This window comes from Lissotriton vulgaris, chromosome 3_1 (genome assembly GCF_964263255.1).
Source record: "Lissotriton vulgaris chromosome 3_1, aLisVul1.2, whole genome shotgun sequence".
NCBI classification, from domain to species: Eukaryota; Metazoa; Chordata; class Amphibia; order Caudata; family Salamandridae; genus Lissotriton; species Lissotriton vulgaris.
In genome coordinates, this window is record NC_141689.1 from 2,020,639,510 (window position 1) to 2,021,216,225 (window position 576,716).

At 44.8% G+C, this 576,716-nt stretch overlaps 4 protein-coding genes across 6 annotated transcripts; 2 read left to right on the plus strand and 2 right to left on the minus strand.

The window, feature by feature from the left end:
- Positions 1–7,578: 7,578 nt before the first annotated feature.
- ANKRD37 (ankyrin repeat domain 37) lies at positions 7,579–13,416 on the plus strand. The gene is made up of 5 exons (XM_086962506.1): positions 7,579–7,837; positions 8,601–8,753; positions 9,924–10,015; positions 11,900–12,117; positions 13,156–13,416. The coding sequence occupies exons 1-5, from the start codon at positions 7,811–7,813 to the stop codon at positions 13,167–13,169; spliced, it is 504 nt and encodes a 167-aa protein (XP_086818632.1). The 5' UTR covers positions 7,579–7,810; the 3' UTR covers positions 13,170–13,416.
- A 752-nt stretch (positions 13,417–14,168) lies between these two features.
- Positions 14,169–232,753, minus strand: UFSP2 (UFM1 specific peptidase 2). Its single transcript, XM_086962505.1, has 12 exons — positions 232,666–232,753; positions 218,252–218,330; positions 204,477–204,660; positions 204,322–204,385; positions 168,276–168,433; positions 148,052–148,244; positions 140,377–140,523; positions 120,387–120,551; positions 96,312–96,436; positions 74,015–74,091; positions 15,023–15,147; positions 14,169–14,375 (listed from the first exon to the last, which is right to left on the minus strand). Exons 1-12 carry the CDS (start codon positions 232,666–232,668, stop codon positions 14,289–14,291), a joined length of 1,407 nt encoding a protein of 468 aa, XP_086818631.1. The 5' UTR covers positions 232,669–232,753; the 3' UTR covers positions 14,169–14,288.
- A 601-nt stretch (positions 232,754–233,354) lies between these two features.
- On the plus strand, positions 233,355–437,101 carry CFAP96 (cilia and flagella associated protein 96). 3 transcript variants are annotated; one of them, XM_086962508.1, is made up of 8 exons: positions 233,355–233,461; positions 268,878–269,069; positions 289,720–289,939; positions 332,516–332,653; positions 332,751–332,826; positions 391,767–391,946; positions 421,409–421,581; positions 436,895–437,101. In XM_086962508.1, the coding sequence occupies exons 2-8, from the start codon at positions 268,973–268,975 to the stop codon at positions 436,941–436,943; spliced, it is 933 nt and encodes a 310-aa protein (XP_086818634.1). In that variant the 5' UTR covers positions 233,355–233,461; positions 268,878–268,972; the 3' UTR covers positions 436,944–437,101. The 3 variants fall into 3 exon arrangements, with proteins under 3 accessions (XP_086818634.1, XP_086818633.1, XP_086818635.1); XM_086962507.1 differs by having other exon boundaries at positions 233,377–233,461; positions 268,858–269,069; XM_086962509.1 differs by having other exon boundaries at positions 233,443–233,461; positions 268,952–269,069.
- A 121,186-nt stretch (positions 437,102–558,287) lies between these two features.
- On the minus strand, positions 558,288–559,958 carry CCDC110 (coiled-coil domain containing 110). The gene has a single exon (XM_086963854.1). The coding sequence runs from the start codon at positions 559,956–559,958 to the stop codon at positions 558,288–558,290; it is 1,671 nt and encodes a 556-aa protein (XP_086819980.1).
- Positions 559,959–576,716: the final 16,758 nt, after the last annotated feature.

Sequence of the window (576,716 nt, forward strand, 5' to 3'; positions counted from 1 at the left end):
GGAGAAAGAATAAGGAAAATAGAAGGAAAGAGAAAGGGAGGGCAGAAAGGAAGAATGAAATATAGGAAATATGAAAAGAAAGAAGAAAGCGCGACAAGAAGGAGAGGTCAATAAAAGGATGGATACAAAGGTGAAAGGTTTGAAAGATGGAAGAGTAAAGTTATATTTGCATGGGTGGGTGCACGTAAGAATGGATTGAAGGATGAATGTTTGAATAGATGGATGGAAACCTGGATTAAAAGGCGAAAGGATGGGTGATTGATAAAAAGTGGGCGAAATAATGAATGGAAGAATGGATGGATGGGTGGATGGGTGGATGGATGGAATGGTAAAGGAAGGATGGATGGATTAAATGAAAAGACAGATTGATGGGAGCATGAATAGACAGAGGAAATGGATGCTGGATGAAAGGCTTAAAGGATGGAGAGATTAATAGATAGAAGGATGGATGAAAGGACCTCTTCTAGGGAGGACAGTCCTTACTAGCTTTACCTGTTGGCATTTGAGGTACCAATTGAATTGGGGGGGTGAGTATTTTAGTTTGGTTTTTGGCTACCCCTGTGTCCACAATACGTCTTCGACAACCGCTAAAGGCTGTCTATAGGCGAGACCTGGAAAGGCCTGGCTAGGGAAAGGTTTATTTTAAAGTTTGGCTTTCCATGCTCACGCAACTCACGATTCCAACAGCTTTGCCATCTCAGTAATGTTTGCATAAACATCAAAGTGCTTCTCCAGTAATAAAATACTATAATTGTATTATTAATTGAAGGATGTCTTGTTATCTTTGGCAAAATATAATCTAAACGACAGGATATTTTTTGGGATTACAGGGAACAATGCACTTTCCTCTCTTCTCTGATCCCCTATCACGCAGCCCACACAAGTAGAGAGATGCACTATCATTTAATGGCAAGAACTACTTTGGCTACCACAAGCCATTTTATTTTTGTTCACAAATCTGTTTTTCCTTGCTTCTTAACTTGAATGTCTAAACAACAAACAAGAATTTGTAATATCCAACGATTCACAAATTCAAAAAATCCAACTTGCAAGCATGAATGGCTCAGTTTAGGAGTGCACGGAATTCACAGAAGGTGACCTTGCACTCTAAATAAATTTGATCATGCGTAATACTATCACACAATGGAGTAACCCCCTTTCCACTCTGGCAAGGGGAATTGAAAACCCCAATAATGCTTGGTGGAGCCATTGGTCGAATGCACCGTCATTTCCCTCTGCACCATGGTTTGCTGTGTGCAAATGTGACTGCAGAAATGGCTCTTAAAGGTCGCAATTGCATAATCACAAATCTGTTGTCAAGCCACACAAGGTCGTAAATGTTTGGACGTGTGGATTTACTCATTTTAATGGGGGTCCAGTGTATTCTTATATTCTACCTGAAATAATCCCTTTCTCGTGCAGGTAACACGTTTTCTAAACATTCAAGAATGGCTTGCAGCTATCTTTTGCCATGTCTTTGCTGCGTGTCTTTTCTCAATAGAGAGAGGCAGCAGGCTGATTGTGGGCATTTGTGTGAATGGATTCCTGTTAATCACAGCGCCCATTATGCACTGCAATTAACAGGAATCCTGTCACACAAGTGCCCACAATCAGCCCTCAGCCTCTCTCTATTGAGAAAAGACACGCAGCAAGTCCAAAAGCATGACGTGTGCTTTACACTTCTTGCTTTCGGACTTGCTTATTTCTTTTCTAAATACAGCGTAGCTGGGTGCTGATTGTGCGCCATTGTAAAAATATGTATGTTAATTGCAGCACAAGACAGTGAGCAATTAACAGGAATCCTTTCACAAAGGCGCACAATCAGAACCCAGCTGCACTGTATTTCGAAAAGAAATTAAGCAAGCCCGAAAGCAAGAAGTGTAAAGCACACGTCATGCTTTTGGACTTGCTGCGTGTCTTTTCTCAATAGAGAGAGGCTGCGGGCTGATTGTGGGCATTTGTGTGAAATGATTCCTGTTAATTGCAGTGCATAACGGGCGCTATGATTTACAGGAATCCTTTCACAAAGGCATCAGGCAACCCGGGAATTGCTGTTTTAACCGAATGCTTTTTAAATGCGGGCGGCAGCGCAAACGTGTGCGTGCTTCACACTGTACCCTGCGCGCTCAGTGCCTTAAAAGTGCACGGGCGCGCAGGCAAGCGGCTTACTGGGAACACTGATTAAAAGTGCAGTAAAGCCATAAAGAGTATATAGTCTGGGAGTTTGTCATTACGAACTCCACAGCACCATAATAGCTCTACTGAATTCTGGGAAGTTTGGTATCAAACTTCTCAGCCCATTAAACCCACACTGATGACAGTGTGGGATTTAATGCCAAATGTGCACAGAGAAGAGTACCAGATGAGAATCTGGTTATCCCGGTGCACTGCAGCCAGTCACTCTATTTGAGTGTACTAAATTAGACAATGGTATCAATCATAATACAAAAGCGTTATCATCATCATTCCAGTTTTAACAAAGTAACAGTTTCAAACAGTAAGGCAAAGGTGATCCTTTTAGTTTTGAATCAAAAAGTCTTTATATAAGTTCAAATAATTCAAATTTCAAATCCACAGGGATGAGATCCAAGAAAGTTCATGTTGAGTTTCAAATTATAAATCCCAATGCATTTCGGGCCAAAACAGAGCGCCCTTCGTCAGGGGGATCTGTGCAAAATAACATGTACATGTCAGACAATAGTTTTCACAAAGGCAACAGGCTAATCAACAATGGGTCAATGGCCCCGCTTTAAAGAAGATACCTTGAGTTCGTGCAGTGGTAGAATGCTCAGAAGCCTGAAATAAAAAAAAGTGACGTGCTCATAGAAAAGAAAAGAAGAGAAACGTGGAAAATGCCAATATTCTTGAAATGCGATAGTGAAACGAAACACGCAAACGAGGTACAGAGATGCCAATAGATCCCAAACGTGATAAGAGGAAGCGAGCATGCGTCTTGACAAAACGAAAAATCCGAGTGGGGGAAAATGGATAGCTGAATGTCAGAATTCTTACTGGGACACTCAACGTAACGGGAAAATCCCTGGGCGAGTTTCTAGATCAATATTAAACGTGGATTTGAAATTTAAATTATTTGAACTTATATAAAGACTTTTTGATTCAAAACTAAAAGGATCACCTTTGCCTTACTGTTTGAAACTGTTACTTTGTTAAAACTGGAATGATGATGATAACGCTTTTGTATTATGATTGATACCATTGTCTAATTTAGTACACTCAAATAGAGTGACTGGCTGCAGTGCACCGGGATAACCAGATTCTCATCTGGTACTCTTCTCTATATTCTCAATAGGCCTGCAGAGCCTAATTCCCCGCTGCATGCATTGTTTATTTTTTGTACCAACACAGTTGAATTGTTAACAATTTTTAAATGTGTTTATTGAGTGCAAGACGGTTGCCACTTCCTCTCAAATGTGCACAGAGGGCATCTTAGAGATGCCCCCAGAAAAGGGACTTAACTCTGGTGTACTGGCTGAGTGGCTGCTTGCCAGCTGCCACCACCAGACATTTTTCTGGGCACCTGTGTCGAGAGCCTCCATCTCTCAGGGTCCTGGACAAAATCACATCCTGGACAGGGGTGCCAAACCTCCTCCCCGAGGATGAGCAGGGTCCACAAAGAGAAAGCTTCAAAGGATTGCTGCCTTTGTGAGCTGTCCCGGCCATTTGCTGCTCCCAGCAACTGGCCCCCACTGATTCTAACACACACTTTGGGAGGGAGAATCAGTGGGAAAACCAAGATAGGAGGAGAGGTGTGCCCACCTTTACCAACTCCATCCCTCAGGTGGGGAGGCGAGGCACAACTCTCAGTTTCCGCCATCTTGAAGATGGGGGGACCCAGCCAACCAGAGAGAGGCTTATGCCCCCATCCCACTGGAGACTGGCATAATAGGGGGTGTACCCACCCCAAGGAAGGGACCCATTGGTACCTTCCTCAAACACCCCTAAATTTAGTATTTTTTAATTTTTATTTATTTATTATTATGTTTTTGGCTCTCAAAGAGGGCCACATAAAGATACATAGTACAATTACAAACAAGAAATAAAATACAATATAATATCAAAAGACAGTTTGCATCAATTAACAACAGACAAGAATAATCAACACCAGACACCTCCATATCTCATTAATAAATAGCTAAAAAACCTTTAAAAAAATTAAAAATATAGAAGCAAAACATTTCATTAGGGGGAAGATACAGAGCCTGCAGGAAAATATTTACATTAGAAATACCTAGTTGGAGACATATTGGCTTTAACCATTTCAACCGCAATGAACGCAGTGCGGGGAAATTTAGTATTTATGGGCAATCCCAAACCTTGCCTCCTCAGACAAGCAAGAAGGACTGTCCCTGACCTTGACATGCTCCAGCAGAATCCCAGCGTGTCCTGCAGCCAGCAGCCCACCCGGAAGACACCTGCCCTGCCTTCCCTACAAAGGCTTGATCTCCTGTGAGCGCTGGACTTGCTCAAGAACCAGACTCTGGCTCTGGCTGAACCTGGGAGTCTGCACCACTCTGCACCCAACACTCAAGTCCCGAGTTAGAGTGGTTCAAAACCACAAGCACCACAACACCACAAGCAGATCCCCACAATGATCCTGACCTGGGATTTGGTAATCCCCGACCTACCTCAAGCCTCCCAACGATGCCTGCAGCCTCTGTCTGTTGGGTGCCTGCGACCGGAGCTGGTAAGAAAACCAGACGCCTAAAGACACCCCTGCTCCCGGCGCCCCCCGGCCTTGGGTGGCCCAACCGACGGTGTCCAGACAACACCTTGCATCGCAACTCACCTCTTCAACTGGTGGTCGCATCCAAGAAGCCTGCCTGCCCGAACCTGCAGTGTTTGTTCTGACCGGATATCTCCCATTGAAACCAACAGGGCACCCAACGTCAAATAATCACCCTGCAGCTGGCCGCCCCTGTGCCACTATGGGTGCTCCTTGTGTGATAACTCGGATCCCCCTTTGCCCTGAGCTTAATCCTAGGTGCATTGTTCCCTCAATCCTGTGGCTTGCCCGTGAGCAGCCACCAACTCACGGCCCCAAGCCCTTTAGGCTAACATTGGGCCTTAGCACTCTGCACCTGGCACCCTAGTGCCGCTGAGGGTGCTTTTTGAGTGCATCCTTGCCCCAGGGGGAACCCTTGTCTTGTTCTAACCCCAGAAACTCAACCCTTAAGACAGATTGCTTGCCTGCAAACTGATAACCTAATTTTTCTCCATAGGATTGCATTGACTGTTTTCCTCTGAAAAATGTGTGTTGAGTTGTGTTTGTATGGAAACCTAAGCAACTGTTTTTCAATGAAAAACTGTTTTACTTAACTTTATGTAGGAAATGTCCCAGTGTGATGTCTAGGCATATCACACGGAGTAGTAAAAGTAATCTAAACAGTAATCTCAAGAGTAATCACAGAGCAATTACAAATACCTATTGTCTTGAAATATTTTAAAACCTGTAACAAAGTAAATTTTCATCCACTTGCTTGTTTTGATCAATCTGTCTTGAAAAGTACAATTCTACTTTCCTGTACCAAGTCCTGCTTGCTTCTAAAAATAAAATACAACTAAATAAATATTTTTGATACAAACAATTGATCTGAGTTCAGTCTTTGAGTGCCTGACATCATGTCTTGCCTCAGTGTGTACAATAAATGCTTAACAATACCCTCTGACAAAGCCTTACTGCTTGCCCACACTGCCACAAATAAAAAGTAAGGTATTTTCTACTTCTACCTCTGTAAGCCTTTGGGGATCCACTGGACTCTATGCACACTACACCTTACTTTGGTATGGATATAAAGAGCCAGCTTCATACATATATCATCCAGCATGCAATGGGATCATTGAAAGGTTCAACAAAGTAGTGAAGGAGACCATACAACGCTTGTGAGCAAGTAACAAGTCATGGTTGGAGGAGATTCCTGATAAAGTAAAGGTATATAGGTTAACACCTCATGCAACCACAGGTATGATACTGTTTTAACTGTTCAGGGGTAGAAAGCCAAACAGTATGATATGTCCCAGTTGGGTAACAAGAGGGGAGGTGATGGTACAGAAAATAAACCTGAGGGAGCGGCGTGGAAGAGTAGAGTGGAGGAGAGAATGAGACAAATGAAGTTTGACAACCATAAGAAAGTCAAGGTGACATGCATGAGTGTTGGAGATGGGGGTCAGGATTAAACTTCCTGGGTCTGGTTCAGGTGTTTATTAATATAGCAGGCTGATGAAAGTGATCAAGCTGTTTAAAAAAGCCATCACGACGAAGGAACGCCAAATATAGAATGTTAACAAAATTCAACATGGTGGAAACTGAAGGGGAATAAAGGGAGGACTTCACATGCAACAGTGGTAGAGGAAGCCATACCGTTCAGAGGAGAAGCAAGAGGACCAGGTTAAGCTGTCCTGCTTAAAAGACTTCGTATAGTGGTGTGTATATATGTATTAATTTTATTTATTTTATTGTAAGGAGGGAAAGGTGTGGTAATCGTATTAAGAGGGAAGGTGTATGGTATTTGGAAGTTAGAACCCTCTGCATGGGCCTAGTACTGTCGCTAGGTGAACGAGGGTCTGAGAATGTTGTTTTTGAAAAGCTGAAGGATTTGGAGAGAGCCAGGAAGAAGTTGGGAGAGTGTGGTGCTAAACTGGATGAGGTGATACAAGTAACTTGAAATAATTAGGAGTTAACAGAGAACATTGCGCATGTATCTTGACTTTTCACACCTACTTTACCTATAGTCAATTTAAACAGTAAAATACCTTTATTTCTCTCTACAAATAGAATTAGCGTGTCTGCGTGTTAAAAGCAAAACATTTAATTTAAGCCTCTTCAGTAGTGAAGCAATGATAAATAAGACGTCCAAATATATTGTATAAATACACATGAAACTGAACGGAGAAATAAGCAAGTCATAAAAACAATAAGGAAGCTGAAACTGTGACTAATTGTTTTTATTTCTTGGTCAGCACATGCTATAGTTTCCAAATCCGGAGTCTCGTGATTGTAATGCCTTTTGTTATTCTCATACACCTGTTTCTTGTTATTCTTAAAGGGTATCGTGCGGTTCTTCATATTACGGCGAGTGCCTAAAGAACTTCCTTTTCAAAATTATTTGAAAAGATGTGATGTTTGGTGAACAAAGTTTGCAAATAATCCTAAAGGTTGCAGAAAGCTTTTCGTTCAAGATTGTTTTCGGGGGAGGGGGGGGGGCGATTGGGGGTCTTAAATCTACTCGTCCCGGAGGAGGGTGGAGAAGGGGCAGCAGCCAGAGCTAATAGTTTCCTGGTACGTGCGCTTCTCGGCGCAGGGGCTCTGTCCTGTTCCTCACCTCCCCCGCAACAGGGCGGGGCTTCGCGCTGCTACGTGCGCCACTGCAGACAGCCCCATGGCAGCCAGGCACGGGCGCCTCGCGCCTACGTGACAAGCAGAAGGGGAGACACGGGGGAAGCTCGAAACGAAAGCTTGCCAAAACTAAGGCCCCGCCCCGACCAATCACAGGCGGGCACGGGACAATGCAGGCCCGCCCTCGGCTGCCTGTGTTCCGCGTGCTCGTGTTTTGAGTCGCTGCGGCTGTTAGGTGACGTCACAAAGTGTTGGAATGAGAACCGGGTTCAGTGGAGGGTTCCTAGACAATCAGCCTCAGACCAGTAGCGGGAAAGGACATCATCACTGCCGTACTACACAGTGTGCATCCAGCCTGACTGCGCCGAGCGTCCACAACCTGCAGCGAGTACCACCCGAGTCCTGCAGATTATCTATTTTTCACACCGTTCGTGTCCTGGTGCTATAGCGTCAGACATGCTGCTCTTGGAGTGCAATGCAGAGGTAAGCATCAATATCCTTTCAATTACTCGCAAGGGCAGATATACAATGGAAGGGCTCCATGTGTGCATCATTTTAAAATTGCGTTTAATTTCACTAATACCAACCAAATTGTGGGAGCGTTGAAGGGGTGGTATAGACAGTCCTGCAGCTCCGATCTGAGAATGTTTTCAGTGCACTCTTCGTGTCATATGGGAGAGTTTTCTTTGCATAGTACCCATTAATTTGATCATGTTACATGCTAACAAGTAAGAACGCTGCGTGTGAGCATTCGAATATAACATTTAACACATCTCGCCCCGTTGGCGTCCACGTGTGCCAGAAGGCCACATTTACTGTGGGAGGTCTGTTTTTAGAGGGTGGCACGCTAATCCATTGGAAGCATTTGGCGTTTTGGAAGGGTACTGTGCAGGGGTCCCTAAAATGGCTGCACGCAAGGTGAGGGATGGTCCTTCCACGCGTCAGCGAGGTGCGTTCTTCAACACCTTTGTTATCCTGCTTCCCAATAGAAGGGGGGGGGGGGGTCATGCGGCTTTGTCTGCGAGGCGTGTGGGGCGCAGAAGGGTATCAAAGATCATTATGTGGGGGTGGACTTGAAATAGCCGTTTTATACATTTGTAACCCGTGGTGTCACTGTAACCCGGCACGGCGCGCTGTATTAACTAACGGTGATGAAGCAAGCGGTCCGTGCCGGAGAGCAGTGCGCCCGTGGTCAGGGCAGGGTGTGCTGTCTGCTCGTGTCTGACCGCCTTCTCTCTCTTCTCAGTTCGACAGCCCCTGCAGCCTGATGGAGACGGGCAGCGCCGTCAACTCGGCCGGGGATGGCCTGGGCCAGTCCCCCGTGCACCTGGCCGCCTGCGGGGGGCAGGCCTTCTTCTTGCTCTGGCAGCTGCAGACGGGCGTCGACCTCAACCAGCAGGTGAGCAGATGGGTGCCCTTACCACCCAGAGGGGAGGGGGCAGCATGGGCAGAGGGAGTGTTTGTACAATACCGCAGTTGAGCCATTCCGGGGATTGTATTTAATGTAGACCTCACCTGGCAAAATAATCGATTCTATATCTATACTGAACGAGTACATTAACTGTTAAGTACTCATTCGCATGCAGCAACTGCCCATCTCCGATAGTCTGCTTTTTCTTTTTAAAGGGTGCTTTCGGGACTGCACTTTTAAAATAAAAACACAGAGACGTGCCAGTACACAGTTTCAGTGTAAAATCCTTGGGATGTTATCAAATATTCGAACCATTACAGTCTTGCAAATTGTGTACACTACACTTCACGGTGGGAATCCTGGCGCACTAACTGTTTGTGGTTGCACTATTTTGGACTTTCCACATACGATACACACTATTGTCTTTTTGACAGACAGGGATGTGGATTTATTTAAAATGGTAAACATGTACTATATTGTCTTTGCAAAATACGAAAGAAAAACTGGATGCAATGTAAAACAATACAAAATGATTGCTTTCTGTATACAATGCACCTTAGATATTGATCTAATGTTATGATTAAACAGCCCTTTTTGATTTTCAAATATACCATGCCTCGTGCATTGTAAGAAAGCTCTCCATAAGAAGCGGTTTATGCATCAAACACACAGTAGCATGAAGTGAGGGTGAAAAAAGGGCCCACGTTTGATCAGTCTCTACTCTTTATTATTTTAAATAACTGATAGCCTAGATTTCAAGTCAGACCCAAAAGCAAGTCCATGAAAAATGTTTGCTAGGTGTGTTGCGAGTAAGGTGCACTCATTTATCGCGTGGCTCCCAATTTAATAATATTGCCTGTTATAGAAGGAGGGGTCGTTTATGCTCAGCACAATACTTGACATTGTTTGATGGTGGCCCCTTGAGCTTTGTTTGCGTCAAGTACGCCAATGCTCAAACGGAGTGAAAGGTGTATGTGATTGTTGAACATTTGTGAGAGGCCCGAGACTCGCTTGTGTGTTTTGATGCACATTAGAGCTTTAGACAGTGCTTTTTGTCTTAACCATCAGATGCCAGTCTTGTCAAGCTAAGGCACTTCACGTGACGTTATTTTCTCTTCTGGGCAGGAAATAAAAATCTGTATTTTATATTTTTCACAGGATTGTTTCGGAGAGGCGCCAATTCACAAAGCTGCAAAATCTGGGAGCCTGCAGTGTCTGAGTCTGCTGGTCGCGGGTGATGCCCGAGTTGAGTAAGTACATCTACAGCACTCCATTGTGCACTAGCAGTAGTTAAGGCCAAACCTCATATTTTATTTGTCTCAGTTATTTTGTTTTGTTGCGATACTTATTCATTCTTTGGCTGCCTGCAGTCCTTGCCTGCGACTTGGCCTCATCTTAAAATAAAATGGACCAAATAAGGGGGCGAGCGTAGGAGGCCGTGCACCAAAATACATTTTCTGCATTTGCTAAGTTTGGAATCAAATGAAGAGGAGTCAAGTTATGATGCAAGTCACTAGCAAGTGAGCCCCTCCCGAAAATGGCGAAATAGTGAAAAACTCCTCTCATTAGATATAGGTGGGGCTGGTGGACATTTGATCCGTCCTCCAGTGAGCCCCTCCCGAAAATGGCGAAATAGTGAAAAACTCCTCTCATTAGATATAGGTGGGGCTGGTGGACATTTGATCCGTCCTCCGCCCTCTGTGAACATACCGAGGCACGACTTTGTTTTAAGGAAGTCAGTGCAGTGGCTAGGAAATACTAGCATTTCACAGTAGATTCCTAAGTTTTTACCATGCCTTTTTGGTTGTCCTGTAACGAGGACAACTTGGTGTAACCGCAGGGCTCACTGCAACTGTGAGCCACTTGATTCAAGGGCATCTGGCCTGTTTTGGTGAAAACCAATTTATTAACATCTGCATCTCCACCCCGATGAACACACTGCCGCACACAAGCATGGTTTTTCCGACCACACCTGGCCCCTCTGACCTGACCCAGAGCTGCTTCCTCTCCCATAGTGGCCTTGCCTTGTTGCTGTGGCAGCAAGCTGGGTGCGTGCTTGAAAGTGGCCTTCTGTGGCGGATTACTCACACAGGAAATGCTGACCTAAGGCACAGACCAATTTAAACGGGCTTGTCCTCAAAGGAGACCGAAAAACAAGCATATCACAATCTCCCTGATTTAGACTGCCCAAAAAATTGCTGCAACTTTTATGTTTACAGAACTATAGCTGCTTGAGTCTCCTGAGTGGACCATTGAGAAGCCGTGGGTAGATTTGTTTGGGAAGTTGTAGTTGCTTGTTCCGCCTTAAAAATTCAATAACATAGATTTTTAAATCACTTTTTAAAAAATATGGTATTACAACGGCAACCGCTGCAATGGAAATGATAAACTGTCAAGTTAATTAACTAATGTGCTGTGAAATGTAAAAACAAAAATTAGCTCCCTTTTTGTTGTATTAATGGTTGTAATTTTGATTATTTTACTTTTTGTAGATCTCAATGTAAGATCTAATTCTCTAATAAAAACTCAAACTTGATTGCGAGTTCAGCTTATTTCCAAAGTTTTCTTCGCTCAGTCGTTGATTACTTGCAAAAAAATGGTATGCAATACATATGGCCTTATTTCGACGGTGTTCTGGAGTAAAATGCCCCTTTATCTTGCATTTTTTTAACAGTATTAGGGCACTGATATGAGAAACTGAGGATTAAACAATGTGTAGTTAAAATTCTGTTTTCGTGCATTAAACACCACAGTGGACGGGAAGAAGAGCAGTGTCACTGGTCAAAGTGTCTTTCTGCTTTAAAAGCATCCTAGAAGCCCACAGTTTACTTTCACTTGTGCACTGACAAGCGGACTTCCAGGAATACGCCTGTGAGTCACACCTGGGTGTGTGCATGAGACTGATGGGCGCATACACTGCATTTTCTCAGAATTTGGTCTAAAACTAAAGCACACCTACTTTTATTGTACGTGTACCCTAGGAAAGAAGGCGTATCTGGAGAGATATCACACCAGCTGTTAAACGTGATACTTTTATTAGAATGATGCAGGCGTATCTTTAATATCCTGAATTATGTGGGAGCTTTCCGCCATGCTCTTCCTAAGTCTGATGGACACTAACTTTTCTGTTTCAGCATCTGCAACAACAACGGAGAGACTGCAGAGGCGCTGGCCTATTCGTGCGGGTTTTTGGAGTGTGCCAGGTTCCTTGCCTCTGTGAAGCACACACAGAACATGAAGCTGCAGTTGCAGTCATCTGCTGGCAGTGACCTAATGGGAGAACCAATGACTGCACAGAAGCGATCCTGCAGCAGTGATGCAGCGACAGACGAAAAGAGGATGCGATTCGAAGGTATGTACCTGTCCCCTGGGCTTTTGTCTTTATCTGAAATCGGGGAAAGCCCAAAGTAGGGTATCACATTTAAGGCAGTTTTTAGGGCTGTGTAGAGCCAAATGGTGCCCTTTTTATGCTAGTGCACATAACAGTTGCAAGAATATGAATTGCAATGGGTACATTATGAAAGTGTTCAACTTTCACTAAGTTCCCATGGGTGCTCCTGAAAACCTGTGACTGCAGGAAAAGTTGTTGTGAATTCGAACTTATGTCAACTTGAAGGGTCCCTTGCATGCATAAGGGTACACAGTTCCACCTGGGGAAATCGCACAGAACATTATTTTTCATTTTTTTCCTCCGCAAGGTATATATTTGCCCCCTGTAGAAACCCTTTCACCAAACCCCCAACAAACTTGGGGGTGTTATTCCAACGCTTATCCTGGAAGGGGATTTTTTTCTGGCCTTTGAAATGAGTGAACATCAAACTATTTCCACTGTGGAAATGTGTCCGAAAAAGTTCGATTACCTAGAGAATCTGGAGTTTCTGTGTGATCCCAGATTTCCCAAGGCATCCCGCCCTTGAACACACACTATAGACACATAGGATTTACCAATGCAGAACTTTATACTGCCATGGTGTAATTTTACATGGGTAAATGGAGTAAAAAGAACAAATTCACCTTTTGTGAATTTTTTGCACTTGTAAATAAATTAAATAGTTAAATTTGAGCTCGCGCACGCAATTGGTGGTAGACCAGGTCTTTTTTGTTTGTTTAAGATTACACCTCTTGCGGGGAAGCGGACGGAGAGGTTAGTTGGTGGCATGGATGATGGTACCAGTGTGTCAATAGTTGTGCACAACTTCCCTTTCCAAATGGCGGGATACAATATGTACATGCTCTGTAACTATAATGTTTAAACCCCGTCTATCAACAAGGGTGGGTTAGCAGTGTAGAACTGTGATAAAACATATTTTAAATAGCTTTTTCCCGAAATATAGTCTGGAACGGGATGAGGCACTTTTCATGGATGTAATCGTCTTGTCCTTGCCAACAGGTTTGCAATTGTAGATGAGAAAATTGGAGCGTGGAACCGGGGCGTACCAAGACTTCTGCTACAAGGACAAGCCGAATATTGCAGCAGTGCAAAGGCAGCTCCAGCTTACATTAAGCTGTTATTCCCCTTCTGTAAAGGAGGACACTGGACACTACCTTTTTGTAAAAGGTGTTATTTTCAAAATCTAGCAGCAGTAAAGCTGTTGTATTTATTTATGGTTGTTTTTTTTACATTATTTTTCATAATAAACAGTTAAGCATGTCTGGGTCTCCTCTGCATTCAGGTGGATTGGAAAGTTTAGTATATGGTCTGAATTGGCGACCTCTGTGTCCCTCCTGCAACTTCTTGCTGTGCTTAAATACTTAAGGTCCGTCTTATGTGAAGGTGTAAATCGCCCCCGAGTCTCTTTACTGATGCAATGCTACGTGCAAGAAAGGGCAGGGCATTCCTGAGCCACCCCAGAGCCGCAGATTGTCGTGGTGTTAGGAGTAGCACGAAGCACTGAAAGGACTGCACCCTGGCAGATCCGCGCTGGAAGTCTGAACGGACAGATGTCGACCACGAGCGCCTTGTTAGCATGCTAAATTATTGTGAATGTAAAAAACAAATTTTGTTTCAACGGATTATGTATGCAGTATTTCCACGTCAATTCCCTGTCATGCGATGGCTTTTTTAAGGAGCCTTTGTGCACAAATAATCTCTACAGATCACCGTGTACTGGGAGCAGGCTCTGGTAACATTACAGCACAGAACTAACTGCCTAGTGCGTGCAACAGACTATGTGTGTTTGCACGTTTTAACCTCTGTGGTGAGTGGGTGGGTGAGTCATGCACGGACGAACAGCAGCTGTGGTCCTCCCAGCTGCTTGCGAAGGGAACTGTGTGCTTGCAGACGCAGGAGGTCAGCTGGACCAAAAATAACTGGCTGGTTAACTCTCCCACGGTGCGTGCATGCTCGAGAGAGCGTGCACCTTCTTTAAACTCGCAGACTCAAAATAAATAGGAAACGGTATGAACATTAAAAAGGAGGTGTTGGGAGTTTTATTACTTTTGTACAGTGTTTGGGTACAACACTTGTCTCAAATGCGGTGCTGCCGCCACGTTCACCTCTTTCCAATGTGCAGTTAATAAGAATTAAATCACTTTTGGTACTTGAGGTAGGCAGAGGTTATAGTACGCATCTTGACTCCAGAAGTCAGGTCCTTTCCAACCACACCAACCCTGCAGAGGTTAAAAAAAGATAGTTATATCACTTTGAATATCAAAATACTGTGGTAGTTTATTCTTTGCCCAATATGTGAACATTTGCTCGAGACTTTTTCAATCACGTCTTGGCTCAACCTGGGGTAATATTTATTTCTCACTTAATGGTGTTGGCTATTTGGATGTATCTTTTTATCTCCCCTCAAGTGCTAGCATTGAAGTGCATGAGGGACTAGTTAAATCTACAGCCCTCTCTGTCCGATCCTGTTAGCGCCCTCCCAAGTGCCACGCTCTAATGTGCAAATGCTTCTTGCCCTGGCACATTAACCAAGACCTATTTGGTTTGCCAAACTTTGCATTAAGACCGAAGACGGTTGTGCTACACTGGATACCGTTCCAAGTGAAAGGCTATTCAGCGAAATGGCAAAGGTAGAGTGAACACCAGTTTACTTAATATCTTCCTTTTCATGGTGTAATGGGTTCAGCAGAGAATATTACCTAAAATTTACAAATACCTTTTTATCTGTTTTTTATTTTATATGTACCCTATTTTCTCTCAAACAACTATGTCTCCTAAATATTGGTTAGACACTTTTCCATACCCGTCTGTAAAACAATTTGTTGTCCGGTTGCATCCCATTTCTTGGTTTATGCCTTAAACCTACCTTTTCCAGAATCGTCTGAAGATCTTCCGCTCCGGTGTAATGTGGGTCCAGAATTAGAAACTTGATCTGCCCCGTTACTTCATTCCATGCTACTCCCAAGATTGTGTGTGCCAAAACTCCTCCCCCTGGATGGCGAAAAGAACAGTTATTGTGTCAGGGTTCCCAAACATGCAGTAATCATATTCTATATTTGCACTTTTTAAAATGTATTTTTATGAACAGTTCTGAGGCAATACAGTAAATAAAAAAGGCATAATTTACCACACAGTATTCCCCAATAGTGTACATTTTCTTGTAAAATACAACAAATTAAGCCAAAGTCCCAATTACATCTCTCGACCACCTCCCGCTCAAGTGCATATAACCATGCAGGTCTGTTGGTAGCATCCAGAGAGCAGAACTCGCTTGATCCATCGCACTCTCTACTCAACCAAAGCTGGACCCTGGCCACGCCCCAAATGCCTCATAGAATGTTACAACCCTTAGCCAATGAGGACTTCTCACCTCAATATAGTCGCATTCCATATACTGCACACCATGTAGCCAGATAAACCTAATTGATAAGTGCGGACAAGAGCTTCACCACCTTCCTAACCGTAGCCTTTAACACCACACCTGGTAATGTTGGGCTGCATTGCTATTTCAAATGCCTTCCAATAGGCACTGTGGCTACCAACAAACGTTGGAATACAAACTTCCAAGTTCAGGGGTTGACCTCGTCTCAGGCTGTAGCCCCAGGACAGTTTTGGTCAGTTCCATTTCATTCGGGAGTCCAATAGTGTCTTTTATCAACGTTAATGTTTTCAGTGTGTTTTCAAAACAGGACACGGCCACGGCCACCATATGTGCCTTGGCGAGCCTTCCTCCCCACAACCCCGCCAGCACCCACCTAATGTCCCTGGAAATGTGTAATGAAGGAATTTGTTGGTAAATGTCACCCAGTCCTAAATTCTACTAATGACCCGCTCCCTCCCTCCCTTATTAACCCTATCCTATTTCTCTTCCAAGACGCAATATACACAGGCTCCCTGCCTGATGATCTGTGGGGAGCAAGGACAGTGATCATCCCAAAACAAGGTACTGTCTGCACCACAACTTCCATCATCCTATAGGCCGATCTCTGATTAATGCTGAAGTGAAACTTCTTGCCAAAATGCTTGCAAATCGACTAGTTAAAATCATCTCAGAACTGGTTCACAAAGACCATAGCGACTCCACACCGGGACACGAAACCAAGCACAGCCTCAAACGCTGGAGGGACTGCATGGAAAAATCAACAAGAAGTGGGTGGTGGGGTGGAATGGAGCAACGTTGGCGCCTGACAGGGCAAAAACATGATCAGTTTATGCCAATCTACTATAATCACAATAAATGACCCATTTTTGAGTTTTCACACGCGAGTCTTCTACTCACAAAACAAAGGTGTATTCCTCTAGTACTGAAAAGAAAGCTTGTTTGCACTGACAAGTCAATAGTCTAAGGCATGCAACGCAGGAAGAAGTGTTTCCTGGGAACCTTAGTACAATGCACAATACAAAAACGCTTGACCAGGATCAGTTAATTATTGACAATGCTGCGTGGCCGCAGATGAAGTTACACATGTGTTAGCATTCCTTTCTGACAGCGCCATGCCTGTGGAATGCTGCTAGAAGCACTCAGGAACTTGCCTTTTACCTTAACAGGAGCGAGGTTCACATCTCCTGTTTAACAAAGGGGTGGCAATGGCAAACTTTAAGGGCCAGTGACGTGAATTAGAAATTGGAAAGCTGACAGCACATGATGTCAGGGACATTTGAAGGATTTCGGGGGCCCTGGCCCAAACGTAAAAAACAAGTTACTTGCATGTGCACTGTGGTTCTCCAGCATTGACATCTTTCATAGATTAGCACAGTACTTAATTAAGCAGTACTATTAGAAGTACATTAGAAAGCATTGAGAAAGATAGAACATTTTTAAACCAATCTACATCATTACAATAGACCCAAACTTCAACCAATCAGAGACAAGCCTCAGACCCCATCTCCCCTGCAGAGCCAACATACCTCAGATTTTGAGCCCAAGTGTGACTAAGAGAATAGTCTTATAAGGTATTATGTGGCAATCCTAGAACGGGGAGGTAGACGAGCCGCATGTGAATCTATGAAAGATCTCCATACTGGAGAACCACAGTGTAAAGGTATGGAACTTGTTTTTTCTCCAGTATCGAATCTTTTATATATTCACATGCTTGAATCAGAATAGCTAGCAGTATGAAAGTTCAAAGTAAAGCGCTTAGGTAAAGACACTACTTAACGATACACATATTTTTAAGGGAAAAAACAATGTATGTAAACAATGTTTTCACAATATAGATATAATATTGAAAATATATGCATTTATCAGTTGCACTCATGCCCCTCTCCTTTCGGATTCCAAAAGCAGGCACCGGCACCAGGAGATTTGAAGTAAATTCTTGTAATTCACGGCAAAAACAACAACAGACGACACGTTTCAGTGGTAGCTCCCACCTTGTTCACATAAGGCGACCGCCATTTTCCTTTAACTTAAATACTCCAGTGCTCACCTGTGCTTCATGTGAACACTGAAGAAATACTCTTAGCAGTGATCAAATAAAGTGCAGTGTGCTAAATTAAAGTGTATTACATTTCTTGAATAAATAAGTAATGCATGTCCCACCTAGCAATGTATTGCATCATGATTCAAACGGAATGACCTGTACAAAAATGGGACGCATGCACTGATAAATTAGGGCATTCAGATTAAATAAACAAGTTACCAACCATGCTCGTAGCAGTGCCTATGCATGGGCCTGGGTTAGAGCAATCCTTTTAAAATTCATTGCACCCTCCATAATACAACATCATTCCGCTCAGTGGTCACCTCAGTTCCAAAATGAAAAAACCTGTGGTTTTTACCAAGTGCCACTGATATGGGTAAAATCTTTTGGTCACAATTGCGAATTCTTAACACAAATTTAGCCCCATTGGGTATTCACTGCAACCTCTGTTTCTTTTAATGCCATACCTGTGATCAATAAGGGGTTGCATAAACTGGATTACAGACTAGTGTCTGGGCTATTTGATCTTAACAGATACCGTCTGGTACTCAGACTTTTTATATTTTTTTAAACAGATTTCTGCTCTGCCTAAAGAACATGCGACATAGAGTACCCTAAGTTGCATGTTCTGGGTTATCTAATCCTTGGTAGCTTCGCTCTAGGACGCAGAGCTAATGAGACACTGATGCTAGTCGGATAGGGGTTCTGGGTTCTGAGTTGAATTTCTGGTCCACCACAATTCACTGAGGTCCTGGATTCCTGTGCATAGTTCTGTGCATAAGCAGAATCCCTGCAACACCTATGAAACCTGGACATCGCTGCCAGGTGGATCTTGATGCACGAGTGACCTAATCCAAACTTCTCAAAAAGCAGGAGATATGTAACAACTGTTCTGTTGGAGAATGGTAACTATCCTTAATGCATCAATGGCAGAATTTCATCAATTTTGGCGCATAAGCCGTATTTGTGAAAAAAGCTCTTGAATGCTGCAGGACTGATTTACATTCTGCTGGAAAATTGAAAGCTTTGAACTCATAGTTGTGAGGTTCCATGCAGCTTAAATCAGAGACTTTATTTGTGGTTGCAGTATCTGATCGTTGTTCATAGAGAGCAGATTGGTCAACGGCAGAAAGCAAATGCGTGGAAAGTTTGACAGTTTTAGAAGCTCCGAATACCAAAACTGTCTTGGCCATTCCGGGGCTACCAGAATGAGATGCCATGGCTCTTTCTTCATTTTGCATATTACTCTTGGGATGGGAGAAATCAGTGGAAAAGCATATGTTCAGCAGAGGAAATCATACCTCTCAAGTATAAAGTCCGCCAAAAAGGAGTATTACACAAAGGTCATCAACGACGCCCACCAGAAGCAAAAAACCATGTTCTCTATAGTTAAATCCTTCACTCACCCGAAAGCTCTCCAACCCGAAATCCCCCCCTCTGAAACTCTGTGCAACCAAATTGCAGATTTCTTTGGGGAAAAAATTGCAAACATTCAAAAAGTTTTCCCGCCCCCCTTGATCATTCCCACTCCAGGTCCCCAAAAACAGGTACTCGACAACCATCATTCCCTGTGCAGCTTCCAACCTGCTTCTCTCCAACAGACCCGCAAGGCGATTTTGGCCTGCAAATCAGGAGCACCAACTGATTCCTGTCCCCCTCGTATTCTGCATCACTTAATCGAGGTAGTCAATCCTAACATCAATGCCATCATAAACGCATCCCTAGACTCAGGGGTAGTGCCTAATGAATGGAAAAAGGCTATTGTGAAACCCTTGATGAAAAAGCAGAATAAATCTCCAACGGATCTGACGAACAAGCGCCCCATTTCACTCCTTGCTTTTCTGGGAAAGATCACTGAACAGATGGTGCACTGGGAGCTAAAAGCATTTGTGGAGAACCTTAACATTCTGCATCCCCAGCAATCTGGTTTCCGCTCTAGCCACTCCACCGAAACGGCTCTGATAGAACTCTCTGATTCCATCAAGTTCCTGCAGGATGAGGGAAGGCAAGCCGTCCTCATCCTGCCTGACCTCACAGCAGCGTTCGATACTATCTCTCACGTCATCCTGATAGACAGGATGCGTGAGATTGGCGTGACAGACACAGCCTTGGCATGGGTAAAATCCTTTCTGTCCAATAGGTCCCAATCTGTGTCCTTGGGTCCCTACCTATCCAGCGAAAAAACCATTACATCGGGAGTACCGCAGGGGTCCATATTAAGTCCACTACTTTTCAACATCTATATGGCACCCCTCCTCGCTGTGATAGAGTCTCATGGGATCCTAGTCACGTCATATGCTGACGACACCCAACTTGTCGTCTCTATCAACAAAAACTGCACGGACACAGAGCTGCGATTCCGGAATTGTCTCACTGAGGTATTTCAGTGGTTGAATAAAAACCACTTGAAGTGCAACAGTGGGAAAACCGAAATCATACCATTAGGCAAAGATTTGCTCTTCTGCCCCAAGGATTGGTGGCCCAAAGATTCAGAGGCCCTGCCTAGTGCAGTGTCCTCTGCGCGCAACCTGGGCGTGCAATTTGATGCAACCCTTTCCTTTGACGATCACGTCAGGATTACGGCCGGTTGCTATTTCGGACTCATTAAATCTTTAAAACATTTTTTTGACTTCCTCCCCATTGCTTCTAGGAAATCGATCGTGGTTGCATTAATACTCTCCCGACTCGATTACTGCAATGGGCTGATGGCAGGAGTGAAAAAGTCCACCCTGAAGAAGTTGCAGAGTGTGCAGCACGCGGCTGCAAGGCTAGTGATAAAACTACCTAGGAAATCTTCAGCTTCAGCAGCATTAAACTCTCTCCATTGGTTGCCATTGCATAAGAGAATCCTCTTTAAACTCTTACTCACAGTTTTTAAATCCCTGAAAAACATAGGTCCTAAATACCTTGTCAACCGCTTCATTCATTATGACCCCGTACGATGTCTGAGATCCTCAGGGGCCAACCTTGCCAAGATCCCGAGGTATAAATATAAAACCAGGGGTGGAAAAACTTTCACAGTCCTAGCAGCAAGGGCTTGGAACAACCTGCCCGTAAACCTCAGACTGATCGAGACTGAGTGTCTCTTTAGGAAACAACTGAAGACTTGGGTCTATCAGCAATCTGATACCTATGTGTTGGGAGCTATTTAGATCTTTCACCACCTATCTCCCACACGCATGCTCAGCGCCAAGATACTCCTTCCGGAGCGAAAGTCTGCGCTTCACAAATACCCACAAATAAATAAATAAATACACAAACATTCCCGTCCACTGCATGTGGAGAGCATTCCCCCAAGAGTTTTCCCGAGGAAATCTGCTGGCAAAACCATCTGAACTTTTTGTTGGTCAGTCGCAAAAAAATCTATGTTTGTAGTGCCCCATATCCTGAATACTTGTTCCAGCTGCACCTGATTCAGTTCCCATTTGTGGGCAGCCACTATCAGTGGGGACTGAACAAAGGCCGAAAGGTAGGACCTTGAATTGATAATGGCACCTGCCACCTCGAACCTCAGGAGCTGATAATGTTTGACGTGAATTGGAATGTGAAAATATGCGTCTAAGAGATCAAGAGACATCATAAAGTCTCCTTTGTTTATCAACAAGAGAATCTCTTGCAACGAGAGCCTTCTGAAAGGCCGTTTCTTGATAAATGTGTTTAGTGGTCAGAGATCCATGACTTGTCTCCATTTTCTGCATTGCTTCTTTATGAGGAAGAAATTAGAGTAAAAACCATTTCGGCCTTGCCAGAAAGGAACTTCCTCCATTGCTCCCTGTAACAGTAGAGTCGAAACTTCTTGTCTTAAGAGAGTACGATGTTGATGAGCCCTCTTGTGGTGGATGATAAGGAGGCTTTTGGACAAAGTCCAGGGTGTGATCTTGATGCATAATGACCAACACCCATTTGTCCTTCGTGATGGAGTTCCATTGATGGAAGAAAGTGGACAGATAATGGATCCCCCTCGAGGCTGATGATGGTAGGAGGTGGCTGGCGGGTGAAAAATGTCACTGACATCTGGAGGGGTCTTGAGACTTTCTTCAAGCTGAAGGCCTGCATCATGCCGTATGCTGGGTGCACGGAAAATTGGAAGTTTGGAACTGCTGTTATTGCTGACCGACGTACTGAGGTCTATTGCCCTGTTGAGAATAGGGCTGTATCGGTACGACTGGAAGGAAGGCCTCTGCCAGAACTGTCCACTTCCCTTTCCTCCAGGAAAGGACTGGTATCGTCGTGGTTGAAGCATACCTAGGGAACGTGCTGTCTCCCTATACGCTTTAATGCCCTGTAAAGCATAGTCCACGTGCTTTCCGAATAGATTCTCTCATTCAAAGGGCATGTCCAGGATTTTGGATTAAATCTCAGGGTGGAAAGATGTAGCCTTCAACCAGCCCTCTCTAGGGAGAACAACAGCACCTGCCATCTGCCTGAAAAGAATGGAAGACACGTACATTGCTGTATCTATTTGTAGACCGTAACAGATATAGCCGCCATTGCAGCAAAGCGTTTGCCAATACTATTCAGCATTTTTCCTTCCCTATCAGGCAGAGCTGAGCAAGGGGCTGACGGATTTCTGGAGCGCAGTTGTACTGTCTGCATAATCACTGAATCCAGCCGATGATGTCCAATTAACCATGCAGGAGCAGAATCAGGGGCTCTATACTTTTTCTCTATTCTTAGCAACACAACCGTGACCGAAGCTGGGTTTCTCATCAGCTTCAATCCCTCCTCCCAGATATAACTAACTATGGGGATGGAGCTTACAGATTTTCTGGTAAAGTCCTTAAAACTGTAAAGGAAACATTCAGTCTGAATTGTAGGAAGCCGTAGGCCAAATCTTTTGGAACCTCTCTCTAACAACTTCTGGAATCCTCCGATATCCCCTGGAGGAGAACTTGCTGGAGAAGATGGCGACGGTGAAGAAGGAGCAATATAATCATCCCATTCTTTACCAACCATTTCTGGATCTTGAATGAGCTCTTCTTGCTCTGACTGATCATCTAGATCACTTTCAATGTAATCATCCCTGATGGTAACACTACAATGGGCCGGTCTTTCTTCCTGCGCTGGCGAAGGAGTAACAGGTAGTAGTGATGTAACCTGCATTCCAGGGCATCCCGGAGTGAGAGGAACTGGAGCATGAGTGTCCGGAAAACGCTTGTAATAATTGTTGAGCAAATGCCTGAGATCCGTGACCAGTGAAGTTGGTACTAACATGGCCCTTATATCTTGTTGTTCCTCAAATGTCTCATGTGGGTAATGTTCCTGAATGAATCTTAATGTGGAAGCTGATGACGAGCCGTGAAAGAATAGTCTCCTTCCAAATGTTCTGATGTATCTTGGATAGGATCTTTGTCTTCTTTATCAGTATCCTGACATTTGCCGTCAATTGTGACTGGCTGTAGACAGATCCAAACAGGCTCTTGTCTCCTGACTCCTATATATCCAAAAGATGAGATAGAGGTGAAACCTTACTAACAAATGTCAGACCTGGAGACTTTTGGGCAATTTCATGCATTCAAATGTCTTTTCTGTGCCCCGTTGATGTCTTCTACCAAGAAAGTCGCTTCATGGCGACTGTCGACGAAACCGTAATCCTCAGCGAAGACTTGAACACCTTCATCAATGGAGGGGCCACCAACGATGTCGTAGACGAAGTAGCCATCGTCGAAGTCATAGACAGGGCCGTCAACAGGATTGCCATCGTTAATACCAGCGATGTAGTGATCGTCGTCACTGTTCTCGATGACTAGGCCATCGCCGGAGCGGTCGGCGGGGTCACAGCTGTACAAACGACTGTCGGCGGTGATCTGGATGTCGACGACGGGTCCATCGACTTTCTTTTTAGTCGACAAAGACTACTTTTGAGGAGTTACAAGCACAGATGCTGAAGAAGAAGTAGAAGGCTTCTTTTGGGCAGAACGTTATGATGGCTATTTATGGGCTGCCTTCTCTGCAATAGATGGTTTCTCACCCTTCATCTTTTTTTAGCCCGCCTTTAATGAGGTAGAGCTCTCATTGTTACGCTTTCACTCAGGTGTGGAGCGAGTAGGACCTTCAGCCTCATCAGATCCACATTTAGATCTGGTCTTCTTCTTTTGGAACCATGACAATGATCTGGCCTCCCTGTCATTAAGAGTTTTGGCAATATTTACAATCCCAAGTATGCTTGGGATATAAACAGTACAGGCAGTCTTTGTGAGGATCTTCTGATAATAGTCTTGCTTTCCCACAAGACCTGCAAGGTCTAGAAAGTCTCTTCCTAGATCCTTCTGACATCTTGAACAGGTAGCAAAGATGAAAATAAAACACAATACCTTATGCTGAAATTAGTAGAAGTGTACCACAGAAGAACAGAGCAGGGTCAAAAGTTCGCCAACTGTAAAAACTGAGTAGAGCTCAGGGAGACTCCCTCACACATGATGTGCGGTTAGAAATCTAAGGTATGGTGGCTCTGCAGGGGAGATGGGGCCTGGGGCTTGTCTCTAAGTTTGGGTCTAATCTAATGTTGAAGATTGGTTTACAAATTTACTACCTTTCTCAATGCTTTCTAATGTACTTCTAATAGTACTAATTAATTAAGTACTGTGGGACTCCCACCAAGACGACGGGGAAGATTCAAGCATGTGCATCTATGAAACATTTAACACTGGAGAATTTGGGGACCCCTGTTTGGAATTGCTTTGGATTTATGATCAGACTTCAGCTTTTCCATGCCCTTGGTCAGGTCATTGAAAGTGCACAGGCACAGTGGTCAAAATTCAAAATGTGTCTACAGCTAATATTCAAGGATAGTAACATGTTTTCAATATTAGAAATACACCAACAGCTCACTAATATTATTGCAAATAATCTTTGGAACCCCTACCCATTTCTCAGAGGTAAGGACGTGTTTTGATCTAAAGAAACTTTTTTTTTTATAGATGTTGCATACTGTTGTAAAACAAACATTTCTCTGCAAAATGTCTGTAATAGACTCTCACACATCAACCCCATTCAAATTAAATCAAAGAAAAACTATGTTTGAAGCAATATGTTTAAGAATTATTTAAGGTAATCGGGGCAAGATTTTGCACAACAGAACTAGCTGTATCAGCTCCGCCCGAAAGGCTGGGGCCAAGGACCAGGGCCCACTTTGCCCATGCCTTAAAATGTCTCTGCATGCTGTGGGCATGAAGGGGATGGTTTATCAATCTCCCGGCCTCAGCAGGAGAGGCGCCCCCACTTGTGGAGCAGGATAAATGTACTCCTCCCAAATAAGGGGAGGAAATTAAGATGGCAAAGGTTAATAAACACTATGGAAAGGAGATTAAAATTAAATTTATTTTCTGTTTAGGCACCATACATTTCCCTGTGAGACTCCCAGAAGTTGACAGGAAGGAGGCCGGCAGATATAGGAATACAAGTGGAAGGAAAGAAGCAAGAGAGCGAGGAAGACATGAAAAGAGGAAAGGTGGGAGTAAAAAAGGGAAGGAAAGAAAGATCAGATTAGTGGTTCGACCACATCTCTTTGCTGAACAAAAGCTACAGCAGAGAAACCAAAGAGAGGAAGGAATGTGGCAGTCTAGCTGTTTTTAATCTGTTCTAAAAGATGAGGAAAGGGCTATCAACCCTCAGTGCTACCATGAGTTTAATCAATGGATGTGCAGCGTGTTCGCGGAAACACCTTTTCCCAATGCTGACCAGGGTAACATTGGTGACTGCAAGGAGATTTTCATTGGCGGATCCTAGACTATGGGAGAAAAGCTGGGTATAACCCTTGAGATATATAGAAACTGTCCATAAAAATATTATGGATGAGGCAAGCTATTTTGGAGACTACACTACTCTACCTGGAATCAGTGTAGAATCCATTGACCTTCAGAGGCAGATTCATGTCTACTAATGCCTTATGACACACAGACAGCTGTGTTTTACACATGTTGCAGGTCTTACAGATGATTCTTTGCAACACCAAACAAGCTATTACATTGGTTGCGCTTACTGTTTATCTAAGCTCTGACTACTAAACTCTTTTTTTCCTAAGTAACACAATGCCAGAGAATGCAAGTAGAAACGTTTAAAATAGCCCCTTTGTAGAGAACGGTATGTATGGGAAGAGGATGAGCTGGCTACACAACCATATCACAAATCTTAAAGTAGATCCTAGAGATTGTTAGTTCTCCAAAGCATAAGGGTATAGGTTTGAAACTGGCACGCATTTGGAGATTAACTATTGGGCTATTCTCCATACCTTTCATTTTGGTACAATTCAGCCGGATTCAGATACCTTATCCATTCCTCTAGCTAAGATTGAATGTGCACCACAGTCCTGCCTATGGAAATTTAGAGTTGGGCATCATTCACGAAGGATTGATAAAAGGTCAATTATAAGACTAATCAAGCAAGTAACTAGCAGAAAATAAAAAGCTAAACTCCACAGCCCCCCCCCCCACCACTCCCAAAAGGGGGATGGAAAACAGGACAGGCACTACTATTTCCTATCAAATGATCATAAAAGATTTAAACCAGACCAGCGCTTGACCTTTTACTCTTGCAACCGTCTTCAGCTTTTTCAATGAGATGGGCGGTTATTTAAACACTGTGGAACTGTCTAAAAGAACCAACTTGCAAAGGTTTTAAACATCCACAATGGCTAGAATTCAAATTCTGACATGACGAACAACAGTTTCTGTGCTATGAGTGGAAAACCGGATTATAGAAGATGTAAGTACAATTCTAAAAATTTCTTATTCTTTATTCTTCGATTAATTAAAATCATTACAATATGGCTCTCAGTTCATGTCCAGCACAGTACAAAATAGACTACTGGGAGATAAAACTACAAGACATATATAAAAATGACAGTTAAAAATGCACTTGAAGAGAAAGCATTTGTTGCAAACAAAATAAGTGCTGATGGAAATACAGAGAATTTGCGGTTAAGAGGCACGTATTAAGAAGCAGGGAGAGGAAGCCCTTCCCCACGGCTGTCCAGAATGCTCTCTTTATAAAAACTGTGCATTTCGGTCCCAATCCAGGTTAAAGTACATGAAATTAGGGAGATTTCGCGGACCCGCAGATCAAGTTTTTCCACAATGAGCGTTCCAGGGCTTGGACCACTGCTGACCGCATGTTTAAGGGAAAGTCTCCTAAAACCCAACTCACATAAAGTGCATACAGTGTAATATTGTAAGGTGCTGGTAAAAGGCATAAAGTGCTAATTTTGACTCACATATACATTCCATGGCTGAAGCCACAACAAGACAGTAGATGTTTAAAGAATACATGGTTTTCACTTTCTTGATTGGTACAGGGCCTGCTAAAGAAAGTGAGGGTGCTCTCCACGGGCAGGGCAGATGACTGGGTATGTATACAATACAGTGCATAAGAGCTTTAGTGGCTATGGCAGTATGTTAAGGGTTCCCGGTTCAGTGCAATGACAGGCGGTGATAATGCAATTTTCAGGAATTGCGCTGCTAGTCTCTCAGGCAAACTTCCACTGCGTTTTCACAAGTCCCGATGTTTAAGGTGGGGATCACTGACATAATATTGAATTCACAAATATAGAATTACCAAAATATCGAAGAAAAAATATAGAATGCAAAAATATTGAGTTCCTATCTACAAACAGGTAAGTACAAAAATATCGAATCAAAAATAGTTTAAAAAAATATAGTTAGTCAAAATATCGAATTTTTTAAAATGTCTTAAAAGTAATTTAAAATTAATGAAATAATAAATATGACATTTACTATTACCAATCCAGTGAGTGCAACAGTAGGGAAAGCGTTGGATAGCGTCGGGGTAAAAATTACTATTCCCACTCCAGAGAGTGCAACAGTAGGGAAAGTATTGGGTAGCGTAGGGGTAAAAATTACTATTCCCACTCCAGAGAGTGCAACAGTAGGGAAAGCGTTGGGTAGCGCAGGGGTAAAAATTACTATTCCCACTCCAGAGAGTGCAACAGTAGGGAAAGCGTTGGATACAGTAGGGGTAAATATTACTATTCAGTATTAAATTACTTACTTCAATTCGATATTTTTCACCACTATATTCTGTCCATTCGATATTTTGTCCATTCTATAGTTTGACTTCGATATTTTGATAATTCTATACTTTGAATTAGATATTTTGTCTTGTTACCTTAAGGTGCGCCATACTGGTCGTAGCCAGAATTTTCTTAGCAAGAACAACTGTTCGCAATTGCAGAAAATATGTGCCAATGATTCCTCTTCTTTTTTGCACAAAAGCAGCATTGTCTGTTGGAGTCATCAGTATTCCTTCAGCGGTACCAATAGATTCTCAGCGGTATTAATCCGAATCACAGGCTAATCAGCTGTTGTTTCATAACTGCTAAAAGGCAAGGAAAGGTAAGTTGAGAGGGTCCCTGGGTCATACACAGTAGAGGTCCAACTGCCATGTGCCAATTTCTTCAGAGCTTGTGTATCTCGTTCCCTTGATATTAGCTTGGCTTGCTTAGTCAGCAGTTTGGAGGCTAGGGGCACCCAAAGGCCACTTGACCAAATCTCTTGTGCCTCCAGGGCGAGAATTAAATACTCCTACCAGCGTGTCCGGGGATTGTTGAGTACTTCCCATATTGTGTGTTTTTATGTATTTTTCTTCCCCTGCTTGGCTTTGAGGCTGTAAGCTAAAAAAATGTAGCCTTCAATATCCAGTGCCGTGACGACAGGCAAAACTCTTGTCAAATTTGGGCATGCAATATACAGTTGGGGAGGAAAAATACTCTATGATAGCAGGTGGTCAGAGCCCTGTCCAGCCAGTTAGCCATTTCATATCTGAATGACATGGCGCCGTAGGTATGGTGGTAAGTAGTTTGCAGCACATCACCTTTAAGAGGGGCCGCAGGTAAGAACTCACCAGTGATTTCCGCCACTTGCGGAAAGCCCATTCTAGAGTTTGCTGCCGCCTGCTGGGGGTTGATGTGCGGTGTCATGTGGCACTGTGGTCCAACCATAACCCCAAGTATTTGTATGTTTCCACAACTTCAGTGGTGTTCCCCTTAATAAACCATACCCCCCTCTTTTTCAATTTGCGTGATATTATCATGACTTTGGTTTTTGCCACATTTATAGAAGACTAGCAGCCCGTCCCGACCTTGTCCGGGAGCAACAGGCAGCTTCCCCGACCCCCGCCTGCCCCGACATGGGTCGGGGAAGCTGCCTGTTGCTCCCGGACAAAGTCGGGACGGGCTGGGCAGTGGGTTGTTTAAAAGACATAAATGTCAATTATACCATCATTCCACACCAAATTACCTGCCGTTTAAGGGCGGAATGCGCAGAAAAATCACCGTTCCTTGCCATCTTTCAAAACAAACATAGCGCGCTCCGAATTTCCAAGGGGGGGGGGTCGTACCTAGCCACAATTTGCAGTGATTTAGGCGGCAGTGTTCAGCCAACAGAGTGTGCGTCTCCCGCCCGGCCCGTCCCCCGCCTACCCCGACCCCCGCTGCCTCTTAAACATGTTAAAACTACCCCGCCCGCCCGACATTGTCCATGAGCCCGTCCCCCGTCTGCCCCGACCCCCGCTGCCTTACCTCAGCTGCTGCTCCTCATTCCACCGCTCCTCGCAGGTCGTCACCGCTCCTCCCCCGTGCCATGCAGGTCGCGGCCGGCGCTACTTCGAGGGGACTACTTTTTTTTTAAATGTTAATTTTTTAAATCTAACTTATTTTTTAACGTTATATCGCCTATGTCCATCTGCACACCCTGAGGATTACAACAATGTATTGGGTGTGTGGATTGGCGCTGTGGTTCCCGAGTTTACCTTGCCAAAAGGTGAGAGTTCTCTCTTTATAATAGTTGTATAGATGTAAGAGGTAACACCTCCAGTAGTTAGTCAATCATTACGTCTGGTTACAGGTTCCATAGTGGCCATGGTAGTTTTCATCTAGTTAAGCGTAAAGGATTGCACACCAACAATCATGATGAAGGCCGTTACTTTCCAAGTATCAACTTAACAATTGACAATCCATTAAGACGGATATGCCCTAATCTATTCTTGACAAATTCTAAAACTCTGACCTAGTTCCCGCTTTTCTGCAACACCAACTCCTACTGCACAATCTACAGATTTAAAATTCATTTTTGGAAATTCTATAAGGAGAATCAGGTCTATATATGAACAATGTATTGTCATCCTTGTTGAGAAAGTGGCAACAGACTAGGTTGCAGCTGTAAATAAAACGTGCAGATCGCAGAATGGATTAGGACTGTAGAGAGATTTGATAGGAGGAACTACATTGGAAAAGGGTTTTATAATGATAAAGGCTTCAGATTAACAGACTGATGAACCAACCCTTTAGACTCAAAACCTATTCTTTCCACTGACATGTAGCGCCCTTTCATGTAGTCCAACATATGTCAATTTATGGGGATGTTACCTCGTACTGTGACTTTGTGACATAGCACTCAACTTTACAAAATGATTAAAATGTTAAATGAACTTTGATTTGTTTTTCTTGACCTGGTCATTTCCAATTTCCAGGCACTGTGCAGGCAAACTTTGAAGGTTAATTCTGCCACTCTCTGCATGTTATCAAGCAGAATCCCTGATCAATGTGGGAGGATTAATTGCTTCATCTAGATTTGAAAGATTGTTACCAAAGTGTTTATCGTCACTGGTCCTGGAGCCTTGAGAAGTCCACTAGGCCACATAACACATGTACGCAAACAAACTAGAATACTGATTAATATCAAGTGAAGACAATAAAAGACTGCCACTTGAACCTAAAATGTGCATCCATGTACTTTATTTTAGTTGAACTAATATACAGCGCAAAATTAGAGGTGCCCATCCAAGAAAGCACATACCTCTAGTCACTGAAATCGATTAATTTCCCAACTGTTTTGAATTAATTTTGTATAATATTTATACATGTTGTGAGATTCTTTTCTTTCTTTTTTTTTTTAACAAACAGTTGTTCTTACCTCACTGTACGATTCAGCATTCAAGGTTATGTTATAAGAGATCGCAATGCACAAGATTGAACTTTTAGTGACATGTATAATTATTGTTGTATCAAAATGTAAGAAACAGGAAAGAATCAGTATCTTGCACCTTGTAAAACATTAATTGTAATGGGAGATGATTTAGAAATAATTTCAATGAAAAGAGAAATCATTGGTTAGTGAACAATTTGATTCTTTGTTGTTACACAGAGGTACCCCCGATTCCCCTCCTAGGGACCACTTGTACACTTTTACCTATTTTAATTATCCTGCTTCTCACATATGTTTACATAGCTAGTGGTTACACTTTATTGCATTCCTGAACTGGCCCAGAAAACAACTGTCGTAGTTGGATGTGCGAAAAATATGAGATTTGCTGAATCATGTCTGTGAAGGCATTGTCCGACTCAAGTGATATCTGTAATGGCTAGATTAATTTCTAACAATGCATTAATACAGAAACTTCAGAAGCCGTAGAAATTATTTTTTTTGCACAAGCTAAATACCATCTCTGAATGGGGACAGCTCAACGGCTCACAAATTCACAAATAAAAATTGCACACAGGTTACTCTTATCTCATCTCTCCAAAAGGATCAGATACAGGAATACTGCAAGAGATAAAACCAACACAAACAAGAAACATTTTTAAAGCAAAACTGAAACGAGCATGGACAAAGCCAATCACACTGGCAATATTTTAAATAACTGAAAGTGCTTTTTAGGTCGAGCCTGGAATTAGCATCCGAAGGATGCGTCCAGGTGGAGACTTATAGCTAACTGACTCGGGGGAATGAAGGACAAGAAAGTGCCACGCGCTTCTCTTCGGCTGGATTTCACTGCGTGCACGCGCACCCACACTCACGCATGCGCACATACACAGCCACACGCATACACAGCCACACGCATACAAAGGCGCACACACACACACACCCCCGTCGCCGCCGCACCTACACACACACTAGCGCACCTACACGCACACAGAGACCCCCCACACACACACCAGCGCACCTACACACACGCACGCACGCATACAAAGACCCCCCTCCCCCCCGCCGCCGCCATCGCACACACACACATAAGCGCACCCCCCTCCCCCTAGAACCAAGCCCCACTTACCGCCATTCGGGACTTCTGTAGCCGGGGATCTCCCTCGGGCATGGGAGCCCAGCTCTCAGGCACTCCGTGGGCGCGTGCGCGGGACCTCCGAAGACGGAAGTCCCGCCCAAAGGAACTGGGTCAAACGCGCATGCGCAGTGACCAGACGATAGCAAAATCATTTTCACTGTCACCATCATGCCCCATCGTCAGGATACCGCCCACAGATTGGGTTTGAAGGACAACCAGAACTTGCTATCTGCCTGGCAGTCTTGTTATTTATATGTGTCTGGGTTGCTAGCGCGTCACGCCGCCAATGCTTCAGACCCGGTAGGTGAGTAGGGTGTTAGAGCGAGCTGCAGGAGCTGTCTTTCAGATTCCAGGGGGTTATGTTCCGGCGCTCACAGGGACGAGCAGGGTTTCTTATTCCCCAGCGCCCCGGATTGCCAGGGAGCAGCGGGCGTGCAGGGTCCCGTTCTTTGGAATGGACAATGCGGCGCTGCAGGCGAATGCGAGAGCTTGAAAAATTACCGCCGAGCGCTGCATATTGTATTGTGTGTAATGGCCTACAGCTGCTTGTTGCGTTGCCTTCACCCTGTATTTCGTGCTAGTGACCGCTTTGGCTGTCAGTAGGAAGGTTGCTGTGCTAGTAGCACTGACAGTAGTGGGGAGGAGTCGGCTGTGGCTGCAACGAGTGGGTTTGCTGTGGTTGCATACTAAGAGTGCGTGTGTGCAAAATCTGGGTATAGTACTGTGTGCGGTGCTTTCTGTAGTACTATGCGCACCCCAGAATCCCTTTTGTGTCTTCACCCCCCCCGCCCCCCACACCATAGCTGCAGTACTACTAGAGTGTATGTGTGCACTTACTCTGGTTATGGGATCCGCGTGTATTTGTTAGCTGGCTGCGGTGCTAGCAGCGTGGGTGTGCGCCCCGCTTGCCGTGGAGGTTCCACAGATGCATTACTGCTACTTATAACCATGGGTGCTGTGCTGGCCCCGGCTGTAGTGTAACTGAAGATACTGGACTAGCAGCATGTGCTCTGGCTGTAGTACTAGTAATTTGTGTTTGCGCGCGCTCTACTTTGACAGCAGTGCTCGTAATTTGTGGGTATCGCTACAGCGTACACACCTTGGCTGTAAAGTAGACCTTGTGTATACTGCTGGGGGTGGGTGTGTGTGATCATCCCTAGTAGGTGCCCGACGCCTGTGTGTCATGTCTGTATTACTAACTGAGCACAAGCACTGCTGCAGTGTGCTAGTAATTTCATTTCCAGTCTGGTCCCTCATAGTCCTGCCTCGTTTGGAGCTGCGGTTCCATTCTTCAGTGACAGGCTGATTATATTAATTAGTTGATTCCTGTAGGCGGGTGGGCTTGTCTGGCGTGCCCAGTTCACACAGCCTCCCTCATCTGACCAGTGGATGCCTGAAACGCAGAAACCTTCTTCGGTTTCTTGCACGCGTTATCTTTGGAGGCGGGAGTTCACATGTAAACATCCCAGCCCTCGAGCCCTCCACATCCTACCTCCAATTTGGCAGTTCCCATCGACTCGGCCAATAGTAAACGTGCATGTTCACGATCCTCGCTTTGTATGTTCTCATCTGGGCATATAAAAAGGTATACAACGTTTAGCACGCATTTTTTACCACGCACTACCATTACAACGCAGGCATTACCACGCATACCATTACAACGCATTGCACTGGGGGGCGCTCTAGGATAGGGAATAAGTTTAATTTTATATCCAACACCTTCCCTAGTGTCCACGGGGACTGGAGTTGGAATATAAAATTATACTTACCACTATCCAGCACCTCAAAGCGCTATGCGCTGTAATGGTATTCGTTGTAAATACCGCGTTGTAAAGGTATGCGTGGTAATAGTATGCGTGCTAACGTCATACATCCATATAAAAACCCTATGTTTGCTACAATCATGCCTTCGTGGGTGCTCTGTATCTACAGCATCTGTTCGCTCATATTAAAGACCTATGTTTGCTACAATCATGCCTTCGTGGGTGCTCTGTATCTGCTTGTTTATGTTGGGTGTGTTGGCCCAACGAACCATGCACTGTTCACTTGGTGCTATGCACCTAAACTTATTATACTTATTCAACAAAACATAAACCTGTTGTGATTTCAGTTTCTTCTTTTTTTATTTTTTAACTTCTTTTATATCTTTTTGTCATATGTGCGCTTCACCACATATTAATATTAACAATCTTTCAATTTTCATTAACAGTCAAAAATAACAGCCAGAATAATCTTAACATTTCTTATTCATGTTATGATTTACAATGCCATATAATGTACATTTTATGAGAGAGCCCAATGCATTTCGGCACTACCAGAGTGCCTTCATCAGGGGTAAACCTGTAAAAATAAACAAAGTAACCTTTTAAATGCTGTTATTGGGTGCCCATGTGTGTTATTGAGTGTATATTGTAATTGTTTTACCTTGGTATGATGCACTCAATGCTCTAACCTGCGTAAACAAAATTATAATATTTATGAAAACCTATTTGCCATCTGATCACAGATCAATAATCCGTACCAATATCAAGTCCAACTGATAAAAATCCAAAACAGTCAGCTTACCTCTAATATTTTTGCTGCAACAACTACCTGAATGATAAACAATAGACATGGATCATATTTAGTGTCCTGCTCGTTATTTGTGGAAATACTTTACTGCAAACGCTTCAAGAGCGTATGGTAAAATGCCTACCTGATTCTCCAAAAACTGTGGCTTTCTGTAAAACAAAAACGGACAATACCGCATATTCGGTGTTTAAAATCAAACCTTATGGGCGGCTAATCAAAACTTCCCGTCTTCGGTACTACGTATCCACATACCTGTTCAGTTCAACTCTCACGCTCTCCCTATGAAGAATAAACAAACAAAAGAAAACCATTCTCAGTGTCTTGCCTTGCTGTCAGTAACAAGTTCAACGCTATATTACTCTCAACACCGCTTCACTGCCAGCTTACCTAGTGCAAAAATCATCCACGCCGCCTTACTCTGACTCGATGTTACTCCCAAGAGAAATCATGTCGCTACCCGCGTTCCCGGTTCGTTAATGTATTAACCCGCCGGTCAACAACTATCAATGCCACTAAAGACGGACTTCACTCTCCCTGACGCCGACTATGCGAGCGCCATCTTTGAAAGGCTATCTCCACTCAATTTATCAGCCTCGACAATAAAAACTCGTATAAAAAAAAACGTTTTTTGATGTGTTATTGAGGTGTGTGAATTGTGTTTGGTGCTATGGTATTTCATGGTGTTTAGGCATAGCGTCAAGAATAAATGTTAGGAATTGTGTTTCAACCTCTTACTTTGTTTCTTCTTATATCCTCGTTGTGAACATAGAGAAAAAAATAATAATAAAAAAATAATAATAGTACAATCTTACATTGTCATACTCAACCAATTTACTGTGTTTCATGATTGCAACTTCCTCAACTACTAGAATACATTGTTATAAACATCAATTCTATATCATCCCAATATTTATTGATATTGCTCTTTGTGTACTATGGGTAGATTGCCTAATACCATAATTTTACCATCTATTTGCATTGATTTGTTAAGGAATCTCCTGTGCCTAATTTCTTATTCCTCCATACACATGCGGTTAGATACAGTGTTGTGTATTATCTGGGTGAATTGTTAAGTAAGTTGGTGCCTTAATGTCATCTCTTTAGTGTATGCTCTTTGTTGTATACTTATAAGTAACACGATAGGTCGTATTTATCATTAAGACCACTTGGATTTAATGTATGTAGATGTTTGATCCAGAATAATTCTCGTTGCAATAGTCTCTGTTGGTTGTTTATTCCTTGCTTCATCTGTACTTGTTCAATGATGGTAAATCGTAACTGGGAGATAGTGTGCTGATTGTCCTTCCAATGAACTGCTAGGGGTGATGTCATATTCCAGTTTCGAATTCTACTCTTGTGTTCTGTGATTCTAACCTTTATTTTGCGTTCCGTCTTCCCCACATAAAGTTTGCCGCATGGACACTTTATACCATACACTACGTTTGCTGTATTGCAGTCACTGCTATGTCTCAAGTTTATGATTTTTCCTGTAGTTGGATGGGCGATGGTGTTGCCTGTTATCACATTATTACAATGCGTGCAATTTAAACATTTGCTCATCCCTTTGTAAGATACTGTTGGGGGTGTTGATGGTTTCTGCTTCAATCTTTCCCGCAAATTTTTCCCTCTGGTGTATGCATGAACCGGTAAGTCCTTGAATAGTCCTTTAAAGTCTGGTTCATTCATTAAAAGTTCCCACCTGGTGTTGATTATCCTTTTGATCTCTTTTGATTGGGTGGTATACTTTGTTACAAAAACTATTTTTTCTTTAGGGGTTCTCTTTTTAGGTTGCAATAGTTCCTTTCTGTCTAATTCTATCACTTTTGCCATGCTATCCTCTAGTTCTTTACGAGGGTACCCTCTAGCTTCGTATTTGCTGGCATGTTGCTGAATTGTGCTTTTGGATACTTGGTTGTCTAAACATATTCTCTTGATTCTTATGAATTGGGATTTAGGTAGGTTTCTGATCAAACTCCTAGGGTGGAAGCTGGTGTATCCCAAAGCATTGTTTTTATATGTGGGTTTTGTGTACAGTTGAGTTGAAAAGCCTGATGCTTCCTTGGTAATTCTGACATCCAAGAAATCTATCGTCTGTGAGTCCATCTTGTGTTTAAACTTGATTCTTGGATTAATTGAATTCATCATCTGAATTAGTGTTTCCAAGTGTTCCTTAGTGCTGTCCCAAATCAGAAAAATATCGTCAATAAAACGACAGTACATTTTCACATGTTTCCAATCTGCTTTGCACATGATGTTCTCAGATTCGAAGTGGGCCATAAAAATATTAGCATAAGCTGGCGCTCCCGCAAATTCCATAGACGTGCCAGTCAACTGGGCATAGTGTTGGTCTTTCCACAAGAAATAACTGTTGTTTAAACAGAACTTTAATAATTGTAACAAAAATACCTTGTGTGTTGCTAGTTCTCCCATCTTCAAAAGGGCCCATTCAATTGCTTCCAGTCCCGCTTCATGGGGGATCGACGTGTAAAGAGCCACTACGTCAATGGTACATAAGATCCACTCTGACTGAAAGTCTTGTTCTGCCCAAGTTAGTTTATTTAGGAAGTCCATAGTGTCACGTATGTATGAGCCCCAATTCTGTACAAATTGTTGTAGGAAATGATCAAGGAATCGGCTGAGGGGATCAAATAATGATCCACACCCCGACACAATTGGTCTAAACGGTGGGTTAGTGAGATGTTTATGCACTTTAGGAATCATGTATAACCTCGGTGTTCTGGGGTATTTGGTTGTCAGGTATGCTCTCACTTTTTGGTCAATCCAATGGTTATCCTCTGCTGTTTGTAGTATTTCATCCAACATTTCTTGCAGTTTGATAATAGGATCAGATGGCAAGCGTAAATATGTACCTTGGTCAGAAACATTTTGGTCTACTTTAGAATCATAAAACTGCGCATCCATCACCACTAATGCTCCCCCTTTATCCGCTGGTTGGATCATTATTTCTCTGTTATTGGATAAATTCTGCAGAGTGATTCGTTCTTTTTTAGTCATATTACTGTGTTTGGGTTTGTTGTAATCCAGTTTTTGCAAGTCCTTTTTAACCATTACTTCAAATATATCTAACATCTTGTGTGTGATGGGTGGTTGAAACACACTTTTTGGTTTAAATTTCTCTAATTGACTGGTTGAAGTCGTGTCTGTCAACTCAAGCGGTTCCACTACGTTGGTGAAATAATGTCGTAACCTGAGTGTCCTCATGAATCTGGAAAAAGCTCCCTCGGTTTCCATTTCTTTAGTTTGTGTGGTAGGTATATATGTAAGTCCTTTATTCAGCACTGCAATTTGTTGGTTTGTCAGCTCAATCAATGATATATTGATAATCAAATCACTTTCCTTCCGCTCCGTAAGGCTTTTCCCGCCTCTTCCTCTCCTGGTTTTGCATTTGCTGATGTTAAGGGCTGCGTGGGTGGTCGATCTTGTTGTGGTACCTGTGACAAAAAAGGTGTGCTGTCACTGCTTGTGGATTGTTCCGCTATTTCCAGAGTTACTGATGCTCCTTCTGTTGAGACCCGGACTGGACCCCTACGTATTGATGTTTCCTTATCTGTAACAATGCTCTTTTCAGATGAGTGTGTTGTTAGTGTGGTTTTTTTAGGGACAAATTGTCTGCGAGCATAGATATCGGCCCAAGTATAAACCTCGTTTAACTTGTAATCTATGGTATCCCGTTTATACTTGCGCAATTTTCCTTCTTGTAATTCCTTTTCATACTTATCCAATTTCTGATTGATACCTTCTAAATTGATTCTCCAAGTGTCCGCCTCAAGTCTCATTTCTAATTCTGCTTTTAGATTGAAAATTTCCTCCTCTAGTTCACGGATTGTCTTTGCCAGTTCTTCAATAATGAGCAATATAAGGTCTAGTGAGCATTTATTCAAAATGCTATACCATTTTTCCATGAACTTTGCGTTCAGATTGAAGCAGAAAAGCATTGGTTTTATTGCTAAACGTAGTCCCCTCGTTATTCTCTTAGCTTTGTGGTACTGGATCAACGTTGACGCGTGCATCCTTTGGTTTAGTTGTCTTCGCGTAAAATATTCTAATTGTTTCAACTGTTGGCTGATTGAGCCACCATGGGCATCCATATTCCGTACTTCCTTGATTAAAGAATATATTTCATCTGCTTGATCGGCAGTGTAAGCCATGACTGTGGCCCTGTTTTCCGTTATACCAGCAATATTCTCAAATTGCATCTTGATCTTTTGCTTGGGTGCCTCACTGGCTTTGACAGACGATGAATGATATTTTATTGGATAAGGGAGCACTCCGTTCACCCTATTGTTCTATACTTATCTATGGTGCTATGGTTACTGGGTTTGTCAGTCCCTTGTGGTTATAGCTTGTTTATGTTGGGTGTGTTGGCCCAACGAACCATGCACTGTTCACTTGGTTATATTAATTAGTTGATTCCTGTAGGCGGGTGGGCTTGTCTGGCGTGCCCAGTTCACACAGCCTCCCTCATCTGACCAGTGGATGCCTGAAACGCAGAAACCTTCTTCGGTTTCTTGCACGCGTTATCTTTAGAGGCGGGAGTTCACATGTAAACATCCCAGCCCTCGAGCCCTCCACATCCTACCTCCAATTTGGCAGTTCCCATCGACTCGGCCAATAGTAAACGTGCATGTTCACGATCCTCGCTTTGTATGTTCTCATCTGGGCATATAAAAAGGTATACAACGTTTAGCACGCATTTTTTACCACGCACTACCATTACAACGCCGGCATTACCACGCATACCATTACAACGCATTGCACTGGGGGGCGCTCTAGGATAGGGAATAAGTTTAATTTTATATCCAACACCTTCCCTAGTGTCCACGGGGACTGGAGTTGGAATATAAAATTATACTTACCACTATCCAGCACCTCAAAGCGCTATGCGTTGTAATGGTATTCGTTGTAAATACCGCGTTGTAAAGGTATGTGTGGTAATAGTATGCGTGCTAACGTCATACATCCATATAAAAACCCTATGTTTGCTACAATCATGCCTTCGTGGGTGCTCTGTATCTACAGCATCTGTTCGCTCATATTAAAGACCTATGTTTGCTACAATCATGCCTTCGTGGGTGCTCTGTATCTGCTTGTTTATGTTGGGTGTGTTGGCCCAACGAACCATGCACTGTTCACTTGGTGCTATGCACCTAAACTTATTATACTTATTCAACAAAACATAAACCTGTTGTGATTTCAGTTTCATCTTTTTTTATTTTTTAACCTCTTTTATATCTTTTTGGCATATGTGCGCTTCACCACATATTAATATTAACAATCTTTCAATTTTCATTAACAGTCAAAAATAACAGTCAGAATAATCTTAACATTTCTTATTCATGTTATGATTTACAATGCCATATAATGTACATTTTATGAGAGAGCCCAATGCATTTCGGCACTACCAAAGTGCCTTCATCAGGGGCGAACCTGTAAAAATAAACAAAGTAACCTTGTAAATGCTGTTATTGGGTGCCCATGTGTGTTATTGAGTGTATATTGTAATTGTTTTACCTTGGTATGATGCACTCAATGCTCTAACCTGTGTAAACAAAATTATAATATTTATGAAAACCTATTTGCCATCTGATCACAGATCAATAATCCGTACCAATATCAAGTCCAACTGATAAAAATCCAAAACAGTCAGCTTACCGCTAATATTGTTGCTGCAACAACTACCTGAATGATAAACAATAGACATGGATCATATTTAGTGTCCTGCTCGTTATTTGTGGCAATACTTCACTGCAAACGCTTCAAGAGCGTATGGTAAAATGCCTACCTGATTCTCCAAAAACTGTGGCTTTCTGTAAAACAAAAACGGACAATACCGCATATTCGGTGTTTAAAATCAAACCTTATGGGCGGCTAATCAAAACTTCCCGTCTTCGGTACTACGTATCCACATACCTGTTCAGTTCAACTCTCACGCTCTCCCTATGAAGAATAAACAAACAAAAGAAAACCATTCTCAGTGTCTTGCCTTGCTGTCAGTAACAAGTTCAACGCTATATTACTCTCAACACCGCTTCACTGCCAGCTTACCTAGTGCAAAAATCATCCACGCCGCCTTACTCTGACTCGATGTTACTCCCAAGAGAAATCATGTCGCTACCCGCGTTCCCGGTTCGTTAATGTATTAACCCGCCGGTCAACAACTATCAATGCCACTAAAGACGGACTTCACTCTCCCTGACGCCGACTATGCGAGCGCCATCTTTGAAAGGCTATCTCCACTCAATTTATCAGCCTCGACAATAAAAACTCGTATCAAAAACCGTTGTTTGATGTGTTATTGAGGTGTGTGAATTGTGTTTGGTGCTATGGTATTTCATGGTGTTTAGGCATAGCGTCAAGAATAAATGTTAGGAATTGTGTTTCAACCTCTTACTTTGTTTCTTCTTATATCCTCGTTGTGAACATAGAGAAAAAAATAATAATAAAAAAATAATAATAGTACAATCTTACATTGTCATACTCAACCAATTTACTGTGTTTCATGATTGCAACTTCCTCAACTACTAGAATACATTGTTATAAACATCAATTCTATATCATCCCAATATTTATTGATATTGCTCTTTGTGTACTATGGGTAGATTGCCTAATACCATAATTTTACCATCTATTTGCATTGATTTGTTAAGGAATCTCCTGTGCCTAATTTCTTATTCCTCCATACACATGCGGTTAGATACAGTGTTGTGTATTATCTGGTTGAATTGTTAAGTAAGTTGGTGCCTTAATGTCATCTCTTTAGTGTATGCTCTTTGTTGTATACTTATAAGTAACACGATAGGTCGTATTTATCATTAAGACCACTTGGATTTAATGTATGTAGATGTTTGATCCAGAATAATTCTCGTTGCAATAGTCTCTGTTGGTTGTTTATTCCTTGCTTCATCTGTACTTGTTCAATGATGGTAAATCGTAACTGGGAGATAGTGTGCTGATTGTCCTTCCAATGAACTGCTAGGGGTGATGTCATATTCCAGTTTCGAATTCTACTCTTGTGTTCTGTGATTCTAACCTTTATTTTGCGTTCCGTCTTCCCCACATAAAGTTTGCCGCATGGACACTTTATACCATACACTACGTTTGCTGTATTGCAGTCACTGCTATGTCTCAAGTTTATGATTTTTCCTGTAGTTGGATGGGCGATGGTGTTGCCTGTTATCACATTATTACAATGCGTGCAATTTAAACATTTGCTCATCCCTTTGTAAGATACTGTTGGGGGTGTTGATGGTTTCTGCTTCAATCTTTCCCGCAAATTTTGCCCTCTGGTGTATGCATGAACCGGTAAGTCCTTGAATAGTCCTTTAAAGTCTGGTTCATTCATTAAAAGTTCCCACCTGGTGTTGATTATCCTTTTGATCTCTTTTGATTGGGTGGTATACTTTGTTACAAAAACTATTTTTTCTTTAAGGGTTCTCTTTTTAGGTTGCAATAGTTCCTTTCTGTCTAATTCCATCACTTTTGCCATGCTATCTTCTAGTTCTTTACGAGGGTACCCTCTAGCTTCGTATTTGCTGGCATGTTGCTGAATTGTGCTTTTGGATACTTGGTTGTCTAAACATATTCTCTTGATTCTTATGAATTGGGATTTAGGTAGGTTTCTGATCAAACTCCTAGGGTGGAAGCTGGTGTATCCCAAAGCATTGTTTTTATCTGTGGGTTTTGTGTACAGTTGAGTTGAAAAGCCTGATGCTTCCTTGGTAATTCTGACATCCAAGAAATCTATCGTCTGTGAGTCCATCTTGTGTGTAAACTTGATTCTTGGATTAATTGAATTCATCATCTGAATTAGTGTTTCCAAGTGTTCCTTAGTGCTGTCCCAAATCAGAAAAATATTGTCAATAAAACGACAGTACATTTTCACATGTTTCCAATCTGCTTTGCACATGATGTTCTCAGATTCGAAGTGGGCCATAAAAATATTAGCATAAGCTGGCGTTCCCGCAACTTCCATAGACGTGCCAGTCAACTGGGCATAGTGTTGGTCTTTCCACAAGAAATAACTGTTGTTTAAACAGAACTTTAATAATTGTAACAAAAATACCTTGTGTGTTGCTAGTTCTCCCATCTTCAAAAGGGCCCATTCAATTGCTTCCAGTCCCGCTTCATGGGGGATCGACGTGTAAAGAGCCACTACGTCAATGGTACATAAGATCCACTCTGACTGAAAGTCTTGTTCTGCCCAAGTTAGTTTATTTAGGAAGTCCATAGTGTCATGTATGTATGAGCCCCAATTCTGTACAAATTGTTGTAGGAAATGATCAAGGAATCGGCCAAGGGGGATCAAATAATGATCCACACCCCGACACGATTGGTCTAAAGGGTGGGTTAGTGAGATGTTTATGCACTTTAGGAATCATGTATAACCTCGGTGTTCTGGGGTATTTGGTTGTCAGGTATGCTCTTACTTTTTGGTCAATCCAATGGTTATCCTCTGCTGTTTGTAGTATTTCATCCAACATTTCTTGCAGTTTGATAATAGGATCAGATGGCAAGCGTAAATATGTACCTTGGTCAGAAACATTTTGGTCTACTTTAGAATCATAAAACTGCGCATCCATCACCACTAATGCTCCCCCTTTATCCGCTGGTTGGATCATTATTTCTCTGTTATTGGATAAATTCTGCAGAGTGATTCGTTCTTTTTTAGTCATATTACTGTGTTTGGGTTTGTTGTAATCCAGTTTTTGCAAGTCCTTTTTAACCATTACTTCAAATATATCTAACATCTTGTGTGTGATGGGTGGTTGAAACACACTTTTTGGTTTAAATTTCTCTAATTGACTGGTTGAAGTCGTGTCTGTCAACTCAAGCGGTTCCACTACGTTGGTGAAATAATGTCGTAACCTGAGTGTCCTCATGAATCTGGAAAAAGCTCCCTCGGTTTCCATTTCGTTAGTTTGTGTGGTAGGTATATATGTAAGTCCTTTATTCAGCACTGCAATTTGTTGGTTTGTCAGCTCAATCAATGATATATTGATAATCAAATCACTTTCCTTCCGCTCCGTAAGGCTTTTCCCGCCTCTTCCTCTCCTGGTTTTGCATTTGCTGATGTTAAGGGCTGCGTGGGTGGTCGATCTTGTTGTGGTACCTGTGACAAAAAAGGTGTGCTGTCACTGCTTGTGGATTGTTCCGCTATTTCCAGAGTTACTGATGCTCCTTCTGTTGAGACCCGGACTGGACCCCTACGTATTGATGTTTCCTTATCTGTAACAATGCTCTTTTCAGATGAGTGTGTTGTTAGTGTGGTTTTTTTAGGGACAAATTGTCTGCGAGCATAGATATCGGCCCAAGTATAAACCTCGTTTAACTTGTAATCTATGGTATCCCGTTTATACTTGCGCAATTTTCCTTCTTGTAATTCCTTTTCATACTTATCCAATTTCTGATTGATACCTTCTAAATTGATTCTCCAAGTGTCCGCCTCAAGTCTCATTTCTAATTCTGCTTTTAGATTGAAAATTTCGTCCTCTAGTTCACGGATTGTCTTTGCCAGTTCTTCAATAATGAGCAATATAAGGTCTAGTGAGCATTTATTCAAAATGCTATACCATTTTTCCATGAACTTTGCGTTCAGATTGAAGCAGAAAAGCATTGGTTTTATTGCTAAACGTAGTCCCCTCGTTATTCTCTTAGCTTTGTGGTACTGGATCAACGTTGACGCGTGCATCCTTTGGTTTAGTTGTCTTCGCGTAAAATATTCTAATTGTTTCAACTGTTGGCTGATTGAGCCACCATGGGCATCCATATTCCGTACTTCCTTGATTAAAGAATATATTTCATCTGCTTGATCGGCAGTGTAAGCCATGACTGTGGCCCTGTTTTCCGTTATACCAGCAATATTCTCAAATTGCATCTTGATCTTTTGCTTGGGTGCCTCCCTGGCTTTGACAGACGATGAATGATATTTTATTGGATAAGGGAGCACTCCGTTCACCCTATTGTTCTATACTTATCTATGGTGCTATGGTTACTGGGTTTGTCAGTCCCTTGTGGTTATAGCTTGTTTATGTTGGGTGTGTTGGCCCAACGAACCATGCACTGTTCACTTGGTTATATTAATTAGTTGATTCCTGTAGGCGGGTGGGCTTGTCTGGCGTGCCCAGTTCACACAGCCTCCCTCATCTGACCAGTGGATGCCTGAAACGCAGAAACCTTCTTCGGTTTCTTGCACGCGTTATCTTTAGAGGCGGGAGTTCACATGTAAACATCCCAGCCCTCGAGCCCTCCACATCCTACCTCCAATTTGGCAGTTCCCATCGACTCGGCCAATAGTAAACGTGCATGTTCACGATCCTCGCTTTGTATGTTCTCATCTGGGCATATAAAAAGGTATACAACGTTTAGCACACATTTTTTACCACGCACTACCATTACAACGCAGGCATTACCACGCATACCATTACAACGCATTGTACTGGGGGCGCTCTAGGATAGGGAATAAGTTTAATTTTATATCCAACACCTTCCCTAGTGTCCACGGGGACTGGAGTTGGAATATAAAATTATACTTACCACTATCCAGCACCTCAAAGCGCTATGCGTTGTAATGGTATTCGTTGTAAATACCGCGTTGTAAAGGTATGCGTGGTAATAGTATGCGTGCTAACGTCATACATCCATATAAAAACCCTATGTTTGCTACAATCATGCCTTCGTGGGTGCTCTGTATCTACAGCATCTGTTCGCTCATATTAAAGACCTATGTTTGCTACAATCATGCCTTCGTGGGTGCTCTGTATCTACAGCATCTGTTCGCTCATATTAAAGACCTATGTTTGCTACAATCATGCCTTCGTGGGTGCTCTGTATCTGCTTGTTTATGTTGGGTGTGTTGGCCCAACGAACCATGCACTGTTCACTTGGTGCTATGCACCTAAACTTATTATACTTATTCAACAAAACATAAACCTGTTGTGATTTCAGTTTCTTCTTTTTATATTTTTTAACCTCTTTTATATCTTTTTGGCATATGTGCGCTTCACCACATATTAATATTAACAATCTTTCAATTTTCATTAACAGTCAAAAATAACAGTCAGAATAATCTTAACATTTCTTATTCATGTTATGATTTACAATGCCATATAATGTACATTTTATGAGAGAGCCCAATGCATTTCGGCACTACCAAAGTGCCTTCATCAGGGGCGAACCTGTAAAAATAAACAAAGTAACCTTGTAAATGCTGTTATTGGGTGCCCATGTGTGTTATTGAGTGTATATTGTAATTGTTTTACCTTGGTATGATGCACTCAATGCTCTAACCTGTGTAAACAAAATTATAATATTTATGAAAACCTATTTGCCATCTGATCACAGATCAATAATCCGTACCAATATCAAGTCCAACTGATAAAAATCCAAAACAGTCAGCTTACCGCTAATATTGTTGCTGCAACAACTACCTGAATGATAAACAATAGACATGGATCATATTTAGTGTCCTGCTCGTTATTTGTGGCAATACTTTACTGCAAACGCTTCAAGAGCGTATGGTAAAATGCCTACCTGATTCTCCAAAAACTGTGGCTTTCTGTAAAACAAAAACGGACAATACCGCATATTCGGTGTTTAAAATCAAACCTTATGGGCGGCTAATCAAAACTTCCCGTCTTCGGTACTACGTATCCACATACCTGTTCAGTTCAACTCTCATGCTCTCCCTATGAAGAATAAACAAACAAAAGAAAACCATTCTCAGTGTCTTGCCTTCCTGTCAGTAACGAGTTCAACGCTATATTGCTCTCAACACCGCTTCACTGCCAGCTTACCTAGTGCAAAAATCATCCACGGCGCCTTACTCTGACTCGATGTTACTCCCAAGAGAAATCATGTCGCTACCCGCGTTCCCGGTTCGTTAATGTATTAACCCGCCGGTCAACAACTATCAATGCCACTAAAGACGGACTTCACTCTCCCTGACGCCGACTATGCGAGCGCCATCTTTGAAAGGCTATCTCCACTCAATTTATCAGCCTCGACAATAAAAACTCGAATCAAAATCCGTTGTTTGATGTGTTATTGAGGTGTGTGAATTGTGTTTCGTTGTAAATACCGCGTTGTAAAGGTATGCGTGGTAATAGTATGCGTGCTAACGTCATACATCCATATAAAAACCCTATGTTTGCTACAATCATGCCTTCGTGGGTGCTCTGTATCTACAGCATCTGTTCGCTCATATTAAAGACCTATGTTTGCTACAATCATGCCTTCGTGGGTGCTCTGTATCTGCAGCATCTGTTCTCTCATATTAAAGACCTATGTTTTCTACAATCATGCCTTCTCGGGTGCTCGGTATCTGCAGCATCTGTTCTCTTATTAAAAACCCTATGTTTGCTACAATCTCCCTTCGTTGGTGCTCGGTATCTGCAGCATCTGTTCTCTCTGTGTAAATGCCCGCCGTTAAGTAATGTATAGGCCAATCTCTCTGTTGCCGGCTCTCACGAAGATTTTGGAAAAACACGTACAAGGTGTGTTGTCCAATTTTCTTGAAACTAACGAGATCCTGCATGCCACCCAATCGGGCTTTCGTCCCCATCTTAGTACAGAGACTGCGCTCCTCGAGGTCTCAGAAACCATTAAAGGGGTTCTGGACACGGGGGGCAAAGTCATGCTGGTGATGTTAGATCTGTCGGCGGCGTTCAACACCGTTCCCCATGATGGTCTTCTCGCCAGACTCTCTGAGATAGGCCTACGGGGGACGGTGTTCGATTGGTTTTCTTCCTTTCTAGCCGGCCGGCGGCAAACGATCTGGGCCCCGCCGGATTCCGCCGTGATGCCGCCTCTGGGAGTCGGGGTCCCACAGGGTTCTATTTTGAGCCCAACCCTCTTTAATATCATTATGACCCCATTGGCGGCGCTGGTGGAGTCATTGGGCGCCCAGATCGTATCCTACGCGGATGACACCCAGCTCCTCTTCTCTTGTAAGAGAGGAGGTGACTTTGATGGGGAGAGTATTCGGGATTGCCTTGGGGCTGTTTTTCACTGGTTCCATCTGAACAGCCTCAAGTGCAATTCCGATAAGTCCGAGGTACTTTTCTTTGGGTGTGACACAGAGCCAGACTGGCAGGCCTGGTGGCCAATGAATATGTTCCCTCTGTCTTGTTCCTCTCAGGTTGCCAAGAATCTGGGGGTCAAGATGGATAATAGGCTAACCTTGAAATCTCAGATCTTGGGGGTGTCGGGCACTTGCTTCGGCATCCTTAGGATGCTGCGAAGGTTTCTGCCCCTGCTTTCCGAGGAACACAGGAGACTGACAGTCCAGGCTCTGATTGGGTCCAGGTTGGATTATTCCAACATTCTTTACCTGGGCCTTCCAGAGTACTTGCTGCAGCGGCTTCAAGTGGTGCAGAATGCCGCTGCAAGGGCAATTTATGGTCTGAATAGGCGTTCCAGTGCCTCGGGCCTGTTGAAATCTTTGCACTGGCTTCCCATCCGCAAGCGGATCGCCTTTAAGGCTCTCACTCTGGCCTATAAAGCTCTTCACAAGGGGGGAGCTAAGTATCTCCAAAAGAGACTGGTCTTTTATCAACCGACCAGGTCTCTGAGGTCAGAATCCCTGTACTTGGCAGTTGTTCCACGTGTAAAGAAAGCGCGCCTCGGAGGCCGCTCTTTTGGACTGTTGGCGCCACAGCTGTGGAACTCTCTGCCGCTTGCTCTGCGGGGAGCCACTAGTCTGCTGGCCTTTAGAAAAGCCCTTAAAACTTGGCTGTTCACTCAGTAGTCTGTTGGTTGTGAGTCTTTGTTTGGCACTCCGGTTTTTTTCTTTTATCTGGTGTTATGTTATTATGTCGCAGTTTTTCTTTCTCCAATAAAGCGCCGGGACACTCTTTTTGAGTAGCCGAGCGCTATATAAATAAATAAATAAATAACATAACATAACATAACATAATGTGTAAGCACAATATTGAATATATAACTTATAAAACCGATTTTCCTCATGGTTAGCCTTGTTTGTGCCTAAGATGTGCCGATACATCTTATGTACAACGTTTTGTAAACACTGCATCCCTTCGGAGGAAGCAGTTTGAATTCAAACCACACATCTGCCCGACAAGTATGACGGGCAGCTGTAGGTTGCCGGATCTCAAGTTTTGTGATCGCTGTGTGTTGTCATTTATTTACATTTCACCAATTAAAATTACAGCTGCATATCTGGAATGCATTTTTGCGTCATGCTGCTGTAGCGCCGCTATTCTCAACAGTTTTAAAACGTTACCTTTTTTATTCCTTTCTGGTCTTGGCATTTAACCCCCTTCTTTTTTCGTGCCCTACAGACTATTAAGAAAGATTTATTGCTAACAGTTAGTGTTCTTAATCTTATAGTTGCATAGCTGATTCAATAAATAACGTCTCGGCATACTGCAATCTCTTTTCCATAGTAACTACTCGTCCGAGCTGGTAAAGCAGCCAGTAGCATTAAATTCATAATCTGTAGTTAGACGTTCATTGTTCTCCTCAAGGGGTATGACCCACATTAATAATACATAGCTAGCGATACTTTCTCGAGTGCTTGTGTTAACTAGATTATGTATTTAACAATTGCCAATCATGCATGCCCTTCAACCCTGTGTTCTGCACTGCCTGACCTTACCTAACCCTTCCACCGCTGGTATATTTAAGCTTGTGGTTATGTGGTATAGGTTGCTTCAAGGACGTGACTCCCCCCCCCCCCCCCCCCCCCCTCCCCACTATTCGTTTTCTCAGTCCTTGCAAGCGCAGGACGCCTGTATGGTACAGGCATGCTCACTTTACAAAATCTACCCCGCTTTTCTCACCGGTTCAGTCAAACGTTCCTGTAGTTGAACATTACCTAGTAATAGCCATAGAGATGCAGACACATGTGTGAGCTGCAAGCTTATTCACACAGACCTATTTATAGTCAAATGGAAGTACGTATTGTTAGAATGTCTACAAAGAACCCACGAGGGCCGATTCATCACGATTTCGTAGTGACTCTCTCATGTGACCCTCATGGCGTCCTCGTGAATTCCAGAGCACTGCGAGAGTAAGTTGCATTTTTTCACAGCGAAGTCTTTGTGTCTTGTGTCCGCTGTAAATTAGCTTTCTTATCTTTGGGGTTTGATATGGCGTTTAATAGCCATTCAGCAGCAATGTACTTGGCATCTGAAGAAGATTAGAATGTTTCTTTACTACGGATCGCCCGAGTATACAGATTCTGATTTACAAACAAAAAGACATAGGCCCACATGCATCATTGTTTCATTTTGCACTTCCTAATTTGCGATTTTTAGGGAATCGCAAATTAGGAAATGCAAAATGGGATGCATGTACATTTTCGCAAAATATTTGAGAATCGGTAAAAATCGCAATTTTTACCAATTCTCAAATATTATGCGATTAGCAAATTGCGAATTCGCAATTCCCATTCATTCCTATGGGCTAAAATGCCCATAGGAATGAATGGGAATTGCGAATTCGCAATTTGAAATCGCAATTCAGCAATGCATTTCAATGGTGGAGAGGGGTGTCCAAATGACCCCCCCTTCACCCATGAAATGTACTTTTGAGTATAAGTTACATAAGTATAGTCAAACTGTAAAGTTACAGACACACATGTCCTTAGGACATGTGTGTCTGTAACTTTACAGTTTAAAAAATACATGTTTGTGCTTTTTTAAACAATTTCGCAAATTACCACAAGGTTCAACTTCGTGGTAATTCGCACTTGCAATTTCAAATTTCGCTATTTGAAATCAAATGATGCATAGCATTTTAGAAATCGCAAAATTGCGATTTCTGAAATGCTATCGCAATTTTAGAAATCGAAAAAAAGTTGCGATTTCTAAAAAAGCATGATGCATCTCAAAAAGCATTTTTGGAATCGCAAACGGCCGATTTTAAGGAATCGCACCGTTTGCGACTCCAAAAATGCTTGATGCATGTGGGCCTAAGTTACAGCTTGAAGGTCCAGATGCAGCTGGTGGGAAAACTGTGGGAAGGAGTAACTATCACTCCAGGTCTCACAGGGGTGAGGGGCAAGAAGGGCACACTGGAGAAAATTCGTTTTTTATAACTGAGAGAAAATAGCATTTCTACACTTCATTTAAAATCTGGACATTTTCTTAAACAGGCATATTTCATACATTTCTACAAAATAAGCAAACGCAGTGCACCAAAGTAGGCAACTTTTTTGTAGCACATTCTTTACATGTAGAATTGTGTCTTTAGGCAGTCGCCTGCTCCACGTGTTTCAAAAGGGAAGGCTAGTGAACACCTAACAGTCATAACTTAACAAGAGAAGTTGTGTAACTTGGGAGTCGTAAGTTTTTCATGTTTTCATAAGTCAGCCTTAAGTGCTCAAGAATAACGCTAGCCCCAGTGTACTCGGGCAACCATTAAATAGTTATTTGTTGGAAACTAATATAGATGGCTTCTCTCTTGGCCGCGAAACACAGGCGAGTAAATGGCCGAGACAGGGTGCGCTGCTTTCATGTTGCTGTTTGAAGCGACCAATAGACGACAGATGCATAGCTTGGCTATAGATAGACGCAGAGACCACTGGACTAACGAAACTCGTGGAGGCCCCCTTCAAAGTACATGGAGAGGCCCCCTTCCGGGCTCACTTAAGAGCTCTCATGCCAGCATACTTTGCTGAGGGGGCCCCCTGGAGCTCGTCCCCCTGCCTGTCAGAGACACCAGAAGTGAGAAGATATCTCAAACCCCTGACTATCGTTTATTGCTGTAACGTAGTGTGTCCGCATGTTTACACGGTGAAAGAAAACAATGCACATGCTGGCATATGTAGAAATGCTGATGTATCTCAGATATCAGTATCAAGCCTTTTTCATACTGAAACAAGCAGGCATGCATAAAATGTGCCAATTAACCACAAATACCTCAAAAGAAAAAATACATTAAAAAGTACTGGGAGAAAAATTAGTTATCAGCCGTGCTACGACTGGGAATAGACCCCAACTGCTGATTGTATGCAATGCTGAACAACAGCATGTTTTTGCAGAGGCTCAAGATGACTAAAGTGCTTTCATTTCCTAGAACCTAGTTGCTGAGTGGATTTGTCATAGATGAATCAGGGAAGTGTTAGATGCATTTTGGTTCGGAGTCGTGGAGGGAGTAGTGTTCAAGGTACTGTGCAGCACTATGCAGGGATGTCCCTTTCCCACCTCGGCCCCTCAATGCACACCCCAGAGTCCCGTCTGCGGGGTCTCATGCAGGCGCTTGGAGCACCGCCATAATCTACCAAGCGGCTCTGATCCTCATGTGAAAGGCTGTTTTGATGAGAGAGGGACCGGTATGAGGGCTGATAGAGCCAGAAGTAAGTGACCAATGTGAAGCTGGAGGTGTCGTAAAGTGGGGGGCTCCCCTACAGAGGTTGGGTCAGAGGGAGGGGCAGCCAAGGTGAGACAATTAAAACGAGACAACCTGGGGCAGCATACAGGCCTGTAGGGCTGCGGGGGAATACCAAAGTGCTCTGTGGAAATGCACCAAGAAATAGGCATAACCTCCTAATGAGCACGCTAAAGCTGCGTGGGGCCTGGGAGCACTGAAGTTAAAGCATCCTGAAGGCGCCCCTGCAAGGCATGTATATAAATTGCCTGCAGTTTCCTGACAGCACCGTTCCCCATTTGTGTGTGTTAGTTATTGTCTGTATATGCTTTTATTATTAGTTTGAAATCCTTCAAGGTGCTCATTTTTATACAAACAAAACTTAACTACTGCATAAAAAAAAACATTACCATTTACAATACTAAAAGCTCAAACTTTTCTAATGCGAGACCTATTGCATTGCAAATGCTTATTATTGATTAGTGACTGTTTTTTGTGTGTGTGGTTTTTTAAATGGGTGCGTGGTTGAATATGGAAATGCATCAATGGCTGGATGAATGAACAAATGGGTGAGTGGCAAATGAAATGGATGAGTGAATGGATGAGTAGGTATATGGTTAAAGGAAATAGTGGTTGTCAAACCCAGGTTGGCAGATAGGGTTTTACTGGGCCCCAACTGTGGTGGTGGAGGTCGTCTGCACTGGTGTCCTGGTGTCCGTCTCCTATGGCTCTGCAGACTGGGACAAGTCCACCCTTTCTGCACTAGACGCTCCGGGTAGCAGGAAGTCAAGGCTTCTTAGGAAGATAGTGTGGCAGCAAGAGCTCAGAACTCAACAGTCAAACAGCAAACACAATAATGCATTGTCCAGCCCATTGCTTAGCTTAGAAAAAAGCACTTTAATAACAAAGTAAAACATAACACTACACAATCCATTAATGTCAGCTATTCCAACTAAGATTCTTAGGTAAGCTTTTACACCCTCACTGCCACCCTCTCCCTGTATCAGGCCAGGATCCCAGGAGCGGTCATCTGGCAGTTGTGGTCTCTGACCCAGAATCAGGCTTAAGCTTCAGGGGAAACAGAATCATCTTGATTGATACAGACATCTAGTTCTGGACCTTGGGTGTACAGATGGAAAAAGTCTGCTGCCTTATTTTTTCTTTTTACACTTCTTAGTCTGTAGTGTGATGGTGTCCTGGTTGCGAGTGAATTGAGAACCACCAGAAATGGTGAGCTTGCCTGCAAGATAAGTGGGAGTGCTGGTCATGATGGCTTTGTAAATTATGCAGTTGTTTTTGAAGATGGCACAAGCAGACAAGGACAACCAATAGAGTTCCATTTGGATTGGGGTGACATGATCATGTTTCTTCAGGCCCTGGATGAGATGTACTTCAGAATGTAGGATGCCCCTAATAGATGCCTGTGGGTAGTTTGAGAAACTATGGAGCATGGAATTACTATCCTCCAGATGTTTGAGTACAAGGGGCTTGAGCAGCAGTTCTCAAGTCTCTTTCTGGAAAAAACTGTCTGACTTTCTTTGGAAGAGTAATCTAGTACTAGGCAGTCTTTGTTTTCTTAGCAATGTGTTCCTTAACGATGTAGTTGGTGGCCAGGGTGAATCCAAGTAACTTGGCATTCAAGGAAAGTAGTGGTTCAAAGCTATCAAGGTCATGTCCTGGAGCCAGGATTATGCTGTTTCTTGTTAGTTGTTTTTCGCATAGAATAGGAATTCGGCCTTTGTTAGGTTGAGGTGCCAGTAGGAGCTAGTCATCCAGGTCTGGATGATGTGCAAGCAGGGTTTAAGGCACCGAATGTCGGAAGCAGAGGGGCCTTTCAGTAGAGTTGTGTATAACTGGCATATTGATAAATCATGTTGCTGTTATCTGTAAGTAGAGCATCAATCGGCTCCATGTAAAGGTTGAATATGACAAAAGACAGTATGGAACCCTTATGGACTCCACAAGTGACAGTTCTTTAATGACCTAGAAGTGCCCATGTAAACAAACTGATGGAGACTGAAAAAGTAGGAGGAGAGCCAGTGAAGGACATTGCCAGTGAATCCCACTCAAGACTCCAGGGTGGTATGGTTGATTGTGTCCAAGGCTGAAAGTGCTAGCAATATCAGGAGGCAGGGGTCTTCAGTGTTGAAGAGTGCATCATCTATGATGTGTAAAGTAGTGGTCTACATGCTGTAGCATGATCAGAAGCCAGCCTGGTAGCTTAAATTTGACCATATACTGCTTTTTCAATATCTTGCAGATAAATAGAAGATGTGATGGGCCGGTAACTGGCGAGGTCAACAGGATCTAGTGTAGGTTTCTTTAGGACTGGAAGGATCTGATCTACCTTCAGGGGCTATAGGAAGATGCCTTGAATTATGGAGACATTGCCAATGTTAAGATAGAGTCCACAGAGAGAGAAATTTGACGATGCTGTATCCACCCTCCATCTTGTATCGCGCTAAACCAGCAGCCAACAAAAAATACATCCCACCGATTCCAGTATTCAGACTCATACCATACACAGAGCCTACTACCATTGCTTGTGTCCCACACTCACTGCACAAACACGCATTCAACATTCATAGAGAATGTCTGTTAAAGTTTCTGGGTTTTAGACAGCAGCGGTTCTTTACATGAGGTGGTTAGTAGACTCTTCTCTCCCTAACACAGAGTAAAAGATCTGGTCACTACTGATTCACAAATCCCCAGTAAGCTGCCACCCCTGTTTTATGTGGTTCACCCAGGATGTGGACCATAGTCCTATACCCACTGGGTCCCAGAACAGGTTCTGTACCTCGCATTACAGGAACAATACTAGTCCTTTGCGCACACGATGGAAGGCCAAACAGTGAGGATGCCAGTTTCAGGCACTCGGAGCAGAAGAAAATGGCCATTTCCTGTGCAGGGGACATTCCAGTCCCAACAGGGACTCCCAAGTAAGAAGGTTGCTAGCTACATCATTTTCAAGACGACATGAGTGTCAAGGAACAGAGAACCATCTCATCCCTTATGGCAGTGAAAGATTACTGTGCAGAGGAAGGAGATGAAAATGTGAGGCTTCAAGCATATATGTTACTTCAGAAACCAAAGGAGAAGAATATTTCGCAGAGGGAGGTTTTTTGATGGAATAGGGAGGAGTGAAATGAGCACTGAGGGACGTCGATGATGTTCAGAGTAAGTAGAATTAATATGCCTCGAGCCAGTGGTTAGAGATGCTCTTGTCATGAGGATGGTTGAAGGAGAATTGTGTTAAACACTTCACAGTGATCGACAGACTTCTGAAGGGATAATAGGTGAACTACAATGGGTAGTAGCAACAAAGAGGACGAGTGTGGGCCATTTTCATAGCATCTGGAAAAGAAGAGATAATGAATGAATTGCCAGAATACCAGCTTCTCAAGTGTTTTTCAGAAAAAGAGAAGTTGGGGCACTGGGTGCTACTCAGATGGAGAAGGATGGGTCAGCTTTTTAACAAAAGTATAACAATTGTATATGTAAAGCGTACTGTGTAGAAACTCGAGAAGAGGGAGTAATTCAATAAGAGAAAGGCCAATACACTACAGGACAAGGCTAGTTACTTTATTAGTTGGGAAAGAAGTGGCGGATTGAGAGAATACTGGATTAGTCAAATGGAATATTGGGGATCAGCTGTACAATAGAGGTTGCAGGCCAGGGGTTCATCATAGAGACTGTGGGCCAGTGAAGTAGAGAAGGGTATAAGGTCCAATGGCTTGCTTTGAGAAGCAGTAGGCAGCATGCTGTGGAAATGCAATGGTCAAATAAAGTACACAGAGTGCAAAGTAAGTATGTGTTCAAGTCAAGGCTAATGTTGCCTAAGATCATTAGAGGAAGAGAGGGTGCCGGAATATTAATATTGTCAAAGAAGTTGCCTGTCGCACCAAGTAAGTGCTAGAGAACAATAAGGTGAATTCTGAACCGGACGATTATTATGAGAGTGATGTTCTCAACGTTGGGAAGGTACAGGATTGTTGATGTAGGTAAAGAATGTGTAAATAAAGAAGGTTGGTGAAGAAGAGTTACATTAAGAGTTCAACTCCACTGTCCTTTTGGTGTTCTGGAAGGTTGGAAAAGAAAGAGCAGCTGTTAAAGTGGTATATTTCTCATGATTCAAGGTTCACTGATAGGATAAAGTAAAGGGCAGTCAAAACAGTGGTAAAAGAGGCTGTGCTACATACAAATTGAGCTTTCCTTGGTCTGACGGAGTCATAAGAAGGCTGTAATATTTATTAGATGTTCAGACATACAGGTGTGTAGATTGCTCAACATGTTTAAAACACATCCCTGATGTGAGTGCAAGCTACGTTTATTTTGGTGTTCTCTATAACTAGTGGAACATAAGGGAACCCATAAAATGTTTCTAGATCAGATCAATCTTTGCTGTGGGATACGGTTAATTATATTTAACTCTCAGCGTCTGTTATTGAGGAGATACTTATTTAGAGCAACACATTTAAAAATACAATGTCAAGAGATCCCGTTAGCGTTCACTACCTCGACTGCTGTGAGGTGAGCAAAGAATTAGGATCTTCTCTATACAATATGTAATGATCTCACAAATAGAAGTTGAGACATCATTAGTGAAATATGGTAAGGAAGTACGCTAATGCTTCTTAGTTGCTCTTATATTTGTAGATTTTGCAGCACTAACTTGATTGTCAACATAAACTGTATAAAACAGTTTGGCAAATACAGGCCCCAGGCACTTTGTTTCCCTGCAAATATTTCAACTTTCAACTCGTTGGCAATATTTAAGATTGTAATACTCTGGACAGGAAGGGATTTGCTTTCCATTGTGGAATTGTCCATATTTTCAGCTTTCTTTCGAAACAATAGGCACTTTTGTTACTTGTGCATTATAGTGTTGGTCATCTTTTTTACCCATGGTCCCCTTAACTAATGGTGAAACCACACGTGTACTCTCCTACATGGTACAGGACTTACACAATTTGGCTGGGGATTCTTAATCGTGCTAAGGCCAACCGTCTCATTTGGCTTGGTTTCCAAAATTCCTTCATGGTTACATCCTTTATTTGATAAAAATCCCTCCCGTGACTTTGTAGATTTCTCACAAGTATCTCCCTACTTTCCAGCAAGCTTCAGGCACTGGAGGGATCTGGAGCAAACCGAAAGTTAGACCTGTAATCACAGGGTCTTTCGGGCGCATGCATCAAAGGAAATTGCATTCGCAAATGGTGCGAATTGAAAAATTCGGCCGTTTGCAAATGCAATTCCCATTTTTGGGATGCATTAACATTTTTGTAATATTCGCAATTTAAGAAATCGCAAAATTGCGATTTCTTAAATTGCGATTGCATTTAAGGAATCTCAAATTGAGATTCCTTAAATGCAATGCATCAAACTATAAAAATTTGCGAATTCGCAAATAAGGGGAGTAAATTACCATGAAGTTGACCTTCATGGTAATTTGCAAACGCTTTGAAAAATGCACTAAAGTGCATTTTTCAAAGTTCCATTTTACACACACACATGCCCTTGGGGCATGTGAGTGTGCAAAATGTACTTCTAAGCAAATTTCAGGGGTGCAACAGGGTGTCCTTTGGACACCCTTGCACCCTTGAAATTGCATTCTTAATTTGCGAATTTCTTTTTTTTTTTATTTCAGGTCATTTGTATTGAAGTAGCAAACCAAAAGTAAAGACAATACAATAATTCTTCCATTACACAAATGATACGATGCAGTTATTGATGGACAATTACAAAAAGGCAAATAATAAAAAGAAAATCAACTCTTGCTTGTCTCGTCGATATACATAAACATGCAGAACACTCAATGTGTGGATGTAGCAGATAGGACTCTATCATAGGACCACAAACGTACTCTCAAATACCACAGGCCACTGTAACAAGGTCGACATACAATGCATCAAGGTGGCTCATAATGAAATGAAGATGCGTCTAATGATTTCCACAGCTTCCTATTGGATGGACACCACGTAGAGGCCTGTAATGCCTGATTATTAGCACCTCTCAGAAATGATAACCATACCTGCCAGATTTTGAAGTTTACCTGATTTGTACATTTCCATTTGCACAGAACCACCTTACATGCCAATGTTAGCATTAAATCCAAAAGCTGTCGATCTTGGTCACTAGATAGTCGTGACTCAAGCGCCCCTAGAATTACATACACAAAGTCCTGTACAGGTCTTATCTTGAATACGTGATGAATGCAGTCAAATATTTTCCCCCAGTACTCTCTTAGTGAAGGACAGTTGAATAGCATGTGGGCAAGATAACCTTAACCTGACTGGCAGTTCCAGCAAGTCGGTGAATCTCTTAAGTTACATTTAAATAGCTTTTCTGGAGTCCAAAACGACCTATTTATGAGCATATATTTTGTCTGGAATAGGATGGGTGATACTTTGTGGGCAAGGGCAGTCTTATGAATCATGTCCCAGTCAAAATCTATTCCTGTTGAATTCGGTTCAGCTTCCCATCTCACTTCCACATTTCTGTGACCTTTCTTGGGCAATGGTAATAATAGTTTATATACCTTAGAAACAAAGTGACCCGCGTACATAAGACGTGGGAGATGAGTTATTAGCCATGGTATATAGGGTGAGAAATTACGGGCAGATAGTGCCGCTTTGATTTTCAGGAAATCATAAAAATCCATCGGAGTAAGATCAAACTTCTGCTGCAAGGTTGAGAACGAGAGCGGATCTTTATCATCGTACAGATCTCTCGCTAAGTTAATGCCCTTCTTGGACCATGATTCCCAGAAGAGTCCATTGCCCTTATGCTTGAGGTAGGGATTTCTCCATTGGGACATAAAAGATGATTTAGTGAATGTCAGTTTAGTTTTATGTGTTTGGTCGAGTCTAAGCAGGGCCCGCCTAGTATTTAGCATTATATATTTGGAGTGTGGTAAGTGCGACAGGTCCATAGTGAGTAAGGATTCAAGAGGAGCATGGCCCACTAGCGATTTCTCAATATTAATCCATATAGGTGTATAGATTGGGGATTTTGTTAACCATTGAACACCTTGTTTACAAAGAAAGGCTCTTTGATAGTTCCTGAACGAAGGCAGACCGAGGCCGCCTTTATCTTTTGCCAATTGAAGCTTCTTTAGAGATATCCTGGCTTTCTTACCCCGCCACAGGAAGTTACCAAACAGCTGATCTACCTTAGCAACAAAGTTATTCGAGAACGTCATAGGGAGCATGCTGGCCAAATAGTTAACCAACGGAGTCGACATCATTTTGAGCGTCTCCGCTCTACCCCACCAGGAAAGGAATTTTGAAGACCAACCTTCCAGCAGTGTGGATATCTTTTTTAGAGTCAATTCTTCATTAATTTTTAGAGTGGAGACCAAATCTTTATCGAAGTCCAACCTCAGGTATTTAAAGCACTTGGGCTGCCATGTAAGACCAGAGTCCCCTAGGATCCCCTTATTACCTATATTGTTCAGGAGTTTGACCTCCGTCTTGTCTTTATTGAGCTTATAGCCAGAAACCTTGGAAAAATCCTCAATATCCGACATGAGTGCAGGAATGGCCTCCTCAGCTCTCTCAGAGAGAACAAGCACATCGTCCGCATATGCTGTTAATTTGACCGTGCAATCCCCAAATGGTATGCCTGCGATGTTAGGGTCATTTCTGATATGATATAAGAATGGCTCAATTGCCAGTAAAAACAGTGAAGGAGATAGGGGGCACCCCTGCCTCGTGCCTTGCTTTAAACAGAAGGCGGAGGAGAAAGAACCACCCGCCCTAACTCTTGCCGATGGGCAGCAGTATAGGGACATTACCAGTCGTGTAAATGTTTCCCCTAGGTTAAATTTGTAAAGGACTGCTTCAAGGAAGGACCAGTCAACCTTGTCAAAGGCCTTTTCGGCATCCAGCGTTATTGCCACTGTAGGTGTGTCTAGGAATTTTGCTTTTTCTAGCACATGTGCCAGAATCCTTGTATTGTCACTGGACAACCTATTTTTAAGGAAGCCAGCTTGAGATGGATGGACTAACTGGGGAAGGACCTTCTGAAGGCGGGCGGAAAGTATCATAGCCAGGATCTTACAGTCTATATTAATTAGTGAAATAGGTCTATAATTTTTCGGGAGCGACGGATCTTTCCCTTCTTTAGGAAGTACTGCGATTATTGCCTCTGCTAGAGTGCCTCTGACTTCACCTGAGATATTTATCTCCTGAAATAGATGTAGTAGTGGTTCAACTAGTAGAGAGGGGAAGGTTTTGTAGAATTTAGCCGTAAAGCCATCCGGGCCTGGAGCCTTTCCTGTTTTCAAACTTTTAATTGCATTTTCTACTTCAAGAGCACTAATCGGGCCGTTGAGACTAACCTGGTCCTCATCAGAGAGCTGTGGAAGATCACATTCATCCAAGTAATTCTTAATCCTGTCCTCTTCCACCGTTTTATTCTTTGCATAAAGGTCTTCATAGAATACCCTGAACACCTCTGTTATCTTGTCTGGATCTGAGTGTGAGGCCCCTAAGGCATCTTTAATGACGCTAATAGAATTCTTCTGTACCTTGAACTTCAAATACGAGGCTAGGCTCTTACCAGCTTTATTAGACTCACAAAGCCTAAATCTCTGTCTTTTGTCAAGCCAAACTCCCGCTCTCTCACTAATTATTTTATTGTATTCATATTTTTTATTCGCCAAGGCATAAAGAGACATATCATCCCTATCCCTCACATGTCTACTCTCAAGGTCTATAATTTCACTCTCCAAAGACTCCAAATTCGCATGATAGTTTTTGTTCATTGCTGATCTGATTTTGATACATACCCCCCGTATGGTACTTTTCAAGTTATCCCATCTAATGAGATCAGATGTGTCCCCCTCTTTGTTAATCTGTAGATAAGAGGCGATTGAAGCTTGTATTGTGGACCGGTGTTGATCATTACTTAGGATTTCATCATTCAGGCGCCATGACGTCTAACGAGAGGAGGATTTGACATTTGCAATGGATAAGGAGATGCAAGAGTTATCAGATATTACACGAGGTTCTATGGTAGTAGACTCTATTCTAGGAACCCCGTTCTGTGTTATGAGGATGTAGTCGATCCGGGAAAGTCGTGTGGTGCAGAGTAAAAAGTATAGTCCCTCCCTGTAGGGTTCTGAAGCCTCCACGCATCTACTAAGTGAAAGCGTTGACATAGATTGAGGAAGGCTTTATGAGATTTACTTGTTTTGAAGGGACAGTGGGAATCTCTATCCAACGTTGCATCCATCGGAAGATTAAAATACCCGCCAGTATGTGAACAACATTATCCGGGATATTTTCAATATGCTTATTCAGATCCTCCCAGAATTTGAGGTTATTGGTGTTAGGAGCATAGATGTTCGTAACATAAAACTCTGTATTATCCCTACTTAGTTTGGCCGTAACCCACCTCCCGTCATCACTCGCTTCGGAAGACAAAAGCTCTACCTTCGATTTCTTTGCAACAAGTATTAAAACACCATTCTTTTTGTGCACAGCCTCTGCGCCCACAACCTCATTGTAAACCTTATTCCTCAGGTGATAGAACTGCTTAGCCTCAAGCTTCGTCTCCTGTAGTAATACAATGTCACCTTTTAATCTCCGTATATAGTCTAAAAAATTTTGTCTCTTGACAGGTTGGTTCAGACCTTTAACGTTGAGAGATAATATCTTCAGTTTGTCTACATTACACACTCCCATTGGAGTATTAACTCTATTATGTGTGAACAGTCAATCGAAGCATCATATTGATAATTATATCTGTCACGTGGTACAAACAACAGCATGCCAGTGAGACAACACCCTGAGGTCTAAAAGGGCCATATGAACAAAAGTATAGTCCATAACCTTCCCCACCATCAAGCATTAATACAGTAGAGAATATGCAAGCAAGAAGAAGAAACAAGACTAAAAAACATAGAACACACAACCCGACCCCAAATCCCCTCAGCCCCCCACCCTTCCCACCCCACCTGTACGTAGTAGGCATGGTGATTGGAGAGAGAGTGCAATGCATCCTCCCCGTGCGTGAACACATTCATAAAAGTTTGGAACATATGAACTATCTCAGCAGACCCGTAGTTTGCTGCTAACTAAGGAAACCACTGTAAACCAGCATCTAGTAACCTAGCACATATATCGCGATTCAGAGACTTTCTGAGAAGAAGTGTAGGTATCATGGTTTCCTGCTGGTGTGTACGAGTTACGAAAACAACAACATTACCAACTGTCGTAGGCCTATATGATGAAACATGTTAAACGTATCAACTTGTAGTCAGAACCCCATTACTCGAAGATCGCTATACTAGTAGGCAATAGTAGAGACATTCTCCATAGTCAAAAGATCGATAACAATAACAATTGCACTTATAACCAGGACATTCAATGGTAAGAGAGTTTGAGCAGAATCTAGTACATTCAATACCCTTCCACAACGAGGAAGAGGAGCACATAAGAAAGTTGTGTGAAATGCGAAGATCCTTCACTTGTAACCTGAGGCCGAAGCCTGGTCTGTTGGGCTTTCGGGATTGTTTGTCTCCATATCTAAGTCCTCAGGGCCATCTAGCATACGTTTCAATTTCAGGGGATCTGAAAAAATGTGTGGAGAACCTTGAATAATCACACAATACTTCGCTGGGCCTACGAAACCATATTGGAAGCCCCTTTTCTTCAACAGCGGTCGGAGCGCCAAGAACGCCTTCCTGACGTCCACCGTTTCTTTACTATAATCCTGCGAAATGTAGATCTTAGCAGTTTTCCACAGAATATGATTGTTTTTTCGCATGAAGGTGAGAATTTGTTCTACATGCTGGTAACGTAGTGGCTTACAAACATCCTGCCCGGCACTCTATGGGCCCTATCGTATTCCAACGGGTGCAGGAAAGTCATGTTAGTAGCTTGGGTGAACCAGGATTCAAGAAAGGCCACACAGTTCCCATGTTGATCCTCCGAACCTTCTGGAATACCAAAAATGCGTAGATCCCCCTTCTATGCCAGTCTTCCAACTCAGCGAGTTTCCTTGTCGTTTGGTCCGCAGCTATGCATAGACGTTTAATGGCGTTACAGGACTTGACTTCCATATCCTCGAGTTTGCTAATCCTTGATTCTGCCTCTAACAGTTTTGCGTTGGTGTCGCAGTTATCTTGTCTGATCGCTGCTACTTCCTCTTTGGTCGCTTTCGCCAGATCCCTTACTTCATCTAGTCTGTTAAGTATCATTTCTATCGGATCCGGGTTGTTTTTTCTCCCTTTGCCGGGCGAAGGCAGATCAGACTTAAGCCTCTTCAAGCTTTTCGCTAGTTCTTTGTTATCTGCCAAGACTGCTCGTGGCGTAGACTGCCTGATCGTTCACAGTGGTTCTTCCTGTAATTGTAGCTGCCCTTTTATGAAGTACTCGTAGTTGCCGGCCTTTCCAGTCCTTTTTTCTAACCTGATACCAGTAAACGCACAATAACCATTCAGGACCACCTAGGAGCTGATATGATAGTCATCCTATCTGTTTGCTTCCTGCCCTTGTTCAGACACCTTGATGAAAAGCGCGCTTTCAAATTAGGGTGGAAGCCTGCGTCGCCATTTTAGGAGCCACCACGTGCATGTAGAGCCTTACACTAGTAGAGACACTTTATTAGTCTAGACATTGCTTTCATCCTCAATAGCGGCGTGTAGTAGGCGCTAGCCCCAGAAACCTACATCCAAGCATTCACTGAAATTCCCTTTCTAGCCTCCTGGTGTAGCCCATGGCTCAGTTGCAGATCACAAATCTCCAAATATTGCCTCCATCGCATTTATCCAGCACATAGTCCTTGTATTTTACGAGTTGCAGCAATCACAGTCTTTTTAGCAATGTCGTTTCTGATTTGGGATCATGAACCTGCATTTTCATCTAAGCTTGGTAATATTGCCAAAGCATTCAAAACTCGCCAAAATTTACATGTCCCGACCGCTAAACTCCTATGGGTGAATTGCCTTCAATTCCTTTCCCACATAATATGCGCCGGTAACAGCAGCGCCTGAGCCGATGTATTACGGTAGAGAATATCGAGTCACCGTTTAAATAAACTAAGCCGCCATCTTGTGTGAGCGCGAGCAGCGTTCACTCTTCTGTACAGTTCTTATTTCACCCGAGATCGGGTGCAGTACTCACGATTCCCTTCGCGCTTTCCTTCAAAAGACCTGGTCTTCACCGGAGTCCTCAGCGATCCGTCCTGATTCCGTTCAGGAACCTCACATTTCGTCCGCCGACATCCTGGGCAATCACGCGGTCCTTCGTCTGCCTTTGCTCACTGCAGCCACCGGAGCGGAATCCTCGGAGCAGCCAAAACTCGACTTCCCCTTCGCAGAAATCGCCGATCGTGCCCTCTATCTGCTCCTCTCACATTCCGGTTGCCGATTCTTCCGTTTGTGTCGGTGCTGGAATGGTGGTACTCGTTCCAAGTATGCTTAACGGCCTCCGCACGGGCAGAGAGAATCACAGAGCCGCCATCTCTCTCGGCGTCCAAACCACGCCCCCTCTTAATTTGCGAATTTCTAATGGTGAATTGAAAATTAAGAATGTCTTTCCATTCATTCCTATGGGCCTCAATTATGATTTGGTGGGTAACATTTTATCCATGGACTATGACTAGGATAATAGGAAAAATGTGCATCATCCACTGCAGCAAAAACACACGATAATGAATGGCTCATTGCAGTGGAACACCACAAAAAGGTATCACGTAACCAGCGCTTCAAAAATATCCAATTCAACATACTACACCGCGCATACCTCACACCAGAGCAGCTCAAGCGCTTTTTCCCTGCAACGCAGTTTGATTGCCCGCGGTGCCACACACCTGATGCCACAATCTTGCATATGCTATGGGCTTGCCCCACATTTCCGTCCTTCTGGGAAGGAGTACACGTCACAATACTGACAGTCACAGGCCTGACAGGGCTTACTACATGGGAGGCTAGTGCCCTGGGGATATTTAGGCGATGTAAACAGAAAAAGGTGGAAACCAGATTCGCAATACTAGCCCTACTTCAAGCAAAGAGAAGCATTACACTACACTGGCGTTCATCGGAAGGTCCCCTAATAGCAGCATGGTGGGGGCGGTCAAGAAATGGGGTGCTTCTGAGGAGGATCCAATCAGACAGAAAGAGGGACGCGGAACGCGACAATACCCCATATCCATGGAGTGGTCGATGCTCCTGCATAGCTTCAAGCAAACACTAGATACCCCCACAGAAACCCCAACTGCCACCCAGGCGGCGCTTAGTCCCGTCATGCCCCACACCACACAAGAATCTCCTGAGTGGGTCCTTCTCCCCCCAGCCCAAAGTGGAACACCACACTTGTCCCGTTTAGAGAGCAACTCTCACAGTTATCAGACCAGAGAAGATCAATGCCCTCATTCCTAGTCCCATTTCCCCTAGTTAAGTCTCCCCAGTTCTGTTGTACAAACTGATTTTTTTCTTTCCAACGACACATATACATAGTATGGGTGTACCAGGCTAACCCAAGAACTATACAGTTCTACACGACGCCCACTTTAATTCAACAGGCATACATACCCACACATCACATGCGCTAAGACAAATAATGATTCTGTTGATGCTGTATCGTCAAGATAATGTACGCACTGCATGTTCAGTAACAATCACTGATGTTGTATACCCTATATGAAAGATGCAAAATCCAATAAAAGGTTTATCCCCCCCCCGCAAAAAAAAAATCCACTGCAGCAAAAACTATTTCTAATTCTACCCAAGTAAAACCTTTGCTATAATAATTTCCAGACCTAGTCTTCACATCATGATTACTAACTGAGGCGCTATCAAGTTCTCTTGTGTATTTTTGTCATGATTTCTTAAAACCGCAGGAGAAAAACAGTAAATGATTAACACATTTCACATTGCACAGTTCCCTAACAGTTTCTTCTTAGTAGTCCGGGGTAGCATTCAGTAGTCTTGCCCTGCTGGGGAAGCACCTGGTGCATGCCACCATAACATCACAGACGTGCTGCATCAGAACAATGTCCTGTATAAAGTAGTGGCCTCACACTAAAGCGGGTCAGCCTCTTTTCTCAATGACATTGGGAAAACATAAAGACTAGTTAGGATTTACTTGCAAACCAGCTAAATGGCACAATGCCTTAAGGTCACCTGATGCACACCGGCCATGCACTTTTTCCAAGGTCAGGTAAGTTGTCACTTCAGTATTTCAGTACCGCAATGCACTGGATCAGTGGGGATTCCATTTAAAGAAGTAGCATTAAGCTACTGCCAATCAGCTGCAGTTTAAACTGAGAGCACGAGAAATGCAAAGGCTGCTGAGGATTTAGCAGCTCCATGGCATAAGCTCCCCTTGTTGCCTGCTGCATATAAGTGCTTCACTAAATCAGTCTGGTCAGTTCTGCAGTCAGTTCTCTTGTCGTGGGATCTGATGGACTGCATCAGCTAATCTTCCTTTCTGAATATAAGGCAGTCCACTACTGTCAAACAGGTCCTATTTCTTCTGACAGCTGGGAAACACAAATGCTGATCATTGTTCTATTGAACAATGATCAACAATTATGATGATCCAAGTCACCACTTTATTTCAGGATTTTTTCCAGTCAATTTGTTTTAATACCCCGTATCAGCATCACTTTAATTTGTTTCGCAGTGGTTTCATAATATAGTCAATCAGCCTCAGTTCCCATAGCGGGGTAATATGCTAGTGCAGGATCTCAAAGGGAGAAGCTTCCAGATCTCAATGTATACTAGTATTATGAGGTTTCTTTTGGGCTAGATCAGTTCTCTATTCAGTTTAGTTCCTTAGCATTCCATGGCAAAAATGAATTCACATCTACCAACTAGGAGATGGTGTTTATAGTGATTGTTAAAAATGGTGTCTTTAGTTGGCAGTGGTTTGCACCCTGTCCAAATAGGGATCCTCACTCTAGTCAGGGTAAGGGAGCCACACAGCTAATCTCTCTCTCTCTCTCTCTCTCTCTCTCTCTCTCTCTCTCTCTCTCTCTCTCTCTCTCTCTCTCTCTCTCTCTCTCTCTCGAAAAGCAAGTTGATGCATTGGTTACTTACTGGCAGGGAAGGAGATGCGTTGGTTCCTTATTGCTTGGCAGGGGAGGAAATGCATTGGTTCCTTACTGGCAGTGGAGGTGATGCGTTGATTTCTGAACGCACAGCCTCTGCTCCTTACTGCGGTAGAGTGTCGACAAAGAATTGACACCCAGGACCGATGCATCGAAAATCCAGACGTGCAGCGCTGATGCGATTGTGAAGAAGCAGGGGCTATGTCGATTTCACAGCTGGGAAGTGGGCGCTACGTCGGTCTTTTGCAGCGATGCGTCGATAAAACAGTCGATGTGTGTATTTTCTTCTCCTCAAGATCACCAGGTTACACCTCCAAGGGGCCAGGAACTGGATTTGGCACCACTTGGCAAGTCAGGACTCTCAGCAGAAGAGTACAGGCACTGGTAGGTGAAGTCTTTGATGGCCCTGAGACTTCTTAACGGGAGGCAAGCACACACAAGCCCTTGGACGCAGCATGCAGAAAGCAAAGTCCAGTCACTCCCAGGACAGAAGCAGCAGGCCAGCACAACCAAGCAGCAGGCACAGTGGCAGTCCCTCTTACATCTTACAGCATCCAGCCCTGATTCCTGACAAAATGTCCTCAGTCCAGAAGTGTTTTGATTTTGGGGTGTCAGAGGTTTAATACTTATACCCCTTTCTGTCTTTGAAGTAGGCAAACTTCAAAGGAAAGGCATTGTAGTACACAAGACCATGCCTTTTTCTGACCTGGCTCCAGCCACACTACAGAGTTTGTGTGAGGACAGGCACAGCCCTATTCAGGTGTCAGTGACAACTCCTCCCACCACTCTAACTCTGGAAGGCCCATCAGCCTGGTGATGGGCCATCAGGATATGCAAGGCACACCTCAGCTTCCTTTGTGTGACTGTTTAGAGTGAATGCACAAGACCCCAACTGCCAGCCAGCCCAGACATGTATACTACAGACAGGCAGAGTCACAGAATGGTTAAGCAAGAAAATGCCTACTTTCTAAAAGTATATACTAAATTTAGAACACAGCTTGGGTGCACTCAATAGTACTCTGGTTTGAACGTAGTAATCTATTCAAAATAACTTAAAAGTTTAAGTGTGCACTCTGTAGGGGGCTCTGTCAGCCTCCTATATACTAAAGTAAGTAAGGTCAGCCCGGAAACATGTCTGGGAGCTCAGGGTGCACTACTGAAGTGTCACTTTATCCAAAGTTTACTGGCAAATAATCAAAATTATTGATTAAGTGAATAAGAACATTTTTAAAAACATGTAAACCAAGAATAAGTTCCATAAACACAAGTCTTCAGTCCATCACTGAAATATTACAACCATGTTCAATGTCTGCTTTTATTCAATCCATAGCAGAGTTTCTTCAACAAGAAGTGCTGATGCTTTTCTCAACATCGTAAAACAGATGACAGTAGTATTTCCATTTCCCAATACATTTCGGGTAAAAATCTGCCCTTCTTCAGGGGAATCTACAACATTAGCAGTAAAAATGAAAATCTATATAAAAGTTTGATCCATGCGCAAAACTTCGGCCAGAAGCCAAGATGTCACAGCACCGCGAATAGATACGGCCACTCGACCATATCAAAGGCCATTCGCTCGTCCAGGGATAAGATCACAGCCGGTTCTGATAGGACTGGGATCTGTGCCATAACCGCATGAACTCTGCGTAGATTTAAAGCAGTGCTCCTGTTTGGCATGAATCCGGATTGATCCGGATGCACCAGAGTCTCCAAATGTGGGGATAAGCGCGCAGCGATCATTTTGGCGAGTATTTGGCTTCCGCATTCAATAGCGAAATAGGACGTACAGTCGTCTGGGGGCTTACCGGGTTTTGGTATGGCTATTATCGTTGCGGTCCGTTGATCTCTAGGTAATTCCCCAACGGCCAAGCTATCGTTAAACATGTGCAATAAATGCGGAGCTACATGATCTGAGACGCGCTTGTATAGTTCTGTTGGGATTCCATTTGGCCCCACAGCCTTACCCGACTGGAGGGAGTGGATAGCGCTCACGACCTCATCCACAGTAAAGTCAGACTCCAAAAGAACAGCGTCTGCATCTGAAATGGAGGGCATTTGAATATCTTTAATGTAAGTCTGTGCCTCCTCAGAAGACATGTCTGAAGAGGATGTGTAAACCGCTTCAAAGTAATCAGCCAACGTGTTTACTATATTCGTGGGGGAACTGTGCACCGTACCATCGGTGGAGCGAAGCTGTGCTATCGCACTCCGAGCCTGGTCTTTCTTTTCAAGCCATGCTAGAAGCCTCCCTGCCTTATCGCCTACTTCATACACAATATGTTGGGTGCGCAGAAGCCTTTGTCTGACCTGCACCCGCTGATACTCCGTGAATTCCGCCTGTTTAAGGCGTAGTTGACGTTGAGTCGCCTCAGTAGGATCTTGATCGTCTTGGGCCTGCAAAAGGTCTAGGTCTCGCTCTAGTGTTACCAGGTCTTCCTGTACAGTTCGTCTGTGACCTGTTATTGAGGCTATCGCCTGGCCTCTTAGCACCATTTTACATGCTTCCCATAGGACCCCAGGTGATTCCACAGAAGTGACATTCTCTTGGAAGTAACTTGTTGTAGTCGCAACTAGGTCCCGTCTAAATTTGGAAACCTGCAAATAGTGGGGTGAGATCGGGAAAATACGCCTCCGGATTCTCACATGAGAGGTGTATACCATAAAAAGCGGGGAATGATCTGATATACCCCTTGGTCCTATCTTTACATCCAGTATGTGTGGCAGACTGTCAGTAGAAACAAAGAAATGGTCAATACGAGAAAGACTATTATGTATCCCTGAATAAAAAGTGTAACCACGCTCCCCGGGGTGCCTGAACCTCCACCCGTCCGTAAGACCCATAGCTTCTACATAGCCTTTCAGCCTCGTCTTGTTCATCCCTGTCATCCTGTTGGGGTGGCGGTCAAGACCTACATCGAGAATCGCATTAAAGTCTCCGCCCATTATGAGCTCGCCGTCTGGGAGCGCGAGCAGAAATGCACTGAGGGCGGGGAGAGCTTTCGAGTGCAGGGCAGGGGAATGTATACCGATACCGCGTTAAATCTTTTCCCCTCCCATAGACAGGAGATAGCTGCAAATTGCCCGTTTGCATCTTTCCACACCTGTTGCACTACCACGGGAGAACCTTTACGCATCAGGATTCCCACCCCCCTAGAACCGGAGGAGAACTCAGAATGTATCACCATTGTGTAACCCCATCGATCTAAAGCCTTACATGTCGACCCCACCAGATGCGTTTCTTGAAGTAGTACCAATGATGGGGCTGCCCTACGCACATACTGCAACACCAGCCCCCTTTTGATGTTGTCCCCTTAACCGCGCACATTCCAGGTGAGCAGGGTCAGGGGGGGTACCCGAGCCATAATCGGGGCACTATCATATGTTATCACATCAGCCAAGACCCCGTCCGCCATCATAGTTAAAATATCCTTGAAAGCTCAGCAGCATTCCACCCCCACAAACACTTGTGTCCTCGAAGTACAGTCCAAAACTAAAGCACAAAACAAAGTGCAACCAACCCATCCCCCCCCAAACAATGCAATCTGAATTTGTACATAATCATTACAGTCACTTTCACCATTATCACTGCACCTTCTTACCCCTGAAACATCCCCATGACTTCCCTCCACCCCCCTCCCTGCTCCCCTGCCCGTGGACTGTAAACTGCCAACCCGCAGAGTGCCTGTGAGTCCCCCACCCGTACTAATTGCGTAGAGGTGAATCGTTCCCTCCCCCCCCCCCTCGGCATCATTATCAAATGAAAGGTCATAACAGTGCAGCCCGCAATCAAGAATATTTGCCTACGAAGAATCGCCATAACATGTCTAAGTAAATACAGTTCACCACATTATACACCCGGAATCACTAAAGTCAAACACCTATTCCCAGCGTCACCCCTTGCAAACAGCCCGCCCCCCCAATACTTGCAAGTGGTCATCAAGGCAGTCCTCCTATAGGTCTTCTGTGCCTCTCACTCCTGTTCCGAGAGGCCGCTTGCCCCCAGATCATCACCCATCGCTGTTGACTCCGGGTCATCTCCAGGTCCCCGTTCCGGTGCGCCTCGGCTTCTACCTGGTTTGCCTCCGACTTTAGTCCATCCATCCAGCCAGTCCCAGGTTGCCTCAGGTGAGTCGAAGAACCAGGATTTACCGTCCCTTTCAACTCTTAATTTCCTTGGAAAAAGCATCGCGTACTTGATGTCTCTGCCTCACAGTTCTTGTTTCACTGCCTGGAAGCTGCGTCATTGCGCCTGGACCCGAGCCGTGAATTCCGGGAAGAAGGAGACCTCGTAGTTGTCAATCTTTAGTGGGGGGGCCTGCTCTGGTAGTTTGTAGAATATTGTCACGGTCCCGAAAGTTAAAGACTCTGGCAAAAATAGGTCTGGGAGGGGCCCCGACTTTAGGCCTCCCGCCCGGCACTCTATGGGCTCGTTCTATGGAGAAATATGCAGATAGTGACTTGGGCTTCAAATGCTTCGTGATTAGCTCCTCCACATTAAGGTCAGCCGCCGGCCCCTCCGTTTTTTCCGGAACCCCAAGGATCCGGACATTATTGCAACGGGCCCTCCCTTCATAATCATCGAGCTGCTGTGCCATACGAGCCTGTTGTTTTTCCATGTCCGACATTTGGCGTTGGAGCTCGGAAGTATCATCCTGGAGTGCCGCCGTCACCACCTTGAGTTCACGCACTTTTTCATTCGTCTGCTTAAAATCGGCACGTAGTAACGAAACTTCTGTCGTTACCGAGCCCATAGATGTGCGCATTTCCCCGATGGCTGCCAAGACATCATGGAGCGTGGGCTCCTTCGGCTGTGGAGATGACCCTTTCGCGTCATCTTTGTCCGGTCTCGTCGAATCCACTTTGTCTCCACCCTGCTGCCACGCATACTTAGACAGCCTTGCCTGGACGTTATTCTTGGAGCTCCTGTTTCCTGACGCCATTGTCACCCCCCAGCGAAAGGCCAGCCGATTAGACGCGGCAAGGAAGATGTGTCAGAGCGCTGCCACCGGCATCCAGGACCGCAGTAATCTATATATGTTGCGTCTCACGTCTGACAGATCGCAGATGGGCACACCCCTCACCCTTGGATCCTTAAATGGCTGGACGCAGCCTCCAGTACTGCACAGTCTGCTATGGAGGGGGGGGAGGGGTCAAACAATCCGCAGCCAAGCAGTTCAGCCGGGGCCGCCTTGAGAAAGGCGGGGAAGGAGAGGGTGACACAAGGGTCCCGGCCAGCGTCCAGTGGGCCCCAGTAGCCTCCCGGCGTTGCAGTCTGTCCCAGGCACTGCCGAGGTGTAGTCACCCCAAGCGCTGTCCAGGTCCGGACGGAGCTCTCCCAGAGGCCACCAGGAGGTCCTGGTCCATGCAGGCACTGCCGTGCTATATGTGGGCTGCGGCGGGTCAGCTCGGTCCGGGCCACCTCTCACCCCCGCCGCAGCTGCGCCGCGCCGTTGTCACAAGCCGGGGCCTAGAGTTACTCCCCGATCTGGGGCCGACTCTACCGCAGCGACCGGAAGCAGCGATCAGGTCGCTGCCTCTCCAATTTGTTCACGGAGCCCCCGCAGCGCCCACCGGGGCCAAGCTCCCCTCCACGACTCACTTGGTGGAGGGGGGGGGGGGGGGGGGGAGTCGTCAGGAGGCCGCCAAAGGGCAAGGAAGATCGCGCTCTGTTCAGCGCATCGGGCCGCCATCTTGCTTCGTCCGGGCGCCTTCTCGGCCGAGTGCCTGAATGTCTATGAAACGGCCAGCCGCCCGCCGGAAAGCCACCTCACAGCCACCACGGGGTGCCAGCTATCCCGTTGGGCACCACGGGAGGGCCGTTGTCCGGGTTAGCAGGCTGCAAGGCAATTTAGTGCCGTAGGTCGGGAAGAGCCCGTTTAAGCAGCGGCCATTCCTCACTGCCGCTTAGCCACGCCCCCCCGCCCCCACTGGTTTTCTGACACTCCAGGAGAGCGTCCTCGCTCGTCTTTGCGGTTGGCAGACTAGGAAGGCAACACTGGGTAAGCTTGATATCAAAGCGCACTTTGTGTAAAGTGGAAATCAGTATATTCACTGGTCGTGACGCAAAGCATTCATCTCAGTTTCCTTTTTCCTCACAACCTCCCCCATCACTTACATTGTTTTGCGGCTATTCGCCTTCAACTTTGAGGTACATTTTTCACTTCATGCGAGAGTGACTCGATTCATCCTCCGGAGCACTTCGTTGCATTTCACTAGACTATTTCCATGTTTTTCAGCCACCCACGATTCGGGTTGTGGATTTCAGGCTAGTAGAACCTGTGTAAATAAGTTAAGGTACTCATCCCTATAGGATTTGATTTTGATGGGTCTCAGCTGAGATCTGTTTTAAGCACTTCCTGTTTCACAACTCCACATCATCTAGACTCTAAGCTTGCGATACTTATGGCATGCCACCACCACACTTCTCCTTTTGATGTTACCACCTCACGTGGGAAGCAGGTCACAGCACCTCGTGTAGATACCATTTTAGCACATTTACGTTTCTGGTCACAACTCTTTTTGGTATCCAATAGATTCTTATATTACTTCATGAGCGACACCTGGAGCCCTGTTTGTTTGTATGAGCACTACATTAAGCAGTGTGTTGATTATGGTTAAACAGATTACCTGTGAAGATTTTCATTTTTACTATTAATGTTGTAGATTCCCCTGAAGAAGGACAGAATTAAGCGCAAAATGCATTGGGAAATGAAAATACTACTGTCATCTGTTTTACGATGTTGAGAAAAGCATCAGCACTTCTTGTTGAAGAAACTCTGCTACAGATTGAATAAAAGCAGACATTGAACATGGTTGTAATGTTTCACTGATGGACTGAAGATTTTTGTTTATGGAACTGATTTGTGGATTACATGTTTAAAAATGTTCTAATTCACTTAAATAATTTTGATTCTTTGCCAGTACTTTGCATAAAGTGACACCTCAGTAGTGCACCCTGAGCTCCCGGACATGTTTCCGGGCTGACCTTACTTACTTTCTAAAAGTGGCATTTTCAAACATGCAATTTAATAACCAACTTCACCAAAATATGTATTTTTAAATTGTGAGTTCAAATATACCAATCATGGATAAACTAATAACTAATGCAATTTAGACAGTGAGCATATGCACGTTAGCACTGGTCAGCAATGACAAAGTGCCCAGAGTCCTAAAGTTAACAAAAACAGGTCAGAAAAAATAGGAGAAAGAAGGGAAAAAGTTTCAGGATAACCCTGCAAAAAGGGCCAGGTCCACCACTGTTTCCTTTGTATTCAGGTCAATATGAACCTCATTTTAGGTACGCTATTTACTTGATTGCCTAAATATACAAACTCACATTTGTCAGTTCTGAACATTCCAAATTGCACATACAATAGTCTTACCAATCATAATTGGAGTCCCCTCTGTCTTGAAATGATTGACAAGTTCCCTTCCTTGAGATGCAAGCTCTGAACCTTGACTGCACAACAAAGACAAAGGTTAATGCTCTAGTAAACAAAATGTTATACAGATGTAAATCTTATCTGACACCATAGTACCTTCAAGGAAGTAGGAGTCAGAAGTTCAGCAAACATCTTGGATGAACAATGTATCGAGCAAGTATACATGCATCTCGAGGCTCCACCTACCTCCTTTGCCCGTGCTGCCTTAGTTGCCAGGAGTACTAACATAACAAACATAACATAACATACCATAATATAACATAGGGTCATTCTCCACTTAAAATGTTTTACCATCACTACAATTGTCTCCAGGGTACTAACCTAAAGGTAAACAATTGCCAATTCAAACCTGGGCTCACTAAATACTGAACCCAATTTACAAATATATATTGGTTGCACATCAAAATTGTACAATTTAATGTAATATTGCAGTTTTTAGTAAATAGTAAGAAAGACAAATGAATTCCTTTCATTCATTTAACTGATATTTTCATAAACGGATCAAATGTTATGGGTAGCAAGCATTATCTTCTCATCCTTGTTTTCACCTACAGCTATTTCATCTCCTAGTATAAGAGATATTTTTACCCTTCTGGTTCTGGTTGTCAGCCGACAAGTGCTTCATCCTATGGACTTCCTCAAGAAATGCTATTTTTGTGTATGTTTAACTTCATTCAATAATATTGTATTTGCAATGCATGTTCATTCTTGGTGCTGAATATTAGATGTTTATCACTACTCCACTCAACAGTATTCATTTTATAGACTTCAGAAGTGTGAAAAGGGAGTGGAACTGTTGTAATTTGGCATTATTATTTAAACAATACAAGGGAACCCAGGGCGCAATAAGCTAGGGACCTTGGGTAGATACTTATTATCAGAGACAGTGGTCCCTAGACAAGAAAGGAAATGTACAAAGAATAAATATAGACTAAATAGAACTATATTTCTATTTTGAAAATGTCCAGCTGGACAGTGTAATATCTTGATAAGGATAATACAAAAGGAGTTTGTCACAAAGTGTGATGTACGTTGGACACCAGCCGATGTTTGACTAATACACTAGGGGGACACAAACAGAAAAGGGGAATAATAGTAAAAGTAGGGTCATCTGAATATCATAAGTCATAAGCAGACAATCCACAATATATACATATGCATGCACAATTATTGTCAACTATGCATTTAGTGCATTTTAGGTCGACGACGTTTCGAACCATACATGATATTAGTTCATCCTCAGGACAGTATTAATTGCCTAGAGAGAAAACAATGTCACTATAACCCACTGTGTGGGAATCAATATGCCAAACAATACCAATGGGAAGTAAACGGGGAGGGTAAAGAAGAAAGAGGGGGAGACATAAAGAAAAATAAATCATGTCAGTTACACGGTCCCATATATCAACTGCATACGATGTACACAACTCACACCATGCCAAAGTGTAAACGGCGGCAAAGTGTGGTGCATGGCTGTTACATGCAGTGCGCTTGGGGTGGTTCAAGAAATGTGGGTATGTTAGGCGGCACATCATCCAAAGTGCAACAGGGACTGGCAGTGATGACAATAAAGTGAAGGGTGTCACTATGGTGAGGGAATAAAATGGGATAAGGTGAATATCCCTCAGGCACGTAGTAAGAATACATTGAGGTTGCCGATGTCTCAAGAGAACACCGCACGAGAGTCAGTGAGTGATGGGATGTGAACAGGTGCAAGGGCGAGGATCTGTGAAACTGGTCACGATAAACGGGAGCTCGGACGAAGGCTTACCGGTGGGGTAAGCTGTGAATCAATCAGCGGGGGAATTGCGATTGATTAGGTGGATTTCTATGAAAAAAAGGGGTGATGGTTACATAGAAGTAAGGATTTCATCTGCAGAAGACCAACCGCGTGGGAGAAAAAAACTTACCATGGGAACAGGTCCGGTGTGAAAAACGGAAAGATCTATGGGGAAAAACAGGTGATTATGATAGGGCAACCGGAAGCAAGTTACGAGTGAACAGCAGAACGCTGTGCTAGGAGGGCTTACCAGAGGGAACCCTGTTCAATGAATCTGTGGAAGAGAAGGGGAGTTACAAAAATCAAGGTTAAGTCTAAGTACAGGTGCCAGAGTTACAAAACCGCGGTGCGTCAAGGCGCAAGAAGTGGGCTTACCGAGATAGAAGACTGGTGCATGTCCGCAATGGGGGTCCTTGCACGGCGTGAGGGAAACTTCACAGGTGGCAATCTGCGGTGTGTGGCCTTTATTAGGAATGAGGTTCCTGGTCACATGGAGGTTGGTAACCAATAGTGGCACGGCAAAAAGTGCCGGCCATTTTGGGTTGGGCGAAGATTTCAAGCCCACCCATGTGATTAGAAGGAGCCAATGGGAATGCAGTAGGTAACTGCGGGGGCCATCTTGGGTGTACTATAGGCAAAAGAAACGCGGTGGTAATAACATGCAACATGCGAAAGCCAAAACACGAGCAATGAAGGGCTAAAGTGAATCTGAAAGGTGTGACATTCAAAATACCGCGGTGAGAGGCCAGGCGGTGACATATAAAAGATAAACAGTAAAGCAAAACAGCATTGGACAATGTCCTAATAAAGTGGTGAATATGGTTAAAAGACATTTTACATCAAGAATCGGGGTTTAGAGAGCCAGTCAAAGTCTTATACTGATTACTAAAGTCAAGTGTGTGGCCCAGCCACACCAGTGGTTATACATAAGTTCCATTGTGCAGGGCAAGGCTAGGGTCTAAATCAGGGAGGTCCAGTCCTCCGTGCGATTCAGACCAGTGTGCAGCCTCTGGGTCTTGAGTATCCAGTGCAGTTCCTCTTTGTTCAGTAGCTGCTGTAGGTTCCCTCCACGGTTAGGGAGTTTGATCACAGAAATGATTGTCCACTTGAAGTCCATTTCCGTGTGGGACAGTTCCGTAAAATGGTTCACTAGAGGAGCATTGGGAGTTCTGCAGCGGATTCTGCTCCTGTGTTGACACATTCTTGTACGTGCTTTCTGAGTTGTCTGCCCTATATAAATCATAGAACATGGACACACAATAGCATAGATGGCATTTGTACTTTAACAATTAGAAAATTGTCTACGAGCATGCTTGATATCATTATGTGTGAATTCCTTTCCTTCTATAGTAGTATCACACATGGAGCAGTTGCCGCATTTTACATGCCCAGTGAGTCTAGGGAGACCCCAGAGATTGTCTATTGTAACCATTTGATTTGGAGCGGGTAACGCAGCACGCACCAAATGGTCTCTCAAATTTTTGGATTTCTTGAATGCAAACATAGGTTTGTCTAGTTGGAGTTGGCCTGCATTCAGCACTGGCCAATGTTTTTTGATGCTCTTGGTAAGTTAGTTGGATGCTGGCGAAAAGGTGGTAACACAGACCAGCTGGTTCTGTGCTTTTTTCGGTTTGGGTTCAAGCAACACCTCCCTAGGGCAGAACCAAGCCCTTTTGAGTGAAGATCTTATAAGTCTACGTGGGTAGCCTCTAGCGCTGAGTTTGGCGCTGAGTGACCGTGCTTCTTTGAAATAATCCTCTTTGAGGTAGCAATTTCTTCTCAACCTTAGAAATAGTGAGTCAGGGAGGGAATCACGGAGAGCTCTAGGGTGGTTGCTCTTGTAGCTTAACAGGGTGTTGCGTTCCGTGGGTTTCCTGTAGAGGCTGGTGATTAATAAGCCATCTTTATCCTGTATGGTTAGGTCTAGAAAAGGAATGCTAGAGTGGCTAGTGGTAAGGGTGTAGGTGAGACCACTACAATTGCTGTTTAGCCAGTGTAGAAAATGGGGTAACAGATACTCAGAGTCGTTCCAAATCAAGAAGATATCGTCAATATACCGCTTCCATAGGGCTATGCCACTATGGAAGGGGTTTGACGGGGCCAAAATGCGGCCACATTCAAGACTGTCCATGTATAGTATGGCCAAATTGGGGGCAAAAACAGCCCCCATAGAAGTACCCTTGATTTGGCCATAGTACTGACCATCAAACAAGAAATAATTCTTGGACAGACATATCTCAAGGAGTTGCAGGATGAACATGGTGGGTGTGAGATGAGGTCGGGGACGTCTATTGAGGATGTCTTGAATAACCAGCATGGAATAATTCTGTGGTATATTGGTATATAATGACTCAACATCCAGAGTACATAGTACACTGGATGTGGAAACATAAGGGCATTCCTCGATCAGATTGATCATGTGCATACTATCCCGTATATAGCATTGGGTAGCAGGCACAAAATCCTTGATGAAATAGTCTACAAAGAGACCCAAGGGTTCTAAAACCGATCCACAGCCTGACACGATGGGCCGGCCGGGGGGGTGTTCTGCGTTTTTATGCACCTTAGGTAACGTGTAAATCACCCGGGTGCGTGGAGATTTAGCGTTCAGAAAGAGATGTTCTTTTTTGCTAAGGAAACCTAAGTCGCGCCCTTCCTTGGTGACTTCATGTATCAGTTTCTGTATCTCCGTGATAGGGTTTTTTGGGAGTTTGACATAATGTGCAGGATTATTTAATTGTCGGAGAATTTCTGTCTTATATGTGTCAAGGTTTTGCATGACAATTCCGCCACCCTTGTCTGCTGGCTTGATGATAAGCTCAGAATTGGATTTAAGGCTTGATATTGCTATTTTCTCATCCAACGAGATATTATAAGGGATAAAGGAGTGGCGTTTCTCCAAAATAGAGGGGTCCTTCAAAACAAGTTTTTCAAATGTGAGAATTTCTGAAGGCACCATACTCCCAGTGGGTGAGACGATGGTGGGTGGTCGAAATGGAGTATTAGGTACTGGCATGGGCTTGGGGTGGAGTAGGAAAAAGGCATGTAGTCTAAGTTTCCTAAAGAACCGTAGTAGTTCTGTTTGGACATCTAAATAATTAGGACGTACAGTAGGGACAAATGAAAGTCCCTTACTGAGTAGTGACAATTTACTGATGGAAAGCGAATGTTGTGTGAGGTTAAAAATGGGTAAGAAGTTGGAAGTGGATTGGTCAGTGGGAAATGGCATGTTGTTGGTAGGAATAGGGATCTGCGAGTCTACCATTGGTAATGCTGGCGTCTGGTGTTGCGTTCGCCGGGTTGATAAGGCCAGCGTTGTGTTGGCTTGGGTTTCCCTCTCTTGGGGGGGATCGGCTTGGCCTCTGGGTAAAATAGGAGGTCTGTTAGAGGGGCCGGGTGCTTCACCTTGGTCAGAACTGTCAGATGACTCAGCCGAGGTATCTGAAAAACCGACCAATGTCTGTCGTTTGTTGTAGCGACCCCAGGGTCTTTGGTTATGATTTTGGGGACCGCTGTATGCTCTGTTAGTATAATAGTCTTTGGCTAAGTAGGGATATGCCCTTTCTTGCAAAAAGTTTTTGATATCCTTCTTTACCTTGGTTGTTTTTTTGTTTAGCTCAATTCTGTGAAAGTCTCCTACAGTTTTTGCTATTTCATACAGTAGTTTTTTGCAATCAGGTACAGGACACTTATCATTAATTTGTTTTTCTATATGTGCGATTTCAAGTTCTAACTTTTTGAGTTCCTCTGAGGCTATGTCAATACCCAATGCCATCCACTACCTAGAGCAAATAGTGCTATTATAGCTGAACCCTGTAGTGTACTTAGGGTTATCAGTAAACACGCCCGGTATATTGCGGACTTGTAGTCCTAGAGGGATAATGTTGGCCTTGAGATATTGGGTAAGTAGGAGTATCATCAGTTGTAATCTGATAGCCTTTTTCTTGATTTTTTCTAATTGATCACCGAGAGGAACATTAAGTGCATACAGTTACATGCTGGCCTTCAGGAATCAGACTAGGTGTTTCAGGCAACTTGCTGAGGCAAATCTGGAAGCCAGCCAGGAGGAAATGAAGCAGTGGTATGACCAGAATGCCACTCTGGTTGAGTTTCAACCTGGACAAAAGGTGTGGGTCCTGGCTACTGTGGAGCCTTGTGCACTCCAAGACAAGTGGACCGGACCCTTTGAGATTGTGGAGCGCAAGAGTCCTGTCACCTATTTGGTGGACTTGCAGTCTCCCAGGAACCCCTTGAGGGTCCTGCATGTCAATCGCCTGAAGCCCCACTTGGAGAGGTCCGAAGTGGGCATGCTCTTGGCAACAGATGATGGGGCGAAGGAGGAGTCCGAGCAACAGATGATGGGGCGGAGGAGGAGTCCGAGCCTCTTCCTGACCTCCTGGTAGCCTCAGAGCGAAATGGGTCAGTGGATGGAGGTAACCTCTCACCCATCCTGACCCCTGAGCAACAAGATGACTGCCGCCAACTGCTGGGGCAGTTTCATGATCTGTTCTCCCTGGTTCCTGGTATCACAGATTGGTGCGTCCATGATGTGGACACAGGAGACAGCTTGCCTGTAAAGCACAAAGCTTACAGAGTGACTGACAGGGTCAGAGCTTGCATCAAGGAGGAAGTCTCCAAAATGCTTGCTCTTGGGGTGGTTGAGTCCTCCAGCAGTCCGTGGGCCAGCCCAGTGGTCTTGGTCCCAAAGGCTGCAGCGCCGGGTGCCACACCCAAACTCCGGTTCTGTGTGGATTACAGAGGACTCAATTCAATCACCATGACTGACGCGCACCCCATCCCCAGAGCTGATGAGCTCATAGATCGGTTAGGACCTGCCCGGTACCTCAGCACGTTTGATTTGACGTCTGGGTACTGGCAGATCGCCTTGACTGATGGGGCTAAAGAGAGGTCAGCATTCTCCACATCAGATGGGCATTTCCAGTTCCGGGTAATGCCATTTGGGATGAAGAATGCCCCTGCCACCTTCCAGAGGTTGGTCAACCAGGTGATGGCTGGGCTGGCTGAGTTCAGCGCCGCCTACCTGGATGACATCGCAGTGTTCAGTGGCACATGGGAAGAACACCTGCACCACCTCCGGGAAGTGTTGACGGCACTGCGCAAGGCAGGCCTCACGATCAAGGCAAGCAAGTGTCAGATCGGGCAGGGTTCCGTGGTGCACTTGGGACACCAAGTGGGGAGCGGCCAGGTTTCGCCCCTACAACCCAAGATTGAAACAATCCTGGCATGGGAACCCCCAAAGACCTAGACAGAGGGGAGGTCTTTTTAGGACTCACAGGGTACAACAGGAGGTTTGTCAAGGGGTATGGCAGCATTGTTGCACCCTTGACAGAGCTGACTTCGAAGAAGCAGCCCAAAAAAGTGATCTGGACCGACACCTGTCAGAAAGCTTTTGACACCCTGAAGACTGCCCGTGCTCCTGGCTCCTGACTTCTCCAAAGAATTCCTAGTGCAGACAGACGCTTCAGAGCATGGTGTAGGGGCTGTTCTCTCACAGATGACTGAGGAGGGCTAGGACCAACCCGTAGCCTTCATCAGTAGGAGGTTACTTCCACGGGAACAAAGGTGGAGTGCAATTGAGCGAGAAGCATTTGATGTGGTCTGGGCGTTGAAGAAGCTAAGACCCTACTTGTTTGGGTCTCACTTCCGGGTTCAGACAGACCCCAGGCCCCTCAGATGGTTGATGCAAATGAGGGGTGAGAACCTAAAGCTGTTGAGGTGGTCCATCTCCCTACAGGGTATGGACTTCACGGTGGAACATCGCCCTGGCATAGATCACGCCAACGCTGACGGTCTGTCCAGATTTATTCGCCTTGGTGATGAGGAACTCCCTGGGGTAGGGTAGTTCTCCCCACATTTCAGCTGGAGGGGACACGTGTTAGACCTGGCACCTTGGCGTGAGTCTCCCTTCCAATTTTTTGCTGATGTGCCTCATACGTTTTGCTGGTGTTAGCTGCTCAGAGCACTGTGCCACTGCCAATCAGTGCCACAGTGCAAGTGCTCCCGATGAAAAGTGTATACATTGATTGGTGTCCATGATTGGCTTATTTGATTTACTGTCAGTCCCCAGTAAAGTGCACCAGGAGTGCCAGGGCTTGTAAATACAAATGCTGCTGGTGGGCTTGCAGCACTGGTTGTGCCACCCACAGAAGCGGCCTATTAAAATGCGTCTAGGGTCTGCCTTTGCAGAACCTGCGTGCAGTCTGGTACTGTCATGCTGACTGCGCAAGTGCCCCTACTTGTCAGTCCCTAAACCTTCCCTTTACTTCACGTGAGTCACCCCTCTGGTAGGCCCAAGGGCAGGGTGCATTGTAAGCAAAATGTAGGACAGGTCCTGATGTGTGTGCCATGTCCTAATAGTGAATTACAGCCATTTTGTTCACTATTGTAAGGCTACCTGTTCTCATAGGCCAGAAAGAGCTGCTGGAATTATTACACTCTATAATCCCAGTAGGCTCAGGGAACATGGTAGACAGCCAAGTTTAGTATGCCTGAACTCAGAATAATAAAATACTTCTTTTAGTAAAGTTTATTTTAATATCCTGTGTTTGCAAATGCTACTTTTAGAAAGTTAGCATTTGCTTGCCTAACTATTTCAGCCCGCCTCTGCTAGGATGTGGATCTGCTGTCTGGTTTCTGTGAGTGACAGGGCTGGGGAATTCCAGGAGACTGTCTGGGGGTACCAGGTGGTGAATAGGGATATTACACCAGGATTGGTGGTAGGAGTGTCCCTTGACTCTGAAGAGGGCTGCGCTCTGCCACCACCATGCTGGCTCCACCTCCTGCGGAGCGTCTGATGTCTCTGCCCTGCTCACTGAAAGAAGAAGCCAGAGTCCCCACAACAGAGTACTCCAAAACCGGGTTGAACTAGGCACAGGCCCCCTGGCCTGCAAAGACAAAAGAAATGGTGTATAAAAGTAGGAGCCCTGCTCCTAAGATATCAGATCCTGTTTACGCCAAGAAGAAACTCTGCCCGAAGAGAAGGACCTGGGAAAGCTGCATGGATGACTACTGTCTCTAGCCTGAGAGACTGGCCAGTGGTGGGTGCCTTGCTGCAAGAAGGAGAGAAGACAAAGACTGAGAAAGACTTTATTTCAACTTGTGCAATCTCTGAAAAAGATTGCAAAGGGCTTGCGTGTGAGCCTGCCCCCTGAACTGCGCCCCAGGAACATTGGGCGCTACCCCCCTGAAGGAAAAGCTGCTACTGGTGCTGCCTGTCTCAACAGCATTGACAGAGGAAAGCTGAGTGTGCTGTCCCTGTCATCGCGCACTCTGAAGAACCTGGGCACTCCTGTCCCGCCGAGCAACGCGACTTCTGCCTGATTGCACCGCAGTTCGCAAAGTAAGGACCAGCCCCGTCTGGCCCGAGCACCGTGACTGTTGCCGCTCCGAGCCGTAGCTCGCAACGTAAGAAAGGACCTGTCGGGTCTGAACACCGCGACCCTGTGGCCCCGAGCTGTAACTCGCAAAGTAAAGACTGACTCTTTGCCCTTGTTCGCTTCCCCCGTGAGGCGTCCTGCTGAACGAGCCCCGCTGCTGTGATTGAGTAGCCGCGGCGCGTGGTGCGGTTGGTGTCCGTACCGTACTTGGGATCACACTACCTCTTTCATCACCATCTGCCACTTCCCCCCTTCAGGATCGGAGCGGACTCTGCACGAGCCGGCGACCCACAACGCATCGCTGCCCAACGTACCGGGACTACTGCCGAACAGGAAGGCACCGTGACGTAGAACACCTGGCCCCGGCATCGTCCGCCCTGAACTCTCCCCAAGAATCCAAGGTACTGTGAAGCGCTCTGCATCGTGTGCCGCGTCCCGGACTGAAATGCCCACGAGGCGCGTACTAATTTGGAAGCAACGCATTTTGTAATCGACGCACGAAGCGCACAGGAGCGCTACAAGCCGCACAACCTTGCTAAAAATCATTCATAAAGAACTGAACTTTGCACCTAAGTATTGTGGAACCGCTTCTAAAATTACTGGAACAGATTGAAAGTTTCTTAGTCTGTATCTAAAGCCTGCTTGAGAGTTTAAATATAAAGAGTATATTTTTACATAGGATCAGCCTTGTGTCTCTCTGTGGTGTGTTGATTAATTACTGTGTGTATTATTACAAATGCTTAACCATACGTACTCTGGGGATTAGCCTTGTCTGCTCTCGCCACGCCGCCTAGAGGGTGAGCAGGGGTTATTTCTAGGAGTAGTCCTTTGCCCTGACTAGAGGAGAGGGTCCCTGCTTGTCACAAGTGCATACCTGTGCCAACCAGAGACCCCAATGCTAACAGTTCAACTGAACACATATATGTACGCTGCCACCACTGTGCTTGTGTCTTTCAACTTCTGGTAAAGGCAGTAGACCCCTTCCTTCACATGTGTAGCACTTGGTGCGCACCTCCAGGTGTAAGCAGACTGCATTTCTGTGAGACAGGCCTAGGTCATGGCGCACATGCATTGTCCATGTTTGCCCGTGGCCAAAAATCTGCTTCAGGGATCCAAATATTGATGGAGCTGGGGCACTCTGGGCAAGGATGCACATCTGTCACCATGCAGAAGAATATTCCCTCCCAACAAAGCATCATTGCTATGTGCTGTAAGAGCCAATCTAAAGCAGATTAGAAACCTTAGACACATCCCTTATCTTAAAAATATGTATAAAAGTAACACTATTTCCAGTATTAAAGTCTTCATTACCAAGCAAGGGAGTGCTCTGAACAGTTGTTGAAGGAATGCTGTGAGTCCAGGGCTAGTGTCTGCATGACAGACAATTTCCCAGAGATAAGGGATCATCATCTGAAGTGTGCACTTTTTGCTGAAGAAGCGGAGGGTAGAAGCTTGTGTGCCTGCTTAAAGGGGGAAGAAGTGTGTCTGTCCCGGTAGGAGGAGGGTCTGTCCATGGGGAGCTGCCCACTGTGGTCCCAGAATGAGACCAGCGAAGGAAACTGACACAGTGAGTGAAGTCAGTGACCTATGCTGCGAACGGATCCCATCTTAGGAGAAGTTTCCATTTCGAACTGCCCTAAAACTTTCTCAAGTGAAGGATCAACGTGTCACCCAGCACCCTGCAGATGGACTGCAAGATTGTTGCTGCAGCTGTCTGATGTCGGAAGTAAATATTCCTCGTTGCTGCAGGTAAAGCCCTGAATAGCCCAGGGCTGCAACTGCGGAAGACTCACTCCTACTGAGGATCTGGCTTGGATGCTACAACTAGCATGAATGAGCACCCATCTGCAACTGGCCTGGGAAGAATGCACCTGCAGAAGGCAAATGCCTGCCATACAGGCCTGTATATTGATCCTACTTAGTGGCTTGTGGTTGCAAAGAGGTCGCCAGAGACGTTTTAAGGTATAGGTAAAGTGTGCAATTGCCTAGGGCCCACTTTTCAAGGGGCCCTGGAAGAGTGAACTTTCTCTTTAGATCACTTTTTTTATTTCTTGATCTTAATCCTTAATATACAATTTAATATTGATTTGCATCACATCACTTGAATTAGCAGTAACATGGCAAATACAATCCAAAGTTGTTCCAAACAAGGGCCCCCAAAATATTTCTTGCCCAGGGAGCACAAAATCCTTTTGATGATACTGGAGGTTGCTACTGCAGCCCCCACATCAATGAAGCGACCACCGCAGGAGCAGATCTACCCAAAGGGCCTACTGGCAATGCGGGAACTACAGCTTTACTGAAAAAACGGTGCATAGTGTGATCGATACAAAAGACTAAGTGCGCAGAAAAATCTGCCAAACAAACTTTAGGCTCTGCCATGGAGAACTCAGAATGCCAGAAACCACCACACGTATTCAGGCATTTCTCCAGAGGGGTCATCCAAAGTGAATTGCACATGCACATATTAGCCAAATTCCATTCCATATTGGGGACTTCAGACATTAGCGACCAGGAAGAGGGCACAGGAGGGGGGTGTAGCACTCCACTGAGGATCATAGCTGAGTTTACAACCTTGTCCCTGAATACTCTATTGAAAGATGTAGTACTTCATTTTGTTGAGTAATAAAAGCACCTTTTCTTTTACTAAAAGATGAGCACTGAACTTCACAGTATGTATAAGTATAAGTATAAGTATAAACCATTTTATAACGCGCTCCGTTACTGGAGAGTATCCTGGCGCGGGAAAAAAGAGAAAAGCAGACAACAGAGCACAGGAAAGAACCTTAGTTTACACTATTAAATAGATGTGTTTTCAGATGTTTTTTGAAGGCAGCTACTGTAGGTGTGGAGCGCAGGTGAAAAGGAAGAGCATTCCAGGCGCGAGCCACAACCACAGAGATCGACTGGCCGCCAAGTCTGGCACGTTTAAAACGGGGAAGGGTCAGTTTAAACAGAGTGGAGGATCTTAGGGTGCGTGCAGGGGCATAACTGATGAATCTTTTTCTCAAATACTGGGGACCCTGATTGTGGGTAGCACGAAACGCCAGTACCAGAGATTTAAACAAGATGCGCTGTGCAACAGGAAGCCAGTGGAGAGTGCGCATCTCAGCGCGCACGCTCTTCCATCTGGGGATGTTAAATAGTAGACGGACAGCCGCGTTCTGGATAATTTGCAGTCGTTTTACTAGATAAGAGGGGATGCCACTGAACAATGCATTTGCATAGTCCAACCTGGCCAGTATGAGTGCCCGAGCAACAGATTCCCTGGCATCTCTTGGGAGCAGGGGAAAGAATTTGCGGAGCATTTTTAAAGTGGCAAAACAGGTACCAGTAAGTTTTTTTATGTGGTGTTCGAATTTAAGGTCCTCTGCGAACCAAATGCCAAGATTTTTTGCAGGTCTCCCCATCTCTTTCGGGCTGGGAATGTCAGGCGGCCAAAGAGTGCTCATAAACGAGGGGGGAAAAGAACCATAAAAAAGCACTTCGGATTTGTCCTCGTTGCACTTCAACTGGGCCTTCGTTAGCCAGCGAAATACAGAGGACAAACATAGATGGACTATAGATGTGTCCAGATTATCATCTGGCCAGGTGAACAGCAGTTGGGTATCATCTGCATACCCTATGATCTTAGCCCCGAACTGTTCCGCTAGATAAACCAGGGGGGTGATGTAGATGTTGAACAGTAAGGGGCTAAGGGTGGATCCCTGCGGGACACCTGTAAGCAGAGGTTTGGGCTCAGAGGCATGGGGAGGCAACCAGACCTGCTGAGTCCTATCAGAAAGGAAGGAGGACAGCCAGTCTAGCACAACCCCTCCAATGCCTATGTCGGCCAGCCGGCCAAGGAGAAGTCCATGGGGGACGGTATCGAACGCGGCAGAGAGGTCCAATAGGATTAGGACCGCTCTGCCGCCTCCGTCTAAACAGTCCCGAATGGACTCGCTCATCTCCAACAGGGCCGTCTCGGTGCTGTATGCGGCCCTAAAGCCCGATTGAGCAGGGTGGAGGGCGTTGGAAGTTTCAATAAAGCTCTCTAATTGTTGGAATGCCACCTTCTCACAGATTTTCGTGAGTGCCGGTAGGAGGGAGATAGGTCGATAATTCCCTGGGGCCGTCCAGTCCAGTCCTGGTTTCTTCAGAAGCGGCAGAAGCTTGGCCTGTTTCCAAACAAGAGGAACCTCGCCCGTAGCCAGTGAGAGGTTCACTATCTGCGTGATCTCAGAGCAGACAATTTCTGCCACCTCTGAAAGCACCCGGGCCGGACACGGATCGGCTGGAGAACCAGATTTCAAGGACTGAAGTAGAGGGAGAGTAACGTCCTCTACAATCCGCACAAAGTTCGTAAACTGCTGTCCGGAACTAGGACATAGGGAGGGACAAGGGTCAGCTGCAGAGCAGTCGGCAGGAAGAGCTGCTAAAAGGTCTTGCTGGATCATCGTTATTTTGGTAATAAAAAAGGAGGACAACTCCTCGCACCATTGCATCGAGGGTGGATGGGAAACAGCCTCAGCGATGGGTGCCACAAAGCTTTTAACAATGGCAAAGATCTCTCTGCCATTGTTATCTGCCCTGGCGATGCGCCCAGCATAGTAGTTCCCCTTAGCAACCTTAATGGCTGCGTAGTAATCTTTTTGGGCAAGCCGTAGAGTGGATTTAGCCTCGGGGCTGTAAGCACATCTCCACGCTCGTTCAAGCTTTTTACACCCCAGTTTCAGTTCCCTCAATTCTGGGGAAAACCAAGGTTGGGATGGGGAGCGTCTGGATCTGGCCAACGTGGTCTGCTTAGTGGCGGCGGAAGCCGCCTGCTGTACCCACTCATTAAATTCGTCGACCGCATCGACCAGAAGCGTCTTAGCTTTTGGGCGAGTTTTAGCCAGAGCCTGTCTAAACGCAGGCAAATTGATTTTTTGGGAGTGACAGATAGATGGCGGGGGTCTAAGCTCCATAGTCTCCCACTTGAATCTGACCAGATCATGGTCAGACCAGGTTGTTTTTTCAACCGCCACAGACTGGATGGGGAAATTGGAGCATACCAGATCAAGCAGGTGGCCACCCGTATGCGTCGGGGCAGTCACCCATTGCTTGAGCTGAGCAAGCTCAAGGATTTCACCAAGCCTGTGGGCTTCAGGGGAGTCAGGAACATCCATGTGAATGTTTAGGTCGCCGACCAATAGAAACTTAGGGAAGCCTAGGGCCCGCGGAACCAAATATTCTTCCAAGGAGTCCAGGAAGTGGGTAGCCGCACCCGGGGGTCTATAAATCAAAGAACCTCCTAAAGTAAAATGGGGAGAAGTTTTGATAGAAAAGTGGAGAACCTCACCCCCTACATCCGCAATCGGAGGCTCAGAAGCAAAGCTCCACTCTTCTTTAAAGACAACTGCTAATCCACCCCCTCTACCCTGAGGACGATCCACCCTAACGATCTTAAACCCTCTGGGGACAGCAAGTTCTACACTAGGTGCTGAGGTGCTGGTCATCCATGTCTCCGTAAGGAACAGTACCTCCAGCTGGCCATCCATCAGTAGTTCAAAGATCTCAGCGGCATGTCTTACCGCAGATCGAGCGTTAATCAGTCCCGCGCGAATGTTAGTAACAGAGGCGTTAGTGACTGATCGGGGAGGGGGGGAGGGTTGGGGAAGAAAACCACAGGTGGGGCATTTGAACATATCACAGTTCAAATCCGCACGTGTACAAGGCACACTACAGGCGGGGAGAGCAAGTCTTAAAAGGTCGTGGCGTGAGTACCTGCGTATCTCTGAAGTGGGCATCATCAAGGATCGCCGAGCAGAATGGCTGGCCCTAGGCCCGTCCGAGGCACGGACGGGCACAGACGGGCCCTCCTTTGGCGCTCCTTCGGCGCGCAAACGTCGCGCCCGCTGCGCTCGCCCGCTGCGCGACCGAGGATTGCACATATTTTATGTTGTTTTGGGATTGTAGGGGGCGTGTCCTGAAGGGGGCGTGGCCTCCGCTCGTGTCGGGGAGGGCGCGAGGGGGAAAGTGCAAGTGGCGTCAGCGCTGGCTCCGCTGCGACCACAACAATGAAATCCAGTAAGTTGTTTAAAACACAAGTAATCTGTGACAAGGTTTGCTAAAATACAAGTTTATCAGTGACACAAACAGTTTTAAAAATAGTATGTCATTGTAACTGTTAAGTTATGAGCTATTATCATTACTTTTCCTCAGTGGCCAACACAAAACTAAGGTATAGGAATAAAGGACAACAACCCCCAGAGAGAAAATACTTTGCAGTTTGTTCCATTGACTTAATTTCCACCACAGGGCCTCAATCTGTCAAGAACATTCTGAAATTGATGAAAGCAAAATAATGATAAAACCACTGTGAATTGGGGAACAATCTTTCAAATGTCTTTAAGAATTAGTCCAATAATGAAATGAATAAATGAATCCTCAGCAAAATTATTCTCGTTCGTTTCAAGCAACACAATTATCTTATAATTAGTTGGATTCAAATTTTCAGTCTTTTCACGGATGTAAAGAATTCTGCAATGTCATGACATTGGGATAGCATTTGACAATGTTATTGTGGTGATTAACGAAGAAAAGACTGGGACTCGCCCATTCAATTATGACTAGGCTGTTAGTAACTCGGGGGAGTAATCAAAGAGATGATTAACATCATTTTCATATCACCTGCAGTCGAGTAACCCGTCCCATTTATTGACAGCTGTGGCTATCTACTCTCCATAAAGGTTATTAACGTTCAAGACCCACTCATTTTCAAGAATACAGATTGCAGTAGTCAAATCTACATCCTCTGTAAAAGCAACTACTAGTGTTTTCCAGTAAAGCAAGAGCCTTTCCATTCTATTCGTACCGGGTAAAAGGCTTTGTTGGCCTTTGTTTGCATTGACAATATTTCTAAAAGTCTGTTAAAAAATCGTAATGCAGACAGTTAGAGCTGTATCTAGTAAATATCTTTAAGCATGAGTCAACAGTTTCCTAGTCATTTAGGATTACTTGTCAAACAAATCTGGGGATCTTGTTCTATTAACATGATGGGCTCAGTATGTTGAGGTTTGGAGGTCAATTTCATCAAACCTCTTGTACGGCTATTAGCTCGTCGTAGACCTGACTTGCCCAACACAGCTGGGACAATACCAAGCCTACTTTTGAACCTCCTGTCTGGTATTGCAGTCACTTCTGGGCAGCCTTTATTGGCTTTTGCCACCAGGAAAATACTTATATTTTCATCACTAGTCCACAATATCTTTGATCTAGCTTTTATGTTTGCATTACCTGAACGTTTCTTTCCATCTACTTTTGGTTCTGAACTTTAAACAGGGTCGGTGAGGTGGATGTTCCTTCTCGGTTTCAGCTACCGACTACTGGAATAACCTCTCTGTATTACGATAATTCATATGGTCTTTTGTAAGCACCTTAAAACTTTCCTATTTTTTTTACTTTTTATGACTATTTGCTCTGTACTGTGTAATGAGTTTACAGCCAGAATAACCAAGAAGGTAATGGAATGCTTTACAAGCCTGCTTAAATACCCAATTCAACATAAGAGTATAAATAGTAGGGACACAACCTGACTGTCAAATGAATATGCTTCTTGCATTCAACAACTTTTAAAATTAGATAATACACACTAGTCATGCATCTATAGGAGTGGATACTGGATCAACTCTCATTCTGATACGGTTTAATTCTTACTTTTTATAGTTACCTACATTCAAAGGAATTCTTGCTTTGGAGTCTAAAACCAGAAAAATATAATCATGCGAAAACTATGATTGCTGTCTTCTCTCAGAGATGCCTCTTGCAAGTGTCCTTGAAAAAAGAGAAGGTGATGGGGCACTAAAATAGAGGAAGCAACGCCCACCCCCACAACTTGTCTGTTTCACATCCTGATAGACATTTCCATTTCTCTGTGCTTGCCTACACTCTGATGAAAAGCAAATCTAAAAGGATTTTAGAAAACATTGTTGTAATGGGAAAATGTAATATACAATTTAGCATTCTGGCACCTTTCTTTCATGAAAAAGTGAGCTTTATTAACAGCATTTTTTATTTTCTCTTGCCTATCCAATGATGTTTCTGTTGCCTTTTGTTTTACTGAAGAGTCCTGTCATACATATTTCATCCTCTTAAAAAGCAATCTTCACAAAAAAAATGTAATGATGTATGTCAGGTCCTTTGAATACATTTCGATATATTGCAATCAGATGGTAGGATCGAAAATTAGTGCGGTTCCACAGATAAAATATCATGAAGCCAGATCAATAGGAGATACATTAGTAATCAGCACTTTCCTAAACCAAAAGGTTGAGGGGCATGATATGGGTTGGCTGCAGAATATTAGCGTTTTTTCTATTGTGGCAAATGTAAAGACTGAAAATACAGTTAAAAGTTTAAGGAATATATTGTGCCACAATGCAAACCCTCCACAAATATTTAAAAAAAACCTTTAGCTTGCAACATGCCCGTTACTGTGTACTTCTTCAAGTGACCCTGTGGTAAACAATTCAATGGTAGTACCATTCACCCTGTAAAGAGCGGGTTCAAGAGCATCTAAGGGTTATCAAGGAAGTAGATAACGTATTGCAGCACCCTATGCCAGATACTTTTGCAATGTCCATCCCAGTTTCAGTTAACAACTCCACAACTGTCACATGACCCATGGGGGCATTATCGTCGTCTCTAAGTGAGCATGAGCACGCTGTGGATTGTCCGCTGCTTTGTGCACGTTACTACACGAGTTTAGTTTGCAAATGTCTCTTTTTTTCACATGACAACCTATCGCTGTGTTCACATTCTGCAGGTTCCTGGGATTAAGTTTTAACATTCCGAGCAAGGTCGATTGACAATGCCCCTTTTTATTCTGTTTTGGTCACACCCTGGTACCTAGACAAAACACTGATGCGGCTGTTGCTTTAGGAATACATGCTTTGGTCTTATTGAAATACACAAGTAGGTGGCTCACACTTCGAGAGGGACCTTTCCAGGCAGAAGAACAGGACAGCACCTATGATGTAGTTCTACCATCTATAGACTGTGGTACGGGGTCTGCAAATAACGCTCAGAGACCTTCTAATATATAATTAAGGCTCCTGGTTTTCCGTTTAAATTAATTTTTACATATCAATACAGCCGGAAAAATATTTTTCCTTTGTCTGCATTTATATATAAAAACAGAAAAATGCCAATAAATAGGTTTAACTTTGTTGTGGTCTTCGAGGAGAAGGCAAATCTGTCCGAGCGCAGGTGGGGAGAGGGCTTATAGAATTTCAGCTGAGTCAATACAAAGGATACTTAAACAAAAGGCCTCCTTTTGTTTAAGTATCCTGGCTTTGAGCATTCCTGGCGGGAGCAGAGGTGCGGTGGGATGCACACCTAAAAGAAATGGAGAGAAAACAAATGCACAACGCTAATCACTTCACAGATACTTGAGAGGCTTACTTTTGACTTTGTTCAGCCCCTAGATTCAAGAGATATGCATGTGCGCTTTACATCACACGTTATACTTTCGTGTGAAATGATCCTCGGAGCCTCTGAGTGTGCACGATATTGGTCTAATGGCCTCTGTAGTAAGTGTTGGAGGGTGTCAATAGAGTGTGTTTGCCGTGCCTTACAAAATTTACAACATTCGGAGGGGAGAGGGAGAGTTGAGTGTGCCCCCTTGTTTCTTTCCTGCCTTTTTTTCTTTGTGGACAGTTTTTTACGTTAATGCGCACACATAGCTGCCAAGGTTTCACATTGTTATGTCTGACATTTTCATAATTTAGCAACGTTGTTAAGGTCCTCTTAAAGACTGTGGTGAGTGATTGCAGGACCAGTGCGACTTTCACAGGGAGCTCTGCTCAGCACCGTATTTACTGCATGGTACCGCAGCATTTTCGGTCTGGCGAGGCTCCTCAATCAATCAATCAATCAATCAATCAATCATACCATTTGTATAGCGCACTACTCACCCGGCAGGGTCTCAAGGCGCTTTGGGGAAGGTGTCCGCTATTGCTCGAACAGCCAGGTCTTGAGTTGTCTCCTGAAGGCGAGGTGGTCCTGGGTCAGCCGAAGATGGATGGGGAGGGAGTTCCATGTCTTGGCCGCCAGGTAGGAGAAGGATCTACCTCCAGCGGTGGCTCTTCGGATGCGTGGTACGGCGGCGAGGCTTGTAGAACGTAGCTGGCGAGTGGGCGTGTAGAAGGTCAAGCGGTCGTTGAGGTACTTGGAGCCCAGGTCGTGGAGAGACTTGTGTGCGTGGGTGAGGAGCCTGAACTTGCTGATGGGGAGCCAGTGCAGGTCCTTCAGGTGGCCGGAGATGTGGCTGTGTCGGGGGATGTCCAGGATGAGTTGGGCGGAGGCGCTCTGGATACGTTGGAGACTTTTCTGTAGCTTGGCTGTGGTTCCGGCGTAGAGGGTGTTTCCGTAGTCCAGCCGGCTGGTGAGGAGTGCCTGGGTGACCGTCTTCCTGGTTTCGGTCGGGATCCATCGGAAGATCTTGCGGAGCATGCGCAGGGTGTTGAAGCATGATGAGGAGACGGCGTTGACTCGTCTGGTCATCGAGAGGGAGGAGTCCAGGATGAAGCCCAGGTTGCGTGCGTGGTCTGTTGGCTTGGGAGTGGCGCCCAGGAGCAAGAAGCGGTGGGGATAGAACAAGTGAGGACGGCGTTAACCTTTACTGGTCAATGCCTGTGCTCGTCCTGCAGGGTTATACTGATTTTGTGAGTTAGCTCCGGAGTAGCGTGCTACTGGATAAAAAAGCGCTTCAATGCCTCGTAAAGGGTAGTAAGCGCTATATAAATGCAATTACAATAAAATACAATAAATCATGTGTAAATCAATGCATAGGATGCGTTACATAAGACAGTGAGGCTTACAAGGCCCTTCATAGCTCACTGTCTTATATTAGAAGGTTTGCAATTTCTTAACAGAAAGTAACAAAAGGATCTCTTTGTTAGAAGCAGTAACCAATCTACCCATCTGCATAAATCTATCTGAACCTTTAACAACCAAGCGTGCATTGTCTTTTTAAATAAATGTGAATATATACTAGCTACAGCGTCTTTTCTTTGCTCGCGACAAAATAAATATGGATAAACACTGAAAAAATGACCAAAAAAGAAATATGGATAAATACAGACAGAAACGTTAAAAAATAAATACCATAAAACCGGGAGCCCTATATATAATCATTCTGCTTCTATACAAGGAGTGGGAGATTAGGCTGCACTGTCTTTTTATAATGGGAGCTCCTTTCATGATTTACAGAATAATTGCTATGTTTACTATATTTTTGTTATGCATTTTCCTGCTTATTGTGGCACGTATACTGCATATTAGAGCACATTAGTTAAAATAAATATTTTAAACTTGTTTGTGTCTCTATTAGATCTTATTGTGGACAAGTACAAGAGTGCGAGCGAAAGGGTGTGTCTTGCAACCGCGATACCGGAGAGAGTTGGGAGTGTTGTGTTATGGGGTGTCTAATCATTTTTCTCTCTGTGAGTAGGAGAGCAAGTGAAACACTGTTGGTAGTCGGTCCTGGGCTTATGGATACTAAGGTGGAAGGTTGACCCAGTCCCTATGCACTAAGGTCCCATAATCCTACTCATAGTTCTGTGTTTGTGCAGAATCCCTGCAACACAACTTTGAAGTATGTTGCTTACTGCAATAAACAAGGCAGGAGAAAGAACCTTGCTTATGAGGTGTTTGCAATCTAAAAACACAAGTGTTCTATAAAGAAACCCTGATGGGTTGAACATTCAAAAATAACTTATGATTCATTTATGATTACTAACTGTAGAACATGGGATGTCCGTAGAATAGAGACTGATGCAAGGCAGTTTAATATGATTCATTTACATTAGATATGCTATACATATATATTTTGTTAGTATTGCTTGCTTTTGCTGCTGGCTGTTGTGTATAATGTTATTTTACAACATCATTTGGCAGGACAACAATGATCGGAAGATGAACATTTGATCTACGATATGGATTGACAGGGATACTTTATAGGTTGTTATATATCTACAAATGATTTAAGGGCCAGTGAAATATCTTTTTGCTCTCTTGGGCTTTATTATTTGAACTAACGCTATAATGATGAACATCACCTTTGCATTTTTAACTGGGATAAGTTGTGCATAAAGTTGATTGTATCTATGCTTGTAAAAAAATGTATTCACAACAAGCATCATTCCTATATACGCGGAAATGTCATCTGTTTTGGTACATTGTAGTAGGGCTTTTATATCTATCAATTGTCATTCACAAACATGCTAGAGGGTTTCATTATACTGTATGCAATGAGAAAGGCTGTGAGCTGTAACACATTGGTGTCATGACAGCTGTGTAAACAACCATAGAGCAATAAGCTACACTAGTGGTGGTAGCCGTAAGTGCATGTTTTTCCTTCATTCACGGTGAAGAAGGAAAACGTTTCGTACCAGTAAAGATCAGTTTTCAGTTTATAGTGCTGTAGACTCACATGCTTTGCACCTACCTCCATCTTCATTCAAGTAAGTGGACATACAGATGTAAAGCAAGAAAGATATAGAACTGTGCATAGATGTAATTAAAAGTTGCAATTATCATACAGTGGGCTTGCATTAGGGGCAGAGGGTGAGTGCAGGTACATCTGCACCACTGCAAGCTGCCAAACAACTGTCACAGGTAAGTAACATCTGGCAAGCCCTGCTTTGGAAATGGGTTTTCCAAGGTGGGGCTGGTCGAAAGCTACAGAGTGGCGTGATCTTTCTAGATGTTGTAGTACGGTCAATCTAATCATTCCGATGTCTTTTTCCTCCTACAAATTCCTTCCCCTGCTTCTCATTCGAGTGCTCTGAAATAACTATCTGGTTGCACAAGTTCTTTAGAAAACAACAATTAATATAAAACAAATACACAGATCAGAAGTGTAGAAAATGGATGAGAAACACATCATTGCTCCTTATTTGACAATGCACTCAATATTGCTAGTCTGCCAATGTTCTAATTTGTTTTTGCCTTAAGATTATCTCTCTTTCTTGCATTAACAACCTCAACATGAGCTCAACCACATATGAAAGTAAAACAGTTGTACTCTTGTATTTACCTTACAAACATTATTTTCGAGGTGATTCCCAACAGTTGATTCAAAACCAGCTGCACCTCAATTGATCCAATCCACTGGCGAGATCCAACAAACGCTGCAGGTTTGTCTCCGACATCAACAAGAGCCTGGTCACAGACAAAATAATCCTTAGTATGCTAGGAAGAGAGGGTGGGGTGTTCGTGTGTAGGTTGTAAACTATTAAATCTAATTAAGCAAAACATTTTACAGATGTTAATTCCCAAAATGCTAAAAAAAATGCAACGCAGTGAGTAGTCAAAAGAGGTCACTAACAGTGGCTGGGTACATATTAGCATGTAGCAATTACGGCTTTAGCGAACCATATAATTTCACTGCAATGTACCGACTGAGCCAGTGAATGAATCTTAGTATTTATTTATAAAGCATGCAACATAATTTAGGTGCTGTATGCTGTTATTATTCACTTTAAAAAATAACATACATTTTGTGACTTCCTATTTTCAAGAGCGGTAGAACCTCCAAGTCACTCACTCTAAATGGTCAGCTGAGAAGACAATTTGAAAAAGACCAGTTAAGTATATCAAGCAACCTCAACGATGCCCATGGTGTTTTTTATAACTCTTTTTATTGAAAATATAAAGCGACAGCAGCACTGTTGAGGAAATAAACAATACAGTATACATCAACAATATCGATATTGTAGATCGTCAAAAACATCACACAAAATAAATCTCACGTTTGGACTCAAGAGGATAGGTCTTCATCATCAATGGGCACCAATGGGGCTTCGCTGATGTCACCTTTGTAGGACTTCCGTGTCCCCCAAATTGCAGACCACTTTTTTGGACAGCCCCTTGCAATATATACAGTCTTTTTTCGAAACATGCACCAGTCCATGTTTTGTTTCCACTGAATCAGTGTGGGAGGTGTAGCAGATCCCCAGAGTTGCGCTATATCCCTTTTTGCCGCCAAAAGACCCAGAGTTACCCAGGTCCTCTCGGAGGTGGTGAGGTTAGTAGGCTCCCAAATGTTAAGAATGCAGCGCTTCGCCTCAGGGTGTATATGTTTGTGCAGGACAGACCTAAAGGTTCGGTGTACCGCTTGCCAAAACCACTGTATGAGTCACAATCCCAGAGGATGTGCATAAATATGGCCACCTGTTCACACCCAATACGGCACTCACCCCTACCCCCCTTCCCATGTGCACCATTTGTGGTCCTTGTGACGTAGGTCCTATGGATAATCTTCAATTGGACTAGCCGTAATCGAGCGGATATACCCACCTCCCGGGGGGACGCCACCGCCTCCCGCTATCGTCCATTTCAAGGCCGTCTGCCACCCATTTCCCCTTAAGTGTTTCGAGAGGACTAGAGGTATTATGGAGGAGCTTTTTGTAAGTAAGTGAGACTGCCTTTTCCGGCAGGTAGCCATCCAGGAGTCTATGCTCCAGCGGGGAGGAGTCAGGGAGTGAGGTGCCCTTCGGTACAGCTGAGTACAGGGCATGACGGATCTGCAGATAGCGAAAAAACTCTGTGGCCGCCATTTCAAATCGTTGTTGTAATGTTGAAAGCGGCACCACATCTCCCCTGGACCAGAGATCACCTATTCGTGAAGGATGCCCATGCTTGATGCATAACTTGGGTGACATACAGAGACATATGCAGTCCTGCACATGCTAGGGTAACTTATACATTTGCCTTCCAATCTTGCTGTTATGAATAAATGCCACCTGCTTTTGTTAGCCTGTTTCCATATAAACCAATGTATTTTGCTCCAAGGGACAGATGTAAGAACCATTTTTTTGCTGCAAACAATCTGAATTGGAGTTTTTAACTGCAACAATGTTTTTGCAATTTAAGAATCCCTTTTAGGAGTTAGGGCAGTTTTACCGACTCCTAAAATGGGATTGGGACTGGAAACCGAATTGCCATTTTGTAGAGGCATGTTGTGGCGTCCCTTCCAAATATTTAATAGATATGCAATATATCAGTGGTTTACGACCATAATTCAGGTCACAAACTATTGAAAGATTACCGATTCCCAAGCTGGGATTGCTGAAAAAGGTTTCGGGGGAAAAAAGTTTTGGGGAGAGAGCAGGCAGTGGTCCAGCGAACCACTTTCAGCTCTCAAAAAATTTAGAAAATTTTTGAAATACAAATAAAAGACATATCTAATCCTTGCAAGCCATGATTCCTGCGATAGCCACTCATGGAGTGAGCAGCAATTGGCAGCCCACCTTATGAATAATAATGAGGGTTGGATTGAGACCCACTCTGATTCGGAACAGGTCGGTTTGCAAAATTCCACACTGATTGAACAAATATTGGTTGCAAATTGAGACAAGTATATTAGTACATCTGGTGCCTTGTCTCCAAAAGTGACCCTCTTATCTGATACCACATCCTATGAGGAAAAGGGGTTTGTGCATCTACATTCGATAGACACAGGTGGTGCAAATAACACACAGAATGAAATCCACAGGCCACTGTTCATAGGTACAGGATCCAAGCATGTGCAATTTTTTTCAACTCGTATCGTTCCCTCAACTAAAAAAATTAAATGGTAAAAAGGTTACCCCCCCAAAACCTTTATTTATATGAGGCTGTGAGCTTTAAGTTAAATAGTTGAATTGTCCCCACTTCAATCACGACTACTTCGATAGTTGCTAAATTAGCTTTTAAATAGTGCTTTTATTAATATCAGAGTTTTTCGACCATAATTCAGGTCACAAACTATTGAAAGATTACTGACTCCCAAACTGGGATTGTTGACAAAAGTTCTATGGCTACAGCAAGGTGGAAGGTTTTGACAGGTCCCAGTCAGAGTTCCTGCAGGCCAAGGGTGTAGACTCTGTGTCTGGTCTCAATTTACTGGCATGGAAAGTCACAAAGTGCCCAGGATGGGGTGACAAGTCCCAGAGAGCGCTTCCCAGCTTCTGCGATTTTGAAACCTCCGACAAGTCTCAGTCGGAGCTTGGCACGGCCTGGACTTGGGTGTGAAGCAACAACCATTGGTGTCTACGAATGGTACCTGTGATCCACTTCCACGGGCTGAATAATGGCTGACTTGCTCCGTCTAGATAAAAAGCTAAGAAGGGGGTCAGCTCCGGTAGGCTTGGGATTTGGAGCCCTGAGCATTGACTCTATTCCCCAGTACATGGTGTCACAAAGTGCCAAAGATGGGGATCTAGAGACCCAAAGTGGGCCCCCAGCTCCTGTAGAGTTGAACGTTCTGACCAGCCCTTCTCAGAGCTCCTGGAGGCCCTGGGTGTGGGCTCCTGGACGTTGGCTCATTTCAACAGCCTGTGGTGTCCCAAAGTGACAAGGAAGGAATTCTCTAGACCTGGAGATAGCTCAGCTCTTCTTGAAGGGCGAAATACTATGAACAGGTCTTCGGACATAGCTGCAACAGGCCCGGGCTTGGGCCCCTTGATCTGGCCTCCATTTGCCAGCCTGTCATGTCAAAAGTGTCCAGGTTGGATTTTAGAGGCTTTGGGATAGTCCCAGAGCTAAACAGGGTTGAAAGCACAGACCAGGCTTCTGTCAGAGCTTTGTGAGACTGCATGCTGACCCAGGGCAGGGGTCTTGAACTTCAATTCTATATGCTGGTCTGGGTAGGCCCTTGCACGCATTGCAGCCTTGTAGAAGATGGTCAAGGCCCCCCGGCACAGTACTGGCAAAAAAACCCTACTGGATCCCAGCCAAAGCTCCAGAAGCCCCCCAACATCTGGCCCATAAACCCTGGCTCCCGCCAGCGGCCTGGGGTGTCCCTCCTTGCCCCGTCTGCCTCCTGAGTGTAAGCAGAAAAGTGTGCACAACTCTCTTTGGGATGCCTGGCACAACCAAATATACATATGTTAGCCATCAGGTTGTATGCCATCGGAATTTTAGGGTAACACAAGTTGTCTGAACTGCTCTGGAAGTTCCTGCAAGAGCTCATTTGAAGCTTTTGGCCCAGTCAGAGCTCTATAAGATCAGATATATGAGGAATGTCCCATCATTCATAGAGGTTGCACATACAACAAGGAAACCTATTTACCGTCATTCTAATTAATAGGGATACAATGCTATGGGCATTTTTGTCATCTAATCTTTCTTCCTGGGTAATGGATGGCCTCTGGTGGGATTTTCACTCATTTCTGTACTGTGATTGACTACTTTACATGGTTTATTAGGGGGGCTGCTTGGACAACTTCTGCTTTTGTTTCAAGTTAAGAGTTTCTACCCTCCCTACGACCGTCCAACTCAAAGGGGTAGCTAGGGAAGGCCCTTTAGTGCCTCCGCACCCAGTAGATCATAGTCCAATCAGCCTGACAACTCCCAGTGGTCTGATCAAAATAGATGAGGTAGGGTAGCATCCGCCCCAGATAGCACCTGGAGGTCTGGGCCTTGTATGCCATGCTGTTGTCCACCTTTCATTATGCATTTCTGCAGCAGCTCGGAGCCACTGTTTTGTGGGGTGTTCCAACTGCACATGCCCGTGGTGTGGACAGAACCCAAATGTCTTGTTAAGGATGCACCTTGTCCTCAATTTCCCTTCTATTCTCACAGAGCAAACTGGGCTGCCAGTTCCTTTAGGATCATCCTGTTCACCCAACCAAAGCAGGTAGCATGAACCAAAGGCAGCCTTTGTGTGAAAGTCGCCCAGGATGGGCATACTGATTCCTCTTGCTCAAGCAGATGTGGTTACCTGGTTGCTCCTGCAAGTAGAATACACTTGTATTGTTGCTTACGGAATGCATGAGCAAGCACACAGGGTCAGTAACATGATTCTACAAATAGCTCATTAAATCAATGATGGTTCCATTGATCATTCCATCTCGTACTTGGATAGCTGTTGTAATTCTACAGTCAACGAATGCCAACGATTGCTAGCTTCCGAGATGCGTGAATTTAAAAGATGAAAACAATCTGGGCATGCCTGGAATTTAAGGTGACTAACTGTGGGCCGATCGCAAGTTTCTGAGACAGTAACAAGACATTCAGCTGTCTTCCCTATTAACTTTCAATAGTACTTTCTGGTTCTACCAAGATGACAATGTGTAATGGGGGAATCAGGATTTGTTTCTGTGGAGTGAGTCTGAGATATGGCTACCACATTCAAGGAAGGCTGTATGTGTGCAAATTTCCCACTCTCAACTTCGGAAGGTAGCACGAAAAATAACAATATAGGAGTCTTTCAAGACCCTGAAATCAGAATGAGTATGCTTTAAATCCACTGGTGGGCAAGTCTGGTGTCAGGCATGGTAATAACTTTGGAAAATGCATGGGCCCCTGTAAAAAGGATTAAAAAAATAAAACTCTAACAGGGAAATCAACTACTTTGAAAAATATTTTTTTAAGTTGTTTGTCATAGTGTGTATTATGTGGTTGTATGTCTAGAGTTTGCACGCTACTCTATTGTTAAATCAGCACTGAGCCCGGTGCTAAAGTTCTTTCAAAGTAGTCAGACATGGTAATTCCAGATAAGCCTGTCTGAGGGTTGTTTGAAAGTCAATCAACCTGGGGCCCTCCCATGAAGCGGCAGCATACCTCCCTTTATACCTGAAGATCAGACTTTGATTGTCCATTGCAAGCCCTCAGGTCCTGTAATGGAGGTATGATACCTATGTGCCTTGTATTCATCTTGTGGGAAAGGCATGTACCTAGACCATCACAGGCTTAAAACCCCTGGATGTCGAGCTATGTACTACACGTCTGTCTGTAGCGCATGCCTGACAAGAGGCCACTCAAACCCCACAGGACAGGTTTTGATGCTCAACCTATGGCCTTTAGTCTCTGGTATGGGAAAAGGCAAGCAGTCATGCCACTCCTCCACACACAAAACAGGCCTCCTTGAGAGAAACCCCCTGCACTCACTAGTCTACAGCTGTCTTATCATGCAAATTTGTGATCCAACCTGGGTGAATGACTAACTGAACTATCTAGCAGATGGATACCTCTGAAGTTTCCCTCAGGATAGCTGGTACTGGGAAAAGAATGTGAAAAGACTGTTAAAACAAACGATTATTCATAATATGGCCCGTGCTTAGAAATTGAGATATAGCAGTAGCAGAGAGAGATGTACAAAGAGTTCTTTGGAAAAAATATATGTAGTACACATTGAAAAATCAGGTGGTAAAGTACCTGATAAAGAGTGAGTTACAGTATATTAGGCAAAATTCTAATGTGAACTACCAGATGTAACAAACATCGGTAAAGCAAACAGGTACGGTATTGGCTGGCTCCCTTTTGATTTGGGCAATGCTTGCTTGGCTATAGTTTGTGCAAAAGATTACTGTTGGGAAAGCTGCCAGGCCCTCATCAATCAAAAATGAAAAATAGTTTCAAAGCAAAACTATTGTTTTCAGCCTGAAGAACCACACATTGCTGTAGTTGTCCAAGGTATTGAATGGCATTACATTGAGAGTAAATGTGCACCTTGTGAAACAAGAGAAGTTAGTCAATCACAGTAAAGTTACTCAATGGGTGAAGTGACCTGCTCCACTGCCCCACGCTGTATGCAGTAGGGGGTAGAAGATAAAAGTAAAATCCAGTAATAGACCAATGGATGAAGAGGGCTGGCTAACGCCCAAATAAATAAGTGTATTATAAATTTTGTTTTAGTTAAATCAAAAGGTCTTGGCTAACGTCAGACTTAAAGGTGCAGTCACCCAACCTAAAGAGAACAATTAGGGGCATACTAGCAAATTTTTGTTTACATATAAGGTTGGCCAGTTCTGATAGGCTGGATGGCCTATCAGAGGTACTTCAAAAGCATATGCAAGGAAGATAGGACTCAAATGATATGACCGGACCGATGAAGCCTAAAAGCCAGACAGGCATCAGCTTACTGGAAACCAATGTGCCATTGCAAAAGGGAAGGTGGGAAACCTAAATAACGACAGCAGTCGAGATGGCTTAGGATCATCGAATGGACCCAGAGAGCACAGTAGGTTAAAAGACAGAAAAGGGCAGATTTTCCATAACATACGAATGCAGAAAAAGCAAATGGAATAGACCTTTTGTAGTTTTGAACTGAATGGGACGGAATGAGGGCGTGAGGGATGGCTGCCGCAAAGAATTTCTTTTGTATCTGTATAGTTTAAGAAAGCTCTGATTTATTTAAAAGCCAATTTTGCAAAGGTATTGTTTAAAAGTTTCAGTGTAAAGAAGACTGGCCATCAAGTCCAATGAGAATCTGTGTGTCGTCTATACAGTTTAGGATAAAAAAAACAAAAGAGCAGATAATATGGGCTAGCAGAAGCAGATAGTTGTTAAAGAGAGTGGGGTCAACATGGACGAAACTCCAAGAGCTAAAGGTTTGAAATCAGACCTTTAATGGACCAATTAACTGCTTGGGCACCATCTGGAATGTAGCAGTCAATCCATTCAAGCACTGGTCACTGACTTTCATCAGATGTAAATGTTGCAAAAGCAGATCATGGGAAACAGTGTGTTGAAGGATGCTGAGAGGTCGAGTAAGATCAGGGTGGTAATATTACTTGGATCTACTAGGCCTCTGTGATCGGCTAAGATGGAAAGAAGAGCAGAATTTGTGATGTGGAGAGGACAGAAACCAGATTGAATTGGGTCAAGGGCATTATTAATTTCTAGAAATGAGGATAGCTGAGTATTGCCTCTTATTTAAGTATTTGTGTGTGCAGGGGAAGAATAGAGTTTGGACTGAAATTGCTTAGAAATGAGAGATCATATTATATATTTTTTTATCAGCAGTGGTACCTATGAAGACACTCCGATGGAACCAAGGAGCAAGAGAAGAAAATTGCAAATATGTGTAAAAACAGGAGCAATTGCACAAGAGCCAAGAGAAGGAAATTGTTCAGAACATGGTTCCAAGGCAGAACCAAGTTAGATGGAAGTCTTCAGAGAGTTAGTCTTATCAGCCATGAGAGGGTTGGAAACTACAAGATGTGTAATATACAAATGATGGCCAGTCCATGGCAGAGGAACAGATAATTGACAAGAGATAGAGTCCATGAAATGAAGATTAAATATAAAATACGTTCTGCTGAATGGGTAGGATAAGTTACATAATGGAAATAACTGAGAGCAGACATATAGTCAATGAGCAGGGGAGTATCAGTTCATGATGGTAGGTCTGCCTCAACATTAGAAAATTAGCCTAGAATTCCTGAAATTCACAGCTGTCTAACTTAGAGCAGGAAGTTGAGATAGTGATCTCGTAATATGGCTGAAGTGAAAAACTAAAGATTTAGAAGAGAAAGCAGCATTGACTCTATAAACAAAACATCAGGCCCACCACCTCTATTATGTGGATGTGGAAGATGGATGATTTTGAACTCATCGGATGACAAGAGCCGAGTAAGGACTCAATGACAAAATGACAAAAAGGATATCAAAATTATGCTCTGATATCAGGTCAACAATGTGTAATTAATATATTATCCCCAGCCACACTTGCCTTGAACGGAATATGTTACTTACCCTGTAAGCATCTGTTCATTGCATGTAGTACTGTAGATGCATACTCTTGCCATGTAGTGCTGGGCCTGAATGTGTGCAAGTTGTTTCTTCAAAGAAGTCTTTTGAGTCACGAGGTAGAGTGACTCCTCCTCTGGGTGATAATGGGCACGGGTATTGGCTCTTTTGTTAAATTGTTTTCCCACAGATGGGTGAGAATGGAGTGTAGAAGTAAGTAGTAAGTAAAGAAATGTCGTACATATACAAAGAGAAAAGAAACTGCAACGGCCACAAGTGTCCGGGGAGGAGGGTGGGGCATGTGAATCTACAGGACTACATGCCATGAACAGATGCTTAAAGGGTAAGTAAAATATTCAGTTCGAGGCAAGTGCGGCTGTAGATACACATGCTTTGCATAGAATGTAAAGCAGTAATCCTCAGAAGTGGATGCTAACCTGTGGGCATTGCAGTTGCATGAAAACTTGTACAGCACTGCTTGACCCACATTAGCTTGTTGGCGTGCTAGTGAAAGTGTGTGGTGTAGACCACGTAGCTGCTTTACACATGGCAGATATTTGAATGTTTCCTAGGAAAGCCATAGATGTTCCTTTATTTTGGGCTCTAGGAGGGGTAGGTAGAATTATTTGGCTTCAGTATAACATGTTTGAATAAACTTAACTGACCATCTGGCAATACCCGATTTGGATCTAGGGTTTCCTTTGGTAAGAAAGCAACAAATAGTTGTTAAGTGTTTCTAAAAGTTTTAGCAATATCATTGTAGTAACTGAGGGCTCTTTTGATGTTTATTGTATGGAGAGCCCTCTCCTCAACTGAGTCTGGTTGAGGGAAAAAAACGGTAGCTGGATTAATTGAGGTGGAAATGACAGACGACCTTTGGAAGAAATTTAGGATTGGTGCGGAGGACCACCTGTCTCTGTTTAGCTAGAAGAACAGTTCATCTAAGGTTAATGCTTGGAGCTCCCTAACACGTCTGAGTGAGATAATATAGCCTTATAGCCCGCTGTAGAGGGCTATACCGGCTGGGCATTTAACAAGGGAGAGGGTCTTTATTAGCCGGTATAGCCTAGCTATGAAGGGCTATAAGGCTATTAGAACATTCTGCCACTAGAGGGCAGAATGTTCTAACAAAAAAAACAAAGACTTATGGAAGAGTGAGGGGATTGGAATCCCCTCAGGCTCCCTTAAGCCTTTGTTCACTGCCAGAGCTGTGAACAAAGAAACATTGGAATGTTGGAGCTCCAGGCTTATACCAGCCATTATAAGCCCAGAGCACTTCATTGTTTTCAATGGATCTCCCAACTTTCCAATGTTCTAAAAGCTATTAATAATGCCATCTTCAAAGACAGAAACTGAAGGGGGCTAGTATACACGGGTTTAAATAGAGGGCTGGTGGAACCGGAAGTGGAATTACTCTTTTAAGACCTTCCATGAAGACTTTAATTACTGGCATTTTGAATAAAGAAACGTGTTGCCTATTTTGAAGATAGTGTTTAGGACGTGGGGAACCCAATAAACCCTTGTAGGCTTGGGCAATGATTGGTTTAAGTAAAAAGTGACTACAAGGGATTTTGTTTCACAACTTGGTTTGAATGAACTTAAAGGAATTTGAATCAAAGGCTCATTAGATAATTGAGCCAAATGTATCCACAGGATTACTTGAAAATTAATTATATTATTTCTTAGGACAGAGTATAAATAATCTCTTTGATAATTCAGAACAGGAAAAGAGAGGCGAAAAAGCACACAGCAAAAGGAAGTTATGTTAAAAGTAAATTGTATTTGAATCAATCACAAAGAACAAATCATGGGGACAAATAATAGAACAAAACAAATAAAAGTCATGAAAAGCAGTGTTTTTAAAGATTCACTTAACAATTCATTACAATTCATCAGCTCCAAAAACAATTTTAAACGAAGAAAGCCAAACACAACATATGTATAAAGGTGTTCTTCAGTACATAAAAACTGGGGAGTTGATGACTTTGGTCGACGTTTCGGTCTTTTCTCGTTAGTTATGTAAGACCATCTTCAGGACTTAGTATTTCATCAAGCAAAGAAACCCCATTGAGGAAATTGGTGTCTGTAGCTGATCTTCCAAAATTGTGTTGGTTTAGTAAAGAAGAATCTGCCAAGGTTCACGCGACAAAAATAGATGTCTTTCTCCTGGTCTTTTTTATTTCCAGGTAAGTAATTGTATATATTTGGTTTTACAAAGTCGAGTCTCAAATCGATCGTCACGCACTTCCTCGATATATTTTGAAGATAGGCAGCTACTGCGGCGAGATGTAACCTTATGGAAGTGAACGCTAGCCCAGAGAGTTGTAAATGAAGCAAGTAACAGACAATTTTCTGCACTGGGCATTAAAAGGATCAATTTGTTTTGAGTGGCAATAACATACAAATCTTTTCTATTTAGCCGTGTAGCATGCTCAAGTGTAGGTCTACGGTCTTTTTTAAGAATGGTTACACATTCAGGTGGGAGATTGAGGTAACCGAACTCTATGACTTCAGGTGCCAGATCGCTAGGTTGAGAGACTTGGGATCTGGGTGCCTCATTTCTCCATGTATCTGAGTGAGAAGGCCTGGCTTCTTGAGGAGTTTCTCATGGGGAACCACTGGAGGTCCAGCACTATTGTGAACCAAGTCTGATGGGTCCATGTGGGAGCTACTAATATGAGTGTGGAGACGTTTGCTTGAGCTTTTGAACCATAATTGGAAGGAGAGTGAAAGGAGACAGGAGAAAAAGTATAGACAAATGTCCCTGACCAATTCATCCATAGTGCATTGCCGCTGGATTGTGGGTGTGGGAATCTGGGGGCCAAGTTTGGGCATTTGGCGTTGTCCACAGTTGTGAACAGATCTATAGAAGGCGACCCCATTTTGTGGACGTATGGGAGGAGGTCTTGGGGGTGGAGTACCCACTCGTGGACTTGTTGCCGCATCATGCTGAGGAGGTTGGCAAAAACGTATTCCGCTAACATATTAATGTTGCTATGGCGAGCCTATCGCCAAATGGTCTGAGATAGGTGATATAGATGTGGAGAACGTGTTCCCCCTTGTTTCTGAGGTAGTACATGGCTGTCATATTGTCTGTCCAGACTAAGACAACCTTACCGATCATGGGAGGTAGAAAGCCTTTCAATGCTAGGTGAACAGCTTGAAGCTCTAGTTAGTTGATGTGGAGACCCAACTATTTATTCTCCCATAGTCCCTGTACTGTGAGGTTCTGTAAAGCGTCCACCACATCCTGTTGGTAATGCATCCATTGTGACAGTGATGTGGCAAACCGGGTCAAGGAAAGGCCACCCCTGTAATAAGTTGTTGGTGTTCCACCACTGCAGTCTGTGATTAGTGTGGCTGCCTATAAACACTAGACCTTTCCAATGACCCTGTGACTGAGACCACTGTTGAGCTAAGCATTCCTGCAAGCGACACGCATGAGGTACTATGGCAATGTAGTAGGCCATCACGCCTAAGTGACACATGACTATCCTGACTGTAAGTTGATGATTTGGTTGAAACAGGGGTATTATTACCTTCAAAGACTGGATGCTTGCAGTACTGGGATAAGCTAGGCCTATTAGTGTGTTTATAATAGCCCCTAGATCAGGTTGAAGCTGGAGGGGTTGAAGGTGAGACTTGGTGGAATTGATGGTGAACCCTAAGCGATGGAGCAAATCTATTGTGACTGAAGTGTGGTATTGACACTGTTGGTGAGTGTTAGCTTTGATAAACCAATCATCCAGATATGGAATTACGTAGATCTTTTGTTTGCGTTGGTGAGCAGGCACCACAGCAAGGCCTTTGGTCAATACCCAGGTGCTGTGGTGCCCCCGAAACTGAAACTGGTAATTTTCGCCACCCACCACAAACCTCAGATAGCTGCGCTGTGCTGGATGTATTGGTATGTGAAAATAGGCATCCTTTAGGTCTAGTGTAGCCATAAGATCGCCTTCTTGGAGAAGTGGGATCCCATCTGGTAGGGTTACCATGTGGAAATGTTGTAAACGACCTTTGACAGCTGTAATGTGGTTGGGAGGTAGGAGAGGGAAGTCATTGTTTGGTGGTGGGTGTTGTTCTGCGTGGGGAATCACCCTTTCCTCTACCTTTTGAATTGATACCTCTGTAGAACCCTCGGAAATATCGAAAGGGGAGGTATGTTGCACTAGTACGAGGTTGAGGTGTCAGAAGAGGTTGCTTTAGAACTTCCACAGTAGCTGGAGCAGCACAAAGAGCCACAGGGAGCAGGTGTTGGGAGAGCCCCTATTGCTTTTGGTGTCTTTTTAGATTTTTTTCTAATGTTTTGTTCACCTGAGAACCAAACAGATGTTTCTTATCCAATTGCATGTTAAGCACATTTTGTTGAACGTCTGATTTGAGACTAAAAATGCGGAGCCATGCAAGCCTTCACAGCAGTATTAATACCCCTAGCTGAAGTGTCAGCTAAGTCCAAGGCACAGTGGATGGAGGGATAAAAGCTTGCCTTCAGCTACAAGTTCTTGGCCCGTTTTTTTTCTGTGCTCATCTGGAAGTTCTTGGAGCAGGTCTTCGATCTCGTCCCAGTGAGAAAGATCAAGATCTATGTGCCTTCTTGATCAAATTGAGCAAGAAGGCACATAGATTTGGTGATATAATAATGGTTGGCAGATTGTGCTGCAACCCTTTTACCCGCCACATCTACAAGTTTGCTATCCTTTTGGGGCAGCAGGACATCTCTGCTGCCTTGTGAGGTTGCTCGCTTGCGATGAGTGTGGAGGACCAGGGGATCTGGTGGAAGTTCGCCCCAAATGTAAATAGGATCAGATGGGTATGCCTTATATTTTTTGGCACCCCATGGTGTTAGAACCCTAGCCCTAATAGGGTCTTTAAAGATGTCTGTATGCATAACATGCCCTTTAGCATTTGGACATACTGTGGAGCCCTGTGAGTGGAGGAAAGGGTCTTGAAGAGAAAATCTTCTTCCAAGGGCTCTTTATGGAGTGCCACTTGAAGGGAAGAAGCAGCTCTCCCTATAAACTTCTGATAAGATGTTGAGTCATCAGGAGGGGAAGGTCGGGCAGGATAGAGATCTGGATACGTGTCCCCTAGTGAATCGATATTATAGGTATCCCAGGGGTCAATAAGTGGTGGTGTACCCTAGTGTCCTGTCCCTCACCATGCCCAGCTGTATCAGGCTGTGGATACCCCTGAGAAGAGATATCTAGTGGGTCACCTGTAGAATGTGGTGGAGAGGGTGAAACTGGTGGAGTTTGTGAGGGTGGTGGAAGAGGCAAAGAATTGGTGGTGCGCCGTATTTCTGCAGTGCTTTGCAGGAACTGGTATGTTCAGAGTCGCCGGTTTTTGGGTGCAGGAATTGGTGCTGAAGCTCTGGCAAGGATACGGCGGGTATGAGGCTGGATGTGAACCTGTTTCTGTCTGGCATTCAGTTGCTCTTGAAGTCTATGAAGTATTGGCTCCACTGGTCTCCCAGAATAAGGCTTCGCTGTTTGCTTCAAAGGTTTTGGGTCTGATGCAAGCTTCAGCAGCGAAGTTGCGCTCAGTGCCGAAGCGGTGGACGTCGACTGTGCTGGTCGGCTCAGCACCGAAAGTCGGGTAGGCACCGATTGGCATTTTGAACCCATAATTACTTGATGCCAAAGGTTTTGGCTTTGGTTGGTTTTTAGGCGCCGATCTGGAAGGCGGGGCATCTGAAACTGCTGCTCAGTGCCAACTATGGCTAGAAGGCAGTGATGGACCAAGGGGATCTGTATGGTGTTCCAGAGGAGCCAAGTGTCTTTTGGACTGCCACAGAATTGTGGAAGACGCAGGTCTTTCCCTTTACTCATACTCAGACGACACTCAAATCATCTTTTCCCTTTCCCCGGCTAAGACGTGTGCCCCGTCCGCTCTCAAACTAGGGCTTAGCCAAGTGGCAGAGTGGATGCAGACCAATCTCCTGAAATTAAATGGAGATAAGACGGAGGTGGTCATCCTAGGCAAACAAACACCTCTGGGGCCCTCAACACTGGCCACCTGAAATGGGCCCACTACCCCTGCCTGTCACGCAGATACGGAATCTCGGCTTCGTCTTGGATGATTCACTATCTATGCGGCACCAAGTAGTCAGAGTGGCAGCCAGCTGTTTTTCCATCCTAGGGTGGCTTCGCAAAATCCTCTGGATGCTCGCGGACTCGACAAGGCGCACGGTAGTCCAGGCTCTAGTCATCTCGCGCCTGGAATACGGTAACGTGCTATACCTTGGAGTCACTGTGGAGTCTCAGAGATAACTTCAGCTTGTTCAGAACGCGGCCGCTCGTCTACTCTGTAAAGTCCCTTGGAGATACCCATCTCCCCCCCATCTTAAAGATCTTCACTGGCTCTGCATCGAAAGCAGAATCAAATTTAAGGCACTTTGCTTTTTGTACAAGATCAAGCAGGGGTCAACCCCAGCTTACCTTCAGTCTCTCGTCCAACTCTACTCTCCTTCCCGACTTCTCAGATTCTCGTCCCAAGGGAATTTCCCGATTCCTCGTTTTAAACTGACAAGAATGGGCGGACGCTCTTTTCCTTGTCTTGCCCCCAAATTATGGAATTCTCTTCCAGCTTCACCACTGAAACTCGAACCTTCCTTGATGAAATTTCGAAAAAAACTTAAAACCTTACTCTTCCCTCAGTAATGACTGCCTGACCCTTATCACCTCTTCCTCTAGCTGGTGCCGGGAGACCCCATGTGGGTAGCTGTGCGCACTATAAGTTTAATTACAATACAATACAATACAGTGGGGAGGGGCAGAGGGTACCGTACCCACAGACTGCTGAGCAGGCGTTACTTCTTCCATCTCCAGGTTGACCTCAAGGTTGGATCGGAACTGCCCTCGATCAAAAAGGCCTGTTCCTCTGCAGCCAACCAGGGGTGCCTCCTTCACTAGGGCGGAGGAGTGTCATTCCACTGCTTTCTCGCAGTGTGAGAAAGCAGAAACATAAAATGTTAAGACTACCATTTTATGTTTCCGCTTCTCGCACTGCGAGAAAGCAGAATTGTTTGATTGTGGGCGGGGCTGCTCTATGAGCAGGACTCGACATGGGAGGAGTGGTGTACATGGTGAACATGACCGGTTTGGTTGGCCCTCTGAGGCCGCCCAAACCAGTCATGCGCACTCTGCAATGCAGCCAACATAGAGAAAATGGCGTCCTCATAGACGCGTGGCTGAGCAGCGTCCCCACCAATCACAACGCTGCCTTTGCAGTATTTTGATTGGCTGAGGGGAGGGAGACTGCCTGCTTCCTGTTCCGGCCGGAGTCTGGAGAGGAGAGCAGTAGCCGGAGCCGTGAAAACTCGGGACCCGGCCGGCAGACAGGTACTTTTTTTCTTTATTATTAAATTTACCTCCACCCCCTTCCCACACGCCCCCTGCCTTTCCCACGCGCTTAATGCCATCCGCGACTGCAGCCAACGGCTAAGGGTGTTTTTCTTCCTCCTTGATGTATTCCTGACCGAAGAGGTCTATAGGTACCTCTAATCTCCTCTGCGACATCTGGAGCCGACGTGCACAATAACTTTGAAAGGTCACATTTGGTAAGCAGAAGCAGGGTTGTGAGATGAATCAAATGCTGGGTTAAGAGGTCAGATGCTACCACACTCATCAGACCCCCCAAAAAAGGTGTTAGTTCATACAGCTAGCAGGACGGTGGTCATAAAAGTTGGAATCCACTAATGAGTGTGCAACAGCTCACTTGCCAAATCAACTAGCTCTGAAATTGGATTGCTCTGGAGCATCTGGCACATAACTGCCTCTCACTGAGAGCCAAAGGGGTTAAGCTGCGACAAACAGGAAAGCTATTGCGCTGAACATGGAAAGTGAGGCTGATAGGCCTGGTTGGAACTGCCGCAGGTGCAGTTCTTGGTAGTAGTACCAAATATTCAAAGAGGAACTTTGAATGCCCAATTGACAAAGGGTTCTCTAAGAACAGCAACTTAACATGGGCCAGTCAGTTCTAAGAAAAGAGCGAGCGCCATGGTTTGTCCTCAGCATGCTAGAATGGGTTCACCCCCAGAGGAGTCCAAGCCATGGACAGCACTTCAGCTCTGGAGGTGTCCTGTCAGCTCGCACTATTACTGCTGTATTAGGAAGCTAGGGGGAAAATTGTAGACTAACCAGAGGTAACATGGCTATTGCTGGTCATCTTCAAATTCTGGCTATAGCAGCTAAAGGATACTGGAGACATAAGCACAAAGTACCAAGAGGTGTGCAAAACTACCACCTTTATGAGGTTCTGCAGTTGCTGCAATGACGAAGGGTGAAAAAATATTTGTTAATCACTCTGCTACAAAGATTTAAGTGACCAGCAAAGTCGCATGATACAAAAGGAAAATGTTAAGTACCCGGTAAGCATCTGTTTGCAGCATGTAGTGTTATAGATTCACATGCTGTCCATACTCCTGCCATCCAGTGTTGAGCCCGGATGCATACAACTTGTTTTTCCTTCACAGAAGTCTTATAGAGCCACTGGACCTAGTGACTACGTCTACTGCTGTTAATGTGCATTGTCATCGACTCCATTGTTAGATTGCTTTTTCCTGCACAGAGGGTGAGACTGTAGATGGAGTATAGCAATATAGCAAGGATGACCCTGCAAAGTAATTAAAAGATAACGTTAGTAAGGAAAAAACTTCTGCAACAAACACAGGCGACCAGGGAGGAGGGTGGGCGCATGTGAATCCACAGTATTACATTCCACAAACAGATGCTTACAGGGTAAATACCATTTTCTGTTCGAGGCATGTGTAACTGTAGATACACAGTCTGTGCATAGACTGTAAAGCAGTCCTCTCAAAAGCGGTGGTGTAGCCTGGGGATGTTGCAGACAATAGGTGCATAGTAGGTCTGCACATGCTTGGGGAGCCAGCATGCAACACCTGCACTGGAAAATAGCACACCACGTATATGGTTTGGAGCAAAACACAAAAAGGGTGATGTGTCTGATGAAAGGGCTTCATTGGAAAGAATATGAGAGGCCACCTCGATGAGGCGTTTAGGATCTGGTTGTGAACCACTCTAACATGATGACCCTAAAAGAAATGTTCTTCTAAGTGAAGAGAGTGAGCCCCACTGGCTCACCTGGGGGAAGTTATGGCTATGAGGAAAGCCACCTTCGAAGAAAGAGATTGAAGTGAGCAAGAGTGAAGTAATTTGAAAGGAGGGTCCACAATCCTTATGAAAACTATGTTGAATATTCAAACAGGAGCGGGAGGCGTCTGAGGTGGGATGGTCCGCTCAAGGAGAAGTGTGGCTCACTGGTTAGAGCAGGCAGACCCTGAAGCAGAGGTCAGACCCGGGACCATGGTTCAATTCCCGACGCGGCAGGGTCTTGAGCTCAAATGTCCATGGACTCGATAATTCTCGCTTCGGTGCCTGACCTAATCATGGGTTCACACTCTGCAACTCTGGGCATTAAGCTTGCTTAATCTCCACAACGGCCCCCCCCCCCCCCGCGGCGGGATGCCTGGCTTTCACCTTGGGGATGCCCTTTAGGGGCTATCTCACAGGGAAAAGCCAGGACCGGTTCCCAAGGCAAGCGCGGAGATACCCCTTTGGGGGTCGATTCTGGCGCTATATAAGAAACATAATAATAATAATAATAATAATAACAAGGCCTTCTATGAAAACCGTGATGGCTAGAAGTGGGCGTAGGGTAGAATGTCGCCTATTCCGTTAAAAGGCAACACATCCATCAAATGTAACATAATTGAGGTGTAATTAAGACATGCTTTCAATAGGTGGAGAAAGTATCAGGCAGTGTCCTGAGCTTCCTTTGCGAAATGTACGCCATGTGTAGCACAACAGCATCACATGAACTGTTCCTAACTGATTGCGTAGCATGATCTATAGGTGGGTCTGTTTACATCCTTGAGAATAGCTATGCACTATTTTAGGAGGTTAAGGTATGCAAACTGTAAGACCCCTGGAACTGGACCAGGGTAAGCAGCCCGGAGGAGAAGTGTCATAGGGTGTTGGGGATTTGGGTGAAAAGGTCCCACCTGTTGGGGAACTTCTCATGAGAATCTGATGGAGAATACATGCAGAGTGCCAAACTTTGACTGGCGTACCTATGTTAGAGCCGATAGAAGGAAAGTGAGTGATAGTCACAACAGCTTTTGGGACATGAGCAGATGGAGTGAGAAAGGCCGAGAAAAACGTAAATAAATATTTCTGACCAATTCACTTACAGTACACTGCTTATGTATTGTGAGTGTAAATGCCATGTGGGGCAGCTTGGGTATGTTACATTATTAAATGCAGCTGACAACTACAGTGAGCGCATTATTCCTTCATGCTCTGCAGTTAAAAACAGAACAGTAGTGAAGTCTCTTCAGACTAAGACTACTTCATTGTGTATGATAAAAGACATCTCTGTTCGTGTGGGGGATCTGTGGGACAGATGCCCACATCTTGCAAATGGGGAAATGATTAAGGGACCCTTCCAAGCAAGTGAGAGAGGCAACCAAGGTGGGGGTCTGATGCGGAACCAAGTTGAGGGGAAAAAAAGGCTGTCCCTGCAATAGATAATTTGTGTTTGTCTACTACAGAGAAGGATGTTTAAAGCCCCAAATACCAACACCTGATTCTCTAGAAAACCCTCTGCATGAGACCTTTGTGCCCCTAAGCACCTCACAACAGGGGCCTGAGTAACCTGCCATGCGGCACTATATCGATGATGAGTGCCACCATGATAAGCAAGCATGACCATGTGCTGACTGTTATTACAAGGAGAAAAAGGATTTGGAAAAACTGGTCTGTGTGACTACCTATGGGGCGCACACGAACAAGTTTCGCCAAATCATCTTACGCAATTGGCATTTACTGGAGGGGATGGAATTCCCTTTGCAAAAACCCATTTTTGCAATGAGGAAAAATCCAAGCGTCGGACAACAAATCATCAGAGCCGATAGCTCTCTACACAAACCAAAGAGTGACCTCAGATCCAAATGGAATCTGAAACCTGTGACAGGCCACCATAAATGTGGTACTTGTTGGCCTGCTATAATGTTGTAGAGGGAGATGAATTCTGCCATAATGGCATCAAATGGAGACACAGTTTACATACAAACTGTAAGAGTAAAAACTCTTACCTCAAGTCCCCTGAGGTACGTTCCCCTACTTTTAAGTTGTACATAGGAGAAGGTATTAGTGGGCTGAGGAGAGCAATTTATAATGAGTGTCCACAATTATTTGTGTTTTCACTAATAGGTTGAGAAACAGGGGAAATAATTCATTTGGCCCTGAAGAGAGTTTGTGAAGATACCCTGCAAACTCGAAACGCGTAGGCGAACAGGATTACGTCCTAAGTTTGGAAATACGTTAAAATACTTGGGAATCTATAACCTTACAAACATTGTTTCCGAGAGGTTATTTTGTTTTCATGCAGATTCATTGAAAGGCTGCTCCTTGGGCAATAATTGCTTTATGGTTTGAAAAATGTTTGCTTAATTGCGTTTGTTGATGTTTTTGAAAAAACAATTTGACATCTTTCCCTCCCCACGTTCATGATATATGTTCACTTTGTTGTATACAAAAAACTTTTTATGCACTGTTTTCATATTGTTTATGTTTGTAAATTTATGATTTGTGTAGCTAAACTTGGTTGGTTACTACGTAAATGGCAGTGTGATTTCTCTGTACACACAAACATTTTTTCTACAAAATTTGAAAAATAAAAACGGCGCAAATAATCGCCTTGATAAACATATTAAGTTTTGTTTATCTGTTCACCCAAAACAGAATGGTGTAATATAATTTGAAGTGTGGGTTACCTTCTTTGTTGCAAAGTATATTGGGCCCTTACCCCACTTCTGTCCGCATGGGCCAAACTCCTTTTTGTTACATAGACTGTTATTACCTGGCATACTGGCTGATGGATGTTACACGTTTGAGAGTGCCAGCAGTATTGTAATTGCAAAATACTGGAGGAAGGTACTTGGCCACATTGGTCGGGAACCCTAGGCTTTGAGGGAGTGAACGGATAGTCAGGGTGTGCACTAGACACTGGTACTGCATGGCTCTCTTGATCAGCCAGCCATGGAGGTATCCAGGTATGGGAAGATGTGGATGTTCTACCTTGAGAGGTAAGTAGTCACCACAGCCATGCACTTGATAAACACCTTGGGGCAAGTGATTACGCTGAATAGTAAGAATTTGAACTAATATCGAAGTTTACTCACCACAGAACGCATGTGTTCTGATGCCCTTGGTCGTCGTCCAGGTAAGGGAAGACATGCGTACCATACCTTGAAAGACAAGCAGCCACCAGGGCTATGCACTTGATAAACACCTTGGAGACAGTGATTACGCTGAAGAGTACCAATTAGTACTAATATCAACGTTTATTCACCACAGATGCACCTTTTGGATGGGCATGTGAAGTTAGGCATTTCACAGGTCGAGGATAGTTATGAATTCACCTTACTGTAGAAGCAGCATGTCATCCTGGATTGCCACCATGTGAAAGAGCTTACAATAAGACAAATTTAATGCAGATTCTGAGGTCCAGGACTGGCCTGAGAGACCGGCGGTATAAGAAGGTGTAGGAACGTACTCCTATGTCTCGGTGTTTGAGGTGGACAGGATGTATGACTTTTGTAAGCAGTGCTTGCTTCTCCCCTTGTAGGAGAGGTCTTTGTCCTATTGACATGTGCTATTTGTGGGAGGGATCTATGGTGAGGTGTTTGGGAGTCTCAACTATGCCCTCCAAAACCCACTGTTGTGAGACAATCTCTGTCCCAAGGTGGGGAGAAAGAGATGGAACTGTTCAGCTACATGTGATGAAAGGAAAAAAAAGGTAGTGGAGGTCATTGTTTAGTAGGGCTGCAACCTACCCCTCTGTTTCGACCAATACTGGTTGTGTACCCGTCCCCTAACGAGCGAAGTGGTCGAATATTGTTACTACTGTTCAGGGGGGCAAGGGGGACGTGAGTGTCTTTGACGGAAAAGCTTTTGCTTTCTCATGAAGAGACACTCCAGGAAGGAATGGTTGACCTGAGAACGTTCGTGAGGCATCTCTAAATTTGGCCATGTCGCAATCCTTCTTAAATTGGCCTAGCATTTGTTCCATCTGAGGACAGAAAAGATGCACGCCATCAGAGGGTGAGTTAGCCAGATGTTGTTGAACCTCTGGTGTAAAACCAGAAACTCACAGCCGGGCGTGTCTGCAGATAAGTATGCCAGTATTGAATCTGTGAGCAGCCATTTCTGCTCTGTCTAGGGAGCGTTTAATGGTAAAATTGGAGATGGTATTCCCTTCAGTAACCAATGCCTGGCCTCTTCGTTTTTATTGGTCCAGGAGGGGTTCTAACAGCTCCTCAACCTCGTCCTACTGGGCACTGAAGCACCGGGAGAGCAATCCAATTGAATTAGCGATACGCCAGTGGCAGCAAATTGCGTTGTCACTCTTTTAGCTGCTGCGTCTATTTCCTGCCTCTCCCAGTCTTTTGAAGAGCAAGCCTGCACGGGTTCGTGCAGTGTTAACTACTAGGGAGTCTGGTGGCAATTGGCCTCTGATGTATGAACGAGCAGAGGGGGCAGCTTTTAACTTTTTGTCCACTCTGGATGTAATAACACAAGCCTTGGCGGGTCCTTAAAGATATCAGTGGCTGGTGTAAGCATACCTTAGAGCATCTGAAGGTATTGCGTAGACCTCTGCATGGGATAAGGTCTCTCTGAGAAAGTCAGCACCCTCTGGCACCTTATGCTTAGTGACCTTATGGTAAGTGTCAGTCCTCTGCAGCAACTGGTGGTTTGCAAGGGTATTATTGGGTGAACAGGGCCCAGCTGGATATAGATCCGAAGTGGTATAACCTGGTGGTCCACCGTATAATCCTCCAGTGTAAAACTACAGGGTTGATTCGCGCCTGATGGGTCATGGTGGTGGTAAGAAGACCTAAAACTATTCCCTCCACAGTCTAAAGAAGGTGGAACACTGAGGGGACATTGTGGATGGGGCCCTGTGAGAATGGAGGCGGATGGCATGTATGGGGGACAGTGCCCAGCAAGAAGACTGTGAGGAATAAGGTGGCAAGCTCAGGACATGGCGCTGAGGTGTCTTGGGCACGGGTCCAAAGGTGGATTGATGGCCTTCTCCTTAGTGGAACAGTCTTAGACAGAAAATGTCCATTCCAAGGCTGAGAGCGAGTTCAGTGGCTCCTGGAGTCGAGTTCCTGTTGAAGCCATTGAAGGCTAGGCAGATCTTGGTCATCAGAGATGAGAGAAGAGGCTGCACTGGGTGCCATTTATTTCGGTGCTGAGGAGGGTATGCTCAGCTTCAAAGGTTTCCATGCAGAGTCCAGCATCAAAAGGCATTTCGAAGGCTGTACTGAAGACCCTGGCGCAGTCGGCTGAAGCAATGTAGAGCTGTGCTGCGATGCAGAGACCGCCTTTGATGAGCTGGCCTAAGCTAAAAGGTGTTGCTTGGAGACGAGTGTGGCCACCGAAGTCTGTGCCAAGGAGCTTGCTGAAGTCGAAGTCATTGGGTGGGATTTGGAACCGTTCTTCTACACTTTGGGTGGCTTGGAGACGAGTGCCAGAGTTGACCGATGTGACTTACAGCCCTGCTTCAACACTAAGGATGATTCCTTTGACTCAGTCTCTGTATCTTGGTGCCGGTCGTGAGGCGGTAGCGGACCAGAGGCCTCATACTTGGCCTGTGAAACCGAAGCTCGACCCCCTTGAGCGCGAAACTCGGGTACTGAGTGTTGTAGAGGGATAGGAGTAGGGGTATTGGTACACCCTGTGGTCAATTTGTTGGAAGGGCGCTAAGCAGATGGAGACTCATTAACGTCTAAGTCCGATTTGAGTTCCAGCTTGTGGATCTAAACTGCTCCAGGTACCCTTAGTAGTTGCTTGGTGTTGGACATCTGTTCCCCGAACAGGTCTGGTGCGCCTTCCGAATGGAAGTGTGCTACAGCTGCTGATGGAAGACATTGATTTTGACGATATCGAAGGGTCTTCTTACCGTGGAAAGCAAAACATGCCGAGCACAAAAATGCTTGAAGGTCTGGGGACGGACAAAGTTTGCAAACCGAAAAAGGTCTGTCCTGGGGTACTTCGCTCGACACTTTAGGCAGAAGCGGAATGGAGCTCTGTCCGTTACTTGTCCCTCCTTCAAAGCTTAGGCAGTGGAAGGAGGCCCAGAGGGGCCCAGCCCCAGGCAGGGCCTTAGAAAAAGTGGACCGCGGACAGGCGCTGAAGCGCGAAGCCAATGAGAAGCGATGGTGAAATACAATGTTTCTTCGACCAACAGAGGAAGAGAGATCCGAACTGGCCAGGTATGATTGCAACATGACGCTCAATGGGAGCACGAAATAAACACATCTGAGCCCAATGGAGGAGAAAAAACAATTAACAACTAAGTCGACCCCCATGTGCGTTATCAGCAATAGGCAGAGTCACACTGTCCTGTGACTCGAAAAGATTTCTTTTCAGGAAAAACATATTTACAGCCATAAATGCCTCTGATGTGGTGTTTTCATTTCCAGTGTTTTGTGAGTCTCAAAGCTAGGATTTTGGGTATTATATCACTGAAGAGGAGGCCAGAATGATAGGTTCATTACTGCTCTGACACTGCTAAATACTTTCTTTAAAAAATCCACTGTACCACAAACTGGCATCTATACATGTACCTGCTGAATCTCTTTGTGTGTTGGTATTGCTCGTTCTGTGTACCCCTGATGCTTGAACCATGAACAGATTGTCTGCAGAGATCTGTAGGCACACCCCCAGCCATTGTCATCAATACGATCTTGCATGTAATGATGATATGTGTAGTTTCCTTGGACAACAAACATCTGTTCAAGATAAAAAATAAAGAAAATACATGATGTACCACATTAAAATTGTCTACAGCTGTTAATGTTATTATCAATATTTGAAACCAGAATCTACACTGAAAAGGAAAAAGAAACCATTAGTCATATGTATGTACCCAGTGTACTTTATGGCTCCAATCAGCTCTGGGTATGACCTCGAACAGTTACAAACTCTGTCTCACGACCACACCTATCCGTAAATATAAATTTTTGGACAGGCACACAACACTCACAACGAAAAAAGCAGGATTGCAGCAAAAAACACTACATCCAGATGACATGTAAAGTGACAGTTGGCTAAATAGCAAGAGATACCATTCAACAAGGCCAGAAACAGTATATGCATTAATGAAATGAACATGGATATCAACAGTGACCGACATTTACAGATCCTGCTTTCAAGGGCTGGCTAGTGTTAGTCAACAAGGAATACCATTCTCTGTCAATTAATTGCAATGTTGTTTTAAACTTTTTTCGAACGATGGGTGGATTGCAATTAAGGGTTTGTGACTTACAAAAATGTATCCACTTTGTGTAGCATCATGTAAGTGCTTTTGCGACACCCTGGTAAATGGGATTTTCTGTAAAGCAATTTAACCATTACAATATACTGCACCTCTTGAGGGCCATGTGCATAACTGTCTAAACTAATGCAACATTGTTAATGCCCAAACTGAGATCAGGAGATTTAGTTATTGATAATGCCACCCATTTCCTCACCCAAGATAAATAAACACATATTTAGGAATTCTTTTGATTTTTTCAAGTACTGTCATACTCCTCTTTCTTTTGTTGATTACTAGAACACATCGTTCAATTCAAGTTGACTTTATGCCTAAAAAAATAATTTCCATTTTTTTTCTTCTTTGAAATGTCTTTTAGAATGCACAAAAATACATACTGTTGGAGATGTGGTGTGCTGCAGCTGGCTCCATTCTTTTGATCCCACCCAGTGCCATGCTCTAAGCGAGGCTTGGAGACTGCATCATCTCACCATCGCATTCTGCAATGGGCATGAGCATGGCACTGTGCACCAGCAGCTGAACCCCTAGGTGTGCCATCATGGACTTGATGTTGAAGACCCTGTTAATAAGTTATTCCCTCCTGTGGTGAGCTATGGAGATCTGCTCTGTCCTGTTGAGGCAGTGTTGGCAAAAGAGTGAGGTTGTAGCCTGGCATCTACTCAAGCGGAAGTCGCTCAAAACTTGTCTGGATGGCTGCACCAGGGTATCAGAGATGATGCACCTGAGGCCAGAATGTGTGAAGGACTGATATACCTGAATAACAGAGTTAAAATACACAATCAGAGTTTTATCCTTGTGCCCGTCCCAGTATGCTGCCCCCTGCCCTGACGAAGGTGCGGCCTAACTGGCCTGTCACCGAAACGCGCGTCGGCGTATGTCTCCAGGAATACGGTTATTGTCCTTAATACATCAGGACCCGTAGCTAAAACCATCTACCTGGATTAACACCCCGATATATACAACACATTAACCACCTATGTGCTGTACTAGCAAGGAGTAGAAGAATGAATGATAGAATGAATGGTGTATGGTATTAGATGAGAAAGAGTGAGTAGAGATTGAAGTGAATGATACTGTGTGTGTAGAGATTGGCCGTTACTGGGTAGGACGAACTTTCTTGATGTTATTGTCTTTATATCTATGTTTGTCTTATTTATGACTTATATGTACTAATGATATACCCAAAAAATATATTTCTATATAATTTAAAAAAAATCTTTTAATATCCTTGTTATCAGAAAACAATAAAAAATATATATTTTCTAACATGAACTGTTTAGTCTATTTGATTTGACCATGTGATTGTGATGTCTAGTGTCAACCCCTAGGTTAATCACCCCTTCATATATATCTGTTGGACCCCTTAGCTAGGGCCTGTATATCCTGAGGCAGGGTACTCTCCTTTTCTATTTAAAATGTGTGAAGGAGTGCCCCTGGAGGCACAAAATACTCTTTCCAGGAGTACTTCAAATACTGAGGGGTGGAGCATAATCTATTTATCGTAACACTGAGGGATCACTTCTAACAGATCACTTTTAACTATTTTCCTTTCCATTGTCATCATCTGCCTCCCTGATTGATGCTAGGAACTAACAGACGGCCGACATAGGAGTGCACTAGCATAGACCTGATAATGCGGGCACTGATGGCTCTGACGTCGCCCGCACTGGGTGGCTGAATGTATCTGGCGGTGACTGAGAGGGGGGGGTGCGGGGGGGGGGGGGGAGTTTGGTGTGTATAAAAAGCAGATACTAAATTATGTTGTTGACCAGATATCCCTCTGAGGTGCACATGGTGACCTTTTGTTGGAACCTGTTGGTACGCCGTTCGGCATCCGGGATGTGGGCTGAATGGCTGTGTACAACGTTATTAACGCAAAGAGCCTTGAAATGTTACGGGTATAACGGTTGACCTACCTCGATGTTTTCATCTGCCTCCCTGAGGACCATAACAGCAATGCTTCTCAGCTACAGTGACAGAGATTACATTATTCGGGCAGTGATAAGCGTGGGTCCAGTTTGATTTGAGAACGCCAAGATATTAATAATCTAGATTATACTTAGCCTGTTAAGAAAGTCAGAGAGAACTTTGATACAGGAAAAAATAAAGATGCAAAAACTTTGGCATGAAATAAATGCTTCTGTTACCTGCTCGCTGTGGGAGACAAAGTACGGCACTTTCCAGATCCGGAGGCAGCATGTACGTTGCGGGTGGAGCAGGGAGGGGAATTGGGTTGATGGTTGAGAAGACTGGAGGTGTTTTGTAGGTTGGGGTGGAGAAGCTGCACTGGATTGTGAACTTAGGCCATAAGAGTCAGATAACCCAAGGAAACGGAGGTCCAAACTCTTGGAATGGAAAAAGTGAATCTACATTGATCGGACTATGAAGTGTCTGTGGACTGCCAGATTCCCGGAAACAGGCTCTCGCACTGCCTCACGACTCATGGGAACAGTCCAGCCCGAACTGCCAAGCCATGTCTTCCCTGGACCGGAAACAAGCACCCTGGGACCAGTTTCTGGCTAACGCCCTCATCAGCCAAGCTAGCTTGAATCCAGTGGCAAAATGAGCAAGGGAGCCACGTCTGGTGTCTCTCATTCTACACTACAATAATTTATGCGGCTTCAGCTAAGGAGTGTTAGGAGTCAGACAAATTTGTCTGATATAAATATACATATATAAATACATATGTTATATAAACATACATATGCGTACATATGGCAGACTGGGCAGAGCACTACGGCCGTTAAAAACAAAGTTCACCTTTTGGGCAACACTGCCATTGTAGGTCAAGGGTTGGATAGCATTGTTTAAGACGATGGTGCTCCTGTGCCTCATCTATTTTATTTTTAATCTTCCCTCATCACTTCCCCATTCCTTTTTTTAGATCAAGATACAGCACCAGGCGAGTTTATTTCGCACAGAGATCGCAGACGAGAGGCGTAGACTACTATTAAACACACAACTGAGGATAGCAGCTTGGGACTTCCGGATTTTGAACAATACCGCTTCAGTGGTCAGCTAGCTGGCTAGCAGGCCTTTACGAGAAGGGCCTGCCCAAGGGGGACCAACACCAGGGTCAGTTCTACTCCATAATTCTTTCCTTTACATTTTTCCTTAAATTTTCCCTAGCTAGTGCTCCCCCGCTGTTTTCCACTGTGCCACACTGCCTTTGATGCTCGTACGCACTTCACAAACATAGACTCCCTCTATGCTCCAGAGATACCCCTAAATGGGATTGGTGGCCCTCAAGGATACCATTCCCCAAACCCACCTGGAGTTTTGGGCTGAATGGGTAATCGCTCCTATTTCTAATCTATTTTTAGTAAACTGTTGACATTCAATACATTCAGGACAGAATGTTCGATTCCTCCCAGACACTTACATATGCCCACATTAAGCAATCACTGAGGGCTATGTTTCTGGTTTGAGAATCAGAACCCGCTGTCAATACAGAAATCCTATGCTTTTTCAGGTCAGAAATTCCCTTCGAGGGAAATAGGAAAGAGATATAGGTCACCCATTGCACAATTTGGATTGGCATCATATTCTGTCATACCCACATAAGGTGGCTCGCAATTTGCACTTTAAGTATATTCAGTTTAACAACCTAAACAGGGCATACCTTACTCCACATCACATCTCCAAGATTTACCAAGGGCATCTTTCCTTTGTCTTCGGTGCAGATTCCTGGACATGGCTCTGCTTCATGTCTTGTGGACGTGCGGAGCGTTGACCCGCTATTGGACTGGGATCATTGATCAATTTTACCAAACTACAGGGCGTAGATTCCACAATTCCCTGAAGGAACTGGTATTGGGCCTCTTCTCTCTTCAAAATTTGAAAAAAGCTTTGGTGAAATTCTTAGATATGGCCCTACTATTATCAAAGGAGCATTGCGCTATATAAAACTTTATAAATAAAAAAATAATGAAATTATGATGAGATGGAAGTACACTGCCCCACCGACTGTACAATCTTTTTTTTAGGTCTCGGCCCTGACGAAAGCAGCGCATGCGCTGCTCTCGTCATACGAGGGCTTCTTGGAATCAATACGATTCCAGAAGCTCACTTTCTGCTCCGCCTGTGTTTTGCATTGGTGCACGTCATTTTGCGTCACCAATTATGCAAAACCGGGTGTTCTGATTGTCCAGGAGGGTTTTTAGTCCTTCCTGGTTACCACCTTGTCTCCATTTGGCCCCGCCCACCGGGATTGCATCTTTTACTGGCGGCGGGACACAGTGGCTACTAATTAGCCGCTACACACTTTTTTTGTTATCATTAGGCTTTGCCAAATGCAGACGCATGTTTATTTTTGCATAGCGCTTTCGCTTGAAGTGAAAGCGCTATGCAATTATAAACAAGCGGCTGCCTTTGCCAAAGCTGAGAGCTTGTTTTTCTCTCTGTCTCCACTGACGCGCCACCTTTCACTCTGTCTCTTTCATCCATCTCTGTTTCTTGTCCCCACCCCTTTTTCCCGCTCACAAACTGCCCCTCCTGTCTTTCACTAGTTCCTCTACTTCTTTGTCTGTAAATATCTCTACCCACCTCACAGTTACCTCTCACTGTCTTCCCCTCTGCGTCCTCCTCGTCCCTACATCTTCCAACCACCATCTCTTTACGTCTCTCCACCCTACCCCGTTCTCATCTCTCTGTCACCCTCTCCCCTCCCTCGCCCTCTCTTACACAGTCACCGCATGCCTGTGTGTCTCGCTCTGTCTCACCCATTCCTACTTCTTTTTCTGCCCCCTTTCCTTTTTCGTCCCTCTTCTCTCAACACAAACCGAAAGTGCCTCCCAGCAGATCACACAGGCTTTCCAACACTCTAAGGCAAGATTGGCACTTTGAAAGTAGCAAGAACGTGTTTCGCAGTCACCTCGCCCCCTCGAAAAATACCCAGACAAGCAGCGCTAATCTGCATTTCGCAAACAACGATGCTAGAGTTCACGGCCCAGCGGTAAAGACACGCAGACATTAAAGCTAATTTCCGAGATTACCGCCTGCAGTAAACGAGCCTGCGCGGACGGACACATTTCCGCCGTTTATGCGCGTGCGCCCACTGCATCTGTGGCGTGGTTTTAGGTCACAAGGAAGTATTCGCAACCCACGTGCTCAACACAGTTCGATATTTTTCAAGGTGTATTGATCCGAGGGCGCTGTTAACCACACAACGGAAATTACCGGGCACGAGGTGTCTTATTTCGTTTTGAGTCCGTGAAACAGTGGCGCAGCCAAACGCGAACATTCACTTCCCGCCGCCGTTCCGTTGCAGAGTCGGTGTGTTTTTCTCAACCACATAAGTAGAACAAGCATTAAAAATGCAATAAGTCTCGCCTTTAATTAAGTTAAAGCCATTTGCTTTGCTATAAAATACCATTAGCAAATCAAATGGCTTTAACTTAATAAAAGGCGAGACCTTTTGCATTTTCAATGTTTGTTTTTAAATTCTTATTGATTACAGATGTAATGTGAAATACAGTTACAGAATATCGGATTAGTATACATTTACACTTCTTAGTATATGTTGACTCTTCCATGATAATTATACAATTATTGCCATAATATTGCCGACCGCCGGTACAATCTTGAGGTCAGATGACAATCCCCTGTCCTTTTGCCTGAGAGTGTTCACCTTCATAGGGAAGAGAGAGCAGGCTTACATAACCACCCCTTTGCCCAGGACTCGAAGACCCTAGTTGAAGCGTTTAAGCAGGGCAATGAGGATGTTATACATCTCCTTTGTCAATGTTAATTGGGTTCGTGAGGAGCACTCCGTTATTTGATAATGTTTCTCTCTGCTAATCAAATGGTGCTGCGACTAATCAGGGTAGTCACTCCTGCATTTTGTCACGTAGTTATGATGGGTTTTTAACCCCACCTAGTCGTGCACTGTTCACCTGGTGCTCCGCACCTCAGGCTATCAACATAATATTAACACTCTTAGTGGTGTACGTTAACTTTTAACTTTTATTTTTGTTATTGTTTCTGGTTTTTAACCTTGTTGATTGTGATTATCTAAGTTCATAACAAAAAAAGTTCTTTTGCATATTTTCAATTATACAATCATAATTACTTTTTCAATACTTTGGCATGACATATATACATCCATACATTTTTCGTATTTACAAAAGAGCCCAATGCATTTCGGCACCTCTGTGGTTGCCTTCATCAGGAGCGACTCTGAAAATAAAAACATATACATCATGTAAGTATCATTACCGTGGTTGTGCATGGGGGTATTAACTGAATAAATGTGAATGTCATACCTGTTCGATATGGTTGTGGTTGTACCTGTTTTATCGCCTCTGTATGTGGTTCTCTGTGTAAATCAATACCAAAATAATAAACATCTTTAATCATTCTTAATCAAGTAAATGAACACCTTGGTTTTTAATCAAACAGTTCCTGTACTATCAAAGGGAACATACCTTGTATCGATTCTCTGTATGCTCTGAAACAATAAGTACAAACTATCAGAACTACACTGATGCCAAGAAAAAGAGTAAACGCTGCATAGTCCAAATTGTGATGTACCCTACCTTATCTTCACCACATCTCTGTTTCTGTGGGGTGAAAGAAAATATTGCCTATATTATATTTCTGAAATCCCGCTGAAACCGCGAGTTTACTACTCTATTCGGAATACTCCATACCTGGTGAGCCAAAGATTCCCTCCTTATACGATCAAACCGCAGCCCTGTGTGCGCTGTGTTCGCTTCGGGTGCCGTGAGAACTCCGTTAAGAAACTCCGTGAACTCCGCCTGATTGCGTGGTAATAATAACTAACGACGGACTGCTCTAATCCTATACTTGGTGTTTATCTGCTAGTGCGGGCGCCATGTTGAGATCGTTAACTATTGATACGTTCGGGCGAAAATGTATTCCGTTTGCTAAATGTTGGCTCATATGGATCTCGCTACGCAAACGAGAAAACAATAAAGAAAAATAAGGGTTTCTGGAGCTATACGCGATTTCCGCTCTAATAGATTTGCGGCGCTGATAATTTTTGAAAGTATGCTGGTTCCGGTTTAATACTTGCGCAATATAAACGCCAGACGTTTCATAAATGAAATGCTACCTATTGGAACTGCATAAGCAATATCCTTCTAATTATATGACAATCTGATGAGTATTCAGTCAAAGGAACTTATCCTACAATCTTGTAATCTACAAACAGGAAATTCGCTATGCCTGCAAGTGCCACGTAAAAACAAGTCCTTCTGTTCTATGTTATTGTGGGGAACCCACTGTATCTCTGATAGTGTTTATATTGATGTGGTGTTTTTACAAATGTGTAAGTTGAATCACTTTATAAAATAATCATATAGCAATCTTATATGCTGATGGTTTACAACATAATAATCCATTATTATAACAATGATTAAAATTGAGCACATATTACTGTACTGTGTCTATTTGCTGTTTCATATTTATAATGTGCTTTACACTTTATATTTTGTAGTGATTCCTGAGTATCATTACTCCTAATCCCCTTGGAACTGATGGTGATAAATTTCTCAAACCTTTACTGTGTTTATTAACTAGCTGGTTTTCATAGTTAATATTCCTCAACCACTATTTTAATTCCTGGGGAATTTTTGCTGGATTGTGAGACTGTTGTAAAAGTCACCATGATCTGAATTCAATTACAAATAACATGATAAATCATATTTATCGTTGAGGCCCGTTGGGGCTAAAGTTTTTAAGTGTTTGATCCAAAACAGTTCACGTTGCAACAACCTTTGGTGGTTGTCAATGCCTAATTGGGTTTGTACTTTTTCAATGATGAAAAATCTTAACTGCGAAATTGTGTGTTTCTCTTCATTCCAATGGAACACTAATGGTGACATGAGGTTTTGATTGCGGATTCTGCTTTTGTGTTCCGTTATGCGTATTTTGACTTTACGTTCCGTTTTGCCAACGTACATCTTGCCACATGGGCATTTAATGGCATAAACTACATTTTGTGTGTTGCAATCACTGGTGTGTTTAAGTTGTATCAATTTGCCTGTAGTTGGATGGGTGCACGTGTTGCCTATGATTACATTATTGCAATTGGTGCAATTTAGACATCTTGTTGTTCCCTTGTATTCCACTGGCTGTATGGCTTGTTGTTTGTGTTTCAATCTTGCTCTCAAGTTTGGTCCTCTTGTGTAGGCATGTACTGGGAGTTCTCTAAAAATCCCATGGAAATCTGGTTCCACTGATAATAGTTCCCATCTTTTGTTGATTATTTGTTTGATTTTTGTTGATAGAGTGGTATATTTGGTGACAAATACCATCTTGTTATGTTGTTTCTTTCTGCTTGGTTTTAGCAGATCCGTTCTGTTCATTAGTTGTACTTTGTTTAATTGTTCTTCTAGTACTTCGCCTGGGTATCCTCTTTCTTTATATTTTTGTGTCTGTTTGGCTAATGTCATTTCGCAAACTTGTGCATTTGAGCATATGCGTTTTATTCTGATGAATTGCAGTTCCAATAGGTAGCATTTCATTTATGAAATGTCTGGCGTTTATATTGCGCAAGTATTAAACCGGAACCAGCATACTTTCAAAAATTATCAGCGCCGCAAATCTATTAGAGCCGAAATCGCGCATAGCTCCAGAAACCCTTATTTTTCTTTATTGTTTTCTCGTTTGCGTAGCGAGATCCATATGAGCCAACATTTAGCAAACGGAATACATTTTCGCCCGAACGTATCAATAGTTAACGATCTCAACATGGCGCCCGCACTAGCAGATAAACACCAAGTATAGGATTAGAGCAGTCCGTCGTTAGTTATTATTACCACGCAATCAGGCGGAGTTCACGGAGTTTCTTAACGGAGTTCTCACGGCACCCGAAGCGAACACAGCGCACACAGGGCTGCGGTTTGATCGTATAAGGAGGGAATCTTTGGCTCACCAGGTATGGAGTATTCCGAATAGAGTAGTAAACTCGCGGTTACAGCGGGATTTCAGAAATATAATATAGGCAATATTTTCTTTCACCCCACAGAAACAGAGATGTGGTGAAGATAAGGTAGGGTACATCACAATTTGGACTATGCAGAGTTTACTCTTTTTCTTGGCATCAGTGTAGTTCTGATAGTTTGTACTTATTGTTTCAGAGCATACAGAGAATCGATACAAGGTATGTTCCCTTTGATAGTACAGGAACTGTTTGATTAAAAACCAAGGTGTTCATTTACTTGATTAAGGTTGATTAAGGATGTTTATTATTTTGGTATTGATTTACACAGAGAACCACATACAGAGGCGATAAAACAGGTACAACCACAACCATATCGAACAGGTATGACATTCACATATATTCAGTTAATACCCCCATGCACAACCACGGTAATGATACTTACATGATGTATATGTTTTTATTTTCAGAGTCGCCCCTGATGAAGGCACCACAGAGGTGCCGAAATGCATTGGGCTCTTTTGTAAATACGAAAAATGTATGGATGTATATATGTCATGCCAAAGTATTGAAAAAGTAATTATGATTGTATAATTGAAAATATGCAAAAGAACTTTTTTTGTTATGAACTTAGATAATCACAATCAACAAGGTTAAAAACCAGAAACAATAACAAAAATAAAAGTTAACGTACACCACTAAGAGGATACATCTCCTTTGAACATTCCACTATTGTTACACCAACTCATCGGTTGTCTGCTTAGTTAGTGTTTAACTGACATATATGTGCTCCAAGCCTGTATTTCAGGCATTGCAGCTCACTGCTAAGTTCTGTTGTTGGGCTGGACAGAGATGCCGGCAACCGATTGTCCTGCAGCGCCATTAAGTTATCTGGAGTGGTAAGGAACAAATTGGGGCAGGAGAAGGAGGGGTCGGTTGATAACACAAGTTGTTTTGACTCAGGATGTTACAATACGGGAGATAATGAATATGACAATAATAAGGGGTGGGGAAAAAAGAAAAAAATGGCATGTTTGAAATACTGTCTTCTAAAATGTTGTACCTCATGAATATTCCAAGCTGTATTTGTTTGATGGCTTGCCAATAAAAATATATTTAAAAAAATACATTTACATATATATATTATATATAACATATCCGTCTTTATGTTACTAGGCATTACGTCTCCAAAGTCCCTCTAGACTTATGAATCCCCACACTTATCAAGAAAGCAAGTGGTCAGAGAGGCTCCTTGCTAGATATACCATTTTCCAACAAGAGGGACATCAGATTTCGACTGAAGAGGTAGCTTATCCATAAGAATATTCTCTGAACCTAAATGAAGCATTTCTTGTTGCGTTTATGCATTGTTTTCCCCCACAACCCTAAAGCCCATTATAATCATGAACTTCTCCAAACTTGTCTGTTTTTGGAGCACCTGTCGTACCCCTCATCCCTTAATGTTGGACTTGACCTTCACTGCAGGGTCACCCCCAAACATTTTGCCTTCATCCCTCCTGTTTACTGAACTTATTTTTCTTGGCTTTAAGGACTTGTTGCACCTTACCACTTATAACCAATGCTAAAGTGCTTCTCCTCACTCCTTTAAACATGGTAACATTCTATCTTACACCCAATTGGCACATTTTATTTATTTACTTATAAGTCCCTAGTAAAGTAGTACTACATGTTCCGTGGGCCTATCCATTAAATTCTGCTATTGTGCCACCCATTTAAGTAGCCCCTTAAACCATGCTACAAGTCTCCCTTTGCAGCCTTTATGTAGTTTTTAACTGCCAATTCAACCTGTCAAAATAAACCTTTTGCCAGCATGAAGCTCTCTTTTTAGTACATATAAGTCACCCTTGAAATAAGGCCCTAAAAGCCCATTGGGCAGGGTGCTTTATATTTCACCGGTAGGGCATATGTTTTTAGGTTTTACAAGTCCTAGTAGTGAAAAACTCCTGAATTAGTTTTCAGCTGTCTTGTCTCTGGACCATTGCTCTGGGGGAATGTTGTTGCTCTTTCTGTTTTTAAAACAACATGTCCCGGGTTATATATGATAAAAGTCATGTGTGCTAAAACAGTAGAGGGATTCCTCTATTATGTCGAGTTGTTAGTGTCTAACCACAGAGAATATCAGGGAACAGTGTTGTTTGACCTTGTATGAGATGCTCTGACTGAGTCTCAGCAGAAGCGCAAAATACGAAAACATGTGCAGCCTATTTATAAAATAAAAATGTGGTACAAAAAACAAGCGTAATATTTTGTAATATGTGCAAAGCAAACGACGGACGTTTGACCACGATGTCAGGACACTAATTCAAACTTAGTACATATGCTATGGACTTGTCCATGGTTGACACATTACTGGGGAACAGTACACACGATCTTAAATGAGGTAGCCCCAGGGAGGGGAGGACAATTTTGCCATTGATCCTCGCCAAACGCACAATAACTATGAGGTGGAAAGCGGCAAAAGCACTGTCGGTGCTAGAATAATACAATGAGGTGGTTATATGGGTTAAAGCTGAAAGAGCAGAGTTACAAAGGGAAGAACGTAGGGGGCTGCCCCACTTATATTTCAGATGGGATGCCTCCAGCACACTCACAAAGAAATTTATATCAGCATATTGTCATCCCAGTCACCTTGGAGCCGGGGCAGGGGAAGGGGGAAATTTCCAGAACAAGATGTAGAATGACCTTGAAGTTTCTCTCACTATCGGTATTAAAACAGGTATAAATACTGGACCTGACCTGAGACTGTTCCCATGGGGAACAGGGTCAAGACTGATTTGCATATAGCTGGGTTCAAACTGAACGGCATTGGGTCAGAAAACGATGGATTTAGGCCCTGATCTCTGCACTGGGGTCAATGTGTGACATTGTTCAATATTCTGTCTATCAATTGTTCTTTTTGTACAAATACTGGACCCTCAGACCAACACTTCAGTGCATTCCTTGACCTGCGGAAAAATACAGAAGGACTGCCTAGCAATCCGCAGAACTGTGCTAGTGCTTGAGGCCTGTCTTGTTTCTCAGAAAACTGCCCTGCTTCATGAAACCTGCCTTATTTCTCAGAGGACTATCCTGCTGCTACCAGAGTACAGCCCTGCTGCTTGAGGCCTGCCTTGTTCTTCAAAAAACTACTCTGATTCTTGAGGCCGGCCTTGTTCTTCAGAGGACTGCCCTGCTGCTTGAGGCCTGCCTGCTTATTGAAGGAGAGGACCGTCTCCTTGAACCCAGGACTACTAAAGCAGCTCCAAGTGTCAGTTAGCTGATGTCTAGTTCTGAGCTACAGGGACACAACAAATTCCAGAGGCCTACCTGTAACTGCCCAGCTGACCTGCTCCAAATGGCCCTGCCTGGTCCTGCAACTGGCCCTGCTGGCCTCTGCTAGAGCGAGTTTATGATTCACAAGAGGGTCCTCTCCAGGTCCTGGACCCTTTGCAGGCATTGGTTGGGCTTCTCCTGTGATATCCTGAAGTTTCAAACTCTGCGCACTGGACTTTGAGAAGATAACTTTTTCAGTGGGACTCACCTGGTCCATGTATCTGGCCTGCACTCCTTAGAGGTTGGCCTGAACTTGTGACTTTATCCCAGTCTAGTGCAGCCAGACACCCATAGTTAGCGCTTTCGCTTCTTGTTGCTATTTTTACATAAACCTTTAAACTTGCTTATCTCTGGTTCTACTGATTGGATGCACTCTATTATTCTAAATCTGTGTTGTGTGTTTACTTTATTACTGGTTGTGTGCAGCATAAATACTTAACACAGTGTCTCTAAGTTAACCCTGACTGCTTTTGTGCCAAGCTACCAGAGGGTTAAACATAGGGTAATTCAGTGACGTTTGTGGTGCACACCAACAAGGATTGTGATTTTTGACTGATTGGGGTTTCCATTCCTTTAAATCAATAACCCAATTGTTTACACGTAATATAATTAAAATCAATGCAGAGTACATGTATCAAGTTTGCGACTAAGAAATAAAGCCTTGAGACACTCACAGGTGAGTAGCCGCACTATATAAACTCCTGATCGATGGAAATAGGACATACATAAGCAGTCTTTGACAATATGTCTGGGGTGGCCTTGTCTGGGTGTTACAATAGAACCATCAAAAAGGTTTGCAGCAAATGAGATCAAACTTTTATATTTACTGATAGCCTGAGGATACAAAATGATTCTGAGTAATTGGAACACGCAAGTCGACTATAACATTATTTTTGGCGGGCCAGACAATGTTAATCTATCTGGGTCAACCCATCTATATTTAGATCAAAATCCTGATAACATTAAGAATTTGTTAATGAACTCCTGGTGTGGTCACATGCCTTGATTTGGGTCAGGGGTTCAGGGGTAGGTCTTTTGATAACATTTCTTCAGATAAATTGCTGCAGGATTATTACTTATCTTTCTCTGATTGCACAGTGGGAGAAGATTTTAAAGTCCATTATGTGACTATCTTGCTGGAGTACAGGGAACATGAAGAGAAATACTCTGTGATGTCATGTTTTGCAAAACACAACAACATGTAAACACCTGTAAATGAACAGTATGCACTTAGCAGCTAGGAAAACAAAAATGAAGCACATTTATTTAGTAATTCTGACGTGCTGGAAACAGAGATTTTAATAGGATCAATACAAATCAAGATATTTTACTTGGTGATACGCAACTTATAAATATACAGATTATCATTTGTGTTTTAGCTAGTTCCATCAGTAAAATTGTATGTTTATGAAAAGTACGTGGCCATTTCAATAGAGAATGTGCTACCTGTGAATGAAAATGCGCTACCACACAAAGCTTTAGTTACATAAAAGAAATCTCCCCTCCTCATGTCCATTAAAGATACGTGAGTCACAAACGTTTCTCATTCTAAAAAGTGTCATGGTTCTAAAAAGTTTGGGAACCCATGATTTAGTAAAGAAATGTTTGTGACCTCACCACAAAACATATCCTCCTGAAGATCCTTGTATACTCTTGGTGTCTCTCTCTACTTTCTTTTCACTACTTTATTTCAGTTGTGCTCTCCATTCTTTCTTTCTCTTCATCTATTCTATCACATACTCCTGGGCCATTTCTTTTTGTTTCCCCAATTATGCCTTTATGATTCTAATGGAGGACCAAGAGGTTTATTTAACTGGTTGCTGTTGCTAATAAAATAATGTAAGATGGAAATAGGTTTTCTTGGAGGAAATAATGAACTTTAGAGCCTTAGTTATTTTTAGAAATATACAAGTCTGTTTAATCCTCATAATTTACTCCTCAGGACTTGAAGGATAAATGCTGTGGCTTGGAGGATTCTATTAAGGAATGTTTGTGTGTAGAGTGAGAGGCCATGGGCAGGGTGTTTCCACCATCCAAATGAGAGAGAACGAGGGCTTAAATAGAAGTTCTGAAGTTGCTTTCTGGAAGAACTGGAATCACTTTCTTTAGAAGACGGAGATGACGCCAGGCTGTCTTTCTCTTTTTGGCAATGTGTTCTTTGAGGATGAAGTTGTTACGGGTGAATAACAGGAATTCTGTCTTGGCTGGGTTGAACTTAAAGTAGGCCCTGGACATTCAGGTCTGAATGATGTATAGGTAGTGTTTGAAGTGTGGACGTCTGAAGCAAAGGAGTTTATCATCGCCTTATTGGTGAATCTTGATACTAATATCTGTGAACATAGCACCAAGCTGATTACTATGGTTGGGCAGAATGTTTCATTCCTCCCGCAGAATTAGCGGAATCTGGCGACATGTGACGTTCCAGACAAATTCCTCCAATCGCCGCGTAGTTTAATTTTTTCCTGTGAGGCTCCAGAACTGTGAACCAGATTTGGTGTCCCCTTAGCACCATTTTCCAACGTGGGTGGTTGCGGTCAAAGGACTTCTTCTCTAGTAGATTTGCTCTGCTCGAGTAGATTCAACTCGAAGGGCCACAAGCTCCAGAGCACCGCATGGAGCCAGTCGCTCAGATTTTTCAGTGCTGCTCGTGCTACTGGTGCTAAATTGCAATGCGAGCAGCACAATTTGCATATTTTCTGTCCGTTTCCGAAACTCCGTGGAATTCCACGGAGTGAAACTCTATGAGTTCTGCCCACCACTATAGATTACCAGGTCTGCCTTGCACAAGTTGGTTCATCTAGAACAAAGGTCATGGACACGTTTCTCACCACATATGAGATGATAGGGAGAGTCAGAAAACTGTAGGCAAATTGTCTCTAACCAGTTCATCCATAGTGCATTGCTTCTGGAATGTGGGTGCAGGTACCTTAAGGAAACGTTTAGGTATTCTGAGTTTTTTTGGAGTGACGAACGGGTGTACTGTTGGAGTCACCCTTAATTGAAAGCACTGGTGAAGAAGTTGTGAGTGGATTTTCCACTTCTGTACTTGTTGATGCGTTCTGCTGAGCAGGCCCGCAAAGTCATTCTCTACTTCCCGCAAATGCTCTGCCAGCAGGAAAATGTTGAATGTTGCCAAGTTCCAAATCTCCAGAGCTAACGCGGAGAGCTGGAGGGAATAGGTGCTTTTGCCTCTAGAACATGGCTGTCATGTTGCCTGTCTTTATTATTACCGTTTTCACCTGCAGAAGTGGGAGTAATGCTTTCAGGGCTAGTCTGAAGGCCTAAAGCTCCAGGTAGTCTATATGAAACCCCTGGTGCTGAGCAGTTACGGTAACCTAGACAGTCATCTAGTTGATGTGAGCTCCGCACCCCACACGAGATGCATCGGAGGTTATGGTCACCTGTGGAAGGGGGTCTTAAAACGCCACCTTGGCAACAGGTTGTTTTTGTGCCACCAAAGCAGAAATTGCTGAGCCCTGGTTGTTAACCACTCTAGATACTCCCATTGCCCTTCTGCATTTAAGGCTGAACTGAGGAAGGGCTGAACCTGCTGCAACAGAAGATGCAATTTTTTCACACTGATGGTAAAACCTAGACTGTGAAGTAGAGTTACTGTTTTATGAGTGTGTAATTGAAAGCAGTACCCTTCAGAACATTTAATAGAACCCGTTGGTCTGAGGAGTTGTTTTCCCTCTGGGTTAGAAAGTGATCCAGCCTTTCCCCAACAGGGGTAAAGTGGTTGGGAGGAAGGGAAGGAGAGTCATAGTTTTGCAGTGGAGGTGCCCCTTGCAGAGCAACTTCTGCACTCTCCATGCCTATTCCCCCTACACCCCCTTCCCTGGAAGGTCTCAGGTCACTGAGGGTCCTAGAAGGACAGTTGGTATGGGTGTTTCTAACATAAGCTGGGTGGTTTTGCACTTCCCCAGCTTTGCTGCCTGCGGAAGGAAGATATGGGGCACAGGGTCAATAAGGCATCCATGCATTTGGCAATGTCAGTGTCCTTTTTGATTTTTTCAAGCATCTGGTCGTCCTAGGGAGATCAACAGATATTCCCCATCAAAAGAGGTGCTGTTGCTCCTCAGGCCTAAATCTTGACAGCCTAAGAAAAGCATTCCGGCGTCGGAGGATGCTGTTATTAATACCTCACATGATTGTATCTGCTGTGTTGAGGGTGCATCTAATGTTCTCATTGCTAGTGGTTTTCCCCTCACCAGCCAACTCCTGTCCTCTTTTATGATGGGCCTCTGGTAGGTCTGGATCATTTTGGGGGATTACCGCATATTACTCCCAGATCACTTTCCTTATAGGGCCTAAAGGACTTGTCATATGGGTCTTGTTGGTAGTAAGGACTGCCCAGCTCAGAGTCAGTTTCCTGTAGCTCAGGTAGAAACGAGTTTAACAGTAGTGATGATAAAGGTAAGCATGTGGGTGGCAGTGGTGGGAATGGGTTTGGGAAGGTGGCCGAATCCCTTAACTTTTTGGCACTTGGTGACATGGTTCCTGTTAGTCTTGGTTCCTGTTAGAAGGCCAACTGGCATTTTTCTCAGGATCCAGATGAGTCCTCGTACTTAAGGTTTGACAACAATTTTGCCAAGGATAAATAGCTTATTCTGCTTGGGCCTCCAAGACTTTCCAAGTGGTGAACCCCTCTGTGGTGTCTGACCTCTGCATTGGGGGAGCTTCTGAACTGTCCATGTTGCTGGTTGCGGAGGAGCTTTCAGCATGGTTTTTGGCTCAGAGTGTAGCTTTCTAAGAGACTTAGGCCAATGTGGTGTTGACTTTGGTGCAGAGTGTAGCTTTCAGTGCCCAGACAGCATAGAAGTGTGGTATGATTATGTTCTCTTTGAGAAATTCTTTGCAGACATCGAAAGAGCCTCTTCGGTATGTGGTGTTCTGGCTGGTGTAGAGCAACCTAGAGGTTTGTGTCATTTCTGGCTTGATTCATTGTTCAATGCCTGACTCCCACGGGACTAGTGTTCTACCTCCATCAATGTGAATTTTGGAGCTCAACACAGAACCTTAGGGGGATGTGGAGGTGCTTGCCGTTGACTTGATCTTCAGCTCTGAGGCGGGCTTGTGTTGCACCGCTGATCTAAGGAACTCAACCTCCTCCTTGAAGTTGGAGGCCTCTGAGAAGATGGCCTATGGGTTCTCCACTGTTTGACCCGCCGGAATGTCAGAGGGCACTTCTTCCTCGTCCAGTGTATCTTTGGCTCCGAAAATGTCAGGCGTCTTCGACGAGGCCTGTAAATGCATCCTGTGAAGGGCCTGTCCTCTTTCCCTCTGGAACTGAGGAGAGGAAGAGGTTATAGGCGTTGTGATGACCGCTGAAAGGCATTTTGTATTACACCTAGGTTGCGTGTTCCATTCTGTTGGATTCTCTAAAAGACATTGATGAGTACTCAACACTACTCAAAAATGGCTGCTCGATGCCAAGGTGTGTCAAAATGTACGGTCAGCAACCAATGGATATCTGGATGGCTAAATTCTTGTGGTAACATGGTTTTCATTGTGGTCACAAGGTGAACTGCTGAAACCAGGAAGAACGAACAGGAGTGTTACCATGTTGATCTGCTGTGTCCTACACTGATGATATACAAATTGTTTCCCTCGCTTAAAGCCTTGACAAAGTGGCACACTGGATGGCAAGTTGCTCACTGTAATTAAATGGGGATAAAACCAAACTGATGGGCCTGGGAAACAACAACCAACCCCTACCCCCCACCTCCAGTTTCATTAGGGGTTGGGCAAATAATCCAGGGACTGAACCAGTCCCATCTACCGCCATAAAAGGTTTGGGATGTGGCTAGACAGTTCTCTTTAGATGGAAGCCCAGGTTAAAAAGCATTTTATTATGTTGAGGACGCTGGGTAACATTCTGGCACTACTGCCCATTTCATGCAGAAGAGTGGTAGTCCAGGCACTGATTTCATCACGCCTGGATTACGGAAACTCTCTATATCTTGGGTCCCCCATTCAGTTAATAAAAAGGATTCAGGTGCTGCAAAATACCACGGTTAGAACTATCTACAAGATATCCAAAAGCTCCTCTGCATAGAAAGCCTGGACTTCTCTACACTGGCTCCTTATGAAGCGTAGAATTAAATTCAAGGCACTGTGTCTGATACACACTGCAATAAATGAGAAGGGCCCTCGTATGATTGGAGCCTTAATGACCCCCTACATTCCGAGCAGGACGTTAAGACCCTCTAATACAGATCTCTTAACCGTTCCACAAATCCAAAAGGCCAAATAGGAGGGGGGACATCTTTCGCTTACCTTTCTCCCAAACTTTGCAACACGGTGCCAATCAGTATGAGAACTGAATAGGATGAGGTCAGATTCAGAAAGTGTCTAAAAGCGTGTCTACACCTCATGTAATTTGCAGGCCTAAAGTAGTTTTTCAGGTGTACACTTGACTCACAAAGGCGCTGGGAAGCCTTATGGTAGCTATGCACTTTATAAGTTAAGTTAAGATAAGATCCTTGAAACAGCATTTCCAAACCACAAGCCTGATGGCACAATAAAACAATCTGAGGTGGAACCATTGTACATTGTGGACAAAGGGCGTAGTCACAACAGGTCTTGTGACTCAAATTTCCTCAAAGAAAATCAAGTTGCAAATGTCCAAGCACAACAGTAGATGGCAGGAGTATGCAGAGCATGTCTCGGCACCAAAAAGCCACACTCTGGGGCAAAATTACCACCAGATCGGCCTGAGTCTCCCAGAAAGCAGCACTCCGCATCTACCACATCCATGGCAAAAGCACCTCAGGAACCAACATCAAGGACAGCCTCGAAGCTCCCCTCGACATCGAGGTCAGACACCACAGAGGGGGTTCACTTTGTAGATCTATAGTTACGTATGATATTCAGAAGGCAGTACATGATACATATTGAGAACGTAATTAAAATGAAGTAGTCTCATTTGAAAAGTTTGGATTTCAGTGCATTGGTTGGCTCTGTTAGATATGCATTTACTTACATTTTTAGTAAAGTGTGTAATCAGATCAGAATAAAACATAGCAAAGGTTAAACTCACCATACAAGCATCTGTAAGAGGTGGATTAAGATGAACATGTGGATTCCTGATATATCCTTCTCTGGGACTTTCATCAGGAAAGTGATGAATATTGGCTCTCCTCAGATATGGTCTGTCAAGTGGCAGGTGAAACTGAGCATGTAATTCCTAGGTCACAGACAAAATATGAGAAGTTTAGAAAGCTCAAGGATCATTTACCTACTAACCCCTCGGTGACATACCGTAGAGGGCGTTTCCTACATAATGTCCTTTGTGCAAGTTGTGTAACTACTCCTAAAACAACCTGGTTACCTCTTAAACCGAGAGGTTTTTACACTTGTGGTATATGCAACATTTGTCCATATGGCAGGAACAAATGTACTGAGTTTATTTACAACACCAAAAAGAGGTATAAGATTCTACATTTCATCAACTGCAACAACACACGTGATTTACATTGTGGGTTGCAGGTGTAACATTATTTATGTTGGTAGTACGGTACGCACATTGAAGATTCGCATTCAAGAACACTGTAGGGCTATACTTAATGGTGACAGACGGTATCCTATAACTGCACACTATATGGAATGCAATCCTGATGACAACTCCTGCTGGTTTCATGGAATTGACCATGTGCCCCCTGGGACCAGGGGTGGCAATCGTGAACTTGAGGTCAGACAAAGGGAGGCAAAATGGATTTTTCGCTTGAAGGCCACCCTTATGGGTCATAACACGGATAGGGAACTACATTACTTTCTTAAGGATAAGGAGTAATAATTACGCAGTGCACATACATGACGGGGGATTATATCACTTCCTTGTAGAAGGGGGCACAACTAGACATGAGACATATCGCCCCCCCCGTTTACCTCTCCGATCAAGGTTGGGGAACATGAAATTTATACGTATGGGAGGATAATTGATGCAGTTAAGTTAAAGCCTAGGGAAATTCAATAAAATTCTCTGGGTATACACTACACCGTAAGAACCCGAAATTGGGACTTTACTGGTACTATGTAAAAATATAAAACCAGGAATATGACAGGTTATGTGCACAAAATTGTATGTCTTTTAATGTCTTTGTTCTTTCTTTTCGTATATATGATGTTAATGTTTCCTGTCCCTCCCTTTCTTTTCTCTTTCCTTCAATTATATATCCATTTTTTAATGTATCTATTCTTTTTCTCATGTCAGGCGTGTTATCAAATTCTGTAGACATTTACTGCACCCAGCACCTTATGTTGTCGTGAGTTTTTTGGTAAACACTAGGCTATATCTGTACTAAATATCCGACGTATTATTTTTTTGTTGTTCTTTTTTGCGAATTATGCCTTCGCTTACCTGCATACTTCATAAATCGACTTGGTGAGCAGGTCTTACTTTCTGGATTCATTTGGATTCTATCAAGCCACAAATATGGCCGCCGTATACACTACTGGGCGGTAACGGGCTTCAAAACTTTTTAGCTCTTTACAGGGGAGGTTTTTCCGGTTACGTACTTTGTGGCCGCACACATATAAATGCCCATTTTTATTGTGTATCTTTCTACTTGGGATTGGTAATTTCTGGCTTATTAGCACTTCGCGTGACGTTCATGTGAATAGTCTGTTGTTTATTTTGGACGTCACCACGTCAACATGCGTGTCTATTTAGTTTGGAAACTTACGAAGCATATCTGTCTCTTCGACGCTTGTGCAAGCCACCATGCTGCTCGTCTTCTTTCTACGGAAGCTCTGGTAAGCGTGCTTATCAGTGGTGGGGGCCCGTTCACACTTGTTGTCGGTATTGTTTAACATTTTTAGAAGGAGACTAGTGGGAAGTGATATGGCACTAGTAATGCCCCTATCTCCAGCGGGATTTCAGCTTTGATAATATGGTTCTAGCACTGTGACAAATTTAGGGAGTCAGGTAATGAACGTTTCTTTTTATGTGCGGGAAACCGCTTTTAGTATCTCAAAGTCACTGCGGCGAAAAGGTACGCCAGCAGGGACTGCCGTTACCTAATAGCGGGTTTCTGGTTTGGGAGCACACGTTATGACCATGGCTTTTTTAGAATAGTGCCGACTTTACCTACTTCTACTGACAGCACTTTAGGGACATACGCTCATGTCTGAGTAACCGTAATACTTTTCAGATCTGTAGCCACCGGCTCTCCCGGACGGGCTTCATCGACCTATGTGTTTTTTGTGGTTCCAGATTTTTACTTGGAGGTCGAATTCGCCACTTACTGGGACCTCGCCCAACTAGTACCCTTAATAACGTAATTGGACTTGATCTGTCGGTGTTCACCAGAAACGTAGCGGTAAGGTTTGTGTATAGAAGATTGTGTATGTTTTGGCTAATTGGTGCCACACTGACATAACATTCATGGGATACCACTGTTTCAATTTGACAGATTACCACTACTAACCATGTAAGACGTCCTTGCCTGAAATAAACCTATCACAAGGCCAAGATGAGGACGGGGACTGATTTTCCCTCGCAGTTAGGATTTTTAACTGTATGGTGGGTTGTCCTTTCTGTCAGGGTCTCTTTTTTTATGGACTCCTATTGGAAGAAACAAAGCTATTTATTTTTATAATACATTTTCCTTTTCCTCTACATACATTGGACAGTTCATTCTGTTTTTTGGGGGGCTCCCGTTACAAGTTGTTATCCTGCTGGTACGCCTAAGGGAGTCCTTTCACCAGCCAAATATAGGTGAGAGTATAAGCAGAGTGTGGTGTCAGTTGGGAGAAATGGGCTTGGCATCGAATTAGAAATTGGTGAATTTTTAGCTTTTTAGTGCTGTATATATCCTTGTTATATAATCGCTGACCCAGTGGAGATTTACATTTAGATATGGTATATCTTCCTTCCGACCCCCCCCCTCCATGCCCCCTTTTTTCTCTTGTTTATGACCTAGATATTCAGTGGCAAACTTCCGAACATAACAGCATTTTTACTGTGGGGTGTTACTTTTTCTACACTAGGATCATTTTACATGTATTTTACTTAGTAATGCTGATGCTACTTTTCATGTCTCTTGCCCCCAGTTATTGGTGACAGGTCACACTGGTCTGGGTGCACTTGATAATTGCAAATCAGCTTGTGGGTACTACTATTTAATTCGCTGTCAGCCGCTAAATAAGTTGAGAGTGTTTGTAGGGCTGGGACCTTGTCTTTAGGTTACCAACATATAGCTTGAATAAAGTTAGCTCTGTCTCAGTTCCTTTTAGTATTCAGTATGTTTGCACATTATTTGTCACACATTAACTGATTCCCAGTTTTACGTTTTGCAGCGCAAATCTCAATAAACCCTGAAGAATTGGAATTCCTTTTTTAATTTTACAGAGTTTCATCTTTGAACTAGGTGAGGATTTGATACTATACTATTTTCACCTTGCTTCACGATAACCCAGTGAACTAGTGGCACTATGCGGCGGTTCGCAACATGTCCATATGTTTTCCATTGGTCTTTACTATCCGGGCTCTTGCTTGTTGATGTGACCCCTTTATTTTAGATGTAGACTTCTCTAAACGCGATTCCTCCCCATTTTTCCTTTTTAGGACGACGTGAATTGGTCGTGTATCTCCATTTACTTACCCATGAGTGATTATGAAATAAATCATCCTTCAGGTTACTGAACCTTTAATATCATAAGGTGAGAAATATATATGATCCTCTTGGTGCAATCTAAGCTGCTGTAGGGATCTGTAGTATGTGACCTTCACAATAGATATTTAGTTGATACGCCGGAGGCCTTTTTGATCTGATGCATTATCAACCGACATGCTGCTTTGTTGTTCCTCCTTTTGCTTGCTATGGGTGTTTACTCGGGACCCTTGTCTCTATATATCTTTTCTTCTCTTGCTATCTATTTTTCCCACCAGATACAGATGTACGTTGTTTTTAGCCACTTGAGATGCTTCTCTATAATTGAACCTAGTGCACATATAATCGATGTACTGTTACCATCTAATTGTGGTTTTTATCCTGCTATTTTTGTTTTTGTTTATGTCATCTTTTGTGGTTTTATGTCATTTTACAAACAAACATGTGCCCTGTTCATCATGTTTGGGGCCAACTGTCTACTGGCTGGATGTGTTTTTGCAAAAACAAACTTTATGTGCCATCATGTCTTGGGCCATCTGTGCAAAAATTATGTTTGTGGTGTTTTTTCAAACTTTTTAATGTATCTCACTATGTATATATCTGTCACTTTGTGTGTATATTTATGTCAGTCTTTTGTAATTGTTACAGCCCTGACGAAGTTCGAGTGGCACTGGAAAACGAAACGGGTTGGCTGTGTGTCGGTGTTATTTTCAAAGAATTCAATAAAAAGAAGAACTTTCGAAGCATTTACTTGTCCTGACTTCTATGTAGTGCACCTTCGTTTGGTCTTGAGCCCCATTATATTTATTTATTTATTTTATTTATTTATTTATTGAGTTTTATATAGCGCTGGCTAGACCCGTAGTTATCAGAGCGCTTTACATGAGGATCAGTGAATTACAGGTTACAAGTTACATTTGTTACAAAGCATAATCAAACATAGGATTAAAAAGCAGTGTTAAGGTAAATTCGTCAAACAATATTTCTCTGTGTCATCATTTAGTAACATGTGTTTGATGTACTGCTAATATATTTTTTTTTATAAAAAGGTTAACGGAGAATCAGTGTAAAAGCATGGGCAAAAACAATTAGCAACATTAAAATAAATTAGGGGCCAAAGTTTTCATGAAAGTCGCAAAAGTGCACTCACATGTATATTTCCTTGCACAGGTGCAGATTTACGGCTTTCAGAAATTCACAAGATTGCAGAATAGGCCTGGAAACCGGATGCCTAGCACACGTTTGCTATTTTTTGATAGGCTAAACCTAACTGAGTGTGAAGCATAGCCCCTAGAAATCGTTGCAGCTGTTGAATATGGGACTTTTGAACATTGATTATGAAGCCCGGTTGAGGTAGTACGTTTACGGTAATCTGAGTGTGTTGACGACAGAAGGTGTGTTTGAGCTTTGATAAGGCAGTCGTCTAGATACGGGAAAACATTAATATTCTGTCTGCATAAATGGGCTGCTACCATTGCTAAGCATTTGGTGAACACTCTTGGTGCAGTGGTGACTCCAAATGGAAGGACTTTGAATTGGTAATGTTTTGTTGCTATCACAAACCAGAAGTATTTGTGATGTGCTGGGTGGATGGGAATGTGAAGGTATACGTCCTTTAAGTATAATGCTGACATGAAGCCGCCTTGCTGTAGAAGTGGAAGCACCTGTTGAAGTGTGACCATATGGAAGTGCTCAAATGCTATGTAGTAATTCAGAGGCCGTATATCTAAAAATGGGTGTAGGGAGCCGTCCTTTTGGGAATATAAAAGTACAGGGAGTAAACCCCTGATCCTTGATATTGTAGACAAACTGGCTCTATAGCTCCTTTGAGTAAGAGAGCTTGCGCTTCCTGTTTGAGCAGTAGTCAATGTTTGCAGGAGAGTATGTAGGTGCGAGGTGGAATATTGGGAGAAGTGCTGATGTGCTCCAGGCAATAACTATTTTAGATAATGTCCACCACACACTGGTATGATGTTATGGACTGCCAAGTGGAAGAAACTGCTGCAATCGACCCCAGACAGGTGTAGAATGATCAGGGGAAGGATAAGTCACTGCTTGTTACCATATGGGGATTTATGAGTTGGTGTACCTTTTTCCCTAACCTTTGAAGTTGTTATCCTTATAGTTGCCTCTAAAATACCCTCTAGATGGAGAGGTGTTGGTTTGCGACCTGTACGAGGATGCAGAGGCATCTGTCGATGTTGCTGTGGAACCTGCTCTAGAAGAGGAGCGACAAAAGGAGCTCTGAGGAGAGGGTGTTGTGCCCCCATAGATATGGCAACATCAGTATCTTTTTCCATCTTCTCCAAGGCCTCATCAACTTTGTGGGTCAAAGAGACGTCAAACTGGATATTGAGTTAAGTTTTCTGGACTTCTGATTTAAATCTAGAGACACACAGCCAGGCATGCCTCTGTAGGAGGACACTGTATTGATGCCTCTGGCTGGTCTGCAGAGTCCAGTGCACATCTAATGGTGGAGTTGGACATTAACTTGCTCGAACGGGTGAGGCCGAAGGCTGCTAACGAAACGTGCCAATCAGATGACCGAAGGTCTTCCGAACTTCGAAATGCGATAAAGAAAATCATGTTCGAAACAATACCGACGAGAGTAGAGTGGAGTACACTCCGTAAGGATACCGAAAACGGTCTCAAACCAGAGCACCGTAATACACGTTCGAGTCCTATGGCAGAAAGAAAACAATCTAACAATGGATTTGTTGCCTATGGGCAATACTACAAAGAGAAGAAGTCACCTTACCTCATGACTCAAAAGACTTTCTTTGAAGCAAAACAACTTACACATCCAGACCCAACACTAGATGGCAGGAGTATGCAAAGCATGTGTATCTACAGCCACACATGCCTCGAACATATATTTCTTCTAGACTGTGCAGCGGTTCAAATATAGCATGCACGCCCCAAGACAAGCCCACAGCTCTGTTTGTAATCCTTAGAAAAACAAACAATGCTACTCTACAGTTGCCGATGAGTCTGTTGGCCCAACTTTTATTTAGTTAGCATCACCTGCACAGGTTTAAAATTCAACAAAAAATATTTAAAAACAGAAATGTTGGCAGCAAGGCCTGTGCGCCAACAGAATGAGAGGCTTTTAAAGCTGTAGTGTATGCCGCTTATGTTATAATGGTCGGTGGTGTCCGCGGGATGACATTAAGAAAATCTTTGGTACAAAATGTAGTGGCCAGTTGTGTTTTGCATACCACTCTTAAGGGGTAGTTCCTAATGGACAAAGTGAGACACACTGTTGTGTTGAAACAGCTAGAATGTTTAGATTACCACTGCTTCATTGCCAGCTAGCCCAAGGGTGATAAATCTGAGAAACTCCTGCAAACCCACCCTGGGGTCTAACCATGCTTGCCAAGGCATCACAGACAATGGATGTGTGCCAGACTTGTTTACTACTTTAAAAGCACAGACCATACATATTCTTCAGCGTTATTCTTCTAGTCTAACGCCAATTGTGATTGTGTAAGGTTTGCCAGACATTAGTTAGTGTATTAACGACAAAAACTAACAATGCCAAGTACCGAATCTATAATTATCTCTCGGTTCGATTCACCATTAATTAGTTAGTCTTGTCCACTAGATCAGCACATGAGCAACAAATGTGTCAAAGATCAGTCAGTGCGCCAACACCCACAACACAATGCTCTCCTATACAAACCGAGTCTTCATGTCTTATGGAAAATAGTCTGAGGTGGCTAAAAGTGACAGGTAGGGCTTTACAAACAATGCAGTAACTGTTTCATTGAAACATTTTAGTCTCTCACAATCTGGTCAGGTAAACTGTTGGGAAAGACAAGGAATTTGGAAGGCCCCAACCAATGTTGAAGCACAGAAGAATGATACAAAATGTGCATACCATTAATACAGCAGAAACATATTTGAGTTAATTACCTTGGTAACCTGTGTCCAACTAGCATCTCAATAAAATGTAGAACTACATCTAGGAAATCATTCACTTGAATTACTTACCACTGGAACTTACAAAACATGTTTAACATAATAATGCATTATTGGTAAGTGATGCACATCATATACATAAGAAAAATGTTTTTTTAAACGTTGCCCTTCTCGTATTACCTTACGGTAAGCCTCCAATTCGCTGTCTGGGACTCCTTTAGGGTACATGATGGTTACAAGGCCTTTTCCTCGAGGCAACATAAAGTGATGAGGTTCAGGAACACTAAACGATGTCTCTTTCATGTACCTAAGGATACATTTCTCCAAGTCATCCACTTGTCGCTGAAGTTCTTCAACCAGGCGATTTCTTACTCTAGTAATATAAAGAATTTGTGGAAAAAAGTGATTGCTATAATTTGTTGCCCTCTTCTGCTGTGCACAAACACATTTTGTAAAATTGCTGATTACAACAGGAAGTACAGACTTAAATGGAGCGGCGGGAGGAGAGAGAAAGAAACAGAGAGAGATGTGTGTGATATGTGTGTGTATGTGTTTTCCACATCATTATCAGTACAACACAATGACTCAATCTATTCATCATATTCATGAACCTTGAACACTGAAGGCACAAAGACCCACACACGCTAGACCAAGTAAATGGCCTCTAGTGCCACATGTTAAAATGGTCCCACCACAAGTGTTTCACAGGAAATTGATCCTGACGAAATTGACGAGGTAAAGTCGGTCATGGGGAAGGGGGTAGAATATGGCAGGCGTGCATCAATAAGACTCCTAGCAAGCGACAAGCCCCGTTAATCAACAGTTACTCCTTCGATGATCCTGCCATCCAGCTGCGGCGCGGGTGTATGAACCCAACGGTGCCATTGTGGCCTGAGTCATTAACTGAGGCCCTTGACCAACAAGAGACCTGGCAGATGTATAGACGGCATTGGAGCGCCCCCCCACTGCCTACAGCTACAACCACCTAAGAATATCAGTGTAGTGTAAGTCTGACCTGAGGTGCGGTTTGAGCTGGCGAGGATAGGTGAGGACCTGGTCGTCGGGTGCCACCCGGCATGTACCAGCCTCCTGAGTCGACATGGCCGGGAAGAGAGGTGCGGTAGGCAGCCTGGAACATCTGGGAGAAGCAAATGGCGAAGGAGGTGAGGCTATGTACCATCTCATACCCTGGCACAACGGAATTTTCCACCACGTGGACACCGAGGTGCACTACGTAGTTTCCCACAACGTGGACAGCCCGAGGTGCACTTCTGCGTTGTCCAGTGTGGGGCCCTGAACTGTGCTTTGGGGTGTCACTGGAACTCGACCCCTATTATTGGACTCTCTAGGGGCCCATCTCTCCATCTTATAATGGTTACAACCTTCTTAGAGTAACCAACAAACGTGGTCCATTGTAAGTGTACACATTACCCCAGCACTGACAGACTCCTCCCTTTTTCAATGCAGTGTGGCAACCGGAAGAACAACAGTATGTCTTTCTCTTGCACACCCACCCCTCGTTTTCACACTTGGATTATTTCTTTACCTTACATAGCTACAAGAGCTGTCCAGAAGCCCACGAGGCCTGGGTATAAATACTTAAAGAAAAACAGTGGCATTTGTGGGTACCACTTTAAGACAGTGAGGTATTCAATAGACTGATTAGCCTTAAACACCTAATGCTATTGTAATAGAAACATGCACGAGACCACTGAAGTAATTCATAATACAGTGTTATGCCATCCATTGGTGCACATAAAATAAAGTAATTAATTATGGTGAAATAGAGTGCATAGTGTCTCCAGTAAAGCAAAGAAAAAGTATAAACAAACTTTTTACTAGTAAACAATTCTGTGTGTGTGTCACGCATAACAAACAACCACGTAAAATCAACCTTGATATTCCATTGGGTTTAAAGGTGCGCCAATTCGTTTGGTTCTTTATTACACTTTGTCTACGACATTTTGACCCTGAAATGAGGTGACCGGGCCTCATAATACTTCCTAATATCAAATGGGGAACATCTTACATCCAAGACATGGTGATAAAGGAGACTGAGCAGTATTGCCAAAAAGTAATGCACTCATCTGAATTAAAAATCATTTTAATTATTATTATTATTATGTTATTTTATTATATTGGAAAATTGTATGGATAGGTCATCAGTATTTCATGGCGTGGACTGCTGTGGTGGTTCCTAAAAGAATCACTGCCTGGGAGAGGACTCTTCCCTCCCAGTGACAGGCAGTGCAACCGGCTGACTGTCACAGCCGAAATCTTTGTGAGGATCCTTAGGATACCATTTACCAGTAATTGAATACCTGATTAAGGCCCAATACCAAGGAATTGTGGTGCATATCAAGCTTGCACAACTTTTGTTATATATTGGAAGGAAATTATCAATCGTTTTACCTGTAAGAATAGACAATTTGCAAGATACAATTAGTTAGTTTAAAAGGATGGTTTTGCTATAGTTAATGTTATATTCCTTGGATGTTCTTATTATTATTATTTTAGCTTCCTGGTTCAAACTACAAAGTATGCTAGTGTAATCTTTTATTTGAGATAATCCACTATTAAGCATATCTATACAACTTCATGCAACCAAAATATTTAGGTGGACTAAATATTACAAATTAAAAAAATATAGGGGCTACATTTACAAAAGTGTCTACGAGTAAGGGAAATATTTCTACACAAGTGCTCTTTTTTAGGTCTTGTGGTGTTAACCGCACGAAGCGCGGTCTCGCAGAGACCTATTGGTAGCGACTCTGCTTTCCAGGAGACAAGACTGGCCACGCGCATGTGAAAGAGTCAGAATTGAGCGGGCCACGCGCACGCGAACGCGCGTTCCATTGAGCAGCTTATGGTTCCCTTCCAATGCGTGCTTAGAGAGACAGTGCTTTCACGTTGTTTAAGTTTCGTTTTTACTGCTGTCCAGATGGCTCTGGCAGTGCGCGTTTAGAGCGACAGTGTTGCCAGCTTTCATTTTCTTTACACACCAGCAGAGACATACACATACGCACACACACTAGCACACATACACGCACGCATACACACGAGCGCACAGAGACACACACCCCCGCCGCACACACACAAGAGCGCGTGCACACACACACACACGAGCGTACACACACACACACACCAGCGCACAGAGACACCCCCCTCCCCCACCGCCACCCCCCACTTCCACTAAGCCCCACTCACCTCACTCCGGACTTCATCCACCACCGCGGGGCTCTCCCTCGGGCATGACCACTGCTCCTCTGGCCGGGCACTCCGTGGGCGCGGGCTTCCAGCAGAAACGGAAGTCCCGCCCCACGGCAGGATTCGGCAGTGCACGCGCACGTCTATTCCTGCTTCCGCTCATTCCGCTCTCTCGCCCTGGGGTCGCATATCTGGTATGGGTTTTACCTTTTTTTTTTAAATAGCGATCTTTTTTTATTAGTATTGTTATTTATGTAATGCGAATTTGTATAGCGCAAACTTTACCCGAAGGTGTTGCTCGTTATTACTGGTTTGGCCCCAGAACAGCCTGATAGGGGGACATCTTTTTCCGACTGCTGAATACTTTGTACATTGTGGGCTGAACTCTCCTCACGACCCGTGTGATGCTTCCCGAGGGCTCCTGCTGCAGGGCAACAGGTGAAAGAGAGCCCGTGAGAGTGAAGCGGGGTCTGGCCTGTACTGCATGGATCCTCTCCCGAGCTTAGTCCCCAGCTTAGACTTAAACATGCAGCTGAGGCAGCAAAGTCTTTACATTGAGAAACTTCACCGCATATATCCAGCCAGGTTGCCCCCAGTAAAAAGAAGGAAGCACCGTAACAGCTGTGAGCCCGTGCCTAAGGTGCATCATCAGAGCTGTGTGAATAATAACAGCTGTGAGCCCGTGCCTAAGGTGCATCAGAGCTGTGTAAATAATAACTGCGTCAGCCCTGTGCGTGAGGTGCATCATCAGAGCTGTGTGAATAATAACAGCTGAGAGCCCGTGCCCAAGATGCATCATCAGAGCTGTGTGAATGATAACTGCGTCAGCCCCGTGCGTGAGGTGTATCATCAGAGCTGTGTGAATAATAACAGCTGTGAGCCCGTGCCTAAGGTGCATCATCAGAGCTGTGTGAATAATAACTGCGTCAGCTCCGTGCGTGAGGTGCATTATCAGAGCTGTGTGAATAATAGCTGTGAGCCCGTGCTGGAGGTGCATCATCAGAGCTGTGTGAATAATAACAGCTGTGAGCCCGTGCCTAAGGTGCATCAGAACTGTGTGATAACTGCGTCAGCCCCGTGCGTGAGGTGCATCATCAGAGCTGTGTGAATAATAACAGCTGTGAGCACGTGCCTAAGGTGCGTCATCAGAGCTGTGTGAATAATAACAGCTGTGAACCCGTGCCTGAGGTGCATCATCAAAGCTGTGTAAATAATAACTGCGTCAGCCCCGTGCGTGAGGTGCATCATCAGAGCTGTGTGAATAACAACTGTGAGACCGTGCGTAAGGTGCATCATCAGAGCTGTGTGAATAATAACAGCTGTGAGCCCGTGCGTGAAGTGCACCATCAGAGCTGTGCGAATAATAACTGCGGCAGCCCCGTGCGTGAGGTGCATCATCCACATTGCTCAGGTCACCCAAATTCCTGCACTCTACACCACACTACTTTCAAAAACAGCATACTCTTGCACACACTCTCACTGCTCACCAATTCAAAGTTTGCTAAAAATGTTATGCACCGCATTGTCATACACAATGCCAATAACTCAAACTTTAATGCTGCGAGACCTATTGCATTGTAAATGCTTGTTGTACTCTTATATGCGTTTCTGAATCGGCCCTTAAATATCTATCTCTCTATTAGGAAAAGTGCAAGTGTCTATTTGAACTAATGGCACATGACTATTTCCGGGATAGTCCCTTTTAAGATGTTTTTGGGTCAATTCAAAAAGGAAAGAGTACTTAAAGAGTTTTACAGGAGTACTATTTCACATTCTCATAAATGTCTTTGCGATTCAGTTCCTTTCAGAGTATGCCACAAAACATATACCTCTATGAAATGGGTTTTAATTACAAGCATTTGCAATGCAATCGGTCTCGCCTTTGGAAAGTTATATGTATTTAGCTTTGCAGCACATTAGCCTGGGTTTTGAAATGTCTACTGTTCTTTAACATGGAGGGAAAGTAAGCCCAAACTGTGTGACAAGCCAGGTATGGGAACATATGGAGAGAAATATTGCCTTTCAGCGGGAAATGGTATAGTTCAAAGCTCTGTTTTTCAGGGCCTTCGATGGTCATATCACTGAAAATACTAGATTTGAAAAAAATATTATTGTCTACGGGGGCATGTGGAAGACAATTTCTATGGACTGGAATCTAGAGAATGCTAAAGTGATTCTGGTATTTTACTGACCTCTGCTGGTCGTTCTCTATCAATAACGTTAAATAGAGGCAGTTGCCAGAAAAATTCAGAAAAGAAAGTCCCTCAGCAAAAAGCAATTCTGGTATTTTACTGACCTCTACTGGTCCTTTTCTATTAAGACAGTTAAATAGAGGCAATTGAACAGAAATAAAAGTCCCAAAGAGGAAGCAGACAAGTCCTAGAGCTGATCTCCAGGGCCCTCAAAGTACATACACATAGAAGTATATACTAAAGTATATACAAGAGGTATCGAATGCTCGACCTAAACAAGCATTTGCAACGCAATAGGTCTCACATTGGTGAAAGCTAGAGCTCTTGATGTTGAAAATTACAATATTTAAAAATGTTGTTTTTTGTATGCAGACGAGTGATATTATTTTTATAGCGCTATCACCATTCGCATGACCTTGCGGTGCTGGAGAACCAGAAAATTGGAACTAGGTTAGCAGCGAGGGGGAACAAGAGTAATATGCTGGCTGGGAAAACTAGTTTGGAGCTATTGGCATTGTGAATGGCAATGCCTTTTATGAAAAATTAAAAGGCTTTGTCATGTACAATATTAAAAGTAACACCTATTGCACTGCAGAGCGCGATTTCTGTGAAGTGGGTGCCACACTCATTAAAGTAAAAAAAAAAAAAAAAGAAAGAGCGCGGTGTCCCTGAAGCGGGAACCTCGCTCGGTATTACATAAAAAAAAAGCAACAAAAAAAAACGAGTACGATGTCCCTGAAGCGGGCACTGCACTCCGCATTAAATAAAAAAAATACAAAATATAAACTGAGCAAGGTGTCCCTGAAGCGGGCTCCCCATTCTGTATTAAAGTTTGAAAATTAAAAAAAAACTGAAAACTTAACGCAACTTAGGTTAGGAAGCGGCCGCCATTACCGAAGCTGTCACACTGTGCATGCTGTGTTACTTAATGAAGTAAATAGTTCTCAGAACTGGTAATGTAAGCTTGTGAGTTAGGACACAGTAAAAGATCAAGTCCTTATGGGTGGTAACAAATGGAGACAAGGCAGTAACATGGAGGGACTAACAAGCATCATAATGGATCGAAAGCCAGCATTTACAAAGGACAATGACACCAGCCAAACAATAGTATAGGCCGAGAGTGGGCGAGGCTAACACAGCATACTCTATTACTGCATGCCTCGCAGAGTGAGCAGCGCCAGATGTCTCCTTATCACCAGGGGCACCATGTTATAGTCCTAGGCACTAGTTCAACAAGGCCTGGTTTTCACGCGGTCTTAGTCCATTTGGATCACTTGAAATAAGCCAAGACTACAACTACCAGATACACCAGGTTGTTTATGAAAGGCTCGTGACTGTAAAATGATGTCCCTGATGAGAGATGGGTCATCTGGAAACCCTTTTTTTAGTTGCTATATTGTTAAAATAGGAGAGTCACTCCAAATATATTTTAAGTCCAAAATTATTGTATAATCAACATTGTGGTAGTGATTTCAACCAAAGTTGTGATTCATGAGTCTTCCAAACAATTAGTATAGTCCATTCATTCTGTTGGAGTACTTGTGGCTCAGTGTGCCATATCAACCCTTTCTATGACACTTAGTACAACATGAAGTGCAGAAATTAGATGCACTGTGATCACAACAGCGCTGTCATGGGAGTAAGAATAATGCACTTGCTATCTGTGACTATAAGCAATAGCTATACACCGCTGCCCTGAGGAAGCTCTGTGTTTCGGAATGAAGCGCATTGGCTGTACTTTGGAATCAATTAATAAGAATATTTAATAAAGAACCTATTTTACCACAAATACTCCAACAATGTGGATGGACTTTATTCATTGTTTGGAAGAGTCATGAATCAGGACTTGAATTGAATACGCTACTGCAATTCTGATTATGCAGTAATTTTGGACTTAGAAATATGGTTGGAGTGCCTCTTCCATTCTATAATATAAAATGTTTGATTTCTTGGGGATCTGAAGGTTAACCGAGGAGGTAGGCACCCTTATTCAGACACTACATTGTGTATGGCAGTAACTACAACTGTCTAAGCTTTATACAAGCAGCGGCCGCCAATTTAGTGTCTAACATCATTTTACAAGTTCACTCTAATTATTGTCCTCATAGCCAGGCCTATGCACAGGGACCGAGGGTCCACTGGGGCAGCAGGTGCACTGTGCAATGGTACCGGGGCCCAGAGGTCCGAGGGGTCCGCTGAACGTGGATTATTACTTTAATTTATGTGATTGGATGAGCCATTCATGGGAAAGTGTCACTGGCAGAGATAGAGTTCTTTTGTCACCAAGGCCAATGCGTAAGTAGCTCGTCCATGCAACGTTTTCTCTTTGCATTTTGGGACATGTAGTCCCATTTTACAACTGGATCGCTAGGGCTACAATCTGATAATGCAAAGAGGAAACATGAACTGGATGAACTGGTCGCACCTGGACATAAGACATTTTAGAGCTATTGGTTGGTAAAATTAAAGTTGGTTAATCTTGCCATTGCATCACTGCATTTCTCCAGACACTGGGCAGACAAATTGGGGTTTCTATTTCAAAATCGCTTTTATCTGGTGTCTTATTCCTGTGAGTTCCTTTGAAGAACATTTCTTTAAAAAATGCCGAAGGGCACATGTTTGTAAAGGCAAGTCCCAGGATTGGATGTATGCACGGTTGCCGCCTGGCATGGAATGGGTGTGGCGGTGCTGTGGCTGCCAAATGTATTTTGTTCCGTAGCGACAGAAAACAAATGCTTTTTTATGCAGGTCTATAATAAAATGTTTCACCTGTTTTTGCCCTTTGCGCCTAACAAATTTACCCTTCCCCCGCCCCCAATGTTTTGTTTTTTCACAACTCTCGAAAAAGCTGCAACAAATGACTTGTGCAAACGTGTAAGCCCTCTTGGGCAGCTGAGAAATAATTAACCGCTTAGAAAAGAAACTGGAGGAGTCTCAGAATGAAAAGGAATGGTTTCCCATCGGTCCTGATCTCACGCATTTCAACCTTTAAACAGCCAACGTGTTAGACTCCAGAGTCACCCGCAGGTGATCGATCCTTGTGAAAAGGTATGTAAATTAGTACTCGGCGAGGGCACCTACTACAAAACCGGCACGTTTACCGCCCATGGGGAGCGGACGTGCACTCTATTCAGCTCATAAAGCTGATGCGGTACTCATGCGCTGGGCTAGCCTCTGGGCACAGGGAGGAAAGGGGCGACTCGAGGGGTCTCACACAGTGCCTCGACAGCCCGCTTCTCGGCGCAGTGATTACACTCTGAATATGAAAGGGATGCTGTCCTGTGGTGCCCAGCCCCACCCTATCCTATTAGAAGCATGCCCTCTGAGCAGTAGGGGGTAGAGATTGTTATTAAGTACACTGCTTGAAATTAAAACAAGCCGCCTTTTTAAGAACTTTTTCAGCAGAATACATCAGTGATCACGTGCGTGACTGAAGTCATCAATGTCGTCGTGAGGTGGGAGGTGAACCGCAGGGCCTCTGGGGCTAGAGTCATAACGGAGACAGTGAGAGGATCCAAAAGGCGCACAAATCACGAGGAGCACCTTCCCGATCAGCCTGTCTCAGTGGAACACCACCGAGACTGTGAATTCCCATTCTCAGATCGGTTCCTATGTGCTTCCGCTGACCATCAAACGGAGCTCAGGTTTCGACTATTATTTCTGTGCTATGTATTTACCGAACTTAGATTAATGCACACGTCTACCAAGGACAAAAGGTAAATTTAAATTAAAAAAGATGTACTCAAAATTTGGAACGACAAAAGCGTTTTAGAAAGAAAGTTGACACGAACAAAAACAAAGTTTAGCCCATAGGGATCACATTTTATCATTTTTTAAAGAGAATACAACAGCAAGCTTAAAAGACACACTCACAAAACAGAGCGCACCTTTGTGGTCCGTTAGCCAGGGGTTCCGGATTGGTTGCTTCCCTGTGAAATGGATCCAAAAACAGAAGAAGCTCGCGAGTGCTGCGGGGGCACGCACACCACAGGGAGATATGTGGTTTCAAATATCGCGCCAGTGCCTGGGCACGATAATTGAAACCACATGCCTGGTGCAGGTAATAGACACCAATAGGCCATGGGCGGAGCAAAACGACCGCCTATGGCCTATTGCGCCCCGTATCAGTGAAAAACACACAGGCAAAGCCCAATCGCGTGGCACAAAAGGAAAAGCACACACACAAGCGTGTGCGATTTCTAGGTCACTCTCTGAAACCCTGTTTTTCACCTACTAAATGTCTTGCGCAGGTCACTCTCTGAAACCCCGTTTTTCACCTACTAAATGTCTTATTTTTATTTATTTATTTATTTTATGGAGTTTGTAGAGCGCGCAGCTACCCCCGAGGGGGTGTCCCGGCGCTAAAATCCAGGAGTACCCAAGTGAAAGGGGAGGTGAAAAAAGAAGGAGATGAAGGGGAGACTAGATTCCGGAGAAAAGCCAGGTCTTAAGTTTGGCTCGGAAGATGGTTTCAGAGGGACAGAACCTCAGCTCAAGCGGAAGGGAATTCCAAAGTCTGGCAGCAATGACACCGAAACCTCTGCCACCGGTTCTGGACAGTCTGAAACGGGGCGAGATCAGGAGGCGGAGGTCATTGGATCTCAAGGATCTGGTGGAGCGGGATATCGAGACCCGATTTTGCAGGTAAGTAGGACCGAGGTTGTTGACGGCTCGATAGGTAAGAGTGAGAACCTTAAACTGGATGCGGCTGGCCACAGGGAGCCAATGAAGTTTCCTCCGGTATGCAGAGACAGATTGACGGTACGGGATATTCCCGATCAGTCTGGCTGCAGCATTCTGGACAATCTGCAGCCGACCAATCAGGTACTGGGGAGCCCCTGCATAGAGGCTATTGGCATAGTCCAAGTGGGACGTGATAAGGGCCTGGGTGACTGTGCGGCGGGAATCCATTGGGAGGTAAGGAAGGATCTTTCTTATCATGCGTAATTTCATGAAGCAGGCGGAAGTAACTTTATTGATCTGAGTTTTACATGACAAGGAGTCATCAAATTGGAAACCAAGGTTCCGTGCCGAGTGAACCGGGGATGGGGCAGGATCAAGAGCCGTAGGCCACCACCAAGAAGAGGGGATAGAGGTTTTCTGATTAAAAAACAGAACCTCTGTTTTGTCTGCGTTCAATCTAAGGTGGTTCGTGGTCATCCAGCCACTGATGTTATGGAGGCATTGGCGAAAGTTGAGAAATGCGGAGTCCGAGTGGTCCCTAAAGGAAAACACCAGCTGTGTATCGTCAGCGTAAGAGACCACCCTGACTCCGTAAGATTCCACCACGTCCGCCAAGGGGGCCAGATAGACGTTGAAGAACAGGGGGCTTAGCGCGGAGCCCTGCGGCACCCCACAAGACAGAGGTTTTTTCTCTGACTTAAAAGGGCGTAGCAGTACCCTTTGACTTCTGGATGAGAGAAAGGACTCGATCCAGCCGAGGGCAGAGCCACCGATGCCTATCTGTTTAAGACGATCCAGGAGGATGGAGTGAGAGACCGTGTCGAATGCCGCGGACAGGTCGAGGAGAACCAGCATGGCCTCCTCGCCCCTGTCCACGCACTCCCGGATGGTCTCAGACACCTCCAGCAGGGCCGTCTCGGTACTGAATCCTGCTCTGAAACCGGATTGGGATCCATGAAGCAGAGAGTGATCTTCTAAATAGTCCGTAAGTTGGAGCTGTACGGCTTTCTCCAGGACCTTGGCGGGTTTAGGGAGAAGGGAAATGGGACGGTAGTTCGAAAAGACAGCGGGATCAGCGTCTGCCTTTTTCAAAATGGGGATTACCAATGCCTCCTTCCAGGCGGTTGGGAAGAAGCCATGGTGAAGGGAGGCATTCCAGACGGAAAGGAAAGGGCAGGCCAGTGAAGGCGCCAGTTCTCCCATGATTTTAGCGGGGATGGGATCGGAGGGGGCACCAGATTTACAGCCGATGAGTAGTCTAATAGCCTCGTCTTGGTTGAGTTTATTGAATGCAAGGAAGGATGGGTACTCAGGGGGACTAATAGGGGAAGATGGAGTGACAGACTCTGTGGGGAAGGAGACACAGAGTTTGTTAATTTTTTCCAGAAAGAAATCTGAGAGTCCCTCACAAAGAGCCTGACAGGCGGTGTTCTGGGGGGCCCTAGCCGGAGGGTTAATAAAGTCTTTAACGATGTTAAAGAGCGTTTTGGATGAATTTTTGGCTTTATTGATTTGAGCGGCAAAATGGTCTTTCATCGCGCATTTTTTAAGTTTAAGGAACTGTTTTAGGGCCGTTCTGTAGAGATGTTTGGCTACAGGGTCATAGTTAAGTCTCCACTTGCGTTCTAGAGCCTTACATCTGCTTTTCTCCTCCCGAAGGGGGGTGGAGAACCAGGGAGCCGAGGGTCGCGACCTTGTGGAGGAAATGGTTATCTGGGGGGCAATAGAATCAATTGCTTTGAGTAGAGTAGAGTTCAACCTAGAGACATTTTCATCAATGTCCGGGGAGAGGTGTTCCGACTGAAAGTGGAAATGTGGATCCAGGGTAGCGCAAGTGACCTTATGCCACTTTCTTCCCAGTTCCTTCCTAGGGGCCATTGGGGCAGATTTGCGTCCCAGAGTGAGAGAGAATGGGACGAAGTAGTGATCGGTCCAGGTCAGAGGGAGAGGCTGAAGGACAGTGATAAGCGGGAAATTGGCGAATATGAGGTCCAGGGTGTGGCCTGCCACATGGGTGGGGCCTACAACCAGTTGTTTAAGATTGAGGCTATCTTAACTGCAACGCTAGGCGCGAGACCTAAAAAGGCAAAGAGTGATAGCAAACATTGATGTGACATTTATGAACAGACTTTTGCTTTAGGAGGGCAGTATTAGATTGCGCCCCACTGCCTTATCTTCACCAGAACCTTTCTGTGCATGATATAAATGTCACTGGCATGTTAGCCATGTCATTACTCCAGCACATCTGAAACTGTTTTTAAAACATTTGGCCCCTAGAATTAGTTTTGAATCTGATAAAGATCACTGTTGTCAATTGAAGCACTATAAACGGTTCGCTGAACGAAAGGAATTTAAAACTTCTGTCCCTTACTTGCTTTTTCAATTAGAGCATGGTGTAAGGCGTTGTATTTTACTTTTACGTTTGGGCAAACTCCCTTTAGCCACTTTCTCAGCTAGCTGGGATGGTACTAATAACCCTAAAGGTATATGTGAACTTTGTAAAGGTGGGCAACAAGATTTGCTCCACGTTCTATTAATCTGTCCTAATGATAGCATAGTTAAGGCCCGCCGATGTTATATAATCCCAATTCAACTAAAGCATAACGCTTTCTCTGCTCAAGATTTGATTACATTGTGTAACTTTCCGGTTAATAAATATGTTTGTCATAACCTGTTTAAGTTTTTAAAAAGCTTCTTGAAGATGTTTTAAACAAGAAGTACAATCCAAAGATTGTATTCTATTCTATCAAATTCACTCTAATGTTGTCTGAGTTGGTGGCTGAACATTAGCACTGTACCATCTTGTAGTGAGTTAAAAAAAAAAAAGGTTTAGCTAAGCACTTTTATGAGTATTTGGAACTATTTTAATTTTGTATTTGTTGATCTAAGTAGAGGTCTGAATCAAATAAAGTTTTACTCCTTTACTCATTAGTCGTGGTAACATTAGAGAAGTCAACTACTTAAAGGGGTGGGTAGCTGTTAGATCTTTTCTCATGGAATACATTATGTAGAGTTTACACTGAATTGTAAGAAATGTGAATAAGGAAATGCATAGCGAAAGTCTGAACAATAAATACCAAAGCTTTTTGTCAGATAAAATATTAGAAATAAGTACATCAAATTCTAAGAAATATAGCAGCTTAAAAAATGAACATCTGCATTAAAAAAAAATCGATGAATAGCATTCCAAATTAATGAATATTTTTGGGGTTTGTCTGCTGTAATACCTTTTTTGGTTATATCTTTGGTCCTATGGAGTTAGCATCTGTATTATTTGTTAAAAGTCCAAATTGGCTTTGTTGGAGTACACTTAGTAATTTTAGAACAGGTCAGAGGATGCAGGCTATTTGGGCTATGACTCAAGAGTGGGAAGAAAGAGCAATATGGAGGGAGTGATAGAGAGAGGAAGTATATCGAAGTGCGACATGCCAGCACCATGGAAGGTTGGAGGCTTACCAGGTAAATTAAAAGTCAAAGCTTAACTTATAGTGCATGGGGCAAAACTGCTAACATGTAGGCCTGATAGTCCTTAGTGATGTCTTGAAAAAAGCTGACTGAATGAGAGCATTTCCCAGTGGAGACTGTGCTAAACAAAAAATAAAGGATAATTGGCAGTTAGGCAGAACATTCGACCCATTAAAAATATGGCATCACTCTATCCTTAGCCTCAAATGCATAACAAAGAAATGAAAACATTCTCACTGTGCCTGACTCCTAAACACAGCCCTTATTCACAATTCTAATAGAGGGCTTACAAATCTAGTCACATTTTAGGAATTTTACAAATCCTATTCTCAACCCGAGTTTTACATTTGAAGATAGGAGCAGCTTGATTCCCATCAATTTCCACCAGCAGAGGATTTTTCAAGCTTGATTTTTTTTGATAATCAATTTTATTAAAACATTTTATAACAACAGATAAGTTCATTGGTTGCAGTTCAATAATCATCAGGGTAAGCATGACAGTACATACAGTTGACAGAGAAAAGGGCGATCCGTCGGGGTATAACACGGCAGTCCTTACAGTAGGTACAGTTGTACAATGTAATAAAATAAAAGAAGGCAGATCATCAGGGTGGAAGCATATTGAACCATTTACCCCACACTTTACTGAATAAGTCAGGGCACCCCCGGGCTTCGAATAGGGCCTCCTCCTGAATCCCACACCAGCCCACTCCTCTCCTCCAACCTTTTATAGTAGGCACCTTAGCTCCGCTATATCTCTCTTGGCCACTGCCACAGCTGTCCCCAAAAGGCGCTTGTCCGCCCTAGAGCCATCCAAGCCATCAAACACCCCCAACAACAAACGCAGCGGGTTCATGGGGAACCTCCCATCCCAGGGCCTGCGTGAGCTCACGCTCCACCCCCCCCTCCCCCCCACAACGGCGCCAAACCTGGACAGCACCAGACCATGTGATTAAAATTGGCTGGGGCAGAGGCACACCATGTACATGCTGGAGAGGATTTCAACTGGGCCTGGAATAGACGTGTCAGGGTGAGATATGCCACGTGTAGGTAATAAAGTTAGACTAGGCGCAACTTGGAGGATGTGGTCAGGGTTTTGAGCGCCATAAGGGCATCCCTCCAGTCTGCCTCTTCTAGGGGGCCCAACCAGCCCTCCCAGCGAGCCCTGAGCCGATCTAGGGAAGCGGGACCATTATTCACCAGGGACCGGTGAATATGGGACACTGCCCCCCCCCCAGATTTCCCATCATCACCTGAACCTCTAGCGGGCTGAACTCTGGAAGGGAGATAGGTGGGGAGACGTGTGTATGGAGGGGGTGTCTGAGTTGTAGGTACCTATAGTGTTGGGAGTGGGGAAGGGCATGGCGCTGCTGCAGGTCCACTAAGGAGCGAATGTTGTCCCCACCCAGACATCCCCGAGCACTGAAACTCTGATGAGGTTCCACCGTCGGAACCCCTGCAGGGACGAGACCTCCGGCATCCAGGACCCGTGCCAAAGTGGCGTCTGCCGAGTGAGTTTCCGGTCCCACCGCACGTGACGAAGAGCCGTACGCCAGGCCAGAAACACCATCCTGGTGACCGAGGGCAGGGCCCGTGGCACTGGGCTACCGTATAAAAGCACCTGGATCCGCGGGAAGTCCGATGTGCTGAGTTCCACGCGGTATGCAGGGTCGGACCAGCCGCCCGCATACCAATCATGGATGACAATGAGTTTCGTGGCCAGGTAGTAGAGGTGGAGATTGGTTACCCCATACCTCCATCAAAGGGGGGAATACGACAATGCGCCAGAGGTAAACGTGGTCTCGCCCCTCCCCAGAGAAACCGGGTGAGGACACCTTCAAGCTCGCGGAACCAACTACCCGGGAGGTGGATAGTAATGTTTTGCAGTATGTAAAGAAAACGGGGGAGGACCATCCTTTTGAAGAGTGCACGCCTGCCCAGGGGGTAAAGAGAAAGGGTCTGCAACCTCTTGAGATCCGCCTTCATCCGGACGACCAAAGGCGTAACGTTTAAAGCCCATTCGAGATCTGGCAGAAGAGCTATCCAAACGGCAAGGTATTTGACCGAGTGTCTCCTAAGGGGGATGTCCGACTGCCAGTCATAGCAGTGTCTGGAGGGGTGCAGGGGGACCAAAGTTGACTTCGCCAGATTGAGGGGGAGTCCAGAAACCCGCTCAAAGGCGACAAGAGCCGCCAGGCACCTGGGGCCAGAGCTATCCGGGTCTGCCAAATAAAGCTGAACATCTTCTGCATATAGGGCTATCTTATCCACTTGACTTGAGTCCCAGGTCCATCTTCGAATAAGTGGGTCTTGTCGGATGAGGGTCGCCACGGGTTCCATCGCCAGTACAAATAAAAGTGGCGAGAGCGGACACCCCTGACGCGTACCCCGTCGGATCGGGAATGCCTCAGAAAGCTCCCCATTGATGAGTACTCGGGCTCTGAGATTAGTGTATAAAACTCTGATCAGATGGTGGAACGAGGGACCGAAACCCATCCTGTCCAGCACATCTTGCAGATAATCCCAATTCACCGTATCGAAAGCCTTCTCAAAGTCTAAGAAGAGCAGTGCCAAGTACGGGGTTAGGCGCTCCCGGTGGGCCAGAGCCAGGTGGAGCCGACAAATGCAGTGGCGAGTGCCCCTGGCAGGCATGAACCCAAATTGGTTTATTTATTTATTTATTTATTTGTTGAGATTTATATAGCGCAGCGAATACCCTTGGGCGTCTTGGCGCTAAAGTTGGACAAGGTCTTGCAGGAGGGGTCGAAGTCTCTGAGCCAAGACGGTGGCGAAGATCTTGATCTCCGTATTGATCAATGAGATCGAGCGGTAGTCAGCACAGTTCAGGGAGGGCGGCTGCGTCTTCGGAATAACCACTATGGTGGCGACATCCGACTCGGGCGGGAATGACCCTGCCTCCGCCACATGGCGGAAAAGATCCACCAAATGGGGGGCCAAAATATCCCGAAAGGCTGCATATTACTCTTGAGGGTACCCATCGGGACCAGGCGTTTTACCGGGGTGTAAGAGCGAGATAGCGTCCTGGATTTCCTCCAGGGTGAAGGGGCGGTCCAAAGCTTTTGCAGTCTCTTGAGAGAGACACGGCAGTCAGGTACCAGTTCCGTCCAACAAGTCAGCCAGCGAAGCGCCTGGGGGAACGAGCGGTGTAGAGGGTCGCGTAGTAAGCAGCAAAGGTTTGTGCGATGGCTGAGGACGTCACTTGGAGGGTCCCGGTGTTCGAGCGGACCTCCGGAATAATACGGTTGACTTTGGGATAGGACACAAGATTGTGGAGGAGCTTGCCATTCTTGTCACCCCACCCATAAATACGGGCAACCGACTAAGGCCAAAGCATCTTAGCACATTCCAACGAGATCCGACGGATCTCCTCGTGTACCACGGCTAGTTGCCGGGAGGCATCCCTCGTGTCATTAGTGAGTTGAGCAGCTTCAAGTTGTGCCGCCCGGGATTCCAGCTGAACGAGTTGGGCCGTCTGCTCCGACCGTTTCGCGTCGACGAGTCCCCTGGCCACCCCCCGGATAAGGGCCTTGCTCGCCTCCCACAGCGTCCCTGGCGAGGGAACCAAGCCCTTATTGGTGGAAAAAAGTGACGTAACTCCTGACCAAGTGACTCCACCATCGCAGAGTCCTGCAAGAACCAGGCATTGGAGGGATAGGGGAGAGTGGTCCGAGATCCCCCTGGGCAGTATCGCGGCCCCAGAAACTAGCTGGCAGTCTGTGGCCGGCATCAGGAGAAGGTCGATTCGGGAGTGAGTATGATGTGCTGCCGACGTGTGGGTGTACTGTTCCCCGCGGGGGTTCCAAACCCACCATACGTCACATAGACCAAGGGCCGAGGACCAGCTAGAGAGGATCTTCGCTGGGGCGACTCGGGCTCCGGATGGGGTCCCCGTCGTATCACGCAGGGGCTGCAGAACGGCGTTAAAGTCCCCTCCCACCACCATAAGACCCTGCGGGAGAGAGGAGATCACTAGTGTAAGGTGGCGAAGTGTTGGAGGCAGGAGTGGGGGAGGGAATGTAAAGACATAGGAGGCTCAGGGGGCGCCCCTCAATGATTCCCGAGACGGCCACATTGCGGCCCTGTGCATCAGTCTCAGCTTTAGCCAGTGTAAAGGGAAGCCCTTTCCTAAGTAAAATAGCCACCCCTGGGAGCCCTGTGTAAAACCAGAGTGCCAGACCCTGTCAAATCCATAGCGAGCTAGGAAGTTGCATTGTGTACCCAGGAGGTGTGTCTCTTGGAGGAAGAGAATGTCCGGCATGTGGCGATGAGGAGCGCGGAGGAGAGCTGTGCGCTTAATTCGGTCCAAGAGGCCATTGACATTCCAGGAAAGGATGTGTATAGGTCTAGTGAGGGTGTAAGTCATCTAAGGGAATGGACTGTCTAGAGGCGGATAACTGCTTGGGACCCTACCCACCCAGTGGGGGAACACACAACGAACCCGAGGTCAGAAACGGAACCATGGAAGGTGGTGAGCTGCTCATCAACTGTGGAAACCAAGGAAGGAGGGAACCTAACTACTGATAGAAACCCCGATGGTGGCCCGTAGGCGGCCAAAAATAACAAACTGATGGAAGATGTGAGCTACGTGTCAACTGTGGATCAGTCAGAGATACATAGGTACCAGAAGAACTGCAACCAGCGGCCCGTAGGCGGCTAAACAAAACAAACTGTGGAGGAACAACGGTCCGCTGTCCCTCCCAACCACCCCCAACTCCCTCCACCCTACACTTCTGAAGTGGAAGCATCTGTCGCCCAAAACCCCAACTACACCACAAATAAGGTGATTCGCTACTCTAAAACGGTTAGCAAACAGTCAGTCAGGAGCATGGCTGAGTCGGACCCCCCTCCATATATACGGATGCATGTCCACAATGGTTAAGCATGGAGTGGATAACCAAGACGTCACAAGATGGTTCGAATCCAGGATGGTAGTGAGATGGTAAACCTTGGCCGGAACTTCCAGCGGAGCCAAGGGAGAGCCTCCGTCACGGGGTCAGAGATAGGTTCGCCATTTCAGGTCCTGAATGGTAGAGTGCAGGCACACAACTTGTAACACTGATCACACCCCCTCCGAGTCCGACATGGCCCTCCGCCGGGTAACGTCTGATCGTGGGGCGCTACCCATGACGATAAGGGAGGACCCCAGGGTGGGGGAGGAGGCCCTCTGGCTTAAGGTCTGAATAGGGGAGCGGTGCCCACGGTGACCGAGAGTCCCCCCACCCGCCCCCCTCCCCCGGCGGTTGCCCCGCTGTCTGGATCCAGTGCGGCGCCGCTGCGCCTTGGGCACCTCCTGGCCGGGTTTTCAAGCTTTATTTACCACATCTCTAGGATTAACAATACTGAAGATATAGACCTGGAGTGTTTACTATGCTGGGGAGTCTGTATAGGTATAACACAATAATTTAACTAAAGGACATCTTCAAACACCTTTCTCAATTCCCACTGTGCTTTAGCTCTGCTCTGTGAAAGTGCGAGAAAGCTGTCAACAACCAACTCGCCGCCTTCCTCGAAGCCAACAAATCCCTCGACCCCTCACAATCTGGCTTTCGGGCAAAACACAGCACTGAAACCGCCCTCATCGCAGCAACAGACGACATTCGTACTCTACTGGACAATGGAGACACAGTCGCCCTCATCCTCCTCGACCTCTCTGCAGCATTCGACACAGTCTGCCACAACACCCTCCTACAACGCCTCAATAACATCGGAATCCAAGGAAAAGCACTTGAATGGATCACCTCGTTCCTCACCGGAAGAACCCAAAGAGTGCGCCTCCCACCCTTCAAGTCCGAGGCCTCTGAAGTCATCTGCGGCGTACCACAAGGATCCTCACTCAGTCCCACCCTCTTCAACGTATACATGAGCCCCCTCGCGGCCATCGCACGCCAACACAACCTCAACATCATCTCTTACGCGGATGACACTCAACTGATCCTTTCTCTCACCAATGACCCCTGCACCGCCAAAACTAACCTACACGAAGGAATGAAAGAAGTTGCCGAATGGATGAAACACAGCCGTCTGAAACTGAACTCAGACAAAACAGAAGTCCTCATATTAGGTACATCCCCCTCTGCATGGGATGACTCCTGGTGGCCGGAAGCCCTCGGAAAAGCACCCATCCCTACTGACCACGCACGGAACCTAGGCGTCATCCTGGATTCTTCACTCTCAATGAACAGACAAGTCAGCGCCGTATCCTCTTCCTGCTTCAACATTCTTCGCATGCTCAGGAAAACATTTCGCTGGATCCCCTCCGAAACAAGGAAAATAGTCACCCACGCTCTGGTCACGAGCCGACTGGACTACGGAAACACCCTCTACGCAGGTACTACCACAAAACTCCAGAAGAAACTCCAACGAATCCAAAACGCCTCAGCCAGACTCATTTTAGACATCCCACGCAACGATCACATCTCTGGTCACCTCAAAGACCTCCACTGGCTTCCAGTCAATAAGAGGATCACTTTCCGACTGCTTACCCATGCACACAAATCACTCTACGACGTCGGTCCAGAATGCCTCAACTCACAACTGTCCTTCTACACCCCCCCCCGCCAACTACGTTCTTCCAACCAAGCCCTCGCCACTGTACCTCGCATCAACAAGACCACTATGGGAGGCAGATCCTTTTCATACCTGGCTGCTAAGACATGGAACTCTCTCCCCGCTTACCTTCGCCTTACCCAGAACCACCTAGCATTCAGAAAGCAACTTAAAACTTGGATATTTGACAAGTAATTCTCCTCCCCTTCCTAAGCGCCTTGAAACCCTCCGGGTATGTAGTGCGCTATATAAATCTTTTGACTTGACTTGACTTGACTTCAAGTACTTACACTCCCCATGTCTCTTCTGCAGGGGCTGATACAACAGCATCAATTGGCAAAATCATGCTTATGTCGTGATGTCTCTTGTGTGCCTGGGTAATGACTGGTGCTTTGGCAGCTGAGGAAGTGGTCATCTCAGTCAAAAGTGTAAGATTTATTATCGTCTGCTGCAAGAAGTGAGAAAAGACACAAGTATCACTTAGGTCTTTGTTACTATCCAACACTGAAACATAAAATGTGGTCATTATAAGATCGGACAATTTCTCCCTTCTTTTTTAAATACCTTTCTTAATTTTGTTTCCAATCATAATAATATGAAACATAGATTTCAGTTGCATATACTGGTCCCAAACTTTCATTGCCAGTCAAGTGTGGGATTTTTGGATGAACAGATGCATGCAATTGAATTAGATGTTAAAGCCAATCAGCTTCCTCTTCACCATCATGGAATATTTTTAACAGCATAGACCCAGGTTAATCTCCAGTTTTTCTTTGACTTTTTAATCACAACTGCTTTGCTGTGTTCTATTTCTATCCCCCTTTCAGCTAGCAGAATGCTCCATGTTTTCACCAATATTTGCTTAAATAAAAGTCTACTAATTTCACTTCTTATGCTCCCTCCTGTCTGATATCATAAGCTCTACCACTAAGCACCGGGAAACCTCCGGGTAGCTGTGTGCCATATAAATTCAATAAATAAATAAGCTTGCATTGAAACATATTTTACTGGATTCATCTTTTTTATGCAAGTGAAGTCTGCCTTATATACCACCCTTGTTCCCCCAGCCTAAAGAGACACAGGTTCGTTGTTTCCTGGACATGAGATGTGTTGCTAAACCAAACCCATTCTGGAAGTTGGTAAGTGAGAAGTGATTTCAACTTAAAACAGTGCAAGTCAAAGGAGAAGAGACAGAATACCCATATGCTTGCTTTTAAGTTCCTGCCTAAATTTAGAATGATTGACCGTTCAGTCAAATCAACATAGTGGTGCCCAAATAATGGAACACACTTGCCAATCAAGAAGAACAATAACACATCAGGATTAAAAATTAATTTGAAAATATACAAGATTGTGAATTGTAGGGGATTACCAACATGGACAGTGGGCTAAAAAGTCTTGAAAGGCTATCAATTAAATTTTATGAGGGGCAGATGCTATTCTGCGTATTTTAGGCCTTCCATTAAGGCCCTAACCACTAACATCCTAAAAATTGATATGGTCTGTAATTTGTCGATGTGCTGTCATAAGAACTCATATTGATGATTAAGTTAAAACAGATAATTTAAGTAGCAACACATATTGAAGAATGCTTTGAATAGAAGTATGAACTTAATTAATGCTTTGAGAAATGTAAAGTTAAGGTAAGCTCCTCTATTTGACTGGGTAGCATGTCTGTGTAATTGGTAGCATGCCTCCTTAAGTTGCTTAAACAGTTCTTCAGGTAAAGTAAGGTGGACAACTTCTATGATTTAAGATTCCAGCTTACTAAATTCAGCAAGTGTGTATTTGTATGTAATGTCCTTCCTGTTTTTTTTGCCTAGACAACGTGTGCACCAATGGACAGGCACGATAGATCAACATTTCCATCATTCGCTGTTTCCAAGTTCATGAAGATCATTGTGCATGGTATCTGCTGTATCTTCCTGACCAAGTGTGATGCTAAAGATACCGGGAGAAAAGTGTACACAATTTCCCTGACCAATCTATCTAGACAGAATTTCCTTAAGACAGGGGAGCAGAGACATGGGTCGGAAGTTGCTCTATTAGTTCAGGTTGGCTTAAGAATTCTTGAGGAAGGCCTGGATTTCTGCAAGTTTCCATTTATCCGGGAATGTGGCAGACTTGATAGAGGTGTTCATGATGTGCGTCAAGGTAGTGCAGATTGGTCACGTTACTAGGTTGTAGATGGGGAGGGGCCTCTGAGTGGATAGTGTGCATGATTGACACTGTGTTGTTACTGGTGAGGGTTGTTCATTCGGTCAGTTAGCTGTCGGGGTTGATGGTGGGTAGTTTGTTGAGGATTTTGCTAGGGTTGGGTTGGTGTGCGAAATTGCTGTTGATGCTTGTGACTTTGCTGTGGAAGAAGTTTGATAGGTTGTTGCAGAGTTGTTGGGAGGTGGTTATGTTATTGACAGAGGCTGAGGGCGAGGTGAAGCCCCAGCTGTGGTACATTGACTTGCGCTGTGTTGATTTGGAAATGGATGATCGTGTGGTTGGTCCATGTCAGCTTTGTGATGGAATTGTATTTGATGCTGTCACTCATGGTGAAGATGGGGTCCAGGGTGAGTCTTTCAGTGTGTGTATTGGGCCTGAGACAAGCTGGCTGAGTACAATGTTGCCCAGGCTTTCAAGGAGTGCTTTTGAGCAGGGGTCAGTGCTGTCTTCAAGGTGGAAGTTGAGGTTGCTGATGAGTATGTAGGCTCTGGAGTTGATGGTGAGAGGGGCAACAAATTCGGTGATGAGGTTAGTGAAGGTGGATTGTGGTCCGGGTAGTTGGTAGGCAAGGGTTCAGGTTTAAGGTTTTGGAAATTTGCAGCGTGAAGTGCACATGTTCAACAAATGAGGTGGTGTGCTCCTCGTGGATGCTGAGCATTTGATGGATACCTTGTAGAGAATTGCGAATATTCCTCCTGGCTTGTGAAGGGGGTCCTGTTGAGATATCTTGTAGTCCTCTGGGATTGCTATGGCAATGTCGGGAGCCAATGCGGGGTTGAGCCAGGTTTCTGAGACGAAGAGGATGTCTGATGTGTCACTGCTTAGGAGATCTAATTTCTCAGTTTCATTTTTGCTGAGTTTGAAAGGTGGAGAGTGTGTACTCCTTGAGAAATCACGATTGTACTTGTTTGGATTAATATCCGTTCGAACGGATATTAATCCAAACAAGTACAATCGTGATTTCTCAAGGAGTACACACTCTCCACCTTTCAAACTTGTATCTCTTTATGAAGCTCAAGAGGTCCAGAGCTTCGAGTGTGTCTCCATCTACCTACAAAAGCAGCTTATCAAAGCTTAGAATCCTTGGACCTTTCCTGTCTTGCTGGTCATTTTTGCTGAGTGATCATGTGTTGAGTAGCATGCATGCGAGTGGGTGGTGGTGTATGGATTTGCAGTGGCGTGTGGTGCTGGGTGGGGGTGTTGAAGGCATTGTTGGTGCTTGTGTGGGCTGCAGTTTGAGGCACTGTGCGGCAGCAGTGGGGGTGGGTACGGCACCCAGGAACGAGCGACCTAAGGTGTGCTGTGTAGTATCACTGGGTGATGATCAGACCAGGGTTCCTGTTCCTGGAGCCGGGCACGGACCAGGCATGGATGGGCACAGACATGCTTGCCTTTGAACACTTTTGGCGCAGACACGCAACAGCTGCCATTAAGTAGGTCCTGGGAGAGAAGGAGGAGAGTGGGAGGGTGGTAGGCGGGACTGGTATGCCTGGGAAAAAGTGGTGGGAAAGTGGTAGGAACTGGCGAGGAGCTGTGGGAGGCGGGAAATGCAACAGAGACATGGGCTGGGAAAAGGGAGCACAAAGCTGAGAAGGCACAACAACACAAAAAATTGGTGAAAACAGCAGGGGCTCAGTAAGGAAAAAAGAGTGGACAAGAGGCAAGAGTTGGAAAGAGGCTCAATTGGCTGAAGTCTGCTGATAGCCAGAAACCGGTCCTAGGATGCTTGATTCCGGTCCAGGAAAGACATGGCTTGGCAGTTTGGACTGGACTGTTCCCATGAGGCACAGGGTCAAGGCTGATTTGCATATGGCCATGTCTGAACTGGGGTGGTGTGGCGTGCAAAGAAACAATGGATTTAGGCCCAGATCTCTGTACTGGGGTGAATGTATGACATTGTTCTGCATTCTGTCCATCAACTGTCGTTTTACATTTGTCACCCTGAGTGGGATGGGTATGCTCAGACGTGAGTCCCATGCTTTCCACACCACTGGAGTCAAGCTATCCTGGCTGAAGACGGCTGACAGCCAGAAACCGGTCCTAGGATGCTTGATTCCGGTCCAGGAAAGACATGGCTTGGCAGTTCGGGCTGGACTGTTCCCATGAGGCACAGGGTCAAGGCTGGCTTGCATATGACCATGTCTGAACTGGGGTGGCGTTGAGTGCAAAAAAACAATGGATTTAGGCCCAGATCTCTGTACTGGGGTTAATGTATGATATTGTTCTGCATTCTGTCCATCAACTGTTGTTTTGCATTTGTCACCCCGAGTGGGATGGGTATGCTCAGACGTGAGTCCCATGATTTCCCCACCACTGGAGTCAAGCTATCGTGGCTGAAGAGGGATGATAGCCAGAAACTGGTCCTAGGATGCTTGATTCTGGTCCAGGAAAGACATGGCTTGGCAGTTCGGCTGGACTGTTCCCACGAGGCACAGGGTCAAGGCTGATTTGCATATGGCCATGTCTGAACTGGGCGTCTCAGTAAAGCAAATGCTGATTATGCCTTAGCTTGCCTGCTCCTTTGAGTCAGGAGAAAGACTGTCATCTCTCCGAGAGAGGGAAAGCTCCTTGTAGACCGGCTTTCAAGGAGTGGCTGATTATGTTGGGTACACCCTAAATTTGTGCCCAGAGATCCAAAAGGGGAAGAATATCAAAGCTATCTTGGATTCAGACAGATAAGGCTTCTTTGGGATTGTTTCTTTCCTAACCCTTAGAAAGTGGAAAGGGTTGCACCGTGGGAACAGTTGCCCCTTTGGCTAGTGAATCCTACCATTCTACAAACACGAAGTTGACATAAAAGTGGCACACAGCCTTCTGCACACTGGACCCAGCAAAGAGAGGGTGAACTAAAGCCTGAACTGCACCTGCTGAACTCAAGGGACCCGCAAAGAGTACTGTGCCTGCTGTACCTTCTTGAGGAAAAGAGCTCCACTTGTGCCACAACAGAAGAAGTTGATTGAAGGACTTGGTGGCTACCTTCTGTTAAGCATCAAGACCACAAAAGCTAAGTAAAGCTGCATCCTCAAGAGTCCAGATGCCCGGGACATCTGCCCGCCACTGGTTACCAAAGTGGACCCTGGGAGACTGAGTCCTGACCTACACAAGGTGCCCCTTTAAGTCAGGGAACCTGTAGCTAAAGTCAAAGTGGACCCTGGTCCCACTACAAGGAAGGTTTACTTACCTGAAAGTAACCGCTGATACCGCTGGAACCGGAAGACTAGTTGCGACTTGGACCGGACTGGACTCCAAAGGTACCTTGTAGAATATCAAGGCCTGAGACCAGCGACTACCCCTGACATTTGTGGAACCAAGCCAAGAGTGGCCCAAGGAACACTCACCACACCTCTTCAGTATTTTCAGCATCTTCCGCATCCTACATTCAGACTACTTCTTTGCTGGACCGCGATACAAGATATAAATACAGTGAGGGCCCAGTGACTGCTGGACCTGGCAGGTAACTGTCCCCCTGGATCTAAGTGGTCCCTGTGACTGGCTCCCAACACATTGTGGGCTTTCCAAGAATGGTTTAGTAGGTGTCCTAGCCAATTGGCTCAAAACCCACTAACAAAATAAGGCACTGTATTTCTTTCATTACAACGCAATAAATCATTGCAAGTATACCTATGAAAAATGATATCTCCGGTTACCCTCGATAGATTTGATTTTTTTGTAACACCTTATTAGGCACAATAATAAAACAAAGCAGGCACATGTAACACAAGAGTTATGCATGAGTACAGTAAGTGCACACAGAGCAATCCAGCCCCGGAAAGCCTCTCACCAGATATTAGAATATAGTGGCTACCCGGAGGAAGTCAGAGCCTATTTGACTGGCTTTCATGGCCCGAGGAAAGTATTTTGGGGGCGGCACATGGATTCTGACTGTAGACAATCCATTTGCCTTAGATCCTCTACCATTTTTTGGGGCAGCTTCTACTTTTATAAATCTCTCTCTCCGCTACCACACACCAGTCTATATCCCTCTTCCAGGCTCTGAGGCAAGGTGGGGACTCCATCCCTCACATATGAACAATAATATGTTTGGCGATCCCCATGCCCAGGGTTACCCATAGTTGCTCCATATGACTAAGGTCTGTGGCCTTACTAACATTAAGTAGACACCATTTGGCACAAGTGTGAGAAAGTGCCATCTTTCTTGCATTGGTTTGTCCCCACCTTTTGCTGAACTGCTGATGTGCTTTGACTGAGTGTGCCCTGTGCTCCTGCCAACCAGGTGCCTAGGGCCTGTGTTCCTTTACTAAAAGCTGTGTTGAAACTAAAACCCAATGTGTGCCATGCTCACAAAACCCACTGCCCTGGCATACATCGGTTACCCCTCTAGCTGGGTGCCCTATGCCAGTGGTGTGGGCACAGGTGCATGAGCCATGTGCCCCTACAGTACCCAGGGACATTCATGGGCCCTTTAAGTGCAGTGATGCCATTAAGAGTATATGGTGCTGGGAGGTTATCATTACGAACTCCACAGCACCATAATGGCTACACTGAAGACTGACAAGTTTGATATCAAACTTCTCAGCACATTAAACCCACACTGATGCCAGTGTGGGATTTAATGTAAAATGCACTACAGAGGGCATCTTAGAGATGCCCCCTGAAACCTAACCTACAATCCATGTCTTGTCTGAGGGGCTGCCTAGGCTGCCACACAGCAGACAAGTTGCTGGACCCCTGGTTGGAGAGTCCTCGCTCTCCTGAGCCTGCAACAATGCACATCCAGGGACGAGGTGGCAAGCCTCCTCCCCCAGGATGGGCAGGAGAAGCTTCAAAGGCATTTCGCCCTTGTGAGCTTCTCCAGACCATTTGCTGTACTCAGCAACTGGCCCCCACCGGCTCTGACCCCCACTCTGGCAGGAAGACTGGTGGGCAATCCTACGTCAGGAAGGGGTGTGTGCCAGCCTGTGCCAACTCCATCCCTCAGGTGGGAAAGGTGAGGTGAAGCACGATCCCGGGCTCCTGCCATCTTGAAGATGGGAAGCCCTGCCCAATCACATCTAGGCTCCAGCCCCCCTCCCACGGGAGAGGAGCAGGCTAGGGGATGTACCCACCCCAGGACAGGGACTTATTGGTCCCTGCCCTTGCCCTACCTGTAACACCCCATAAAATAGTATTTAGGGGCACCCTGAACCTTCCTTCCTCAGATTGCGATTTGCAACGACAAGAAGATCAAGAAACACGAAGACCTGCCGTGCAGCTGCTAACAAAAGGACAACGCAAACTGACTTGGCACCAGAACTCTACAGGCCTGTTGATCCTTGAACCTGCTCCTGCGAAACTCCAGCGTCTCCAGCAGACAGCAACCTCGAGAACCCCTGAGAACCTGCATGCCTTGAACCTTTCAAAAGACTGGGACTCCCATGAGCAAAGGTTCTGCTCCAACAGCAATACCCCTGGTGCCAGCCAGGAACTGCGAATCCAGCCCACTCTGCACCCTACAAGCCCGGCTCTGCCTGAGTGAACCAAGACCACGAGGACGTCCCCCCGGCGACTGGGATCCGAAGTCCAGTGCCCAAAGACCCTCCTCGACGACCCAGACCACGCCTGCAGCCTGAGAACCAGGGACCCTTCCAACGGCGACCAGCCGAGGGTAAGATTTCCCAACACCAAAAGACACCCCTGCACCTGGTGCCCACAGCCCCTGCGCACTCCTTTGGGATACCTACCTCTTCTCCAAGATCCCAACTTACCTCTTGAAGTGGTGGTCGCACCTGAAGAATCTCCTTCCCCGAGCCTGCAGCCTTTGTACACTTTTTAACTTTCCCGTTGGATAACATTAAGCGCCCGACGGCTCAAAAGCACCCTGCACCCAGCCGCCCGAGTGCCGCTGGAAGTGCAACTACTACCCTACTCTACTTCCCCACTTGCCCTTAGTAAGTGACCAGGAGCTCAGCTCCCACAGCTGCGTGGCCTGCCTGCTTGCAGCCACCAACCAAAGGCCCCTACCCTCCATTGGATTGCATTGGACCTTCTCTCTCTGCACCCAGCTGCCCCCGTGCCGCTGAGGGTGTAACAACTGTATCTTTCCGACCCTGGGAGACCCCTGGGTCCATGCCCAGAACCTTAACTCCACCAGTCGAGTCAAGTCAGTCAAGTCAAGAAATTTATATAGCGCGCTACATACCCATAGGGTCTCAAGGCGCTAGGGGAAGGGTGGGGAGTTACTTGTCGAATATCCAAGTTTTAAGTTGCTTTCTGAATGCCGGGTGGTTCTGAGTAAGTCGAAGGTGAGTGGGAAGTGAGTTCCATGTTTTGGCTGCCAGGTAGGAGAAGGATCTACCTCCCATGGTGGTTTTGTTGATGCGAGGTACAGTGGCGAGGGCTTGGTTGGAGGATCGCAGCTGACGGGAGGGGGTGTAGAAGGACAGTCGTGTGTTGAGGCATTCGGGCCCAAGTTCGTAAAGTGCTTTGTGTGCGTGGGTTAGGAGGCGGAAAGTAATCCTCTTATTTACAGGGAGCCAGTGGAGGTTTTTCAGGTGCTCAGAGATGTGTTCTTTACGCGGGATGTCTAGTATGAGCCTGGCTGAAGCGTTCTGGATGCGTTGGAGTTTTTTCTGAAGTTTTGCGGTGGTACCGGCGTATAGAGTGTTTCCGTAGTCCAGGCGGCTCGTGACTAGTGCATGGGTGGCCGTTTTTCTAGTTTCGGTGGGGATCCAGCGAAATGTTTTTTTGAGCATGCGAAGAATGTTGAAACATGATGATGAGACGGCGTTGACTTGTCTGGTCATCGAGAGTGAGGAGTCCAGGATGACGCCCAGGTTCCGTGCGTGGTCTGTCGGGATGGGTGCTTTTCCAAGGGCTTCTGGCCACCAAGAGTCATCCCAGGCGGAGGGGGAGGTGCCTAATATGAGGACTTCTGTTTTGTCTGAGTTCAGTTTCAGACGGCTATGCTTCATCCACACGGCTACTTCTTTCATTCCTTCGTGTAAGTTGGTTTTGGCGGTGGTAGGGTCTTTGGTGAGTGATAGGATCAGTTGAGTGTCGTCCGCGTAGGAGATGATGTTGAGATTGTGTTGGCGTGCGATGGTCGCGAGGGGGCTCATGTATACGTTGAAGAGGGTGGGGCTGAGTGACGATCCTTGTGGCACGCCGCAGATGACTTCAGAGGCTTCTGACTTGAATGGTGGAAGACGGACTCTCTGTGTTCTTCCGGTGAGGAACGAGGTGATCCATTCCAGTGCTTTTCCCTGGATTCCTACGTCTCTGAGGCGCTGTAGAAGGGTGCTATGACAGACTGTGTCGAAGGCAGCGGAGAGGTCGAGGAGGATGAGGGCAACTGTTTCTCCGTTGTCCAGTAGAGTTCGAATGTCGTCTGTTGCTGCGATGACGGCGGTTTCAGTGCTGTGTTTGGCTCGGAAGCCAGACTGTGAGGAGTCGAGGGATTTGTTGGCTTCGAGGAAGGCGGCGAGCTGGTTGTTGACAGCTTTCTCAATGACTTTGGCCGGGAATGGAAGAAGCGAAATAGGGCGATAGTTTTTGAGTTCGGTGGGGTCAGCTGTGGGTTTTTTCAGGAGGGCGCTGAGTTCTGCGTGTTTCCAGCTTTCCGGGAAGGTGGCGGAGTTGAGGGAGCAGTTGATGACATCTCGGAGGTGTGGTGCTATGATGGAGTCTGCTTTGTTGAAGATGTGGTGAGGGCAAGGGTCAGTTGGGGATCCTGAGTGGATGGAGTTCATCAGTCGGATGGTGTCCTCAGTGGAGATAGGGTTCCAGTCGTGAAGGATGTTCAAGGGGGGTGAAGGACCTGCAGAAGGTTGGGTGGGTTGGTCTTCGGGTCGGTTGTCGAAACTGTTGTGGATGTCTGCGATTTTGTTGTGAAAGAAGGAAGCTAGGGAGTCGCAGAGGGCTTGGGTGGGGGTGATGTCGTTGGAATTGGCTGATGGGTTGGTAAATTCTTTGACGATGTTGAATAATTCCTTGCTGTTGTGGGCGTTGTTATCTAGACGGTCTTTGAATGCGGCTTTCTTGGCAGACCGGATTAGTTGGTGGTGTATGCGGGTGGCGTTTTTGAAGGCGTCCCTGGTGTTGGTGTTTGGGTCTTTTTTCCAAGCCTTCTCGAGGGAGCAGCAGTGTTTCTTCGATTTCTTAAGATCATCGTTGAACCAGGATGCGTTTTTGCTGCCTAGTTTGCTTTGGCCTTTTTTCAACGGTGCTAGGATGTCGGCGCTGTTGGATAGCCATTGGGTGAGGTTCAAGGCTGCTTGGTCGGGGTTTGAGGAGTTGGCGGGGGGGTTTAGTAGAAGCGATTAGGAGATCTGGTCGGTGGTGATTTTGTTCCAGTTTCTTCGCAGGGTGGGTTGAGGATGGTTGTGGATTGTGGTCTTATTGTAGGTAAAGTGAACGCAGCTGTGGTCCGTCCAGTGTAGAGCTGTGGTGTGGCTGAATGAGACATGTCTGCTGGAGGAGAAGATAGGGTCGAGCGTGTGACCTGCGATGTGGGTGGGTGTAGAGACAAGTTGTTTGAGTCCGAGGTCGGCAAGATTGTCCAGAAGGGTGGTGGCGCTGCTGTCATTGCTCTTTTCCAGGTGAAAATTGAGGTCTCCCAATAGAATGTAGTCCTCGGAGTGGAGGGCGTGTGGGGTGATAAAGTCTGTGATGTCGTCACTGAATTGTGCACGGGGTCCTGGGGGACGGTAGAGGAGGGTGCCTCTGAGTGTGGTCTTGGGGTCGGTGTGGATCTGGAAGTGGAGGTGTTCGGCGCTGGCCAGGTCGACGTCAGAGCTGGTTGAGATGCGGATGGAGTTCTTATGGACGATAGCGATGCCTCCTCCTGTATGCTTGATGCGGTCCTTGCGGATGATCTTGTATCCTTCCGGGATGGCAATGGTGATGTCTGGGGCTGAAGAGGCATTCATCCATGTTTCTGTTAGGAAGGCGACGTCCGGTGAGATGGTGTCGAGTAGATTCCAGAGGTCGATGGCGTGTCTGTGGACCGAGCGGGTGTTGAGCAGGATGCATTTCAGGTGGTTGGTGTCAGGTCTCTGTATGGTGTTGGTGGATGAGGAGCTGGTTTTGGTGCCGTCGAACTTGCAGGAGTTACAAGAGAAGGGGCCATGGGTGAGTCCAGGAGCGGCTTGGACGCAGTTGGGGGAGCGGCCGGGGTTAAGGGCTAGGAGGGTGGTGGCATCGTAAGCAATGCGGGAGGGCTGGGCAATGCGAGGACCAGGGGGTATGGCGCTGGGCGCGGTCCAGGCACGGACGGGCGTAGACGGGCTTACCTTTGGCGCACCTTCGGCGCGGCCGCAGCGCGTGGACGCTGCGCGTTGGAGCATCAGGCATAAATGAAGTGTGGAGGGGGCGGAGCGTGGGAGGGTCAGCTGGGAGGCGGGGTCTGGGAGGAGACACGGGTGAAACTACAAACAAGTCTAAATGGCCGCCCAGAGAGAAATCGAAAGTGGGGCACAGCCGAAGCTTCACTCAAAGAATCTAGTTACTAAGTGACTAAGGAGACGCTTCACCGACAAACACAATCGCCGCTTTAGACAATTGATTAAAATTAAAATGTAGCAATGCGCGCTCTAACGCTAACAAGCGCTCAAACGTAATGTCATTATTTCGGAAAAGCAATGCGGGCAAAAACGATACCAAGCGCAGTGAGATGATGCATGCGCTGTAGCAGGACGGCAGTCAGCAGGAATTCTGGCAGGCAAGGCAGGCAGCTAGCACAGGGCTTCTGTGGAGCGAGTGGAGAGCTGGGGGAGCGACCGTGATGGATGGAATCCAGACGGTCACAGGGAAAGAGAGGACGGGGCTGGTGTAGTGAATCAGTGTGTGGGAGGGTCAGCTGGGAGGCGGGGTCTGGGAGGAGACACGGGTGAAACAACAAACAAGTCTAAATGGCCGCCCAGAGAGAAATCGAAAGTGGGGCACAGCCGAAGCTTCACTCAAAGAATCTAGTTACTAAGTGACTAAGGAGACGCTTCACCGACAAACACAATCGCCGCTTTAGACAATTGATTAAAATTAAAATGTAGCAATGCGCGCTCTAACGCTAACAAGCGCTCAAACGTAATGTAATTATTTCGGAAAAGCAATGCGGGCAAAAACGATGAAAGCCGATGAAAGCCGATAGCTTACTTTCCTTCCATAGGCTAACATTGACTGGTTTTCACTGAAATTTCTTCCAAGTGTGAAGTTTGGAAACTTTAAAATATTCATCTAAAATCCGCCGAATAACGAATTCCGAAAAACTCACCTGTGATCAGGAGAGAAGCCAGTACTGAGCTTGTAGCCCAGTACTGAAGCGCAAAAGTAATCCTAACTGTACTTACCAGTAACTTATATTTTCTTCCATAGGAAACCATTGACTGTTTTTCTCTAAAATTTCTTCTGTGTCGATTTTTGCAAACTAGAAATATTCCTTAAAAATCGTACCAAATACTGAAACGTGATTACTTACTTGTCTTAGGTAGAAGTCCTAGTGCTGAACCTAGGAGTCCAGTACTGGATTACAAAAGTAACGAGAACCTACTGTACCGAATTTCTTTCCATAGGATAACATTGCTCGTTTTTCACTGAAAAGTTTCTAAGTGTCAACTTTGAAAATACATTTATATTCTTTAAAAACCGCAACTGTAACCAATACGCTTTTACTCAACTGTTTACAGCTTAGGTCCAAGGACTGAATCCGGGATCCAGACCTGTGGATAGAAAAGTAATCCTTAAAGTAATAAACTGCATGTATGTAGAAAAACCCATTGAGCTCAATGTTAAATTGTGTTTAGAATTGTGTTGCCTATTGCAACCACTGTAGCTATTGTACCAAAGTCTATTGCCTTTCTGCAAAGTAATTACCTAAATTAACTCATATTGAGAAGTATATTTTGATACCGGTTGGTTCTAAAATAAAACAATGATATCCTTTGATATAAAAACAATTGGCCTAGAGTTCAGTTCTTGAGTGTGTGAAACCTTTTGCTGACTGAGTGTGTACAACAAATGCTTTACACTGTCCTCTGAGACTGCCTTACTGCTCGACCAAGCTACCACTTTGGAGAGTAAGGTCATATCTGACTTTAGCCTCTGTTATACCTCTGAAGACTGGGGACTCTATACACACTGTACCTTACTTTGGCCCAGTGTATATAGAGCCACTTTCTTACAGCAAGGTGTTAAATCGTCACAACACACTCTGCTCAGACATGCCACAACTGATTTTCACAAGGCCTGGATTGTAGTACACTTCCAGATGAAAAAGGATCCTTCCTGCTCACACTGCCTGCAACAAGTTGGATCAAGCACTCTACCCATCCTAACCAAAGTGCTGCTAGAGAAGTAAGACCTGTGGAGTATTTTTAGCTGTACTAGTCAAAGCTGCACTGGAATTGCAACCTTCCTGGGAAGACTAAGGTCTCAGGCCAGTCCTCAACAGCTGTGCCACCAAAATCTGCGCAAGGGAAGGAATATATCTGGGGAATTATTAATCAACTTTGTATAAGTGAGAGAGATCGCCTTGCTGCTCATGTGATTACCTAACAATCTTTCCTCTAGTGGTGATGACTCTGGCAGGTCCTCCCCTCGGGGATCACTGCCAAAGTGCATGCCAAACGAGAAGATCGCAGAAAGTCTCTGCAGATGCTAGCTCATACTCTTTCTGTAATTCCAGGACAGGACTGCCATCCTGCTGGACCAGAGATCCCCCACTTTGGATATACCTTATAAGATCCCACTTAACAAAATATGGTCTTCTCCCCAAAGTACCCAGAGTCCATAGTCTGTGTGGCCTAGGTGATTTTGCCCTCCCACTCCAAAGCTCCAAGTGTTGTGTGCCAAATCTGGGCCATGAGTGCTGTTGGTCCTGTAAGTGTCAGATGCTTAAGACTAGTATAAAGTACTCGTAGCTACCCTCCAGGGCGGCAAGATGGTCCATATGATACACTGGTTCATCCGTGGGTAGGTGGACCCACTGATTAAGACCGCTAGGTGCGCCATCCAATAATACTTTTGTACATCGGGTACGGCTATACCCCCATCATACAAGTCGCTCGTTAATTTGGATAAAAAAGAAACAAGGGGTCCCATAACAAGATTCTAACTTCACTCTCTATAGTTTTAAAATAGGCCGCGGGAACGGAGAACTCTGCAGTATGTACTGGAATCGTGGCAATGCCATCATTTTGAACAAGGCCACTCACCCGAGCTGTGAGAGGTGGAGTGACCTCCAGTGTGGGACGTCACTTAAGACGTAACAGGAGACCCTGAAGGTTATTAGCGTGAAACAGCACAGAATCAGTGGGAACATAGATCCCAAGATAGCAGAATCCATCCGGCACTATATTTGCCCTACAGTCAGTCAGAAGGCTAGGTGTCCTACCATAGAGAATACATACCGTGGATTTGGACCAGTCAATAGTATACCCAGAGTACTTACCAAAGTTGGTGCAAATATCTAATACTCTGCAAATGGAGGATTGTGGAGTGGCGATGTACACCCCTGGAAATATTTTTATTGTTTGTATTTCTTTCTAAAGGTAAAAAAGACATCTATTTTTTAAAAACTGGTGTTGGATTTTTATTGAGTTGGGGTTCTTACTTATTGACTGTTTTGTACTTCTAAACACATTACAGTGATTCCTTTGATTACGGCTGACTGCTCGGTGCCACAGCTATCCAGGCCTGAGCTAAACAATTTATTAAAGAACCTAACATTTTTCAATTAATTAATGGTGAGGTCTCATAACCACGCCACATAATAATCTACTTTTCTACATTTTTTGTTTAGAGGTGGAATCAAGATCTTCTGTCTAGCAGTCTTGATCTTTGGAGGTGACCAGGATGCCTGGTCAACTGACTGGTGGCCCCCTTCCCTTGGAGAGTATCCGCGTCCCACTAAATCCGCTCGGAATTTGGGCGTGTTGATCGACACCTCTCTTGCTATGGACCAGCAGGTAAATAGAACAGTCTCTACCTGCTGGGGGGTCATCAAGACCCTGAGGAAAATCACTCACTACCTCTCTCTGAAAGCCCGGAAACAGACTGTAGTGGCCCTTGTCACGTCCCACTTAGATTACTGTAATACACTCTACTCGGGTATCAACCTAGGCCTCATACAACGCCTGCAGACTGTACAGAATGCGGCAGCTAGGTTCGTTCTTGACGTCCCTGGCCGCTCATCTGCCACCTTAGCCAGGAAGAGTCTGCACTGGCTCCCAATTCAGGCTAGGATCTCCTTTAAGATCCTATGCTTTGTCTATGGGGCGCTATGTGGTGATGGCTCGGAAGACATACGTTCTCTCCTAGTCCCCTACACTCCCCGTAGAGACCTACGCTCCTCGGGTAAAAATCTCCTAACTATACCCCGAGCGCGGAAAGTCTGGTGGGGCGGAAGGGCCTTTTCTGTTTTGGCCCCGAGGCTGTGGAACACTCTTCCTCTGGAATTAAAATCACAACCCTCTATCGGTTCTTTCAGGAAGGCATTAAAAACATGGCTTTTCGCAGAGGCTTATCTGTAAGTTGGTTTCCGGTACATATGTTTTCTTTATTTCTGTTAGGCGCCTTGATGCCCACGGGCTACGTTTGCTCAATACAAGATGCCCTTCATTCATTCATTCATTCAGTACAACTCAGCTAGGAAGCGAAGACATTTAAAATCATCCAAAATGATGGAAGAAAACATTATTTTTAATTTTCAAATTTTCTGAAATTACTGTTGATTCCCATCAGTTTTTGCACCTTTTTTAAGGAAGGAACCACGGATTTGGACCTAGACAACCTGTACTCCCTCAAGATGAGTGAGCCGATGGGTCTGTGCAAGGACGGGGAAATACATATAGGCCACTTCACAGTAAAAAGGAGATTTTGAAAAGGCCATATGCACCTGGGAAGAGGTACTCAGATCCCAAAACATCCCAGTAGAGGTTACCCGAGAACATGGGTGAGGAAAATTACCTCTTTCAATACACCCTCACAGAAGCACGTCCCAGACTCGAAGTGGAACAAGCTCAGTCAGCATAGTGCTTTAGAGTTGGCTCTCCGTCAAAGAGAACTGAAGGCCCATTTGGTACTCATAGCCAGGAGGAAAAGATAATAGCTATGGCTGAAAGACAGCTGGCCTTAAAAGAGAGAAGGGTCAGTCTGGATCCCCAAAGTAATGGTGGCAGCACAGGAGCAGATGTGTCTGCAATGGGGTCTTGTGATCCCAAGTATATTGTGTCATAGTTTGTAGACATAGACCATTGGTTTTCTGCATTTGATAGGGCTCACAGGATGAGAACGATAAGCACTCATCACTGGGGACACTTGTTGTGGGAACTTGTCCCAGTAGTTGGAAGGAACAGGCTACGGAGGTCAGAGGAAGATGTAGCAGAGTCTTATCCGGGAAGTAAAACACCCGATCTCCAACATGCAGGGAGTCAGGGGCACTCCTCGAGGTTTGAGCGGCCCGATACCCTTGATGAAGTACGACAAAACCTTATACATACTGACTCTCTGATTCCAACAGAAGCATCTAAACTGTGAGTAAGAACATTGATCTAAATAATGATGTGTCCAATCCCCCTAGTGTGTGACTACAGGGACGGCCCATCCCTGAAATTTCCCTATGATGTCAATAAATTGACATAGACATGTAGGTATTCCTTACTCTATTTTGCCATTTTTTGTTATCGGGTGTATGTTTTAAAATGTTGTGTGTCGGTCATGTGTATTAATACTAAGAAATGTCACTGGATACAGCACAACTACCATTTAGCACTTATTAGGCACAAAATTAGGAGTGCACATTAAAGATTTGAGGATGCCCAAATTTGATTATGGATTTCTCTCGTTTCAGCAGTTGACCCTTCAAGGAAAAGGTCCTCAATGTACAGTCTGTATGTAAATGTGCATGTTTTTTAAACGATGTGATGTGTTCAATAGCCTGTTTAGTATAACTAGCAGGTAAAACACAGGTCCTGAAGAAAGCCAATTGACCTTCCGGGACAGTTTGTGGCTGAAACATGTCGACCGATTAGACACTAGGGACGATTATATCCTAATATAGTGTCACTTTTCATACTTTTAATCTAGCCCCTAAATCTACGCCTTTAAATAACTTTTTAGGTTTTGGAGGTTATTTTAAACTCACCAAGATCGCCTGTCTCCACTCACAGTTATCACAGAACTCCGTTTACAAACGCGTTGAGTCTACTCACACACATTATGTGTGTGAGTGAGGGTCCAATGATAAAGCAAGCCAGAGGTAGTGCCTGTGGGTGAGGACCTTAATAAATATATATAAATATATACCCAGGTATATATCCATAAAAACTCTTCTTTAATCTCACACAAGTCCAAGACAAATATGTGGTGAGCACCAATTTACCTGGGTGCCGTTACTTACCAGTCTCGGATAGACAATATACATGCACTTTATGATATTCAAGAAATGTCCTCCTTTAGTTTGTTGAAAAAGAGTCCTATCCCCACATGAAGGAGGCCCTGAAACCAAAGTTAAGTCTTACCTCAGAGGAATACAGAAATAAATTCTAAAATACCCATAAAGATGCACAACAGTACAGGGTGGATTTGGTAGAAATCTCAGTAAAGGCAATGAAAGGTTGGTTAAGGGGGAATGGAGTTACCACTAATGATGGGCTAAACAACTTGAATTTGAATTTAAAATATTTCTATAGCGCAACATACACCAGACGGTTTCTTGGCGCTTTTGGGAACATGGACTACAGAAACAGAGGGATAAACAGAAATCAGTTCAGAATTGAATTCATAGTGGGAAAGCTTGGCTGAACAGAAAAGTCTTCAAGCCCTTACGAAAGAAAGAATAATCTTTGGCCAGACGCAGATGGGCAGGAAGGGAGTTCCAAAAGGTGGGTGCCAGAAATGAGAATTTGGACCCACCCCATTTTTTCCTCTTGAAACGGGGGACCTGTAGGAGAGCTTGGGACGAGGATCGGAGCTCCCTAATGGGAACATATTCCTTCAACAGGGCAGAAATAAAAGCAGGGGCGGTTCCCTGGCGAGACTGAAAGACCATACAGCCCAACTTAAAAAGAGAGCGCTGCCGGACAGGCAGCCAGTGTAGATCCTTTAGAAGTGGCGTGGAGTGGTGAGAGCGGGAAAGGCCATAGACTAGCCGAGCCGCCTGATTCTGCACTAGTTGAAGTTTTCTTAGACTGTAGGCCGGGATGCCGTTGTAAAGGGCATTGGCGTAGTCCAACCGGGAGATCACAAGGGCAGACATGATTAGTTTTAGTGCCAGAGGGGAAAAGAAGCGAGAGACAGTGCGGATGGTGCGGAGAGTGAAGAAACAGGAAGAGACGACAGAGCTAACTTGTGACTGAAGAGTGAGAAGGTTATTCATTCTTATGCCAAGGGTCTTAACGGTAGGAGAGGGAGTGGGAGAGGGACCAAAGGAAGAGGGCCAAAAAGAAAAAGAAGTCCAGGGACTGGAGGAGCCACCCGTGAGAACCAGCTCGGTCTTGTCTGGGTTCAGCTTCAAATGGTTGTGGCTCATCCAGTCCCTGATGAAAATCATAACAGTTTGAAAATTGGAAATAGAATGAGAAGAGGGAGAAAGATCAAAGACGAGCTGGAGGTCATCTGCATAGTTATATACAGTGACCTCCAGCTGCTGGAGTGCAAAGATAAGAGGGTAGATATACAGATTAAACAGAAGAGGGGAAAGAGAAGAACCCTGGGGAACACCACAGGTGATCTTACGTGGGGTTGATGTGAAATCCCCCAGCCGGACTGCCTGGGTGCGGTCCTGCAGGAAGGACGAAAGCCAGACCAGGGCTGAGCCCCCGATTCCCGCCGCTCTGATACGTGAAAGCAAGATGGAGTGGTCCACCGTATCAAACGCGGCGGAAAGATCGAGGAGTACCAGAGCCTGGTGTTTGCCCTGGTCCAAGCCCTCCCTGAGTTCGTCCTGGACCGACACCACAACGGCTTCCGTCGAATGCCTGGGCCGAAATCCCGCTTGACAAGATGCCAAGCCGCCAGTTGCTTCCACGTGGGCACTAAGTACCGACGTGGTGTATCGCTCAAGCACCTTGCCTAAATAGGGTAGCAAGGAGATGGGCCGATAGTTAGTTGGGGAGGATGGGTCAACACCGGGTTTTTTTAAAATAGGTACAATAGAGGCCGATTTAAGGGCAGGAATTACAACCCCTTGTGCAAGAGAGCTGTTAAGAAAGGTGATCGGGGGCTGAGTGCAGACTGAGTAGATCCGTTGAAGGATGTGGGCCGGACAAATGTCGGCCGGGGAGCCCGATTTTACCTTGGGAAGTAAGCTCAAAAAAACTTCTTCCGTCAGAGGGGGAATCGAAAGTAAGCAGGATTGAACAGAAGGGGGAAGGGGATCAACATAGCTAGGGGAGGGGGGGGGGATGTTAGTCTTGATCTTAAAAATTTTATCCAAAAAATAATGATTCCGAGAATCACATAGGGCCTGGGTAGGGGGGAGGTTGGGGCTGGTCCTATCTGAGAAGGCCAGCTCCTTGACGATATTGAAAATTTCTTTTGATTTATTTTCAGACACTAAAATTTTAGAAGAGAAGTGAGCAGATTTTGCTTCTAAGATGGATTTTTTATATTCCTGTAGTAATGCCAGGTAGCGCGTTTTCTGTACAGGGCAATACTTCCTTCTCCACAGTCTCTCAGCTCGCCGGAGGGACAGCTTTTTTTCCTTTAAATGTTCGTTAAACCACCGGTTTGCCTCCTTGGGTCTTTTGGTCGATATCCGGCGTAAAGGGGCTATTATGTTACATGCCTCCGTGAGCCAAGAGTCAATCGCGACAGCTTGTGAAGAGGAAGGTAAGCCAGCCAGATCTGGGGAGGAGTTTAGCAAAGAGGATGATAGGGCATCCAAATCGGCGCGATTCCAACTTCGTGCCCAAGTGTTTTTTTGTGGCAGAGTCTTAGTGACAAGATTAATATGGAGGGAAAAGGATATGATAGCATGGTCCGACCATGGACATGGGGACACTAGCAACGAAGAAATGGCATAATTAAGGGACCAGACTTGGTCGAGCACGTGGCCACGTACATGGGTTGGGACATTGATGTGGGAGGTAAAATTCATTGATTGCAGTGATTCAGTAAATTGCTTAGAGGCTGGACATTCACATGGGTCATTGGGCCAATAATTAAAATCCCCTAGTACTAAGACTGAGGCATGATTGACCGCCAATGTAGCCAGTAGATCCTGGAAAGCTGGTATAAACAAAGGAGTGGGCTGGGGCGGCCGATATGTTAGCAAACAGATGAGCGGGGGAGAGAAGGTAGAAGAGCGAACCACTAGGTGCTCGGTGGAGTCGGTGAGAGTAGAAGGGAGAAGCTGAAAGTTATACTCCGACCTGGCGATAAACGCCACACCACCCCCTTTCTTGTCTGCCAAGCGATCGGCACGAAGGGCCGTATACGATGGGGGAAGGGCAGCTAAGAGGGATGGGAGGGAGGACTCACAGAACCAGGTCTCGGTTAGACACAGTATGTCAGGCTTGTGGGAATCCAGTAGGACAAACAGGTCTTGGTGATGTTTCACCGCCGACCTGGTGTTGAGTAAGATGACGGACAGAGAGGAAGGGGAAGGAGAGGGGGAAGAGGGGAGCGGCGCCAATGGGGGAGTGAGGCCAAGGGAAGAGATGGTGCTGGTAGTGGAAGACGCTAGTGGCCAGTTTCCTTGTAGGGTTTTGAGGCTCTCGGATGAATAAGAAATGAGAGGGGCATAATGCCCGGCCCCTAGCCCCGTCTGGCCGCGGACGGGCGCAGACGGGCTTGACTTAAGCGCGACTTCGGCGCGCATTCGTCGCGCCCGCTGCGCTCGTCCGCTGCGCGCACGAGGACACATCGCAATTTATGCAGATTACCCCCGAGCAGCTGGACCGCTAAGTGCGGTCAGGCAGCCTTCAGGCTACACCCAAGATGGCGCCCGCCCGCCCTCCACACAATCGGCACGAGCAGCCGTGATGGACCGGGGCTGGGGAGGCCAAACAACAAGGGGTGAGTGCGCAGTGCAATTATGATTTAAAAAGTCGGAACAGAGGCAAAATAAGCAGTGCTAAAACTGACCCAGCGTCTGCATCCAAATCATGCAGAAACGCTGTAAATAAAAGGTTAAAACTACAGTAATGATCACTGCAGCCTCGCGCTGAACTTGATAGTTAAAGAGAACATTTTAACTAATTGTTCCTCAGAGAAGATGAACCGGAGTCTAGTGGACTCTAAGCTATCCAGTCCCGGAGAGCTGGTTAGGACAGTTGATGAATGGGTACTATAACAAGGGTATACAAGAAAGGGATGATCCTAAGAAAGTGTGTCAGGATCCCCAACAGGGGGACGAGGGAGTCAAAGACAAAATGAAGGAGTTTCTAGAGTCCGGAGGCCCATCCAATAGCAAAGAGAGGGGAAAGAATGGTGTCCCTACAAACTTTGGTGTGAGCAGTGACTGTCAGCAGCCAGGACACAAGAGAGGAAACTCATTTTGCACCAAGAATCCCCCCACTGGTGGCCAGTCCAAGGGGATTGCCAGTGTAGGAATAGGGGTGGAGGCTGGCCCGGATAAAACCAGCGCTTACACAGAAGTCACCTTAGTATCTGTGGGAGGTGTGGATGTTGAAGCATTGGCAGCCTTACCTCCTACTATGAAGTAAAGGTAATGGCCAGAAATCAATGGCACCAAAGGTACAGAGTCTGAGGAATACAGGTGCCAGTGTGGCCCGGTCGTGGAATAACTAGTTTCACTAGAGCAGATCTTCCAGATCTGTTACAGAAGTTTGTCGATGCTGACAAAGAGGTAACGTTCCACCATCAATCCATGGTGAACTTTGACTGGGGAGGGGTTACTGGACTGAAGAAGGCAGCAGTGTTCCCTGCCTTTCCATTGGAGGTTCTGCTGGGGAAGGACTCAAAAACCGCTGCTTGGGCAGACGGTGAAGAGAGCACCCCTGAAGAAGTTCTAGGTCTCCTTTGATGGGTGTTCGTGGCTAGCAGGGACCAAACTGCACTTCAAGGAAGTCTGGGGAGCCTTTAATAATGGCCCAGGCCGCTAAGAGAAAGGGCAAGAGGACTGGAAAACCAACCTCAGAGGTTCCCCAGGCCCAGGAGTTTGACCCTCAGAGGAAGGGCCTGGATCCTGAAGGGGAAAGTGCTGCCCTAAGGGACCTAATAAAGCTTGATGAGCTGCAAGGAGTAGATGGACACTCCAGAGAGGCCCTCTGCCAAGGAACGAGGACCTGCACTACTCCTGAAGGCCTTCTACAGCAGGCTGAGAGGCAAGAAAAGGTATATGTCAGTGGTACCCACATGGTCTACTGGGAAGTAAGAGTGCTGACTGCTCTGTGAGGTCTCACAACCACACCACATAATAATCTACTTTCCAACAACTCCTTTTCCTCTTATTGATGATGGCATTTATTCAATGGCACTGTTGCTCAATAGCGATGCCTCTTCCTCCAAACGACATGGCAACTGCTCACAACTGATTTCAAACTTTCATGGCCACTCTATGTCACATAGCAGCATTAATAACCTTTCCTTAGACGCCGCGAACCAAGATGGCCGCATAAGCTCCCGGCTCCGCCGACCTCCGCCGGCGACCCGACTATCCTGTCGTTGATCCTCTACCCACGCCCTGTGCCTGGCTGTACGAAGGTCACCTGATGCCAACGGTGCTTTCCCGGACTTCCTATCTTATTCAGCGACGAAGTTAGGTCGTGTCCTATTTTTGATTTTTACAAACAAGTGGTTCTGTCGGGTATAGACAATCTCTTTGGGGTGGGCTGTAGGCAGCTCCAAAGCACACAAACAAGCAAAAACTCTCTGATAGTCAAAGTTTTTATATTTTTAAAAACAGAAAAAAGAAACAATATAATTGGAATTACTTCTTTCCACTAAATTGCTGTCAATTACTTGGCAATTACGTGAGTAGTGACTGTGGTGATTCAAGTGACTAGTGCAACATATAATAGTGACACTTATTTACAATAACATTCATTTACAATAAAATCGACCCAGGTTGCGCTCCAGTTGGTAGTCGCGGCGGGTCTTTATCAAGACAGGGGGGGGAGCGCAACCTGGGTCGAAACGTCGACGCTCTCTCACTTTTGGCCAAGTTAACTCCAGGAATGACTGAAGGACTGGGTTCTTTGAGACCCAGCGGTGCCAGGGCACAACACCTGAAACCTTCGTGGGTAACCTGCTCCGGCGTACGAATCACAGAGACACGGGACACTTCCTTCGACGTCAAAGATTCAAGGTTTATTTACTGCAGGGAACACAGAAGTCACGACAAGTACACCACGTGCAACTTGGGGAGACTGCTTCAAATTGGTTCTGTGGATCGCTCCTTTTATACAGTTTTTACCCATAGGACAACATGGCACACAAAAGTTTACAACCCGGTTCCCACCATTATCCCCCAGAGGGGTCGCTTTGGTCACTTTGAAACACATGAGGTCCGGAACATAAGTGCGTAAACATTTGGCGGTTCCCAACTGTAAAAACCCATCTTCCCACCATTAGCAAATTCCAATCAGCAGTAAAACAGATCGAAAATAGGAACAAGGACAGGTGCAGAGGAAGACGGAGACAGTGGGGAGATCGGAAAGGGTGTAAAAGGGGAGGTATCGGGAAACACGAGATACAGGCATCAAAGGGACGTGCCTAATGAGATGCACGGCTGAGACAATAAGTCCGTGCGGCAAGATGAACCTCGAGCGGGGCCATCTGCTTTACAGCAACATCCCCCTCGTCATAAAGACACTTACAAAGAACATGTGTCTTCCACAAATATCTTGGGAGTCCCAGGGTCGCGAAGCGGACATCGTCCGTTCGCTGGCTACTTTGAGGGCAAGAGACAAAATGGATGCCGTATCTAAAATGGAACCCGTGGGTACAGATGAAAAACCCACATAACAAACGAACGGTTTGAGTTAGCACAGCGAAACTGCGCAGATTTACTAAACTCGTCATTTGCGGTTCATAGATACCAAACTCGACTATATTCGTGCGAGTTGAGAACACCACTTACAATCGTCACGGAACCTCAGACGCTCCTTTTGCCCTCATGTAGGCAAGCACTAGTCGGAATCATATTCGATATTCATCAGACCATCGAGATGTTGCTGTAGCATAGCTCTGTCCAACCGAGTCCCATTGGTAACAGGTGGCTGTCTCATACACGTTGTAGCACAGAGGCCACATAAGGCAGGACCACACTGCACACAAAGGCAACACGTGAACAGGAACACCACAACGACTCCGATGATCATCAGAATCTTCCAACCCCAAGTCGACATCAGGCCCCAAAACCACCCAAGTAGCGTCCAATCCCCTACATCCACGTGTATGGATTCGGAGATCTTATGCAACCTCGAGATGGCTTGATAGACAGTAGGAGCATTATCTGGAATAAAAATGCAGCAGCTCGAATGGATCACCTTACATACCCCACCTCGATCTGCTAAGATGACATCTAAAACCATTCGGTTTTGTAACGTCATAAGTCTATCCGCCTGAAGTTCTGTGGTGATATTACCAAGGGCACTGGCAGTAATATTAGCTGTCGATTCTACCACTCGAGTCAACTGTCTCAGGTTCCTACTATTGACCATAGGTCCCCAAAACGGGAGGAAACCCTTGAAAAAGTCTCCTGCCTCTTGACCGGCAGTATCCTCTTCGCTAATTACGCCTCGCACAACTCTGGTCTTGTGATAATCGGCATCTACAGTGAACGTCGGAGGCAACAGATTTGCGATGAAGCATGAGCCCATGAAGTCAGCGGGCAACCATGCATATGCACGATCATAACAGATAAAGTATGTACCCTTGGCAGCCAGAAACACAGGGGACGAGACCATCGGCAGTATGTAATTTTCAGTGCAAGCAATTGCTCCAAGTCGGGCTTGCGATCTTCGACCACGACCCATGAGACAAAAATTACCAGTGTGAGGTACGACCCATATCGGAGGCGAGCTTTTAAGCTGCTTTTCGCTAGTGAACGCACTATATTCACCTCTACTTAGGACTCTATAGGCTTGTACCTCTTCTTCGGGAATAAGCGAGGGATCATAGATATCGCTATCTAGATCCTCTATTGCTATCGACAAAGGTTTTTGATACGAGGTAGGACCAGAGTAGGGGGAACGTGGTTCTCGAATGGGGTGGAAACCCAGTGCACTTCGAAACATTGTTTGAAATGCTCGAGCTGACCCTTGGGAACTATACGGTAACACCAGATATGGAATTCCCTTATCTGTAGTATGTGGCATCAACCCACACACCCAACAATTAGTAGTGTTAACCACTAACTGATGCTGATGAAGGAGCTGAATAAAGGAATTGTTGCGGAATTCTACACGTCTAGCCTGTTCGTGTTCCGGTAACATGTGAAAGGAATGGGGAGAAACAGTAGAGGTAAGTTTAGGGTCAGGAGTAGGAGTAGGTGTAGCAGAAGGCAAGAAGTAAGACATCGTATAATACACCCCACCCGCCAATAATGCAGAAACAGTCAAAAATAATAGAAACAGTTGGAATCTAAAACATTTGGTACGACTGAGTTGCTGCAGCTTGAATCTGTGAACCTGAGCTCCCTCCAAATCATTCAGCTTCGAGAATGCCATTCCCTACGACCGTCCGCAACGTTTCTTGACGCACTTCGTTCTGTGTAGCAGCAGTCAATCCCTAGGAGTTCCCAGGAACCGACGGCCTTTAACCTAGCGTCAAGACCTACTATCCAGAAGGAAGTACGCGCGCGGCCCTACGGCCTTCAATGCACAATGTGTATGTATGCAAAAACAAAGTCTCTCAGCTGTGGAAGCAAAAAGTACAAGGAATAAAGCTCACTATATATACAGGAATAATTACAGTAATACGAAGGTTCAAAACTGATCACGGAAAACGGAATAATGCAGTTATCAATACAGCAAAGCAGGATCTTTTATTTGTCCTTAGTGCGAGATCGCAAAAAATATCGGGTTTTCCCAGGACGTGTCTGCTCGTCAAACAAAGGATCCGTAGAAGAGACAGCGTCCTGCTGATCAGTTGAGTGTTCTGGTCTTGAGTCTTTTGATGCTAATTGTTCAACAGTGTCTTTCTGCTGCGCTGAGGATTCTCCAACAGGCTGTGCGTCGCTAAAAGGCACAAACGCCGACAATGTTTCTGTTTCAGATGACGCAATGCCTCTCCTTACCCACGGGTCTGCCGGCAAAGGAATGGGGACTCTTTTGGTGTGGGTGGCATGCACCCAATTCTTACGTCCCTCGAGACGAACGGCAGTCCTCGTGGCCAGGAGCACTTGATAGGGTCCAGTAAACCTTGGGTCCAGGTTATTCTTGCGTGAAAAATTTCTCGTCACCACCCAGTCTCCGGGCTGGAGCTGGTGGCCTGGACCCTCCGTCTGCGTCGGCAATGCGTCGTAAACCTGTTGGTGAATTAACCTCAGTTTAGCAGTCAAGTCATGTAGATAATCGATCAACATTGGGTACTCAAGATCAGAGAACATTCCTGGCCTAGGAACCCCCCACACATTCGCAGGACGGCCGAACACTATTTCATAGGGACTAAGCCCTACTCGGGAGTGTACAGTCGCCCTAGTTGACAGTAATGCCAAAGGTAAAGCGTCAGGCCACGAAAGACCAGTCGTGGCCTGAATCTTCGCCAGCTTTAGCTTAAGGGTGCCGTTGTACCCTTCAACCAATCCAGCTGACTGGGGATGATTGGCGCTATGGAATTTCTGATTAATTCCAAGGCCCTTACACACACTCTTCATCACACTACCCACAAACTCACTTCCGTTATCTGACCACACGACTCTAGGCATTCCATACCGAGGAAAATATTCCTTCAGTAGGATTTTCGCAGTAGACAAAGCAGTATTGTCTTTGAGAGGATAGGCCTCGATCCATCGGGAGAATGCGCAAACCACAACTAAAACGTATTTCAGGTTATTGCATCGCTCCATATGGATGAAGTCCAATTGAATCACCTCAAAGGGACATGAAGGGGGAGCAAAACTGCCAGGAGGAGTTGGGGTTCCCTTGCCAGGATTGTACATTATGCACACCATACAATTCTTCACCAGACGTTCAGCACATTTCGTGATACCATCATTCTTCCACACTGGAGACAACAATTTACAAATACCTTTCGCGCTAATATGTGCTAACCCATGCGCCATTGTCACAACGGCCAGCACATACGCATCAGGTAACATCCATCTTTTCTGATCAGACAAATCAATCCAACAACCATTCGCATCCAACTTTCCCGTACTTTCTTTCCACTTCGTCTTTTCAGTTTCGGTGGCCTCATTCTGAATCGCTTTCACACTCTCAATAGTGTCTTCACACATACTCGATTCTGTAGGCCACCTAACCGAACTCGTCACATACATTCGAGTGCTAAGGTTCCGGGCAGTCTCCTTAGCAATCTCATCCGCAAACGCATTACCACGACCAACATCATCCGTCACCTTACGATGCGCACTACATTTAACAATCGCAACTTGCGTAGGCAACGTCAGGGCATCCAAGAGATCATTCACAAGCTGTCCATGCTGAATCTTCGTACCATGCGACGTCAAGAAACCTCTCTCTCTCCACAATCGTCCAAAACTGTGAGCGACGCCAAACGCGTATTGGCTGTCGGTAAACACATTCACACGTTTCCCTTTCGCTAACACACACGCTCTAGTGAGAGCAATCAATTCTGCAGCTTGGGCAGAATTCTGATTCAACCTCGCAGTCTCAACAACAGTATTCAATGTTACAACAGCATAAGCAGTAGTCACATCGCCATTCGGCAATTTAAAACATGACCCATCCACATACAATGTACCATCCGGATCTTCCAATGGGGTGTTTTTAAGGTCCACTCGACCTTTTGTTTCCTCTTCGGTCCTCAAGTAGCAATCATGTTCTGCTACTTCATCTGACTCTGTGCTAATTGGTAACAAAGTTGCCGGGTTCAGAACATTACAACGTTTTAGTTGAATGTGGCTTGCCAACAGCGTCAACTCGTACCCGGACAACCTCGCACTCGTCAAGTGCTGAGTTTTCGTTCGATTCAAAAGAGTATCGACTGCATGCGGAACCATCACCGTAAGCATATTATCCATGACCAATCCTGCTGATTGTCGGATGGAGACCGCAGCTGCCGCTGTTGCTCGTAAACAACTCGGCAATGCTCTAGCTACCGGGTCCAAGGTCGAGGAAAAATATGCACATGGACGTTGCTTACCACCAAAAGGTTGCGTTAAGACACTCAAAGCACAACCATCCCTCTCGTGAACATATAATGTAAACGGCTTGCTATAGTCAGGAGTACCTAACACAGGAGCCGAACACAATGAATCACGTAGTTCAGAGAAACTTTGCTGACATTCCTCCGTCCATGGTAAAGGAGTTGAAACATCCTTGCACGTAAGAGCCACCAATGGTTTCGCTAGCAATGAAAAATTAGGAATCCATTGCCTGCAGTACGACGTGATACCTAGAAAGGCACGTACGTCTCTTTGGGTTGTTGGCACAGCCATTCGCGCAATCGCTGCAATTCTCTCTGGGGTCAACCTCCTTCCCTCCTTTGACAATAAGTGACCTAGATAGGTTACTTCTTGACAACAATATTGGAGTTTAGTAGGTGACACCTTATGATTTAACTCACAGAGATGTTGCAGCAACGACACCGTAGCAATTTTGCAAATGTCCTGAGTATCTGCAGCCACCAATAAGTCGTCGACGTATTGGATCAAGGCCGCACCAACCGGCAACCTAAATGCATCCAGTTGACCCTTCAAGGCTTGGCTGTAAATAGATGGACTTTCACAGTAGCCCTGAGGAGCGCGTTTGAACCGGAAGCTGCGTCCACCAAGAGAGAAACCGAAAAGGTCCCTGCTCTCCTCGGCAATCGGGATGCTGAAAAACACATTTTTCAAGTCAATCACCGAAAACCATGATGCAGAAGCTGGAATCAGAGTCAGTAGCGCCGTGATGTCAGGCACAACAGGGAATTGAGGAACCACAATTTTATTCACCTCCCGTAAATCGATAACAAAGCGATAAACAGGCGGTTTTGAAGGATCAGTACGTTTAAGAATGGGCAGCACAGGGCTGTTGCACACGTTTCCCCGAGTCTCTTCAATAACGTCTTTCTCGATCAAATCATAGATGATCGCCAACAGTGCTCGTTCACCATCAAGGGAGATACGATATTGGGGAATACGTGGCAAACGCACATTAGATTTCAACTGAACAACATAAGGGGAGATATCAAGTAGGCCCACATCATTTGGACCCGCGGCCCACAAAGACGCAGGAAGAGAACTCAATTCCGGTGGAAGCTTATCGAGAGACAAGTACATGGGAGAGACAACCCTCTCTCCTAACGTAAGCTTTACACCCGCAGGAGAACAATACAAAGTCGCGTACAAACGTTTAAGCAAATCCAGGCCCAGAAGATTTTCACCACAACCTGTGGTTAGAATCAATGGAGCTTCTAGCTCACGTGGCCCAATTTTAAGGGGCAAAGGGCGCGAAACTGGATTGCTAACAGGGGCGCCAGAGAATCCAACGGAAACATTTGTTAAGCCAGACAAAGGTGCGCCAGGGAGTTTCGAATGCATGATAGAACTATTCGCTGCACCAGTGTCCAACAGAAAAGGCTCAACGACGCCCGATGTAGCAACTGCGACGTAAGGCCCTCTCTGATCAACCGGAACTGATACCACTCCCTCTCCTTGTCTATGGCTGTCCTAGTAATTACTGTCGTCAGTTCCCTGATCGACGTAATAATCGTCTACATTGTACTGCGCAGATCGTCCTTGCGATGATCCACGTTGATCAAAACAATTATTAGAATTGGATGAGTTATCTGAGCGATCATTCTGAGCACCACGACCTCTACCACGTGATGCCTGCTGTGAACCACCACGACCTCCTCTAGACGAGTTACCATTGTTACGTTCATTTAGAACAGGACAATTAAATTTAATGTGTCCCTCCTGTCTACAATAAGCACATTGATTGTACCCTAACGAGGATCTTTGGGAAGAGGAGTCAGTACGATTTTGAGATCTATTCGATTGCGGCTGCGATCTATTCTGTTGTGAATTATTCTGATTCGAACGTGGAGGATACGCTTGCTGAAGCAACACTTTAGTTTTCAGCTCTTTAGTCTTTTTATCAGCACGGTCGTTCTCTTCTTTCTCCCTATTCTCATAATATTGCGCCGTAGCCAATATCTGAGCCGAAGTAGAAACGGCCCATGCACTTTCCGAATTCTTTAACTTATTGCTCAAATCGGGCAATAAATTCGAAACAAATTTATCCACAAACAATCTCTGACCACCCTCAGTACCCATATCCTGTCCACTATGGTCGATGAATGCCTCCTCGAACCTCGTAAAGAAGTCGGAGACACTCTCATCTTTCTTCTGCTTACAGGCTGACAATTTGTCCCAGTTCACCCTCATAGCTGGCATAAGCGTTTTCATTAATGTTATTATTCTTTGGGGAAGAGCAGTGATCAACTGGTCGGGTTTAGTAGCAGCCACTTGTCCGGCATCTGCCGCTACAATGGCAGCCCAATCACCGCCTAATTCATTCGGATGATTTTCCTGCCGAATCTTAGCCCATACCGGTTGCGGTACGACATTGCCGAACAACATATCAATATTGGCAAGATTCATTACCGTAGCATCTACGAGCTGCGATAATTCCTTATAATACCCTGTAGGATTTTTGCGTGGATCAGGCAAAGATTGCTTCACCTGTAGCACTTCCGATCGTTTCCATGGGAGATGTATCCATACTCTCTGGAAATGCGCCACTGTCGCAGGGTTAGCAGCAGGATCAGCTGGTATCCAAACCGGCGGAACTTCACGCATAGGATATTGGCCAGACTCGTCTGGTTGTTTCTCAATATCCTCAACGAACAATGCATGAGGTATCGGAACGGGACGAAAAGATAGCAACCGCTCAACAGCACGTCGAACGTTGGTATCCACTATCAGCCCATTTGCGAACTGAAGCTGGAGATCAGACAGAGCGGTGAGCACCTCGTCAGGCGCATCGACCGCTATCTGATCATGAAGGAACTTACACATTTCATTAAACACATATCTCTGGGTTGGTATATTGAATTGACAAAATGTATCAAGGACAACACGGGGTGGACATCTAAGAGGATTTACCATCCAACCCATCGCCATATTATATAGCGCAACGCGTTCTCTGTTTCCAGGAAGCTGACTACGTCTCTGAGGACCATCGGAACCAGCGGACCCATGAACAGGTCCGAGCGAATGGAAAAAACTAGCCGCAAGAGGAGAATTACGACTACGAGTAGAGGGAGAAGTATAGGACATAGGACTAACAAGTGAAGGAGTAGAAACAGAAACAACAGCAGGAGTTAATAAAGCAGGAGCAGTAGCGTGAGCAGGAGTATGTGGAAGCGGAGGAGCAGTAGGGATAGCAACAGACGAAGGAGCAGGAATAGTCGGAAGAACGGGTGCAGGTTGAGGAACAGGCAAAGGAAGAATAGGTGGAAGAATAGGAACGGCAGGGACCACAGGAACTGCGGTACCCTGTACGTACGGAGGTGGTGACTTCATAAGATAAGACATTAAAGAATCCTCAACTGGCTCTTCCTTCTTTTCCGACTCCGCAGGCAAAGCAGGATAACATTTATCTACGGTCATACGCTGTAGTCTATCAAACACTTCCTTATCCTTAACCTCCTTATCATGCTGAAATTGCTCTGCTTTCTTCACTATGGTAGCAACATTATCTCGCTGAGTACGTTTATTCTGTCTGATTTCTTTCTGTCGGGCTTCTTTACGCCACAACCGAAAGGCATCAAACATGGCCGGCCTTGACTTTCTTTCGAACAATTTAATCTCTAGATTATCTAGGATCGGGGCCTCGAAGCTACCATGAGGTGGCCAGCGAAGGTCGCCGTCCTTCTTTGTGTATTTAATCCAGTAATCGTTAAAGGTAATTGGGCCTAGCCCATGCTTACTATAGAGCTCATAAGTGGGAGTTCCAACCGGAGGTATCGGACACGAGTCCTCCAGTCGGGAATCCGTACCACAAGGTCTGAAACAACTGAACAAAGTACTGCGACCAGGCATCTTGCACACTAGCCGAGTTTCACAAACTTCAAGGGTTACGGGATTTACCAAGTCCCAGCAACGAACAAAACCCTCGGTTTTTGGCGGCTGCAGTCGTCAAACAACACAACAAAGGTACGCTAGCAAAGTATCACCGACAAAAACACTCACACAGCGTTAACAACAAAAACACTCGCTAAAGTGTCAACAACCAAGAACTCTGGGAGCGACCCACAAATACTTAACTCAAAGATCGATGGCGTCTCCAGGAAGGCCCGTCAATCGTCTCGCTATACCAAGGTCTACGCCAGGCGCCAAAAACAGGTCTACAGTCAGGGCAGCAGTCCGTCGCAGCCGTCCGGAGGCGGGAATCTTCGCGGGAAAAGTCTTCGGGCCACTTATTTCGACAACAGGATCGATGAAGCGGAGTGCACCTTCCCTCGGAGATTTCACACGAAGTTCCTCACGATCGTCGGGCTTGGACCGGTACCACTGATGCAGCCCTACGTTGGGCGCCAACTGAAGGACTGGGTTCTTTGAGACCCAGCGGTGCCAGGGCACAACACCTGAAACCTTCGTGGGTAACCTGCTCCGGCGTACGAATCACAGAGACACGGGACACTTCCTTCGACGTCAAAGATTCAAGGTTTATTTACTGCAGGGAACACAGAAGTCACGACAAGTACACCACGTGCAACTTGGGGAGACTGCTTCAAATTGGTTCTGTGGATCGCTCCTTTTATACAGTTTTTACCCATAGGACAACATGGCACACAAAAGTTTACAACCCGGTTCCCACCATTATCCCCCAGAGGGGTCGCTTTGGTCACTTTGAAACACATGAGGTCCGGAACATAAGTGCGGAAACATTTAGCGGTTCCCAACTGTAAAAACCCATCTTCCCACCATTAGCAAATTCCAATCAGCAGTAAAACAGATCGAAAATAGGAACAAGGACAGGTGCAGAGGAAGACGGAGACAGTGGGGAGATCGGAAAGGGTGTAAAAGGGGAGGTATCGGGAAACACGAGATACAGGCATCAAAGGGACGTGCCTAATGAGATGCACGGCTGAGACAATAAGTCCGTGCGGCAAGATGAACCTCGAGCGGGGCCATCTGCTTTACAGCAACATCCCCCTCGCCATAAAGACACTTACAAAGAACATGTGTCTTCCGCAAATATCTTGGGAGTCCCAGGGTCGCGAAGCGGACATCGTCCGTTCGCTGGCTACTTTGAGGGCAAGAGACAAAATGGATGCCGTATCTAAAATGGAACCCGTGGGTACAGATGAAAAACCCACATAACAAACGAACGGTTTGAGTTAGCACAGCGAAACTGCGCAGATTTACTAAACTCGTCATTTGCGGTTCATAGATACCAAACTCGACTATATTCGTGCGAGTTGAGAACACCACTTACAATCGTCACGGAACCTCACTTGGAACATTTACTTATATAAGACTGGCCGCATAAACGATAGAAATCACATCGTTTTAAACCTCCCCCGGTCCTGATTTTATTGTAAATGAATGTTTTTGTAAATAAGTGTCACTATTATATGTTGCACTAGTCACTTGAATCACCACAGTCACTACTCACGTAATTGCCAAGTAATTGACAGCAATTTAGTGGACTGAAGTAATTCCAATTATATTGTTTCTTTTTTCTGTTTTTAAAAATATAAAACCTTTGACTATCAGAGAGTTTTTGCTTGTTTGTGTGCTTTGGAGCTGCCTACAGCCCACCCCAAAGAGATTGTCTATACCCGACAGAACCACTTGTTTGTAAATTACATATACCCAGGTTCTGAGGGACACAGGGTCACCCCATTTTGTTAAAACAAAAGTGTCCTATTTTTGGCCTACTCCCGGGCTGCCGCCGGGACCTCGATTTTTGAACCACCCGAGAGGGACCTCATCAACATCGGCTGTGGGACCGCAATTGTGGCCGGTCTTCCAGGTCTGAATAATTTTTTCTGCTCTTGACTCTTATCCTTGTTGATGGATGGTGCCGGAGAAGAGACACTGCGACGTGCTGGGATCCTCCTGCTCTGCGGCTGTGGGTTGTGTGCCTGAACCCCGTTTCGCGGTCCTGGGGCTGGCGGGCTGCACCCACGGCCGGTGTTTGTCCTGAGTGTGCCAGTTCGGGACGCCCTTGTTGCTGCAATCGCCAAATGTGTGCCCGGAGCCCGGCGCTGTGGGCTGGAGATTGTGCTCCCCTCCGTCCTCTGAGCCCCGGGATGGAGGGGATGGATGGCGCACACTCGTTGAGATCTGTAATGGCGGCGATTGGGGCACTCCGCTCGCAATTCACTGGCGCATGTGTCTCTCTGGCGGCGAAACTGGATGTTGTCTGCTCGCGACCGGCCACGGTGGCTGCAGCGCCTGCACAGGAATCTGCGATCCAGACGAGCGATTTGACCCTCCGTCTGCGGGGGCCCGAGCGGCAGCCCGACTTTGCTCCTTCGAGAGTCGGCCTCACCTTTTCTTCATCTCCTATAGTGCATGGTCTTCCCTTCACATCCCCACTTCGATGGTGTGTCGTCGTTGGAAGTCCTGTTCTTCATTGCCGAGTCTCATGGTCCCGTCGAAGGGGATCGCCATTTTCCTTTGTCCCGGCCCGTCTGTACAACGGATGCCGCCATCTTGAAACCGGCCCTTGCTCCATTCTCACTGCCCTGGTCCACCATGGACGCTTTGACTGCCTTTGGTCGGATGTGGCTTGGTCGAGATGTGCTCCGGAACAGATTCGCACTGGTCAGGGCTGACATTGACTCTGAGGTTTTCTTGCTCCTTGCCACTGCTTTGAATCTCCTGAGGCGCCTCCTCGGTTTGCAACTGTTATGACTTTGGCGATATGACTCCTCGTGAAGCTTGCAGGGTTGACTTCTATTTCCCTGGGGTTGCTCCGTTTATTCTTGCCGGGATTGCACCGAACACCTCGCCGGGGTAGGGGGGGTGGGGGGGTTTCTAGTGACTGTCCTCCCTGTGATAATGCTGACTGTTTTTGCTTATTGATGATGATTGTGTTATGGGGGGGTCAACGCCGGCGGGGGGTATCAGGTGTCCGGGGGCCTGTTTGATTTTCTCCTCCTCAACTTCTTCTTATATTTTCCCATCTCTGGGGCAGTTCCGGGGCGACAGGCACGCTGTTAGTGGGTTAGGCAGTAGCCATTACAGGGGTGCAGGGTGGCGGGTGTGGGGGGGGGTTTGTTATTTTAGTTTGTTTTGTTCTATGGTCCCTATCGCTCTTTTCTAACTTAGGGAGGGTTCTTTCCTCTCTGTAGGGTTGGCTGTCTCTTGGTCTTGCACCTTTCTTCTTTTTTCTTTTTTCGGCTTCTCGACAAGCCTCTGTTTTTCTGTTCTTGGGGGGTAGGCTCTCTAGGGTGATTTTTAGAAACGTGGATCATTGTAATGTGTTTACTGTCCAGTATTATCGCCGTGGCTGCCCGGATAGCATAGTCGCTTTGGCTCTAGCCTATCTCCGACTGTAATTGGGGTAAGTCCCAATTGTTCTCTTTGTGCTCCTATCCTGTGAGGTGCGATGCCCTTGTTGTTGCAGCCCCTACTCTTTTGCAAAATTTAAAATGAAAACCTCATATCCTGTTTGCGAGCCCCGCAACCGCATCTGGTATACCTTGCTATATTCTGTTTCCTGATTGGTTTCAATTTCTCCTGTTTTATTGATTGCTTTTGCGGCCGGCCATGATGGTTGTGGGCCTGCGCATGTATCTCCTTCTTTATTGAATAAAGGTTTTTCAAAAAAAAAAAAAATAAATAAATAAAAAAAAAAATAACCTTTCCTTATTTGTTGGCGGCTCATCAGAAACCTCTGGATTAAAGAAATGCTTAGAAGTAGTATTGAGCTCCTGGAGTCCAGTTCAATGTAACCAAGGATGTAAAGGTGGTCCTGGATGGCAACTCTGCCTTTTGTTCATCGGGCGCTTAAAGGCCATCATCAGCATTTATTTGGCATTTCAATCCTAAGACTATAGAATAATAAAAATGGGATAAGAAAACGAACAACACATAGCACGGACAGTAAAACTGAATAAAGCATTTACCATATCGTGGGGCTGCTTGTCCTTCTTTTTTGTTGCTTTTCGTCTGGTTTCATCTTCCTCAACACTGAAATGTTCAACACAAACAGTAATTTACATGGTGAATGAGCCATAGCAGTTTCTGAGATGGATGAGGGAAGGTTTTCAGTTACACTCACTGAATAAATTGCATGATGTCCTTGCAGGCGGAGTCATCGCTCAGCTCTGTAGGAGTACTAGTGATGCTCTTGTTAGGCCACACGTACAAGGAGCTGTGGGAAATGCTGAGCACCAACGAGTCTGAAGCGAGCTTCACAGAGAGATCTTTCAAGGCATTTGACAATGTGTTTCTGGTGGAGATCTCTGACCAAAATAAAGAGGATTGGTTAGTTTTTTAATATGATGAAAGGTCTTCCAGTAAAGTTAATATATTTAACATTTTTCAAGAAATAAAAACATTCCATTGAATCTAAATAGTTATTTGCTTCCTGTTCACTTTACCTCCCATAAAAATTAAAAAAATTATGCTAGTCAATCTACCATTAATACAAGTCAGTTATTCTCAAACAAATAAGAATGTTGAAAGCCTATTGCACCATATAATATGTTGGTTCTTTGACCCTTCTCGAATACTGTGCCTCATGGTTGACTCATGTCTATGTGGAATACCGTCAGACTTACTTGATCATCGTGCGCTGAAGTATCTGTTGCTGCATTGTTTGTTTTTAATCATTTTTAAAACTACCTGCTCTACTGCGCGCTCGCGCTAGCGTTATTGGCGCCAGGCGCAACCTTTCCTTAGCTTGTAATTGGGGGGCTACACTTAGAATAGCTCTTACCTGCACCATAATTGTGACCTCACCCCGCATTTCGTGGGAATTAGAGCGCTTCAGGGAACCTTGGGGACATCGCGACGCAGTGATTGTAGCCGCCTTCTTAGGTGAGGGAACCTGGGAGTGCCGAATAGCAGGCGCCATCTTGGTTGGGGGGCTAGTGTTCTTATTGCTGGACTCCCGTGTCTGGAAAGGGCTCAAAAGCGGAACTTCCTTATCGACAGGTCAGACTTACTTGACCATCGCCCGCTGAAGTATCTGTTGCTGCATTGTTTGTTTTTAATTATTTTTAAAACTACCTGCTCTACTGCGCGCTCGCGCTAACGTTCTTGGCGCCAGGCGCAACCTTTCCTTAGCTTGTAATTGGGGGGCTACACTTAGAATAGCTCTTACCTGCACCATAATTGTGACCTCACCCCGCATTTCGCAGGAATTAGAGCACTTCAGGGCACCTTGGGGACATCGCGACGCGGTGATTGTAGCCGCCATCTTAGGTGAGGGAACCAGGGAGTGCCGAATAGCAGGCGCCATCTTGGTTGGGGGGCTAGTGATCTTATTGCAGGACTCCCGTGTCTGGAAAGGGCTTAACAGCGGAACTTCCTTATCGACAGGTCAGACTTACTTGACCATCGCGAGCTGAAGTATCTGTTGCTGCATTGTTTGTTTTTAATCATTTTTAAAACTACCTGCTCTACTGCGCGCTCGCGCTAACGTTCTTGGCGCCAGGCGCAACCTTTCCTTAGCTTGTAATTGGGGGGCTACACTTAGAATAGCTCTTACCTGCACCATAATTGTGACCTCACCCCGCATTTCGCGGGAATTAGAGCGCTTCAGGGCACCTTGGGCTCTTGGGGACATCGCAACGCGGTGATTGTAGCCGCCATCTTAGGTGAGGGAACCAGGGAGTGCCGAATAGCAGGCGCCATCTTGGTTGGGGGGCTAGTGATCTTATTGCAGGACTCCCGTGTGTACGGCTATTTAAGATGGCTGACTCTAAAGCGCGCAGCGTAGGCGCGCAGCGGGCGTGCCGGCGGATCGCCGGAAATGCGTCAGAGGTAAGCCTGTTTGCGCCCGTTCGTGCACAGGACACGCCGGGCGCCGGAAACTCTGCCTCTCGGTACCGAGCCATATTATCATACTCCCGTGACAAACTGGTAAGCCTGAATTCCGACACTCTCCCTAGCTGTAAGCATAATACCATTTGTAGGCACCCAGAATCCTTTTCCTGCGGCTTGCTGAACGTGAGATCTCTCATCAAGCACTGTGAAGAAATTGCGCTACTCATAGAGTCCTACGACCTGGACGTACTCTTCATGACAGAGACTTGGACCACAGTGACTAGTTCGGTGGAACTGGGGACAGCCTGCCCCCCTGGTTTCAAAATAATACATAATCCTAGGGTGGGGACCAGAGGAGGTGGAGTCGGCCTAATCTTTAGGGAGACACTAGATTTCTCCCAGCTCAACATCAAGGTCTTCTATGGATGTGAACTGCTGGGCTTTTCTATAAAGGGTCAGGGAGGTGTGTTACAAACTGGGCTGTTATGCTACAGACCCCCGGCTAGTACGTTATCGGCTGTGTCTGAGCTCATAGATTTAATCTATGACCTCTCTCATTCCCACACAAGGCTGATGGTGCTAGGGGATTTCAATCTTTGGCCAGAGGGACCGACGAACTCGGCTTTCGTAGAGCTGGTCCAAGCCTGCCGTAACATTGAGTTACAACAGCTCGTACTCTCCCAAACCCACTCAAAGGGTCACACCCTTGATCCGCTTTTCGCCGACGTATGTCAAGTGTCTCTGAGGGACGTCCTACCTCAGTGTTGGACCATGCTCTCGTCCTTTTTTCTCTCTCATGTACAGCCGCTATAGCAAAGAAAGGTAGTGTGGGTGGTACTAGGATGGGTAGACAATGGTCTAAACTCATTAAACAATCTACCCTGCCTACTTTGCTTCCGGACGGCTTTATACTGGGATTTATTGTGGACGTGAGCTACGAGACTCTCTGTCAGCGAATCTTGGCTTCTCTAGACTCCTTGGCTCCGATGCGTAAAATCAGAGTTAGGACTAATCTTGTTATACCATGGTACTCAGAAGAACTTCGGCAGCTTAAGCTTCAGTGTAAACAGGCTGAGCGTGCCTGGAGAAAACAATATCTGGAATCACATGGAGTCCTCTTTAAACAGGCATTGGCGACCTATAAAGTCCAGATCAAGCTTGCTAAAGCCAGATTTCTAGAAGAATCACTGAAGGCAGCTGCGAACAAGTCCCAGGCCCTATTTAAGATCGTTAAAGACCTGGCCTCCCGGCCTCCCCAGCTCTTTGCGAATTGCTGGCACAATCTTTCGAGGACAAGATTGCTACCATCCTAAATAATCTTGCCTCGTCTTCTGGCCAGGCTATGCACAATTACACTCCGTCTGAAAACATGAAGGGGGGCGTCAAGCTAGCCGGATTGAACAATTTTCCCCTACCATCCTTTGAGGACTATTGTGCTTTGGCTGACGGTGTGTCCTCGGGCTCTCCGTCTGATCCTCTTCCACCTAAATTCTGGAAATTGTTTCGGGAAGAGCTTTTTCCCCCACTTTTTTTCCATTTGCTGTCAGTCCCTTAGATCGGCACGGGTCCCAGACTGCTGGAAACTGGCTGTGGTTTCCCAAATGCTTAAGAAGGAAAACCTGGGCCCTGCCTGTCCAGCTAACTATAGGCCATTTTCCCTGCTGCCATTTCCAATTAAAATCCTTGAGAAACTGGTCACAAAACATCTTTCCAACTTTCTTGAGACCACTAATTGTTTGGATGTGGCCCAGTTTGGTTTTAGGCCAGCACATGGGACAGAATCGGCATTGGTGACTGTTCTGGACGACCTTCGGACGCGTGCCGACCAGGGTCGAGCAGCCTTTTTAGTGCTGCTCGATATGTCGGCCGCATTCGATATGGTCAGCCACGCAATTCTGATCAGGAGACTGGCGGAGGTTGGGGTGTCTGGCCTGGCCCTTGAGTGGCTGGTGTCGTACCTCGATCATAGGCACCAGGTGGTAGCCCTGCCACCCTTTAAATCTAACATCAGGAGGGTTGGACAGGGCGTACCCCAGGGGTCAGCCATAAGCCCCATTCTATTCAATATTTACCTCCGCCCCCTGATCATGCTTATAAAATCTTTTGGCATAGCAGTCACCAATTATGCCGACGACATCCAACTTATCTTCTCGTTTGAGGGTAAGGAGGCGGTGTCACAGGAGGTCTTCCATCGTTGCATGAGCACCACGGCAGAATGGCTGGGCAATAACTCCCTGCAATTTAACAGATCGAAAACCGAGGTGCTGCATTGCTCCATGGATCGTACCCCTAGGCCTCTCCCACAGGATTTTTGGCCTCCTGACTTTCAAGGTACTAGCCTGCCTGCTGAATCCATCCGAAACCTGGGGTTGATGTTTAGCTCCAGTTTGCAGCTAGACGTATCAGTGAACAGAACAGTGGCCACTTGCATGGCACTGCTCTGTTCGCTACGAAAGATCTTACCCTTGCTCCCTGTGCAGGCTAGACCAGAGGTAGTGCGGAGCATAATTTTAAGTCGGCTTGACTATTGTAACGCACTACTTCTGGGGGCACCTGCTACACTGATGGGAAAATTGCAACGCGTACAGAATTTCGCCGCCAAATTGGCACTGTCGCGCCGACGCCTTGACTCTTCTGCCAAAGCACTTAGGGACCTTCACTGGTTGCAAGTCTCTCAACGGATTGATTTTAAAGCTTTGTGCTTGGTATTTAGGGCTCTTCACTGACAAGGTCCGTCCCCTCTGCAGGATCTTTTCTCCTAGTACACCCCGTCTAGATCACTCCGGTCAGCCTCGGCGTACTTGGTAGTTGTACCCAAGATTTTGAGGTCCCCGGATGGGTGGTCGGTCCTTCAGGTTCACCGCAGTGAGACTGTGGAATTCCCTTCCACTGGGCCTGAGGGGTCTGGAAGACCTCCCTTCTTTTAAGAAAGCCTTGAAAACTTACCTGTTCCCTAGAACAATGTAAATGGATCGGTTGCTGGAAACATCATGTATGTGTCATAACAGTCTAAGCGCCAGGATGCCCGTCGGGTGACAGTCAATGCGCTATATAAGAATGCCTATACATACATACGGACCACATGAGCGAGTCTTTGAAAGGGCAGCCTTCCTGCCCTTAACACCCTCACTCTCCAAAAAGCTAAATTAGTTTGCTTAACAGACACCAGAACATTTGACACCGTGTTTTCTAATCCTCCTTTAACCCCCGCTCCCCCACACCCATAGCACCCTGATCCACACTTTGAGAGGTCCTCATCTGAGAACTAATAACTTAAGCCTCAATCTCTTCATGTGACCCCAAATACGTTCACTGATCCTCAATCAAGTCTTAAAACTATCAATGCTTGCTCATACATCTGATTTACTCACTTTTCACTGTCGTTGCACCCGAATTGGGATTGCAAGAATTCCACATGGCTTAATTAGTCTGACTTATGACCTAATAAACTGTGTGGGAAATCCAGGGCTAAACTTTTTTTTTGTTTTTTTGGGCAATTTCAGTTTCTATTTTGCTCATATGCTGGAGTGCCCAAGTTCACACTATTCAAATCTGTTGTGCATTACTAATTGTAACTTTGAATGCATTCCCAGTAGTTAGTTATCCATAGATAGCAAAATCAAATTCTGACTCTGCAGAGATAATGAATACTGACAGATATTTCCCAGTCCCTCCTCTGAGTTGTACTTACACGAGTTAAGGGGTATTTAGAATCCAACAAACCTACCAGAGGAGCTTTTGAGTCTTATATAGGGTAAACCCAGGGGGCCCCACCCGAGAATACATATATACACAAACAACTGCATTTTCTGATAAGTAGTATTTAATATGCATAATCTTCCATAAATCATCTTCTTACTATTTCCAAACAGCAGATGGAGGTCTATTTGCTCGAACACCCGGTTTACAAATCCAAGCTGAAAACAATGCTTTCAACTGAAGTATTTTGGAAGCTCTGAATTCTTAATTCTCATTACTTCTACAACTTCAGGCCTAGTGCATTTATGCTAAGTGAACACACTTAATACACCACACGACACACAAAACACAAGGACTATGATGTATATTAACATTATCCAAACAAATATTCAAGAAAGCAGCAGTTCTGTACGACAGTGGGCTATAATATGCTACAAATGGGATTTACATAGCCACACAGCTCATTCTTCCATCCTAAATAGATTTGCTTGGCTTTCCCCTTCTCGTTCAGTAGGCTCTTATTTTTCCCTTGTGATTGAAATTTAAGTTTGGCTATATCACACTTCTGGGTATATCCTGCACATCAACAGTATGTTATTTACTGAATTTTTCCACAGCATTAAGAATGAAGACTGTTTCTTTTATGCTTCACATTAATGAGAGAGCAAAGCTAGAATGGGCACAGGGAAAATCGAATGCCTTAATGTGGATAATCTGTCTAGGCCCATATCAATCAGCATTCATGGCCGTTAGTCTAATCTACAATCCTCTCATTCAGCTTCCTCTGCGTGTGCACTGAAGCGCACTCTCTAATACATACAGACACCCATCTTTCCATTTCACACAACACTAGGTTACTACATTCTGGGCCCGTATAACAATAAGTGCAGCAGACCCTTGTACGTCCCCTTCAATAATACCGATAGTGCTGGCACACTTCAAGTGCCAGCGATACCTTCAGAGGGGTTCCCTCATTTGCATAAGGGCGTGCCCTATGCAAATGAGGGAATTCCTTTGACTCTGCACCCGCGCCATATTACAGACGCAGGCGCAGAGGCCAAGAAGCCCTCAGCTGCTCCGTGTTTCACAGTGCATGCACTGCCCTCAGGCAGCACGAGTTTGCGGCTGCCCTAGGGGCAGCGCATACACCCTAATAGTGCTCATTGTCATTGTTTGCGCCTGGCGCACATTTGAAAGGGTGTGCCGGGCACAAACAAAGACTATGCATAATACGTCCCCTGAGGAGTTGGAAGGGGATGGGATGCCACAGAGATCAGAGCACAGAAACAAAGATAAGCCACAGATAGACAATAAACTAACCAAAATTAGGGAACCTTTAAAAACATCTTACAGGGAAAAGAGTGGGATTCTATGGAGACATCAAAGCCAAGCACAAGGGCAAGGAGATTAACAGACATATTACTCACCAGAAGTATTAGACAGTTGATTAGTGCTAAACAAAGTACAACATAGAATACCCTGCTCTACTTAATGCACTGACATCAGCAAGTTCAACTAAAGCTCGATGTCTGGAGTGCAAAGTGAAGAGAACTCTTTTTTTTGCATTTCCTACAACGAGAGGATGAGATATTAAAAATTGGAATATGTAAAGCTCTGGCAGAAACAATTGAGGTAACAGGAGTAATGGCTCAATCAAAGGTCTTTTTTACAGTCACAAATTGTTTTCCTGTACATTACACATTATTTCTGCTGCACAGGTTTATCTTCTACCACAGAAGATAGGAATTTTCAAGTACCTCAATCTTCTCTATTACATGTGTAAACACTGAATGAGGGCAACCTCAGAAATATCAATTTAAATGATAAATTATAACTCAAATACGAGCTCCAGTTACTCCATCCAGATCTACAACAGTGTGCTATGAACGTGTTCCTGAAAGTGGCTCCAATAGAGGAAGGTCAACAAAAACAATGGCCATTTCTGAAAACAGTGCAAGTTGAGAGGAAAGGTCTTGAATGAATGATTTGTAATATTCAGATAATAGAAAATTAAAACCCTTGTGTGCTAACTAGTTTAAAATGGTGCTTAAAACTGTGACTAGAACACTCTCTACCAAGGCTTTGGCAAACGTCAGTCATTCATTTTGCATGAGCCAGTAGTCTCTGGCACGCCTATGTGGGTTAGCAGGTAGATCTGTACTCCAAGTGAGTGATCACTGTATAACTAGAACTGTACTTAAAAGTCCAGTTAGAGAATGGATTTCTCATCATCCATCAGCCCAGAAAGTGACATCACTGGATCTCCCATCATTCACCTGCACAGGAAGTGACATCACTGAATTCCTTATCATCCATCTGGACAGGAAGAGACACTAGTGGTTTTCCATTCGAAAACATATTTAAAAGAAGCCAAACAAGAAGACTTTGTTTCTCATCATCCATCAGCACAGAAGTGACATCGCTGGGTTTCACATTATCCACCTGTACAGGAAGTGACATCTCAGAATTTCCCATCACCCATCTGGACAGGAAGGAGAGGCTGAAGTGAGTAGGATTAGAGGAACACAACATGTCCATACTTTTTTGATTTATGAAAAAATTGTCCCTACTTTTTGTAAAAAGACAATCATCCCGGGATGGTTCATTCTGATAGTTTAAATGCTTCAGCTGAAGTGTCATTCAGCGAGTCTCCTGTACTGTGAAACCGAAGCGGGCCAGACAGCTAAACAAGCCTTCCTGCCAGGGTGCCTGCTTGCCTGAAAGAAATGCAAATGTGTGCAACGAGTTAATCTGAACCTGTAAAGGGTACTCTGCAAATGTAAAGGATGCTTGGGAGGTGGTACTGGTTTTAATTGATCAAATCAATGAAAGCTTTGTGATGATAAAGATTTATTCTTTTTGAATGGTAATGGAAAGAGTTAACTGAGCTGTAATGTGCATACTTTTAATTACAATTGTATTTATATAGCGCTTACTACCCCCGACGAGGTGCTGAATGCACAGTTATGCCAAACAAAAAAAATGCATCACGTACAGTCTGAGTATTCCTAAAATCAATTTTTGGGAAGTACAATTTTATCTTAAACCTTTTTGTGCATTTTGTAGCAGTCTATTTTATACTGTGTGTAATTCAATTTTAAAATCTTGTCTTACATATTCACAGTGCTTTCTATCACAGACTGTGACCTCGTAGCACTAAAAACACACAAGTTGCTATTTTCCACTGAACCAACCAAGATTTCATTCTGTGGCTCTCTGGTTACACACAGACCTCTGCAGCGCATTAACTAATAGAGGCTTCATAATGTACAATAGTGCATTTCCCACTGAGTAACAACTTTTTAAATTTATTTTTCATTTAAGCTGCATGTTATTTCATATGTAGCTACCGGAAGCTGAAAGACCACAAAAAAGTACAGAATATTTAGTTTCTTAAGCCACACCTTTGACCCCGCCCCTACACTCACTGACTGTGCCCCACTGCCTGCAGCATCACTTTTCAACTGCTGGCAGGGAGTGACATAACTGGTTTTCCCACCCTAAAGATCTTTAAAAGAAGAAGCCAAGCAAGAGGACTTCATTTACCATCACCCATCAGCACAGGAAGTGATATCACTGATCTCCCATTGTCCACCAGTACAGGAAGAAACATCCCAAAATTTTCCATCATCCATCTGGACAGAAAGCAACTACTGGTTTTCCCGCCAAAACCGTCTTTAAAAGAAGAAGCCAAGAAAGAGGTCTTCATTTTTCATCACTCATCAGCACAGGAAATTACATCATGGCACCCTGAATTCCTCTCCCCTCCCAGGACATCTTAATGACAGCTGCATCACGGATGTGCAGCGGGTGAGCCACTGACGCGCCAAATGCAAGCGTGTCTGTTTCCTGTCCATGCCTGGAACGTGCCCACCCCCATCAACCCTGGGAAGATCACCACCCAGCGATACTCTTCAGCACTCCTTAGGTCACTAGACCACAGACACTGTTCCCCTAACTGCTGCAGCACCGCAACAGACCACTGTAGGAGCTTCTACCTGTACCCACCGTAGGTTCCCCAGCAGTCATGCACCCACCTCCCACACAGTTATTAACACCCTCAACACCCATCTCCCAACAGACACACCACATAAGCACTAACAACGCCAACACTCCCACCCTACTCCACACCCATTTGCAAACCATATGCCAACTCCCACTCGCATGCATGCTCCTCAACACATGATCATCCAGCAAACACACAACCGAAATAAGAGGCCTTCTAAGCAGCATACACGCCAGACATCCTCTTCACCACAGAGACCTGACTCAGCCTCTCATCGGCTCCCGACATTGCTACAGCAATCCCAGCAGGCTACAAGATAGCTCGAAAGGACTGCCTTCACAAACCAGGAGGAGGACTCGCTATCATCTACAAGGAATCCATCAGATGCACAACATCCACAGACAATGCTACCCCATTCATGGAACACCTGCACTTCAAGCTGCAAATCTTTGGAAAATACACCCAGGATAGAACACTCGGCTACCAGCCAACCGGACCCCGAGCCACCTTTACCAACCTCATCACCAGCCTTGTCGCTACCCTCACCATTCACTCTACAACGTACATTCTCCTTGGCGACCTCAACTTTCATCTGGAAGACCGAAACTACTCCTGCTCCACAGCACTCCTTGAAACCTTGAGCAACATCGGACCCACCCAGCTCGTTACAGAACCGAAACACACTGCAGTACATAAACGGGACCCATCTTCACCACAAGCGACAGCACCAAATACAACTCAATCACACAGCTCACTATGGACTGACTACTCCATCATCCACTTACAAATCAACACACCTCAAATCATCACTTCCACCAAGTTCAGCACTCCAAGCCACAGATGGAGCAAAATCACAGAAGCAGATTGGCTCAGCACCCTCGGCTATGATAAGCCTAGCCCCTACAGATAACCTCATCAAGTACATCAACAACTAGATCATGAAATGTGCGGACCCCCTCAAACCTATCAAACCCAACAAGCATTGTAGATCAAACAAGCAGGCCAGTTGCTACACAGAAGACCTTCGAGACACCAAGCGACAATGCAAACAGCTAGAAAGGAAATGGAGAGCCCGCCTCAACATCACCAACAGAACTACCTAAAAAGCTGCACTCTGATGCTATCACCAGCAAATTGGAGACACCAAGAAAAAAGCACTACTGAGTAATACTTCATTGTAATTAAATTGTTCACAATTGTTTTTAAAAAGAAACATTAGTGAGCATTAGACAGTAAAACCTGTTATACATAAAACCAGTAATTAGATAATTAATTAGAGATTTAAAAATACGTTGCAAAAGCTCTTTAGGGGGATTCAGGTAGTAAACCTAAGGGAGGGGAACAGTACAAACAGCTTTGGATCATAAAATGAAAGAAGAGGGGGTGCAAACTCAGCATTAAAGTGCGTTATCACAGGCGGGTGTGGACTGAAGTGATCCTACGCTTGCTGGGCAGTACTAAAATGAAAAGTTCCTTTAGGCTGGGACTGACGGGATGGCGCGAAGGAGAGAATAAACGCCAACGGTACGGGCAGTTCTGTTGCTGAGCCCCACAGATTATTCTGCAAACTACCAGAGCAGACAATGAATTCCTGGTGGTTACAGGGCGGCTGGAGAATCAGCTGCACTAGCCTGCTGTTGGTACAACCTGTACGTGCACTGCTGTGGTCGATCAGTTCCTGGGCAATGTGACCTCTTGAGTGCCCCTTTTACTGCATTGTTGCATGAGGCTGATATATTTGCCAAATTTCGCAAATTCCTTCGGCTCAGTTACGGTGAACACCAGGTGGTGGCCTTGTTACATGTTCTTACTCCATGTGCCAGAAACATTGGTTTTAGTAAAATGCTGCATGTATTCAAGAAAAAAGCACTAGTGGACAGTATAGAAGGAAGCTGCAACATCTGCAAGCAGATCTTTTCAATCATCAAGGATTTCACCTCACCCTTTGCCCCTTTCAACAACATAGCAGCCTTCCAACACTCTACCGCAACCTACCCAACTTCCACAACAGCAAAATCTCAAACATCTACAGCAGCTTCACACACCAACCCAAACCCCAGAGAACGTATCACTAACCTATCCACCACCAACCAAGGCGGCCACCTGAACATATGGACAACCCTCACCAGAAACAACATAGCGGCGATCATACAGACCATCCACTCAAAGGCATAACAAACTCATGCCCCCACCACAGCTACAATCTGACCCACATCATCAACACCTCCATCATGGCAGTCCCCATTTTTCTGGATGAATTGAAAGTTGCATTAATCAACGCCCTCTTCATGAAGCCCACAGCTGACCTGAATCAACTGAGTGTCTTCTGACCCATCTCCCTGCTCCCCTATCCATGAAAGGGATTGAGAAAGCCATTAACAAGCAACTCACGACCTACCTCAAACTTCACCATCTTCTAGACAACACACACTCAGGATTCAGAAAGAACCACATACCTCATTGCCAAACATCCTGGACTTAGGAGGAACAGCGGCCCACATCCTGCTCAACCTCTCTCCGGCCTTCAACACTGTCTAACACTCTCATCAAAAGATTTCACAAGATTGGAATGCAAGGATCTGCTCTCAAATGGATCTGTTCCTTCCTCACTGGAAGAACTCAAGGGCTTAGGCTGCGACCCTTCGCATCAGAGACCAAGAAACTGATATGTGGTGTTCTTCAGGGATCTTCCCTCAGCTCCACTCTTTTAAACATATACATGATAACACTCGCCAACATCATCTGATCACAAGTTATCACCGTCATCCCCTATGCCGATGACACACAACTCATCCTCTCGCTGACGAACAAGACAAACACCACCAGAACCAACTTCAACAACTGCATGACTTTGGTAGCAGACTGGATGCAAACCAACTGCCTGAAGCTCAGCTCCGACAAGACGGAAGTACTGGTCTTCGGCAACATGACCTCCCTATGTGAGATTTCACCTGGAGGCCGTCAGAGCTAGGATCAACACCCACATGCACAGACCACGCAACAAATCTAGGGCTCAAACATGACGGCTCAAGTCAATGCAGTGTGCACCTTCTGCTTCCACATCTTAGGCATGCTGCAAAAGATCTTCAAATGGTTGCCTCAGAACATCAGGCAAACTGTCACACAAGCACTCATCATCAGCAGGCTGGCCTATGGCAACACACTCTGTACCGGAATCTCCAAACAACTCCAGCACAGACTCCAGACCATCCAGAACACAGCCGCAAGACTCATACTTGACCTCCCATGCCGCACCCACATTACGCCGCACCCACATCACACCGCACCTCAGGAAGCTTCAATAGCTCCCGATTCACACACGCAGCCAATTTAAACTTCTCACACACACATGCAAAGCCCTACACAACACAGGACCAGAATACCTGAACAGCGACATACACTTTGACCAACCCACCATACACCTACGCTCTGCCTCACTTTCAGTCGCATGTGCAAAAGAAAAACTAGAGGTCGCTGTTCTCCTATATCGCATCCAAGACATTAAACGACCTTCCTCAACACATCAGAGGCTTCTCCTCAATTATTAAGTCCCGCTAGCACCTTGTGACCACACACCTTGCCCAAGCACCTGGATACCCTCTTGGGCTATACAAATAAACATACCATAACATGTGGTTCTATACTGTTAATGGAAGTAAAGGTGTCTGAATCAAAATATGAACTGTTGCTGGTGCCCGACAGGAAGAAAATGGGATATTCAAGCATTTCTTCGGGGGTGACAAATACTGTTCTCTCTTTTGCAGACTGTTACAAGAATTTGAAAATAGCCTTTCATCAAACTGAGTGCAGTTGGAGCTGACGGACTCTCAAATGGTTTGGACAGTCGTGAATCATGCATTTGGGTGTTATTTTTGGGTGTTCATATGAAAAAGTATGCATGTCGGTAAGATGACTAAGTAACTGATGCATTCACTGTAGAAATAGGAGTGCAACATGAATGCTGCAAGTTCCAGTCATGTAAGCCTATTCCAAGCAAAATAACATGAGTATTCTTGACAACAAATACCATTAAAAGTATTTTATTCATACGAAAGAGGTTTGCAGAAAGAGTTGTGCTCAACACCAGGAGATCTTATATGCAAGGAAAGCAATCCAAGAGTCTGCACAGCATTTTGTCGCCACTCATGTAGGCCACAGAGATGGTACTTGCATCTGATATAGATAGCTCAAGGCGAGGGTCGATTGAGTACAGGCAAAGGAAATAGGGTGGGGGTCCCTTTTCAGGCCTGTTAAGTGAACACTTCCTCCCCAACACTCAGGAATGCTTTCCTTTAAACAGAGAGTAATAATGCCCACTTTGTTGTATGCTTTTTTCCCCCCATACCTTGTGGACTTACCATCTGAATCGGTAAGTTGAAATGCAAGTGACAGGCCCCCTCTGATTCTGAACAGCACATCTGTGGACTCTGCAAAGACCTGTAAGAACGGCAACATAGATACAATAAATACCACCAAAGGAGTAGAGTATTGTTGCATTGGAAACTGATACAGATATTTTCATGAATAAGATTTGCTGACTGGCCATATAAAATTTACACAGCAGGGCTGAATGCGTAAGACAAAGAGAACAAGTGGAAATGTAAAAAAATGGATGTTAATAAATACAAATTAATAAAACTGCAACTAAGGACAGCCCGTTAATGTTATGGTATGTAGATATGCACTACAATTTTATTTTGCAAGTTTTATTTAGTGATACCCACCAACTGTCACACCACAATATTAAATAAAAAAGTTACAAGTGCTTTGAACCACAAACTACATCTTTCATTGTTTACAATAGGTATTGTCTTTTTACTTTGATTTTTATGAATCACTAAACATTCCTTTGCTGTAGTGTCAGAGCGCTGTGGGTCACAAACATAGAGAAGGGAACGGGCTGAATAGGGGTGGAGTAACAAGTGATCCTCAAAAGTGCTATTAAATGAACTTGTGAAATACATAATCCTTGCATGCTGATCAAAAAAGAGGAAAAGCCTTACAGAAGATTACATAGAATTAGAAGAGACTGAGGCAGTAGCTAGTTTTAGGAGTCTAACCAGCAGGCCCCGGTCAATAAAGACGACTGATAAAGGTAGCACAAGGAATTGGGCTAAACATAAGTTTACAAAGGTCCAGGAAATATGGGCCGCATTAAGGTCTACAAAGGTTAGTATCTTGCTTTTGACAGGTCATTGATGTGCAGCCATTAGGTCACAGGGATGGGGTACAGTTTTCTGAGAGTCAGCAGATATTTTCCAAATCTGAATGAGTGGTGAGTTCTAAAGCTTATGAAAGTTATTCTCACTAATCTGCCACCAGGGTGGAATTCTGCTTTGAAAACAATAGCAGCGTAGTTGTTGCTATCCATGTGGGTTCGGAGGAATCATATAAGAACTCATAGAACAACTGTTGAATTGGGAAACATACTGAACAACGACTCCGGAAAAATGAGTTACGGAGTCACGCAAGCGGAACAAAGACTTGCCCGAACTACGACTCAGGCGTAACCTTTTCAATGAGTCGGCCGTCCCCGGCTGTCCGACGTCACGGTGAGCGTCCGATGGCCGCGGGCCGTCCGATCTGCGCACGTGTTGGATTCGGCCGCACCCCGGCCGAATGTCCGCCACGGCGAAGCGGTTAACCACGCATGTGCACGGTTAAGGCTGATTCGGTCTAGTGTTCGGGCAGGGAGGAGTTTGGAGAAGCGTCGCACAGGAACAGGTAAGCGGATTAAATGTCAGGGAGTGGGGGTGTTTAGGGTTAGATTTTAGGGATTGGGGTTTCATTTTTAGGGGGTATGGGTGTTCGTATTTATTTATAAGGTGGGGGAATTCGTTTATAAGGTGGATTTTTAGGAGGTGGGGGTGTTCGTGATTATTTTTAGGGAGGGAGGAATTAGTTTTATCAGGGTTTGGTTCGTTTTCTAAGGGGTGTGGGTGATTGTGTTTGTTTTTAGGGTGTGTGGGTGTTCATGTTTATTATTTGGGTGGGGGAAATTAGTTATTAGGGTTTATGGGTTGTGACGGGGTCGGGGATTCTGACTCTTCCGGCTTACCTGTTTCACCTCTCTTTGAACAGCATTCTGGGACATGGCGGCGCAGTGAAGAGCCATACGACTCGGAACCAGAGGACGATGTTGAATCCTGCTACTTTAACTGGGCGGAGTTGGACAATGAACACGACGTTGGTTACGCCCACTCAGTTCCGGTAAAAGCCTCCCAGGACGACTCACAGGTGTGTGTTACACCCGGAGGTGAAGGAGGATTGCACGTCGGACTGCACGGCGGACGAGGACGAGAAGAAGATGGTAACCGAGAACTGCCCTTCGGACGAGGACGAGAAGAAGACGATAACCGAGGACTGCCCTTCGGACGAGGACGAGAAGAAGACGGTAACCGAGGACTGCCCTTCGGACGGGAACGAGAAGCAGACGAAAGGAGTCCAGGAGAAAAGACCCCGGAGCAACAAAGGTCTACAGAGCCGGACGAGAACAGCCAAGGAGGAGACCTGAGGAACAGAGAATACGGAAGACGTAAAGAAGAAGACGACAAGCCAGGAGGCCAACAGGAAGGCGCTTCGCCCAGCCACACTTCATCGAGGGAAGTGTGGCTACCAGAGGTACGATCACGGCTTTCAGGCTGGGCGGGTTTTAAGTGGGTTAAACCACGCAAGTAAAACTGTCACTCACCCTATGCACTACCCTCCCCTCACTACCCAACACTAGTCGGAGAAGTGTGCACGTGTGAGTCCTCACTCCCTATCCAGTGCGATGGTCCAAAACCAGCAAGTCTAAAACGCTGTTCTTTTTCCTTCCTGCCCGGCGGAGTCATTCCGACATCGTGGAGGTGAACGCCTGGACCACCAGTCCCAGAAGCCCTCGGGACACTCGACGAACGGCTGTGGAGAAACGCTACCAGAGACTCACCAACGAGGCCGAATCAACGTTACCGTATTACAGGAAAGCAATACGTCGAAAACGTATATTGAAAGCAATAAAACCAGCGTTACCCAAAGTACCTGTGTCTGTAAGTCTGTTAGACGGTGCTGTAGCTGCCGCCACGAACCCCACTAGCGAACAGGTTAACCCCGAGGTGCCACATGGGTGATAGTGTTTAATTTTAGAGTGGTGGAATTAGTATTTAGAGGGCGGGGAGTTTGGGGTTAGTATACAGGTGTTGGGGGGTTTGGGGTTAGTTTTAAGGAGTAGGGAGTTTGGGGTTAGTTTTTAGGGTGTGTTGGTGATTGTATTTATTTTTAGGGTGGGGGAATTAGTATTTCAGGGGTGTGAGGGATCGGGGTACTAGTTGGAAAGCATTTTTTTACACGCATTCCTTTACCACGAAAAATTGTGGTAAAGAAATGCTTGGAAGAAAAATCGTGGTTTAGACAAGGTTGTGGTTACGACCTCGTTGTCAAGGAAGTGGTGGTTGGGGAACTCGTTGTTCCAAAATACAAACGTTTGAATTCATTGGGTTCTTTCATGAAGTCACTATGACCCCCACTGAAACCTACAAGTTGAATAACTGCTTTATTTTAATATGCCATCAATTTATCAAATACAATAAACGTCCATTTCACAGCATTATATTTCATACCAAATACATACCTGTGATTAAGTGGCAAACTATTATGCCACTCCTCATCATTAACAGTGCTTGTCTGCTTCAGGCAATAGGTATCCTTCTATCCTCCTATTAGGACACCTAGCTCATAAATGCTCATTGTTCAGGAACAAGTCAACCACTGATAGGTAGGTAGTATTTATTGAATTAATTAAAAAATCTATTATATTAAGTGACATCATCAATATAAAGACTAACAGTACGGTAAATGCAAAAGTCACAACAATTAAAGTAATCTTCACAAGTATTACAAGGCAGCTGGCCAACCTTGCACTAACTAAGAATTAATTAATCACAGGCCAATTCACATTATGCAAATATGCAAATCTTCAAATATGCCAATTCCAATTGTTAAAATAAGTCAGAAAACATAATTATACATTTTTACTTTTGTAATTAGTTATTAACTGCTCTAAAAAATCAATACATCCTACTAATTTACTATAGGTTCTATATAAACAAAACATTGGCACTTCTCTCACCATTCTCTTACAAGAGTTGGTGTAAAAACCTTTTTTTCGTAAATTTAACAGAGCCAGATGTAAGGATATGATATGTTCCTAAATGTCATCTGCTTTGGAACACAGACATCAAGTTCTCTGATTGCAGACCAAGTTAAACCAGGTGCCGTCTATTGGTAATTTAGGGATCTATACACCCATAGAGTCACCACAGCTAAATGCAACTTCGAAAGTCCAGTGGGAGCAGGAAAACAATTGAAACAAGCATTGGCATATCCAATAGGTCTCGCATTTGGGACTTTATAAGTGTTTAGCCATGCAGCACATTATCCTGGGTGCTGTGCCATCAGGGATTGAAGAGCTTATTCTGAAAGTCATGCAGAGAAAAAAATGCACAGGATAACTGATTAAAATGCGGCCTCAGTAATGGCAAACAACTATTACAGAGGAGACCTGGAATCGAACAGCGGTTCGAGGTAAGCTTGAGGCTGTGGCCGTGTCTCTGTGCTATGAGGAGCAGCAGTGAGGGAGCAACGTAGTAGACCTTGGAAAAGGTCGAGGGCTACTCACTGGAGTGGCACCCATAAGTATCCTTGGGAGATTGGAGGGGCTGGGGGGGTGAGCAGAGGGCGGGAAATGGCGAGGGCAAAAACCACAATAAAAACAAAGTAGAAACACAACAGAATTGCAAAGTGGTGCCGAATACAGTGGTAAAACAAGACAGGTCATCACAGGTATTCGACGCTGGAAAATTAGATGGTGATTTGTGATTCGGGTGCAATCAGATGCTATAATATGTGTCTTCCACGTGAAATTGTATTGACTAACAGTACTCTCATAAAATATACATTCTACTTTTATTTCCATTGAGACAACAACGTGCAAAATGGTCTCTCTCTCTCTCTCTCGCTGTCCATTCAAATCGGTTCTGGTGGGATTATTTTATTTGTCCTCCGTATTTGATTTAACACCTTGGCTGCTATGGGGTTTTCCCGCTGTGCGCTGGAAAGTGATATTTTCCATTGTTTATGTCAAGGTCAGCTCGTCAAACGCACAGCGCAGGTAACACCCATGACGAGCTGACCTTGTCATGAGCATGGAAGGGGTTAAAAAATACTGTATATTATTAAAAGGGAGAGAATGATTTGTATGTAATTGTGCAACTTAGAGTTCTGTGGCGGAAATGATTTAGCCGTGCATTGTGAAGCTTCTATAGAAAACCTTTGAGGTATTGAGCTTGCCAGTTCTGAACTACTGCAGACATATCTAATGAAATATAGATGAAAGAAACGTGAATGCATCAATACTTCATTACATTCCCTGGGAGCTGTGTGTAACCTGTTTATGTCACCACAGAAGTGGAGCGCCCCACCGAATTGCTGGGAAAACAATTATGTAGCACATTTGTTAATCTTCACATTGTCAACAAAGTGATTTTTTTTGGGGTGCAATTCTTGAACTAATGTCGGGTACTGTGTCTACTGCCGCAACCTTCCAAAAGGTAGAAATTAGCATATCATTATAAATTATTGACCAGCTATTGGAGATTACATTATTCCTCGACAAAGCCCTCAACAGCATCTTGCATTCAGTGCTAAAATACAATTTGGGTGTTTGTTTAGGAACGAAAGGTGCCATGTGCTGGCTAGGAGGTGAATTCGGTTTTTGGTAGAGCGAGTGTTTGTTAATACAATAAACCAAGCCTGTAAGTCTAATTTTCAGGGCACATTTCCGCCTCCTCTGGAGCAGTATTACGCTGCATGCTGTCCTGCCACAGGGCATACATTCTTCCAGCTCTGACAAGAACCTGTGCTCCTACGTAGCTGTTTGCATCTCTTTCTAGGGTTTTGTGCGTCCCTTGCAAGCGTTGCTAATATGAGACCATCTGTTTCCTTGATAACTTTGCTCAGGCTGATGTTAAAAAGATTGTGACGCCGTTTGGAACGTGTAACGGAAAAGATGCATACGCGGCCCCACGTCCACGAAAGTGAGACTACTGGGCTAACAAGTGGGAGGGTTGAGGGAAGTTCGAGAGAGCGATTCCCTCGTGGGAGCGAGCAAACATATGTTGCCAAAGCTTGCTCCTGCACGGAAATCGCCAAACGTGCACGCGTTGCCATTGAAGGCAATGGAACGCGTGCACGTTTTTAGGGCGAAAATTGAATCAATTGCAAAAGGTCTTTTTTCATGGGCGCTGCATAGGCGAGACCTAAAAAAGGAGGGCATTGAAGTTCATTCAGGTTGGGGGGGGGTGGCTACATGTCTGGCTGCACGCAAGGCCCAGCAGTCGACTCCACACTGAGCATGTGCATGACGGGAGGTTGACATAATTACACACAGTAATAACATTTTACTTTTATTTAAAAAAAACAAAACAAGAAATTCACGGAAAAAAACAGAAAGGTTAAAGTCACGTTATTGTGTTGTATGGTAGTAAAATTTTCTGTGCGTTAAAAAAAAGACAACCTAGAAATTCACTGAACAAAAATAAAGGTTAAAATGACGTTATAGTTAGGTAAAAAAAATGTCAGTTTAAATGTAACATTTTAAATTAATAAAAACAGTGAAAATCACCAGTTCTAGTTAACTCAAGAAACTGAAACTCACGCCATAGATATGTACTTCATATGAACACACATATTACAACACTTATGACATATTCTATGACACCTCTGATAATATCACTGATGGCAATTGAAATTACATCATTGACGACAACACTGTGCAGGTCAGGCGCACCAGTTATAGTTTCTTGAGTTAACTATAAATGATGATAGTTTAAAATGTTATGTTTAAACTGACATTTTCACCTAAATAGAAATATACATTAGCCTTTGTTTTTACAGTGAAAAAACAAACAAAAAAAATAATTATATATATATATATATATATATTCACTGAAAAAACATAGGTTTGACACACGTTATAGTTAGGAATTAGCATTTACAAAACCTTGGAAATTCACTGAAAAAACCATAGGTTTCATACATGTTATAGTTAGCTGGACATTTCACTCATACAAAACCTTTGAAATTCATTCTCCCGTTATAGTTAGTTCAGCTAACTATAACTCGCGTGCCCACAATGCACTGCTGATGACGTCACATGTAACATCACTCATGACATGGTCAGTGACATCACTCACACTGACAATGCAGTGGGTAGTTTGCGTCTCTCCAGCCTTTCTTATTTTTCACGTTTTTCAACTTCCACTCAATCTACACATCATACACACATCTAAAGACTGCATTCCTTAGCTGTGATTATCAACTATTCTTCTATTTTATATTCATATTCAAAGTGCAAGCCCTTTATTGAGCCTTTTTGTTGTAACTACTGTTCCAGGAATTCTGCTCATACACAGAACTATGCATAAAGACTTAGGACCTCAGTGAATTACAGTGTACCAAAACCCACCTTACTACACAAACCCCCTACCAGACTAGCAACCCGTCGCTCATTGGTTTTTTGCCCTAGAGCAAAAACACCAATAACTAGTCAACCCAGAACATGCGACTTAAATTACATGAAGTAAACTGGATAACAAGAACACTCTTTCAATATAGTCTTACACCAGTCCAAAACAAGATGTAAATAAAGACACGTGCAACTTTGAAATGTTTATTTCGAACGCCATAATCTCATGCACAGTACCTTAGATAATACAACCAAACATATTATCAGAAACAAGGTTGTCAGCATTGTTACTATTCTATCAAATACAAACGGAAAAAGCATCCTATAATGTTAAAGGTAAACAAATTTAAAATATACCTACATTTCACCCGCCCTACCTAACAGATTAGTTTATAACTACCGAAAGTCTCATAGGATTACATGGGCAGACCCATACCTCTGGTAGTCAGCAGTAGTGCATCACATTCAGTGTTCAACAAACTGTCAAGATATGAATGTTCTCCAACTGTGTGTAACTTTGCCTCCACAATGCATTATGAAACGCGCAAGTATCAGAGGTGGCCATAGCTGCATATATGTTATGGCTCGAACGTGCGAGGTTCATTCTGAATAAAAGACACAGTATTCAAGATAACCTTGATGTTCCATGCTATCACTATACACACAAAACTAGCGAGGCAGTTTACAAATCTAGCATACCAAATTATTCTCATATTATTCTCATATAAACCAAAATACTCAGCATTCTCTAAATAATATCACAAGTACGTGTTGTGTGAAAAGCAGAGCAGGAAAGCAAAAATAGAGCGTAAGCTTCTAATAAACCCATGCTAACTTAACAGGGTGTGAGTGCAAGGCTCAGCCCCAAGGTACCCTTCCTTGATCGAAGCATGTAATATAAACGTGGGCGAATTAGAAACGCAGAGTCCAAGCCTAAAAAGCAGAGTCAAGTTCACATTTCCCCAAAAATTTTATTTGCTCTTTGATAGAAAGCAGTAGCTAAATAATAAAGATATGTAGAAAAATCAAAGAGTCTTAATCCAACAGCGTGTAAGCACAGTATGTAGCAACAGCCTCCAAGAGGAAGTCATTGTTCTCATCTGAAAAGATTTCAGCCATCCAATTCAATAGTGGGAATGAACATACATGTTCCTCAACAACCGGAGCCTCTATCACCATCAGAGGAAAACTCGGGTCATCTTCAATGTAACTGCATGCCAAGAAGTCTCACGCAATAGAAGACAGGTTGCACGCATGTGAAAAAGGAAAATAGAAACGATAATCCATAAGCTGCACTCAATGTAGCCAGAGGCTGCGCTCCGTAATAACTAAGCATTCGGTTGCGGACCTGCAAAAACAGGGACATATTCTCGTCTGCTGCAAGATGTGCATCCATATTTAAGTAAACAAATCAATACAAGCACACCGGCAACTAATGTGAGCATTAAGGAAAATCCACCAAAGATGCTGGAAAAAAAATCGAATGAAAAAACACCGACAAGACACCAAATATACTTTCTACAGAAGTCACAAGGCCACTGCTTCTAACTTTAAAGAAGTAGGGTAACCCTGTAGTCAAGGACACATTAAAGATACTCTAAATTAACTCCCCAAAATTCAAAAGCACGTCTGTATTTCATAAATCATGCACTTCTGTGCGGGTGTTTGCTACATGAAGGACAAATGTTTCTGTAGCAGATATAACAGCGACCTCTTTTTGAGACAATAGCGCTCTTATACGACTCATTTGGTTGACTCTGCGTTCAAGGTCGAAATCGACAGCCAGATGGAAACATCCAGCTTCCCATGAAGAGGAGTTAACACAACTTTTTTGGAATCAAACCACACGCTCAGTTACCGTAATCATGTAAGCGATCCCTGCTAACATTGCACAACAATCTCAATTATTTCAAAGTAAATAACTCCTGTTTCCAGTAAACTGAACGTTGTTATAATAGCAGGTGTCGGACTACATTTCCAAACTCAGTCCAATAGGCGCATCTTGTTTAAAAGAGCCATGCAATTGTATGTGTCTACAAATTAAGGAGTGATCTGCTGCTATTGTGCAATCCTCACTATTCAGATAGACTTATTTTCCCTCCCTCAGGCACCTATATGTAAATGGTAATGACCAAGCTTCATGGACATAAGCGGTGCTTAAACATCCATATCTGCCTATAGCATAGTATTTCATGCAAACCTCAAACTTAAACAGGTTAAAAAATAACGTTATGATACTGTGGATAAGCCACACACCTGAATTGGATCTCCAATGAGTTACCACTTCTAACCATTCTCATAGCGCGCCCTGTGCTCTGATTTGACAGTGAGAGAGTGATCGCACCATAGTTTATACTGCTAATCATTCTCAGCATACGCCCCGTACGCGAAACACACGAATGTTTTAAATTGTTTAAAAACATATATTCATGTATTTAATGAACATACTAACAAAAGACTTAATCTAGGATAATTATGAAATTTTTTTTTTTAAACTTTTAAAAATCCTATATTGTATGAGTGGAGCTGCGTGGCCCTCCACCTGCTGCCCTAGACTCCACCACGCCCAGACCCGGTTCATAAGCATGCGTGATCGTCACCACAAAACCATTAGCACGCATATCGCTTTACCACATATGCTTTTGCAACTAGTATGCATTTACCACGCATAATCTTAATAATATTTTTGTTCTTGACGAACACGCGTTCTAATGGCTGTAGCTTACGTCATGTAAATTTGTTTCTAGGTATACGTGCGACCAAGTCTGATAAGATCGGAGGCCGAGGACAAACACCATGGTGTCTGTGGCAGGAAATCTCATCGATCACAGAGAAAATATGCGCAGGGTAAAATGAAAGTAATAGGTATAATAAAAATAATGGAGGAAAACTACAAAAATGGCGGTTGAACGGAGTATGTAATCAACGTTAGGCGCCTCGACACTACATTTCAAATAAATATACATACAATATGTTTATTAATATATTACAAAAGTATAGCACCGGATGACACACACGACCCGGGAAAAGAAAGCGGCAAATTTAATACCTAAAACCAGGAGAGGTTTGCTTGGCGAACTTGAAGAAAAAGAAAAAAAAGTGCACTTGCAAACAAGGCTGCGCATGCGTAGAGAGTACAACTGATGCAGGAAAAGAAAACGGAAAGTTTTACATACTGCCATAGAAATATAGCTCTAAAAATTGCCCCTGGAATTTGCCCCCCGAAACCTAATGAATAAAACGGACTTCTAGTTTTTTCCCCCTTTTCCACCGCGTACGCGTACCATACGCGTACGCCGTGATTTTTTATTTCAAAAAAAAATTTGACCCTAAAAATTCATGTACAAGCCCCTGAACAAGCCTATAGGGTCAGAATGTTTCTAACCTGCCCCCTTTCCTTATTTCTCAACTTTGTTTCACTGTTTTCTTGTGACTCGGTTCTACCGAGGCACAAGATGGCCACCAACACTTCCTGGTTTCGAGTGTTGTCAGACAGTTGACAGCCAATCAGCATGCAGCTCGCGCTTGTAATTGAACGGATCTCCGTCCGCGTGTAGAACTCTGTCTCTAGATATTGCTATATTGCGAACCGAACTCTACCTCTCTGCCAAATTTGGTGTAATTCCGTTCAGCCGTTCGGGCTGTAGCCCTGGCTAAAGGTCCCTATGGAAAATTGCATGGGGACAACACGTTTTGGGACCCACTTTTTTCTCGCCCCCCCACTTGCCGAATCACCCCCAAACTTTCAGGGAAGGAGCGGAACCAAGCAGGCCATTGTCTTAGAGAAATTCGCGAAGATTCGTTCACCGGCGCCAAAGTTATTCCAAATAGAATGTTGTGGATTTCCTATGGAAAGTAGGTCCTAACTATAACTACCTACTGGCGACCGCCAATATGTAATATATATATATATATATATATATATATATATATACACACACATACATATATATATATACATATATTAGTAATTACGTTTTATTTCTGCCTCGGTATTGGGGTTTATAAAAGACTTTCTCTTAATGCTTGTGCTGAACATAGGTCAAGTTTTTTCTAATAAGCCATTCAGGTAGAAGGCCCCTACCTGTTCCAATGAGTTGTACTGTAGTCATAGGATATAATTCTAAATAGGGTGATTGGAAATCATATATAAATGTGCTTATGTGTTTGCCAGGTAGCCACTGGGTGCTGGACTTAGTATGGAAATTGTGTTAAATGTTTTCTTCAGCACTGGCACAAACACAATCAACACACTGAATAGATTCAAGTGCAATCATAGAAACACGATCTAATTTGGATCAAAAGCTACAGTTGGGAGTTGAAGATCTAAGAGTTAGTAGGCAGTGAACAGTTCAAATTATTTTGTTTTCTAAAACACACAATAGCTTTATGCAAACACTGATGCCCATAGATAAATATACAAATTACTTTTGAGTTTACAGCTATAATATTAGGACCCACTGCATGGCTCCCATTCACATTGGAAAAATATATACCATCAGTAACACCCGTACATCTGGTGATTAGTTTTGAAACGTGCATTCCATTTTTAGGTTATGACCAAATAGTCACTCCAAGATACAGGTAGTGAAAAAACAGTTTGATCGGTGTGGAGTCAATTACCCTTTTAAAGGCAGAATTGGAGCACCCAAAAGACAAAGTTTATACTTTTTATAGACTAATTGTCAGGCTGTTGATCTTGTTATACTTTTATAGGTGACAGAAAAGTCATCTGCATACAGGGCCAGACTAGCTACTGGGCTTTTCTTCATAAACAATGCAAACCAAACGTTTATAAAAGCACGCTTTAAAGCTATTTGATTTTTATTGTTCATTTAGAAACGCGGTAGCTCCCCAACAACAAAATCAGCCCCCTCAGCAGTGAACCTGGACCCCATCCTGCCACTCCAGCGAAACGCCCGGTAGCCAGTCCGGCCCTGTTTGCATATGCTAAGTGACTAATTCTCTCTGTAACACATTTCTGGGAAAAGCCATCACGATAATCTAAATGTCAAACAAGTCAGCTATACAAAATGAGAACAAAGGAGGGGTAATATACACCCCTGTTTTAGACTGTTACAATGTAATATCTTAAATTGCACCCACGTTTACAGTTGAAGATCAATAAGAAAATAAAGGGGAGAATGATCTATAGCAATGTGAACCAAAATTGGTTCCTACAGACTTTGTCAAAAATGTTCTAGGGCTATTGTCACCATCAAGGTTAAGTCTATTAAATCCACTGAGTCCACGCCAGCTCCAGCTCCTCCAGTCTCACTAACGAAGAGGCCCAAATCGGTCAGTTGTCCCTCCCGGGCCTCGCTGCCTCAGTCTTTTCAAGGTCATTGAATTCTATTGTTCAGTGGGATGGGCCAAGACTTCGATCAACACATTTCAGCAGCCACGCTGCTCAGTGGCAGCCGCCGCTCCAGCAATCTCACTTTCAATCTGCATCAGTTTTGGGGCGGATCCCCCATATGGTTACAGATCTGTGCCTTGGTCATCCTTTATGGGAGTTTTCCCTTAAAGTGCCATCTTCCTTTGGCACCTTGGCCACATACCCGCTAAGATGGCACTTCTCACAAAAAAAGTGCACCAAACTTTCTAATGCATTACCTTTGCAGAACGCAATTTCAGAAGTATGTCACGAGGAAGCTCATAGATAGGCCTTTGGGACAGGCCCAAGGAGGAAACAGGAGAAGAACCCTGTGCTGGGACAGATCGAAGCTCTGTAAAAAATTAGATGTACAGGATGAATTTTACCCCTCTCATGCCCACAACTCTGTGAATGTCCTAAGTGCAAGTCGTACACCAAGAATGGAGACAACAATGTCTTAGAGGTAGCCCCATTCCTCAGGAGTTGTAGTAGCATGATTGATTAAAGGTCAGCCAGTAAAGGAACTAACCAGTACACCAAAGAGGGAAGTAGACGACATAAGACTCTCTCTCTTGGTGTTTAGAAAAACCCTAGGTAAGAAGCTGTATACAATGTTCTCCATCGTGGTATTTAGAAGAAGCACAAGTAAAGGGAGGAGAAAATAAAAGCAACCAGAGGTAACGAGCTGGAGACGTCAGAGCCCTCATGCCACAGACCACATTGCTGGTTCACGTAGAGACCTGGTTGTACACCCTGGCCATCAGGGGGTACAAACCTGCATTGCAATAAAGTTGGACATTAGTCCCTGGTACTTTGAACATCGTACTGCCTCCTGCCTAGAACCAAGCCTCGGGTATTGAAGCAAGGTGATGATGTTGCAGGGATTTGGCTAAGAAACAGAACTATGCCTGGGACCACAGACCATCAGAAGTAAGGAACAGAGCCAACATACAATATCAGTAGCTATGGGCGGCAATCCAGACTAGCTCATAGTGCCTTACTTGCTCTCCTAACCTTTCCAGAGAAACAAGTAAATTGGCACCCCAGAACACAACACTCTAGACCCTCTCAGGGATCGCGGTAGCTGGGCCTCCCCTTTTGTTCGTTCACTCTTACGTATCCACAATAAACTGAGAAAAGATATGTAGAACGGTTACAATATTTATTGAAACTACAGTGCTCTATTTTTTAATAACTGTGCTGCAATTAAGACATAGACAGGTAAGAAATGTGATTACCATAATCAACAGACTGTACTCAATGAACAACTCAGTCATACTGAAAGACAGATCTGCCAAAGCCTTCCGTCGCTATAGAAACTCAGTGTTATATGATAGAGCTCTGGGATTAGGGGGGGGGGATCCCATACCTGGAATACATAGGTAGTTGTACTACATCTCAGGCCACGGAGCTCTCCCTCTCGACTTTGCTCTGCGAGAATGGGTTCCCTCCATTTTCAAAGCGACAAGTCATCGGTCTAATTAGCTATATTGTTAATCTAGGAGTGTTGTTATTTAGTAGTCAGTGGGAGTGTCAAGAGATTTAACTTGAAAATGCCGATGGAAGTAGAAGAACTTTCAATTTAAATGATCTGCACTGAAAGGATATGATGGAAAATCACAAGAAAAACATTGGTAAATTCGGTGTAGTAGGTATGGTCCGTCCTACCCTCGAATAAAGATCATCGAGAAGTATGCACTTTAAATTATGCTAATCACGTGTCACTGAGTTGCTGAGCTAAGGATCGGGTAAGTTTTGTGAGGACGTGTCGCTTCTGGCTGAAGAAGCTGCTGCGTTCATGCTGAAAACTTTGCTGATGGTTTGGTACGCACGCTCTAGTCAAACACAATACCGCTGCAGTAAACATGTAACACTTTGTGAAACGAGCTCACCATGGCGATTGGGTCTGTGAAGCTGTAGCGTATATGATTCGGCAAACAGCTGTCCCTGCATCCCTCCACAGTAAGGTATCCTGCCTGTGCTGACTCTAAAAGAACAGGAAACGGAAGGACGAGTTTCTGTGAAAACCCTCGCGCCATCTTGTGGTGAAGTATGCCTAGCATTGGCCATAAGAGAGTGTTACGGGACATTTTTTTTCTTACTGATTCTGGATAGATTCATCAATAATTCGACCATACAACATATAAGTGAACGAAATAAAGTATTGCTAATAATAGCAACGGTGCTATCTTTAATCTATGTATTTTTTCAAACGTCTTTTAACAAGCGAGGTAGGACAAGCGCTGTTTAGTATGTGGTTTCCTTGCGCATCTCCTTATACTCTGTTTAAAAAGCATCTTACACGTGTGAACGGCTATTCAGCAGAAGGCTACCAGCTTGTCGATTCGTCCCCAGTCGCTTCCGTCACGATACCCAACATGCTTTGCTAACATTTAGCTTGCTTGTGTGAGTCATTGGACTGTACCACAATTCCTAAACTCCGGGGAGGTTACGTCAATTTCAAACGTCGCTTGTTTCTATTGCTTCGTACCTTCACAGCTTGTAAAATAAAAAACCGTGATTAAGAGCATTCTTAAATTTTAAAGCCTATTAGATAATGTTTTCTCATTCCAGGCAAAGTTGATATTCTTTCAGTCGACCAGCTCGAATCCCTAGCAACCAGAAACAAAACTTTTTGAGTGACAAGAGAGCGTCAGGGCAACTAAGGGACAGGGGCGGCTGCACCAGGTGAGCTCCCAGAATAGATCACATATCTCTTTATCGGTATTGTACTCGCCTTTATATTTGATTTTCAAAGTGAGTAATTTTTCTATTTCTAGTGCTATAAATTACACATTTTTTTAGAGTCCGACAATGAGATAAAGTGTTCACAAATTATCGAATAGTTACAAATGACGTTTTCAGCTCCCAGCCACCATCTAACCGCCAATCCTCCTCTCCCAGTACTGGGTCCAATGATTTTTGTTGATTGCAGTGCCTATTATCTTCAGTTTCGGTGGTGGCTTGTGTGTTTATGGTATTCTTTGGTGTCCTTGGTTTATAGCACTTTGGTTACAGCAGCTGTACTTTTTTGAGCTGTAGGTGTCAGTCTGTAGTTCTCAATGTCTGAAGCCTCATGTATTTTTCCCTTCCTTTGGCGACAGGTTGTGGTGTCTTTGCTTTTCAATGGTTTCTAGGGGTTTGTCATGTTCACAGTTTTTTTTCCAACTAAAGGAAGATGATGTGGCGCAATGTCCAGAGTTGCCGATCTTGGAGCTGGGGATTCAAGTTCAAGTCTCAACATTCTGTGATTCTGGGCGAATCATATAATCTCCCTGTGCCTACCGAAAATGACATTTGTTCAGAAGGGGATAATCAATATTCATGTAGTTGGTTAGTGCTACCATGGTATGGTTATGTGATGTTTTAAAAATATTACATATGATTTTCTGTAATAATGCTGACTTTGCAGTTGTAGAGTCGCCGCTGTAGTGTTCACGCTACGTCACCACGTAGCGTGAACAGCGGCCATTTTGGGTCGCGCGTGCTGAGCGCGATCAGTCGGGCGCAGGAGCAACGTTAGTGGCAGCACGCTCGGCGCTCTCATAGATTGTGTTAAAAACCTAAATACACCCCTAACCAAGCCAGCGGATTGTACTGTCTTCATTGGCTGCAGCAGCATCTTTACAGTGACGACGAGGTGGGACAATAAAGAAAAAAAAAACGGACCCTGGAAAGAAAATACTCACAGCACAGGAAGAGAGCAGAGAGGCTGCACCACATGCTGGGCCACAGAAAGGGGTCAGAAGGACACAGAGAGCGCGGCAGAAGCGGCTGTACTCCAAATTTAACAAGAACAGCTCGAGGAGCCCAGGTACAAGGGGCACCACACACCACCCAGGGCTGCAGGGAGGAAGGAGAGCCCCAGGAAAGGTGAAGCAGAGGGAGACTGACATCCTAGGCCAACCACGTGCCGCAAGGGCGCAAAAAGGGGCTACACTGCGTGGAAGACCCCGACTGGGCGGGAGCACTGGCGGAATCAGGGGGCAGAGATAGTGGAGACGCAGGAGGTCCCCACCTCCAGCTAGAACAAGGAGAGGAGAGCAGTGCACCAGGCAGCCCCAAGAGCCAGAGTGTAGCGCCAGGGAAGCGTGAAACCATGTGCACACAGACATCCTCGATGACAGCACCAGTACCATTCTTACCAAAACCGGGAGAGCACCTAATGAAGTGGGAGGACTGGAGAGAGTACATCTCAAATTACATTGAGGTCTTGGAGGATGAAAATGAAGAGGTATTCACGAGTGTAAGGAAAAGAAGGATTTTACTACATAATCTAGGCCCAGAGGGGATCAGAGTATTGAAGAACCTTGTGCCCAAGCCGCGGCAAGCTGGAGATGATGATGTGTACGCCCATGCAATAGAAGAGCTCAACGAACTCTACCGACCGGCAGTGTGTGTGTCGATAGACCGCTACAACTTTCAACAGCGGAAGCAAGAAAATGGCGAATCTATCGATGAGTATGTGGCAGCATTAAAAAAGTTAGCGTCCATGTGTCAATATGGCGCCCTCCATGATGATTTCATCAAGGACCAAATAGTGATGCACACAACAATGAAATCAGTGCAGTGCAGTGGGCATGCGGTGATACCACATTGAAAGAGGTGATTGCGATAGTGAAGAAGGCGGAATTGGCGCAGAGATGTGCGGACGCGGCGAAAAGAGAAACAGCGGCGAAGCCCATGGTTAACAGAATAGAAGAGGAAGAGCCCAAAGGAGGGAACAAGAACACAGGTGCAACCTACAAAGGACCCAACAAGTGGCAAGGGAAGCCGGGACCTCCAGGGAAGCAGATGAAAGGAAGTAAGAATTCATGTTACTGTTGCGGCAGTTGGGCCCATGAAGCACATGACAAAAGGTTCCCGGCGTTCCGGGCCAAATGCACGTTTTGCGGTGTGATGGGACATTACGAAAAGGTATTCCGAAGAAAAGCGGGCCGTAACACAGTGAAGTACGTAGACCTAGACCAAGAAGGTGTAGAAGGAAGATGCCAAGAGGAAGAGGAGGAAGTGCTATGCATAGAGGAGCAAGTTCTGAGCGTGAGCACCAGGAGATCGAACAAACCGGTGCTGGACATGCTAATAGGCGGCGTGATGATAAGCATTGTGGCGGACTCAGGGTCGCCATACACGTTAGTACAGAGCGCAGTATGGACTGAGAAAATTCACGCCCCAATTGGGTCCGCAGTTGGAACCGCCAGACATCAGACCAGTCACGTACCTGGGGGACCGCATCCCCATAGTGGGATTTAGACCGTTGAAATTTGAATTCAGAGGACGCAGTGCCGAGTGCAAATTATATGTAGCGGAAAAAGGCCCGTCAGTACTAGGCTGGATGGACCAAGAAGACCTGGGCATCAAGCTGGACCCTGGCGGAGCAGTACAGGTACTGATGACGGAACCAGAAAATGGCCAGATATATAAAAATGGAAGAGAGACTTCCCTAAGGCGTTCGGCGGAAAGGTTGGGAAATTGGAAACATTTTCACACAAGATTGTCCTCAAGACAGATGCCACACCGGTATCACACAAAGCAAGGAGCGTGCCGATAGCAGTGAGGGAAACGGTGCAACAGGAACTGCGTGAGCTGGAAAGGAATGGAATAATTGAACCAATCACATGTGCGGAGTGGCTGGCGCCCCTGGTGGTGGTCATGAAACCTAACGGCAAGGTCCGGCTGTGTGTGGACCTGCGCGAACTAAACAAAAATATTGTGGTGGAGAAGTTCCCGTTACCCTAGATCGAGGAAATGCTGGCTAAAACCATGGTACTCCACCATCGATTTGACGTCGGTGTACCATCAGATCGCATTACACCCGGAGAGCAGGAAGCTGACGTTGTTCATAACCCCCTTTGGGTGTTACCAATTCTGCAGGATGCCTTTTGGCCTCGCGTCAGCAGCGGCGGTCTTTCAGAAAACCTATGCATCTCCTCTTTAAGGACATGGAAGGGATCCAATACTTCCAAGACGACATCTTGGTCAGGGGAGGAGATCAACGAGACCACAACACCAAGTTATCCAAGGTGCTGAAGGTGCTGGAAGATAAAGGCCTGACTGCAGAATTGGAGAAGTGCCGCCTGGGAATGGCTTCTGTCACCTATCTGGGGCATGAAATTAGTAAACAAGGGATCACACCAAAGAGGGAGAACGTAAGAGCAATATGTGATGCTCCACCCCCGCTAGCAAGGAATATGTAAGGTCCTTTCTAGGTATGGCCGAGTATAATAGCAAGTTCGTACAACACTTTGCCACCAAGACCCACCACATGTGGCAGCTGACGAGAGAGAAAACGGCATTTGCATGGACTGAAGAGACACAGAAGGAGTTTGAAGGTGTCAAGAGGGATGTTGTCCAAGCCATACCCCTCCAAGGGTACGATCCGCAGGGCCGAACGGTGGTAACAACGGATGCCAGTGACAAAGGGCTGGGAGCAGTCCTAATGCAAGACAGAGGAGGTGGAACGATGGAGACATTAAGCTTTGCATCCAGAGCCCTGACAGACACTGAGAAGAAGTTTAGTGTCATCGAAAAGGAGATGCTAGCAGTAGTACGGGCCATTGGTAGATTTCGTCAGTTTTGTGGGGCACGAGGTTCCAGCTCAGAACGGACCACAAACCCTTGGTGAGAGTTCTCACGTCTAGCAGGCATGCGAGTGCCACTCCTAGAATAGCAAAGATGACCCTAAAACTGTTGGAGTACCGATACGATGTGGAATACATCCCGGGCAGCAGGAACAAGGTGGCAGATTAATTGAGCACAGCTGCGGCAATGGAAAGCGCAGATGAAGAGAAAGAAGAGGGGGACGAAATGGTGGCATTGATGGAAGACCCGGAGAAGGTGATAAGCAACCAAGAATGGAAGGACGCCTACCAAGCGGACAGGAACAACCAAGAGGTGAAAAAACACGTCATTGGAGGGTGGCCTGAGAAAAGACATTTAAGTGGAGACATGAGGCAGTATTATGAAGTAAGAGAGGAACAATCACTGGACGACAAAGGAGTGTTTGTTTACAGAGGGGACAAGGTGGTACCCCCAGAAGGGCTAATCCAAGAATACTAGCAATATTGCACGAGGGCCATCTCGGCATTGGGAAAACCAAACTGAGGGCCAAACAGGGATACTGGTGGCCAGGCATGGACATATGAACGGAACAACATGTAAGGGAGTGCGACTAATGTCAACGAGCAGACAAGACAATGACCCCATTGAGGCCGGCCTTAGGAAAATTTGACACCCCGAAGAATCCTTGGGAGGAACTCTCCATTGATATATTGGGACCGATTCTGGATGAACAAGGGACTCCGAAATATCTGTGTGTCCTGGTAGACAGATACTCAAAATGGCCAGAAGTGCACATCAAGGAGGAGATGGACACGGAGACTATACTTAGGTTCCTTACGGCTACCTTTCTCAGGGAAGGCATTCCCAAGTCAATATTGAGCGACAATGGTCCCCAATTTACTTCAGACAAATGGCACAAATACATGGAAAGGAACGGAATTACATCTAAACACACGTCCATATATCACCCCGCGGGGAATGGACAAGTAGAACGATTCAATAGAGTCCTAATGGGGTCCATTCAGGCAGCTATCATGATTGGAAAGGATTGGGAAAAGGAAATCTTACATATGATTTGGGCGTATCGCATCACCCCCACTGGTACGGGGTACAGTCCTTTCCAGATTCTTAGAGGCAGAGACCCGTTCACCAAAGATAATGTGGCATGGTAGGAGAAGACTGTGACCAGCAAATGGTCTCCTGCGATTGTACGAGCAAATTTGGAAAAAGCTCAAACAACATACTCTGAACACTACAACAAGAGAAGGCATGTAAAGGACACGTCATTGGAAGAAGAATGGGTGAGAGTTAAGTTGGCCGTACTACAGAGAAAGGGGGACAGTAAATACAGCCGACCGCTCCAAGTCAAAGAGGTTTTCGGTCGAGCAGCACGATTGAGTTATGGGAATATGTGGTCCCAGGATCGCATGGCTCGATGCAATAAGATACTACAATGGGCTCCTGAAGATCGAGAACCAGGAGTGACAGATCAGAGCATATCAGAGAATGAGTTAGGCACCCAGGAAGGAGGCAAGGAAAGTGTGGATCCGGGGTTGGAGCAAGGAGGCAGAGAAACTCCCCGGGCAGAGACAATAAGGCGAGAAAGGAGAGAGTCAGTGGACAGTGAGAGGTCGGATGTCCAAGAAGGTAAAGCAGGGGAGTCCATGAAGCTAGGAGGAAAAGAGGCGATGTCCACCCCGGTAAGATGCACGAGAGGGGGGCGATTGGTGGTGAGACTTCCAGGTTTAGGGACTATGATATGGGGGATGGATAATAACACCCCTAAGACTGTGTTACTCAAAATGGACAAAAAAGGGGGAGATATGTAGAGTCGCCGCTCTAGTGTTCACGCTACGTCACCACGTAGGGTGAACGGCTGCTATTTTGGGTCACGCGTGCTGAGCTCGATCAGTCGGGCGCAGGAGCAGCGTTAGTGGCAGCACGCTCGGCGCTCTCATAGATTGTGTTAAAAACCTAAATAAACCCCTAACCAAGCCCGCGAATTGTACTGTCTTCATTGGCTGCAGCAGCATCTTTACAGCAGTCTCCTTGATTTTCTACGTTGAAAAGGGCTATATAAACCCTGGAATTTGGGAGTGAGACAGATATTTTTGGTTTCTAATAGGGATGCTGCAGGTTTTTCTATTGATGTGATGCACATTAAGACTCAGCCTATTTACCTGATGTTTGCTCATTATTGCATTATTTCCGAGCCTTCATGGCAACTGACTTATATGTATTTTTATTGATTCAATGAAACTGCTGCTGCCCCCCCTCTGAGCTTGAAGAAGCATGTCCAATAACTCCAACCTAAGGACTCCCAGGAATGTTTTATAAAATTCTACAGGGATCTGATCTGGACCAGCTGCTTTTGTTGATGGGAGATCTGATAAGGCTGGTGTTAATTCTTCAAGTGTTATAATAGATTCCAGATTTTCGATCCCAGACTCCTGGGGAGGTACCGAAGTTATAGTCATTTTGAAAAAAAGGTAAATCTCCCACAGCCCCCGGGTCCTATAGACCTATTGCTCTAATGAAGTCTGATGTTAAGCTATATTCAAAAATCTTGGCAACAAGATTGGCAGCAATCATTGAGAAATTGGTCTCCTCAGTTCAACATGGCTTCATCCCGGGAAAAGGCACCACGGAACATGTCAGAACAGTGATCACTTCATTTGATGCCATGGAGATATCGGGCGGCCCTGTCGCAGCCCTATTTCTTGATGCAGAGAAGGCTTTTGACAGGGTCGCCTGGGGGTATCTAAGGGAGACGTTGAGGCATTTTGGGATTAGTGAAGGATATATCAGAGCAATCCAGGTATTATATAAAGCACCAACTGCTAGAATTAAGATCAACAGAGAGCTTACTCCTGTGGTGCAGATAAAAAGGGGGACAAGGCAGGGCTGCCCAACCTCTCCCCTTCTCTTTGCTCTTTATATGGACCCTTATCTACGGTATCTTATTACGAACCCTAGAATCCCCCCCCTCTGTCTGAATGGTCTGCAGGTTAATGTGTTGGCTTACGCTGATGATGTTGCTATAATTACACAGGACCCATCAACAGCAATTGGAGAAATGGAACAGGAGGCCTTAAAATTTGGCGAAATCTCAGGCTATAGGCTCAACAGTAGTAAAGCACAAATAATTAAGAACTCATTTGTTAGCTGTGATGATGTTCGAGTGGTTCCGGCGGCAGTTTATTTGGGGGTCGAAATATCGGCTAAACTTGAGACGGTGGTAGAACGAAACATGACTCCTTTATTGGCAAAAGTAAGCTTGGATTTGGTTAGGATGAACAATCTCAGACTTTCGTTGGTGGGTCGTACCAATGTAATTAAAATGCTTATACTCCCTAAGTTTCTTTATTTTTTCAGAACGATACCCTTAATGTTTGAGGCTTCCTGGTTTAATAAGGTGGAGTCTATTTTGAATAAATTTATTTGGGCACATGGGAAGAAAAGGAGAGCCTATAAATTTCATGACTTTACCCAGGGTAAGGGGGGGGTCCCAGATCTCAGATTATATTACTGGGCCTCGGCTCTTCATTATATGCAGGGTCTGATTGGCGCGAGCGGTGTAGATCCAAACGTCACTGCCTTCTCGACTAAGGTATATTCCATTGTGCTGGGTCCAGAAACAGAGAATGCCTTTTTAAGCTGTGCCGACTCCTCATATTACAAACGCACTCGGTTTAAGACCGTTTTGGCTGCGCATAATATTTGGACAGCCGTAGCAAAAAAATGTGGACTGGGGAGATTCAATAGATACACGAGACTGTATATGAATAAGACCCTACCACCCTCAATCTTTGCTGATGCTACCATGGCAGAGTGGGCTAGAAAAGGAATTAATAAGATAGGGGATTTGCTGGGCTTAGATGAGAAGATGCTGCAATTCTCCGACCTCGAGGCAAAGTTTAATATTGGTAGGCGGAGTTTCTTTAAATATCTGCAGGTCAGGAGTTTTCTGAGCAGGAAGAAAGGAGGGGTGGCTTGCTTTGCTAAAAGTAGGATTTTGGAAGCTATAGGGGAGGGGAGTGCTCTATCCGCAGTTTTTATGCTACTTTGGCAGGGTTGAAGGTGGACGATAGGGGAAAGTATGCAAATAAATGGGCAGTAAAGTTAGGAATTCAGGGCCGATATTTCTTGGATTCATTGGAATTAGGATGCTCAGTTCTTTGTTCAGCCCCACTTCAATCCCAACATTATAAAACATTATACCAACTCTACTACACTCCGGCTCGTATTGCGCAGTGGGGAGGGACTACAGGGATTACATGTCCACGCTGTAATGAACCAGTAGCGGATAGCATACATATATTTGCTGCTTGCCCTCAATTACGAATTTTGCTTAAAGGTTTGGAAGACTTCCTGGGTCGAACACTTGGGTTGGCTGTGACGCTAACACCACCAGTAATTATGCTAGGGGTTAGGGGGGGTCGAGGGTGAGGAACACCGTGAATTTTTCTTTATAGCAATGGCGGTATATAGATTGATGATCGCTAGAGCTTGGCTGGATAAAGCACCCCCAGAACTGCAACAGTGGATTGCCATGCTTTTGGGGATTTTTAATTTAGAAAAAGGTGTTTATGCTAGGAAGGGTAGAAGGGCAAGGAGGTTGGGGAGGAAAATATGGGAACCAGTTCATCAATGGAAAGAGAGGGCAAGAGATAGTCGTAGTTGATTTATTCCCCTTTGATATGCTTAGTTTTGGTATGTTGTGTCATTTTGGTGTATAGAGCTTTTTTTTTGCAAATTGTACTGCAGGTAATGTACTGTTTATGTTATTATAGGTACTTAGCTAGTTTATTTATGTATTAGTGCTCTGTGTGTTGCAATATGTGTGCCTACGAAAACTCAATAAAAATATTTTAAAAAAAAAAGAAACTGCTGCTGCATTTGCATTTTTCCTGTTTTCTGTATTGTACTTAAAATCTTAATAAAACTTCATGTTTTTTCCTAAATTTCTGATCTTAAATTCCCTTTTTGAGTCAGTCCTTTTTAGGTCTCACCTGAGCCAATGCGCTTGCGCATTGCTCTGGCGAGATTATAATAAGGGGAAAAAACAGTCTACCAAAACGGCGGATTACACACAGTTCATGTGATCTATGCGTGTGCACAACTTCAGCCCCGTCACACACCACCATTTGTCTTTGCCTCGCATCAGACTTCAAAGGCTGCCGCTCCCCTGCCCCTCGCATCAGACTTCAAAGGAATGCGCTCCCGCTCCCCCCTGCCACAGCAATGCAGAGAGCTTGTCTCCGCCTGCTCTCCCGTGTGCTTGCATCTTCCTTCCTTGGCCATGGGTATTTTCCGTGTTCTCCAATTCAGTGCCTTCTCGACCCCGTACTTGATTGCTGTCCAAGCCCTAGCCCTCGCTACCTCAACCATTATACACTCTCCCTGTGTTTTCCTGTTTCCCCTTGCTTTTTCCCTGCTCCATCATTCTGTGCTTTGATAAACTGAACGCGCTTTGTAGCACTCAACCCTGCGTGTTCTTAGCTTCAGTCTCTGTGCTGCTGCACCACATCACTCAGGGACACCACCACATCACTCAGGGGCACCACCACATCACTCAGGGACACCACCACATCACTGAGGGGCACCACCACATCACTCAGGGGCACCACTCACGGGCACCACCACATGACTCAGGGATACCACCACATCACTCAGGGACAACACCACATCACTTACAGACACCACCACATCACTCAGGGGCAACACCACATCACTCAGGGACACCACCACATCACTCAGGGACACCACCACATCACTCAGGGGCACCACCACATCACTCAGGGGTACCACTCACGGGCACCACCACATCACTCGGGGACATCACCACATCACTCAGGGACACCCCCACATCACTCAGGAACACCACCACATCACTCAGGGACACCACCACATCACTCAGGGAACCCACCACATCACTCAGGGACACCACCACATCACTCAGGGACACCACCACATCACTCAGGAACACCACCACATCACTCAGGGACACCGCCCTATCACTCAGGGACACCACTACATCACTCAGGAAAACCACCACATCACTCAGGGGAACCACTCAGGGGCACCACCACATCACTCAGGGAGACCACCACTTCACTCAGGCACACCACCACATCACTCAGGAACACCACCACATCACTCAGCGACACCACCACATCACTCAGCGACACCACCACATCACTCAGGGTCGCAACTCAGGGGCACCACCACATCACTCAGGGACATCACCACATCACTCAGGGACACCACCACATCACTCAGGAACACCACCACATCACTCAAGGACATCATCACATCATCACATCACCACATCACTCAGGGACACCACCACATCACTCGGGGACATATTAATTTATATATTTTTAAAGTCAACACATATTTAAAAAATTGTCATTTACAATACCAATAGCTCACAGTTTCCTAATGCGTGACCTATTGCATTGCAAATGCTTGTTTAGCTACTATATTTGAAATGCTGTTTTGAATCTTGTCACTTTGTCTCATAGTTCTCGAGGTCAACACCGTCCCTGACCCCTTCAAACCAGGCACACCACTATCATGCAGAATATCTAACCGATAAAGCATTCACAACCCATGCCAACATTTCAAATATCAGGCAATTCCATGCCCTTTAAAATCAAATTCATTAGCTTTCATACATGAGGATTGACTCACAAGCACACTGTGAGGAAGAATATCAAAGGCGGTAACCATCTGAATAAAGGTGTAACACAGAAGATAAGACAATGCAATTAATCTTCTCTGCTAATTACCTGCGAATATCGGTCTGTTATAATAACTGTGTAGAAAAAGAACACATTAAAAGGCACATGGAATTCTCATCTTCTGGTCTTGTTGAGGGAAGAGGTAAGTTGAGCAGTTACTTGTACTATTTGGATCACCCCTAAACACGAAAGAAAGCCAAAACGGATGACTATTGTTTTTCATGTTATAGCTTAACTGATTTTCTCATAGCGTTCCATTGGTCATCCATCTTATAAAATGCAGTTGCTGGACTGCAGAAGGCTTTCCATGGAATTTTCCAGAACAATAACGAATTCAAGATTATCACTATGTGATATTAGAACATTGGAATGTTCACTTTGCCACTGGATTCAAGCTAGCCTGGCTGATGATGGCTGAAATGCCAGAAAGTGGTCCCAGGATGCTTGTTTCCGGTCCAGGGAAGACATGGCTTTGGCGGTTCGGGCTGCACTGTTCCCATGAGGCACAGGGTCATACTGATTTGCATATGGCCATGTCTGAACTGGGGTGGCGGCGTGAGCTAAAGAATGGTGATGGATTAAACCCAGATCAGTTGACTGGGGGTGAGTGTTTGATTTGCTCAAATGCTCCGTCCATCATCCCCTTTTGTATCGCTTTGTTCGCCCTAAGTTGGCAGGGCATGCTCAGACGTGAGTCTCTTGCTCACTTTGCCACTGGATTCAAGCTAGCCTGGCTGATGACGGCTGAAATGCCAGAAACCGGTCCCAGGATGCTTGTTTCCGGTCCAGGGAAGACATGGCTTTGGCCGTTCGGGCTGGACTGATCCCATGAGGCACAGGGTCAGACTGATTTGCATATGGTCATGTCTGAACTGGGGTGGCAGAGTGAGCTAAAGAATGGCGATGGATTAAACCCAGATCAGTTGACTGTGGGTGAGTGTTTGATTTTGTTCAAACGCTCCGTCCATCATCCCCTTTTGTATCGCTTTGTTCGCCCTAAGTTGGCAGGGTATGCTCAGACGTGAGTCCCTTGCTCACTTTACAACTGGATTCAAGCTAGCCTGGCTGATGACGACTGAAATGCCAGGAACCTGTCCCAGGATGCTTGTTTCCGGTCCAGGGAAGACATGGCTTTGGCGGTTCAGGCTGGACTGTTCCCATGAGGCACAGGGTCAGACTGATTTGCATATGGCCATGTCTGAACTGGGGTGGCGGAGTGAGCTAAAGAATGGTCATATATTAAACCCAGATCAGTTGACTGGGGGTGAGTGTTTGATTTGTTCAAACGCTCCGTCCATCATCCCCTTTTGTATCGCTTTGTTCGCCCTAAGTTGGCAGGGTATGCTCAGACGTGAGTCTCTTGCTCACTATGCCACAGGATTCAAGCTAGCCTGGCTGATGATGGCTGAAATGCCAGAAACAGGTCCCAAGATGCTTGTTTCCGGTCCAGGGAAGACATGGCTTTGGCAGTTCGGGTTGGACAGTTCCAATGAGGCACAGGGTCAGACTGGTTTGCATATGGCCATGTCTGAACTGGGGTGGCGGAGTGCGCTAAAGAATGGTGATGGATTAAACCCAGATCAGTTGACTGGGGGTGAGTGTTTGATTTGCTCAAACGCTCCGTCCATCATTCCCTTTTGTATCGCTTTGTTCGCCTTAAGTTGGCAGGGTATGCTCAGATGTGAGTCCCTTGCTCACTATGCCACTGGATTCAAGCTAGCCTGGCTGATGATGGCTGAAATGCCAGAAACCGGTCCCAAGATGCTTGTTTCGTTCCAGGGAAGACATTGCTTTGTCAGTTCGGGCTGGACTGTTCCCATGAGGCACAGGGTCAGACTGATTTGCATATGGCCATGTCTGAACTGGGGTGGCTGAGTGGGCTAAAGAATGGTGAAAGGTTAAACCCAGATCAGTTGACTGGGGGTGAGTGTTTGATTTGTTCAAACGCTCCGTCCATCATCCCCTTTTGTATCTCTTTGTTCGCCCTAAGTTGACAGGGCATGCTCAGACGTAAGTCCCTTGCTCACTTTACCACTGGATTCAAGCTAGCCTGGCTGATGATGACTGAAATGCCAGAAACCGGTCCCAGGATGCCTGTTTCCGGTCCAGGGAAGACATGGCTTTGGCAGTTCGGGCTGGACAGTTCCAATGAGGCACAGGGTCAGACTGGTTTGCATATGGCCATGTCTGAACTGGGGTGGCGGAGTGAGCTAAAGAATGGTGATGGATTAAACCCAGATCAGTTGACTGGGGGGTGAGTGTTTGATTTGCTCAAACGCTCCGTCCATCAACCCCTTTTGTATTGCTTTGTTCGCCTTAAGTTGGCAGGGTATGCTCAGATGTGAGTCCCTTGCTCACTATGCCACTGGATTCAAGCTAGCCTGGCTGATGATGGCTGAAATGCCAGAAACCGGTCCCAAGATGCTTATTTCAGGTCCAGGGAAGACATTGCTTTGTCAGTTCGGGCTGGACTGTTCCCATGAGGTTTAGACACAACAAGGGAAACCCAAAAGGAATCACACTAGGGTCCTTGGGCAGTAGACTATTGTACAGAACAGGGGACCCTAGTAATTAAGGATCACATAAATGATGGTCATATACTGAGTAGTATATATGACCTTTGTCCAGCCGGACAGGTTTTTATTATGCAATTTTTAGTATTATTCCATATATAAAACAGTTATACAAAAGTGGGCACAGCCTGTGACCCACAAAGGACAAGACAAAACAAGTGACAAAACAATCATGTGGAAACGCACAAAAGCTGTCTGTACTCATTCATTGATTATACAGACTAGATTACAAATCATAGCAACCCATTGTTGTTCAATAATAATGAGGTCAAACCAACATATGGTGCAGTGAGGTCGACGACGTTTCGATGCAGTTACGGAATACTTGCATCATCATCAGGACAGAAAATAGTATGTCATGTTTGTCTAGCAACTATATTGCGATCACATAGCCTCTCGTAATTATTTAGGATGGATCCTTGAGGAAGTGGGAATTCTACACAGCCATAACCAAATGATTACGCTTTTCACGGGGGCTGGAGGAGAAATCAATTTAGCAGTTCCTATGCGTATATTCATCGCGGTTTTAAGGATCCATCCTAAATAATTACGAGAGGCTATGTGATCGCAATATAGTTGCTAGACAAACATGACATACTATTTTCTGTCCTGATGATGATGCAAGTATTCCGTAACTGCATCGAAACGTCGTCGACCTCACTGCTTCCCGCATCAGTACTCCGACTTTACACCCCGCCCACCTCAGGAGTTCCTTATGCCAGGCTGTTATTCTAGGACCTCCTCTTGCCTTCCAGTTCTTGGTTTTCTCCCTTATAGCCAACATGCATGCTAGGTCTTGGAATCTGCTGGTGACCTTGGTTTTAGTCGAGTTGTGAAACCAGCCCAGTAGGCAGCTGGCAGTTCTATATCTATGACCTCGCGGACTGTTTGCTCTACTTGTATCCAGAATTCCTGCAGTTGGGGAGAATCCAGGAACATATGCAGTATGTGTGCCTGAAGCACGTCACATCGCAGGCAGGCTGCAACGGCCACCTGAAAATATCTACTTATGCGTTAGGGAGTCAAGTATGCTCTGTGCAGGACATGATAGTTTATCAATTTGAAGCGTGCATTTCTGGATACTTTCAGTGTTCCAGCTAGTGTGTTATCCCATTCCTTGGTCGGTATGGGTATGCCCAAGTCTCCCTCCCACTGGAGACGAAGTTTCTCCAATGGCCGTAGTCCGTCTGCACGCAGCGCTCTGTATAGGCATGAAACTGATTTGATAGTGTTTAACAAGTGGTGGGGACTGCGGGGCTTTATTCCGAGGTCCAGCATAAGTGCCCTCTCTGAACCTAATAACTAGTGGAATGCTGTTCCTCATAGGGTGGTATCTAGTCAATGAAAGTCAGAGGACCAACCGCTATCATTGGAAATAATAGTAGAGGTGGAACTTGATCAAGGAGAGAGATTCGGAGGGGATCCCGCTCTTTTGGAACTAGGGTCCTCACACACCCAGCAACCTAGGTGTCATGCTTCATCATCTGGACCTGTTCCTCATGGGTCGGTGCTGCAATACCCAACGGGCACCCGTGAAGGGGCTTTTTGGCTGAGATCTTTTATTCCTTGCCGTATGATAAAGTGGGGGTGTGTAGCCCGTGATGTGTAGATAAAGTGGAGTGAGTGATTATGGTGGTATGGTGTCTGCGCAGGGACACTACAAAACATATACTGAACGGTGTCCTGGAAGGGACACATGCATACAATCATAACACATCTCCCCTCTTAAGGAAGAGAGAAAAGGGAAGGGGAGAAGAGGAACAAAACAATACGTGCAGGGTAGACTATTCGCAAATGTAGTCTTTTAGTTAGCAGGTGGTCCCAACAACCTTCCTGCCCTGTTCCTAATGATAGGTTGTAATGTGTCGGGTACAGGCGTAGGTGGCATCATGCATCTGATGTTCTCTGCACAGATCTGATTTGATGACATGTTAGCTGGCGCAAAGATGGGTCGCAAGTTGTTGCTTTCCGTCGTGGTTGATGGTGCGGCCACTCATAGTCAGACTCGTAGTCTGAAGAACAGGGTTGTGCCGCGTTGCTCTTAGGTGTCTCAGGAGGGTCTCAAGTAAACTCTGTGGGCTAGGTGGCTCCTGTGTTTTTGACGGAATGTCTGTAGGCAGAGAGGGCAGAGAAGTGCCATACCCTATTGTCGCTTAAGAGTGCGGATTTACAGTGCATTTAACGTACGATCAGGGGAGCGGTGTATCTATCTTGACTCTTCCCTATGTAGCCACTCTTCTTTACCTTAACGATGTCTCCCGCCTTGAGTTCCACATGTTTGCGCCCATGCTTGTTGTCTTAGATTGTTTTGCTCCTCAGCTGAGCATGCATGAGTCTTTCTCTGACCTGTTGTGAAGACCAGTGTACTCTTATGGCTGCCTTAACCCAGCCCACATTGTCTCTTGAGAGTGGAGTTCTGCCTTGCATAAGTTCAAATGGACCGTGTCTTGTAGTTTCGCATAGTGTGATTCTGTATGACCACAAAGTCTTGAGTATCTCTTGTTTCCAGTTGAGGTTGTTGCAATTGGCTAGTTGGATTATGCCTTTTAGGACTCTGTTGAACCTTTCTACAGCCCGTCGCCTGCTGGATGATATATAGATGTAGTTTTATTCTCAATATTGTGCCTAAGTAAGTAATCCTTGAACATTTCTGAAGTGAATTGAGCTCCATTGTCAGTCACTATCTGTTTAGGGAGACCTTCACATGCAAAGGTATCATCCAAGAACTGAACTACATTTAGTGTATCCGTTTTTTAAAAATCATTTTCACTTCTGGCCACTTGGTGTAGTGATCAATACCGTTGTTCAAGATCATCTGATATGGGTCCCATAATGTTGATTCCTATTCTCTCCCAAGGCATGGATGGGCAGGGAATTGGTTGTAGAGGTGGTCTAAATGTTGCTGAAGTGTTCTAGGGCCCATGCACATGCCAGTGTCTCAGGCTCTATTACTGAAAATATTTCTTCTGCTGGAGTCAGTGAACGTGAGGCAAAGGCTATTGTGTATTCTATTCCCTTAGAGTCCTTTTGGATGAGTAAAGCGCCCAACCCCTTATTACTTGCGTCTGTGGTCATCTGATATGGGTCCCATAATGTCGATTCCTATTCTCTCCCAAGGCATGGATGGGCAGGGAATTGGTTGTAGAGGTGGTCTAAATGTCACCTGAGTTTGTTCAGAGTCCATGCAGTTTGCAATCTCTGACCGTTCTCTCTACGTCAAGGCTTACACCTGGCCACCAATGCATGTTTTTGACTCTGTTCTTGGTTTTGGCAATGCCTAGGTTTCCTTCGTGGCATATCTTGAGTATCTTTGTTCTAATGACCCTTAGTGGTACGAATCTTCCACTTCTTACTAGGAAAACGTCTTCTAGTGATAATTCGTCTTTCACTTCCCAGAAATGCTTTAGAGGTTCTGCCAGTTTACTTTTGCTTGTCCAACCTTCTGTCATCATTTGTATTACTTGGCCACTGATATTGTCCTTACTTTGTTCCAAAAGCCACTCTTCTTTTGTAATACCACTGCATTTTTCTAGGACATTTGCTATACAAGACTCATCAATTTCATTGATGTCGATGTTGTTGGCTGTCCCAACGGGCATTCTGCTTAAATGCCAGTGTCTCAGGCTCTATTACTGAAAATGTCCTTTTGGATGAGTACAGCGCCCAACCCCTTATTACTTGCGTCTGTGGTCACAAAGTTTTATAGTGAAGGGTCGAAACCTTAAAGAGGTAAAACTGTGCACATGTCTGTTTTAAGATTCTGAAAGGTTTTTTCGCATTCTTCTGTCCATTCAAACTAATTTTTAAGTTTTAGTTGCTGCCTTAAAACGTATGTTTTAAGTGAGAAGTTCTTGATGAATTTAGAGTAAAATTCCACCAATCCCAAAAAGGATCTCAGTTCATCTTTGTTGGCGGGTACAGATGAGTCCTTTATGGCCTGTATGAGTTCTTTTTTTGGACTGATTCCTTCGCCGGTTATTTGGTGGCCAAGATAGATGACAGAATTGCTTGCGAACTTGCATTTGGAATGTTCTGCAGTCAAGCCTTTTTTGTTCAGAATTTCCAAAACTTGTTTGACCCTGTTGTCGTGCTCTTCCTTAGAGTTTCCCATAATTAGGATGTTTTCTTGAAAAAGTAGTATTCCCGAGACTCCTTCAAAGATGTTGTTCATGAGCGTTTGAAACATTGCGGCCGCCGAGGCCAAACCGAAAGGTACCCGTGTAAACCTAAAACAACCAAAAGGTGTAATGAACGTTGTTAATGCCTTGCTATCCTGATGCAGAGGTACCAGGTGATAGGCAGATTTTAGGTTGATTGTAGAGAACCACTTGATGCCATTAGTGGTAGCTAGCATCTCATTAATTTTTGATTTAGGTCACGTAGGTCTCAGCTTGCCATTGGGCCGTTTCGCGACGACAGGTAGTGCAACCCACTCAGATTCTTCCACCTTTTCAATCATTCCTTCATCCATAAGTTTGTCTAATTGTGTCTTATCTGGGAGGGCCCTTAGCATGTCCAGATGAATGTCTGGTGAGCATGGGGTCTGCACCCCCATCTTCTGCAAGCCTCGACTCCAGCACTTAGCTTGCACTCTGTGCCCCTGATAGTTACATCCGAAGGGTCTATGCACTCTGAGAAATACCCTCAGCAGGTCATTTAGTAATACTCTAGCTTGTCCGAGATCGTCTCTCTGCCATCGTTCTGAGGCTATGTTGCGTACTAGCTACTGTAACTGGCTGCTAAGGAGTATGTTTCGAAGTTCGGGGTTTCCAGGCGGCCCTCCGTCACAGGCCTCTGTAATAGTGTAAGGGCCACCCTGCGGCGGCCATTACCCCAGAAAATTTTTCGGATCAGAGACTCAAGGTCCCTGAAAAACACCATCAGGATCCAGAGCGGGAGTGCGTTAAAGGAATATAGAAGGCAGGGGAATGCTATCATTTTGACAAGTACAAACCTGCTATCCACTGATAGTAGCAGAGTCCGCCAGAAGTCCATAGCCACCTGTAAGCTGTGATATGCCTTCCTATATTCTCCTCATAGAGGTCCGACCAGTCGTGATAGGTGTGTATCCCCAGATATGACAAGCATAGAGTTTCCCATTGTAAGCGCTTCAGGTCCAGCGGGGTTGGCCGTTCAGCTCACTTGAAGTCCAGATATGAAGCCAAATCTCTCCATCAGGTCTCGACCCCCGCTAAGTTCTCATCCCCCTCTTAGAAACAGAAACTAATCTTCAGCATATAATGCTATATGATGACACCCCTGTTTGACTCTCAGGCCCTCACATGATTGCCCTGCCCTGGCTGCTATGGCAAGTGGCTCAATGGTCAGAGCAAATAATAGGGGGAGAGCGGGCACCCCATTCTGGTACTGCGCCTGATCGGCCAGCTTCACAACACCGTTCTTCCCGTGCGTACTCTGGCCAGGGCTCGATAAATTCAAAAATTGGTACTATATAATAATAGTCTAAAAATATGTAATTAATCTCTACTGGTGTGTGGGCCCTTGTTCCTCCTGCAGTCTCCAGCTCTAGGATAGGGGAGCCTCCTTTGTTGGGGTTAGCCAGCCATGTTAACAGTGACCCCAATTTATCTCTTTCGGAATGAGTTCTGTCCATATAGGCCTTATAGTCAAAGCATTTTAGTCTTTCTACGTGAGTCGCTACTTCCTCCCTGGCCGCTAATATCTCCGGTTGGAGCACTGGATTCTCTGGCCACCGGATTTCAATGTCCCTTAGTTGATCCCCTGCCCTCTCAACTTCAGTCAGTAATGTCAGCCGGATCTCTTTGGATTCAGCAATGCAGTGCCCACGTGTTACAGCCTTAAAAGCGTCCCATTCTATTTGGGGGTAGATGCTGTTCCTGTGTTCTCTGCAAAATATTGGGTTATTTTGGTTCTAATAGTCTCCTGGAAGACGTGGTCCTCCAGTAGTTCTATCTTTAGCCTCCATGTGGGTATGGAGTGTCTAGGGCGTGTCCATGGTAGGTGCAGGAGTAGGGGATTGTGATCTGAGATAGTGCGGGTAGGTATTAAATCGTCCCAGTGAGGTAGTGTATGTCGGGGTCGGTAATGGATAGATCTAGTCGTACATGAACCTCATGGAGGCCCAAGAAGAAGGTGTAGTCCCTATCCTGCGGGTTTCCACATCTCCATGAGTCTACTAGGCCCCACTGTTGCTGCCAGTCGGAAAACATCTTAGCCGTACGAGTCGTATAGGAATCCCACAGGGGAGGATGCGAGCCGTCCAGCTGGGTGTCAGAAACACAGTTGAAATCCCCACCAATTATTGCCAATGCTGTGAGCAATGGAGCGAGGCTTTGTGACAGTGCCGCAAAAAAGGTACCCAGTTCGGTGTTGGGGTCATATAAACTGATCAGTGCTATGTCACTCCCTTCCAGTCGGCCTCTTATAACCACATACCTTCCTTCCGTATCAATGATAGTATCTGTAAGTTGGTATGGAACCCCTGCTTGTATCCACATGAGTGCTCTCCTGGCTTATGCCGAATATGTAGTAAAGTAAGCCTGACCTCCCCATCGCCTCTTAAGTGCTTGACCTTCTGCTGCAGTGAGATGTGTCTCTTGTAGGAGTGCTATTTGCACTCCACTCCAGTGTAGGTAAGAGAATACCTTGTATCCTTTAGTCATTGTATGCATTCCCCTGACATTCCACGTCAGACATTTATATGCTAAGATGTTAGCCATGTAGAGGGGCAGCACGCAGATACCAGCTTCTCTTCTCACCCACCCTGGGCTCACATCTTCCCATCCCAGTACTTTTCAACATTGTCCTTGTAATCTGCTGGGGAGACTCTCTAGTTCCTGCATTTACAAACAACAAACAACAGCCCCAACTCCCGCTTCTCAGGACAAGTAAAAACTTGCTAGTGCTTGTCGTCCAAACCATGGTAATAGTCCAAGAAATTTGTGGAATAACCCCACAATAGTCTATAGTTTTGGGGGGTACCTTGCGATGTTCTCGGCGGCTGGGCCCTCATCCGGCATCTTTAGCTGTAGTATGTTGCAGTGCTCAGGAGGAATGTTCAGTGCACTTCCATCGATCTGAGCTTGTTCAGGTAAGAATGCTCAATCTTCCATCGCATATGTCCTTGGTAGAGGGCACCCAGGGTCTTATATTGTCTCGTCTGCCGTATCTGGGGTGACCACCGGCAGTTCCAAGGTGCTCTCAGATATGTTGGAGTCCCGATCTGATTCTGAATCCAGATGAAAGCGTGTCTAGTCCGTAGTTTCTTGATCTGGTTGGTTCCTGTTCAGGCGGATTACAGCCTCTACTACTCTGTGGCGTCCTAGTTGAGGCTCATCCTGGGAAGGCATGGCTGAGCTCCGTCCAGTCTGCGGACCTCCGTAGGTCCTACGCTGGTGCTTCTGTTTTCCCTCCTCTGCAGCAGGTTTTGGACCGTTCTGGGAGTCAAACCAATCCCATGCCTCTTGTGGAGTTTGGAAAAATCTTGTTCCATCCGGGTCACTACTCTCAGTTTTGCTGAAAAGATCAACGCATATTGGAATCCCTTCTGTCTGAGGGCCTTTTTGATCTCCTGTTAGGACGCCCTTTGTTGCTGGATCTCTCTGGAGAAGTCTGGGAATATGCGCACCGTCACATTGTTAATCCTCAGCTCTCCTAGTTTGCGTGCTTGTTCCAAAACAAAGTCCTGGTCCTTGTAGTGGAAAAGGCGTGCAATTATCGGCCGAGGGGGCTCCTGTCGGGGAAGAGGTCTGGTGGGGGCTCAGTGTGCCCTGTCAAGGGCAAAGAATGAAGATAGGCCCTCGGGGGCAGTGCTTGTGTGTAGCGAGTCCTCAACATATTGCACTGTGCACTGTGCTTGTCCCCTCAATTTTCTCCGGCGTGCCCACGATGCGAACGTTGTTGCAACGTGACCTGTTTTCAGCATCTTCTGCTCTATTTTCTAGTGTTTTCACTTTGGAGTCCAGGTCATGCAAGTGTTTCTGCATCACTGCCATACTCAGAGATATTTCAGTTAGTGTGCGTTCATTAGAGGCAACCTTTTCTGCCAGTTTCTTATGGTCATCTTTAAGCAAGCTAAGATCAATGCCAATAGTATCTATTTTATGCTCTAGAGCTTCTCTAGTTGCTGTAATGGTGTGTAGTATGTCTTGTAGGGTAGGGACTTCTGTTGGGTGCGCCATTGGTAGAACCGTTCCATTGGGCGCGTGTGGCCCATGTGCTTCTTCCTGCTCAGGATCTTTCTTTTTAGTGGACTTGCCCATTGTTTGTACTTTGCTAGCAGTCCCAGCACCTTAGGCTTACTCTGTGCGTCTCAGCTCGTAGCCGTTCTGTCGAATCCAGTCAGCAGGGTCCCTGTCAGCTTCTGTGCAGTGAGTGGCAATAGCGCAATTGGTGGAAGGATTAGGCAGTTTTCTTCCCAGTGTTCGATGTTTCACCCATCTGTGTAGTGCTCTCTGCTGTGGCCCCCGCTTCCTCAGTGGGCGCTTTGTTCGAGTGTCAGTGTTTTTCTGCTCTTGGGCCAGTAGAGTATCTTGCTCAGGCTTTGTGTCTATTGTATGATCTCTTCCCCAGCATTCGTAGTCGCTCCTTGCTCTCTCTCCTAAGAGTGATGAGCCTGCATGAGATCGTTGGGATGGCCCAATGGTTTTCAGCAGCTGGGGTCTCTATTTTTGCTTTCCACTTCGGCGTGTAATGGGGCCAGGCTGTGCACTATGGTGGCTCTGGGCGTCATTCAGTTACTGCCTCGGAGCTCTCTGCGTCTGCCAGTTGGGCCCACTGCAGCTCTAAGAATAGTTAGTCTAGTTTTGGGGCTGGGGTCTTCTTCTCTGGTTCCCCGCTTTCACTCACAGGATGGTGGGGGCTCTCTCTTGGTCCTCACTTTGCGTCTATAATGCTCTGGGGACCTTTCTCCGCCCCTCTTTCCCACTCTTGTGACTGGGTTGTTCCCCTATTTTTCTGGTTACCACCTCAGCCTTGTAATTTAGGGCTACCCACTGCTATAGTGGCTGTCTCCCCCACAGTGTTCGTCGCGCGCCGCTGACGCGGACGAGGTCTTCCCTCCTATCGGTGCTTACGGGGTAGTACAGGTGCAGTCATACTCCCTCGTCGTGGGCGTCTTGGCGTGGTTTTGATTTCCCAGCCGAGGAGCCAGTTAGCCCCAGGCAGAAGTGCAGTTCCCCGCCCTGCGCAGGCCAAGCCCAGGTCTGCGACTACTGTCGCCTTCACCACGGGCCCAGGGCAGGCTGCGGTTAACGTGTTGTGTCGCGCCTTTTAGAGGATGTCGGGCCTGTCACTTTCTCCCCATGTCTTGGAAGTGCCCTCCTCCGCTGTAGACGTCTCCTCCCCTCTGTTCGTGTCACAGTTGCGGCCAGGGTCTTCCTTAACTCCGGTGGACACGGATCTCTGCAGGATCAGGCAAGCCCCCCGCAGTGGGTGCTCCAGCCCTGTCTCGACACCCGGCAGAGGGACCTGTCAGCTTCAGATAGGGGCGCTGCACTTGTCTACTCATGTTGCGTAGCTGCGATCCATATTGCCGACGCCTCTGTTCCGCCTCGAGGAGAAGCGGCAGTCGATGTATTGCGCTGTGTCTTTCAGTGGAGAGGTGTGGCTCACTGGTTAGAGGCGGCAGACCCGAGTGCAGAGAACGGCCCGGGACCAGGGTTCGATTCCCGACACGGCAGGGTCTTGGACCAGGATCAGCGGACTGATAATTCTCGCATCGGTGCCTACTCCGACCAGGGAGCACACTCGGCAACTCTGGGCATTAGCTTGCCTCATCTCCACAACGGCCCCACACAAACGCCGGGGATGCCTGGTTTCACCTTGGAGACCCCCAGGAGGGACTATCTCACAGGGAAAGCCAGGACGGGTTCCCCAGCGGTCTATAGCGCTACGAGGCCTCCGGGTAGCAGTGCGCTTTACAAGACACAACAATTTACAATTTACAATTTCAGTGGTGGCGGGCCTACCACTTTCGTCGCAGGCCTCGGGGGCGCCCTACTCTGCTGCCTCACTCTCCTCCTTATTTCGTGCCACACACCGCAGGTGCAGCCGGGCCCTTTCTAACCTCCGGTGCTCGCGGGGCGACTCAGGGTAAGGCAGGCTTCTCCACCCCTGATTCCCCAGTCCAGTCCCGGTCTCTGGCGGCGGCGCCTGTGAGTGATGGGCAGAAGTGCATCTTCCAGCTCCCAGGGGGTCTCTGTCGCGGTCCGCGGCTGTTGCCGCTGCCATTTTGGTTTCAGGGGCACGGCGTCATATTGGTCTTCTACACCTGTTCCAGAGCTTTAGGCTGCCGATTTTCCCTCAGAATCGGTTCCCTCTTTGTTCCGGCGCATCTAGATGGGAAGATTTTGATTTTGGTCCGACTTTGTTAGTCAGGATGGAGCCAGATTGAGCTCGGCCACGAGGAGCGCCGAATCGAGCTGCTCACTCCATCGGCTACAGGCCTCGCCCCGCCATCAAAAAAGATGTTAGTAGTAAATGTGTTAGTTCCGTTTTGGTTTGGACAGCAGCAGAAGGTTTGCTGCTTTTGTGATCTGCCAAAACTCAGACAGCCATCCCCGGTATGGCACTGTTGTGTTTGTGCAGCCAATCAATAGGCCTCTGGAGCAGCTGGAAAAAAATTAACCAAGGAAGGTGCATCCAGAAGTATATCGCGTCCCCTCGTCAGATAATCTGTGCTAAGGCTATATTACCAATGCAAATACCAGTGGGTAGAGAGGACATTCCTGCCTGGTTCTCCTCTCTATACTCCATTTGCCTGAGATCTGTTTACCAGCGCATACTCGTGCCTCAGTTTGGTCATAAAGGACAGCCACCCATTTCAGAAATGTTGCACCTACTGCATAGCCGTCTAGTGATTTGTGCATGAATGCCCAATTAACCATGTCAAATGCAGTTGTGCATGCAAGCTAGCCACTCCACGTTTCTCCCTCATGTGTGTGATGTGATCCATTATCATGAAGGCATTTCATATTCATAGTTGTGTTTCGCCCCCCCACCCCGCTACCACCCCCCCCCCCCCCACCCCCCCCCCAACCACCATACCTTGCTTGTATAAGCATACTGGCCACCTTTCCAACTGCAGAGTTAGATTTTTCCTGAGTATTTAGTGTCCACATTAGTGATTGACAGAGGACCATATGATTCAAATTCCAGTAGGTCTCTCTCCTTTTAGGGAGCACTACTATAAGTTCTTCCCCTAGCGTCTCTGGAAGCACTGCCTTGTCTAGGATTGCATGCTACATTTTTAACAACTGGGTAGCCAGCACTTCCATATTTTCTTGATACAATTAGGGTGGTAGGCCATCGATACCTGGTGCTTTACCAGTTTGGGTGTATCCCAGATAACCTATTTAAAATCTTCGATGGTGGTGCGCTAAGCTTCTATCTCAGGTCGTCTGTGAGATGAGGTAATTGTGTTTAGTTCAATATTAACCTTATTTAATGTTTTCCCTCTTCTTGTCACTGAGTACATAGACCAGTGTAAACCTTCCCAAATCTGTTATTAATAGAGTCTTGGTCTGTGACTGTGTCACCCTGTTTATTCTGCACAGCTACAATTGTTTGAGCCCCCCCCCCCTTCTCCCTCCCTGTTCCCCATCCACACCAAGATGCGCCTTGACTTATTCGCATAGTTATGTTGTAATTCTTTGTCGCCTGTAAAATCCTGTTTGCTGATCTGTCCCTTGCCTGATCACTTCTTGTGTTCCAATCTAGCATCCCCCTAGCCATGTGTTGATTAATTCGTTTAATTCTGTTTTTCAGGTTACCTAGGTTAGAAGTGATCGCCTGACTCCATAGGTGGTTGCGTGCAAATCCCTCTAATTGTTAGTTTAAGAGGCTTCCCAGCATACCAGCTGAAGTCACTGTGCTTGTATTTATTCGGAAATACTCTCTAATAGTCTCCCTAATCTCTTCTATATAGGGACAATCTTGTATTGCCCTCTCCTGAAATCTCCACCTGGGATCTTCCACTGAATGAACTCCCCCCCGCCCCCCAACCAAATGTATCAAGAAAGGAGCACGATCTGACAACATGTGATCTAAATATTCGCTTTTTTAAAATTTTCAAATTCAGGGGTGCTTCCTGGGAGCAGTAGTCTATAATCAATTCTGGAAAAACAATTGTGTGGGGGTGAATAATAAGAGTACCACCTTCAATCTTGGTATTGAGACCTCCAAAGTTCAACCAAAAGCTACATGTAATAGTCACGATGAACCACTATGTGGCCTGATTGTCACCATAGAACTGTCTGTATACCTATCTAGGACACAGTTGAATTCCCCCATCCACAATATAGTATAGTGAGCATATGGTGCCAACAGTGTCCTCAGGTCCTCAAAGAAATTGGTCAAGTCCACATTAGGTGCATACATGTTCAATAAAATTGTCTGCCACCCATTCAGTGTTCCTGCCACCCCTATATTTATATGTAGGGAAAAAACAACGGGATGGCCAATCTGCTACACAAGGAACGAGGGGCAGTAAAATTTAACAAACAACAATGGTTCACTGTAGACACATGTCTAATTATTGTGGATTCTCTGTGAGAGATTCTGTGAATAAATTGTGTTACTTGATATTTGATGTGGTTGGGACATTAACTCTTTAGTTAGGTCATCAAATGTTTAAATTGCATTTAATGTTTAGATTTTTGTAAACTTTGTGGATAGCGGCTGCATCCACCAAGTTATGGGGTAATGATGTTTTGAATGACCCCTATAGTTTTGGCAGTGGGGGCTCTGAAATGTAGTCTGTACTTTGTGCAACCAAGAGGGCCACAACTCTTGACCAAGAGCTAAGTGAGACATACAAAGCTTTCCTCCACACTTCATACAGTGTTTCTCTTGTTATTTTATTGTTAATTCGTTTATCTACAGCACTTTGATTTGATGGTGCTTCTGTTTTAAATAGGACCTTCTTATCTGTCTCTTAATGGGACTATTTACCCCTTGATATTCCAAGAGATCGCTGTTATAGGCATATTCTTAACTTTCATTTGTCATAATCTGCAGAGTGTTTCATCATCCTACTTTGAATGTGCTGGGGAGAGTTAGGAGTTAGATTTCATATGCCCCTCAAATTCCCATAACTAATTCTCCTCCCGTGTGGCCCTCCACAACCTGGCCCACATAATGGGTACAACATACCCCCCCTTTACACCAACATAACACATTCTACTCTTCCCACTGTTGGATGGTTTGCTCAGCCTCCCTTGTTAATGGTTACCCGTGATTACCACTGGTAATACTAGTAACACAACGCATTCAACAAGGTAATTAGGACCGGACTGGGAACTCAAAGCAGCCCAGTCAATTTTCTCAGACCAGCCTCCCGGGAAGCACTGCCTAGCCCCAGGAGGCTGGAAACACTTGCTTGCTGCTTTTGTTACTGGAGCCGATATTGCTGCACCTTGCCCCCAGTAGCAAAACCGCCCCTCCACCGCTGCACAACCAGCATCCACTGCTGCAAAACTGGCCCCCACACTTCCAGCCTCCTAGGGAAACACCTGATGCTCGGTACGGCAAGTCCAGCCATGAAGGTAACAATGCAATACAGATGTTGATGCCCTACAGTAACCAACCCAAACATTACACAATTGTCTAAAAAAACAGTCTGCCCACAACTTGTCCTTCCCAGTAACATTTTGCCTCAGTAGCCCACACATTCCAGACTAGTACCTACCAAGGAGAAGCAAAACAGAAGTTATATAGATTGTATTAGAAATAGGCCCTCAACGATTCACCCCTTCCGGCCTAAACTCAATCCTGCAATCATAATATCAATGTGCAAATGTCTGTATTCATATATGTACCTTTGACACAGTGCGATTGGAACATTTCCTTTATTATATAAAGAGCCTCTATGCTGCCTTTGGTAGAGAAGCACTTCTGCTGGGATTGTCCTGGAATGCCACACACTGTGACTGAAATTCAGTCCTGCTGACTCTGACCTCTTGCAATAAACGATATAGCCTGTTCTGCAAGGCTGGCTTCCTGACACATCATACTCCGGTATGGGGGGTTTAGGCTATTCCAATGGATCTAGCAGAGGTTACTCCCACTAAACTCTTGATAGTATAGATAGTGTTAGACGGGAATATAATCATATAGTAATGTTATAATGGTTGAACTTTTCATCTTTTTCACCATTCTTGTAGTGCTGTTACAACGTTTTATTTCATCTGCCTAATAATTGCAGCTCACTCTTTCTGTACAGGAATACGATTGTTTCAATAAATGTTTCAATAGCCGTAGTCGGACCTTTCTTATGTTTTACATTGAGCATGCAAAAAGCAACAATGAAAAGACAGATCTGTTTCCACAATTTCTTTGGGAAATAAAGAGTGATCATGTTCTTTTTTTTTTTTCGTTTTCTGAGATGCACCAGCAAAAGATCATACAAGCACAATTAATTGTTCCAGTACAAAATAAACAAATTAATTCGTAAGTTCCTTATATCCCTGGTGACCCCTTTTCGTATCTAAGAACAATGCTGGTGGGTTTTCTTCCCCTACCTTTTCATATTTCATCTACTCACATTTATTTTCCTGTTTCCTTTCCCCTTTCTTCCCATCTTTGTTCTTCTCTTTTCCTTCCCTCAATCTTTGCCCTTTGCCGTTAAAAGAAGGAAAAGCAACAACAAATTAATGTATTTATTTATTTATTTATTGGATTTGTACAGGGCAACAGCTACCCGTAGGTTTCCTGGCGCTTGGGATCACTAAAAAACTGAGAGGCAAAGACCAAAAAGAAAGAAGTGAAAAGTTATTGATTGAACATTACAAAAGTGCATAGAATTATTCAAAAAGTGTACATCCAAGTGTTCTCCCCCCCCTAGGCCTTAGCCAATTGTCCGGAAGGGGGAGAAGCTAAAGGCGGGGCTAAGCATAAAATGCACGCCACTACACGGGAGCGCAGCGGGCGCGCCAAAGGCAAGCCCGTCTGCTCCCATCCGCGCCCGGGCGGGCCCAGGGGCCACAGACTATGGCCAAATCACAAGCTATTCTTCTAAGATATTAAGATCACTAGCGTAATCATGCCCCCCCTTAGACCCTGTGTTTATAGTCGTATTTTGGCTAATGGTCTCCTTCAAACTCAGACGGGCCATGTCCCCTTACCTTCCCCCACTTCCCATTATCCCCCAATTACTGGTCCTACAATAGTTAACCAAATCGCCCTCCGTATTCTTTATCTCAACACACGCTCCCTGGTAAAACACCAACTTGACATTTTTCTGTTGCTTACCTTGGAAAAACCTGATGTCTTTTGATTACCGAAACTTGTTTAATCCAGGACTCCACACCCGACATCTTAGTGGCACTCCCTTCAGATTATTATATTCTGTCTGCTAATCGGCCCCTAGGGAAGATGAGTGTCGGTGTTGCAGCCATTATACACAAAAATCACAAGTTCATCACCAGGACCTCCCTTGATCTCCCGGAGGTAGAGAATATTGTTATCAAACTCAACACTAACACTGGATCTCTTGTACTAGTGCTTATTTATCAACCCCTCCCCCCAGGCAATGCCCACCTTCTCTCTCTCCCTAAGTGAACAAATGACCAACCTTGTCATGAATCATGCTAAGGTCCTACTTATTGGCGACCTGAACTACTGGTTCAACGAAGCCCTGGGCGGGCCACATGCCGCAGAACTTTCTGAGCTGCTTTCTAACCTGATACTGGCCGAGTATTTATCCTCCCCTACCCACGAAAAGGGACACACCTTGGACCAAATCTGGTCCCATAACCTTATACTGTCGGTGCCCATAATCTCACCATGTATATGGTCAGATTACCACTTGATAACATTTACAGCCACTATCAACTGTAAGATCAAGCCCCCCACAGTGGCGGGAGGCATGATAACAAAGTGGAGAACCCTCGATAAACTCGAATTTGTTAATACCATGGCTAGTTCATTACCCATCTTTAACCCCGATGTCAATTCCATGGAAGAGAACATCTCGGATTGGCTATTGTCGGCAAGCAATGCGCATGTCCCACTTGTTAAATTTTTCCGTGCCTGCCACTCAGACGCCCGTAATTGGTTTACCACCGAACTAAAAACACACAAACTCGGGCACCGTCTAAAAAGAGAGAAAATGGAGGCTAAGATACTGCATAGAAGATAAATTGCAGTTCTCGCTAGCTCGTAGAGAGTATAAAAAAGCTATTCTGGAAACCAAAGTGTCCTACTTCTCGGCCAGAATATTAAATGCCAAAAACAAACCAAGGAAATCTTCACGATTGTGAACGACCTGTGTAATGACGAGAGAACATTGTCCAGCCAGGCACCCACTCAAGAGCTTTGTAATTCCTCGAATAATTTCTTTGTGGGCAAAATCTCCACCATCAAAGCCAGCATCCCCAACACTGTCAGCACGGAACCAATGAAAGATATGTCTAGTAATTTATCTACCATGGACCATCTCCCGGCTATATGTCTGAATACATTATCAGATCTAATGACTCGTGTTAAATTCGGGTCTCCTAATGACTGTTGCCGACCTTATGTCCTGAGGGACACCTTTTCCGTTCTACCTCACAGTGTACTCTCCTTCCTCAACGAGTCCCTCGCACAGGGCAAGGTACCCAACACCTTCAAGAACGCTACAGTAGTCCTTCTTTTAAAAAAAATAGGGTCTGACCCCTTGTATCCCTCTAACTATCGTCCTATATCCCTCCTCCCCTATGTGGCCAAGATCCTAGAGGCCCACATGGCCAGGTGACTCTCCAATTTTATAGAACAATCAGAATACTTAGAGCCAAATTAAGCTGGGTTTCGGCCGGCTCACTCAGCTGAGTCAGTGATCCTCGCGGTACTGGACACTCTTAGAGCTTATAAAGACAGGGGTGTCCCCCAGGCTTTGGTGCTCCTGGATCTGTCGGCCGTGTTCGACACGGTCGACCATAACATCTTGTTGGACCATGCCGAACAGGCGGGCTTACAAGGTCCTGCACTCAACTGGTTTAAATCCTTTCTTGCAGGCAGAACTCTAGCAGTAAGACTTGGAGCTTTCACTGCCCCAAGCTTACCACCACATACGGGGTCCCACAGGGCTCATCCCTGTCCCCACTTTTGTTCAATATTTACCTCAGGCACCTGATTCACTCATTAAAATATAGAAAGATAACCATTTTTAATTACGTCAACGACCTTCAGCTCGTCTTTCCATTGGACTCCCCTGACTCTGCCGTTGAATTTCAAACTATTATGCTTCACATTCAGCGCTGGATGGATCTTAACCACTTGAAACTCAACCCGGGCAAGACGGAATTAGTGTTGTCTGGGAAGAGTGAGATCTTCTGGGGCCTGCACTGCTGGCCTACCGAAATTGGATTCCCCCTACTCCCTCCCCCTCGGTGAAAAGCCTAGGGGTCCCCATCAATGCAGATCTCTCGCTTAGAGGACAAGTGGGAGCAGTAGTCTCCACCAGCTTTTTCCAACTGCGTGAAATTAGGAAGATCGCCCATTTGCTGACCGACTCGGCCCTCTTTCAGATGGTGATAGTTCTGGTTCTCTCACGTCTGGATTTCTCAAACTCTATCAACCTCAGTCTGTCTTTGTTTTTACTCAAACGCCTACAAATAGTTCAGAACCAGGCTGCAAGATTCATCTACAAACAGCCTAAATGGCAATCTGCCAGACCCGGGCTGTTAAAACTCCACTGGCTACCGATGGCCCAACGGGCAGCTTTTAAGACAGGGTGCTTAGCCTTTAAGGCCTTGCACTGTAAGAGCCCTAAATTCATCAGCAGCATGATCGTAAAGCATGTTCCTCCTCGAAGCTTACGGTCAGCTCATCTCCACCTACTAACTACCACGGCTATCAAACTCAAACGGCAGGGAGGGTGTCGGTTCTCCTACCTTTGCCCTAAATTCTGGAACTCCTTACCTCTGGCAATCAGGAGCTGCAACAACCTCTTGGGGTTCAGAAAGGCTCTTAAAACCTGGTTGTTTGAGCAAGCCTATGCATAGTTCGAACTGCGGCGACACTACACAAGATCAGCGCCATGAAACCTCCTGGTGACCGTGCGCTCTAGAAGTTTCTGTTAACTTAACATAACAGTTTAATACACAGATTACTATTGTCAAATTACTGTGAGAGAGTGGTCATGTTCGAGGTTGCTGATACCATCTGATACCCTGGTAAGGTTAAGGTTTTAGATGGGGCACTGTGAGCTATCTAGGAACCAGGGCAACCTTTTCTGATGGTATGTGTGAACTGAATATCCATATTCTGCAGCTTATGTTGTCCAGATACACAGTACCCCCACTTCAATGGTTTGAACCTTGATAAAAAAAGACCCATCACAGAGACTGCCTTAGATCATCTTTTTACTGAAAACCAGAAGACACAACTGCACAGCTTTTTGCCTTGCTGCATGTAAGACTGGACCTTCTTTCTCTCTTCCAAGACTTTTGAGTGACTCCAAGAACCAGTTGTCTGTTTTCTTGTTTGAACTTTCAGGACTACAAGTTCCAGAAGCCTTTTCTGATTTTCCCTGATTGGAACCTGGCCTGATCCTTCCTTGCTGCACTTTTCTGCCTCTGAAGGAGTGAGAGCCCTGACCTTCCTTACCTGTCTTAAGGGTCCAGCACCCTTGAGTGGTCTCAGAGGGTGCTCCTACCTGCAATTCCTGCAAGTTTCTGCTGATCAACGGTGAGCGATGCCGTGTGCCCCTGATATCTCCGACTCAGGCTCTGAAGCGGTTCCAATTGACAACTTCCACAGACGACAGCAGCGGCCCTCGTCGGCTCCCTGACTCAGGGTTCGAAGTGGCCCCCAATCCACGGCTCCAGCTGCTTTGACGCCCAGCGACCTCGGTCCGAGGGCCACTTCAGCTCCAAATGCTGTGGCTGCAGCCACTCTCAACTCCGACGACAAGCGACTCCGTTGGCAAGCAGCCATTGCCTTGCGATACTCTTGCCTCTGTGACCTCCTGCATTTTTGGCGTCCAGCCCCAAGGTAACTCTTTCACCGGGCCCACCTTGGTCCTCGATGCCGACACGATTCCCGTGTGCCCGGCTTGAACTTATCACCTCTGGACCGACTCCGAGCACTTCGGCGCGCTACATTTCTAAGCAATATTTTTTTAAATACTTTAAAATTGCATATGTCAAGATCTACTGGTTTAAGTTTTGTCGTTTTGGTGTCCTTTTATTTATTAAAATATACTCCATTTGACTAAGTCTTTTTGGGACCGTTTTAGTGTTGTGTTTCCACTTTATTACTGTTTGTGTGTTGCATAAAGACTTTACACATTGCTCCCAAGTTAAGTCTGACTGGTTGTGTCCACGTTACCAGAGGGTTCAGCCCAAGGTTTAGTTTACCACAATTGTGGTTCACCCTAGCTAGGACTGTGGTGCTGGCTTGAAGAGGGCTCACTCCCACTTCAACCAAGAACCCAATTTCTAACAATATACTTGGTAACAATTCAACATTCCACTTACTTAAGATGGCCTAGTATCAGGTGGGTCAGACAGCACTTGAATCATAACTGCCCATGCCAATAAATCCTCAGCTAGTCGCCCATCAGACTGCACCTTCTTCATATACACTTCTTCCTCAGTAGTTTATTCCACCATGTCCTTGAACCAATCAGCAAAAGAAGGTAAGTAACTGCTAAGCCATTTAATAGCTATCCTGCTGTTAACCAAAAGAAGGTGAAGTAATATTAATTTCTGTGTTATGTTATGTTATGTTAAATTAATTTGTAGAGCGCACTAACACCGTTAGGTTCCTTGGCGCTGATTGGAGAGAGCAGAGAGAGACAGAACTAACATAACAATAGATAAAAATTTAATTGTAGGCTTCAGTGAAGAGGTGAGTTTTGAGGGAGGATCTGAAACTGGAATAGAGGGAGGATAGCCTGAGCGGGAGAGGTAAAGAATTCCAAAAGGACGGGGCTAGGAAGGAGAACCTAAGGCCACCGTGTTTCTTCCGCTTGAATCTGGGGACAGATAAGAGGGCCATATGGGAGGACCGGAGAGTGCGGGGGGGGTCGTAGGGATGAAGCAGAGAGGAAATGAAAACGGGGCCCTGACCAGAGAGGGATTTGAAGATGGTACAACCCAGCTTGAATTTGCAACGAGCAGAAACCGGGAGCCAGTGGAGATCCTTTAAAAGCGGTTGGACATGTTGATCTCTCGGCTGATGATAAATCAGACGGGCGGCCTGGTTTTGGATCAGCTGGAGTCTCCTAAGTTGGTAAACAGGGATGCCTACGTATAATACGTTCGCGTAGTCAAGCCTAGACATGACTAACGCAAGCAAGGCCAAAGTGAGGGCATCGGTGGTAAGTAGGCGAGAGATCTTGCGTATCTTCCTGAGCTGAAAATGACTAGAGGAGACGACAGCACTAATCTGGGGTGTCATCGATAGATCGTTGCTGATGACAACACCCAGACTTTTTGCTGAATTGACGGGACAAGGCGGGGTACCCAGGCTGGCCGGCCAGAAAGAGGGATGCCAAGGATTGGAGGGTCCCCCGACAAGCACCAGCTCGGTCTTGTCGGGGTTAAGTTTCAGGTGGTTTACGCCCATCCAATCACTAATGAAACAAAGGGTGTTTTGAAAAGTAGAAATGGATTCGGACCCGGAGTCAATGGTAAAGACCAATTGAATGTCATCCGCATAGTTAAATGCGGAGACATTGAAACGGTGAAGGGAACGGATTAACGGGGCCAAATATAAATTAAAAAGAAGGGGGGAAAGGGAAGAGCCCTGAGGGACACCACAGGTCAGCTCGACCTGAGAGGCGGAGAACTGAGACAGCCTGACGGCCTGGTGGCGGTGGGTCAGGAAAGAGCGCACCCAGTCCAGGGCAATGCCCTGGATGCCAGCCTCTCTGACACGGTCGACCAGGATGTCATGGTCGACCGTGTCAAAGGCGGCTGACAGATCCAAAAGGACCAGGGCCTGACAGATGTTAGTGTCGGCGCCCCTGCGAAGTTCGTCCATCACAGAGAGGATGACTGCTTCTGTGGAATGTGCTGGTCTAAATCCAGCCTGCTGGGGGTCCAAAACACAGGAGTCTTCCACAAAGGAGGTGAGGGTTTGGGTAACATGGGACTCCAAAACCTTACTGAGGAAGGGGAGGAGAGAAATTGGGCGATAGTTGCTCATGTTGGACTGGTCAGCCGTGGGTTTTTTCAAGATAGCGACCACTTCTGCCCGTTTAAAAGATCCTGGGACCACCCCCGTAGTCAAAGAGTTATTTAAAAGAGCTAAAGGGGGGTCCGGGCATGAAGTGAAGGCTTCCCGTAGAGCCGACGGGGGGCAACAATCGCTAGGAGATCCGGAGGAGACTTTAAACAGAAGGGAAAGGAATTTGTCTTCAGAAATGAGTGGGAGCTGGGTAAGGATGTCGGTGCGATGGGAAAGGAAAGGAATGGGAGGAGGGGAAACTGAAGAGACGTGGACAGAAATGCTGGTTTTAATTTTGACAATTTTGTCCACAAAGAATTGATTCAAAGAATCACACAGTAGCTGGGAAGGGAGAGGAGCGATGGTGACTCTCGCCGGATTCGATAATTCCTCAACAATAGAAAAGATGTCTTTGGACTTGTTGATGGAATTCAAGATCTTATTGGAGAAATAACAAGATTTAGCCCTGGCTAAGGCAGACTTGTATTCTCTCAGCTGAGAGGAGAAGACCGCTTTAGTCTGTAAAGAATAGTCTCGACGCCAGCGTCTTTCGGCCTGACGAAGACTAAGTTTCAGTGCCTTAAGTTCCTCGGTGACTCAGCCATTTCTCTTTTCTCTGGGACAAGGCCCAGTGAGAACTATTTCATGGCAAGGGATATTGTCCTGATCACGAGTTCGATGGTCTATCGTACCCGCCCCGCGCCACTCTGCTCCCACACCACCAAACTTGAAATCAGCCCCCTTGTCCCGCATCCACCCCACACAGTCAGGAGTTTGCAGATTAACTTGATTTGCAGGAGCAATCTGTTTTCACAGCATGCTTGCTAGCTGGCCGCCAAATCTATGGTTGTTGACACAATATTCTATCTATTTATTTATGTATGTATGTGGTATTTCTATAATGTGGACCTAGCCAAAAAGCAGCAGAGTGAAAACTTGTTTTAAAACACTTATTCAACTGGTAAACAATGATAGTTTGTTAAATTATTTACATTTCCAAAGAGTATTTTAAAAATGTGACACACTTTGTAATGACCTAAATGCCTTTATATATCTTATGTTACAGAATATCTTGAACCCCCTTAGGTGCATGTATTATGAGGAGGACGACGCATAAAAGGAAAATAAGGAACTGCCACTAAATTTCTTGCTTGCGTTAGGTGGTACATTATCGACAAACCATGGCTGGAGGAGGGAAGACAGACATGGAGAGGATTGGTCTCTTCAGTGAGATGGGTTATATCAGCATTGGAGATACATACGTCACAACCTTTAACAGTAAGCACAGTCTTCATCTTTGTACAATCTGCTATATGTCACAACATTTACTGTAGCATGTATAGGCTGTTAATAATTATTGCAGAATATAGGTTTGTTCAGTATAGTGTCTTTGACAGCATAATGAGTCCTTCAACTCACATCCATTGCCAACTGTAATATGTCTGATCACCACGTTGTGTATAAGCCTAATTCACTTCGTCTTGACACACCTCAGCTAAAGTGACTTGCTCTACGAAGAGGAAATGGTCACAGCGTTCGGTCGAACATGCAAGTATTTTTGGGGGTTTATATTGCATCTGTCAGAGTCAGTGTGATAACACTGTTTTGTAAAACATCTTTTGCTAAAATTGCTTTTCCAAGACACCTTTTACAATAATATTGTAAATATATATAGGAAAAATATACAAGATAGAAGTTATGGTTAGCAAACAAAACGTAATTAGTGATATCATCAATAAAAGAATTTGAGTTTTCATCAATGATGTAATTTAGCATGTAATGGATGATGGCCTATGAGAGGTCATAAGCATGCTTGAGTGGGGCGTTGATTTAGGTTTAGTTTATCTAACCACAACCTGCAACTTTTAGTGATTTTTTGTTGTATGTTTTGTTTTGTAACCCTTCATTATGACTGTGTTTTTTCACAGAGTTTCTGAGCTTTTGTTTTAAATATATGTTGAGGTGTTATAACCAAAGCTAACCATAATTCCAGTTTAAACATAGTTTTTTTCAGTGGATTTCTTGGAATGTTTGTATCTTACTCCACATATTTCACTTCAGGGTGTAGCCTGCAGCTAAAGCCCTGCGCTCTATCTGCCACAGGAGGCCAAGCCCTGCTGTGCATAAACTTTGGTCATGCACATCGGGGATTGGTCGCAAGGGCTGGCTGCAGGGACTGGCCTTTGACAAGATGCTGACTGAGTCCAACCTACCGCGATCAGCCAGTGAAGCACAATGCCTTTGGTTATGAGCAGCAGGGCTGGCAACAACTATGGTACATTTTACCAGGCTCCAGGGTCTGTAGTGTAGTTCCTATATTCCCAAAAGGCTCTGCGCATTGGAGTAATATACACTATAGATTTGACATAGGACTCAGGTCAGTATGTCTCTATGGAGTATATTAAACTTAATTGTGTGTGTGCCAGCTAACTCAGAGGTCACTAGAAACTTTCTCTAATAAACAATAAGGGATTCGTTTCTGACAACCGCATAAACATGACAACTTTGTTTCCCCTAGAATCGAAACCATATCTTCAGAGTTGTGGAAAAAATAGATTACTAGTTCACTCAGTCAATCGTGCATGCTTGGTTTCTACAGAGTTGCATAGAAATAGAAAGACGGGCGTTTCAATAAAAGGGTTTATTGAACAGTCTTATTTCTCATGCAAGAGATATGAACTGCTACAATCGTTAGACAGAATGCAAAGTATAATGCGTACAGTGTGAACAGTAATATAAAATAATACTGTAATAGCGTTGTCTGTTGCTATAACATATATAAAAATAGATACATAAATAACACAGGCTAAAATACTCAACTGGTGCTTCTAAAATAAGCCTACCCCAATGTACCTAACCTAGGTCTAGTACGAGGAAAGAAGTACGTGCTGTCTTTAGCATAGATTAGTTTTGCCAAGAATTGCCAAAGGTTTCTCTAAGTTCGAATCAGCTCCATACCTTAGAATGAGAGAGGTTGGTATCTTTTTCTCGGGACTCGATTTCCCAACACCCTGTAAGGGAAGTCAGAAACACTCGAGCTGGATTCTCGGCAGGAGGATGACAGCTTCTGGTCAGTGCGTCAGCTGGAGAGTTGGCTTCCTTCGGCACTTGCTGGAGTGAGCTGCGTCGTGCAAGTAGGTAGTCGAACTGCACCGAACCACCCCGTGCTTTGCCATAGCAAGTGAAGGTATATTTATACCTTGAAGGTGTTTAGGAATGCCAGTATTGACGTAAAAGTCGGGCATATGAACGTCATGAATGAACCCCTAAGGAATGGATGTTCATGCACAATAAATGAGTTCTTGGAGAAATCAATATCCAACAAGGGGAAGTCCCTAACAGCTTAAGAGTCTGGTTTTCCAAGAACTCGTTGTGACGTAGATGAACGGATGGAAGTAGCCATGCCTGCATTTGGGTAGCATGGGTTATGCTCTAGTGTTATGTTATGTTATGTTATGTTATGAAAATTTATTCAGCGCACAGCTGCTCCAGCGAAGGAGCGTCCCGGCGCTTGACAAGGTAGCCAACACAACACAACTAAGGAGATAATGAGCTAAAAGGGAACGGACTCAGGGAAATAAAAGAGTCTTGATGGCCCTACGAAATAAAAAGAGATTATCAGACGCACGTATCTTTAAAGGAAGGGAGTTCCACAGGGCAGCAGCCCGTACTCGGAATGAGCGGCCTCATTCCGGAGACACATACCCACTCAGTGGAGACACACACCCACTGAGGAAGACCCAGCATTGCTGCATGAGTCCTTCTCTCCACCTCTGCCCATGCATAAGGTTCAAGGTCATTGCCCAGCATATATTACACTGGGATTGCAGGGGACATAGCTTCTTTGTCAGGGCCAGTAACCCCTCCCCACTCAAAGTCTACGACAGCTATGGGATGTGACTTTGTAACATTGTCAGAGTTTACTGTCTGGTGCACCTCATCAGGTTCTGCCCTGGGGAAACCAACTTGGTCATAAACATGTAGGGCTTGGAAAATTCACTCGACATCAGATTAATTCAGGACTAGCTATTTTTAGGTCCTACTCGCCCTTTCTGGCGAGTAGGAATACAAACTAACACTTGACCTCTTCCTCTGAAAGCAGAGGAAATGTGAGAAAATAGCAAGATTTAAAGGCATCTTTATTGCTCACAAAGTAAATGAGCAATAAAAATGCTTTTAAATCTTGTTAACTTGTAACATTTGCTCAGCTTTCAGAGTCAGAGGTCAAGTGCATTTCAATTAGGTCGAGGAGATTTTGTAGTTTACTAGACCAGCAGGTCTAGTGCATTTTTTATGATTTTTTGAGCCCTGCCATGGAGATGCTGGCACCTGTAACCCTCAGGGGCTGGACATCAACCCCATTGATTCTTGGCAACTGCCTGTACTTTTCCCATACTCGAAGGCTAGTGGGCCAAGGATTCAATTTACTCCCCACCTACGGCAGCTAAAGTGGCTTCAGTTTATTCCCAGGGACAACATCTATTTCCCATCCCTACACTGTCAATGCTTTTGGGATGGTCACCAGTGGGTGACGGCTTGGTGCACACAGTATATCCCCTCTTGTGCACTGATTGTTTACAGTCATAGCACACCCCAGCCTTTGTAGGGTCAACATTGTTGCCCAGGTACCCCCTTCCTTTTGATTGGGATGTGGCAATGGGCTCCCCACCCGCCGGACATCTTTTGGTGACTCTTTGGGAGTTTCTGTATTTTTATGTCTGGACCCATCTTACCCCTGAAGAAGGGCCTGTCCTCCTTTCTTGTGATTACTACCATTAGATATCTTGGACTTGCTAGTGCACACCCAATCATCAGATATCTTCCCCAGCTCTTTATGACTAGATATGCTGGTGGGGGCGTGGCTTGGAGGCCGTGCGATCTGCAGCGTGAGCACCAAGCTCCGCTAAGGAAACCCAACAAACATCCTGATTTAACAATCCCCTGGCACCCCTGGCAACACCCGAGGGTCGGACGGCAAAGGGGTGCTGCATCGGGGCACTTTCGCTCCCAAAAACGACCAAGTCCCAGACTTTATGCCGGTTTTCTGGACTGAACTGGCTGCTCGCGGCACCCTCAAAATGGCGGCGCTGCACTAACGGGAGGCTCCCGAGCTGTGCCGCTGGAGCTGCGGATTTTCGCCTCGGACTCCGAGGCAGTTAAGGATCGACTCTTGGCACGGAGCGGCGCTGTTTTGAAGGCTGAAATACGCGGCTGCGAAGGAGGGAGCGGCTCGCATCGACCGACGCTCCGGGAGCCCACCGCGGCTTTACCTGGCGCCGCGGATGACGCGAGAATCGGAACCGGGGGCGTAGAAGGTCAAACCCCCCCGGCGGCTGAGCGGCACACGTGAGGGTGACGAGATAGCTGTTGGTGCCCGAGGGCTGCCTGGAGGACGCACCCAGATTGACCCTGCACTGGTGAGTGGGGCGTGGTGTGAGCTGGGGCTGCGCACCGCGGAGGCGGACGTGTGGCCCTGGGGACACCGCTACCTGCGAGCTGGGGCACGGGTGGAGGGTGGCAACCTGTACCGGCGCCTGGAGGTTGACGGGCGTGGCCGCAGCTGGTGTGGCCTTGCCTGGATGTGCCTGGGAGCGAGCCCTGGAGGTGCTATGATACACAGTGAGGCCTGGAGAGGTGGCGGAGGGGGACCTGCTTCCCGAGCATGACCAAGCGCAAACCCAGTGAGACTTTAAGATCTTGGAGCAATTCTGAGGAGCTGAGAACGCAACGGGGTGCTGGAGAGGCAGTAACAGACGAGACCGTTGAGACTGGGGCTGGTACCACCACAACAGCTGGGAATAGACGGGGAGCCACGTACCTACGCATTTGCAGCTGGCAGGGAGAGGCGCGGAACCTATGACCAAGCGCACAGTGGATCGAGCAGTGCTACTGATCTCGCCCTGCTCTGGCCAACACTGATGGCGCAGTTGTCAAGCAGTACTATCTAGCAGCCTTGATATGGGTAACATCGGCGGCGGATGATAGCACCAACTAGTAGATCGAATATTTGAAGTCGCTTTGCGGGTGCTCAGCCCCTACAGCCGACTAATAGGTAACGGGTGGTCTAACGCTGCAGGCCCCTCGGGCACGGACTGGCAACATTTAATATGGGCAAGCCAAGAGGGAAGAAGGAGGCGCACCAACTCTCAGATATGGCGTCCCCATCTCAAGCAGAACAAGATTCACGTGGACTCCCTCAGGACTCTGGGCTGCAGCAACAACTTGATAAGATTCTGACAGCCATCGCAGACTCTTGTACTGTATTGTGCGCAGGTGGCGACGGGTCTTGGCCTCCTGCGGGCGGACCACTCTAAGTTGGCGGACAGGAGGTGGTGCCTGCACAGACTGCGTTGGCTGCGACAGTGACAAATGCCCTGGATCGGATTGCGGCACTGGAAAAGCGCAGGGACCGGACATGGTGCGCTACTTGGAGGACTAGCTGAGAACGGTGGTGGCTCCTGAAGGTTTGTCTACTTTCTACACCCTAGAACGTGCACACTGAGTCCCCGTGAAACCACCGCAGCAGGGGCGACCCCCGATCGGTGGTGGCGCGCCTGTTGCACTTCAGAGATAGAGACTTGCTGCTCCAGAAGGTCCGTACTGATTGCCCTTTCCACGTAGGAAATAATAAGGTCACTCTGTTCCCAGACTAAACCTTCGAAATTCAGCGGCACCGCGCATCCTTCCAGTCAGTCAAAAAGGAACTACGGGCGGAAAAGCTCCAGTACTCCCTGTTATTTCCGGCCAAAATGCGCATAATCCTGGATGGGAAAACTTGCTTCCATGAAACACCGGAGGATGCATGGACATGGCTGGAATCTTATAGAGCTGGTAAAGATGGACTGGAATGGGGGAACCGGGAACTCGCTGAAAACCCTCAGCTCCGTAAATCACAACGGATACGGTGCCGACGGCGGATGCTGCGGAAGCCATCAACCTCCAGACAGAGTTGGAGCATAGAGGAGCGCTGGAAGCGGTGTCGGCGATCTCTGGTGAATTATTGGTGACTTCGCTGAGAGACTCGGCCCTGGAAAAGGACAAGGAGCACTCGGATGAGGACTCCTCGGGTTCGGATAGTGTGCATTTGCCGCTGGTCACACCGAGAACGGCGGATGGGCTACTGGATGAGTAGAATCTATATTATATGAGGGTGGGATGTGTCTGTCGGGAGTGGAGGTGAAAATGTGGACATTGCTGCTGACTTCATATGACACTTCCTCGAAATGTTGAAGGGTGGAATCCCAGGCCTGGCTCTCCAAGGGCACACTTGAATGCTGGCCGAGTGCTTAAGGGACATGGACCTAAATATGGGGGGGACTGGGAATGCTATGATTCTGTAGGGTTTCCGGGGCGGTAAATAGGTGCTGTTTTGACTGATTGCTGTTTGATTGCTAGGCTCTATCCAGCCCCCACCAGATGGTTCTCAGTTAGTAAGCCTTAACACCTTTTGGGGTGATTGTTGAGTTAGTTTGGATGTGCCTGTTCTAGGGAGGGAGGGCAATGTTGAGGGTGGGATGGAATTGTTGGGGAACGGGGATACCTTGACTGGGGGATGGCACTCACCGGCGTGTCTAGAGAGGAACAGAGACCTCCTGTGTTTTTTGCAATTGTACGATGGATCCATTACCTGATGTAAAGTGTATGACTTGGAATGTGCGGGGATTACACAGTTCATTCATATTTAGTACGCAGGGCCGCACAGATAGTATTTCTGCAGGAGACACATTTGACTAAGGCGGAGGGGTTAGCACTGCAGCGCAGATGGCGGGGGCAGCTCTACTATACCACTTATTTGGCTTTCGCGAGAGGAGTGTTGATTTGGGTTAGGGCCGGGGTCCCCTTTCAGATTACTGACCAACTGGTAGACCCTGAGGGCCGCTGTGTGGCTGTTAGGGGACGCCTTCATGGATGAGATGTCACCCTCTGCAGTGTTTGTGCCCACTAATGTGGAACAGGCGACTTTCTTTGCACACATATCCGACACCCTGGCAGTTTACTTCACGAACCTGGTGCTATTAGGAGGGGACTTCAACTCCATTGCAGATGTGACCATGGATAGATCCCACCCTCCGTTACCTACTGCCCCAATTCATAAATTATCAAAGATTAGAACCTAATGGCAGGAAAGCTGGGGATTTATAGATGTCTGGTGTGCGCAACACCCCGATGAACGAGATTACTCTTACTTCTCGGCTTTTCTTGATTTGCATGTGCGGCTCGATGTGGATTTGTGTAGCGCTGGTCTAGCCACTATGGTAGCTGGTAGTGAGTAACTCTTGCGCACTATCTTAGACCATAATCCACTGCTGGTGAGTTTCTGTTGGGCCCTGGAGCGCCCAACTGCCCCGACCTGGAGATTGCATCCGGAATTGCTGGAAGACCCAGTCTTCCGCGCTGAATGAAAACGGGGATATAGCGGTATTTTAGTGAGAACGAAGGCACGGCTACGACGACCGCCTTGGAATGGGACGCCTTCAAAGTGGTGATCCGTGGTTTTGCATAACTATATGGGTGAGAGTGCGAAAGCTGCTATTGCAAGAAATAGACACTGCAGAGACGAACCTTAGGGAGGCTGAGCGGGCCCACACCACTAACTCTGAGGCGCGGGAAATGGTACTGAACTTGAAAGAGGCTATGGTACTGAACTTGAAAGAGGCTGTGGCAGTGGTTGTGGAACGCCTGAGGTGCTTTGACAATAGGTCCTACTTGGCCCGTGCACACGAAGAGGGATAAGGTGGGAACTGTACTGGTACCTCCCCCTCCCGAAATGCGCTCCTATTTTGGTTCTGACCTCCTCGTCGGAGCATCTAGAATACACCCATTTTCAGATAAATACCCGATTTCGTAACTATTACGCTGACTTATATGATAGCCACTTACAGGCCGGAGAAGCGGATATACATGCGTTCTTGAAGGATTTGGAGCTGCCCACCGTGGATGCGGAGCAGGCAGACTTCCTCGGCCAAGATATCACGCTTGCTGATATTCGATGCACTATTAAACAGTTGGCGCACAACAAAACTCTGGGAATTGATGGACTACCCATCGAGTTTTACTCGCCTTATGTAGATATCCTAGTTCCTAGGCTACTATCTGTTTTCAGGGAAGCCCGGCAGCTGGGGGTACTGCCGTCCTCGACTAGGGAAGCCATCATCATCCCCTTGCTTAATCCGGGGAAAGCCCCTACGGACCCTTCTGCTAATCGATGCTGACAACTGACTTTAAAATTCTGAGTCGTATTCTGGCTACTCGGCTTCTCCCCCACATGCTGCGCCTGGTTCATCCTGACCAGGCCGGCTTCATTCCTACTCGCAACACCGCCGGTAGTATACGCAGGCTGATACGCATATTGGACGGGGACCACGGCGAGGACTGTCAAAGGGATGGTCCTTTTGGTGGACATTGCAAAAGCATTTGATAGTTTGGAGTGACCCTACTTGTTTTTTGTTATGAGAGCCTCTGGTCTTGGAGAGGGATATGTCAGCTGGACTGAAATATTGTACTCATCGGCGAGCGCCAGGGTGAGGGTGGATACGGTCATCTCCTCCTCGTACCCGGTGGGGTGCGGCACTCGTGCAGGGTTGCCCGCTTTCCCCATTGTTATTTGCACTTGCCATAGAACCACTGGCAATACGCGCCAGGCTGGGGAGAGCGTTCCAGGGCCTGCGACTCCGCAATCAGATGCATTTTATCTCGTTATATGTGGACGACCTCTTGCTGTTTTTGGAGGATGCAGGAGAGGCATTGGAGGGAGCGCGCGCTCTCCTTCGCAGAATTGGGGACATCTCTGGTTTAAGAGTCAACTGGGCAAAGACTTGCATCTTCCCAGTGGTCCGGACATGTGATCCACCTGTGCCTATGCATGGTATTGCGTGGGAACCCAGTTGCCTCCCTTACTTGGGGACGCATATTTATCACAACCAGGACGACTTGCTTGATGGTAATATTGGCAGGGCAATGAGAGGACTTAAGGGTAGCATGCAGTTTTGGGGAACTTTGCCATTGTCGGTAGTGGGCCGCGTAGCCCTGTTGAAAATGGTGGCACTTCCCCGGCTACTTTACTTTTTCTGAACCTTGCCAGTACGGATACCTGTCACACTTTTTAGGCATCTCCGTTTACGGTGGGTGGCTTTATCTGGGGGAAAGGGAGGCGACGGGTGGCGCTGGACACACTAATGCGCCCATGGGCTGAGGGGGGACTTGCTGTCCCTGATTTCGAGTTATACTACCTGGCTGCACAGTTCCAGTGCCTTACCCAGGCGGTGGCGCAGGCATTCAGGGGACCCGAGTGAGATTTTGAGCCGGATGTGCCACGACATGTGCTGTCCTTTGTGGTTTTACAACAAAAGCTACATGCGGACTCACTATCCATTGAAGAATGCACTCTGAGGCATTGCTGGAAACGTTACCACAACAGAGTTGGGGTGCAGCAACCTTACGCCCCATAGATACCGCTGGGCATGTGTACAGCCCTTCCGCATGGTGGAGACTGGTCTGCCCTCACGGAGTGGGAGACTTTAGGATTACAGGTGCTGGGAGACTTGTACAGGGATGGTGTCTTATTGCCTTATAGTACGATCCAGGAGAGCTTTGGGCTCCCGCGGGGACACTACCTAATTCATACGGCTCTAGTTGCTGCCATCCAAAAATACTGGGGCACGGGCCTATTAGAGCCACCGGTGAGTGCGGCGTGCCAGTACATAGTGATGGCGGCAGGCACTTATAAGGCTGTCACCTGCTTATATAGACGAATGCTCAGGGAGGGGTTGTCACCACTGCAGAGGCTACGTACCCAATGGGCGGCGGATACAGAGAAAGAAATACCTGACTCGGCCTGGTCGCAAATAATTAAGAGGGCGTGGAAGGGCACTAGAAATGCCAGATTCCAATTATTCAGTTTTTTCATACTGCACAGGGCATATCTTACGCCGGCGAAGATCAACCAATACTTTCATGTAGATAAAGCACAATGCCCCCGCTGTAAGTTGAGGGACGCGGACCTGTTACATGTGCTATGGGATTGTCCACAACTGGGTACATACTGGGATGATATAATTACCTTACTTTGTAGTATAACGGAGCGACAAATTAGTCCAGATAAGGGAACCTGCTTACTACATTGGTTTCCACATACTAGTAAGACAAAATTGACGAGTAAATTACTAATCTTAGGGTTAGTGCTTGCCAAAAGGGAAATTAACTCCCACTGGAAAGCAGTAGGGGGGCCCAGTTTTCCCAGATGGAGGGCTGCACTGCTCACGTGGGCAGGGAGTGAGAGCACAGTTCGCCTGCAGCAGGCCCAAAGGTCCCATAACGACAAGGCATTAGAAGCAGCACGGGCATGGGAAGCCCTGGTCGCAGAGCTGAAGGCCACAGATATTGACTCCGACTCAGAATCAAATGCCCTTACCGGGGATGGATACTCGTAAAGGGTCTGCCCCAAGCGAAGGTATGGGAAAGCGTGGGTGTTTTTTCCCCCTTTTACAATAGTCATACTATTTAATACTGCTATAAATACGGTGCCATATGTGGATCCCAACAATATAATTTGTCATTTTGTTGAAATCTGCTATTATAGTTGACACGCTGGTGAGAGGGTGGGGGTGGGAGGGTAGTATAAGTAGACCTGTTAAATAAGGCCTTGCAACACATGTATACAGTTTCTGCATGGGTAACCTGGTGCTACTATGGAACAATGTGTTGATTACCAGGTCATCGACAACTGGGTTTATTTTATCAAATACTCTGCCCTGAATGTAGCATCAGGTATCACATGATTTTCCGAGTGCCTTAGTAATGTTGTGCTTAATATAGGTATGATTGGTCGTTATGTATGTTGTTTGTATATGGAAAACAATAAGCAGGTTTAAATAAAATGACTAGATATGCTGGTATAACTTGTCTGAGATACAATTTATAAGTAGGTGCGCTTTTACCACTACATTTTAGAGCCCCTGATAGTTATCTACCTGGCTACCTTTGGTACAGCCTTCTAGTGACTTCACAGAAGCATCTACAAAGTCTACCCTTATCTGAGTTGACCTCTTGTGAGTATCACTGGACTTTTGCCAGTATTCTTCAAGTGTTAGACCAAACAGCTCAATGAGGGCCTTCTTCATATGTGAATAAGAATCCGACACATCATCTTCTAGTTCAGCAGCCTATCCCTCCCCACTGTTGGGATCAGTACTCACAATAAGGATCCCCAGTGGTGGGCACCCACCCTTCTTGTCCTGACTGCCCTCTCATAAGATACTAGCCATTTGTCTGATATCATTGACCTTTGGCACAATACCCTTGGGTATCCTAGGGTCAATGGCACCTCTGCATTTACCTTTGTCTCTTGGTTGCTGCCACCATGTACTTGAGGCTGTAGTCCCAGCTTGACCCGTCTCTCCTCCAGAGCTTGTTATCCTGCTTACAGAGCCAGTTTCATGTCTTGATTCTCTAAGTAGCTGAGCTGGGCCTCTAGGCCCTTGGCACCCCCTCACTGAAGTGGAGCTCTTCTCACTCCCAGACATGGAGGCATGCCATAAACAAACTGTGAGAGTGTCCCCTCTCAACTTCTTCAAAGAGATCTATGCCATCATCCTGAGCCCAACTGCCAGGGGTAATCTCCTCTACAGGTTGGGCTTGAGCTCTCCTGGCTTCATCCCTGGCTCTGAGGGTCTTGGGTTCATATTTTCCTGTCCCTGCACATCACCCTTAGATTGTTGATTTTAAGTGTGGGCAGGGTGACCAAGTCCATTTCCATGTTTTCCATTCTTAGGAGACTCAGCAAAAACGTTTACTAAACTTTTTGTAACTTTTTGTCAAACTTTGTGAACTTTTACTGCAAGTCTGTAACCTCCTGGAAATCAGTGCTTTGGATACTCAGAACTTGCCGAAAACGTATGAAACTTTTTTCACAGCATCGACTTGCAGGATTTTCAGTGGTCACTAACTTATTATTTGTCTGGGACAGCTAAACAAAAGTTCCGGATCGCACTGCTAGGCACCGATTGTGGTGTATTATATGGCATGGTTGTACGACCATCCATCACAAAACTGTCTACACTCACAGTCAGGCAAAGGAACTAGTGTATAGAATTTAGAAGCAGCAAACAATGAAATAAGAAAGTCACGCAACAGGAAAGAAATCCAACACCATTTCATAAAAAAATAGAATGCATTATTATGAATTTTGAGACACCAAGATGAACTAAATCCACTGGAGAGTTCTGGAGATATAGATTTTAAATAAAACATAAATGTTGTCTTTTTAAGCCAAAGCGCAAACAAGCATTGGTAACCGTAAAGTTTACAAACTTTTGAAAAGTTTGAAAGAGTTGTGTTCGGCTACTCAGCCCAAGTTGGGTAACCAATTTTAACAGGGAAAAAGTCAGAGGGGGCCAATAAGGATTATTTGGATCGTTACCTATTCACTAAAGAAGTCTCAAGTCAAGTTCCACAATTTACATCAAGACAGTCATAGACTTCAATGGAGTGGTCATGATGCAGGACGCTGAAAGATGCTCTGGGTGCTGTGCCGTCGACGGAGGCCTTCCTGGGGTTGTTCCTCGATTCATTGGTAAGATGGGGCGACTTTGACCACAGGGGTCAAAGTCCTCTGTGAGCCAGTATAAGTCCAGCTGTGGATGGGCTACAGATCTCCAGATACAGGGGATACAGCGATTTCCTTTGTTGAGGACTAGTGTACGTTTTTGGTGACCAAGCCACACTCTGTTGACTCTTCGTAGCCTTGCAGATGTGGGTGCAACACTTGAGTCTGGGTTGGCAGTCTTCTTGGCTGCACGTCATTGCACAGTGGCTTTTCCTTGTGGCTTTTCCTTGAGCCAGCCACCCCAGGCACAGTCCTCTTTCTGCCAGCACAAAGAGCAGCAGGTGCCGTCCAGCAGTTGGGGCAGCGTCGCTTACCAGGTACAGGGATCAGAAGGGCAGTCCTTCTTCAGTTCTCTCTCAAATCGAGATCTAAATTGAGGTTCAAGGTGCTAGGGGCGCCCTATTTATGCCTGGGGATGAAGCGGTCACTAGCCAATGAGCTACAAGGATTCCTCCCACCCTATGATGGCGTTGGGCTTTGTGTGGCATCTAACAATGTCAGAGTGCACTATTCTACCCACTTTCAAGATGCCTGAACCCTTCCTTGGATGTTAAGAGCTTGGTAGCCCACCCTAGAGGTGTGGTGACCTATGGTCTACACACCCATGGGAAACATGGTTTTTCAACAGGCTTCCTCTCTCTGTTCCCATCGCCAGCCCGTCTACCTGAACAAAAGGGCAGCCCTACACAAGTGTGATCACCATTTGCCTACCAAAGGCTGCTTCCCCATTGAAATCACCTTTTAGGCTTACACCCTGTTTGGCTCTCTCTGTGGCAGGCCTCTATTGTTCCCCAGCCTTGGAGTAGTTCACAGTACTCTCCGGGGGAGGTGGGGTTGGGGGGGGGGGGGGGGGGGCAGAAGACCTTCTGATGGCCAGCAACTGTGAAAGAGCATAAGATAAACTTAGCAACCAAGTGGTCATTTTCTAAAAGTAGCCTTACCTTAAAAGTATCATTATATTAGACATGGGCATCACGTTGGGTTTAATGCCATGATTAATTTGATTCCTTGAAGTACTCATTTTAGTAGTTTTATTCAGAAGTTAGCTGGACTGTGAGGTCAGATAAGACTGTATTAGCCAATGGGGCTACTAATATTTCCACAGCAAAAACAACAATTTGAAACATTTGCTGTTAGGACATTTTAAAATACATGTCCTACTTAGTAATATACAGCCTAATGCCTTAGGGCTCGATAGCTCTTCTGTAGGGGAGGCTTACATGTATTGTTAAATAAAGCTGGGGCTTTGTTGTTGGTTTAAATGACAAAGTCGAACTAGCTGTTTCAAAACTGCTCTTCCAGGCTGTAGTGGCAGGTTGGGAGCCATGTTGTACTCAGTTTCTCGGAGGGTGTTACAATTAGCGCTGCAGCCCTGGGAGAGAGTATGGGCCAGATGTATCAAAGGGATTTACCCATTCTGTGTCTATGGAAAAATGTCTTCATACATATGGCCCTATGTATCTGTATTTGTATACTCATTTTAAAAGTGTGTCATTTTGCTCTATATATACTTATTCTGTTGTCAAGTTGTAAATAAATATATTTTTTTATATATTTAGGCTCATTTTTTTGTCCCATAGACTGCAATCCAAATTTGATCTAAGTTGTAATGAAAAAACAAGGTTATTTTAAAAGATGGGCGCACATCGTTAAATGCACACATCTGGCCCTTCTCCTTGCTCAAAGGTTTGCTGTCTAACCTGGAAACAAACTGTGGGGTGCTCCCAAACAGCATTGGTGCAAAATCTTATTACATGGCGACTTTAGAGATGGAGGTGATTTGAAAGGACAGCAATCACACGTAAGGTGACAGTGAAATTATGGAGTGGAGTACAAATTAGAAAGCTGGCACATCCATTAGGCTAGCAATCTTCCTGAGTGTGAGAGGTTGCATAATGACATACAGAATGAACTCTTCTTTTCAGTTGGCGTATAATTGAGCTGAGTTGTGGTGCAGGGCTGCTATTCGAAGTCAAGATCGGGGAGGCCAAAGTGTATAACAATAACAGTATCAGACGGTGCTCAATGCTTAACAATTCAGTGCTGGATTAGTTTGAAGTTTGTAAATCAGTAATTGAGGTATTACAAGGAGATACAAAATGACCCTGATTGGCGTTTACATTTGTCTGAGTGAAAAACCTAAAATCCTGGGCAATTTTGTAAAACAAAGTTTAAAAAAAATCATAAATGTAGTTTTCCTTTATATCTTGGACATTAATAAGAGCTCTTGTGACAATAAAATGAAAATATTGTTTGTTTGGAAACACTGCAAGGAAAAGGAGATAAATCTATTTGAGTAAATGGAGAAACTTTGAAAAATAATTAAACTGCCTCTTAAGCGTGTTATTGCACTGCCAATGGAAGAGATGTATGTTATCGGTTGACAAATTGTGTTTCAGATATTGGTTTTGAGATAGGTTTATCTTTTTAAAAAGAAACCATATAACTACTTAATAATGGACTATTCATTTGACAATATTTTGACGAAGAACAAAATACTGCTTCTTAAAATCATTGGACATTTTCAAACAGAAATAAATAAATAAAGGAAGCAACGTTTTTATTATATACTTTGTGGGTCCAATACACAAAGCTCTGTACATGGCTAAGTTAGTCTAACAAACACAAAATAAACACGTTGCAGTTTGGTGCAGTTTTTGGGCGTTTTTTGATTGGCCTACCTGCAAGAGATGGCAAACCTCCATACACTTGTAAGTTTATATATATATATGGCCAGATGCATCATGAATTTTGCTACTCGCAAACGGGCCGATTCACAGAATCGGCCCATTTACGATCACAAAAAATGCATATCTGATGCAGTAAACCCAATTTTGGGTTTGTGATTCCCTATTTGGAAGGGGCATAATTAGGACGTCTCTTCCAATTAGTGAATCCTAACGGTATGCATGAATGTTTTGTGACTGAATGCGGTTGCAAAACATTTGCATTTTACTATCTATGTCAAGTAGGTGGTAACCCATTAGCAAATGGGAAGGGGTCCAAAGGTAAAGACTTAGTAAAGTTACAAATTAACTCCAAGCATTGGAGTGACACTGCAGGAAGAATCTTTTAGGTAAGCCACTTCAATCAATCAATCAGAACAATTTGTATAGCGCGCTGCCCGCACCCGGAAGGGTCTCAAGGCGCTTGGGAGGGAAGGGTCCGTTACTGCTCGAAAAGCCAGGTCTTGAGATTCTTCCTGAAGGGGAGATGGTCCTGGGTCAGCCGTAGGTGGATGGGGAGGGAGTTCCATGTCTTGGCCGCCAGGTAGGAGAAGGATCTTCCTCCGGTGGTGGCTTTGCGGATGCGTGGTACGGTGGCGAGGGCGAGGCTGGTCGATCGCATCTGGTGGGTGGGCGTGTAGAAAGTGAAGCGGTTGTTGAGGTACTTGGGGCCCAGGTCGTGGGGAACCTTGTGTGCGTGGGTGAGGAGTCTGAACGTGATCCTCTTGCTGACGGGTAGCCAGTGCAGGTCTCTCAGGTGGGCGGAAATGTGGTTGTGGCGGGGGATGTCCAGGACGTGTCGTGCGGAGGCATTCTGTATGCGGTAAAGTCTTTTCTGAAGTTTAGCAGTGGTTCCCGTGTAGAGGGTGTTCCCGTAGTCCATTCGGCTGGTGACGAGTGCCTGGGTGACCGTCTTCCTGGTTTCGGTGGGGATCCATCGGAAGATCTTTCAGGGCATGCGCAGGGTATTGAAACAGGATGACGAGACGGCATTGACTTGTCTGGTCATTGAGAGGGTGGAGTCCAGGATGAAGCCCAGGTTTCGTGCGTGGTCCGTTGGCTTGGGGGCGGTGCCCAGGGTGGGGGGCCACCATGAATCGTCCCAGGCGGAGGGGGATGATCCCAGGATGAGGACTTCCGTCTTGTCTGAGTTCAGCTTCAGGCATCTGTTCTTCATCCATTCGACGACGTCCTTCATTCCCTCGTGTAGGCTGGCTCTGGCGTTAGCAGGGTCGTTGGTGAGGGAGAGGATCAGCTGGGTGTCGTTGGCGTAGGAGATGATGTTAAGGTTGTGTTGGCGTGCGATGGCTGCGAGGGTGCTCATGTAGACGTTGAAGAGGGTGGGGCTGAGCGAGGATCCTTGAGGTACGCAGCAGATGACTTCCGAGGCCGCGGATCGGAACGGGGGAGGTGGACTCTCTGGGTTCTTCCGGCGAGGAACGAGATGATCCACTCCAGTGCTTTCCCTTGGATTCCGATGTTGCTGAGGCGCTGTATTAGAGTGCGGTGGCAGACTGTGTTGAATGCTGCGGAGAGGTCCAGGAGGATGAGGGCAGCTGTTTCCCCGTTGTCAAGCAGGGATCTGATGTCGTCGGTAGCTGCAATGAGGGCGGTCTTGGTGCTGTGGTTGGCTCAGAAACCGGACTGCGAGGGGTCGAGGGATCCGTTTGTCTCGAGGAAGGCGGTGACCTGTTTGTTGACGGTCTTCTCGATGACTTTTGCAGGAAAAGGGAGGAGTGAGATGGGGCGGAAGTTCTTGAGGTCGGTGGGGTCCGCTGTCGGTTTCTTCAGGAGGGTGCTGAGCTCAGCATGCTTCCAGCTCTCCGGGAAGGTGGTGGTGTTGAAGGAGATGTTGATGATGTTCCGGAGTTGGGGTGCGATGATGGAGTCGGCCTTGTTGAAGACGTGGTGGGGGCAGAGGTCGGTTGGGGATCCGGAGTGGATGGTGTTCATCGTGCGGGTGGTGTCTTCGGTGCTGACCAGGGTCCAGTTGCAGAGGGTGGTGGTAGGGGGCGTTGGTTCCGTGGTTGGGTGCGTGGTTGATACGTCGAAACTGTTGTGTATGTCGGCGATCTTGCGGTGGAAGAAGGAGGCGAGTGAGTCGCAGAGGTCTTGCAAGGGTGTAATGTCGTTGTTACCGGCGCTGGGGTTGGAGAGCTCTTTGACGATGCTGCTGTTGTGGGTGTTGTTGTCCAGTCGTTCTTTGAATGTTGTTCTTTTGGTGGTGCGGAATAGCTGGTGGTGTATGCGGGTGGCGTTCTTGAGGGCGGTCATGTTTTCTGTGGTCTGGTCGTGGCGCCAGGCTTTTTCGAGGGTGCAGCAGTTTTTCTTGGATGTTTTGAGTTCGTTGGTGAACCATGAGGCTTTTTTCCTGCCGGGTCTGCTGCCATGTGGGCACAGGGGACCCCGGCAATTTTGACACCCCAAAATTTCCCTGAGTTAGGACGCACACAATTCGATGACTCCGAGATTGTGCTAAACCTCAATTTCATGAGGTAGTGTGTTGCTGGAGTAAGACATCTCCCAACACATCATTAAAGTAAATAAAAAAGTAAATTAAATAAAGAGCCCAAAATAAAAAGTAATTTAAATAAAAAAAACAAAATGATAAGAGTTTTATCATGAAAATTAAAAAATAAGTTGACACAGAATTCAGTACCATGAAGGCTTTCAGCAAGTAGGACATTACAAAGAACTGTAAATCTGAAATTAGTTTAAGTCCCAAGTGAGCAGTAAAATCAAGAGAGAAATGGACTGCAACCCTAGCAACATCTAAGTCTTCAGGAAAGTCTGCTCCCCCACCCCGTCCCCCAAAATCGAAGGGTTTTATACAATATTTTCACATATGGAATTACCACAATTGCAGGATCAATGTGGTGTGATGGGAATAGGTTACAATTTCAGCAAAACAGAGCATATTTCTAATAAATGTCATATCGTCTTAGCACCTAAGCACTATCTCACTATATGAAAAATTATTCTGCTCACTCTGTGCTAATGCCGTCCGCAGGCGGTGGAACAAACTAGTTACAGGAATAAATTATTGTGAATGAATAGGGTACGGTGAGCAAGCGGAAGTACCTTGAAAACGTTACAGTTTCACGACTGAGCTGGGGAAGATTCATGGAGAACAGCATAAACAACGGCAATGGAAATAAACAAATACATATCAGCCTGACTGTGCGCTGCAGAAATAATGAGCCGAGATGTACAGTGTGGTTCAGGAGAGAAGAGCCATCTATTGTGAAAAATGTGGCTGCTAGGCCCTAATGAGGCCTGGGTAACAAAAGCCAAGAAAACATGCTTCTGTATGTCATAGGTAACTCGTTTTTAAGAAATCTGTAGTATATCAGGGTGTTCATGTAGAATTGAGTGCAAAATTATACGTTCTTAATAATGCATGAAAACACAAATATAGGAAATAATCTTTAGCAACATATCAAAAAGCTACAGTGGGCTCACATCTCTTCCCTTTTCCCTTATTTTCTTTCCTCTTCATGAAACACCATTGACAAAAACCATTGGCAAAGCCAGTAGACCGGCAAGGCTAGGCCTGTTGGCTTTGCCACTACTTGTTTTTCTGAGCTTTGTAAATTGGGTGCTATGTCAGTACGTCATGTGCAAAACATCTTGCTCTGCCAAGTGGCAGCTTTAGGTTAGCCGCAGTGTTTCCCAAACTGTGGTCCGCGGACCCCCAGGGGTCCGTGACACATTTCCAGGGGGTCCGTAGGCAACAATTTTAAAAGCACAGAAACCTTTCTTGTATAATTAGCAGCTTTCCAGCAACAATAAAAGTGTCAAGAGAATGCCAGTGATTAATGTACCTGCTGGAGAGCAAGGAGAGTTTTGTTCAGTGGCAGCTTTGATTTAACTAATGTAGCACAGAGGGTTAATGTGCCTACTGCAAAGAACGTGTAACATGTATCTTAAAAAGCAGTATTTTATGTGCCTAGGTTTGTGGTTTCTGCTTTTGTCACAGAGATTCTTTTGTTACTGTGCACTTCATAAGTGACAATCGTAATCTAGCAGAGGGACCTATAAACTGTCATCAAAGAGCTGCTTGCAAACTGCATGGTACCAGTGAGTAACTTATATTTTGTCCCAGTTATTCATTATCCTGATGCTGCTAAAAAGATATATTTGGGTGGAAATACATTTTTAATGTTAAAGTCAATGCTAGCCACTGTGTTATGTTCTGAATCCTGAGTTTGTGCTTTTCCAGACCAAGCACTCTTTAAACATTTTATATACACACTGATTTACATGTATGATTCAAAGTCTCTATATGTGTGTGATGTAAAGTGCTCTGACATCCTACAATGGTATGAGAGATGCTATAAAAGAAATGAAATACATGTGACAGAGGGGCTATTACTTCAATATAAAATACTATGGGTCAGATGAACGATCTGTGTTTATATGCGCGAACGGGTTTGCGAACCCGTTTGCGCATGCAAAAACCTATTAGGCCATGTACATAGCCTATTTCGCGAGTCGCAATTTGTTTGCGACTCTCTAAATAGGTTTTGCAACTTGCTATTTGGCAGGGGCATTCCCTTCCAAATAGCGAGTCTCAAACATATGTACAAATGTTTTGCGGTCGCAAAACAGTCACAATTACCACCTACTTCCAGTAGATGGTAATGCATTCGCAAATGGGAAGGGGTCCCCAGGGGACCCCTTCCCCTTTGCAAATGCATTCCAAAATTTTTTTTAAGGGCGGGCAGTGGTCCCAGGGACCTCTGCCTGCCCTTAGAAAATGAAAAGAAAACGTTTCATTTTTCTTTTTTTTAAATGCATGGTAAACAGGCTGCATTTTTTTTAAACTGCTTAATTTAAAAGCAGTCCGAGACATGGTGGCCTGCAAAGCCCAGCAGGCCCCCATCACTGGGAGGGCTGGCATTCCCAATGGGCTCGCAAATTGCGAGAGGCTCATTAATATTAATGAACCTCGCAATTTGCGACCCCATTGGGAATCCCAAACAGTGTTAAACACACTGTTGTACATTTCATTTAGCAACTCGCAATTTGCCACTCGCAATGTGTCGCCAATTGCGAGGCGCTAAAAGAAATGGTCGTACATCTGGCCCCAAAATCCTTAGTACTTTGAGTATTTGTTTTGTGTGCACACGTGTGTATTTTTTTTTCATTACTGTTTTAACGTTTAAAATTTAACTCATACAAATTGCTTGGGGGTCCCCGGCTTCCAGTGGTGACTCAATGGGGGTCCTCAGGAGTCAAACGTTTGGGAACCACTGGGTTAGTGTATTCAGCATCAAACGGGATGGTAGCGCACCCGTTCAAACTTAGTTGCATGGTAAATTATAAATTGTATTTATATAATGCTTACTACCCTTGATGAGGCGTTGAAACCCTTTGCACCGAGTGGCACGCTATTCCACAAACTGAGATTAGAGTCAAGATTAGAGCATGTCCTGAACATATCCATTTAATTAACCTATATTTACATGACTATGAGTTTGCTTTCATTTCGCACATATGTTCCACTCTACAAGTACGATAAAATAATAAAGTATTTAATTAACTAATTAGTTAGTTAATTAACTAAATCCATTCTTCTTATGTTAAAATATTTTAGGACCATTTAACGACGCTGCAAGCAAAAACCGTCAGATGATACCTGGAGGCTCGAAGATGAAGTCCGCCCTTCAGGCGGGGTACTTTGACCCGGTGTTCAAGAGGGTGTTTGACAGTGAGGCCTACTCCGACCCCGTCAAACAGAGGCGCCTGTTTCGAATGGAGGAATCCAAGAAAAACGTGGGACAAGTGTTCCGTCCTAATGATGGTGAAAAGAAGCGGTATGTATTCCCAGAATGAATAAATGTACCTGTATACCTTTTTTCAGAATGTATTCCCAGATTGAATAACTGTACCTGTATACCTTGTTTCAGAATGTATTCCCAGCATGAAAGCATGTACCTGTATACCTTGTTTCAGAATGTATTCCCAGCATGAAAGCATGTACCTGTATACCTTGTTTCAGAATGTATTCCCAGCATGAATACATGTACCTGTATACCTTGTTTCAGAATGTATTCCCAGCATGAATACATGTACCTGTATACCTTGTTTCAGAATGTATTCCCAGCATGAATACATGTACCTGTATACCTTGTTTCAGAACGTATTCCCAGCATAAATACATGTACCTGTATACCTTGTTTCAGAATGTATTCCCAGCATGAATACATGTACCTGTATACCTTGTTTCAGAATGTATTCCCAGCATGAATAAATGTACCTGTATACCTTGTTTCAGAATGTATTCCCAGCATGAATAAATGTACCTTAATACCTTGTTTCAGAAAACATTACCAAATGTCTTTTGCCGCAGTGTGGAACTTTCTAATTGAATATTCAAGCCCTGGTGTTTAACTTCAAAATTGCAATTTATTTGAACAAAAAGCTGTCGCCGGGAACAGTCCTTGGATCTCGGATTGTCGTTTCCTCTCTTGTGATCTCAGCCTGCTCCGGATCTGATGCACCTTCCTTAGCAGAGTAAAGAAACAGGAACCCTGGCTGCGGACATGTACTGCCCGAACCTTCAAGGATTGTCTGAGCCGTAGGCAAAATGATAGTTTGCGTTTTGAGTGCTCCTCCAGCCCTCTGTGCAACATGACCAATTTTTGAGGCCATTTGTTCCATTCTGGCGTCTTTTCGTGGCCTGTAAGACGGATGCCTGCAGTTACCTTAAACTAAGACCATCTTTGCTGCCCTACACAGCCTCTATGTCTTTTACGCCCACTCAGCAGTCACGAGTTAGTTCCCTTACTTCAACTGAAGGGAGCGACAAGACCTCACCGTCCTCTCTTTAGACAACAAGCACAATGGCACAGACATAGTATGTTTCCTCTTTGAAGTGTGCTTTGGCTTATGAACATTCACCTCGGGGAACCCGAGCCCTTTTATTTGAATTGTACTTCTTTCAAGTTCGGTGTGTGGCCCCCTAGGGTGCACCTTTGCTGCCAGGCGGCGAGCCAGCATCTACCTTCCTGCAGCATCTGTGGCTGCCTGACCAAGGAGGCTCTCCAGAGCTTCCTCATGGAAGGGAGGAGCAGCTTCATGAGCAGCACCAACTGAATCCCCAACCCTATACTTTGCTTGAATTTGTTGCAGTAAGTTCCTTGCTCTTTCCCTTCTTCAGGTCGCGTGACCTGGGCGTTCACAGGTTTCATATGTGATGTGTTTCGCAGCATTGCAGGTTGCGATGTTCCACGAGCAGTGTTCTTTCTGCTGGTCCTGCCTGGGAAGCTGTCATTCGGCGGATGCCTACATATGGCGTTAAGCATTTAGGAGGAGGGATTTTATTTATTGTGTGAACTGAATGCAGCATCACAGGATAAATACAATGATGCTGGATTCAGGCTGGGACCATGCACTGGCTCAGCCAGTGAGGGAATGAGACACCCCATCCATGGACCCTCCATGGACCATAGTCCTCTCTCTCCTATGCGTGCCAGTAGCATGTGTTGATAACCCCTCAATGGTACTGTGGTATATCACTGTGTACCTGATCACTTTGGCAGGACCAAGGAAGCTTCCTGACCTAGGTTGTGAAGAGCCCTGTCTTGAGCAAACCTTTCACTGTTGCACTGCCGAGCTGGCTCCAACTCTTGTCAGGGTGTGTTGGCTTCAGTCCGCCTTTGCACTGTGGGGTCAAGCTTCCCTCCTCTTGGGGGCACAGTGGCATACTATATTGCATCAAGAGGTGGACCATTCCTCGCTCTCTAGATATATTTTGACAGACTAAATGTCCCCCGCTCCGGCCATTCTGGCGAGTTGCCTTTTGGTGTAAGTGTGTTCTTGTTGAGCCCCACCTTGTGTGTTAAACATGCGGTGGTGTAAGCAGTGTGATGCCAGTGTGACGTTCCATGTACCGGGACTGCAAATGATGGGTCAGCACAATGCTGGGCAGAAGAACGCAGATGCACTCTGTGCACAGGAAATGCTTGTGCCCAGGAACCTACTATATAATGCACTGGCCCAGATCCCATTGGAAATGTACCTGATGTCTTTCAAAGCTTCCAAATTTTCAGTTTGCTTATGTGTGCCATTTCCATCTTTTCAATGTGTTGGTGTTTGACATTTTACTGACACGTGTGACACTTTGAGCGACACTTTATTGTGAGTAAAAGGGATTATTGTCCCGTTACTTGACAGATTTAAAATATTAGCCCAATTTTTAGGTAATAGTCCATCAATAAATCAATCAGTACTTGTTAAGCGCCACTACTCACCCATTAGGGTCTCAAGGCGCTGGGAATAGAATGGAAAGTACCTTAAAACCACTGCAAGGGTCGATTGAGATGCTGTCTAATTGCTGTGCATTTTGTAACATGGTTGTCCTGGATATGTGTGGTGCTATAATAACTGTAACCCCATTGCTGTCTAGTGCAACAGTAAAACCCCACAACAAAGGAGGTCTTGCAATCCTGCTAAGCGGCCCCATCAGCAGAAACTAACTACAAGTCACATACATTACCAACCAAAGGCTTTGCTGCCAACTTTATAGCTAGTGGGCCAAATGAAAAGGAGAAAGTGGCATTACTATGTATTCTAAAGGCATTTATTTATATAGCAGGTTGTGTCTTCCACCTTAGTCACTATTATTACACACGAGCTGACTGACCGGTGAGAGTCCGGCAGGCCTGGAGCAGTCCATGCTTAGGGTTGCTTGTGACGTGATACATCACTCCTCCCCCATATCTTTGGTCGCCGGTGCATTAAGCAGTCGGTCACATAAAGTACCTTGTTGCTTACCAACAACAGGGCTCCTGGAGACGAGCAAGCTCAGTTATATCTTTTTCGCAGAGACACAGCGTGAGAGCAGCAGCCAAAGCAGGACTTTGGAATAGGTGCAGACTTTTAAAAAACCCCACTGGACGCCACAAGCAGCTACTCCCCGCGTTTCCCGCTTCGCAGGAAACGCTCGCATTGGGACCAGCGAGTAGTCACTGCCTAATTGACTACATCTCCCATAAGGCAGTGGGGGACCTTGAACATTGCCGGCAACGCCCAGAGCCCACCAGGTGCTTCAAATTAGCACAGGAAACGCGCATCGCGGGACGAGCCGGGCAAAGCCCGGGCAAAGGGCGCGCCCTCTGAGGCCCTCAGAGGCTTGAGGAGGCCGGGCTGGGCCCATACCCTAACACGTTGCAAAGGATTATTTGGGTATACTCTTTGGTTGCTTAACCGTCATGGCCGCAACTCTTGATAAATCCACACCTGTAAACGTAGGGGGGATTAGTAAAGGTACATTAGATAACTACTTTACTAAGGTTGCCTCAGATTTAGAAAGGGAGTGTGCTTTGGCCGAGCGTAGGGCTGAGCGACGTCGCTCTATTGAATGTATGAAAAGTAGACCTCCCTTGGACTTTTTGCATCAAACCATTTAATTTGATGCAAGTTCCCACACTGAAAACGGGGACCCTTTATCCACAGATAGTGTCCCTATACTTTTGCGAGACACGCCCCCTCTACTTGATACTTCCAACACTTTGTACACGGATAATGTATCCCTTTCTATCAATTCTATCATAGGAGTAGATATGATAGTTGAGCCACCTTTACCAGTAGTTGAGACCATTAAAAAAAAGAAGGTTAGGAAACCAGCCACGCCCAAAGTTCATGGTCCGCCACCAAATAAAACAAGAAAGAGGGGTGGCGAACCGCAAAGAAGCAAGATTAGCCACTCAGACTTTGGTAAAACCATAAAGGCCACTGTAACAACTGCACCTACCTCAAAAGCCACTGTAACAACTGTCCCAACACCAACGGCTCCTACGGAAACAGCCCCTGTATTGACTGTACGAACTCCATCAGGTCTAGTTACTCCTCTACACTGTCCGCCTAAGGAAGCATTGTCTGCTGTCCCTCTTGAAAGAATTGAACACTTAATTAGGTCATTTATATTACCCATAATAGAGAGGTTGAAGAGGGTAGAGCAACGGCTGGGGAATCTTGAACTGGCTATCAGTAACAATGCTGGATTACTTAAGGACCTTGTGAAGCCAGTTCCACCCCCGCAGTTATAGTGCCATCTCCTACCCCTGTTGCCCATAAGGGTACAAACAAAATTAGCAAGCCTATGAACCCTAAACAATACAGGGCAATACCCCCTAAATCAGTCCAATAACCAGTACCGCATGTTGCTAGTGAAGCTCCGAAGGCGGGGAATAAACCTTCCACAGGAAACATGCGAAATGAGAGGGGAACTACCAGCCCAGTTAGGGCAGAGAAGCATAGGGGGCGCCAAGTTGAACTACCCCCAGAGGCGGTTCCTTTTGTGGTTGTGCTCACGGGTGTCCCAACATTAGAGGATGGCAGGAGGGAAGGGTTTCCTCAGCTAAAAAATAAAACCATGCACTGGCTTAGCCAAAATCAACCACTTCCTTTTAATATTAATGGAGAGATTCTGCATGTTCGGCGACTCCCCTGGTTGGGAAGTAGATTGAAAGACATAAAGGGGGACCTAATTGTTATCAATTTTACAGATCCTGGAGCTGTTAGACATATCCTAAACTGGATTCCAGGCAACGTTGGTAATTCCATCGTTCCATGTGACTTGACTTATTTTTATCCGAGATCTCTAGTGACCCCTATAATCTACCCTGGGGCTCTAGCCTGCCCGCAGATCAAAGTGCCTATACCATCTAACAACCGGTATATGATGCATGCACCTAATCCTATAACTGCTGAAAATGTATTTGGGTGGGATACCGTACCTTTCAGGAGCCATAGAAACGGAAATAGGAGGATGGATCATTTGTTAGGAAATAGGAGGATGGACCCTTTGTTACCATTTACCCCGCTGGAAGTCGCAAACAGATTCGATGCCTTCTCAGGCTTTGATGACTGCGATTGACAAAGGGGGCACCCTATCAACATGCCACCTACTACTGAGACCCAAGATGCAAATGCTAAACCAAGCCCCCTAGCGCAAGTGCAGGCATCAGAACAAACTACTCATCCTGCAATTGTCACTTCTTCTGATGACCGACATCTACTGAATTGTGAGCCTAAGCTGGGGACAGATCTTAGCCCTTTTGTTATCAATGACCTCTCTGGTTCTTTGGATTGTGAACCAATTAAGCAAGACTTGTCGGTTGCCCATGTTAAAATCCTCTCTTGGAATGTGGCGGGTCTTAAGAGTAAATTGCCCATTCCAGAGTGGGGCTCCTTTATGGCTTTACATGATATTTGTATGTTGCAGGAAACCTGGGTGTTAAAAGAAAGTAGGGTTCAGGGTTTTGCAACATACAATGTCTTGGTAAGTGTGGCCGAGAGGGGTAGGCCTTCGGGTGGGCTGTCCATATGCGTTGGTACGCACCTAGGAGTTAAGGCTTCACACATCCCATCTAATTCACTGGATGTCCGGTGTGTATTGCTGAGTATGTCAAATGGGCCAAATTTTGCTTTGATTAATGTATACTCAAGGCCAGTTAGGCGAGGCCTTGAGTCAGAGGCTATTGAAACCTTGTAACCTTCATTCAGTCGATTGACTCCTCCACCGTGTTAATCCTGGGTGGAGATTTTAACTGTCACTTTGAGCCACTCATGGATCCGAATCTGGGTGACCCTGATGAGGTTGATTTGCTGTGGGCCATGCCTGAGCCACTGACTACCCGGGTCAAGGCGTGGACCCCTCTAGTTCTGCAATTGCAGTCATTTGCGTCAGCGACATTATTACAAGCATGCAACGGGAGGGTGGAGCCTGATAGACCAGGGAAAGACACGTTTAATCGATTAAAACTCAGTACCTCAGTAATCGATTATATCTTCTTAGAGGCCAGGCTGTATGAGTTCAGGGTCATTGAAAGATCTGACAGTGACCATAATGCCCTGGTCCTGTCACTTAAGCCGGGGAGCTTTGGGTTGAAATGCCAAACTCCGGTTGAACATTGCGCCACTGTGCCTTTAATAATAACAAACTGTAGGCGTAGGGTTAAATGGCCAGACCTCCAGATGTCCACTAGTAAACTCGCCGAATTATATGAGACTGTCATTCTACTCATTGAAGATAAGGGGAAATCTGTCCATCTGGGCAGGGCATCTGAAATACACATTCAATTGGTTGCCATACTAAAAGATATTTTGTATCCAGTGAGAAGGGCAAACCAGCCCCGAACCACGACTTCTCAATGGTTTAATACCTCTTGTCGGAAGGCCAAAAAGGCCCTTCTTACAGCAATAAAAACCAATAACAGGGAGGCAATTAGGGCCCATCGCATCATGTATAAAACGGTAATCTGTGATGCCAAGAAGGAACGGGAGGCCACTATGTGGGAGCAAATGGGTTCTGCACTTAGATCCAAAGACTCCAAATTATTTTGGTCCATTGTCGCAACTGGACTTAGTGGGCATACCCCCGCACTTGCCCCCAACATTGCCCCTTCAATCTGGGAAAGCCACTTTTGTGCTCTTTATGGCACCTCAGAGTTTGATGGAATGCCTGTTAGTACTCTTGAACTCCAGCAACCTCAACGTGTCAGCGGGGCTGAAGAGCGGGGATGGTTAATTGGTTAATTGCAGTCCCCTCACGCCTCGCCCCAGTTGAACTTTTTACCTTGACTGAGGTAGAGACAGCTATAGGTAAATTGCTTCCTAATAAGGCTCCAGGTTTGGACAAATTGCCAGGGGATTTGTTTAGGACACAACCGAAAATCTGGGCCCCCTATTTGGTTGTTTTATTCAATGGCATTCTGCAGGGAGACGACCTGCCTCCTACTTGGTTAGGAGCAGAAATCGTGCCTATTCTAAAAAGGGCTGCCCATTAACCCCCTCTAACTATAGACCCATCAGCCTAATCGATACATCTCAAAAACTGATGTGGAGGGTTATCCTTGATAGGATTCTCGGGTGGATCGAGGAAAATGGGATATTGTCTATACTCCAGGCAGGCTTTAGATCCGGCACCTCCACCCTAGATCAGATATTTCGCCTGCAGGTCTTGTACTGGAAAACAGCTAAGGTGGAGGGTGGCAGCCTCTACCTTGTGTTCGTGGACCTGCGGGCAGCATTTGATTTAGTCAGGCGTGATAAATTGTGGAGAGTACTAGCAGACCTGGGCCTCCCGCCCTATTTGTTAGCCATTCTTTCTAGGCTACATGTAAACAACTTTGCCCAGGTCAGGTGCGGTAGGCATGGCGAACTCACAGACCAATTTCCTGTTCAAAAAGGAGTTCGCCAAGGGTGCGTGTTGGCACCAACGTTATTTAGCCTCTACATAAATCTTGTGGAACATCTGAATGGTGTGGTAAACAATGATGCCCCTAAATTGGCTACAGGTAGAGTGCCCGCTCTGATGTTCGCAGACGTCACTTTGTTGTTGTCTAGATCATCATCGGGCATTCAAAAAACACTTGATGGCTTTGTGGAGTTTTGCGACCTTTGGGGATTGGAAATCAATTTAGAAAAAACAAAGTTTATGATTTTTAACCCCCCTAAGCGCGTACGCCCAAAACCTGTTTTACATGCTACCCCCCTTGAAAGGGTTAAAACATTTGTTTATTTGGGTGTCACTCTGACCGAGAATTTTGATTGGAACATGCAGATTGCTAAATATACACTCAAGCTATCCCAGTTAGCAGGGGGCATAAGTAAAGTTTTTAAGGAGTCTACTTTTAGGCCGGTGACCCCAGCCCTGGAGATATATTGTCACCAGGCTAGATTGGCAGCAACTTATGGGGCTGAACTCTGGGGGCACAAGCAGATAACGAATCTTAAAAAGGTGGAGCAGTCTTTTGTTAAAAACTTAATTGGATTACCATCTAGTATGCCTTTGATCCCTCTTAGATTTGATCTTGGCATGTTGCCAATAGACGAGATCATAAGTGCTAGACCAATTATGTACTGGAAGAGGTTGTGGTCAGTCCCTGAATTGGCTGCGTACAGAGCGGAATTCTCTGAGATTTGGTCTCTTCTTAAAAACAAAAAGATCCCTTGGCTGCAGCACATTAGTGCTGTTAGCACCCGGCTAGGTTTTCTTGAATTGTGGGAAACCCCTGAGATCTTTTGCGTTGGGATATCTAAGAATGAACTCCTTTCTCAGATACGTATGTTAAATTACCAAACACTGATGAGCTCTGCATCACTGGGCAGGTTGACATCTGAGTTCCTCCTAGTTAAACCAGAACCTAAATTTGAGGAATTCATGGACCTAATTGCACCCCCAGTTGCTCGAAAGCTATATCTACAGTTAAGGCATGACACTCTTCCCATTAGGTCCTTTACATCTAAATGGTTAAAACCCAACAATGAAGTTTGCCCTGCATGTAGCTACAAAACTGAGAATGTAACCCATGTACTGTTCTTCTGCCCTGCCTATTCTGTAATTAGAAAATGCTGGTTGACACCTATTTGTAAGAACTTGGGACTTTTGCATTTCACACAGGCCTGTAGGATATTGACTTGTGATACTCATCCTCCCATTGTTTTTGCGGTTTCTCGTTATCTATTTAAGATGTGGCGTAGGAGACAAACCTTTTTAACTTAATTGCTGTATATACTGTTTTAATGTCTCATATTGCGATAACTTCTAGTTTAATTCTTTCTTAAACATTTTATGATTATTTATTGTTTTAATGTTTGTGCTGATGTATTTTATATGCACTTTTTATGGTCTTTTGACCGAAATAAAGTTATCAAGCAAGTTATATCTTTAAATCAGCTGACTGAGAACAAAAGGACACACCCAGGACTTTAAGTGGGATGAAAAACTAGGGGAGGTCTCTCAAAGGGGGCGTGTCCTAAAAACATGTAAGCTAAAAATCTGTGCCTAGCATAGTGTGCCGCCCGATTGGTATTTTGCAGCTTATGTCATTGCATCCAAATATCTACAACAGCAAGTAACAAAACACCAACAATAAGCTTGGACTATTAGCTTTCCCTATGGGTGTTAGTTGTATAAGATAAATAAGCAAACAACAAACACTAAAGGGGGTGCAAAGAGTCTCAACAGGTACTGTGGAAGAAACTACAGTCTCAAAAGTAGTGTAACATCAGGAGGTAAAGGAAACATCCCAAAGCAGAAAGAGAAAGCACAAGTAACTGTACCCATCAGCCCATCCGCAGGCGGAACCTCATCATCTGGGTTTTTAAAGATGTAAACTGGTATCCACTAGATCCTTTCTTGGAGTGTTCTCAAAGGATACTAGTACAAGGATCCACCAGTGAGACGGACAGCCAACAGGAAGTGTTGAAGGGCTGAGGGAAGAAAGTAAAAGGTTGCAGTGCTCAAAAAGTGTAGAGGTTAAAAATGCCTGTTATGATGACAAAGAACAACTTTATTGAGGGTGACCATCATAGCGTCATGATTAAAAGCAGAGTGATGATAGTATGGAAAAAATTACTATCGGTTGAAGATAAATAAGCCACAACTACGGCTTTGTTGTACATAATATTGAAAATACTTCCGTTCTGAAATGATGAGACCAAACAAAGTTTACCAAGTCTCTTTGAAGTTACACCAAAGGCAGTGAAGGGTGCTGCTGCTGCAGAAGTAAGATTTGTTTTACCTTGAGAGTGACTGCAAAAATGGAGAGCCGGAAAGGGACCCCTCTCAGCACCTGCCTCCTAGAACTACTGGTGCTCAGCACCGGCAGGACCTGGCCCACCTAAGGCCCTGGACACACACCACAACTGCGCATTTACTCTGCATCATGATGACGTGCAGCCAGACATACTCAAGCGTGGCCTGTGTGCCCAGGAGCACCGCTGTTGCAGGTACTGTGCAGGAAACAGGAAGATGTCTCCTGGAGCTCAGGCTGCTGCACGTGCGCCTTCCACAAATGACGAAGGAGTCCGGTCAAATCAAGGTCCTATGAACACAGAGGCATTAACGTGAAGCTCAAGCCTGGACCTGTCTGCTGGTCAATGTGCACCTAGGGGACGTCACACATTCTCTTTGATATATTCAACGTTTGAGAACCTTAAAGAGCGTATAACAGACGGACCCGGGTGATTTGCTTGACGGATCTCCTGCAGTGAGGACCTGATTGAGGTACCTGTACTGCTGGCAGTTCCAGAATGGAGCTTGGGAATTCGAAAGGACCTCTTTCCAAAAAGTGCAGTTAGCCTCACTGTTAGACTTGGCCCTTTTGACAGGTTCACCCCTAAACTTTTTGCATTTTAATGTGACCTGATGTTAGTTGTTTTTGGCTTCTGCGCAATTTAGCACTGTGTCCCAGTGTAAAGTGCGTGCTCACACTGAGTGCGTGTGGTGAGATTGGCCTGCCCTAGTGTGAGAGGAGTGGTGGGGCAAGTTTGGTATGTGCGAACTCGTGAGAATAAATGCTGCGCAATGGTGTGCACAGATTTATTGTGACTGGTGGAGAAGTGCCACTTTTTGAAGTTGGCACTTCTGTGTAAATTGTAAATTAAATGTAAATTGATACTTGTATAGCGCACTACTCACCCGCAAGGGTCTCCAGGCGCTTGTACGAATAACGCTGTGGGACCCATCCTGGCTTTCCCTGTGAGGCGTCCACTCCTGGGCACCCCCAAGGTGGAGGCCAGGCATCCTTAGCATTGTGGGGGCCGTTGTGGAGATTAACCATGCTATTGCCCAGAGTTGCAGAGTGGGACTCCATGATTGGAATAGGCACCGAGGCGAGAATTATCAGGTCCGTGGAATTTTGAGCCCAAGACCCGCCGAGGCGGGGAATTGAACCCTGGTCCCGGGTTAGACTCTGCATCAGGGTCTGCCGCTCTAATCATTGAGCCACACTTCTCCTGTGCTGTGTGTCTGCCTGCCTGATGTGGAATGCATGTCTGGCTTGTGATTGACAGGGGCTGGATGGTGTGCTTGGCTCCAGGAGCCAGGATGGGTCTGCCCGGTGGTGAATAAGGAGATCTGCATGTAGATGGGAGGGAGGAGTTGCACCTGGGACCTGAATAGGGTTGTGCCTTCCCTCCACAATGCTGTCTCCGCCCCATGTGGTGCGTCTGAGCACCTATTCCCCACCTGACAAAGGGGAGAGGAGCTGAGCACAACAAAGTGCTCCAAAACTCCCCCAAACCAGTTGCATCTGGTTTTCCCCTTGCCCCGCACCTTTGTGACAAAGGAAATGTGTATATATGAAGGGGCTGTGACCCCATGAAAATGTTCTCTCTGTGTTCCTGACTTAAGGAGGGCCTGCTGCTCCTGCTGGGCACCAGGAGGAACCGCCAAAAGAGACTGCCTCCCTGCTGGAGGGCCCTGTGAGCTGGCCTGCCTGGGCCCAGCTCTTGCCCCCCTCTTTCATTCTAAAAAGACTTTCCTTGGACTTTAGCGCCTGTGAGCGCTTTATTTTCTGCAGTGGGAAAAGAAGAGCTTTTCTTTTTTTACAGAGAGCTGGACTTATGCCCTGGTGACGCTCTATTTCTGCCTAAGAGGGCAGCTGGCGGCCTGCAGTGCGAAGCTGCCTTGCGTGGGATTCCCCCATGTTCGGCTCATTAGCAGGGCCCACCCTGAATCTCTGCCTTGCTGGATTGTGATTTATTATCCTTAGCGGGTGCCCACCCCGCCAGGGACTTTGTGTTTAGAAATAACGGGTGGATATTTAAAACAGCAGGAGCCCACCCCGCTGTTGTGCTTGCAGAGGCGGGGGCCCACCCCGCACTGGTGAAGGAAAGAAATCACCGCCGGCGGCCCGAGCTCCAAATAGTACCTTGAGGGCCGGTATTTCTTCCCCACCAGCCCCCGATTACCAGGAGTGCTGCCTTGGAGTTGGGGGGTGCCCATCACTCCTTTAGCAGCCTGCACGAGGCTGGGTCCAGGAGCTGGGAGGATCCGCGTTGCAGACTTGCCGTGGGATTGAAAGCCTGCGGGTTCCCTAGCAACCGGGACTCTCACGGCTATTCCCCCTTAGAGTAGAGCTGAAGTAGGAAGTCCGGCCCCCGCAGCCCCCGGGTTGGAAGAGAAGGACTCCTGGCGAGAGGTCGCATCTCGAGAGGAGACACAGCCACCGAACGAAGCAACGAGGAAGAGCCCGGTGAGTGGGGGCCCTACCGAGGCGCTGTTGCTTTGTTAAATCGCCACAGCGGCACCGCAGTTGCGGTCCGCTGCAACGTCATAACATTTCCCGCCTAGCTGTATTTCTTTAGAAACCCCGGAGTGAAACTCCCCTGGCACCGAGGGTGCAGTGCCAATTCTTAGGGGGGCTCATGAAATACAGGGGTGCCCAGGCCCAGTCTCATATGCTAAGCTGCCCCACCAGAAAGTGGGCAGCTGCAACGATAGGGCATGATTGTTCTGAGAGCCTAGGTTACTCCAACGCTTGGGCATAATTATTTTAGAGCCTGTGTGGCTCCAACAGGGGCAATATTGTTTTAGGAGCCCCAGCAAGGCCCACAGGGCACAGTCGTGCCAGGGCCCGTTTTTCCCTGATCCCAGCTGCCCTGCGAGAGCGCAGGCAGCTGCAACGTTTTGCGCAGGTTGGTACAAAAGGGCACACAGAATGACAGTGCACCTCTTTGTGATTACACAGCTGCCCAGCAAGTAGTGGGCAGCTGCCACGTTTAGGCCTAGACTCTTGCGCACCTTTGCTTTCGCTGTCTAGGCAGCGCGCCATGACTATTGTTTGACATAGAGCATTGGAGCCCTGTGAGAGGCCAGTTGGCCTGAGGACAGTTTTCCTGTGTTGTGCCCCCGCCTAGGGCACACTGTATTTATGATGGTAAATACATAATGTATTTATACTGTGATGCCTAGTGCTTAATGTGATTTAGGCTTAAGGTGACTCTTGTGCAAGGTGATTTGTGTGTACTGTGATTGATGTAGGTGAGGAGGACATGTGAGTTATGTGCTGTATTTATGCACCGTGATTTATACCTAATGTGATGATTAGTGCCCAGGGTGGTTTACATTGCAGAACCTCATGCTAAGTTCCTAACTTTTACCAGTAGTTACTGGTTGTGCTCTACATTTATTATTTTGTGCTACAGTTATTCTATATGCTACATCTACTATTTCTACTAAGTGCCGATTCTGACAGTGGTCCTTGTGGCCCTGTCAGGTGTATATAATCCCCCGTAGATACTGCCCAGTGCCAATTGGCACAGTATAAATTGTGTGATTATGATCTAATGTGTTTATGGTAATACAAAGGCTATTTTTATATATAACCTTGTGTGGAGTTCCTTTTGTGGTGTGCCTAGTGTGTTGCTGCTGTGTGTGCGTGTTGCGCAAACTCCTTACACATTGCATCAGGGATAAGTCTGACTGCTCGTGCCAAGCTACCAAGGGGGTGAGCAGGGGTTACCTTTGGCGTGTAACTCCCCAGCCCTGACTAGAGTGGTGGTCTCTGCCTGGCTTTGGCGCAAGCCTTAGCCAACCAGAGATCCCATTTCTAACACTCACCGTAACATTTTTTTATATAATCTGTATTATTTATTGAATACTAGTAGGATACAAAACATAAGGTGGAAAAAGATGGAAAGGAGCAAACTAAAAAATTCAGTCAGTTACCAGGTCAAGCTGCGTCAACAAAAAGGATTGAAGAGTGTAGTGTTATCAAGACCATGCTTTGACAGTGGCAGTCAGGGAGGTAGGGTATCAACCCGCTCTGCTACAATCACCGAAAAAAGATATATAAGCAAAGTGGTCCTCTCCTCAGGGAACCCCACCAGTAGGTATAACTACCTGTCTTCAGCCCCCTTCCCAGCCGGAACAGCCAGGTATGTCACCGCCGGACTCCAGATATCTTCTAGGCGGGATCTGGCAGGCATCAGTAATCATTATTGCTCCAGTCGTTTCTGGCAAAAAAAAACATCAGCCAGACAGTCATTCACCTTCGGGTGGGCACGCTGGATCCTGTGCATTGCAACACATCTCTTAGCCAGGACAAGCATCTTGGCGGTGAGTTTATGAGTGTCTGAAGGAATTTATTTAACATAGCCCACAGGTGCCACGAGGGGCGTTCTCTGTAGTGTGCCAAGTGCCACTGAGTCTATAGTCGGAGACCGAGGACCAGATTTGAGCTATTTTGAGCATGCCACTGCAAGCGCATAAAACCAGCATCCCAGGTCCCGCAGCGCAGTCATCCCTTTTCCTGGGATAGCCCCTTTTTGTGTAGACTGATCTGTGTGCGGTAAAGTCTGCAGGAATTTCACATGAAGCAGTCAGAGTCTATAAATTGGGGATAGCATACCTATCTGTTCACCAGTGGCAGCTGGTAGGGAACGGGGTGGAGAGAGGCAGGGTTAGAAAAATAGAAAAAAATTATGAATTACCCGCTCGTTGCCAGTCACCAGTCGCAGCTTCTCCAGCGTCCCCGCTGTTATCCTGGCAGCACCCAGGCTCCAAGCTTCCCCTAGCCAATCACAATGCTGCTCTCATCAGCGTGACAGCAGCATCATAATTGGTCTGAGTGGCGTGGTTCGGTGCTCATGCATGGTGTGGGAGCCATTGCATGTTCTCCACCCAGGTTGTGCAATACAGCTGCGGGGAGAACATGCTAATCACACATTATACCACTCCTCCTCCCTCTGACGCGGCGAGCCCTAACCCACCCTAACCTGGCTTCAAGCTTCATTCCTTCCTTTGCACTTCTCCAAGAGCAGTGGTGCAACGCTCCTCCTCCTTAGCGGACGAGCCGCTGCTACTGGCCACAGCAGAATCGCCAGACCTCATCAGTCAAGTTTTCTCCCAGTTCAGCCCTCTAGTCAGCTATTGCTTTGGGTGTAGTTACAGGGGTCGTGGACTGCATGGCAGAATACAGTCTAGTAATGAATCTCTTAGGAAAGGGGAAATGGAGGATGCCATTTGAGGCAGGGAGACACCTGGGCTTCCGGGGAAAAGTAGCGGGTATCTGTTTGCAGGTGCTGTGTAAGCAATAATAGAGTAATACATCAAGTCCAATCACATCATATCACATTTAGTACATTTTCAGTGCGATTTTCAGAAATTTAAAAATTTTATAACAAACATATTCGTTTGGGGGGTTTTTACAAATTAATAAAAAGTCTTTAGAGTTTATGATCCTGCATGATCGATAAATAGGTGTAAGACATAGAGACCTTGCCTTCACAATTTCTGTGTTAGGACATATAAAAAGAAGATGTTCCAAATTCTGGTTGCCCCCCTGACAAAAGGTACATGAAGCTGTCTTTTCTGATCTCCAAGTAGAAGTAAGAGTTAATACTGGAAGGATTCCTAGACGCAGCATCATGATTGCGCGTCTAGCACCATGAATAAGGGTATAGTCTAGGTAGGGTAAGTATTGCTTGTATTCATGGGAGTTTACATAGGTTTTATACACAGATAAACTAACACAGTGTGAATAATCAATGTCATAACTCAATTTAGGGGTGAATTTTTTTAAAAATAGTTTGAGTTGGGCTGGAGACCACGTAGACAGAATTTCTGGACTAATTTTAGCTAGCTGAAAAGCCTCTTGCATATTTTTTAAAAAAGTGAGGTTGCTGGAACCGGTGTTAAATGTCTCGATTTTTAGTAAATTTCGAAGAGTGCCTTCCTTAGAATGGAGTAGATTATAGGCCCACCTTATGATACTAGCTATGGCCGCAGCATAGGCACTCGTAATGTTGCATTCCAGTCTCAACACCTGTACTGGAGTAGATGTTGAGAGCTTTAGTAAGTTTTTTAATATTTTTCCTTCAATTAAGTTCATATATGTCCATTGATGGATAGGAATGTACTCCGTAGCATATGAGACAACCGGTGGGATCTTCGCTCGATAAACTTGAATCAGTGCCGAAAAGTGCCTATGACCAGTGGCAGAATATAGGCGAGACAATGCCCCAGCGTGTAGGTCGCTTTTCCTTTTTAAATGATCTATTTGGCTATTGTTCCTCAGATTTTGGGAAAAAATTCTGCCCAGGTAAGTATACTCTTTTACCTGCTCTACTTTCTCCCCTCCCAACTTCCATTCATATCTCACCTTTTTCTTCTGTTTAGAGAAAGCAACCACTTTGGTCTTGCTGATATTTGGAATTAGGAAGTTTTTCTTAGAATACTGGTGTAAAGTGTCGAGAAGATTTTGAAGTCCAAATGGAGTTAGATCAAACAGGACAATGTCATCCGCATACAGCAGGGAATGAATATACTCGTTGGCTATCTTTGGCGGTGTACAAAAACATTGTTGTAAATTACTTGGTAAATCACTTAGGTACAAAGAAAATAAAATAGGAGCCAAGAGGCACCCTTGCTTTAATCCATTTGAAGTGAAAATTACCCTTGATAGACCTTTATCGCTCCCCATTTGAATACGGCACCAAGTGTCACTGTGTAGATTTATTATTAAGAGCAATAGCTGTTCTGGGATGCCCATTTTTCTCAGTTTTAACCACAAGGTCGGTCTGTCTACTCGGTCGAAGGCCGTCGAGTAGTCTATGAACGCTGCATAGACGGTTTGTTTATTCCCTGATACATATTTGTCCAGGATTGTTTGGAGGATGGCTACGTTGTCAGTCACTGCATGGTTTGGACGAAATCCAGACTGGAACTTGGGGATTAAGCCCAGGGAAAATGCCCATGTTTTTAGCCGTTCCAATATTTCCGCCGCGAAAATCTTGCCAGCGGCATCCATGAGGGCAATTTGCCTATAATTTCCCGGAATGTTTCTTTTTCCTTTTTTGTAAATTGGAATGATTATACTCCCCTTCCAGGAAATTGGTATTTTGCCGCTATCGATTATGTAGTTAAATAGTGGCGAAAGTAGCCGTCCCCACTCTTTGTGCTCTATTTGATAGACCTTAATAGGTATCTGATCGGGTCCCGATGCGCCAGTGCTTCTTGCCCATCTTATTGTCTTTGAGACAGACAATGCCGTCGTTTTATTGATTTTTGTATCATTCTTTCCCATACATTGCACTTCAGCTTCGCCATTAATGGTCAACTTGTTTGGACTATAAAGCTCTCGGAGGTAAATTTCCCAGTCTTCTTCTATGACAGGAGTTGATTCTAGCTTTTTCTTGGTTCCAGTCATTACTGCAATCAGGGCCCAATATTTGCGCTGGTTTTTTTGTTTGGCCGCTTCTTGGATTTCAATCCAATTAGTGTCCTGTTTCAGTTTTTTCTGTTTGGTTTTTTCTCGCCTTATTTGATTTTTTAATCTGTTAATTTCCTTTTTATTTGTACATGAAAAGTTCAAAAACTGGGCACGTATCAACCTGTTGATTTGTTTTACGACTGGTTTGTTTGAATTTTTGTAGTTACTACTTCTTTTACTTTTCCATATTTTTGTTTGTTCTAACTTACTTTGTAGTGCATGTTTCAGTTTATTTATTATGCAAGCAAAGTTCTTTATAGGATCGGCTGAATATGTAGTAGTCAACAAATTAGTTTGGGAGATCAATAGCCTCACTTGGTCCAGATTTTCTGACCCCCAGAAAATTCTGCCCCTCGTTGCATTTACTTCCATTTTTATTTTCTGAAATATCGGTTGATATTGGAAAGTAGTTTGTAGAGTCCATTCAGTTGATAGACATAGGATAGCATGGTCACTTTCCTCATTGAATGTGATTAATAGTTGACTCATTCGATCTTTTTCTCCGATCCCACATATAAAGTAGTCGAGTAGAGAGGAAGATCCGTTACCCTGCCTCGTATAAGATGCTGGTTTATCGCCCTGCATATTACCATTTAAGATAGTCCCGTTTATTCTTGGGAGAAATGATAATAATGCACGACCTCTCTTATCAGATCTCATTCCTTTTGGGAGTACAGGGAGTGATATTTCCAAGGATTCTTCTTTTAAAAGTAAAGCCCATTTCTTTATTTCACAGTTTGATATTTTTGCATTCATATCTCCCATTATAATATAAGGCAGGTTAGGTTGATCTTCAATAATTTGGGAGATGATCTCCATTAGGCGTTCAAACAACAGATCGCAGTTAGTGCTGGGAGGCGCATAAATGTTAAAGAGTAGTAAAAAAGTGGATGATGTTTGGGATTTTAGAGATACTTTTAGACATTGTAAATTATCCATCTTGGTATTAATTAATTCCTGCGACCAAGAGTAATCTTCTTTTAATAAGATTGCTAAACCGCCTTTAGCATGGCCCCTTCTTGAATTTTTTGCCAGGGTTTCAAAAACATAGTATCCTTTTTGTATAAAAGGTTTAGTATTCCATGTTTCCTGTAAACCAATAATGTCGGGGAGGGTATCAGTTACATACTTTATTTTATTGTCCATCATCCCTGCCAGATTCCAGGACAGTATCGTCATACCTTTGCTAAACTTGATTTTTTTGAGGTTTAACAATTTTTTTACTATTTAGGGTTTCAGATAACCATGCCCAAGATTTTGTCATATTCTCATTATTGGTAGGTCTTAGTTCCCTGGACCATACTGACCTCTCTCCTTCTTTTACTTGTATTTTTAGCAAGTCTTTTCTGTTGGAATTGAAAGTTATTTCTCCCCTGGATGTACTAGGGAATTCATCACTTCGGTTATTTTTGCCCAGGGTACCTTTGTTTATGTTGTTAGTAGGAATGGGATCCACTACGGAAATTACGTCATAACCGTTTTTATGAAGGATTTCCTTTTCCCTAAGTATGATTCCCGGTAGAACTGGCGAGAAAAAAGAGACTTGTGCTAATTTCTTATTTTCTTTATTAGGAAAGAGAACTAAATCAATTTCATTGCTTGTCAATGAGATTAGTGATGGCATTTCTTGTAGAAGGTTCAATATTCTACCGCGGTTTAATGGCATCTTGTCAGTAGGGAACAGTTCCTCAATGATTAAGTGTTTAGATATTTTTCCTTCCCATGTTTGCGTAATAATTTCATTCACTTCTTCATTAACCTTAATGATTTGTTCTGCTGTTCTATATTCTACCACTGGACAAAATTCCTCGGCCTTTGGATTCAGCTTTGTTGGCAGTGGAGATTTTTGAATTTCTGAAGAATTCATCGCGGCTTTAGGAGTGAATTTTTGAAATTTCAGTTTGTTCCCTTTTTTCCTTTGTATTCTCCTTAGTGGTTTTCTCTTCTTCTTCCCCCCAGCATTTTCCTTCTCATCTCTTTTTTCAGTTTGATTTAGTTGACTATCTTTCTGTTCACTGATAATGCCCAATGGCTCTACTTTGTTTTCCTTTATACCCTGATCCTGCTTGTTATTGGACTCTTTGCACGAGAAGATAGAAAAATGCTTATTAGTATTACCGGTATTAATTTCCGGTTCTTCTTTAAACAGTTTTTTAAGAGAATATGTAATAAGAGGTTTATTCTTCTTTCTTAGATCCTTTGTTGTAGTCACCTTTTTTTCTCTATTGGTTGTTTGTGTACTGACTTCTCGCTGTTTTGGAGTTATATTGATGTTATTTTGAAGATCATCACCTGTTAATGTTTCAACTAGAACTGATTTGTTTGATATATCTTTACTTGGAAATTTTTTCTTTTTTTCCTCAACTAAATGTTTCAATATTCCTATTTGCACGTCCAGGGTTTCGTCGGAATTAGCAAGATATTTCCACCGGTTAAATGTGAAAAAATTGGATCTGTAAAGTTGACCTGGTTAGGATATAAGATAGGTGATTTTTCTGGTGAGCTGGTTAAAGGATGTATTTGACTCAATGATATTTCGAATTTTTCTTGTTCTTGCTTCATATTCGTACTTGTAAACACATCAGAGGATAGCTCATGATCCTGTTTACTTATTGCGAGTTGTGGACTTATTTGAGCTGTTTCCACGTGGGTATTTTGGTCTTTCTCTGTGAAGGAAATAATTGCCAGGTTACTTTCAGATTTTGTGCGAACTGGATTGTAAGTAGGCTGTACAAAGAGAGGTAAAGAGTCATAATGATCCTTATTTGTAGATGACTCTAGTTTATTTGGTTTATCCGTTGAGAGTGAAAAAACAGTTTTTCTCTTTGAAATAGTGGAAAAATATGTATTTATAGCTGGAGTACTTGAAAGATGACCAGATTTCAATGAATTTGTTGCCGTCTTTGTAACAGCGGTTTCAGTCCCCATACGTTTCGAGTAAATTGTTCGTGAACGGAGTTTTTTTATCGCCCTCATTTTTGAGATCAGAGGTCTAATCGATTATTTATTAACCACAGTCGATTTTATCCGATTATGAAATCTGTGTTTCTAATATGTTATACAAATGATTCTGCCGAGATTTAGATGTATTCATATATTGGTTTCAAAGTATAAATTTTGAGATACCTCTGTAGCCAGGCGTAAGTGGGGTGGCCCGTCCCGTCCTCAGTCGTCCCCGGACGGCCACAGACGGCCCGCCCTTTGCCCGGGCTTCGCCCGGCGTCCCGCACGCGTCCCGCTTAGCGTGGAGGGTGTGTCTTAAGTAGGAGCAAGGGGCGGGAAGAGACTCCAGGTGCGCTCAGGTCTCCGCGCGCTGCACCCTGGGTCTCGCAGTCCCAGCCCCTGTCAGGCGGCCTCGGTCGTAGAAGATTGAAGGAGCCTGTCTCCTAGGATTCTCCGCGTGACAGGCAGCAGGCGATGAGTGGGCAACAGAAGTCACGAAGAGCACAAAGCGCACAGAAGCAGCTACGAGCGGCACCCGCGAAGCGGGGGCCGCGAGCTGTTAAAGCGCCTTCAGCCAATCCGGGTTCAGGAGGCAATCAGCAGAGGCGGAGCAGGGGCGGGAAGAGACTCCAGGTGCGCTCAGGTCTCCGCGCGCTGCACCCTGGGTCTCGCAGTCCCAGCCCCTGTCAGGCGGCCTCGGTCGTAGAAGATTGAAGGAGCCTGTCTCCTAGGATTCTCCGCGTGACAGGCAGCAGGCGATGAGTGGGCAACAGAAGTCACGAAGAGCACAAAGCGCACAGAAGCAGCTACGAGCGGCACCCGCGAAGCGGGGGCCGCGAGCTGTTAAAGCGCCTTCAGCCAATCCGGGTTCAGGAGGCAATCAGCAGAGGCGGAGCAGGGGCGGGAAGAGACTCCAGGTGCGCTCAGGTCTCCGCGCGCTGCACCCTGGGTCTCGCAGTCCCAGCCCCTGTCAGGCGGCCTCGGTCGTAGAAGATTGAAGGAGCCTGTCTCCTAGGATTCTCCGCGTGACAGGCAGCAGGCGATGAGTGGGCAACAGAAGTCACGAAGAGCACAAAGCGCACAGAAGCAGCTACGAGCGGCACCCGCGAAGCGGGGGCCGCGAGCTGTTAAAGCGCCTTCAGCCAATCCGGGTTCAGGAGGCAATCAGCAGAGGCGGAGCAGGGGCGGGAAGAGACTCCAGGTGCGCTCAGGTCTCCGCGCGCTGCACCCTGGGTCTCGCAGTCCCAGCCCCTGTCAGGCGGCCTCGTCGTAGAAGATTGAAGGAGCCTGTCTCCTAGGATTCTCCGCGTGACAGGCAGCAGGCGATGAGTGGGCAACAGAAGTCACGAAGAGCACAAAGCGCACAGAAGCAGCTACGAGCGGCTACGAGCGGCCAATCAATGTTATCACAAACATCCTTTGAAGCAAGAAAGATGCCATTGGCATACCTTTACACTGTTACACTCCATTGCCCCTTCTGCTGCACAACAAACCCTGGCCACTCCCACCAGAGATGTAGCCAGCATTGCAAAAGTGGAAGGTATATTATATAAAATGCCCTGGTGCTGTTTGGCGTGTGCGAGATCAAGGTGCCTGGCTGGCATAATTCGGAGGCCTGGGATCAGTTGTATTGGCAACAGCTTATCTGAAATACATTGTTCATACCATGGTAGAACGTAATATTTAATTTTCAGACAGTTGTGCTTTTTCACTGCTATACAACACACTTTCCATTCAGGTCCTCATGGCCTTAAGGCTCAGCCAGTCTTCAGACTCCCCATCTCTTCATTAGCTACCTTGGCCATCCCTCGGTCCAGTTTCATACATCTCCATTTACATTGAACCCCACCAGATGTTCTACCGTGAGACACCCCAGTAGGCCATAGGAAAATCTAAGCAAGCCACTAGACATTGATATTGTCTCGTCAGACACCACCAGATGGAAATGAAACTCCCAGAGATCCTTTGTGCACTCTCAGACCTCTCCAGCATGCCCCCAGAATCCTTGCACATGCTCTCAGGGAGCCTCAGTCTGCCCCATCTTCAACTGGTCTTTGAACAATCCTGATTTACTCTCAGAGATTCTTGGTGTGCTCTCAGATACCTTCAGCATGTCCAGAGGTACCCTAAGCCTGTTTTCAGTCACCCCCTCAACCGGTCCTTACACCTACCCAGCTGGGCCTTAGACAACCTCAGTCTGCCTGCCCCACAACTCCCCCAGCAGGTCTTCATAAGAACCTAGTTGTTCCCTGAGAGCTCTTTAGCCGGACTGCAAAGCTAATTTTCTGCCACAGCCAGCTGGCCTTCATCCGTCCTTCTGACTCCCACACTTGGTCCTGGTACACGCTTGCAGATGGCCTTCATACCTTTTTGAGATGCGGTCTTCAACAGCCTACAAATGTCCCAGTCATCAGTGACTTGGGAGGAATGCTTTCCCCACTGCTCCACCCGTTGAATACAGTCCAGCGGCCAGCTGTTTTTCCCAGAGTCCTCAGCTGCAGAAGACCCTTTTTACCTGCTCTCCCATGCAGTCTCACTTCACAGAATCCTGGTGACCCGTTCTGTCTGTACCTGGCCCTGGCAATATGCTATTCTTGTAGAAAATCTCCTGCTGCATGTGCTTCAGTTTTTGATGCACATGCATCTGGTGATCTGCTCTTTCTTGGATGTGATGACCTGCTTACATACCTCATATTATCCTGCTGCTGAAGCCTTGAATGCTGTTTCTTCCCAAGACCATATTAACAGGGTTCTCTTGCACACATACCCATGCTTCTCAACATCAAGGTGACCTGCTCTCTTTGGTCCTAATCTCTTGTTGGGCAGGTTATGTTATGCTGTTGCCCACAATCTCCTACTATGTAAGTCCACAGTGACTGACTCTTTATGCACATTGCCCTGACAGCATGAACCACGTTTACAAAGATCTCTGGCTGCAGGGGGCCCTAGAGGTCCACTTTTCCTGCACTTGATCTCTTATTGCAAAGACACTTTTGCCCTACTCTTGGCGCACATGAAGCTAGAGACCATATCTATTAACATGCAGTCTTGGTAATTTTTGCCTGTTGCACCAGATCTTTTGCTGCACACATCCCTTGTGACCTGTTGTTTTTCCAGTATGTTTCCTGCACATGCCCTCAAGTGATATTCTTATTTTGTATATGATCTGTTGGACAGAGGCCTTATGACTTGTTCAAGATTCATCTGGACCTGGGGACTTGCTCATCTTTGACATGACGTACTGCTGCCCAAACCTGGTGACCTGTTCATCTAATACATGATCTACTGCTGCACAAGCCCCACTGAACTACTGAAAGTCCAGCTGATTGTATGCTGTAGAGGGCCAGTTCTACAATGTTACAATTCTCTACTGCACATGACATGCTCCTCTCGAACCTGCGTACTCGCTTTTTGTGTGCAAAGTCCGACACTTTCATTTACAGTGGGCCCATTGCATCTGCACAGCAGTCATTGTAAGCACAGCCACTGACATTTAATGGTGATTTTTACATTATACTGTTGCACCTTACTGTACTCTAAAGTGCCGTTTATGCAGACGCTTTATGCTTACTATTTTATTGATGCTTCTTAACTTATGTTTTTGAAGCATTGTTAAAACAAAGTAAAAGGAAAAACATCAAAATAGCGAAGGAAAAGCAAATATATCATAAGTAATCTCAGAACATTCATTTCACCCAAGGAGCTCTGAACATAATTTAAAATGCCTGTTAGAATTGGGGGTCTCTGGTTGGCACAGGTAGGTGCTTGTGACAAGCAGGGATCCTCTCCTCTAGTCAGGGCAAGGGAATTACCCTCTTAAAATAACCCCTGCTCACCCTCTAGGCGGCGTGGGGCGAGCAGTCAAGGCGAGTTCAGAGGCGATGTAAGTTAAGCATTTGTGACCATATACAGTAACCCAGTGACAACACTACAAATGGACACCACACAAGGTTTTATATCCAAAAATAAGTATACTTTTTATAGAATTATCACATGACCAAAAAATTACAAAAAGAATCCACAGTACTATTACATTTCAAGAGTTCTGGTTAAAAAGGTGTAAATCAAAATTCTGTGCGAGTCGGTAGCCTTATCTGGCTGCGGTGTGCTGAAAGAACACAGAGTCTAACAAATCGAGTGGACCACAACGGTCCGGGCCCACTCAAATGCCAACAGACTCAAACACAGTACCTTTTCCTTGGGGTGGCCGTCACGGATGTGCCAGCCGATTCTGGTGATCGTCGTGGTGCAGAAAAAGAAAGCGTTGCAGGTCACGGTGTCCATTCCGTCACGGTGCAGCTACGGCTCGTTGACGGCGTCGGTGATCTCAGAGCTAGCGTTGTTCGGGGCGGACGTTGCTCGTTGCGGTGCTTCGTGCCGGAGTTCGGGAGCTGGCATAGGTCAGTCCGGACAGCGGTGCGAGTCGGGCGGTGCATTGCCAAGTGTGCGAGGCGGTGCCCAACTCCGGTGCGGTCACAGGACTAGAAGTCAGCAGCAATGAGCGCGTCGGTCGAATCGGTGTAGCAAGGCGTTGCACGTTGTGGTATCCTTCCAGTCGCAGTGCAGGCTAGGGCTCGTTGACGGCGTCGAGACGGAGTCAGTGAGCGCAGAGTTTGCGTTGTTTGATGCGGACGTTACTCAGTGCGGTGCCAATAGGACACCGGGCCGGTCGTGAGACTCGGTCACAGCTCCCTGCCTCTGTAGCCACTGGAACAGTAGCAATTCACAAAGGCTGGTGAAGTCCACTGGTCCTGGGACTTCGGTCAGGGGGCAAGCTCTCTTCCAAGCCCTTGGAGATCTTTTTAGCACAAGTTGAAAAGCAAAGGTAAAATCCACAAAGTCCTTTCTCCTCTCTAGGCAGCCAGGCAACCACTGCAGTTCAATCCCCCAAGCAGCACTTCAGCTTGGGAATAGTCTTTCCTCAGTTTCTTCAGATTCCTTCTCCTCAGCAGAGGTTTCTTCTTGTCAGTTCCAGGAGTGATCTAATTTCTTGGGATCAGGGTCCCAATATTTATACCCCAAAATCCTTTGTTCTCTGAGGGGAGAGGGGCCTGTGCCCAGTCCAAACCAGTTCAGAAGCACTCTGTTTACCAGACTTCTCCTTTCCTTTCACAGCGCAGGGCAGGCACATCAGACGCCCCACAGGAGGTGGAGCCAGCATTGTGGAAGGCAAGTACAGTCCTGGAGCACTTTGTTGACAGTCTTCCTTCTCTTCTTTCAGTGTACAGGGCAGAGACATCAGACGCATCACAGGGGGTGGAGCCAGCACTGTGGGGGGCGGGCACATCCCTATTCAGGTCCCAGGTGCAACTCCTCCCTCCGATCTAGATGCAGATCTCCCACCGGGCTGCCCCAGCCTGTCTCATGGAATTCCCCAGTCCTGTCACACACAAACCCAGACAAGGAATACACAACCTAGCAGAGGCGGGCTCAAATGGTAAGGCAAGCAAATACCTACTTTCTAAAAGTGGTATTTGCAAACACACAATATTAAAATAAACTTTATTAAAATATGTATTTTATTATTCTGAGTCCAGGCATACTAAACTCGAATTTCTACCCTGTTCTCTGAGTCTGCTAGGATTATAAACATGTAACAATCCAGCAGCCCATTGTAGCCTATGGAGAACAGGTAGCCTTGCAAAAGTGAAAAAAAACGAAAATGACTGTAATTCACTATTAGGAGATGCCACACACATCAGGGCTTGTCCTACCTTATACTTACAATGCACCCTGCCCTTGGGCCTACCATAGGGGTGACTAATATGACTAATATGAAGAAAAGGGAAGGTTTAGGGACTGGCAAGTGGGTGCACTTGCCCAGTCATCATGACAGTACCAGACTGCACGCAGGCTCTGCAATGGCATACCTTAGACATGTTTTACAAGGCCGCTTCTGTGGGTGGCATAACCAGTGCTGCAAGCCCACTAGCAGCATTTGGATTTACACGCCCTGGGCACTCACTGTACTAGGGTCTGACAAGTAAACCAAATATCTAATCATGGAACCTGTTAGAAACGGGACCCTGGCTGGCCAAGGCTCACGCCAAGGTCAGTCAGGGAGTCACACACCAAGGTAACCCCTGCTCACCCTCTAGGTAACGTGTTGCGAGCAGTCAAGGCTAAACTTGGAGGCGGTATGAGTTAAGTATTTGCGCACGCACCCCAGCAACAACACCCAAGGCCCACCACAAAGGAAACTCCACACAAGGTTATATATAAAAAAATAGCCTTTGTATTATAATAAAAAACACATTAGATAACACACAAACTTTACAATGTGCCAGAGGCACGGGCAGAATTTACAAGGGGAATTATGTACAGGACAGGGCCACATGGACCACTGTCAGGGGTAGGCACTCGTTAGAAAATAATACGGGTAGGTATACATTTAGGACATAAACATAGAATGATTAGCACCAAAATTGTAAATGCAGCACACAACCAGTAATCACTGGATAAGAGTAAATACCTCCTACGCAACCCTAAAACACTGTAGGAAATCACGCAGGTAACTAGGACCTTATCATCAGGACCTAAGGAAGGAATACCAACACCTAAGCAGTTCACTCTTAGCAAAGGGAAGGAAACCTAAACATAAAATGGGACATCAACAATCCTCTATGCAGGGCACACCTAACAAAGGGGATAAACATAAAGTGGGACATCAATAATTGCACATGAGGTATGAAAACACAGAGGTGCAGATTAGAACATTTTGCGCAAGAATCACATACAAAGAAATCACAATGCGCGGGGTGCACATAGCACAACACTCAAAATGTCTCTCAGGCCAACTGGCCTCGAAAGGGGCGGAATGCCCTGAGTCTCAATGTCAGGGGGTCTGCGCAGGCAGCACAGACCACAGAGCCTAAACGTAGCAACTGTCCACTAAGTGCTGGACAGTTGTAAATAAGAACTGGGCAAACGTTGGAGCCAGGAGGGCTCAAGAACAGGAAATGCCCTGAGCCTCTCAGGGCTTGTCATGAATGTGCGCAGGGGGGCCCCTCTCGGGGGACCCCAGAACAACTAGAGAGCCACTTGGGGCTCAAAAGAACAATGAGGCGTCGTTGGAGTCCCTCTCGGGGGACTCGGTGTGAGAAGTTGGCCCGATATGCAGCGTTCGCTATTCTAGCGACCACTATGTATCGTTCCAAACGACCCTTATGGTGATTGGTTGTAAGTCAACCTTAGACCAGCTATCCTAGTAGCGTGGATACAAGCAGTCTTCGGGCTAAACTCTAGAGGGCGTGTTAAGCCAGCTGTAATACCATCACATACCCCTTGAACACCAAGTGAAAGGACACCACACAAGTGTTATGAAAATAAACAGTATATTTATTAGAATCACAACAGCCCTGTACTCTTTATGAGGACAGGGTACTAAGCACAGAACAAAAGCTCTTAGAAAATACTTCAAGTGCACAATTAAAACAAGTGCCCGAGGGCACGGAAAGTTTAGTGGTCTCGGGCGGACCCGATAAGGCAAGTCGGAAGCGAGGAACTCAGGACCCTAGAGTAAGGAGGCTATGCAGGCACCGAAATGCCGAAGTTACCTAGCCACGAGGGCTGCGGCTGCACAAGTCTTACAGGCGCCGGGGGTCTTCGCTGACGAGCAAGGAGCCGGAAGAAAAGGAGTTGCTGGCCGGCGACCAGTGATGAATAGTTCGTAGAGATCCAAGCCTGGATCAGTGATCGTTGATACCTGAAAGCAGAGGGGACCAAGTTCGTACTACTAGCCAGTAGTCAGAGGGTACCAGGAAGGCACCGGATGGCCGTCACCTCGACTAGGTGAGTGGGCGACGCTAGGCTCTGCAGTCTCACGGACCAGGAGGCGTTGTCGGCGACCAGGATGGAGGTGCGAGCTGTCCCACGAAGGTTGATGCTGTCGGCGTCGCTGGGCCCAGGATTGGGGCAACAAGCCTTGGCAGATTTCAGGGCCACGTGGTGGGCCTAAAATGGCGTCTTGAGTGGACCAGGAGGGTCTGGGGTGCTCCTCTTGAAAAAGGGAGCAAGGGCCGATCTGGAGCAACCAGACCAGCAGTGTTGGTTGTCGGATGTCGTCAAAGAAGGGCACAAGCCAGCGGCTAGTGACCAGACAACGTGCTGAGCAGCGAGCAGAAGGGCCCCACGCAGATCGTGGAGATGCTGGGAGACTGCACTTCGGTGCTGGAGCTACTCAGGGTCGGGGCTTCTCGAACCCCAGAGCACTCACCAGGGAATTGCTTCGATGGTCGTGCTGATTAAGAAAGCGTGCAGGTTTTGATGATGGCCGGTCCCTCGAGGTCTCGTCGCACCCACAGATCTCAGCTGAGCTGACGACGTGGGTAGAGGTCAGAGGTGCCAGGGAAGCCGGTTCTCGTCGAGCTGGGCCGTCGGATCCTTGAGGAAGGACTTGCAGCAAACTGCAGAGTTCTTAGATGGTGCCTGCGGATGCAGGGTGACTACTCCTTAGCCACAAGGGAGAAATCTTGAGAAGAGTCTCGAAGTCCTTTCGTAGAAAGTATTTTTGATTCAAAGATGATATGATTTGGAAGGGTCCCCGCTCCGGCCTTTATCCTAAAGAAAGGGGTGGGTACATGACTAGGTCCTGCCCTAAGGGTGGGACCAGGAAGGGGGGTAGTTACACCCCTCTCCCCCTGCTGGGCTTTCCCCAGGTCAGGGGATGCGCGCCCCTGGAACTGGTTCTAGCCGGCAGATGCGTAGTGAGCACCGGGGTGCCACTCCGCAGTCACCTTCTTGCAAAGCCCTACCTACCCAGAATACACAAACCCTGTCTGGGACGGTGCGAACACTGCCCTTGACAGGAAACCCTTTGTCCAAGCTCTCCTCGCTGGAAGGACTCCCAGCAGCAGGAGGTCAGACTTGTGTCTGTGGTGGCAGCGTCCATTTTGTGGAGCTGAGGCTTCAGTTAACTTTAACCGGGGTTCACAGTTACGTACATGTCGTGTCCCTCTAGAAGGGCGGAATGCTAACCTCGTCGCCAGAATTGGTGAGGGGGCAGCAGCCCGATTCGTATGACACCTTACTCGACATGTCTTGATAACGCGATACCGAAGTTACCGATATGATACGCGTTATCATGGAACAGCCATTGGGTCTTGGTTCCGCAAGCTGCAACCGGGCTCGGCTCGTGCCAGAGCCCAATTCACACGGTTCCATGCACTCTGCCTTCAGGATTGTCAAGGCCTGCCATAGGAGTGACTGATAGGAACTCGGGTGTCCATTTTAAGGTTAGATATAGGGATACTATACCTACAGCAACGGGCGAGTACGCCACGTTGCCCCAGCTGTCGTGCAGCCAGTTGTGTCAGATTTAGATGGCCATCCAGGGGTGGCATAATACATGCTTCAGCCCTTGGTAGGCCCTGGGTACACCGATGCCCTGAGTTACAGGGTCTGACAAGGTGGCCCAGTTCCAACTGGAAATGTACCTAAGGTACATGGAATCCATTTTAGAGAGAGAGCAGTAGGCCTGGGGTCCTGATTGGCAGGGCCCCAGGTCAACTAAGTCGGAAAACCAGCAAAACACCAGGCAAAAAGTCGGGGGTAACCATAGTCAGGTATCTACCTTCCTACACTCGGGACAAGGACAGATATCCTCAAGAGCCTTGCAGGCTCACGCACAATGAACTGGCCTCGAGCCTCTCTGGGCTCACAGAACGGATTGCCCCCAGGAGCCTCGGGGCTCCTCAGCACTGATGGGGGCTTTGTTGGAGTCCCTCACTGGGGACTCAGAGCAGGGGCAACAGCCCCAAGAGCCTCAACCGGCTCTTCACAAAGAAAGGCTGTCCAGGTTGGAGCGGCCCTCTCCCAACGGGGCCGCTCGACGAACAAAGGACCCTGTCCCCGCATTCACCGGTACCTCTCTGGTGCTGCGGGGGCAGGAACACTGCCGGCTCTCCTTGCGGGGCTCCTCTTCACTCGTCCCGGGGCTCTCCCTTCGATCGGGAGTATCGGGCAGGACACGGCGGCTGCTCCTCTCGCGCTCCCGCCTGGACCAGTCTCCGCTGCACGCCGCCTGACTTCCGCCGGGGCCGCCAATGGCAGCGCGGCCCTGGGGGTCAGGGGGCGGGACTTCCGGGTCGCGGTAGGCAGCGGCCCGGCAACGATTTCCAGTGCTCCTGGGCTGCGGTGGTGATCTCATGGGCAATGCCGGGTGGGCACCGGCTTTAAATAATCTAAATTTAGATTTAAATAATCTAAATTAAAATTAAATAGCGCTATAAGTCAAAAATAAGAGCGCTTCCAGGCACAGCAGAGCTCCAGCAAGGTCTGGAGGCAGGCAGAGGGGCAAGGCAGGGCCAGAGCCAGCACACTGGGTCTCCAGGCAGGGAGACAGCCAAGTGGTGGTCCTCTTGGCCCCAGCAGCAGCAACAGCCCCCTCTGGCAAGGATCCTGGAAGAAAACCAAAGAACCAATTGTATGGGGACACAGCCCCTTCTTATACAGTAAAATCCCTTTGTCTCAGGGTGCAGGGTGGGGGAAAACCAGTCGCAGCTGGTTTTGAAGTACTCTGTTTACCTCAACCACCCTCTCTATTCACTGGCAGGGCTAGGGACATCAGTCGCACTACAGGGGGTGGAGCCAGCATTGTCTGGGGAAAGTCCAGGCCCATCAGGGACCAGGTGCACTCCTCCCAAGCCATCAACATGCTAATCTCACACTCACCACCGGGCAGACCCATCCAGCCTTCCTGGAGCCAGGCTCACCAGCCAGCTCCAGCCAATCACACCGCAGGCATATTTTACATTAATATGCCAAGTCCTAGAAATGGCATTTCTACACATGACACACACATGCCACATACACCATTGCGAAGCATTCATTCCCACGAACTCGCACATACCAAATTCGAGCATGCACTCCCCACGCATCAGGAACTACTAGGGACACAGACATTCCCCATGCATCCCTATGGGAGAGCAGGCCAGCCTAACTACATGCACGCACTTTACTCTGGGACACAGAGAAAAAGTGCGCACAGACCAGAAAATCATCCACGCATATCACAGATTAAAAGTAAAAAGATTAGGGGTGAACCTGCCTTAAGGGCCAAGTCCAACAGAACCACTAATCAATACATCAATTTACAGTAGGGAGCACTTGCACTGTCGCACTGGACAGAAGTAGCACAGTGCCCAAAGCATCTAACACCAGAAAAACACATGAGGCAACAGCAAAAATGGAAGGGAGAGCCACACCAATAACACAGAGGACTGTAACACCTATTACCACTAACTCAGTTTTATTTCAAGCCTTCCTGTTGATATGGAATGTTGAATTTAAACAGTTTGTTATAAATTTTTACAGTGACAATTTTTCTTCAAGCATTAATCCTAATTTTGTTCAGCTCTTCAATTTTATAAATAACCACATTAAAGCATCCTCCTCAGAAAATGTGAACTTCAATGTGGTCCTAACTGGGCACTTTAATGCTAGGTTATTTAGTAATTGTAACATCCCCACTGTGGATCTTTTCAAGGGAAGTGAAAGAGACCCTCCATCCCAGGAGAAGCAACACCATGGAAATCTATAGCTCCTTTAGATAATTGAACATAACCTTTGAAGCGCTAATGAGTTGTTGGTCACCTCCCCATGCAGCATTCCAACCTATGACTCCATAAGAAGCCAGTCAGTGATAGATTATATCTTTGTTTCTAGAGATCTTTTGGATTCATTGGTGGCGGGTGGTATTGAACCTAGCAATCACAACCCTCTAGTAAGTCCAATGGGTATTCCCGATATGAAAAGATTAGCTCGGTAGTGGGCACAAGAGAGCTGATTGTAAATGTAAAAAAAAGTATATAGCACGCGATTCACTGAGGGCGTCTTGTCGCAAGTATTCAGAAAGAAACCATCAAAGCCTAACCAGAGATTCAAGTCTTATTTATATGTCTGAGAAAAAAGCCAGGTTTTTAACATTTTCCTAAACTGCAATAGGTTGGATTGAGATCTTAAATTTGAAGGCTGAGAGTTTCAAAGTTTGCTAGCACAGAAGGAAAAGCTCCTGCTGCCCCATCTTGCTTATTTATTCTGGGGACGACCACTAGTTTAGCAGAGATTGATCTAAGCATGCGGCCAGGTGAATGCCAAAAGAAGATTTTCTGAAAATATTCAGGTCCTGTCAGATGAAAAGCTTTATGCACAAGACAGAGGGCCAGGTGTACGACCGCTAGAATTAGCAACTTTACAAATTGCACTAAATTGCGACTTTCAAATTGCGAGTCGCTAATTCTAATGTATATAGAAAAATGGCCACCAATTTGCGAGTTGCAAATGACTCGCATAGCAATTAGTGAGGAAGCAATTTACGAGTCGCTAAACGGTCTATAATAGGGGCAGAAAAAAGCGTAAATAGCGACCATGGTTTAAAAATGAGCAGAAACACTTCCCGGGACAGCAGAAGGACCCCAAAGCAGGAAGTGGTGTCCCTGGAGGATACTGATCAGCAGTCAGAGCACATGGTAAGGTGCAGCAGCACAGACCTACACTGCAGAGAGGCTACCAAAATGATCAGCAAGTAGAGTGAGAAGGCAGCAAGGGAACGTCGCCCCAAGCTCAAATTTTCATAGAGGGAACTGGGCATCCTCATTGAAGAATGCTGCAATAACCATGAGCCGCTTATTGGATGTGCATCTCAGACTGTCCCTAAGTCTGAGAGGCATCAATGCCCTGGGTGTGGCCAACGAGTCCATTGATGAAATAAATAAAAGGTGGTATGTCCTGCGCTCCCGGGCCAAGGACAGGGTGACAGAATGGCTGCTTAAAGTTCTGGGAACAGGGTGAGGTCCATCCAACGTTACAGAACCATCAACTGCAGAAGCAATGGTGGAGAGTACACTGGAGGCAGAGGCAGTGGTTGGCTTTGGGACCGTCAACACATCACAACCCCTCACCCCATGGTAAGTGCAAAATGTCTACTATTTCAGCATTCTAGCCAAAACCCTGTTCTCCACATGCATGCTACTCACCCAGATACACCTAGGTGCTCCATTTACATGACGAGAATGTCACATCTGGTGCATTATGGGAAACATAGTCAGTGACATAAACAGTGAAGTTAAGGCCTGACGTAAGCTGAATAACATAATATCTCCCCTTTTGCCACATAGATACACCTCTGGGAGGAAAGGAAAGGCCTGATGATGCAGGCAAAGACCGGGAGCAGGGCCAGATGGAGGAAGGGCATGATGGAGCAACAGGGAGTCAGCCAAGTTGTTCCCATGTCCAGGGCAGTGCTACATCCAACTCACCACAGCCTACTGCGATTAAGGCCTCAGCATCCCATCAGCCAGCCACAATCCAACGCAGTCCTGTCACCAGGGTCTGGCACCTGCGTCCAATGCAACAAGCAAGAAGGCGTCTTCAAACATGGCTTGACACTCACTCCCAGGCAGGATCAGGCGTTTTTGGTGGTCTTGAGCAGGCCATGCTGAAGGTTCCGCGACTGCAACAAATACAAAACATTTGACAACATTACTGGCTAGCAACCAGGCACAGCTTGATGAGAAATTTGAGGCCCTTAAAGGGGCAATTGGGAACTGTGTACGGTGCTGTCAGAGGAGAGAGGGCAACAAAAGTGCATGGAGCGTGGCCGGGCAAATAGGATGGAGGCAATGGCCAGGGCAATTGGGAGGATGGCGCAGGCAACCATCCAACACACAAAGCGCACCCTGGGCCTGCAGGTTGAAATGGGCCACTACAGTGTTGATGTTGCGCGAGGGCAGCCACAAATAACAGCAACAATTGAGGCGATACACACCGCCACCATTGCCATTGGAGGAACAGGAGAGGCAGCAGACAGTGTGGTGTCTAGACGCAGTAGTGTCTGTGCTGCAGCCACACAAATGCAGCGTAGGAGCAGCAGCTTTTCAGCCTGTCATTCCACCTGCCAGATTCTCCTCTGCCGAACATAGACAGAAGAAATAACTGTGGCTGTCAATGTGCCAATTAATCTTTATGCTAGTGGTGGAGTGACCACACAACATGTACATTTTAGTTGTGTTATGCTGAAGATGATGGACGGATTGTCCACCAAGGTTTTTTGTGTGCCCTAAAAATAAGGGGATTTTTTTTGTGAGATCTACATTTTCTATTGTCATTTGTAGAGGCTATTGTGTCAATGTATATATCTTACCTTGCAAAATAATGTCTGGGTATGTGGTTCCTGCGTCTTCTCCCCTCTGCTACCCTCTGCTGCTTTTCTTCTCTTGATTTGCTTTTGGGCAGGTGGGCCAGGGTCATCATCCTCCGAGTCTGATCCAGAGTCTTTTTTTATTTTAAATTCATTTTATTAACAGTAGGAATCAACATCACAAGGCATATCGCAGTACATTCACATTTCTCATTATGACATGGTTCTATCCCAGCTAATAGTGCACAATTTCATAACAATCGGTAACGTGGATCATATCTACAGTGATTCATCTTGAGCTGGCAGTAGTGGTGGAATACAAATGTTCCCTCTATACTCGTTCCAGTCATTCCAAATGAGGGACCATTTTTTGGGACATCCCCTGGCTACATATACATACTTTTCACGGACCATGCAACAGTCGATATCCCTCTTCCATGCGGACAAGGCAGGTGCCTGTGCTCCCCCCCCATTTCTGAGCTATGTTACTTTTCGCTATCGTCAACCCCAACGTAACCCAGGTGAAACGTGCATGGTTTAGATCCGTGGGTTCCCACACATTCAGGAGACATCTCTTAACCCAGGTGAAACGTGCATGGTTTAGATCCGTGGGTTCCCACACATTCAGGAGACATCTCTTAACCCAGGTGAAACGTGCATGGTTTAGATCCGTGGGTTCCCACACATTCAGGAGACATCTCTTAGCCTGAAGAGGGACTGCGTGCATTAACACTTTGCCCATCACCTCTTGTATCTTCTTCCAATACCTCTGCACAAATGTGCATTCACACAGTATGTGGAGGAATGTGCTTTCATCCCACACCCCTTTGTACATGTACCATCTGCTGCTCTTCCCATTTGCACCATACAGGGCCCTGCGATGTAGATTCGGTGCAAGATTTTAAGTTGCACTAGCCTCAGCCTTGCTGCAAGGGCTACCTCCTGTGGTGAAGCTACCGCTATTGCCCAGTCTTCATCGTCGAGTATTATCCCACTTTTCCCGCAGTTTCAAGAGTGGATCTCCGGTGTGATTCCCTAACTTTTTGTAGGTGAGTGATATGGCCTTTGTTGGTAAGTATCCATCAAGGAGTCTCTCCTCAAAGGGTGAGGAGTCTGGGGGACATCTCCCCTCTGGAGACAGGATTGCAACTGGTGACGGACCTGTAAGTATCTGAAATATTCTGTAGGTGCAAGATCATATTCCTGTTGCAGGGCTGAAAATGACTTGACCTCACCCTTTATCCATAAGTCGCCTATTTTTGATATAACTATGAGGTCCCACTTGTCAAAACCTTCAGACGAGAATAAATTCCCAAGCTGCTCCGAATCCCATAATAGAGTAGCCCGAGTCGCCCTACGGTTCCACCCCATACTTTTGTTAGCTGCCTGTGAAATTTGCACCGAATGCTTGGTTGGTCCGGTTAGGCGGTCCTTTCTGGCGCTTGAATAGAGCGCACGTTGGTAGTTCCCTCCAGATAGTACCCTATTGCCCAGTAATATTTTTTAAGATCAGGGAGGGCGATACCCCCATCGTACCAGGTGAGATTCAGTTTAGGAAATGCTATCCGTGGCTTCCCATTCCAGAGTAAACGGCGTTGTAGACTCTTGATTTCTTTAAAGTAGCTTGTGGGAACCAGATCTAATGAATTTTGCAGGGCGGATAGGAACCGGGGTAAGGACATCATGTTGAATAAGGATGCTCTGCCCAGCATCAAGAGCGGAAGCGTCATCCAACGCTCCGAATCCTTCTTCAGTCTCTGTAAGGGAGAGAGTAGGCTCTTAGCAAATCTATCTGAGGGATCAGAAGTGATATAGATGCCGAGGTATTTGAAGCCCTGTGTGGTGATCTGTATTGGGCAATTCCTGGGAAGGCCCCTGAGGGGTCCCTTTAAGACGTATGATACTGACTTGACCCAATTAATTGACTACCCTGAGTATCTGCCAAAGATGGCGAAGATGGCGAGCACTGCTGTAAGAGAGGTTTGGGGATGTTGAAAACAACAGTATGTCGTTCGCATATAAGGAGATGTGGTCCTCTAACGATTCAGCCCATTTAAGTCCCTCTTCACCCAGGATGCTAGGGGTTCCAGGGCCAAGGCAAACAGGAGTGGAGAAAGCGGGCATCCCTGCCTGGTCCCTCTATTGAGTCTGAACACCTCTGGCCCATAGTGCTTTAAAATTAATCCTTTCACTGACTGACAGCCAGTGAAGGCTCTGCAAGGATTGAGAAAACAGAATCAAATTTCGGAATTTTCAACAGTTGCCTGGCTGCTGCATTCTGGGGAGATTTAAGCTTTTTCACCCATATACAAGGCATTCCAGTGATAGATCCTTGTGATAACAAGTGCTACAATAACCTTCTTGTGAAGGAATAAAAGAAAAAATCTTCCTTCGAATCATAAGCAAAAAGAAACAAGAGAAAGTGGTTTGGTTTATTTGGTCTGAGAAGTATAGTTTAGTGACAAATACCACTCCCACATTTTTGGCCTTTTGAACTGGGGAGGGAAGAGAACCAACATTGGACGGCCACCACGAAGAGGTCCAAAAGCTGTAGTCATTTCAAAAGAGTAATAAACTCAGTTTTAACTGAGTTTAATTTCAAGCAGTTTCTCTGCATTCATCTCACAATGTGAGCCATGCAGTTAAAACATTTTTAGCCACCTCCTCGACTTCAGAAGATATCAACACCACAATTTGTGCGTCGTCTGCTTAGGACATTACTGCAAAACCATTGCTGCTGATAAGATTGGCCGGGGGTGTGGCATAGATATAAAAAAGTGTGGGGCTAAGGGAAGACCCCTGAGGCACCCCGCATAAAAGGGAGAAAGAGCAGAGAGGAGGTCTCCAAGAGCCACCACCTGAACCCTATTACACAAAAAAGAGCGAAACAGTCAATGCTGCATCTCTGAAAACTATTGTCTCTAGCCGGTTAATAAGAAGTGAGCGGTTGACCATGTAAAAAGCGGAGGATAGATCTAATGAAATAAATGCTGTTTTACCACCCTTGTCGGCCACCCTTCTTATTTTCTCAGTAGCTGCCACTAAGGCTGACTCCGTAAAATGATTAGCTCTGAAGCCATATTGCAAGGAGTCAAGAAGATGGTTTGAGTCTAAAAAAGATAGGATTTCCGCAACCATAGCCATGTCCAGAATCTTAGCTGATAAAGGGAGGCGGGATATAGGTCGGTAACTTTTCACATCCTAAGAGTGTAACAAGGGCTTTTTTATCAGAGGGAGTATCAGATCTTTTTTCCCAGAGAGCTGGTAATTGTCCTACAGTCAAAGTTGTATTTATTATTTCCGTAAAATAGACACTGTACTAGAGACCTCATGTAGAACATGAGGAGGACAGGGGCCAGAGGGACCCCCAGACTTCGTGGAGTTAGTGAGTTCGACTTCTTTCTCCAAAGTGAGAAGAGTGAATTTGTCAAAACTATTTTGATCAGTACAAATATTGGGTTCTTAAGATTCTGAAAAAGTGGAAGGTAAAATATGCTCAACTGCAGAAGCAGTATTAAGATTGAGGGTGAAATTCTGGAAGATAGGATTCATTTTGGCCTGAAAAAACTCAGCCAATTTGTTGTAGAAGTACTGATCAGGATTAAAAGTTCTACCATTACTAAAATTAGACAAAAATTTGACTGCTTTAACCCTTTCGATGCTGATGACGAGCTCAGCTCGTCATCACCCACGGGTGTCGTGTGCTGATGACGAGCTGAGCTCGTCATGGTGCCACTAAAATGGCATTTTCCAGCACAGGGGGGGGGGAAACGCCCAGCAGCCATGTGGTTAAATAGCTTTCTAGTAGAGACTTTGTCGGAGCTAATTCTTTCAGTGAAGTATTTGGATTTCACTGCGATTATTAGAGCCTTACACTCATTAAGTAGCAGTTTGTATTTAATTGTTTCTTCAGAAGGATATTCTTTCCCCCGCCTGCGTTCTTGATATCTACATTTCTGTTTTAGATATTTTAGTTTCTGTGAGAAACAAGGGACTGAGAGCCACTTCCTGTGACTAATTGCTGTTTTCTCAGGGTCTGGCAATGATACTTCGGAGTCTATCCTGTTTACATAACTCACTGCTGCGATTTCAACATTATTATCTAAAGCTGGGCAAGAGTTTGAAAGAATGCTATTAAGTTCCCGAAAGTCAATGTTTTTCCAATAACTAAATTTGAACATGTGCCGTAAGTATTCGAACTTGAACAATTATTACAGGGAACTTTAAGTGTAAGAAACATTGTCTTGTCTTCTGTCCATACTAGAGGCAGAAGTTTTTCTTGACCTAAGTCTGCATTATTAGTGAATACTCAATCTAGAATATGATTGGCCTGGTGGTTAAGTTTGTTTATGATCTGATTAAGATCAAATTTTAAGTTGCCCACTAGATGTTCAGTATCTGTATTGCCAAGGAGCTCTAAGTCAAAATTAAAATCACCCCTAATGGTGAAGTTGGAGAGATTAATTCAAGATTCCATGAAGTCCTGCACAGTTTGAATACATTCGCCACTAGGGCCAGGTGGATGATAAATAAGAAGGCCATGAAAGGAATTGGTATTGTTGAATTTCAAATTGAAAATAAGGGATTCACAATCAAGCTGGGTGATAGGTTGAAAAGTGGCCTTTATATGTTTGTGATAAACTTTCGCAGCTCCACCGTCCCTACTAATTTGTCGGTCAACTCTTTCGATATTAAAAACGTCAGGGGTGGCAATTTTGAGACCAGGGCCTGATAAGGTATCAACCCAAGTCTCCATGCTTACTTCCCAAAATTTGTGTTCAAGTTATACACTGATCAAACTACCACTGGTAAATACATGTCTTTCAAATGAGCTAACCCTTTCTTCCACAGTTGAGGACTCCAAAAGGTTAGGGCTATTTATCAACGCTTATTTGAAAAAATAGTCAATATTATGGGAAAAGGATCTCTGCCCTACTTTGATAGGGAGTGTAGGGTTCCTTGTATTTGTTAAATTGTGCCCTTCAAGCTGTCCCTAGGGATTGTGCGGAAATAGCCAACTGCAGGAAAGACTACAAACTAATCTTGAGGAAAAAGAAAGTGGACACTACCAAGTATGGGATAATTTAATTACTGCATGTAAGGTTAAAAATGCCAGTAGGTTCTGGCATAGGCAAATAAAAGTAATTTGCCTAATGGTTGTAACTCATCACTGGACAACAGTATACGTCTTGACAAATGGTTGGGTCATTTTTCTCAGGTATACAGTCCAGCGGGGCGCAAATCAATTTTGCACTAAATTCTAGCTGGAAATTGAGTTCTCCTTAGAAGAAGTTGTTGAGGCAATCACATCAGCCCTTTGAACAAAGCTCCTGGACCTGATGATGTCCCAATGGATCTATAAAAGTCAAATATGGAACTATGGGCTCCTCCTATTATGAATTTTTTTAACCTGGCATGCAAAAATGCCCTGCCTCAATTGTGGAGACCTACCATAATTGTTCCACTATTTAAAAAAGGCTCTTGAAGTAATCCCAGTTGTTATTGGCCAAAATCTCTTATAGACTCCACGGTCAAGATGGTGGGAAAGATAATTTTAGAAAGGCTGATAATCTGGTTGGAGGACAATGACATTCTCTCTAGACACCAGTAAGGATTTAGAGTGCAGCTGGGAATAATGGATCAATGCCTCAATATGCATTTCATAATTAACCAATAATTGTTATTTTTTTAACCCCTTCCATGCTGATGACGGCCCCCGGCCGTCATGCATCACGGTGGGCGTGTGCTGATGATGGCTGGGGGCCGTCATGAACCCGCCCACTCTCTAAATCGCCCGCACAGGCGCAGAATCGCGCCCTCGCCCAAGGGGTTGATACTTTAATTATCGTTTTCAGATGTAAACAAAACAACAATATCACATGATGTATAGCATATGATTGTAGTATCATGAGAAATAACAAAACATACAGGCATTCCGCATTTACATTTAAAAAGATAAAGCACGCCCTGAGTCCAGAATAATGGCAGTGAACGGTGGCTGTTCAACAGCCTTGACAGGTAGTACTGTGCAAGGAAGTATTGTGTTGTGATACCGGTGGAACTGGGAGAGAATGAACATTGTTTTGCAGTAAAAGGGCAATCATAATCAACCAATATACTGTAGCAAAGCAAGGATCTATTTTTCTAGCATTCATGGACCTCACCTGCACTTTTGATAGCGTGGTGAGGTCCAAATTGTGGGATAAGTTGGAGAGCTTATGGATCAAAAAAGGCCTTGTTGAGTTCTTGAGGGCCCTACATTATGACCTATCCGACACTGTCAAATATGGACCTGGCGGTAAATGCACCAATTTATTTGCAGCACGTCAAGGGGTGCGTCAAGGGTGTGTCCTTGCCACAATACTTTTCCTATTGGTTGTTTGTGGATTAGAGGAGGCTCTGTTGATCAAGAGACTAGTCATTCTCATGATTACAAATATTCCTATCCCTGCCCTAACGTATGCAGATGATGCGGTGTTGCTTGCCAGAACTCAAAAATCCCTGAAACTGTTAATAGAAAGCTACATCGACTTTATGGTCTCTTTGAAGCTGGCTGTGAATTCCACTATGACCAGTGGCGTAACAATAACGTGAGGGGGGGGGGGGGGCCTGCAAAATATACCGAAGGGGACCCTCACACTCACATAGGTATGGGCTGAGGGGGCCCCCTCCAGTAGGGGTTAGCCTTGGGTCCCCCCGCAGCCTTCTGCACCACGGAGGCTGCGGGGGCCTTTGTTACGCCCCTGACTAAGACCTTTTTAATTGCATGCGGACCAAGGAATGTCAAAATGCTGACATTGACTATAGATGGCAAACCAATAAATAACAAGAGTTAGTTAATTTTCTTATCTTGGGATTACTTTCGATTCCCAGGGGTCTTGGCTGTAATGTATATGCAGAGCTAGAAAAAACCTATTGCCTCCTTATTAGAAGTTTATCGGAGGAAATGTCTTCCAGTTCTAGCTTATGGCTTGAGAACCTGGAGCTACAACAAGGCCTCTAGCATACAAGTGGAGGAAAACATAGTATGTTGAAGGCTTTTAGGCTTCCTGCCATGTAGCCCAAGGTTTATATTACTTGGAGTATGTTGAGAATTGTATCTACTTGGCCCTATTGCTACTATGGTGCTCTATTTGGATCAATTCGCAAGCCCTACTTAACAGGGATATCACTGAGGATTGTTTATCATGTAACATGAGTCTACAAATTCCGTGGCTGGCCTATGTTAAGTGGATGTGTTACTTACTGGTTAGGCAGAATTGCTTCAACAGGCCGGAAGGGCTATGTAAGGATGACAGACTCCAGCTGACGCAATTGTTTCCCGAAATGGGGCAGCAAGAAAGTGAAGAAGGAGAATGAATTAATACTCAGAATAAGGAATACATTTTATTCCAAACTACCCTGGATTTCGAACCATATTTGGAGTTTGTGACTGCCACATGGGACAGAGTCCTCCTAACTAAATTTAGGCTTGGTTATATTTGATGGCAGCCAGGTTTCCTCTGGGGCAATATGAATCCTCTACCATCCTTGTTTGCCCATGCAACGAAAGTTCTCCACAGTTTGCTGCATTTTGTGTTTTTCCTGTAGATTCTACTCCGAGTATTGAGGGCTCAGGGATAACCAGATGCACACACTCCCTACTGTACTTACAGTCCCTGAGCTCACCACTGATTTGTTTTAGTGTTAGCTCATTTCTTTTTCAATTGCTCTCCGCATTAGGAGTCTTATGATCTTTTGATTTTATAGCATAATATGGCCAGGATTTCAATGCATTATTTTAATAGTTTTAAAATCAAGTGTGATTTTAAGTACTCACTTTTTATGATTGTATTTAGTGTTCGAATAAAGCTATCTGATTGACTGATTGAACGCAGAGGAATTGTTGCTGGTACTTAAAAGAACAGCTGCCTGAGTCCTGAAAAAGGAAGTGTCAGAAAATGCTTGCTAATGCCTAAATAGTGTAGGTAGCACAGGAGCCTATTTTACACATCACTTTTAGATTCTTTTGAAACATGTCTGCCTGATGCTATTCAGCCGTTATCTAATCGTTTTAATACATTTCAATTTATAGGCACTGCACTCACTGGTGTGATTCAATAATGCACATATCAAGTGAACAACTCTCCCTTGGAGAGGGTTTTGTGAGTGTTTGCATTTGTTGGAGGAGAGGATGTTCATTAGCGCCAAGACACCCCCGGGTATTTGTGCGCTTTATAAATCCCATTAGCATTAGTTATAAAAAATTACGCTCAAATCAATTCTCATATTTGTTCTTGTTTTTCTTTGTTATTCCCTTTAAGATCTGGATTGGGGAGTTACTATGGGACGTTTGGCGGCTCAGTGCCAGCTTTTAGTGCAGAATCTAAAGCTAGAGGTGAATATAAGGCACCAGGAAAAAACTTCTACACAAACCCATCAAAGCATGGCACAGGATATGGGTAAGAGTATTAGCAACCTTTTATGAGGTAATTATACCTTTTTTAACCAAGCAAATGCATTTAATCCTGATCAACATTATTAATGTCTTTTAAACAGGTATCCTGGTCTCACCATTGGAAAACAGTATGAACATAGTGTCGAAAACTATAACATATCGAAAGAAATGTACAAGGTAAACCTGTTATATTGTATTGCAGTAGTTATTTAGCACTTACTACCCCTATGTGGGGCCCAGAAGTACTTGCCTACAGAAGCATCAAGCTACTTCAGGTAGGGTCTCTGCCTGGAATGTTGTTGTCTTTGTTTTGTGATCCTGTGTGAGAATTGTTTCCATGTCGTCGTGATGACCACAAGGTGTGGTTATCATGTTATGGGATTAGAGGTGTGGTGGATGATGAGGTATGTGAGATAAATGTGCAGTTTATGGTTTTCAGTAAACTGGCAGCTTGGAACAGCTCTGCAGGTCTTTTTATGGAATGATCATCTTCTACCTTGCTGGTTACTGCACTGGGTTGCCCAGCCTGAAATTTTGTTTATAGTTTTGGTCCTGAGCTGGCATGGTTGAAGAGATCTCCTGGAATGGGCGTTGTTACCATCATTCCATATCTGGGAGCCATTGTAAGATTTAAAGAAGCGATTGTGTATAGTTGAGACCTACAGATTAAAGTCTCCCGATTGACCAGCCATATGTAGCAGATCTCTTCATTTGTTCCATACCTGTTCATTTGAAGATGGCTGGTTTATTGTCTGGTCAATACTGGTGATAGACAAGCCCTGTAGCAGAGGTGTCATATATGAGTGTAAAAGGAGTACGTTACAGTTGGCTGCCAACTGCTGAAAGTTATTGCATTTAAAAAATTTTTTTTTAGAGTTTTATATAGCGCAAACTAGACCTGAGACATTGTATATTAGAGCGCTTTACACGAGCATCAGTTTTGTTACATGAGGACACATTTAATTTTGTTAGGCACTGGGAGATTAAGTGATTTGCCCAGAGTCACAGGATGTTGAGCGTCGTTGCCAAGACTCGAACCCGATTCCCCAACTTCGAGGTCGACCGCTCTAGCCATAAGGCTACATCATCTCCCCAATGCGTTAGTATTAGTGTGGGCAAGAAATGTTATATATGAATTGACATAACTATACAATACCCAGGGGAACCATAGATCAGCCCTTCTTTAATTACTTGCATATAGAAAGTAGTTTGCTGGTTGGGTTGTTGCCTGTTTCTGGGTTGTAAGCTAAAGATTGAACTTGAAGGTGCAATTGTCTTTTCGGATCTATCCCTGGCATGTGGGATGATTTAATTAAATTGGAAATAGCCATGTTTTCAACTGTCTTCTGAAGTGTAAATGCTCTTGGATGCTTTGACCATTGGCTGGTAGTGAGTTCCAAGGCTTGGAAGCTTATACTGAGAATGAAGTGCAAATGCAGTACCTTCTGTGGATTTCTTATGGTAAGATGGTATGATAAGTGTTGCAAGACTGAAGCCCAGTGTCCTGTTTGTTTTCCTTGAATTCACCTTGTAGGTATAGTGATATTTTTGCGTGCGAGGCTCTGTCTACAATGTAGATTGCCTTGAACATTGTCCTTCTAGCTACACGTAGCTAGTGGAGTGATTGCAAGACTTGAGTTGTGAGTTCTCTTGGGTGAAGGCAGAGAAGAAGTCGTGCAGCTGCATTCTGGATGAGTTGTATTTTCTGTATAATGTATCTGGGTGCACCAAGTTATAGGCTGTTGGCATAGTCAAGCTTGGAGAGCTTAAGTTTCTGTTGGTATCCAAGGTTGGGAAGATGTGGCACAATGTTTCTGTATAGAATGCACTTTTTGTGAGGTTACCATTTGGAATCGGGGATAGGTCTCAATCCATGGTTACTTCTTTGTTATTACTTTGCTTGATGTTGTTGGATGGGCCTCAAGCTCTTGGGCATTATGGCTTTTCTGTCATTGTTCTCGGATCATATTCTCAGTCTTTGAAGCATTATATGCTTATTCATCATCTATGTGTTAATGGCACAAACACAGTCATCAAGTTTTGAGTTGTAGAGGTCTGTTGTGACATTCATTTTTACAATGATTTTCTTGGCATCTGCTTAGTTGTATCAGGTGTGGTTAGATGGTTTAATCAGGTTTGGTAAGGGGTTAGCAAAGTGTTCATCAATAGAGGGAATCTGATGGACCCTTTGAGGGAGGAAGGCACAAGGTTGGGTGTGAGGAGCTGATGTGAAAAATGTTAGCTGAACTGCACTTTGTCTCTGAGATAAGAAGCAATCCATTTAGAGCATTTGTATGTATGTATGTACCCCAAGATGAGGAGTCTTTTTAATAGCGTGTGGTGGGGGACTGTGTCAAATGCAGCCAACAAATTTAGAAGCAACAGGCTGGTCATGCTGTTCCTATCCACTGTGAGTTGTAGATCATCCCATATTGAGATGATAGCTGCCTCTATGCTGTTGGTGTGACATTGTCATTATCTTCTGTAAAATGCGAAACTTGGTTGAACATTACTCTTTCAAATATTTTTCCTAAGAATGGTGCATTTGATATAGGCCTGTTGTTTGCTGCGTTGGATTGAATGACATTTTTCTTTTTGAGTTGTTGCCTAATGTTAAAGGGTTTCAGCTCAGATGGGAATGAACCTAGTTCCAGGAACTTGTTGAATAAGGTTCTAGCTTCCTCTCCCACACAGGTTGTGATAGGGATATCATTAAAGATGATAGGAGGTGTCAGGTCTAAAGGTGATCCTGATGGTCTGCTGACGATGATATTGTAGGGAATATCTTTTTCTGAGGGTGTTTTGAATGTAATGATGGAAGATTACTTTAGTCTCTTTCTATGTTGGTTGGTTGTGTTGTCACTGTTCTCCTTTAGGTAATTTCCTAGTTTTTTATTTGTGAGATCAATTCAATAGAAATTTTGTCACAGAAATCCTGCCATTGTGGTGTTTCTGTGTTTTGGCACTCTGTGTTGGAAAATATTGCTACATTTTGTGAAGTTCTTAAAAAGGACCATTTGCTTCAGTCACACGTGTAGAGTAGTGTTGCTATTTTGTGTTTCTGATGGCTCTTCAATAGGTTCCATTATATTGTGGTAGTTTGCTTTTGTCTGTTTCATCTTTTGGTTTTCTCCACTTGTGTTTTAGTCTGTTGAGCTGTGTTTTCATTCTTTTGATGTTGTCATTATTTCATGAGATGTTCTTTTCGTGATCATTCCTAGATTTGAACTTTATTGGAATCTGTTTGTCTAGTGCCCTGCAGATGTAGTTGTAGAACGTTGTATTTGTTTGATCACATGTTTATTGGGGTTCATTCAAGTTGGGAACTGAGTTTGTGAATGTCTAGTTTTTCTATTGTCTGTGTGAGTGTTTGTTGTTGTTGGTTTTTGGTGTCTTTGAAGTGTTGTCATGGATATGTGTGTTGATATTGAAAATGATGATGATGTTATGGTGGCTCCTGTACTGTTGTCTGTGACTGCAGCTTGGCCTAAAGGTGCAAATATGACGTCTACAGTGTGCCCAGTGGAGTGAGTTTAGCCGGTTTGTTAGAGCTTTAAGGCTTCAAGGTTGGTTGTGATAACCGTTGCTGTGTTTAGATTAGTCTTGAAAACCATATGTTGATTTACCCTAGAATGTATACATTTTAGTGGTCCAGATGTACAGATCTTGGACACTATAAGTGATCTTTAAAGTTTGTATTGCTGGGTGGTGGTCTATATATTAAAGAAAGGAATACGTTATAGTTGGAGTAGGGTGACATCTTATCATCAAGGATTCTCAGCTGTCCATAGTGGCGTTTTCAATTTGTGTTATTTTTAGTGATTGTTTTATGGATGACGACCAGACCTCCTCCAATTTTGCCAATACTATTCTTGTTAATGAGGCAAAACTCAGCTGGGATGGCTTTGTGGCATGTAGGGGCAAATCCTTCGCTGAGCTATGTTTCTGTAATAAAAAGTGAGCTGTGGTGTGGTTTTTGAGAGTACATAAAATTAAAAGGAGTGGACGAGTCAACTTATCCACTTCTTTTGATTTTATATGTTCATTTAAGGGAAGTTGATTGGAACTTTAAATTCTACCTCACTCTTTTGATTCTTGGTTTAAGAGAGTACGCCAAAAAGTATGAAGCAATCTTAGTTCATGGAGGATGCTTTGGAGAGTAAGCACAGTAGTGTTTCTTCGCTCTTCATTTCATTGTGCTTTGAGGTGATTGTGTGATGTGGTATGGGAGAAGGAATAGGGGGATAGGTAATTTTGGTGTGGGTGGGTTTCAGCTTGGGGTAGAGGTGGAAAAAAGGTTGTTTAGGTAGAGGATTCAGAAGTTTGTGTGTGTGAGTTTTTTGTGGAGGGTAGTGGTGTTGTAACTGCTGTGTTTTGGCGGTTTGAATGGGCCATGGAGGGTTCTGGCAGAAGGTATGATCAGGGAACCTAATGATCATTCATTCACAACTTTCCTTGACTTTTTTTATTTTCCTTCTGGTAAATAACATTATGTTTGCCAGTTCTTTGGGTTGTGGTTTTAGAGTTGGTGTACTGTTTTTTGACAGGCTGTAAATGTAGGTGTAGTGGTTGATTTTGTTATTGAAGAGAGAGGGTATATGGTTGATGGGGTGGTTTTATGTGTACATGCCGGCTCTTCTGTCTTGAATGACCTTTCTGTTGTGAAGGAAAGTATCTTAGTGTCAGACAATGCAAACTGCGAGACTGCAAAAGATTCAGGTTCACATTTATTGGGAATTCCACTGACCTGCCTTGGCTTTCACAGATATACAAAAAGTTACACTGCATTAATCAGGGTGCGTGTAAACAAAAAAATTAAATTAGATGGCCACCATTGCAGTGCTTAAATTACATATTTTCTTCTGGGCCAATGGGAAAAGGATAATGGATGGTCAGAGTACTTACCAGCAATCTTCATTACTCTGATTCTCCCTTCCTCCACCCAGTGCTTATTGAAGCGGATACTACTCCCTGAGATAGTCACCCTCTGTAAAGAAATTAGTACTGCAAGCAAAATTCAGGAATTTCACTGATGCCCCTTGCCTAGGCTATGCCGCCATGTGAGAGTTCTAAAGGAAAGGCTCACCTGCCATGATCCGTGCTCGATAGCAAGCAAGTACAAAGCCACAAAAACTGGACCCAGGGAAACCACAACCACTGGCATAGTGAGGGACCACTCGAGGTCCAGTTGCGCAGACAACCCAAGCACAACTCAACTTAGTAGGTCCAATCACCACTGAGGCCGACGTTGGAATAGTAACATCACTGAGAAAAAAGGCATAAGGACCTGGGAAGCTGATTTGATGGCAGCAGAGAGGGATACAGAGGAACATGGCACCATGGTGCAGATTTGCTTCATAGAAGAAAAAACTCAGTGAGCACCAGGCAAATGACACAACAAGGTTAATTGGCCAGCCTATTTTGGCCTGGCAATGTGGATATGTGTACCTTAGGTCAAACTGAGAATTAGCCCACCCCAATACAACAGGACCTGTAAACATAAAGGGGAGAGGTCCGCAGTCCAATTCACACCCAGCCACATTCCAAATGTAGGGGTGGAAGAACCAAGAAGCCAATTTTTCACTCTGTAAACACCATCACCCAGTCTGAGCCTGGACTAAAAGAGAAGGACTGGAGAACATACCCCCCAGAACAATGCTCCATTGGACCAGCACTGCAACAACTCCAAGCAAAAGGCTGTGATAAGGAGAGGAAGCCTGAAGCTGGAGGCATGGTCAAGGAGCTGGGGGCTTGCCAAATGTCCAAGACTGTCAAAAATGATTCCTCAATATGGAATACAGCCATCCCTGAAGCGCCCTGCAGCCTGGAATGATGCTGGGCTACCTTGTATACAGTGGGGAAAAGGTCACAGTGACACCCACCCTAGAGTTAGGAGGCAGTAACCTCACACTATCCAACATAGTAGTAGTTCAAGAACTAGACACACAATTGAAAAAGTACCCCAACTACCCCTTTTACCATGTGTCAATAAAGAAAGTGAAACAATTGAAGAAATTGCTCAAAGCTGAGAAATGTGCACAGTTAAAAAAATGTGTACCTCATCATAACATGTCACTGATTAGTTCTACTATTGAAATAGATATTCAGTCCACCTTTTCCAATATACCCCCAAAAAACTAAAATAAACGTAGATAATCTGGCTCTAGGACTCAGCCCAATAATAGTTATGCTGTTAAAAACAGAACGATTCAGAAAAGGGGGTGGTGATGAACAGAGTGTCTGAATTAAGCAGACCACTCTTACCCAGTCCAAAGATCAGGGCTTGATCCATCACCGTTTTTTAGCTCACTGCACCATCCCAGCTCAGAACCTGGCTACATGCAAATTAGTCTGTTCCTGTCCCAGTGCATGATGGGAACAGGGCAAACCAAACTACCAAGCCAATTTTTGTACTGGGAAGGAAACAAGCTTCCGGGGACCGGTTTCTGGCATTTCAGCCGTCGTCGGCCCGGCTTGCTTGAATCCTGATGGTGCAGTGAGTAAGGGACTCATGTCTGAGTATACCCTGCCACACCTATAGTGGCCAAAAACGATTCAGAAAAGGGGGTGGTGATGAACAGAGTGTCTGAATTAAGCAGACCACTCTTACCCAGTCCAAAGATCAGGGCTTGATCCATCACCGTTTTTTAGCTCACTGCACCATCCCAGCTCAGAACCTGGCTACATGCTAATTAGTCTGTTCCTGTCCCAGTGCATGATGGGAACAGGGCAAACCAAACTACCAAGCCAATTCTTGTACTGGGAAGGAAACAAGCTTCCGGGGACCGGTTTCTGGCATTTCAGCCGTCGTCGGCCCGGCTTGCTTGAATCCTGATGGTGCAGTGAGCAAGGGACTCATGTCTGAGTATACCCTGCCACACCTATAGTGGCCAAAAACGATTCAGAAAAGGGGGTGGTGATGAACAGAATATAGCCAAGTTCTGAGCTGGGATGGTGCAGTGAGCTAAAAAACAGTGATTAATCAAGCCCTGATCTTTGGACTGGGTAAGAGTGGTCTGCTTAATTCAGACACTCTGTTCATCACCACCCCCTTTTCTGAATCATTTTTGTCCACCATAAGCGTGGAAGGGTATACTCAGATGTGAGTCCCTTGCTCATTGCACCATCAGGATTCAAGCAAGCCGGGCCGAAGACGGCTGAAATGCCAGAAACCGGTCCCTGGAAGCTTGTTTCCTTCCCAGTATAAGAATTGGCTTGGTAGTTTGGTCTGCCCTGTTCCCATGATGCACTGGGCCGGGGTCAGACTAATTTGCATATAGCCAAGTTCTGAGCTGGGATGGTGCAGTGAGCTAAAAAACAGTGATGGATCAAGCCCTGATCTTTGGACTGGGTAAGAGTGGTCTGCTTAGTTCAGACACTCTGTTCATCACCACCCCCTTTTCTGAATCATTTTTGTCCACCATAAGCGTGGAAGGGTATACTCAGATGTGAGTCCCTTGCTCATTGCACCATCAGGATTCAAGCAAGCCGGGCCGAAGATGGCTGAAATGCCAGAAACCGGTCCCCGGAAGCTTGTTTCCTTCCCAGTATAAGAATTGGCTTGGTAGTTTGGTCTGCCCTGTTCCCATGATGCACTGGGCCAGGGTCAGACTAATTTGCATATAGCCAAGTTCTGAGCTGGGATGGTGCAGTGAGCTAAAAAACAGTGATGGATCAAGCCCTGATCTTTGGACTGGGTAAGAGTGGTCTGCTTAATTCAGACACTCTGTTCATCACCGCCCCCTTTTCTGAATCGTTAAAACCAGAAGATGCCTAATACTGACCACACAGAGCCATAGCTGAATGAAAAATAATCACTAACCGTCACTGGTGTACTTTTTAGGTCTCGTCCAGCATTGCAGCGTGCATGCGCTGCTCGCTCTGCGAGAAATATTGTGGATGAGGAGATGTCAGAAGGGGACTTGAAGCCCCGCCCCTCTTTTATGTTGTCTGGCGTCATCGTTTATGTAAAACTGTGGCCTCCGATTGAAACTGAGGCTTTTTGGTTGCTGCCCTTTCCCCTTTTCGTCCAGCCCATCCGGACTTGATGGCTTGCTTTATGACTGTCGTGAAGGTATTTGTTATCTGTAGGAGGTGTGGACTCAGTGATCATGTTTCTAAAGTTGTTTTTAAGTGATCATGTTACAGAAGTTGTTATGCAGCTGCTCTGCAGCAGTGCAGATGCAGGAGCTGGAGGCGCAAAGGCCATCCGGCACTGGAAGCGACCAACCGTTTTTCCGGTGACAGCCACTGAAGAACCAGCAGCCCCGCATCATGGGAGGCTCCCAGTGCCAGAAGCAGAAAGAACCCGGGGCAGCTAGCAGCCCCCTTAGGCAGCCAGTGAAGATGGACTCTTGCTCTCCACCTCACTGCTATCTCTCCATTCCTTGACCTTCAACCTATTTCCAGCTCTCCACAGCAACAAGCAGGTTGTCTGTTCTTACAGATGCCTACATAAGGCCCTGACACGAAAGTGTCTGTGAGAGATGTGTGCGCCTCCTGTTGAAACGTCTGATACGTTTGACATCGAGTGAGGCGACGGCTGACTGAAGGCGCCTTCTGCGGTATCCTGCGTAGCAGGGACTCACACGGCAAGCTCTGCAGGGACTCACACAGCAAGCTCTACAGGGACTCACACGCCGGTCTGGGACCGCCGACTGCTGTGATCCGCAGGTGTGTGGGTGAAGCAGGCTTCCCCGGTGCGCCTTAGAGACTTGACAGCAGTAGTGTGGAGTAGGTGAATTTAATCCAAACAACCTATCATAACAACAGCCCAACACAGGTTTGCAGCGGGTGTGGTTGGGGCGTTCACTTCGCTGTGCATGGCGTCCTGGCTGCAGTGTATAGCCAGAGCATTGCCTGCTCGCTGTAGCCTGCAGGCGGCAGGGTGTGTGTGACTAGAGGTAGTGTGAAATGTCAGTGTGTCGCAGGGTGCTTGTTTGGGGGCATTGCCTACCCACTGTATATCACAGCCTGGCAACCTGCTGTGTGCCACTTCGTATGTCTGTATCAGGGTCAGTGGGCCGCTCTGCTACCGAGTAGCGCCGGCTCTTGCTAATCGCATGTTTCCGCTCCCAGAAACAGAGCCAAGGAGGCCTTTGCCTCCCTCCTCCCTCCTCCCTCCTCCTCCTCCCCAGCCCCTCCTCTCTGCTCTCCCACTTTGATGTTCTTGCTTCCTCTGAACGATCTGTGCTTCTTTTTATTCGCCGCCCGAGCCCGTCTCTTCCCCAGACGAGCACACGAGGGACAAAATACCATACGCTGCCAAGTCTGGAGCCTTCGGCCCTCGGCCCCGGGCCGCATGCCACCGCCTCGCCTTGTGTCAGGCTCGCCTTCATTTTGTCACAAACGATGTCTGCTTTCAGGTGAAGTTGCTGTCCGTTCTGTATTCTGAGGTGCTTTCATCTGCGCCAGTAGGGGTGTTTGCTCTTTGACTTGATATATCTAAAGCGCCCTTTCTGTTGGTATAGATGGTGAGGTGAGGTATTAGTATTGTAAATAACAATGCTTTGTTTTTATGTTTTAGAACTCAAAATATAAATAGAAGGCATTGTCATTTACAATGCCAATAACTCAAAATCGTGTGAATGCGAGACCTATTGCATTGCAAATGCTTGTTCTTTTTTACTACTTGAGGTCGATGTTTAGACTCTATCCCCATAGTTATTCTTTCATTGTATCCACTGTCCATTCATTACCTTTTGGGACCTCTAGATCAGTGCTTCCCAAACTTTTTAAAACCACAACCCACTTTTTAGTACAACAGTATGACAACGTTTTGCGACCATCCTAGCTTTAATGGATGAGGCAGGCAATTTTGTAATGTAACTACGCTGTGGTAGCTCATTGTTATTTGCAGACAGCATATGTTCCATTGAAATGGTCACTAAATTTGCACTGACATAGTTTTATAGATAAAAGTATCTTGCACACAAATAATGTGCCCAATCGTGTTTCAGTGAATATTTTTTATTTGTGCATCTCCAAGTAAAATCTCGTTTTTTTCTCATCCTACGAAGATCTTTGTTTCCATCATACTTCAGAATTGCAAAAAAATTCCTTAATTTTGCTTTCCTAACTGCTGAATGTGTACTGTTCATTTACAGGTATTTACATTTTGTTGTGTGGTAAGAATACATGACACCCTCCAACTTTCCTTTCACACTTCATGTACCTCAGCTGGACTGTCACATAATTCGCTTTACTTTTTTTTCTCTAAATGCAAAATGAGAGAAGTTTTTAAACACAGACTGGCAGCAGCAGAAGACATAGCCTGACATTTGACCTCTGTCTTTGAAACACAGCAATTGTTCCTCATAAATATAGAGGCACCTTGTTTATTGCTTGGACTTTGGTAATCCACGAAAAATCGGCTCGTGACGCCCACAATGTGGGAAACACTGCCCTAGGTCCATTTCAAGAGCTAACTGGCAAAGGCGTCTTTCGAATGAGGTAACAATAAAAAACTCTACTACTTCTAACACTAAAATATGTTTCCATGCTAAATATTATACTATCATTGTCGTAGAGATTCGCCAGAAATCAACGCACCTCTGCACTTCAACAAGAGGAGCTGTGGTTAAGCTCAGCTCTGGGAAAGTATGATGCTTTCACGGAAACTCAACAGATAAGTGCCTGAAAGTGCCTTCATCCATAAATCCATGTGTGCGACTGTTGCTAATTCCATTGTCCGACCAGCTTTATTACCGAGTTAGACTGTTCCATCCATCAGTCTGCCTGCACCAAGGATCATATCCAGCACAGACTTAGGCGTAATGGATTTATACCTAGGTATGTAATCTGGTAAAGCTATTGTGAATGCATCGGATCCAACCCAGAAACATTTTCTCTTCATGCCTGCTGTACCGCTTGAAGAAAAGGTCATATGCACAATAGATGAATTCTTACAAATCTTTTCAAATCTCAGTCTACATTATCTAGCATAATATATAAATATGCAAAATCAGTGGAATTTGTGCTAATATGATATATTTGAAGCCTCTAGTGTGACTTGGACGAATAGTATCCGCAACTTTGACCCTAACGCGCTGTGACCGTCCTGCTCCCTGCAGACACGGCCGCTCCCCACGCTGCTCCCTGACCCGCCTCGCCTCACTGTTGGGTATCGTAATGCAGCTCCGCTGCTTGCTCTGACTGTAACTGTATTGCTGCCTGGCATTGCATTAACATTACTGCATTGCGCTGTGTATCACTGCTTAACGTTTGGTTTCGTAGCGCAGCTCCGCTGCTTGCTCTGACTATATTTGACCAATCGTACTGCTGCCTGCCTGGCATTACATTAACATTGCCGCATTGCGCTGTGTGTTACTGATGATACCATAGATTTCTGCTGTTAAAGTGCAGCTGCTCGATCCTGTAAGGCCGCCGGCCATTTTGTTGTTGTTGTTGTTGGTCGCCCTGCCCTAGTCTCCACCCCGCTCCCGCCTTCCCAGCTGACCCTCCCTCGCCCCTCCCCACTCCCCACTCACTACCATATATGACAGGAGTATTTGCGCGCAGCGTTCACGCGCAGCAGGCGTGCAGCGGGCGCTCAGCGTTCACGCGCAGCGGACGCGCCCCATGCGCGCCGAAGGTGCGCCAAAGGTAAGCCCGTCTACGCCCGTCCGCGCTTGGACCGCGCCCAGCGCCAGACCCCCTGGTCCCTGCACTACCCACCCCTCCTGCATTACATACAACGCCTCCACCCTCCTAGCACTAAACCCCGGCTGACTGCCCAACTGCGCCCAAGTCGCTCCTGGACACACCCATGGACCCTTCACATGCAACTCCTGCAAGTATGACGGCACCAAGACCATCTCCACATCCACAAACACCAAACAGAGATCCGATACTAACCACCTAAAATGCATCCTGCTCAACACCCGCTCGGTCCACAGACACGCCATCGACCTATGGAATCTACTAGACACCATTTCTCCGGACGTCGCCTTCCTAACAGAAACATGGAGGAACGCCTCTTCAGCTCCGGACATCACCATAGCCATCCCGTTAGGATACAAGATCATCCGAAAGGACCGCACTAACCAAACAGGAGGAGGCATCGAACACCTTCACTTCCAGATCCACACCGACCCCAAGACCACACTCAGAGGCACACTCCTCTACAGGCCACCTGGACCCCGTGCACAATTCAGTGAAGACATCACTGACTTCATCACCCCACACGGCCTCCCCTCCGAGGACTACATTCTACTGGGAGACTTCAATTTTCACCTGGAAAAAAGCAATGACAGCAACACCATCACCCTTCTGGACAATCTCGCCAACCTCAGACTCAAACAACTAGTTAACACCCCCACCCACAACGCAGGACACACACTCGACCCTATCTTCACCTCCAGCAAACACATCTCCTTCAATCACACTTCAGTTCTCCATTGGACGGACCACAGCTGCGTTCACTTTGTCTACAAAAAGACCACAACCCACAACCACCCTCAACCTACTCTGCAAAGAAACTGGAACAAAATCACCATCAACCAGATCTCCTCATCGCTTCTTCAAAACCCCCCTGCCCACTCATCGAACGACAACCAAGCAGCCATTAACCTCACTCAATGGCTAACCAACAGCGCCGACAACCTAGCACCTTTTAAAAAACGTCAAACCAAACTAGGCAGCAAAAACGCCCCCTGGTTCAACGATGATCTTAAGAAATCCAAGAAACTCTGTCGCTCCCTTGAGAAGGCCTGGAAAAAAGACCCAAACACCAGCACCAGGGACGCCTTCAAAAACGCCACCCGCTTACACCACCAACTGATCCGAACTGCCAAGAAAGCTGCATTCAAAGACCGACTAGACAACAACGCCCACAACAGCAAGGAACTATTCAACATCGTCAAAGAGTTTACCAACCCCACTGCCAACTCCAACGACATCACTCCCTCTCAAACCCTTTGCGACTCCCTAGCTTCGTTCTTCCACGACAAAATCGCAGACATCCACAACAGCTTCGACAACCAACCCGGAGACCAACCCACCCAACCTTCTGCCGCACCTTCACCCCCCCTTGAACATCCTTAATGACTGGAACCCAATCTCCACTGAGGACACCATCCGCCTGATGAACTCCATCCACTCAGGATCCTCCACAGACCCATGTCCTCACCACATCTTCAACAAAGCAGACTCCATCATTGCACCCTATCTCCAAGACGTCATCAATTGCTCCTTCAAATCCGCCACCTACCCGGAAAGCTGGAAACACGCCGAACTCAGCGCCCTCCTGAAAAAACCCACAGCTGATCCCACCAAACTCAAAAACTACCGCCCCATTTCGCTCCTACCATTCCCGGCCAAAGTCATCTAGAAAGCAGTCAACAACCAGCTCGCCGCCTTCCTCGAAGCCAACAAATCCCTCGACTCATCACAGTCCGGCTTCCGAGCCAAACACAGCACTGAGACCGCCCTCATCGCAGCAAAAGATGACATTCGAACACTACTGGACAATGGAGACACAGTCGCCCTCATCCTCCTTGACCTCTCCGCAGCCTTCGACACAGTCTGCCACAGCACCCTCAACGCCTCAACAACATCGGAATCCAAGGAAAAGCACTGGAGTGGATCACCTCGTTCCTCGCCGGAAGAACTCAGAGAGTCCGCCTCCCACCGTTCAAGTCGGAGGCCACCAAAGTCATCTGCGGTGTGCCACAAGGCTCTTCACTCAGCCCCACCCTCTTCAACGTATACATGAGCCCCCTTGCGGCCATCGCACGCCAACACAACCTCAACATCATCTCCTACGCTGATGACACTCAGCTGATCCTCTCCCTCACCAAATACCCAAACCCCGCTAAAACCAACCTACATGAAGGAATGAAAGAAGTAGCCGAGTGGATGAAGCACAGCCGTCTTGAACTGAACTCAGACAAAACAGAAGTCCTCATCTTAGGTACTTCCCCTACCGCCTGGGACGACTCTTGGTGGCCAGCTGCCCTAGGAAAAGCACCCACTCCAACGGACCACGCACGGAACCTGGGCGTCATCCTGGACTCCTCTCTCTCAATGACCAGACAAGTCAACGCAGTTTCATCATCTTGCTTCAACATCCTCCGCATGCTCAAAAAAACATTTCGCTGTATCCCCACCGAAACTAGAAAAACGGTCACCCACGCACTAGTTACAAGCCGCCTGGACTACGGAAACACCCTATACGCCGGTACCACCGCTAAACTTCAGAGAAAACTCCAACGCATCCAAAACGCATCAGCCAGACTCATACTAGACATCCTGCGTAAAGACCACATTTCAGGTCACCTAAAAGACCTCCACTGGCTCCCTGTTAATAAGAGGATAACGTTTCGCCTCCTCACTCATGCACACAAAGCACTCTACGAACTTGGACCAGAATGCCTCAACATGCGATTATCCTTCTACTCCCCCTCCCGCCAGCTACGTTCCTCCAACCAAGCCTTCGCTGCGGTTCCACGCATCAACAAATCCACCATGGGGGGAAGATCCTTCTCCTACCTAGTGGCTAAAACATGGAACTCCCTTCCCATTCACCTCCGCTTCACTCAAAACCACCCAGCCTTCAGAAAGCAGCTTAAAACCTGGATTTTCGACAAATAATTCCCCACCCTTCCTCAAGCGCCTTGAGACCCTCTGGGTATGTAGTACGCTATATAAATTATCTGACTTGACTTGACTTGACAGGGGTCTCCTTTTTAGAAACCGCTCATTTATTTATTTCATGAGATAGTGATAGCTACAGAGTGATTGCTACACTGACGCCACTCTGCCAGCCATCTGCCCACTAAAACAAACTGTGGAACATGATTTTAGAGCAAAGATATTGCAGCATAAGGTAGTGCATGTATTAATAAGAATCTCATTTGCCACTTTAATGAGTTACAGTTAGGTATCTGGGGTGCTAGAGAGCCAGACCCTGACATGATCACATAGTAGAGGTGCTCCGGAGGGCGGAATCTGAATCTGGCAGAACGATCCTAAATAGGTATCACATAAAAATGGTTGTGCTAGGAAGAGGCAATCATGGGAGACCCTGCCTTGCTTTTCTAATGACGCTTGAGGCTCCGCGGGGAGCAGTACTAAACTTAGAGAAGTTTCCGGCATGGTTGTAACAAGGGCTCAGATTAGTTGAGATGACCGCCTGCTTGTGAGAGAGTGAGCGACTCACCATAAGATAGGAGGCAAGAAAGAGTGTGTGAACTTCAATCTACGCATTAATCTCCATCACCAGGTGTGCAGCTCAAACTAATAAAAAGCACTCTTGCGATCACAACTCTGCCAGCATAAGTCAGGAAGTTACTAAAGGATGAGGCAAATGTTCTTTCGAGGACATACTCACAGATCCGCTTGTGCCGCTCCCCAGGTTATGCAGTTGAGGATGGCGCGATATGAAATGCTGACTAGACATGGGCGTCAATTTAGCAGTTTTAACCTCAAGACCGATCTCCAAAAAAATACCCTCTTGGGACGCAAACTGAGCAGTCCTCCTCTGGCACCTTTGCGGATACATACATACAAGCTTTCTGCTGTAGACCACTTGTTTCCAAACCATAAAATCCTAGAAAAGGGCAGTGTGGAATAGATGGCGACTTTTGTGCTATAAAAGATGGGGTGAGTGGCGAAAGGCAAATAAAGAGCGTGGGGTACTAAGAGGACTGGCCAGCTACAATTCTGAACATCACTATAGGAAAATCTGATAACAAGTAAATACGGCTGACATTTCAGACAAGACCCAGAACCAAAATGGTAGAACAAGAGCCACCAGCAGACAATATGAGTGTGACAGAACCTCAGGGGGAAGACTTGAAATCTCTGCTGTTTACAATGCAGCAAAGTTTGTCCTCCATCAATTAAAAGATAGATGTTCTAACAAATAGGATGACGCTCATGTTCACGCAACTCGATTAACTCGACCAGCGATTAACTACATCTAGTATAATGGGGTGACACAGTGCCCCTCAGAACCTGGGTCTATAAGAATGTGCGGAATATTGGTTCTGTCGGGTACAGGAATGATTCTTGCTTTACTGAATAATCGCAAAAAATCAAACAACAGTCCTCAAGCCTTTCAGAAATAATCAATGAAAAGGAAAAAGAAGAAAGGACGAAAACCATGAATCAAAAAACACAAAACAAAAAACACACCAGAACTGGATCAATCAAAGGCTGTATTTAAGGTTAAATCCATATATTCTTTTACATTTTATGGTGTCAAAATGACATTAGAAGGCTGTCAGAGTGCACACACATACAATTTGTTCCAACGGGGCCAGTGGTGAAAAAAGGTGCGAAATAAGTGCTAAATGTAAACAAGATATATACAGTGCTTTACAAACTGTTGAAAGTGGTCTTTCAAAGGACATCCATCCCTTGGTACATAAAGCTCCGAGCCGCTTGGGATTTTAAATTTCCATTTCACGTGGTGCGGAGAGAATAGGGTCAGGAATATCGCAAGCATGTTGACAGACTGTTGAAACCCGCGTTATTGTTTTTATAACTTTTATCAACACCCATAGTCTGTTTTTTTATGACGGTTTATTGAGTTTGAAATGGACAGGTCCTTTTGAATAATATGCTGTCCCTCTTATTGTGACGGTATTCTAATCATGTTTTTTTAGACTTATGGAATGCTTATTTGCATGTGTATCCTATATGCTGCATTTCTTGTTGACATATCCCAAATATGTGTTCCTAGATTCTGTTTTATGAAATGTTTAATTCCTTGTGCACTTGATTGATTTTCACAAGAAAAATCCAATAAAGTTTATATTGATTGATTGAACTCCACTAAACTCAACATACAAGCAGACATACTGCTCATGGTCGATGATAAACACGGATGCCAAGATCCTGGCCAAAGTAATAGTGAACAGTCTTACCAATGTTACCTGACACAGGCTTGCCTGCTCAGTTGGGGTTTGTGCCTGCTGGCTCCACAACTTGTATCTTATGCACAATATTCACTTTGCCTCACCTGTTAAACCCAGAGGTGCAGACTGTGGCAGTACTGCTGGATGCTGCCAAGGCCTTCGACTCTCTAGAATGGAATTATATGTTCACAGTGTTTAGGAGGATTGACCTGTCGATTTGCTTCCTGGACTGGATCAGACTGCTATACACTCTTCCCACTGACAGAAATAGAGTGAATGGGTTTATTTTGGAACATATAGCATTCCAAAAAGTAAATAGGCAGGGGTGCTGCTTTCTCCCTTCCTCTTTGCCCTCTCAGTTGAGCCTGCATAATACGGCAGGCAAACTCAGCATCCACACTTAAGTTCAAATCCTGCAAATTAATTATTTCAATGTATGCTAACAACATGGTGCTCTATGTAAAAAATCTAAAAGTAAATCTGGCCCCAATAATTAGGGAATGCATAATATTTGGCGGTCACTCAGGCTTACTTATTAATTGGAGAAAGTCCCAGCTATTTCCTGTCACTCAAGTGACCAAGTGCTGCAGCAGTTGAGCAACTTGAAAACCAAAAGTATAAACGGATTGTGCTTCTATCGTCACTTGCTGCAAGAAGTACTATAATGAAGATGATCATTCTGCCCAAGTTTAATTTGATCTTGAACACCCCAATAGTTTTAACACTTCAATTTTTCCACACTGTTATGTCACTGCTAATGAGACTAGCATTGTCACGTAAACAGTCTAGGCTAAAATAGGAAATACTCTACCAAGGAAAGTGAGCCTTTTTGCCCCACCCCCAAGCTTGAGTTATATTACTTATGCGGGCAGGTGCAATTCACTCAATATTGATACTACCCCCAAATATCTCCCCCAATTAGCTTGAGAACCTGACAGCTTTTACCCATGCCTGATGAATGCAATCAAGACACACAACACTAATACCCCTATAGAAGAAATCAGTATGGTCAACCCCAGAATACACACTTGGCAATAAACCTGCGCAAGAGTATGGCACTCGAATTGGCACTCCCCTGAACTGATATTATACACCATCCTCTACTTCTGGCAACCTCAGAGGAAAAATCTCTGACAATACTGAGTCAGGTACAGCTGACTAAGCTAGCGGATCTCTTCTCAAACAGTGAATCCATTAAATTAACTGCAATCAATAAGGGTATAGCATTCTTACCACTGACCATTTTCATGTATTATTGGCTGAGAGAGGCTATCAGAACAGTCTTTCCCTGGGGAGACTGCAGCGCACGTGAAGCAAGATTTTTGCAGAATTCTTTCAGCCGATAGGGGAGCTTTAGGGGAGTTGTCTTCAGTCGCAGGCCTTTTTTGTTCCTTGGGGAAGCTGCAGGAGAGTTTTGGGGCAATTCCAGAGGTCGTGTGAAGCGTGCTAAAATGCATATATTGCCAAAATAGCCATATTACTTCAAGGCTTTGACTATTGTCTGCAATTTCAACATTTGAATTAATTTATTACTATTTTATAACTCTCTGTATAACAACATGGGGCCAGATGTAGGAGCCCAAATACCGGTCGGTAACGGCCGAATTCAGCCGTTACCGACCGGTATTTGGTGATTGGGATGTAGGGGCATCATTTTACAGATTCAGTAAATTTACTGAATCGGTAAATTTACCGATTACCGATAAATTTACCGTGCATGGACACCTGTGCAATGTGACACACAGACATGACCTTAGGGCATGTCTGTGTGCCACATGGCACACACGTCCGGAATTGGGGTGCTAGAGGGTGTCAACGTGACACCCCCTGCACCCTTGCAGGATTCGGTATTTACCGAATCGGTAAATACCGATTCGGTAATGCCCATTGATTCCTATGGGCTTCAATGCCCATAGGAATCAATGGGCATTACCGAATCGGTATTTACAGAATCAGTAAATACCGAATCTTAACGATTCGGTATTTACAGAATCTGTAATACCTACATCTCCCCACTTCATATTTACCGACTCTTAAATACCGAATCGGTAAAATTCGGTATTTAAGAGTCGGTAAATATGAATTACCTACATCTGGCCCATGGATTCCAAATTGGTGTCCAACCACTCAAATAAACGGAAGCAAGCAGTTTCACAGCCACCTGCGAAGTCTAAAGCTATAGACTCACAAGGCACCTCATTATCAAAAATATTGGAGGAAATTCAAGCTATTCATACAAATACCGACACTATGGGCCCGATGTAGGTAAAAGGGATTTTCCGAATTCAAAATACCGAGGCGGGCCGAATCGGTATTCTGAAATCGGAAAACGAGATGTAGGAAAAAAACTGCGAAATAATACCGAATCGGTCGGCATCGGTAATGTGAATCGCTACGTACCGATTCGGCACGGACCGAATCGGTAAGTACCGAATCGGCTACCACCGAATCGGAAATAGCCGAATCGGCTACCACCGATTCGGAAATAGCCGATTCGGTAAAATCCGAATCGGCAATTACCGATTCGGAGGTATGAAAACACACCCATGGGCAAAAAGCCCATAGGAATGCATTGAACAAACCGATTCGGTAAAATCCGAATCGGATTTTACCGAACCGGTAAAATCCGATTCGGTAAAAGCCGATTCGGTAAAAGCCGATTCAGCCAATGAGGTGGATCCCCCCTCCCCCACCCAAACAGGGAGTGGCAACCCTGGCAGGTGCAGCTAATTAAGAACTTTCTGGAGAGCCAGCCTGAGCTGAACACTCACAGTGAGCAGCAGTGGGAGCAGGAGGCAGAGAACTGTTGAGAGCAAGATGGCAAACCCCAGTGAGAGCCAGAAGGCCAGCCAGAAGAGGAAGCCAAAGTTCAGCAGCATGGAGCTGCAGGTGTTGGTGGAGGAGGTGGTGAGGGTGCACAGGCAGCTATTCGGGAAGCTGTCCCTCACTGTGCCGGACAGCACTAAGAGGAGGCTCTGGAGTGAAATCGCAGAAAAGGTCAATGCTGTAGGTGTCACCCCCAGGTCTCTTGATGAGCTGAAAATGCGCTTCTACGATATCCGCAGCCTGACCAAACGTAAGATGGCTGAGATCCAGAGGCAAGCTGGAGGGACAGGTGGAGGCAGGAACCCGGCGCCACCCCTCACAGAGCTGGAGGAACTGGTGTCCAGCACCATCGAGAGGGAGAGCGTGACCGGAATCGGGACCCTGGACAGCTCAGCCAGAGCTACAGCTACAGGTAAGAAGCATGCGCATCATGACACACCCTACCAGACACCTCCCCATTAGACACAATGCACAGCCAAACCCCAGCCCAGTACTGTAACCAACATACAAGAGACAAGCATCATGGTATATGTAGTCAGCAGAAGTTAGCAAAATATGGCAGTGCAGAATCACAAGATAGGAAACAGTGGAACACATTCTAAGGAGATGCAAGGACATGTGCAATGCTTTAATTGTACTGACTGTAATACATCGGCACTCAATTTACAAATGCTTCTTTATACCTAGGGGCACCATCAGGCGGAGGACCACAGGCAACAGAGGCAGCAGCAGCAACTACCAGTGCAGTCGCAGGGCCTAGCACGAGTCAGGCTGCCGAGGAGGAGGAGGACAACACCATTGGGCTGGGTATTGAGGGAGACCTGGCAATTGACTATGACTTACTTCACTCCCCACAAATGCCGAGCACACCCCCCTTGCTGTTCTCCCCAGAGAACTCCCCGACAAGGGACCACCATGCACCTACACCACCTCCTGCCACGATTATGGCTGTGGCTCCAGTAAACCCTATCCTGGGAGCAGGGGCTCAGGCCCCGGCCAGCACCACACCCACACCAGTGGCACCCCAGCCCACTCAGCAGGGCGGCAGCAGCAGTACCCGGCGGCGTGCCATTCCCAGCACTGCAGCGCCGGCACCGGAGGGCAGTTTCTTCCAGGGCCTTGAAGGGAATATGGTGAAAATCCAAAGGCAGCAGGCGAAGTCCATCATGGCCTGCCAGCGCCAGCTCCGCCAGCACAACCTGCAGATGGGCGAGATGGTGAAAGGTTTCAAGGCCTTTGTAGATACCAACAAGGAGGTAGCAGCAGGTCTTGGCAGGCTGACCACTGCCATTACCCAGTTATGCGGCAGACTAGAGGAGCATGAGCTCTCGCGCAGGCGGGATGCCCGCGTGCAAAACCGCTCCATTAGCCGCCTTGCTGCTGCAACGGCGCAACTCTGTCAGCGCGGTGCCAATATGGAGTCAAGTCTAACCCAAAACACCGCCGAGATAACCAGGGGATTGGCCCGCATCACTACAGCAATGGAGGCTATGATTATCTCAAACACTGCCGCCAATCCTGCCCTGGACCTGGGGGATGCTGGGGACAGCAGCAGCCGCAGCAGCCCGGCCAGCGCTGTGTCAGAGCCGCGCAGGAGCACCAGGCGCTCCTCAGAAGCCGCAGGACATTCTGAAGGGGGTGAGGGACACCCCAGTGGGGCTGCCAAGCGCTCAAAGAAGTAGGCTTGCAAGGGCGGGTGAGGCAACCTGGACCTTAGACTTTTGTTTTCTTAGCTATTACATTTTTTTTTGTTGCACATCAGTGCAGTAACTGTGTTGCAACAGTATTAAAATTTGCTTTTCACCACAACCATTTACCTGTCGGTGCATCTGTACTCACTCAGAAATAGTTTTCTGTAATCTCCTCACGTCTGTATCTGCCATCACTTGGCGTAGACACCCCAGCTGGCTGTGTTAGTGGCACAGCTTCGTCGTCGTCATGGTCCTCGTAGTCAGACAACTCCACCTCAGTGCCCTTCTTCACCGCAAGGTTGTGTAACATTGCACATACAGCTATGATCTTGCAGCAGGTGATGGGGGTATACTGCCTTGCACCTCCACTCTTGTGCAGGCATCTGAATCTACTTTTCCAGATGCCAAAGGTCCGTTCGACGACATTCCTTGTGCTTTTGTGGGCCCGGTTATACCTCCTTTGGCTGGGTGTGGAGGGGTTGAGGTAGGGGGTGAGTATGAATGAGCGGAGGGCATATGCACTGTCGCCTGGAAGGAAAAGGGGTAACATTACACACATGCATACATGTATTACACCTAGCTACTTTGTGTTATGGGGGTCTGATGATGTATCTCACCTAGGAGGTATCCTTCACCAAATTCGCCAGCCATCAGCCGTGCATAGATGCCGCTCTGTTGGAAAATATAGGAGTCGTGGGTACTCCCTGGGAATTTTGCTACCAGGTCTGTGATGGTGCACTTCGCATTGCAGATCACCTGCACGTTGATGGTGTGCGTAGACTTCCGATTGCGGTATATGTATTCTGTGTCCGCTGGTGGGCAAATCGGAATGTGCGTGCCATCTATGCAGCCAATGATTTGGGGAAATTGTGCCATCTGGTAGAAGTCAGCTTTAGTTTGTAGCAGTTCTGCGTGGGTTGCAGGGAAAGAGATGTATTGGTCCATCCTGTGTATCATGGCGTCAAGGAATGTGTGGAAGAACCTTGACAGGCTGCTCTGGGTCACCCCTCCTGCCGCTGCAACTCCACTTTGATAGCTGCCAGACGCAAGGAGGTGTAGGCTGCAGAGCACCTGGACGTGTGCTGGGATGGCGTGTGCCCTTGGGGTGGGGTGGTCCAACAATGGTTTGAGGTCCCTGATGAGCTCAAGAATGGTGTCAGAGTCCAGCCTGTATCTCTGTAGGATCTCTGCCTCTGTGAGCATGAACAGGGTTATCCTCTGTCTGTAGACCTGTTCATTTCTTTGCCATTCCCTCTGTCCTTCCTGCTGTAGCCGTAGCCGCCTCGCAATGACATAAAAAGCTGCCATCCTGCAAGTTGCAATGCATTTTGGGGCTGTTTTTATGGGTTGGAGTTGGTTACCACCTGATTGTAATCCATGGTAAATACCGAGTGAATTCTACCGATTTTGAGCCGAAATCGGTGTTTCTGTGCCTCCCTACATCTCCCCATCTGTCCGAATCGGGGAATTTCGCGATCGGTGATTCAACCGAATCGGTAGGTTCTCCGATTCGGCTTATGTCCGAATCGGTATATCTACCGATTCGGTACATGGACCGAATCGGCTTAATTCCGATTCGGTGTCACTACCGATTCGGTACATGGACCGAATCGGATAATTTCCGATTCGGTGTCACTACCGATTCGGTACATGGACCGAATCGGATAATTACCGATTCGGTGTCACTACCGATTCGGTACATGGACCGAATCGGTTATTTTCCGATTCGGTGTCACTACCGATTCGGTACATGGACCGAATCGGTGTTTGCATCCGAATCGGTGTGTTACCGATTCGTTAAATATCCGATTTTCGGTATGTACGTATCGGATTCTTTTCCATTCGGTACTCATTCCGAATCGGTTTTCGCTCCGATTTGGACTTTTTTCTTTGCCCTACATCTCGATGGCTGTATACCGATCGGTAAGGGCCCAAAATCGGTATTTTCGGCCGTTACCGATCGGTAACGGCCTACCTACATCTGGCCCTTTATGCTCAGATATTAAAAATAGTCAGAGAGACATTGCCACCCTATCTATGAAAGTAGCAGACAATGAGATTAAGATTTGTGACAATAGTAACGCTATTACAAATATGGCTCCACTTATTCCTCTGGTCACTTCTGTCCAACGTTCGTTAGTAGATTTGCAAAACAGAAATAGGCAGTACAATTACGCATATTTAATATCCCAGAGGAAGTTGAGAGACAAAGTTGTAGTCAGTTTTCAGATCTGAGACCGCGTCTACTAGAAGCTGGATACAAGTATGGCCTCTTTGACCCTTCTGTTATCTGCATTTGGAAGAATGATGTCTCCAAGTCTTACTCATCACCTTTAGATTTGATACGATTTCTGTCCAGCATGACCTTATTCTCATGGACTTTCAACCCTCTGGATCTGCAGGCTAATGTTGTCTCCACTTATTAAAGGATGTTATTCTGTTTATTATAGCAGGTGCACACAAGGTGGCTACTCTTGCTTTGTGCCTCAGTCTCTACTCCTCTATTTGATATGAGGTCTTGGAGGTCGACCTTTTTATATGTTGTATGTCTTGTTTTGTCTTTTTTATGTGGACTACTTTCCTTTTTCTCTCTTTTATAACTTGTTTTGGCTACACCACATACGTTAGTTGTTGTTTCTTTAAATGTTAAGGGGTTGAGGCATTCTGTTAAACGGTGTAAAAGTTTTGAATATTTAAAGAAGTTTAATGTAGATATTTGCTTTTTGCAAGAAAGGCATGTGGATGATAAAATGTTACATACTATGTCTAAGGGATGGGTGGGAAATATAATTTAATCTCCTGCTGCAAACCGTGAAAATGGTGTAGTTATACTTTTCTCCCGTAAAGCACAAATACAACTTATGTCTCACCATCACGACTCACATGGTACATTTGTTTACGCTCAAGTCAAAACTCACAATCATATTTTAAACTTTGTCATCATATTGGCCCCTACATCAGATGATACTTCTTTCTGGTCGTACGTTACTACTGAAATACTAAAATTGGGTACCTCATCCCTTATTGTGGTTGGTGATTTTAAGTTCATCAGAGATCCTTTGCTGGACCATTCCTCTGCATTTAAATTTCGACCTAACAAATTCTTTTTGCTTTGAAATCATTTTTATCTGTTACCAAGTTGGTTGACTTCTGGAGATTAGAACATCCAACTGAAAAATAATGTACTTTTTATTCTAATCCCCATTCTTCTTTTGCTAGAATTGATTACCTATTCACTTCACATAACCTATGCCATATGATTAATGAATCAGTTATTCACTATATTACAATGTCTGATCATGCCCTAATCTCCTTTTCCTTATTTCTTTCTGATGCCCACATTCCCAATAAAAGATGGGGAATGAACCCTGATGTAGTTCTTAACAACCTAATTCTAAAAATTCTTGCCTCAGCCATTTGTGAGTATTTTTTGTATAATAATCCATGTGATTCCTCCAAACGTGTCTGATGGGATGTTTTTAAGGCTTATATTCGAGGAGTTACAATTTCTATTATGGCGCATGACAGTAAATCATTTTATGCTCACCTTTCCAAATTAGAAAAACACATAGCAACTTTGGAAAGAGTCTTCATTTCATCTCATTTCATTTTCATTTCATTTCATCTCGAGATCCGCAATATCAGTGCAAACTTCAGAAATTAAGGTATGAATACGATTATATGCTTAGTAATAAAGCATGGTTACTTTTTTCAAAAGAAAAATCTAATTTTCATTTTAACTCAAACAAATCTGGCCGACTGTTAGCTAGTTATATGGCATTAAGCGTGATAAAATTCAAATTCCTGCCATTAAAGCAAGTCATGGTTCTCTGCTGATGGCGGTTGAGGAAATACCGAGAGAGTTTTTATTCTTTTATTCCTCCTTATATGATGAACCTTTCACCCTGCAAAATAAAGTCATCATTGATTTTCTTAACACTTGTCAATTACCTCAAATTTCTGACACTGATAGACTAGCTTTAGAAAAACCTATTGATATTCAAGAAATAATCACAGCTATTAAAGCATTAAACCTCAATAAAGCACCATGTCCAGATGGTATTCTGGTTGAATTTTACAAATGTTGTCTAGGACCAACTATCTCCTATTCTACTTTTCCTATTTACGGATTTTCAACCCACTTCCATGATGGGTGACTCTTTTAATGAAGCCACTATAATTGTCCTCCCTAACCCAAATAAGGATCCTACTTTAGTTTCAAACTATTGTCCCATATCTCTAAATAATTAGGAGTGAAAAATATATGCCAAAACGTTAGCAAATAGATTATCACTCATCCTCCCCTCAATTATTCAGCCTGACCAGACTAGCTTTAGGAATGGTAGGTTGTCAGCCCATAACACTTGCTTGCTTTGTCATGTTCTGTCTCTCGCTAAAGACATCAATTGCCCAGTTGGAGTATTGTCCTTGGATGCAGAGAAAGCACTTGATAAAGTAAACTGCAATTTTTATTCAATACATTGGAAGTTTTTCAGTTAGGACCAACATTCCTCAACATTATTAAAGCATTGTACTCGCCACCCTCAGCTTCTATTTATATTAACAGTGCTTTTTCCTCTCCATTCCATTTATATAAAGGCACACGTCAAGGATGCCCACTATCCCCTTTATTATTTCTTATTGCCATATAGCCCTTCTCATGTTCTCTCTGCATTAGTGACAAATATACAGGTGTTGCTTTGAAGAATACTACTATAAAAGTTTCTGCATATGCTGATGTCTTATTATATGTCGATATAGTTGTTTAGTTACCTATTATCCTCAATACTATCTATAACTATGCTGCAGTTTCTGAATACTTCTTGAATATTACCAAGACATATTTTTGTCCTTTAAATACTATTTGAAATTCTGCAATGTTGGCAAACACTGATATTCTATGGTCTCCAAAACACTCAAATATCTAGGCATACCATTTACTGATTTGATTAAAGGTACAATTGAAACCAATTTAGTTTCTGAAGAGAAACTGGATAGATGGTCCAACCTTCATTTAAATTGGTGAGGACGTATTGAGGCACTTAAAATGTCTATAACTCCACAGATTATTTATTTGATGTCCATATTGCCCATTTAATTTCTTTCTACTTTTTTATAAACCTTTGTAAATTATTTACTAAGTGTATCTGCAACAATAAGCCTGCACGCTTTAGTCTCAAAATTTAGCAATTTTCCAAAATGCCATAATGTGAGGAAGGGTTTGGTCTTCTCAATATGAAAAGATACCATGTATCATTTCTTGTGGTGCAATGTTCATTATGGTTCCATAATATTTCTCCTTCTAACTCACCTAAATGGCTTACTCTGGAGGAAAATATACTGGTACCATATCCATTACCTGCATTCCTTACCATGGGCGATAGTTCATTTGGCAAACGATCGCCATTATTGCGATTTCTAAGATTGCCCTCATCATTTGATGAAAAATGTTCTATAACCATTGCATCTACCAAGAAACTTTCTCTTTGGTTCAATCCAACAATCCAGTACCATAAACATATTTCTTTTTGGAATTTATGGATTGTTGTGAAGTGAAGTGAGACAGACATGAAAGCCATCATTAATGACCAAGGGACTGACCCAACCCCCACCATGTGTCTATTGCAAACAGTTGGTTTGGCCAACCAGGACCGGCTGCAGGGCAGTGCGATGGCAGCTGCATCTGCCGCTGACTTTGGGGAGGTACTGTTGTTATAAATAGCATGCTTTTAAAAGCACCTGCTGCAGAGTTACTTGTATGTCCAGCAATTTTCAGGCAACAATAACAATGTCAAGATTGTGCTGGTGATTAATGTTACTGCTGGAGCAAGATCAGAGTTTTGTCTAGTTGGAGATTTGACTCATCATAAAGTAGCACAGAGGGTTAATATGCCTGCTACAAAGAATGGGTACCATGCAGACCACAGAACTGTATTTTTTTTGGATAGCTCAGTGGACTACTGCTTTTGTCACAGAAATTCTTTTGTAACTTGCAGGTCACAAGTTACAATCCTAATATAATGTTTGGTATTCAGCAGTCCCTGTAATAAACAGTAGTCTCTAATTTCTTTATAATTAGCTACTTGTGGTGCACCCTGTTGCCAATTATGAAGAAAAGATGTCCAGACTTCAACCGTAAAAATGTATTACAGTTGCGTTCTGTCATCACAATGCCGGCTGACAGAGCTTGCAGCCGAGATATAAGGCTGGTCAGGTCACGAAACATAAATAAAGTAGCTTTTTAAAGCCAGGAAAACAAACAGTTCGAGGCATATGAGCTATAGATCATATGCTTTTGCATAGATCGCCATCTAGTGTTGGGTCCGGATGTTTGCACTCTGTTTTTATTTGAAGACGTCTTTCTAGTCACAAGGTAGGTGACTCCTCCTTTTGGCAATAGTGCGCATGGACATCAACTCCATTGTAGATAGTTTTTTTCCGCCATCGGGTTCAGATGTGAATTGTTCTGCTCCAGTTCAGCACCGTTTCTTCCGGCCCCCTTCGACGCGCAATCCACTACCCTTGACGGTATTGTTAGCGATCACGTTTCTCATTCTCAGCGTATCGTTTACTATCAAAAACCTTAGATCGGAACATTCGTGGAAGGCCGTTGGGTCTAGCCGTGCCAGTATCAGTAGCAGCTAATGGAACGGACTCCATTTAAGTTATGGCCAGGGTGTCGTGCTAAGTTCTTGCGCACCAACTTGCACAAAGTGTGCAACCTTTGCCTATCCCTGGAACACAACGAGAAAGACTGCGACTCGTGTCGGTCGTTTCGGGCGAAGAAAACTCTCCGTGATCGTCTGGCTCGACGTCACGAAATGTACCAGCAAAGCGGCTCTGCGCCAGACTTCCCCGAAGAATCGCAAGTGCAGAAAGCCGAAATGGAGGAAGAGCAAGTCTCCGTATACAATGCTGACTCCGATGCCGAAGGCCTGACACCGGGACAACGGATCATGAGTAAAGAGACTTCGTTCCCATACCATCTCCTTTATAAATAAAAGGCTCCGGTCCCTCCTCCGCCTTCGGGCCAAGGTCGGCACCGAGAAAAGGTTTCGAGCACCCTGCCTTCGGGCACAGTGCCGAAACATAAACAACAGCCATCCGGCTCAGGCTCTAGCCATTCCCACTCCGGTGCCGATCCGAAATCTAAACCAGCATCTAAAGAAAGTACGGCAAACAAATACCCTTGGATTGAAAATCCACAGGATCTGAAACAGAAGGAAATCGTGATTCATCCAGAAACTTGTCATATTCACACCAAACTTCCTGAAAAGAGGAAAATGGGCTTAGCAGAGGACTACCAAGTTCCTTTAAAAAAGAAAAATGTGGTCACTAACCCTTCTCCACCTTTTATTGCACCTTCTTCACCTATTCATGAAGAATTCCTTATTACACCTACACATTCCCCTACACTAACATCACCTGACCCACAGGATACAGGGGATGGGGATATAGATGACTATATACCACAGGATCTCAACCCATGGGATAATTACAATGTCCCCCAAGATAATGATCCTGACTTGTATCCATCCAGGCCTTCGCTTCCAGATGATAACATTGGGTACATTGAGCTCCTTAATAGGGCTGCACAATATCATGGAGTAGAGCTTCATAAGGAGAGTTTAGAAGAGGATTTTTTGTTAGAGAAACTAGGTTTGTCTCAAAGGGCTACTCAAACATTACCAATACTAAAGGCAATGCTCAAACACACTGAGGCTATCTTTAAAGACCCTGTAAGAGCTAGAATCATCACTCCCAGGGTAGAGAAAAAATATAAAGCTGCCCCTAAGGACCCAGTGTATATCAAAGGTCAGTTACTCCTAGACTCCCTGGTCATTTCCAATGCTCGTAAGAGAGGTAACTCCCAAACAACAGGAGACGCCCCTCCTCCTGATAAGTAATCCAAATTATTAGATGCTTCGAGAAAAAGGATAGCCTCACAAGCAGCTAACAATTGGCGCATTGCCAATGCCCAAGCATTATTGGCAAAGTATGATAGAGCTCATTATGATGAACTCGAAAAGCTCATTGAATTCCTTCCAGATGAGCATAAGACTAAACAGTGACCTTATTCAAGAAGGTAAACTAATAACTAATACCTCTATCAGGTGTGCATTAGATCAGGCAGATTCAGCAGCTCGGGCAGTAAACACTAGTGTGTTACGCCGTAGACATGCTTGGTTACGGATTTCAGGATTCACGCCTTATGTACAAGCCTCTATTCTTAATCAACCTTTTGATAAAGAACATCTTTTTGGCTCAGCTGGAGATGTATCACTAGAAGAGATGAAAAAAGACACAGAAGTTGCAAAATCAATGGGAGCCTTGCAATCACCTTCCAACAGGGGTTCCTTTTGTCGCTCATTCTACAGGGGCAGCTCCAAAACTGTATCTACAGAGAATCCCTCCTACTCCTACAAGGGCAACAATCAATCGCCCTCTTCTAGAGGTTATTTTAGAGGAGAATATAGGGGAAACAATGGCAAGGGAAGGGGAATGGCAATTCAACACAAACCTCCCCTGCAAACAAAAAGCAGTGGCTTATTTCCCATACCCCCAATCATTCCACTCCTGTGGGGGGACGCCTCTCACAATTTCTACCCATTTGGAATACGATTACATCAGACAAATGAGTTCTACAAATTATCCAATCTGGTTATTGCCTGGAGCTTACAAGCACTCCACCGAATATTCCTCCAAGGTCGCACCTCATATCACAAGAACATCTCACCCTTCTAAAGCAAGAGGCTCTTTCTCAGTTGCAAAAGGGGGCAATAGAACCAGTCCCTTTACAATATCAAGGAACCCGAGTGTACTCCCTTTACTCAGGCCTATATTGAACCTCAGAGAACTAAATCTATACATTTAGTCGGACCACTTCCATATGGTCACACTCCAACAGGTGCTCCTTCTCCTTTAGCAAGGCGTCTTTCTAGCTACTCTGAATTTAAAAGACGCTTACTTTCATATTCCAATACACCCTGCACACCGCAAATACCTCAGATTTGTGGTAACAGGCCTGCATTATCAGTACAAAGTCCTTCCATTCGAAGTGACAACCACTCCCAGGGTTTTCACAAAATGTTTGGCAGTTGTGGCAGCCCACCTGTATGTCTTCCCATACTTAGACGACTGGTTCGTCAAGGCCAGTTCGCACAACAGCTGTCTGCACCACACACAGAAAACTGTGCAACTCCTTCACCAACTAGGATTTAAAGTAAAACTTATCAAATCCCGTCTCCAACCACCCATGTCTCAAGACCATCTAGGAGCTACTATAGCCACACAAAGAGCTCTAGCATACCCAACTCCAGCCAGAATCAGGAACATTCAAAACCTACTGTCTCAGTTCCAGCCTCAACACTCCCTACCAGCTCTAGTGTTCATGCAATTACTGGGAATGAAGGCATCTTGCATTATCATAGTTCTCTATGCAAGACTTCAGATGCGTCCTCTACAGGAATGCTTAGCACGTCAGTGGAACCAGGCTCACGGACAGTTATCAGATCTAGTGTTGGTAGACGGCCGCACCAATCGGTCTCTGCAGGGGTTGAACACACAAAACCTTTTAAAAGGGTGGCCCTTCAGCGATCCGGTTCCACAGATAGTATTAACAGCAGACGCATCACTGACAGGTTGGGGAGCGCATCTCCAAACCTACACAATCCAAGGTATGTGGATCTCCCAACAAAAACAGCTTCATATAAATCGTCTAGAACTACTAGCGATTTTTCTGGCGTTGAAAGCATTTTAAATTCAACTAGTACGCAAGACTGTACTAATTCGTAAAGACAACATGACAGCCATGTACTACATTCAAAAACAGGGGGGGACACACTCCCTCAAACTGTCCCACCTAGCACAGGACATTTGGAGATGGGCCGTTTGCCACAAAAGCTATCTCCTAGCAGAACACCTCCCAGGAGTGAACAATCAGATGGCAGATCTGCTAAGTCGTTAGACACAGCAAAATCCATGAATGGGAACTGCATCCTCAAGTTCTCCCCCCATTCTTGCAAATGTGTGGCTTCCCAAACATAGACCTGTTTGTCACGTATCTAAACTCAAAATGGCCAAACTTCGCGTCCACGTATCCACACCCATTGTCCAAAGGCAATGCACTATGGATGAACTGGTCGAGGAAATTTGCTTACACTTTCCCACCTCTCCCACTCATTCCATTAGTGGTTCGGAAACTCAAACAAGCGTCCTTAACACTAATCCTAGTTGCTCCCACATGGGCACGTCAGCCATGGTCCGTAACTCAATTGGAACTCTTGGTAGTTCAGCAACAAAAACTACATCTTACACCCAATGTCCTCACACAAAGCCATGGAGACATTAGACACGCAGCAAAGTGGAAGCAGTTTGTGATTTACTGTAATAACAACCCCATCCACCCGCTGGATGCGTCTGTTCAAAACATTATATGCTATTTGTTACATGTACAACGTTCCAATTTAGCATACACATCCATACGTTTACATCTAGCGGCGATAGCCGCATATCTCCAAAATAGACAACATCAATCTCTTTTTAGAGTACCCGTCATTAAAGCGTTTATGGAGGGACTCAAAAGAGTCAATCCAACGAGACGTCCACCTTGTCCAGTGTGGAAGCTCAACGTTGTTCTCACCAGATTAATGGGTCCACCCTTTGAGCCATTGCACAGATGTGAGCTGCAATTTCTCACATGGAAAGTGGCTTTCCTAGTGGCTATTACATCACTCAGAAGAGTGAGCGAACTTCAGGCATGAATCATAGAAGAACCTTTTTTACAAATGCATCATAACAAAGTAGTTCTTCGGACCAATCTTAAATTCCTTCCTAAAGTCATTTCTGCTTTTCATATCAATTAATCTTTTGAGTTGCCTGTGTTCTTCCTTCAACCAGATTCAGTAGCAGAACGTGCACTACACACATTAGATGTGAAAAGAGCATTACTCTATTACAGTGAAAGGACAAAACCTTTCCATAACTAAAACCAGCTGTTTGTCGCCTTTGCCTCACCAAACAAGGACAATCCTATATCAAAATCAGGTATTGCAAGGTGGATAGTCAAGTGCATTCAAATATGCTATGCAAGGGCTAAACGAAAATGACCAGTTTCCCCTGGAGCACACTCTACACACAAACTGGGGAATTCTATGGCATTCCTAGGAAATACACCCATAGATGATATATGCAAAGCTGCAATATGGTCTACACCTCACACATTCACAAAACAATATTCTGTGGATGTATTGGCAGCACAGCAAGCTAGAGTAGGCCAAGCAGTTTTACGTACACTATTTCAGACTACTGCAACAGCTACAGGTTAGCCACTGCTTTGGGAGATAACTGCTATGTAGTTTATGCAAAAGCATATGATCTACAGCTCATATGCCTCGAACGGAATATGCTACTTACCCAGTATGCATCTGTTCTTGGCATATAGAGCTGTAGAATCATATGCGCCCGCCCACCTCCCCGGGTACCTATACCTGTTGCAGTAACATCTTACTTAGATACATGCATTCGTGGACATCTTCCTTTTACTACTCTTACTAACTCCATTATCACCCTCTGCGGGAAAACAATCTAACAATGGAGTCAATGCCCATGCGCACTATTGCCAAAAGGAGGAGTCACCTACCTCGTGACTGGAAAGACTTCTTCGAAGAAAAACAAAGTGCAAACATCCGGACCCAACACTAGATGGCGACCTATGCAAAATCATATGATTCTTCAGCTCTATATGGCAAGAATAGATGCATACTGAGTAAGTAGCATTTTCCTTGCTATTCTTTCTTCTGCTCTTTTTTCCTAGCTTACAGTGATGAGCAGAAAGAACATGTTTATTTTTTGCCTTCCTCAGATAATTATAGAAAGGTTAGAATCTTTCTGCCTGTTTCTGCGCACTCTGAGCTACTACAGCTTTTCTTTTAACTGATTAGTATATTGTACTGTTTGCAATATATGTTTTTGCAAAAATTATTTAGATGGTTTTTGATGTGCTTAATTTCGCACTAGAAGTTGTATTTCTATTCTTTTTTGCAAACATGTTCTCTCTTTCATAGGAAAGTGGTATGCACCATGGTGTTAAGTGATATTCAAGGAGCATAGGATTAGGAGTCTTGACTCTAGGGGGTCTATGTCAACCTTGACATGGCTCAATTTTTATATTAAGAATGGGACGATCTGTAAGGTGGATTAAGCCCCTTAAATCCACAGTACAGTCATGATTAATACTAAGAATATAAATGAGTCCCTTGTATTATATATTTCCAAATGTCAAATTAACCCCTTCGACGCTCATGACGAGCTCAGCTCAGCATGAGTTACGCCTCTCATACGCTCATGACGTTTTTAGAAAAATGCAGCGCACAGCGGGAAAACCGCTAGCGCGCATGCCGTTAAGAAAGAGTATTAGAGTCCATAGGTTGCAATTTTCTTGTATAATAACTTATAAATCTCAAGGTCCTAGATGATCTTGAATCTCAAATATTTTTATAATGTGTTACAAATAATTCCCAGCCGACACGTGTTTCACCCCATGCGGTGTGCACCCCAGTGGCTTTTTCAAGGTGAAGAACTTTTACAGATGCAGGTCTTCGAGTTCAGTCTTCTGGATCCAAAAGGTCTGTTGCGAAATGCTGTGTGAATCAGCGCAGAGTGTCTTGTATCGATCCCTTCAGTCATCTCAAGACCACAAGATTGTTTACTTATTATACAAGAAAGTTACAACCTATGGACTCCAATACTCTTTCTTCATTTGAAAACTCCAAATATATAATACAAGGGACCAAACTATATCCTTATTATTAATCAAGGTTTTAAGTGGTTTGTTGGTAAGATGATGGTGTGACCATGTCGTATATAGGATAAAGTCCCTCCGCTGTGCATTATAAGGATATTGCAAGTCACCTCGAGTTCCATAACCTTACAAAGGATCTCGGCCTTCAGCCTCGTTTCTCTATATGGTTATGGAACTCCTCGGTGACTTCCAATATCCGTATAATATACGGCAGGGGGTACTTTTTTCACATATATAACGTAATGACTTATGTGCTGTCATCCAAGAGCTGCATGCAAACTGCTTAATATAGGTTAGAACGTTCTGTTTTTGTTCCCCAGTCTTTAATAATTGTAATGTTGCTAAAAAGGGATTGTTTAGGTAGAAATATTTTCTTATCAGTGAAGACAACTCCAACCACTGTGGTACGTTTTAAATCATGTGTTTATGCTTCTCCAGACCAAGCATCTTAAACAATACTGCCTACTAATGTGGAGGACATGTGAATCCCACACATTTTAATCCTTATTGTCGTATGTAATATTTCCTATATACTGATTTACACACATATGATTCATTATCTTTGTTTGATGCGTATTTGATGTAAAGTGCACTTACACCTAACACTGGTATGAGTAGTGCTATAAAACAAATGAAATGAATATGGGAGGGGGGCTATGGAGAGCTGAGGGACACTTTTGCGGGGTGGTAGAGAGGAGATCTGTGGAGAAGAGTGTCATTTGGGGGCCATAAAAGATTCTTGCAGGTGAAAGAATGATTTTTACATAGTACTTCGAGCTGCGAGAACTGAGTCTCTATTTGGGGACCCTGTGTTTCAGCTTTAGTTAAGTATTACTAGGCTTAAATATTATACTGGGAGTATTCGCTCCCATGCCTTTGCCTTTGAAAAGGTTCAGGGGTTAGCAACCATTGGTGCAGCAAGATCAGTAACACCGGGAACCAGAGCACTGCGGAGCATATTGAGCCCTGATAATTGCAGTATTTACTACCCCCAAGTATACAGGACAGTAACGGGCCGCATTACCATCGTCATTCTGCTCACCATGCCACCTCAGTTTAGACCCAGCTATATGCAAATCAGGCTTGACCCTGCTCCAATAGGAACAGTCCAGCTCAAACTGCTAAGCAAGGTTCTCCTTGAACCATAACACAACCCAGGACCGGTTTCGCCCTAGTTATGGGCTCATCAGCTGGGTGCAGCTTCGTTCCATTGACACAGTGGGCACGGGACCCACGTCTGGCCATACTTGTCCCACTTACTTTTTTGATGTAAACGTCTTGCACATTCTAATTGTGTGCATTAGCTCGTCATGTGAGAATTTCTGTGACGCCAATATGGCTGTCAGCTTTGGTTTGCCCTCTTTTATGCAGTACATTGAGTAAAGCATTTCTTAAGAGGGGCGTTAGGTCTTTTAGAGACAGTCCTCCCGGCCTCGGCCCGTGTTTTTTTACAGTTACTACATGTCTCTAGATGTAGGTTACACCTACGTTTTCTGCTTTCAATGATCTTTTCATTTCTTCTAATCATCGCTTTCTGAGTTATGCTTTATGTGAGTCTCTGTCCATGCCAAGGTGGAGAAAGCTTTCTGAATTCCTAAGATCCCGTCACGTGTGTGTATGTGATCATCACAGAGTGTGGATGCCTCTTGACTGTCTTTAGTCCCCCACCCATCCCACTCAGACTAATTAACGAGGGCAAGCTTCAGCCCCTCTCGGCACTCTGATAAATGCTGCCATCTTAAGATCGTGTTATTACTTATGCAGTAGTGAGACATGAGCCTCCATTTATATGTGCACATCGTGGTGAGCCGAAACAGCTGTCTTTTTGTATTTGCTATCGAGCAAAGTGATCCTATTCATCAAGAGGATACGATAGGTGTAGCAACATCAGATTGCCCCAGTTTAAATGCATTCAGGCACCTCCCCAGAGTGCGTCAAAACGGAAGTGACGTCGCCATCTGCGTTACCGCCCGGAGCGTATTGAGGGACCGGCGGAACTGTGTGCACCAAGCTTATTAACATTTATAAAATCAGATTCAATTTACAGATTTCATTTTACATTTGCAGTTAAAAGAGTTGTGGGTGATTTGTCAAAGTTAAAACAAAGCGCCAGCCTAGTACATAGTTCGCCTGAGATTTTCTGCTGAGCACTACTAAACGGCTGGAAGTTTCCCATCCTGTGCTTAGAACGGAATTAAAATGTTTCTTTTCTTCTCATAAGCTCTTCAGCTGACTATTACAGGATCAATATATATATTTCCTTAATCAATCACTCACGTCATTCATTGAAGACTCCCAAACTTCCTGTTTCTGCCATGATATGGTGGGGACCGGCGGTGAGGGGTAGGTCTAACCAAGAAGACGCAGGATAACGAAACCTGTTCACTATGAGGTTCACCCGCTGGTCTACCCGCCAGGTACTGTTGTTGTAGCATACCACTACCTGATAGGAACACAGAGCGCAACACAGGTACACGATTTCCCCTTATTTTGACAATGCAAAATAGTGGAACAGCCACACTGTAGATAGTTGTCTTTTAAACAACATAGTTAGACACTGGTCCTGATGAATCGCCAGTCAATTTTACTATTTGGCGAGAAACATGTCGACCCAGTCACATACCAGGTTAGCCTTGTATTAGGGTACATTATCTCCCTACAAGTCTAGTCCTTGTTTAAATTTTAATTGGAGCCAAGGGACCTCCAGAATAAAATTGATCCTGGTACCCTTACCCCATTTTAAACCACTTTCACGTGTACACTTTCCTGGCCCCACACCCGCACTTCACCTATACGGCAGTTGGAAAAAGATCTCCTCCAAAGAGCCCCTCTTTGAAGTGTTGCCCGTTGGGTATTGCACCGCCGACCCAACGAGGAGCATTGCCGATGATGAAGCATGACACTCGCAAGGGTGTGTGAGGCCACTACATCCAACAAAATGGATGCCCATTTGTAGGTACCGCACGTTGCCCTACAGCATCCCTAACCTGTCTCCAACCAAACTAGCACTCCTTTAGGAACAACCTGGCATCCCTCTTGTAAATTGGTACTTCTGGCGAACACCAGGACTGGACCTTCCGCTCACCTGCATGAGCGGTAAATTCGCTAAACCTGGCACACAGGGAGAATTCATGTTGTGCCTTGCTCCATTTCCCTTTTGTTGAAAACATGGTGGGGAAGTGAGCAGGCAAAAAATGCTCCCATCTTGTTCTGCTGAAACATCCACTTATTCACTCTAGTCATTAACAATCATTGACAAAGCCAAATGGTCACACTTATGTGGGACGGGAAGGTTAAGCAACAATGAAAAACCCGTCCGGCATGGATTACCCCTCCTGTCCACCCACAGAACAAAAACATTGACTAAGCCAAATAGCTTTTGCAATGCTTTATTAATGTTTTTAGCCATGTTGTACAGATGCTTTGCAGTATTTCTGAAAATAAAAAAAATGACATGGCCAACGCAAATGAGGTGGTCCTGCCTCCATCACAAGGAATCTTTCATCTTTCAGCTGCACCCTGTTTAAAGTTCTAATTATCTAGGGCCCGATTCATAAAGTTAAACTGAGACGAAAGTTTAACTTTCCGACTTTCAGTATTCTCAAAGGGCACTTACGAGTAGTCAAATTAGACTTTTGTCTCCGTTAAACTTACATTTTTATCTTAAATTTAACTGAGACAAATGTCTAACTTTACTACTCGCAAATGCCATTTGTGAATACCAAAAGTCAAAAAGTTAGACTTTCTTCTCAATTTAACTTTGTAAATCGGCCCCTAGTTCCATAGACCAAGTGCATTTACTTGGGACACAGTGTCTGTTTGTACCATAATACATTACTAACATTATGCTATGCATACCAGTACCGTTATAGTAGTGTCACAACCAATACTGTCACACCATCAAACAGACTGTCATCTGATGAGTGGTGAAATACAAGCATGTGCACTTAGCCATGCCCAATGCAAAGCTAGCAAGAGCTCCCCTTTGAGCATTTTGTGAACATGCTGAATCCCTATTGAACAAAAATGAACTAGAGGTTAAGAGTCCCCTTTCCGTATCCCACCTTCAGCTCCCTGCTAGTTACTTGCTGCATGATCACTTATAGAGCAAACTGGATGAGCCTGAAGCAAATTCATGTTGCTTCGGTAAGGGATCGTAGAACTCACTCAGGCTAATGATTGTACTGCTGCCTGGATTATGCCATCCAGACTGGATATCCAGAGCCTGCTGAGCTTGACATCTAGCCATCCTTTAGATCCTGATCCTCAGCCTTCCATTCTTTCTTACCACTCTCAGCCGAGGAGACACTGTTGCTGTAAGTGAAGTTCCAGAGAATGATATTTCCTGATGGAGGTCGTGTCATTCATCCACCAAGGGGGCTGAGGAGTACCTTCTCATTAAATATTATTTTTACAGTCAGACAAAATTGGACAGAATAAGGACTAATATCAGCCCGGCGACAACAGTGGACCTAACAGAGCAGTTGCCTACAATTATATTAAAAAATGCACATTGTAGAAGTCACTTCATTGATTTATATATACCATACAGGACATTCTTGAGTAGTTCATTTATTTGCTTCTCTTCATCTACTCTGAACTTTACTTTGGTGCTTCACAAATATATTCTTCATAAGTACAGCTAAACTCGTAATAAAATACAACCAACACTGATACATATTTTATAGTTATGCAAAACCACTTTCCAAAGCACTCAAAATCTGTGCGAGTAAACAAATAATGATTTTTTGATCTTCATGTTAATTAAAATTACTTTTTTATTCTTCTGTGGATACCTTTCTGATATCTTGATAGGTGAACACAAGTAGGGTCTATGAAACAACTTGTTCTCTTGTGCGAAATAGTCTTATTGTTGCTGGCCATGATATTGCACTTAAAATAACGACAATTCATTCACTCCTCAATTTTATGAACAGTTGTAATTGATCTGGTTGACACAAATCAAATAAATCAAGAATTCAACTTATCATGTGCATTTAAATAAATGATATGGCCATTATTATTTTCATTTTTTTTGTCTGTTTTAATGGTTACAAACAAAATCTTATCCTGAGCAAATGTCCATTCCAAAGTAAATCCAGCAGTCCATAATTATGGTAATTTCTTTGTTTTATTCCAAACGCCAGCATTCCCAGAATAGATGCCGAGATACCATGAGGAGCATTCTCCCACATTGTTTGCAGATTCATGAATTGCCGACTGTTGGATTGCAAGATAATGAGAAATTAAGGGATTTACGGCCACATGCATCATTGTTGCCGTTTGCGATTTCTTAATTGCGAAAATTGAGGAATCGCAATTAAGAAATCGCAAACGGTTATGCACCAAGAAATCGATTTTTTTTGGCGATTTCTTAAAATTCCTTAATTGCGATTCACAATTTGCGAATCGCAATTAAGGAATCCCTTCCCATTGATGCATATGGGCCTAGAGGCCCATAGGAATGAATGAGAAGTCATTCTCAATTTGCGATTAGCAATTTGGGAATCGCAAATTGAGAATGCAATTACAAGGGTGCAGAGGGTGGTCCAAAGGACCCCCCCTGCACCCCTGAAATATAACTTTAAGTGCATTTTTCACACGGCATGTGTGTGTGTAAAAAGAAACTTTCAAAAATGCACTTTTGTGCATTTTTTAAAGTTTTTGCAAATTACCATGAAGGTCAACTTCATGGTAATTTACCTCTCCCTATTTGCGAATTCGCAAATTTAAAATGTTCTTGCATTGCATTTAAGAAATCACAAATTGCGATTTCTTAAATGCAATCGCAATTTTAGAAATCGCAACATGATTGCGATTTCTAAAATTGCGAAAAACATGATGCATCCCAATTTTGTCAATTGCATTCGCAAACGGCCGAAATTTGCAATTCGCACCGTTTGCGAATGCAAATGACAATGATGCATGTGCCCGTAAGTACCGAGATATAGGTGCTTGCGAAAATCTATGTTTTACTACTGAGGACTGAACTTGGTTATGACTTATTCGCGCTGATGAAGTCGGAGGAAATTATCCACAAAAGTCGAAACACATGTTAGCTGCATTCTGTTGAGACTGGATGTGATATTACCGATTGGGAATTCTGACGTTTGGAATTAAACAAAGAAATTACCATAACTACGTACTGCTGGATTTACTTTGGAATGGACATTTGCTAAGGATAATATTTTGTTTGTATTGTTATTTGGGGATTCCATCTCCAACCTCGGAACATTGGGTGGCTGCTTCACTTATCCTTGGGGCAAACTTTAGAATTTTGATTGTACTACATTGCACTGACCCGACGCAGAGTTGGCCCTGCCACTTTTAGACTGTTGTATTATTTTAACGGTTATTTATGGTTAAACTCTTCATTCTCTGTGAGCTGTTGTTTATCACCCATTCCAGGAAGGAGTTTTCTACTGACATTGTTAATTCTAGAACTGCTTGAAAGGCTCCATTCCAGCCAAAGACCTATATCTAGACTGATATGCCATAAGAAATGACCATATTTCCTACAGCTATTTTAGCTTATTTTATTATTTCTATACTTTTGTTTAATCAAAATGTATTATGTTATGTAAATTTGTATTGTAGTTTGATGTTTAAGCCCCACGAAGCAGGATGGTTTCTGGCATTTGTGTGTGATATCACGTGAAAACATACAAATACAAACTCCAGTGCGTAACTCAGACTGAATATCCTCCAGCAGAGCAGTACCGGTTCTCCTTTTCTTCTGCATGCCCATAGGTCTCTAGTTCAAATCACTAATGGGGCTAGGTGGCTTAAACAAGGAGTATTTTGACTTGCTCTCCACCTCCATCAGTGACTTGCCGTCACCCAACTGTGAGCTAGGCTCCGGAGTCCTGGATTTGTACACCACCTTTGTACTTTACTCTGCAGCCCACCTGCATTGTTCACGATTATTCTTCAACAGACTCTAGAATACATTTAAGACACTCTACCACCATTTGGCAAGTGCATGATGGTTCCATCCTTCTAGAGAGTACTCTGGGGATGTGGGTGGCGGAGGAGCTTGTGTGGGGAGAGGAGAGAAAGATTTGAGACTATTCCCAGGAACTGAACTTAATTTTCATCGAAATGATGTGTAGGCATTGTGTAGCTGCTGTAAGTACAGGCTGTGTAAGCCAACATTGTGCAAAACATGTCTTTCCTACACATAATTGAAATAATAAATGTTTTTGGGTAGCTGAGCGCCTTACAAATCCAATAAATAAATAAAATAAATAAATATATCCAAAGTGTGGTATTTATTGCATGTAACAGGATGCCATATTTTCTTGCATTGCTCCTGTTAGGTATGTACTAGGACCTGTTGAGATCTTTCCTTGTTGCCGGTTCCTGTTGTTGTCCACTTGCACTGTTCTCATACTTTAAGATCTGCCTGTATGCATACTGTGGTGGTTGTCCCTAGTTTTCCAACTGCCTCATGTGGCACCTTGGTACACTTACACAGCCCAGCTATGAAAGTACGGCGCAGCCCTGCCTAGGCCACCCCTACCCAGGAAGGCCAGTCACAGGAGCTTTGATCGTCTAGCAGACCTCTTCACTGCACTATCTACCTGTATATCGTGTGGATTCCAGGTTACAATCTAAACCACCCACATATTGAGTGACATCAGCATCACCCAACACCACTGCCCATGTGAGAAACAACAAGGAGATGGTTAGAAGGAAGAATTGTAGAGTGAAGCAGACTTCTTCCTCTGCAGGCTGAGGTCACCTAATCTCTTCGGCTGCATACCAGGCGTGCCTTATCCTAACCAGTAGCCACATAAGGGTTAAATATGACATCATCGATGGGGATAGTTAAGGAAAAGCAGGCAGGGCCACCTTTAGGTGGTTGCGACCAGTGCAAGAACTCTGTAATGACCTGAACTCCTTCTTCATGGGGGAAAAAAAACTCCATTGATCCTAATAACAGTAGATCCATAGACAGCATGGTCTATTCCAATTCGTTCTGCCTCAACACATTCCCTTTGATAGATCAGAAACGCCTTCTAGATCTTGTTAGAAAGGTTAAATCAGGCTCCCCCAAGGAGGACTGCATCATCAACATTCTGAAAGTAATCTATTGGTCCTTCCCTGATACTTTTCTAATTTTCTTAATCTCTCACTGTCCCACGGCAGTGTACCACCAGCTTTCAAAGAGGCGGTGGTCATCCCACTTAAAAAAAAAAATAAGCCTTGGATCTCAAAAAACTGGAGAACTATAGACCCATCTCCCTTCTCCCGTTCCCAGCTAAATTGCTGGAGACTCATGTTGCCTCCTGTGTTAGTTCCTTCCTGGAAGCCACCAAGTTCGTGGACACCCATCAGGCAGGCTTTCGTCCAGCACATTCCACTGAATCTGTGATTCTATCTGTTATGGATGACTTCAAAGGACAGGCTGACACTGATTGCACTCAGGCTCTGATTCTCCTCGACCTGTCTGTGGTATTTGACACCGTGAACCACAAAAGTTTGCTTGACCGCATTGCCGCAGCAGGTCTCGGGGTTCGGCACTTGACTGTTTCAGATCCTTTTTAGAGGACCGCAAACTGTGGGTGTGGCTCTTGCCATTTAAATCCAAAATGGTAGCTTTGAGTTGTGGTGTCCCACAGGGCTCTTCCCTCTCGCTGATTCTTTTCAATATATATACACAACCTTTGATTTCTAGTCTTTCTGCAGATAGGGTAAAGATCTTCAATTATGCTGATGACATGCAGCTAACCTTTGCCCTGGAGAACTCCACAGAATCCAAAGACTTCGTCAGGAGCTCTATGATGCATGTTAAAACGTGGATGAGCAACAACCAATTAAAGCTAAACTCTGAAAAGACTGAGATAATTGTTCCCAGTAGCAAACTTGCTCTTTGAACTCCCTCCTACTTGCCCCGTGAATTAGGTGTGGCACCTATGCCTAAACCAGTGATAAAGAGTCTGGACCTTCATATTGATATAGATCTTCCAAATTGGCTCCGTCACATCTGCTTGCTTTGTCCAACTTCGCAAATGGCGTAAGATTAGAGGCTTCTTTAGTAAAGAGGCTATCACCCAAATTGCAATAGCTCTTATTCTTTCCACAATTGATTATGGGAACACCCTTTACTTAGGCCTTCCACAATTTCAGCGACATCATCTTCAGATGATCCAGAATCAAGCAGCAATGATCATCTACCTTAAGGATAGAAGTTGCCATATCACCCCCATGCTTAAAGATCTCCACTGGCTCCCAGTGGAGCAGTGAGCTATGTTTAAAACTGGCTGCATTCTTTTTAAAACTGGCCCTAGATTCATAGTCTCGCTACTCAGTAAGCATTTACCCAAGCATACTCTGAGATCTATGCATCAGAACCTTTTGACGGTGCCCAGAATCAGACGTAAACGCATTGGTGGGACCCGATTTTCTTTTTGGGTCCAAAGCTCTGGAATGCACTACCTATCTCCCTCAGGCTTGTGGTCGATTACCTTCGGTTTAGGAAACAACTTAAGACCTCGTTGTTTACCCTGGCCTACAGCTTGATGCTACTCTGCTTAACTATTCCCCCATCTAGACTCCCCAGCGCCAAGAGACCTGTTGGTGTACGTGCGCTATACAAACTCCCACTACACCTGGAGCTGAGCTTGGAAATAACATATAGAGTTAAGGAGTTTAAATCTCCTGCTGCAGAGTTCCTTGTGTCAATCAATCAGGGGTTTATAAAGCGCGCTACTCACCTGTGAGGGTCTCAAGGCGCTCGGGAGGGGGGGGGGGTGAGGGGGGTGCAGCTCCGGATCAGTTGTTGCCTTGTGTGTCATGCAACAATAAACATTTCAAGATAGCTCTGTTGACTAATATTCCTGTTGGAAAGAGATGATTTCTGTCTAGTGGCAGTTTAGACTCGCCATTAAGTAGCACAGAGGGTTAATATGTGTGCTGCAAAGAATGTGTGCCATGTAGACTACAGGATTGTATTTTATGTGGATAACTCAGTGAGTTACTGCTTTTGTCACAGAGATCCTTTTGTTGCTTGCAGTTCATTAGTTAGAATCCTAGTTACAATCCTAATAGCATAGTGACGTATGGACTGTCATAAGAAAGCTGCAGGCAAACTGCATGGTATAGGTTAGAACGTTCTGATTTTCCCTAGTCTTTTATTACTGTAATGTTGCTAAAAAGGGTTTTTGTTGGTAGAAATATATTCTTATTACTAAAGCCAACCACTGTGATATTTTTTAAATCCTGAATTTGTGCTTCTTCAAACCAAACACTCTTAAAATATACCCCCTGTCCCAATTATACCCCTGACTCGATTCCTACACCTAGGACTCCTCCTTGTCTCATGTCAGATTTACTATAGGCTGATTTACCCTCATTAGATTCTGTCTCGCTATAATGTGTGTGTGTGATGTAAATTGCTGTGACACTCTACACTGGTATGTATGGTGCTATAAAGCAAATTAAATGCATTTGAGAGAATGACCCTGTGTCACACCAGGCATCACCAGAGTTAAAGCCGTCCCTGAGGGCAGGTGATACTCCAGATATTACTGGGGGGTATTACCTTGACCACCGAAATGTCACACTTGCAGCCAGATCATGTACCTGAAACTTCCCCTGGCTTCCTCCGATTACTTTGTGCTGCCATGCATGGGTTGTGACTTTCTTTACTTTTAACCTTCGTTTGTGTCAAAACAATGAAGTGAAAAAACTGGGCTTGTATCCAGTCATGGTGGGCCAATGTTGTGATGAATCTGAGATTTAAAACAAAAAGACAGGCCTACTCTTGGCAAGGCAAAATCAGGTTTACTGTCGCGGCATGGAGAGTAGCTTTTTCCACACAGGTAAATAGCTGGTCTCAAATGGATGCTCACAGGTAGCCCCTTAAATAGTAACACGAACAATATGTCTTACAAAAGGTCAAATAATAGGTAACTCAATAATTACATATTTCTTACAAAACATCACAACACCTGTGTATCTAAACTCCTGACTTTTTCCTCTATACATTCTTGATTGTAATATTATTAGGGCTTAGCAATGCATTTATTTACTTCTTTCATATATGTGTGGTTGTGTTTGTCTTCTGTTCCCAAGTCTTCTTATCAGATTCTGTGTACCCTTTGGTATTTCTATCTCCTGCTCCTATTATTCAATCACATTTTCAATTTACTGAGAAAACAGAATATCTGCTTGTTGTGCTGTGACCATAAATTACTTTGGGCTTACAAACACAGGTTTTCCTATAGCTAAGACCTTGCTGATCATGAACTCTATTTCCTAATGAACTCTTCACCCATCTTGCCTCATTTTGAAACTTAGGTCTGCACTACTCTGTCACCACGTATAACTCTGTGACTCTGTCCAGGTTTGTCTACAATGGCGTAACTTCACACTTAGTTTCCGCTCTAAAATTCCCCCTTCTAATTGATATTTCAACTACTGGCTCTAATCCTGCATCTGTACTTGGAATTAGATGATATACATATATTACCCTTAGCATCTACCACTCGTAGGTGTCCTAACTGTAAACATCCCTCCTGCCTTTGAACTGATCCTTCTACAGCATGCTAAAATTAATTGAATACCACAGCGTTTTAACAACAGTGTCGCAAGAATTGGAAATAACTCTTTTAACAGTCCCCACATCTAGGATGGTAGTAAAGATGCATAAGCCAAATCTGAATAGATTGTGATGACTTTTCCTATTCCTTGCTTAAGATCTGCTACCAAAGCTATAATTTCTGCTGCTTGTGCAGAATAATGTGCTGGTAGTGTTAACTGTTTTACTGTGTGGAGTGTGTCTGAGGAATCATGCTGTTCTGTCCGGACTACTGCTGCACCCGTGGGCCTTACTCCTGTGTCCTGGTAAATGGTAGAGAACCATCAAGATAATTGACAATGCTACTAGGAATCAGATCCTCTGCTGCTTGATAAGATTCATTATCTATCAATCAATCAATCAATCAATCAATCAATCAGAGTACTTGTCAAGCGCGCTACTTACCCTTGAGGGTCTCAAGGCGCTGAGTGTTGGGGGGTGGGGGGCGCTACTGTTCGAAGAGCCATGTCCTGAGGATTTTCTGAAGGTGAGTAGGTATTGGGTCTGCCGTAGGTGGGTAGGGAGGGTGTTCCAGGTTTTGGCGGCAAGGTAGGAGAAGATCTGCCACCGGAGGTCGTTCGTTGGATGCAGGGGACAGCGGCGAGGGCAAGGCTGGCGGAGCGGAGCTGGCAGGTGGGGGTGTAGAAGCTGAGTCTGCTGTTCAGGTAGGCTGGTCCGGCATTGTGGAGTGCTTTGTGTGTGTGGGTAAGGAGCTTGAAGGTGATCCTCTTGTCAACGGGGAGCCAATGAAGGACTCTCAGGTGGGGGTTGATGTGGCTGCGGCAGGGGACGTTGACGATCAGTCGGACGGAGACGTTTTGGATGCGTTGTAGTCATCGTTGGTGTTTGGATGGGATTCCTGCATAGAGTGCATTGCCGTAGTCCAGTCTGCTGCTGATGAGGGTCTGTATCACCGTTCTTCTTGTTTCGGTCGGGATCCACTTGTAGATCCTGCGGAGCATGCGGACGGTGTTGTAGCAGGAGGAGGTGACGGCGTTGACCTGTTTAGACATGGAGAGGGAGGAGTCGAGGATGAATCCTAGGTTTAGTGCATTGTCGGTGGGTGTTGGTGCTGTTCCCAGTGTGGTCGGTCACCAGGAGTCGTCCCAGGTTGAGGGGGTGGTTCCGAGGATGAGGACCTCCGTCTTGTCCGAGTTCAGCTTCAGACGGCTGTTGCTCATCCAGTTGGCGACGGCCTTCATTTCCTCGTGGAGGTTGCTTTTGGCGGTGTGCGGGTCCTTGGTGAGGGAGAGGATGAGCTGGGTGTCGTCGGCGTAGGAGATGATGTTGAGGTCGTGTTGGTGGGCCACTTGTCCTAGGGGGGCCATGTAGACGTTGAACAGCATCGGGCTGAGGGATGAGCCCTGGGGGACGCCACAGATGATGTCGATGGCCTCGGATCAGAAGGGCGGGAGGCGGACACTTTGGGTTCTGCCGGAGAGGAAGGACGTGGTCCAGTCAAGGGCCTTCTGTTAAATTCCGGCTTCTAGGAGGCGTGTCTTTAGAGTGCGATGGCAGACCGTGTCGAAGGCAGCTGTCAAGTCCAGGAGGATGAGGGCTGATGTTTCGCCGTTGTCTAGTTCACGCCTGATGTCGTCTGTGGCAGATATGAGGGTTTGTCTCAGTGCTGTGGTTTCGTCTGAGCCCGGACTGGGACGGGTCCAAGATGTTGGCGGGCCAGTTGTATGTTGACGATTATCTTGCACAGTTGTGCGCTTCATCCTCTTAGTCTATTATAGGATGAGTAAAAAATATCGCTGGATTATCTGTATGACACTTCACAACCTTCAAATATGGTAATGACAGTATCAATCCGTATCCTGATACTCTCTGTGTAGTTAAAGTAGTCTTAGCCTTCTGAATAATAAGCAGACACTGCATGTTCTGCAAAGAGCGTCAAGTTGCCCACTTGACAATGGGGGTATTTCTCTGTACTGCAAATGCTGCGGAGGCGAGAGCCTGCTCACAAGGATAATGTCCTCTCATCACTAAATCTAACTGTCCATTAATGTATGCAATGGGTTTGTGTGCATAAGGACAGCTGTCATCACTTGACCATTGCAGTGACAAAAGAGAACTCCTCTGTGTACTCAGGAGTGCCCAAAACTGGGGCATTTGTTATCTCAGTCTTCAATATTTGAAATGTTTCCCTCATTTTGTGTGTCCAGCAGCGGTGCTAGTAAAGTGCTGTAATCAAAGACCCACTGTCTCACATATTTAAAGAGATCAGGAAACTTCTGGATTCCCATAACAGTTTCTGACTCAGTCATTTGATGTATAGATGCTGCTCTCTCAGCAGTTATTAGTCAACCATAAGCTGACAATAACTGTCCTAGATAATGGACCCCCACCCGACAATGCTGAACTTTTTCTTCCTCTACCGTGTGTTCTCTCTGTGTAAGAGTAACCAAAAGAAATCTTTTCAACACTGTTGTTCTGGAGGTCTGCAAATTAATGTCATCGACATACTGTATCAAAGTACTGTCACACTGAAAGATAGACAGGTAATTTTTCACCACTAGTGGACTCGCAATACCCTTGAGGCAAATGAGAATACACTTACTGAGTCCCGCAATAGGAGAACCCTGCCAAATAATGACTGGCTGGATGGAGATGGATGCTCAAGAATGCATTCTTGAGATCTATGACAGAAAACAATGTAGCATCCTGAGGAATATTAGTCAAAATAATGGAAGGGTCAGGAACAATTGGGAATTCTGCAACCACTATATCGTTCAGGGGGTGCAGGTCTTGACCTATATGCCAAGTATTACCCTTGGATTTCTTAATCGGGTAAAATGGGGTATTACAAGGAGACACTCCAGAGTAAATTATTCCTTGCTCTAGCAACACCTGTATAGTAGGAGCGATGGCTTCATCTGCTTCTTTGGAAAGGCGATACTGTCTCACCCTCGGTATCATAGCACCTTCTGTCAACGTAATTATGAATGGAGTAGCAGTACGAATAAGGCCTACATCATGGGGACCCTTAATCCACATGGTGTCTGGCACTTGGGAAAGATCTTCATCCCTGACAGATTCAAAGGCTCTACCTAGTGTGGGCGTCCTTACTTCCAATACTGTAACACATGCCCATAAAACATGGTTGTGATCACAGGCTATCAGGGTACCATAGGTCGGTGTTATCTCTAAAGCCTTTATTTGTGGTATCAACTCATTGTCAGGAGTCCAGGAATCTTGCCCTTGTCACTGGAAAAGCAACTCTTAACGTAACTGAACCTCCCTTCCTAGTAACTCTGGCATTTCCTCTATTATTGTGTAAAGCTCTGATTTGATCATCAGTGGCAGGCTCTACTGTTACTGACATGATTCTAGACGGTGGAACTCCAGGTGTACAACAAATCATAGTCCCGTCCGGCTCAAAATGTATTGTCATGTTTAACTCAGCCATAAAATATCTCCCCAATAGATTAGTTGGGGCAGTCAGACAGAAGAGTAAATGACCATCAATGTACCTTCCTTTATTTCCCTCTTCACTGGTTTAGTAAATGGAACCCTCATCACCACTCCAGAAAAAAAAAAACCTTGTGTGTCCATTGATCTATTAGTAAGTATGTAAATTCCTTTATTCGGCATAATGTACAACACCATAAACAGTACATGTGTTTTTAAAAAAACAAGGATAAAAACACATTAATAAATCATTACAGAGTCAATGAATCTGACAATCAATAGCTAAAAAACACAGCAGCAGAAATGTTCATTTCAGTTCAATCTGGGTGAGGTAGACCTGTTTCCTGGCTCGCTCAGCTACCCAGTGAGCCTCTTGTCTCTCTTAATTTCAATGCTAGCTGTAAAAAACTGGTGATGGCGCGCAGGGTAAGAGGGTCCTTCGCTAATTGTAAATATAAAAGGGCAACCCTAGCGTGTCTGAATTTCATTTTCTTTAACCAATTTTTTAAACACAAACGCCTTGGCAATTGATAATATTGGCAAAGTAATACAAAATGAAGGGTGTCCTGCGGAGATCTTTGATCACAGCCGCAAGGCCTCTTTGGCTCTCCAAAATTTATAAAACCTGCTGGATCAGCTAATAAATAATGTAAAATGTTGAGCCTAAAATGTATTATTAAAAATCTATCCTGAGGGTTATGAATGAGTGCTAAGTATTGTTCCATTCCTTCACAAGACCTGAGCAAACTATAGGCTCTCACTGACTATTTCCCCCATTCCTTCTCCTCTCTGATGGCTGTCTTGTACGTGAAGAACTTCTTCTTCACACTAGCCTTATCCCGGGCTATTCCCCTAGCCGGGTCAGGAAAGAGGTCCTCACAGTCAATTTTCCCAAAGGCTGCCTTAATCGACTTTAGCCAGGGTATATCCAGTCCCTTATTCCTCCCGAGACAGTCCATGATGATTTGCCTGGTCAAGTCAGCCTCCGGGTTTTCCCAAATCTTGAGCCATGCTAACAGTGGTCTTACTTGTATCCTATCTTCTAAAAAGGGGGTCCCCAATTCTTCGTGAGCAATGTAAGCGGGGACGCCCTTCGGGACCCACAGGAGCCTTCTCATAAACGTATTCTCTTCAACCTGCAACGTATCCAGATCGGAGAACCCCCAGAGTTCCGCTCCATATGCCACTTTAGAGTAGGAGATTGAGTTATATAGCATCGCCATTTGCTCTGGAGACTACCTACCCAGTCTACGGTCAAAGTTCATTATGGCCCCTGTGCTTGACATCTACTTTGTGCAGCGTTCCTCAAGTAAGACATTAAAATGTAAACGCCCATCAAACAATATTCCCAAGTAAGAAAAGGATTGCACCTTCTTAATTTTAGATTCTCCCATGCTATAATTAAAACAGACCCTCTGTTTCTTACCCACTTCCATAACATAGGACTTGGATAAATTCGCCGACAAGTCTAAGCTGCCCATAAAGGTCACAAATCCATCTATTAGGGTCTGGAGGCCCCGCGGAGTGCGGGCCAACAACACTGCGTCATCCGCGTAAAGTAACACTGGGATTGCTCTTCTACCTATTCTTGGGGAATCCGCCTGTAGTTGTAGTAACGCTTTCTCCAAGCCATTTATATATACCGAGAAGAGAAATGGCACCAGAATACATCCTTGCCGCACGCCACTTTTGCAGGCAAAGGAATCTGTGAATCCCCCCTCCATGTTATATTTTACATTGGCCGAGGTATTCCAGTGCAGGGCCTTTAAAATATATATGAGATTCTGGTCTGCGCCTAGGCTATCTAAAAGGTCCCACAGCTTGTCTCTGTTCACGCAGTCGAACGCTGCCGTGAGGTCCATAAAGGCCAAGTAGACCGTTTCTGTGCCTGCAATTACATACTTGGACACCAATAAATAAAGATTCGGGCACTGGTCTGAAGTTGATCTGTTGGCTCTACTGGACATCAGAGATGATATGATGGTCTTTCGCCCAGGTCATCAGGCGATTAAGGACTTCTCGGCCCAGGATTTTTGCTGTGTCATCTGTAAGAGAAATCGGGCGGTAGCATTGGGGGTTATCTTTATTGCCCTTTTTGAAAATCGGAACAATTGTAGCCGACGGCCATGACTGAGGTAGCCCTGTGGCTATTGCGGCGTTCAGTGTTCTGGTAACAATCGGGGCCCACAGCTCTACTTTACTTAGAAAGAGATCAGGCGGAGTCCCGTCCGGGCCAGGCGCCTTGTTTTTTGTGAGACCCCGGATCCCCGCAGTGACTTCCTCCAGTGAAAACTCTAGCGCTACATTCCATTGACCGTCACCCTCACCCCTATTTCGATTCCCCTTGTGGCTCCTATTATAGAGGCCAGAGAAGTGTTCTACCCAGTGCTCCGGTAAGATGTTAGAGCCAATCTCTGGGCTGTTAGTCCCATTGAAACAGGGATTATTAATTATGCTCCAAAAGGCAGCCAGATCCTTCCTTTCTACGGTGCCTCTTAAGTCCTCCCAAACTTGCGTTTGGAGTGACTTTTTCCATCTGCTCAATTCCTTTTTGTAGTGTGTTCTACATAACATGACCCTGAGTCTGTCCCCGGGGTTAGACCTCAGAGTAGCCCTCAGTTTCCGTTGTGCATGTGAGCAGGCATTATCAAACCATCTGGGATCCCTTCTGGGCCTTCCCTGTCCTTTTGTTCTGAGAAGAGTATCAATTATCCGGCCCATTTCCTCAAAAGCCGCCACTAATTTGTGACCTTCTACAGAGAGATCCAAACATTTATCAATAACCCCTCCACCCTTCGTTGCCAGGGACCTATAAGACCTATAAAAACGTTCCCCGTCGATTCTGGCCCATTTCAGCCGCCTACCCTGGTCGGTTAACCTTTCTTTATTTGGGCCCTCCCCTCTATTTCCCTTCCTGCTTGCATTTGATACTTGCAAGACCAGTGTTAGGGGATTATGGTCGCTAAAGCCACTTGCTTCTATAGAGAAACCCTCAATCCTTTTTTTAGCAAGTGCAACACTAAGATAAAATCAATAAAGGGAGTAGTGCCCCGACCTTTGAAGGTGGACGTGATCTGCCTATCTAATGGAATCCTGACTAGGTCAATTGTATGAGCCAGAGTATATTTGAACATCAACCTACTCAGACCCTTACCCTCCAATGTGTGCTCGAAGTGTGGCCCTTCCTCCAGATTGCAGGAGTTCCACTCTTCTGTAATAGGAAACAAATTGGGGCACAAGTGGCAGTTGAAATCCCAAACCAAGACTAACATTGGTGCCATGGATTTCTGTTTTTGCTTCAACTGACTAAGCCTCCCATCGAGCTCTCTCACTCTGGAGCCTTTCGAATTATAAAAATTCACCAGGGTTATAATATATTCCCTATTCCTAAACACTAGTGCAAGCAGGTCTTCCGAGTTCCATCTTAAGTCACCCCAGCTCCCACCAAGTGAAACGTCTACAAATGTTAAGAGTCACTCCTTGTTCTGCCGGCCACTGATTTATTGGCAGGTGTCCAGAAGGATTTTTACCCCGCTAAGTGGAACTTGGTACAATCTACCTCCCAGGTTTCCTGAAAGCTCATAATTTGGAATTTACTAATAAATTCCGGCCACTCCTTATTTCGGAATTTTGAGGCCAGACCTTCCACGTTCCAACAAACCAAATTTATGGTGTTCCATATTTACTAATAATAGGGCTTGAATTCCTACTTAATTCCTCAATATTTGGGGCTACCACCACTGGCCTTTTTTCCTCCTGGGCCTGACAAACCATACTGGTCCTTGGAGCCCTGCCTTGATCACTCTGAGTGGGCTTTGATTGTCGGGGGGGGGGTAATTACTGTATTTACTCCTGTGTGACCCACCCCCTGAAGTCAGTCCACCTCACTAAGATGTCTGCCCCCCTGGAGGAGTGCATACCTATTATACAGAGGTAGGCCTGGTCCTGCCCCCTCCCAATCTCTCCCTCTATGCCAGATGCTTTGGTTTCCCACCCGTGATGGGTCAGCCACGGGGTCACTCTTCCACCCTCCCTGACCCCATCTTTCTCTACTCTCTCTTTCAGGGCTACCTCACTGCCCATAGGGACGTTCCAGAGCCTGTTTGCATGTCGGTGGGCTATGACAATATCTTAGGTTCTGGGCTTGCACGGGCGATGTTCTTGAATTTGTCCACGGTCCCCAGAAACATGTTCCACCACTCTAGGGTCATTAAAGTTTATGACAATGCAATCTCCTGTTATGGTTTTCCGCTTGTTCCCTACCCAATTTACTCTTCGTACTGAAATAATTTTACACCTTACATCATTGGGGAGTGGTCTATTTACATTTAACCAATGTGTAGTCTTGTTTTTCAATTGGTTGTGGGATTCAGTTTTACCCTCCCCCCAATTCTGGGACCACATACGGAGTACATTCTGGTGGCAGGTTCAGATGGGAGTGCGGGTTCTTCATCACCGGCTCTGATATAACAGGGCCATCACCCCTCTGCGAACCTTGAGCATGTGGTCTAAATGCAAGTTCTTCCCTTACTGGTCCTCCCCTTGAGTTATTAAAGCCCGAGGGACGCTCAGTATGCCCCGATACAGGTTGCGTTCCAGATCTGGGTCTAGGGTGGGCCACAGGGTCACCTTCCCCCCCCGTTCCTCCCATAGTCCATCCCCCCCCCAGCCCAACCCCCCTTCTGCGCATCTTATCTTAGGGGTTAATTTTTCCTCCAATTTATCCAGACTACTTTGGATGTATAACAATTTGTCCATTAGGGGCTGTAAAAGTGATGCTACTACAACACTCAGTCTCTGCATGTGTTCTGCATCACTATCCACCAAGTCTGTTATGTTATCTTCTCCCCTAGGGCCTGTTCCATTCGGGGTTGGGGATTTTGGCAGTTCAATGATAGAGTCATCCGTAACCAGTGATGGCACCGGTTTGCTCTGCTTGGTGGTCTTGGCTTTCTTGCCCTTCTGCTGGCTACTACCCCGTATTCCACCTCTTTTATGTTTGCCCCCTCCCCCCTGGTTTACAGCAGCAGAGTCAGTGGGGTTAGGTTGTTCTTGATGCACTTCAGCCACGCAAACTACCGTGCTCCTGGTTTGAATTGGCACTGACCTTAGTGGCTGTTCACGCGCGCTTACGGGTTCTTTTTCCATGTCAGATACAGGAATAGTCGAATCCTTTCTTTCAGCATCCCCTACCGTCATTGCTCCGCCTATGGTGGCATGCTGAACGGGAAACTCAGGTGAACGGGCATTGGCCATAGCCCCTAAGGAGAAGCGTTTTAGGTAAGCAGGTTCCAACAAAAGGCGACGCTCCGTGATGGCAATTTCGTGTGCTAACACAGATGAGGCCCTGATAATAAACTGGTCCAAGGTCCCGGCCACATACCCTACCTACACCCGTGCCCTTCCTCCCTCTAGCCTCCCGCGATGTCATGATGAGGGATGCGCTTATTGATGCAAATTGGTGAATGAGGAGCCCTTGGAAAACAAAGGTACAAATATGTGCCGTTCACTTACTCGGATAAAGTTCCTCCGCATTTAGGGTTCCAGATCTTAGGGGGAGGGCCCAGCCCAGCCTCTCCCGGTCTCGAACAGGCTTAAATGGGCCCGCCCTTGGACCGGGCTTTGACCGGCGTGCGTCCGCGCTGCGGAGGGATTCGGGCAATTATGTACTTCCGAGGCGATAGTGGGAGGGGCAGGCTCACTGCCGGTCTCCCCGGTGTCTGCTGGGGCTTGTGGTTGCTGTTGCTGCCGCGGGTCCTGTCGCGGGTCCTCTATTCAGGGCAAGTTGTGGCGAAGCGTCTTGAAGCGTCTCCCGCGAAGCGGGAGATGCGAGAAGTATTTCAGCCCCCTGGTCGATGGTGGGAGGGGCAGGCTCAATGCCGGTCTCGCCGGTGTCTGCTGGGGCTTGTGGTTGCGGTTGCTGCCGCGGGTCCTGCCGCGGGTCCTCTATTCAGGGCAAGTTGTGGCAAAGCATCTCGAAGCATCTCCCCTGATCTATTAGAAATTGGAAAGTCTCCCTCTATAATACAAGACTGGTTTGCTCCCGTATCTATGAGGAATGCATACCTCTTGTTATTGACAGCTACCGTCACACTGGCCATTCTGATCACATGGAACTACTCTGTGGGCACCTTCTTTGCATATATCCGCCTACATAATTTGTTTGGGAGGGGGCTTTCCTCCACTCACAATCACATCTCCCTGTCCAATTTGAAGTGGTGTTTCCATTGGGGGTGCTTGGTAACTTTGCTGTGTTGGCATTTGTAGTACTTGAGGCAATGGTGGTTGCTGCACGTTTTCTGTGGTGGTGTCTGAGGTACATATATTATTAGCAGGTTGGACTGTGGCTGCACTACTGTATTCCCTGGCTGATTGTAAACATTTCTCTTTCCATTTTGTTCATCCCATCTCTTTGTACTGCAATATTTAATAAAATTTCCATATCTGTGACAATAATGACATGTTCGATCAATTCTGAGGACCTATCTTGCAACCTATCCTGCTCTTCCTATACCTCCTCCTCTGCTACATCATTGTGCCCTTACACTGGCCTGCCATTGTGGATACTGTTGTTGGGCGGTCCCTGGGACCAATCCTACAGACATTGTAGTCATCTGAATGGTGGTTGCTACTACAGCTCCTTCCACTGCTCCTTTCTTTGCCAACTTTTGCTGCACTGACTCAACTGCTGCTTTCTCCGTCACCTCCTGCTTGTTCCTCTCTTTCTCTTGTTTCTTTTTACAAAAATGGATTATGTGTGCCTGTATCTCTCTCCGTCAAGGATTTGGCTTCCAATGACACTATATTGTTTAGATTATCCTGTGTATTAGAGGAGAAACCCTTCTTTATTACAATATAAAACAACACAGCATTTCCCCCTGTTACATCCCAACCCTGACCTACTTCTTCAGTCCATTTTTCTTTCATCCTGCTAAGAAACTAAGTGGGGTCCCTTGCCTATCAGGATACATCTTCTTCAGCTGATCTCAGACCACTGTCCGGACTAAGTTGAATGGAGAACCATCATACCTAGTCTCACGAGGGTAACATTTCTCACTCCAGCCTTTTGGGAAACAGTATCTGTCTCATCTCCTATGAGATAGATAAGTAAACTCTTTATGTCCATTACTGCCAGGGTGATGCCTGCAGTTTTCCTCAAAGGACCTAATCTATTTCTCTGCTTCCTCTGTAAGTGGGGGTTACAACTTTTTAAGATTCTCCTTGTTCATTTGTGGCCAAGGAATATAAGGAAGTGCCCCAGGTCTCTTACCTATCCGGGGCATCTGATATATGGGAGTAACAGAATGTTGGGGTTTGTGCTGTCTGGCCTATTTTTGCCACACACACAAACATTTCCGCATGTAGGGATAATCCCTGTCCGGATCTCCCTCACTATAAAGAATGCAATCCTAAGCATTTTTCATGTCACATGGATCAGAAGACCCTTCCTGTGGCCATGGACTCATCTTTGGGGGTAAACCTTCAGTTCATCCTGCTAAATTATCCACATAGGGTACAAAACTGTGCCAACTATTTCCCCCCTCGGCTACTATCTCACTATGGGTGACATCAGTCCCGCACAGAACTGATTAAACATTCATTTGCTACACTGGTTTTTCCTGTAGTGTCAATCCTCCTATAGTTTCACAAGATCCCATCCTAGAATTTGTCTGACAACGTGTTCTCTTAAACCGCAACTACTGAGGCTCTGTTGCTCAGGGTCTCCTAGTTTTAAGGAACATGTCCTCCTCTCCTTCTCTAGCTTTGGTGTGAGTAGCCAATCCCATCACTCCTTTTGTGTGATCAAAATTAATAAGACCTTTCTTGAAGCTAGAGTCATAAATAGGGTGCCTAGCCTCTCAAGTTTGAAATATTTCACCCATGTTATCTACAGGCCTTTGTCTCTACTCTACTCTACTTCCCATCCTCCCAAAATTTCCCTGAATTTGTCCTGATAGATTATCATAATATCCTTCTTTCCGTGCTTCCCTTGCATCTCTTCTATCCTGACTTCGTGATAACCATTCCTGAAGACTCTCTGGTGAAACTATTATGCTCCCCGTCTGTTTCTGCAAAGGTCGTAAATTATCTTCAGTCCTTCTAAAATCCTCATCTCTTTCTTGAGATACTGGCCATTGCACCACACTAACAACCCTGTCTACATAGTCATTCCAGCCAGGATCATTTACCTCTCTACTTAGTGGAGCAGACATCGGCTCCTTAACTACCCTTCCTGTTATACCTCTGTTCTGTAACAAGTGTGATGTTGGTAATGAAATAAGCAACTGATACTCACTGTCTCATGAACCCTGCTCTTTACCTCTACATTCAATGGGAGAGGCTAGATCTAAATGTAGTGTAAATTGTGCTTTTAATTGTCCTGAAAACTGAGAGTCACCCATTCCTACTTATTGTCTAGGGGTTCTTGTGTGTCTCGGTTTTAATATGTATGGAACAACACTAGGGGATCCCTTCAGGGATGTGATGGGGTCTCAACCTCAGGATTCTCAAATCCTACTGCTGCATCCGGGAGGAGTGTCAATGAATAAATACCAGGTAGATTAGGGGAATTATTTATAGAATCATATGGAGGTGGGAGAGCAGTCAGGGTACCAAAGGTGTCATCATTTGAGGAGTCCTTAGACTTTTCACAAAAGACTTTCCATAAGGCCAAGACGGCTTCTTATTTCTGTGATTTAGCTCCTGCAGATCTACTCTGTAGGTCGTGTAACAATGTGCTCTAATATTTTGTCATCAAATATCCCTTCCTTTGGCCAGGGATAAGTGTGTTTTTGAGTGGCTTTATACCATTCCCTACAATACTTTTATAACCTTTTCTGATCACCTGGAAAGGTCTTTTTTATATCTTCTAAGGAAGGCTCCATAGTCCCCAGTATTCCTAGCAATTTTACAATCAAATCTTTTATCTGTCTATTCAATATTTCTTCTTCTATCTTCTTACACTGCTCCTCACAAATAAAAAATCTGTCGCTTTGTCTTCTCAGTCATATAATAAACATTATACATCACAACAACATTAGAAAACAACATCACTCTGTGGCCACCTTATTTACATGCACAAAAACACAAATTCATCAATTTGGGGACAGGATGTAGTCTTTCGGCTAGAGGTGTTGACCTCGAAACTAAAGAACCAGGTTTGCGTCTCGGCAATGACGCTCAACATCCTGTGATTCTGGGCAAATCACTTAATCTCCCTGTGCCTAACAAAAAAATGAATGTGTCCTTGTGTAACAAAACTGGTGCTACGTAAAGAGCTCTGATACTGGATATCTTCGGGTCTAGTTCGCGGTATATAAAACTCTAAAGATAAAATAAAAAATTAAAAAATATTTAAAATATAAGCACTTCAACTACTTCTAAATAGTAATCACAATTGATTGACTCCGAACTGTATATTATGTCCGTAGCAACTGGTCACTTCCCTCTGCGCTCAAGAGAGGATGACCCTCAAACCATGGGTCTCATAGACCATTGAATGACCTCTGGACATTAGGTCAAGGACAGTAATTTGAGTGTTCATATCATACTCGGAGGTACAGTTTAGTGACATCGGCCTTTCAGCCGTCCCTCTATGTCAAAATATTGGAGCACATATTGGACTGCCAACTTCGAAGCACCCGCATTGGCCACTTTCAGCTTTATATTGGGATAAATACTCTTCTAACTGCGCAGTGCCTTAACTTAATATTGTGCAACACTTGTACACAATCTTGCATGCAATACACTTATTTAAATTACATCAGCGGTTACCATTGCCAAACAGACAAGTCATCAGACAGTTGCTAATTGGTTTATATTTGTATTTAATGTTTTGAGAATGACTTATGGTAGGTCTTTGTGATAATTCTGACTTTTAACAGCAAACCCCATGCTTTCATTCGTCCTTTAAAGGAAATTCTGATCTTGTTTTACAGGCAGAGAATGAAAGACACAGGAACCAACTTAAAGGAGGACCTTTCAGGCTAAATATGTACCCACGAGAATACTTTGATGTAAATCCTTTTCATTCAGACAGGCCATTACCACCACTAAAGAAAACAGAGGAAAAAATTAAAGAGGTTACACCCTTTAAACCAAGTTCTCCTGCTAAAGAGGTATGTTTTTTTCAGGCTCCTGCTGTAAGATGTACCTTAAGCAATACTGTGACACAGGCAATCATGCATTGTTTGTTTTTCTCCTTTATCGTCTTTATATAGGAGACAATTTACTGTTATTTATTCCCAGCTGTTTACCTTCAGCCATCCTACAGAATATGGTTTGTAAAGGCACATATATGATTGTATGAATCATCTCTACATTAAACACCACTATAAAGTGTCTTATGTGTATACATTTGTATGTATTGTTGGACATAAGGAGCTATATCCCCAGTCGACTCATCTAAACCTCAGTCATCTAGTATCTGGCACATGTTACACAAATTGGATCTCATCAGTGTTGTTTACTTATGTACTATTACATTTCCATCTAATCCTGTTATGTTTACATATGTGTGGACAGAGTCCACATTTCTCAAATGGGTCCAGCTTATCATAAACAATTGATGTAAGTCTCTCTATGGCATATTTTGGCCCAATATGTGTCCATCAGAGATTTATTGATGATATTAGCTCATCCAATTTCAGGAGTGGACTGTAAATATGTTATGTTATGTTACAGGGTTTTATATAGCGCTCAGCAGCCCCAGCCAAGGGGCGTCCCGGCGCTCTCAGAAAGCAAAGAGAGCTGACTACCACGGCAGGAAGCTCAACATAACTCAACATAGCACTTGTCTGACACTTACTTTAAAGGAAAGAGGTAGGTTTAGATGGCCTTTCTGAAAGTTAGCAGATCCTCTAATCCACGTATTTGGAGCGGCAAAGAGTTCCACAGTTTAGCTGCAAGATAACGGAACGAGCGGCCGTCCACCCGGGAGCGCTTCGCCCGTGGAACGGTTACCAAGTGCTGTCCCAAAGAACGCAGTGCATGCAGAGGAACATACGGGGTCAGCAGAGTGCAGAGCATCTGTGGGGTGGCGAGCTTCAAGATCTTAAAAGAGAGACAAAGAGTTTTAAATTAAATCCGCTCTGCCACAGGGAGCCAGTAAAGTTTGCGGATGGTGTCGGCGGCAGGATGGAAACGTGGGGGTCCTACCAGAGCTCTAGCCGCCGCGTTTTGTATTTGCTGCATCCTCCTGATCTCTGCTTGATTAGCCCCCAGAAACAAGGAGCTGGCATAATCCAGGCGGGAGAGGATAGTCAATTGAACTATCAACTGGCGCGTTGGGGAATCGAAGAATTTCAAAATGGGTCTGAGACCCTGTGAGAGACCGAAACATGTCCCTGCCACTTTTTTTAGTGTGGGTACAATAGCTAAGGGAGGAATCTATCCACACCGCTAGATTTTTTACTACCGTCTTGAGATCCTGGATCTTGCACAAAGTATTCGGCCACCAATGTTCACCCCAGAGATTGGCATTCTTGCTGACTAGTATAACTTCTGTCTTGCTCGCGTTTAACTGTAAGTAGTTAGCAGACAACCAGCCCTCCCATTCTTAAACCTGAAGGCATTCAGAGTAGTGTCATCCGCTAGGGCAACCACCAGCTGCGTATCGTCCGCATATGAGGCCATTGAGAGTTCCCATTGCCTGGGGACCGCAGCCAGTGGTTGAACATAAAGATTGAACAGAGTAGGGCTGGGTGCCGAACCCTGAGGTACCCCCTGTTCAATCCGTTGTTCCTGGGATAGAAAAGGAGGAGTGGAGACACGAAAGGATCTTCCGGTGAGAAAAGATCTGAACCACTCCAGGGCCAGGCCCGAAACATCCGCTTCTTCAAAGCGATGAAGCAGAACACCATGCGCGACGTGTCAAAGGCGGCACTCAAATCCAGCAAGTTTAGAGCCGCCTTTTTGACCAGAATCAAGAATGGTCCCCAGGTGGTCGGTCATGGGTAAGAGCGCTGTCTCCGTGCTGTGGCCGAAGCGGAAGCTATGCTGCGTGGCATCCAGAGAGTTGTTGGAGCACAAGAATTTTGTAAGAGCAGTATTAACGTGTGCCTCTGCTACCTTTGGCACCCAGGGATGAAGGGAAGTAGGCCTGAAATTCTCAGGTTTGGTGGGATCCAGAGTAGGCTTTTTAATAATGGGGGATACCCACGCCTGTTTCCACTGAGCCGGAACCACGGCAGACGACAAAGATGAGTTTATAATCTGACGGAGGGGGGTCAGAAAAAAGGAGGACGATTCCCTAAATTGGACGGGCTTTAAAGGGTCGGTTGGGGAGCCAGACCTAATTTTTCCACACAGTCTATTGAGTTCTTCATAGGAGATCTCAGGAATGGCCATGAGCTTGGCGATCCGCCCTGCACTAGAAGGAATGGATTTGCAGGGGATTGATATGGGTGGAAAAGACCCATATTCTCCACAAAAAAGAAGCCAGTTCTTCACAGTGCAATTTAGAACTGGATACAGAAACCAAGGATCTCCTGGCACTAAGATCTTTTAAGATTTTAAAAATACATTTGGCAGGGTTCGAGCTAAGCCTAATCTCATTAGCATAATAGGGTGCATGTGTCCTGCAAATGGCTCTATGGTAGATTTTAAGTTCCGCCAAATAATGTGTTTTTATTTCAGGATCATAGTTCTTCCTCCAGTCACGTTCAATTCTTTTACACAATTTTCTCAGTGTGATTAAGGCATCATTATACCATGGACTGGACTCTAGAGATCGCCCCTTGAACCAGCTAGCTGGGATAAGAGATTCGAGAGCCCGCGTAATCCAGGCACAAAACATCTCGCAGCCTGACTCCGCATTGTTGAAAGGTTCAAGAGGGTTTGCTCTGAGCAGATCATGGAAATCTTCTAATCGTAGTTTACGAAATGGTTGCTTATAGACCGATCGCTGCGTAACCCTGCCCAATGGTTCTGATAAAGGGAGGGTGATTTCAACCAATATATGATCCGACCAGACTACCGGGACAGGGGCTGCCACCTTAGCTGGTTCAATATTTGAGAAGATGGGATCTAATAAATGCCCTCCGCTATGAGTGGGACTTGCGACTAGTTGATGCAGCTGAAAAGCCGCTAAGTCTGCATGCAGGCTGCCAATGGCCTTGTCTTGAGTAAGATCAAAGTGGAGGTTCAAATCTCCGAATATGCTGAAATTAGCAGTCCCTATGGCGAGTGTCTCTACTGCCTCTAGAAGAGCATTTTTAAAGCTGCTCTCTAGACCAGGCGGCCTATACACCAAAATCCCAGAGAGGGTCATGTGAGGGTTAACCGAGATGCTGAAGCGAGCGCACTCGCAACCTTCCATATCAACCTTTGAGAAGAGGCAGGAATAACGGGATTTAACAATCGCTGCAATCCCACCTCCCCTTGTCTCCCTATTTAACGTATACATGGAGTAGCCTCGAGGTAGGGCCAGATTAGACACAGCCACCATGTCCTCCTTCAGCCACGTCTCTGTAAGGAAGAAAATATCCAGGCTTTTATCCATAATAAGATCATGAATTTTAGAGTAGTGCTTAGCTAAAGATCTTACATTCAGCTGTATGATTTTTAGCCGTTGGTGGGGGCACGTGGCAGGAGAGGATAAGAGTGCCACAGGTTTAGGGAGGGAAAACATACCACAAACACAGTTAGTGGGACCACTCAGAGGGTGTGGCGAGATTATGTTACATCGGTTTTCTAGCCGGTTCATAGCTAGTAAAGTTTCCCTTGATTAAGAGATGCCACCCGGCTCCTCTCGGCCAGAGTTTCTGGCGAGAGGCGACGTACTGGTGCGGACGGGCGCAGACGGGCTTGCTGCTAACAAGAAATTTTAAATAATATATCTCCTATGGTCTGAGACTAATCAGGATCAGAAGGTCACAGGGTAGTCAAAAGGTACTGAGCGACAATTGAAATACCTGTGATCTTTCACCTCTGGTCTCTTTATTAGTTTTTGACCTTCAGTAGTGTGGCAGGGCAGTTCAAGGACTACTACTTGCGGGTGCTCCCAACACAACCACAAGACTCCTGCATTGCCACTGTCCTCCTATGGTGCAGCAAGCAAATCATTTTTGTGTTTATGTTCCCAGAGGCTTCTGGAGTGCTTTTAGCACCTCAGGTCTTTCTCCTTAAAGCCATTACTGCCTTAAAAGAATTCCTTTGCCTTTATCCAGTGCTTGTAACAAAGAGCCTATTGGGGTGTTCACCTTTCATTTCAAGTTGGTGCCATTGCCTTACATGGGAACCCGCTTACTTTCTGGATGTGGATTGTGCAGGAGCCAAGCCCACACAGTTTGCCCAGTTCTTCTGTTTCCCAGCAGGGAAGTTGTATCCTGTTCTCTCTCCCGGCATGGGAGAGCAGTGAGGGCTCCACATTCAATGTGCCATGGCCTCTGAAACCTCCTAGTCGCAGGTCAGATTCCTCAAGGCCTGGCTGTTCCCCATGCATGGAATTCCAACACGCTTTTCTGCCATTTAAGGGGTGTATTGAAAAGTGGTGCAGCTGCACCCTTGAGGATTGCTGATCCTCCTGTTTTACCTAACTTAACCAGTGGCTTTTGTTGGAAGATGACAAGCATACTGAACTCTTTTCAAGGGCTTGTCCTGCACCTGGGGCACTGGCACACCCTGGGGATAATCAAAATGTTTCTACTTTAGGCTTGCTATGTTATGCTACCCAACCCAGGGGGCATTTCAAATAAACTGTTGGACACAATAATGATTTTCTTGGACCAGTGGCATTGGAACCCACCAGGAAGCATTCCCACAAACTTGAGCAACAAGTGCTACAGTAGGCCTTTTTACAAAGCATGTGCTGCTTTTCGATCATGGCAGTGTGCCTCAGCCTCCAGAAGTATATTTTCCGGACGTACTGGAATATAAAATTTCAAGGTGTATTTAGAGTGTATTCTAGACTGCTCTCTTACAATTGAGGGAGACCCTCTGGTACATGCACTTCTCTTCCTTCAGCTGCTGGTAGTTCTTTGGCCTGAGGGATTCCAACAGCAGCAATGTGCACAACTCAAGGCAGACTACATACATAATTTGGCTCCACAGAGCCTGCTTGCTGCCTTGTGCCCACTAGCAGGGCACATTCGCACATACATGAGTAGGTCTCTAGCTGTATAACAATCTTGATGACCTTTTCTAAAGGCGGGTTCTGTGAAGTTTGTCTGTATGTGTTTTTTTCTTTTTTTCCACTATCCCCCTTCCTTCTCTGATCTTATTAAACTCAATGTAACAATTGAATCAGTCCATAATTGTCTTTAGTTGATTAATCTAAGGCCTTCTACAGTCTGTTTTCTCGAACATAATCTTTCCATTATTGTTAAGGTCATGCGTATGATGACAAAAATTGCCTCCAACCCAGAAATCTAGGCTCAACCATTCACAGAGGAAAATCCAGATTGAGTGTCATGTGGTGATACCCGCCTTTCATTTTACTATATTACAGTACAGCCTGATTGCAACATTACTATGTTTGTGACTTCAACATATGTGGGTCAATTGAATAGAGGCTCCTTTACCAAACCCAACTCCTTTGTAAACCAGGATCAGTCTAAATGAGCCAAGTACACTTGGTGGCAATTGTCGGGGGAATCCCACAACTGGCATAGGTCAACCACATCTGCCCAGTACTGCATTCATCAAGTGGAGTCCTCTCATTGTTGAATTGGCTCCTTCTGGTAGAGGTGCTTCTCAGCTTCATGGCCCCTCAGTCTGCAGGACGGACTTTACTAGAAGATAAAGCAGTCCTAGACTCATATGTTGTCAGTGGGTGCTCAAAGAACTGTCTCCCACAGTTCTTGGAGAAACTTTTTGGAGTAGGGATTCAGTATAGAATTTGGAAAAGATCTCCCAGTTTTTCTCCAGTTGGTCTAGCAAGGGTTGTTGTACAGCACTGTGTCCCTTCTCTTCTACTCTTTTTCAGGCTATTTCTGAACTCTAGTTGATTGTGCATAAGTTTCTAAAGGGCACAGGTAAGCTTATCATTGATACTCTTCCTGAAACCATCCTTAAGTGCTCCTACTATAGCTCCAGTTTCATATTTACAGTTTAATGTGTTTCCTGTTCTACAATAGTGTCTTGTGGCATGGTCTCTCACAGGCAACGCGTATGATGGTGGAAGGCTCACAAAGCTCTCTCCAGACCTTATACCTGCCCCTATCTTACCCTGACTGGCCCTTTTAAAAACAAAGCAAATGAGTCTGGGAAGTTGTCATAGATGAATAGATGGAGATAATGGAAATCCTAGGCCTTCTCTTCCTCCCAAACTCCTGACTTTGCATAGATATTGTTGGATTTGGCCCTTTTTGCAGGGTCTTCCCTGAACATCTTCTGACCTGTTGTTGGTGGTTTTATGACTCTGGGCACTTTACCACTGTGTATCAGTGCTAAAGTGCATATGCTCTCTATTGTAAATTGTTGTAATGGATTAGTGACTTCATGATTGGCTATTTGATTTACTTGTCAGACCCTTGCGCAGTGCACCATGTGTGCCCAGAGCCTGTACATCAAATGCTGCAAAGTGCCACCCACAGAAGCAGCTTGTAAAATATGGTTCATGCCTGCCATTGCAGAGCCCGTGTGCAGTCTGGGACTGCCATGTTGACTGGGCAAGTGCACCCACTTGCCAGTCCCTAAACCTTCCCTTTTCTACATGTTAGTCACCCCTAGTGTAGACCCAATTTACCCCCATGGGCGGGGTGCATTGTATGTGAAAGGTAGGACGCCCTGATGTGCGTGGCATGTCCTGATAGTGAATTACAGCCAATTTCGTTTTTCACTATTGCAAGGCTGCCTGTTCCCATAGGCCAGAATGGGCAGTTTGATTAAAACACTTTATAATCCTAACTGATCCAGGGAACAAGGTAAAAATTTGAGTTTAGTATGCCTGAACTCAGAATGTTAAAATACATCTTTTAGTGAGTGTGAGAACTGGGGTCACCAATTCCACGGGGTAGCTTGGCGCGAGCAGGAAGGCACCGGAAAGCTTAGGTGTAAAGTAGCAGTGCAACACACACTCCCACTGAGACAGGAAATGCACGCAATAATTGACACCACACCAGCTGGTCTGTTAAAATCAATATACTTTTATCTAGATCAAATTCAAGGCTCGCAAATCATTCAGGGTAATCAATTCAGCATTAACTCATTAGCAACATTTCTTTGTAGGCACATGTAAATCCATTTCATGAGGACTCAGGCAACATTTCTTTAGAAAGGCATAGATATCAGTAAAACCATTCCTTCAAAACACAGGCGTTATTTCATTAGGTCTGCATAACATCAACATTAACCTCAGCAGTTTTAGTGAATGGAACAACAATTCCTTTAGGTAATTGCCAGCATAATTCATTGCAGGTGTACAGGGGAGTATAGCCCAGGCATCATACACCTCCCCCTGGGATCATGGGCACCCAAAACCTAGATGAAACACTCTTAGTAAGATCAGGGTCACAAGTCACTTGGGGTAACACTTAGTTTTCCCGGGCCGGCAGGCCGATCAGGGGCTTACGGGGGCCTGCAGGTCCCGGCTTCAGACTCCTGCAGGGAGGGGCGGTCGCAGGGCTGCCTTTCTCGATAACTGAGGCTACTGGGCAGCCCCCGCATCTTCCGGGAACTCCCCTCCCTCCCCCCCCAGGGATGGTGTCGACACTATCGGGCCCTACGAGGCCTTCGCGGCCCAGGACGGTAGTGGGGCCAGTGGGGGCCTGGAGCAAAAGGAGGGGGCTTACGCTCTCCTGCGAGCCACCTTTTCGATGTGTGTGCTGGTCCGTGGGGTTTCCGGGGCTTCTCTCGGCATTGGGCCCAATCGGAGGCCGCTCCTGGGAGGGGGGGGTGACGCCTGCCGCCAATCCCAGCGCGGCCGCAAGGAGGTGCGGCAGAGTCACCAATGGCGGGGCAACAAGGGCAGGGGCGCGGCCAATGACGTGGCTGGGCGCCCCGTCACGTGAGGGTGGTGGCGGCTTCGGGGCCTAGCGCGGCCTACCGCTGGACTACGGCGGCCCTCTCCTGGCTCCGGGGGACGCCGCGACGATGCACACAGCAGCGGGGGCCTCCCCAGGCAAGCGCCGGGCCACGGCGGTGTCAGCGAGGCCCAGACTGCTTCCAGACGACAAGGGGGCAATGCCAGCAATCCCCGGGCTACAGCGGTGATAACGGCAGCACTTCTCCCGGCAAGACCCGATCCCAGGTACGGCTGCGGAGGTGAGTGGGGAAAGTAGAGATCGCCGCGATTTAGCATTCTGAGGGCAAAGCGCTTTGGGGGCACAGCGCGATGGGGCCGGTTGGCGTTTTAAAGGGGCACAGCAGGAGAGCGCTTTGAGAGTACAGCGCTCGGGGCTTCACAGCGCTTTAGGAGACAACAGTACTTAATGGCTCAGCGCTTCTCAGGGGCACAGCAGGAGAGCGCTTTGAAGGCAGTCTCTGGCAGGTCAGGCAGATTAGCAACACAACTGGGTTAGGACAGCACAGGGGCCACAGGCTGAGCAGGGAAGCACGTGGATGATACAGCGCTAATACCTGGTTGATCCCCCAGCAGTCCTTCTTGTAAATAGGTGGTCTCTTGGCGCTTGATGGCTTCTGCGCCCTTCTCAGGTAGTTCCTTGGGGGTTAGGTGATAAAGGGGGGGGGTGGAGTTGGTGGCTGGGGATCAGGCTGGTTCCCTTAAATCACTGCACGTGGTCCCCTGCTGGGTTACCCCCACGCTGGGCCAGATCAGTGGGTTTGGTAGAGTCCCCTACTCAACTTAGAAGGCAGTGCCTAGGCCCAGTCACTTCCAGTGGTATAGGTTCCTCCCCTAGGCCCTACTGCCTAAGACTCCTGCAGAGGTTCCCCCAGGTCCAGTGATGCCCCAACAGACAAAAAGGTTTCCCTCCTTTCCTTAAATATCCCTAGGTCAGGTGACCACTCTCTAAGGCGGCGAAGTGAGACCCCTCCCCTATTCCGGAAGGTTCCAGGAGCTTCCACAGTTTAAGCTATGGGCAGAAAAGACGGGCTTGTGTTACTACAGTATCTTAAGGTCCCAGCCAGCTCCTGGCTACTAGGGTGCTACTAAAAAGACCACTCCGCAGTAGCAGGGACCTGTGGCAGCCATGTTGGTAGGAGAGAGCACCTGCACCTTAGCACTGATTAGCAGTGATAAGGTGCCCAGAGACCTAGGTCCAACAAAAAAAAGGTGGTGGAAAAAACAAGGCAAGGGCAAAAAAAACGGGAAAGACCACCCTAGGGCTGACAGGTCTAACAGTGAGTGTGATTTTTACATTCTGTGTTTGGAAATACCACTTTTAGAAAGCAGGTATTTTCTTGCCTAACCATCCAGTATTCCTCTTCTACATTTGTGTATTCCATGTCTGGTTTTTGATTGACAGGGGGCTGGAGAGGGCCTTGGCTCCAGCAGTCTGGTGTGTCAGGACTGGACTGAATAGGACCTACATTGAATAGAGAGTAGGGGGATGAGATTTCCTTTCACTGACTTGTGCTCTCATAGAATAGAGAGTAGGGGGCAGAGATTTCCTTCCACTGACCTGAGCCCTTATAGAATAGAGAGTAGGGGGCGGGGATTTCCTTTCAGCCACCTGGGCCAGGTCTGCTCTCAAAAAATGCTGTCTCCGCCTCCTGCCAGGCAGCTGCACCCAGGAGGACTAGCTACAGACTCTCTCTGCCTTCAGAGAACAAAGGATTTTGCAGTATAAATATTGGGCCGAGACCCCAGAACTTTAGATCACTTCTGGGAATCAAGACAAACCCTTTGCCAAGGAGAACAACCAAGGAAGCTGAAGGAGGAGACTGCCCCTGTGCTGTTTGCTGTTTGGGGTTGGCCTGCAGTGGTTACTTTTTGCCAAGGAAAGTAGAAAAGGAACTTTTTTTTTTTTTTATCATCTTGAGGAAGTTCTCCAAGGGCTAGAAATTGAGCTTGCCTCCTGTTCTGAAGTCTCAGGAACACAAATACTTCACCCCTTCTGTCTGCCTGCATCTAGAATTGCTGTTTTAGCTGCTAGAGAAGGAAATTGCAACACCGATGCCGGCTTGCGATGCCGTAATCTGTATCGAAGCCGTGAGCGCTACTCCGACTTGCCAAGTAGACCCGACGCTGGCCGCCGTGCCACATCGATGCCAGCGAGCGACTCCGTAACCTGCCCAAAGCTGTGCGTGAGCGCTGCTCCGACTTGTGACGTGGGCCTGACGCCTGCTGCTGTGCCGCATCAATCCGAAGCCGACTTCATCATCGCTCAGCCGATCCTCGATGTAGGTGAATGCCCGAATCCTTCGACATCACGCCATTGTAAGGAACAGTGGTTTTGGCGCCATTGTGACGTCATCTCCCTGATTCAGTAAGGAACCGTCGTCTCACCTCTCCTGCGCTGCAGTAAGGAACCAAGACTGCAGCTCCCCTGGGGTTGTAAGGAGTCGAACGCCGCGCAGCGCCAACGAAGCCGCACCTCCCCGACACTGTGAACTATCTTTGTTTTCATCAATTCCAAGTTACTATTCTTTGTGGTTCTGTTTGACTCGAGGCCCGAAGCTGCGCACTTCACGGGCGGCGCCGTATTTTGGGATTTCCGATGTCACAACGTCGTAATAACTCAGAGTGGAGTTATTTGATGCTAGAAGCTTGATTTAAGTGAATAACCTATTTTTTAAGGATGCTTTGAATACTGTATTGTGGATTTTTACTGTTTGGTCTTGTTTAGATAAAGATACTTATTTGTCTAAACTGTTGTGGGGTTCCATTGGTAGTGTTTTCACTGTATTAATGTGTGTGTTCACAAATGCTTTCTTTACACACTGCCTCTGAGATAAGCCTGTCTTCTCGTGCCAAGCTACCAAGGGTGTTGAGCAGGAGTTATTCAGGAGTGTATCCTCCTTTCCCTGACTAGAAGCAAGGGTCCCTATTTGGACAAAGGTGTATACCATTGCCAACTAGAGACCCCCATTTTGAACAGATGATGTTTTTACTTGCTAGAGGCCAAGAGTCTTATTTAGAGTTTGGCGGATGGGATTCTTTGTCACAAACGTGATTGAAATCCTTTTCGCCATATTACAAGTGTCATTGAATATCATGCACTTGTAATATGGCAGATGGGATATTCGTCATGTTTATGACGGAGTATCCCATCGGCCAAACTCTAAATCAGGCCCTAAATTGCCACTGCAGGGCCATTACGAATAGCGTACTTGGATTTCCCCCACCCCTTTTTACCTGTGACCAGGCCTATAAATTTGGAATTTAGGTGAGATGGTGACAACATGGATCATAGCAAGTGAAATACCTCTCACAGTGTGTTTAGGATATTTATTAGTAGACTATTGTGAGAAATTCCTTTTTCTTAAGGTGTTCCCTAAGCTAAGTGTGGTCATAGGGACCAAACAGGACATTTTGTACATGGAGAAAAAATATCCTACTCCTCAGTCACATTACTTACACACATATGTAGCTGACCCACATTGTGCCAAAAATATCCCCAAAGGCCTTCAACATACTTCCATGTGTCTTGAAATTGCCAAACAGATGTTGGAATTTGCGTCTTGCTTCACAGAACTAAGCACCATGTAGTGTGCATCGAATACATGAGCTGCAAATTTGCTAGAACAAGTCTTAAAACAGCCTTGCCTGAGGCCTTCTGACTCCCCCCTAATTAGTATTATCCCTCCCCTTTGATAATATTTCTTGAATATAGGCCTTTGTATTGTGGCGACACCAGTTGTCTGATAGAATATCGAAGCCAAAAATATCGTGTGGACAGAATTTTGTATCTAAAATATTGAGGACAAGGGGGCATGACCTAGATGGCGGCGGTGTAGCAGCTCTTCCGTGAAGCTCTGCCGAATGTGGGTTTCCATATAAACAGGGAAGGCGCCTGGCCAGGATGGCTTCCCCGCCAACTTCTAGAAGTCCTTTGCATCCATACTTGCTCCCCTCCTATCCCGCTTGTACAACTTTATTTGCTCCATGGGCACTCTCAATGATACTATGATAGATACCATCATCATAGTGATTCCTAGACTGGAGAAAGATTCAATACAGCGTGCCTCTTACCGTCCCATATCTCTGTAGAATGTGGATGCCAAGATCTTCACTAGCATATTGGCGGCGAGCCTGACCCACTACATGCAAAGTCAAATTGACTCGGATCAGGCAGGATTCATCCCGGAAAGAGGCTGCAGTGATATCACTAAGTGCCTCTGTCATCTTATCGCCAAATCCCACCAGTCACACAAACCTGCAATACTGATATCTGTTAATACCAAAAAAGTGTTTTACCAGGTACTTTGGCCATACTTGCATGAGGTGGCAGCCGAGTTCGGCCTTGGCCCCTGTTTTCAGCAGTGAGTATGGTGCAATTACACTTACCCAGTGGCGCAGGTCAGGGTCAATGGAGTGTGGTCAAACCTCTTTAATATCATGCAAGGCACTAGACAGGGCTCCCTCTGTCCCCTTTCTTTTCGCCCGGTATATCCTCAGGTAATGGGCATCCAGATGGGAGGCAGGGAGCATAAATTGGCCTTGTATGCAGATTACGTCTTGGTATCACTCACCCACCCTGTGACATCTCTCCCTCATTTGGTCTCAGAATTGGAGACTTTTGGTACAATCTCTGGTTTTAAAGTTAATCTACATAAAACAATGATGTTGGGTCTCAGAGTCTCGCAGGATGAGCGGGCTCAGCTGGACCACCTCTTTCCATTCCTTTGGGCCATTCAGGGGATTCCATACCTGGGCCTTTGGATTCATGCCACCTTAGAGAAAACAGTGGAACTCAACTGTCGTTCACTTCTTTCCATAGCCAGGGCAGACCTGATGTTCTGGATGGGAGACTCTCTCACTTGGATGTGGAGACTGGCAGCAGTGAAAATTATACTTCGGCCAAAAGTACTGTATGTGATACAGATGCTCCCACTTCAACCCCCCCCCCCCCCCCACCCCCCATATGTCCTGGAAAAGTTGCAAAACGTAATCAAGCATTACATTTGGGAAGGCAAAATAGCTCGAATGCCCTATAAACAAGCTTATTGGCCACTGAAAGACGGAGGGCGGGGAGTACCTCATTTGACACAGTACTATTAGGAGGCGCAACTTAGGTACATGGTTTAGAGATCCTGGCCCCTGTCAGAGAAACATTGGTGCTTCATAGACCAAGCCATTGCAGGGATACATATCCCTGACTCCCTAAACAGCATAGGCCAGTGGAGGTCTACATCTCCCCAGTCCTCAGGGCTGCAGTGGGCACCTGAGACAAAGCACTAGTCTCGAAAAACTGTCCACACCAACCTCCCCTCAGACACCGATACTTGATAATCCAGACTTCTCTCCCGCCATCCAGAGCTCCTCCTTCCTCCAATGACAGCTCGCCCTTTGCAAAAGAGTGGGTGATTTGTGTGACTTAAAAGGCCTATTGGACTTTAACCAAGTCCAATCAGACTTTAATATCCATGACACTGCACATTAGCAATACTTAGCTTTTAGTCACTAGCTCACGCACCCACATTAAAATATATGCCAGCCGCCCTCTCACACTTTTCGATCGATGGCTCATTCCACGCACATGAGACAAGAAACTGTTGAAGCTAAATAAAATAAAATAGTCACAGACACAGGTGAATTTCAAAATCAGCTTTATTCGTATATACGGTGACAGATGGCATGGAGAACCAAGTGTCCAAATTGCAGAAGGTCATCACAGTCTTTTATTCCTCTAAACCACAAAAAAGCGTTTCAGTATATGTCCCCAAAAATACAGTAAAAGGTCATTTCTTCACTATTAGGGACAAATACATGTTGTGTTGCTGATTAAAAGATGCAAGTAATGCACACACATTAAGCATCTAGCCAATCACAGTGAAATAGCACCTTTTGTTATATGCGTGATGCAGATGGCAACAGGTAATAGTGTCTACAGCCCACATGAATCAACATAAGGAATTGCAATTCCTTAATAGCGATTTTTTATAAATTGCTATTTAGGTATCGCAATTCCTTATGCATGTAGGAATCGCAAAATAAATTGCGATTCATACATATTCCTTAATTGGAAAATGCAAGTTGTGATTCGCAATTAAGGAATAGTTTCCCATAGGAATGGATGGAAATTGCATGCACAATTTGCGAGTACCAATTAGGTACTTGCAAATTGCGCATGCAATTTCAAGGGTACATGGGTGCCAAAAGGACACGCTGATGCACCCCTGAAATGGCCATGTGACCACATGATGCGCACACACATGCCCCAAGGGCATGTGTGTGTGTAACATGGAACTGAAAAATGCACTTTAGTGCATTTTTCGCAAATTTTGATCAACTTTAAATTGATCGTAATTTGCGATCCCTGTTTGCGAAATCGCCATTTAAAATTGCATCATGCAGTGCATTTAGGGAATCGCAATTTGTGATTCTTCAAATGCATTCGCAATTAAAGTAATCGCAAATTTTACGATTACTTAAATTGCGAATTTGCATTTGGGTTGCTGCATCCCAGATGCAAAAATACCGGTCGCAAAGGGGCAGATTCGCAGAATCTGCCCCATTGCGACCCGTATTTAGAATGATGCATGTGCCCCTACATATCATGGTGGCTGGGAACATCAAATGTGTCTAGACAGGGTTTTACACAATACCTGTGCAATTATCTTTCGGCATTTGATCTTTGCTATATATGGACATAGATTGACACGTTCCATGCTCGGAAAGTATGGCAGCAACTTGCTACGGGAATTATGCATCTTGTGATATTTCATTGTGTAAGTTAAAAGGACATAAGTTCAAATTTAGGACATATTACTTGTTCTGCATGTATTGTTCAGGCCTTGTCATCATTGAATATCACTAAACGCAGGATCGATTATTGACGGACTGTCTAACCAAAAAAGCTATTTCTCTCACATACTGCAAATTGAGCAACTACCAGAAAGACGCCACACACACCCTTAGAGAAATGTGGCAGGCTGAGGTGGGGGAAATGGATGAGCAGGATTGGCAGGAGGCGCTTTTATCCCCGCGGTAGGTGGTGATCCCCTCTAGACTAAAAGTAGTGCAACTTAAAATACTGCGCAGAACATACTACACCAGAACAACACTCCACAAAATAGGAAGAGCAGATACGCCACTGTGTCTTAGGGGCTGTGGGCTGGCGGGCATCTTTTAGCACACACTGTGGGACTGTCCCAACATCAGACAATATTAGAAGGCCGTCATGGCAATGATCACTCAGGTGTGTGACTTTGGTGTCCCCCCTGAGCCAAGGAGATGCATTCTTACTGTGTGGGAACCAACAGACCTTAATCGCGCAGAGCAGAGCAGGGCTACACTGGGTATCACACTGACTAAGCGAAACATCGCTCAACACTGGGGAGCGCAGACGGTCCCCTCGCACCAGCAGTGGGGTTGTGATCTAGATAGTGCCATGGTGGCGTAAAAAGGCAGTATTTATTAATAGAAGGTGTCCTCAAAAATGGAAGAGAGTGTGAGGGAAATGGAACACGTTAAGTGGGAATATATGCACCCCTTCACCTGGAGAATCTGATCTGAAAATGAGTGTCTGAACAACTTAGACAATGTCCCCCCGTTAAACTTTTTATGCACTGTGAGGGCAGGTCTGCTGGGTACAGTAAAGGGACGAAAGTATTTATACTCTGTTCACCCTGTGACACAACCCTTTACACTATATGCAACGAGAAAAAAAAGAATATCAATGAACGCAAACAAGACAAGATGAATTCCACTTAAAATTAAACACGGTTCCACAATACTCCTATCGGACATTTACTCCTTTCTCAACACCCCACAGCTCAAGACGGCCTCCACAGCTCAGCAGAGGTGGGAGGCAGAATGCAAGTGGTCCTTTACCCCTAAGGAGTGGACAGACATCACCCACTGCTCCTGCACTTCTGCCGGCAGTGCCAATGGCAAAGAAATGCTCATTAAGATTATGCGCTATTGGTACTACACGCTGGAGAGACTTACAAAGAGGAGGCCGGGAGGGGACAATAGGTGTTGGAGGCAGTGTGGTCAGGTTGGGTCGCTGACGAATATACTTTTGCACTGCCCTTAGTTGCTGCATTATTGGGCAGAGGTCTTAGCAGATATCAGTCAGCTTTATGACACCTCGATCCCACAATTCACTGGCAACGTCTTGTTGGGATTACCTAACGCACCCACCTACCCCCTACACTTCTTGAAGGGTAAAGCCATCACTCTGGCACTATGTGCAGCTAAACAAACAATACTGGCTAAATGGGGTTATTTATTTATTTATTTATTTAGTGTATTTTAATATAGCGCACAGATACCCCAACGGGGTGTCCCGGCGCTCCTGTGCGATTTAAGCTGAGTTAGATGTTATATTAAAGGAGGGATGTTCAACAAAACAGATACGTTTTTAAGGCTTTTCGAAATGGGAGTTCTTCCTGGATCATCCGGATAGAGTCAGGTAATTTATTCCAAAGGGTAGAGGCGCATACTTGAAAGGTTTTTCCGCCTGTGCGGGTTTTTTTGAACCTGGGGATGGTAAGAAGGTTTTTTGAAGTGGAGCGAAGGGACCTTGTATTGCGGTAAGGGGTGAGGCAGGAAGAAAGATGAGCAGAGCCCCTGCCCCTCAGTGCACGGTGGGCCAGTACCAGTGCTTTGAATTCTGCCCTTTTTTGTATGGGCAGCCAGTGAAGTCTACGGCGATGGGGCGAGATATGTTCACGTAGGGAAATGCCACCAACCAGTCGTACTGCAGGGTTCTGGACTGTCTGGAGTCGATGGCATAGACCAACAGACAGTCCGGTATACAGGCCATTAGCATAGTCCAAATGTGAGGTGATCAATGCTTGGACTATGATCTTCCTGGTGTTGTTGGGTAGAAAGTTGATGAATTTCTTCACCATCCTAATTTTGGCAAAACATGCTGCAGAGACTGTGTGTACCTGTTGTTGAAATGAGAGGTTAGAATCCCATCTTACCCCCAGGTTTTTCACCAGATCTTTCGGTTTGGGTGGGACACTTAGATCAAGAGGCCACCAGATGTTCGGGTCCAATGGGGATGGCTGGTGAAAAAATAAAACCTCCGTTTTTCCTGCGTTTAGCCTGAGGACGTTATTGTCCATCCATTTGGCAATAGTGTGTAGGCAGTTTTTCAATGGGTCAAAGGTTGTGTGGGTAATACTGTTAAATGAAAATAAAAGTTGAATATCATCAGCATAGGATACGGCCTTTATTCCAGTTTGAGCGATGATATCAGCAAGAGGTGAGAAATAAACATTAAATAAAAGGGGGCTCAGTGAGGAGCCCTGAGGGACTCCCCACCGAAGTGGACGACTGTCTGAGGTGTAAGGAGGGGTAAATACTGCCTGCGTCCGGTTGGACAAGAAGGATGCAATCCAGTTTAAGGCCGTTCCCTGAATTCCCTGGTTCAGACACTGTCCCATCAAAATTAGATTGACTGATAGTTAGGCATGGAGTCTATTCGACATGGAGAAGCTAATTGCAGCGAATGACTGCAGACTGCCACAACTTGATAAAACATGCGGCCCATGCATACACTTCCTTTCCCAAGTAATTTTGAGAATTGATTTGCCCTACATATTTACACATACTCCGCCTCACACAAACAGAACAGAGTCACACGGCGGAGAATCCTGCCCATCATACACTACCCTGACCTGGTAAATGACTACAAAACACAACATTATTAGAAGCGAAGAGCTATCGCTCATATCCTCTCCTCCACCCCTTCTGTCGCTATCTTCCCCATCTTCAATTCTCCCCCCTGCTGTTCCTCAGGTTATATTTTGATTTTTTTTTTTTTGGAGTTCAAATCTGCTTTATTGTGTAAAGTGACACATGATACACAGCTTGTTGCGCCTACAACCCGGAGGCCGGCAGCAGAAAGTAGTTGAAATTGACACAGCCTCACAGCCGGCATCCCGGTGGCCCGGCGGCAATGCATGGAGGTAGAGAAGTAGGGTATCGCAACCGACGATGTTAGGCAAGGAAGGATGAGCAGCAGTAGAACAGTGTTTTTTTCGGAAAAAAAGTTCGTTTTTCTCATTTTTGGTGTCAAGAACAGCTTAACAAAACCCCCCAACAAAGCAGTAACTAAGAGGCAAGTAATGACTACATGGCAGTGTAAGTGGTGGTGAACTGGTGTGGTACAATATGGAAGCAGAGGCGTGCAGAGCAATGTGTGCGTGTCATAGGCGTCTCAGCAAGAGGGTCGTAGTGAGCCAGAAACAGTACCGGGTACGGAGCCCAGAAATAATAGCCATCAGTGGGTATTGTGACACATGTCGGGTAGAACACAGGGTGAAAGCGTGTAAGTAACGAATAACAGCTGATCATCCAAGGGGGTAGAGCACGATGCAGGTGTCGCATTGGGTCCGGGGGGGGGGGGTGAGTAGGAACACCGCGTCGGTAGCAGGGGGTGCACCATCTGGATAGCACAACGAGGAGGTGCGCGTGCAGAAGCAGGGTCCTCGGTCAGGCCCGGAATGGGAGCAGTACGCTAATCTGTAAGAGGTTGGTCGCCCCTTGGGTCCATGTCATCCGACCGTGCGAGCAGATATCGCACCAGTGGATCCCAGATGTCTCTGGGTCGACTCGAAATGGGCAGCAATTCAGCAAAGGTCGCATATTGATCTTGGCAGTGAGTTAGGTCAGCCAGCCAGTCCTTGAATTTGGGCGCTCTGCCCCTGCCCCACCGGCACGCCACGCGTCTCTTGGCCAGCAGTAGCGCGGTATCAGCGAACTTCCGGCAAGACCTAGGAAGTTGCATTGTATCCCCGAGCAAGGCCATCAGTGGGTCCAAGGGTACACTCTCCTCGACCATCTCCGCGAGAGCATCCACCACTTGTTGCCAGTAGTATGCCACCTGGGGGCATGCCCACGCCAAGTGGAGAAAGTCGGCGCCATCGGCGCGGCAACGTTCACAGCGATCATCTTCCGTCAGGCCAAATCGCCGCTTCCTCACCGGCGTGTAGTACACCCGCTGCAGGAATTTATAATGGATGATCTTCAATCTGCTGCTGGCAGAGATGCGGGCGGTGAGCGCACAGCAATGGTACCACTGCTCGTCCGATAAATCAACCGCAAGTTCAGCAGACCAGCGCAGCCGCGCACTGGAGTCTGGCATCGGGGCAGCTCCCCTAAGTTGTCGGTATAGGCCGGAGACCAAGTGGGTCCCTTCCTGTGAACACAATAGGAAGTGCAACGGTGGCAGAGTTTCAGGCTCACTAGGAAATTCGGGCAGGATGTCTCTCATCCCTGCTCGTATCCGCGCATAGTAAAAGAGCTCGAGAGGAGTGGGTTCATGTTCAGCAAAGAATAGGTCCGCCGATTTAAAGGTACCATCGGAGAATAAGTCTCCCCAGCAGGAAACTCGTACCTTAGCACAGAGTTTGCGAAACCCCGGTTCTCCCAGGAGGGTAAGATCAGGGTGATGTGTAAGCGGCAGCCTGGGCGAGTAGAGCAGTTTACAGTGCAAGCTCTTGGTCATGCGTCGCCACGCAACCAATGTGCAGGAGACCGACATATTGGGTGTGGTGTTGGAAGATTCAGGGCAGTGGAGCAAACCATTGAGCGGGAGAGGGTGCACGATCCAATCCTCCACCGCTATATGCGGCATGAAGGGAGTAGGAGCCATCCAATGGTTGGCAAAGTGTGCCTGTGCACACTGATAGTAGGCCTCAAAATCAGGGACATCAAAACCCCCCTTATCATAGGGGAGGGTGAGCGTGGACCACTTAAGCCGGGGACTTCCGCCTCCCCAAAAGAGCCGCCGCAGTTCCGTCCGCAGAGTTCGGAAGAAGTAGGCCCCAGGGAAGTAAGGTATATTGAGAAACGGGTAGAGGAAGCGGGGGAGTATCACCATTTTTATGAGCGACGCTCTCCCAGCCATGGACAGTGGCAGAGTAATCCAGCGGTCCACTGAGGCGATCAGTTTGGTTACCGCTACCCCGTAATTGGATCGCAGTGTCTCGTCCCTGTCGCGCAAGATGCAGATTCCAAGGTAGCGGAGGTCAGACCGACACCACTCTAGTGGGTAATCAAGAGGAAAAATAGTCACCGCCTCGGTTAAAGGGAAAAGTTGCGACTTAGACCAGTTGATGTGAACACCGGACAGCCCGCCAAACAGTACAAATTCCCTGAGTAGGGGATTGAGATGTATTTCGGGGTGCTTGACATATAGCGTGATGTCATCCGCATAAAGGGACACATCAATCTGGCGCTGTAAACACTGCTCTGCACCGCCACGATGTAGTTGGCGCAATCGACAGGCAAGAGGCTCGACCGCTATGGCCAATAATAGGGGGGAGAGTGGGCACCCCTGTCTCGTGCCCCTGGTCAGTGCGATAGGCTGTGATAGGTGACCATTGATCAGTATTGTCGCCGTGGGGCGAGTGTAGAGCAAGTGGACCCAGGAGATAAATAACTTGGGAAACCCCATACTGGCCAGCACCGAGAATAGGTATGGCCACTCGACGGAGTCGAAGGCCTTGGTCGCGTCGAGGAAGATGGCTGCCACAGGCGTGTCGGGGTGCACCGTGCGAAGCAAGGAGAAGAGCGTGCGAAGGTTGTGGGATGTAGATCTACCCGCCACAAAGCCTGATTGATCGGGCAGTACAAGCCTAGTCATCAATAGCGACAGCCGGTTGGCCAAGACTTTGGCAAGTATTTTTACGTCACAATTTAGGAGGGAGAGCGGGCGATAAGAATTAACGGATTTGGGGTCTTTATCAGGCTTAAGGAGCGACGTGATCACCACTTCGCGCATGGAACAGGGGAGTACCCCATCACATAGGGATTCAGAGAAGACCTCGCCGAGCACTGGGGCCATGATGTAGATGTAAGTTTTATAGAACTCGGCCGGTATGCCATCGAGTCCCGGGGCCTTGCCATTCTTGAGGGACATTATGGCCTCGCGCACCTCATCCCGCTCAAACGGTGCCGCCAGGAACGCCCTATCCCCATCGCTAAGCCAGCATAGTGCCACGTCGTTGAGGTAATCAGAATAGGACACATCGGGCCCGCCGTGGAAGTATAGAGTGAATGGTAATGCGCCACAAAACGTGGCGAGGATCGCATCCGAGTCCCTGATAGCAGTGCCAGAGGTGTCTGTGATTTCTAATATGGTGTTATGTGCTCGCGGAGGTCGTGTGATCATAGCGAGCGCCTTCCTGCGCCTGTCCCCCTCACAGTATTTGCGGGCCTGCCAGTGTTTGCCCCTGAACTTGGCCTCCCGCGCAGCCTCCTCTTCATACCGTGACAGCGTCTCTCTAAAGGTGGCCTGTAGGTCGGGACCTCTGTTAGACACCATGCGAAGTTCTAAATCCCTCAGTTCCCTCTCCAATGTGCTGATGGATGTAAGGATAGTACGTAATACACCGTGGCTTTTGGAGATGCAGTATCCCCTAATGGTAACCTTGAAAGCCTCCCATATGTGCTCTACCGAGTCCACCGACCCCTTATTTCTAGTCCGCTATCTCTTCCCCCAGTTCAGTGTGAAACAGGGTATCAAGAAGGATATCAGGGCAAAGTCTCCATTGCGGTCGTGGACTGTCCCATCCCGGTGTGTGAAAGTGTAGCAAGACAGGACTGTGATCTGAGTATGTCCTCGGCAGGTGACGAACCCCCACCAGTTCCACAGCCACATCTCTAACAAGGAAGAAATAGTCTAGGCGTGCCCAGGTCCCAGTATGTGATGTAAAGTGTGTGCCTTCCCTTCCAAGGGGGTGCATGTGCCGCCAGGCGTCCAGTAGTCCGCCCTCCTCAATGATGCCCTCCAGTGCCTCACGTGCCCTGTGCTTGTAGGAGCATACTCCATCCGCTCTATCCAGCTGAGGCAGCAACGCTAGGTTGAAGTCCCCACCCCAGACTATGTGTCGTGACACAACAGAGAGAATCTTGCCCCACAGAGTGGTGAAATAGGCGGGTGTGTCAACATTAGGTGCATATGTGGTTACAAACGTGTACGTGTCATGGCCTATCCTGCCCCAGAGCAGCGCATACCTGCCTTCCTTGTCGAGCAATTCTCCATATCTCTGAAATGGGATCTTGCGGGCAATGAGGATAGCAACTCCCCTCGAATATGAGGAGTATGAGGAGAAGGCTCGTTCTCCGGCCCACCTACTCGCAAAAATAGTCCTGCCTTGTGGGGATAGATGCGTTTCCTGCAGCATAGCTACCTGTACATGATGTCTATCGAGATAGGCAATAACATTGCGACACTTTTTGGCATCATTCAACCCTCTAACATTCCAGGACATACAGGCCAATTGGGTGTTCCCTGCTGAAGTAGCCATTGACAGCACAACAAGTAATATATAAGTGCCAATATAGGCAGCATGAAATATCTACCTCCGCACCACCAGCATCGATGCGTACACCAAATCAAATTCCAAGCATAAAGTCCAGTAGAAAATTGCCTCATAAAACATCCCCCCCTCCACCCACCCCAGCATCCCAATCATGCCAGCAGCCAAGCAATCCCACCCAACTTCCCAACCTCCCTCCCTCCCCCCCCCAACTTAAGCAACCTCAACAGCTGAAACGTCAGCAAGTCAAAGGGGATCTCCTAGTAGGGGTAAAACATAGAGCACGCACAGCCACCTCTCAGACCCCAGCCTCGCTCCTGTGCCGCCCTCGGTGGAGACTAGGGCCAAGAGAGTGGTCCTTGGTTTACGTTACCACAGGGGTGTAGAGTCTGTGCAGGGCCATCGTCCACTTGGTCCCTCGCGTCTGTGTGCCAACTGGTGGAAAGACCTTAAACCAGCGTAGTCGATGTGCGCAGTATAGTGCGTGTAATCAGTTAGTCTTCGTGTGGCGCCGGGGATAAGTCGGCGTCGTCATGGTCCTCCGCAGCGTCGCGGTCGCCTCTGCGCGCTCTCCGGAGTGTCTTGATGAAGTCTTCTACTTTCTGCGGATTGGTGAAGAACCGTTGCTTGCCCTGGTGGCTGACTCGCAGTTTCGCAGGGTATAGTAGTGCATAGTCGATCTGAGCCTCTCGCAACTTTTTTTTCACTGGTAGGAATTTGCGCCGCTCCTCCTGAACCATTGGCGTAAAGTCTGGGTAGATGGAGAAAGTGACACCATTATATTGCAGCGGCCCTTGAGACCGGGCCGCCCGGAGTGCAGTGTCCCGATCACGGTAGTTCAGCAGCCGGGCAATTATGGGACGGGTGGTAGGCCAGGTTTGGGCATAGGACCCAAGGAGCGGTGCGCCCTTTCGACAATAAACTGAGGTGAGAAGGCATCCTCACCAATGGAGCCCTTGAGCAATTTCTCGATATACAGTTCCATTCTGCCCGTATCTGTGGATTCCGGAACGTTGGTGACCAGTATGTTGTTCCGGCGGCTGCGGGCTTCCAAATCTTCATTTTTTGCCGCTATGACCCTGAGGATGTTGTCCATCCTGGACAATTGAGTGGTATGTGATGTGGCGATATCCGAGGTGTCAGAGATACGCTGCTCCACAGCCGTAATGCGCACTTCATGACGGTCGACCTTGTGTACTAATGCGTCTAGCCGGGCAGTGACACCATCGACTTTCTCGACAACAGTGGCGAAGCCCTGCCTCATCTCCTGTATCAGGCTAGTCAGGTCGGCGTCCTTAGCAGAAGAGGCGGTAGCCTTTGGGGACGACGTGCTAGGATCTGGATCTAGCTGCGTAGATTTTGCGCCCTTCCTCGCGGCATCGAAGCTGAGTTTGGTCTGGCGGTTCTCAGGTCGCACCATGGTGGCGATGAGGTTCAGCGCCTTAGAACCTCAGGACGCAGCAGCCTTACAGGCCGTCACTCAGGGTCTTTACCGCCAGGGAGCAGGGCAACAGCAAGTGCCCGACAGAAGAACACTCCAGTCGCCCAGCAAGGGTCTCTGCGGAGGCTATGCAAGGTCTAGGTGAGGCAGGGCAAGCACCGTGTGGTCCGTTGGCAGGGTGGGCGGTCGTGCCCAATTGGCGGTGGCGCCAGAGCCCAACTCCTCGTCTCAGCTGTGCACACCAACGGCTCGACAGGCCCAGTTGCGGGGGGTGCAGGATTGGTCGAGCCTCAGTGGGGGATCACAACCCAGATGCGGTATTCAACCTGGGGGTGCAGCTTCAGGCCCCCCGCACTCAGCACAGATCAGCCAAAGGAAGGATCAATGCAGAACAGCCCTAGGATGATTGGAGGGGGGGGGGGCTCAGACTTCGCAGCAGTCAGGGCCCGGCGATGTGGCAACCTGCAATGGCGTCCTGATGGCCGGGGCAGCGTGAGTGTCCAGGGCCGACCAAGGCCCGATGCGGCAGCTCCGGCAGTGTCAAGGGCTCAGGCCCGATATTCTGCCCCCCCGCGGGCAATACACAAAGCAGGTCCGCCCCCCGAGGGCTTCTGACAGGAACAGGCTCTGTTAGGGGTTGGGGGACGCCGCGTCCACCCCCAGGCAGTCTCCAAATCGGGAGCACAGCGGCCGCCCGCTGTGCAATCAGCTGGGACAGTAGCAGCAGTGGGGGGGGGGGGGGCGGGGGGGGGGTCCCCGCGCCAGTGGGCAGGTCGCCTCTTACCTCCGCCGGTAGTCCACCGGTAAAAGTCTGGCCAAGAGTCCTCCAGCCGCGCCGCAGATCGGCCTAGTCACTCGTGGTCATCCCCGGCCCAGCGTAGCCTGCTGTAGCCGGCCGCGCGCACACCTCTGCTCCGAGGCACCAACCGGGAAATCTTCAAAAGGGCACAGCTCCGGCTCCAAGCCCCGCAGCGCCTCCAAACTCGGGTCGAGTGTGGGGATAGGTGTCCTGCAGCAGTGCAGCGGGTAATTAATGGACTGTGACCCCTGTGGTAGAGGATTAGTGCAGGATTAGTATCCAAGGAGCGGGAGCTGCGAGCATAGGCAGCCATTCCGCTTGCGCGCCCTCTAGCGCCCCCAGGTTATATTTTGATTTTGACTTCTACCCCACTGACCAGTGGATGTAGGTGGGAAGTTTTGTACTGTTGACTTTCCAATGCAAAACTCAATAAAACAGAGTTAAACCTTAAAATATTATGGACCAAAATATCGAGAAGGTAAGTGCAAGTAGGTAAATATAGATTTGCTATTCTTAATTCCACATCTACATACCTTGCAGATAAATATATCATCAGGGTACATATATGTGGAGTTAAGTACAGTAAAACTTTGCTTACCCATAGAAAATTACACTCACAATATGTTTGTCCTCAATATTCTTGACACAATATTTGTCCACACAATATTGGTAACCCAAAATTTTGTTCAAATGCCTCTTTTATAGGTCGTCTTCTGTGTTGTCGACCTTTACCTGTCCTTAAATCATTGCCTTTGCCTTACATCCAAAAATCGGATAGAGGACCTTTAACTACTGGTATAGGCCTTGCCACAGTTCTATAAAGCTGTAATAATGATACTGTGAGACTCCAGTTGGACTTCAGAGGAAAATAATGTTTTAAATTCATATTGCGTCTTTAATAACATAACTTAAAATAGTGATATAAATAAATAATTATTGAATTGTTAATGAATACCAGCACTTGTGAATGAGGTGTTGAAAAAACATATTGTAGTAATTGCAATGACGAAAAATCAAGACAAAGGCCATTATTACCATTGTAGCCCTGATCAGCTGTAATACAATTTATTTGGGGTGATTGATAAGTCTACTCCTGCAAGCAAGGAAGGGCTATTCCTATGCTTTTGTATGAGGGCAGATTCTTAGCACTGGATGGTCTACCCAGGTTGTTTGACTTATAGAATGAATAGGAAAATACGACTTTGTCTCTTCCTCATTCTGAGATGATTCAACGCTCTAGAGCTGATTGAAGGGTCTGCTCATTATTCCGCTTAGCAAAAAAAAGCCTTAAATGTTTTGTTAACATGCAAGAATATAAATGTAACAAACTTTCAAAGATATACGTGACGGAGATTGTAAATGGAAATGCGAAGAAATGTCCGGCACGATGAAGATACAGATTTATGAATGGATTCCACTTTTTATAGGGATAACTAAACTGTTGTAAAAAGATTATAATAAAGATAGTTCTCATGGAGAGCCTTAATAGTGATACAGTATATATTGAATTCTAAAATATCAGTTATTCTATCAAAATTATAAATGGAAATTTCTCAGTTCTCTTCTGAACATAGTTATGATAGATGCTTTACTGCGGATGATAGGTATTAATATTGTCTAAAGGCTAGCAATGGAAAATGTATTGGCTTTGTAAATTGTGAATTTTCCCGGACCCATGTGGAATTTTATTTTGGTGTATTTGTAAAATATCATCATAAATATTTAAGACGTTTTATTTTTAAAATATGGTTCTCATCACATTCACCTGTAATGTTGTTGGCAACTGGAATGAAATTTCAAGATGTGATGTTAGTCCAAGGTAATTTTATATGTTCATTGAATCAGTTACTTTTTTAAAATTATATTCTGTTTGTTTATCTCTATGTATTTTAAGACCTTCGTTCAAAAGAATGACAAATAAAATTAAAATAAATATAATAATGATATCATTATCAAAGTGATAAATCTTCAGGCGTCATTCTGCATAATCTTCCAGTCATTTGGTCATTTTACGTGTCAATCCCACATATCCCTTAAATCAGGCCCTGTCATAGATAAGACTTTACTCCACCATCTTGGAGTAAGGGCGAAATTACAGATTTTCGAGAAGCATTCCTCAGTGGAATGTGGCACACTTACCGACGACATGCCATGCCTGTGACATTTTTCCAGTACAGTTCTGTATTAACATTTCATGTCGTAAACAGTACAGTCACAGCTAGCGAGCAAAGTCAGTACAAGCAAAGCTAATCAAGAGATCTATTACAGAAATATTTCTGCTTGTACAGTTGCCCACCATTCTAGTTCACCGTTCGGGCCTACAGTACATTCTGTGAACCTTACACCCCGATTATAAGCAAACAACAATTCTTATAACAATACACCCCTCCCCACCACCGTACAACAGCCTAAAGCACCTTAGACATAAAACTGTATTCCTTATCGGCCAGATTGCCATCCAACCGTACACTCAACAATGCAAACATTTCACAAGTAAGAACAAATTACTGTGTAACGACTCACCACAGATGCTCAAGGAGGTTGTTCATCTGACTTAGTGGCCAACACCAACAGGATCAGGTCCGGGTGGTCAGATCTACAATCCTACCTCTCTCTTGATCTGAGCCCTGCGTGCCCCCACCTCCGCAGTACACCATTTCTCCATGTCCTCAAGCCATTTTCCAATTTTTTGAGGGACCCTGACTTTCCAATCCATTGAGATGTTCCTCTTGACCATGACCATGCTCAGATCTATAGATTTACACACGTTTGGTGCCTATGCTTCCCACCAGACATCTCCAGCTTGGGATCCAGCTATTTCTCCATAACTTCCTGCAAGTGATAGGCCTGGTTTAAAAAAGTAATCTTGGTAAACTTAAGCTATGGATTTCTAGAGAGGCACTTAGAATAAGCTATTATCCGTTCCCAGTATCTGCCTTTAAGCTTTATGTTAAGTTTTCCCTTCCATAATTTCTTCTGCCAAAACACCTGTTCTATCACAATGTACATCAGCACAATGGCCTGTCTAGCTGCACCACCAGTCAGGATTCTTATCACGCTCAGATCTAGTGGGCTCCCGGTCTTCTCCCCAAGTCAGTCATGCTGGCAGTTTTGTTATGTGCCATGAATAGGCCAGGGGACAAACTCAAATACTCCTGGATGGACTCAAATGTTAGGAACTTGCTCCCTGATCACTCTTCAATACCCAGGAGCCCAGCCTCCCTCCAGGATCTCCTATCATAAATAACTAAAGAGCAACTTCCGTGAAGACACCAGGCATGCAGCTCCAGTGCACATTGGGTGTGACTGCCAAGATTTTTCAAATAGAGTTGGCAACAGTATTTAGCTGTCTGTAATGCCCGTGGCACTACTCCAGTAAGTGGTTCTCTTCCAGTCAAAACATTTTCAATTGAACCTCTCTATATGGTCTCCTTTATCCTGTTTCAAATCAAATTAATTTTATGGGTCAGGTCAACTGCGCTGCTATATAATATGTCTCAAAGTTTTGGGTGCCAAACCACCCTTATCAATCGGACGCATCGATTTCTCCATTTTCAGCCGCCATCTGGAAGTGCCTCAGATTAGTCCTGATAACAGTTCATTGCGGTTATGAAAGAATTTACTCAGCGGTTATTAGGAGAGTCGAGAAATTATATCAAAGCCTTGGTACGATTAGTATTTTGGCTACTGACACTCTGCAAAAATAGGGAGGGGCAATTTAGTCCAGAAGTGTATCAGCTGTCTAAATGAGATCGCAATTTTCCCTGTATTTCCAGCCATACAGTTTGCTTCACAATGGTAAATGTGAACACAAAAGTATTTAGTCTGGAGCCACTTCAGTGGGGGACCTGGCTCTGGGGGATCAATTGGCTCCACTGCAGGTGACAGTGGGAACAGGTATGATTTACTCCAGTTGGTTTTTAAGCCAGAGTACATGCTAAATCTGTCCAATTCCTGTATTATATTGGGATGGCTGTCTATAGTGTCCTTGAAGTATATTAGAATATTATCAACATACAACAAAATCATGTGTTTTACTCTCAATTTCATTACCTCATTCCGGTGCCTTGTGGCATATCAAACTAGCTAGTGGTTCCAGCACCAGGGCAAACAACAAAAGGGAGAGAGGGCACCCCAATGGTCCACGTGTCGGACTACACCTTTTCAGTACGCACTCTAGCAATAAGGTGAGCATTCAATAGTTTTATCGTTTTTTAATTCCCTCCTCCAAGCCCATCCCATGCAGCACTGCACATTCAGGAAATCCCATGACAATGTATGTAAAGAGTTTTCGAGGCGTCAGCTAACCATCTGTGATTTTTTGGGGGCCGTGTCCAGAACATGAAACGGGCACCTCAAGTTAGAATGCATGTTACTGCCAGGAATAAAATATTTCCGTAACAAGACCTTGCCACATAATCCATATGAACCAGAATGTTTAACAACTATACAAAAACAATGGTTTCCATAGGTATAATTCATAAACTATTTACAATAATCATTGACATCACTGCATGTAATTAAATGCCAGCTTCTTTACTGCAACATAATATCGACACATTTTATTTTATTTAAGGATAAGCCTTTATCCAAGAGTATTCCTCAACACCCATTGACCAGTCATTATCCAATACAAGTGCCTGAAATGTGTCCCTAGGGCAAAAATATGGAAAACCCAGAGCCAAGAAGAGACAAAAAATGACACTGATTGAATATTTATGTTTTTATATCAAACAACTGTATGTAGTTCTTGAATGAATGGAAATACTTCCATCTTCCTCGGGGACCACTACAATAATCACTTTATGCTACATCTATGACCTTAAGAACAAACTGAACATTACTATTCAATATTTCTTACCATTTATGTATGTGACTGCAGATATATTTGAACATCGTTTAAATCTCATATTTTTCAAATGCGTCTTTGATCTTAAGTTCTTTGATATGCTTCAGACTAAAACTGAAAAGCACAATGCTTGTGCATGTAGGCTGGGTGTTCATTGTGAATGGGTCGCTGACTATTTTTCCCCATTTGTTGTGTATCTTAGCCAGGTGGAATGAAAGCAGGAACATTTGATCCTTATCCGTTGCACTCTGATGATCCCTACCGGCCTTTACTTGGGATGGCGGACACTGCTTCAAAAGGCGGTGGACTCTTCCATCCACCATCAGGGCCAAAATCCAGACCAGTTCAGAGCGTCCTAGCAGCACATGTTGTAAAGTAAGAGACTCGTTTTTCCAAACGCTTTTAACGACCAACTTGTTCTCAGATGTGGCTTTCATTTTCATTACTTATTCTCAAATTTCAATCAATATATCAAGTTATTGCAAGCAATTAAATGTCAAAATATGCATTTTCTATGAAATGGCAGTTATCAGAGAGGCATATTTACTTTCTTGTAAGGATTTATTTTAGTAGTTTAGTAAAAGTGTATTCAGTATTTGTTCCAAAGCACCGACTCATCAGCTTGTAGTAAAATATTTATTTAGTTACAGCCCTAGTTCTCCAGTCTAGAAAGATGTGTCCCACACATTGCCAATATGGGAGTAAAGATTGATACACTGCTGAGAACCAAACGCGATGACCTAACGATGGTGTAGACTAGCAGATATTGCCAACGTAAAGTCATGAACTAAAATCTCACGTTTAAGGACACGTTTCTCATGAGAATAAATCCCTTTACAAGTCGAACCAACCAGTGGTCTTCAGTTAGGATCGTCATAAACAAATGATGTTATAGACCTATGATTTGACACTAAAATGAAAAAGACAATCATTGCCACCTGAGTTGTATCATATAGATAACCCCACAGAAATCCCTTTGACCCTTTATCTTCTTCATACTACTCTAAGTCATGCATGTAGTGTTATCTATATAGCTCAAACGTAGCTGGGGAGCAGTAGAGAATGATTTGACAGGATTCTTGCATTGGCTGAATTATTGAGATCTTAGATTTACACAACTAAGCAACTAACCTTCTTAGTTCTGATAGTGTTCACAGAAAACTAGACTTTGCAAAACTAATGAACTGTAACTCTTTATTACCTCCTTCAATTTTCACCCCAGGCCCCAGTGCGAGAATCTTCCCTTTCTCTTAATATCTCACGTATGGAAGGTTACATCTCATGTCTCAGAGCCCATATTGGTCAGAGTGGCAGTAAAGTTGGTCATCAGCTTGATTGTTAGTTTTCCGAACTAGGAGCTACTTTTGTTTTTTATTATACATAGTCTTATTTTGCAGCTATTCGAGCCTGTGTATGCCGTCTCATGATGGACATTCCGATAGCTACACCATGCTGCCTGTGTGTGTGTGTGTTTTCTGGTTGCATGGTGTGTTGAGTGAAAGACGTAATTCTTTGCTATGACTGGCATTTGCACAAATCACACCACATGGAAATTGTCCTGCCACTGACAGTGTATCCCATTGGGTAGTTCATCATGTCGCGCAAACCAATCTGCATGAATAAATCCTTCAAGTTAATGCTTTAAAAACAAATCTTGGTGGTGGTACATGGTTTTACTCGCATTCAGTCTGCTATGTTTTTTAAGAATCACACTTATCTGTTCTTCTAGTCAACTTTATTCGATTTTTATTTAAAAGTGATAAAGGTATGCATACAATAGTTGGGAATATAGCATTAAAAACTACAACATTCTCCATCAGGTACAAAATGCATTGAATATGTATAAAAACAGTCATCTCCTAAAATCAATTATAAAAACCCCAGAAGAAGGTACGACAAGATAGGTGCTTACAAATAAACACAAAAAATACATAAAACAAAACAGAGATCTTATGTAAGAACCATGTCATATAAACACATATGGTGGTTGTTGATAAATGTTGCAAGAATAGATGGCATGAAGGTTGTTGCTGAATCGATGAGGAACAGCCAACTGAAGCTGAACTTGGACAAGACGGAGGTCCTCATCCTCGGATCCAACCCTTTGGCCTGGGACGACTCCTGGTGGCCGACCGCACTGGGAACCTCTCCAACACCCACCGACCACGCACGCAACCTAGGGGTCATCCTTGACTCCACCCTCTACATGAATAAACAGGTCAACGCCGTCTCCTCCTCCTGCTTCAACACTCTCCACATGCTCTGTAGGATCTACAAGTGGGTCCCACTGAAACGAGAAGAACCGTCACCCAGGCCCTTGTCAGCAGTAGGTTGGACTATGGAAACGCCCTCTATGCAGGAGCCTCGGCCAAACTCATGAGACGGCTCCAACGCATCCAGAACGCCTCTGCATGCCTGATCCTCGACAACCCTTGCCGCAGCCACATCACACCCCACCTGAGAGACCTGCACTGGCTCCCGGTCAACAAGAGGATAACCTTCAAGCTCCTCACCCACGCACACAAGGCACTCCACAACACCGGACCAACGTACCTCAACAGACGACTCAGCTTCTACACCCACACCCGCCAGCTCCGCCGACCTCGCCCTCGCTACAGTCCCCCGCTTCCGAAGAGCGACCTCAGATGGCAGATCGTTCTCCCACCTCGCCGCAAAGACCTGGAACACACTCCCCATCCACCTACGGCAGACCCAAGACCTGCTGACCTTCAGAAAACTCCTCAAGACCTGGCTTTTCGAGCAGTAGCAGGATTCCCCACCCCAGCGCCTTGAGACCCTCATGGGTGAGTAGTGCGCTTTACAAATGATATGGTTGATTGATTGATTGATTGATTGATTGAATGATTGATGCGGGGTCTCATCTGTCTAAAGTTCATAGGCAATAGGAGTGGCCTTATACATTTGTAACATAGAGCATTAAATCTCAGGCACATAAAAACAATGTGCAACATATCGCATACTGAAACACTGTCATACACACACAGGGGGTTAGACTTTTAAAAACAAATTCCATTTCTGCACACAGCTGGTAAAACATGCCCAATCTAAAGTAGGTCAACAACTGACAGAAGTGACTAGATATCACCAATTTGAGATAGAGTTCCGTCCCACTCACTGATTTCACCCAAATGTACTGATGTGTAGAACTCTTGGTAGAGGCAGAAGCTTTGCGACCAACTGCTACCCTCATAGAGAAACCCTGCTTCAGCCAAACAATCTCTTCTTTGACAATGCTACCTAGGCTATAAAAGAGCTCTATTCTACCCAGCTCTTTCAGATTGAACATGATGTAGTGCAGCCATGGAATGTGATGCATGTTGTCCAGGCCCATGCAATTATGAATAATTACCTTATTTAGTTTTAGTTCAGCCTTTAACCATATAGTAAGCCAAAGCAAAAGGCGGCAAAAGAGGTCTGAAGTATAACCCAAGCCTGGCTCTTCCTGGACACTCTCAAAGGGGATGCTCGGTGGGACTCCCAGGAGACCTCTCATTAACATATTTTCCACTAACTGTATCTGTTTGGTGGGAGCATATCCCCAGACATCACTACCAAAACTTGCTACAGGAACACATTTAGCTTTAAAAACCTCTAATATTATCTCGATTGGCTTTTGACCCAAACGCAGTGTAAAATCCCTTGTGATATAAGTAAGCCATGTTCTTCTTGAACAGTCCGCTGCAGCATGAATCCAGTAAAATGCCATGGTAGGTAAAATTGTCCAACCTACTTATATGTTACCCATTTATCACAAATGTTTTTGTTTTGGAATTCTTAGGGCCCACCACCATAAACTGAGATATTGTAAAATTAGTTGACAAATCAAGGCTATCCATAAAACCATTGAAAATATATAAAAGCCGCTGGAGGACTCTTGCCATGCGTGCAACCAGTACGGCATCATCGGCGTACAAAAGGGTGGGTAAAAACCTGTCGCCCACTTTTGGGATCTCCAGCCCATATTCAGAAAAGACCTGCTCGAGACGAGTGATATACAAGATAAAAAGAAGAGGAGCCAAATTACATTCTTGGTTGACTCATCTCTTCAAATTATAATGCTGGGTTCATTCCCCTTTGGCCCCACACCTTTTCGAAGCCGTTAAGCCATTGTGTAGATCCTTCAGGATTGCAACCAGTGCAGGCCCAGAGCTTTGTTCAATTTACCCTGCCAAACACTGAGCTGAGGTCCATGAAGGCCAAGTGCACAGAGCCCCCCTGTGCGTTCATATATTTATTTATTTGAATTTATAATGCGCAACAGCTACCCGCTGTGGGTTTCCCGGCGCAAGGGATAGACTTAAGTAGAAAGAAAGACACAACAACAGTACCATAGACCAATTAGAGCGGCAGATAGATCTATTGAAAGAGTAGAGTTTTTAATTTTTTCCGAAAACAAAATAAATCGGTCTCTGATTTCAAGGCAATAGGTAGCGCGTTCCAGTATTCGGCGCCTAGGTGGGAGAAGGCCCGACCCCCCATCTTTACAAGTTTGAACCTTGGAAAAACGAAGTCGCAGTTGGCGGAAGATCTTAGTGTGCGACTAGGCTTGTAAGGTTGAACAAGACTCTGCAAGTATTTTGGGGCTGAACCCTGCTTAATTTTAAAAAGATAACACAGGGCTTTAAATTTAATGCGGCTAGAGACCTTGAGCCAGTGTAGATCGCAAAGAGCCTGTGAGGCCGATGATCTCCTCGGGATGTTACAGAGAAGTCGGGCCGACGAATTTTGTACAACCTGGAGTTTGTTAATGGTAGCAGCGTCGGCACCGAGATAGAGAACATTACCATAGTCCAGGCGAGAAGTTACTAACGCCCGGACAACGGTTCTCCTGGTGGCATGGGGCGGCATCCATAGAATTTTCTGGAGCCATCTAAAGGTGGCAAAACAGATGGCGGCCACCTTAGTGGCCTGCTGCCTCATAGAGAGTTTGTCGTCTGTAAGAAATCCGAGGTTGCGAACCACAGAGGTTGGCTGGGGGAGGGGTCCCATGTCACTGGGCCAGTGTTGCGGGCCCCAAAAATCTTTATGCTTCCCCAGAATGACGATCTCGGTCTTATCACCGTTTAACTTGAGGAGATGCCTCTGCATCCACTCAGCTACAGGGGACAATCCGGTCTTCAAGATCGATACACTGTTGCACTCGTTACTGGAAAGGGAGAAAACAATTTGGGTGTCATCGGCGTATGAAAATATAGTCAGCCCAGCGTCCTCCACGATGGTAGCCAGGGGTCTGACGTAGATGGTAAATAATAAGGGGCTGAGTATGGACCCCTGCGGAACGCCATACGCCGATGGACATGTGGCAGATGCGGCTTTCGTAGAGAAAACCTGGAAAGTGCGCTCGCTTAAAAAGGAGGCAATCCAGGCTAACGCAGGACCATCTACTCCCAGGGACCAGAGAGAGTTCAAAAGGATGGAATGGGACACGGTATCGAATGCCGTGCTCAAATCCAAAAGGATGAGTGCAGATGTTTCCCCGCGGTCGATACCGTGACGCAAACTCTCCGTATATATTTAGGTATGACGAGATGTAAGTTAAGATTTTGCTCCACTGTGCCCCGCCCTGGTCTGAACTCATACTGAATGTATGACAAAATGTTATTGTTTGCCCAGAGGGAGTCGTTCCAGGATCACCTGTCCTATAATTAAGGTCTCTTTATTCACTTGGGAAATTGGTCTGAAACAGGCGGGATCTGATCTATCCCATTTTTTAAATATAGGCACTATCACAGAGTGGCATTATCCAGCAGATAATGAGCTTTGAATATCTGCCTTTATAAGCAAAGTCAGGATAGGAGCCCAAAGATCCATTAGAAACTTGAACAGGTCACAAGGGACGCCATCCGGACCAGGAGTCTTCCCTGTAGGTAGGTACAGACTGGTATCCTTCACTCCCCACGTATTGTAATCCTCGCATCCACCTGCCCAACCAAGGTAAAATGATTACTGCCTTCAAAATTATACCAGATTAAAAAATGATCAGTCCAGAACTGTGCTGAGACTGTAGATATCTGGGTTGGGACCTGTTCTGAGTTCTGAACTAAACAGAGGATGATTAACTACCCTCCAAAAGGCAGGGCTGTCCCGCAACATACTTGCCATCTGTAGGTTCTCTCACATTTTCCTTTTTAAATGATTCTTTCTGACCCTCAATGCCATGCGGTATACAGCCCTAGCCTATATACCCCTCGCCTCTATCACAAGGTTTATTTTTAAGAGCCACCAACATCTCTTCATCGGCTGCAGAAAACAGGTTATCAGACCACCGACAAAGAGGTGGCGGAGAAGCAGCCCCAGTTTTAGTTAGGGCAGTCTTGATATGCCCAAACAATTAATCAAACACTGCCAGGATACAGACATTGGAGGCATCATCATCCAAGGAAATCTGGAATTCTGATTTGCAAGTAGATGGCGGATTGGAATTAAATGTATTTGGGATAATCTTGGCCCATTCAGTCTTAGGCCTTAGTCTTTGGGAATAACAGGTTCTTTATGCAAATGACTAGTACCTACTGACTTCAAGCCCCACTTAAATGTGGCCAGATGGAGATTGTGATCACTATATATATCCTATTCTACACTAAAATGTATCAGTGAAGTAAATAGGCCAGCAGAGGCCAAAAAATATCAATAATCGAGCCAGACCCCGTACCTCTAAAGGTAGCTATTCTCTATTCTAGGTTTGCATCTTTCCGTTTGAGCAGGTTCACCAGATTATAGTCTAAAATCAAATTACTTAGCAGGTCAAACGTATCTATTGGTTTGGGAGGGGAGTGGATGTGGATATGGATAAAGTTATTTTTCATTGAACAAGTGTGCTTGATGTTGTTCAAGTGGGCATCACAATTATTGTACGGTTTGCTTATATGACTGCGACGTCACTTTCCATAGTAGCGCTGGTTGTTTGGGATGACTGTCAAAACACAGTGTGCGCAGATTTAATCTTCTATGTGTGAACAATTTCTGTGCATGTAAAGATTGTGACAGAAAGGGATATTATATCTGAGGGACCGTTGAGGGAATTGTAATAAACAGTTGTGGTCTGTTGGTTTTCTGTGAACCCATGGTTGTAAGGTCTAGTTGTCTATGAAAACCACAAGTCCAAGAAAGGTTAGTTCACTGTCAGTGATTTGTTCTGCAAGTCATAGATCGGACTCATTCAGCAACAACAAGAATCGTGTCAAATCATCCACATTGCAATGGCATATTATGAAACATGCCTTTGAAAGTTATGTGTATCAAAGTCATGTTTCTTTCAAATTAGAATTGCCTCGAATTGAAATGGAGTGACGCTGTTGTCCCTTTAAATAGACAGCACAAGTATGCCATGCTGTTAAAGTTAGTGATTAAACACACTTTTCCCCCCAAAAGACCACGATGATCCGGGATGCGATTAGTGTCACCTGCTAGCTGTGAAGCTCCTCCGGCACCAGAAAGAGTTACCAAATGTCACAGAAATGTACTAAGACAAGAAAAATTTACAGGAGGTTATGTTAAATCCCAATGCCTATAATTATTGCCTCTGGAAGGATTACCAAGTTTCGGTTCGGGTGAAAATTGAGTAACAATTATCAATGTCTCAGAACAGAGAACATACTCATTGTATGTGGTGTGGAGGGGACAACATTAAACACTCAATACTCCATCAAGGGAAGGAAGGAATCCCTGTCAGGGCTGGAAAGTGGAGGAAACACTGCAGAACTGGGACTTCGGTGTCAGGCCGGGGAGGAGTCACACAAATGCATTACTGTGTTACATTTATGCATTCAAGAAAGTACATTTGCTACATATTGAATACGATTATTTTAATGTCGGTGGCATCTCCTGGTAAACTGGTAGTATTTCTAGGAGTGGTGCTGAAATTATTTGTCAATAAAAAGAAAATATGAAATGTACTGAAGTATAGGTGTAAGCTAATGTGACAGAATTTCCAATTTGTTGTGCTTTTGGCCCCTTTATACCCTCAACTGCAAACTGATCTAGAGAAAGATGTGAATAGATAAATATTCACATGACTTAGGATATTTCTTCAGGTCTTACATTTCACACAATGGAAGGGCTCTGCTTGCATAACTCGAGATATTTTAAGCATTTTAGGAGGTTTCAGTAGCTGATTTTCATCACTCCTATTGGCTATTGGACACAGTGACTGCTGGCCAAGCCAAGCAAGTATAAATCCGTCCCGATGTTCTACATCTCACTGTCAAGAATGAATGAAGGAGCATTTCTGTGATCGCAATATGGATAACAAATTGAAATCTAATGTAGCTACTCTTCAATCATTTTGTTATATATGGCAATTTATATAGAGAGTGGTGAAGTTGACACAAGTCAGTAACTCATGCACTGTAAAGCTGCACAAAGCCCCTCCATATCTGTGGGAGGGCCACACAAGGTAGTGGTGGATATACTGTTGCACTTCAAAAAAACATTATCAGACACTGGTATATTGTGATCAGTTGAACATAGTCATACTCATCTTCAAACGTATAGTAGGTGCCACTCAGGGTAAGATACCCCACTATCTAGAATATCAGTAACACAAGGCACCAAGTGACTTGTACAATGGGCTGTTTTCAATGTTCTACATGACAAGGACTGGATTTCTAAGCACATCATAAAATCATTTCTCGTGAATGTTTTGATACTTGATGTAGTGCCAATGATTATATTTTTTGATATTTATCAGCAAATAAATCATTTCAATGAATGATCAATTTTTGCTTTCTCAGATGATTCCTGTAGCAGGAGGAATCTCCCCCATCAAACACATAAAACATACAGTAAAATCAGGGCAAGTAGCAACGTGCAATCAGTTCGGTTCCAGGAAAGTCAGGAGAGCTATAGGCACAGTTAGCTACATTTCATTACAGTCCAGTACATTGTAGTAGGAAGTTAGCCTTTCAGTTTTTTTCCCTTATCTGCCACATGGCCATTAAATACTTGGCAACTGCAAAAACTATATGGTGCATGCTACTTGTCTTCAGGATTCTATATGATTGTAAATAGTTTCTAATGCCCAAATTCCTGCACAGTGACACTAGCCAGTATATCCTCGGTCTGTTGTAGGCAGGGCAAAAAAACAACACATGTAGTTCGTCCTCCTCATTCTCACTGCACCCAGGACAGTTTTTATCGTCCAACATTGTCCATTTACTAGTAAGGGCTTTAAGGGGCAGCGTTCCAAACCTCCATTGAATGAAAAGTTTCCTTGTAAGGATAGGAAATATGATGTCCATAAAACCTTCAAAGTAAAGAGAATTTTTGGTGGCCAAAAATTGTTCAGTTAGGGTGCCGACTTTTGATGAGCACACGAGCGAGATTAGACTTTTATCCTTAAAAATCTTAGTAACCATCTTGCGTGACACCCCTTGGCAACCTCTTTCGGGATCGTCCCACAACTCAGGCAGTCCCAGGCGATAGAATTCTCGCTTAAAATATGCCACCCATGGGATTCTGTCAGAGTGGTTTAAGTCCAGGATGTTCTTGAGATCTTGCCTGTAGTGGGAGAGTTCATCCGTGGTCCATAACCTGTGCCAAAACCTCAATTCTTTTATGGCCAATTCGTTCCTTATTGAGGGGAGCCCCAGATCTAACCTCAGAGGTAACAAGGGTGTGCCTTGGGGAAGCGTCTAAGGAAGTTGTTTTCCACCTTGATGAGTTCTGTCCCAGCTTTGTGGCCCCATAGCTCACCACCGTAGGACGAGGCTGCTCTGGCTTGGGTTTTGTACATCTCCAAGGCTGGACTAACAGGTTTGAAGGTTGATGAATTCGAGACCTTCAGAATTGCTCCCACCATTTGGGATAGCTTTAAACGGGATCTTGCTATCTGTGGACCCCAAGATAAGTTTTCCTGTAAAGTTACCCCCAAATACTGGAACGTTCTAACCCTTTCCAGCCTTTCGGATCCCAGGGTTGGGTTTGGCCTAGTTGTTGAGGAGGGATTGAATACCATGAATTTGGTTTTTTCTGCGTTGATCTCCAGGCCAAGTGCCTTGCAGAAATCCCCAAACCCATCCAGTATCCGTTGGATCCCTATCGGGGATTTGGAGAGCAGGAGGGTATCATCGGTATCATCGGCAAACATAATTGCCGGGACCCTCCTACGTGCCAACCTAGGAGCATCGTTGTCCCTAACATTATCAAGATGGAATATGACATTGTTAACAAGGAGGCAAAACAGGGTCGGTGCAAGGACGCACCCCTGTCTTACCCCCCTGTGAACTAGAAAGCGAGAAGACAGCGCACCATCCCTCCCACACCTAACCTGAGCAAAATTGCCAACGTGAAGCCTGATTATTGCCTGTAGCAAATGTGGAAGAACGCCTAGCTCCTTAACCCTTTCGATGCTCATGACGAGCTCAGCTCGTCATGATGCACGGTTGAGCTGTGCTGATGACGAGCTGAGCTCGTCATGAACAATGGGAAAGCAAAGGATCCAGCACCGGGGGGGAAAACACCTAGCAGCCAAGGTGTTAAGAACCTCCCATAATTTCCTGCGGGGTACCAAGTCGAATGCGGACTTCAGGTCCACAAACACCATGTACAGACTCCCCCCCTCGATCACCACTGTTTTCCAGTAAAGCAGAACGAGGCGGAAAATCTGATCCATGGTGGACGTGTTTTTTCTGAGGCCCGCCTGGAGGGGACTAAGAATCGCATTGTCCTCCATCCAGTCAAGGAGATGGTCCAGGAGAAGGCGGGCAAAGAGTTTTTGGGGAACGTCTATGAGGCTGATCGGCCTGTAGTTGGCTGGAAGCAGAGGAGAGCCCTTGTTAAAAATCGGAACTATCTCTGCCCCCGCCTAGTGCAGGGGATCTCCATCCCTCCCAAAATGGAACTAAATATAACTTGAAAATAAGGGCCCCAGATTTCTGGATGGTATTTAAACAAGTCTCCTGGGAGTTTGTCGAGGCCAGGTGCCTTCCCCAGGGCCAATCTCTCCATGGCATTTACCACCTCACCCAGTGTAAATTCTAATTTGTCTGCGAACTCATGGGTGGTGCCAAGTGTTACCTCGCTGGCAAAAACGGGAGTATCTTGATACAATTTGCTAAAATGAGATTCCCAGACTGAGGCAGCAATATTCGGCTCCATAGCTGATTTCAGCTCGCCTGTACCCGTATGAACGAGAGACCAGAATTTCCTTGAATCCCTGGTTTCTAGTGCCAGGGATAGGTCCTGCCATCTATCCCAATCCCAATCTGACTTTGCCTGGGCGATGGCTTCCCTATATTTACGTCTCAACTCAAGTACCTTGTCCTTATTGGCACCAGACTTTATCATAAAAATCAGCTCGGTTTTAATCTTTTTACATGTAGAATTGTACGAAGCTGAAGTTAATGTCCTCTTCTTCCTAGTCCCCACCTCAGGGTAAAAGACCTCCCCTAAACTTCCCACTAGATCTGCATGGAATTGGGCTAATTTCTCATTAAAATCGGTGGTTCTGGGTTTGCTGATTAGTTCATCCATTTCAACTAGCTTTGGGAGTGCCAGGACATGAATTATAGTGATACACTCTGGTGAGGTAACCAGTTTCCCCCATCTTACCCTGCGTCTATTATTAGATAGAACTAAGTTTCCTGTGTCCTCACTTGGGTCTGTAAGTGGCGTCCCTACTTCTGGCACAGGGTGTACCATATCTAAGCAAAGGGCATTATGGTCACTATCTAATCTTGCAATTACCCTGAAATCCAAAACCTTGGACCACATGCCTGTATCTACAAAAATGTAGTCCAAGCGAGACTCGTGGTCCTTTCTATTAAAGGTACACAATGAGGGGGTGTCAGATGGAGTGCGCCCGTTACAGGCCCTCAGGGCATAATTCAAAGTTAGGGACGTAATCTGCAACGCTAGAGGGGACCATGATTTCGGGTTGGGGAATTGGCAAGGGGGAATCCCCCAGTAGTCATCCTCAGCAGTTAGAGCACCCTCCTTCAAGCCTTCCAATGGTTCAAAATGGCAGATGAAATCACCGTCCACCAGTATTTTACAATCGACGGGTAATTGCCCCAAAAATAAAGATAGATCATCCAAGGTGGGTGATTCCGACGACACACTAACTGGGCGCGAATACACATTGACAATCGCCAGATTGAGGGCGTTTGGCCATTTAATAAGAACATATTGAATGTCCTCCGAGGAAGTTGGTATTTCCTCCGCACTGGAGCCAATGTGACTCGCCACCCAGACAGCAAGTCCACCGAAAGGCCTGCCTTTACCACTTCACCTGGCATGGATATAGAAGGTAGCATAGCCCGCCCCGGGATAAATTTCCCTAGCCCAAGTCTCCTGGAAGAGACAGATGTCCTTACTATCTACTAGAGTACCCCAGTCGTTGGAATCTAATTTATTGGCGATGCCTGCAACATTCCATGAAAGGACCTTCACAATTCCCGAGCCTGACTTAGGTGCCATTTACCTCACTTTCTCACCAACTTTATCTGTAGATGGTGATAAAGGCCTATCCCGTAATGCTGCTTGCCCCTCAAAGACCCCCAAGTCAGTTGTAATTTGAGATGTTGAATTACAATTAAATGATCCTAGGGGCGAGTTGGCGGGGTGGCCCAGGGTACTAATGGTAGGTAAGCTCTCCGATGTTAATACAATAGGGCTACAGTTAATATTAGCAGTGGCAACTGTCCCTGATTCCAGCAGAGCGATATGGGGGACCACCCCTTCACTGTCCCCAGTACATGCACCTATCGGGAGTCAATCAACCTGGTCAAGGCAACTATATCTATTAACATGAACATAATTGCTGTATGCTGATATGTCATGACGAGGGGGCCTATACCTTGACCCATCGATAGCAAATCCCACCCTAGTCCAGCCATTGTTAGCCCCAAGGTCAAATTATCTCCACATGGGTAGAAAAACAAGAGCGGGACCAGGTCTATAGATGTGTTCCCTGTACTCCCGAACCAGTTACATATATGAGGGATAATCTGGGAATTCTTAAAGCTTACAAGGATACAATCTCCCCCCTTTTTCTTAACAGTATACCCTACCCATGGGACCCTCCTAACCATCCGTACTTCTCCTCTCAGGATTGGATGAACATTCAACCAATTATTAACTTTATTGCGTAAGGAATCGAAAGATTCCACCGCATTGCCAGAAAGCTCGGGTACCCCGGTCAGGATTACAGTATAGGCTGCTGCCTCCGGGGGCAGATTAACTACTTTTGGCCGGTTTGAGCTATTACTAGTCCGGGAAGGGCAGTCGGCCGTTACATTGGGCAGTTTTTCCTGACTCGTTGCAGTGGTCGAAGTAGGCAATTTTGACTTTCTAGCAAGAGACACCGGGGGGGTTTGCCTTGGGAGAGGTAATGGGTCGGGTTGAGGTGGGGTGACTGTGGGAACATTCGCTGTGAGAGAGGAAGTGGGCTGAATTAAATTCACAGCAGTAGGAGCACTAGGTGGGAGTGGAATCCCACTATTTATCCCATTTACTCCGTTAGTGCTAGGTCGCAGCCCTTGGTGGACGGCCTTACCCCCGCTTAAATTTTCTATGGCTAAGAGTCTGGCATTGATACAGTCAAGCTTAACCAGCAGGGGCTCGAGCAAATGTTTAGGAATGTCAGTGAAAGAGTGAATAATATGGTCCGAGCTATTAGATAATCCCTCTCCGAAGATGAACGGGCCAGGGGGCGGGGGGTGTGGGTGTGGGCAGGGTGTAAAGGGCTCACGGGAGGAGATACTTCTGTGGCGTCAGTAGTGTTACCAATAGTGTTTAAGGTCTTTTCCTTTTCTGAACTGCACCCTCCCTGAGGCCCCTAAGATGTGGTGCAGTAGAAACATCCCCCTCTACTCGAGTTGGAACTGAATGGGATGTTAAAGGAGGCGTCGACTCTTGAATAATCAGTAGTGAGTCTCGATCTCTTTGTGAGTGAGATGGTGTCCTCAGCTGCTGCAGCACTGACTCTATTGTTTGGTCGATGCTATCCAGAAGGGATAGATGTGTAACATCCAGCAGTTCGGGGGATCTGATGGTCATGGATGAGCCCAGAGGAACCAGCTCTGAACTTTCAAGCCCTTCTACTAACTGTTTTTCTGGGGCTGTAGGGCCATGGTTAACCACAGTATTTGCCTTAACAAAGAAACTATCAAGGGTACCAGTAACCAGGGCGGCCGCTTTGCTCCTTGTCTCCCTTGATGCCATGTTGTTCAGCACCTGCTGCAAGGAGCCTAGACCAGGTAATGGAATCAATCAGCTGGAGGACAACTTAGGGGTGTGGCCCGGTCCGGTCTCACCCGGGCTCTAACGGGCTACAACGGGCCCGCCCTTGGCCCGGGCTTCGCCCGGCGCACGCCCGCACGCGTCCCGGGGTAGCGTTAGGGGCGTCACTTAAATAATGACGTGGGGGAGGAGGAGCGGGAAGAGACACCAGGTGCGCCTAGTTGGTGCCGCGCAATGCCCTCTGGCTCTCGCAGTCCCGCACTCCCCCGCAGCGTCAGCTCCGAAGCTCCAGGGATTATTAAATGCCCTCCAGGTCCGGTAAGAGGTCAGCACAAGAGTACTTCCATGCACCCGTAGGGATTAGCAGCAGTTCTACGACTACGAGCGGCTCCCGCGGAGCGGGGGCCCCGAGTCGTATTAAGGAGGCAGGAGGGTGTGGAGGAGGGGTGGGAAAAGACACCAGGTGCGCCTAGTTGGTGCCGCGCAATGCCCTCTGGCTCTCGCAGTCCTGCACTCCCCCGCAGCGTCAGCTCCGAAGTTCCAAGGATTATGAAATGCCCTCCAGGTCCGGTAAGAGGTCAGCACAAGAGTACTTCCATGCACCCGTAGGGATTAGCAGCAGTTCTACGACTACGAGCGGCTCCCGCGGAGCGGGGGCCGCGAGTCGTATTAAGGAGGCAGGAGGGTGTGGAGGAGGGGCGGGAAGAGACACCAGGTGCGCCTAGTTGGTGCCGCGCAATGCCCTCTAGCTCTCGCAGTCCCGCACTCCCCCACAGCATCAGCTCCGAAGTTCCAAGGATTATGAAATGCCCTCCAGGTCCGGTAAGAGGTCAGCACAAGAGTACTTCCATGCACCCATAGGGATTAGCAGCAGTTCTACGACTACGAGCGGCTCCTGCGGAGCGGGGGCCGCGAGTCGTATTAAGGAGGCAGGAGGGTGTGGAGGAGGGGCGGGAAGAGACACCAGGTGGTTATTGTGGATTAAGAGTTCATTTCTGATCTTTATCTGACAGCTGCAATGTGGGGAGGTTCTATGGTATCGGCGTTGGCCGAAAAATGACTACTCCATTTTAGCGTTTTTCACTGGTTTCCTATTTTGCTAGCAGCCAATTGTTCAAATAAAAGAGTAACCAGAACAGATTACAGGATTTAGGGATATGCTACCGCTAAAGGTCATTCTGGGTTCAGAGGACAACAAAGTATAAAAAGGTTTGCATAAAACAATATTTGATGTTGCAGTTTGTAGTAGTAATAATAAACACTGTCACCTGTAATTTGTTATTTGACAGTGGGCTATTGGATGATTGCCCTTCTTCGTGCCCTCATCCTGAGTCATAACCTCTTTGCAGTGTCCTTCTCAAAAGTCACTTGTGTTTGAGTTTTGTCTCGGATACCTGATTCAGCTCCAAGAGGGCAGACATGAATTGTATATCAAGTGTAAAACTAAACTCGCCTCTAAAAATGTGCTTCTGTACATTTATTTCAGATCTATGACCCCAATGAATTACAAGACCGTGCACCTATCATCTTACTAATTTCTGTGAGCCGGAAAAGGATACTTGCGTCTAAAGACTTTCTTCGAATTGAACGTTGGAATGAAAATAAACTGTTTATAAAGAACAACCCCACAACATTGAAACAATTTCTCTGATCGATGTTAGCTTTTGTAAATAAATGTTTTCGGTACCCTGTATTTTACTGTAAAGTTTGATTCCACTTATGAGCAGTTTCTCTGAATTTGAATGATATAAAGCTAAATCACAGATTCTTTCATCTGCCCACCTCATGCCCTCATGAATCTGAACCCCCTGTACTGGTCTAAGAAGATACTTTACTCTTTTGTAGGGCACTTTTGTACCATACACACTGTAATGAATAAGACAGTGCTCGGAATTAAACGTGCTTATACAGACAAAGACATGCACTTCACTTCCACTTTCCATCATTTAAACAGTAAATGCATATAAACTTCAGTTATAGAAATACCTTTAAGCTAATCATCTCATTAACACTTTTCCAATCCTCTGTCCACAATGTAAAATAGTGCTGTAAGCCTCTGAATGCATATGATTTACTGCGATAGTCACTGCATTGTAAGTATCTGTAATATTCATCTTACATTTGTGTCTCTCTCCCGTCCTGTAACGTATACTCTATGTTGAGTATTAATTTGTAAATCTACTAGATCAATTAGTTGTAGTAATTGGTATATCGCAAACACAGTTCTCCATATTATGTGTAACACACTAAAATGCATCCATATTGTCTCAGCTTACGGTGACAAATACGTCATGTTAAATTATCCGGATTGCTTTCTACACACTCATTTCAATCTTGCTGGACAGACAGATGTGTTTATGATTGTTTACTTTACCTTTAGTTAAGCATTTTACTCTCCATCACAAGACAAGGTAAGTAGGCAAACTGGAACGTGAAAAGTGATAGGACTCGGATAGTCAGCACATTTCTATTTGGTGTTCGTCAGAGAATCTATATCTCTGGCATTGCGGTTCATTCGAAGATTGTGGTAAACACCAAAATATTCAGAGAAAATGTTACTGTTGCGCATGGTAGCTCGAATGCCTTGAATGTGGAGCATGGCTGCTTAACCTGTCACTACTCAATGGGTAAATGTAGTGTATTTTGTAAAGCGCACAGCTGCCCCAACGGGGCGTCCCGGCGCTGTATAACGCTGTGGAACCCTTCCTGGCTCTCCCTGTGAGAAGCCCCTCCTGGGCACCCCCAAGGTGAAGCCAGGCATCCCAGTGTTGTAGGGGCCGTTGTGGCGATTAAGCAAACTATATCCCAGAGTTGCAGCTTGGGACCCATGATTAGAGTAGGCGCCGTGGTGAGAATTATCGAGTCCACGGACATTGAGCCCAAGACCCTGCTGTGTCGGGACTTGAACCCTGGTCCCGGGCCTGATCTCTGCTTCAGAGTCTGCCACTCTAACCAGTGAGCCACACTTCTCCACAGTGGGTAGTGGACTCGAGTTTATTAGTAACTCCAGGAAGCATTTAGGGTAATTGGACGACAAACTGGGTATGAGGGCACCTCTGTGATTTGATTGTAGCAGAACTTGATCCTTGAAAAACTCTGAAATGCTTAGCTTTCCTGAAGAGGGCCACAGCTGTTCTAAGCCACTGGCGAATAAGTGAGGCGCTCACAGCACCCAGTCCTCAAAGCCTGTTTGAAAAATATGTTTGCTCACTTAAAACCCATGCAGAGTTCGTAAAAACGCACAAGGGCCATTATGTATTGAGCGCTTATTATTTTTGACAGGTTTATATGAGATGAACTCAGTCACACTTTCACAATTCATGAGATGAGTTTAAAAGAGAAACATTTAGATTGATGGAATTGAATTGGTTAAGTAGCTGTGGTAAAATACAACTTAGTCACAAGCATGCTTTAGTGGAAATGGGCTTGACCAATCAGAGGTGCACTTGTGCGGAAGAGGAGTGTTTTATGGCATTGACTAGTCCCTGACTATGTGTTAAAATAGGAAATCCTTACTTTAAGTAGGTTAGTATAAACTGAGATCCACTGGTCTGAAAGACAACCCCTTCTTCTCACCAGGATAGACTCCACGACAAAGAGAGTCCTCATTAATGGACTGTCAAGGGAGATAGTAAACTGCTGGCGAATAATGGACCAAATGAGCTGGGCCTAGTTACTAAGAGTCAATGGAGACAGTGGGAACAGAGAGTCATGCCTAATGACGTCAGTGAAATTAATGCTCCCTCTGTGTCCTACTCTTCATTAGTGTCTCTTTGCAGCATTGATTCCAACCTAAGATAATGTCCTTGAACCTAAGTGTGTGTGCAAACCTATGAAGGTAGCACACACAAGCACTGAATACCATCTATGGCGTTATCAGCAGATTGAAGAATAATCAAAGCATGGTAACATAAGATCTCATTAAAACGCTACAAAAACCTTTCCACGGATGGTATGCAAAGTGGATTTTACAATAAAGCGCACCCAAGCATAGAAATCAACCAAGTGAACTTTGAGGGAAACTATGAAAGTAATACAACTATACAATCCTTAGGTGTACTCTAGTGTAATCCACCTTTAAAAACAAAAGTAATTGAGCTCTAACACAATTATTAATAATGCTAGTTTTATCAACATTATATGTATTGCCAGATAAATGCACAAAAATGAATGTTTGAACTACACAGACAGCTCACTATTAACACAGTTTGGGGCATATTTACAAGGGGATTGCGCCACCGGACCGCCACTTTTTTCAACGTTACTGTGACACATATATTACATAGCAGTGTTAAGCCACTTAAGCCGCTTTGCGTGGTTTAACAACACTTTGTAAATATGGTTCCCTTTCATGCAGTTTTATGCACGAAAGGGGAGTGCAATGGGCGTTGCTGTGTGCGTTCCACCGCAACACCCATTGCTTTTTGACACTACCCCAGAATTACAAGGATGTGTAAATCTGAGGCAGTGCCAAAAATGAACCAACACCATGCAAAAGCAGGTGTTAGATTGGCGCAAAAAGGAGAATTACTTTTATTTCTCTCTGTTTTTGCTCTTTCTATGTGTGCTGCACATTTAAAGAGGTGCAAGGGTTTTCTGTATTGCAGGGAATCATCCTTGCAACTCAGTCACCGTTGCACCATGGTGCAAGGGTGTCAGTATTGCAGGAAATGATTGTTTATGTGCAGGAAGGTGTCCCAAAATGACTGTTTATGTGCAGGAAGGGACACCTTCTTGCACATAAACAATAATTTCCTGCAACACAGACACCCTTGCACCATGGTGCAAGGGTGCCGGCGTTGCAAGGACGAATCTCTTCAACGCAGTTACCCTTACACTGTGGTGCAAGGGTGTCTATGTTAGCTCTAGGCAGCTATTGGTAGCATCAGTGCAAGGGAAAACAAAGGCCTGTGCCATATTCTTATGAATACAGTGCATCTGTGTGTTTTAGAAATGATGAAGCCCGGTTCTGCAAAATTTGCCACAGTGCCCCGCTGCGCCATTTCATTGTGAATATACCCCTTTGTTACTTTAATAACTGTCAGAGGGTCTGACTTAGACTTAAAGCTTAACCAGATCCACGCAATAAACTGCACATTCTCTGACCACACCTGACATTAGAACAATTCATTTGGGGGTCTGTAGGTGGGCATATGTTGCAAACAAAGACATTTCAGCTCCACCATTGGTTCTATGTAGGAAATTGGGTTGCTGGTTTGCTGGGCTGAGACCCTTTTCAAGAAGAAACCACGATCCTGGTCAGGGGGAAGTCACAAGCAAACTCTAAATTAACAGTGCTCAACCCTCTCGTGGCTTGACACAGACCAGTCAGGCTTAACTAAGAGGCAGTGGATAAAGTGTTTAAAGTATTTACACAGCATGCCAAACAGTTATGAAGTGAAACACAATACAAAATAAAATCCAGAGACCTGGACCCCCCAGCCAAGATCACTGCTTCATCCCTGATCGCCTGGGCCCACTACCATTGGACGACTGACTTCCCCTTCTTGTCAGCGCTCCCTGACTTCAGCACTCCAATTCAACGGCAACCCTGTCCTGAAGAGGATCCCGAATAATAGAGGATCGAAACGCCGTCGACAAACACAGCGCGATTTCACGGCGCACTATCAATAGGCTCATAACTGTGCCGAACTTGAACATTTAAATTCTGTACACTCAATGTAAAGCCTATGTGTGATTGCTTTTTATCACTTTGCGCCAACCACGCTGTTCACCACGTTCACTTGCGTCGTCACCTTCACTTTGTTATCACGTTGTCACCAAGTGCCATTTGGGTTGCTCCATGAATGTCTTTCATGTACAGTGCTGCTATCTAACTGTGCTTCCCATTTCCATGAAAACTGGTGATTAATAACCTTTTCACAAATGTACTGAGACTCCTTGTATTCCTTCTTTGTAATACGTATTGTATGCAATTTTCTAACTGTCTTTGCTACTGTTACCTAGTGGGACATTGTTTGCTATATATCAGCATTGAGGAAGGCATCAATGAGGGGGCTTTCAAAGAGCACCAGCTGGTTCCAAAGCAGCTGTGGGGCTTGCGATGCGGAGTCCTGCGTCATTGTTGAGGCGTTCCACAGCACACTAGCGGCCTGCACTTACTCTCAGCCCAGCTGTCTTAAGAGCTGAGTTGAGATGTTTAAAGTGCGCATGTCTGCTGGCTGTCCTAAGATGGCCGGCCAAAAAGACATGAGCACTTCAAACAGGTCAAAGGCAGCCCTCTGCCCACCACTCCTCTTTGTTGTCACTCAGCAGGGCCACCTCAGTTCAGGACTGGAAGATGAAAAATAAAATGGTAATAAATTACCATTTTATTTTTTATCTAGGGGCTTTTGGGGGCATTTACATGGGGCGATGCTCCAACGAAGGAGCCTCCCCTGAATACATTGTGCCTCAGGGTTTTAATAGGTGATGGTGTTCTCTGGCACCTCACTGAGCAATTGGTTCTTAAAGAGCTTGCTCAACTGAGAGGACGGATGCTGCTGGAGGCTCTCCTATGTTCAGTTGTGCCAGAGAAGAGCTCCACCCCAAAGATAGAAAATACAAGTGAGAATATTTTGTAATATTGGTGACCTGCTTAGCCAATGCTCTTCCACTCATTGCAGGTTCTTACTAGCAGAACTGCAAAGACCTCTGGGTACTGTTTGTAAAATAAATGGTGGTCTAGAAGTAAGAAGCACTAGCTCAGCAGGAAAAAAATCAAATGTGTTTTGAAACCTTTTCATTATATAGGGCCGAAACAGAAAACATGTTACATGACCAAGGTAACTGCATAGCCTCAGGCGACTGTACATAAATTCAGTCCAAATGATAATGTGTTATATAGTCGTGGTTCAATTGTAAACAGCCATCGACCATGTTGTGGTATTAAATCTTTAGCTCTGAAATTTAAAGGGTGAACTTACAAATTAACCCTCCCTCCATGCTACTTCGCTATGCCTCCTGCATGCCTTATCCACTTAACAATAGGTAACGGAATGCGTGTAACCTGTATGCGTGTAGTAACAACAGTTCACCCTGCTGAAGCTGGCTATGAATTACACACATCTTAAGATCAGGTCATGGCTTACTTTATAGTTCATGGTACATTTCATCATTTTTGGGCAATATTTATTTGTTAATGGAGAATGCTTTACGTGATTAATTTATCTTTGGTGGTGAATAATTTAATGCCAGTGCTAATTTACAGCCAACAGTAACTTGGCGGAGTGGATGTTGTTACTGACTGATAATGTCCTCCAACGTAATGAATATCACTCTTAATTACTAATAATTGCCATTCACCGCCTGTGATATTCCTACCACACTCTACATAACGAGTCCCCTGGTCAGTATGACATCAATCGGTGCTCAGATATCACTGAATTCAAACTCTTTCGTGGAACATAAGTAAAGAATTGTATATGAATAATAGCTTCATTTCATGATTTAAATTTAAGCTCCTATTTTTTTCCTCAAAAGGTAATTTAGCTCCTAAATGTAATCTCCCACCTGCTGCTTTTTTATCCCATCAGTGGGTCGAATTTAAGACACTGTTTAACTTTTGGAGATTGAAATATCTGCTTCCTTTATAACTGTCAGAGAAAAATATGTCTTGCATGTTTTTTGCTGTCGCCGTCATCAGCAGAATTAGTAGCCCCCAAAATGAGACGAAAAATGTAGGTAACCGGTTATTCCAGTTCTAGCTCCTGAATTTTTCCAAGAGATAGGCTTACTCTCAACAGTTTAAGAGCTCACTTACTACTTTTTCCTTCCATTGCTTCCTCCTGAGTTGCTGCTAGTAATATTTTATACTTTTTCCAATAATGAAACACATTTGATTTTGGTGTTTCAATGACACGAATAAACAATTAAGATAGTATTCTTCACTTCCTGACTTTTCTAGCAGTTTGGACCTCTTCTATGTATCTTCCTGAAAATCTTTCAATCCAAGTGATGTTGGTTCTTATTCATTGTTCCTTTCTGGTAGGCAAATTGCAGTTACAATAACGTCCTTTAATAGTATTGCTGCGTGTGGGTGGATTTTCCAGGTAATGAACAGATGGTACATACTCTACGGGGCATATGCACAAACCACTAGCGCCACCAGAGCATCACTTCTTTTGATCTGTACCATGTTTACAAAGTGACGTTAAGCCACTTTTTGTGTCTTAACGCCTTTTTTGCAAATATGCTATTCTTTCACGCAGGTATCTGTGTGAAAGGGGCCTGCTATGGATGCTGCTGTGGGTGTTCCACCGCAACACCATTGTTTTTTGTACTTTGCCACAGATTTACAAGGAGGTGTAAATCTGTGGCAGAGCCTAAAACTAACGCCATGCAAGAGCAGGCGCTAGAATGGCGCACAAGGAGAAATGCTTTTATTCCTCCTCGTTTTTGCTTTTTCTATGTGTGCCTACAGCACACTTAGAAAGAGCAATAAGCCATTAATGATTGTGTACAAGAAGGTGTCCCTTCCAGCACATAAACAATCATTAAAATAATGACAATATGCAACTTCTATATGTGCTTCAGCATGCATCACACATAGAAGTAACAAATCACCATTATGGATTGTTTATGCGAGTAAGGGACACCTTCCTGCACATAAACAATCATTTACTGCAACACTGGCACCCTTGCACTATGGTGCAAGGGTGCCTGCCCTGGTTCTAGGCAGCTAATTATAGCACCTGCACTTTGGAAACCAGGTGTGCGGCATGTTGTAGTAAATATGGCGCATCCCTGTGTTTTGAAAATGTCGGACCACGGCGCTGCCATATTTTTGCATATCTCCCACCCTGACATTTTATTGTACATATGCCGCTACATCTTATTGCTCTTGGAGCTTAAAGATGTACCAAGTGTGCCTCTGGGTTCACAACAATATCTTGAGTCCAAAATGAAAGAATAGCTGAAGGTTTTCTCCTAACTATTGCATCTCTGGTAGCAATCATTTAAAACAAGCTGCATATATTTCTTATCTGGTGAAAACCAATTCTGAACCTTTATTTTATGCAACAAACCTCACTCAGAGCTCTTTTTAAGCTCAACGTATTATGAATTATCTGATTACCAAGCTGTAAAATTGTCTTGCGTGCTCAAATGACTTCCCACATAGATTGGCAATAAAAATACAACTTTAGCGCCATCATTGGAGTCTATTTGAAGGAGTTAGAAGTGCAATATGGCCGAGATACCCGCCACCCCCTCTCAACACAATCCCCAAAAGGAGGGAAACCGGAAACAGTTCTTGAAGTTTTTGGAAGTGGGATGGAGTGACCATCCCGGCCGTATTTATTAAAACAAAATTAAAAAACATTAAACGTTTCATGTTATGTACAATTTCATTACCATATTGCGATGTTTGGCTAACCATAACAGATTCTCTAATACAGAGGTTCTCCTAGCCGAACTAGCATCCTACAAAACATTTCTTGACATATTGAAATTGTACATCCTAACGTTTAAGGGCCAACGGCAAGGTCATAACCGGTGTCAAGATCCCTAACCAGACTTACCCCTCCCACTTGGGATGGGCGACAGCACGGAGGCGTACCTCAAGTGCAACTACTACCAATTTCCCTTGACTTGACGGGGGCACCTAAAGACTCGACGCCAGTTAAAGGTCGTTCGAATACTCGTGTGAGGTATCTATAAGGTATCGTAGACCTTATCCCAACCCCACACAACTTACCGCATCTGCCGTCGCAGATGTCACTGGCCCCGGGAAATTCCCCAGGAGGGGGCTGTAACCCCTCCTACAAAGGAAGGGGCCTTGACCGCCTTTCCTTTACTTCCGGCGACCCATCCTTAGAAGGGACCGCCTCCCCATTGAGGGGCCAATGGCCACCTCTCCCGAGCGCTCCCATCCGTGTTGGGTGACGCCCACTCATAGGGATCTACTAATTAGTGCTCACCGATCATGACCTTACCGCCTACCAAAATAAATACGACAGTGCTAACTAAACCTGAGAATACATTGGCCACTATGATCGAAAGAGCATGCATAAAATTCAACACTAAATCTGAATCTCTTTAATGGCAAAACGTACTCAAACCGATCATTCTTTATTAAACTCAACATCAACATCAACATGACACTACAACCTGCAAACGAAAACAGAAGCAAAATTAATCAACTTTATTACAAACAACTGGCTGTCTTCAGGGGCTGGTGGGTGGGTCAAAATTGGCTCTTCGTTCTGTCCCGAGCTCACGTGTAGCGAGGAGGTGCAGCTTCAGAGCACAAGAACAAGAGGATGTCTTCTGGTCTTGCGTCCCTTTTTATCCGTCTTCAGGGCGGGCGTATACCCGCCCCTGCCCGCCCCGAGGGCGTGGCTGGCTGCGTCAGTGTCTAGGCCAGCCCACTCTAGGGCGGGAACGGGCGCGCCCCAGCTACGCCGCTTCGGGCATACCAGCCGAGACGCGCCTCCCGCCCAAAAATGGCTTCCCGGGGGGATCGAGGCACTCTGCCATACGTTCGGGGGGACCGAGTTGGTCGCCCCTTTCCATATGGCCGAGATACCCGCCACCCCCTCTCAACACAATCCCCAAAAGGAGGGAAACCGGAAACAGTTCTTGAAGTTTTTGGAAGTGGGATGGAGTGACCATCCCGGCCGTATTTATTAAAACAAAATTAAAAAACATTAAACGTTTCATGTTATGTACAATTTCATTACCATATTGCGATGTTTGGCTAACCATAACAGATTCTCTAATACAGAGGTTCTCCTAGCCGAACTAGCATCCTACAAAACATTTCTTGACATATTGAAATTGTACATCCTAACGTTTAAGGGCCAACGGCAAGGTCATAACCGGTGTCAAGATCCCTAACCAGACTTACCCCTCCCACTTGGGATGGGCGACAGCACAGAGGCGTACCTCAAGTGCAACTACTACCAATTTCCCTTGACTTGACGGGGGCACCTAAAGACTCGACGCCAGTTAAAGGTCGTTCGAATACTCGTGTGAGGTATCTATAAGGTATCGTAGACCTTATCCCAACCCCACACAACTTACCGCATCTGCCGTCGCAGATGTCACTGGCCCCGGGAAATTCCCCAGGAGGGGGCTGTAACCCCTCCTACAAAGGAAGGGGCCTTGAACGCCTTTCCTTTACTTCCGGCGACCCATCCTTAGAAGGGACCGCCTCCCCATTGAGGGGCCAATGGCCACCTCTCCCGAGCGCTCCCATCCGTGTTGGGTGACGCCCACTCATAGGGATCTACTAATTAGTGCTCACCGATCATGACCTTACCGCCACAGGCCCGGATAGTTGACCGGCTATCCGGGCCCCCCACAAAAGTCCTACCTAAAGGTCATGCTTCAACGTTTTTTAACCATGCTAAGAAGTCTCCTATGAGTAACTCATTCCCCACCCGAGACAAATGCACACCGTCCCCCAAATACATACTGTCATCATTGATACAACCATGCGAGATAGAATGCAATGTCTTGGAACGGAACAACCTACTCATTTTGTTATTAAGTTTTCTAACAGAATGGTTCAAAGCAGGAATCGAGATAGCCCCCCGCCACACTTTTCGTGGGATCATATGAGACCACGCGATTATGCACCCCGGAACTTTCCTCGCCAACCAACTTACAGTGGAAAGCATTGCCTCTAGGAGAAGTCGTCTACCGGTGGTGACCAAATCATTGCCCCCCAAATGTACTATGACTATAGACGGCGGTGACCTCGTCCGCGCTAACAAACCCTCAAAGAATGCTTGAAACTGGTCAATACAGAGACCGCCCCTTCCGTAGAAGGACACCCTGTACCCGTATTCCCAGGCTACGTGAATCATGTCACCTGCTTCGAATACGTCTGCGGCACGCCTCACGTATGAGTGGCCCACGACCCACACCTCCTTTTTCACAGCCGGTGATGTCTGACCGCTGGCCCGGTGTTGGGTCGACTGCATAGTCCGCCCTGCCTCGTAGGCTTGCGCAACTGAAAACCAAACAAAAACAAGAGGCGTGAGTACATCGTTACAGCTTTACAACATGTGCAACCGTACATACCTCTTATAGCAATTGGAGGACCAACGCCCCACTCGTTTTACTTGCTCAACATTAAGACCCCTGGCTGTAGCTTCAGTGGCAGCCCCTATCCGAAAGGAATGGGTCCCGAACTCGCCCGGGTCCAAGCCCGCTGCGGTAATTGACATCGCAAGCACCCGCTGAAACTGAAACTTCGTCAGTGGGGTGGCGTCCGCGTGTCTCAACAAAGTCCCCGCCCATGATGCCACCCTTCGTGCTAGGTAATCTTCTAAACACTTTACCGGACACATGGAGGACCCAGGAATCCTGCGAATGATTATGCAGTCACCCGTCCCATCTTGATCGGTCTTGGACCTGACAAAGGAGACAGTCATTGTCTCGCCCCTGATCTGAACGTGTTCTTGACACAGCCCCCCCACCACATCCTGTTTGTTCCTCGCTACTAATTCACTTATCCTCATTGCCCCGTGAAATGCAAGCGTAAAAGCAGCTCGGAACAAAAACGTCTCAAACTGAGACGAGCATGTGGCAGGGAGTGCGTCCAGCAACTGGGACAACCTATCCAGACCTATCGGGCGCCTCTCATCTACTCTGCGACCCTCAAGGCGTTGCCACCCACGCAGCGCTTTTTGTACCACGAAAGACGCTGTCGGGTCCTGGATATTGTGTGCCCTGGCAACAAAGGAAATGGCAGCACGATGCCTTTGGGCCGTAGCCACTGACTTCCCAGCCCTACGCAAGAACATCAGAAAATGTACTACCCATTCCTCATAGCCCCAAAGCCCCTTTCTCTCAGTCCCTAAAAAGGCTAAATAAGCCCTAAACGCCCCTTCATATGCCTTCCTCGTCCTTGGTGCTAGACTTTCTCCCACGAGGTGACGAAGTTCGGGGCACCGAGAGACCAAAGAGCTTCGGGAAAAGGTGCCGGTTCTGGGTCCGCTGAGGGAAGGAAACCCGAGAAAGCCTGCATTTGAAAACGAGACAGTGCATCAGCTGCCTGATTCAACACCCCCGGGACATGTTTTGCTCTGAATATCACGTTCAGTTGCATACACAGTAAGAAAATTTCTTTGAGCAGCCTTAACATCATTTTACAACGTGCTGCCTGACTGTTGATGCATTCTACAACGGTCATATTGTCTGACCAAAATATGACAGAATGATCTTTGAACCCTTCGGGCCAGGTTCTGAGGGCCACCAAAATGGGAAACAATTCAAGGAAAGCAATATTACTCGTCAGCCCCTCTTCATGCCACCATGTCGGCCATCTTTGTGCCGACCATTTTGTGCCGAAAATGGCGCCGAAGCCCATGCTTCCTGCTGAATCTGTCCATAGACCAAGCTCATCAGAGGACACGGCTGGTTTGTTCCAGACGACTCGACCATTGAAGTCCGCCAGAAATGCTAACCAAATACGCATGTCCTGGCGGACCTCAGCCGATAGTCTCGTGCGATGATGACCCTCCTTAAGGCCGACCATCGCTTGAGCAATTGAGCGGGAAAAGGGGCGGGCCATTGGGATCACCCTCAGGGCAAAATTCAACTTCCCCACCAGTTGCTGCAATTGATGCAGCGTAACTTTAGATGCATTTATACATACTTGCAGGGCTGCCCTGAATTTCAACACTTTGGCAGCTGGTAAACAAAAACAACCTTCACTAGAGTCCAACTCAATCCCCAGAAACTCGAGGCAAGTCGTGGGACCCACAGTTTTACCTGGTGCCAATGGCACTCCAAATTGACCCATTAACACACAAAAGTCAGCCAAGGCCTGGCCGCATTCGTCATCCCCGGCGGCCCCAAGGAACAAAAAGTCATCAAGGTAATGCATTACATGCCTGAAACCCGTTTTCTTCGTGAAGACCCATTGCAGAAAACTACTGAAAGTTTCGAAATATGCACACGATATAGAGCACCCCATCGGCATACACTTATCCATGTAATATGAACCTTGAAACATGAATCCAAGAAGACACTGGTCGTCTGGGTGTACCGGGAGCAATCGGAACGCTGACTCGATATCTGATTTCGCCATCAGCGTCCCGGGCCCCAGGCGATTCAAAATGGCTACGGCCTCATCGAATGATGCGTACCGCACCGAACATACCTCTGGATCAATTGCATCGTTTACAGAAAGACCATGAGGAGCTGATAAATTATGAATCAATCGAAACTCACCTGGGTCCTTCTTGGGGACCACCCCTAAAGGAGAACAGACAAAATTCTGTACCGGGGGTACACTGAACGGGCCGGCGACCCGACCTCGGGCCACCTCTTTCTGGATCTTATCTTGCACTACAGTCGTATGTTGCAAGACGGAAAGTTGATTTTTGCACGTCCCGACACCCTGAAAGTCCCCTACCGGGATGCGGAAACCATATGAAAAACCGTTCCGCAGCACCCCAGCAGAAGTACGATCCGGGTATTCACTGAGCCAGGGAATCATCGCCAAGGTATCAATCGGGGTTGGTAAAGGCGCCCCTCGGACTACATTAGACCTGTTTGGCGCCTCCTCTACCCCCATTCTCACCCGTTCTGGCTCTGCACGAGGACTCAGGATGGGGCGACCCGCAACCACTACATTCATGCTTGAACTTGCACGATCCCTGAGGCCTAGTACATTTACCTTTGTTAAAATTGAAACAGAAACCCCTTTTCCCTGTATTGCCGGCAGGTCTCGAGTAATCATCGGTACCCGCCCCTGACCGAAAGGGCGTCCCTGCATAATGGCGGAAGGACTCGCCAACATTACCCCCCACTAACGGTATTTTCAACATTCCTGATTCTTTCATCTTATCCCATGTTAACGAATCATAACAGTCCCACGTTAAACTTTTGTTATGCTCCATCGCTTTCCTGAAAAGGTTATCATAACAGAACCACTGGTTACCTTGGTGTGATGTCGAGTACCCCATAATTCGTGACTGATAAACAGGAAACTCGGGAAGCAATTCAGGCCTACGTTCCCCCAAAATCGACGTAAAAATTCCCCATGCATTGCCCCAGTTGCCAATATTCTCATTCACTTTAAAGGCGGCCATTTTTGCGCGCCAAACACTCGGATGCATTAGATCCTTTTGACCCTTAACAGTTTCCACCTCATAATGATCGACAAGCAGGGAGAAAATATTCACATATTCCCCCGCCCAAATCTTTTCCTTTATTGTCAAAGGAACATGTTGCCCCAATTTTTCTCTACGGGAGGGTGCTGACTCATCCCTCGCGATCGGCAATGGCCGCTTACCTGCACCGGACGCTGCTTCCGCCACTCGTGGCTTGTCTATCCCCCCAGCCGGCGCGGGCACCTTGGCTGCATCTCGTTTCTCACGTAACTGTTTCATCAGCGCTTGTGCCTCGGCAGCCGTGGCGCCCTCGCTACTGTCGCCCAACCACGCTGCTAGCTGTGCCGCCAACTCGGGAGGCATCTCCTCGGCGGATGTCGGAATCGGATTCCCCTCCCTCGGTACCGGGGCTGGCGCCTCGAGCGGGGCACTGGGAACCGGGACGTCTCCCCCGGCTGGTCCCCTTTTTGGCCTCTTGGGCTTCCCTCCAGGAACTGCCCCAGCCGATGGACGCCCCGATCCCTCCTCCCCGTCTCGCTCCGCCAACCGCTTCTTTATTTCGGACATCTCTTTTACGAGGACCCGAACCATCTGGTCAGTCGTCATTCCCTTTGAGCCTTTCTTGGGCATCTCTCCGACAAAGTATCTGGAAGACAAAAAGAAAGATCAAAACGCTCAAAATTGGCTCTTCGTTCTGTCCCGAGCTCACGTGTAGCGAGGAGGTGCAGCTTCAGAGCACAAGAACAAGAGGATGTCTTCTGGTCTTGCGTCCCTTTTTATCCGTCTTCAGGGCGGGCGTATACCCGCCCCTGCCCGCCCCGAGGGCGTGGCTGGCTGCGTCAGTGTCTAGGCCAGCCCACTCTAGGGCGGGAACGGGCGCGCCCCAGCTACGCCGCTTCGGGCATACCAGCCGAGACGCGCCTCCCGCCCAAAAATGGCTTCCCGGGGGGATCGAGGCACTCTGCCATACGTTCGGGGGGACCGAGTTGGTCGCCCCTTTCCAGTTGCATTGGGTCTGAGAAATGAATCCTTTACTTGAGGCGCTAGAAAGGTGTTTTAGCAAGGAAATTAGAAAAACCAACATTGGTGATTATTTGGGGTATACCTTTTTATCGTTTCTTTAACCACATTGCTGCGGCGGTTATTTTTCCCCTACGCGGCTTTTTTCTTGCACATGCCCCCCGTGGCTGATGACGAGCTCAGCTCGTCATCAGTATCGAAGGGGTTAAATAAATTTCTGCAATCTCTTTCCGTCATAAATTAATGCTTTCTAACTAGAGTGTGAAGCGTTCTCAAGCCAGCATAGCACCTGAATTCTTAGCTTTTACAACCTGAGCTTCACTTGAGTTACACTTTACTCACTTTTTTCACTGTTAACTATCTGAGTAATGTACATAGACTTCATTAGCCTGAATGTGCATTACTTTGCAAGTCAAGAAAATTGACATGGTCTCGTTCAGACGGAAGCTGGAGGTACACTGGACACCCCTGTAGTAGTTTACTGACTGGAAGGGACTGTCCTGGCCTTTCTTTGGCACAGGTCATCACAAGATATTTCTGATTTGATACAAATACATAATTTGTAATTATCTCTAATAAAACTAATGAAACCGCAACAAGAATGACTCATTGAGAGACTCAAGCGGAAATGGTATCACAGCAGAAGTGTGATTTTATGGCCAAGGAAATGTGGCCAAAGCCCCTGTCCCTTATGTAGGGCTCTAGCAGCAAAGTGGTAATCAGAACAATGATTTTTTATAGCCCAGACAGCTTACCTGGTTGTACCTATGGTGTCCTTACAAAGAATACTTGTACAGAATCATTATAAATGGAAACAATCTTGTAGTATTTTTTTTTAACTTAAGAGTGCAGACCTTGAGGAATAGTTAGCTTGTTAGTTTGGATGGGTGCTAGAATCTTAGAGCCTGTTCTGGGGTGGGGATGTTGGGGGGTTTTGTGGGTCTTTTTTGGGGTAGTTAGGGCTACCGGTGTGTTCACAAGGAGCAAGCAGTTGCTTATGGGACCTCGATCACAATATTGGGACGTTACCTGAATTAAAATGTATTACATGAAATGTACGGGGGATACATACAATGCTGAGATGCCACAAAGTGCATGCTTACTTGGTGCGCCGGGGGGCCCACAGTGCTTTCCTCCAGGAAACTCATATTAGCCACGCCGAAGGACTGGCGTTGCAGTGCAGGTGGAGAGGGCAACTTTTTTACACAACATATTCAGCTTTTGCTAGGGGGACACTGATATGGATTAGAGCGGGGCCAGAATTCCAGTCAACGCAGCATTTGGTGGATCCAGAAGGGAGATTTGTGGTAGTGGGCGGTCGCCTCAATGGTACAGATGTGACGTTATGTAGTGTACATGCTCCTAATGTGGATCAGGCGGCCTTTTTTGCCCACCTGTCAGGGAGGTTGGCGCCCTATTTGACTGGCCCGGTGATAATGGGCGGCGATTTCAATTCTATAACAGACACTGATATGGATAGGTCACATCCTCCATTGCCTGAAGCGCCCATACATAGAATCTCCAAAATCAGACGGGACTGGCAGAATAGGTGGGGGCTAATAGACACATGGCATGTGTAACACTTGGGGGAGCAGGATTATTCTTTTTTTTCTGCCTTACATGAATTCCATGTGCGGCTAGACGCAATATGCACTCCAGACATTCATGCTAAAGTTGGTCACAGTGAATATCTCACAAGAACACTATCAGATCATAATCCGGTATTGTTGAGGATACACTGGGTCCAGGAGAGACCTGCGATTCCGACCTGGCGGTTGCGGCCAGAGGCATTGGAGGACCCGGTCTTTCACAAAGAAGTTGGGACAAGTATCACTCAGTACTTTCTCGAGAATGAGGGCCCGGCGTTGACACTGGCATTGGAGTGGGATTTTTTTAAGGCGGTGATAAGGGGTCTGTGTATTACTAAAATGGTGTTGGTGCGGAATACACTATTGGGCAACATAGATGGAGCAGAGCAACGTTTGCGAACAGGTGAGAGGGCCCGCCTTGAGAATCCGGGTTCACAGGGGGAAGTCTCGGACGCTAGAAAGGCAGTGGTTGCACAAATAGAGCGATTGCGTTGTTTCCACCACATACAAAGCAAGCACACTGCTGGCATGGCTAGCTAATCCGGCCCCTCGGGGCACACCCATTTTAGACCTGACCTGTTCGACTGGATCATCGGTATATACCCAGCAGGGGATAAATGGGTTGTTTTTAGATAATTACACCAAGTTGTACCGTAGCAAATTACGGATTACTGGTGATGCCATAGGGGATTTCTTGGCAGATATAGCGCTGACACGGCTGGAGGAGGAGCAAGCAGACCTGCTAGGACAAGGGATAACATTCGCGGAAATAAGCAGTGCGGTCAAACATATGGCACGTAACAAATGCCAGGTATGGATGGGCTACATATAGAGTTTTACTCGGTTTACATCGGTTGTTTGGCCCCCAAGCTGTTGGCTGTTTTTGAGGAAGCACGGAGGGTTGGAATGTTGCCGGCCTCCACCAGAGAGGCTGTCATTATCCCATTGCTGAAGCCCGGGAAGGACCCTACAGACAGAAATGCCTACCGCCCTTTATCCATGTTAACCTCCGACTATAAAATACTAAGTAGGATCCTCGCAACTCGGCTCCTTCCATATATGGTGCAGCTGGTCCATCCTGATCAAGCGGGATTGATCCCCACCCAGAATACGTCCCCTAATGTTCAACGTTTACTCGCATATTGGGGGAGGATCATAGTCCTGTTCCCTCTGCGGTGGTCCTTTCGGTAGATATTGAAAAGGCATTTGATATTCTGGAATGGCCATACCTGTTCCGAGTTATGCACGCGCTTGGTCTTGGGGAGGCTTTTGTGGGATGGACAGAGATCCTTTATATATTAGCGATGGCTCGAGTGTGGACGGGAACAATGGTTTCCTTCTCCTCCTCAGTAGGGCGGGGAACGCGACGGGGATGCCCGCTTTCTCCTTTGTTATTTGCATTGGCCATTGAGCCATTGGCTGCACATTCCAGATTGGGACGGCATTACCTCGGTCTAGACTTATGCGGGGATATGCAGAATATATATATCACTATATGCCGACGATTTACTTATGTTGTTGGCCAACATGGCGGAGGCTTTGAACAGAGCGACGACCCTACTTCGCGCTTTCGGCGGGGCTTCAGGGCTGGGGGTGAACTCGGCGAAGACCTGCCAGTTTCCGGTGATCCCGTCAGAGGCAGGTCCCACCCAGGTGGAAGGCATTCGGTGGGAGCCTCGATGCTTGCCCTATCTCGGAACCAATATCTATCATACGCCTGATGACGTGTTAGAGGGTAATATAGGCAGAGCTATGCGAGGACTTAGGGGTAGCCTAATGTTTTGGGGCACATTGCCACTTTCGGTGGCTGGTGCTCCTGAAGATGGTAGCGCTCCCCTGGTTGTTATATTACTTTAGGACACTGACGTTTTGGGTTCCGGGATCAATTCTCAGATAACTCCGCTCAATGATTGGGGGATTTCTGTGGGGAAACGGTAGGCAGTGGGTGGCATTGGCCTCAATGATGTGCCAGAGGGCTGATTGGGGACTGGCGGTGCCAGACTTCGAGCTATATTGTTTGGCAGCTCAACTGCAGTGGCTTACTCAGGCGGTGGCTCGGGAGTTCAGGGGCCCAGATGGCCCTGAGGGACGGTGGATTCTGCACCATTAACTGTCCTTTCTTGTACTCCAGCAGCGGCTGCAGCTTGAGACGCTCTCTCACGAGGAGCCGACACTGAGCCTGTGTTGGAATCGGAGCCAGCATAGAGCTGGAATTGCCCGTCCTTATGCTCCGTAGATACCTTTGGGTATGTGTATCACTCTCCCGCATGGGGGAGACTGGACCGCGTTGGCCGAGTGGGAGATGATGAGAGTACAAGTATAGGGATATTTGTATGCAGACGGTGCTCTCTTACCCTACCAGGCCCTGCAGGATAGATATGACCTCCCTCGGGCGGATATCTTACTGCATTCGGCCCTGGTATCGGCAATACCACATCATTGGAGGGAAGGACTGCTGGAACTTCAGACGTCTATGGCGTGCCAGTATGTAGTGATGGCGGCGGGGACCTTCAAAGCTATTACATGTCTATACAGGCGTATGGTGGGTGAGGGAATGCAGCCATTGAGGGAATTGCAAAGGAAGTGTGAAGTAGACCTTGGTAAGGAGATCCCTGAGAAGACATGGGCTCAGCTAGTCAAGAGAGCATGGAAAAGTACCCAGAGTGTCAGATTTTAGCTGGTTTATTTCTTTATATTACACCGGGGCGTACCTAACTCCTGCTAAGATTAATAAGTACTTTAAAATAGACACTGCCCAATGCCCGTGTTGTAATCTGGAGGGGTGGAGTTTCATCACATGGTGTGTGGTTGCCCGCAACTGAGAACGTACGGGGAGGAGGTAGTTGACCTGCTCTGCTCTGCGGAGTTATGGAACAACAGGTAGAGCCTGACATGAGCACGTGCTTATTGCACTGGTTTCCACATGCACCCAAAAAGAAGGTCACGAGTAAATTTTTAGACCTAGGTTTGTTGCTGGCTAAGAGAGATATTACACAAAAGTTACGCAACGGCAGCGCAAAACAGGTGTAAGGGGCTTGTAAATCTGCCCCAAGGTGTCTAAAGGTAGGGTAGTGAGTTAAGGGAAATTAAAAATATGGGAAGAGCAGTATGGAAAAGAAAGTAAAGGAGGAGTGACAGAAGGGGAGTGAGGATGGACATATGTAAGGAGAGTAAGGAACAAAGAGAGATACATAGAGTAGGGTAAGGGGAATGAAGGTAAGAGAAATTGAAAGATGGTGAGGGAAGGGGATTTGAGGATGATAAAAGGGAGGTAAGTGACCCCTAAGGCAAACATTTTTTTAAATTTTTTTTGGACAATCATGGGGTGTGCGCACGATGCGCGCACCCCGCGATTTTTCAAAAAAACAAAAACATTTTTGCCTTGGGGGTCCCTGTGGGACTCCCTGAGCAGGCCTAGGGGGTCAGGGTGCTTCTACCCTGCCCCCTTTTTGAGTTCTACACCTTAGTTTTTCTGCTTTCCTGTGCCTCAGTCTACCGAGGCACAAGATGGCTGCCAACAATTTCTGTTTTAGAGTGTTGACAGACAGTGGCAGCCAATCAGCATGAAGCTCGTGCACGGCAAGGTGTGCGCACGGTGCGCGCACCCGTGCGCGCTTATAGATATATAACTGATTTTAACTTTAATTTTCTTAGCAACTACTGGAGGGATATACACCATTTAAACAAAAGCGTGATCTGCGTACCAGACCCTACCATTTTCCCAAATTTGGTGTAATTCCGTTCAGCGGTTCGGGCTGTAGCCGTGTCTAAACGTCCTATGGAAATTAACATGGGGAAAACACGTTTTGGGACCCCCCTTTTTTCTCGGCCCTCGCTTGACGAATCTTCCCGAGATTTTCAGGGAAGGAGCAAGCCATCTTCTTTGAGAAATTCACGGAGATTCATCAACCGGCGCCAAAGTTATTCCCAATAGAATGTTGCGGATTTCCTATGGAAACTAGGTCCTAACTATAACTATATATATATATATATACACAAATGTTTGTTGTCCAAAAGCAGCAGGTGACTTTTAAAAGCTCTTCAATTGGCCATATTCAATTACAACGCCATGTTGCATGCTGGTAATGGACGAAATATTGCAATGGGACAGAGCCTACCAAAGGTAACACTAACAGCAAGACATGTAAAACGTTACTAAAACGTCATGAACTTCCATTACCAGCATGCAACATGGCGTTGTAATTGAATGTGGCCAATTGAAGAGCTTTTAAAAGTCACGTGCTGTACATGCCTGCTTTAATAATCTGCCCCATTTCATGTCAATTTGCTTATGACCAAGGGGACTGGAGCCCCGAAACGTGTAAAGCTATTGAAATTAACCTTTTACATAAATAAATGCAGTCCTGCCTTGAAATTAAGCTGGTGCGTGAGTGTGCTTTCATTCGAAGAATGCTTTTGGACAACAAGAATTGATGCGGCGGCATTCCAGCCGCAAAAGCGCACCACCTCTCACGTCTGAGGGCCATCTGGAGACACAGGAAACGTTCGAAGTCTCCGGCGGATGGAATACTAGCTGGCTGTGTAAAAGACTGCAATTCATGCTAAGGGCCCACTGGAGGGTTGTAAAATGGATGAAATATTGCAATGGGACAGAGCCTACCAAAGGTAACACGAACAGCAAGACATGTAAAACGTTACTAAAACATCATGAACTTCCATTACCAGCATGCAACATGGCGTTGTAATTCAATGTGGCCAATTGAAGAGCTTTTAAAAGTCACGTGCTGTACATGCCTGCTTTAATAATCTGCCCCATTTCATGTCAATTTGCTTGTGACCAAGGGGACTGGAGCCCCAAAACGTGTAAAGCTATGGAAATTAACCTTTTACATGGATAAATGCAGTCCTGCCTTGAAATTAAGCTGGTGCGTGAGTGCGCTTTCATTCGAAGAATGCTTTTGGACAACAAAAATATATATACATATATATATATATATATATATATATATATGTATTCAGCAAAGCGTCCTTTGAATGATGTTGGCTTAAAATTCACGTATAACATACAACGAAAGGAGATTTATTTTCTGGACACCAAAGTGTACATAAAAGATAACAAACTACAGACAACAGTCTTTCGGAAGAAAACTTCTACCAACAGTGTTCTCCATGGAACAAGCTTCCATCTGCAATCCTTAAAGCAGAGCATTCCATATGGAGAGTTTCTACGGATGAAAACAAACTGCTCTGAGTCTGAAGAAATGGTGAAAAAATTCATGGAAACAAAGAAATGCTTAATCAAAAAGGCTACAGAAATAGTGACATTGCACACGGGGAATCAAGAGCCAGACAAAAACCGAGATCTGAAACATTGATTGTTAAGAACAAGGGGGTGGAACATCAAATGATGATGATAAGCCTCGATTAATCTTAACATACTCCAAGGAAAGTTTTCAAATTTGAAAAACATTGATAAAGTATTGGAATGTGCTCAAGAAAGACCCAGATGTGGGAGGAGCTACGACGGCAAACAAGATGGCTGCTTAGGTTCCCGGCTCTGCCGACCTCCGTACTCCGCCACAAGATCCTGCACAATATCCTGATCTTACGCCCAGCCTCTGCTTGGATGAAGTGTTCCTCATTCCGATGGTGCAATCCCCAAATTTTTATCGGCTGATTTCACGAACTTACACCGAGTTCAGGATCGTGGCCTGCTCCAGCGGTGAAGCCGGGGCCTCGAGTATCCGCAAGGCCAGGCTGCAGTGCAACAACATCGGCTGAGAGACCCTGGCAGGGTCCGGTCAACCGTAGTGGAGACTTCGTCTACCCCCAAATTTGGTGGCGATTGTTTTCTTTCCCAGCGTTGAGAGAGAGGTGACCTGCTGTTGCTGACTGTGGGTGGGGATCCCCGTCCCGCGGACCCGGTATAGATTCCTGCCGGGATTCGGCGGGTCGGGACCCCGGCCTGCGGTGTTGTGCCGGGTTAACGCGGCTGTGGATAACGAGGGGTCGCCGTCCACGCTTGCCCTTTCGTGATCCTGTTCGTTGCCCCCGAAAAGGCCAGATTCACCCGGGGAGTTAATTGTGACTGGTACCGAACTTGATATCATGGATCGAACGGCGTCTGGATAACGCTGAGGTCAATAATGGCAGAACTTTGGGTGTTTCACTCGCAAGTGGATGTGGTATTCACTAAAATTGATGCACGCCTAACTGGGATTCTGCTCGAGGTACCGGACCCTGCCCCACGGCTGAACCAGCAATCTACAGCTATTCAAGCCGTGGCCATTTTGACTTTGTGCGAGGACCCCGTGAGGAAACGAGTATCGAAGCGAATATCGGAACCAACGGATGGCGCTCTGGAAGATGGTGTCCCCGAGGCCGTGAGTGTATCACCGTACCTTTCATCACCATTGACTTTGGAGGTATCGAATGGCATTCCCCCCCCGGAGACCGGCTCTGTAGACTCTTCTCTCATCTTGTGGTTGTCTTTCCCCCCCTTTTTTGGAGATTTTACGATCCGGAGGCAAGGAACATCGGGACAGTCCAGTTAAGAGAGGGGAACTTTCTGCACTTGAAGTTCTTTTGGAGTTACTAGCTACAGGTGGTAATGGATTGACTTTCGATGACTTCCCTCTCATCTATGACTCGTGTGTGTGCTCATGGGTCTTGCTGGGGAGGGTTTGTGTGCTGGTTCGAAAGGGTCAAGGTTAAGTCAATTGAATCGGGACGGTTTGGAACTACTGTTATAGACGCTTGAACTGTATCTGTTTGATTAAAGAGGCTGGGCGGTGTATCACGGTGCCCCCTATTGTCTTTTGAAAAAGTAGCTATGCATCCGTCTGTTGCGACAGGGGGTGTCTGTTTTTGGCGGGGGGGCCAAGGGGCCGGGAACATTGTACGACTATGCCCTCCTCCACTCTTCTTCTTCCTTCCTTTAGGGTTTAGGTTAATGGGGCGAGAGGCACGCTGCTAGTGGGGTTAGGCTATAGCCATCGGCAGGGGTGCAGGGTGGGTTTTTTTAATTTTTTAATTTTGCCTTTTTTATTTTCTATGGCCTTTTTCTTCCTTCCCTTTATTCCTTTAGGATCAGTAGGGTTTGTGTCTTATTTGATCTCATTGTGATCTGGAATTTAGTGCCTATGCTTCTTACGTTAGTCGAACTTCTGGGTGGGCAGGCCCTGAGAACTGGCGTTCACGAAAACGTATATTGTTTTGTTGATTGTTTTGATTCATACGCATTAACGCCAGAGTCCCACGAATGGCTGTTTCTGTATGCATATCCGGTTTCCTTGGCCTGTCCCCCGTATCCTATTGTTAGATTGTATGGCACCTGATCCGCTCATTTAAATAATATAAAATTAAACCTTTATTATATCCTGTGATTTATCAATGCGTTCTAATACAAGATCCATCCTGAATCGCTGCCGGACCTCAGGGTTGTCGGCTGAGGAGCTGTGTTGTATCATGATAAATCGGTTTTTACTTCTGTTTAGCGGCTGGCCCCTGCGGTTGTAGGCCCATACTTGTACTTTATGAATGCTGCAATAAAGGTTTTTCACAAAAAAAAAGAAAGACCCAGATATTGGCTGCTTGATTGGAGATCGACCACTAATTTCTTACAGAAAAGCTCCATCTCTTTGTGATACACTGGTCAATAGTCACTTTACCAACATAAAAACAGAAACATGGCTGCAGAAACGACAAAAGGGATTCACAAAGTGCATGACTTGCAAAGCGTGCAAAGTTGGTAAAAACCTCAAAACCATCAAAGATCCAAGAGGACAACTATTTGAGATCAAAGATAAAATTACTTGTGAATCGCAATTTGTAGTTTATTTGATCAAATGCTGTTGTAGCAAACGCTACATTGGTTCAACAATATGTCCGTTGAAAAAACGAATATTAGAACCCATTCGAGCAATTCAGAACAAGGATTCAACCTTCGCCATAGCTAAGCACCTGCAAAGTCACACCAACAAAACTTAAGATATCAAGTATTCAGATCTAGCTACCATCATTGAACATGAAAGAGGAGGAGATCGAATCCAAAAATTGAGGCGTCTGGAGTCCAAATTAATAATCAGTTCAAGACCAGAACCCCATTGGGGCTGAATGGAGATGAAGAGATGCACGTACACCTTTAAGGACCTCGCTATAATTAGAATAACTGAACTTTCAAAATTTGATAATTGAAAACTCTGACTCTGTCATAACTTGACTTATATGAACTGAGACACCCTTTCACCGCGTCTACCGCTTTGTTGGACTCTGCTGCTGCAGAGGGATTCCTGAACTTTGCTTTGCTTTGCTTTGAAGACCTCGCGGAACCCGCTTCGCGGGTCCCGCAGTGCCAATAGGATTTGCTGGGAGTGAGGGGCTGTGAGAGCATCAACACCAGCAGGCAAGGCTGCGAGCGTAGAGGCCGGACTTCGTGTCCCAGAAGTCCCGGCTACCCTCGCCTCTCGCCATCGGGCCGCTCTCCTTGCTTGCCACGCCCCCCTCACAAACACTCAAAAAAGGTAGCTGCACCTGGAAGCAGCGGGACACCCTTTCACCGCGTCTACTGCTTTGTTGGACTCTGCTGCTGCAGAGGGATTCCTGAACTTTGCTTTGCTTTGCTTTGAAGACCTCGCGGAACCCGCTTCGCGGGTCCCGCAGCGCCAATAGGATTTGCTGGGAGTGAGGGGCTGTGAGAGCATCAACACCAGCAGGCAAGGCTGCGAGCGTAAGGGGCCGGACTTCGTGTCCCAGAAGTCCCGGCTACCCTCGCCTCCCGCCATCGGGCCGCTCTCCTTGCTTTCCACGCCCCCCTCACAAACACTCAAAAAAGGTAGCTGCACCTGGAAGCAGCGGGACACCCTTTCACCGCGTCTACTGCTTTGTTGGACTCTGCTGCTGCAGAGGGATTCCTGAACTTTGCTTTGCTTTGCTTTGAAGACCTCGCGGAACCCGCTTCGCGGGTCCCGCAGCGCCAATAGGATTTGCTGGGAGTGAGGGGCTGTGAGAGCATCAACACCAGCAGGCAAGGCTGCGAGCGTAAGGGTCCGGACTTCGTGTCCCAGAAGTCCCGGCTACCCTCGCCTCCCGCCATCGGGCCGCTCTCCTTGCTTGCCACGCCCCCCTCTCTCCGCATTAGCCCACATATTAAGGGGAGGACTCAGCTCCGCGGCGCGGGAGCACGCGGGAGCGTCCCGGGAGAAGCCCGGGACAAGGGCGGGACCGTCTGTGGCCGTCCGGGGTCGCTGCAGGCCGGGCTGGGCCAGGTTACTGTTTGTTAGTAGTGTACTTAGAGTGTAATCTGGGCCACATTTTGGACTTATCTCTGTTTAGATATGAGCCATTCCGCCCCCCCAGGTGTGGGTGTCTCTGTCCTCGGCCCACTCGATACATTTTTTAAGAAATCTATCAAGGAAGTAGATATGGATCTCCTCCTTGCTGAGAGAAGAGCTGAGCGTCGACGCTCAATTGAGCATTTAAAGAAAATTCCGCTGCCCACCGTAGGAGTCCTAAACCTTACAAAAGAAACGGCTGTCCTAGGGTTGAGTTCTTTTGAAGAGGATGTAACTGATATTAACCAAATCCCCAGTATATTTAGATTTCCAAGTATTTCCCCACCGTGTGTTAGTGCTACCAGCGGAGGCCATCTAGATTGTCCCCCTATTGACCACTCTAGCCTCATTGATTTAAACAATCCTGTTATCCAGATCACGGAAACGGATTCTCGTCCAACGTTGACCAATATGTCATTGAACTGCGCTAATCCTGGCGAGAATTTGTTACCAACGAGTGAGGGTGATGCTGGTAGCAAGCCTGCTAAGGCTAAGAGGGTCGTGTGCTCCCCACCCAGGAAAAAAAGGAGAAAGGGTGGGGTTAAAAGGAAAGGCCAAAGTCGACAAACTCCTCCCCCGTCACTACCCAAACCTATTACTGAGCATCTGGTCCCACCTACTGTTGAGCTACCGTTGGTTGACCTACATGATTTGGTTACCCCCGAGACTGTAATTGAAGGGTTTAATGAGGTGTCCTATGCCATCCTAGAGAAACTTATTAAATCATATATGCTACCCCTGCTGGAGCGTGTCAGGATAATGGGCGATAAAATGGATCGCCTACTGGCGTCTGTTGAGCAAACACATCCTCCTAGCTCTGATAAGGACCTGGGCCCATCCATCAATATACATAGCACAAGACATGTTGCTGGCAATTTAAACACCATTCCTAGCCAACAACCAAAAAGTACAACTAATGTTGGCACTACTTCAACTAAAACATCGGCTTTGGCTGTTAAAACTCCCCGAGCAGCTAACTCTGCCAAAGCGAATCCCGGGGTGGTTGTTAACAAACCACCTACTAAGGGAGCATTGCCCCAGGTAAAGAATGTGGTGGGCAAATCCACAAATACTAACACTAAATACCATAAACCCCTATCTCGGAGGAACAATGTAGATTTGCCTCCGGATTCTATGAACTATGTTATTGTAATGACGGGTGTGCCACCAGTATCTGAGGGGGATTGGGAAAATAACGAAAGTCTAAAAAACAAAGTCATCTTCTGGCTGAAAACAAATAGACCCCTACCTGTTCATCTTAATGGGGATATTGTTTCGGTCAGAAGATGTAAGTGGGTGGGGGTACGCCCCAAGGATATTGAGGGGGATATAGTGATTATCAACTTCAGGGACCACAAAGTAGTATCCCATCTCTCAGATTGGTATGTGGGAAGTAATGAGGGAGGGATATCCACGAGGAACCTCAGTTATTTTTATCCCGAGACCTTGATCAATCCAGCTGAGCAACCACAGGCAAGAAAAACTAAAAGTTCTCTCAAATGGTCCAACTTTACATCTAACTTCTACGGACCCAATTTTAACCCTGAAGCTCGTACCGTTCCTATACACAATCCAGCTATAACAGCTCCTTACTAACACCGGGCTGGGCTAAGGTTAAGCCTCAGCCTTTTTGTCCCCTAGCCTTACTGGACTTCCCACTGCATATTAAGACCCTGCACCCTCTGGCTCCCTCCACTCCTGTCTATCCACAATTTCAACAGCCCCCAAGCTCCAACTCGGCATATCAATTTCAAAATAGGTTCACTCAGCCTAACGAGTATTGGAATATTCCGCTGAGGAACCTCTACGACCCACTATCAGGGCTGTCGTCTAATGACTGACCAGCTTCTTCAATAAGGGAAGATGAGTCTATTTCTGATTTTAAGGGTGTTGGAAATGTTTTGGGTAACCCACCATGTACTGTTAATGGTTTTGAAGACCATCGTCATCATTGTGTGAAAGGGTGTATGGTCTTTTCAAGAGAGCCTGATAGATTGGCTTTGGGGACCACCTCAATGCCTTTCAAGGACGTCACTATTGAGAGTGTTATTTCTGAGCAATTCGCCCAGTTAGGGTCATTGGGTATGCCAACTGAAGGTTCGAATAAAGTTGCCTCTGAACCTGAAGAAGCCCTTCCTCAGCCCAAGGATTCCCACCCTCTAGACATAACTAAATCATGTGATCGTGTCTGTATAAAGGGTACTACCTTGGTTTGTTGGAATATAGCGGAATTGAATCTCGCATTTGCATTTCCGATTGGGTTGATTTTATCTGTCGTGGTGATGTTTGGTCCTTTCAAGAGACCTGGGCAACCTCACCAGTGTTTCTCCCAGGTTTTTTGAACTTTAACAAACCAGCTATTAGAAGCCAGAGAGGTCGGGCCATGGGTGGTCTCACAATTTGGGTTCGCCAATTTGAAGGGGTGTCTGTTAAGGAAGTTTTTATTGACTGCCCAGATATACTGATAGTTAGTATTAAAACAAAAAGTGGGATGGTGATACTGCTAATCAATGTATATGCTAGAGGTATCCCGAGTGGCAGAGTCTCAACCACCCTTCTTTGTCTGGATGACTTTCTAAGTACTACCCCTGAAGCTGGTTATGTGGTTGTTATGGGTGACCTAAACACTTGCTTTGAACCCCTAAGTAAAGACGATGGTTTACTAACTGAAGCAGAGGATTTGGTTTGGGGGGTTCCTCAGCTTGACATACCCCCGATCAATAAGTGGTCCCAGGCAGCTACATTTATTAAAGGTCTCTGTCTGAACCGGGGTTTACGTGCCCTTAACGGACGAGTAAGCTCGGATAAGTTGGGTAAATACACATTTTTCAATGGAAGACATAGTAGTCGTATTGACTACATCCTAGTAGACATTAAAATGTGGCCTGTGGTTTTGGACATGGTAGTTATGCCACGTCCAGAAAGTGACCATGAACCTCTGGTGGCGGAGTTGAAGGATTTTAGTTTTGTAGGGCCAGTTGAACGACAGCCAAATTTTGTACAGGAGGCTGTCGTACTTACAAATGATATGAGGAGGGTTCGCTGGCCAAAGGTTTCTGTGGATGTGGAAGCACGCAAAAAGATCAGAGCCCTGGTTTCCAACTCACTGGCAGAAATTGAGAAGTGTGAAAACCAGGAAATGATCAATACAAACATCACAGGCATACATGCTAGTTTGTTTTTGTCACTTAAATCTCTGTTTATTAAGTATGTTGCCAATAAGGGTAGAAGGAAGGCTAGGAAACCCGCAAATTGGTTTAATGATGCCTGCCGACAGACCCATGCGGATCTGTTTAAAGCTTTAAAACTAAAAAACCCAGCTCTAATCAAAGCAAGTAGGAAGGCCTTCAATAATGCTAAACGCTCTGCTAAAGCTGCCTGGGACGACGAGCGTTGGACATTACTAGTCGAGGCCTGTGGCTCCAGGAACCCGCAGCAGTTTTGGCACCTTCTTAGATGGGGTTTGTCACAGGAAGACCGCCCAAGCCCCGCATCCGTTGAACAACAGAAATGGGTGTCCCACTTTGAGGAACAATTTAGATGTTGCAGTAAGACGCAAGAGTCCATTAGCTGGCCATTATCGTTGGATTCACTTGAGTTCTCGGCCAGAGAAGTCGAAATAGTCCTGAAAGCTATCCCGAGGGGAAAAGCGCCGGGTCCCGACTGCATACCAGCGGACATATTCCAACAGGACCTGGATTTATGGATACCATATTTAGTGCGGTTGGTAAATGCACTGGCTTTGGGTGCTAGGGTGCCTGATTCCTGGGCAGGCGCAGAAATTTTGCCTATTTTTAAGAAGGGTGATCGGTCGGTTCCATCCAACTACCGGCCGATTAGTCTTATTGACGCGGTACAGAAGATCATAACCCGACTTGTTCTTTCCAGGATACAGGCATGGATAGAGGAGTATGATAATCTTACACCTCTTCAAGCTGGGTTTAGACCCCACGTGAGTACCCTGGATCAGGCATTCCGTTTCATGCTTTTGCATTGGAAAACGGTCACCCTGGGCAAAGGCAACCTATATGCGCCCTTCGTGGATCTAAGGTCAGCATTTGACCTTGTCCCGAGGGCCGGTGTTGGAAATGCCTATTGGAAATGGGCATGCCCCCCACCTTAGTACGACTCATAGTAAACCTACATGCACATACCTTTGCCTTTGTGCGCTGGGGGAAACCGGGTGAGGTGACGGAGAATTTTTCAGTGGCCAAAGGTGTCAGGCAAGGCTGCGTGCTGGCACCCACCTTGTTTTCTCTATACATAAATAGAGTTACCAAGTATTATGAAGATTTTTCCACGGATGCCCCAAGTTTAGCTGGTATGAAAATCCCCTTGCTCATGTTCGCTGACGATACTCTCCTGATCTCCCAAACCAGACAGGGTTTGCAAAAAGCCCTGTTGAGGTTCGAGAGTTTCTGCAGCGAACATGAGCTGGAGGTGAACGTGTCTAAAACCAAATTTATGGTTTTAAGAGGGCATAATCAAATTAGAGCCAGGGTTTCCATGGGGGACACCCCCCTTGAGCAGACAAAGCACTTCACCTACCTGGGAGTTACCTTTAGCGAGACGTTGAGCTGGTCCCATCAGGTTGAGCTCATGACCCTGAAACATCAGCAGTTGGGTTTGGCACTGATTAAGGAACATAAAGGTTCATTTACCAGGCCAATGTCCCCGCTTATAAAGATATATGGCGGCAAGGTTTTACCAGCAGTCCTATATGGAGCAGAACTCTGGTGTGGTAGTAATTTGGACCCGTTAAGATCTGCCCAAAATATTTTTTTTAGAATGGTAACAGGTCTGCCTCAGTCTTCACCACTAATTCCCCTCTTTTATGATTTAGGGTGCCAACCGGTGGACGACCAAGCTAGATTTCGCCCTCTTACATTCTGGCGTCGTCTATGGACCACGCCGGAACTTCACCACTATGCTAAAGCCTGCTTGGAGGTAAGGAACAGCTTTGGTGCCACTAATATAGGCTGGTTTAGAGACCTTAAGGCTACCCTAATTGCTCTGGGGTATGGAGACCTGTGGTTCTCCCCCGAGTCAGCCAAATTCCCACCTAAAAAGGATTTTAAACAGTGTTATTGGGAAAGGGTGACATACAATAGGCATTCAAAAATGTGTTCGAGTAGCCTTACTGCTCTGTTCACTGTTTATAAGGATACACCCAAGTTGGAAAGGTATTGGGATATTATAACAAAGCCCATGGACCGCAAACTATTCTTTCAATGCAGATCTGGTTCACTTCCTCTTGGGGACTTTACCAAAAAGTGGGGAGTTGATAGGACGGGGCATTGTCCTAATTGCCAAGGTATTGTAGAAAGCATGAATCACTTTTTGTATGTGTGTCCACTTTACTCTGCCCCCAGAGCCAAATGGCTTAGGCCGGTATGTCGAAACTTAGGTACCAGATCGGCTGGTGAAGCAAGTAGAATGTTAAAGACCAATCTGGACCCCTTAATTGTTGTGGGGGTTGCTAAATTTCTGGGGTGGGCCTGGTTGCTTAGAATCAGGTTTATTAAAAGCAATCCAACGGGGATCTAAAAGACGTGATGCTTTAAAACTAGGCCCAGTATTTTGCTGAAATATGTATATATCTGAGCGCTACTGTAAATCTGTAAATATGTAACAAGAAGCCGATTAGCCTGGCAATGATTTAATATTTGTCTTAACTGTTTTTATATGTATAAATTGTATTTTATGTCTTTTATGATGAGCTAATCGAATAAAGACTTCTTGAAATTGAGAACTGAGACTCTGTAAAATCAAAAGATTTGACATAATTAGGACATCATTTTTAAGTTCATCATAATTTTTCATCATTTCTTATCACTCCTTTTTTTATTTTCTTCATTACTCTTGCTTTAATGCTTGGACTTTATCATCTTTTTGAACCTCTTCTTTGTTCCAAAATGTCCCTGTAAATAAGAATACACCACCCGACTCAGGTTGAGAAGAGTTGGCAAACTGTTAGAAACATTGTAATATTCACTGTTAGTAGAGATTTTTATCCATTGTTCTTGCTGCCAAGGGAACAGGGTGGGAAACACCGCTATTTGTAGGATTTGCGAACGGCACGTAGCCAAGATCTAGTGTTGTGTTCATATCTAGAACCCTAATTCGATATTCCCGATTTATGTCCTTGTGAGTTTATAATCAATAATGTCCTGACAAAGGCATAAGAATCAGATTCATATTCAGTAATAGCCCATGCAATCCAAAGCACAGCACGGCTACTCCCATCGACTCCTAGAAAGCACAACGCGTTCTTTAAACAAACCAAGTCTCCAGCAGCCCGGGAAAACCCCCCTGCTTTTGTTTTGATTTGAACAAGAACTCTTGAAGTCCTGCAAGAACTGTTGGTTCTTGGTGATGTCTTATGTCCAACCTTACGTCAAACCTGGCACCTTTCAGGTATAAAATACCAACAGTTGCCTTAAGCAAAGACACAGTGGTTTGGAGCAGAGCGGCCATCTACTTGCCCGAGAGCCCAGCTGATGCGAGTGCCCGCGGAAGCCGCCCCTCCTGTTTGACGCACTGAGAGAGACGCTGTCTTTTTCTCCAGCCGAGAAAATCCAGCTCTGGTGTTTCCAGCCTACCCTTGCAGGTTGCTGGGATATCGAGTCCTGAGGAAAGAGATACCAGACCTCCCACATTTTATTACCAAGGTACGGAGCTGACTAAACCCTTAGGAGAATTCTTGGTGCAGATTCTTGGCAAAATTATCTTAAACCAACTTAACTTAACATCGCTACTTACTTGTCCCTTCCCACGTATTAGGCTTAGGTCAGGTACACCGGGGTAGGCGTAGTTAGAAGCACCAGTTGAGCCTTTTAGTCAATATATTTCTGTATGTATATATTTTATCCATTTTAAAGTATCATACGGCTAAGAAACTGTATCAATGCTTTTACAGTATTATTTCATAATACTAGTTTTACTGTACGCACTTTACTTTACTTTAAGTATTGCAATTGTGGCAATTCATTTCTTTTGCATGAGAAGGAAGACTGCTCAATAAATAACACCTTTTATTGAAAACGCCCGTCTCTCTATTTCTCTGCATTCTGGTGAAACTAAGTATGCACTGCTGACTGAGTGAAATATCTGTCTATTGTTTTCACACGACTCTAGAGATATACTCTTATTCTGAGGGAGCAAAGTTGCCATTTTTATGCGGTTGTCGGAAACTGAACCCCTTCTTGTCTGAGCCAGGGGAGCTTGTCCCTCCCTATTTCATTCAAGAAAGTTTCCAGTGACCTCTGAGCTAGCTGGCGCAAACCTAAATTAAGTTTAACATAGTCAGTAGAGACCTAGATGACCTCAGTCCTACGTCTACACTGCTGTTTATGTTATTCCAATGCACAGAGCCTATTGGGAAAAAGGGAACTACACTACATGGCGCCCAACGTTTGGTAAGGCAATTATCTAACGCAAGACAATAAAGTAACTCAGTCATGCTTTTTCACACAGAACCCTTTCCCCGTAAAAACTCCAATAGACGTCTGAAGTGGGTGAAAGGTTAATATCCGCCGGAACTTAGTAGGATGAGAATCCTATGTATTAGTTTCTGGTTTTGATCAACGTTGAAGGATACAGTGTTCCAAAATATTGTGCACCTAATCTTTGTTTCCTTGAAACTCGATCTGCAACAGAAAACTTTCAGTCAGTTAAAATGACAAACAGTGACGAAGAAAGGGAGCGTTTAAGAATAGCAGCTCAACTCTTAAAGGAAGACACAAGTCTTCATGAAACCAAACCAAATGCTATACTCATTCCGGTCAATCTAAGAAGGACTATAACTCTAAAACTTACAGAAAATGGCCTGACACCGCGAGGTGGTACAGTCATATTCGTGATAGAGGCACACGAATATCGGCAGACAGAGGTATTCTATTCATGGATACACTTTCCAGCAGCACACGCTACGACAAAAGACTTCCACTATTACAAAATAGAGGAACCTCCGGATGAATACACTCCTTTCGAGGAGATTGAAATTCCACTAAAATACCAAGAGCACCTGCTCTGGTTTAAATGCGCCCTAAAACATAATAATCACATCACCAGGCTCGGTCCACTAGGTAGACCAGGAGAAACGGGGCCGGTCCTATGCAACTATGCAACACACCCAGACTACGAAATAAAGTCAAGCGAACAACTCCTAGTTAAACTAAAAGAATTAACAAAGGCATATAGAGAATTAGTTCAATTGGCAAGGGATGATATAAAGAACCTCCAGAAAATGAAGGAAACAGATATAGCAGCCCAACCATTGGAACTTGCCAGAATTATAGAAAAATCTTATGAAGAGCTAGGAAGAGATAGTTTGGGTGGGAAACCGATAAAACCCCAACTAACTGAAAATCCTGAAAAAACATTTATTAAAAATAATTTAAATCTCCAAAAAAGAGTTGGGAAGGTAATAAACAAACCATTCCCAGGGAAAAACGGCTCCAGTCCAGAGGAAGGTCTCCTCAGCGTAGAAAGAGATCTCCAGGCCGAGAAGACAAGTCTCCCCAAAGGGAACCCTCTGAAAAAAGATACAACCTTAGAGATAAGGATAAAATAAGAAAACCAGACAGATATCAAGATGTTGATACACGTCCCTCTAGATCATTCTCACGAATCCTTCTCGATCTTCCTCACAGAAATCGGAAAGAAGAGGACGGTCAGAACACAGAGAAGAGCACGTCAAGTCCAAAGACAAGGAACCTGCTCATCAAAGTAAAAAATTACATTATCCCAGAAAGAAGGTAGCAAGTATTAAGATTAAACATGCCGAGGATACTGAGGACACAGCTGAAAAACGGAGAGTGGGCACATACAATGCTAGACAGCGGTGCAGAAGTGACCATAGCTCACAAGACCCTGATGAATCTTCTGGAGTCAGTGGACACGAATTAATACATTCAAGTGGAAACTGCAGACACACAAGTTAGTGTGCCTCATAAGCTATATGAAATAACATTACGTATAGAGGGAGATAAAACCAGGAAAATAAAAAGTCTCTTTTGGGAAAAACTTTCAAAAGGCTATGACATTCTGTTAGCTGAGAAAGACTGGCCACCAGAGTTTGTCAGGGAGTGCCCTCATGGCGAAGAAATGATTATGCCTGCCTTCTTGAATCATATCCCGATTCATAAAAAATACACATATGCAAGAAAATGGGCAGTAGCCCAAGCTCCTGCTTTGTACAAAAATCATGTAGGGTGGGATGAGGACTCACCTCACCACAAAATCCAGTAAAAAAATCAGCCCACTGCACAAAGGCAGTACCCAGTTAAACAAGAAGCTAAAAAACAAGTCAGGGAGATCTTAGATCAACTTGAATACCAAGGGGTGATCGAAACATGCACCTCTCAAATGAATAATCCTTTGTTTCCTGTCTCCAAGCCAGACGATTCATATTGTCTAGTTTTGAACTACAGACACCGTAACTCCTGTTGTAAAACATTTGCAGTACAAACCTCACATAGTGCAGCACTAATGAATAACATTGTGCGCAAAAAATATAAAACGACATTAGACATCTCTAATGGATTCTTCTGTCAAAACATTGCACCAAAAGCAGGTATTTGACCACTTTCTCAATATTTGGGTCGCAAAAACAATTTTGCCGACTCCCACAGGGATTCAAGAATAGCCCGGGATTATTCTCAGCAAGGGTAACAGAGTTACTACAAATATATGATGATGAAGCATTATCATATGTCGATGCCATCTATCTCACAGACAATGACTTGGAGACTCACTTAAAAAGGGTGAACACCATAATACTTGGACTCGCCTCAGAGGGTTACAAATTCAACTTTAAAAAGTCACGAATTGCCCATCTAACTGTCCTATTTTTAGGTTATGAATTATCAAGTGAAGGCAAAAGCCTGGCAGACAATTTCTTAGAGAAATGTGCTGTACTCCAAGCACCGAAAACGCTGAAGAACTTACAATCACTACTAGGTTTCCTGAATTTCGGAAGGACATACATTCTAAATTATGCTGAGAGGGTTAAACCTCTCTATGAATTAATAAGACCAGATTTCAAACAAACCAATTGGACTTAGAAACACACAGAGATTTTAAGATCATTGCAAACAGACATGTTAACTAAAACAAAATTGCAAACACGTGAAAACATACGCAATCTTGTAATCCCAGTCATCCCAGGAAGATGCGGATTCACATACCTGACCTCTAATGAGGGAGAAACGGTACCTATAGCTTACAAATCCCATTTGTACACTGAAGCTGACATGAAATTCAGCGCAACAGAGAAAATTCTAACTGCGGTCAGAACTGCTGTAGCTAATGAAAGAGCCCTAGCCCAAGGCAGAAGAATATCTGTTTTTTCAGCAGAATCAGCCCTTGAGGCGTTAACAAGTCCTCGTAACCTGGTTAAAGGAGTATTAGATCCAGAATGGATAGAATGGGAAACTTCTTTTGCTACAGAAGATGTTAAATACTATTTTGACCAAAAACTGAAAAAACTAGATGATCTAGTATATGAACGCGAATATCCTCTGCCAGCTGAAATTCTGCCTCTAGAAAAATATACCTGCGTAATCTATATGGACAGATTTGCACAACACTATGATGTAGAAAATAAATCCTATGATGCAGCGTGCTCGATTGTTAAAGGTCGCTGGTGCTCTGGTAAATTCAAACCAATGATTACCAAAACAGAATCACTCAGGAAATGTTCAGCTCAGCAAGCTGAAATAAGAACCTTAAAAACGGCGCTTGAAAATGCTGATCGCGAATTCCCCACACTAATAGTGTGCGATTCGTATTTCTGCGTCAAATTCTATAACAGTGACATGCAGACATGGATCAAAAACGGTTACAAAGATGACACGGGTGCTACAATAAAGCATAAAAGGCTTTGTGAACAAGTAGTTCTTTTACAGAAAGAACTACGAAAGACTCACGTGATACACGCATTGAGTCATCGGCGTGATGGCGTACACGTTGCAGGGAATTCATTGGCTAACACAGCCACAGCGGAAGCGGTTCACCCGGCCTCCGTAGCCACTGAAAAGCGTTCAGAAAAACACATAGATGGGGAAACCATGCTAGCGGTAAAAGCCTCGTTAAAAGGCGATTATTCAGCATTACCTCTCAACTATCCACTCAGTAATACATACATAATTGACGCAAACTCCGTTCCGTTTGCTCGAATCCCTGGAGTGGGGGATAGGGTAATTCCAAACACGAACCGGAGAATCTTCTTACTACAAGAAGCACATATGGGGTTGGGTCTGAGGCACCAAGAGATCCTGAAATCTCTGATGGAACTACAATCGGAGTACTAGTGGCTGGGAATGAGCGTAGATATCTACTATTTTGCAAAAAATTGCAAGGACTGCAACAGAGATCGCAGTTGTGAACCGGTCCAGCCTGTAGCCCAGATACCACTATTAGATAGCATCAGGCTATCTATAACGCAGAAATCCAGTCAGAGAAATGCGTCCCCATAATAATTAAGACTGAATTCACTTAAAAATGTAGACCCCAGCGCTCGGCTGATGACAGAACTGTTATAAAAGATTTGCGAGTCTTTATCGGCACATACGCAATTGGCATGCTACATTCTGATCAGGGTCCTGCGTTTAGCTCTCGGCTTACAAAGAGGCCATGAACAGTATGGGCATCGCATTGCGGTATTCTTCTCCCTTCCATCCTGAGGGAAATGCGGTTGTGGAAAGAAAAAAACTGGACATAAAGCAATCTATAACGGCGAGGGTATTAGGTTCAGGTGATGGGTGGGTCAAACATTTAACAAGTGTCCAACGTAGTCTTAATAATCTGCCAAGAAACTCTCTAAAAGGTCTCACTCCATACGAACTATTGTTCGGAACTAGAATGCTTATTCAGGACCTAGATAGTCACACTTCAGTGGTAGAAGAAAAAAGCTTTGATATCAAAGATCGTTTGGCTGTTTTACAGGATCTAAATGAAAAAAGAAAAAACCTGAGTAACATAAAGTTGAAACAACAGTCGACATCCACTGAAGAAAAACCACCTGTCCCAGCAAGACCTGTCTGGATTCCAAAGATTGGGGATCTGGTCAGAGAAAAGATCGCGTTAAAGAAGGAATTTGGGCCTTTATACAGAAAAGCAGTACCTGTCTTAGCTATCAACGGAACAAGATCAGTAGTACTACCGCCCCTTGCTGGTAAAAAGGAGAACCGAGTTGTATCCATCGACCTGGTAAAACCACAATCATGTGGCCAATAATAAGTAGTAGGCCCAGTGGACTCCCAAGAAATAGCAGAATACCAAAGTTTGCTACAATCCAAGAGGCTCATGCTGAGAGACTAATCAAATTGGAGAAATCAGCAATGAATAAAAAAGGACTGTGCAATAATGCCTTGGAACTGGTGCCTCTTGAAACCCAAATAATACCAGTTCGTCAAGAAACACCAATCTACAATGATGTAGCCTCAGACTATTCTAATGAAACAAAGAAAAATGCAAAAGTAAATAATAAAAATCCGGAAGCAATTCCAACAATTGACAGAACTGCATCAGGCTACTTCATCAATTTCGACAATTTCTCTGAAGACCCAAGCGAGCATGAAGAAATGCCTCCTACAATAACTTTTAAAAACAAAGTAATTGAACTTTTTCACCAACTGAAAGAGACATATCTAATTTCACCATGGATTGAATTTTGGATTGTGTTAGGTGTACTTTTCCTCCTGCTTTGGCTCATCATGGTTCTATGTTTGGGAAAATTCATTGAGGGAAAATATAGTACAATGGACACAGCAAGTCAGAACATCAACTTGGTCCTAAAGCCACACACATCTTCTCACATCGAGAAAAGAGAACTGTCATCAGTGAACATCACAGCCATTCCAATGCCCGGTGGGGTAGCATGGGACAGAACTGAATATGACATTTTGGGCCCGGTCGAACTTTTAAAGTATCCCCACTAGCTCAAGATTTCATTAAGTGATTTTGTAACACCTAGTACCTTCTCTGATGACTGGGACTTTGAAAACATTAATAATATGATGTCAGATTTAGTAATGTCAGCAAAATTTACAGAACAAGATTACTTGCAGGGTTCATCCAATTATGACGTGCTTTACTGCTACAACCATTATGGTGATCACTATGTGCATAAAAGTGCTCAGCCTAGAAATGTTTTATCTTTTAACCAGTGGGAACACTGTCCTACTCCACCAAAAGGCAGTTCAAAAAAGTTTTCTGATAAATTCCAATACTTCTCAGGACTTAATAACAGTGACCCAAGAACGTTTTATTTTAAAATGTCAAATAGAACAGGAATGAAAACAATGTTGAAAAATACTAAATTGATTTTTTCAGAAACATTTTATGACAGAATGTCTACATTAGGTTTCGAAATTTGGAAAAACACCATTGAAACAAAAACAATCTGGGGTTCCAAAGATTGGCAAGTACAAGGCCTAGAAGCACTGTTTAGGGCCTGCATGATCTCAGAACAAATTATTTTCTTGAATGACACAATTCAACAAACTACTTGTCTTGACCTTGCTAAGATAAAAGACATGAACACACCGTCTATTCCGAAACCCATGCCTGATAATGAAAGCACTACTGATGTGGAGACAGACGTTTCTAATATTTTACACCGAAACAGAACGCATACTATTTGGAAAAAGTGGTTGATCTGGCCAATAGACACGAATAACTGTCAAGATAGATTCCTGAACAAAACACAGGGGTTCAAAATGACCAGACCGGACCCTAGATACTCCCAGAGACAACATCCAGGGATAGTTACAACATACAGTGTAGGGAAACTATGCCTTGAGTGGCTACAGAAATCCACACTGGCTGAAATTAAGCAACACTTGACTTTACTTAAAGACGGTGCTGACTTGCCTGATTTAATAATGGGACCACGCAAACAGCGTCAAAAAACGTTTCATAGCAGCCGGTATATATGCTGCATACAACGAAGCATGGAAAGTAATGCAAATTGAGACAGCAGAAAAAATACGAGAAATTGATTGTATAAATTTGGAAAAATCACTTTCTGTTGTGGACAATGGGTTAACGACTCTGTCTTCCAGAATATATTCACTGGACAGCATTGTATCATCTGCCTTTGACATAATAGAACAGGACTTACTAATGTTACAACATGGTCAGTCTCAATTACTTTCTATTGTACAGCTTGGTTGGACGTTGCAAAATCTGCGTTCAGGCTACGTACCATGGCGTTTAATCAACACAACGTCATTATTCGGTATCTTTAACCTTACTGATAAACAAATCAGTTTTGCACAAAAAGGAGCAGACTATACGATTCTGAGCATTGAAAAACTCGAGAAATAACCCTTGACAATGTCAGAAAGACCTGTCATTGAATGGATAATACATGGAACGATTACAATTCCGATAACAACTTTCCAGTTTAATTACTGTCAAGAGTATATACCAGCAGGCCAGTATGAAAGGTTGGGTAAAGAATACATCAGATCAACCTGGGATTTACCATATACACACAGATGTTATAGGGAAGGAAACAGAGAGGTATTTCTTAGTGGTAAAAATTGTAAAAAATCACTAAGCGGTACACTTCTGTGTCAGGGTGTTAATTTGCATGGAGCCTGCGAAGGGTCTTCAAACAACCTTTCATGTCACCTGCATGGCACGCCTGCAAAACAGATAGAGCCATTCTTTAGACCACTTTCAAACGGTAGTTACATATTAATAAGTGACCACAGCTGTTGTGGCATGCTGCCAGGAAAAGCCTATCTGACAACTGTAACTTCCAGGGCCATTTGCCGTATGCAAGTATTGTATCCACACAGCAATCCACATATGGGGGCTGCGTTATGGCCTCGGTTGAATATCTCTTCTATTCGAATTGATACTTTAAGCAGAATGAAGTCTATTCTTTTACAAACAACTTTGCCTCTAACGTCATCAAAAGAAACATATGAACTGCAAGTTGCAAGGACAACAGCAGAGATACATACCCTTTTATCAACAAATTGGCCCGTACATTTCGTAGAAGTGTTAAGCCAAATCTTAAACATGTCTGATACCAGTGGCATTGCACATGTATTTAAGACAATTTTTTCGGGGTTGTTAGCACCCTTTGAAACAGTTCTGGGCATCTTCCCGAATTTTGTCCATTCTGTCTTTGGCGGCCTACCTTTAATCTTGGGACTCGTGGCAGGAATTTTATTTTTGCTTCTTCTGCACCGATGTGGCAAGCCAATCCACAGGCAAGATTCTAGCAACGATGGAAGAAACGATCCTAGCAATACCATACCGAGACCGTATCACTAAGGTCCTCGGATTGGCCTGGCTAAGAGATCTAAGTACAACCTGGTTTCTTTCATTCAGACCGATCTGGCAAGATTGCATCATACCTGTGCTTCGATGTCTGCTATGCGGAGAAGAATGCGTGTTGGACATCTGTCTTACACTACAATCAGCAGTACCAATGGATATCGATACTTTGCTAGGTCCTGTAACGATTCATGCATCGTGTTGTCCCCAGTGGCTACCGATTCTGATGACGGCATTCGTTGAGACTTCACCACTACGAGTATGTGGCGGTAAGGCAAGAGAGGAAAGCAGCACCGAACAGGTACAGCCATCTGTGAGCATTGCTGATCCAACTATCGATGATAGCACTCACGCAGAGAACTGCACAGTGGCAGGATTTTCAAACTTGGTCAAACTTGATGTAGTAGACCACTTTTTTGCAGGTCTGTCCGAAATAAAGTTCTCTCCAACCAACGAGAATAACTCTTAATAAAAACAATGAGCACACAGCGTTCCCTGAACTCTGAATTCGGCCTTCAGTTTTTGATAAACTAAGCTACAGAAAATATTTGGAACTCTTCCCCTGAAAGCGAAATTATTTTTGCCCATATTTTCAAAATATTTACCTTTTTTGGCACATGGTACTCTGCTTAAAGTAGAACTATTCTTAGAGAACAGAGCTTCTATTTTAGGATACTAGAGACAATATTTTACCTCAGCCTCTTGCAGATATACAGCAATTTGTATAAATATGCGATGAAATGTTCTCGACCTTCTTTTCTGTAATTAGAGCCATTTCATGTGTAATTTTTGCAATTCGTTCAGCTGATATATATATGCATTTCTCTGAATGATAACACTGCTTGAAAAGCGTACAGTACAAATACTCATTTCTGTGTATTTACCGTATACCATTTAAAATTTCGAAATATGTATTTTGGGGTGGGTCGGAAAAAAACACGTGCACCTTTGAATGTTTAATATTGCTTAGTTTTAGTAATGATGGGCATCAATTTGTGGAGTGGGTGTCGTGTTCATATCTAGGACCCTAATTCGATATTCCCGATTTATGCCCTTGTGAGGTTATATTCAATAATGTCCTGACAAAGGCATAAGAATCAGATTCATATTCAGTAATAGCCCATGCAACCCAAAGCACAGCACTGCTACTCCCACCGACTCCTAGAAAGCACAACGCGTTCTTTAAACAAACCAAGTCTCCAGCAGCCCGGGAAAATCACCCCTGCTTTTGTTTTGATTTGAACAAGAACTCTTGAAGTCCTGCAAGAACTGTTAGTTCTTGGTGACGTCTTATGTCCAACCTTACGTCAAACCCGGCACCTTTCAGGTATAAAATAACAACAGTTGCCTTAAGCAAAGACACAGTGGTTTGGAGCAGAGCGGCCATCTACTTGCCCGAGAGCCCAGCTGATGCGAGTGCCCGTGGAAGCCGCCCCTCCTGTTTGACGCACTGAGAGAGGGATCGCTGTCTTTTTCTCCAGCCGAGAAAATCCAGTTCCGGTGTTTCCAGCCTACCCTTGCAGGTTGCTGGGATATCGAGTCCTGAGGAAAGAGATACCAGACCTCCCACATTTTATTACCAAGGTACGGAGCTGACTAAACCCTTAGGAGAATTCTTGGTGCAGATTCTTGGCAAAATTATCTTAACCAACTTAACTTAACATCGCTACTTACTTGTCCCTTCCCACGTATTAGGCTTAGGTCAGGTACACCGGGGTAGGCGTAGTTAGAAGCACCAGTTGAGCCTTTTAGTCAATATATTTCTGTATGTATATATTTTATCCATTTTAAAGTATCATATGGCTAAGAAACCGTATCAATGCTTTTACAGTATTATTTCATAATACTACTTTTACTGTACGCACTTTACTTTACTTTAAGTATTGCAATTGTGGCAATTCATTTCTCTTGCAGGAGAAGGAAGACTGTTCAATAAATAACACCTTTTATTGAAAATGCCCGTCTCTCTATTTCTCTGCATTCTGGTGAAACTAAGTATGCACTGCTGACTGAGTGAAATATCTGTCTATTGTTTTGACACGACTCTAGAGATATACTCTTATTCTGAGGGAGCAAAGTTGTCATGTTTATGCGGTTGCCAGAAACTGAATCCCTTCTTGTCTGAGCCAGGGGAGCTTGTCCCTCCCTATTTCATTCAAGAAAGTTTCCAGTGACCTCTGAGCTAGCTGGCGCAAACCTAAATTAAGTTTAACATAGTCAGTAGAGACCTAGATGACCTCAGTCCTACGTCTACACTGCTGTTTATGTTATTCCAATGCACAGAGCCTATTGGGAAAATTGGAACTACACTACACTAGGGGACACTAAGTCCCGTATTATTTGTGAGCAACGTGTTTTAATAAATGTAGAACACTAGTGTTCGTTGGGTAATCATACCAATGATTACCCGTTACGATTGCTTACTTATATATGTTGTACCATTATCGCAATCAATAATGACCTCAATATGCGGTTCAGCTACTTCAGCTCCCAACATCAGCAAAGAACATGGATAGGCTATATATAGCCAGTTATAAGCACTTAAAACTACAAAGCCCACAATGCTTCATTAAGGCAAATGCGGTGTCTTTGTATACATTTGTAAAATAGATGAAGGACTTATGTTACTACCGCGATCAGAAACTGCATACTTCGAAACACGTAGGTGGAAAGAAGATAACAGGTCATTAAACTGAGGTGAAACACCAGGAAGAGTGCGCGTATTTTGTTTGAACTTTGCTGTTTTATATATATACATATATCGAAGCTCCACAATCCTCAAAATGCCCAGCCGGGTCAAAGGAAGAAAGAAGCACTCGCAAGCACGGCACAGCTCGTATTCACAGGGCAAGTTTATTCAGGACAGACGCGTTTCGGGAGAGCCCTCCCTTTCTCAATGTTTTCGTCTCACAAGACGGGCGCAGCGCCATTATGAGTGTTTACAAACACATATAGAAACAAACAAAGGACTGATGCTTTTTCGCAGCAAGGGGCGCCATCTTAGAATGTCTCAATATAACATATATAATACTGTTTTGCTTATAGTAACACCACAAACAACAATAATGCCGTGTATCGGCTATCCTCCTGTCAACAAAAAAAACCCAATACTAATCTTATGTGGTATATCACAAGGTTAAGACAGTAGTATAATGTTGGAACCTAGCCAACCTACGACATGAACACCGTATGTATAAAGTGCACAGGTCGGAAAAATCTTGCCGTGGATCGGCAATTGCAGCCCCTGTATGGACTGCACAACATACAATGTGGTTACCTATTTAAGCATATCCTCCAGTATAATTTCAGTGGTGATGAAGGCATCCATCACACAACAGAAACAAAGAACAAAAACAAAAACATACAAAACAATTCCAAAGAACCTTAGCACAAATTAACAGAACGTCAAGTCTATGTTGGAAATTCAGTACTCAACTTGACGGGAAGTCATAGCATAGAACTGCACATATGTTCAACCCAGGTGAGAGGCCAGTTCCTCTCCCAAATTTAAGCCTCCAGGTGCTTTCGTCTCAAGGTCTATGATATACCGGGACTCGAGTCTTCTGAGTGCAAGTAATCTATTACCCCCTCTGGGATTTTCCTCGACTCGGTCCAGACAGAAATATCTAAGAAGGTTTCTATCACTGTTATGTTTAAGGGAGAAATGACGGGCCACTGGATACGTGATGTCCTTATTCACAATGGCCCGCATATGTTCCAAAATTCTCAACTTAACAGGATTGATGGTACTCCCAACATACTGTAACTGACAGGGGCACATGAGGCAATAAACAACAAAGTCAGACTGACATGACATAAACTTTGCTATTTTCCTACCATTCCTTATACCTGGGACTCGGTATGTTAAAGTCCTTTTACTTGAAGCGCAGGCTTTGCATTTTCCGCAAGGGAAAAAGCCTTTAGCGTCTTTCAAGGTTCCTAGTGATCTTTTCAACGGTGGTAGATAGCTGTGAACCATCTTGTCCCTGAGTGATCTGGCCTTTCTGAATGTGATCAGTGGGGTGTTGGGAATATCCGGCCCTACAATTTGATCCGATTTTAAAATGTGCCAATGTTTAGACAAAATGGATCGCAGTTTGCATGAGTCGGCAGCATATGGTGTTATGATGCGGAATTTACCTTCAGTATCAGGACTTTGTTCTTTAACAAAAAGACTAGCACGTGGTACTTTCCTAACCCTTTCTAGGGTGTTTTGCAAAAGGGAAAAGCTGTAGCCTCTGGTTAGAAATCGTTCCATGCATTCACCAGCTGCTTTCTCGAAGTGAGTGTTGTGGCTGCAATTGCGTTTTAACAGCAAAAACTCCCCGTACGGGATATTGTTAATTAATTTACGGGGATGACCGCTAGAAGCGTGTAAAACGCTATTGCCGGCCGTAGGCTTGCGGTAAAGTTGTGTGCAGATACGTCCCTCACTAACACTCACTTCTAGGTCTAGATAGTTGACCCTGTCCCTACTGATTTCACTGGTAAACTTAAGATGGTATTCATTTTCATTGAGCAGTTGGATGTACTGGTTAGCTTCCTCTATCGTACCATTCCACACCAGGAACAGATCATCTATGTACCTGCTCCAGGTGACCACCCTGGTGTTCCAGGTGGCCAGTCTGGGGGCCCAGGCTACCTGCTCCTCCCACCAGCCGACGAAAAGATTCGCGTAGCTGGGGGCGAAGCAGGAACCCATGGCCGTACCAGAGAGTTGGCGGTACATAGTATCCTGGAAGAGAAAGATGTTATTATGCAGGCAGTATGAAATCAATTCCAAAAGCATCTTATTATGCATCGCATATTTAAGTTCTTTTTTGTTGAGGAAGTATTCGACTGCCTGCAACCCCTGTTCGTGGTCAATACAAGTGTATAAACTCGTTATGTCCATGGTAATCAAGATGTAAGATGATTGCCACTCCAACTGTTCCACCTTTTCAATGAAATCAGTAGTATCTCTGATATATGATCTGAGGGACAATACAAAGTTAAACAGGTGGTGATCCAGGAACTTGGACAGATTTTCAGTCAACCCTCCTATGGAAGAAATAATTGGTCTCCCTGGAGGTTCCTTGATGTCCTTGTGAACCTTAGGTAGGTGGTAGAAGCAAGGTAATATAGGATTCGTAGTTTTGAGAAACAGATATTCCTCCAGCGTTAGCATTTGTTTATCGTACCACTTCTTGAGTAAGGTATGAAGATCGTTGATGCTGTTGAGATATATATATATATATAAACCAATCCCACTCCACAGGAACAGGTCCAACACTTGCTCGGTGGCTAAAGGTAACTTTATTGCAATGGGGGCTCCCATACTGCTGGAATAGCGAAATGCATGGGCAGACGCGTTTCAGCCTTGAAAGATGTTCAGGAAATAGTTGTTTCCCAGATGTTCCATGAGTTAGCGGTTGATTGTCTTTTTGAGGACTTTGGCAGGTAGGAGGAGCAGAGAGATGGGATGGTAGTTCATTGGGGTTAGTGGACTGATTGTTGGGAAATGGTTTGACTTCTGCGTGTTTCCATTCTTCTGTAAAAGTGGACCTGGAGATGGATGAGTTGAAGATGGTGGTGAGTTTGTTGCTGATTATCTTGTTCCCAAGGTGTGCGGGGGATATGGATCCATGGGTGCTCCTTAGTAGACAGAGTTCAGGATGCTGTGATGATTTGTGTGGTGAGCTGGTCCCATTTGGTAAGCAAGTGGTTGGGAATTACATCTGTAGGAGCGAGGATGGTTCTTGTAGATGGTGGAGATCTTGTTATGGAAGACATATGCCGCAGTGTTACAGAGTTCCTGTGAAAGGGTGATTATGTTTTCGGTGGCCGAGGGATTGGAGAACTCTCTGATGATGTTGAATAGTTCTTTGCTCCAGTTAGAACTGGTTTCGATGCGGTCGGCAACGATGCTCCTTTTCGTCTCTTTCAAGAGTTGGTGGTATTGAGGGATGTTTTTAATATGGCACAGTCTCTGGTCTCCTTGCTGGTTCACCATTTCAAGTCGCTTGTAGATGCGTTTTGTGGTTCTCAGTTCCATGGTGTACCAACAGGCCTTTTTGGTGGTTCTCTTGATTTTGGTGAGATTTATGGGAGCGACTTTGCTGGCGCAATCTGTGATCCAGGCAGAGAAGTTTTTGACAGCCTGTTCTAGGTTGGTAACGGTGTCAGGGTGGGATGTGTTGAGGGCATCAGACTACTGGTTCTCTGATACTTTGATCCAGCTTTGGAAAGAGGTGCTGGGCAACTTAGCAGTGGTGCTCGGGGATCCCGAAATAATGAAGTGGATGATGGCATAGTCTGTCCAGGTGACCTCAGTGACGTAGCTGTACTTGACTTTGTCCCTGGCTGTGAAGTTAAGAGATTTAATATACACATGCTTTCAAAATACTTTTTGAATGTTCATTAAAAAATGTAAATGTATTTGTTAAAAAAGTACTATTTAACCATATAAGAAAGCATATGGAGATGTTAAATATATATGTAAAATGATGTACAAAAAGTAACAGTAAAACATGTTCATAAAATAAAGAAAAATGTATAAAGGTATACTAACTGAACAATATATGAAAAATAAAATAGAAACTGCAATTATAAATTATGGGGTTGATTACGATTTCATTCGGAAAGGCTCCGAATGGGATTCAGAATCTGATTCGGAACCTATGTTTCTGACCAAATCGTACACATTTCCAACTGACTGAATACGATGCACAGAAACTATTTGGGCTGTCCGAATCAGTTCCGAAAGGCATTTGGACAGCCCAAGTCTTTCGGAGCCGAATCGTACAGCTCTATGGACACGGTTTCTGAGCAAGCAATTACGATGACCGATTTGGACAGATGTTCCAATTCATTCTGCATGACACGAAACGGTTGTCGGAATCTGAATTTGGGGGACCGTAGCAGGCCCCCCTTCACCATGAGGTCTCCAGTTGGTGCCCATGGATGTACCCAATGGAACCCCCTGTTAAACAGTGCACAGTGTGGCAGGCTCCACCCCTTTTTTTCAATGGAAGCCTGTGTTCTTGTTCGTAACACAGGCTCCCATTGATGTCAATGCGAGTCCTACCAAATGATTTTGGGAAGCGTCGTAATCGGTCAGTAGGACTCACAGACCCTGATTCAGGCGGAAACTATTCCAAAACCGATTTGATCGGAAGAGTTTTCAAACAACATCGTAATCGGCCCCTATGTGTAAAAAATAATCAATATGGAGCTATGTGTAAAACTATTTATTAATAAAGTCTATGTAAAAGAATCAAGTGTATATATTTTTTCAAAATTTTTTACAAATAAATTAAAAACCTTATACATAAATGCTAAATAATATTCATATTTCCACTCCGATCTACACTACATTGAGGAAAGTGTTGGACATTAAAGGGTTTACATTTACTATTCCCATACCAATGTACACTACATGGGGGAACATGTTAACCATAAAAGGGTTATAATTACTATTCCCACTCCAATCTAAGCTACATTGGGGAAACTGTTGAATATTAAAGGGTTAATTTGCTGTTCCTACTCGAGCCTGTGCTATACTAGGAAGGGTTTGAACATTATAGGGTTTAGATTTACTGTTGCCACTCCAGTCTAAGCTACATTGGGGAAGGTGTTAGACTTCAAAGAGAATAAAGTTACTATTCCCATTCCAATCAAAACTACATTGGGACGGTAGCATGGATTCAGAAGAAGACTGAGGACCCCGGAACAACTGGAAAAAGTTTGTTCTACAATGTTGTAAAAATGTACGCTTCTGACACTGTAATAATGGAAAATGTCACTAATGTAAAATTACAATGCTCAGATATATGTTTATGCTTGAAACGGATGCAATATGCTAACAGACAAAACCGAATAAAAATTAAAAAAAGAAAAAAAAGGAGAAAAAAAATCCACTCTTTGGCAGCACTGTCACAAAAAGACCACTTATCACATTCAGGAAGGCAAGGTCTATGAGGAACCTCCTGATAAAGACCGAAGTAACCACAACTCCCAGCACCTGGCTGAAGCCTAGCCCAGGTTTAAAAAAATGCTCCAAATGTAAGGCTTGCGCCAATGGTAAGAACATGAATGAACTCAACACACTCTTTCGTAAGAAAATAAGAATGAGTAAGAGTTTGGCGTATAAAACTGAGTACGCAGTCCATTCATTGTCCAGTCTGTGCCCTAAATGGTACATAGAAAGTACGATCCTACAGTTTCACAAGTGTATTCTCCAACACTTACGACCAATAAAGAACACAGACAACACTTATCCTGTAGCACGCACTTCCAGGGAAGGCATGGAGGTGATCACAAGTTACTCTCATACAGTGTGATTGACAGAGTTCCAAAAAGATTAAGGGGGACAGAGACAAAGAGCTTAGAAGGCTCAAATCAACATACGTTCTAGAAATGGACTGCAGAGAAACTTTAGGGGTGAATGTTGATGAAGAGCTCTATGTGCATCTGTAACCCCTGGTTGCATTCCAAGCTTCTATTCCTAGCTGCTAGCTCTAGAGTAAATTGGAGAAACTTTTAATATTAATGTTTTGTGCACATGGATGTATTTACAGGAATACAAGCTTGAATGCATAGCAATATAGGAAGTCAAGTAGCGGCAGGCAAATAATCAACTCTGTTTCTTTTGATTTACCCCTGAGATTAGAGAATCACAGCAACTGGGGTGGTTTGATTTATGGTTTCAATTTATTTAATTATGAAACCCAGTCAGTGGAGGGTTGATTGTGCATGTTAAGATGTCTGTTATGAATGTTTGCTTTATGCAACCCAGGAAGCAATGGAGACTGAATTGAGAAGTGCAGGAGCCCATGGGGCGAAATGTGAAAAGTAGATATGCTAATGGTCCAGTTGGATAGTTGAATTACTCACTTTGGCTTTATGCAGTAATCACTAGACGCTATGAGATGGCGACTTACTAGTGAGAGAATTCCATAGGTCTGATACATTGGAGGCATGCAATGAAATAAATGCGGAATTAACAATTCTTTTTAATGCACAAGTTTGAAAAACGTTGTAATGCATGGAGTGAATTGTTTATGAATGATAAACAAATATTTACTTTATAATTATGATGTAATATTAGCCATTACAAAATGGTGCTTCTGATAATCACAAAAAAACTACATTGGGAAAGGTATCAGACATTAAAGGGATTATATTTACTATTCCCATTGCAATCTAAGGCAGATTGGGAAAGGTGTTGTACATTAAAATGATTAAATAGGCAGTGCAATCTATTTGAATGGAGTTAAAAATAAAATTTTACTATTGTAGCACCAAAAAAGAAATGTAATTTTAATAATTAAAGGCTAAAATATTTAAATACATACTTTTATTTTTTTAAATCAATATTATATGCATATAAACTACAATAATTAATGTACACTTAAATATATAGAGATTGTAAAATTATGAAATGTAAAAATAATCACATTACAATTTTAAAATGTTAGAATATATATATATATATATGTATATATATATATATATCTATATACACAATACTGAGCAATACAAAACTAAATAAAAAACTTTACATTAATATCTACAAAATAGTTAACCTTTCATAATTATTATGATTGTTATAATTATTATTAAATCTTTACAATAGAAATACAAAATCTACCTTTACTAAATGTGTATGTATGTATATATAGCTATATATATATCTGTATATAGATATATACATATCTGTACGTAGATATATATAGATATCTGTGTGTGTGTCTTCAAAAGCGGTTCTCTTCCACAGAGCACCCACGCAGCGGCATAACAAACAGTCAGCCTCCAAGATTTGTAATCTGGTATTTCTTTTATTATTATTCCATTCTTTTTAGTGAACGCTGCATGATTATGTGGCACAAATCAAAATCCCATAACGACCAAAGCGTTTCAGTTGACGCCTTCAACTGGCTCTCACAAACATTGCGGTGCATAGCATAGTTATAACAGTCCTTCCTTCATTTTGATGGCCCTACAACACTATAGCAACAACTCTATAGAGCCAAAATGGCTAATTTCAACCTCCATTGATTTCATGAACATTTTTCTTTAGCATTTTCTTTAGTATTTTCTTTTTGTAAACATTTTTATTTCATAATATTCAGAGAAAATCATCCATGCTATCTCTAATTAGTTAATTATTCTATCAATTTCCTGTGTCTGTAAGTCCCATGAATCTTATTCATTCAATTATCATCAAAGTGCCTAGTGCGTCAAGATGTAGTGATATTTTATAAAAGTGCACATTACTCTCTTATCAGTTAACGTTTGATCTTAGGAAATCCTACATTTTATACTCTTTTCCAAATGTTCAACTACAATTCATTCAATACGGTTAATGTGTAATATGTAGATGTCGCATATTAAAGACACATATAAAAATCACATGTGCAAATCACGTATAGAGGGTTCATAAATAAGTCTAGTATGGACCGACAACATGTCTTCTAATTGAATTATTTAAAGTGCATACTGCTTTTTCTATAAAGTGCATAGCACAAAACCCCCAGAACCTAAGATACACAACCCTCCTCGCACACTACTTTTTGATAGTTGCATTCTAAGTGATAATTGTTCACTTCTGAATTTGTGGGGTCTCATAACCCACAAAGTGCATAACATGTCTAATGTGTGATCGTGATCACTTTTGCAATTATAGATCCTGTAAGGATACTATTAAGTACATTACCTGGGTAGAATAACAGATGTAATATTTCATAACTATGCAAATTCAGTATACACAACCATTTGGTACTTCACAGTGCAAAAATACATATTTAAAGTGCATCAAGGTACATCATAATTTCTCTTGCAATTTCAAATCTGTTAAAGTTACCATTGGGCCCATTATCTGGACCTCATAGAGGATATTCAATGTCATTAATGCATAAAATCTGATGTATGTAGCCCACATGTAAAGTGCTTGATATTCATACAGTGCATATTACTCGAGTCCAAGGACCCAATAATGCACATTACTCTCTTATCAGTTAACGTTTGATCTTAGGAAATCCTACATTTTACATCTTTTCCAAATGTTCAACTACAATTCATTCAATACGGTTAATGTGTAATATGTAGATGTCGCATATTAAAGACACATATAAAAATCACATGTGCAAATCACGTATAGAGGGTTCATAAATAAGTCTAGTATGGACCGACAACATGTCTTCTAATTGAATTATTTAAAGGGCATACTGCTTTTTCTATAAAGTGCATAGCACAAAACCCCCAGAACCTAAGATACACAACTCTCCTCGCACACTACTTTGTGATAGTTGCATTCTAAGTGATAATTGTTCACTTCTGAATTTGTGGGGTCTCATAACCCACAAAGTGCATAACATGTCTAATGTGTGATCGTGATCACTTTTGTAATTATAGATCCTGTAAGGATACTATTAAGTACATTACCTGGGTAGAATAACAGATGTAATATTTCATAACTATGCAAATTCAGTATACACAACCATTTGGTACGTCACAGTGCAAAAATACATATTTAAAGTGCATCAAGGTACATCATAATTTCTCTTGCAATTTTAAATCTGTTAAAGTTACCATTGGGCCCATTATCTGGACCTCATAGATGATATTCAATGTCATTAATGCATAAAATCTGATGTATGTAGCCCACATGTAAAGTGCTTGATATTCATACAGTGCATATTACTCGAGTCCAAGGACCCAATAATGCACATTACTCTCTTATCAGTTAACGTTTGATCTTAGGAAACCCTACATTTTACATCTTTTCCAAATGTTCAACTACAATTCATTCAATACGGTTAATGTGTAATATGTAGATGTCGCATATTAAAGACACATATAAAAATCACATGTGCAAATCACGTATAGATGGTTCATAAATAAGTCTAGTATGGACCGACAACATGTCTTCTAATTGAATTATTTAAAGGGCATACTGCTTTTTCTATAAAGTGCATAGCACAAAACCCCCAGAACCTAAGATACACAACCCTCCTCGCACACTACTTTTTGATAGTTGCATTCTAAGTGATAATTGTTCACTTCTGAATTTGTGGGGTCTCATAACCCACAAAGTGCATACATGTCTAATATGTGATCGTGATCACTTTTGCAATTATAGATCCTGTAAGGATACTATTAAGTACATTACCTGGGTAGAATAACAGATGTAATATTTCATAACTATGCAAATTCAGTATACACAACCATTTGGTACTTCACAGTGCAAAAATACATATTTAAAGTGCATCAAGGTACATCATAATTTCTCTTGCAATTTCAAATCTGTTAAACTTACTATTGGGCCCATTATCTGGACCTCATAGAGGATATTCAATGTCATTAATTCATAAAATCTGATGTATGTAGCCCACATGTAAAGTGCTTGATATTCATACAGTGCATATTACTCGAGTCCAAGGACCCAATAATATCAATTCTCCTAGATTTTGAAAAGGAGGACACATTGTTCATAGCAAGAAACATCCAATATGCAATTTTCTCATACCCAAAACAAAATTATGTTATACTATACCAATTCAACGTTGACATTTCACACACGCTAGATCTTTGTGTTGATTAATGGGCAACCCAAATTCCACAGGAAATTGGTATTCAATGTATACGGGATTAAAGAAAAAGAAAATGCCAATTGTCATGATCAACATATAATTACTCAATCTCATTCCCTATAAAGTGCATAGTGTCTACAGAGTTTGAACAGTCAACTCAATGTTCTGGGGTATGGAGACCTGTGGTTCTCCCCCGAGTCAGCCAAATTCCCACCTAAAAAGGATTTTAAACAGTGTTATTGGGAATGGGTGACATACAATAGGCATTCAAAAATGTGTTCGAGTAGCCTTACTGCTCTGTTCACTGTTTATAAGGATACACCCAAGTTGGAAAGGTATTGGGATATTATAACAAAGCCCATGGACCGCAAACTATTCTTTCAATTCAGATCTGGTTCACTTCCTCTTGGGGACTTTACCAAAAAGTGGGGAGTTGATAGGACGGGGCATTGTCCTAATTGCCAAGGTATCGTAGAAAGCATGAATCACTTTTTGTATGTGTGTCCACTTTACTCTGCCCCCAGAGCCAAATGGCTTAGGCCGGTATGTCGAAACTTAGGTACCAGATCGGCTGGTGAAGCAAGTAGAATGTTAAAGACCAATCTGGACCCCTTAATTGTTGTGGGGGTTGCTAAATTTCTGGGGTGGGCCTGGTTGCTTAGAATCAGGTTTATTAAAAGCAATCCAACGGGGATCTAAAAGACGTGATGCTTTAAAACTAGGCCCAGTATTTTGCTGAAATATGTATATATCTGAGCGCTACTGTAAATCTGTAAATATGTAACAAGAAGCCGATTAGCCTGGCAATGATTTAATATTTGTCTTAACTGTTTTTATATGTATAAATTGTATTTTATGTCTTTTATGATGAACTAATCGAATAAAGACTTCTTGAAATTGAGAACTGAGACTCTGTAAAATCAAAAGATTTGACATAATTAGGACATAATTTTTAAGTTCATCATAATTTTTCATCATTTCTTATCACTCCTTTTTTTATTTTCTTCATTACTCTTGCTTTAATGCTTGGACTTTATCATCTTTTTGAACCTCTTCTTTGTTCCAAAATGTCCCTGTAAATAAGAATACACCACCCGACTCAGGTTGAGAAGAGTTGGCAAACTGTTAGAAACATTGTAATATTCACTGTTAGTAGAGATTTTTATCCATTGTTCTTGCTGCCAAGGGAACAGGGTGGGAAACACCGCTATTTGTAGGATTTGCGAACGGCACGTAGCCAAGATCTAGTGTTGTGTTCATATCTAGAACCCTAATTCGATATTCCCGATTTATGTCCTTGTGAGGTTATAATCAATAATGTCCTGACAAAGGCATAAGAATCAGATTCATATTCAGTAATAGCCCATGCAATCCAAAGCACAGCACAGCTACTCCCATCGACTCCTAGAAAGCACAACGCGTTCTTTAAACAAACCAAGTCTCCAGCAGCCCGGGAAAACCCCCCTGCTTTTGTTTTGATTTGAACAAGAACTCTTGAAGTCCTGCTAGAACTGTTGGTTCTTGGTGACGTCTTATGTCCAACCTTACGTCAAACTCGGCACCTTTCAGGTATAAAATACCAACAGTTGCCTTAAGCAAAGACACAGTGGTTTGGAGCAGAGCGGCCATCTACTTGCCCGAGAGCCCAGCTGATGCGAGTGCCCGCGGAAGCCGCCCCTCCTGTTTGACGCACTGAGAGAGACGCTGTCTTTTTCTCCAGCCGAGAAAATCCAGCTCTGGTGTTTCCAGCCTACCCTTGCAGGTTGCTGGGATATCGAGTCCTGAGGAAAGAGATACCAGACCTCCCACATTTTATTACCAAGGTACGGAGCTGACTAAACCCTTAGGAGAATTCTTGGTGCAGATTCTTGGCAAAATTATCTTAAACCAACTTAACTTAACATCGCTACTTACTTGTCCCTTCCCACGTATTAGGCTTAGGTCAGGTACACCGGGGTAGGCGTAGTTAGAAGCACCAGTTGAGCCTTTTAGTCAATATATTTCTGTATGTATATATTTTATCCATTTTAAAGTATCATATGGCTAAGAAACTGTATCAATGCTTTTACAGTATTATTTCATAATACTACTTTTACTGTACGCACTTTACTTTACTTTAAGTATTGCAATTGTGGCAATTCATTTCTTTTGCATGAGAAGGAAGACTGCTCAATAAATAACACCTTTTATTGAAAACGCCTGTCTCTCTATTTCTCTGCATTCTGGTGAAACTAAGTATGCACTGCTGACTGAGTGAAATATCTGTCTATTGTCTTCACACGACTCTAGAGATATACTCTTATTCTGAGGGAGCAAAGTTGCCATTTTTATGCGGTTGTCGGAAACTGAACCCCTTCTTGTCTGAGCCAGGGGAGCTTGTCCCTCCCTATTTCATTCAAGAAAGTTTCCAGTGACCTCTGAGCTAGCTGGCGCAAACCTAAATTAAGTTTAACATAGTCAGTAGAGACCTAGATGACCTCAGTCCTACGTCTACACTGCTGTTTATGTTATTCCAATGCACAGAGCCTATTGGGAAAAAGGGAACTACACTACATGGCGCCCAACGTTTGGTAAGGCAATTATCTAACGCAAGACAATAAAGTAACTCAGTCATGCTTTTTCACACAGAACCCTTTCCCCGTAAAAACTCCAATAGACGTCTGAAGTGGGTGAAAGGTTAATATCCGCCGGAACTTAGTAGGATGAGAATCCTATGTATTAGTTTCTGGTTTTGATCAACGTTGAAGGATACAGTGTTCCAAAATATTGTGCACCTAATCTTTGTTTCCTTGAAACTCGATCTGCAACAGAAAACTTTCAGTCAGTTAAAATGACAAAAAGTGACGAATAAAGGGAGCGTTTAAGAATAGCAGCTCAACTCTTAAAGGAAGACACAAGTCTTCATGAAACCAAACCAAATGCTATACTCATTCCGGTCAATCTAAGAAGGACTATAACTCTAAAACTTACAGAAAATGGCCTGACACCGCAAGGTGGTACAGTCATATTCGTGATAGAGGCACACGAATATCGGCAGACAGAGGTATTCCATTCATGGATACACTTTCCAGCAGCACACGCTACGACAAAAGACTTCCACTATTACAAAATAGAGGAACCTCCGGATGAATACACTCCTTTCGAGGAGATTGAAATTCCACTAAAATACCAAGAGCACCTGCTCTGGTTTAAATGCGCCCTAAAACATAATAATCACATCACCAGGCTCGGTCCACTAGGTAGACCAGGAGAAACGGGGCCGGTCCTATGCAACTATGCAACACACCCAGACTACGAAATAAAGTCAAGCGAACAACTCCTAGTTAAACTAAAAGAATTAACAAAGGCATATAGAGAATTAGTTCAATTGGCAAGGGATGATATAAAGAACCTCCAGAAAATGAAGGAAACAGATATAGCAGCCCAACCATTGGAACTTGCCAGAATTATAGAAAAATCTTATGAAGAGCTAGGAAGAGATAGTTTGGGTGGGAAACCGATAAAACCCCAACTAACTGAAAATCCTGAAAAAACATGTATTAAAAATAATTTAAAAACTCCAAAAAAGAGTTGGGAAGGTAATAAACAAACCATTCCCAGGGAAAAACGGCTCCAGTCCAGAGGAAGGTCTCCTCAGCGTAGAAAGAGATCTCCAGGCCGAGAAGACAAGTCTCCCCAAAGGGAACCCTCTGAAAAAAGATACAACCTTAGAGATAAGGATAAAATAAGAAAACCAGACAGATATCAAGATGTTGATACACGTCCCTCTAGATCATTCTCACGAATCCTTCTCGATCTTCCTCACAGAAATCGGAAAGAAGAGGACGGTCAGAACACAGAGAAGAGCACGTCAAGTCCAAAGACAAGGAACCTGCTCATCAAAGTAAAAAATTACATTATCCCAGAAAGAAGGTAGCAAGTATTAAGATTAAACATGCCGAGGATACTGAGGACACAGCTGAAAAACGGAGAGTGGGCACATACAATGCTAGACAGCGGTGCAGAAGTGACCATAGCTCACAAGACCCTGATGAATCTTCTGGAGACAGTGGACACGAATTAATACATTCAAGTGGAAACTGCAGACACACAAGTTAGTGTGCCTCATAAGCTATATGAAATAACATTACGTATAGAGGGAGATAAAACCAGGAAAATAAAAAGTCTCTTTTGGGAAAAACTTTCAAAAGGCTATGACATTCTGTTAGCTGAGAAAGACTGGCCACCAGAGTTTGTCAGGGAGTGCCCTCATGGCGAAGAAATGATTATGCCTGCCTTCTTGAATCATATCCCGATTCATAAAAAATACACATATGCAAGAAAATGGGCAGTAGCCCAAGCTCCTGCTTTGTACAAAAATCATGTAGGGTGGGATGAGGACTCACCTCACCACAAAATCCAGTAAAAAAATCAGCCCACTGCACAAAGGCAGTACCCAGTTAAACAAGAAGCTAAAAAACAAGTCAGGGAGATCTTAGATCAACTTGAATACCAAGGGGTGATCGAAACATGCACCTCTCAAATGAATAATCCTTTGTTTCCTGTCTCCAAGCCAGACGATTCATATTGTCTAGTTTTGAACTACAGACACCGTAACTCCTGTTGTAAAACATTTGCAGTACAAACCTCACATAGTGCAGCACTAATGAATAACATTGTGCGCAAAAAATATAAAACAACATTAGACATCTCTAATGGATTCTTCTGTCAAAACATTGCACCAAAAGCAGGTATTTGACCACTTTCTCAATATTTGGGTCGCAAAAACAATTTTGCCGACTCCCACAGGGATTCAAGAATAGCCCGGGATTATTCTCAGCAAGGGTAACAGAGTTACTACAAATATATGATGATGAAGCATTATCATATGTCGATGCCATCTATCTCACAGACAATGACTTGGAGACTCACTTAAAAATGGTGAACACCATAATACTTGGACTCGCCTCAGTGGGTTACAAATTCAACTTTAAAAAGTCACGAATTGCCCATCTAACTGTCCTATTTTTAGGTTATGAATTATCAAGTGAAGGCAAAAGCCTGGCAGACAATTTCTTAGAGAAATGTGCTGTACTCCAAGCACCGAAAACGCTGAAGAACTTACAATCACTACTAGGTTTCCTGAATTTCAGAAGGACATACATTCTAAATTATGCTGAGAGGGTTAAACCTCTCTATGAATTAATAAGACCAGATTTCAAACAAACCAATTGGACTTAGAAACACACAGAGATTTTAAGATCATTGCAAACAGACATGTTAACTAAAACAAAATTGCAAACACGTGAAAACATACGCAATCTTGTAATCCTAGTCATCCCAGGAAGATGCGGATTCACATACCTGACCTCTAATGAGGGAGAAACGGTACCTATAGCTTACAAATCCCATTTGTACACTGAAGCTGACATGAAATTCAGCGCAACAGAGAAAATTCTAACTGTGGTCAGAACTGCTGTAGCTAAAGAAAGAGCCCTAGCCCAAGGCAGAAGAATATCTGTTTTTTCAGCAGAATCAGCCCTTGAGGCGTTAACAAGTCCTCGTAACCTGGTTAAAGGAGTATTAGATCCAGAATGGATAGAATGGGAAACTTCTTTTGCTACAGAAGATGTTAAATACTATTTTGACCAAAAACTGAAAAAACTAGATGATCTAGTATATGAACGCGAATATCCTCTGCCAGCTGAAATTCTGCCTCTAGAAAAATATACCTGCGTAATCTATATGGACAGATTTGCACAACACTATGATGTAGAAAATAAATCCTATGATGCAGCGTGCTCGATTGTTAAAGGTCGCTGGTGCTCTGGTAAATTCAAACCAATGATTACCAAAACAGAATCACTCAGGAAATGTTCAGCTCAGCAAGCTGAAATAAGAACCTTAAAAACGGCGCTTGAAAATGCTGATCGCGAATTCCCCACACTAATAGTGTGCGATTCGTATTTCTGCGTCAAATTCTATAACAGTGACATGCAGACATGGATCAAAAACGGTTACAAAGATGACACGGGTGCTACAATAAAGCATAAAAGGCTTTGTGAACAAGTAGTTCTTTTACAGAAAGAACTACGAAAGACTCACGTGATACACGCATTGAGTCATCGGCGTGATGGCGTACACGTTGCAGGGAATTCATTGGCTAACACAGCCACAGCGGAGGCGGTTCACCCGGCCTCCGTAGCCACTGAAAAGCGTTCAGAAAAACACATAGATGGGGAAACCATGCTAGCGGTAAAAGCCTCGTTAAAAGGCGATTATTCAGCATTACCTCTCAACTATCCACTCAGTAATACATACATAATTGACGCAAACTCCGTTCCGTTTGCTCGAATCCCTGGAGTGGGGGATAGGGTAATTCCAAACACGAACCGGAGAATCTTCTTACTACAAGAAGCACATATGGGGTTGGGTCTGAGGCACCAAGAGATCCTGAAATCTCTGATGGAACTACAATCGGAGTACTAGTGGCTGGGAATGAGCGTAGATATCTACTATTTTGCAAAAAATTGCAAGGACTGCAACAGAGATCGCAGTTGTGAACCGGTCCAGCCTGTAGCCCAGATACCACTATTAGATAGCATCAGGCTATCTATAACGCAGAAATCCAGTCAGAGAAATGCGTCCCCATAATAATTAAGACTGAATTCACTTAAAAATGTAGACCCCAGCGCTCGGCTGATGACAGAACTGTTATAAAAGATTTGCGAGTCTTTATCGGCACATACGCAATTGGCATGCTACATTCTGATCAGGGTCCTGCGTTTAGCTCTCAGCTTACAAAGAGGCCATGAACAGTATGGGCATCGCATTGCGGTATTCTTCTCCCTTCCATCCTGAGGGAAATGCGGTTGTGGAAAGAAAAAAACTGGACATAAAGCAATCTATAACGGCGAGGGTATTAGGTTCAGGTGATGGGTGGGTCAAACATTTAACAAGTGTCCAACGTAGTCTTAATAATCTGCCAAGAAACTCTCTAAAAGGTCTCACTCCATACGAACTATTGTTCGGAACTAGAATGCTTATTCAGGACCTAGATAGTCACACTTCAGTGGTAGAAGAAAAAAGCTTTGATATCAAAGATCGTTTGGCTGTTTTACAGGATCTAAATGAAAAAAGAAAAAACCTGAGTAACATAAAGTTGAAACAACAGTCGACATCCACTGAAGAAAAACCACCTGTCCCAGCAAGACCTGTCTGGATTCCAAAGATTGGGGATCTGGTCAGAGAAAAGATCGCGTTAAAGAAGGAATTTGGGCCTTCATACAGAAAAGCAGTACCTGTCTTAGCTATCAACGGAACAAGATCAGTAGTACTACCGCCCCTTGCTGGTAAAAAGGAGAACCGAGTTGTATCCATCGACCTGGTAAAACCACAATCATGTGGCCAATAATAAGTAGTAGGCCCAGTGGACTCCCAAGAAATAGCAGAATACCAAAGTTTGCTACAATCCAAGAGGCTCATGCTGAGAGACTAATCAAATTGGAGAAATCAGCAATGAATAAAAAAGGACTGTGCAATAATGCCTTGGAACTGGCGCCTCTTGAAACCCAAATAATACCAGTTCGTCAAGAAACACCAATCTACAATGATGTAGCCTCAGACTATTCTAATGAAACAAAGAAAAATGCAAAAGTAAATAATAAAAATCCGGAAGCAATTCCAACAATTGACAGAACTGCATCAGGCTACTTCATCAATTTCGACAATTTCTCTGAAGACCCAAGCGAGCATGAAGAAATGCCTCCTACAATAACTTTTAAAAACAAAGTAATTGAACTTTTTCACCAACTGAAAGAGACATATCTAATTTCACCATGGATTGAATTTTGGATTGTGTTAGGTGTACTTTTCCTCCTGCTTTGGCTCATCATGGTTCTATGTTTGGGAAAATTCATTGAGGGAAAATATAGTACAATGGACACAGCAAGTCAGAACATCAACTTGGTCCTAAAGCCACACACATCTTCTCACATTGAGAAAAGAGAACTGTCATCAGTGAACATCACAGCCATTCCAATGCCCGGTGGGGTAGCATGGGACAGAACCGAATATGACATTTTGGGCCCGGTCGAACTTTTAAAGTATCCCCACTAGCTCAAGATTTCATTAAGTGATTTTGTAACACCTAGTACCTTCTCTGATGACTGGGACTTTGAAAACATTAATAATATGATGTCAGATTTAGTAATGTCAGCAAAATTTACAGAACAAGATTACTTGCAGGGTTCATCCAATTATGAAGTGCTTTACTGCTACAACCATTATGGTGATCACTATGTGCATAAAAGTGCTCAGCCTAGAAATGTTTTATCTTTTAACCAGTGGGAACACTGTCCTACTCCACCAAAAGGCAGTTCAAAAAAGTTTTCTGATAAATTCCAATACTTCTCAGGACTTAATAACAGTGACCCAAGAACGTTTTATTTTAAAATGTCAAATAGAACAGGAATGAAAACAATGTTGAAAAATACTAAATTGATTTTTTCAGAAACATTTTATGACAGAATGTCTACATTAGGTTTCGAAATTTGGAAAAACACCATTGAAACAAAAACAATCTGGGGTTCCAAAGATTGGCAAGTACAAGGCCTAGAAGCACTGTTTAGGGCCTGCATGATCTCAGAACAAATTATTTTCTTGAATGACACAATTCAACAAACTACTTGTCTTGACCTTGCTAAGATAAAAGACATGAACACACCGTCTATTCCGAAACCCATGCCTGATAATGAAAGCACTACTGATGTGGAGACAGACGTTTCTAATATTTTACACCGAAACAGAACGCATACTATTTGGAAAAAGTGGTTGATCTGGCCAATAGACACGAATAACTGTCAAGATAGATTCCTGAACAAAACACAGGGGTTCAAAATGACCAGACCGGACCCTAGATACTCCCAGAGACAACATCCAGGGATAGTTACAACATACAGTGTAGGGAAACTATGCCTTGAGTGGCTACAGAAATCCACACTGGCTGAAATTAAGCAACACTTGACTTTACTTAAAGACGGTGCTGACTTGCCTGATTTCATAATGGGACCACGCAAACAGCGTCAAAAAACGTTTCATAGCAGCCGGTATATATGCTGCATACAACGAAGCATGGAAAGTAATGCAAATTGAGACAGCAGAAAAAATACGAGAAATTGATTGTATAAATTTGGAAAAATCACTTTCTGTTGTGGACAATGGGTTAACGACTCTGTCTTCCAGAATATATTCACTGGACAGCATTGTATCATCTGCCTTTGACATAATAGAACAGAACTTACTAATGTTACAACATGGTCAGTCTCAATTACTTTCTATTGTACAGCTTGGTTGGACGTTGCAAAATCTGCGTTCAGGCTACGTACCATGGCGTTTAATCAACACAACGTCATTATTCGGTATCTTTAACCTTACTGATAAACAAATCAGTTTTGCACAAAAAGGAGCAGACTATACGATTCTGAGCATTGAAAAACTCGAGAAATAACCCTTGACAATGTCAGAAAGACCTGTCATTGAATGGATAATACATGGAACGATTACAATTCCGATAACAACTTTCCAGTTTAATTACTGTCAAGAGTATATACCAGCAGGCCAGTATGAAAGGTTGGGTAAAGAATACATCAGATCAACCTGGGATTTACCATATACACACAGATGTTATAGTGAAGGAAACAGAGAGGTATTTCTTAGTGGTAAAAATTGTAAAAAATCACTAAGCGGTACACTTCTGTGTCAGGGTGTTAATTTGCATGGAGCCTGCGAAGGGTCTTCAAACAACCTTTCATGTCACCTGCATGGCACGCCTGCAAAACAGATAGAGCCATTCTTTAGACCACTTTCAAACGGTAGTTACATATTAATAAGTGACCACAGCTGTTGTGGCATGCTGCCAGGAAAAGCCTATCTGACAACTGTAACTTCCAGGGCCATTTGCCGTATGCAAGTATTGTATCCACACAGCAATCCACATATGGGGGCTGCGTTATGGCCTCGGTTGAATATCTCTTCTATTCGAATTGATACTTTAAGCAGAATGAAGTCTATTCTTTTACAAACAACTTTGCCTCTAACGTCATCAAAAGAAACATATGAACTGCAAGTTGCAAGGACAACAGCAGAGATACATACCCTTTTATCAACAAATTGGCCCGTACATTTCGTAGAAGTGTTAAGCCAAATCTTAAACATGTCTGATACCAGTGGCTTTGCACATGTATTTAAGACAATTTTTTCGGGGTTGTTAGCACCCTTTGAAACAGTTCTGGGCATCTTCCTGAATTTTGTCCATTCTGTCTTTGGCGGCCTACCTTTAATCTTGGGACTCGTGGCAGGAATTTTATTTTTGCTTCTTCTGCACCGATGTGGCAAGCCAATCCACAGGCAAGATTCTAGCAACGATGGAAGAAACGATCCTAGCAATACCATACCGAGACCGTATCACTAAGGTCCTCGGATTGGCCCGGCTAAGAGATCTAAGTACAACCTGGTTTCTTTCATTCAGACCGATCTGGCAAGATTGCATCATACCTGTGCTTCGATGTCTGCTATGCGGAGAAGAATGCGTGTTGGACATCTGTCTTACACTACAATCAGCAGTACCAATGGATATCGATACTTTGCTAGGTCCTGTAACGATTCATGCATCGTGTTGTCCCCAGTGGCTACCGATTCTGATGACGGCATTCGTTGAGACTTCACCACTACGAGTATGTGGCGGTAAGGCAAGAGAGGAAAGCAGCACCGAACAGGTACAGCCATCTGTGAGCATTGCTGATCCAACTATCGATGATAGCACTCACGCAGAGAACTGCACAGTGGCAGGATTTTCAAACTTGGTCGAACTTGATGTAGTAGACCACTTTTTTGCAGGTCTGTCCGAAATAAAGTTCTCTCCAACCAACGAGAATAACTCTTAATAAAAACAATGAGCACACAGCGTTCCCTGAACTCTGAATTCGGCCTTCAGTTTTTGATAAACTAAGCTACAGAAAATATTTGGAACTCTTCCCCTGAAAGCGAAAATATTTTTGCCCATATTTTCAAAATATTTACCTTTTTTGGCACATGGTACTCTGCTTAAAGTAGATCTATTCTTAGAGAACAGAGCTTCTATTTTAGGATACTAGAGACAATATTTTACCTCAGCCTCTTGCAGATATACAGCAATTTGTATAAATATGCGATGAAATGTTCTCGACCTTCTTTTCTGTAATTAGAGCCATTTCATGTGTAATTTTTGCAATTCGTTCAGCTGATATATATATGCATTTCTCTGAATGATAACACTGCTTGAAAAGCGTACAGTACAAATACTCATTTCTGTGTATTTACCGTATACCATTTAAAATTTCAAAATATGTAATTTGGGGTGGGTCGGAAAAAAACACGTGCACCTTTGAATGTTTAATATTGCTTAGTTTTAGTAATGATGGGCATCAATTTGTGGAGTGGGTGTCGTGTTCATATCTAGGACCCTAATTCGATATTCCCGATTTATGCCCTTGTGAGGTTATATTCAATAATGTCCTGACAAAGGCATAAGAATCAGATTCATATTCAGTAATAGCCCATGCAACCCAAAGCACAGCACTGCTACTCCCACCGACTCCTAGAAAGCACAACGCGTTCTTTAAACAAACCAAGTCTCCAGCAGCCCGGGAAAATCACCCCTGCTTTTGTTTTGATTTGAACAAGAACTCTTGAAGTCCTGCAAGAACTGTTAGTTCTTGGTGACGTCTTATGTCCAACCTTACGTCAAACCCGGCACCTTTCAGGTATAAAATAACAACAGTTGCCTTAAGCAAAGACACAGTGGTTTGGAGCAGAGCGGCCATCTACTTGCCCGAGAGCCCAGCTGATGCGAGTGCCCGTGGAAGCCGCCCCTCCTGTTTGACGCACTGAGAGAGGGATCGCTGTCTTTTTCTCCAGCCGAGAAAATCCAGTTCCGGTGTTTCCAGCCTACCCTTGCAGGTTGCTGGGATATCGAGTCCTGAGGAAAGAGATACCAGACCTCCCACATTTTATTACCAAGGTACGGAGCTGACTAAACCCTTAGGAGAATTCTTGGTGCAGATTCTTGGCAAAATTATCTTAACCAACTTAACTTAACATCGCTACTTACTTGTCCCTTCCCACGTATTAGGCTTAGGTCAGGTACACCGGGGTAGGCGTAGTTAGAAGCACCAGTTGAGCCTTTTAGTCAATATATTTCTGTATGTATATATTTTATCCATTTTAAAGTATCATATGGCTAAGAAACCGTATCAATGCTTTTACAGTATTATTTCATAATACTACTTTTACTGTACGCACTTTACTTTACTTTAAGTATTGCAATTGTGGCAATTCATTTCTCTTGCAGGAGAAGGAAGACTGTTCAATAAATAACACCTTTTATTGAAAATGCCCGTCTCTCTATTTCTCTGCATTCTGGTGAAACTAAGTATGCACTGCTGACTGAGTGAAATATCTGTCTATTGTTTTGACACGACTCTAGAGATATACTCTTATTCTGAGGGAGCAAAGTTGTCATGTTTATGCGGTTGCCAGAAACTGAATCCCTTCTTGTCTGAGCCAGGGGAGCTTGTCCCTCCCTATTTCATTCAAGAAAGTTTCCAGTGACCTCTGAGCTAGCTGGCGCAAACCTAAATTAAGTTTAACATAGTCAGTAGAGACCTAGATGACCTCAGTCCTACGTCTACACTGCTGTTTATGTTATTCCAATGCACAGAGCCTATTGGGAAAATTGGAACTACACTACACTAGGGGACACTAAGTCCCGTATTATTTGTGAGCAACGTGTTTTAATAAATGTAGAACACTAGTGTTCGTTGGGTAATCATACCAATGATTACCCGTTACGATTGCTTACTTATATATGTTGTACCATTATCGCAATCAATAATGACCTCAATATGCGGTTCAGCTACTTCAGCTCCCAACATCAGCAAAGAACATGGATAGGCTATATATAGCCAGTTATAAGCACTTAAAACTACAAAGCCCACAATGCTTCATTAAGGCAAATGCGGTGTCTTTGTATACATTTGTAAAATAGATGAAGGACTTATGTTACTACCGCGATCAGAAACTGCATACTTCGAAACACGTAGGTGGAAAGAAGATAACAGGTCATTAAACTGAGGTGAAACACCAGGAAGAGTGCGCGTATTTTGTTTGAACTTTGCTGTTTTATATATATACATATATCGAAGCTCCACAATCCTCAAAATGCCCAGCCGGGTCAAAGGAAGAAAGAAGCACTCGCAAGCACGGCACAGCTCGTATTCACAGGGCAAGTTTATTCAGGACAGACGCGTTTCGGGAGAGCCCTCCCTTTCTCAATGTTTTCGTCTCACAAGACGGGCGCAGCGCCATTATGAGTGTTTACAAACACATATAGAAACAAACAAAGGACTGATGCTTTTTCGCAGCAAGGGGCGCCATCTTAGAATGTCTCAATATAACATATATAATACTGTTTTGCTTATAGTAACACCACAAACAACAATAATGCCGTGTATCGGCTATCCTCCTGTCAACAAAAAAAACCCAATACTAATCTTATGTGGTATATCACAAGGTTAAGACAGTAGTATAATGTTGGAACCTAGCCAACCTACGACATGAACACCGTATGTATAAAGTGCACAGGTCGGAAAAATCTTGCCGTGGATCGGCAATTGCAGCCCCTGTATGGACTGCACAACATACAATGTGGTTACCTATTTAAGCATATCCTCCAGTATAATTTCAGTGGTGATGAAGGCATCCATCACACAACAGAAACAAAGAACAAAAACAAAAACATACAAAACAATTCCAAAGAACCTTAGCACAAATTAACAGAACGTCAAGTCTATGTTGGAAATTCAGTACTCAACTTGACGGGAAGTCATAGCATAGAACTGCACATATGTTCAACCCAGGTGAGAGGCCAGTTCCTCTCCCAAATTTAAGCCTCCAGGTGCTTTCGTCTCAAGGTCTATGATATACCGGGACTCGAGTCTTCTGAGTGCAAGTAATCTATTACCCCCTCTGGGATTTTCCTCGACTCGGTCCAGACAGAAATATCTAAGAAGGTTTCTATCACTGTTATGTTTAAGGGAGAAATGACGGGCCACTGGATACGTGATGTCCTTATTCACAATGGCCCGCATATGTTCCAAAATTCTCAACTTAACAGGATTGATGGTACTCCCAACATACTGTAACTGACAGGGGCACATGAGGCAATAAACAACAAAGTCAGACTGACATGACATAAACTTTGCTATTTTCCTACCATTCCTTATACCTGGGACTCGGTATGTTAAAGTCCTTTTACTTGAAGCGCAGGCTTTGCATTTTCCGCAAGGGAAAAAGCCTTTAGCGTCTTTCAAGGTTCCTAGTGATCTTTTCAACGGTGGTAGATAGCTGTGAACCATCTTGTCCCTGAGTGATCTGGCCTTTCTGAATGTGATCAGTGGGGTGTTGGGAATATCCGGCCCTACAATTTGATCCGATTTTAAAATGTGCCAATGTTTAGACAAAATGGATCGCAGTTTGCATGAGTCGGCAGCATATGGTGTTATGATGCGGAATTTACCTTCAGTATCAGGACTTTGTTCTTTAACAAAAAGACTAGCACGTGGTACTTTCCTAACCCTTTCTAGGGTGTTTTGCAAAAGGGAAAAGCTGTAGCCTCTGGTTAGAAATCGTTCCATGCATTCACCAGCTGCTTTCTCGAAGTGAGTGTTGTGGCTGCAATTGCGTTTTAACAGCAAAAACTCCCCGTACGGGATATTGTTAATTAATTTACGGGGATGACCGCTAGAAGCGTGTAAAACGCTATTGCCGGCCGTAGGCTTGCGGTAAAGTTGTGTGCAGATACGTCCCTCACTAACACTCACTTCTAGGTCTAGATAGTTGACCCTGTCCCTACTGATTTCACTGGTAAACTTAAGATGGTATTCATTTTCATTGAGCAGTTGGATGTACTGGTTAGCTTCCTCTATCGTACCATTCCACACCAGGAACAGATCATCTATGTACCTGCTCCAGGTGACCACCCTGGTGTTCCAGGTGGCCAGTCTGGGGGCCCAGGCTACCTGCTCCTCCCACCAGCCGACGAAAAGATTCGCGTAGCTGGGGGCGAAGCAGGAACCCATGGCCGTACCAGAGAGTTGGCGGTACATAGTATCCTGGAAGAGAAAGATGTTATTATGCAGGCAGTATGAAATCAATTCCAAAAGCATCTTATTATGCATCGCATATTTAAGTTCTTTTTTGTTGAGGAAGTATTCGACTGCCTGCAACCCCTGTTCGTGGTCAATACAAGTGTATAAACTCGTTATGTCCATGGTAATCAAGATGTAAGATGATTGCCACTCCAACTGTTCCACCTTTTCAATGAAATCAGTAGTATCTCTGATATATGATCTGAGGGACAATACAAAGTTAAACAGGTGGTGATCCAGGAACTTGGACAGATTTTCAGTCAACCCTCCTATGGAAGAAATAATTGGTCTCCCTGGAGGTTCCTTGATGTCCTTGTGAACCTTAGGTAGGTGGTAGAAGCAAGGTAATATAGGATTCGTAGTTTTGAGAAACAGATATTCCTCCAGCGTTAGCATTTGTTTATCGTACCACTTCTTGAGTAAGGTATGAAGATCGTTGATGCTGTTGAGATATATATATATATATAAACCAATCCCACTCCACAGGAACAGGTCCAACACTTGCTCGGTGGCTAAAGGTAACTTTATTGCAATGGGGGCTCCCATACTGCTGGAATAGCGAAATGCATGGGCAGACGCGTTTCAGCCTTGAAAGATGTTCAGGAAATAGTTGTTTCCCAGATGTTCCATGAGTTAGCGGTTGATTGTCTTTTTGAGGACTTTGGCAGGTAGGAGGAGCAGAGAGATGGGATGGTAGTTCATTGGGGTTAGTGGACTGATTGTTGGGAAATGGTTTGACTTCTGCGTGTTTCCATTCTTCTGTAAAAGTGGACCTGGAGATGGATGAGTTGAAGATGGTGGTGAGTTTGTTGCTGATTATCTTGTTCCCAAGGTGTGCGGGGGATATGGATCCATGGGTGCTCCTTAGTAGACAGAGTTCAGGATGCTGTGATGATTTGTGTGGTGAGCTGGTCCCATTTGGTAAGCAAGTGGTTGGGAATTACATCTGTAGGAGCGAGGATGGTTCTTGTAGATGGTGGAGATCTTGTTATGGAAGACATATGCCGCAGTGTTACAGAGTTCCTGTGAAAGGGTGATTATGTTTTCGGTGGCCGAGGGATTGGAGAACTCTCTGATGATGTTGAATAGTTCTTTGCTCCAGTTAGAACTGGTTTCGATGCGGTCGGCAACGATGCTCCTTTTCGTCTCTTTCAAGAGTTGGTGGTATTGAGGGATGTTTTTAATATGGCACAGTCTCTGGTCTCCTTGCTGGTTCACCATTTCAAGTCGCTTGTAGATGCGTTTTGTGGTTCTCAGTTCCATGGTGTACCAACAGGCCTTTTTGGTGGTTCTCTTGATTTTGGTGAGATTTATGGGAGCGACTTTGCTGGCGCAATCTGTGATCCAGGCAGAGAAGTTTTTGACAGCCTGTTCTAGGTTGGTAACGGTGTCAGGGTGGGATGTGTTGAGGGCATCAGACTACTGGTTCTCTGATACTTTGATCCAGCTTTGGAAAGAGGTGCTGGGCAACTTAGCAGTGGTGCTCGGGGATCCCGAAATAATGAAGTGGATGATGGCATAGTCTGTCCAGGTGACCTCAGTGACGTAGCTGTACTTGACTTTGTCCCTGGCTGTGAAGTTAAGAGATTTAATATACACATGCTTTCAAAATACTTTTTGAATGTTCATTAAAAAATGTAAATGTATTTGTTAAAAAAGTACTATTTAACCATATAAGAAAGCATATGGAGATGTTAAATATATATGTAAAATGATGTACAAAAAGTAACAGTAAAACATGTTCATAAAATAAAGAAAAATGTATAAAGGTATACTAACTGAACAATATATGAAAAATAAAATAGAAACTGCAATTATAAATTATGGGGTTGATTACGATTTCATTCGGAAAGGCTCCGAATGGGATTCAGAATCTGATTCGGAACCTATGTTTCTGACCAAATCGTACACATTTCCAACTGACTGAATACGATGCACAGAAACTATTTGGGCTGTCCGAATCAGTTCCGAAAGGCATTTGGACAGCCCAAGTCTTTCGGAGCCGAATCGTACAGCTCTATGGACACGGTTTCTGAGCAAGCAATTACGATGACCGATTTGGACAGATGTTCCAATTCATTCTGCATGACACGAAACGGTTGTCGGAATCTGAATTTGGGGGACCGTAGCAGGCCCCCCTTCACCATGAGGTCTCCAGTTGGTGCCCATGGATGTACCCAATGGAACCCCCTGTTAAACAGTGCACAGTGTGGCAGGCTCCACCCCTTTTTTTCAATGGAAGCCTGTGTTCTTGTTCGTAACACAGGCTCCCATTGATGTCAATGCGAGTCCTACCAAATGATTTTGGGAAGCGTCGTAATCGGTCAGTAGGACTCACAGACCCTGATTCAGGCGGAAACTATTCCAAAACCGATTTGATCGGAAGAGTTTTCAAACAACATCGTAATCGGCCCCTATGTGTAAAAAATAATCAATATGGAGCTATGTGTAAAACTATTTATTAATAAAGTCTATGTAAAAGAATCAAGTGTATATATTTTTTCAAAATTTTTTACAAATAAATTAAAAACCTTATACATAAATGCTAAATAATATTCATATTTCCACTCCGATCTACACTACATTGAGGAAAGTGTTGGACATTAAAGGGTTTACATTTACTATTCCCATACCAATGTACACTACATGGGGGAACATGTTAACCATAAAAGGGTTATAATTACTATTCCCACTCCAATCTAAGCTACATTGGGGAAACTGTTGAATATTAAAGGGTTAATTTGCTGTTCCTACTCGAGCCTGTGCTATACTAGGAAGGGTTTGAACATTATAGGGTTTAGATTTACTGTTGCCACTCCAGTCTAAGCTACATTGGGGAAGGTGTTAGACTTCAAAGAGAATAAAGTTACTATTCCCATTCCAATCAAAACTACATTGGGACGGTAGCATGGATTCAGAAGAAGACTGAGGACCCCGGAACAACTGGAAAAAGTTTGTTCTACAATGTTGTAAAAATGTACGCTTCTGACACTGTAATAATGGAAAATGTCACTAATGTAAAATTACAATGCTCAGATATATGTTTATGCTTGAAACGGATGCAATATGCTAACAGACAAAACCGAATAAAAATTAAAAAAAGAAAAAAAAGGAGAAAAAAAATCCACTCTTTGGCAGCACTGTCACAAAAAGACCACTTATCACATTCAGGAAGGCAAGGTCTATGAGGAACCTCCTGATAAAGACCGAAGTAACCACAACTCCCAGCACCTGGCTGAAGCCTAGCCCAGGTTTAAAAAAATGCTCCAAATGTAAGGCTTGCGCCAATGGTAAGAACATGAATGAACTCAACACACTCTTTCGTAAGAAAATAAGAATGAGTAAGAGTTTGGCGTATAAAACTGAGTACGCAGTCCATTCATTGTCCAGTCTGTGCCCTAAATGGTACATAGAAAGTACGATCCTACAGTTTCACAAGTGTATTCTCCAACACTTACGACCAATAAAGAACACAGACAACACTTATCCTGTAGCACGCACTTCCAGGGAAGGCATGGAGGTGATCACAAGTTACTCTCATACAGTGTGATTGACAGAGTTCCAAAAAGATTAAGGGGGACAGAGACAAAGAGCTTAGAAGGCTCAAATCAACATACGTTCTAGAAATGGACTGCAGAGAAACTTTAGGGGTGAATGTTGATGAAGAGCTCTATGTGCATCTGTAACCCCTGGTTGCATTCCAAGCTTCTATTCCTAGCTGCTAGCTCTAGAGTAAATTGGAGAAACTTTTAATATTAATGTTTTGTGCACATGGATGTATTTACAGGAATACAAGCTTGAATGCATAGCAATATAGGAAGTCAAGTAGCGGCAGGCAAATAATCAACTCTGTTTCTTTTGATTTACCCCTGAGATTAGAGAATCACAGCAACTGGGGTGGTTTGATTTATGGTTTCAATTTATTTAATTATGAAACCCAGTCAGTGGAGGGTTGATTGTGCATGTTAAGATGTCTGTTATGAATGTTTGCTTTATGCAACCCAGGAAGCAATGGAGACTGAATTGAGAAGTGCAGGAGCCCATGGGGCGAAATGTGAAAAGTAGATATGCTAATGGTCCAGTTGGATAGTTGAATTACTCACTTTGGCTTTATGCAGTAATCACTAGACGCTATGAGATGGCGACTTACTAGTGAGAGAATTCCATAGGTCTGATACATTGGAGGCATGCAATGAAATAAATGCGGAATTAACAATTCTTTTTAATGCACAAGTTTGAAAAACGTTGTAATGCATGGAGTGAATTGTTTATGAATGATAAACAAATATTTACTTTATAATTATGATGTAATATTAGCCATTACAAAATGGTGCTTCTGATAATCACAAAAAAACTACATTGGGAAAGGTATCAGACATTAAAGGGATTATATTTACTATTCCCATTGCAATCTAAGGCAGATTGGGAAAGGTGTTGTACATTAAAATGATTAAATAGGCAGTGCAATCTATTTGAATGGAGTTAAAAATAAAATTTTACTATTGTAGCACCAAAAAAGAAATGTAATTTTAATAATTAAAGGCTAAAATATTTAAATACATACTTTTATTTTTTTAAATCAATATTATATGCATATAAACTACAATAATTAATGTACACTTAAATATATAGAGATTGTAAAATTATGAAATGTAAAAATAATCACATTACAATTTTAAAATGTTAGAATATATATATATATATATGTATATATATATATATATCTATATACACAATACTGAGCAATACAAAACTAAATAAAAAACTTTACATTAATATCTACAAAATAGTTAACCTTTCATAATTATTATGATTGTTATAATTATTATTAAATCTTTACAATAGAAATACAAAATCTACCTTTACTAAATGTGTATGTATGTATATATAGCTATATATATATCTGTATATAGATATATACATATCTGTACGTAGATATATATAGATATCTGTGTGTGTGTCTTCAAAAGCGGTTCTCTTCCACAGAGCACCCACGCAGCGGCATAACAAACAGTCAGCCTCCAAGATTTGTAATCTGGTATTTCTTTTATTATTATTCCATTCTTTTTAGTGAACGCTGCATGATTATGTGGCACAAATCAAAATCCCATAACGACCAAAGCGTTTCAGTTGACGCCTTCAACTGGCTCTCACAAACATTGCGGTGCATAGCATAGTTATAACAGTCCTTCCTTCATTTTGATGGCCCTACAACACTATAGCAACAACTCTATAGAGCCAAAATGGCTAATTTCAACCTCCATTGATTTCATGAACATTTTTCTTTAGCATTTTCTTTAGTATTTTCTTTTTGTAAACATTTTTATTTCATAATATTCAGAGAAAATCATCCATGCTATCTCTAATTAGTTAATTATTCTATCAATTTCCTGTGTCTGTAAGTCCCATGAATCTTATTCATTCAATTATCATCAAAGTGCCTAGTGCGTCAAGATGTAGTGATATTTTATAAAAGTGCACATTACTCTCTTATCAGTTAACGTTTGATCTTAGGAAATCCTACATTTTATACTCTTTTCCAAATGTTCAACTACAATTCATTCAATACGGTTAATGTGTAATATGTAGATGTCGCATATTAAAGACACATATAAAAATCACATGTGCAAATCACGTATAGAGGGTTCATAAATAAGTCTAGTATGGACCGACAACATGTCTTCTAATTGAATTATTTAAAGTGCATACTGCTTTTTCTATAAAGTGCATAGCACAAAACCCCCAGAACCTAAGATACACAACCCTCCTCGCACACTACTTTTTGATAGTTGCATTCTAAGTGATAATTGTTCACTTCTGAATTTGTGGGGTCTCATAACCCACAAAGTGCATAACATGTCTAATGTGTGATCGTGATCACTTTTGCAATTATAGATCCTGTAAGGATACTATTAAGTACATTACCTGGGTAGAATAACAGATGTAATATTTCATAACTATGCAAATTCAGTATACACAACCATTTGGTACTTCACAGTGCAAAAATACATATTTAAAGTGCATCAAGGTACATCATAATTTCTCTTGCAATTTCAAATCTGTTAAAGTTACCATTGGGCCCATTATCTGGACCTCATAGAGGATATTCAATGTCATTAATGCATAAAATCTGATGTATGTAGCCCACATGTAAAGTGCTTGATATTCATACAGTGCATATTACTCGAGTCCAAGGACCCAATAATGCACATTACTCTCTTATCAGTTAACGTTTGATCTTAGGAAATCCTACATTTTACATCTTTTCCAAATGTTCAACTACAATTCATTCAATACGGTTAATGTGTAATATGTAGATGTCGCATATTAAAGACACATATAAAAATCACATGTGCAAATCACGTATAGAGGGTTCATAAATAAGTCTAGTATGGACCGACAACATGTCTTCTAATTGAATTATTTAAAGGGCATACTGCTTTTTCTATAAAGTGCATAGCACAAAACCCCCAGAACCTAAGATACACAACTCTCCTCGCACACTACTTTGTGATAGTTGCATTCTAAGTGATAATTGTTCACTTCTGAATTTGTGGGGTCTCATAACCCACAAAGTGCATAACATGTCTAATGTGTGATCGTGATCACTTTTGTAATTATAGATCCTGTAAGGATACTATTAAGTACATTACCTGGGTAGAATAACAGATGTAATATTTCATAACTATGCAAATTCAGTATACACAACCATTTGGTACGTCACAGTGCAAAAATACATATTTAAAGTGCATCAAGGTACATCATAATTTCTCTTGCAATTTTAAATCTGTTAAAGTTACCATTGGGCCCATTATCTGGACCTCATAGATGATATTCAATGTCATTAATGCATAAAATCTGATGTATGTAGCCCACATGTAAAGTGCTTGATATTCATACAGTGCATATTACTCGAGTCCAAGGACCCAATAATGCACATTACTCTCTTATCAGTTAACGTTTGATCTTAGGAAACCCTACATTTTACATCTTTTCCAAATGTTCAACTACAATTCATTCAATACGGTTAATGTGTAATATGTAGATGTCGCATATTAAAGACACATATAAAAATCACATGTGCAAATCACGTATAGATGGTTCATAAATAAGTCTAGTATGGACCGACAACATGTCTTCTAATTGAATTATTTAAAGGGCATACTGCTTTTTCTATAAAGTGCATAGCACAAAACCCCCAGAACCTAAGATACACAACCCTCCTCGCACACTACTTTTTGATAGTTGCATTCTAAGTGATAATTGTTCACTTCTGAATTTGTGGGGTCTCATAACCCACAAAGTGCATACATGTCTAATATGTGATCGTGATCACTTTTGCAATTATAGATCCTGTAAGGATACTATTAAGTACATTACCTGGGTAGAATAACAGATGTAATATTTCATAACTATGCAAATTCAGTATACACAACCATTTGGTACTTCACAGTGCAAAAATACATATTTAAAGTGCATCAAGGTACATCATAATTTCTCTTGCAATTTCAAATCTGTTAAACTTACTATTGGGCCCATTATCTGGACCTCATAGAGGATATTCAATGTCATTAATTCATAAAATCTGATGTATGTAGCCCACATGTAAAGTGCTTGATATTCATACAGTGCATATTACTCGAGTCCAAGGACCCAATAATATCAATTCTCCTAGATTTTGAAAAGGAGGACACATTGTTCATAGCAAGAAACATCCAATATGCAATTTTCTCATACCCAAAACAAAATTATGTTATACTATACCAATTCAACGTTGACATTTCACACACGCTAGATCTTTGTGTTGATTAATGGGCAACGCAAATTCCACAGGAAATTGGTATTCAATGTATACGGGATTAAAGAAAAAGAAAATGCCAATTGTCATGATCAACATATAATTACTCAATCTCATTCCCTATAAAGTGCATAGTGTCTACAGAGTTTGAACAGTCAACTCAATGTTCCATACAGTGTCCTATTCATAAGTGTACATATAATCCAGCATCTGCATTGTGGCCCCAGGGTATCTACGTTACTATTGACAATTTCAACTAGATTTGTGCTTCCTTAATTCCTTCTCTCGCCTCCTGGATGAGCCTGAATATGTTTAACTCCACAATAACTAAAAGTTGTCAATGATCAATTGTGGAATTGTTCAAAATGGCAGGCTATAGGATAACTTCTATCACCATTCCTTATGTCTCTGATGTGCTTCAATATTCTCAGTTGTAATTTATTTATGGTGCTATAGATTGTCACATCCACATCTGAGAACATATATTGCATAATCCGTATTAGAGGTGATACGATAATTGATTTTCACCTCACGGCCCTCAAAGGTTCGATAGCTCCTGCAGTTTGAACTATATTTGCACGCTTTGCAGGAGCTACACTTCACAAAGCCTCCCATATTCGCAGGCAGCCAATTTTGTTTTTCTTATTTTGGGCAAAAATTACTGGAGGTCAGAATATCTCCCAAAGTTCTCACTTTTTTGTGGAAGTTAATTGAGGCGCATCTCCACAATGTCTTCTCAGATGCTCATTCTTCTTTAAGACATGCCAGCTTTTTTGCAGAACCCACTTGATGTTTGTTTGTGCCATTTTATATTCCAGGAATAATCTTTTCACTTCATGACATTTTTCTTGTGAGCTGTTGCTTTATGAATATAGCAATTGGTCTCATGTTTTCTCACCAGCTCTTTTTCTAGCATCTTCCAAGACATCCTTAGGAGACCTCTTTTGTGGAAACGCTTGACCATGCCATCTCTTTTATACAATTCTTCTGTGAACATATTCTCTTGTCCCTCATCATTTGTCTATAAGGAATGCTCCATTTTGAATCATTTGGTTGGCCACTGTTTGCGTGTAATAGGGAGTTGGTTGCAGTTCATTTCCTATGTATTTTCATGGTTAGTGTGTGATCAACCATCTCTATTTCAACATCCAAGAGGTCAAGGTGAAGTTTGCTACGAGTACCTGAGAACTGCAAATTAAATCCATTTTTGTTCAATACCTCAAGGAAGTCATCCAGTTCATTCTCGCTGCCTTCCCATAGGATAAATAAATCATCTATGAACGGGGTCCACATTGCGATTTTCCCTGTAAATATATCATTTTCTTGGACCCAGGCTACCTCCTTCTCTCACCACCCCATAGACAGGTTTGCGTATGGGGGTGCAAAGGAGGTGCCCATTGCAGTACCCTGTAGTTGTGCAGGTAGTGGGACATGTACTTAATTTCATGTTCATATCATTAAACTTTACAATATTAAGATTCAACTGCAGATTTGTTCTGATAATTTTTCGATTATCCTTCATTTGCTGAATTGTTTCCTCAATCATATATTAGAATCAAGCAAAGTCTGATCATGATACATTAGCATTATCTCAAGGATCTCAATGAAGCAGAAATAATCCAACTTTACAAAATTGCGGACCACAAACAGCACACACCAGTGACCCTGGATCTTTAATAAAGGTTATATAACCACATTTCTTCTGCCCTTTACAAGTAGGCACCTCGAAAATTGAAACCCCTTGATGCCTTGCATCACTTTACATCAAGGGAGTATACATGGGAGTTCATATGCAACCACCCATGGGATTTGTTGGAAATCCCTCTCTACAAAGACTTGTAAACCGGGATTTGCAACAAAACATAGCGCTGTCCTGAGGCAGATTTAAGAGGAGACATTGTTCCTTGTTTGTTCACCTTTTCATGTGTGCTTTATTCTGTAGGACACATGCATGGTGAAAATGCTTTAAAGGACACCTTCCTGCACAAAAACAATCCTGAGTACAGTGTAGGCACTTTTGCATTATGGCACAGTGTGCTGTGCTTAAGTTGTAAAATAATAAGTGTGAGGGCCCAGACTAAGAGGCACTGCAGTTTGCACCATCCATTGCCCCATGATTGCTGCCAATGATGGTACCAAAACAACTACTAACAATTTCTCCCACCTACAAGTAGGACTATTCAGATTATTCCAGGTAACCAAAGCTAAAGGAATGGCTGGGGAGGCAGGTATTAGTATTTTCTAATGTTTATGGTATTCATAAACAACCATTGTTCCGCCCATCTCTAAATTATATGAGCAGCACCACCATGGGCAGGCAGTCACAAGTGTGGTGATGACAATTAAGTGCTGATGCAGAGCACTTGTAACCAATTAAATACTGGTGCTGCATACGTCATTGAATTGATTATATTTGGGCATGTATGCTGGACCTCACAAAAAGCCCCTAGTCCCTCTTTTTGATTTGCTGAGTGCCGGACACCACTGGCTCAAATGAAGCACTACAAGGGTGCCTGAATTTGTGCATGGCAGACACAAGTGCACCAGCGCAGTGAGAGAGCAAAGCTACACAACTTCTAAGTAGATATTTCACAATGCTGCTCTCTCCCTTTCACACAACACAGAGCAGCAACTTTACTTGATGCACTGTGTTGTGTAAACTCTTTGTAAATATGGCTTTGGTTTCTGGCCATATTAACTGAATATGAGGTATGCTTTAGAATTCAATCCCCTCCCTTTTCTTCTGTAATGCATCTCTTTGCCCCTTGACTACACTGATAAGATGAATCAGTCTGTACCTTCATAGTTATGCTGATAATGTCCAGATTGTTATTCTCCTGAATCAGGCCACCTACATCAAGAACATTAAATTCATCAATTGAATTATGTTAATCTTGTGTTGAATGCAAACACATTTCTTAATGTTAAAGCATTCAGAAACCCAAGCCTCTTGTTTTGCAACCACCGAGTTTGAGATTTTTAATGCATCAAGCCTGGCACTCTGTGTCATATCCTAGAACCCACTGTATATTAGTCAGTATATATTGGTAATAACCAAGACCCTGAGCACACGCTAGATTCTATCACATAAAAGTACACAATATAATGCACCAAGGTTCCTTTTCGTGTTCTTTATTTTCTTTCTTTTGCACAGCAAATATGTTCTTATCATATGGAATGTAGAACTATTTATAATGACTTACACTAACATCATAACCGTAATTATGCCTCCATAAACCTTAGTGTTACACCGTGCTAATTACATTAATTAATTTGCATAGTTACCTCTGACTATTGATGTAGCCTTTTGTGCATTGTGGCTATTCTGCAGTATGGGTTTCCAATTGGATATGGGGTTTCTGTAGAGTGGGGTCTGTTTGGTAAAATACAGTGCCCAAGACTCCCATTGTCTGAGTCCACCAGTGGCCTACCATTACTCTCTCTGTCTCCTTGTTTTCCTGTAATACCAAACAAAGGGTCTCAAAGGGAGCATCTACCCAACCAACAATGCACTGCTCCCAAACTACAATCTCACACACTATTGTACTTCTAGTAATACAAGAAAAGGAGCACTTTACTGTTAGGATGAGGACCCTCACTCACCCTAAGGTGATATGCTTCATCATTGGGTTCCCTCCTCACACAAAGGACTGCAAGGTACCTTGTGTGGGCTACGACTCCCGAGCATCAGAAAGAGAGGAGCGGAGGTGTTTTGAAGAGCAAAATGATGTGTTTGAGTGAGGGGCAGAGTGCATGGGCATCTGAAGTGTCGATAAATCTATCTCCTGGTGGGCGAAAACACTTTTATTCTGGTGCCCCCATTGGATGGGTTTAAAAGGGTGCGAGGATAGGGGGTAAAATAATACCCTATCCTAATCCGTCAAAATGTTTCTGCCCTTAAGTGACTGGCATTCATCAGGCCCAGAGAAAAGACTGTTATTCTGCTATTACAAATCAAAATGAAATACCAGCCATTCGTTCGACTTGGTAGACTACAGGGTGGGCTACTACTGGCATCAGTGTACGCCTATGACGCTGAAAAATAAATAAACAGCAATTACTCACAGTTTATATAGGCAAAACTCCCCTTCAAATATGTCATGTTATAATTTAGACAAGTTATGCGGTGCACTGGTGCAAAGGAGGTGTCCATCACCAAAAACAACACTCGTGTTGGGGTAGTATAAAAAAACTTGGGGGTTATCTTACCCCGATTGTATGTGTAGATTCCATTCTCAAGCATAAGTCCCCAGCTATGTAAAAGAGCTAATTATGTTTGTTTTTTAAACCACCAGTTTTTAACAAATCGATAACCATCATTTTTGCATGGTTATCCTTATTTTTGAAATGTAACTCATTGATCAAGAAAGGCTTAAGTGTATTTAAATAATGTTTTGCCAATATAAATCAATCTTTGCTGAAAGCACAGTATATCTAAATTATAGGTACGTATAACTGCGCCTATTTACGTTTCTTACAAATGCAAAATCGTGAATCGATAACAAGTTACCGAATAGCATTTTGAACATTTAAAAAAGCATTTTCCGGTCCTGAATCGGGTCGTGTGCGACTGGAAAAATGCTTTGTACATTGGGCCCAGAGTTTCTATTCTCTCCCAGACTGGAGGCCGCTTCCTGGCGAGGACTCTGGTTCCATTGTGCGGATTGTGGAAAAGGGCTTGAACATACCTGCAAGTGTGACTATATGGAGTAGACCTAAGCCCCTGTGTTACCCCTTCCACATACCCCCATGATCTTGTAAAGTAAGCCATCTTCCATCTGGAGGCTGAAGGGTCGTAGCTGAGGAGGAGGACAAAGATTCAGATGGAGGGAATTAAACCAGTGTGGGGTATGCATATGGTGTTTATGTGGGTTACTTCATATATGCATTTTTCTTTTAACCAGCACAATGAAACGATTGTAAACTAATATAGATAATTCACTAACCTGATACCCAAAGAAAAGCCAGGTGGTGTCATCAAGTAAATAAGTCTCAATATTGCACACAAGCACCGCTTTATTCTTTGACATTTTGTTCGAATTAATTGCAATGCAAAAGGCACCGTTTGCCATACGTCATCTTTGTACCCCCAATTCTGAACACATTATCAACATTTTTGCGACGAGTAAGAATTTGTGCTTCCGTTACACCTCTACTTGATTTGGTTTCATGATTGTGATGTCAAAAGGCAACTCGACGTTGCGGGGACCTAGTGCGCTGTAGGCTTCGCGGTTCAGTTTGCTCACAGCTTTCCCTTGTTTGGTCCTGATGGAGGGATGACCTTTGGCTCCCGAACAGCGGGGACCTAGTGCGCTGTAGGCTTCGCGGTTCAGTTTGCTCACAGCTTTCCCTTGTTCGGTCCTGATGGAGGGATGACCTTTGGCTCCTGGACAGAGAGCGAGATTGCTCGAGTCTCTCTTGATTTCTTTGAAGTTTCTCCAGGTGTTTCTCTAATCTCTTCTGGATTGCAGCGATCCTCTGATTTCCTGATAAAGCGAGAAAATTTCATTACCTGCGAGTTTCTGCGTTCAACAAGTATGACATTTAATTAATTAATTTTAATGTTTGAGCTTGTAAAGCGCACTGCTACCCATACGTTTCCTGGCACTGTATAACACTGGGGAACCTGTCCTGGCTTTTCCTGTGGGATGGTCCCTGCTGGGAGTCCCCAGGGTGGAGCCAGGCATCCCCGGCGTTGATGGGGCCGTTGTGGAGATTAGGCAAGCTAATGCACAGAGTTGCCGAGTGGGACCCCTGATTAGAGTAGGCACTGAAGCGAGAATTATCGAGTCTGCTGACCCAAGTCCACAACCCTGCCGCGTAGGGAATTGAACCCTGGCCCTGGGAATTGAACCCTGGCCCCGGCCGACTTCTGCTCCCAGGTCTGCCGCCTCTAACCAGTGAGCCACACCACTCCACACCACTTAGATGAACTTATCCTAAATATTTAAGATCCCGAAGGTCTTAGATCTTGGGAAGTTTTAATTACCTGAAACAGGATATTGCAAAAGATTTTTCTTTGGAAAGCATACTGCTCTTTAGAATCCGTCTCTCTCGGAAATGAACAGTTGACACTTCATTCCTCTTGCTTCAGCTCCACAGCTATTAAATATGATCAAGTGAATGGGCTTTCTCTTGAGCTTTCTGTGCAAGAAAACTCTGAAGAACTTTACCAAATACCAAAGTGGAAGGTTTGGCAGGGGTGCTGGAACGAGTAGGCGTGCTGTCCAGCTATGCACTTCACATAGGGGCTGATTGAGAGTTTACTGGCGAGGGTACTCTGTCACGATGACAACAGAGTACCCTCTCTGCCAAACTTATAGTCCACCCACCTGATTCATAGTTGGTTAGACCTTAAGTATGTCAGCGACGGAGACTGCTCTATCTTTGTTCTTGACATACTCCTCCAATGGCCTGAGAGAGCAAGGGTCATCAGAGATTTGGCCATTCAACGGCTAGTTCAATTTAGAGTGGGCAGTCAAATGGTAAGGTTTTACTCTCCGTTTTTGCTGTGCAAAATGTGGCTATGAGGGATAGAAAAATGATTAAATGACTACCATACCATGGGGATGGTTTAGGGACCATTAATTTTTGTGTTTTTAAAAACAAAATCCTGCTTTGGGATTTTGTTTCTGAAGAAACAAAAATTTGTTAAAAGTTTGATGATGGACGTCATGTTTGACGCAGCTGTCTGTCAGGCTTTTAATTCATTGACAGGAACCGCTGTGATGGCGACTTCTGTTAATGACTAAAGTTGTCTGCTGGGCCTGCGGACAGCTCTAAATTTGGAGGACATGTATTCTGTCAGGGCAACGGAGTATTTTACTCCATCGCCCTGATGGAGTACATTCCATACTCCGAAGTCTAAAACAGGCCCATAGGCATAGGGAACAATTTTGGTGTTGTCAAGTAAGTATATGTAGAGAGTGCTAAACACTCTACTAATGAGAGAGCTGACTCAGTTGTCATTTATCTTTATATATTCGGACAAATACGATAATAATTAAGCATTTGAAGGAAGATTTTACCAAATTCGGAATTCATAGTAAATGGCTCTCAATGCTGTGAAATCGGCACATACAATCAGTAGAAATCCATCCTAAAATCTCATTGAGCTGTGGATCAGATTTTCATCACTTTTTATAACTTACAGTTTATTTATTTTAAAGATACATTTGCACTTCACTTATCTGAAATGTGTGTACCCAATTGGAATCCTGGATGAACCAAGCAGATTCACTCTGATCTCTCCTCTTCTGTTAGACCTGTCAGCCTTAGGGCTGTCTTCCCCAAAACGTTTTGTCTTCCTCCTCCATTTTTGCTGGCCTTAGACCTCTGCACACTTTACTAGTGCTAACCAGTGATAAAGTGCATGTGCTCCCTCCTTAAGAGTAACATTTACTTGTACCCAATTGGCATACTTAATTTACTTGTAAGTCTCTAGTAAAGTGGCACTACATTTACCCAGGGCCTGTAAATTGAATACTACTTGTTAGTCTGCAACACTGATAGTGCCACCCATTTTAGTAGCCCTTTAAACATGTCTCAGACCTGCCTTTGCAGCCTGTGTGTGCAGTTTTAAACTGCCATTTCGACCTGCCCATTAACCTTTTTTATACATGTTAGTCACCCCAAGGGTAGGCCCTGGGCAGCCCAGAGGGTGCAATGCATTTAAAATGCAGGACATGCACTTTTAAGTTTTACATGTCCTGGCAGTGAAAACCCCGTACATTTGTTTTCCACTACTGCAATGCCTACCTCTCCCATAGGATAACATTAGAGTTATATTATTATTTTTTATGTGTCATTTCCAAATCTGAATCTGTTCATGTTTGGTATCTCTAGAATTCTAATTTAAAATCCTAATTTATGGTGAAGTCAGAAATTACAATCCTTAAAATGGCACTGTTAGTAGGCTGCCATTTTTTCTGCCTTGGTTATTTAGTGCCTATAGACTGTCTCTTGTAACATAAGTGGGTATAGGTAATAGTTTGGCTTTGTGTATTCCTCCTAGAAAGCTACATGCAATAGACAGCTTAGGTGTGCCTGGATAGACCATCACCGATGGCATGGGAGGGAGGAGCTGGGCACAGCCCCACTTACAGCTGAATAGACTGTGTCCTGTCTCTACACAAAAGGCTGCATACCCTCTGTTGAGTCTGGAGCCATGGAAGGCAGGATACCTGGGTATGTCAAAGGGAAATCTCTAGAAGCCTCAACTCAACTTCAATGGTACAACTGTGTATATATATACTGGACCCCAGACACCACCACGTCAGTACTCATCTGGACACTGTGGATACTCTGCCAAGAAGATGGACTGCTGAGCTGCTGAAGGAATTTCACTGCCAAACTGCTGCCCTGCTGGACTCCTGTCTTGCTGTGCTGCTGCCTTGCTGTGCTGACCTGATGCCTGTTGCCTTCCTCCCTGGATGAGAAGGCAGGAGAGCATCCTTCAACCTGCATCTCTTGAACCAAGAATCCAAGCAGGACTCCAAGGGCTAGCTGGTTGGCCTCCTGACTTGAACCTCAGGGACAGAGGGTTCCAACAACCTTGTTCCTGCACCTGGAGTATGCCATCTGTGAGTCTACCTTGACATGTGGAGCCACCCCAGTTCAGGGCCCCTGTAAGTGGGTCTAAGGTGCTCTGCCAGCCTCTGTGTATTCACTGGAACAATGCATCTCCTCTGCTGCCTGGCGTAACCCCAAGAAGAACTGACATATTGCTGCTGCATGGATCAGAACTGATGCAAAGACGTGCATTGCAACCCATTGCTGCATCAGAACCTCTACGGGGGGCCACATCCTTGGCACAGGCTCTCACATCTCTTATCGATGGCAGCCTCGACGATGAAACTGAACACTGCATTGCAGCCTCGCAGCTCCTCAGAACCAACGCATCTTCCAGACTGCGTGATGCATCCCCCACTAAAGTCATTGCAACATAAGCCCTCGTCGATGGAATATTTGATGATGATACAGCAGGACCCACTGCAATTTTGCTGCATCTTGGAGCAAACTCATTGCTTTGGCTGCGCGACACATTTTTGATGCAGATCCTTGCAATCCTCTGCATATCAGAATTTAAGGTACTTTTTTCAGCCGGCCTAGCTGGGTCCCGGTAGTTGGCCTGTGCTCCACTGCAGTAGGCCTGAACTTGTGACTTTATCCTGGCCCAACCAGATATCCACAGTTGGCGCTTTACGCTTTTAGGTGCTAATTTTACTGAATAATTTCAAATGTAATCTTTTCAGTTCTACTGATTGGGTTTTTGTCATTTTAGTCTTGTGTTATTTATTAAAATCCACTCTATTTAAAAGAAAATCTGTTGTAGGCTCCTTTTGTGGTGTGTTTCCACAGTATTTCTGTTTGAAGTGTTGCATAAATACTTTACACATTGCCTCTGAGTTAAGCCTGATGTCTCTATGCCAAGCTACCCAAAGGGTTGAGCACAGGTTAATTTAGGGTTTACTTGTGACTTCACCCTGAGAAGAATTGTGGTTGCTGCTTGAGAAGGGCTTTACCTTTACCTACAACCAGTAACCCAATTGCTTACACTAGTGGCACCAGTCAATCAATCAGGTGAATTGTAAGCATTCTACTCACTCGTGAGGGTCTCAAGGCGCTGGTGGGGGAATAAGCAGCGCAATTCAGTTGAAGAGTCAGGTCTCGAATGTCTTCCTGAAGATGTTCAGGGAGGGTGCACGTCTGATGACGATCCGGAGCTCGTTCCTAGTCGTGGCCGTGATGTAGGAGAAGGCCCTTCCATCTGTTCTGGCTTTGCGGATTCATGGGGTTTCTGCGAGGGCGAGGTCGGCGGATCGAAGGTTTCTCTTGGGTACGTGGAAGGAGATTCTCTTGTTGAGGTATTGGGGTCTGGTGTTGTGGAGGTATTTGTAGGTGTAGGTGAGTATCTTGAAAGTGACTCTCTTCTCGACAGGTAGCCAGTGGAGGTCGCGCAGGTGCTGGGTGATGTGTTTGTGTCGGGGGATGCAGAGGACAATTCTGGCTGCAGTGTTTTGTATGGCCTGGAGTTTGTGGAGCAGCAACTTGTTGATTCCAGTGTAGAGGGCATATCCGTAGTCCACTCTTCTGGTTATGAGTGTGTGGGTGACCTTTTTCCTTGATTCCGGGAGGATCCATTTGAAGGTCTTTCAGAGGATGCGGAGTGTGTTGAAGCAGGTAGCGGCGACGGCGTTGACCTGTCGGGTCATGGAGAGGGAGAAGATGAGTATGATGCTGAGGTTTCGGGCGTTGTCCATGGGGGTGGGTAGGCTGCCGAGGGCAGTGGGCCACCAGGTGTTGTCCCATGCAGAAGGGGAGGGTCCGAGGACGAGGACCTCTGTCTTCTCAGAGTTGAACTTCAGACCGCTGCTACTCATCCATGATGTGACATCCTTCATTCCTTCCTGGAAGTTGAGTCTGGTGGTGATGGGGTCTTTGGTGAGGGAAAGGATGAGCTAGATGTCGTCTGCGTAGGATACTATGCTGAATCCCTGGTGTCTGACGATGGTGGCGAGGGGTACCATGTAGATGTTTAAGAGCAGGGGGCTGAGTCACGATCCTTGGGGTACTCCACAGTTGATTTCCGTGGGTTCGGAGAGGAAGGGTGGCAGTCTGATTCTTTGGGTTCTACCAGTGAGGAAGGAGAGGATCCAGTCGAGGGCGGTTCCCTGTATGCCGGCGTCATGGAGTCTGGCGGTGAAAGTTGGTGGGAGACGGTGTCAAACGCTACAGAAAGGTCGAGCAGGATCAGGGCTGCAGTGTGTCCTTGGTCAAGGAGGCTGCAGATGTCATCTGTGGCGGCGAGTAGAGCGGTCTTGGTGCTGTGGTTGCTGCGGAAGCCGAATTGAGAGGAGTCGAGGATGGAGTTTTCTTCAATGAATTTCGTTAGCTGGGCATTGACGATCTTCTCTGTGATTTTGTCCATGAAGGGAAGGAGGGAGATGGGGCTGTAGTTTTTGAGGTCCATGGGGTCTGCTGTGGGCTTCTTAGGAGGGTCTGACTTCTGCCATTGGAATTTGGACTTGTGTTTGTTCAGTGCCATACAGTAATTTTGTGTTACATTATCACCAAGTGCCTTATGGTAATTTTGTGCTACACTACCACCACACAAATAATTTAAGACCAATTTGAGTTCCTAACTTCTACTCAATTATCTTTTTTTTTTTTTCAAAATCTACCCTCATTCTTACTACTTACTGTCTGAAACCATACTTGCAGCAAATGAGTTTGAGCTTGCCAACCAGGAGAGTTACAGAGTGGCTGAGCTTAAACTGTTCTGCCAGGAAAGAGGGCTACAGATGAATAAGGGCATCAAAATGTTGGAGCTCAAAATAGCTCTGCCAGAGGTCCACCACTTGATAACAGACGCAGAGGAGCAGGATGATGTAGTTGAGATGGAGGAGCAGGATCAGGACCCGGACCTCAGCTCTAAAATGCAGTCTACTGGGGAGGACATATCCTATGCATTGGAAGCCCCTGTCAGAGCAGAAATAGTGTCACAGGAAGCAGTGTCTCTTCACATGACCTGTCTCCAAAGGAGCTGGCAGACCAGAAGGCAAAAAGGAAGTTTCAACTACAAATGGCCAAACTTAAAATTGAGGAGAAGCTGGCCTTGGAGGAAAAACAATTGGCTCAAAGGTAGACAAGCAGAGTCCAGAAGCATTGGTCGCAGCATAACCTCAGTGTCTAAAAGAGATAAGAAGATCTGAATCGCCAAAGAACTGTTACCCAGTTATGTGGTGGGAGATGACATTGACAAATAGTTTTCAGCTTATGAGGTGACCCTGAGAGTTTATAAAAGGCCTACAAAATAATTCTGTAGGGAACATAGTTAATCAGCTCCAGTCTGAGCCCAAGAAATAGTTTTTTTTGACAAGGAGACAGGGAGGATCGTCCCACAATGTACTGAGTGTTACAAAAATGGGCACTCCAAGGAGACAACAAATGTCCCAATAGGCCACAGACCCCCACAATTGGGCACAACCATGGGTTGGCGAGTGTTGCACTTGGGGAGGGGGTGGTCCCAGGTAGCTCTGGGGATCAGACAGAATCAATCAATCAATCAATCAGATTACTTGTAAAGCACGCTACTTACCCGTGAGGGTCTCAAGCCGCTGAGGTTAGGGGGGGGTGGCGCAACTGCTTGAAGAGCCAGGTCTTGAGGAGTCTTCTGAAGGCGAGGAAGTCTTGGGTTTGCCGTAGGTGGGTAGGGAGGGTGTTCCAGGTCTTGGTGGCGAGGTAGGAGAAGGATCTGCCGCTGGAGGTCGTTCGTTGGATGTGGGGGACAACGGTGAGGGCGAGGCTGGCAGAGCAGAGCTGGTGGGTGGGGGTGTAGAAGCTGAGTCTGCTGTTCAGGTAGGCTGGTCTGGCATTGTGGAGTGCTTATGTGTGCGTGGGTGAGGAGCTTGAAGGTGATCCTCTTGTCGACGGAGAGCCAGTGTAGGTTTCTCAGGTGGGGGGTGATGTGGCTGCAGCGGGGGACGTTGACGATCAGTCGGGTGGAGGTGTTTTGGATGCGTGGTAGTCGTGGTAGGTGTTTGACTGGGATTCCTGCGTAGAGTGCATTGCCATAGTCCAGTCTGCTGCTGACGAGGGCCTGTGTCACCGTTCTTCTTGTTTCAGTCGGAATCCACTTGTAGATCCTGCGGAGCATTCGGTGGGTGTTGTAGCAGAAGGAGGAGACGGCGTTAACCTGTTTAGACATGGAGAGGGAGGAGTCAAGGATGAATCCCAGGTTGCGTGCATGGTCAGTGCCTGTCGGTGCTGTTCCCAGTGTGGTCGGCCACACCAGGAGTCGTCCCAGGCTGAGGGCGTGGGTCCGAGGATGAGGACCTCAGTCTTGTCCGAGCTCAGCTTCAGACGACTGCTCCTCATCCAGTCGGTGACGGCCTTCATTCCCTCGTGGAGGTTGGTTTTGGCGGTGTGTAGGTCCTTGGTGAGGGAGAGGATGAGCTGGGTGTCGTCGGCGTAGGAGATGATGTTGAGGTCGTGGTGGCGGGCCACTTGTGCGAGGGGGGCCATGTAGACGTTGAACAGCGTCGGGCTGAGAGATGAGCCCTGGGGGACGCCGCAGATGATGTCGGTGGCTTTGGATCGGAAGGGTGGTCCAATCGAGGGCCTTCTCTTGGATTCTGGCTTCTTGGAGGCGTGTCTTTAGAGTGCGATGGCAGACCGCGTCAAAGGCGGCTGATAGGTCTAGGAGGATGAGGGCTGATGTTTCGCCGTTGTCTAGTTGGTGCCTGATGTCGCCTGTGGCGGTGATGACGGCTGTCTCGGTGCTGTGGTCTCGTCTGACTCTGGACTAGGACGGGTCCAAGATGTTGTTGTCTTCGAGGTGGCGGGCCAGTTGCATGTTGATGATTTTCTCAATGTCCTTCGCTGGGAACGGGAGCAGGGAGATGGGCCGGAAGTTCTTGTGGTCCTTGGGGTCTGCCTTGGGCTTCTTGAGGAGGGCATTGATGTCCGCGTTCTTCTAGTCTTCCGGGAATGTCGCTGTATCGAAGGAGATGTTGATGACCTTCCGTAGTTGGGGTGCGATGGCTGCTTCTGCTTTGTTGAATACGTGGTGTGGGCACGGGTCTGACGGAGATCCTGAGTGGATGGAGTTCATGACCTTGCGTGTCTCGTTGTTGTTGGCGTTGGACAATGAGGTCAGGCAGTTGGTGCTGGTGGTGTTTGCAGGGAAGGTGTAGTCTGGCGTAGTGGGGGCAGTCGTGGTGTTGAAGCTGTCGTGGATGTCCACGATCTTGCAGTGGAAGAAGATGGCTAGTGAGTTGCACAGTTCTTGTGAGGGCGGGATATCACTGGCGCTGGGTTTGGAGAGCTCTTTTCTGTCGTGTGCGTTGTTATCCAGGCGGTCTTTGAAGGAGGATCTCTTTGCTAATCTGATGAAGTGGTGATGTCTGCGGGTGGCATCCTTGTGGGCTGCGTGGTTGTCCGGTGTGTGTTCGTGGAGCCATATCGTCTCCAGTTTCCGGCATGTGCGTTTGGAGGTCTGGAGTTCATCGGTGAACCAGGTGGCTCTCTTGCTGGCGTTGCTGTTGGAGGGTTTCTTGATCGGGATCGGGGCGAGGGTGTTGACGCAGTCGATGATCCACTGTTTGAGGTTGCGGGCTGCGGCGTCTAGGCTGGTGAGGACGGTGGGTGGGTTCTGGGCGAGGGTGGTGATCAGCTGGTCTTTGGTGACTTTGCTCCAGCCGCGGCGGGGCATCTGTTGGGTGCAGTGGTGCGTGGTTGGTTTCTTGAAGGTGAAATGGATGCAGCGGTGGTCCGTCTAGTGGAGTTCGGTGGTGTGGTCAAAGACAATGTGGGTACTTGTGGAGAAGACGGGGTCCACATGTGGCCGGCGGCATGGGTGGGTGCAGTGACGAGTTGTCTGAGGCCGAGGTTCATGATCAGGGCGGCGGAATTGGTGTCGTCGTTGTTCTCGAGGTGGAATTTCAGGTCCCCGAGGAGGATGTAGTCCATGGATGCGAGCGCGTGGGTGCTGGCGAGGTCGGCAATGGAGTCGCTGAACTGAGAAAAGGGTCCGGGGGGGTCTGTAGATGAGTGTTCCTCTGAGGGTGGTGTTGAGGTCAGTGTGGATCTGGAAGTGCAGGTGTTCAGCAGTGTTGAGGGTGTTGTCTGCGTGGGTGGCGACCTTGAGGGTGGATTTGTGGATGATGGCTATTCCTCCTCCGATTCCGTTGGCGCGATCCCTGTAGGTGATCTTGTAGCCTCGGTGCCCGACATCGCCATAGCCATCCCGGTGGCTATGGCTATGTCGGGCGCCGAGGAGTCGTTCCACTAGGTCTCGGTCAGGAAGGCTACGTCTGGGGCGAGGTGTCGAGCAGATCCCTGAGCATGATGGCGTGTTCGCATGCGGAGCGGATGTTGAGGAGTATGCAGCGAAGGTGGTTGGGTCCGGTACTTGGAGTTTTGGTGGCTCTGTCGCAGGTGAAGTTGCAGGTGCGGCAAGAGAAGGGTCCATGGGTCCGTTTTGGGGTGGCCTGGAAGCCACCCCGGTTTCGGCCAGCGTTGAGTGCATGGAGGGTGCTGGCATCGTAGCAGAGTCTGGTGTCGAGGCGCTCACGGTGGCCAGGGATTCTGGCGCTGGGCGCGGTCCAGGCGCGGATGGGCGCAGACGGGCTTGCCTCTGGCGCGGTCGCACAGAGGCCGCCATTTGAGGCGGGGAGGGAGGGAGGAGCCGCTGGGAGGCGGGAGGAGGCGGCGAATGGGCTTCAAGGAGGGGGCCGCAGGGGAGCAGCGGCAGGGAACAGGTGAGGGGAACCCTAAGAGAAGAGGGGGGAGGGGGGAAACGGGCCAAAGCAAGGGCAACAGTACAGTACAGAGGCACAAAAAATAAATACAGGCACAAAGGTTAGATACAAATGCCGGGAGACAAGAACAGAATACTAGAGCAGCAAGGCACGGCAGACAGCGGGGACGAACTCACGGTGGAGTGGCAGCAGCAGCGAGGGAAGCGCTGACACAGAGGTGGAGCTGTGCGGCAGTAGGGGAGTGACCCGGCTTACAGAGGTAACACTAGTGTCCTTGGGAGATAAGGAAATGGTGCCAAAAGCCCATATACCTGACAATACTTCTAAGTAGGCAGTGGGTCTCCATCAATGGACAACGGGAGGATTCTCTGAGAGACACAGGAGCCAGCATGATTCCTGTAAAGTGTCAGCTGGTGCCCTCAGAGCAGGTCCTCTCTAACACATTCCACCAAGCCATAGTTGCACAGACTGGGCACATCTAGCAGTGGCTCTGGTTCCTTATGAGTGGGGTGAGGGTTGAGGCTCATGCCATGCCTTTACATTGTCTGGTGAGCAATGACCTGGAGAACACTATCTAGAAGAAGGTGCTCAGGTCACACTTGGAGCTTAGAAGTCAGGGGCTGATGCTCGTAAATGTAGGCATACCAAATTCCAAGGCTGTGTAATCTTGAATACACCACATGCCTTTTAATCCACTAACAGAACCTCCGTGCCTGTTTAGCTCACTTTTTCAGGGCCTGTTTCTCCCTTTGTGACAGTTCCATCTTTCTCTTCCCCCTTCTCCCTTGTCTTTTTTCTTCTCTCTTGCTCCCGGTAAATGTCCAATGAGGAAAAATAAGTACTGTTCCCCAAAAATGAGTGCCACTGGCAACCCCCAGCTCACTTTAAGCACAGTATAATGCACTGTTGGAGTTGGTGTGTATCGGCTACTAGGCAAGTACACTCTTAAACATGCACCGAGCCATGGGCGTACTGGCAGGAAGGACAGAACAAGATATGCCACCTTTTGATCTCCCCTGGGAAACGAGGATATCCAGGTATCTGGGAATCAAAATTACACACTGGCCTCAGGATTTCGAGGAGGCAAACATGGGATGGTGAAATGCACAATAAAATTCTGGAATACCCTTCGACTCTCATTGATGGGTAAGATCGCCCTTGTAAAGATGGTAAAACTTCCCAGGTGCTTATAGCTCTTCCAGAGAAATCTGTTAGATATACTGTCTTGGCAGGGTTTTTGGCTCTATTTAGCAGTGATATAGACTTTAATCTTGCTCACATCTAGGATAGGTATTCTTAGCTTGTGTTGGCCCTTTTAAGCCCTTTTTCCAGACCTAGAAGAGGATAGCTGCTTAATATGATGATAGATCCCTTATTCTTGACTCTAACCTGTCTATTGCCTATTGGCTTTGACATACTTGCTTATAGTAGACACATTGGTATGGTTTATGTAGGTATTCTGACAGAGCTAAGGGGTATTTCATCCCTTTCAGGCCTACAGGCCTAGAACTAGAGGGACTCCATCTTGATGGAGCTGAGAGGCTTTTTAGAGTAAAGGTAAAGTTTATAGTTAAAGCTGTTGTTCGCCCTAAGCGAACCGGAGAGAACCGGCCAGAGCTGAATCTAATCAGGAATTGTTCCCGGGCTCAGGTCTCTAGACGAAACAAGCAGACTGGTCACTGTGGGAGCGTCTAGCGCAAGGAGCCTGGTGCATGGGATTGGTGGGAGGAAGCTGCTGGCTGGAACTTTCCATGAGGAAACAGCATTCTATATCAGTGAAGTGCAGAGGCGGAGTCAGGCAGTCGAGTGGAGTTGGCGGAGCCAGAGAGTCGAGTGAAATTGGAGGAGCGGAGAGGAGTCAAGCTGGAGTGGTAGAAGAGTGAGGAGCTGTTGGAGTAGGAGAGAGAGAGAGGGTTCAAGCTAGAGAGAGCTAAGTTGAATTGGAGGAGCAGAGAGTGTTGGTAGAGTTGGAGGAGTGGAATTGCAAGAGAAGAAGAGACAGGACATGCTTGGAACAGAGAGAAGACAAACAGACAGTCAGTGAGCTGGAACTGAAGGAAGCAGTCAGAAGCAGTTACTTATCAGGAGGAGGTGTGAATAGCTGGAGTCTGAAGTAATGCCTTTTAGAAGAGACGGAGGAGAGATCGTGGACTAACCTGTGGGAGCAGCTGGAGTTAATTGGACATTGGCACAGAGACATTTAAAACAAAGTGAACAAGCTAGTGGAATGAAGAGCATCAGAGCGGCAGAAACCATTAGATTGAAGCTGGAAGGTGGAGACAGTTCGTGTGGGAGAGGAGTCCAGTGCAAAGTGATCAGCGCAGAGGTGTATCCAAGAGTGCAGGAGACAGAGTCTGAGATGAGCCAAGGCACAGACGAGAGAGGAACCCAGATGACAGCTAGAACAAGACTTCACACTAATCAGGTGATATCGGTCCTGTCATATTAGTTTACTTTACACTTGCATCTTAATCTTGTCTTTATTCCCTAAGCTATTGTATTGCTAATCCTTTTCCTTGCAGCGGTGTGTTTGTCAGTTACATGTGGATGTGTCCATTATAATACAAATCTGTGTAGGTGTTTATATTGTTAATAAAACCCCCAGTTTTTAGTGAACTGAAATGTGCCTTGTATTCTTGTTCAATCCGGGTAAATGTATCTCCTAGTTGGTTGTTGTTTATATGAACGGATGATTAATCCCGATCAGGTAAGTGGTGATCAGATAAATAGGGAGCGAGTGGACCTTTGATGCCAAGAATAAGAGGTACATTATATTAATTGGCTAACTCCTAATATTGTAGTAGCAAGCCCTTAGTGAATAGGGAGAGAGAGACTTCCCAATATATTACTGAAGGTGTTCATAGGAATGTGGTCGTCGTTGATATACGGCGTTAGTGAGAGCGTTGGGGTGGATTACCAACGTGTATACCCACAGGATTGTGGCTTGTGTAAGTGAGAGCGTTGGGGGGGATTACCAACGTGGAGGTTTGCCGGATTGTAAACCGTTTGGAAAAGAGAGCATTGGGTTCTGCAGGCCCATGTGTAGACACACCGGATTGTGTGTCATATCTGCCCTGGGGTAGATTAGTCTGGGTCTGAGTGGCCGCAAGACTATAAGGTATGAGTGTGGTGTAGGGCATGGATATCCTTAGTAATCAGTGAGTATTCTTAGTATCCCTATAGATTTAGTGGTGTTTCTAATAATATGAGCTTGTATATTGCGAGTTCCCCATCCTCAGGTAGGTACCCAGGTGCCTGGATAGATGGTCCTGAGGAGGGATGTGGTTACGTTCTGGCTGGGTTGGAGGGGCCCCTAGGGGCTGATCCCATCTAATCAGAAAACCCGGCCATAACATCTGGCGTCACGAACTGCTTACGTATCCTGTGTGCCTGGCCATGTGCTTAGATTGTTTCCCATGTGTTGTGAGGGAGTGCCCTAAGCGCCAGTTCTATCTGGCGTAGTTTGGCAGTTTATGTAGCCTGTGTGACCTATGGGCTTGAACAGTTGCAGCGTGTGGAGATTGCATTACATCATGGCATTTGGCTTATTCAGGGTGGAAGGAATGGTTTTCATCTTGGTGTTTGAACTGTCAGGGTTGAAGGATGACATTACATGAGGGAGCCATTAACATCTTTGTGATGGTCCAATTGTACAAATGTGTGTAAAAAATGCTTTTAAATTGCCCATTAACTTGCTTGCTGCATCTGCTTATGCTGTGCAATGTGAAACGTGTTCATTGTTATATGATTTGTGGAGTTCTTTGCATATAGCTCCTTGTAAATATGGCTTGTGAATAGCGCCATGTTAATGTGGCTTGTGAGGAGCATGTTCTCATTTTGACTTGCTGTGTTGCTTGTGAATTGTGCCTTGCATATATTCCTTGTGAGGAGCGTGTCATTTTTTGAATTTGTTGACTTGTCTTGTAAATATGGCTTGTGAATAGCGCCATGTGGTCATGACTTGGATAGAGCATGTTATTGTTGCTTTAGGTAGGAGAGAGCTGGTTCTCTTTCAAATGCTTGGAGAAATTGTTTTGTAGATGTGTGTACGTGTTATCTGTAAACGTGGAGAGATGAGTTCATGACTTTCCCATGTATCCGCGGACATTGGGGAATGATTGTGCTTGAGCTGCCAAAGGGTTAATATCTTGAATTGTGATGGCAGTATTTATTTTAACATGCTGTTTAACTTGCATGGTTATTTGAGCTGACTCTAAAAGTCAGTGAATATTTTGATGATTGGTGGTTTGATTTTGACTTTTATTGGTTCCTGGGTCTGCCTACGTGCTTTGTCAGCTTCTTGAAGGAAAGGTAACATCTTGTGCTGAGCGTAGGGCTCTGTTCATTTAACATTCTTGTTGAAATGCGTCTACGAATTTGTGTGGGTTTGCCTTGGAACTGATGACTTCATGTGTCTGACTCTTCGAGGTCGGTAAGTTATAAACCAACCAGTCGGATTGAGATAAGGGTTTGCACGGAGAGAGCTGTGTTCTTTTAAGTGTGCTTCTTAATATGCATCCACAGACGTGTGGAGAATTATTTTTGAATGCATGATTTAAAATGGGTGAAATATTAGAAGATGGCCCAGTTGGTGTGCGCGCGCTACGGGGCTGTTTTTATTAATTATTTCTTTGAAGGTTTCCAACTAGAGAGGAATGTGCTGGCCGGTGTTTTGCAATGATCACAGGTTGAGAATAATCAATCTTGCCCAACAGTGCATGGTAACATGTGCTTTTAATTAGTGAAAGGCAACCGTGTGCTTTTAAAAATAAATGTGTTCTCATTATTATTTTCCCTGATGCAAGCTGAACCTTTTTTCAAATGTAGATGTTTTAATATGCAGCAAACCGGCATATGTAAGCTAACCAACTCATTTAGAAAATAAATGGATGTTTGATAATATATGAATTTGGCCCTTTTATTAGGTTGAATTGAATGGCTTGCATGATTAATTACGCTGTAATGCAAAGTTATATGTTGCCCCTGGTTGAACAAAATACAATGGTGAAATGTGTCTGCATTTTATGTTGTTTTAAATTTATTTCTCTTTCAACAGCTGACAATATATATTTTTGTTTTTTGGATGATAGTGTGTATAGTTAGGGTGGAGCAGAATATATTGTTAAAAATGATAACTATAACACACTACCATCTATCTATGTGTCCCTTACATTAGTTTAATTTGCATTTAGTTACAAGGCTCGCCTATGTACTTTGACAAGCTGTTGATAGAAAGGTAATACCTTGCACGGTAAAAGATATGTGCAGGGAAATATTAAACTCAATAGTCCATGATAATTCGTTTTTTCAAATGCAGAATGCATAAGTCTTGTGTGCAGAAGTAAATTGCGCCTTTTTTGTGTGTTGATCTGCATGCTAAATAAATGCCCATGTTTCAAATGTCTTGCCTTTTAGCTGAATTAGTTAGACAAAAAGTCTTTTTAGAAAGTGGAGCTTTTAAGTAGCAGTACATTGTAACAGAATTATTTTTAAAATGCTAGCTTTTGTTAGTTAGAGAATCTAGCCTGGGACCAGCTTACAAAGAATGTGTTTGTCGACCTTGGCAGACCAGCTGGTTTGTGAAGGCGGGTTTTTTCCTCTGCAGGCTCCGAACACGGCCTGTCTTGTTATGATTGGCCAAAATCCAATTTTGTTCCGCGGACGGAATGTTTATGTAAGGGGGGGGTCAACTCGCTCCTCCTGGCTGTCGGCGCAGACAGCTTCATTGCCTGCTGATAAGGGATTCTTGCACATGCAGAGTAGTTGGCAGACTCTTGGCCCTTGGAGTTAGTTAGATACAGTAGGCCTGGGCGGGCTTCCCTGATTAGGGAAAGTGAGGCTTGCAGCGCCCTGCTCCTGCTATGAGATCATCACTTGGCAGTGATTCAAATTACTTCACACTGTAGCCTGGCTCCTGCGTATTGTGAAGGGAGGGGCTGTCTCACAGAGGATTAGGGTATGATTAGGCCCTTCTGGATGTGTTTAAAAATTAGATTTTGATAATGTTTTTAATTAATTAGGATATTTTCTTTTCAATAATGAAAAGCACTTGGGGTGCTTTTTAAATAGAACATTTTATTTTGCAAGATTAATGATACTTGTTTTCTTGTCCTAGGATTGCTGGGTTGTGGTGTTGGTGTGTGGGTCGCCCCCCCCCCCCCCACTTCCTTTCTTATTTTAGTTTTTTACTTTCATGTTTTTATGTTAGTTTATTATTTTTGGAAGATGGAACCAGACCAGACCAGACCGGATTGGTGGTGGATGGCCGCATCAGAGGAAGTGTCCGGATACCGAAGATGCCGGGTGGTGACCTACACTGATGTCCCAAAATTGACATTGGACTTATATTTTTGACAAAACATAAACAATTTTTTTTTATTTTTTGTGACAGAATCCATCATGATATGATTTCCCGCAAAAGGATTTTGTTATTCCTTGGCCTGCATTATTCCCATGTTTTTCTTTGCAATCACTACGAACAGGCCCCACTTTAAAAAAAAAAAAAAAACATGTCTTCATGGTTTTGATGTTTATGTAGTACTATCTTTGCTTTTTAGGATGCAGTCACCTATTATAGTTTTCCTGCCTTCTGCAAAACAGTATGGAGGGATAAAAAAAAAGAATGGTGGTGCACACATGTGTTCCACAGTGTGAAGAAACTAGGTGCTAACTGTTTTGTGCTTTTCTGTATGCACCACGTTTATGCTTGGTGCTACACCAGCTATCTTGTAGGAATGGGGTTGTCTTTATTTTCCTGTTATTACACTTTCACTTTGATTGATCAAAGGGTGGTTACCCTAGACTTTAGGTTGTCCTGGGAGGTGTGTCTTTTAGTATGATTATGTATTAATGTTTGCCCAGACCTTGAGAACCGTTTGTCATGTTTACTTCTCAGATTTCACCAAATTTTTTCCTTAAGTTGACCAATGTCAGTAGGCCTCATTTAGGCCCATTGTTATTTTTATTCCACAAACAAGCCCCTACACCAATAGATTTCATGAGTCATCATTAGCTTAAGTTGACCATAGTAGGTAGGCCTCATTTAGGCCCATTGTTATTTTCATCCCACAAACAAGCCCCTACACCAATAGATTTCATGTGTCATCATTAGCTTAAGTTGACCATAGTAGGTAGGCCTCATTTAGGCCCTTTGTTGTTTTTTTTTTTTTTCATTAGAAGTTGAAACACATTTAGTTCTTAAGTTGTCCGAAGTAGGTAGGCCCCATTTAGGCCCCTTCCTGTTTTCATTCAACACATAAGTCCCTACATCACTAGATTTCACCAGTTATCACTAGAAGTTGAGGCACATTTAGTTTGAGGATACTTTGGTTAGTTTTTTTTGTTATCAGATCAAATCTTAGATATGTTTCAGCATTCAAGTCAAGGGTGCTTTGATTTGTTTTCAGTTGGTTGTTAGATTTGTATTCCCTACATTGAGTTTCAGGTGGAATTTCCTTAAGTTGTCATTCTTTTTAGAGAGTTTTCTTGGTTTTTGGTTTGTTGATAGATTGTGTTGATGTTTGTTTATATGGATGTTGTTGTTTATAGATGTTCGCAAAATAAAGTCTAAGGGTGGAATGTCTTGGCAGGGTTTTTGGCTCTATTTAGCAGTGATATAGACTTTAATCTTGCTCACATCTAGGATAGGTATTCTTAGCTTGTGTTGGCCCTTTTAAGCCCTTTTTCCAGACCTAGAAGAGGATAGCTGCTTAATATGATGATAGATCCCTTATTCTTGACTCTAACCTGTCTATTGCCTATTGGCTTTGACATACTTGCTTATAGTAGACACATTGGTATAGTTTATGTAGGTATTCTGACAGAGCTAAGGGGTATTTCATCCCTTTCAGGCCTACAGGCCTAGAACTAGAGGGACTCCATCTTGATGGAGCTGAGAGGCTTTTTAGAGTAAAGGTAAAGTTTATAGTTAAAGCTGTTGTTCGCCCTAAGCGAACCGGAGAGAACCGGCCAGAGCTGAATCTAATCAGGAATTGTTCCCGGGCTCAGGTCTCTAGACGAAACAAGCAGACTGGTCACTGTGGGAGCGTCTAGCGCAAGGAGCCTGGTGCATGGGATTGGTGGGAGGAAGCTGCTGGCTGGAACTTTCCATGAGGAAACAGCATTCTATATCAGTGAAGTGCAGAGGCGGAGTCAGGCAGTCGAGTGGAGTTGGCGGAGCCAGAGAGTCGAGTGAAATTGGAGGAGCGGAGAGGAGTCAAGCTGGAGTGGTAGAAGAGTGAGGAGCTGTTGGAGTAGGAGAGAGAGAGAGGGTTCAAGCTAGAGAGAGCTAAGTTGAATTGGAGGAGCAGAGAGTGTTGGTAGAGTTGGAGGAGTGGAATTGCAAGAGAAGAAGAGACAGGACATGCTTGGAACAGAGAGAAGACAGACAGTCAGTGAGCTGGAACTGAAGGAAGCAGTCAGAAGCAGTTACTTATCAGGAGGAGGTGTGAATAGCTGGAGTCTGAAGTAATGCCTTTTAGAAGAGACGGAGGAGAGATCGTGGACTAACCTGTGGGAGCAGCTGGAGTTAATTGGACATTGGCACAGAGACATTTAAAACAAAGTGAACAAGCTAGTGGAATGAAGAGCATCAGAGCGGCAGAAACCATTAGATTGAAGCTGGAAGGTGGAGACAGTTCGTGGGGGAGAGGAGTCCAGTGCAAAGTGATCAGCGCAGAGGTGTATCCAAGAGTGCAGGAGAGAGAGTCTGAGATGAGCCAAGGCACAGACGAGAGAGGAACCCAGATGACAGCTAGAACAAGACTTCACACTAATCAGGTGATATCGGTCCTGTCATATTAGTTTACTTTACACTTGCATCTTAATCTTGTCTTTATTCCCTAAGCTATTGTATTGCTAATCCTTTTCCTTGCAGCGATGTGTTCTATCTATAGTCTTTGTCAGTTACATGTGGATGTGTCCATTATAATACAAATCTGTGTAGGTGTTTATATTGTTAATAAAACCCCCAGTTTTTAGTGAACTGAAATGTGCCTTGTATTCTTGTTCAATCCGGGTAAATGTATCTCCTAGTTGGTTGTTGTTTATATGAACGGATGATTAATCCCGATCAGGTAAGTGGTGATCAGATAAATAGGGAGCGAGTGGACCTTTGATGCCAAGAATAAGAGGTACATTATATTAATTGGCTAACTCCTAATATTGTAGTAGCAAGCCCTTAGTGAATAGGGAGAGAGAGACTTCCCAATATATTACTGAAGGTGTTCATAGGAATGTGGTCGTCGTTGATATACGGCGTTAGTGAGAGCGTTGGGGTGGATTACCAACGTGTATACCCACAGGATTGTGGCTTGTGTAAGTGAGAGCGTTGGGGGGGATTACCAACGTGGAGGTTTGCCGGATTGTAAACCGTTTGGAAAAGAGAGCATTGGGTTCTGCAGGCCCATGTGTAGACACACCGGATTGTGTGTCATATCTGCCCTGGGGTAGATTAGTCTGGGTCTGAGTGGCCGCAAGACTATAAGGTATGAGTGTGGTGTAGGGCATGGATATCCTTAGTAATCAGTGAGTATTCTTAGTATCCCTATAGATTTAGTGGTGTTTCTAATAATATGAGCTTGTATATTGCGAGTTCCCCATCCTCAGGTAGGTACCCAGGTGCCTGGATAGATGGTCCTGAGGAGGGATGTGGTTACGTTCTGGCTGGGTTGGAGAGGCCCCTAGGGGCTGATCCCATCTAATCAGAAAACCCGGCCATAACATATACGCAGACCGATCTTTACAGATCTGGACAAACTGATTGTTGAGTTATTGTGGGACACTGGTAGGAAAAGGGTGACATTGAAGCATACATGGTGGAGGGGTGGACTAGAAGTGCCCGTGCTTAGAGTATTATTATCTGGCCGTGCAGCTCCAAAACCCAGTCCACTGGTTGGATGAACTTGATAATTGGGAACAGGCTGCTGCAGGGCACTTGCAGAGAGTACCATTGACTGAGATTCTGATGATGGGTACGAGGGCACCAGCAAATTTGCCCTATGTGGTTTGAATGGTCTGCAGGGTTTGGGAATGAGTGGTTAAGACTGTACTGAAGAGTGCTCCGTTTGCACAGGATATGAGTATCTGTGTTACAGCAAACAAATGATGGACGGAATGCTGACAATGTAATCTCCCAGTCAAAAGATCTGGGTTAAGTCCTTCATTCTTTTGTCCACTATGCCACCCCAGTTTGCTCCCAGCCATATGCAAATCAGTCTTGTCCCTGTGCCCCATGGGAACAGTCCAGAGCGGACTGCCAGGCCTAGTCTTCCCTGGATTGGAAACAAGCATTCTGGGACCGGTTTCAGGGTATGTCACCCTTTTTCTCCCAGGCTAGCTTGAATCCAGTGGCACAGTGAGCAAGGGACCCACGTCTGGGCAAACCCATCCCACTTAGGGCGAAAAGTGTTACAGCAAACAAATGATGGTCGGAATGCTGACAATGCAAACATTCTCCCCCTAGTCAAAAGATCTGGGTTAAATCCATTGATCTTTTGCCCACTCCTCCACCCCAGTTATCTAGGCACAGCACCCATTCAAGAACATTGAATGGTCCATTTCACAGACAAATGGCGTGAAGGCAGGTGCGATTCGATGGGGGATTTTTACCCCAGCAATCAGTTTGTCATTCTGGCAGATACCATGGAGGTGTTTCAGCTTGGGGCAGGGCAATTCCTGCAAGTTGCTAAGATAGCAGCAACAGTGGGGGAGGTTTGGCCGATGTTCCCTGAGGCACCAGTGACTCCCCAGACACAGGAAGTCCTGATAGCCATGCCTGGGGACAGAAAATTAGTCTTACACATATACAGGGCATTGAGGGAGGATGCTCCCACAGCTACACTATCGGTACAGAGTAACTGGGAGGTACACATTGAGATGCCCCTCATGGCAGGTGCTTGGGAGGGATCACTGACAGAATATAGAATGCCAGAATATCGACCTGCCAAAATATCGTGGACAAAATATAGAAAGCCAAAATATCGAATTCCTATCTACAAACAGGTAAGTACAAAAATATTGAATCCAAAATATCGTAAATAATATAGAATGTTAAAATATCGAATTTTTAAAATGTCTTAAAAGTAAAGTAACTAATAAAATAATAAATATATTTAACTAAAACATACTTAAAAATACTTAAATAACCTTAAAATGTATAAATAAATTAATGTAAGTTAAAAAAACATGCATTTTTACTATATATATATATATATATATATATATATATATATATAAACTTAATATTTAAAAAAATCCAATATTTTTAGCGTAGGATAGCGGGAGGGTGAAATTTTCTTATTACCACTCCAGAGAGTGCAACAGTAGGGAAAGCGTTGGATAGCGGGAGGGGTAATAATTACTATTCCCTCTACAGAGAGTGCAACAGTAGGGAAAGCGTTGGATAGCGTAGGGGTAAAAATTACTATTCCCACTCCAGAGAGTGCAATTGTAGGGAAAGCGTTGGATAGCGTAGAGGTTAAAATGACTATTCGCACTCCAGAGAGTAAAACAGTAGGGAATGCGTTGGATAGAGGGAGGGTAAAAATTACTATTCCCACTCCAGAGAGTGCAACAGTAGGCAAAGGGTTGGATAGCGTATGGGTAAAAATTACTATTCCCACTCCAGTGAGTGCAACAGTAGGGAAAGTAATGATTTATTATTTAAATAAAAATACAATATTTATCAATACCAATGAAAAACGTAATTAAAATGAATTACCAATAACAAAATATTTAATAAATAATTAATTATAAATACCAATAAATATTATGCATCAAAATTACCTATTAATAATTAATTAACAACCAATTAATTTTCCATACTAAAAATGGAATAAGTAATAAAAAAATGGCAATTAATAATTAATTAACAATACATTAATTATCAATACACAAAAATATTTTCAATAATTACTTAATCACAATTAAATTACTTCCCACACTATTCCCCTATACATCCACAACCCTCTCCGAATAATCGATTAATACAATTAACATAATTATCACTTTAATCAATTAATAAAAAAATAATTACCAATTAATACAAATTAATTACCAATTAATAATTAGTTAACAATAAATTAATTATCAATATAAATAAATAAAATACATATTTACTTAATTACAATTAAATTACTTCCCACCCTATTCCCTTATAAACCCACAACCCGCTACAGAACTAAAACGCAAAATTAAAGTAAAAATAATGATTAATTCCTAAAAATTAATATTTAATTTACTATAATTAAATTACTTCCCACCCTATTCCCCTATAAACCCACAACCCGCTATGGAATTAAATTACGCAAAAATTAAGTAGCATAAAATTCATTACTTAAAAAAAATTAAACATGCATTACAAAAATAATATACACTTTTAACACATATACTAACATAGAAAAAATCGATATTATTAAAAATTCAATATATTTTAATGCCTATATTATGTACTTCGATATTTTAAAAATCAATATTACTTACCTGAATTTCGATATTATTAACCACTATATTATGTCCATTCGATATTTTGACCATTCGATATTTTGAATTCGATATTTTGTCCATTCTATATATTTTTTTCGATATTTTGTCTAGTTACCGCTTGGGAGACAATACACAAGGGGGTAAAAACCACTGCCAAGATGCGCAGTTTAAATTGCTACAGTATGATGTGATCCATCCGGTATATTTAGCTCCCAGGAGGTTACAATCCATGAACCCAGAGGGGTCTGTGTATTTCCCCAGGCGCGGGGGTGGACTGCGATTTTTTTGCACATATAATGGAGATGCCTAGATAGCTTCAGGCAATCCATGTTACTCAACCTTAGTACAGCCACACGGTGGGTGATCCCCAGGGAGATTGGCCTGCTGGGATATATTCCATTTCGAAAGAAAAAAAAAATCAAGCAAAAAATTCCTTGTCCTGGGCTGACGTTAGCAAAGCGCAGGATTGTAATGGGGTGGTTGTCTCCTAGACAACCAAACATTGAAGACTGGCTAAGGGACATGGCCAAATATATAAACACTGGGGGGTGCCACATGAAAAAGACACGTAGGGATGAAAAGCTACAGAATGATATGAGGGCTTGGACAGCAATGCTTGCAGAACTACTGACGCCACCTGATGAGTTACCCCCGTAGATTAGGGGTGCGGAGAAGTCTTTGTAAAGGCATTATGGGGACCATTTTGAGGGGGAAATGTCCAGCTCCGTTTGTCTCCCTCAAAACACATTATAAATGCAGACCATTGGTCCAATGTAAATGGCACTAATGTAATGCTGTATGGATTTCGTTCTTGTATGTGATGATCTGAGTCAGTAGGGTTTGTCGGGGAGGTGGAGAGGGAGTTCCTCTACCATGATTTGCATACCATTAAGTTGTGGCACAGCACACTAGCTCAATGTTGTTACTGTACATTTTGAAATGCTAATAGAAACTATATTGTAAAAAAAATAAAGTACACTGTTAAACAGAGACTCTGAACATAACCTGAAGACAAAGAAGCAGATCTATGGGAAAGGAGTTGGGAGTCGGGTGTTAGTGTCATCCCTATTGTTTTTTCCTGGGTAGCAGCAATCCTCCATCTTCTTACTTCATACCAAAAAATTGTTTGCAGCCATTTAAGGGTAACCCGAAAAATACATGCATTGAAGCTAATTGCGAACAGTCTTCTGACTTCATTTTTCTGATTTTGATGTATGCAATTATTATTGTAAAAAAAATCCAGATAGTGTTTGTGAACATCGACAGTCCTTAAAAATGAAGCTCAAAGGATCCCTATTGGACCAAAGTTAGTGAACTTAATTGATAATGGGGCTCAGTAGGCATCACCCCTATCTGCAGACACTGCATTCCAAAAACTATAAGAATGCTGCCACTAGCCAGGACCAGAGTAAAAGGGAAGAAAGATCTGCTCTCTTGAGATCACAAGGCAGGGAGCCCAATTTATAGTCTTTCACATCCTACTGTAATCTGTGGTATCCAAGGGTGTGGATACGAAAAAACTTGATTTGCCGTATTGGGGTTCCATGGTATTATCAGTCGCTTAGATGTAGCCAAAAAAGGGAATATGAAGGAGAAGGTTTAGGGTTAATCAAAAAACGGTAGTGGTAGGACTGTTTCAAAGTCACTTGGGTCGTTTGCTCTCACAAATGTATCATGATGGTCCCAGGAATCCCAATTCCCAGAGTGCTGAAGAAGAAAGGTGAAAATGAACAGCAGCATCGTGTTCTATATAGATAAGCAAGGTATACAGCGCCTAGAGACAATGGTTGTGATCTGCAAGCCATGTGCCTGAATCCTACCTAAATCACCCGCAGTCAGTAAATTGACCACCAATACATTTGCTATTAACAGCATCTATTCGTTTGTAGTGTTTCACGCAGTTGTATGAAGTGCCATTTTGGAACTTTTCAGTTATCATAAATAGTTTATGCAGACACCTAGGTGGGAGATTTACAAAGATTTTGTGCCACGTTTGAAAATTGGTGCAAAATCTTTTTTTCCCAACTTACTTTCCAGCGCTAAACTTGTTTAGCACTGGAAATAACGTAAAGGTAATGCGAAGCAGCGCGTAGGGCTTAGCGCTGCTTTGCATTACTTTGCAGCATGGGGGCATACAAGGGTGGAGCATGGGGGTTCCCATGCAAACATTCAAGGTTTCTCATGCTAAACCCAATTTACTAAATAAGGTAGATTGGGTTTAGCTTGAGAAAACTGCGCTCTTTTCAAGTAGGCGCACAGAAGGAGAAATGCTTTCATTTCTCATTACTTTTCCGACTTTGCATGCTTGCTGCACAGTGCAGCACGCATACAATGTGGAAAAGCTTTGCATCGTTTCTGGGCATTGCATTTAGTCCAGAAAGGGTACCCTTCCTGTACAAAACCTATGCTAGACTAATGCGCACCCCATAGCGTTACGGCACTAAGGTGTGTGCATGATGTACAGCCGCTGAAATCAGCGCTGGCACAAGGGAAAGGGGAGGAGAGAGCCATATCTCTGAAGATATGGTGCTCTCCTGCTCCCTCCCTGTCGCGCAACGCAGCACAGCCTCTATACGCTGCTGTGGGCCTCTCCTTACCCCAGGCCACTACACCCTCTGTGCCAGTGACAGGTACATCCCTGTTTGATATGATAGCCATACCGAAAGCAGATGAACCAAATATATTTATTAGAGTCCAAGCCAGGGCACTGGAACTAGGTAGGAATTTATTCAGTGGAAACACTGTCTTTCATCCAGTTAGAATATGCCTGACTCTCCACTGCTGAAAGTTATATTTTAAAAACTGTTAATTGAATAAATCATCTTCCTCCTGATTGCTAACCTCAGCTGCCTACCCTCTTTCTCTGACGTCATAAAGGTAATGTCTGCAACAGAAAGAAATGCGGGCTGAAGAAGCTCTGTTGTCTTTCTTTAGTTTTCATTTCTTGTCCTGTCCCACACCTGGGCACAGAGTGTGGGCTGGTGAGGGCCTAAAGGTGGGTCAAGGGGTCACGCCCTTTGATGGAATCAAAGGGTGCACCTCAGCCATTCTGGTGAATCCACATCAAAGCTTGAAAACATCCGAAAAGAGCTCAATGTAGCACACAGGAGTGGCCAGAAACTACTGGGTTGGCCAGAGGCAAGCCTGACTCAGTGATACAGTAAATGAGATGAAGCCAATTGAGCTAGTATGAAAAGCGTGGGTATCAACACACTCTCTTCTACGTATCTTCTTTGCTTGGAGCCAGCTATCAAAGACTAGGCATCGAAATATTGAGTTAAGTGTTTTGTCATTAATATTTCTTAAATTCTATATCCGTTTCTAAATTATTCTTTAGATTTTCAAGGAGTATTTTATTAATTTGCTGTGTTTGTAAGCAGTCTTTCCTTTTGGCACATGTGGCATGTGAGGCGGAAAGGGATGCCTAGTTTTCTACTCATCACACATTGGTCTGATTTGTTTTGTTTTTTGTGTGAATAGGTGTGACTTAGTCCAGGTTTAGGTGTGTTTTCTTCCTGAATTTCTGTAAGTCACAATTACTTATATCGGAAAGCATTGTGAGCATATCTATGGTGCCATCTCCCTTCATTTCAAGCAAGGTAAATGCTACTCTCCATCCACTACCTGGACAGTTCAATTGATAGAGCGCTAAGCCAAAGAAAAGTTTGTAGGGGTGCATCATATTCACCAGTAGTCAGCACCCACATATATTGAGGACTTATTAATCATGTTTAATGTAACGTAAGTGAAGAATTAATGTGTTAGAAATGCTTAGAGCAACGCAAAGAGTTTTGAAAAGCCTTTAGTCTATATTAATCTAGAAATGTCGTTTGCAGTGAAGAATTCCACTAATTAAGAGATGCTTTATAAATCGATATTGTATTAGTTGCTGTGTTAAAATTCATATTGTATTCCTTTTAACGTGATAGAATTGTTTAGAGTTAGAGAATGTATTTTGCTTAAAGATGAAGGCCTAAAGAGCGAAAATGTATGGCTCATGTTAGAATGTGATTCACATAAACGTGCAGAGGCCTAGTTCATGAAAATCGAGTAGGCCAGATGGAAAATGCTTGCTTGACAATAACCCATAGAAATGTTTTAAGAAAGCTGCTTTTAGTTAAAAGTCAATTGCAACATTATGAAATGTTGAGCCGATTCACATGTGTTCCTTTGCAGGTGCCGGACAAGTATAGATTGTAGAAGAAGGGCCCATTGTGTATGAGTGTTGGAATGGTAGAACCAGACATGGAGGAGTGACTGGGGAATTTAGGGAAGCAACTTGAAGAGAAGAAGAGTCTGGGACCCAAGGACGTCTCAACGGACAGAGATGGAGCGATGCCATGGTGGAAATTTCCTGCAAATCAACACCTTCGAGAGGGCGTACCTTAGGGCGTGTCGTCCGTATTGTGGGGTTTTGTATTAGGGACAGCACCCCGGGTGGAGGGCAGAGCAGATGAGCATGAGGGCGAAGAGAAGCGGTTGATCAGGCAGAGAGTTTTGCTATGAGGGAGCGGTTCTTAGACTAAGTCCGGAGAAAGTGAGTGTACTTCTTTGAAGTCACCAGGGCTGACACCTTTGTTAGGAGGGAACCTTGTGGAGTAGGGATGTCACTTAGCATAGTGTAGGGACAGATTAACCTGGATTTATTCCTTTTTCCAATGCCTACCAAAACACAGGTCATAGCTATTCTTGTTAGCCTGATGATTTTGGAACTGATCCTTGTATTGTTTCTAAGTCGACTGAGATTTTTCCGTAGGATTATGTTTGTATTAGTGCCTGTTTACCTTCTGAATCTTTTGCTGAGGTGTTTATACACCCAATTGTTTTTGGCTTTGTAATAAACTTTTGAACTTAGTCCTTAGTTGGTGATTCCTTGGGGAAGCTAGGGGAGTGCATTGAAATGTATTGATTACTTGTTTAGATAGATTGCCTTCTACACTCTATGACAGGTAAAAAGGTCTAGTCGACCTGTGACGGGATTCTAGATAATGGTATTCTGGTTCTAGAGGAACAATCCCGTCTTTCCAGTTGGTAGCAGAGTAGGATGGTTTATCTTCTGGAGTGAGGGTAATCTAGGGTAGGTTAGATTTCCCCAAGGCCCATAGACATCTGGAGATGAGCGTCCAGAGGACCGCGGAAGGAGGATGGCGTTCCATGGAAAATGATGGAAAGTAACGGTGCGGCAGGAAGCAGCAGGTCGTAAGAGAGTGAGTATGAAAAGGGTCATGCGTGTTAGATTGCGGTGTGCATTGTGTTGTTGAATTGTATTGTCTTGTGGAGTTGAGTGCCTGTAGTGTGAAAGGAGATCAGGTTGTGAGCACGCGCAACCGGTGAAAATCTTGAGCTCAAAGAGAGTTTAAGGGGTTCGGGTGTATCGAACACCCACAGTAATTGTCGACCATTGTGAAAGGGGGTCATGAGGTACCATTGATCGCCCGCAGGACTGAGATAGGGGGAACGAATGTGTGAGTGTGTGGGTAACGGACGCTGGTCGGAAGTTGCCGTGTGTAAGAAACCTATCGGAGGTGATTGTCAGGTCGGGTTGTGGACAGACATTTGCCAGTTTGGTGACAATTACATTTAGACTGTTGACGTACAGTCAAGGAAGTGGTTGCTTGGTCGGAAGTGATCATTTCCAGCGTATGATTGGGACGCATGCGTGACCGGGAGGCAAGCTGAGAGAGGACGGGAACTGCTGCGAAGCGGAGGCGAGTGACGTCAGAAAGAGCCGCGCTGGGATAGGACGGTTAGTGTAGAGCCGCGCTGGGATTGGGCGGTTACAGCGAAGCGAGTGACGTCAGAGAGAGCCGCGCTGGGATAGGGCGGTTAGTGTGAAGCCGCGCTGGGATTGGTGGAATGTCATCAGGAAGCAAAAGAAAGCTGTAAACAAAGAAACGTTGTGGTTTTCATCATGAAATGTTTTAAAGGGTTGCGAGATTGTTTCAAGGGAGAAAAGAAGTTAGAACCTCGGGTGGGGAAGAGGCTCCACCCGAGGATACGCCGGCTCATTACATGGCTACGAATGTTGGGTTGCATACCATATTGTGGCTTGAGAACTGGTGCAAGATGACAGATGGAAGCACAGAATTGACTTTTCCTAGATATGGAACGTTTAGATTGGAGGTGTTGTACCAGTTAAAAGCGACTATGGCTGCCTTGCGGCCTTTGCCTAGACCAATGCAGTTCGAAGCATTAAATGCGTGGATCAGGGCAGCCTATGAAAAGAACAGAGACAGGTGACAGGAAAGAGTGAAGAGATCAGTTAGGGCGGTCCAGGATGCGGGATGGGATGCACTGGCCAAGAGGTGGAGAGTGCAAACCATCGAAGGAGACAGACTGTACCCATTGTTGGAGAGTGTAGGAGATGCACAGAGAAAGAACACAGAGGATGACGACAGTGAGACAGACGACAGCCTGATAGAGAGACTGTTGTCGGAGAGACCACCTCCATATAATCCTGAGATAGAGGGGAGGCCAGCACCAGAAATGGGCAGGGAAGTGTCTGCCGGGGACTGTGGTGTCCTAATGGAGAGCGGCTTGGGCCCAGTAGGGGACCGGTCCGGCTCGGTGGAGGAAGAGAGGGCACCTCAGCATTCTCCTGAGACGAGAGTAGTGGGAAGATTTACGGTACAGAAGGTACGCAGTGAAGAGGGGGTCAGCTCTCAGAGTCTACCAAACGCTCTTACGGTACCTGTCACCATAGGTCCCATAGTATCAGTATACAATCCAGAACAGACGCAAAGCGAGAGTCTGCCACAAACAGATAGGGAGAGAAGTACCAGTGAAGGAAGGAGTAATGTGGCGGATGGGTGGAGCCAATTGCCCAGGCCCATAGAGAGGAGCACTCCTTTGGCAGCATCGGCAGACTCAACTGGAGAGCAGGGGGGTTTGAGAGGACCGATGGATCTGAGAGGACCACGGGCAAGGTCGATCAGAGAATTAAGGCCAGATTTGAGAACTTGGGAGACGGTGGTGGATACCCCGAGCGACAGGTCAAGGGACGAGGGTGGCCATGGATGTCAGGAAAATAGGGGGGTGTCTCATTGCACGTCTAATGGAAGCAGGCACGAATGGGACCGGGGGAGTGAGGAGAATAGGGGAATATCCACTCGTCCACCTACCGATAGAAGACAGGACTGGGACCGCGAAAGCTGGGAAAAAGGAAGGGTTCCCCATAACTCACCCGAGGAAGACAGACAAGTGAGTCAGGAGTGTAAAGGGAGGGACTCTAGTGAAACCTCTAGTCAAGGTACATTGAGGGCGGCAATAAAGGCAAGAAGAATTGATGTGCTGAGACTTAAATCAGAGGTGGAGGAAATAGTGGAAGGTACATTGCTCTTAGAAAGAATAGAACTTTATGAACCAGACGAACTGTTGTTTGTAGCGAAGGACGTTACCCGCAGGGCTAGGACAGCTCATGAAAAATTATCTGAATTAGCGAGCAAGTACTCAGTGGATTTGACAAGGACGAAAGCATTACAGGGTGGCCATAGATTGCAGTACTCAGACCAAGACCTAGAAGAGAAGAGGGTGATCGGATTAAAAACCCACATCAGGGAATTGATAGTGGGAATCCGAACATGGGTCCAATTGGAAAAATGGGAGGAAAGGTGGTCGAAGAAAAAGAACGTTAGGCGGAGCGCTATTGAGACATCTCCAGGAGGGGGGTTGATGAACATGGAGGCGTACCCCTTGAGGGAGGTAGCTCATGGGGGATTTGTGCATGTGCCCTGGAGTAGGGGAGATTTAGCTGCCTTTAAGAACACATTTCCAAAGTTGCGAGACAATCCAGTGGAATGGTACAAGCAGGTAGAGAGGTTCGTTAAGATATCCAAAGTACTGTGGATCGATCTGAACACCCTGTTTGACATTGTGGTCCCAGGAGACCTGTGGATAGCATGTAAGGTCAGCGTTGAATGGCCCACAGTGGAGCCAGAGCGAGATGCGGCCACGAATGGACCCTCACCCAGAGTGATGGTAAAGTATGAGCAGGCGATCACGTGGTTGAAAACTAAAGTACCACCACAAGACATCGACTGGGTGAAAATAGACCGGACTAGACAGGAACCGAAGGAGACAGTCCATGAGTATTACGAGCGATTATTGCAGATATTCAAACAGTACAGTGGATTGGATGTGATGGATCCAAAGGACATTGGACAATTTGTGTCCAAATTTGTTCTGGGACTGAGATCCGATATCTGTCTCATGATACAACAGCATCTAATTTGAAGGCAGAACAAACCTCTTGATGAGATTCTGAGGTACGCGAGGTACTGCAGTGACAAGATAGATTCTAAGACTAGGAAACTTAAAGATAAGCTGATGTTAGTCCAGATGCAACCGGGAGGACAGGGCCAGTCGGGAAACGGAACATTAGGTAGGAAATCGGGTGGTCAGAAAAGGGACAGTGAGGACGGTCAAAGACCGAGGGTAGACTTGGCAACTTTGAAAAAGACGACAAGGTGTCATCAGTGTCATGAGATCGGACATTGGAGACGCGAGTGTCCCCATAACCCGGAAAACCAAGTACAGGAAGAGGAGGAGGAGGTGGTTCAGGCCCCTCCGGCACCAAAGGCAACAGTAACGAATTTCAAGGCAGCAAAAGGGGGGACTTCGGGTCCTAGGGCTCCGGTTCCCCAGCCACCGAAGATCTCGGCAGGGAACAAGGTTTACCAGCAGATGCCTTTCATAGTTGAAGGGGATGAATACCATTACTTTGACCCCGTGACAAGACGGTGTCTGGGAGGAGAGGAGGACTGTACCCTCGGGGCAGTATTGGAGGTAGACCAGAGGGGACCATTTGTAGAAGCTGATGTGGATGGACACCCCACCACCTTTTTGGTGGATACTGGTGCTACCCGCTCTACCGTGCGGTCTGCAGTAGTCCCTAACCTACCGCTTTCCGGAAAGACCATCCAAGTCGTAGGAGTCGCAAATAGGAGAATGACGAACCCTCTGACTGAGCCAGTCCCAGGGAAGATAGGACATTTCAGGGACAGACACCAATTTGTAGTGTGTGATTCCAGTCCTGTGTGTCTGTTGGGAAGAGACCTTATATGTAAGCTTAATTGTACCATCTACTGTACCCCCAAGGGAGTGGAGTTGCAGATGAACGATGATGATGCTGCCTTTAAGGTTGCGAATACGCGAGTGTGCATAGAATTGTACCCTGCCTTAACAGTGGAAGAACTCCCCTGGAATTTGAGGGATTCAGTCAGACAGGAGGTGTGGGACTTTACAGGAGAAGAGATCGGCTTGATCCGAGGAGTAGAGCCAGTTAAGATTAAAGTAAGACAGAATGTTGAGTTTCCAAGAACACCCCAATACAAATTGACGCTGGAAACTATTGCAGGAATAAAACCTGTGATCGAATCCATGATTAGACAGGGAATTCTGAAGGAAATCATGGGCAGTCCATGTAACTCTCCGATCATGGGCCTGCAGAAGCCTAGCGGGAAGTTCAGGATTGTGCAGGATTTACGAAAGGTGAACAACATAGTTGTTCCATGTTGTCCAGTGGTACCGAATCCTTCGGTGATATTGTTCCAGATACTGTACCAGGCTGAGTGGTTTACTGTGATTGATCTGTGCCAGGCTTTCTTCTCGATTCCTTTACACGAAGAGAGCCAATATCTTTTCGCCTTTAAGCTGGAAAATCGTGTTTTAACGTGGTGTCGTATCCCTCAGGGGTATACAGAGAGCCCATCGATCTTCAACCAGCTGCTGAAAAAGAACCTTGAGGATCTAGTGCTGCCGCAGAACTCTGTTCTCGTACAATACATAGATGACCTCCTTGTTGCGTCAGAGACAGAAGATGCTTCTAGAATTGACACCATTGCCTTGCTGAACCATTTGGCCGAAAATGGACACAAGGTGTCCCCCAGCAAGTTACAGTACTGTTTGCCTGAGGTCCAGTATCTGGGTCACCGGATAGAGAAGGGAAAGAGGAAAGTGTCACCAGACAGGGTTGAGGCGATCATGAAAATGATGGTGCCTTCGACCCAGAGAGAGGTCAGGATGTTCTTGGGGATGGTTGGCTACTGTCGCCAGTGGATTGCCAATTTTTCTCTGAAAGCGAAACCTTTGCAGAAACTGACGCACAAGGACGTGAGCGATCCGGTACCATGGGGCAAAGACGGCATGATGGCTTTCCTTGAGTTGAGAGAGGATTTGTGTCGTGCTCCGGCTCTGGGAATGCCTGACTGTCAAAAGCCATTTTCATTGTTCTGTTGTGAGCGGGAAGGTTGTGCTTTGGCAGTTTTAACACAAGATCATGGAGGTGTCCGTAGACCAGTTGCTTATTTCTCCGCTACCTTAGACCCAGTAGCCGCAGCGTTGCCCGGATGTCTCAAGTCCGTTGCCACAACAGGTGTCAGCATTGAAAGGTGTGAAAGCATTGTGATGGGACATCCATTGAAGGTATATGTTCCACACTCAGTGGAATTGCTGATGACCAGGACTAAAACTCAGCACTTGACCAATAATAGGCTCACACGCTACGAGCAGGTTATACTTGCTGTGGAGAATGTGACCCTGAAGAGGTGCTCAGTTTTGAATCCTGCTACTTTGTTGCCATTACCAAATGCCTTAGACGATGATTGTGAAGACCATGATTGCCTTGATGTGACTGAATTATGTACCAAACCCAGACCGGATATTGTCGATGAACCATTGACCGACCCTGATGAAATTTTCTTTGTTGATGGTTCATGTTTAAGGGACAATACTGGACAGTTGAGAGCAGCTTACGCTGTTTGTACAATCTCAGGAGTCGTGGAAGCGGCTTGCCTGGAAGGAGTACACTCCGCTCAGGTGGCAGAGATAATTGCGTTGACGAGTGCCTGTTTGGCAGCCCACAAGATTCGGATTACCATATACACTGACAGCCAATATGGGTTCGGTGTGGTTCATGACTTCGGGCAATTATGGTCTCAAAGGGGTTACATGACATCATCAGGTTCCCCTATTAGGAATGGAGACTTTGTCAGACTACTGTTGGAGGCTTTGCAAGGTCCAGCAGAGATAGCGGTGGTGAAATGCACAGCACATAGCAAGGGCACTGATTTCGTGTCCCTGGGTAATCGTTATGCTGATGAAGTTGCACGCTACTGTGCCGAGCAGGGATACTCATTTACAGATGACAATGTTGAAGGGACACAGGGAGGGACCGAGTTGAACATGATACTCGAAGTGGCAGATACCTGGGATGAATTGAGGAAAATGCAGGAACAAGCGTCAAATTACGAGAAGAGAGTGTGGGGGACAGCTGGTTGTGTCAAAGGAGAATTAGATCTGTGGATTTCGGCTGATGGGAGAGCTGTATTACCGAACGAGCTGGTGAGTCCGATGGCACGACAGATACATGGTCCTGGACATCCGGGAAGAGATGTGATGGTGCGAGTGTTCAGGCAGACTTGGTATAATCCCAAGTTTCGAACGGCTGCCGAAGCAGTGTGTCAGAGGTGTGTTACATGTCAACAGATGAATGTTGGGAAAAGAACACCAGTCATATTGAGTCATATTGGGAGGTCCGGTGGACCCTTCAACAGGATGCTACTGGACTTCATTGAAATGCCGAGATGTAATCGTCTCAGATATATCTTGGTGATTGTGTGTGTGTTTTCCAGATGGGTTGAGGCATACCCAACACGTAGGTGCGATACACTCACAGTAGCTAAGTTATTGTTGAGGGAGCTAGTGCCTCGTTTCGGGGTTCCGACCTCTTTGGAATCGGACAGAGGGACGCATTTTAACAGCGAAGTTGTGAAGATGCTCTGCTCAGCACTGAACATTGACCAGAGACTGCATTGTAGCTATAGACCAGAGGCTTCTGGCATAGTGGAGCAGATAAATGGAACTCTCAAGGCTCAAATGGCGAAAGTGTGCTCATCCACGTCCCTGAAATGGCCAGATGCATTATCGCTGGTGTTAATGAGCTTACGTAGTACGCCAGACAGGAGGACAGGCCTCTTACCCCATGAAGTGTTGATGGGGAGGGCTATGAGATTGCCATCTGTTCCTTCGACAGCCTTGCTAAATATCACAGATGATCTGATTCTTGACTACTGCAAGGGACTTTCTGATGTCATCAGTTCTGTGTCCCTTCAGGTGCAGACTGCTGAAATTTCGGCTTCTAGAGACCTTTGTCACGACCTGTGCCCGGGTGACTGGGTCCTGGTGCGGAAGCACGTGAGGAAGAGCTGCCTAGACGTGCGCTGGAGAGGACCATTTCATGTCATCCTGGTGATGAACACTGCCATGAAGTGTGGTGGATTGCCGAATTGGATCCATGCTTCTCACACCCGAAGAGTTCCAGCACCCTTGGAAGAAACAGCTCCTCTCGGTGATGAAAATCCAGCTGTGGAAGAAAATCCACTAGAGGGGACAAGTCAAGCTGTGGGGGTGGCTGAACGCTGGTAACTCATCTGATCGAACTGGAGGAAATCACAACGACAGTGACACAGAATGTGCCTCTGAAAGGGGAAGTTACTGTGAAGGTGATTGGAATGCATAACAAGCTGAAGAGAGTGATGAGCAGGGTGTGCAAACACGAAGCAGAAGAGTGAGCAGCACAGAGGCGAGTTGGCCTGAAAGGCGAACACGACTGAACGTAAGGTTGGCCTATGAAAGGGATCTCGCTCCTGTATCCGAAGAATCAGACCCGGAAGAGGGAAACCAAGAGGCGGAACAAAAAGGTCAGAGAAGGTCAAGGAGGGTGAGAGTACCTTGCCGGAGATACGCCACTCCTGAGTGGACCTACCCGTTGACAAATGCCAGGTGTACTGATGTCCGGGAGGGTGAGGTCAGTGACTGTGACCAGTACGATCCTAAACGTTAAGTTGGAAGTGATACTGTTGGTACCTGGACTGGAAATTGAAGGTATACTAACACTCACTATCCCTAATCCCCCTTACCTAAGCAAGATACATGAATTAATTCTGGATAGACTGATTTTTCCTACATTTGGTCCTGAAATACCAGCTTATGACGCAGTTGTGCTTCGCATGGGACTTTTGGATTATGTGCTATGCGCGATTGGAGCAAGTATTATCATTGATTATTAAAAGACTTCTGTAAATAGCTGTTGAACTTACCTAGAGCCGAGTGGAAGAAGAAGAAATTTAGGGACATCCCTTAGAGGACGGAGAAGGGTCAGGGTTGTCTGTATACAGATGAAAACAAAGAAGTGAAAGGGGATTTCTGCTTCTAGAGGTGGTTCGAGAACTTTCATAAAGCCAAGAAAGAGACTTTGTGTTGCTGCTAGAAACGAACCACACTGTTCAGAGACCATGGAGGCTGGAAACCCGACTCGTAGGGCTAAGTGTATTATAGGCACGCTTATAGGTGGAGTGATATTCTTTATATTTTTAGTAGTTATAGTTTCCTATTTAGCACCACAAGAGCGGGCAGTGGAGGTTGAGGGAACCCCGACACCTACCACTCCTAGCCAGAAAGAGGTCAAAATAGGAGCTGAGAAAGCTTTGCTAGTAGAAGAAAGCCGTAGGTTACATGCAGATCTGTCTAAAGGCAATTTTGGGCAAAATGCGTATGCAAAGTTGTTGTATGAATATATTGATGCAATGGATGCGAAAACCTGCTATGTGTGTATGCAGCTGCCAGCTTCAGTAGACGAAGGTATTAGATACCATCACCTTCCATTGACATATGGAATTTCATGTAGTTTGCTGCTTAGCATATTTTATGGGAGAAACCATTTTGAGTATTTCTTTTTGAATTATGATGCTGTGCTTCCGGAAGTCCCTGCTTATAAGCACTTGAATAAGTGGGATTATTATAAGTCAGAGGATAGACTTAGATATTTTTTCATTCCAACACAAGAGTTAGACACTTCGTGTGCTCACCGACACAATCTGACATGTTCATTATCTGAGGTAGAGAAAAAGTTCATAGAACAAGTGGAAAATTGATACCAGAAGCAAAAACAATTGCAGGCCTCAGGGCAAGGTAAAGTTGACTGGACGGATGAGGAGAAGTTGCACAAGACAAGAGGTAGCTATGGTCCGATAGCTTTAGATGAGGTACAGAAAGGGAAGTTGTGTCTTCACAGACCACAGACGTATTACGAGAATGTGTATGTGGGTCATACAACTTGTGAGCACACTTTCACATTGGAGTATTACACAAAGGATTTCCTGAAGAGTGTTACAAGTGATCCCACTGTGTATTTTGTCTGTGGGAAAAATGCGTATGTGCGGTTGCCGGAGAAGTGGTATGGGACAAGTTATCTAGCGATCATTTTTCCCAAGATATATCATACTGAGGACTTTGCTCTCCTGGAGGGTGGACACCTGACGAGGGTGAAGCGGGGAGAAAGCGCTGGCGCGATAATAGGGGATGTGTTTGGAGCAGCGATACCCATGTTGGGAGTGATTTTGAATGACGTGAAAATACGGCGGTTGGCAACTGTGGTGGACAACTGTCAATGAACACAGCTAAGTCGTTAGTGTTGGTTGAGGGTGAGATGTTGTCGATTAGGACAATGGTTTTACAGAACCGTCTTGCCTTAGACGTCCTTCTAGCAAAAGAGGGCGGAGTCTGTAAACGTTTGAAGGTTCAGGAATGTTGCACGTATATTCCAGATAACTCCAAGGATCTGAAGAAATATATACGTAACATTACTGCTGTTCACTATGAACTTGAGGACTTGAAGCAAGAGAACGTGTGGGAGAAAGTTGGAAATGTTGGAAGCTAGTTTGCCAACCTGGGAAGGAGTTTCCTTGGATATGTGTTGAAACCCCTCATCATTGTAGTGACATGTGTGATTGGATTGTGGGGTCTGATGAGATTGTACAAGTGGTATAGGTCAAATAGGTTGGCGAGATCAATGAGGGTACAAGAGCAAAGAATGGAGAGATTGCAAGACAGTCAATATCGGAGCTTGAGAGCGTTGGAGATGCTTAAACGCGGGAAAGTAGCAACGAGTTCTGTTTGACTCAGTCCCTATCCTGAAATGATCTTGGGTTGGTGGTGATGACACAGGTCATCAAAGGGGGGAACTGAGAGAGCGCTAAGCCAAAGAAAAGTTTGTAGGGGTGCATCATATTCACCAGTAGTCATCACCCACATATATAGAGGACTTATTAATCATGTTTAAATGTAACGTAGGTGAAGAATTAATGTGTTAGAAATGCTTAGAGCAACGCAAAGAGTTTTGAAAAGCCTTTAGTCTATATTAATCTAGAAATGTCGTTTGCAGTGAAGAATTCCACTAATTAAGAGATGCTTTATAAATCGATATTGTATTAGTTGCTGTGTTAAAATTCATATTGTATTCCTTTTAACGTGATAGAATTGTTTAAAGTTGGAGAATGTATTTTGCTTAAGGATGAAGGCCTAAAGAGCGAAAATGTATGGCTCATGTTAGAATGTGATTCACATAAACGTGCAGAGGCCTAGTTCATGAAAATCGAGTAGGCCGGATTGAAAATGCTTGCTTGACAATAACCCATAGAAATGTTTTAAGAAAGCTGCTTTTAGTTAAAAGTCAATTGCAACATTATGAAATGTTGAGCCGATTCACATGTGTTCCTTTGCAGGTGCCGGACAAGTATAGATTGTAGAAGAAGGGCCCATTGTGTATGAGTGTTAGAATGGTAGACCCAGACATGGAGGAGTGACTGGGGAATTTAGGGAAGCAACTTGAAGCGAAGAAGAGTCTGGGACCCAAGGACGTCTCAACGGACAGAATGGAGCGATGCCATGGTGGAAATTTCCTGCAAATCAACACCTTCGAGAGGGCGTACCTTAGGGCGTGTCGTCCGTATTGTGGGGTTTTGTATTAGGGACAGCACCCCGGGTGGAGGGCAGAGCAGATGAGCATGAGGGCGAAGAGAAGCGGTTGATCAGGCAGAGAGTTTTGCTATGAGGGAGCGGTTCTTAGACTAAGTCCGGAGAAAGTGAGTGTACTTCTTTGGAAGTCACCACGGCTGACACCTTTGTTAGGAGGGAACCTCGTGGAGTAGGGATGTCACTTTGCATAGTGTAGGGACGGATTAACCTGGATTTATTCCTTTTTCCAATGCCTACCAAAACACAGGTCATAGCTATTCTTGTTAGCCTGATGATTTTGGAACTGATCCTTGTATTGTTTCTAAGTCGACTGAGATTTTTCCGTAGGATTATGTTTGTATTAGTGCCTGTTTACCTTCTGAATCTTTTGCTGAGGTGTTTATACACCCAATTGTTTTTGGCTTTGTAATAAACTTTTGAACTTAGTCCTTAGTTGGTGATTCCTTGGGGAAGCTAGGGGAGTGCATTGAAATGTATTGATTACTTGTTTAGATAGATTGCCTTCTACACTCTATGACAGGTAAAAAGGTCTAGTCGACCTGTGACGGGATTCTAGATAATGGTATTCTGGTTCTAGAGGAACAATCCCGCCTTTCCACAATACAGCCCTAATGTGGGCATATTGTGCTTCTAACACACTTGGGTACTATTCTCAATGCACCTGCTCCACTATTGATAACTATGGCCCTGGGAAGCAAGTCTCCTGGGGTCTTACGTCCATGGACCAGCACTACAGGCAGTAGCAGCCCGTGGTGGGAGTGCTGCTGGGTGCTGATGTTGGGCGGGGGAGGGTCAGGGTCAGGGGGTTAGTGCAATGCAGTGCACGCAACTAAATTTGTTTTATTTATTTGTGTACTTACCTCTGTGCGGCCGTATTCCGCAGTGTACTACTCCCCACCCTGCCCCTCCCCCGCTCCACATCAGTGCCCGGCAACACTCCCACCACGGGCCGCTACTGACTACAGGTCCAGGGGAAGATCCCTCTCATCTGAGGCTGCAGTGCTGGACCATGTCTGTGAGGTCCAGGGAGGTGGGGGCTCTCCTGGGAGCAGCCGTGCTAGATCACAGCTGAGAGGCCTTTGGGAGACGAGCCGGTGGAGTATCAATGGTGCCATGGCCCCTTGTCCAAGCAATGTAATTTCCCTTTAGTCTGCCAGCCAGGTAGCAAAATGAAGCCATAATTAGGGTACACTAAACATCTAACATCCTGGCTCCCAATGCCCATGCAACCGCTGCAGTGTCGATATCTACACCCCTGGACGCAGAGATTCAGGTGAAAAATTCCTGGATTAGACCACTGGTCTTTTAGATCCTACGCCAGAACCTGAGCCATTTGGTCAAATCGCCTTCCCTAGTGCCAGACTTTGTCCTGTTGATAAAAGTTTAATGTATTTGTGAACATTTGTGAAACGTTTTCCAAAGATTCCTATGACTGTAGTTCTTTAACTTTTAACTAATGAAATATAGAGCACATACCCTCATCGCAATACTCCTCAGCATTCCTCATGCAGAGGCCCGCTTCTGCCATTTCGATCGGGGACGGTGAGCGATGACTTCCAACCGCAAAATTTGTTGGGTCAGTTGGAAGGATGTCGCATTTGATGTGGGACGTAATCTTATTACTAAGATTAGCATATTCTCTATGGAGCTTCTTTACTTCAAACTCCAGTGCATCCCTTTGATTTTCAACAATCTTTGTGTAGTTTTGAAGTCGAAGCCTTTCTGTGTTAATCCTCACCATTGTCCTTTCTAACTTGACATTGTCTTTAATGCGTGCCATCAGTTCTACCTTCAAGAATGCATTGTCGTTTCGTAGGTTAGCCACCATCTTGGTTATCCCAAATATTTCTTGGTCTAAGTTACAAACTCTACTTTCTAACCCATTGTTTGCTGCTTCAGGTGCTGTAGGCTCACAGGATATTTCTTCTTCAGTATATTCTGTGTTCTGCCTGACTTGCTCAGCCTCTCTTTGTGATGTTCGTCGAGAGGAGGTGGATTTTGGCAGTTCCAGATCTCCACTGAACGAATTGTTTTTCACATTTCCAAAGTCCAAAGGAAGGTTTGTTTGTCCAGGTTGACATGTCAAGCTCTTGTTCGTAAGAGGGTCTTCTCCAGTACCTATCCCTTCCATACAGCATGCAGCATTTAGCACCATTCTCTGACCATCACTTGCTAAGAGTGGTGAATGTTGCTGAACTGATGTGAGGGCCTGAATTAGTCCATTATTTTCATTGTTAGACATTTCTAGAGCTTCCTTTGCATTCCAATTTTCATTTAGCAGCTCCACTAATCTCTTCTTCAACTGGTCAATTTCGTCTTTGAGATGACAAATCTCTTTGTGGGAATTCTCCCTCTGATTGTACTGGTCTTCATATTCCCGGGTCTTCTTTTTCAGTGCATCCATGCATGTCTTGTTCTCTTCTTTGCTCAAAGCCAATCTTATTTGGATTTCCTTCTTTCCTTCAACAAGTGCCTTATTTTCCTCCTGACATTTAATGTTTTCGTCAGCTAGAGATTGAACAGTAGAAAGCAGCTCTTTAATCTCTTCACAAGAGCACAAGTTATCACCATCGCGATCATGCTGAAAGTCATGAAAGTAGGCCCGTGGTGGTGGAAGAAGTTGTTCTTCATTTGATGCAATTTCACATTGGTTTTGAACGCCCAAGTGTCTGAGCTGTTGTCTCAATGCATTGAAAAGTTCTTCTCTATCATCCTGCAGCTTGACAATGTAGTCGAGCAACATTGTTTTATCCTTTATTAATTGTGAAACTAAAGTTAAGGTGTTGCTTGAAGAACTGCTATGCATTCGGTTGTCTGTGGTGTCCGTCGGGGCATGGTGTGCTGCTTGGGGCAGTAAGGCTATTCGAAGTTGGTTTAAACGTTTCTCTATCTCTGCGGCCTTCTCAGCCCGCGTTCTGTTTTGAATCCTACGTTTCGTACTTTCCGTAATCCCATGTTGAGATGGAATTTCCATGTTTGAACTATGATGTAATGCTTCAGCAGGTGCAGTGGGTTGAGTGGCAGCTGATCCATTGGTTTGAGTGGCAGCAGACATTCTGAGGTTCTGAAGTTCGTGTATGAATGCTTTTTCTCTTTGATGCGATCTTCTAAGCTCGTGAGTCATAATTTCTAAAGTTTGCCCAAGACGACCATCAACTTGGCCCAAAGGATGAACATCTGAGTGTTGTTCTGCTGACAACTCGCCTGAGGAAAGTGAGGTACTGCGAGAATGCGGACTGGAACAAGGAAGGAGCAATTCAGAGTGTGCACCGCCATTTGATTGACGGGCCTGTGAGTGTAAAACTTCATTGGTAATTGCCGATGACTGTATATTTTCAATTGCACTAGATGGTGATTGTAAAATCCCATCTGCGCTTCGAGAGTTTACACTCACAGTGCGTCTGAATGAATTTCGATGAGCGTAATTCATATTTTAATTCCCACCTCTTTCTTGGCCGTACTTTTTAATTATCTGTATTTCCATGATCGCTCCTCAAAGAAAGTGTTTTTAAACTCGAGCTGGACTGTAAGAAAAAAAGAAGATTGAGATAATAAATCGTACAAGGTAGATTTTACACTTTCTTTATCTAAGAAGGATTTTGCAATTATGATTTAGGCAAGCCCACTATCAAATACATCCCTGGCAAAATGACAATTGAGACAAGTCCTTTACTCACTGCTTAGGTTTACCCAATACACTTATTTGAACCATGTTCTGAACTGTCTTAATAAATGAATAATGCAATGCAAAGCAATTTACCATCCTCCACTCATCTGGTTCCCACTATTAATTATATACTTCTATAAGGATGGGAAACCTATATTTTGGATAATCCACATGATCTTTTTTGATTTGTTAAAAACAAACATATGGTTGAATTGCATTTTCGAGTATTTGAAAGCTATAGGATAAGTATAGGACTACCCTGTGATCCTAAAGGAAAGTTGGGTCACATTTCAGAGTTACAATTTAAGAGTTTTTTTATATTTTATAAGGAGACGCAGATTAGTCTCAGAACAATGGTTAGTATATGCTGTGTAATTTATTTGTTATAAAGTCTGCCTTACATGAGACAACAAAAACCAAATGCAACTATTATTTATTTTCATTAATTATTCAATCAATGATATTTCAATAAAACCATAATGAATTTTGAGCGATCGTTCTTCCCCCAAGTGCAACTTGTGGTTACAAAACAATACATATAATGGGATATAGAATCACACACTTCAAAGACTAATATCGACTAATTAAGGTCCAATATTTATTTAGTTTTGCACAAAATACCTACAAGTTTTAAGGTTTGGTGTTGTTAAGTCTGCACTGTTGCACACAATTTCTTTGAAGAAGGTGATATATCTCATTGGAAAGCCCCATGGAAAGTCCTGACGATGGGGATGTGGATATGAAATGAATCTGCTATTGAAGCCATTTTGTTTGCCTCTGAATTGTAGTTAATGCTTGATCTTGTTAAGGTACCAATTACCCTTACTAGAATGTATTAGAGTACCTAATAGACATTCTCACATTACATATGGAATGCTCATTGGCTCCCAATCCTCAAAGAGGCATTTAAGTCTGTCTTGGACTCTAGCAGATGATTTATGTAGTGAAGCCCTTCTTGTGTGAGTACACAAAAGCAGCATGGACATTGAACAGATGCCCTTAGAACTCTCTAAAGGAAACCATTTGTGCGAATTTGCTGTCAAATTATAGCATTTTTGTTAATCAGCTACATTTATCCTAGTTGCTTGAAAAAACTAGGCAGTGTAAATGTGCTATTTTATAGCCATAGTTGGTGTTAGGACTTTAGTCATGGTAAGCAAAGGAACATTTTAACTTTCATACAACCCCCACCAACACAGACGTTTCTAGGGGACATCTGTTGGTTGAGCTGTGTGCCTGTTTTTCAAGAATTTCGGGCATCAATGCATGGGGAAGGAAGAGGATCTCAATCACATTCTTACCCCCTAAACCAGTGATTCTTGAATACCCTTAAGTCATGAAGGTCAAGCCGTATTCTTGATTGCCTACATTTCACATTTCCTGTCTGTTCTTTTCACCTCCGTGCTTGCAGGAAGTCAGGACTCTCATGGTCCACCCACCACCTGTCCCTCGTGTTGCAGTTCATTCTTCTTGCCATCATGTTTGAGCCTCATCAGCTTTGACTGGGGATTTATCTTCCCCTACTTCTCAGACCTTGCATCTTGTCAGGTGCTCGCCTTCACTCCTTCTGCCTCTAAGACCCTGTAGAACACCAGCCTTCCAACCAATTCCAGGCTTCCTCTAGAATTATCAAATGGTAAACGTTGCCATTGCCAGTATCTTTCCGCATGCTGGTACAAGGTCATTGATCTTTAACCTCCCTGAGAGCTTTTTTTCCACATGAAACTCTACTTTAGAGTGGCCTGGGTAAAAAGGTTGGAGAGTACATTTGTATTCTCATAAGATATTGTGCTGCTTACTCTAGATACCCGCCGGAATGCCTCATTTTATCTGTGGTACGATAGGTGGCTTTAGTTCACTCTCAGAGATGCTCCTGAAGGAACTATAGCCCTCTGTGCTCACTGCCCCGAAATGAAGCATAAAAAATTCATTGTGATTGAGGATTTTAGTGATCGAATTGTTCATGAAAATACCCATGCATGGTCCCATGGAGCCTATTGGGCACAGCCACCAGGTTAATGTTTTTTTAAAATTGATCTATATTAGTGTTTACTATATAATGTACAGCAAGACATTTGCCTCTTTACGTCACAGGAAAAAACTTATTGGGCACTGCCGAATCAGTCCATTGACATAGCAAGGATTAAAACATAAATGTGAAGTAAGGTCTTTGCACAAAATAACAAAGATAATATAAACAATTTAAGAACTATGGGCCAGATGTACTAAACACTGGTTGAAAATGTCAGTCGCTATCTGCGACCAATATTTTTGCGACTAGAATGACTAGAGTGCGATTTTGCGAAACAAGCTATGTATTAATAGGTCAGTGTAAAGATTGAAGACTCATAAATATTCTTGAAAATACTTTATTGTACACGACATCCCAGCTGAGCACCCAGCTTAACAGCTTAACCAGTTCCTCTGTCAACATTCCCTTCACACTCTGACATCATTACATTCTATGATATCAGCTTAGCTTATTTCTACACATCTCCCCCTTACATTACCTAGAAGTAAAATTCACTTTGATAGAACTGTATAGTACAATACAATGTTTTATAGAATACTACTAACATACTACACAATTTCACAAAAAATTTAACAGACTAATACATGAAGAAAAATGTTATATGGTTACCTCATGACTTTACAAACATCACCCACACTTCTCACAGTGCCATTATCCAAAATTATCACATTCCGCTTGACTTCCTTCACTTTACAAGCATTGGAATACTCACTCTCTCCCTTACGAACGAAGCCTTTTTTCCTCACAAGAACCCAATCTCCAGGTACAAAAGTAGATGTCTTCACACCCATTCTCTTATTATAGTATGAAACATTTTTATCATGAGATTTCAATACTCTCCTCCTCATTTCTTCATGATCCACCACAACCTCCACTTCACTCTTCGACCATACTGGACATTTCAAATGGTGAAACTCCAGTTACCAAATGAGGAGTCATCCTGTGTGACCACATCATTCTTTTCAACTCCTTTTTCCATGACAATTGATTAGCCAAAGATAACTGTACATTCTCCATTGTTAAACGATTCACTCGTTCCACTAAACCATTGGCTCTTGGACGGAAGAGAGCCACTCTTTCATGAACAATTCCTAATCCTGACAAATAAGTCACCATTTCCTTAGACAGAAACTGCACCCCATTATCAGATGTAATAGTCTTCGGTAAACCTTCAGCCATAAAAACTCCTTCCATAAATTCAATAACTACAAACGTGTTCACTTCTGGTACTGTTTTAATCACAAACCACTTGGAATGGTAGTCGACTAACTCTAAAATAAACTTGTTTGCAGATCCTAACTTAGCCACAGGACCTAGAAAATCAATTGCTAACTTCTCCCACAGCCTGCTAGGAAAACTTGACATCTCCAATGGCGGTTGTCTAATTACTTTGGTTTTAGCACTGTTAGCACACGCCACACAATTCTTCACTCTCTCCTCTACATCGCGGTCAATTCCCGGCCACCAAAACATTTCCCTTACTCTCCTCTTCATAGCACTATGTCCAAGATGACCCTCATGTATAATGTCAAGAATTCTAGATCGTATACCCATGGGAGGAACAAGCTGATTTCTCCTTCTTAATTTACCATCAACAATACTCAACTCATCCTTGACTTTGAAGAACTCTCGTATATCCGCTCTTTAAGCGTCCTCATCTTCCCATCCATGTACCACTTTCTCCTCAACTTCTCTCATAACATTGTCATTAGCTCTAGCAACCGTTCATTCATCAGCAACAATAGCTAACTCTCCTTCAATCGACAACACATCACTAGGAAAAACCTCGGAAACAATTCCCTTCATCTCCACAGGCATCCTGGACAAATAATCAGCAATTTCATTATTACTACCCTTCAAAAATTCATCTTCAAAGTTGTATTCTGAGACACTTAATAACCACCTAGTAATACGAGGAGTAACATTACCCTCTAAACCACGCCCACCTTTGAAAATGTAAGTCAAGGGTTTGTGGTCAGTTCTCAGTCTAAAAGGAAGACCCAACACATAGAACCTAAAATTGTTAATTTCCCATCAGCAGGCTAAAGCCTCTCTCTCTCGATCACAGAATAAGCAATTTCAGCCCCTTGTAACCTCCTAGATGCAAATCCAATCACATTTTCAACTCCATCTTGAACTTGAATAAGAACAGCACCAATTAAAACATTGCTGGCATCGGTAGTAATATAGGTTTCCGTGTCACATCAAAATGACCTAAAGTAGGAGCACACATTATAGATTTTTTTATTTTGGTAAAAGAGCACACACATTCCACTGTCCAGTCATACTCAGTTCCCTTTTTTATTAAACGCCTCAAAGGTTCAACAATATCTGTGAAATTCTTTACATATTTAGAGCAGTATTCTGCCAAGCCCAAGAACGACTTTAACTCATCTTTACACTCTGGTCTGCGGGCATTCTCTACCGCTGCCACAATACTTTTTTAGGACTAATTTCTTTAGCATTTATAGTATGACCCAAATACGTAACCTCATTTTTCCTAAACTGGCATTTTTCTCTCTTCACATTCAAACCATGCTTTTCCAACCTCAACATCACCTCCTCAAACAATTTATCATGCTCATAGTTACTATTTCCGACAATGAGCACATCATCTTGGAAGCATAAGACACGTTCTAGGTCCCCTAAAATATTCTTCATTACCCTCTGAAAAACAGCCGAGGCTGATGCTAGTCCAAAGGGCATCCTTTTATAACGAAAGCTCCCAATGGAGTAACAAAAGAAGTTAGATGGCATGAGTCAGTGTGTAGATTAACTTGATGATAAGTGGACGACATGTAAGAACACTGAATACAACTCCTTTACCCTCCATGGTGAACATTTCTGAAATATTTGGTAACGGTTGTCCATCAACCCGTATGCATTTGTTTAAATTGCATCAGTCAATACATAAGCAAATCTTTCCATCACCCTTAGGTGCCCCCACAATAGGTGCCAACCATTCTGAGGCTTCAATTGGCTCAATATTTTGCTGTTCTAGTACTCTGTCAAGTTCTTCCTTCAACGGTTGCTTAATCATGTTAGGTACATTCCTCACCATGTGAACTACCGGCTTCACACCTTGTTTTAAAACAATTTTATGAGAAAAACCCTTAGAAGACCCAACTCCTCTGAAAACACCTTAGGGATTTTTTTCATTGGAGCATTTTGATCTTGCAAAGAAACTTCCTCTACCATGTTCTCTTTAGTCTACATTATGGGTTCTGTGGCACAAAAATTTATAATTATCCCCAGATCGTGCTGATGACACCAAGCAAGAAGATCTGATCCGTAATATGTTACGTATATTCTTCCAAAAACACTTCTGTGTTTAAAACTGATAGCATCCACTTCAACCCCAGAATCTCTATTCTCTTGCCAGCATACCTCACAGCTTTTATATCAGACTTACATAGCAAGGGATCACCAATACTCTTAAAGATTTCTTTGGAAATGAGTGTGAACAAACTCCCACAATACACTAGTACTTTTATAGAACGTCCATCAAGCAACATATCACAATGTGGCTTTTCAAGTTTATTGGTGCTCTCCAATTTTACTCCTGGTGGCTTAACCACCATACTTTCATATCCACAGGATGCCACCTGTTCTATTTCTATAGTTAAAATTATTTCTTGAACATTTTCACAAATGCCATTTACTTCTTGAACATTTTCACAAATGCCATTTAAGTCTTGATCTATCATTTGGACTCTTCGTGTATCTCTGTTCTCCATTTTAGTTTTGCATATTTTAGCAAGATGGCATCTTTTGCCACATTTTCTACACAGCGCACTACTAGCTGCACACATTGTACTAGAAGCGGGATGCCCCGGAGCACCACACCTGAAACATTTTATTTCTCTCGAGTTAGTATTTCTCGGTTTTATTTCAAATTCTTCCTTTTTTTCTTCCATCAGTTTCTTTTTTAGCATCAGCACCCTTTACACACTACTGATTTCTGGTGGGTTACATAGCAAGTTACCTCATGAATAATCATGAGGTAGGTCACAATTTGCGAGTCACTAGGAATCCCAGCCATCATAGGGTTGGTGCGCTACTGGGATCAGCAGACCCCCATTTATAATAAAGCTATCATTTTTTTAAAATGCAACTTGTTATCCTTAAACAGAAAACAGGCTACATTTAATAAAAAAATAAACATTTAACTTACATTTTTTAAGAGTAGGTAGTGGTTCACTGAATGACTGTCAACTCTCAGAAATAGTTTTGTTCTTATCATTCTGAAAGGAGAATGTTTGCGAATGCATTACCACTACACTTCTGTAGTTGGTAAAGTATTAATGTTCTGCAACCGTATTTCAGTCACCAAACATTAATGCATACCATTCAGATTTGGTATTTTGAAGGGTAGCCCTAAACACCCCCCTTCCAAATATCGAATCGGAATTGCATTTCAAACCCAAATTGTGAGGCGGTAACAAGTTACTGAATCCCAGTTTTGGGTTTGCACGTAAGAAAAGGCATTTTTGCAATCATGCCATTTGGAACCAACAAAATGCTTCGTACATCAGGCCCTTAGAGTCACTCAACATCACATTTCCATACACATGCAGGATGGAATGACATTATGAATCTAGCACAAGGATATCCTTTAGTTATATCTAAATATCTTGGCGATAATGGGTTGTCAGGATATTGTTGCTTGTGGCTCTCCATGGTGACAATACTTACAACTCTAGTGTATGAACAGCTGAACAATCAGTAGGGGTGACTATTACAGCAGTCTATCACCTGACTTGAGGTTGGTCGCACTTATCAAGAGTTCCCAGTTGAGCATCTACAGCAGCCCAACATTGAGCTTCATGAGACGCCGTCCCACCTCCATCTTGATTACCCAGGATTCTACAGAAATTACTCCTCCACCTGGGGGTGCAGAGGCAAGGAGGGCACCTCCAGTTTATTGTGAATGCCTTTTTAGCCAATTCAAGGGCCAAGTTAAACCACTCTCATATCTCCTTACAGACGTGGTCAGTACATGAAAAGCAAAACGTTGTGTGGTGCCACCACAGATTACATCTCTCCAACAATGAGGTGTGAATGAGTCAACTGTGAGAGTAATGACCAATACAACATATTATTGGATTCTGGAGCACACAGAAAATACAGTCATTCACATTTATTTCCAGTCTCAGTGAAATGCATTGGTTTCTCACAATATTATGTTGGTTCTTAGTATTGGATCATGCAACAAAAGACATAAATAACAACTGTTAGATTTCAATGATGATACACATGATGTGATACACTGAAAGAGGTAGTGTTTTAAGCTGGAAAAAAGCACAACCAACATGTGTTACATCTGAAACGTCTTTCTCAACTACCGACACGCCTCCTTCAAATACTCCTCTGCCGCAGGACGTAAAGGTCCAGGGCCAAAATCCCGGTCACCCTGCAAAACAAGTCGACCAAAGCATCACTTCAAATCAGGTGCATACCAACAGCTCTGTCAAAAACCATGAGGGCGTAAGCCCCGTGAGAGATAAGGGAGCTGCGGTAGGGCGTAAAACCCAAAAGAGCCCTAGCGATCAGAAGGAGGCACTGAATCTTGATCCCTCGGCAAGCAAAGATCATGGGATTTGCGCCCAAACATCAGAGGCAAATTCAAGGCTGAATAAGTCCCCTTCATGCGGCGACTCCTACTTTACACTCTTCTACCCGGAGTACAAGTCCAAAGGAAGCCACGATATCCTCAATCGTGGTAACATCTTAAAACTAATACAAGCCACTGGTCTGCTAAACGGTATAACCACACAAGATATTACATCGATTGAATTCATTGCACCAAGTCATGGCCAAATAAATGAAACCACAAAGGTCACTTGGAGATCGGCAGAGGTAATGAACACCATCCTAGGGCACACAGATACCTTCAAGCAGTGGGGTATACTGCTACAACCTGGCAGGGTAGCGGGATACCCACATGTCTTGCTGGCAAATCAAGAACTTAAGCACACATGGGCAGAAAGGGGAGAAGTGTACTCAGTCCTCAGGGGCGCATGCAATAAAACTCCCACCCGCGAAGACAAACAAAGAATATTGAGAGATGACTGGCGCACACCAAACAGGGATCGGGACGAGGTCGGCACATGGTCATGGTTGGCAGGCACCCTAAACACAACTCGCCTGTTACGATGACAGAATAACAGTGTAAAGGACCTAAACATGTGCCCTCTAAAGATATGCTCTTGGAACATAAACGGACTAGCCAACAAACTGGAAGACAAAGCCATAATCTCTTATTTTCAGGAATTCGAGATACTACTACTTCAAGAGACATGGCTCCTCGAACCGCAGCAAATCGAAGGCTTCAAAACCCATCATATTCCAGCACAAAAACTGAAATCTTCGGGAAGAGGCAGTGGTGGCCTAGCAATTTACATATCCATCAAAAATGCAATCACTTCATGGGACTTAGGTGGCTCATCACATTCCCTCCAGTGCGTGGGAATTTCCTTTACCTCCGACAAAGCCCAGTGCAGGACCCTGCTCTTAATGAATGCCTATGTCCGTCCAACCACAGTATCAAGGCATTCCTTCTCAGAAGAAGCAATAGCAACTGTACTAAGAGCGAAAATCGGACCCCTCGAACCAGAAATAATACTATCAGGCGATTTCAACATGTGGCTAATGTCGGACCTGGGCAAAAACGAGATAACCAAATCACATGATAGCATTTGGGTCATACCCCCGCAGGACCCCCCAGGTTGGCACAAGAACGACTCCAAAGGACGCTCCTTACAAGGCAACCTGGAAAATCTGGGCCTCAGAGCCTTAAACGGGCGCTTTCCTTCAGACAAGCCACCTTGCTTCTCCTATCTGAGTAAAAATGGCGCTTCGCTAATTGACTATACCTTTGTCAGTCTTCCACTTCTCCGCCAAATAACAGGTTTTAGCCTTGGAAGCAGAACTGAAAGTGACCACCGCCCACAAGAAATATCGCTTATGACCAGATTAATTCAACATGAAGAAGATAGGTCACTGCCATCTGACTGCTACACAATAAACTTAAAACGCATTAAGTGCTCCTTCAGCAACTTTCAACAAATAGCAGCAGATGCCAAACTTATTATGGAGGGCACCAGGAGGCCCACAAACGATGTAATTGCTAACTGGTCAACATTCGCAATCGAACTGATCGACAAACATGCAAAACCAATAAGGCAGGCGAACTTGTACGGGCAAAGCCAGACGCCCAGTCGCAACCCCGCAATACAATCTGCTACAAGAAACATGAATCGGTCATGGCGGGCTTTAAAAACAAATCCTACGGATCCTCAGTTGATAACAAATTTGAGAGAGGCTCGCAGCTACCTAAAGAAGGCTAAAAGAGAACAACGCAGAAGTCTCTGGAACTCCTTCTGGGCTAGGCTGCAAAATGACATTAAAACAAACAATTCCGCTAGGTTCTGGCGAACCATCAATAGCATTTCTGGGCAAGCCCCGAAGGTTGCGTCCTCATGCATACTGGAGTCTGAGTGGGTCGCCTATCTGTATCTTCACTTTAATGACCAAAAAGCAAAAACCCTTCATCAGAATCTTAATGTCGAAGACATTCTTGCTCACAAAGGGCCTGCTAATCCAACTGATTGTAACATCAAATCCCCTTCAATGAAGGAATCTTTCAACGTTGGCCAGAAAACTGCGCAACCAAATGAGTGCCCCATGTCGCAAAGCAACAACGAATCAACAACAATCGAGGTGGCCCAAGTTGAAAAACTGATCAAAAAGGGTCGGAAGGACGGTGCCCCAGGCCCTAGTGGAATTCCTCAGGCCCTGTTTAAGGAGGACACAACCTACTGGGCCTTGAAGCTAACCACCCTCTTCAACTGTATCCTGCAAAATAACATCATACCACCCTCCTGGCAGGGATCCATTTTGGCACCAATCTTCAAAGGAGGGGATAAAAAATCTCCCGGGAACTATCGCCTCATAGCCCTCATTGACAATGAAGCAAAGTATTTTGCTGGTTTGCTACTTAACTCACTTAGAACGTGGGCTGATGATCATTCCGTAATTCCTCCGAACCAAACTGGTTTCACAAGCAACACCGGCACCTCGGTCAATCTTTTGACCCTCTCTTGTCTGATCGATCAGGCAGAGGTAAGCACTTGCCCACTTTATATGGGATTTATTGATTATAAAGCTGCCTTCGACAAGGTGAATAGAGCTAAGATCTGGCAGAAGCTGCACAGCTTAAACATCCCAAATGATCTTTTAAGAGCTATACAGCTTCTCCATCAGGACACATGGGTCAGGATAAAGATTGGGGACGGGTCCAGACTATCACGTCCAATTCCGACGACAAAAGGGCTTAAACAAGGATGTGTCCTTGCCCCCACACTTTTTAACTTGTTCCTATCTGACCTTCCAGAAGCCTTAAATAAGGTAAATTCTCATTCTCCCAAAGTAGCTGGTTTCTTGTTGTCAAATCTTTTATACGCTGATGATGTTGTACTTCTTAGCAAAACAAAGATCGGCCTGCAAAGACTCATGGACGCCATCTCTGACTATTCAAATAAGAATGATCTCCTGATAAACAGCAAGAAGACCAAAATTTTGGCGGTGCGTTCAGGAAAGGCCAAGAAGCTGGTTTGGGTCTTGAATCAAGAAAGGATTGCTGAATCCAAATGCCACAAGTACCTTGGAGTCTCTTTTAACAACAACGGTAGATACAAAACACATCTAGAAGAACAAAAAAAGAAGGGTTCTGCGCTTGCTTTCGCAATCAGCTCTATACATAAGAAACTACAAGGCCCAACGTTCGCTCCAACAATCCAGGTAGCGCAAGCAAAAATTATTCCCACATTAACCTACGGAAGCGAGGTCCTAAAAGGTTTGGATAGCGGCCAACTGGACAAAATTATTACAAAAAATTTATAGAATAGTGTTCAAGCTACCAAGTCAAACATCACCGGCCCAAATTAGGTTGGAACTGGGAATCTGCCACCAATCACTTGCCAGAGCCTTGAGTTTTCTAATGTGCTGTCATAAATTGAGGTCATCGAAGGAAGGCAGCCTAGCACAACATTTATGGTCTTGTCTTCAAATGAATCTATGGCGAGCAGGGCATGCATATTGGGAAAGAGGATTAAGAACACTAGGCCTGAAAGACCTTTGGGGCATGCAGGTAAGCCATAATGAATTCAAACGACTAGCGAAAATAAGCATAAAAAAGCTCTCTTCCGTGGAAGACAAGGCTCGGCTGGCAAAAAGAAGTCACGGATGGATGTCCTTGCAATCCTATGTCCAGTTGACCCCACAGGAGTACCTAACTCAACCATTCACTACTCGAACAAAATTAAGTTTCCTAAAGTTGAGAATGGGAGTAATCAACCTGTTGGTCCATTTGCCAAAATGGAAAAGAGCCCACGGACAGGAACAATGTAGACTCTGCGGGAATCAAAAAGAAGACATAGTACACATCCTTTGTCTTTGCCCAAACCTGCTGAACGAAAGGCGGTCCCTCCTGAGGAAACTCTGGAACACAAACATGATTAGATCGTGTAGAGCAGCAGTCTTGGCTTGCTTTGACCCTCGGAACACTAAATTAAACTGTGCCCTAGTAAGGTTCTTGGAACAAGCAGATAAAAAACTTGGTGAGGTGTCCCAAGTACGCGATTTCTCACCAGCACAATTACTAGCCTAGTTCCAACTGCCACCTTATGGTATAATGGACATGATCCTTAGCTCTCCTTTTTATAAGTATGTTTTTACACATTTTTATAATCTTCATAACGCATATGATCCTATACTTATTTTTATACGTATTCATTGATATATCGTTCTTAAAATTCTGTAACTTGCAAAGGTTTTTTAATCATGCAATAAAGATTTCTTTCTCGGGGCAGTTATTATGTAGCACCGATGATGGTCACCAAATGGATGGGGTAACAATTGGTAAATGAGTATGTGTATAAAGTAAGAGTAAGTCAACAAAGAAAATAACTCGTTGACGTCCTGTTTACAATATGAGAGCTCCTGTCCTATCAGTTGTGTGCTATGAAACCCCCCTTATCAAAGAGTGGCATATGAACTATTGAAACCTCAGTCCCCAATTGTGGTACTACTTCACCTTGAACTGATGGAATGATACATCTATACCAACGAGATATTATCTTTGGTGCCACATTTTTTTTTAAACATATTTTATTACATTTCTGGTCATGTTCAATACAGTTTGTCATTATGCAGTGTGTCAACCTTCTACACAGTTCGTATTTTCATACATGTGATTAACATATAACATGCAATGTATCAGTCAAACAATTCCTCTGATATTTGTTATGCATGGATTCTCCGCACTTTAACATTATTTCACTCGCAGAAATTAGTTGTTCAAATAGGTGAGGTTCATGGAACACAGTGTAGTACAACATATAGTCCAGTTCCTGATCTATTATATCGACCAATCCTAATACCAAACATGTCCCCCCCTCCCCTAGAATTCCATAGCAGTTGTATTTAGCACAATAGCAGACAGTAACATCGAGTTTCACAGTTGCTGTTACTGTTAGATTTATCATGGTGTATAACTAGCATAACATTTTGGCGTATTATGGGTATTCCAGCACTAAACAACTTAGTCCCATCTACTACATTCCCTCACCATCGATCCTATGTAAATGTATTTATATCTATCGCTTTGAACTCCTCCATCACAGTATTCCATTCAAGTGAAATAGGTTTCTTGCGTAGGCCATGCTTTTTCTCCCTCTTCAGCTCTACCCCATCTAGCTACCTTGTTGTACCAGTCTATGATTGATGGCGGTTTTATCGCTTTCTATCACATTGTTATTGATCTTTTAGCAAGTATCATCAGCAAGTTAATGAATTGAGTTGTGGGATTACCACTTTAGGCTTTTATAGTCATACCTAATAGATAGTATTCTAAAGTGTCTCTTCCTCTCCCCGGCGCTACTGTATTGAGTATTGTATGTATTGTAGACCAGTACTGTATCAGGCTTGAATGGGACCATTTCATGTGAAGCATGGTAGCATCTGACACCTGACAGCAGGGGCACACATCAGCCATGTCAGCAAACATGACACTCAATCTATGAGGGAACAGATAGGCCCAATGTAAGATCATTAGTTGAATACATTTAAACTTCGGATTTCGGGACACTTTCTTAGGGTATTCAAGTATAGTCCTCCACTCCTTGTCCGTGAGTGCCCTCCCCACATCAGTGCTCCACTTCTCTCTAAGGTTGTGTAATGATGTCGCTGTGTGTGATTTAATTCCATGAGCTAACCACTTCGTTCGGTGACCACCATTCCCCATCAAGTATTGCATGTGCACACACTTATGCTTCGGGGGTTCAGTCCCGGTTGGTGCCCATGCCCTGCGGACAAATCGCAGTATTTGTGCATGCGTCAGGAATAGCGCACTAGGCACTCCCTGTTGTCTCACGAAGGTATCATAGTCCAGCAATGTAGCATCTACAAATAGCATTCCTACTGTGTTCACACCTGCTTCCAACCAGACCGAAATACGTCTTTGTGTTACGACCTCCACCCGCAAGGGAATACCCATCAGTGGTATATCAGGGGCGTACAGAGTCTGTTGCTTGGTATATTGTAATGCTCTTCGCCAGTACTGTAAAGCCACTTTTAGCAGTGGAGGTGTGTTTAGTGGTAGTTTACTATTTGGCAGGAGTAGCGTGTGTAGCTTGCCCTGACTCCATTCCCTTTGTGACATGCTTATTTTGTGCAGATTTTGTCCTGCTATACAGTACGCCAGTGTGTGGCGGAACAATATGTCTTAAATTCTGGTACTCCGATTCCTCCGCTCTTAGTATCCAGTTGGAGTTTGGACAGTCCTATCATGCGTCTTCCAGCACCCCAGATCAATTCTATTAGTAAGGAGTCTAATGTTGAAGAAGTGTATGGGGAATAGTATAGGTTTGTTAGTAAATTAATAAAGCAGTCTGGGGAGCATCACCATTTTGGTGATTGTTATCCTACCCGCCACTGATAGAGGTAGTGCCATCCAGAATTTTATTTGCGATCTTAGTGTGTTAATCGCCCGGGATATATTGCCATCTATTATATTCTCCAATTCTCTATAAATCCGAATTCCTAAGTATTTAAAGGTGTCTGTTGCTACTTGGAATATCCATGGGCCAAAGCGCAGTGTGTCATGTAACTCGTAATCTGTAAATGAATATGCATATGATTTGTTGTCATTGATAGAGAACCCAGACAAGGACTGGAACTTCTGAAAGACATCAGAGATAGGTGTGTGATCACTACTGAGGTCCCCTAAGTATAATATAATGTCATCTGCGTAGGCCGAATCAATGTGGGTTTCATTTCCTATGTGTATCCCATGTTGTGGTGCCAGTGTACGGATTTTGAACCAGTAACGGCTCTAGAGGTAAAATAAATATTAAGGGTGAGAGCGGACAACCCTGCCTCGTACCTCGTGCAACTGCATACTGTGGTGATATATGAGTCCCCGTGCGGGCATGTGCAGTGGGATTTGGCATATAATAATGCTATCCATTTTGTATAGTAGTCTGGAAGGCCATATCTCAAGAGAGTACGAAACATATAGTTCCATTGCAGTGCATCAAACACCCGCCTCAAATCTAGTGATATACAGCCTTACGTATTTGTGTGTGTCAATGCTCTTGTCATCAGTTGATGCGGCCTACGAATATTTAGAGCTGTATTTCTGCCTGGTACAAGTCCACATTGATCTGTATGTATTTAAAAAGGTATAAATTGTTGTATTCTGTTTTCCAAGAGTTTACTTAGGATCTTGTAGTCTGTGTTTAGCAATGATAGGGGTCTATATCCTGCTATGTCTGTACTATTACTGCCTGTCTTCAGCAGTGAGATTACTACGGCCTGTAGTGTGTTGTTAGGTAGTGTACCAGTGTCTATTGACGCCTGATACATTTTGTTAAGATGCGGAGTCAGTGCTGACATATACGTTGCATAAAATTCTACAGGCAGTCCATCTGACCCTGGAGTTTTATTTCTAGGAAGTGCCTTAGTCGCCAATTTAATTTCCGCCTCCGTTATAGGTTTGTCTAGCACTTCCCTATGTTCCTCTAACAGTTGTGGTAGGTGAAGTTCCTCAAAAATTGTGTCATAATCATTATCAGATAGTGCAGGGGGTGCTGCATATAGCGTCTAGTAGTATAATTTAAATTCTTCGTTAATGTCAAACTGAGTGTCAGCCCTCTGGGCTGGTTATTGCTAAAATGGGAGTTGTGGTCTGTGAATTTCTTAATATCCTTGCTAAAAGTGGTCCAGCTCAATCCGCCTCTGTATGTTGCTTTTGTGTATACAACCGGTAATCCAGTAGTCTTAAGTCCTCTAATAGTTCTGCATATCACATATGTGCTTCTTGTAGCTCATCCTTACTTTTAGTGTCTGTCTGTGCCTTCTTTTCCAGCATGCCTAGTTTATTTTCTAATTCTGTGAGTTTATCTATCAGGGTTTTGCGTTCTCCTATTCTCGTACTAATAGCTGCCCCTCTTATTACTGGATTGAATGCATCCCACTCCACCTGTCGTGAGCTAGCAGTGTTGGCATTTCCAGTAAAGTAGTTATTATTAGCTGTAGCTAGTGTGCTATGAAATACAGAATCTTCTAACAACGAGGGTTGTAATCGCCACGTGGGTATGGGTGTGGGTATTCTGCCCCATGTAAGGGTTATCTCCAATGGATTATGATCTGATAGTGTTTTTCCTAGGTATGTTGTGTCTATTACATTAGGGAGCCGTCTCATAGAACAGAATATCCTATCAATTTGTGTATGTAAACCGTGTGGGGGAGAGTAGAAGGAGTACTCTCTACTATCCAATGCTTTGTTCGCCAAGCGTCTCCTATGTTCCATCCCTGCGCCCAACTCCTGAGTGCCTCTGCTTGTTTCCTACTACTTGTGCCCTGTAGGGGTGGGTGCAATCTATCCAATTCCTCATCTAGTATAGCATTAAAGTCTCCTCCCATCACACAAGGGTAATCATACCAATCCGTCAACATCGTAGACAATGATTCTAAAAAACATGCTGATCTACATTGGGCGCATATACACTACCCATTACTATCTGTCGCCCGTCAAACCTACCAAGCAGTAAAACATATCAGCCATGTATGTCTGTTTTTTGGTACAGCAGGTCAAAGGGGACACCGTTCCTTATCTAAAT

Coding starts and splice junctions, on each gene's coding strand:
- UFSP2 (XM_086962505.1), bottom strand. Junction 168,434..204,321: donor ACAAGCAGCCCCACGATATG/GTAAATGCTTTA, acceptor CACTTCTTGCAG/CAGACGATAATAAATCTTAC. Junction 96,437..120,386: donor CACACAAAGAGATTCAGCAG/GTACATGTATAG, acceptor GTCTGTGACCAG/GCTCTTGTTGATGTCGGAGA.
- CCDC110 (XM_086963854.1), bottom strand. CDS start 559,958: ATGACTCACGAGCTTAGAAGATCGCATCAAAGAGAAAAAGCATTCATA.
- ANKRD37 (XM_086962506.1), top strand. CDS start 7,811: ATGCTGCTCTTGGAGTGCAATGCAGAG. Junction 7,838..8,600: donor TCTTGGAGTGCAATGCAGAG/GTAAGCATCAAT, acceptor CTCTCTTCTCAG/TTCGACAGCCCCTGCAGCCT. Junction 10,016..11,899: donor GCGGGTGATGCCCGAGTTGA/GTAAGTACATCT, acceptor TTTCTGTTTCAG/CATCTGCAACAACAACGGAG.
- CFAP96 (XM_086962508.1), top strand. CDS start 268,973: ATGGCTGGAGGAGGGAAGACAGACATGGAGAGGATTGGTCTCTTCAGT. Junction 289,940..332,515: donor AATGATGGTGAAAAGAAGCG/GTATGTATTCCC, acceptor ATTCCCTTTAAG/ATCTGGATTGGGGAGTTACT. Junction 391,947..421,408: donor CAAGTTCTCCTGCTAAAGAG/GTATGTTTTTTT, acceptor TGTGTATCTTAG/CCAGGTGGAATGAAAGCAGG.